Here is a 495,000-nt window from a genome sequence, read left to right as displayed (position 1 = left end):
TAAAATAATACATGATAACAGAACATGGATTGAACTTTTTGTTATTATGTAAAAGGGTGAGGATCCCTTGTTATTTACCTCCCTCCAAGGATTCATTGTGTGATCCCAAAGTGCATCTGCTAATGCAAACTATAAGATCACAAACTCTGTAATTAGGGAATCTTCAATAAGTTATTTGGCTTTTATTGTTGTTATTATTCCTGTTACTTGCGGTATGCATCACCCATTAAGAGTTCATCGACTAAAAGTCATCTGTTCGTGTGTTTGCACATGTGCTTGTTTCAAAGGCCGACAGCTCCAGACTTCTCATGACAGAGAGACTTGGAGCGATGCCGTCTTTGTTCTTTCTTTTTTGTCTTGCTGCAAGTCACCCATGTCCCACTTTTGAAACAAATGAGTCATAATGTTCAGCCTCTTTATTGAATGTGGAATGATTCTCAAGCTGGGTCAGATTATTAATTATAAATAGGGTTGTCAACTATCTGTCAAAGCACAACAAAAACATCATGCAGCATTTTGCTTTGAATGTGTGAGGACGGGGGCTTGTCAGATTAGAAGTAAGCGTAGTGTGTCTCTTATCTGAATTGTTCTGGAGAGGATATGAGAATGACAGTCTCCCGGCCGCGGGCCAAACCGAACCTTTCAATCTTTGCTCTGCAGGGACTGACCACTCAGCTCTGCCAGCAAAGTACTGTACACCGAATGCTGCAGTCACCTTGACAAGAGCTGACCTCCGCACAATCATAATCCCTATTTTCTGATGTATTGGTGCTCTTTTCTTTTGATGATTTGAGCCTGCAGAGTGAACAACTAATCAAACTTTATTAAGTTACAACAGCAATACTCGCTTTGGATTCCCATCCCAAACCTTGCTCCTGCCCTAATCTTCTATTCTGATTTGCATTTGTAATCATATAACCTCTATCTATATCCCAGGCTATTCCCCACTCCACATCTCTACAGGAAATCGCCATTCCCTCTGCTGTCCTCACCCCGAGGCCCATCCTCTCTGCGCCCAGCCCAGTTTAAACTCCTGCCCACAGTAGCCTGTCCACCCTGTGCCCTGGCTGTCAGCTTTCCAGGCAGGCTGCGTTGACAAGGGGAGGCCACTAGGGCTGTCTGTCATGGGGTTATTCTCGGGGCGGAGACGGTTCAGCTGATTCGCTGACACCGGCTGGTGTGTGTGGGGGCTGGAAGGGCGGGCATTTGGCGGGGATTTACAACGTGTGTGAGTGTGTAGGTGTGTGCATTTGGCGGGGAGCTACCAGGGGTTAGCGTTGCCAGATGACAGGTATGAGGGGGGCGGGGAGAGAGACTCGGGAGGCAAAAATAAAGAAACTCAGGGTCTGCTTCATCATCACCACACCTACACACAACACATAGACATGCTCACACATACAGAGCCGGTTGAAGGACAATGGGTAAGGTGTTAGACCTCAGCAAAACAGCTGGGAATAAATCCCCCCAAGAGAGTTGTGTTTTAATCAAAGAGCAACGAGTAAAAAATGGACAAAATGCAAAACCTTTTGAAGTTTTTCTTTTCTAAGGGTTCTGTATATACCTCCTACAGCCCTAGCACTATATTCTGGAAGTTTATAATTGTTTTAAGAATTTATTACAAGAAGCCATTGTTGTTAATGTTATATTACGTGGAGATCCGACACTGTCCCATTGTGCTGAGGACTTTTGCAGGTTTGTTAATTTTTTGGTTTATTATGGCTGATAGTGGTCAGGCCACAAACGCGTCTTATTCCAGGTAGAAGCACCCTTTGTGTGCTTTATTGTACATTTCCCAATGTATGTACCTGTTTCACGACAAGCTACCACTCGAGCTAAGATTATTCTCATTTTTGCAGAACATTGTTGATTGGACGGGAGAAGGTTGACATTATTCGATATTTCGACTTGAGGTTTTGACTTTATTCGGTCTCTTCTCATTTAACTTTACACAAGATAAAAAGCTTTATGTGCACTTTGAACAACTTTTATGTGCCTATGTGTGCATGTGTGCACTTGTGTGCAACTATGGTGGTCTATATAACCTGAATGCCATCCCATAACAGTCAAAGAGACCCTTACACCCTGTAGTGTTGTCTGAGATCTGAGGATCTAAGGATGACATTCAAGCTATACAGTGTCTGTGCTGCCTTGGAGGGTCCCAGGCTTTGACGTCTTGCACTGTTTCTTCAGAAATCTGATGCCCTCGCTCAGATTGCTCTCCTATGGGGTGTGTTTGGCCTGATGGGACATTAGCACAGTATCAGGTGCTGTGTAGCCTATCATCTGTGCAAAGAATATGTGAGAGTAACTTTTCAAATGTCATATGAGATTAAACAAGTTTAAAGTAACTAAATATGTGTATGAATCTACTGAATATACGTTCTCGGAGTGTGTGTGTGTGTGTGTGTGTGTGTGTGTGTGTGTGTGTGTGTGTGTGTGTGTGTGTGTGGTGTGTGTGTGTGTGTGTGTGTGTGTGTGTGTGTGTGTGTGTGTGTGTGTGTGTGTGTGTGTGTGTGTGTGTGTGTGTGTGTGTGTGTGTGTGTGTGTGTGTGTGTGTGTGTGTGTGTGTGTGTGTGTGTGTGAGGTGAGGATAATCCCTTGATCTCCATCAGAAGGTCTCAGCGACATGCCAATGCTGACTTTGGCCACAGGAGCCAGGCCAGCCCAGGCGCCAGGGCGGCCCGGCTCTATTCATGTGGTGCCAGCTCCATGGGCCTTAAACAAACAGGGTCAGTTCACAAAGACAAAGGAGTGACAAGGATCCTCTGGAATCTCAGTCAAGTCCCCAGATTTGCTCTATTCATAAATCTGTCAGTCTCCCTGCACACAGACATATTCACAGCAGCTGGGGGGGGGGGGGGAATTATCCGAGCAGAGATCTGCTATTTATTTGATTTATCTAAGCAAATCAAACTGTCTTGATTGCTTTTGACAACTTACACGTGGCCACGAGTGTCTTTCTTGTGATTACTTATATAGAAAAGAGCTGGGGCATTCGAAGCACTACACTACCTTTTGTATCTGTCTTTGAAAAACATGCTTTGGCATTCTTTGAAAGCTTCTTAGCGGACAGCCTCGCACATATATATATATATATACATAAAAAAATTATCACTGAGAAAGAGCTTACTTTATAATGTCTTCTCTGCTGTTACCTTGGACCTCAATTATCGTCTTGAGAGTTTCTAAGTCTTATATTAGATAAATGGCAATTGACTCTTTACCGTTTCCTATAATAGACGCAGCATCCTGACACTGCAAATGAGATAGAGTTCAGACATTAGTATTCCGTTAATTTGACCCTAGGCGCCTCTATGCAATCAGATCTGAAGCCAAAGCACTTAGCCTATGCTAAGGATTAATGACGGCCATCTAAAACAATTTGGGAGCCAATCAGTTGAACTGAGGAGGGTAAATCTAATATGATAATTTATCTGCATCAACGCGACTCGCCTGGCAGGGAGGAGTATGCTAATTGCGCGACCCTTACCTAGTGACTGGATGCACACAGCTGGGTGTGCTGGCTCTCGCTCTGCTATTAGGGAACTTTGAGGGACTTTGGAGTTTGCTGAAGCGAGTTCTCCTTGGAGGGTGATGGGAAGTGAACCCCACCGCTTCACACTGAGCTCAGCCCTGCTCCCCTCAACCCCTCCATTTCAATTTCCATAAAGTGCCCGCCTCCAATGACATGACAGCAAGGCGCAAATAAGTGTCTATATTGGAGTCAGATGGAGATGTAGAGGAAAGGGGTTTTAATATGGTTGGAAGCTAGGCCTCCCCAAGGGACCATTTTTGCTACTACAGAACATCAGTTACACAGTTACAACAATAGTCCCTTAATTGATTCGTTTAATTAGCCGGATATGGAGCTCGTGCTACAGGCTGTCATCCTGTATCATAGGGGGTCTCCTCCGCAGCCTGCATGGCCAGCCTCTTACCCCACACCAGTCAGACTTCCATTAAAGTGTAATTATATGTAAATGAAAACTATATTACACCCCTTCTCAACTTGACTACTGAAACAATACTGGCTTTCAGTGCCTTAGTTTTCTTCTCCTCTAGTTTTCCTAATGAAAAGAGAGCAAAAGAGCATTTTGAAAACGCAGCAGCCAGACGTTTTTAAACTTTACACTTTTGAAATCTCTTGCCCTACTTGTGAAATAAAAGCAATTAATCAGTTCTTTTGATGGAGAGGTAACTCTGTAAAGCAGTTGCCTTCTTTGTATTGTAGAGAGTAAGTGCACTTGGGTGGGTGAAGGGTTGTAAAGGAGAGTGGGGATCAGGGGGCCTGTATGGGGGTATGTAAGAGTTTCTATTTAAACTGATGCCTCTCAACAGCCACCCTTCCAAATCCTATGCACCCACACCCCCCCCTTTTGCCCCGTTGTTTACCACAGGCCCAACTTCACAAGCCCTCTTGGTATGAAGTTGGAGCCACAGAGCTAAGAGCAGGGGAGTGATTACAACTTCCTTCAGTGTGAATGGTGCAGATGTCGGCCTGGCCTCAGTGAAGCAGAACAATGCCCTCAAAGGCGTCTGGACACAATGGGCCTTTCTCCTCTGCCGGAGATGTCTCTCTATAGCAGCTTGCAGCGCGGGGATGCTAAGCAGGTGGCACACAGAGAGACAGAGCCGGACCCGGCCCTTTCAAGTTCCCCCGCCTGAAAAGCATCAGTGGGTACATGTGTGCAGGAGTCGCCGTGGATTGCTTCTGTGGTCAGTCTGGGCATTAGCGTCTGGAGGTGTCATTTAGCTGTGGATTAGCCAGGCTGCCTGTTCACTGGGGATTTAGCCCATTGATGGGCCACTGAGAAGAGCTGGGATTGATGCTCTCTGGCGTCTTTCCCTCTGATCTGCCTCGGCTCGGTCGAAGATTGAGAGCTCTTTTGCTCTCATATAAGGAAGTTACAAAGCCCCTTATCATCCCCTCCAATCCCTATTCTTATGTCAGTCTATTTCAGTTTTTCTCTCAAATATTTCAGATTTCTGATTTTTTTTAACAGCTATGACATTAACTTAAGCAGTGTGACAAATAACCGACTTTAAAATCAATATATATAAATATATATAGGTTTACAAATGTATGTATTTGTAATTTGTTTCTGCTTGATTGTGTTTATCACTCTGCATGTTTATGCACTAAAATGGAAGCACCCCGCTCTTATGGATTTGCAGATTTAATTATGACAGCACAAGCATCCCACCGTGTGTTTACCACAAAGAGTCCCTCTCTATGGAGCTGAATAATTTGTTCTCCACTTCCCCAACTGTGTGGCATTACCGTGGTTTCCCTGGGCCCAGTGGAGAGCGGTGGGGACCAAATGAAGAAGAGTCACCTGGTGCCTCCTTCCAAGGTCTCGCAGAGTTAACATGTAATGAATAAATTAATATATAATGAAGGAGAGGGCCGTGATTACACTCACCCTGCTCTCATGCCATCAGGGAAGATAGAGGTTGAAGACACTAAATACTGCAGTGGATGCTGTGAATTGACAAACAACATCAAAAGACAGAAAGCGCGGTGCTAAATACTTTGTGTGCTCTCCTGCTGTGCTCATTTGAGCGGAAGTTAATGTCATCTGTACTTTCGTTCTTTTGTCTTATTTGTGTTTTCATCTTGTGAGTTTCACACTGGAACGGTGCTTTCATCACAGTGTGGGGTGATTAAAGATGTTTGACTCTTGTAAGTAGTGTTTTTAAAAAAATAATTGTTTTACAATGTGAACAATGATTTCTATCATATTTTAGATGTGTCGTGACTTTCAGGCAGCAATGAGCTTCGTATTCATTTAGGCAATCCAGAAACCTGCCTTTAAATGATGAACATCATTGAGGAGCACTTAAAATGGTTTGGCTCTGAAACCTGATGTACTTATATGATTCTGTTTTTCTCAAGGTTGTATCTTCTTGGTCGAATGCACTTATTGTAAGTCGCTTTGGATAAAAGCGTCAGCTAAATGAAATATAATGTAACATCCAAACATCATTTCCCACTTATTTCTACAATTTCTACTTTCTTGTGTTTTCCTGCCCTAGGCAATTAACAATGACCTCAACATCCCTCTGTGTTAATGCCGTATGTACAATATGGTGCCCGCCCGGTGTATGATGGCAAAAGAATGCGCCTACAGATTTACCTTTCTTGTATCTTTTGTCATTGAGGGATTTAATGCGTCATTGGCACACGTGCAGGCAGAGTCCTGCTGGGCTGTTGCTAATGTCGAGGCCCCCATGTGAGAGTACATTATCTCTGAGCCGTCCTATTATTCTGGAACAGTATTGACTTCTAATGTGCCTATCTACATGTCGCCGGATATCTAGCGTCATTAGGAAGCAAACTAACAATTCATTATTCTCATCTCGTGTCATTATTGGAAGCAATATTCTATTAGTTTAAGTTCTCTTGTTTAGCTCTCTTAGTTTAAATGAATGGCAATTTCCTATCTCACATGTACTGGCACAAAATGAATCTGCGTAAAATACTTGTGTCAAAAGATTGTGTCCATTGTTCTGATGCATTGTTTGAGAAACAATAAGCCCAGTTTTGAGAATAGGAGACACTTCAGTTTGCAAAATAGCTCTAAATCAATGGTATCTATAGAAGACAATACTTACATTTTAATAAATAACCTCTCCTTTAAGGAAGCTAAAATGACACATGTGTTCAACTCAATGCATAAAATCTGAATCTGAATCTAAAATGAACAATCATTTATGGCATTTACTGTTCCATCATTTGGAATGATAGTGCCCATTATAGCACAAATAACACAACGTTGAAAGACTTTCTCTCTTTGAACCAATCTGCACATCCTACTGTACACCACATGTGTATTTCCTACTCCATCTGCTTTTCATTGTTGACAAACTGGCCTCGGGCTTCCCTTTATATCTCACTTTGTACTGTTCTGTGACTCTGTATGTGTACATACAGTGAATGAGACTCATTATGTGCACTTAAGTCGCATTTTCTTCAAAATATGCTTTCTCCATTATACTTATTATAAAACAGGAAAACATTCAAAACTGAATACATTGGATATTGTGATCATTATATCACTGCATTCACAGTTTAAGAACAGTATCGGCAGAAGTGCAAATGGAGAAAAAACGTTAATAGTGTAGAAGTGGCTTCGCCTAAACAAAGACAGGGAAACTAATCAAATAGACCAATCAGTGTCCATGTGGAATGTAAACAATGTGGTTGCCAGAGGTGAGATATATTAACCTCTGCTCTGAATCCAATATTCTATTTTGAGCTTTTAGTAAGCATTCAGACTGTCCTTTGATCCAGTGCCCATAAAATCTGTGCTGATCTGCACGTCAGCTGACTTCTCAAAGGAAATACCAGAGCTTTCTCTGGCCAAAGTGCACAAAACAATACATGTGGAAAGATCAAAGAGAAGGAGAGTGTGTGAGCAATGCCTAGTGTAGTGGATCATTTGAACCAGGCCACAATAATACAAGTTAGTGTTGACTGATTTTTTACTGTATGAAAAACACTCACTTGCTATATTTAAATCAGTGGTTAGTGCATCATCATCATCACCAGCTGCATTGTGCATGGTGGGAAAAGCTTCTGCATGGAGAAACAGATGTTTAAGTCTTGTAGAAATTCACAATTTATTTTCCTATATTCAGAGCTTTTGAAATGAGTCTTTTCCTCTCCTTGTTTTCCCATCAAGACTTGTTCAATGTCACTCACAAGTCCTTGATGGGTGATTGGGATCTGGCTGCGGGCATGGCTTCCCGGTGTCAGCTAATGATCACAAAGTGATTGACCGACCTTTTTTTCTTGGCCAGAACCTTGTCATTATAATTTCGACGATATAAAATCAAAACCAGGAGAGAGGAAAAGCACCCTAGAATAATTAGATTGGAAAAGAGCTAAAACAGCATGTGACTGATGACCACAGCCTGATTTGTGAATATACCTACATAGATGATTAAAATAAAAGAATATGACCATAAAACAAATAAATACGGTAATAAGTAAAAGTTATTTGTTTAGATGTTAGTGTATTCTTTTAATTATTGTATTTTTTTCTTCATACAATTATTGAAAATCCTCCATTTCTGGATTAGGCAGGTCCTTCTAAATGAACTCTGCAGACAGTACATCCGACTCTATATCACACTGTCGATGATGTTCTTCTGTGCCTCGGTGCCAGTAATAAGCCTGATAACGCTGTGATATTACGCCATAGACTTTTTCCAGAGAAGGAACCCAAAAAGAACGATTTGTAAGTGCAATTAGATTCCCTGATATTGAGTGTTAAAGTGAGCTTTCCTTCTCCACAGGACTCAAGGGAGGCACATGTACCCTCTATCTCAGATTACACAGATAATACTCGGTTACACTGCTATTGGCAGCAGAGGTGAACACATGTATTTTTTATATACATATTTTTGCAAAGCATGCATCATTGCCTCTATTACCATCCCTGGGAGTATGACATGTATTGATGTTTTGTAAAATAAACACTTTGGTTAGATTTTATTACATTTTAGGGCTTATTCTGTCTGCTGTGAATCCATGTGTTGCCTCAGAGCCATGATTACCTAAGAACTATTGTTCAAATCTAGGCATGAGATTTTAAGTTCACGATTACTGCTACAAGTCTGAAAGTGCAGTGCTTGTTTATTTTAGTTTTTCTTCCTAAAGAAGTGGCAGGTTGCCACACCATAACTCTTTAGTATTTACGAGCAGAACTATCAACACCACACCAAAGACAACAACATATATCACTGTTCACCCTATTCTTGTGCCATGTTTGTGCAGTGACATCACTGACCACTGACTGATTCATTACTCTAATGGTCCATTCTTAGGCAAGAGGGCATTGTAAGGTCGCGACCTTGAGGATAGAGGAAATGGTTGCAATAAGCAGGGGGTCATCCTTCTGCTGATTCTTTGAGATACCCGCCCCTGCGTCACCTGTGACCGACTTACTGTCCATACCAGGCACCGCCCACCGTGGTTGTCCTTCACCAACAGGAGATCAGCGAGAGGTCCCGTCCCCTGTGCTCCACTTGACAACATTGTGGCCCAGGAGAACAATAAAACAGTGTCAGTTTCTACAGGAAATAGAGACAAAGTGAAAGAGGAAACAATTCGTCCACAACAGGACACACGGACTTGGAGGATAACCTGCCTTCAAAGATGCTGGTCGTGGCTTATCGGAATAGTTTAGAGGTGGCGCACTTCAAAAGGCTTGGTGTGCAGCTCCCGCACCGAGTCGTTTTTCCTGCTATTCTTGTGGGTTGGTTTTGGGCTGCTATAAGTAGCCTGCATCCTGTCCCACTGTGGTCTCAGGTGGATAGGTTTTGTTTGTGTAGCTGCGGCCAGGCCTTTAATGGCTCTCTTTGCTTGCACTGCTTCTGTTGGCAGGGCTGATTGGCTTGTTAGTGAAATACACATATATTGTCCTTGAGAGCTGCCAAACTCCTATGTAACTGACAGAGGTGCAGATCCTTTCATTATTAGGTTGTTTTTGGATTGGCCAAAGTTGAACAGTTTGCAATGCAAAATTAAGATTAAGATTAAGATGGACTTTTATTAATCCCTCGTGGGGAAATTGTTTCTCTGCATTTGACCCATCCTAGTGTTAGGAGAAGTGTGCTGCCATTTTGAACGGCGCCCGGGGAGCAGTGTGGGGAACGGTGCTTTTCTCAGGGACACCTCGGTAGCACTTGGTCTTGCCGGGACTTGAACTGGTGACCTTCCATTTGCCAAGCCAAGTCCCTATGGACTTCGCCACCACCGCCCCATTGAAAAGACAAATGCTACTTAGCAGCAAGAACCAACTACTACAACATTATATTACTCTGATGATACGTCATGTAATAGCGCTTTTCTGGGACTCAAAGTCGCTTGCAATACAATTGATAGTATCTTGATGTAAACAGTTAGTGCAGTCACAAGTTATGTCTTCAGATGAATCTTTTACACATCACACAGCGAAGGAAAAGTGCAGAAAAAAAGCCAAAAACAAGATTAAACGAGTAGTAGAGTGACCTCCATGGTAACAAAAATGAGTAGCGTTATAAAAATTAATTAAACATATACAGTTAATGAGGTAGTGGAATGTAATAAGGATAATAGTGTTAAAAGTGTGAGTATTACATTAGGAAGCAGTGTAAACATGAGTAAACAGTGATGTTAAAGTCCCTCAGTGATAAACGTAATATTTTTCTATGACCAATACGATCAATCCTGATACTACTGCACAACTGGAGACAAACTGCTGAGGATTAAATGTCACAGCTGTGCAATGCTCTCTATATGGTCATAGGTAGACCTACCCAACAAGGATATACAGGACTTTGTGCATTACTATTAAACTGCGTTTGTCAAGTTTTAGTCTACAAGGCCTTATACCTGAAATACAATGTTCTGAGCAGTAACGGCAAATGAAAGTCAAAGTCCAACAACGTTTTAATAAAGCAGATATTTGAGACTTGTGGTTTGGTAATGCCTTCAAATCCCCTTTGTCCTTGTCTGAGAAAGCATCTGTTCTACGGCTGTCCCAAGTGTCACTGTATCCGCCTTTATCCTCCAGAACCTCCTGGATAAATACAGGTTTGAAGACGTGCCAGTCTGCAACTTTAGTGGACCTGTCTCCGTCCGTCTGTCTGCCTCTGGCCTCTCCTTGTGCCCTCCCTATTATAAAGCTTTTGTGTCCTTTTGAAACATCTCGTCCATGTTGATCAGTGGTCTGCTGGTTACCTCTGCTCCTCCCACAACACTCAGAGGCACACATGGTCCATTGTTTGGTGCACCAAGCCTGATTAGCGTGCACGCACCAACGGGGTTGGTTGGCAAGCCACTTAGTGGAGTAAATGACCTCTGTGGTGTAATTACGTAGAGTCTGTGGTAACCTGGTGGTCTAAACTCCAGCAAGAGTGCACCTTTGCCTCCCCTGGCCCACCTGCACCTTTGTGAGCCACCAAGGGATGACTGGGTGTCTAACAAAGTCCCCAATGCTTGTATCTCTCTCTTCCCCTCAACCTCCCTCTCCTCTTTAATGGCTTTCAACTTTGTTTGGCTTTCCTCTCCACTGCCCTGAACTGTAGGTCAGCCTCCCCATTAATTACAGCCTCTGGTGATTACGGGGTGAGAGGGAAAGTGGCGGAGTTTGTCTGGAGTGTGGCGGGTCCAAGCAGGCCAGCTTTGACTGTTTATTTAACCATGTTAGTATCTTGGGTTAAATATGTTCATGCCATTGTTTCCCCGTGACCCATGACATCTGCTGCCAGAAATTAATCAAGCCATCCATGTCTGGGGGTTCAAGTTTTTTTCACAAGAAATACTGTTTTTGTGAGGCAATTTGACATGTCATGACGTCGTTTTAGCAGTATATGGTTACTAGTTTTCATTTTTGTCATTTTTACCTTGTAGGAAGCGGTGCCTCGCTCATAAAAAAAGGGATGCCGGTAAACTCACACATGCTAACGGGTGCAATCACAGTCTCATATCCTGATTGTGCAGTTGGTAGTGTGGACAATGAGGGCGGAGAGAGGGAAATGTGCAAGGCAGCTTTCCATTATGAGATAGTGTGTATTACTGTAATCCAGAGGGCCTCCTGCTCGCTGTGGCGTGTGCCAGACTCCTGGGTGGGCAATCTCAGAGACAGTGGGGAGGCCCAGCTTATTTCTGGGCACATTTGGCATGGCCTATATGGCTGTTACAAGAACTAGAAGTGGAACAGAAGTCATAAAAAGACATTTTGACGTTTTTAGGGAAACTTTGTAAGCGCTAGAGGTGAGAGGTGTGTTTTATCCATGTTTTGCTTCAGATTCTGTGGTAAATGTGGAACACAGGCAGGTTGTTTAACATGATGATAACACATCATGAAATTATAGGGTCTACCTCTATAATGTGTTATAGCTGTGAGAATATGAATCATATACTTTTCAGCAAATTAAGGTTTTCCTGTCATGCTTTCGTGTTTTTTCTTTTCATTTTGTGTAGTACCGGCTGACCTTTCAACCTTTACATTGTACAAATTGCAGTGCTGCATGTATGCCAGGACTCATTGGACTTTTGATACAGTGAAATGTACAATTGTAACTGATCTTCAGCTCCTGGCACATAGTTTCTTGTGGTTCAGTTGTCAGAGACGCTAACAGTGAGGAAGCCTGTGGTTCCCTGAAGACCACTTGTTGGGAGCCTGCTGATCGTCCCCCGGGTCTGGATTGGCCTCAGGAGACTCCGAAAGCCTGTCGATGTTCCCTCGGAAAGCTCATCCCTGTGCTGTGGGCACCAGGCTGGCACTGGAGCACTGCTCTCTGCTGAGACAGAGGGTGAGGGTTGGTGTCCCACTGGAAATGTGTCTCATGCCTGTTAAGGTGTCTGCAGGAACATTGGCACAAAGCAGTGAAAACCACAGAACACAACAACAAACAAAGTTGGCAATGCTAGTACATTCAAATAATCACACATTTTCACAATACCATGTTTTGACAAAGTGTATTATGTCTGGTGAAGAAATCTTAATATTTATTATATTAGGTGAGCTAAAACACATCATATCCCCACAGGGGATTAATCCGTACAAAGTGAATAGGTGTGTTGCAATACCGTTAATGGCAATAAACTTGATATTTAAAACAATATATATAATAAATGATAAATGATGATAAAATGGTGTAAATAATTCTACACAAAATGCAAAATTAACCAAGATAAAATGACATTTACTGATAGCATTATTTATTTATTATTATTATTATTATTAGAGCTTCGCACATCACTGTGAAGCCTGATTACCATAGTTACTGAAACAACAATGATCATCATCCCAAGGTCACAACCTTGCGTGACCTGAGTTCAAGGGGAGGTTGTCTGGGGTTTCCTGAGAATAATAAGTGGGAAATCTTCACTTCCCAGACCTCCCAGTAACCCTACAAAGTGGGAGATTTACGAGGCCCAATGAGGACTCCCCTGATTGGCTTTATGACAGGACTTCCACTCTGGTCTGTACTACTGTCATGTGTGGGTCCTCAACTCTAAAGTTAGGCTGCTCTGGTAGGTGTAATGCTCAGAGAATGATTTGATATGTGGGAATACCAGAATTGCTGTGAGAGGATAAAAAAGTGGGTCGACAGAATAAAATAAGTTACTTATGCTGTACATTATTGGTGTCTGTGGCACTGTGCACATGTTGCTGCTTATGTACTGTTGCACCGTACCCCTTTAAACTTGTAAACTGACATATACTATCCTCGCATGGATGAACAGCTGACTTTCACTCTAATAGACACATACTGTAGACATACACACTCACAGGCATGCACTGGCACTAGTGGAGACATACATGGGTCACCTGGCAGGTCATGCCCCCCCACTGGTCAGCCCTGCTGTAAGACTGCATTGATTATGTGCTTGTCTGCAGGCATGCAGTCAAGCATGTGCATTTTAGCATCTGCTCGTACTCTTTGTGGACACAGGTTTCAGATATGTGACTGTGTGGGTGTGCTTGTGTATGTTTCTCTGTTCTAACCTACTGTACTCGCATGTATCGCCGAGAAAGGGAGATTGGAGCCTCTTTTTTTTGCTATAAAAATGGTACTGTAACACATCACAAAGATTAGGTTACAACCAGCTGATCCCTGAGATACACATATGATCTGCATCAGTGTGTGTGAAATAATTAGGCAGAATTAAGTATTTTTTAACCAAAAATGCATGGAAAAAGAAGGAAAGCATACTAGCCAACAATGTGATGCTGCTTTGAACCTTATTAACAGTCTCATCATGCCTGGAATACAAATTAAGAACATGTCTGCTGAAAGTTGCAACATGAACTGCAACATTGTGCTTTGCTTTGTTCTGTACTGGTGTTGTCAACTCATTGGTTTCTGGTAGTGCGAGTACAGAGCTGAATGTTTGAGGCGAAACAATAAGGAAAAACTACACCAAATAAATAGGTCAGAAAAAAAACGTTCTTACAGACCAGTGTACAAAGGCATTGGACACAATACAAGAACTATGGACAATGGTCATACACTCATTACCAGGCTTTTAGCATTTGATGGACAGCTGTGAGCTTGTCCGTCAGTATCTCAGTGGACTTGCGTCTCCTTGTCCCTGGCTAGAAACGGCCACGCCCCCCTTCACAGAGTAAGAGAAAAAGAAAGAGATGTCATCAATTATGTAAAAGCTTGAGTTTGACCAAATGTAATTGGAAGTTGAGGGTATTATGATGGCCCATCACATGTTGTCAAATGTATTCTTCACTCTTTTGTTTATTTGAGCAGTTGAAGAGTCCTCTGCAAGCCTCGAGTGACCCACAAGTGCTTCAGATGAATACGGTCTGCTAAAAGCTGTGAGGAGACACCCCGGGGGCAACCATGAAATATGTGCAAGGACGCATGACCACGGAGATAATAGTCCCTACCCCGACCATGGAATCTCTCCGACCACTCTCTCCTCCTCTCCTTCAACATTTGGAGTGGCTCTAGTTTGGACAGATGGTAAAATGAGGCCCCTGTATCTCCTGGCAAAGCAGAGGAAGGGACAATGCCTGATGGGTAATAATAAGGAAGGACACAATTAGTTATTACCACCTCTTAGATCAGGATAATATTCAGGGGAAGTGCATGCCTGCATCCATGTATCTGAATATGTTCAAGCATTATGGGAATGCAGTTGTATAAACAAATAATGAATGTGTTCAAATAACATGCATTATGTTAATCTAAATGATGCATGTAAGCTGATATGGTGGGATGTTTTGTATTTATAGTACAAGAAACATAACCTCTTTCTTGGCTATGCCGTTTTACAGTCAAGGCATGACATACTGGCTCAGTAGGCGAGTGTTGGCTATTTCCTAGCAGGGAGTTTAGTGTGTAGGAGCTTTTTGTGTTCATGTGTCGAACCACGTCCAGGGGAGGAAAGAAGAGAAGATGGGGGCAGCTCTAATTAAAGCCAAAGGAAGAGTGTCATCTGCTGTGAACTAGCAACTAGGGGCCACAGCAAATCAATGGACAGCCAGCACTGCCATCATCATCAACAGCTCCCGATCAGAGCAATTGGAGGGGAACAAAAAGGAATAAGAAAGACTCAACCAGGAAGCTCCTACCACCTGTGCAGAGCAAGAGAAAGCAGGGGAGAGGGAGACACACAGTGAGACAAACAGACAGAGTGAACAAGATTGTGACGCCATGGTTTAAGCGCTGAAGATGTATCGTTTCTTAGTTTAGCGCGGGCAATTTTGTCATCATCACCGAGGACATCTATTTTGATAAACAAAGGTGCAGTTGTATGAAGATTGGCTGTGAGCAGAATGATCTAATGACCCTTGGAAAAATATGGATTTTGGCTTGTGCTCCACGATCAAACTGCTGCATACGGCGGGTGCCATTGGGAAATGTTCCTGGCAATATAAAAAGTGTTCCCCAAGTGCAGCGTTAGACTATTGAACCCTGTAAGCGGTATCAGTGCTCTCCTGTCTCTGTGAACTGCGGCAAGCCGAGGGAGCGCGGGATCAGATTCTTACGCAAACACAAGCACATCAACGGCATGTTCTCATGGCATTAGCATTCCAAATGTTTTCCAAGACAAATGTGAATGCGACTATTTTTGTCTCATAACCCGCTCTCTCAGATAACTCCTTTTGAATAAATGAACTCTGACAAGGGGAATCTGCATACAAAAACACAGCGGGTTTAGAGGCAGCGGCTGGTCCACTGGCGAGGGCCTCTGAAGCTCTCTCTGAATCTCTTCATTCACTGCCCGCTCCTTATGGATTTATGGTTCTTTAAATGGCCGCCTCTGTTCATCCCCCTTTTGGCATTGGTGGTTAGTGAGGCGCTGAGGCACACATTAAATACTCTGTGCCTCTGGCTGGCACCTGCACTTCCTTTTTCCAGCTATATCTCACACAGAAACGAGCAGGAAGGGTTTTGCAGTACAGATTAGTAAAGGAAGACATGAATAGGATCGTATTTCCTGTGTTCAAAAGAAGGTTTTACATGATTGGCAGACTGATATATTATTCATGTAAAGTAAATGTTTCTGATAGTTTCCCCACGGGCACAGCTAAACAATCTAGTTCTGTGTTAATGCAAACCTTCCCCTCTCATTGCTTCCATTTTTATAAATATGAACAAAACTAAACCACCAACTTAAAATGCACATTTTTATATTAATTTGTAATGAACTATTAAGATTTCAGCTAATTATTCTTAAAAACATACAGTTTACATGTGTCACACACGTAGCCTTGGTTAGCACTATATGACATTTGTATTCTCATATCTACCTTCTTAACATGCAGAATGATTATAGCATTAAGCAATTACTAACATTAGAAAACAATTATAGAACATTATTTCCCTCTTGGTTAATTTTCTCTTATAAGCTTTAATTGTAAAGGACTTGCTTCAGATCCAATCTCTGGAGCCATTACCCAAGCTTTTAATTCAATGCTTCCTATTTGTCCAAGGCCATTTCTCTCAATGCTTTTGCTTTGTAATAACTAAAATCACACTAAATTACAAACACATGCACAAACCAATGTTATAAGTAAATACATTTCGCTGTCATCAAACCGCTTGAATGCAAAATATACTGTGTACTTGACAAAAATACAACCTCACAAATTCCATTTTAAAGGCATTTGAAATGGCATTATTGCACCCAGGAGAATATTAAGCAGGATTATATTAAACCCATATTTTCCAAAGTGTCCATGAGCAAGGCACTGACAACTATCCAGGGCTCCTGTAATGTAATTGAAACCGAGCACAGTCTTTCTGAATAAAACCGTATTTAATATATGATTGCGATCTTGCATATGTTTTATTCATTCAGCAAAGACAAGGTCCCTATTATCATATTATGAAAGTCCCTCTGTCTACACTTATTTATTGTCTGCTGCTAAACATGCAGACAAACCAACCTGCACGCTTTGCTCCGTTCTGCTTAAACCGTACATTAGGAAGTGGTGACGCTATTGGCACTCCACTCATCATCGCGTGGCGCTGGTGGGCATATAGAGCAGACTTTCAAAGCAGTGCCATCTCCATATGTTCACTACGATAATCTTTCATCCGCCATCCCTGACTCTGGTTCACTCCCTTCCTCGCCTGTGGCAACAATTGTATTTCTGCATCAATTAGCACAGTGATTAATACAACAAGCAAACAGTTTAGAGGTAATGGTGCACAATTAACATCTTTCCCCATCATAAGGGGTATGCTAAACACTCACACCGCCACTTTCTCTGCCTGGAACAGAGAAACGTGTTCAGTCCCTAATTCAAATGCTCTGGGATGGAAGTGAAGTAGGCTTGGCTTTGTGCTATGCCATCACCACATTAATCTAATTACAGATAGCTGAAAATGAGTGCAAATCAGGACTTTGTGTGACACCCCTACCAGCCAGCCCACCCTACGCCACACACACACACACACACACACACACACACACACACACACACACACACACACACACACACACACACACACACACACACACACACACACACACACACACACACACACACACACACACACACACACACACACACGCTCACATTGTCCCCTAAATAGGAATGAATGAGAATGCCTTTGCTTTTCAATGCACTGCCACCATGCAAGTGCCAACCCACTCTTCAAATGCCAAGGTCGCTGGTGAAAAGGCACCATTCACTTGCTTTGTCTCCAAACTTGTTACTGACTTACTTCTACCACCTACCCTCGTCTCTTTTCTCTTTCGCTGTTTTCTAATTACAAACCCATTGGCTCGGGTAGGGTGTGCATGGGTAAATAGAGCTGTAGGGGCCTGTCATGTGTGTAGTAGTGGAGAGAGGTCCTCGCAGCGCTGAGGGATGAGATGATTTGTTGTGATTGACAGCTACCTTGAGACTGGCCTGATGGAGTTGTCAAAGCTGTATGCTAACAGCCTGTTTCCTTAGCAGTGCAGATGTACTCTGCTCCGCTGTACTGCACACACACACACACACAAACACACACTCCCACACGCACACAGACACGCACCGCTTTTTCTAGCATTAGGCACATCATGGGAACTAAACTATTTATTAGGACAATGGTTTTTAGATGCAACATGAGAAGAGACTGTCAGATTTCAAATCGAATGTTGTTTTCGGGGTTATTCTAGTATAAACAAGCATTTTGTACTGACAGCTTCACACTGCCACCTCTTCCATATCACAGTCTTGTTTTTTCTACAAAGCCAAGACAGGGCTGTATTTGAGGGTGCCGTCTTGGGCTAACACCGGGTGTGTGAATACAATGGCAATCCTACATCTGGGAACTCAGTGGGAAAACTATCCCATTTCTCACTTGTGCTGTTAAGAGAGGGTGTTCATTTTTACAAGGTGGATAGTGTTACTACAAAATGAAGTTGTGCAAAATTCCCTGTGAAAATCTGGTTATGAGCGTTCGCTTTGATTTTGACTGGTACTATTCATCACATGGGTCCTCTGAGAGTCAGCAGAGCATATTTGTTTATAGTGGGCTGAATCTCTTCCCACCTTTAGAACAGAAGAGTTAGAAGATAGTCATTAAAGAGAATTATAGTAAAAAAATCGTATAAGGTGCTCATGTGAAATTCAATTTATTGTTGACTTGTTATTTTCTTTAAAAGGTAGAAAATGTACACTGGAAGTTGTTGTTCTTCCCATGTAACCACATTTCATAAATGAAGATGTATAGTTTAGGGGTAACCTCAAACTTCAAGGAATTGCAGGAAAAGGAAAGGTGTGTCACGGCTCAGAGGCTCTTGTTCTGTGTTAGGGGCTCAGCTTCAGCAAAGTATAGAATGACCAGCCTCACTCTGCACTTGGTCACCGGATTTCTCCTCTGGCCTCCGAGGAGTCTTTTTTCTTTTCTCCCTCGTTTTCCCTCGCGCCTCGTTCCCCTTGCAGTTATTCATCTCTGGAACAAAAGCTAAGTGTTTAGCTGTGAGCCAGATCAAGGGCCTGCTTCTTCCTCCCAGGAAAAGGTGGAATAACAAACATGGCCGACGTTGAAATCAGCCATACCTTCTGTTGGCTCCAGACTCCCACATCTGTGCCGCACCTCTCTCTGTCTCCCACACAGCTGCTGCCGAGGCTGGGGAGGCTTCAGCCCAGTGCCTCCCAGCTCCCATCGCCTGTGGGCCCCCTGGGAGGCAGCTGACTGGCACCCAGACTGCCAACCAGATGATGGATCCTACCAGGAGAATCAGACATGACAGGGGGAGGTGAGGCTGCAGGAATGGCCACCACTGAACCTGAGGACGAGGGGCAAATGCTTTCAGCTGCCTCCGCTCTGTGTGTGCGTGTGTGCGTGCGTGCGTGCGTGTGTGTGTGTGTGTGTGTGTGTGTGTGTGTGTGTGTGTGTGTGTGTGTGTGTGTGTGTGTGTGTGTGTGTGTGTGTGGAGATATAGCGTCTGTGCAGATGCATGCGTTTGAAGGCCCATGTCTGTGGGTGGTTATTTTGGCACATGCACTCATGTTTTTTTCCCCCTACTTTTTCACTCCAGTCACATTCTCCATCTGGACCTGAAACATTTCATTAGCTAAAAGGATGTTACAATTTGTTTTGAAAGCTGACAACATTTTGACAGAGTTTAACTCTAAATGTTTGTCAGGTCTGCTAATAGACGTACCTGTGATAGATGCCAAATGACACATGTTGAGGATGCGTTTAACAAATCAAGTTTAAAACAGCTGATTTAATTCAAACAAGAGGAATACATTCATATTTCAGACATAGTATAGTAGGTTTTAACATTAGATCTCATTTCAAATGACTGGTACCAACAGGTAAGTCCATCTCTAATTTGTATGTTTTAATTATTAAAAAGGAAGAAGAAGAAACATGTTTGAAACCTTTTACTGTGCTCAGCATATTGTTTTGTCATTTCTGGCATGACCAGCTTGATCTTGTGATACCAGCTGGATGAAAGCTTCATTCTTACCCTGTGGCGTCCTGCTGTGCCATTGCCTCAACCAGACACTGTGATGGTAAGTGACTGCTGTAATTGTTCTGCTCCCAGCTCTTACACTTTAGCCAACCAACTGGCTCCTTCCTCCTGGTCGTGCCACATTGCCCTCATGGGCCTTCTGGCACGGACCCACAGCCGCGGGGTTTAAATACAACTGTACAGTTTGATGTTGATATGGAATCTCTTTCAGATGAATGGCCAAAGACGACTGAGGCACTTGCAGAACTCTGGAATCTGGTATCAATACTAAATATTACCCAGCACTTTATTTTTGTATATATTAATTTATTTATGTTATTTAAATATGTATTTGCAAATGCTGCCAACAAAATATGTTTCCAATGTCAAAATGAGTTTGAAAAAGTCTCTACTTAATCTACTGATGCAAAGTAAAACACATTATTTTTATAAAGTTCACAATAGAAATAGAATATCAAATGTATTTGTGTTCTTTTAACATGAGAATTAAAGAAATGTTACATGTTGATGATTGTCAGTGGGTATGTCTAGCAACATGTTTAAACTAGACATTTATAATATGTGCGTTGTGCATGTTTCATTAGAGTGTACTGACTTTAAAATCATTTTTCTCTAACATAGTGGCAGCCATCATGCTCACATCTATATCCTATCCAAGTGTTTACTTAGCACCCAGCGTGTTTTTCTCATCGTCATCTTCCTTACAGATTATGCATGCTCTCAAATGCTCTAGTTGCCTCATGTAGCCTCGCTGACACACACACACACACACACACACACACACACACACACACACACACACACACACACACACACACACACACACACACACACACACACACACACACACACACACACACACACACACACACACACACACACACACACACACACACACACACAGTGAAGAGGGGAGAAAAAAGACGAGGGGAGGGTTGCTTACTCTACTGTACATCAAATATTAAATTGTTTACCATGGCAAATAGACTCGTCCTAGCCCAGTCTGTTTGAAGTGACAGTCATTGCTGTGCGTAGTGGGTGAAGTGGATCAGCCCTTGTTGTATAGTAGGGTCATACTACTGTATACGTATTTCACTGTGTTGTTTCACTTCTTCACACACTCTTGTTGGAAAGGCACATTCTCGGCATTAGTCAGGACTGACGCTGATATCTGCTTTTGGGTGTTAACGTTGGAACCCGGCAGTGGTCTCCGTTCATTTGCTTATGTAACAAACGTCATACAGTGAAGAGGAGGAGGAGGAGGAGGAGGAGGAGGAGGAGGAGGAGGAGGAGGAGGAGGAGGAGGAGGAGGAGGAGGAGGAGGAGGAGAGGAAGAGTGAGTGAAATGAGCAAGAAGTAGTAAAGAATAGCAAACTTTTCTGCAGAGCGAGGACTGTTAAAATATGTGTGTTAAATTCTGCAGCTAGTATCTCTCCCTCCATCCATCCTCTTCCTTTATCTGTGCGGTCTGAAAACACACACACACGCGCGCACACACACGCGCGCGCACACACACATGCATGTACACCACACACTCAAACCCAACCTTAGGGATTTGTGTGTCTGGCTTTTATCTTGCCTAACCACCAGTAGTCAAGTCAGGAACCTTGTGAATAATTCACTATATTTACCTGCTCCTCTCTTCAAGACTTATAATGTTTGTATTTCAGTACAAGTAAATGAATAAATAAATATATAAATGAAGCACTAGGTGAACATGAATGCATGAATAAGTAAAGGGGCAGGGAGGCAGGCCGATGTCTGAGCCAGAGGTATGTTGCCATCTTCTGGTTTTGGAGTCAAACTTCAGGGAAATATGGCAAATATTGCCCTGAGACCTTCCGTGCTCCATATTTCATATTTAGGACATGTAGTGCTTTTAAATGCTAAACATGCTTTAAAAGATCAATATATATACAAATAGATATATTTCATGATTTCATATCAAAATGTTTTTTACAAACCACTTGTTAAATTCGGTCAGGGTTAACTTTCCTGAGCTTCATTTTTACTTGTTGCCTAAATGCAATCTAAATCAAAGAACAACAAAATAAATGGGATCAAATTGTGCTTGTAATGTTATGCAATGATACACATTATTGATAGGTGAGTCCAGCTCTACTTTAAGGTGTTATCACGCCTTGATGCCAGAATGTAGATGCCTGTCTTGTTCATCTAATTTGCATGTATGATTATCCACATATGCCCCCCTGTTCCACTACGGCTCTGAAAATGATCTGTGCTGTGGCAGGGTGTTAATTGGCTTGGCCCTGCAGTGTGTATGTGCACTGGTGTGTGTCTGTGTGTGTGTGTGTGTGTGTGTGTGTGTGTGTGTGTCTGTACCTCCACACAAATGTTTGCGTATGTATATGTCAGCATGTTGACAGCGTGAGCAGTGTCGGAGTGTCTCTCCGCGGTCCGGCACATGTGGCTCTCCTCCAGTCGGAGTGGCTCTTTCCTCTGTTGCTAACATGCGCTCTGAGCCTCCCCAGCCCTGTCCAGTCCTGCTCAGCTCTGTGAGGCCCTGTCCACCACTGACAGGCCCCACAGAGGAGCAGGCCATTTACTGTGGCTGAAGACAGATTATACAGACCAACAAACAGTGCCGTCTAATAATCCATTCATTATTGTAATTGATTGACTTTTAGCAGAATCGTATGGTCAGAATTCGGTCATATCCTGGTGCTATTGAGCACACTGTTGTACCATTTCAATTGCAATTTAATACATATATACCTCAATTATATAAACATTTTTATTTACATTTGCAATATAATGTTACACTCATCCACACCAGAACAAATGATATAATATCAAAAGTGATTTATTTAAAATGTTTCAACCCTAAATGACACATGGCTGACATTTGTTAATGTCCATAACCATCCCTCTTGCTATCTCTGACTGAAGCATTTGCAGAAACACTAACACTAATATTTAAGCACCTTGAATTGCCTTGTGTTGAAAGGTGCTATATAAATAAACTTGCCTTGCCTAATATTGTAAAAACATTTGTCTCGTCTCAGTTGAGATGCATGCAATACAAAACTCCACTCTTCTGTGGATATCGTTACCTTGTTTCCCAGACTTTCTCAGCCAAGTCCCGCGGCATCTGTGTTCATCCCATTGTTTCGTACGAGCATGTCTGATATGTGTGTCTCTGTCCTAAAAGGAGTCCAACAACCAGCTATGTGTCGTCATGTTGCTGGGCGATGCTTAGCCCCTGTGTCCATGTGTCTTGGTGTTACCTGCCCAGTGTTCGTGTGTCCCTGTGCTCTGTGGTCAGCAACATGAGAGGTCCTGTGTCCAAAAGCGTTTCTGTGACTTTACTTTGTGTGTTGCTCTGCTGTCTGTTGTGTGGAGTTTGTGGTGGGGTCGGCGTGGGGTGGTGAATACGCGGGCTGCCACGCTGAGTGGGCACATGCCCCAGAAAGTGCCAGAGGACAATCAACACCACAGCCAACACACACGCGCACGTGCACACACACACACACACACGCGCACGTACACACACACACACACACACACACACACACACACACACACACACACACACACACACACACACACACACACACACACACACACACACACACACACACACACACACACACACACACACACACACACACACACACACACACACACACACACACACACACACACACACACACACTCTCTCTCTTGCCCTCCCTCTATCTATTTCTCCTTTTCCTGTCTGTATTTTTTCCCACTATCCCTCCTTCCTCCTTTTTGCCTGCGGCAAGACAGCTGTGTCCATCAGGCCGAGAGGCCCGTGACATCGGGCACACACTCAGAGACCGCTAAGATCGTGGCAGATCTTCTAGCTGTGTGTGCAGGAGGAGATGTGCAGAGGCTCACTCTTGACCCTCAGCGAAAACTATGTTTTTAAGAACATAAAAACTCACTCATTCAGTTGTCATTCCACGATTCACAATGTTCAACGTTGATTGAGTGATGTATATTGATAGCATACTCTGTACTGCTTCAAAATATGTCTGGCTGTTAGGTTGTAATTGTGTAAATAAAAAACAGATCCATGACTTGGTTGAAAAAGACCAGGAGCCCGTTATTATTGTGGCTGACACTGTGCATAATGTATTAATTTGAAAAGAGACAGATTGGTTAAAAATGTTTCAGGATGAAACCGAAGAGCAGCAGTGAACTATGATTATAATTAGATAGATCATTCAGCCAACACAGAGTTAGAAGAAGATTTTCTTTCATTCATTTTCAGTTTGCAGGCCTCACTTCACTCTATTAAATCTTTGCATGTGGTGCTGGCAGCAAATGTTTTCAATGGCTCCACAATAATGAGTAGACCATCATAGTTGCCTCTGAAAGAGATCCATTATGATTTCATGGCTGGTTGGGCAGAGCTTTAACTGTGTGTTCTTTAAAAGGTGTTGTCAGCTTCACTTGAAATAACCCAACCCTTTATTTTTGTATTGCACGTGGAGGATACAAAAAGAAATGTAGGGAGAACCAAAATAATCCCCTACCTTACTTAAACATTGTATTGATGATTGTTAAATTGGTAAACATAATACAACTGTCAGACAAGCTCTGGTAAGTAAAACTGAATATTTTATGATGGCATGCCAATAAACAAACATGAACATTATATATATCATTAAAGAATAAAGGGAGCATAACTTATTTCTAAAATATGTTTTAGAACCAGAATGTATCATGACCACTGTTTGATCTAAATTGGATACAACTATACATTTCCTTTTTTTCCAGTCATCTTTAACTGAAGCAGTAAAAAGCTACATGATAGCCATTAAAAAACAACCCTCTTTCTGACAGAACAGTGTAACTCTATAACAGTAACACAATGCCCTCGTAAACGGTGGCGTCGAAGCACCGTAGAGCTTGAAAGCATACTTTTACAATGAAGGTTGTCAGAGATTGCTGCTTATCTCCTTTAACCTGTAATCAGGGATAAATACACTGGATTACGTGCTCAAACAGAAACATAATATTTCAGCGTGTGGAGCTCCTGGATCACTCAAAGATGCAGTGAAAATGTAGTGATTAAAAGCAAATCAATGTACTTATAAACAATCTTCATTTTATTTTTAAAAGGATGTACATTTGTCTCTATGAACACTTCAACTATTTTCTGTCTCAGGTAATGCATTCAGATTGTGTTTCTTTTTCATTGCGGATTCGTGTTAGAATTACAGTACTCCTGCTGTTGGTAATCCATTACCCACGGGCCATGTGGAGCAGTATTTATAGTAATAATATTGTCACAAATTGCCACAGCTGCTCCAATTCACTTAATGTCGAGCTTTAAGGAGCAGCTAGAAGCTTTGCTCCAACAGCTCTGTCTTTGAAGTACAGGAACTGGATATCCCCCCAGATCTGGAACACAGTCCCAGAATAAACACTGTGGTCTGGAGGTTAACTTGCAGAGCACTATACAGCCTGGATGCTGAAATCCATACAACTTCAATGAAGGTGCCTCTCACTTTCCTCCCGTCCACACCCTTCATTCATTCACTGCTCTCCATCTCTCCCTTCGCTCGGCAGCTTTGGTAACTTTGTGTAGTTCGGCAGCATCTGCCTTCTCTCCCTCTATCTGTCCCTCTGCGTCTCCCTTTCTCTCCCTCTATCTGTCCCTCTGCGTCTCCCTTTCTCTCCCTCTATCTGTCCCTCTGCATCTCCCTTTCTCTCCCTCTCTCTGTCCCTCTGCATCTCCCTTTCTCTCCCTCTGTATCTCTCTTTCTCCGTCCCTTTTCTCTGGCGGAGGTCCGTTTGAACAGAGGGACTGTGCTCTCTTTGACCTGTGCTTGTCAGTGTTAATTGTATGGGTTTAATTACAAAAACACATTTAGCACGTTGAAAGGGGTTTAAGTTAAACCCTTCCTCTTCAGACCAAACCTCTAGGATTTGGATGTGGCAGGACTGTATCAACTATCCAAGTCAGATTAGATGTTGCCTCTTATCTTACCACAGCCTGTCTTTTGAGCCGCCTTTTATTCAGCTGTCTGTCTGAGGCTTTTGCAGGCTGCTTAGATGCTCTTAGCAAGGCAGCTTGATTTGCATGATGTGTCCACCCACTGCGCACCTACAACATTATTTGTCAATTTGTGCTTCTTACCCACGATAAATCAACTCTAAAACAACTCAAAAAGTTGGTAAAGTGGTTCACATCTTTTATTTTTAGAAAAGTGAAACCTGCACATGAATAAGTCATTTTAAGATTTGTATTTGGTACAAATGCTTCTGCAAATAGATTTTAATATATCTAATGCTTTGTTTTTTTTAATGTTTCCATGTTTACACTCACAAGGCAACTCTTGAACTGTAAACTTTCTATTTGCAAGAATAAAATAAACAATTTGATCATCAAAACATTTAATATTTTTCCCAGAAAAAGACGATACAAATAGAAAGAAAAATAAATTGAAATGCCTTAAATTTGGATTAAAAAAAGTGATCTTTAGCATAACGTAAAATGTTCCGGCCCTGCAGAAATTCCTTTATAAAAAACATAACGACATAATTCTGCAGCACAGACACATTCAGCTTTAATTCAGTGGACTCCAGGCCATTGTGAAGCAGCCAGTGGAGCTCTGTTTAATCAGAAGGATTTGTCATGTGATTGACGGACTGTTGACAGCAGTATTGGGGCAGTATTTAGCAAGGTCTCAGGACCCCCATGGCTAAAGTGAATTTTATGTAGACACTGGTGGGTCGCTCGCATAACAAGAAGTCCGGCAGTTTTAAAAGCTGATGCAAATGAAGGTATTTCATGTTGACACCTCACCGTCTGGGGTGTGATAGTTGATCACTTTGTGCGTGGTCGGGAAAAAGAAAAAAAGAGCCTGCAAAGCCCACCCTACTGCATTGTCTGTGTGTGTGTGTGTGTGTGTGTGTGTGTGTGTGTGTGTGTGTGTGTGTGTGTGTGTGTGTGTGTGTGTGTGTGTGTGTGTGTGTGTGTGTGTGTGTGTGTGTGTGTGTGTGTGTGTGTGTGTGTGTGTGTGTGTGTGTGTGTGTGTGTGTGTGTGTGTGTGTGTGTGTGTGTGTGTGTGTGTGTGTGTGTGTGTGTGTGTGTGTGTGTGTGTGTGTGTGTGTGTGTGTGTGTGTGTGTGTGTGTGTGTGTGTGTGTGTGTGTGTGTGTGGTTACACCCACCAGTGTCCCTCTGTGTGTCTTGGAGCAGAGAGTATATTAACAGACCTAATTTACAATGTATGGAGTCCGCCGACTGGAACATTTGGTGTTATGGGATAGTTAAGCGCTTGGTTAACAATGCCTGGATTGAAAATGAGTCCAATGACTGGTGGTCGTCTTGTCTGTCTCTAATTATGAGTTATTGCTGTGAATATTTTAAAGTCAGTAGTGAGAAAAAAACAAGTCACACACTTGGCCTTAATAATTAATTTGTAAGACAATTATTAAAGGTAATTTATTGAGTTGAATTATTCACTTAATGGAATATTAAACATTTAAAATTAAATTAAATCAATGTGACACTATGTCAAATGTGTTTGATGTTTTAATAAATATACCTTTTGTAATTTATATCTATACATTTATATCTATACATTACAAAAGGTATGTTTATTAAAACAGTTATTAATTTGGCTGTAATTTTTTGCAGAGATGTTAATGTGTATTTGGTTGTGTCTTATCACTCAACATGTTTTGAAATGATACTGACAGTACATGTTCTCTAAAATGAGCATCACATTTGAGATACTTGTTCATTTGGAATCTTTCTTTTTCAGATGTTTTTTTTTTACAGATTCCATAATAATAACGCTCCTAGTTGAGAGGTTTTTTTTGTTGTATTGCCGGATGCAGAAGTACTTAACTTGTTTTAACAATTATTACAACATAGTCACTTTAGTTAAGGCTTCCCTGGTTATTTTGTTTGAATACAATATGTACTCAAACAAGGTGTTTCGGGAACAATTTCTGAAGGTTGATTAAATTAAAACAAAATGTAAGATATAATGTTTCAGTCAAATCACTCTCAATATTATATCCGTCTATATAAGTAATGTAATCTAGCTAAATGTAATATAACGTTTTCCTTTTGTTTTAACTGAGACATGTGTGACAACAATAGGCACATGGATCGCACATTTAAACCAGGTCTTAAAAAAAAAACTTAATCAAAATAGTATTTAAGGATTTACTTTTTAAAAAATCCATAAGAAATGTTTTGATGTTTTATTCACCACTTATTTGCCTTTTGACTAGTACATGTATATCCCCTTTGATGGCTGAATAAAAACAATATTCTATAAAGATGAAACCTCTTGAATGTTTTCTGACTTTTTTTCTCTGCAGTCCTGAGGTCATGTTTTTTGTGGGGAGCACTGCCTCTAGATGTAACATTGAGAACTACACTCCTATCAATATGTGTATAACAGTTTTTAAAGGTAGGGGTTTCGGTTTAAATGATTGCACATTTGAAGATCTCCTTTGAATTTAAAGGGGTACATTTGCGGTAATTTACTAAAGAACCTTAACTCTTGTAATGACTATATTTCCATTTGTATCAATATGTGATAGGATCCTTTAAGCCGACAGCTGCTCTCTGCCACATAAAAAAACAACTCCAAAAGCATAAGTCTTGACTCACATAAGTGATTTCAAATTTGTCTATTTCCAATGAAAGGCTAAAATTGAGAATGAATGAATTGCAGCTCTGAGGTTTAATTGCTTTTTCATGATCCAGCAATCCTGCAGGAAAATGCACCGTAAAAAAGCCCAATTAGAGTCTTTTCACTTTGTGCTGGAGACAGCGGGGTCCAGGCTGATTGTCTTTCTCTGCTAGTTGCTCTGCTCCAGAAGGTGATACCGGGTTGGACCCCTGTTACCCTCGGAGCCTTCTGTTAAATTTGGCAGAAAAAACACCGGGGCTCTAGGAAGAACAAAGGCGCGCCGGTTTCACCATAGAACCAGAAAAAGAATCCCTGAAGAATGGATTAATTTGGTCTAATCGAGGAGACCCATTCCATGCTTACTCTAGCAATGAGAGCTATTGGAGCAAGCAGGAAGCGGCTCTCCTCCTTATTAAACTGCCTAAAATGGCTCGGAAGTTCTCTAGCATGCTCCCTCTATACAGCAGATGCTCTGCATTAATTGGTCTATGAAGGCCTGACCTGGGGTTCTGTGCAAGGGGTTTACTAAGCATATTTATTATTTGCTATAACCTGGCGTACATGATGTGTGCACACAAGGGCCGTATTTCAGGATATTATACACTTCTGTGTTGTGTGTGCCTCTGGGAGCTGGTGTTTGGGAGGTAATGTTTTAACAGCAGGTAAGTCCTAAACACCATTCATCAGAGGCCTGCTCTCTCCCCTCATCCGGCCACAGCCATGACTGATGGGCCTGTCTTTTGTATGAATGTTTAGCACAGTGGAAAGCCATATGCCACTGGCACTGCCTACTGCCCACCGCCTCCACTGTAGCAGTGGTGGAGAGAGAGAAGAAAAGTCAGAGAAAATGGCAAGATGATAGAGGGTTCAAAAGCTATAACACAAGAGAGGGAATAATAAGCAAGGAATAAATGGAAAGAAAAAATTAAACAAACTAATCATGCCCTAAACTCACAACTCGCACAACTTTAAATACAGTTCCTACTGCAGTTACTCTACCACTCACATGAGAGCACATGCACATTCACACAGCTAAACACATTAAAGGAGGAAATATATTTTTAATAAGAGAAGCGATGGTGGGAGGTGAGAGGGGAGGCAGTGCTGGGCTGGTCCATCTGTCCCAAGCAGCCTCTCTCCCAGTGCTCCTGCCGCCCCCTCGTGAGAGAAGCACAGCTGTTACTGGAAAGCCCTACTGTCCAGAAAGGGGCTCGCACTCCTCCCCTCCATCCTCCAACCCTCTGTCCCTCCACCTCTCTGCCCAAACACCCCTGCAAGAGGATGAAACGAACCAGCAAGCCCAGCCACTGTGCAGTCAGCCTGCGCGTCTGCAATTTCAAACCTCTTTAGATCATTTTTCATGCTCACCAGAAATGAATAATGCACACATTAACTGGTGCCAGTTAATAAATGTCCGTCTCACTGCACTATATTTTTCAATAAGGGTCTAGCTGCTTCGGTTTGTTTTGCAAAACAGCGTCAGAAGGCTCCTGCTGCAAATTATCCCAGCACCCCCACCCTTTTTATCCACAACCAGAGAGCTTTTCCTATGAAATAATAAAATGGTCATAAATCCGCTTTAACTTTCACAGTTGCATGCAAATGTCAGTGAGTGTATTAGCTTTTTGTTATATCCATGAGCATTTAGTGCTTTTCTCAGCTGAAGATAATACACCACAGCATTTTTCACAAGAGTGCATCTTCAACATGCAGCCCCCAGGGCACTGCTACATAGAAACAGAATCAATCTTGGGGAACTTCCAGGCTTTGTAAGGGAGCCAAATTGGCAGACTATGTCCATTATATCAGTTCAGCAAAGCCCTGACTAGCATCTGGCCACACTGGACGTTTTATAGCCCGTCTCTAACTATTAATCATTGGCCGCGACATCACAGACTCTCAAGAGGGTGGCTGGATGCTCCGTTACAGGAACGCCACTGAAAATGCCAGGGCATGTAGACACAACGGTCTCAATACCCGCTGACAGTAGCCCTCCTTAAAATGACAGAGTGCATCCCAGCCAGACGGACAGAGTGGTGTCATGGAAGTGCTGTGACAGGCAAGGGGACCCCTCCGAAAATGCCACCGTGCCCTAGTGGCCTACAGTGTTGTAGTGCACTGGTAGTATCTGTTCTGAGGTCGTGTCATGTAATATGATCTAGATGAAGCGGACAGGGAGGCTCCCTGTCCGGGATGAGGATGGGGTTTCAGACAAGCTGCTCCTATAATAAGGCCTGCCATTCTAATGATCACTCAGTCAGCCTAACCTCTGATCCCTACTGTTATAAGAAACAGAGGGAGGGGCCGGCCGGGATGGTGGGAAGGACTGCGGGTTCAAATGCACAGTATTTACATCAATTAGACAGGCAAGATGGAGGTGCCCATCAGAGCCCATTAGGATTGTTGTGGTTTGGGGGGGGGGTGGGGGGTGGGAGGGAGGGACAGTGAGGGCCGTGCAGAGGCCCAGCGGACACATCACAGGACTGCCCTTGATCACATCCTGTCACATTGATGAGAACTCTGTCAAAGCCACTCCTACAGATGTACGGTATGCTTGTGAGTGTGTGTCTCTGTGTGTGTGTGTGTGTGTGTGTGTGTGTGTGTGTGTGTGTGTGTGTGTGTGTGTGTGTGTGTGTGTGTGTGTGTGTGTGTGTGTGTGTGTGTGTGTGTGTGTGTGTGTGTGTGTGTGTGTGTGTGTGTGTGTGTGTGTGTGTGTGTGTGTGTGTGTGTGTGTGTGTGTGTGTGTGTGTGTGTGTGTGTGTGTGTTTCAATATGCCCCGCCTGCATCCAGTCTTTCAACATATACAATGAAACAACACTGCGGTATATTAACCTCCCAAAAAGCCCAACAATACAGCGATGATTATACATTCAAAAGGCACTGTCACTCAATTTTAGGGTGCCCATTAAATGTATTCCCTCTGCGGCTATATTTAATGGATATCTCATTGTAGCAGTTTGGATAAGCTTGGTGTTTTTTTTATTTTGTTAGGGGGTGGCTGTTGGTGCTTATCAGATGCAAAATAGCACACCTACTGTTCCAAAACACCCTCCGTGGGTTCAAATTAGTGCTCCCCTGCCTCTTGTTCTTCTGTTGAATATGCTGCTACAACAAAGGGACGACAAGGTTTTTTTTTTCCTAACACGTTTGTTGATTTTAGCATTTCCGATTTTGGCTGTGAACAATCAGACTTTATTCTCCCAAATCCATTGATTACTATGATCAAAAGTCATCAGTGTGATTAGTAGAACACAATAGAGAACCCCTCCTGAGAGTGGATTTCGGTGAATCGTTGTGATGGAGCATTCAAGCAGGTAAAAGGTGTACAGTGAAAACCCAGAGAACAAGGAGAGGACTTCACAAGGCTTTAGTATCCCATCTTTTATTAATGTCACTCCCTAGGACAGCAGGTTTTTGTCAGTCAGAATGGGTAATGAAGATGTTGGCGGGGCCGGGGAATCCATCCCTTTAATACTCACATATTTTATGATAATGAAAGGTATTCAAAGAATGATTATGATAAAAGTGGGCACCCCCACTGGTGTGCCAGCACAGCTGTGCAGCTAGACAGTCAGCTGCAGGCACCCAATGAAAGGATCACACAGAAAGTAAAGAATGGATCCGTAAGTACATAAAGCGAATTTCTGATGGTTTTCCAGCCAACCGTACATCAGCAGCACTGCATGTTACACTGCATGACCAAAAATAATGTGAGGGGAAATCTTTCAGTCTGGAATGTCCCTATCCAAAGCTTTTTGATCTTATTCTGTCTGCATTCGCTCCATAGCATGAAGCCCTTTCACCGTACTGACCTTAACATGAGCCTTGTTGAAACAGACGCCATCTTTAACTAAACAATAACTTAAGTGTGCGCCTTAAAGGCTATTTGTTGTGGTTCCAGTTATATCTACCATGGATTCTTTACATCAAAGCAGCACAAATAAAAACAGCGTTGAGCAACAAGGACATTTCATCATGTGACATTAGTTGCATATTTAGGAGTTCACATAGAGAGGACATCGATGGTCGTGTGTTCTGTGTGGCCCCCCCCCCGACGTGCGTATCAGTAACATCTTCCAAGCATCAAAGCATCAACTGGTGTATTGTACTGTATGTGTAAACAAACCGAGCGGCCCCGAAAGCAAAGCCATACCAGCCCGCCAGAGCTTCAAAAGTTCTCTTCAAGCTGTAGGAAGCAGGTGAAAAAATAGAAGTGCGTTGAACTTTGACCCGGGTGCACACTTGTTGACTGATGTTTCACACTGGGGTCGCCTTTTCCTTCAGCCGCATTCTTCAAGAAGAGCAGGCCTGTGTGTGAGTATGTGTGTGCGTGCATGCATGGTCCCCGGGGAGATCATCCCCTTCTCCCTTTGAAGGCTCTGTGCTACAGAGCTGTTTTCATACAGCACCGGCCATGGGCTTCCTGTCTCAGCTGACCCCTCGTCTCCTCGCGGACACTTCAGAAAAACTTCCCGGCACAAACACCTTTCTCCTATTAACTACAGAGGCTTTTAGGAGCAGGAGAGGGTAAAGGGGCTTCGGAACCTCGGAGTGCCATCCCACTCAGGAACAAAGAGACGGGCATTCAAAAACAAACATGCTAACGACATTAGCGACCAGTCAGCAGTAACCAGCTGAAGCCTCTCAGCGACACTCAGCTGTGTTTTTACTGCTTAAATAAAGACTACATTGTGTCTGTGCGCAGACTGATCTCTTGGTCCAAGCTATGGCTGCTTTTGAGTATAGGGACATTTGGAACTGAACCTGAAAAAGGGCCAAATCAAATACAATTGACAACAGATTCCCTGGATGCATGGTGCTCCGTGCAGCTGACACAACACAGGGTAAGAGATGAAAAGAGGATGGGGTTCACCATGGATCAGTTCCACATGGCCTTCAAACGAAGCAACATAACAGCACAGCGCAGACGACCATGTAACCAGCTCAGGCATCCAGCACACCTGCCTATACACACTTCATACCCATGAAATTTAATTAGATACTTGGTACACAAACAGCCTCATACTTAAAAAAGTCTCGAATAATCGTAAAAGCTACAACAGGACAACCTGCAACACATCTTGATTTCCCCCCCCCCCCCCCCCCCCCCCCAATAAAACCAAACAAGAGCCTGATGCACAGATCAAGTTCTTTATTTCTAAATGGTAAAAAATAATAATAAGTGGAACAATGTAAAAATGTGTTTTACGGCAGGCAGGGGTCCCAATAGGCTCCCTCAGGGTGTGGGCTGTTTGAGCTGGTCCAGTTTGCGTCGCAGCATTTTGTAGTTGTCTCTGGTCCCAGGAGCCTCAGGGTCCAACTTTAGAGACAGTTCATAGTGTTTCTTCGCCAGCTCTAGCTTTCCCCAGCGATGATACAGAACAGCTGAGAAAAAATAGATTAAAGCTGAGAAGGAGCAACCATTGTGATTAGAGATGTCCCGATCCGATCACGTGATCGGGGATCGGAGCCGATCACGTGATTTTCAAAAAATCGGGGATCGGGATTTTTTTTTTTTTTTTTATACTTTTTTTTTTTTTAAATTTAATGTTATAAAACAAAAATGACCATGTTCACGTCTTAAAGTCATCCTGAGGACTTAGTTTTGGTTTAAAATTACACAACATCATGTATGTGTTGCTTTCTTTGGGCTTGTTTTCATAGACCTGGTTGCTTATTCCTCTTAAATCTGGCAACAGAGTGGGCGCAGTGTCTAATAGTAGCAGTAAGCTAACGAGAGGCTACGTTCAGCTCGTGACTCGGGAGTCGGGACAGAGAAAATGTCAGGAGTTTGGAAGTATTATAAAATTGAAAGCGAAGGCAGTGTAACAGCCAGATGCAATGTTTGCAAGAAGGAGGTTCTGCGTGGTGGAAAGAACAGAGCTACGTTCAACACGACCAATCTAATACGCCACCTGAGAAACAAACACCAACAACAACACGACGAGTACACAGCGGCCACTCAGGGAACGGCACTGAAACAACCGACACTTTCAGAGACTTTCAAAAGGAAAGAGAAACTGCCCCAGAACAGTGAAAAGGCCAAAACAATAACAGCCAAGATAGCTGAATTCATCGCGTTGGATGACCAGCCGTTATCTGTTACCTTTTTTTTTCTCTTAATGCATTGCATAAAGATCGGATCGGGAAAAATCGGTATTGGCAGATTGTCAAAATCAAATGATCGGAATCGGATCGGGAGCAAAAAAAGGTGATCGGGACATCCCTAATTGTGATGGTTTACAGCCATTCATAAAAGGGTGCAAAATAATGCTTCTGCTATCAAACACAGTTGTTATTTTATCTTTTGATCACCCAGAATCTGTCATGAACTCTGTAAAATGTGTAGGTAAGTAGCTTACCTAAATTGCCATGGCAACTAGCAGAATTTGGGTTGATCCGGAGTGCATGGAGGAAGAAGCCCTCTGACTCCTGAGGACAAAGAAAAAACACTGTTTTATTATCTTTACTATAACTATTACTGACTTTTGGAAGACATGTTGGATCCTGTTAGTAATAAGATCATCAATATACATATATAGATATTCTGTGTTGAAAATCTTTATAAGACACTGACTGACCTTATATTTCTGTGATTTCCCCAGGACGTTGGCCAATGAAAACATGATAGTGTGGTCGTTGGGAAGGAGCTTCAGAGCCTCTCGGCCGATCAGCTCAGCCTGACCCAGGTTACCTTAAAGACAGAGCAGACAAGGACCAACGTATGTCAATACACAATTGTTGGGCATACACACACACACTACAAATACAGCTTGGATGTACAAACACTTCAAATGAGTGTGAGTTACATATCATGGTAAACTAAACTGCTGTGTTAACATTCATACACATTTAACTATAATACTATAATAAGAGCTGCTGAGACGAGAATCTGATTTTATTTGTCAGCAGGGTCTAGAGCAGAGTTTTTCCCCTCCACACATGGAAGAGCGGTTTAGTCTCCTAATTAAGGTTGAACACAAGGCCCACTGGGTTATTGATCTCTGTCACAGACCCGTCTGATGTCTGGCCAGAAATTGAAAGGCAGAGAGAGAGAGACAGACAGAAAGAGAGACAGACAGAAAGACAATGGCCGTCACGTCCTGAGTCATGGCCTGTGCCCTTCAGACACAGCGTGCCAACATGTGAGTACATGTGTGACTGTGTCAGAGCGCCTGAATCTACACTGATTCCTCCTTTTGTTTGTGCAATGATCAAAACAAAAGAGCGGTCGTGAACAACAAAGACAAAAGAATATTCCCAATTCCATGCTTTTTGAAAATGACACCTATTGTTCTTCTTTTCTCTCTTTTTTGTTTGTTTGGTGGGGAACAGGGGAGAGGGGTAGAATTATTTATGTCAGATTTGGGGAACAAATGCGGAGGGGGGACTCTGAGGGGGCGCTGTTCTGGCTGTGCTTGCCCACGTTTGATCAGGAACATACTGGACCCTGATTGGACGGTTCCAGTGCCCTCCTGGGAGACTCCGCCCCCGCGGGAGCTGCTTCTGACAAAACGGCTCGAGCGTTTGGAAATCAGAGCATTCTCCACACGGCAGGGAAGAGTGCCTTCAAAACTCACAACACAAAGCTTTAATACATAAATTTCAAGCATTGCTGATTCCTGCTCTTCCGGTCTAATCTTGTTGGCCATTTAGATTTCCTGCCTTTCCAAAATAACAACGCTGTGATTTTTGGCTGTTAATGCTGAAACAAGCTGCACCCAGAGCAGAGAGATCTTTCAAAGTAAAGACACTGATACATGAAAACCAATTCACAAATGGATAAAGCTTATTATTTTGTAATTTTATATTTATTATTACTTAATTATAATATGTTTGATGTAAATCATTCTTTAGTAGCATCTGGGTTTAAAAAGACTCTCGAATAGTGATAGCAGGTTCCAATCTTCATGTGTGAAGGTTATATTAAATCACTACACATTTGTGTACTGTATGTACAGCATGTATGTGTGTGTGCACATGTTGTCAGTACCAGTGTTGTCCAGCAGTATGACCATGTTGTTCCATGCCAGGCTGTGGTCTGGTTTGAGCACGGTTGCGTTCCTCCATGCGTTCAGGGCATCCACATTTCTGTTCAGGTCAGCATACTGTCAAGACAAGAGAGAAATATTGTTATAAAATTCTCCTTTATTGATGTATCGGTCCCCAAACAGATGTACAGTGGGGCAAAAAAGTATTTAGTCCAATTGTGCAAGTTCTCCCACTTAAAAAGATGAGAGAGGCCTGTAATGTTCATCCTAGGTACACTTCAACTATGAGAGACAGAATGGGGGGAAAGAATCCAGGAAATCACATTGTAGGATTTTTAATGAATTAATTGGTAAATTCCTCGGTAAAATAAGTATTTGGTCACCTACAAAGAAGCAAGATTTCTGGCTCTCACAGACCTGTAACTTCTTCTTTAAGAGCCTCCTCTGTCCTCCACTCGTTAACTGTATTAATGGCACCTGTTTGAACTTGTTATCAGTATAAAAGACACCTGTCCACAACCTCAAACTCCACTATGGCCAAGACAAAAGAGCTGTCAAAGGACACCAGAAACAAAATTGTAGACCTGCACCAGGCTGGGAAGACTGAATCTGCAATAGGTAAGCAGCTTGGTGTGAAGAAATCAACTGTGGGAGCAATTATTAGAAAATGGAAGACATACAAGACTACTGATAATCTCCCTCTATCTGGGGCTCTAATCATGATTAAACCCTGGAGTCTCACCAAGCGTCCTAGATTATAGTAGCAGTCGGGGTATTTTTTGCGGAAGCGGATGGCATTCCAATAGCTCTTCTCTGCTGCCTCGAACCTCTGCAGGCTGTTCTGAACTATACCCAGATTCATCCAAGCTGCTGCAAAGTCAGGCCTGCATGGAATAAGAAAAATACAACGCTATAAGAAGGGAGCTTTTTTTTTAAAGATATTCCATGTTGGAATCAATTAAATGAAGGTCGGGTCTGTAATAAAAAGTAGATTATTTTGGGCGACATACTGAATAGAAACAGCTTTGGACAGCAGATGCTCCGCCTCGATCAGTTCATTCCTCTCCTTCAGGATGTTCCCCAGGTTGTTCATAGCATGGACATAGGTAGGGTGAAGGCTGAAAGACACAGAAAAATGCATTTAACACGACTCAGCCCTCACTCACATGTACTGCCATTATACATCTAGCTGCTTTCTTGCGAGGAGACATACCTGACTGCCTCTCTGTAATATGCGATAGCAGCAGTCGAGTTTCCTCTGTCGGCCAGGTTCTTACCAACATTATAATGCACCTGAGGAATAAGTGATAAGGCATGAGAGAGAGACTTGAATTGTGTGGCCTCAATGTATTGACCAATGCTGTAAAAAAGAAAAAATGTACCTTGGCATTGAGTGGACAGACAGACAGGGCATTGGTGAAGAGGCTTTGCTCTGACCGCCACTGGTGACTGCGGAGAGCACAGCGAGCTACATACACACACAACAGCCCGAGCACCGACACACACAGTGGCTTCTTGAATGGGAAAGGAAAGAAACAGAAAAAGACAAAATGTATTAACATATAGTGTTAATCAATATAGCCTTGATGCATACAAATCAATTATCTGTGACTCAGAGTTAACAGCCTGCGAATATATCTATGGGACACATGGACACCACCTGCTGTTATCTTCCCTTTATAGGTGAGTCATTAGTCATTCCTCTTGCCTGTACCTGCTCTGCATCACTGAATCATTAAAGCTGCCTAAACAGGTGGGGAAATAAGAAGTTTGAAACCAGGACCTGTTAGATTGTATAAATAGAAGGGTCACTGTGTTGTCATATTGCACTCTGAGGTTTAACAGGGTGTGTTATCTTAGTATGATTTAGCTCTACCCTGTATTTGGACCAGCGGCAGCAGCAGTGTCCCACAGAGTAGGCCAGCAGCAGGCAGTATCCAGCTGAAGACAGGTAGAGAACTCTCTCAGCAACGACAAAGCCCACCCTGAAAAAGATGTTACAAGCCGGCAGAAAAGGGACCACCAGCAGCACCAGGCCCAAGGTCAGTGTCCTGAGGAAGAGGACATAGAGTGAGGATTATATACATTCAATGACACTCAAAAAGGGCAGTGTATGGTGAAGAATTAAGTTAGGATAAAAATATTCAGGTTCAATAAACTACTCCAAAAATCATCCTGAACATAGACATTTTCCCTGTGAAGCACACACTCGTCGGTATGTCTCTAAACCAACAGAGAATTTTAAAAACTCAATCGAGACGTGGAGCTCTGGTCACACTGCAGTAGACATGGTACAATTTTCATAATCAAGTGTGAGTCTGGAGAGGCCAACATGTACTTCCTCTCGTCTACAGCGAGGGTGAGATGGCTGTTCTCGCTTACCTCCTCCTCTGGCTGTCCTGCGAGCATAAGGCTTGGCTTATCAAGCCTATCAGGATGCACCAGAGCAGCAGCAGCCATACCATCCTCCAATCAGTGGCTGACTTAATGAGAGGCACACAGCCCATGGACCAATCAAAACACAGCCACCAGGGACACAGCAGCAGCCAGGCATTCAGAGAGTAGTAGTAATTATAGTTCACTATCTGCCAATCAAAGAGGAACAGGAGGGGTGGAGAATGGGAGAGAGTAAGGAAACATGAGAGAAGCAAAGCATTTCAAATTCAAAATCAAAGTCAATCACTATCTTTCATTGGACAATTCATTGAAACACAGATCCTAACATATTTCTAATGAGGATCAAATTGTGTCTAGCTTTAGTATGTGATTAAATAATGCTTTTCACATGAAATAACCTCAAGAAAAAAAGTCGTACTTACTCTTAGAAATATATTTTCTGCAAATGAGGCAGGGTTGTCTACTTCAGTGAATGCTGGTGGTCCTGTTCCCATGATCCTCCAGCGTGCATAGAGCATTGAGAGTCCTCCAAGACCCATGAGAGCTAATCGTGTAAGCAACCCCGTTCGCAATATCTCACTTACCTGTCAGAAAATATAACCACATGTCATTGACAGATAAATATCCACGCTTGGTAGTTACTTGCAAGTGCCATTTCAGGACTACAATTCAGTCAAAAATCATATTTCTTTACATAGAACATGTATGTGATGTGACATTAATCATACAAGGGAGTGCATAATTTATGACATAAAGGAGAGGGGGGGTATATACACTGTAACTCACATTGAGCGGGTTCTTCCTGAGGAGTAGCCTCTGGCTGAGTTCATACACATTAACATTACAGATCAGAAGGACATCAAAGGCTGCATTTACGCCCTGAAGGAAAATACATGAAGAAGGAAGCAGAAATGGCATTTAAAATGTATGTAGGTCAGCAAAAATAAAGGATCTTTAGCTCCTATCATACATGTGAAAAACATGACACTGCTCACTTGGGCAAGAAGACATCAATTGGTATGTTTTCATTAGGTGTTAACATATTTATATTTATCATGTGTAATTTGGAAGGATTTTCATTTAACATTATTCTTACTGGATCTGATCAAATCATCAACTCACAACAAAATGGCTTTGAAATAAATAAATATATATTTGTTTTACCAAGACTGTGATGCCTTGTTCTTTGCAGAGCATTGCTGCAGCACACAGCAAGAGGCTGACCACAACCCACTGGACAGAAAACCTGTCATCTCTGTCACTCCCTGTGAACACAAAGCCGAGACCAAGCCCGTTATGGACAGTTAGGGCTCAAATTGCAGGAGTTCAAACAGATGGATTTAAAAAGAAGTAGCTCGACGATGTTTGATTCTGACACTACGGCAGAATCAAACAGGACAGGCTTTTGAAGTGCCCTATTAAAGTGTACATGAAGAATCAAACTAGTTAAATACCTACCTCGGTTGAAAGCTTTACAGTAGGTGAGGAAAGACAGCTGGAAGAACAGAGCGCACAAAAGATCCGCTCGACCCACTATACCAGCCACCTAGTGATACAGAGAAAAAGAAACATAAAGAGCAACATAATTAAAGATGCGATATGAAAGGCAGAAGTTTCTCTACCACGTATACATTGTAAAACATCATCATCATTTGCATCCCTTCATTCATTCCCACATTATGTATGACATTCCTTACATCACACCACTTATTTTGCACAGGGCATCCAGTTACGAATGGAAGCTTATTAACAGAGATAGGAAACATCTCTCATTACCAGCATCACCACCTGTAGGTGTGTGTGTTGTTTACAGTGTGTGGGTACAGTATGGTAGACATCCCGGGGTTGCCTGCTTTGATACATACAGTGGGCCTAAGCCAACAGTCCGCCTGCCTCCCACCCCCCAGGTCTCACCCAGTCCTTGACCTGCATGATTAAAGAGAATGAGAGGGGGAATGCTGCTTTTCCAGCCAGGCTTTACAGCAAACACACATGTGCTGGCTGGTCAATAAGCATCCCAACACAACTAATAATCAGGCCGTGCTACCACTCGGATCTTGGCCCTGCACTGCCAGCTGAGACCAGGCTTTTGTTCTTGGCATGGAACCACTGCATGTTTAGTATTAAAACCTCCCGACTAGCATGTCAAGATGCCATGATGGGCTGCTGTAGGGCATCCATGTTGATAATAAAAGTGTGTAAGCACAAACAGTGAATTGTCTCAAGGAGCTGGACATGCATGTTGTGACCGAGCCCACGTTCAAAGCCAGATTTGGAGCTAGCATGATTTGGCAACTGGTGCATCAGGATATAGAAGGGGAATAAGCTGATGTAAATATTTTATGACTGTTTCTACTTTATGCCCTGATGTGTCATGAGTTCAAACATGTGTTAGTGTTGTTGGTTCACCATGATTGATGAAACATTTCAATATTTTTTAAATGCATTGTGGCCAATTACGGTGTTATATGGTCCATTTGCCACATACTGTGTTAAAAGAAATGGAAGGCAAAGCAACATGTGAGAGCATATGCAGGGGAAATCTATTGAAGCAATATAATATAACATCTTTAAAATGAATTTGAAAATAAATTGCACATTCAAATATAAATTGCTTGGAGGATAAATCATAAAAACATTTATGTTAAAAACACATGTTTCTATAAAGGGCAACAGTTGCACAATGTCAGGTTTTGTCATACTGTGTTACTTAAAGAGAAAATGTTCAAAAGAGCTTCTAAGCCCGTCCAGCATGCTGCTTATTTTTTCTATAAAACGTTGTTTTGACAGTATTAGCAATTACTGCTGTGAAACATACGGTCTGATGAACGGTGTCAAAAAAAGTATGTTGTTTTTCTTTTTGCTGTATTTGTTCATTAGTGAATCTTTGCAGCATTTTCTTTAATGACACCATTATTTAGTTCTCTGGGTTGTCTGAAAAGTTTTGAGAGGACAAACATTTGATTTTGTTCAAACTGAAAAACAGCTTTGGTGTTTGTGTCACCCGACTTCAAATATGGCTGTATTTATTCTAAAAGATGTAAAGAAAGATAACAAAATTGTAAATATAAATCTTAAACTGACATTAGTGAATTATTCTACTGCTTTGAGTACTAACAATATAGTCCGTCCTGCATGTAGGAAGGACGAACTCAATACAAATAAACAAAACATAATTTTTTTTAACTTGAACTCCACTTACACTTTCTGTGTGGACGGGGTGTGCGGCAAACAAGAGGGCAGCAAGCAGAGAGGTCTTGGGAGCGTTGTTCAGTATCCTACCATTCTCATCATGGGCCAGTCCACCAATCAGTATAGCAAACATGTCAATCATGAGGGCAGATATGACAGCATGGAGGATGATGTTCAGCACATGGAAGCCAACAGGGTGCAGGCCTCCCGCCAAGAGGTAGTTCAACCTGCAAGAGCAAGAGAGGGAAATACCTGACCATAAGTGAATGGCAGATTTAGGAAAGTACAGATATATTTGAGGGTGGTACGAGCTAAGTGAAAGCAGTGGTAGGGCAGTGTGGGGAAAAAACAAGTATCAGTAAAGGTGTGTTGTATTTGTAGGAACTTTTATAAAGGACAGTGACCTTGGTGCTGCCAGCGGATAGCACAGTTATCTTAAGTGTGCTTAATTGACATCTGCACCTCACTAAGCCTGCATTAAGCAGTAAGAGAGAATGGGAAAAGAGTCCTTATAAGAGACTTATCCATGTGACAACCTGCAACAGTTCCATGCAGCACTACACTCAGGCCAGTGTTGACTGATACACATGTTCTGTGATGCCTCCGAGCACGTCTCCCACCTACACAGAGAACGAGGAGGGCAGCATCATAGTCACCTTTGTCAAAGTAAGGTCATTCAAACCCTTAGGCAGCCCTGAGTTGAATGCTTCCCTAAATGGAGCTAAACGTTGCAAAGCAAGCTGCTTTAAAATTAGCCCACTATTGTCTTTCTCCTGTGGTCAAATGCAACCACAGTGTTAACGTGGATGAAGGCAACATCTATCCACGTGAACATATCTGTGGGCACAAGGAGCTGAAAGGGCTGCACACTCAGCATAGTAGACTCTCCTAGGAAGTTTGCACACAACAAAACCTGAGGCAGGACATTAGCAGAATTGACCGGGCCGCACCAGTGGCACCAAGGCCCATTATTTCCCCTACCAACACAGAGAGAGAGTGGACTGATAGGGCCCCAGCTAAACCTGGGGTGAAAGGCAGAGAGACAGATGAGCTACTTCTGTGATCCCTCCAAAATCCACAGTGACTAGAACGTCATTACCTGTGACAAACTGATTACTTACCCTTGCACCAGAGTTTGACGAATATGTGCAACTAATATGTGTCAGGAGGAAGACGACGCCACACAGTCCTTGACCTTTCCCACAGAGCACACTTAGCTGCTCATTCAGGACTAAAACCACCAACTTTGTCACCAAGGGCCTAAGCAAGTGTTTATGGAAATTAGGAAAAGCTTTTGCATATGATGGGGCAGCTAGGTCATAAGCAAGCACCACTACAGCTGCACAGACTGCTGTAAATGGAAAACCAACGGAATAAGGCCAAAAAAGCAGACATACCCACTGCCAGCCTGAGCTTTTTTAACCTCAAAACAAATGAATGTACAATTTCAAGATCAATGTGCAGTTGTCCATTCAACTACTTGCTTTGTTTAGAAGCACTTGAAATTAATCATATATAAATCATGTGTATTTGGAGAGCTGTAAGAAGTTCAAAATATAGGTTGTTATGCCAGAGTCCTTGTTTTCCTAAATTGCTAGGGGAATACAGCACTTCTATAACAGGCACCACACATTAAGTGTTGACAGCTGACCAGGAACAAGTATATTTTTGGTAACTTTGGTCTATCATTAGTGTTTGTGCTCAGTAGATATGTGTCCTTACCTAAATGTAAGGACAGTGAGAGGTCGGTAGGATTTGTGACTAGAGTTGCTACTCAGGTTGCTTCCCCAGAAGTCATTGCTCCAGATGTTGTTCAGGGGTGTTGTTGGTTTCAAGTCCTGGAACAAAAACATAACATTTGACATTAAAACATGCAGAACGCCACTGTTAATGCTGCAAAGGCAATGTAATAAAGACAATATACGTTTTGCAATACAAGAGATTACATCAATGTTCTTTTTTCAAATGTGAACATGCGTGCATTACTGCAGGAAAAAACAACCTACCTTGTTGTTGATAATTGCTTCAGAATCATCAAACACAAACTCCCCGTCATAACTGTTCATGAAGCACAGCAGTGCCACCAGGGCGACAGTGACCTTGGCTTGGACCGGTGCGAGCTTTGGGAGGGGTATCTGGCGATCCCAATACACTTCAGACAATGCCATGATGCACCGGGTCGTAGGTCATTCAGTATCATCATCTCTGAGGGAGTGAGTGCAGAGAGACACCGCCATATTATACAGCTGATACAGCCGTGTGTTATAAAAAAAGTGCGAACATGCATAATAAAGAAACACTGTATTTTTACAATGGCTTGATTCATACCTTATCTTTTGAGAGGCATATTGTGAGAGGTCACAGTGTCTTCTTTAACTCCCATGTTAGCTTCTTCACCAGCTGGCTAACTAGCAAATGTTAACTCACCACAAAATGAGCCAACACTCGTACCTGCACACAAACATGGAGATTAGCTTTGCACTTTGTTACAAAGAGGTTTAATGATATGATTACGCATGATGAGTGACACATGACGCTGTAACGTGAAGGGTAACGTTACCTGAGTTAGCATGCTAGTAAGTCTTCTTATCGGGTGCATTTACCATGAATACGACATAAGCATGACATGCACTTGGTAACAGCAATATCCGTTCTACGGTTTCTGTTCTTAATATTTTGTGAGGATCATCTGTCACAAAATACAGCCCCTGCAAGGAGCAACTCACCGTTGTAAACAAATATCACGCTCAGGCTGCAACACTTCCTGTCCAGCGGGCACGTGTTCATTTTCAGCCAATAGTTGAATGCTGTAGTCTTCTTCTTCTCCTCCTCCTCCTTGTGGTGTGAACTGTGCAGTAAGTGGAGTAGATTCACATTGGCCACATACAAACTGCATATTGAGCATATTTTGAAAGCTCTTACAGGTTTAATTGGGAAAAACTAGCACATGATGCCATTTAGTCTGTCAGGTAACGTTTATTGCTCATACAATACATTTGAAAAATCAAACTGATAGTTATTAATTGTGAAAAGATAAAAGCTCTTCAACCTGTCTTGCGCATGTGTCCTTCAAAAGGACTTACATAGTAGGCTATCTTAATAGTCTACTTAATCAGAACAGTTTGCTTTACAATAGATCTATTTTCGCCACACCTTCCACCTCTCCCTGTTTCTCTCTGACCTACAACTAGCTTCCCAGTTTAGCATGAAACAAAGTTCAGTTATTATCTTTCTTTCATATGAATTTGTTTTCACCACCTTAAAGCTAACCACTTTAGATATGAGGAACTCAACACATCATATTGAAAGATGATTTAAAGCTGTGTTAACTGTTCGACGAGTGATTTATTTTTTGTTAATGCATGGTAACTTGGTCATGTATAAAATGACAAAGTGCTTTAATACATCTACTTACAGGAGCTATATCATTACTGCAGTGAAGTAACTGTTTCATGTAGATTCAGATAGATTGTTGTAAACAAGATTTTCAGCTTCAAATAATCTCCATGTTATGCATGGATCTGTCCTTGATTTTTAATCTGTACACTCTAATAAAAAATAAAATGTACATGAAGAATGATGTTACTTTTGACATGGGATTATGTACACTGAACAAAAATATAAACGCAACACTTTTGTTTTTGCTCCCATTTTTCAGGAGATGAACTCAAAGATCTAAAACATGTTCTATATACACAAAATAACCATTTCTCTCAAATATTGTTCACAAATCTGAAAAAATCTGTGATAGTGAGCACTTCTCCTTTGCTGAGATAATCCATCCCACCTCACAGATGTGGCATAACAAGATGCTGATTAGACAGCATGATTATTGCACAGGTGTGCCTTAGGATGGCCACAATAAAAGGCCACTCTGAAATGTTCAGTTTTATCACACAGCACAATGCCACAACTTTTGAGGGAGCGTGCAATTGGCATGCTGACAGCAGGAATGTCCACCAGAGCTGTTGCCCGTGAATTGAATGTTCATTTCTCTACCATAAGCCGTCTCCAAAGGCGTTTCAGAGAATTTGGCAGTACATCCAACCGGCCTCACAACCGCAGACCACGTGTAACCACACCAGCCCAGGACCTCCACATCCAGCATGTTCACCTCCAAGATCGTCTGAGACCAGCCGCTCGGACAGCTGCTGCAACAATCGGTTTGCATAACCAAAGAATTTCTGCACAAACTGTCAGAAACCGTCTCAGGGAATCTCATCTGCATGTTCGTCGTCCTCATCGGGGTCTCGACCAGACTCCGGTTCGTCGTCGTAACCAACTTGAGTGGGCAAATGCTCACATTCGATGACGTCTGGCACGTTGGAGAGGTGTTCTCTTCACGGATGAATCCCGGTTTTCACTGTTCAGGGCAGATGGCAGACAGCGTGTGTGGCGTCGTGTGTGGCGTCGTGTGGGCGAGCGGTTTTCTGATGTCAATGTTGTGAATCGAGTGGCCCATGGTGGTGGTGGGGTTATGGTATGGGCAGGCGTATGTTATGGACGACGAACACAGGTGCATTTTATTGATGGCATTGTGAATGCACAGAGATACCGTGACGAGATCCTGAGGCCCATTGTTGTGCCATTCATCCACGACCATCACCTCATGTTGCAGCATGATAATGCACGGCCCCATGTTGCAAGGATCTGTCCACAATTCCTGGAAGCTGAAAACATCCCAGTTCTTGCATGGCCAGCATACTCACCGGACATGTCACCCATTGAGCATGTTTGGGATGCTCTGGATCGGCGTATACGACAGCGTGTTCCAGTTCCTGCCAATATCCAGCAACTTCGCACAGCCATTGAAGAGGAGTGGACCAACATTCCACAGGCCACAAACAACAACCTGATCAACTCTATGCGAAGGAGATGTGTTGCACTGCGTGAGGCAAACGGTGGTCACACCAGATACTGACTGGATTTCGGACCCCTCCAGACCCCCCCAATAAAGCAAAACTGCACGTTTCAGAGTGGCCTTTTATTGTGGCCAGCCTAAGGCACACCTGTGCAATAATCATGCTGTCTAATCCATGGGAGCCTGCCTGCAGACCTCCACTCTCAGGAGAGTTCCGGTGCAGACCTCCACTCTCAGGACACCTCCACTGTCAGTACAGGAAGTGACGATTCTGACGCGTTTTTTCCCCACCCACCGAAGGACTCGTTTGATGGAAGTTTTCAAATCACAATGGAGACTCATCACGGAGGTGATGAGTCCGACCACCGTGCACTTTGGGTCGGCCTTGGTCAAGCCCTTTTGACCCCCCCAGCCTGGTTCTCGTACAAGTTTTTCGCTCAAATGACACCATGGAGATATGTAACGGGAGTTGACAGGGGACTCTGCCCTCCTCACGATTGCCTATTTTCGGACACTTTCCACTTTTCCCCGGTTTTATTATTTTTTAGGTTATTTCACCCGGTTTATACCGGGGACATTGCCCGGTCTCGGGTGTCCCCCCACGGCCTGTGTCCATCCCCCCCCCCCACACTCATCCATATATTAACGGATTTTGACAATTGTTGTTGCATTTTTCTCCTCTCCTCTCACTGATCGAATGGCAAACGCGACCCACTGTCGGAGGGCCTCCGCGCCGGCCGATATGAAGCGTGACCAAGACGCACCGTCCAGGGGTCCCACGGGTCCCGCAGCGGGGTGGAGGTTCCCAGCTGGAACCTCTCCACCTCCGCCGCAGTGCACCCGGCAAACACGGTTGTTTCTCGAACCTTCCACTGTTGTCTAGCGGGTGTAACTAAAATACAAGATGTCGTATTTATATATATAAATAAATATATATATAGATATATATATAGATAATAAGTGTCAGTGCTATTTTATGTTGTATTAGCGTGCATTTCCTGTTCGGAAAGTGGTGCTGTACTGAGAGTAAACAATACAAGGTGTTCCTATTTTTATATATATCTATATATACTTTATGTATATAATAAGTGTCAGTAAGATTTTATTTTGTATTTGCGTGCATTTCCTGTTCTGAAAGTGGCGCTGCGGCTGTACTGATAGTAACTACAATACAAGATGTCCGTATATATCTATATATATAGATATATACATATATACATGTATTATATTAAGTGTAACGATCCGTCACGATCCGATTTTATTTTGTATTTGCGTGCATTTCCTGTTTGGAAAGTGGCACTGTACTGATAGTGGTGATTTTATTTTGGAATTCTTAGCGTGCACTTCCTGTACTGACAGTGGAGGTCTGCACCGGAACTGTCCTGAGAGTGGAGGTCTGCAGGCAGACCCCTCTCATCTAATCAGCATCTTGATATGCCACACCTGTGAGGTGGGATGGATTATCTCGGCAAAGTGCTCACTATCACAGATTTGTTTCAGTTTGTGAACAATATTTGAGAGAAATGGTTATTTTGTGTATATAGAAAATGTTTTAGATCTTTGAGTTCATCTCATGAAAAATGGGAGAAAAAACAAAAGTGTTTCATTTATATTTTTGTTCAGTGTATTTAGGACTATTCTAAATTCAGTCTCAAAACAAAAATGCAACACCAGAGAGAACATGCATATAGCTAACCATTTGTCATTACATTATATGTATTTCACAGGGTAGGCAGAGCAGAGATAACTTTGAAACATAATTTCAAATTCATAATCTATTCACTAAGGAAACTGATACACAAGCTTCTTCTTTAATGACGGAGAATGTTCAACTTTATCCAGCTTTTATCTTGCATTGGCCTCAACTGAAAGTAAAAGTGTTAGTCAGTGTTGGTGCCATGCTTTACTTAGTCAGTGCGCAGAAAGAATTACGGCTCGGTGTCTGTATTCCTCTGTCATAGACTGCGTGGTTGAAGTCTCAAACACTAGTAATCTGTTGTCTGTCATATATGTTAATGGATAGAAGTGGTAATGGAAAGATGATTGTCTTTAAGAATTAGAGGTGCTTATGTTATTGAGGCCCAGAGCAGGCCTTAGGATTTTGTGCTCCACTTCACCTGTCATTGCTTAAGGAAGACTAGGAATCTCCCTAATGGCCAGAGCCAGGGGCCCAGGGCGACGAGGGGGGAAATGTTGTCAAGGGCACATTCTCAGACCTGAAAAATGGGTCTTAGGGTTGGTTAGAGAAGCAGACACTTATTCAGCAAGAAAGCACATAATTAAGGCCATGTTTCAAAACATCATACTTATGGGAACTACCAGTTGGGTGAAGCTTCAAGGTTTTACTCAAAATGTTCAAATCAGTTCAGAGTGCTCATATTATACAGAATTTACTCCGTTTTTGCATCTGGCCTTAATATTACAAGCTGAAGCTAAATGTTCCCTTTCCCAGCAAGAACATGGATATGTAACAGAAACACTTAGTACCCACAAAATCCCTAATTACCACTCCATGCAAAATGCATGAAGTATGGATTTCATCTCCTGGTTCTTCACCCATGTCCGTCAGTTGGTATTCATGTTATTAGCATCACTTCCAGTGGGCTGGTCAGGGTGGGGTAGTGGAGATAATGAGGAAGGATGTCCCAGAACCACCAATAGAAGATCTAGTGGCCCAAATACAGGGAGACATGTCAGGGCTGACAGTGGAGTCCCTGTCAGAGAGGGTCTGCTGTTTTTGTGATCACGCAGAAGGTGACAGACATTGATTGCGTGCAGTCTGACAGAGAATCACAGCAGAAAGGAAAGGTCAGGGTCAAATGGCGTGAAAGTGAAGAAATGGTTAAGCATCACGCAATGTCCTCAAATGAATGATGCAGCCTGCATGTGTTTTTCATCATTAACTGTTAATCTCAGTTGGAACAATTGTCTTTTCTCTGATCTCAGCGGGAGATATACAGCGATATCCTCCAAAGCTTTGTTTATTAAAGAAAATGTTTACTAATGAAGAGCAACGTTTATACTTGTAAAACATGCTTTGTGTGAAATTGTATACATTTCTTAAAGATTACAGATCTGGCAAAAATAGATGTACTAGAACAACTTTTGCACCCGGGACAAAAATAATCTCATGGGCTAATGTGTGTGTATCCCCTTCAGACCTTAAACATGAAATATGTATGGGTTTAAGCCAATGAAAATGCATTGTATTACATTTTGACTTATGCCTTGTTACTGAGTACAGTCGAACTTAAACTCAAAGAGAGAAAAACTTTTGGATATGCAATTGTATAACCTTACTTTCTGTACTGGGCGTGTTGTTGACATACTTACAATATCCACTTACTTTGAAGATTTTCTTCTGCATGAACATCACAGAAATAGTATTTGGTTTGTCCATCTGGGCTTCTGTTGAAAAAAGACAGACTATGTGGAAGATGTCCCTCCTTATGTAGATATGAAGGGTTTATTCAAAGCTAACCAAAACAAAACAATTCATATTTTAAAGTGAATACACACTATGAAAACACAGGAATGCATTTAATATTCAGTTTCTGCTTATATATCCTCCTGAATCCGGCACACTGGCCTTTTTAGACAATGAAGAACTTACCTAATTTGAAGGTGGTGGATATAATAGAGAAATATTTTTGGCATAAAATTGATTGATTTGAAATCACACACAAGAGGAGGGGCAGGAAGAAAATGGTCAAAACATCTTGTGAGTCGTAAAATGTTCTTTCTTGGAACGTGGCCATGCTAAGATTCAAAGTGAGTACTCGTCCTTGGACAAGGTGCTCTTCTGCTGCAATGGTCATTCAAACATAGTCAGTATAGCAACACCTTAAGTACACAGAACCAAAGATAGCCAAACCAGTGGTTTTGAACGGTGTCCTTTATAATTTAGGAGTGGTGAAGATGCTGAATATTTGCATTAGGCATACAGTAAGTCTTTTACAGCCCAGTGAATAAGGTAAAACCAACTCCTTGTTCTGCTTGCTCTCTTTTTCGAAGCGAGAAGCATTTCATTTCTGACTGTCGACAACTTCCCCTTCATTAAAGAGACTGGTCTCCAAAGTGTTCTTGGAAAACATTCCTATTTTTGTATGGGTGACAGAGGTGGAACAGACATCTACAACAAAGGTGAGTGAGATATAATTGACTGTAAACCAAGTACTAAGTCATCGCTTGTCATAAGCCCTGTCTGAACCTCTTTAAAAGGCGCTCTTCACTCATTATTTTGATAAAGCTGTAAGCCTCACCTTTTCTGATCAAAAGTTTCTTATATCACTATCCCTAAAAACTTATCCTTAAAGACAGTATTGTATCGTTATACGTGTTTCATCTCCTCTAAAGTTCTTGTAAGCGACTATTGATGCGGTGGAGCTGAACTGTCTTCTTTTGAAATGCTCACCTCAAAGGTGCTGAATCCAAATCTCTACACGATTGAGCTGAGCCACGGGGACTTCACGTGGAAAATCAAACGCTGTTTCAAGCACTTCCAAGCTCTTCATCAGGAGCTGCTGATGTTCAAGGCTCTCTAAAGCTCCCCCTGCCAACCTGCATGTAAGAACTGCAAATGTGCCCACCTTTTGTCACTTACTTACATATGCAGCACACAAAACCCCCAACACACACACACACACACACACACACACACACACACACACACACACACACACACACACACACACACACACACACACACACACACACACACACACACACACACACACACACACACACACACACACACACACACACACACACACACACACACACACACACACATACACACACACACACACACACACACACACACACACACACACACACACACACACACACACACACTGTAAGAGTGTGCAGAATTACACAAGACGTAGACACAGATACATGCACAAAACTGACTTTAAGCAAGAAACTTATTTATACCCGTCCTTCCTCTCTGATATCCCTGCGTGTTCATCTCACAGCTGATGGTAACAGTTTCTCTTCAGCTCACTCTCCTTTCCTTCTGTTCAGCAGCTTGGAAAAATACAGCATGTTCTTGCAGACATTGAAAATGCATTTATATAACAAGACCACTGAAGGATTTAAAAAAACAACTTCTAGCCGAATGAAAGCAGAGTTTAGTTCGGCATACTGTGCATTGGTATACTGGGATTTGGAGAGAATTCAGTCTTTTTTTGAATCAGTTGATCCCGCACACTGAATGCTGCAAGCTCCCCAAAGTTAAATGATTTTTTAAAAATGATTTCAACCTTCAAAATCACTATCGGGTATGATGTGACAGCGATGTGTGTCTTTACTTATTATTACTTTTCCTCGTATAATGTATGTTGCACTCTTGGCGGGCCCTGGGACTCAGGGTTTTCATTGCAAACAACTAGCTTTTAAAGGACAATAATATCTTTGACTTCTTTTAATGTTTGTGTTAAACGGAGCTTTTATTTAACATGTATTATCCTATCTGTTGTTCCCTTAAATACTTCTGAAGATAACATGCAATGAATGTAGCAGAACCTGAGTGAAACTTTCATATACATTCGCATTATTAATATCAGTGCTGTAATTTCAGGATCTTTGGAAAAAACTTGTTAGGCAATGCATGCACTCTACAGCTGGACTCTGTCTGACAGATGGAGGACAACCTAAAAACCCTTCAAAAACACCGTTCACAGGATCCATCCAGCGACCATAAGTGCGGCTACTTACAGTCAAAGCCTTGAATGACATCAATGCAGTAAACTCCATTGAAGGTGATCCATCTACTCTTTAATTAGGTGTGAAAGCTAACAGTAATTTCATCCTTGTCAGAGTTGTGTGGCCTGCATGAGGAGAGTATCTTCACAGAGGACGCTGATGGAGAATAGCTTGCATTAATGAGGGGACACACAGCAGGCAGGAGCAAAGAAACTATCACTTTAAGAGCTAAGATGGCCGCTAATATCCATTGCCTAAAGAAAAAAAGCGATGAGGTGACACATTATAATAATGATGCATAAGTGCAAAGTAAGCATTTTACAGTAAAACAAGGTAAATTTGTTCTTAAAGAATATGTGTGACTAACTAGAGGTACTATTTTCTGCTGAAAAGTTTGCAGCTTCATTAGGCTGCCAATGTGTCACAGAGAACTTCATTATTTTCAAAGACTTCAGAGGAAATTGGTCTTTGCTGTTTCTTTTATTTTGCTGTTTCCTTTTGGCAAGAGGAGAAGATGAGTATATTTCATAACGCTTAGCATTGCAGTCTGTGTGTTTTTCCTGGACTTTTGGACGTCAGTCAGATCTCCTTTCTAAGCAATACGCTTGTTTCATTTTAGTGTGGAAAATGCAGAGGATGATACAAAAATAAATAAGATGTATTATCTAAATTATAAATGCACAAGTTTAAAGATGCTTCTTATAGCCGTATTTATAGAAATTAAAATGTAAACTATAATAATAATAATGCATTTTATTTCACAACTCAAAGACGCTTTACAGTATGAGGGAGGGTAGACAAACAAGGACAGGCAAACAAGTAAGTAAAAAATAAAAAGGCAGTCAAGAGGAAGTTGATTGAGAGGGGGGGGGCTTATGGGTAGACAGAGTTGAAAAGATGTGTTCTATGCCACTAGTCTTTTATGCATGCATGTTTTACTTTTGGAGTCATGGGTTCATCTTGAAGCGTAGGGCAAACAACACAAATCCAGCGCGGACACATTGGTGTAGTACCTGAGGGAATAGAAGGTAAGAGAAGGAATAATTACACACTATTGTGTTAGCCTTAGTCCGTATCTCTCTGTCCGTAGCCATGTTTTATGAAGCTCCCATATTCATGATTGCGTGTGTCATTCCTTACATCTCTGTAAAAATTGATTCAGCTTTCTACACACTGAATTGTGTGTGAGTGTGGTTGTGTGCACTTTGTAGATGGCTGGTGGGGATAGTATATTTTGTTCTCTACATGAGGCCGAAGGATAGCCAGGTGGGGATGGTGATCCTCTATGATAAGGGCTTTTTTACATCAACATGAGCCACCCAGGAGACTGGCGTCCATCATGCAGTCACCATTGAGAACCTCTGTTCTTATTGTATTTACATTTTTGCTGTGATGGCATAGCTACACATTTGTGCTGACTGCACTCCAGCACAGATTACTTGTGTGGTGTGTTTTACAGTATATCTCTGTATGCATGTCACAAAGGTCACATACATATTGTGTGGGAAAATCACATGCTGTCTCCATCAGGCTTCACCAACAAACCTGTACTGGACTTAAAACAGAAATGTGTTGGTGCAAGAAATGAAACTGTGTAAAAACTATAGCATGCAAGGTGGTTATTCTGCCTATTGGCAATATACCATATTTATATTCATATTCGTTTCTTTCTTATAGGAAGCAGAGGAAATACTTTGACCTTATAGGACCACCACAAACAATTATATATTTGAATACTAATATATATTTTATAAACTGGAGTCAATTACCAGCCAGCCAATAAAAAAACCCACATAATAAGCAAATCATGCCTCGACTGTATTGAGCATAAACTAATGATCTTCCAGGCGGTTTGAGACTGGATAATGTTGAAGGACAGTAATGTTCAAAAATTCTTAAATTAAAATGGTTTGTAATCCTAAATGGGAGATGTGGGATATATGAACTCGCCGTCTCTGCTATCAAAAGCTCTGTGGTGTTTCTGGCTGCATCTCTTTTGGTCTCTATCAACAAAACAAAAAAATACTAGCAAGTCGTGCGCTTTGTCCAGGGGTGAACTGGCCATTGGGAATACCGGGAGTTTCCCCGGTGGGCAGGTGCTGTGTGTGGGCCAGAGGGCCAACAAATAATAATTAAAAAAAATTCCTCTTTTTTTTGCCTAAATCCTACCGGCCCACATTTGTAAGTGTTCCGGCCCAGCCCAGCGGCAGGGAAACGGGGTTCAGGGGGAATGGCTGTACGGCTGTACCCGTAGAATAGAAAAGGGGGAAGTGACGTCTGACTCAGAGGAGAAGAACGTGTTGCCCACATTCTGTTACTGAGTTTAGGCTAGTTAGCTAGCAGGTTTATTGTTTTGGGTGCAGTCACTTTTGCCTCCACTTGCTGTTCAAATAAATGTTGAAAGAAAAAGTAAATCTGTTTACAGTTCTGTTTTATATGGGTGTTGAAGAATAATAATTGGGAGGGATGAAAACCCCTTTAATGGTCACACATGCAGAGCACACAGCACACACAGTGAAATGTGTTCTCTGCTTTTAACCCATCCTAGTACACTGTAAAAACCAACCTATAAGATCTACTCAATAAAATGGGGGTAACAATTTGCACACACTTCTTTTGAGTAGATTTTACCCAATGTTTTGGTTTGAAGGTTACTAATATTTAATATATAAGACTTACTTAAACAAATTAAGTAAAATCTAACACAATTACTTAATGAAACGTATTACTTATAAATGAGTCATATTTACTCCTAATTGTAGGCAGCTATTTACTTAATAATTTATCCATATTACACATTAATATTACTTTATTAGTAAGGTTACCAGTAAACAATATATTGCCACACACAAGATTTTATTGATCATGTTTTTTTTTTATTGACCAAATGTATAAGTGCAATATGGTCGTGCATTTCAATTGTTAACACTGAGCAGAATCTTCAAAATAGTCATACAATCACATTGTTTTAACAGTAAAGTGCATGGAAATTAGAGATGTCCCGATCCGATCACGTGATTTTCAAAAGATCGGAATCGGGAGAAAAAAATCGGGGATCGGGAATTATTATTTTTTTTTTATATAAAATGTTTTTTTTTAATTTAATGTTACAAAACTAAAATGACCATGTTCATGTCTTAAAGTCATCCTGAGGCCTTTTTGGTTTAAAATGACACAACATCATGTATGTGTTGCTTCTTTTGGGCTTGTTTTCATAGACCTGGTTGCTTATTTCTCTCAAATCTGGCAACAGAGTGGGCGCAGTCTCTAATAGTAGCAGTAAGCTAACGAGAGGCTACGTTCAGCTGGTGACTCGGGAGTCGGGACAGAGAAAATTTCAGGAGTTTGGAAGTATTATAAAATTGAAAGCGAAGGCAGTGTAACACGACCAATCTAACACGCCGCCTGAGAAACAAACACCAACAACAACACGACGAGTACATAGCGGCCACTCAGGGAACGGCACTGACACAACCAACACTTTCAGAGACTTTTAAAAGGAAAGAGAAACTGCCCCAGAACAGTGAAAAGGCCAACACAATAACAGCCAAGATAGCTGAATTCATTGCGTTGGATGACCAGCCGTTATCTGTTACCTTTTTTTTTACCATTGCATAAAGATCGGATCGGGAAAAATCGGTATCGGCAGATTGTCAAAATCAAATGATCGGAATCGGATCGGGAGCAAAAAAAGGTGATCAGGACATCCCTAATGGAAATTGTAAACATTTTTAACATAATCTTCCAAGTGCAATTTACTCAACTATTAAAACCTTTAAGTGCCAGTAAACAGTCCACTTTTAACAGAAAAAGGTTTATCCACATCCATTACATTCCACATCACATTATTTTTTGTTTGTGTCACACAGCACTAAAACAAGTCAACATCCACTTCAGAACAAATTGTTTATTTGAGGCTCTGGACCTTTTTGAGCAGCTTGGCTCCATCAAGCTCCAAAAACAGTTTTTAGAATACTTCAAATGTGTATTTGAGAGCGTAGATGAATCCCATCAACAATGCGCATGCCTTTGTTTGGTTTCTGCACAAAACTCTGTCTCCCTCTATGACAATGGACAGATCTGCTGGTCCCCTGTCCCTGGCATCATGGATCACAAGCACCTTCATAGTTTGGTCCACGACGTTGTCATGCTCGTCCTCCATGTTGAAAAGAAAGAAAGAAAAGCATATTCACTTTAAATTAAGCATATTAACAAGAAGCTATTGTACAATATAGGCTTTGTGGTCTAGCATTAAGCCTAATCAATAAAACCAGGGATTGACTTTTTTTAAATGATTTGAAAAAATGTGTGGCAGCGATTAAAAACCAAAAAAAGATTTCTAACTTATATAAAAAATGTCAGGCCCAGTCAAATTGCCCATCGATCTAATCAATGACATTAAATTGATTCTTTCCCATAAACATAACTTTTCAGTGCATGATTTTATTTATCTTATTTCACTTTAACACCAAAATAAGGTTTTATATGTTAAGTAGCTAATCACATCAGTAAATTATCCCTAAATCATTTTCCTGTGAATGCTAAACCATTTATAAAAACAATAAGATGTTTACAGATTTACAGCAATAAATTGCATATATATTTGTTAGGTGTAAGAGTGGTTAATCACAGAAATAAAAATCACTCCGTTAAAATCTTGAAGTGATCAGTCTTTAATGACATTCCTGGCTGTCTTGAAAAAGTCTTCTTGGCGTTCCCCAAGGTCTTCAATCAGGCACCTGGCCACTGCATCCCTTTTTTCCAATACTCTGGGCCCGTGAGGAAATGCATTTTAGTGAGAAGACTTATTTCTGCATTTTCATATTCTTGAATGAAACATTTAAATAAATGTACCTCATCAATTGTGCTCAGAAGAGGGAGCCAGCATCTCCTCCTTTGGCACGCATCAGCTGGAGCGAGTGGTGTTAGTGTACCCATCCAGTTTCAGCATCAAGGCGGCGCCGTGTGTAGGGGCCGTTGGCCAAGAAGGCGCTGGCCGTGGGCGTGTCTTGAGCTTGGGGAGTCAACGCGAGCAACAACAAATCACATGAATGTCCCGCCCCGGACATACAAAGCAAAGCATTCATGCTACATCCATGCTGGCTAAATATACTGTCTATGCTTGCTAGCTGTCCATTCAAACGAAGTACACTGGATATAAACTCCCCAAACAAGCGAAAACCTACCAGTTTCACCCACTGTCTCTGTCACCTCCCCCCATGCCTGGCTCCTCCGGTTTGTATCCCTGTATGTAAAGAGGGACTGGTCATAGAGTACCGGGTGATTCCCTACTGCCACGATAATTTTCTCCTCCATTTGTTGACATATGGGAAATAACTGCGGTCTGACTCTCCCAACATACACGCGTTTTGATTGGCTAGTGCTTGTACTGTCAGATTTGCATACGCGGGATTTGATTGGCTGACGCCTCCGTCGAGGCGTCAAAAGTAGAACATTGCTCTACTTTTGCAGCGAGCACCACGAGAGAAGCTACGCTTTGCTCCCACAATGCAGTTCGGCGAATCGTGACGTCACCCCATTCAAAGTGAATGGGCAGAAGCGCTGAAGCGGCAACGCACGCTGCCGTGTGTAGGGGCCGTAACGGAGCCTACACACGGTGGCGTGCATTGTCGCTTGGCGGTGGGCGTGTCTTGAGCTTGGGGAGTCAACGCGAGCAACGCGACCAACAACCAATCACATGTATGTCCCTCCCCGGACATACAAAGCAAAGCATTCATGCTACATCCATGCTGGCTAAATATACTGTCTATGCTTGCTAGCTGTCCATTCAAACGAAGTAGCATTCATATGAGCGTCCATGAAACGATAAATACTGAGACAACTATCTCGCGACTATCTCTAACGGCCCGTCCACACTACAGCTTCAAAAAAAGCTTGGAGCTGGGCATGTCTGAAGCTTGGGGATTTTATTCAAGCAACGCGACCAACAACCAATCACATGAATCTCCCGCCCCCGACATACAAAGCAAAAATCCCCGGGGATTTTATGGGAGCAATATATATATAAACTCCCCAAACAGGCGAAAACCTACCAGTTTCACCCACTGTCTCTGCCACCTCCCTCCATGCCTGGTTCCTCCGGTTTGTATCCCTGTAGGTGAAGAGGGTCTGGTCATACAAAACCGGGTGATTTGCTACAGCGATAATTAGTTTCTCCTCCATCTTTTTTTGAAATATAGAAATGAACGGCAGATTGAAGCTGTCGACAGCTGCCCATTCACTTTGAATGGGGTGACGTCACGTTGCCTCGCTTTTTCGCCGAACTGAATTGTGGGTAGCATAGCGGGCCGTCTCCGGTGTCAGAAGTTGAACAATGTTCAGAAGTTGAACAATGTTCAACAATGTTCAACTTCTGACGCCGGAGGGCCAGCCAATCAAATCCCGTTTCGGAAAATCTGACAGACAAGCCGTAGCCAATCAAACCGCGTCTAAGCTGGGAGAGATATCCCGTCGTTCATTTCTATATTTCAAAAAAAGATGGAGGAGAAACTAATTATCGCTGTAGCAAATCACCCGGTATTGTATGACCAGACCCTCTTCACCTACCGGGATACAAACCGGAGGAACCAGGCATGGAGGGAGGTGGCAGAGACAGTGGGTAAAACTGGTAGGTTTTCGCCTGTTTGGGGAGTTTATATATATATTGCTCCCATAAAATCCCCGGGGGTTTTTGCTTTGTATGTCGGGGGCGGGAGATTCATGTGATTGGTTGTTGGTCGCGTTGCTTGAATAAAATCCCCAAGCTTCAGACATGCCCAGCTCCAAGCTTTTTTTGAAGCTGTAGTGTGGACGGGCCGTTAGAGATAGTCGCGAGATAGTTGTCTCAGTATTTATCGTTTCATGCACGCTCATATGAATGCTCCTTGTTCACGCGCGCCGGGGCTGGAGTTTAACAACACCGTGTCCTATTCATCAAACGGGACAAACTGTATTTCACTCTCACCATTGTTAAGCACAGAGCGACCGAACACAACAATATAGTATACATTACCCGGACAGACCCACGAGGAAACTGACGGCCGACGTTAGATAGACTAAGAGAGATGTTACAAGCTAGCTTCAACTTAGCTAGCCTTGTGCATCATTTGAATGTGTCCCCTGCAAACCGTTACGGCCCGTCTACACTACAGGCATCAAACAATCTTGAAGCTGGGCGTGTCTGAGGCTTGGCGATTTCTCACGCCCAAGGCGACCAACAACCAATCAGGAATCTCCCGCCCGCCCCCGGCATAAAATGCAAAAAAAAGCCCGCTACTTCTCCACTATTGACAAAATGGATGCCGGTTTTGTAGCAAGGGTAGCGTTGGTTTATGCAATGTCTCGCAGGAGGCCACATATTGTGCGTCGCTGTTGGGTACATCCGATACGTCTGCAACGGGGGGAATACCACGTTCTTGTCCAAGAGCTCCGCCTGGATGGTGTACTGTTTCAGCAGTACTTCAGGATGAGCAAAGACGTGTTCGACGAGTTGCTGGGGAAAGTCGGTCCACTGATTGCAAAGGCAGACACCCGTATGCGTTTGTCAATCGGACCCGCCGAGCGACTCGCCATCTGCCTACGGTACGTTTTGTGTATTTCTACTTCTTTAATATGACTCTGTATATAAAGAGAGAGAATGCATGCAATGGATGAATAAAGTCTGTGATTTAGTTCAGATGAATGACATTAATTAAGATAGCTAGGTAAACACAGTATTGCTCCCCTGTGTGTGTGTGTGTGTGTGTGTGTGTGTGTGTGTGTGTGTGTGTGTGTGTGTGTGTGTGTGTGTGTGTGTGTGTGTGTGTGTGTGTGTGTGTGTGTGTGTGTGTGTGTGTGTGTGTGTGTGTGTGTGTGTGTGTGTGTGTGTGTGTGTGTGTGTGTGTGTGTGTGTGTGTGTGTGTGTGTGTGTGTGTGTGTGTGTGTGTGTGTGTGTGTGTGTGTGTGTGTGTGTGTGTGTGTGTGTGTGTGTGTGTGTGTGTGTGTGTGTGTGTGTGTGTGTGTGTGTGTGTGTGTGTGTGTGTGGGTATGTGTGTGTGGGTCTGTGGTCTGTGTGTGTCTGTGGTATGTGTGGGTCTGTGGTCTGTGTGTGTGTGGGGTCTGTGTCTGTGGTCTGTGTGTGTTTGTATGTGTGTGTTTGTGGTCTGTGTGTGTGGGGGGGGGGGGGGGGGGGGGGATCTGTGTCTGCGTGGTGTATGACATTTTTTTAAATCATGTATATTACTTTTTTCTCAGGTACCTGGCAACCGGTGACTCATACAGGACCATAGCGTTCAGCTATCGGGTCGGGCATGCAACAGTGGCTGTCATCGTGAAGGAGGTTGCAGGTGCCATCTGGACCGCGCCGATAGATGCTCGCGATGCTTGCAAAGCCATGCTCCCCACAATGCAGTTCGGCGAAATTTAAAAATATTCTACGTCACCCCATTCAAATGAATGGGCGAAGCGTTGAAAGCATTTTTTTGATGCCTGTAGTGTAGACGGGGCGTTACTGTACTCAATACTACTTAACCGGGTCGGAGTTCGTCATATTACTTGAACTGACATGCTATTTAATAAACGGCTACTGATTTTTGCAGTGTGCATCACGTATGCATGTCCATTGGATACTGTGTGGAAAATAACATTGGACAAACACACATTATATAGAGGACGACCAACTTCAAAGGTTGATTTAAACGAATGCCGCTTTCCGCGCGCTGTTCTTGTTAGTACTTAGCTAGCAAACAATCTCTGCTAAGCATGCACGATGCTAACGTGAAACACAACTTGGCTGGTTAGCTTACATTAACATACAACTGTCGCCGTGAAGCTTAACTCATTTCAGACGGCATGCCGTCAACATGCACATTATTGCTGTAATAACAATTATTAACAATATGGAGCTAAACATAGTGCTTTACTCTTAGCTCCTATGTTAGCTACAGCTATCTAGCATCAGTTCATTTCATTTCAAACCTTTATTTATACAGATAAAATCCCATTGAGATCATTGATCTCTTTTCCAAGGGAGACCTGTTCAAGTAGTTCCACATGAAACATAAAAGCATAAACAGAACAACAAAAGGACATCATACAGCATCATTTACATAATTATCCACATAAACAGGTACCAATAGCTTCTGATTGACTAGCATCCAACCGAGCTTTAAAAACATTTAGTGGCACCAGATTGTTCAGTTTCCATTTAATTTGCAGACTATTCCAACTATTCAGTGACCGACTTCCAGTGAGTAATAGATGAGAACAAACTTAAATTCCTTGTCTAACAGTGAAGCAAGCAGACAACAAGTCTTGTGATGAACCTCAAAAAACGTGAACATTTATATGTAGGACATGACAGTAATATCTTACCTTCCAACATTTCCACACACCAGCCAGGAGGAGGCAGGCGCGAAAGAGAACCGTTCCTCTGGCCTGCAGCCAAGAATCACCGCAGACGCATGCACAAAGGGGAAGTGTGGGCCTAATGTCTTCAAGTAGATTTTACCCAGAATGTTTGTGTTTCAGTTGGTACTGTCAGAAATTAGACCGTGTAGGTAGAATTTACCCATTCATACTAACAATGCTCACTTATATACCTTGAGTACAATTTAAATGATTTGCTTGGATAATATATACTACCCTCCAAAATCCTGTTTTATAGTGTACCAGGAGTCTAGTAGAAGAAGAAGAAAATAAAACAACATAGATTAGCTCCATGGCATAATGCCGAAACCCGCAAAATAAAGCAAAAGTCGAGACAACTTGAAAGGATATGGCGTTCCACTAAACTTGAAGAATCTTGTTTAATTTGGCATATTATTCTCAATGAATATAAGAAAGCACTGCGTAAAGCGAGAGCAGCCTACTACTCTTCATTAATAGATGAGAATAAGAATAATGCAAGATTTATTTTCAGCACTGTAGCCAGGCTGACAGAGAGCCATAGCTCGATTGAGCCTTCTATTCCCATAGCACTCAGTAGTAATGATTTTATTTTTAACGATAAAATTGTTACTCTTAGAAACAAAATGAATGACCTCTTGCATTTGACCAGTATAGTGTTATCAACAGCTCCTGGAAACGTAAGTTCTAATATTACACTAGATAGTAAACTAGAATGCTTTTCAGCCATAAACTTTGAACAATTAAATTCAATGATTCTCTCTTCTAAACCATCAACATGTATGTTAGACCCAATTCCAACTAAGCTGTTGAAGGAAGTTTTTCCATTAATTAGCACTTCTTTATTAAATATTATGAATATGTCTTTATTATCAGGCTATGTTCCACAATCATTCGTAGCAGTGATAAAACCGCTTCTTAAAAAGCACAACCTCGATCCAGAGGTTTTAGCCAATTACAGACCTATTTCTAATCTTCCGTTCCTCTCAAAAATTCTTGAGAAAGTAGTCGCGAAACAGTTGTGTGATTACTTAAAAAACAATGATTTATTTGAAGATTTTCAGTTTGGCTTTAGAACACATCATAGCACAGAGACAGCTCTGGTTAAAGTCACAAATGACATTCGAATAGCCTCTGACTAGGGACTTGTCTCTATTCTTGTTTTGCTCGATCTCAGTGCTGCATTTGATACTATAGATCATGATATATTATTGCAAAGACTAGAGCTCTTAGTTGGCATACAGGGAACTGCTTTAAGCTGGTTTAGGTCCAATCTATCTGAACGCTCTGTTTGTACGTGTCAATGATGAATCTTCCACGCAAACCAAAGTTAGCCATGGAGTGCCACAGGGCTCAGTGCTCGGACCTATTTTGTTCACATTATATATGCTTCCGTTAGGCAATATTAGAAGGAATCATTCTGTACATTTTCATTGTTATGCGGATGATACTCAACTATATTTATCAATCAAGCCTGATGAAATTAATCATCTAAATAAAATTCAAGACTGCCTTAACCCTCTGGAGTCGGTGGACGCGCCGGCGCGTCCAAGTGCGCATAATTTTACGTAATTAATCATATATTTTCGATTATAAGGAGTAGAAACATGATTCAGATATCCGCGGAATCGCCGGAAGGGTAGCTTTCCAGCAGTATCTCCTGTGAGACTGTAACCAGGGCACAACAGCCAATATGGCCGCTCAAAGCAGCTTGACTTTACACTGTCTGGGATTGGTGGATTCGTGTGTCCGTCAAGGAAATCTCAGCCGGCAGACATCATGGTCTGAAATGACCAATGGACATCGAGAAATCACTAAGGACCTACCCACCGAGTAAAAAAAACATAAACCACGTTTCTCCCATCAGTTTACGTCAGTGTGGAGAGAGAGAGAGAGAGAGAGAGACAGACAGAGAAAATGGCTAAAAAAAGTTGCCGACTTCACTCGAGATTTTTTTCGCTAGCAGCAGTAGAGCCTCAGATGTTCAGAACCTGAAGTCTTCGACTCTTCTGAAGAAGAAGAACACAACGACAACAACAAGGATCCATTTGGACATGGGTAAGTGTAAATATTACAGTAATAGTGTACTAGCAATGTGTGGGGAATACCGCGAAAATGAACAATAGGTTTATTGATATATATTTGTTATCGATAGTCATGAACTTTTTCTTGGGACAAATTAGCAAACGTTTACTCTGTGTTAACGTTATTTTGGTGTGTAAAAATGAGATTACATGTGTAGATGATTAAATTAATCATTTATTCGTCCCACAACGGAGACATTTACAGTGACATGATTTTGCCATCGATTATTGTATCATACTGTTCTGTACAGATGAGACTTTGTCATAGATTTATTTATGTGTGCCTGTTATTATTTTACCGTCCTGTACAGATGACACTTTGTAATCAGATGTAGCATATGTATATGTGTGTCTGTGATTTTATACTGAATGTAAAGTAACTGGAAATACCTGTGTGTGTGTGTGTGTGTGTGTGTGTGTGTGTGTGGTGTGTGTGTGTGTGTGTGTGTGTGTGTGTGTGTGTGTGTGTGTGTGTGTGTGTGTGTGTGTGTGTGTGTGTGTGTGTGTGTGTGTGTGTGTGTGTGTGTGTGTGTGTGTGTGTGTGTGCCACAACATCCATCTGTGCCGGCCCCCAGGTCAAGATCTACTGTGGCTCAAGGGCCTTCACTAGAGCCATCACCACCAAGGACCAGCAGACCAGCATCACTACAGCTGCCTCCACCTCCATCTGCGGCTGCCACCAGGTCAAGATACACCTCAGCACAAAGGCTCCACCACAGCCATCACCTTCAACCCAGCCAGCAAGGAGGTCTCGTGGAGGTCTCGTATAGCACTTGTACACCCCACCTACACAGCAGCCCATGCACCATCACCCCCACCTACACAGCAGCCAGACCCACTGTCTTGGAAGACAGACAAAGACCTTGACACTGTCTTGACATTTATAATGAATAGTTGGTTGAAAGTTCTGATGTTCAATATTGTAAATAGTTAGATTTTCCAGTTTCTTATATTTATATAAATAGTTGGTTGAAAAAAACATATTTATAATAAATTGTTGGTTGAAAAAAAAAGGTTGAATGCTCAATTTGTATTTGTACACATCACATGAACCTTGGTATGTAATGAAGTCATTATTCAGTCCTGATGTATCTCAGTCCCTGCTGTGGTGAAAGTAGAGTGATAAACACTTGTTTTACTCAAAATTCGAATACATTTTTTTTCATTTTAGACATGAATTACACATTTATATACAGTGTAATTCAAATATTTCACTGCTTTTGTGATCCTAAGACTTTGGTAACCAAATCTAAAACACCAAAACATTTCGATCACATGAGTAAATTTGTGTTTTCATAAGAGTTTTGAAGATTTTCTGAAAATCGGATGTAACATTTTAAGCTTTTGAGCTACTTATCTCATCAAACAGTGCTCTAAGGTGAGTAATTTGCATATATAGCAATACCAGAGATTGTCCTGAACATTTTGATATTTAACACATGGGGTGCCATGTGAGAAGAAACACATTTAAAAGGGGATTTAAGAAAACATCAAAAATTCGAGAAAATACCCTTAGACTCCAGAGGGTTAAGGACTTAAAAATGTGGATGACCTTAAACTTTTTGATGTTAAACACGACCAAAACTGAAGTTATTGTACTTGGCCCGAAGAATCTACGAAACAAATTATCTAAAGATATACTAACTATGGATGGCATTAATTTGGCCTCCAGTGAGACTGTAAGGAATCTTGGTGTTATATTTGATCAGGATTTATCCTTTAACGCCCACATAAAATCAATTTCAAGGACCGCCTAATGAAGCTTAGCGCAAGTTCAGACAGGAAGACCTATCACTCCGTATTGCTCGTCATGGCAATACTCGCTCCCTGCACTAAATGACAGGGAGCGCCACTCCTCAGCTAACCTATCACTCCCCTCCATTTACAAGCCTAATGATCGCACCTGTTAATCCCTCTATATATGCTCTCCCCTTTCCTATCAGCTGTCTTCCAGGTGTCAACGCACAAAGCTGGTAGTTCACACTCCTCTTATGCCTTAAACACTGGATACGAAAACAAAAACAAAACAAACGCTCAAACATGTCTAATTCAGACTCCTCAGAGGACTTACCTTTTTCGAAGGATCTCGATCCCGTCTCCGATACCCTTTCAGAGGAAGCATCCAACTCTGCAAATCACCGTCGCTCCAGCTCTCGTCTGAGCGCCCGCAGTGGCTCTCGCTCAGCAGAGGCAGAATTCCTCGTCGCCCACCTCCAGAAGCAGGGCATCACCCCAGCCCCAGATCTCCTGCTTTCTCAGCTCCGTGAGCTGTCGGACCAAGCCTCCGGCGCGGTCTCCCAGCCCAGGCCAGCAGCCCCAGCCAGCCCCCCCGGAAGAGGGCGAGGGTGCGCTCGCGGCCGCGGGGGCAAAAGGCTTAAAAAAGCAAGTCTTCCAAGAGCTCGCCCGGCAAAAAAAAAAATATCCTCCACTCCTCAGGCTCACTCCAGCGGGGCTCAGCAGCCCAGCACCGCTCAGCCCGGGAGCTCCGGCACTCAGCCCCCGTTCGACAGCAGACTAGCCAACACTCTGCAATCCTTGGCAAGTTCCATGCTGTTAATAGACGCTCGCCTCCAGTCCATGGAGAGAGGTCAGGCCGGAGCTTCAACCTCTTCGGCGGCCCCGCCGGGTCAGGATTTTACATCTGGCACGATAGCTCCATCTTACTCTCTGGCTTCCGTCCTCCCGGCTCCTCTCTCAGGTAGGCCCTACATCCCCCAAGCCGCTAACATCTCCGGGCAAAAATCCTCGACGGGAAAGACATTAATTTGGTCAGCCTCATCCTGCCTTCCCCGGAGTGCGACAAAGCCATCGCCACGGGAGGAAGCATTACTGCGGTATTCAAATCCGCAGACCCCCGGCTCCTCAAAGACCTTTCTATAGGACAATTCCTGGTAGCGTTTAGCATTTTTCGCGATGTTCTCTGCACAGTTTACCCTGGAAGGAGAGTGGAGTTAGACGCTTATCTGGCCATGATCGGAGATCTTCACATCAAATATGGGAAAATAGTGTTCTATCAATACCACAAAAGCTTCTCTAGCAAAGCAGCGCTACACTTAGCTCATAGCAACATCCGCCTGGACTGGTCTGTGCTGGATACCGAGCTGCTCGTTATGGCTACCGGCGGGCAACAAGTAGTCTCATGCATTAGCTGCGGAGCGCAGGGCCACACCTCTCCGCTCTGCCCTTCAGTACCTCTCTCCGGGTCTAGCATTTTCCCCACGCAGTATTCTGGGAACATTAAAACAAACCGTCAGGTGATTAAGCAAAGGGACACTAAGATTTGCGGTGCTTTTAATGAGAACGTGTGTTCTTACCCGTATTGTACTTTTCTCCACATTTGCAGTACTTGCAGGGAGGCCCACCCGAGGTCAGTTTGCCCCAGGCGCCGGCTCCCTTTCCCGCGCCAGAATCAACGTGGTGGAAAAACCTCTTAAAACATCACCCCTCGACTCCCATTAACACCACACAATTAGCAGCTGCACTTTCGACTCACCCAAATCCTGTGTTTGTTGATTATCTGTTGTCAGGGCTCTCTCAAGGGTTCAGGGTAGGGGTTCTCTCTCCCCCCTCAGTGACTCTAGTGGCAAAAAACCTGCAGTCAGCCGCCAAAGAACCCACTATAGTCTCTCAGCTCATTAAAAAAGAGCTCAACAAAGGATATTTAATCGGTCCTTTCCATTCCTCTCCGTTCCCAGTGTTTCGGACAAGCCCAATAGGGGTCGCTACACGCAAATACTCCGAGAAGAAAAGGCTCATTTTCGATCTGTCCGCTCCTCGCGCTGGGCCGTTCTGCAGCATCAATAGCCTTATTCCCCCCGAGTATTTTTCACTTCACTACGCTTCAGTCGATAATGGCATCAAGCTCATCAAATTCGCAGGGCAAGGAGCGTGGCTCTCCAAAGCGGATATCAGCGACGCATTCAAAATAATTCCCATTCACCCATCTCAGTGGCACATGTTCGGTATCAGGTGGGAATCCAAATTCTACTTCGCTGTCCGTCTAACCTTCGGGTGCAGAAGTAGCCCTTGTATCTTTAATTCTTTTTCCGAAGCCCTCTGCTGGATCCTCCTGAACATCGTCAGAATCCCCTCTGTTCTTCACTTATTGGACGATTTCCTCCTCATAGATCCCCCTCGGGACAACTCAGGCGACTCTCTAGCAAAACTCAAAACATGCTTTCAGGAGTTGGGGGTTCCCCTCTCAGAAGAGAAAACGCTAGGTCCCAACACACGCCTGGAATTTCTAGGCATTACACTCGACTCCGTAGACATGGAAGCGTCTCTCCCCACGGACAAACTGCAGCGCATTCGCGACATCTAAAAAGACTTCTGCGAGCAACAACTTATCACCAAGCAGCAGCTGCTCTCCGTGCTCGGGCACCTCAATTTCGCCATGCGTATCATCCCTCAGGGGCGCTCTTTTATCTCCCGGCTCCTGGATACAGCGTCGGCTGCAGAAAACCTCCATGACCACGTCTTTCTAGATGAAGGCTGCCGCTCAGACCTACGGTTTTTGTGCCTCCTGCTCGCACACTGGAATGGCGTCACCTTCTTCTACGACGACCTCGTGTACTCCTCCGACTCCATGAGATTCTTCACGGACGCTGCCCCATCCGTGGGTTTTGGGGGGCTTTCCCAGCCTGTTCGCAAACCAGTCAGTCAAACTCATCCTCAAAGGTCTCATTAAAACTTTTCCCCCCGTCTTAGACCGGAGACGCCCTATTACACTCTCCCCTTACGTCTCATGCTCTCCAAACTTAGAAGTGGGTTATTCTCCCCTTATATCGATGCGCTACTCGATGCTCTATTTCTCCTAGCTTTTTATGCCTTTCTCAGACCAGGCGAATTTACCACAGCTTCCCTTACTTTCGATTCCAATCGAGACGTCAGCTTTTCTGACATATCCTTTCACGCTAGCCACTTTAGCTTATATCTTAAACACTCCAAATGCGGCGGCGCCTGCTCCGTCATCGCCGCCCGCATCGACTCCCAGTTCTGCCCTTATAAGGCCATGATCAAATTCCTACAGCTTAGACCTACCTCTAATCCTCTCTCACCATTATTCCTTATCTCAGGGAATTTTCCTTTAACTCAACGACAGTTCAATGTCTATTTAAAACAAGTCCTCATTAAATCCGGGTTATCACCCCTTCTATACACGGGGCACTCCTTTAGAATAGGCGCAGCTACTTCCGCTGCTAATCAAGGCGTCTCATCCTCATCCCTGCAACAACTCGGACGGTGGTCCTCCTCCGCTTTCTCATCCTACATTCGCCCTGACCTCAATGCCGTGCTGGCTATCCAAAGGTCTCTCCAACCTTAACAAATTGGTACGTATGCATATAACTGGTGGTGGTTCTTAGCATGTCAGCACGTATGTCGCCCCGCGGCTCATGTTTATTTCTGCATATCTAACCCTGTATGTCCAGGCTGTAAAACCTTCGGGTCTGTATAAATGTGTCCCTGCTAAGGCAGGTTGCCCCGCACGTTCGGGAAGCCCTGCACGTTCCGGGCGCCCCGCACGTCGGGTCGCCCGGTGCGTCCGGGATGCCCCGTTCGCCCGGGACGCCCTGTACGCCCTGTATGTCCAGGATGCCCTGTATGTCCAGGATGCCCCGTATGTCCGGGACGCCCTGTACGTCCAGGATGCCCTGTATGTCCAGGATGCCTTGTATGTCCAGGATGCCCCGTATGTCCGGGACGCCCTGTACGTCCAGGATGCCCCGTACGTCCGGGAAGCCCCGTATGTCCGGGTCGTAAACCTCCGGTCCGTATAATGTGTCCCTGCTAAAGTCAGGTTGCCCCGCACGTTCGGGAAGCCCTGCACGTTCGGGTCGCCCGGTGCGTCCGGGATGCCCGGTGCGTCCGGGATGCCCCGTACGTCCGGGACGCCCCGTACGTCTGGGACGCCCCGTACGTCCGGGACGCCCCGTACGTCCGGGACGCCCCGTACGTCCGGGACGCCCCGTACGTCCGGGACGCCCCGTACGTCCGGGATGCCCCGTACGTATTTCCCTGTATGTCCAGGAAGGATGCCCGGGAGGCATCAGTCGTTTAAATTCTCACATGTATTAACCTCTCGTTTCCATCCATAGATTTCCACTGCATCCCACAAGGTAAGATTCTTCACATTCAGTACTTCATACTTCATTCTTTTGGGGGTTCATCGGAAACGGTTCTTCCCTTCCCGATTGATATCCTACAAAACCTGGGCCTAATCGCCAAAACACCATTTCATTCACGTGTTATAAACTGTCATCATTATGTTTCATTTATATAATGTGACCAATAATAAATATGTATTCCATACATCACGTCTCTCCTGATTGAAATGAAGCTTAGCGCAAGTTCAGACAGGAAGACCTATCACTCCGTATTGCTCGTCATGGCAATACTCGCTCCCTGCACTAAATGACAGGGAGCGCCACTCCTCAGCTAACCTATCACTCCCCTCCATTTACAAGCCTAATGATCGCACCTGTTAATCCCTCTATATATGCTCTCCCCTTTCCTATCAGCTGTCTTCCAGGTGTCAATGCGCAACCCTCCTCCACCCCTTCGCCTCCTGCTTTCAACTCAGGGCCAAGCTTAACCTTCTCCCTTCCAACCGGACCTAACCACTTATCACAACCACCAGTGTTTAGACCCAGGGGGGTTCATCGGAAACGGTTCTTCCCTTCCCGATTGATATCCTACAAAACCTGGGCCTAATCGCCAAAACACCATTTCATTCACTTGTTATAAAGTGTTATCATTATGTTTCATTTATATAATGTGACCGATAATAAATATGTATTCCATACATCACGTCTCTCCTGATTGAACTTCCATCTACGTAACATTGCAAAAATCAGGCATATCTTGCCTCAAAACGATGCAGAGAAACTAGTCCATGCATTTGTTACTTCAAGGCTGGATTATTGTAACTCCTTATTATCAGGGAGTACCAAGAAGTCAGTTAAGTCGCTTCAGCTGATTCAAAATGCTGCGGCTCGTGTACTAACCAGAGTTAGGAAAAGGGACCACATTACTCCTGTTCTGGCTGCCTTACACTGGCTCCCTATAGAACACAGGATAGAATTTAAAATTCTTCTTCTCGCCTACAAAGCCCTTAATGGGCAGGCGCCATCTTACCTTAAATAACTCATTATACCCTACTGTCCTACTAGGGCATTGCGTTCCAAGAATGCAGGGTTGTTGGTTGTTCCTAGAGTCTCTAAAAGTACAATGGGAGCCAGAGCCTTTTCTTATCAAGCTCCACATTTGTGGAATCAGTTTCCAGTTTGTGTTCGGGCGGCAGACACCCTATCCGTTTTTAAGAGTGCGCTTAAGACCTTCCTTTTTGATAAAGCTTATAGTTATAACTATAAGCTTTATAGCTATATAATGTATAGCTTTTATAGCCCTATAGGGCTGATTAGATTCAGCCCCTAGTTTTGCTGATATAGGCTTAGTTTGTCAGGGGACATCTTACTTCTTCCTTCTCTCTGTCTATACCTGTGTACTCTCATGTTCCGATTAACCCAGCTTCCCCAAATTTCTTTCTTGTTGGTGTCTATATACGCTGGGATCCGGAGTCATGGATGATCCTGCAGTCCTGTGTCCTGCATCGCGAGCCCTGGATCTTGAGTCGTGGCTGTGGTCCTGGATCATAGGTCCTGGATGGATATCCACGTGGATTCATCTTCCTATTATACACACATGTGCATTTCCAAACATTTGGATTACCTATGTTGCATAAATGTATTATCTTTTCAATTTACACACGGCATCTATTGCATGTCTGTCCGTCCTGGGAGAGGGATCCCTCCTCTGTTGCTCTCCCTGAGGTTTCTCCCATTTTTCCATTTAAAACTGTGGGTTTTCTCTGAAAGTTTTTCCTTGTACGATGTGAGGGTCTAAGGACAGAGGGTGTCGTATTGTCATACTGATATTTTGTACAAACTGTGAAGTCCACTGAGACAAATGTAACATTTGTGATATTGGGCTATATAAATAAACATGATTGATTGATTGATAGTACTAGGAGCAGTGGGCAGCTATTGTACAGCGCCCGCGGAGCAATGGGAGTGAGGGGGGAAGGGGGATGTCCGGTGCCTTGCTCACGGGCACCACGGCAGGGCAGGAGGTGAACTGGGACCTCTCCAAGTAGAAGTCCACAATCCAAATGTCAGTCACACCCCCTGTTAAATTGTCTCACCCACATTGAGGATGCTTCCTATACGCCCATGTTTTATTCCATGTGTCAAGTCAGACAAATTGGGTCCAAATGTTATTGCATCAATGATCTGTTAACATTAAAATCACACTTACTTCTGTAAGTATTGTGGAAATACATTTGGCCAAGTTAAGCAAGAGAATGTTAGCAGCACTGCTCCAGTATTCAAATATACAGTATGACATATTCAGAAAAACATGTCTCCATAATTATGATAATGAAAACATCCATCCGATACTTGTACTTGGGCCAGCGCCGCTTTTCTTATTCCCACTACTGCGCTTTCGGCACATTTGCTAAGATCACACCCATCTTCAAACTTTTGATCTCAAATACACACCTTTAATGTTTTATGACTGCATTGTTGTGAAATAAATGCCCAGCAAATTACTCAAAACAGCCGTTGTGATAGTTCCCACTACAGCAGGTGTCTCCAGGACCACATGTTTTCATCATGACACCAACACACACAGACATACACAGACAAGGTAAAAGCAATACCAGCCACACTGTCACAGCTTGTCATAACCAAACTTTGAGACAGTCAACAACTGCCACAATTCCTCAACACCTGCAGTGGTCAATGCTCCTCTCTAGACACAGACGGATATTAAGTACTGTCCAATTCCATCAACTTTACCCAGGGCCTCCACAGGTGTCTATGGCCCTGCATTGGGAGAGTGACAGAGCCATCATTAACACATCACAGCTCAGAGAGGAAGAGTGGCAGCGCCCAGCTAGCCTACTGTACATCGAAGGCCCCCCGGGTGCGAAGATGGGGTGGGCGGCTAGGTCAAATCGCTAGATGCCTGGGAAGATACTTTTAGGGAATGGAAGAACATTTTGTCGGCATCTGACCCCCACAGGGTTCTTCCTTACAAGGGTCAGGATATAGACCAGGCTAATGTTTGATGAATTGTGTGGCCAGAGGGGGGATGTAGAAAGAAAAAAAAGGATATGTGAGATTGGGCAGTGGTTAGGTGGATTTTTTTTCTGTACTGTGGTCCCTGCTGGTGCCCTCTCCCTGGTGTTGCTCACAAAAGTGTTCCGCCAAAAACCCTCTTGTCGCCATTGGCACCCCAGGCCCCGCCATGATTGACACCCTGTCACATTATCTTATGACAGCGCTGGTGGAGAGAGAGAGTGCTGGAGGAGTGATACTGGGAAGTGGCTGGGGACTTGAACCACACACACAGTCCACACACACACACATGCTTACAACACACCTACAAATCAGTAGAAAACAACACATCCTAAGGAGCTCGCCACACACTGAAGCTGTGTATTAAAAGCACATACCAGCCATGGCGTGTGTGTGTGTGTGTGTGTATGTGTTCAGGCTCTAGAGGCAGAATTCACCAAACACTGGGGAAGATTCATGGAGGGACGCAGATGTGTTGTACATCTTGATGCAGAGACGTGCTATTTTAGGCAGCAGGGTGTATGGTACAGTCCACTGATTTCTTTATGAGATGAGCATCAGTTCCTATGGCTGGAGGTAGCTCCAGCTTTTATTTATATCATTATGTACCCAAGAGGATGCGTCATTTATTAGCAATGTAACATCTCTGGCATACATGCTGAGGTAGATGTAAATCAGCAAAGAGCACTACAAATAGATGAAAAGTCAAGCAAAGAGAGTTAAAGTTGATCGACATCTTTGTTCTAAAGTTATATGATGTGAAGCATCAAAAACAAACAGTTTTGCCGCTTGGGAATGCATATTCAAAGCATTAGGCTACATTATGTGCATTGATGCAAAATTCATATATTCGATCTAATTGAATGTACATTGTTGTTTCATTTCTTTAAACCGACCCTTGCACACCGTTTTCCAGGAACCCCAGCAAGTTAACCTGCAGTTTGATGGCAGAAAAACTATTTTTGCTTTTGGTTCCAGCACCCCAAGGAGACTTTGCTCATTAGGAATATAGAGGCATCTTGATTTTGTAGCAAATTCGGTCCCTCTTAACAAAGTCTTTGCTTTTGAGTTTTCAGCCTAATCTTTATGCATATACCCATCAATGGGAATTGTTCTTCCTCATTTGTGTTTTTGGAGTTTCTCCCTTTCTGGGACTGTTTGAGCAGCCATAGCCAGGTCAAGGCTGCATGCAGATATCCTGCTTATGTGTGCTTCTCTTTACTTCACGATAGATAGATTTGATAACTTCTGGAAGTAGATCCGAAACTGCCACACAGTTTTTCAACAACTAACTTATTTTAACACTTATTTACCATGAAACCTCACAGTGTGACTCTACACTGAAATACGATAAAAATGCAGGCTTCAGTTTTCGACAGCCGTTGGTACGGACAGGTTGATGTTCTCAGGTCTCTAAGTAGAACGGACAGTGGTAACCCTTTCCGTAAATGGGACTCGCAGGGAGCCATTGCCAGCAGTGGGCCACCAATGTTTGTCCACACGGGTATGACCCTTTGGAGGGCCAGGTCAGGGCAGGCAGGCCAGGAACAGCTGGGTTAGGATGATGGGTGTCACACCACAGCACACGTCAAAACCCAGACAAGCTTCTGACAGCTGGATGACATTGAACTGGGAGTTTTTGAGGTCATCTTTATTCCCAGTGTATTTCCAATAAACCAAAAAACATGATATTTTACAGAATGTTCAATGTAGTACTTTTGGTTGTATTGTTTACCACCTGTAAACTAAACCGGTCAATGGCAGATCATTTTGAGATGCATTTTTCCCCATCAATTATTTGGCAGGTGTATTGAGCAGAGTCAGTCCAATATGCAGTCCCCATTAGCATGAGGGGCCCACTTTAAGGGTTGATATTCATCCACCTCCGTCTCTCACACTGAGAGGTTGAGGCTAATCTCCTATGGTACCCCCTAACCGCCTATTGCCAGTCTTTCCATTTCCTACCTCCCCTCTCTCTTACCCCCTTTCCCCTCTGGAGGCCTGCATTAAACATAAAGACTCTTCATGGATGAGTGAGTCAACAAATTACCACAGCCAATAAATGGAAAAAATGATCTGCCTCTCTATATGCCACCAGTCTCTTATTCTCTCTTTTCTCTTTTCCCCTTTACTGTTTTACTCCCTTTTTCCTCCCCCTTACCTTAGTGACATCCATTAGGTTATTGTCCCAGGCTTTTAAATAAACATGATCTTAGCCTGAGCTTCTCTTTATTGCATTTAGTTAGAGCATCCCTCCTCATGCTTGACTGGTTGTGTCCATCAGCTCAGGGGAGCCTGACTTTCCGTAAAAAATCCCAGCTAATACACATGAAGCTGCTACAGCTGTTGGTCTAACCTTTGAGTGTCTCCTAAGGAGCACAGTGATATTTGCACTTAATACAATTATGCCTACCAGGAGAATATGCCGCTGACATTTGCCATTTGTCAAGTTGAGGTGGCAGTGAGGCTTTATGAGTCATTAGCGTTCAGGGTACAGTTGAGAGTTCCTTAGCCTGGGGTCGCCTATTATTACTGTACATGGGAGCAGTCTTTGTAAAGATCATAACTGCCACGTTAAATACAATGAATTCTTTCACCCTTATACCTGCATTGTGCTAATTTTGTATTTTCTGTATTTACACAAGATGAAGTAAAAGATGACTTCAATCGAACACAGTGCCAATTCACAGTGGCAGTTAGTGTCAAAGCACACCTCGAGCTGGATAGTGGTCATTTTGTAGCAGCTTTTTGCTCATGTTTCTGGAGCAATATGTTGACAATACTCTTTCTCTGCCATTCTAGTTTGCTTCCAAAGTAAAAACACAAATCAACCCTGTATTTATTAAATAAGTAAATACCCCCCAAATGGCCTTTTTGCCTTTTCTCTTGTTGTCATCCTCTGTACCCTACACTGGTACACTGTCATTTTGAAAATAATGTATGTATAAAATGCTACAGAACTTATTACTCCATCTTTTCCCCAAACTTGCACCACTGTTGCTCAATGGGCCATACCCTACCTTTAATAATAGAATAAGTATCTGGTAGTTGACAAATACTTTCATTGTAAACTGTAACCTAATTACTTTCTAAGTATTTTACTTGTATCTACACTACTGTATACTGTACTGTATCTATGTATCAGTGTATGTATGGTATTGGCACACAATCAATGTTTATAGGAATGAATTATGCGGTACATAGCAGGTCTTAATCTGAAGTGTTGCCAAGAGAAAAGCTGTGGGTCAATGAGGAGCTTAGTGTCCAGTGCACTTACTGTTAAACTTTAGCCCATGCAGAGTGATAGATGCTGCAGAAGTCATGCCCTTCCCTGATACAGTCAAAAAGAGGTCATGTTTTGCAGCTCCTCCTGTTTTTGTAGGACAAGAGAAAAGGACATAATAAAAAGTCTGCATAGTATTCATTAGAAAGAATGGATTTCAGTGCACATTATATGGAATTTACCTATTTGTTCATACATTATTTGGGGCCATTATGAACACAAAATGAATTCCGAGTTACAGACAGTTTTAAACTATATTTCAGAAACAAACACATTTTGACTTATTCTACTAACTTCCATTCAAAGCTAGCAATACATACATGTTGTTTTCCTCCAATAAAACACTGCTTGTTATGATGAATTCGCCACAGACAACACACACGTTTATATGTATGTTTGCTTGTTGTTTTTGGGAGCTTGTTGTTGATGTGTTTCCAAATGGGATTCTGGGTATGTAGGTTATGCCTTAAGTGCATCTTTATTCTAAAAGTATTTTTGAAGTCATCATTGATAACAATGAGATGCAGTGGGAATACATCAGAGATATTACAATGAGCATAAACGAAGAACAGTCGTATTCAGTGCCTATAAAAAGTATTCTTTGTGCCAATCCCCCTAGACTTTTTCATGTTTTTATCCCCAAAGAAAAGAAAGAAGAACCAAGAAGTCTATGTTAAAGTTCCTGAAAACTTTTAGAGTATTTCTAGTACATTTGTTTGTCTGGGAAACTAAATATTCAGAACAAAATATGCAACAACCAACATGAGGAGAGATGATGAGGAAAAACATTTTCCTGTGTACGGTGATTGTTGTTTTATTTGCCGATGCAAACCTCAATTTTATGTAGATTGTACAGACAATAAAGTATTCTGAATCTGAATACCCTTAGGTCATTGATCAAGCATTAAACACTCCTTAATGTAAATTAGAATCACACAAGTTATACTTCACACATACGCTAATAATTACTTCAAAAGCTATTCACTATTTAAATCATATTGGAAACAGTGTTTGTTTCAGACCAGTTGCTGCTGTGACAACTTCTGCAGTTATCTTTTATTTTATATAAATATGTTGCATATGAGTTGAACAGATTTGTGTTAATTTATTAGTAAGGATGACTATTCTGTGGTTGGATACAAAAAAAGAAAATGTGTTTGAGCTTTTTAGTTAGACCATCTTAACGTTATTTTTCATAATGCATGCTTGTTATTGATTTTTCGAATGATGTGGGTTTTTTCTGATAAACACGCTTTAAATGTGCTCAAAATACGACTCTAAATATTTCTCTTCAGTTTTCAGTAAATTGTATTGTCTGAGTGGATGCTGGGATTAGCTTCCATCACTGAACTATCCTTAACCCCACCTACAGTAAATGTGTCTTTAGTATTCCCTGCATTTCCTCCCATTGTTTTAGCCATTTGCTTTATTCAAAAAGCAGCAGACACAAACAAATGGGAAAGAAACAATGTTCTTTAATTGCATGCCGACTCAGATAATTAAGAATATATTGACTTAATTCTTATGTTATTGCTTTCTGTGGGAGAGCGGCGAAGGATAAAACACAAACAAATAATGAATACCACAATAGAACAAATTGGGTAACAGACTTACTCCTCAGGGGACTTTTAATAAAATGATTGAGTTGTGCACAAATATGATCGATAATGTGCTTATGTATATCTATATCTTTCTCCTCTTTGTTTGGTCATTGAGTGGTCAGGAAAAGGCTACTGGGGATACTTCTCTTCAGCAGTACGGCCACTATTACGTGTTTCTTTATCTTTGCAAGGCATGGCAGAAATCTTACAAACCAGCTAAAGGATTTTCAAAAAGATGTAATGACCTATTTGAATGATCAACATGTATTACTACACACAGGTGATCTCCAGTGCTTTCTAACAACAGGCCCCACCAGTGAAGATTACTTAAGAGCACCATAAAGGGAGTTAATACTTTTTTGTTACTCTTTGAACCAAATTTGGATCTGTTTTGGGGGATTTCTTATTCATCTGACATTAAAGAGTTTTCCTACTTAACAATTCTTCAGTGATGCAAAGTTATAAAAACAAAAAAAATCCCAGAGGTGGAGCTAATTTCTTTGTCAATTCTAAGTACATAAACAAATATGGAAACTATTCAGAGCTAATCATATGCAACTGTCTGCTCAGTGTACTACAGATATCCTCATTATAAACCCTTTGGAAGATTAAACTTGCGAACAAATGGAGGCGCAGGGACGATTGTGTGTTTCTGTTGCAGTCAGAGGGACAGAAATGGAGGCAGTCTGAACTCCGGGATGCTTCTCACCCAGAGACCCGTACAACAAAAGCCTGCGTCTGCGCTCCAGTGAGTCTGGATCCCTTTGGCCTCCATTACACCCTACCACTGTCTTATATACAGTATGTACTAAGTTAGCAAACATACACAACATTCTGTTAATCCTACAATTGTGGTATTGTGTGTGTTTGTGCCCACAGAGACAGACTCCCCGCGGAGCCACATCAGTAATAATGAATTGTGTGCAGAGTCAGACTGGAGAGGCCGGTTTCTGGCAGTGCTGAGGACCATACTGTAACTTCATCCTCAACGATCTCAACAACCCATTTGATGGTACATTCACCAACTTGTTTGTTTTTAAAAGAGTGTATACGTTTTAATGACCTAGAAAAAGTGGGGTGTTAAGGTGTACTTTGATCATTTAAATTAGGTAACCAATTAAAACAGATGTTTCCGAAAAAATATGGTGACCAGACACTAAGGTGTTCCTGGCAAGTCCTGTCCCCTGTGTGAAATTAATTGCTGTGAAGTTGTCATGCCAAATATCAAAATCTTATTTTGTCTTAAAAAATCCGAACTCTGCCAAGAAAAGCAGAAAGTAATCAGGAGCATCATACAACCCATGAAAGACACTGATTTTCACTTTGATACTGTTTGATGTCGTTTGATTTTGTTTGTTTGCTTTTTAGCACACGTACCCACGCGTGTGAGCTGTGTGATGGTGCGGGCATGCATGCGCATACACAGCACACGAGTTAGAATGTCTGGAATCTGACAAAATGGAGTGTGACTGCAGAGCAGGGAAAGGTTATGTTTGGAAAAACAAACTATATGACAACAGCGTTCTCTTTTGATATTGTGATTGGCAATCTTCAAATGCAGCCAAACAAAGAGGAATAAAAAGAGAAAAACAAAGGAAAGGCAAAATTGAAGTTGTCAGTTTGTACCTGAGTTGTCCCAAACTGCAGCCAGTGGGGGTTTCTGTCAGTCGGCAGCAGACTTTACATTTCTCTGACTCTGTCACACTCATTCCATTTCCCTGTCTGGGCTTTTATACATCTCTTGGTCTGGGGCTTGAAAGGACTAGGTTGGACATGGAGAAAGGAAGGGGCAGATGACAAATACATATATTAAAATCATTCACAATTTCCAGAATAATTTGTGTGGGCAGGTGCGGTCTGAGTGAAATTAAAGGCAGTCTTTGATCTTAGTAGAATAAGAGACTACGTATGGATGCTTATTGAGCTGAGGAGGAAGCACGTTGTTCTTTTGTGTGAATGCACAATGTTCCAGCGCACAATGATGGAGACGGAGAGCCATTCTTCTTCAGCTTGACCTGAATGTAGCATTTGATGCCGGTTTCTATTTGTTTGTTTGCTAGAAACACTTTAATGGTTAAATACAAAAATCACCAGAAATACAGAGCAAGATGTTCGGGCATTTGTTCAGAGTTGGAACAAATTGTTAGATAACAGATTTTGTTTCAAGTACAGTTTTCCTTGATCCTTCCTTTACAATGCTGCTTTTTCTGTCGTTGTTAGTACATTACTTTGGAGTTCCTAATTTAAATGGCAGTGTGAATGCTTTGCTTCCTCATAATGTCATATCCATTTTCTGCTCCCTTGCTCGCAAACACCATATTCATGCACAATTTGACATAATGGCAGAGTTTAAAACATGAAATTATAAGGTAATGTCTCACCGAGGGCTATAATCACATTAAAGAATGCTTTCCCAGTGATCTGTAAGATTGCTCGCTGCGGTGAATTTAATAGTTGGAGCATAGCACCCCCTGCAGGTCGGCATTATTCCTTGCTAATAATACCCTCAATGTTCGGACTGAAGTGCAGGCTCTTACCCATTCACTGCAATTACAGGCCTTTCTACTTTGATTGGTGGGTAATTGAATTGGTTTGAGCCCGTATGATTTCCTTCCGAATTTGCCACTCATATTCCTATCTTGGCTCCAGATCAGACAAAGCCTGTCTCCCAGTAATTAAAGACGCCAAAGCCAGGTGTAGAACTGGGTAACTAGGGAAGCATAGTCAGATGAATGGGACTGATTAGGTGTTTAGTGAAAATGAGATTTTCTGGCTCAAAGACAAAGTGCAGCCTCTCACTTGGTGCTCGGTGATCGGTGGGGTGGCAATTGACTGCTGTTGATGAGGTACCTGAAAAATGACTTTCTGCATTCATCACATTTACAAAGGAGCCACAGTGTCATAGTCTAAATATGAGCGATACAATTCAAGCATGAAACAGGCTTTTAAATTGAACTTATATGGAGATATAGAAGATGTTTGTTCTAAGTAGGCAGAAAACAGCGTGTCCCAGATCAGATGTGGATATTATGAAGCACAGAGAAAAACAGTAAAATGTTAAATGTTTGTAGGATAGTGAGACTTTATTTGAATATGAGTTTAAGCTGAGGCAGTTTCATCTCACCCTAATGCTTTAATGGGAATAACATACTATCCTACACGGCAGGTAAACCAATGCTTATTTGAACATGTGTTCTTCAAGTTTGGGGAACAAGCGCCAATTGTATGTATTTATTTAAAATGGGAAGTTTAAAGATATTTTTGGGGGTTTCGTTTTTGTTTAATAATAGATGGGCAGGACTCACAAGAGGGGGGTAGAGAGAGGAAACAACATGCAGCAACGTAAGCGCACTTTCACTTTAAATCTGTTATTAACCAACACATAGAAGTGGGAATTGTTTTGGCATATTCAATATCAAGTGTATGAGGTCAAACTACTTTTTATTGGTGCTGAGTGACAGCTGTGGCCAGGTTAAGGTCAGAATACTTTAAGCGATGGACGTTCGCCAATTGATGGAAAATGAGAGTTTTTTCTCCCTTCATTGAGACTGAAATGGAATTTAATCAACACATTATGCCAGTTGTTAATTGCTTTTGCCGCCTGCTGCTAAAATAATTTGCTACTTTTTTATTGTAGTAGTAGCCATCTGTTTCAAAACACAGGAACAGAATCAGGCCTAAACCCGGGGTGGATGTTGACATAAGATACAGGCGGCTAATTTGCACTGCCACCACCTTTATTATGAGGCTGAGAATGTGTGGGAAAGCAGGGAAAGACTCACAACAAGGATCTAAAATGGAGAGCAGAACAGTTATCTTTAAAAAAAACACATACAAAAGGGCCTCCATGCATCTCACTTCATTATTTAGTCATACACTAAAACGATAAACGACTAGTCACTTCTGCTCAACTGTACCTGCCAGATAAACTGTGCTGCTTTTGAAATAGATGTCATCTTGGCCTTGAAGAACAAAGGCTTCCTTATGAGGCTCACCCTCTTTTAACCCCTGTCCGTGTCCCTTAATTGCTCTTAGCTGCAGACAGAAAGTGTCAATAGTGTCTCGAATGGACAAGAGCCACGAGGGGCTCAGTGAGAGAAAGCTTTCACCCTGCTTCACCTCATATTCACTCTAATCAGTCTCACTGTTAAGGCACACATCAATGCTTGTACGGATGAGCAGAAAAAACACCTCTCCCTTCTCTTTCGTCTGGACGCAGGTTATCAACAGTTTTATGATTTACAGGCAACTTGTATTAGAGTGGGCGGGCTTATGATTTGGCACCCCTTTTTTGTGTTTCTATTATATGCAGCCATAGAAAAAAAATGTGTGTGGAGTTTGCTTTTATTGTTTCACAAGTCTTTCTTCACCGCAATGCTTTTGATACCGAAACATGCATTGACATAAGAATCAAAGTCAGTAGAGACGAATAGTAGCTGCAGCGGGGATGGTAAGATAATTAAGCAGAGAGTATTGTTTTTGCTTTAAGGAAAGTTATTGCAAATGGTCAGCTGAAAGTTCACCATTTCATAAGAAATTAACCACTTACATCCCTGCCATTCAAAACAGCAAGCACTTTCACATTCAAAGGCAATCACACCTCATTTCCAATTAATAATCAGATAACATGGTCACAACGTCTCTGTGTGAACTCTCAGAGGGATAGATTCAGACTTTCTGGGGGAGGGTGACAAGTGTGCTCTCAATTATGACTAGTTTTCAAAACTACTTCCTCCAGAACTAGTTTCTAATTAGCTGTGTGGAAAGCCATTAGCAACTGTGCTGGGGATGTACATTATGTGAAGCGTGTGTGTCTTTGCGTAAGAGTTTCTGCTCAGTGGCTCATGCAAACAGCTTTTGTATGCGTATGAGTGTGTTGATCTTGTACAGGCAAAGAAAGTACTTTATATGTCTATGTGATTTGGAGGCGACATCTCAACAGGAGGGGACCAAGCCATCAAAGCCATCATGTACTTTAATTACAGGTAATCTCGACTCACAGACACTCTTCTACTCCCTTCGCTCTTAAGAACTTCCTCCTCAATTACCAAAGTGCCTCAATTAGGCCCTAAATAAGCAGTGGACACGCACACGGGGGAGATGGGCAAATTACAATAGGGAGGGTAAAACAACAGGTCCTGTAGGAGCCGGTGTGATGCAAAGGCTATTAAAAGACAAAAAAGTGTTCTACCACGCAGGGTGAAAATGAAAAAAAATAGAAGAAGCCTTTTGATGAGCTATAGTTCTGAGCTAAGTGGAGCTTAAGAGGCGATAGTTGAGGGAAAAAAGGAGAAAAGAGAAATTAAAGACAGTTGATTGGCAAGAGGGCTGATGTCACACTGTTTCCCTATAGGACCATATGTCGGGGGGGCCACTCAGTCACCGAGGGACCGGAATGTGTGAGTAAGTCATGATTTCTATAGAGCAAGTTGGCATCCCACAGGCTGCCGATTCTCTACACTCTCTCTGCTTTCCCTCACATTCATTATCCAGTAAAACCCCATACACACTCCATCAACTGTGAAACTTAGCGGGCTTTTGAAATGGACAAATGAAGACCCCGTCTCTTTTAATGGGCTAAGTCTGTGTCTAACAAGGGCCCTTGTTAGGGAAAAATGCTTTAGGTGCAGCCGCCAGTCGAGTGCCTTGGTCAATTAGCTAAGATCCAACCCCGGATGATTGTGTGATAAATTAACAAGAAAGAAATACATCATCAAGAACACAGGGGATGAATGAGAGGCTAATACACACAGCTCTGTTTATGTTAGTGTGTGTGGTGGTGAGTACTCACAGCGCTTGTCCACTGGATCAACTACATTTCATTCTGACCCGGGCGCCTGGTAGCAAAATGATCTCATCTAGGTTTGCAGGAGGCTGCTCAGCGGATGACAGGACTGCCATCAGGTCATCGCTGTGAAGGAGAGAAAGTGCTGGGTACGGGGCGAGCAATGACTTAAGAGCAGGACAAGGCTGTAAATACATGGTAGTCAAAGGGGAGAAGTCTTGCACCTCAGCCTCAGATTTGATCCAATTCTACTTTGGTCACTTGGTTGTATTGCTAGCAAAGAATGAAGTTGGGACAATGTAAAAAAAGATGCTAAACAGCTCTCAGGGCAGCTCAGCATGTGTCCAGGAGAGGGCAGTGTTATCCAGGGAAGGGATGAGGACTGCACTCAGTGTTTGATCTGAGCAGATGTGTGGAGGAGAATCATTAAACAGCATATGTCCACTCAATTACCCCCTTCGTTAGTCTAATCCCAGGGTTTTTTTTAACTCATAAAGGGGTAATTAAATTCCCCATAAATTGAATCAGTGTGGAACAAGTCATAGTGAAGTCACATGATTTCTAAAGGACTTACTGGTGACCAAAGGACCAGTTTTTAATATAGCGCAGGACACACAGAATGCTGTATGATCTATAAACTGCATGTGTAGGGAGATAAACATTTAGCAAAAGATTTATGTTTTGTACTAGAGCCGAAACTTTACAGGGAAAATAGTTTTAACCATATAGTTCAATATTTTGGATGAAAACTGTGTGTGTGTTCAGCATCAGTTGGGATTGAACTCAATTCAAAGTGTCTGCTCAAAGTTTGATATGTACTGTAAAGGAAATCAAATCTGACCACTATTTTGCTCATAAATGCCTGTCTTTTATTAGAATATTTGTATAATAGATTTATAATAATTTACAAAATATTTCATGTTTTGACCTTCACAAATACATAGAAGATAGATTTGACTTTTAATTACATTCACAGTCGTAAATCTAGAAGTTGCTTTAATGTGTTTGGTCTACGAACAAGTATAAAGTGACTGTAAGAAAATTGATATAAGAGTAATACTGAAGACCAGAAGAGACACGATCAGAAACATGGACTAAGACAGAAAGACAGAGATAAAGCATTGACATGATAACACAGGACAACAGACATTATTGGAGCTGCACCAACGTGATTACCGGATTTAAGAGTTTACATGAAACAGCAGAACAGTAGAAAGCGTTTAGAGCAGCAGCTTCTTGGTTTGTTTCATGAATGCAACATGTCCTTTCGTGTCTCAGGCTGCCATGACGCCATGTGTGCCTGCGTAGAAAACCTCAGCATTCTGAATGAGTGGAAATCACAGAGGAAAAGTAATACCTAACACGGCGGTACAAAATCCTCCCTGCATGTCAAAAAGGCTCCTCAGCGACAGTATCTGCACGCACAGCCTACCATACTTTCTGCAGAGCTCTGATCCTGGATAAAGACACACTAGAAAAAGTGTTGTTTTCAGAGGAGAGCAAGAGGAAATGAAACGACTTGAGTCCGCCAGCAAGCTTCCCGTCTCATCTGAAGAAAGCCGCAGGATGCGCTGCACCTCTTCCTTAAATGTCGATGAGGTCGTCGCTGCTCTCGTCGCTCTCCACAGTCAGCTGACGGGTCCACCACTTCTTCACCTCCGACCCTGAAGAAGCCTCATCGTTGACAGGATTCATCTTGCACACTATGGACTTGACACTCGTGCGACCTGACACACAACAAACACAAATAACAGAGATTACACAGTCAGAAATTGTCCTGTCATGTCAACTTAAGTATTCTTTTGTTCCCTCTCAGAATCAGAATTCTTTATTTATCCTGGGAGAAATTAGTTGAGTGACAGTTGCTCCACTTTGGAATATAAGATACATAAGAACATTATTAAAAAATGATAACAAATATATATAAACATAAAAAGTTAAAGTGAGAATGTGAAATACAAATAAAAGAATATATAAAAGAAGTTTACATTCTCTGAGTTGCTTGCAATAGACAGTATGAAGCTCCATACACACCTGCAGGCAGCCGCCACTGTCCCAGCTTCCTCTGAGGTCTCCCCAGGTCTGAAGAGTCCTGCCTGTATCCTCCTCTGTCTGACAACGTGGGGCTCAGCAGCTGCTGGAGACCACTCATCTAAACAAAGCAGAGATATCCTTTGTTACACCACTGCGAGCGCACACCTGCAGGTTATATGATGCGCTTGCTGTACATCAAGCTGTGAGCATGTGTGAGTGTGTAAACAGGGCTGGTATGCATGAGGGGCTTTACCTCAGGCTGCGAGGGGTTGTCCGGGTTGTTGGTATTGTGGTCTTCACTCGGCAAGGTGGTCTCTATGCTGGGGGGGTTGAGGAAGCGGCTGAGCTCCTGCTGCTGGCTCTCTCTCAGGCTGTGGATGATGCTACACGACTGCTGCTGCTTCTGCAAGGGCATACGGACATATGTGGTCAGTGTGTGATGCTGTACTGCGGACTGTACATGTGTTTTTTGGAACTTCCCCTGGGAACGAGTTCATATTTGTGTGATTTCTGTGGAGAGACTTACCGCCCGGATGCGTTTCAGGCATTTCTTGAGCCACATGCGTATGGTCTGCTTGGCAACCTCTTCTTCAATGGTGTACTCCAACTGTTCCCTGGCCAACAGCTCCTCCAGCTGGAGAGACTTTCTAATGTCCACTGAGCGATAAGACAGCATGCTGTACACACATACAACACACCCCACACACACAGACATACAGCCAAAAGAGGGACATATTTAGTGGAATTAATTATGCTTTTCTAAAATCAAAGATTATCGGCGCCTTAAAGCGTAAACACTATTTACACATGTAAAGCTGTGGAAATCAAAAGTGAACAGAAGCAGCAAACCAACAAGAACACTTCTAAAGCCTAAAATGATTAGATTTTATATGACTAACGCTACACTTTAAAACCCTAAATTATTTGTTTTCAGGGGCAATCAAGATAGTGAAGAAAATCAGTCCCCATTTCTCTTTAGAAGCAGGTTTTCTCCGTGTTGTTTTTGACATTTTGACCATTTTATATGGATAAAATAGGTATAAATGTACATTAAAAAACGTGACTAGTAGAGAGTTACTGTAATATGTAATTGAAAACATTCAGTGAAGGAGGGTAAGAGTGTACTGCTCAGTATTAGCCATAGACTCTGAATAAGAAGTGGTTGCAGTCACTGTGATGTCAATCATTGGTTTGTGGACTACAGTTTTAATGGCCTGAGTTTGGCTTTTGCCGTATTTTCTTTTTTTTGTATGCAGCAGTGACACTGAAAAACACTGAGGTAGATTTGTGTCAATCACAAGACAGACACACTCCCAAGCATACACTGCTTTATTGTCTATTTAAGTAGATCAAAAATGTGCTAAATGAACATCAATTTGTATGTAAGACAATTGATTAAGTAATTAGTGGATTTGCCTCCTGCTTCATATTACAAAGAATGCCATTTTAAGATTTTTAATTCCACACAATTCCACATAAACTTAAATTCCCTTTACACACCAGTGGGTTGGCGCCTGATATTGTCGTTACATTGGGTTATCTTAGTGGGTTGGCCTTAAACACTTCTACACTGTATCTACGTCGTCAGGTGGTTGTGGTGTTGCATTGTCACCTGAGCACATCATGGAAGGTCACGTCCCCTCCACTGTGCAGGCGCTCCATCTCATAGCACATGTGTTTGAACAGCAGCTTGTCTTTGTCCAGGTCCACCTCCAGCCGGCCTCGGAGCAGTCGAAGCAGGAACTTCACTTTGGATGTGGGGATCAAACCCTGGGGAAACATCATGAAACAATTGGGTTATTCAAGGCAGTGGCCTGATTCAAGTCTATAATGCTGCATATTATATAAATATATTACATTAAATTCTAAATATACTTTTAGATTTATGTTAAACTATTATTTTTCAATCATTTCCTGTTTTATTTTGTCCTTGAGGTTTAGTTATTGTCATGCATTGGTTATGGGATGTCAGACCATAGTTACAGCTTGTGACTCATATACATATTGCTCTGTATGTTATACGTGTACATGCTTCCACAAATAATTCATCAGAAAAGCCTACGGTACTTCCGGATGACTCTATGGATGAATGACAGGGGGCCTACCTTTTTAATCCAGCACCCACTGTTATAATGACTTTTACTCCTATCACTCAATGCCACACTTCATTCCCTTCAGCCTTACTCATTAGCAATCATCCTGTTTTTATTTTCTCTCTATATTATCCTGTGCTCCAAGCCATATGATCACCACCCTCTCTCCTCTGCGGTGTCCTATAGCTCATTTCTCACCTCCCGTTTGTCATCCACCATGTTCCAGATGATTTGGAAGTGCCTCAGGTCATTATAGCTCAGCAGCTGGTCCTCCTCAGTGGAGTAGAACAGAGAGAAGTTCTCCACGATGATGGCTGCAGCAAAAGCAAAATATATTAATGCTCACGGATGCAAATATTCAATGATAGCATTTCATTTTAAACTGCATAACCCGCAATAGTATAACAATGGATGCTAAAGGTTCTGTCGCCCTTTATAGCTCTAAATATCTTTATGATGCCATGAGTCTGAGACTAAATGGATGTTTCACAATAATGTCTTGATTGAAACCCAGACTTTTTAAATAATAAAGCCGATAAGAGCCTAAGAAAAGGATAATTCATTTGACACCGTTTTTTCCACTCGATTCTCCAACCTAGTTTTATTCATACAACAATCACTCGAGCTCATCTTGCTTTTATCATCCATTGCTTCTTTTGTGTGTGACCTTAAGATATTTCTTTGTAAAGAAAGTGATCTTTATGAAAGGTCAGTGGTGGTGCTCTCTTATTGTAAAAAGTATCTGAGGGTTATTATGAGTCACCATCTGTGTCTTTCCACACAAGATTTCCACCCATACAAAAGAGTGCAGATACAGTCCACAAAACCAAATAATAGACTCAATAGAATATGATTTTCTTCCATGTCATTCTGCCTCTCTCCCTCTTCCTCTGACGTTAGCAAGAAATAATCCTTTCTGCATGATGGAGTTTGATCATTGCGTTGATAATAAGCTGCAATAAACTACATTATACTCTCTGGAGAAACTTTTTATTGTCTCTTTGGAGAGATGACAAACCCCACAACTGTGTTTTATGAGCTGCAGTCTTGCGCAATAAATAGCCGTATGAAATAGAGCCCTTGCTGTTTGCTTGCTTCCAGAAGTGTGTCATCCTTTTGAATTTCTTTCAGGCAGGCACACCTTTTTGTGCCTAAGCTGAATGCAAGGCCCTATAATATGGGGGTAAACTGATTTGGTGCACAAAATAATAATACATTACATTTATATAGCGCTTTTCCTGGTGTTCAAAGGGCTTCAAATGATATCAATCTACACACACTGACCTACGAGTAGGTTGAGCATGATGTAGGCTATAATGACATAGAAAGAGCAGAAGTAGATAAGCGCTCCAGCGTAGTTTCCACAGTCAGTCTCCCAGTAGCGATGTTTATCGGGGGTGCAGAATGGGGCCTGCACCTGGGGACAGGGAAATAAAACATAAATAATAAATCATACCAAATGCTTCCTGAAATGTCACAGTAAATGGTTTGGTTCACCAAAGTTACAACAGAAACATAGAGTGATACATCTTGCCATGCAGACAGCCATGTCAGCAGTTTTGGGTTATTACTTTGCTAAAGAGTAGTTATGAGGGAAACGGCTGACAGTGCGGTCTGTGGAGTATCTCACATTTGATGTACAACTTGGAGTAACCAGAGTAACTGTATTTTATTTTTGCTGTGAGAACTACATAGAAAAATCTATTGGCCCCCGTTGTATTGAGGTAGCGGCAGCAAATTGAGGTGAAGTGACCCTCGCATCACAATATATAATGTTAACAATTTACAGTTTTGTTCATTATTGGGAATGAATGGTTTGCTCATGTGTGTGTGGGTTTGTGTGCTGGATCTACAGCTCATCTTACCATACAGTCGTGCATGATTTTGTTCCAATCTTCCCCTGTGACAATACGGAAGAGAACGGTGATAGCCTTCCCGGCTGTGGAGAAGTTGGCATGCCTGCGATGAGGGAAGACAGAATCAGATAAGGACTAGTTGTACTTTATCTACTGCATACAGCATGTAGTGCTCTTCAGGGGGAACAAGCAGAATGAGGGTCTGGTCGATAAACAGAAGATCCATCTTTACCGGTTGATGTTCTCTCCATATTTGACAGTGCCAAAGAGCACAACGCCAGCAAATGCGTAGCAGAGGAGGAGGAGGAACATGCCCACGATGATGAAGAAGCTCTTGTACATGCTGACCACCACCGTCAACAGCAGCATCTTCAGAGTCACCTTTATTTATCACACACAGACACACACGCACACATATTTATTAGTATATTTTTGTTGATAAAATACACATTATTTTTAGGAGTTGTATTTGCTAAAATACTTACATGCTTCCCACATATTGTAAAGAATCTGAAGACGATCACACATGTGCCCATCATGTAGGTGTATGCATTCTAGAGGGGGAAATAATTAGTTATTTGTGTAGTATTAGCTAAAATACTTAACATTGATTGCATTTTTTGAATGTTCCGTTAATGTGACAGCAATTTGTCTAACCAGTAAGGAAAAGTGCAGGACTATCCAGATGACGCCCAAGACTGTGACCAGCAGGTCATAGCGATTCCTTCTGCTCTGCCAGTAACCCGCTGGAGACATGGCTATCAGCTTCATGGTCACCTGGGTAACCACGGCAACACAAAGTAATCAGACAGACGTCTATTCCCAGAGGACGCAAGTATGGTCAAATGTTAAAACTGATGTATGAGTAGAAAAAAGAGCTCACCTCCAGTACAAAAATAAGGGTGAAGACCACTGACAAGGTGGCAAGGGGAAATGTTGCGTCACCTTTAACATCCCACTGTAACAAAAGCAGATTAACACATATTATATGTATTTGGTGGCTTGCTTAAACTTGTCATTCAAAATAAATCAGTCATAGAAAAAAGGAAAAGTGAATAACACATTTACATAATATAATGACATGAGGCATTACCTTGACTGAGAGAAGCACCGACTGTGCCAGCACCAGAACAGCAATTCCCCGTTTAAAGAAGGGGTGTTGAGTAATGTCATACATCTTGGCCCGAAACCCCCCGTTTTCTGTCAAGCAGATAAAAGACCAGAACATTTTCAGCATTAACATTCAGTCAGCATGGGACTCTTTGACAGAGTAAGGGATCAAATTCATACATCTGAAAAGTCAGCTGATGCTTTATTTCGTGGTGGTACCCCTTATTCTCCTGCAGATGGCACTAATGGACTGTTTGTGTGTTCCTTGTACACAACATTGTGTCGCAGGGTTCAAATGCATGTAGATGGTTTGTATCAAGAAAAAGGTTAAACAAAACTAACAATCACAGTGAAAATGTACCTTTATATTGTTAGCAGTTACTGTAACATTACTGGCCAACTCTGTATTTCAGCTACAAAAATGTAGCTTAAACCGAAGATGGGACCATTAGGAAACTGAAGCTTGTTTTAAAAAGGAATGAGATGGAACTAATGGGATTGGCTATTAATGAAGGCCAACCTTACTTTACCTAATGATACTATATTATATTTGCCCAGGAGGAATATCACTGCTCTACAGCTTTCCAAAATTGTCAACTGTCCCTTGTGTCCACATCATAGCAGAGAATTGAATATCTAATGGACATGAAGTACACGTTTAAGAATGTTACATCCAGTGGCAGCCTCCATGATTGAATATGACTCCAGAGCATAGAAACAATTCTTGCAAGTACTTTGATTAGAACCGTGGGAGTAAAGGCCGCCTCAGTGCTGTAATGATCTGCCAGTAGTGAGTGAGTGGAGCCAGAGCAGAGGGCCTTTGGATGTGGATCAAAGTCAGCTAGATACTGCTGGAGTCAGCAGCACTGCTACTAGAACTAAAGCCATTGATTTTCTGTTAGTTCTCAACTGTACTAACAAGCATTTTCCCACACAGCCTCCAGGGCAATGCATCTATTCCCACGACTCTATTCACAGGAGGAAAAACAACAGTGCAAATGCTCATTATTCCTGTGTTCCAATTTAATTGCTAGCAAGATAAAGTTTGAGTCGGTGGCAAATATTGGTTGTAGTGTTTTTAGCTCTTGAACTGTAACTTTAAGTGTATTCAACTTTCATACTCGTCTGGAAATGTAGAAAACTGGTAGTATATTTTAACATGTAAAATGTTAATACATTCAGTGAAAAATTCCCTGACGAGGGCTGTGAAATTTATGATTCAGTGTCTGGTATATCCGCGTTATCAGTCTTCCTGTTCCGTTTTTTTATTACTGCTGCTAGTCATCATTTGGGTGTCATGATTAATCCTCCAAGGCATCAATCCTCGATGAAAAACAAGGACTATTAAATATGGATTAATCATGAAAGTGCTGCAAAACAATGCAAAGGCACACCACACCACCAATCAGGGAACACGACGTGAACGGTACGTCCACACAGCAGCTTTTCAAAAATCTTGAAAATCTTGGAGCTGGGCGTGTCTGACAGCTTGGGGATTTTTTGCGAGCAATGCGACCAACAACCAATCACATGAATCTCCCGCCCCCGACATACAAAGCAAAAAAACCCGGGGATTTTATGCGAGCAATATATATATATTTATATTAGGGCTGTAAGTTAACGCGTTAACGCCCTTTTTTTTTAACGCCACTAATTATTTTAACGCGATTAACGCATGTGTATTTTTTTACCTTGGCCGCCCCGTAGTTTCAGAGCGCATCGAATTTAAAATACCATCTACAAGCTGATGCTGACAACCCCGCTCCTGCCGCCCGCTTGTGGCAGACCACACTTCCACGCTCACCGGCAGGCACCGACTGGCCATCGGGAGGACCGGGAGTGTGTGTGTCTGTGTGGCCCGAGCGAGAGACCTTAAGTGCATTGTTGTTGTTATCATCGGGTGCTAGCTAGCTGCGCTAACGGATATAAGGAGCTGTTTAAATGAAAACAGAGGAGCGCTCTATCCACACAACTGCGCCGAGCACTTGACTTGATGCAGGAAGCAGACAGCGGGACATTGTACGAAAAGTCAGCACACTCATGATTGCAGCAACATGATTGCAGCGTCCAGGCAGCTCCCGTTCGAGCATATGCCTTGAGTTGCACATAGCTCCAACACACACACACACACACACACACACACACACACACACACACACACACACACACACACACACACACACACACACACACACACACACACACACACACACACACACACACACACACACACATATTGACGAACGGTCAGGGCCCCTCCCCGTCGCTATATTACGTACAGGGTACCCCTTTCCCGTCATTTTCTACGGGCAGGGCGTCCCATAGACCTTCATTGCGGACACAGCGGACCCCTTGCCCGTCAGGCTTCTACGGGCAGGGTGTCCATAGACCTTCATTGCGGACACAGCGGACCCCTTGCCCGTCAGGCTTCTACGGGCAGGGCGTCCATAGACCTTCATAATGCCTATTTTAAGGTTCATTTGGCCGTTAAAATGCGTTTTGATGTCATTGTATGCGAGTAATGAGTTTTTATTTCTGATTAGTTGTGCAGTACATGTACATGATGTTTAGTTTGCTAGTTATGACGAAGATTACCTTACGTCTGTGAGGAAAATGCATGGGGCTCAGAGCCTCGTATTTTTAAAATCTTTTTTTCCTTCTAATTTGTTATTCTTTTCAAAATAACACACTGTTATTTACTCACCAATAACATACAATTATCCTTGCTTTTATTTATTGGTTTAATTCCATAATCTCGGTCTTTTTTGGTGTTCGTCAGGAACTGAATTTCAAAATAAAAATAACCGGAAACAGACGTAGGCCTATAAGGGACAGTTCGAGCATCATTGCGATTGTCAAAATGTTTGAGTTTAGGACGGCCGAAGACACTACACTACCCAGAATCCCCAGCTATCGTTGAGGACTACAGTTCCCGTGATTACTCTTCTAGGTCTGGGATTGGATGTTGGAGTGGCAGTGCGCCAAGGTTACAGCGTCAAACAGCTGTGTGAAATGGAACGAAACCACGCCAGACTATCCAAAACTGGAATCGAACGCCCCCCCAGAACTACACACTACACTATTGTGTTTCGCAAAATGTTCTATGGGACGTCTCTACTGAACTTTTTCGTTTTCCCACAATTAGAAGTTGCCAGTATTAAACACATTGGTGTTATCAAATGTAAAAGATATAATTAATAAATGGATACAAATCGCTGTCCATAATGCGCAGCATCAATATATAGCATTAATATACCCACATGAAAGCTCATTGATACTTTGTAATTCTACTCCACTACAATTCAGAGGTTAACCTGGTATTTTTACTCCACTGCATTTATTTGAGTTACTTTGCAGATTCTGATTAATGATGTGAAATATAAACAACCCTTAAATCAGACTTTAGTTACACCTGAGTAAAATTCAGATAAGGTGATTGTCAAGTGCCAACAATCAGGAGAGATATTTGATACTTGTGCTTGAGAAGACTAAACATGTATCTGCAATTGACATTAATGGAAACGAGTAATAAAGTATATTAATTACTCGTTATTCTCTACTAATAGTTAATTAAAGACTATATATTATGGCTATTTTGCACATTCCTTTCAAGATTTCAAGATTTTAAAGGTGTATTGACATATAATTTACACAACTTACGGTGTAGTTATGAAATGAATGAAAAACGTGGGTCACAGGTCCCTCAACAGTGCAGTACAAGACATCTATCAATATGTGTGTACCTCCACCATTAAACTGTCATATTCTGCACATTTCTTATTCTATCTACATACATAAGAGTATAATCCATATGTATAATATCAGTTAAAATAAGTGCTTCAACATAGTTAACATTGCAGGAAAGCAATATATTAGACGTTAAGTACTTTGTATTTATCTGTAGATAGATACCCCCAACGTTTTTTTCTTATTTAAAAGAAGACCGTAATCTGTTATTTAATGTTTAAATAAAGGTTAATTCGTTTTTCTGTTTTGCACCTCCTCCTATTAATATCTTTGTACATCCTGCACTAAACTGTTTTATTGAAGAGATCACTTATAGTATCTTCTTGATTTTTTATATTCTATATTTCTATCACAGACCTTCTACTTTCCCCCTATGAAAGTATATGTACTCTTAATATTTTTTTAATCAAATATAACACATAAAAACAATAATTCAATAACGTGCTTTAACCACTAGGCACACAAGGTACACACAGACACTTATGTACAACATCTGAAGATGTGTAGTTTTATTCATGCTTTCACATAATTTTACAGCATATTGCTATACTATTTCAGAATCAGTATTTACATTCTTACATTCAAAATGCAATCCAATTCAAATCAGTAATATCTTTAAAAACTACAGTCCTTTTTTATCAGCTGTGCACCGTTATGGTGTAAATATAACCTATCTATGAATTACATCAAATGTAAAAGTCAGCCGAATTAGTGTTGATACTGCAAGGAGACATATTGTGTGAAGAGAAATTGAGAAGTTTTTTAATTGTTGATATATTTATGATCCACGTCAAGTATTCAGTTTCGGCGGCATTTCTTCAGTTTTTCCATAGGTCTCATCATCAGGGCGCTATAAATAAAGAACTACGGCAGATCTGTAATATTTAATGCAGCCGAACCGTGTATTACAATGCCGTTATGTGATGACTTTCAAAGAGAAAAGCAAGAGCACTCGGAATTAAGTATTATTTTAGTCTTTTCAAATGTTTTCCGGATTTCATATAATATAAACACCAAATCCCAGCATGCATTGCGGCTAAAACATCCAATCAGCGTAGCTGAGAATCTTGGGTAATCGCTCGAAATGCCCACGTCTGTTTCCGGTTATTTTATTTTTAAATTCAGTTCCTGACGAACGCCAAAAAAGACCGAGATTATGGAATTAAACCAATAAATAAAAGCAAGGATAATTGTATGTTATTGGTGAGTAAATAACAGTGTGTTATTTTGAAAAGAATAACAAATTAGAAGGAAAAAAAGATTTAAAAATACGAGGCTCTGAGCCCCATGCATTTTCCTCACAGACGTAAGGTAATCTTCGTCATAACTAGCAAACTAAACATCATGTACATGTACTGCACAAATAATCAGAAATAAAAACTCATTACTCGCATACAATGACATCAAAACGCATTTTAATGGCCAAATGAACCATAAAATAGGCATTTTTCCACCGAGAATAACACGAAGGACAGCCATTGTTGTTGATCACGTGGTCTGGGAGCTGTTGCAGCGTCCATAGCAACCACCTTAGCAACCATGAATGTGTACACATTCATGAAGTAATCTTCGTCATAACTAGCAAACTAAACATCATGTACATGTACTGCACAAATAATCAGAAATAAAAACTCATTACTCGTATACAATGACATCAAAACGCATTTTAATGGCCAAATGAACCTTAAAATAGGCATTATGAAGGTCTATGGGACGCCCTTCCCGTAGAAGCCTGACGGTCAAGGGGTCCGCTGTCCGCAATGAAGGTCCATGGGACGCCCTTCCCATAGAAACCTGACGGTCAAGGGGTCCGCTGTCCGCAATGAAGGTCTATGGGACGCCCTGCCCGTAGAAAATGACGGGAAAGGGGTACCCTGTACGTAATATAGCGACGGGGAGGGGCCCTGACCGTCCGTCAATATGTGACGGGATGGGAGTGAGAACATGTTGCACACACACACACACACACACACACACACACACACACACACACACACCCCCCCCCCCCCCCCCATTTGTATTGAATGAGAGAGGTTCCAGGTTGTTGTGTCTAATATTCATGAGAATATTTGTCATTGTTCAAATGATAATAAACATTAGCATAAAGCATATTTGTCCACTCATATGTTGATAAGAGTATTAAAAACTTGAAAAATATTCCTCTAAGGTACTTTTAGAACAGATCAAAAATGTGCGATTAATTTGCGATTAATCGCGATTAACTATGGACAATCATGCGATTAAACGCGATTAAATATTTTAATCGACTGACAGCCCTAATTTATATATATATAAACTCCCCAAACAGGCGAAAACCTACCAGTTTCACCCACTGTCTCTGCCACCTCCCTCCATGTCTGGTTCCTCTGGTTTGTATCCCGTTAATAGTTCTGGTCGTAAAGAACCGGGTGATTTGCTACCGTAATTTCTCGTTTGGAATATGAGGAAATGAACTGCGGTCTGGTTCTCCCTGCTTACACACGGTTTGATTGGCTAGCGCTTCTACTGTCAGATTTGCATAAACGTGTTTGATTGGCTGACGCTTCCAGCTCAGCTTCAAAAGTTGAACATTGCTCAACTTTTGAATCCTGGAAATCCTGGAAATCTTCGCTTCGCTCCCCCACAATGCAGTTCGGCGAAAAGCGAGGCAAAGTGACGTCATCCCCATTCAAAGTCAATGGGCAGAGAAGCGTTGGAAGCGGTGGAAGATTCGTCTAAAGCTGCTGTGTGGACATACCGGAAGACGTGACTTTCATACTTTGACTGTCACTGATTGGTTTTACAGAATTTAAACCATTTGGTGTATATCTTTGTGTGTTATCTTGTGTGTGAGCACCTGGGCGGGGGGGCAGGTGGAGAGGTTGGGCGATTTTCAGTCGGCTCTTCAGATCCTCCCATCTCCGTTGGTCCACTGTTAGGAGAGCAGTGCCCTGGCGGTGGGAGACACACATTTTGAATACTGAAGCAGGTGTTTTTGCTGGCTTGGTGGTCTAAAATGAATACAATGTAACTGTTGCATCAACGTTGCTCTTTCATGTCTTGTTGTTTAGTCTTGTTACTGAAACAGAAAGAGAAAAAAACACCTGCAAAGTAAACTTAAAACCTAGGGATCTGTATCTTTATAAACGCCTCTCACCTTATTCTCGTTGAAGTTTGCAATAACGACGCCCACAAACAGAGTGAGTCCAATCATGCATCCCAGAAACACAAAGACATGGATGTAGATGCCATGGATCTGCAGAAACAGAGGTATTACAACTGTCACAGTTCTTATCAAATAGAAGTCAGAGGTAATAAGAGCTCTTTGATGGCGGTGATTAAAAAGTCAAAGTAACAAGAGGTTCAGTACCGGTCCAACTCTGTGAATTATGACATCTCGGACCTCCACCCAGCCTTTGAGGGACAGCACTTCAAACAGAGCCAACATGGCATTTCCCACATTGTCAAAGTTAAAATTACGAGGGTTGGCCCTGGGGAAGGACAGAGTGGACACATCAATCACTGGCTGAAGAAAAACAACCATAAATCAGGCAGTAATAAAAGAAAAATAAGCAATAAGTCATACCAGACTCTTGGTACCCAGAAACCGGGCTTCTTCTCTCCAGGCCTTAGCTTCAAGTTGAGGTTCTTGGAAACGCTGACATTTATCCGGAATATACCGTGGCAATCGTCCTATTATCAACAGCACAGTTTACAGGAAGCACACGACAAGTAAAAGAGGTGGCTGTTAGTGAGGTGCTTTACGATAAATGTTGTATGAAAACTTAAACAAGTAATTTAGCAACAAACCATCTTATAATATAACAATAACACTGGACAGTATTTTTTAATTATTCATAAGTGGCGTTAATAAGAAGCCCTCATCTTAAACAATTAAAAAGTCATAACATTTTACAGGTTATATGTTTCTCTATTGATGTATAAGTTAATGGATAAAATACTATTTCTCAACATAAATCTTGGTGAGTACAATGATGTTATTATTAGTAGGAACAATAGCCAAAATTAAAAAATAACATGTAGAGACTTGTTTGAGCATTATACTGTTAAACATATAGTGGTTTTCTATATAATAATATATAATATGGCACATGCTAAAAGGAGTATATAAAAGGAACCACTGGAATATTGATTTGACTTGGATATCCCTTGTATTTACTCAGCAGGGAGCGTACAATGAGAGGGGGGTTTAGTGAGGAGATTATGTTTCTTGCTATACCCGAACATGGATATGGGGGTCGTTGCACTTTGCAAGCTTTCCGGCGAACAGTTGAACTCCAAAGCTTGCGAACACCAGCATCAGTGTGAGGAGCAGAATGGAAACCTGCAAGAGAATCGTTCAAGAGTTTAAGGTGGACAGTTCAACATAATTATAAGCCTGTGAGATTAGAGAGCATGGTAAGGATGTCAGACAGCAACATGTAGAGACTTCTGATGTGAAAATCCAAGTCAGACCCGGGGAGAATCAGTAATTACTGGAGGCTTCTGATAATATAATAACATCACAGGTAGGCAAAGCAAAAGGTAATCAAAACCCAGAAATGGCCGGGAATGTGATAACAACATCAGCAGAATCCAATAAAGAGGAATAAGATGCTAGTGTACACATTCCGGTTGTATTTTTACATGTTTTACAAATCATAAACCCTTTTTCAAAAATATGTATTTTTTTACAAATATTTTTACAGTTTTAAAGTGTTGGATTCAAGCATCTTCATTGGAAGTTTATTTAAAATACTGCACCGAAGTCCAAGAAATAAACTACCTGCTAGACAATGGAAACACAGGTATGTTTCAAATAATGTCCTTAAGTTCTGTTGATTGAGTGGTCAGAAGTAAGCTAAAGATGGACAAGACTGAGCTATGTTTATGCAAATTCATCTGCAAATGTCAGTAGTGCATATCAATAGAGAACATTGTTTTTTTTTATTATTAACATAAATCTCGCTTCTAAGATTTAAATATTGTAATGCAAAGATGTCAAAATATATATATATATATATATATGCACTATTTGACCACACACAAGTGGAAAGTGTACATAGCTAACCACTAACCAGCAGAATCTCCTTGAATCCTTTGATGACCTCCCGCACCACCTTCCTCATCTGGGGCACCAGCTTGAAGATCCTGAGCGGGCGCAGGCTGCGCAGCATCATCAGCAGCTGAGCCCCCGACTCAGGAGGGACGTCAGTGGGCAGCCAGCACAGAAAGATCAGACTCACCTACAGAGAGACACAGCAAGGACAGCCATGAGGGTGAGTGGAAAGAAATAATGTTACAGACCGTGCAGTGTGTTCATGCAACAGGTTCACCATGTGATTTACATCAGAGGCAGTTTTAGACCAAATTAACCGGGGGGGCCAGTGATATTATGAGCGAGGGGCACATTTACTGTGGGACATTTGAGACAAAGACAGTGTTCAAGATATTTAACAATTTTAGCGTATATAAAATCATAGTACAACAACTAAAAAACAAAACAAAAACATGCTGGTATTTTGTTTCAGTAACATCATTTTGGTCAGTTACATAGACTTATCTTTCTGAGGGGGGCAACAGGGGGTCCAAGCCCAATGTTAAGGGGGGGCTGACCCCTGTTGGCCCCCTTCATAGAACCGCCCATGATTTATGTCAAAAACGTTACAATTTTCCAATTCCCTTATCAGAACCAACCATGAGACATGTTCTACTGCAACCCCACTGAATAATATACTAACGTTTAAACTGTCTTTTGAATAAACCACATGTAAATTACAGACATTTCAGAAATCAAAGAACATTATAAACAGGATGACAGTGAGGCCACAACACTGCTGTTATTTACATAATAATAGTTCTCAGCTATAATTGAAAAAGGAAAAAAAGACTTGTGCTTAAAGAGCTTTTCCGAGGGTTTATATTGGATGAGTTTTCTCACGAGATAGATGAAGATGTCCATGACTCCTCCGAAGTCTCTGATGACGGCTGTGGGGGTGAAGAACAGACCGTCGGCCATGATCTTCAGGTTGAGCTCGATGCTCATAAAGATCACAAACACGTACTCCCCGATCTGAAACAGAGGGCATGGATGTATCAACAATCTGTCCAATTATGAATCTGCTCGCTTGCTCATGCAGCCATTGATCCATCTGCTTATTATTACCTGCAGTGAAGGGGCATGCATGACCCTGGTGAAGGGGGATTCAAACATCATAGAGATACAGGAGCAGATGGTGACAACAATCATGACCCAGTCCAAATAGGTGACGAGGCCCAGGAGATCGCTGCAGACACACACACATTAACATTTAAGAGAAATAGTATATTCACTTTAAATAGGTCAAGAAAGATATTTGGTTTGCAAACCAGAAAATACTCAGGGATAATAAAAAAGAGAGAGCAGCAGACAAAGACAGAGGGAGGATTTGTGAGAAGAGGAATCAGAAAGTGAGTGAAATAATCCGTGTGTGTGTGTGTGTGTGTGTGTGTGTGTGTGTGTGTGTGTGTGTGTGTGTGTGTGTGTGTGTGTGTGTGTGTGTGTGTGTGTGAGCAGCCCGTCTCTCCTACAGAAAGATGTCAGTGAAAATCCCCCGGCCCCAAACAGTATCTGATACAAAGCACTGCCTCTCACTTTAATGATCAGACCCTGCGCTCGGCCGGATTACGATCAGGCTGCATAATAGGTGGAATCTATTTCACAGCGCTCCACTTCACAATTTGCAGTCCTTACCACCAGTTTTTGGCAAGCACAACAGGCAGGTAATAAGGTGCAGAATGAATAAGTATTCCACTGTTGTAGAATGAACAGATCAATAAAGAGTGAAGGAATCAATAAGTCATCACACTTACTACAGCTGGTGGTAGTTGGTGTTCTTCACGGCTCCTGTAATGGGGTCTGTTTTGGATCTAGATATGAATTAATACAAATGGAATCACATTTCGACAAGACATTAACCATTGTTGCCAGTATGCTGCAAATTAAACAAAGCAACAATTGGTACAACAGAGAGTTTACAGATTTTTTTTACTGAATAGCTTAAGTCCAATTTGTTACCATTTTGGGCCAGGAAACGCTATCAATAGAATCTTATTACATATAAAGATAATAGCTGATCTTACGCATTGAAGCGAGCTCGGACAATCATCCTGCAAAAGTTCCTGAAGCGGTGCTCCCGCCCCACGATGAAGAGAGGCTTATCAAAGTAAGGATGATTTTCCCTCAATTCCTCTTCCTGGACTTTTCTACACAGAGATGAGACAAAGACCAGTTCAGTAGGTTACACACAAGTAGTGAATGCACAACACACTTTCCTTTAATCAGAATCTTTCTTTCCAGGGTGATAGTGTGTCCAAGTGTGTGAGAATACCTTTTCATCTCTGCTTGTTCTTTCTTTTCTTGGATCATCTTGATCTCACTGTCTTCTCTCTGTGCATTACGATAGCGAACTGTACTAGAATGCTGGAGAAATAAAAGAGACAATCCAGGCATCTTAATTATGATGAATATTGGCAGTTTTAATAAACAACAAAAGGTGTGACTGTACAAGCACACAGTACAATGTGTCAGGACGTGTGTGTGAGTGAGTGAGTGAGTGAGTGAGTGAGTGAGTGAGTGAGTGAGTGAGTGAGTGAGTGAGTGAGTGAGTGAGTGAGTGAGTGAGTGAGTGAGTGAGTGAGTGAGTGAGTGAGTGAGTGAGTGAGTGAGTGTGTGTGTGTGTGTGTGTGTGTGTGTGTGTGTGTGTGTGTGTGTGCTCACATCCTGGGTGAGTGTCTCCAGTGACTTCCCTCGGCTGATCCTCTGACTAGTGGAACCATGTCTCAGAGATCTGCAGATAAAAATGAGCATACAGCTGAACAAAGAACTGTGCAGGTGTGTAAGATTGCAGTTGCATGCATTTCTGTGTGTGTGTGTGTGTGTGTGTGTGTGTGTGTGTGTGTGTGTGTGTGTGTGTGTGTGTGTGTGTGTGTGTGTGTGTGTGTGTGTGTGTGTGTGTGTGGTCAGACCTGCGCTCCTGCCGAATGTGATGCTGGACACTGAGTATGGAGCGTTCTTTAAGTGGCTGGCCTTCAATAGATCCACTTAGCATACGCTGTGTGGTACAAGCCCTGTGAAACACAAACAGGATTGTACTCAATAAAGTGAAGATTACAATTCAGTGTGTGAGGTCACCAGCTGGCAACCGTACATACAGCTGCTCCATCCTCCCACCTGAGGAGCCATCTTCAACCATCGTCATTCTGGGCCCATGTGAGCGGCCATCCAGACTGTTACTTTGAAACAGTTTCCAATCATTCTATGCCTGCGTGCCTGCGTGCCTGCGTATGTTGGACTGTGTATGTGTTTGCCTATATTGGTGCAGCTCTGAGCCTAACTGTGTGTTTGTGTGGAAGATGGCAGGCCAGACAGAACGTGTTATGACTACTGATATGGTGTCTATCTTTCAGACGGACTGGATAAAGGAGGGGGGAGAGAGTGAGCCAGATCGGACATGGTGCCGGCAAGCTAATCTACACTTAGTGCCAGCTCTGCCATGCTGAACAGCAAATTATCCATGTACCTCATTGCGAGTAAATGAGTCTGAAGAGGGTCTGTGTGTATGTCTTCTTGTGTATGTGTGTGTGATACAGAGAGGGAAGAATTAACAAAGCCTGAGTGCTGTTAAAGCATTGTATAGCTACATTATATTATGCATGCATGTATAATATTCGGTTCACCCACATTAGGAAGTATTTCATGGTAGGGATGATGCATACACATCTAGCTGGGGTCTCCAAGGATGGTGTCAATCCAAAATCTTATGATCTCCTGAGTTGTGACCACATTGAAAGGTGGAGCAGGAAAATGTAATAAAAAGCTGCCCTGAATACGCATTGAACTACAGCCACTGAAATGTTATTTTAAAAAACAACATACAATTGAACCAAATGCAGCTCACTTCTAAGGTAGAAGTCGTTTGACCTGCAAATCACTTTAACAATGCTGGGGGCTATAGACGGGTCTTACCGTAGGATTTTATTAATCGTATTTTCTTTTTCCAGGAGGTTACGAGCTCGGATGCTAAATATTGACCTGCGAAGCTGAAAGAGCACAAAGTGAAAGTCCATCAGTTGATAGTTTGTTACTGTAGTGTACCCTCCAAAAACACAACACTATTTAAATGTATTGTTGTGTTTGTGTGGAAGTACCTTTTGGTCGATATACTTGTTGTCTTCGATGGCTGAGCGTTTGGAGTGGTCACAAGAGGAGGATGATGCAGAGGGGAGACGCCGGAACAAACAACTGTTGTCCTGCTGTTGACGATCAATGAACTGCTTCATAAAACTCTCCCTAAGGTACACAAAAATACAGCAAACACATACACGATGAATGGTATGGCATAGTTTCCTACTTAAGAGCTCGATATGCTTAAACATGAAGAAATGACCACATTATATTATAAAAAAAAAACTATAATGGTGCAAATTGATATAATATATTGTCGCAGAAGCTTTCTGACACAAAATTGGTTACTATTTGTTAGGTGCAAATCTGAAATATTTGTCAGTATGTTAGATCCTGCTGAAAAATGGTGTCAACATCGACACTTTTAAGATGCTCAAGTCACAGTCTTGTTCTCGCAAACTACTGTTCAATGTGCTGAGCCAGTCTTTCTTCTGTTAGGGCTAATAAAAAAGTGCCAACATTTTGTCTTTTTATTGGTTTCGTCAAGCTTCATTTAAAAGAGTAATCCAACTTTGTTTAATTAAACTGACACTCATACTGCCGTGTTATATTTCAACTTTAGTTATCCCAAAAGTATGAGCTGTATGCGTTCATTTGTCTGTGACTGCGTACCTTATCCTGGGCACGGTGAAATCAGACGGGAGCTTGGAGATCTGCACCATCTGAGGTCTGTTGGGGAACTTCTCAAAGATCCTGAGGCGTAGAGGGAGCTTCTCTTTGGTGTCAGCATTGGCTTCACTTTGCTTGAGCTAAAAGAGGGGGCGAGAGAATCAGTTCAGGCACAGCACAGCAAGACAAGACACTGTTGAAAGGGAAAGTCAGCCACTTGATGTGAATGAAGAAGAGATTACAACAGGATACAAAAGGAAATAAGGACACTGTCACTGTAGTTTGTGTTTGGGAAGTTGGGGATTTTTGAGAACTGCATGAAGTAACCATTGGCATTTATGGAGAAATACACTTGAGTCTAAGCCTGGTAATGCATGAGACAACTGTGAAATGCAGATTTTATTCGAGGATGTAGGAGTGTAGCTTTATGTTTCTGCCTGATGGTGGCAGCAACACACTGACCTACAACACACACAGCAAATACAGTACAGACAACCACATTTAGGATGAGATCCCACTTACTTTTAGAAAATAATGGAGAAGGCAACAAAAGAAAAAGGAAAGATTACTTTGGAGTGGTTAATGGAGAAAGGAAAAGGTAGCGACAGTTGGAATAATGTGCGTGAGTGCAGGCACAGGTTGGAGAAATAAAAAGACGACAAAAGAAATGAAACCAATTATTTCCTTTTAATTACATATGAGGGAGGCTGATTGAAATCCCCTGCAGGTATTCTCTGTCTGGGTGCCGGGAGATAAGCCTCTGGTGCAAAGCAGATTAGGCTTGGAAATAAAATGCATTTGGGGCAACGGTGAGTGGCGTCTTATCATTCGGAGCAGGAGACCGCTGTGAAACATATTGACTGGGCTCGGTGGTGAATATTTCTCCGTCAGGCATGCCGTTTGTCTGCCTGTCTACGAATGCAGACGTCCCTCCACGCTGTTGGTGTGTATTGGTCTTTCTGTCTGCGCTTGTCTGACTGTGAGCACCGGAATGACTGGAACAGCCCCTTGCATCTGCGGGATAACAGCCGGTGGGAAGGAGAGACCCGACAAAGGACGGGATGGAAATCTGTCTATCCGTTTTCTTTTTCTAACAGACTAAAATGTGGGAGCTGCTTTTTTATCCTGAGTGGGTGAGAAGTGAGTGGCATACTGTGAAGATGGAATTATGTACCAGCTTTTCTGTCTATAGTATGTCTCCCAAGATAGACAGGGAGGAACAAAAGCAGAAACAGAGAAACTGAGCATGAGCCCAATAAAAGTAAAAGAGAAATGCAGAAGAAAATAAAGTATAAGACAAAACTTAAAGGATGATTACATATAGACATGTAGATTATAGTTGTAATGTGACTTAAAGCAATGCACACTATATCTGCTTCAGCAGTGTGGTATTGAACATATTGAGCTTCTTTCCAGTGCTGCAGTTCTCCAGCTGATAGTTGCAGAAAGTGCTGCAGTCATCTCGAAATAGTACCTGCACATTATGTTGCTGAATTCCCAGCAAGCAGAACACACACAAACAAGAATGCACACATACAGTGCAGGATTTATATGGACCATACTATTCCCAAAAGGTACTAATCAATTGGGCCAACTCAGCGAAATGTTCAGTTTAGCCAAGTCTCTACACCCTTATCTGCAGCAGTATCCCATGACAGCAAAACTTTCTGTGCCATGTATTGTCCTTTGTTGATCTATGTCTTCATCTCCAACTCTCAGAAGATGGTGTTCTTCCCCACCACAGGAAGCATCTTTCAACATCTCTTTATGAAAGACTGCCCCAGTCTAAGAATCTTATTTTCAACTTCCGATTGTTCAAAACCGTCTTCATCTCCCTTCCTTTCTATTTTCCCAAAAGAGGAGAAAGAGGATCTGCGGGGAGAGGAACAGACTAAACATTTAAAAAAGAATTGCTATTCAAATGTATACAAATGTGTAGCGTAGGTGTTGCACACTGTAAGTCAATATATTTGTTTATTTATTTGTATACTGCATCTAGGGACCAACCAACTACCATGCAGTCAATTTCATTTCAATTTACCATGGGAAAAATAAATTAGAATCCACTGTTCCATGGAACATTTAGAATATCTTTTTAGGTAGGATTGCTATTGCACAATATACCAACAATATTTAGAATGCTAATTTCTGAAGTGTTTGTCTGCTACAATACCAAAGTTTAGTTTCCTCTATTATTGACGCAGTGTAAACCTGTACAAATATTTACCTGTTGAGAAAATGCACTAGTAAGGTACTATAGATAACCATTAACTGTACACGCCAACACATTGGGCCTTCTGTCTGGTCAAAGGATCATTAGAGCACACATGGAAGAGCTCAGGAACAGAGCACTTACCAGTAAACATCTATTATCTATTGACTTTTGGTTTGAGGTGTTGCTGTATTATAGAAGATAATTTATTTTCTCCTTTACGTGCGCACATGACAATATTTTAAATGAGGTAGATGCACATCTGTGTAATTAAATGCACCCAGCATATTTCTATATGTCAATGTAATTAAAGTGGCTGCAATCAATATGTTTGTAGGAGCAAAGGATCACTAATGATAGCCTATGTGAAAGGTATCACTTGTGGTAAGAACACACCAGTATATTGGACTTTCAAGAGCCAGGGGGACACACACAAGGCTCCAATGAATGCTAATGTTGCTCTGTATTTGATAGATGTGTGATAAGGCAACTTTGCTAGAGGGTTTGCCATCATCAATGTGTGGCAAAACAAATCAGTTGTTCCACATTTGAGTGTTTAAGGAAAAGCACTTTTCCTGAGTGTGTGTGTTTCTCTATATATCACAGTGAATGGTTGATAAGTCAAAACTACCGCTTCGCTTGCCACAGATGAGATTTAGTGTATAGTGGTGTAACAACAACAGAGCCAAGACTAATGTGTTTTGCCTCGAGACCCATTCAGGTGACCTGCCACTGCTTCCCCCTCCATTCATGCCAATTGCAGGCTCGGCTAAGCTAGGGAGCTTTCCATCTGGGATTTCCACAGCTTTCCTTAACCAACGGTGAGCGAGGGAGAAAAGCTAATGCTGACCATTAGCATTAGACCAAATCCAGTCATGGCCATAGTTCAGTGGGAGCATGGGGAGAAGATACAACAGTCAGCATCAACATGAACTCAGACAAGCGACTGGAGAGTCTAATACGATGGGGAGTGACAACTAGCAGGACACACATGGGTCAAACACATAACACCGCTCCATGGAGTCCCTGCTCACCTTTGCTCTATCTAGACCTCCATGTAACAAGTGTGATAACATACAAAGTACTTTTCTTAATTTGATAGCTGCAGTAGCAACTACATTTAGCTGAACTCCTCCATCTGGAGGTGTTACCCTTTTCTGTTTAATATAGTCCATCAACACATTTTTAATAGAAAATTAAACTAAGAAAGTAGAAAACTGAATCTGATTGGAAGAAGCAGCAAAAGATTGAATTTAAACTCTTTTAGAACGGATGCTCCAACTGCACCAAAACAACTTGGACATCACGGATATGGCAGTTCAAAACATTAGAGGCAAGATCCACATCTCTCTTTTAAAAATTCTGGTAATCTGAGTATTTAAAAAAAAAAAACACAAGCACCAGTTCTACATGTTTTCCCACTGTGTAATTCATCTGAACCCTCTGCCCAGTCCTGTGAAAGTGCATCAGAGAAATGCAAGCATCGAACACAAGTGTATTCGAGGCTAGCCAATGGAACAATGGAAAACTGATGAACAACCGCCTACAAAACTGCTGCCCACACACACACACTCTCCAAGTGCCTGTGGGAGGATGTACGTACAGTCATCTGCATTTTACCATTCAGACATCAGAGCCTGCCATTCAGCTACAACACCAGACAACAGCTGTGTATGTGTGAGAAAGTGTGTATGTGTGATCATCGACTACACATTTTAGTATTAACACAAGACAGGCTTACTTTCTGAGTAATCGTTCATTCAGCATTGTAGATACTTAGACAAACCAAGTGAGTATGTTTCTGTGTATTTGTCTGTATTTCTCTGTGTTCCCTATGACATATCCATAATCTTTATAAATACCAAAATGTATAAACGGTACACGTAGAAATGCCTATTTGCACCGCACATTCCCTTACAGTCTTGGTTGGGTTACCCCAGCCTTGGGCCAGTCCAGTTGTGATGCCCAGGGGTGGAAGTGTTGAGAGAGAGAGTTAGCAGGGTAATGAGACATGTTATGGAGCTGCTGTAAAGCCACATGGCCTGTAAACCTTTAATAGCTACCACCAACCAACACCCAAAACAACTGCAGATACCATCTCAAAAATCGTAAATCCCTGGGTGGTAACCTTTGTTGGATGTCACATCTTCAATGTTCTCTGATATATTCCTCTCAAAACACTGAAATTATGAATTGGTATCCAGTAGCTTTTGTATTTTCCATCTGTTTTGTATGTCAGATCTGTGTGGATATTTACTATAATACAAACCAAGTCACAAATGTTTAACTGTACCTGCTTTTACAACGTTGAACACATTCAATAGAGTACAACATCTTGGAAGACAATTTATTCCATCATTTTGAAATAGTTGCTCAACATATGCCTCTATTATAGCCAGCCTTCTCAATTCTTTGTTTTTCCATTTTTGTTTGCATAATTCTTATACTCAATGAGCAAATGTACTAAAGCATACAGTATAAGTATATCTCTGAGCAAAATGAATGTGAGATTGCAGCCAAGTGCCAACACAAGATCAAATCAAGTAACAATACTATTTTTTTTCAAAAATAATTGTTAGAACAGAAATGTTGTGACGACTGTATGTGTGCGTGTGCGTGTGTGCGCGCGCGCGCGTGCGTGCGTGCGTGCGTGCGTGTGTGTGTGCGCGTGTGCGTGCGTGTGTTCTTGATAGTTTAAGCACATGGCAGAGACATGGCACAGGGCCTGGAATGTCTCCAATAGGAAACTGAAATTACATTCAAAAGATAAGAACACATTGTATTGGGATTCTCAAGGGTTACGCTTTTCTGTTCTCTGCTCCCTCTGTCTTCCTCGCCTTTCTCCTCCTCCACTTAATCCCCAAATAAGTCCTTGGTCCATTAAAACACATAAATGGAGGACAGGCTTTTAGTTTAACTCATAAATAATGAAATCCTTGGTGGGTTGCCATAGAACAATCCCTCTATAACACATTTGATCAAACTAAATTCTCCATAACAACATTTATATTCAAGCTGAGTGCCTTCTGCAGTACTCAGAGAGCAGAAAGAATGCATAAACAAGCCATCCCACATGCACACAGATGCCCACATCGATATTCAGAAGAATCAGGTATGATTTGGAGGGAAAAGCCCCGATTGTGTAACTGTTGCCACGGTGACACTGTATGTTCCAGTCACAGCCATGAAGCAGTGACTACTCATCCTAAACCTCATTTGTACCCAAAGCAAACATCTATCTTCCCTCTCCTTCTGTTCTCCTTTCTCTCCCTCCCCATGTGTTAATCTCTTCCTCCACCCTTATCGCTCACTCCATCTCCCTCTCCCACCTCCCTCTTCTCCCGTTTTATCTCTCACAGTCAATGCCAGATCATAGGCTACTCAGTTCAACTGACAAATATGGAATGGGAGGATAGACGCAGCTTAGCAGACAACCACACACTGTCACTGTCATGCTTCTCTCCATGCTAGCTTTGACAGGCCTGACACACGGGGGGCATCAAACTAATGCAGCCTCACACCCTCCATCTGTGGCCTGGGGAACACCACACAGTGTTTCTCCAAGGATGTTCATATGGCCTTCGCTCACAATAATACCTGTTAAACTGATAATATATTAGGGATCCGAGAGGTCATCCATCATCATCCATCATGCCACAACTGTTGCCGCACATAGACCTCGATGGCACCCACTTATAAACAATTGTCTTCTCCAGCCATAAATCTTTGAGCAACAACAAATTATAATTCAAGTGTTGCAAGTGTGGTCTTTGCACTAGATGGCAGTGTGGGTAGATGGTAAAACCTATGAAACACACCGGGCTACTTTATCATTTCTAGAGCTTTTAACGGAGCCTGACACAGTCACATAATCTGGGGATCTAATATTTACAGTAACAATTATCCTTGAGCGTGTGCAGAGGAAATCCTTTCCCAAGGCCATTTGGGTCTAAAATAACAAGGCCAGAGGCTACTGGGGACACACATGAACGGTTCAACGGATCTGTGGCAACACCTTGATACATTTTAATGGGGTATGACGAGGGTCAGGAAATGATATGTACTTGTATGAGCGTGTCCCCTTATCCTTTGATTTCATCTTTCTTTCCCAATAAAAACAGCCAATAATAATATGGATAATGGTGCTGTACTTAAAATAATCAAACAATGATATGTTGGCTAACATTAGTTTTTTAACATTATAACCGTAGACTGTTATTTTATAAACATACTTATCCGATTAGGATTTCTCAAATTTGCTGGTATTTATTTGATATAATGTGCTTATACTATGTAGGTTATTTTTCTGGTGAATAATACTAATAATTTGATGTCATTTGTTTACTTCTCAACATTTTACCAATGCTGATATCTGCAATAACCTAATAGTTGCTTATACAGTATACTTGCCAGTTCAATTCGTCATCCAAGCTCTAATCTAAAAAAATAAACAGAAAAGCCATTGCCTGTGTAAAACGCAGTACGTTACTCCAAGTATTTACTTAGTAAGGAAGTCATAATATTTTTGACTCATGGCTGAAGTTAAGTTTCTCCAGCTCTCCCCAGGTTGGCAAAAAAATGCATCTCAAAATGCATCAGATTGATGCTTTAAAATATGGAATATTGAAAATGTTCTTCCGGGGGAGCATGCCCCCGGACCCCCCTAGAGGGATAATATCCTTCTCACCGTTTTCACCCCTGACCCGTTTTCATGCCTGATTTGTACTCAGGGTTCCTGCTCATGCTGTAGGTAATTTATTTGTTGCTATATTTTAGACATATCAAAAAACGACATTAATATCAATAGAAAAGACACATTTAACTGTTATCGCAAAGTAAGTTACTCAGTAAACAAAAATCATCTGAGCCTGTAGCGGATAACTGTCCAATGCAGGCTGAGCACTGTCACAGCTAATCATCTCCATTTTTCCTTAAAAATCAAAAATATTCCTTACATTTTTTTACTTAAAAGATACAAATATCAAAGGACAGAGTGAGAGGTCTCAGAGCTCAATGTGCAAAGGATTCAAATGTCAGTTTGTCGTCATACATTTTGTAAACAGAGTGTAGATGACGGCTGCGCTTTTAGCTTTTTTCGCTCTCTGCCAAGCCATCTACTTTCTTCTTTTGAGCAATTTTCCCAATGTGTTCCTCATGACTCATCCACCTGGCCCGAGGACCTGTTTGATTTCCAGGCATAGCCACTTTCACACAAACAGAAATGCAAAAATGAGTGTGTATGCAGAATAACACACACATAGATGTATCACTACTGACAATTCATGCCCATACAAGTTCAGGGATACACACAACCACATTACCATCATCATCATCATCACCATCATCATCATCATCATCATCATCATCATCATCATCATCATCATCATCATCATCGCCCTTAGGGGTAAACACCTTTTTCTATTTGGTTGATATCTAGCGGCATAGGGTAAACGTATTCCCCTCTCCCTGCATCTCCCCTTGGTCTTACAGTCATTTCTCTGTGGGCAATAATGATTTGTGAGATGGAGATGGACCATCAGTCTCTTCTATCCAAAAGCCCATCAAACTGTGACACAGCAGGTGAAGGAGGAGCAAAAATGGGCAGCAACAACATCCAATAGTCAAACGTGTTTGCCAAATCACGTGCAGCAATGCTATTGCTCCCTTTTATGCTGTCTTTCCCTGGTAGACCAAAGGTATTTCTAGGTGACAAAGGCAAAGGAGAAGCAATACATGTAGCAATAAATATAGCATTAACATTCATAGTTTCTCCAAAGCTACTGTAAAGGGTTTTATGAGCAGTTTCTTAACAGCTTTCGAACAGAAAACACCTACCAGGCTGAAGTGTGTGTGTGTGTGTGTGTGTGTGTTAATTAATTTTAGGGTGAAGACTTGGTTAGGTTTAGGATTAGGGTTAGGGTAAGGGTAAGGATTAGGGTTAGGCATGTGTTGGTTATGGTTAAGGTTAGGATAAGTCTCCAGGAAATGCATGTACGTCAATGTAATGTCCCCTGAAGTGATGCATACATGATGTGTGTGTGTGTGTGTGTGTGTGTGTGTGTGTGTGTGTGTGTGTGTGTGTGTGTGTGTGTGTGTGTGTGTGTGTGTGTGTGTGTGTGTGTGTGTGTGTGTGTGTGTGTGTGTGTGTGTGTGTGTGTGTGTGTGCATTGAAGGGGGGGGTCTCTACTTCCTCTTTTCACTTCTGATTTCCGCTGCTGTCTACTTTTCTCATGTCCTATAGGCTTCATTTCATTAAAAATCCTAGCAAACCTAATTTCACGCAATAAATGCATTACCCTAATCAACATTGATGAGTTGAGCATGCACTGGTGCACACATGCATATATCTGCGTGTGAGCGTGTGTTAGTGATTTTGCCATGATTAAGGAATTCCTATTTCTTCGTTGCTCCTGGCTCATGAGTATGGTGGAATAAACCGGTTCTACACCACTGCATGCTCCCACTTACTAATTATTATTGACCACTCTTTATGTGTAAAGTATGTATACATGTAAGTGTGTATGCACATGCACCTGTATCTGTAAGAGTGCGTGTGTGTAGGGAGGCGTGTGGCGCAGTGGATAGAGCCTTGGTGTTCGAATCAGGGGGTCACAGGTTCAAACCCCACTGCAGTCAGCATGTCGTTGTGTCCCTGGGCAAGACACTTCACCCCAAATTGCTCCTGTGGGGATTGTCCACAGAATTGAGTATGTTAGTCGCTTTGGATAAAAGCGTCTAACATGTAACATGTAATGTAATGTGTGTGTGAATGATTGGGCTGTATGTAATAATGCTTGGATTCAGAGCTGTTTCACTTGCCAACATACTTCTGAGATATTAAAGCACAGCGAGCTTACACTGATCTGTTTGAGTACCCAGAAGCCTCTTTGCTTTTCCTGACGTTTCAAGCTTTGACTCTTAGATGAAAGAAACAAATCAAGACAAATGGCACATCTAGGCTGACACATGCGAGCCATTCCCCGAAAAGTGGGGCCGCAATCATACGATGACAGATGATCTTTGATATATGCCTATTGGTGATGTCATTATCAAATCAGCAGACCTATGCAAACAGTAGTGCTGCTGCTTTACCCAGATACACAGCAGACATGTGTCATCGTTGGAGTTTTAAAATATTACCAATTATATTACGTTTAAACTTTAATTTCCTGGTCTAAGTACAGCCTTAAACAACATATATAAATGATATGTCTGTCTACACTCTAACAGAATTGTTAACCACATACATGTAGGCTCTATTTTCAGCTCTGAGTCATAAGAGTCATATTCTGTTATAACAGCAGAAAAACAGACTACTTGGCCTTTAAGGTCTGTAGTTATATAAAAGTCAGGTATTTTTCTTTCTATATCAATCCCTTCACACTTTAGCGGCATACTCACAGGATTGTTTTCAACAGGATTCTGGTGTGGAGGGGAGCAGTCAAGCTTTTGGCTAACTGATCCACATTGTTAAAGGGGCCTATTATGCTCCTTTTCAGGTTCATATTTGTGTAGTTATAATTACATAATTTGAATAGTAAAAAGTGCTGTATTCTTTCTCATACTGACTGTGCTTCAGCACCTCTTCCCACCCTCTGTCTGAAACCAGAGCCCAGACTGCTCTGATTGGTCAGCTGGCTAGCTCTGTTGTGATGGACAACCGCTTAGAAATGTCCTGCCCCTTAGCAATGTGTTGGAGCGCTCGCCAATAGAAGCGTGAGTGTTATATAGTGATGTTCTTATGTCTGTGTGGGAAAGAAACTCTGGAAGGAACTTTAAGCCTTTGCAGACCATTTACATGCACACAAAACCTATACACACTACAGGAAAGGGAAAACCAGAACAAGCATAATAGAGCCCCTTTAATACAAACAGGGAATGGTGTAAAAGTGAAAGCTAGTGCACCCTAAAGTCAAAGATCAGAACAGCCTAACTTACTGTGGGTAAATACATTCACTGATGGCTGATGATGATTACTTTAATATAAAGTGAGAAGGGACTCTGTAACAAAAGTAAAATGGCTGTCATAAAGAACATGACATTGACAGTGACTTACCAACATATACAGAACATTATTTAAAGAGGGATTTAATAGCATCATGCATGTTATTGTGCTGTGCAGGTGGGCCTTATCACTCAAAGCTTGGCTGCACAGTTTCATTTTATTGTGACACCCGCACACCAAACACACACATAAAAACACTGCTGGCACACACGTCTCCTGCTTGAAGTCTTTCATGGGTATAAGCAAAATACAATAGTGTGTAAGGGGAGCCGACATGTTTGACTAGTTTTCCTACTGATAAGTCTGACGCAGATGGAGCATGACGGGGAAAAGGATGTTAAAGCAAGATAATTTGTCACCAACTACCTACAATAACATTTGCTCCACAGCAGCTACTAAATAAACGTTCAGTATGAAGATGAATGTAACCGAGATTAGCTCACTACGCAAACCAATGCCAAGAATGTTAGCATAATTAGTGTAACTATACATCATTTCTTATATATTTTTGCATAACACTAAAAACTTACACACATCATCCCTAATTTCACTTCAAATAATACTTATTATCTTATAATTCTATAATAGGCATGAAACCGCTCTGTGAATATGTTTTTCGGCTTCAATTTGTTGTTTCATTTCTTCCAATTAAATTGAACACCACAACTGTCTGTGTTCGACCAACTGTGAAGAAGAAAGGATTAAAAATGTCTCGAGGGACACACACACACATTTTTGCATGTGTGTGTCAAATTCACAAGGTTTATGAAATGAAAATAAATACAATAGGCCATACCATGTTCTGTATATGTTCTTATTTTTTCTTTTTTAAAGAGCTTGTCATGGTCACATTGAGGACATAACAAACATTACCACCTCAACGTAGTCATTCATCAAACAGCAGAACAAAATGATTCATCACGTACAGAGTAATTTCACAGCCCACGTGTGTATTTCTTTATAAAAAGGTAGGCCATGTCATTGGGCTTTTGCCAAATGTTTGCAGAAGCTTTCTCTTGTGGGAGGGTGATCATAGTCTATTTATAGTTAGTCTCCGTATTCGTGATGGAAGCACCTGTAAAATAGGCAATTTTACAGTCACTGCGCCTAATCACTCAGCTGTGGGATGGATATAACCTGCCAGCCAGCTGTGAGCGCACATCGGTGATCTAAGAGTGTGTGTGTGTGTGTGTGTGTGTGTGTGTGTGTGTGTGTGTGTGTGTGTGTGTGTGTGTGTGTGTGTGTGTGTGTGTGTGTGTGTGTGTGTGTGTGTGTGTGTGTGTGTGTGTGTGTGTGTGTGTGTGTGTGTGTGTGTGTGTGTGTGTGTGTGTGTGTGTGTGTGTGTGTGTGTGTGTGTGTGTGTGTGTGAACCTTCCTGTCAGTGATCTTATAGATCGATAAACTAACATAAGTACAAGTATTGTATAGTTACAAACATAAATTGACCAAGGACTTAAAAAAAAGTAATCACTCTCTGTGACCGTTAAAAAAACGAGTTGTGTTTATAAAGTTAATCTGCAATTGCAATGTATGAAAGAAACTGACCCGTAGGGCAATAACAAGCAACAAGGCTTTGAGTATTTGAGTGTGCAAGCTTTTTCACACAACAGGGTTTTGCTTTATTAAAGTGAATTGCCCATTTAATCAAATTCTATAATGAAAAAAAAGAAAAGTGAAAAAAAAACGAAATTACTAAATGCCCTGCCCACATGTGGGCACACATTGTAAACTCTGTCACTCTTCCCAGGGTGGTAACAGAAAGTGCTCCACTTTAAATAAAACGCAGTGGCAAACAACAAGGGGAAAAGGCAGGCAGCAGACAAATCAGTTTGCACTTAAGATATGATGAGAGAAAAGGTCCTTTTGAATGTCTTGCATACATGTATATCCTTTACTGTTATTCTTACCGGTAATAAGTCTACTAAAATAATAAGTGTTGTAAAAGAATACATACTGTGTTGTAAAAGAATACATACTGCCATTATTTTTTGCCACATTCGTCCGTGATTAATAATAAAGCAGATACATGTTAATCAAATACATGCAGTCACATTTTTAAGTAATACAATAAAAAAATGGTGGGTCATTTAAATAAATGACAGGCACCGATGGAACAGAGTGGACTATTAATATTTTTGATCAACCAGCCAGAGTGGCTTAGCCAATCTATACCATTTCATCATTTTGGCTTTGCTCGAGAGATGATTGACAGTCCTCTTCCTTCTCATGTATAAATAAATATCAAACTGTCCAATACGCCACTGAAAGCCTTCACACTGCTTATGAATAATAATTTCTGACTTTCAATCCAGAAAATAACAAGACACTTCTAGAAACCTTGTCTGATCCATCAAGACTTTACACCAAAGTGAGTTTCTGAGGTGAACATTACCCATTGTAGGAGGAGAATCAGGTTTTATGTTATATCAGCGACACCTAATTTAAATAGGTGATAAAGGTTAGCAAGGCTTGTGAGGTGGATGAGCTGCCGAGTCACAGCATCCTCTTAATGTCTGCTGACTCAGAGACAGAGTCTCATTATTTAAAAGATACCTTACTTTATTCGTAATCTCAACACTGTATATGCAATAACACGAACTGTACCTGTGGGTATCATATACCAAGATTCTTTCGCACTTATAGATCGGAGCATAATCTTATTTTACTACGGACATAATTCACATAAGCTTCTTACCTGTTTGAGCTTCTTCAAGTCTTCATCCAACTCCAGATTGTCCAAGATGACAGCCACAAAAAGACTGAGAAGAATCTAAAATGCAACAAGAGGAAATGAATGAGAAAGTCTCCCGAGTTTGATCACATTACACTATGTCAATGTCATTATCCCTATTACCATAAAACAAGGCTTTTTCAAAAATACAAAGTTTGCTAAGTAATTGCATGTGTCTCTTGCTCAGTTCTGGAAGAGATCCTGCCTGTCTGGGGTGAAGTGTGAGTCATCCACAGACTGCATGCTCCCTATATAAGAAGGCCACACACTGAAATGTCAGCACTTCTTACGCCTGCAAGTCTGATTAACTGTGATGAGATGTAACACTTGAGGGAACACTGAAGGGGTCGTGGCACTAATTGAAAGCATTAAGAAAACAACTCATGTATGCTTTTGCCACTTATTTCCAACAACCGGCTTTTACCGACTATAGAACTGCACCAACCAATATGCTAAGAAATCAAATACAACAGTCTCTTCAACATATTTGCCTTGCACATTTGAATAAGCACAACACGTTTCTCACCAGGGTAGCAAACAGATGGTAGAGGATGAAGTAGATGGCCACTACCGGAGCCCACATATGACCTACAGCCACCAGAGTCTGGTCCATGACATCAACCCAGCCCTCCTGGGTTAGGATCTGGAACATAGACATGAATGCCTACAGGGGGTAGAGCACAGGAATATAAAAAGTAAGAGAGGCAAAAGACAACAGAGGGCAACTGAGTACACAAGGAGAAACAATGAAGAAAGAGTCGGAGATGAAATTACAGAGACACAGACAGATCTGACATTTGAAACATGCTTTTTCACAGGAGAGCAAATATCACACAACTGATGCACATATCCCGCCCTGACCATCCTTCTCTAGCTGGCGGTTGTGATGTTTTGAAATACAAGCCATAAAAAGAACAGAAGAAGTGCAATCCTTTATTGTTGTACTGTCTTGCTGCCCTCTTATCTACTTGGTAGAGGTCAGATTAAAGTGTAGGGAACAGCAAGCTGCGACACTGTGGCCCCTGGAGTCAAATGACACGCCTGCGCCTCCTCTTTAGCATCTCACCTCCAGACAGACTCCCCCCTCCCCTCCCTCCCACCTGCTCCCACATCCCTGTCACTGCAGATAAAGATAAACCCAGCAACAGGTCTGCCCGTTGGAGAGACAGCCAAACATCATTAACTATGATGGGATGTGTGTCTTTGTGCATGTGGGTGTGTGAGGCACAAGCAATAAGAAAAACGAAGAGAGAAAATGCGAGCGAGGAGGGTAACATGGCATACAAGTGGCATCTGTTTACGAGCAACCCCTCATCTCCCACTGTGCTGGGGATCAGCGAGATGTTGGAGGGGAGAAAAAAAGATATGGGAGTTGGAAAGACGCGGCTAATGAGAGAGAAAGAAGCTCATGAGCACTTAGAAATCAAAGGAGGTACCACATCTGCCGACCAACCATGCATCTCATCATCAGCATCTGCAGTCCTCGGCATCGCTCGTCTGAGGTGCCCCTCTAGAACGGCTCATAGGCATTTCTTAATGTGTTTGCAGTGCATTTCCTTTTCTACCTGTGTGTCTGATTTGATCTTCATTTCAGCAGATGGCTCTTACTTTAAAACAGCTGATATTTCCGGCTAAATAAAATAAGACCTACTACCGTAATTTTCGGACTATAAGGCGCACCTGAATATAACCCGCAGCAGCTACATTGAATGATGTGTACATATATAAGCCGCACTGGACTATAAGCCGCAGGTGTTTTAATGTTTAATTACCATATGTACGGGTTCGTGCACAGAGGGGATTGTCGGGAAAGAGATGGCTGTTTGAGGAAGCTCCAATTTATTAACATTTCAACAAACAAGTTGCATATTTGCATAACGTATTCAAGTGTTACCATTTAGTGCAATAGTAGCTACAGAACATGTACTGTGCTGTGTAAACTGTACTGTATCACATAGCGTTTCAGACACACACACTTTTCAACTTTCAAACGTAAACGGTGCGCTCCCAGCGCACGTACCGGCAGTGATCGACAGCAGTGGTTTTCAACCAGTGGTACGGGGACCACCAGTGTATTTCTATTTCATTTTCCATAATGAGGGTTTGTGCATGAAAACTTCCTTTGCACAAACTGTCTCGCTCTCGTAATGTCTGTCTGTCTTGCTCTCGTTCTGTCTCTCGTACCACTCTCGGTTCCACTTTTACGCGCTACCTGTCTCACTCTTTTCCGGCCTCCAGCTTTTCCTGCTGGAGCCCGCCGCTTAAAGGTGGCGGGCGCGGACCGGTCATAGAGCCCATAGAGTTAAAGGTGGTGGACTGTAACCTGTAAAATCCATAGATTGAGGAGGTCCCCTAGTGGCCGTTAGCTGTGCAAATCCAGATTAGCCGCACCGTTATATAAACCGCAGGGTCGAAAAATGGGGAAAAAGGCGCAGCTTATAGTCCGAAAATTACGGTAATCTCTAAATGCAGAGGAGCATGTGTGGGTATGAAGGGCAATACATTGGTATCTGATAACAATCAATCATTTCCAGGGAGCCCCATTATACAATGAAAGTGGTTGATGTGCCAGCATTGTTGTATTCATACATGCGCTGAATACAGACAAGGTAATTATAGTAAAGAGTAAAGTCCATTGTGCATAACAATAAATTGAATTATTTAGACTCCTGACGACAGATTTCCAGAAATCTTTTCAATGAATCCACTTGTTGTGCTTCATATTGTGATCACTTTGTATATACTTTAAATAGATCATCTGCACTAGTTTTTATATTTACCCTAGTGAGTGCGAGTGTTTTCTTACCCTGGGGAAAGTGGTGAAGCGGTCCAGCTCCTCCACAAAGCAGAACATCTGCAGGCTGATGGCAGACATGACGATGAGGAGGCTGGCTGTGAACACCACCAGGCTGCCCAGCTTTTTACCTGGACCGAAGATCTTATACACAAAGTCCTCCAGAGCCGGCGAAATCTTAATCAAACGCACCACACGGAGCACCTGCATGGAAGAAAGTTTCGAAAAAATATCAGAGTTATAAAACAAAAACACAGTGGAACATTGATAAGATATTGATTTTTAAAACACAGAGCATTGATCTTGACCCGGTGATAAAGGTGCAGTGATGGTGTGATCTGTCAACTGGCTCAGTCCCTAAATTGCTTGCAGTGACAACAACCAGCCACAAAAGGTAATGCATATTGGTCAGGCTTTGATCAGACATCCACAGAGTAGCTATCGATCGAGCTCAGAACTGATGCCCCTGGCCAGAGATTTGTCTTTAGAATCCAGCTCAAAGCCAAATAAATGGCTGTCTCCCGTTCCCGGGATCCACAACAAATAAGGAGACAAATGGAGGATAATAGTTTATAAGGGAGCCTAAAGAAAACAAATACAGTAATAATTCTCACAGCATAATAAGATGGGATGGAAAGAAAGTTGACCTTCTTGTCCGGACAGACTATGATGACCACTATCCATTTTACAACTGATGCAGGCATAATATAACAAGGTGGGATCACAGATGATATAAGGCCATAACATTCTAAAGTTATTCACTTCTCGTTCTTTGTCTTCACAGCCTCCAAACAAGGTTTTGGAATAATCATCTGTTTAAGATTGAACGTGTTGTATTGATCTGAAATAGGTTTGTTCAGTGGGTGGTGGTGGTAAGGTTTAGAGAGTTCATAACATTTAGTTTAAGTAGATTGAGCTAAGTATGAAGATGTGGGAACAAATTAAACAAATACTATTATGCAAATGTTGCACATGTGCGAAATGAAACCTGATTTATATGTATAAACCACGCCCACTTCCAGTCTTCTATCCGAATACAGATACAGAGACACATGTTTCTTTTTAGTTGATATAAATACAGATAAGGAAATCTCTAGTACTCACTAGAAAAGTTGAATCTAACATTTAGTTGCATATCTCTAATCTAAGAAAAACATAACTGTTATAAGAGGAAAACATATCTTCGCCAGTACTAATGCAGACAGAAAATGAACAATGAATAATCTTGAGCGAAATGACTTTGATGTGCAAAACTAATTACCACTACAAGGGGTTATCCCAACTACAGTTCAGGCTCAGGGCCAGATCTGGAGATAGAAACACGATAAATCACAGAATATTGTTTCACGGCTTAATTTAAAACCTTGTCTTTGTACAAAGAGCATTGTGTGTCTGCTACCAATGATCAACTATCAATGAGACTCAGTGAATGGCTCTCCAGCTGTGTTGCTGTGTGCGCTTCTGGCTCTAGCCTCTTGCAAGACAAAGCAATGCTTAACATTGAAGTGCCTATTGTGTCCCATTGTTCCCCGACACAGATAGCCCATCCAGAATTTAAAACATGTTGGCCAAATACCAACAACTAGAATCGGACCAGTGCATCCCTACCAGGAATGTGGAAACTAATTTTCATTTCTGCCTTTCTAAATAAATTCAGTGACTGAACTGTTGAATTGTGCTGCGACTGAACTCATTGCAATTCTGAACCAACAGAATCAAAATGTTGGGTGCTCATTAAAAATGATTATGCTAAGTGTATTTCAAGTGTGTATGTATGAGCTTTAGAGCATGTGACATTTGGTCAGGAATAGAAGACGGTTGGTACGGCTAACCTTTAGCCTAATCATTTGTGACTAAATGTCACCTATAAAAACCTGGACCTACATGAAATCACCATGAGAGTGGAGAGACAGGAAGGCGCTTCCGGTTGCTCTTTAAAAACTTCTCATTACCCAAAAGCAAACAACTGCTATGAAGGAGGACACATCTTTTGCTGCAGATGAAGGATTGGATGACATTTCACTCTACAAACTCGTAATATCGGTGCATGATGTTTCGTAGTTGTTACTACCCTGAGCTTGTACCCTGAGGTTGTACTTAAAACCTTTTTGTTAATATTTCATAAAGATAAATAGCAATAACGTGTTTTTCCTTTGACGACCACCATGTTTGATGCAATGAGCTGTCAAACACGAGTTCTTATTGTGTGTGTGTTGCTTTTTTACAACATTAAAAGATCCTTAGAGCCCAGCAGTGGAGCTGAGCAATGAATGGTTTTCAGTGAGAACTCACAATCTATGAATAAAGTGCAATTGTAAGATCTACAGCACATCATGTGTTAATAAATACAATATGTGAGTGTAGGTATGACATGTAGACCCCAACACAGCTCTGAAGTGTAATCTACAGAAAATATTACCAATTTCATTCAAAATTAAATATTGGTTATACAAGTTATTTTCTTCCTCAAAGACGTGCATAGTTTATGAATGCAATACTGTTCTGCAGCCAATGCTTACATCTTAGAATAATGGAACGTCTTGCCAGCACATAAATGGACCATAACTCAGAAAAACATAAAAAGTCTGCATTACCATGAACAAATAAGGTAGTCTAATTTAGGGGAGAAATAAAACAAGGTTTATTTCTCCCTGAAATGGATGACCAAGCTAAAGCAAGTCATTCCAAGTTAATTTTCCTCTTGTACTAAAATTACAGCCTGGGAGAAGAAAAACAGTAATGTTTGTTTTGGTCACAGTAATATCCAGAGCATAATTTAATCAAAGAACAATGAACAAGTCAACAGCCTTTTGTTATGGAATAAAGATACCTGTATACCAAAGGATACCAAATATATACAGAATATTTCTTTGCTTGAGTGTATGCGCTTGTGTGGAAGGCAGCTGTTGAGTGAGTCAGACAGGATCAGGGCAGCTTGTATGGTCAAGGCTCATTAAAGTCATATCAAGAAGCTCTTTCCCATCAGATCCTCCAAAGAGCTTTTCATTGACCGCATTACGCGACAGCAAGGTCACAGGGTCACTTGTGATTCAAACGCTGTGGATGGATGATAATGGGTCATAATATAAAGAGTTGATGAATGTTTCTGCTTTGAGAACTGGGAACACTATTCACACTTTGGTGGAGGTTACATCCCACACAAATATATAGGCAAACACAAAATGTATAGAACACATCCTGCCAACCGTCACAACTAGATTACATTTCTTGAGAGGGCAAAGGCATCAGACTGTATTTATTTTACCAACAGAATGGTTAGGACTTTCCCGTTTTATTGCATCACATAAAATAATGTAGGCCTCTCTTTTCAGACCCAGTTTAACGCTTTGACTCTTTTAACTTTATACATCAAATGCGCTCTAACAATGTCATCACTGAAAATGCTACACTTAGAAATCACTTAACTTAATCTCTGTAAGACATTTGTGGTGACAGCGCATTTAACGCATTTTGAATGAGAAGAGGAAAGATTTTAACACTGAAGAGGGATATGATCGATTTGTACTCATAATGCATAGTCGCAGGAAAGAGATGTCACTAAATGATTCACAGCTTCTGTTCTTCACTGAGATGTTATCTTGAGTGGGGATGATTCAGTTTCATATTTAGGATATAATGGGGTTTAATGAATATGTATACAGGCAGGCTGTGTGTGTGTCTGTGCGTGTGCGCGTGTGTGTGTGTGAACACATACCTGAAAGTAGGTGAACTGAGAGTGGTAGAGGTCAGGGTAGATGTGCAGTGTTGTGCCCACCACCAACAGAGATTCAAACTTGTGCAGGGAGGAGCTGATGTAGCCGGTGAAGCCCAGGCACCAGATTTTTAGAAGAGCTTCCAGGTCAAATAACACAGTAAAGGCAACCTGGGATAAATACAAACATCGCAATCAGTTTGAGCATTTACTCCCTTGCCACCAAATTGTAGGTTCCACTCCTTTATTGTAGAGTATAATACTCTCTGATGAACGTTGCTTGATTACGGTCTGATTTGTCTTAATGTCAGAGTCGATCTGTGCATTTACTTATTTAAGGCATGGTCTAGTAGTGGTGTTACTTACCTAAGTACTCTATTTGGGTACATTTTCAATTGCGGCTCCTTTATTATTTTACTGTCTGAGTTTTTAGAGTATTTTTTTTTCTTCTACATTTAATTGCCAGCTATAGTTCCTTGTTAATTTGGAGATTCAGATTTAACAAACTAATTATAACATGATGTCTCTCTCGTTACAGATCAATAGTTTAAAGAAGCTTCCACCAGCTACAACACCTAAATGCAGTTTACATTTTGATGAATTGAGAACTTCAGGGTTTTAACTTTAGCCCCTACCTAGGGAGATCATCAGGATTTATTTTCTTGCTGCATCGATTTTTGTTTTAAATCTATCCTTTGCTAGTTTCCAACTTTTTGTACAATTCTAAATCCTTGTAGGACTTATTTAAGTAAACCGCCACTATCTTCAGCGGTGGGAAATACAGTAAGGAGGAAATAAACTTGGCACAACACCAATAAAACACGTATTTCTTCATTTCACTCTAAACTCAGTGCCTCCATTTCCTATTTTCCCTTCATAGTCTCCACACAGATAGGAATACATCTGTCGATCGATGGCTGTATGATATGAATAGAGGGAGTGAGAGAAGGTAATATAGAGACTGATTTGTTCCTCCCTTTTCTTATCTCCTCCATTCAGCTGTGTGAGGGAGAGAGAGGTATGAAGAGATGCTCCTCACTGTCATGGTTACTGTACGACCTGCATACTGATGAGATCACACTAACCTGTATGACACATACAGCACAGTGTTCATAAATCCTAAACTGGCTGATATCCGGAAAAAGCATCATCCACTCAGATTAAGCAGGATCAAATTCATATTAATTACAGACCATGATATAACCATGAAAGGTCATTCAAACAAGGACCTCTACTGTGTGTATTTGTCTTTTAACAAATAAAAGATGATCTCATTCTGTTTATTTACCCTTCTAATAAAATTAAAAAGAAGATGAAGCTCAAAATAGAAGCCTAGGTCTAAGGATTTGTGTTACAAAAAGGGGGTTTGAAGGGGACTTAGTCAGAACAAAAAACAGGAAGTGAAAATAAGAAAACAAAAAAAACATCTCACCTCTGCCAGGTAAAACTCGTCATAGTGCCTGCGGTAGTTCTCGCCTTTATAATAGTTGCTAGCAGCAACAATGACGTCCACAGCGACCATGCTCAAGATGAACATGTGGAACACAGAGGACCGCATCAGTTGCTGTGGAAACAGAGCAGTTTTCAATTGCAATCAATGAAAATTGCACACAGGAGCAAAGAGGAAAGAAGAAGTGTGGAGAAAATCAACGGCCATTTTCAATTGTGAGCCAACAATACCATGATAATTAGGTGGAGCATTGAATGAGATAAATGATAGATATATATGTATAGCTTCAGGGATCACAGGATATAAGATAAATGAAGGATGTTCAGATATTCAGGGATGGAAAGAATATATATGTGGCGGCACAGATATGTGTTATTTCTTTTATGAGGTTCTGACTATATCCTAAACTTAAATTAAGAGGTGGAAATAGGGATATAGGGACAGAAACTAAACTGCAAGAAATTCAAAGCAATCAGGGGCCTTTCATTGGCTGCTGGGAGAAACATCCACCCAGACAGCAGAATCAGTGTGTATTCAGAGAGCCGGAAACAAGAAAGCAAAGGGGCAATACATGTATGTTATTTCCTGTGGGAGCAGCAGATGCATTGAACGCCTACAACAACATCACATAATAGAAACAATCATGAATTTAAAGAATGCGAGGGAAACTACCCTGCAAAAACTCTGACAAAACATTCTCTCATTTAGACAAACACTGTTACCGTGTGTTTATTTGGGTACAATATGACAGATGTGATCACAGCCTTGAACTGCACGTATGTGGCATAATGAACAGATTGTGAGTGGGTTGAATAGCAGACCCTAAAAAAAGATGTGCATGTGAGACTGGTAATGGGAAGGATTGAAAAAGTCAAAAAATGCGAGGAAGCCTTTAAGACGGATGAAGAGTGTTTCTCAGCGTTGCTTGAAAGATCAAATTCACCCCAGGAAAATGGGACCACCGCCATCCACCCTCCTACACTCAAACAAACTTACAGTACACATTTGTTCAACTTTAGAAAGCCTGGTGGGCAATTGGTGTTTTGAAACCAGTGATTTATCAAGTATTGCTTTTTCCAAACTGTTGCCATATTTGCTAAAACTATCGCAATATCATAACAGCAGAGCATGAGACTTCAACAGGAACATGTTTACATTAAGCCAAAACCTACTGGCCAGAGAAAATGTTCTTAATTGAAAGATAAACAGTTCACTTAAATGTTTCTGAAAACATGTAAGGTAAGAGATAGGCAATACAGTTGCAGAATTTATATTTATATTTACGATAAACATTGTCCTGTTTAACTGGTTGATCCGAGTTCACCAGCAGTGATTGACACTGTGTAAGATACTCCTCTGCTCTGATTGGATGTTCTCCTTCAGGCGTGCTTGAATTTTGCAAATGCAATAAATATCACTTTACTTTCGACTGACCGAAAATACAAGTCGCTCTTTAAGAGAATGCAGCTTTTAAAAACTCCCAGCATGAGCATCACAGGTTGGGAAACTCTGTAGCGTCTTAAAGAGATACTTAATAACCAAACATATTTTAAAAGGTCGTTCTTGGTCTTTAAACACTGTAACTACTGCTTTGTCTGCCCTTTTATTGTCGTCTAATTATCTTAGTTTACAAGTCATTCGAGTCGCTTTTGTCTTAAATGTGGATTATTGGCATCATAAGCTCTGCCTGTACACACACAGTGGTAGGCCTCCCTGACTAACATTGGACGTGACAAAGCAGTTTGACATTTCCAGCAACCAGACTCTCTCCCCCATGGGTGTTTTGGCCGAACAGAGTTGTGTGTGTGTGTGTGTGTGTGTGTGTGTGTGTGTGTGTGTGTGTGTGTGTGTGTGTGTGTGTGTGTGTGTGTGTGTGTGTGTGTGTGTGTGTGTGTGTGTGTGTGTGTGTGTGTGTGTGTGTGTGTGTGTGTGTGTGTGTGTGTGTGTGTGTGTGTGTGTGTGTGTGTGTGTGTGTGTGGCAGGGAGCTAGAGAGATAGAGGCAAACTGACAGAGAACAGAAAGTACATGTGTGTGCATATGAAACGGTTGATTTTCTCAAGGTCCTGACTTTGGGAGCTCTTGGGAATCGCACTGCTAAGAAAAGCCGGAGAGCTAGTTGGAGAGCAGTGTGCATCGCTAACCTCTGACAGATGGAGATACAGGCTGCCTATCCAGCTCCGCCACAGAATCACATTTCAATCCTTCCCTCATATTCCCTTTTTTATTCCAAATTGGCTTAAGATGTGCCACCTTGTCGCTCCAAAGGCGAAAGGGCCTGGTTTTCCCAATTCAGTGGATGGTACTGGCACCCCATATTTGGCCTCTAGATGACAGAATCAATTTACCAGCATCAATGTGGGACAAGATAGCTCTCCCCTGCTGTTTGATGTCTCTTAGCTTGTGTGTCTCTGAGATTATTTTCACACGTGTTTGATGGATTCTATTTATTTCTGTTGCCCCTGGCTGGGTCTTTGAAACACCAGGTGCTCACTGTGCAGAGGCACACGCATACATACAGAAACACACAGAAACAGACACGTTGAAGGCAAGTTTTGCAAATAGAAGCCACACTTTGGTTGCGGCTTTGGCATTAAGCCAGCAAACACTCGCATCTTTCATCTGGAAGCAAAGCAATGCTTAATTTCTAATACAAGACACAGAACATTCTGCAAAATACAGCATGTACTTAGCTCTCATTTACTTGACTGCAACAGTGTGTACATGAAAGAAGCTAAGTATGCAAATAGAGTTGCAGATAAAAACACAACATTCAAGTGGCATGTAAATTAGTATTTGCGGGAGACTTTGCATGCTGGGTATGCTTTCATGAAAAGAAAAACATAATTATAATGAAGAAGAAAACACATTATTTTCTATCTCATCAAGCTTCCTGGTTTTTTTATCACCCAATTTAGTCAATGTTAACAGTGCAGTCTCTCTAAAGGCTGTCTGGTCAGTGTCATATAAACTGCAATCTCACACAAGAGGTGAGACAACTTTCAGCTGCGCTCTTAAAAGCTGTTCCAACATGATTCCTGTCAATAAGCATAAAAATCATCTGGGGGGGGCGGTGAATACATCCATCATACCTGAAGCATTTCTAGTGGCTGCAACTGCAACACAACCAAGACAGAGACATACTGACAGACCCAATGACTGCTTCCTTGTGCTCCTTCTGTTCACTCCGACTGCCAAGGAGGACAAATGCTCTTTCTGCTGGTACATGAGACGAGTGTAGCACATGTGCACATAGTTGGCAGGATAGAGCGGCGTTCACACAGGAATTGTCACCAACAGACTGAGCCATGTTCTGGCACCAACTCCTGCTACAGTTTTTCCTCTCCTGTTTACCGAGATTAAGAACAAACTGAGTGGGATTACAGACAGCTTCACTTGACTTATCTCTTAACTTCCCTCTTGTTTACAATGAACACAACAAGTGATGATAATCAGAGTTCTATCAAGGCAAAGATGTAGAATAGGTATTTGAATTCAGAAGACTAATGTCCAACTAGTGAACAGCACATAAGATTGTTATCTTGTTATTTCAATCTAAAACTTAGCGCTGAAGGACTGGGTGTGTACAATTCAGCTGGGTTCGGGATTTGGGCCAGGTGGGAGTCCTTTTGCTTATAGCGATCCTGACTAGAGCAGGCTGACTCATGTCTCTGGCTGGAAATCAGGTCTTAATAAAACATGATGGCCTGCATGTCTGCATCCTGCAACTCGCAATATCTACTGTGCTTTGCCATCTCTGTTTCCATTTCCTGTATCTAGCAGAATGCAGTCTACCAAAAAAATTAATCTGATTCAGTCACAGTGTTCAGACTAAGAGTGTTAATCCCACAGGACTGGTCACATCTTGTTCACTCACCTCTTGCAGTTCTTGTTTTTTTATCCCACTATACACATTCTGTGTTGCTGTGCCCCAAAGCCTTTTCTCAGATATGCCATCCATAGCAATATTCTCACTGTGATTACTCTCCTCGTCCCCTAATTTTTTTCTCTCAAGGCAATTTCCCTTTTCTATGTGCCCTCCCTATCTTTCCACACAGAGACAGACTGACCTTAACACGTTGAGAGAATGTGTGTGCTTAAAATGATACAAGTGGTGACACTGAGAAGATGTAGAGGGCAAACATCCATAGCAGGTGGACAAGGAGAATTTCTAGAGATCAATAACCTCTGTCTTGGAAAGGAGAGGTCAAAAAAGATCTTGTTCCCTCGTACCTCAGTATTACCCTGCAAGTTACTGGGCTATCTATGTTTTCCCTTATTGTATTTAGGTCTGTGGACAGAGAGCTAAGACCGGGGAAGTGAGTAGCATTAGCTGTGCATAGGCAAAGAGGAAATGCTTAATTAATTCCATGATCCTGCAGGATTACTTGAAGATGGTAGTATTTGTCATACTTTCATACCCTTCCTCAGCGGTTATGGGAAAGCAGTATTCATTATTGGACTGCAGAAATATCTTAGTTGCTTGATTTTTATGGAGGGCTATTCTACGTTGCATTTCTAAACCAATTGGGTACACCTGCATAGAGTGCGGCTCTATATTTTTGCTTATACTGTAGCACCAAATCTGCATTGTAATTATTGTATAGTGGGGCACTAGAGGCTATTTAGTGGACCAGGTTTGCAGGGAAAGAAACATGATGCTTCATTAATACTGGTCTATGCTGCAATCACAAGAGCACACAGACTCAGGAAAACTCTAAAGTGTCTTAGAAATAATGTCAGTACTGCAGATATAGAGCATCAGATAAATAAAGCATTACATAACTGTATTATGTGAAAAAGGACATGTAACTAAATGGCTCGATGCAATGACAAGCTTCTTGTGGGCAATTTCTATGGTAGACTGACAACACAGTTACACAAGAAGCGTTCTGCCAAGAGAACCTCTGTCTAGGCCAAATGGCCCTTTGCCAACATACAGTGGGGCAAAAAAGTATTTAGTCAGCCACCAATTGTGCAAGTTCTCCCACTTAAAAAGATGAGAGGCCTGTAATTTTCATCCTAGGTATCTGTACCTCAACTATGAAAAAATCCAGAAAATCACATTGTCTGATTTTTAAAGAATGTATTTGCAAATAATGGTGGAAAATAAGTATTTGGTCAATAAGAAAAGTTCATCTCAATACTTTGTTATATACCCTTTGTTGGCAATGACAGAGGTCAAACGTTTTCTGTAAGTCTTCAAAAGGTTTTCACACACTGTTGCTGGTATTTTGGCCCATTCCTCCATGCAGATCTCCTCTAGAGCAGTGATGTTCTGTGGCTGTCGCTGGGCAACACAGACTTTCAACTCCCTCCAAAGATTTTCTATGGGGTTGAGATCTGGAGACTGGCTAGGCCACTCCAGGACCTTGAAATGCTTCTTACGAAGCCACTCCTTTGTTGCCCGGGCGGTGTCTTTGGGATCATTGTCATGCTGAAAGACCCAGCCACGTTTCATCTTCAATGCCCTTGCTGATGGAAGGAGGTTGTCACTCAAAATCTCACGATACATGGCCCCATTCATTCTTTCCTTTACACGGATCAGTCGTCCTGGTCCCTTTGCAGAAAAACAGCCCCAAAGCATGATGTTTCCACCCCCGTGTTTCACAGTAGGTATGGTGTTCTTTGGATGCAACTCAGCATTCTTTCTCCTCCAAACACGTCTAGTTGAGTTTTTACCAAAAAGTTCTATTTTGGTTTCATCTGACCATATGACAATCTCCCAATCCTCTTCTGGATCATCTAAATGCTCTCTAGCAAACTTCAGACGGGCCTGGACATGTACTGGCTTAAGCAGGGGGACACATCTGGCACTGCAGGATTTGAGTCCCTGGTGGCGTAGTGTGTTACTGATGGTAGCCTTTGTTACTTTGGTCCCAGCTCTCTGCAGCACATTGACTAGGTCCCCCGTGTGGTTCTGGGATTTTTGCTCACCGTTCTTGTGATCATTTGGACCCCACGGGGTGAGATCTTGCGTGGAGCCCCAGATCGAGGGAGATTATCAGTGGTCTTGTATGTCTTCCATTTTCTAATAATTGCTCCCACAGTTGATTTCTTCACGCCAAGCTGCTTACCTATTGCAGATTCAGTCTTCCCAGCCTGGTGCAGGTCTACAATTTTGTTTCTGGTGTCCTTTGACAGCTCTTTGGTCTTGGCCATAGTGGAGTTTGGAGTGTGACTGTTTGAGGTTGTGGACAGGTGTCTTTTATACTGATAACGAGTTCAAACAAGTGCCATTAATACAGTTAACAAGTGGAGGACAGAGGAGGCTCTTAAAGAAGAAGTTACAGGTCTGTGAGAGCCAGAAATCTTGTTTGTTTGTAGGTGACCAAATACTTATTTTACCGAGGAATTTACCAATTAATTCATTAAAAATCCTACAATGTGATTTCCTGGATTCTTTCCCCCCATTCTGTCTCTCATAGTTGAAGTGTACCTAGGATGAAAATTACAGGCCTCTCTCATCTTTTTAAGTGGGAGAACTTGCACAATTGGTGGCTGACTAAATACTTTTTTGCCCCACTGTATATGGATCCATAAAGGACATTAGGAATATTGAAATAGCACCTATTTCCTATGCAAAGATTTACTGGTGTTATGTTGACCTGAGCTGATTCAGACGTAGATGTAGCTTAGCCGTTTGGTGCTAAACTCTTCTGTGAGTTCTGATTAAATATTCTTGGTCCCACAGATTAGGATGGTCAAGGACAATAAGGAGATTGCTTGAAAGCAATTCAGTGTAAAACGGACATTTTAAATCGTTAGTTTCCTAACCACATTTGACCAATTAATAAAGATTGCCTTTGCACCAATAGCCACTATTACTATTGTTCTATTGCAGTAATGGTGGCAATTAAAAGAGCATCACAGCTCCAGAATATAAAGTTTCTCAAAACAAAAAATACAATGGAAGTTGTAACAGTGGCCACACTCACACTCATAACAAACAATTAAGAATTAGAATGACAATTAAGACTTTGCTAAGGTTTCATAAAAACATTGGAAAAACAACTGTCTGAGCCAGAGAGGAACGCTCCCTGTTTTGAGGGCTATTTCGGTTTGAAACCCCTCAGGAGGGGAAGCTGCCATTTCCTCTCTGTCTCCAAGAAGAGCAGGTGGTTAATCAATTACGTGTTATCTCCAACTGCTGAAGCCCGACGGACCCAGACAGACCAGACTGACACCCACACACATGCCCAAATGGACGGACATCAACAAGCAGATCGACAGGCTGACAGTCAGAAACACAGAGGTGTGACCAGATACGTACAGGTGGTTTAGAGGACACTGGACAGGTATGGGTGAAGCATCAGCACAGATAAATAGGAAGACACAAGCAGGATGCCTGTCTGTAGATAGAGCTCGCTCGCCTGCCTGCCTGCCTTGAAACATTTTGATCATTTGACGGCCAATTACTCTGGATTCAGGCAGAGCAGAACAGAAACTCACACTTCACTTCCTAGGCACTCGCAGATGGCCCTGCAGGCTGGATCTGCACTGCCTGTCTTCACTCTACCTGTCTACCCAGCTAGCAATGCTCCCTCCTGATATGGGTGAAAAAGCAATGAAATACGGTGCTTGTTGAGGCTTTAGAGGAAAAGCATAAGGGATATCAATTATGTATTGAAGTGCCTTCCCACTCCCTCAATTAAAACATCAAAAATAACAATATAACCTAATTGCCAGATCCCTAAACACATACTGTACATAAAGAGACATGTACACAATATTCTTTGGTACAAATTCAGCATTCCTATGTCCTGTATATTTTTAAGTGATTCCACCTTTACTTTTCGTTTTGTTTTGAAGTACAATTACATTTGTTTTTCAATCGCCTTCCTTGTTGTGTAACCAAACTTTTTCGCATACAAACGGCCTTTGTGTTTGCTTAAAACAGCTGCCATAGCTCTTACACTTTCCTGAGACAATCAGAAAATCAAAACATTTTCAGAGTGGTGTGATGGCTTGACATGCCACAAAAGGCTGTCAGTGTATGAGTGGCACTGAAAGTACTTTGAAATGAAGCACTGCATGATGCATGTCAAAGTCACACTCAGTTCTATTCAACTTGTACACTTGTGATTATTATTTGCCTCACGCTTGACACTTTGAATGTTCAATTAGGCACACATTTAAATAACAAAAGTATTTTAAGTGACACTTTTATAAAAAAAGATATATAATGATTTATTTTTTAATCTGAATATTCTTAATAATGCAAAAATATGGCATTTAATCGAAGGAACTAAATCCTTAACGGAGAGCAGTTCATGTCGTCCGCTTAAATAAACAGTATGTGTGAATTTGAATCATTCTCAGTGTTCTTTTCTCAACTTTTGCTGCACAATCTGGTACTCACATTTTGATCAGAGTTCTCAGATATATAGCTATGGTCAGAAAGATTTGGGTTCAAAGACAAGCTGCAGTTATGGAGTAGCGCTGCCTAGATGAGTAGAGGTAAGTACAGTAACATTATGACATCACTTACAACATCAAGGCATAATACTTATCCTTTAGATGACACCATAATATATTATAATAATCAATATAATCACTATTAATGGTGACTTCTGTGGTGAGCAACAAAGAACATCAGTAAGTTATGTATAATAAATCCTTTCATTGATCATCTACATTATTAATGTATCAAGCATGAACAAAATTTAAATAAATAATGGGAATAAATCCTCCTATAGATTTGTTGGTTTTGGAACTTTCCATTATGAGTGGAGCATTGCTTTGAATTCTCATGCAAGTACAGTTAACATTATGTCTAGGGGCTGCAAGACTAATGCTAAATGAAAGTCGAATAAAAATACCTACTGCTTTACCTACCTACATTTTTATGTGGACGATACCGTGATGTATTGTGCAGGTCCCTCCATTAAGGAGGCTGTTGTTAAAATGCAGGCTGTTTTTAATATTATTCAGACTCAGCTCTCTGAACTAAAGCTTCTTTTAAATGTTGATAAAGCTAAGGTAATGCTCTTTTCTAAAGCTAAAAAGACACCAGAGACCACTTTGGATATTGTTAGGAAGGAAAGGTACTCGAAGTGGTTCCCTGTTACACATACCTTGGTATCTGGCTTGATGATTGCCTCTCTTTTAAACTTCTGGTCGATAATCTGCTTAAAAAGCTGAGGTTTAAGCTCGGTTTCTTTTTCAGAAACAAGTCCTGTTTCTCACTTGAGGTCAGGAAAAGGCTAGTCTCTGTGACCTTTTTACCTGCTGGACTATGGTGATCTACTTTTTATGAATGCACCTGCCCAGACCTGCACAAGTTAGATGCCGCCTATCACAGCGCACTGAGATTTGTAACTAACTGTAAAGCATGAACTCATCACTGTACCCTGTATGCCAGGGCAGGTTTGTGATCATTTGCTTTATGGAGGCTCAGTCACTGGTACATGTTCATCTATAAAGCCATGTTGGGTAAACTCCCATCTTACATCTGCTCTCTGATCACACAGAGAGTTGCAGGTAGCTATTGCCTGAGATCACATGATGTGGTTTTGTTACATGTGCCAAGTACAAGGACTGACTTAGGTAAGAAAGCTTTTATGTGCGCAGCTCCTCTTGCTTGGAACAGTCTTCAAAAAGATTTGAAACTGAGCAAATTGGTTCCACTGCCTGTTTTAAAGCTTGGATAGGTTCAAGGTTCTTTATTGTCAAACTAACATAGCGACAGAGTAATTATGTCGTTGGAAATCTTAGGTCACAGGCTTCTCCAACAATGCAACAGAATAATACAGATAAGCAGACAATATTAACCAATATTAAAATATACTATATTAAAAGTAATACAAAAAGAAAAATGTTTTTTCTTTAAAAAAAAGTGAGGAAAAAAAGTGGAATAGTGCAATATGAGTCTATATACAAGTTATTGGAATGATATATTAGATAATAGATACATAATTACTAAGTAGCAGATGAATGTTATGAAATTGTTTCAGCAGGTCAGTTGTTTAACAGTCTTATTGCCTGTGGGATGAAACTGTCCCTAAGTCTGGTGGTTTTAGTCCGGATGCTGCAGTAACGCCAGCCAGACGGCAGCAGACTGAACAGTTTGTGGCTGGGGTGATGGGGGTCTTTTATAATCCTGAGGGATTTCTTCCTGAGCCGCTGGGAGTAAAGGTCCTCCATGGATGGCAGCTCCGTCCTGGTGATGTTCTCTGCAGTTTTCACCACCCTCTGTAAAGCCTTACGATTGAGGGCGGTGCAGCTGCCGTACAAGGTGCAATGATACTTGATACTGTTGGTACTTGTCAATGTCGCTAGGTATGTAAATGTAACCCTGTAAATATGATGTCCTTTATTGTTTTATGTTTCATGTTGTAACCTACTTGCTGCCATGTTGGGCAGGTCTCCCTTAAAAAAGAGATTGAAGATCTCAATGGGCCCACCTGGTTAAATAAAGGTTTGAATGAATATAAATCCCTAAAGCACTGCGCCTCATTCCCTTTTCTGTTTCTTCCATTCACATACCTCTCTTCAACCCTTTGACCTTGTAACAGCATTACCACAAATGTCTTTTGCAACACTGGTCTTCCTATGAAATATACTCCCCTGAAAATGATATGAAGAAGGTATGATAAGATCATTATCCCCCTCTATGGTTCTCTCTTTCTATGGTGCTTTTTATGTGGCAGGCTCTCTTCGACAGGAGATATTTATCGCCATTTCTGGGCCACTGCACAGAGCTGAAACCCTACATGCGATGGAGGTGTGAGTTGTTCTGCACCCTGACCCACTGAAACACTGCAACTCGGAGCCACTGACAGTCAGTGTTGGGTGTAACAGTAATATATTACTTTTTGCTGTAACGAAGTAATGTAACGCATTACTAATGAAATGTGGGTAATATATTACCCGTTACAATGCTCAGTAACGCAGTTACAACACATTTTAACCCGAAATTAAATGGTGTTTTGTTTTTTAACAATGTACTAACATAGCGAGACATTCCGACACCAGACAAATTGTGCGGGTAGATTAGTAAACCTGGTGTTTACTCTTCAGGCTTCGCGCCGGGATCTTCGGGCAGTTGAATGGTATGCACCCTCTATTCAAAAAAGAGAACGGAGCGAAAAATACTAACAACAAATTGTGTCAGGTGCGCGTGACCTGCTCCGCTGCGCGAGCATCATTTCCAAAGTGCTTCCACAGCAGTGACACACATCTGTGGATAATCATTTATACGAAAATGGTTAAATCAACCATCACTAAACGCCAGCAACACTGCATCTACTGCAGACCGTAGCAACAGGTCAGATGGGGACATCACGTGACCCTCCGTTGTGGACACTAGCTTACCGCCTGACTCGCCGCCCTCAACCCCGGAGCAGCACTCTTCGTCGCCCGAAACTACGCCGCCCCTCTGCGGCCCGCAGGTGCCAGCCAGGATACCACGGCAAAACAGAGCCTGCCCAGGTAAATCTAAACAAGTACCCGCCTGTACAGTGGGGTTAGGTGGTCATTTTGCAGCTCGTGGTATACAAATAGACAAGGGCTAGAATATGTGAAAATAGTGCCATATTCTGCCATGCCTGTAGAAATGTTGGGTCAAAAATAATGCATATACAATAGCACAGATGCCTTCACCACGAATGGCTACAAAAAGATCTCATATCCCAAGCTTATCAACAAGCTAATGTTGCAGCTGAAATGTTCTCCAGGTCACAAATTCAACCTCACATGATGATGTGATACCAGTTTTCAAGGACAGTAAATGTTCTCTTCCCAGAGTATATGATGGGACCAAGGTGATGTTTAGTAGGCTACATGGTTTTAATAATACTTTTGCTTTTCAATGTTTGCCATTTCAAACCATGAGCTGGTTCAAATAATATTTGCCTTGATTTACAATATGTTCTCATTTGTTTTATCAGTACAGTTTTGAAGCTTTTGTGCTTTTCTTTGCCACAGTCCACTTTGGACTGTATGAGATATTTCAGGATTGCACTAAAAGTGCACTCACTTGAAATGTTCTCACTTGCTTGGTTTCAAAACATAACAAATGCCATAATCTGTTCATGGGGACCATCAATGCTATTTTTCATTGCTGTTGCCGGTCACTACTGCTCATGTAAACTTGCTACTGCTGTAACCTCAGAGGCACCCTGAGTCATTTTGTTCTGGAACCGGGCCTGTACACGGCCATATGCTAAACACACTACAGAGCCCATTCCGTGTCCTGTTAGTGTTTACTTCCTCTCCGCCTTCTTCTGGTGATTTATCTGACGTCCAGCACTCCGTCTTTTAACCTCTTTTCCTTTCTCTTTCTTGATCCTCCTTAGCAACCTTCATTATAGTCCTTGACAGCGGTCTGTACTGTATTAACAACGTGTCACATGTTAAGAATTTACAATCAGAATCGAGTATTCAACTAAGCCGTGTAATACAAGTTGTTAGTAGCCTAAGGGCCTACACAGTTGTTATGCTATACCACATCGCCCTTCATTGGATGTATAATGAGCTGCACTAAACTACATTTTAGCATTTAAAATACCTAGCCATTATTTTGCGGTTATTTTGGTGAAAGTAACTAGAAAAGTAACTAAAGTAGTGTAACTCATTACATTTGAGAGACAGTAATTTTGTAATGTAACTTATTACTTTCAAAAGAGAGTAATAAGTAATATGTAATATATTACATTTTGGAAGTAACTTGCCCAACACTGCTGACAGTACGTCAGTCAAAAAAAATCTACATCTTAAGGTGTTGTTAAGCCTTAAAATGCCTTTATTTGAAATAAAGTTCAAGTTTCTGCACCAGTGAGAAGTATATTTTAAATATATTACCTTAGCACCAAAACACTGCACAATGTTCTTTTCTAGCAGATTGTACTCTACTACTACTAGACATGTATCACAGCGACAGTGATTTATACTACTTGCTTTAAGAACAAGATAATTATGTCATTTAGATTACTATGTATTTCACCGGAATATTCTCTTGAACGTACATGGTAGGTAATACATAAGCGCTTAATGATTTCCTGTTGCTGGAAAAGTTAAGACAAATTCAAGTTGTTGCCAGAAAGCCCTTTATTGACCTTCTAAGTTATGGGAACAAACTTTGCAGTGTCATTGACAATGAAGCTGTGTATTTTGACACTGTGCTATTGTGGGTCTGAACATGGCTTAATACTCCTCTCTGCCAATCAGTTAACCCTTCAAATGATCAGAAGTGTTCTTCCTGTTGGGGCGTGATGACAGTAATAGCTATTTTGGTTTGAGTGAAAGAGACAGATGAAGCAGCCTTTGGGCGTTCCTTGTAACGGAGCACAGGGCTCAGAGGGAAGTCAGCCGTGTTTATCCCTCTGGTTATCTAACTCTTTCCTCCTACTGATGATGAGGCTCTGGGGTACATGCTGCTTTAATGGGAATACTGCACATTTCACATTCTTCATTTCCTCTCTTCTTCTGTACCAAAGTTCTCTACTATTATGTGTCCTCTCTTCCTCCCTATGTTTGTATGTGTGCCTCCTTCAAGCCTAGCTCTGGAACAGTATTTCCACAGTGAGGGTTTGTTGACAGCTAACCTCCCTCGTATAGCCTTGATGCTATTGGCAGGATCTCACAGCGAGTGCCAAGGCTTTTACACCGTAATGCTATCAACAGTGGCCCAGCCGCAAGCAGCACCCGCAGCTTTCAGCTTATCTATAAAGCCCAACCATTCGGATCCCACCGACCACAGGGCAACAGTGGCGTCCATCATGTAGACGTCATTTAAAACCAATCTATCACTGGAGCAACATCATTAGTGAAGCTCTACACATCAAACACGAGCCTCCCCTCATTCAAAATCCCATCATGTAGTCGTTTGACACGGCCATTGAAGACACTGACAAATGGGAAAACAATGAAGTGATACTGCCAGGGACTTATGCCAGGGATGAGGTTGATTCTCTATAAATACAAAGCATCGAGAGACATTAAAACTAAAATAAAATGGTATTTACAGTAAACACACAAGTCTATGTCTATACAGATGCACGGCTAAGCTTTAATAGTTCAGGTAAGGTACAAAATATGTATATTTAAGAGCCACTTTTCTAGTTAAATAAATTATGAATGTAGGTGTGAGAGAGAGGGAAAGACTTTACACAAGCAGCATATTCATTTTGTGGTGTGTTTACCTGGAGGCAAGCAGGCGCTCGGCCATGTGGTTTGTTGACGTCCACAGCTACAAGCTGCCACCCCCCAGCAGCGTCTTCATGGAACATCTGTGGCACAAGGACAGCACATGAGGGGCAGAACACACACACACACACAAATACAAGCACACAATTCAAAGTACTGGACAAAACTCAAACACATCTGCCCTTTGGCTACATTTTCATAAAATATCTGTGGCCACAAAATAAGTTGAAGGCAGCATACGCACTGCTTTTACCCACACAAATACAGCATGATAGATGCTAAATACAGTGTTGTAGGCCTAGGGACCTAACACCAGAATGATAAACAAACCTATACCAGATCAGATACTTTCACACTCACGCAACAGCTCTTTCATGAATCAACCATTCTTTTTAAACATGAACTTAGAAATAGCACCAGTATTAGGCTCGCCTGGTAGCAGGTGTTGCTGGTGTAACACGCACATGCACATGATGGCGAGCTGAATACTAACGTTGGCACAGAATCATTTATTATTTGTTTGACTGTGAATGTAGAAAAAGGCATGGCAGTTCAATCATTCAACCACTTTGCCAACATTGTCATTATTCTCGTCGAGTAGTAGCTTTCCCCCACTCTGTTTTATTAATACTGTATACCTGTCAATATGGCTTCACATTTGTGCCCCATCAATAGTTTGTATTGTCTTTTAATTTATATAACATGGCAGGTCTACAACCTCGGCCGCAAACAAACATAGTTGATATCATTCAAAGTGGAGAAACATTAAATTCAACCTCGAGATAAGCTCTTAATTACAACTCTACTCATCAAAATATGGAACAAAAAGCCTAAATCTATGAGACAAAAGTGGATTTATCCATTGTCCTTTTATCAACACAGTTAGGATTTAGCCATCTTTATTAAAAGCCTCGATAATCTGATGGGGGTATAGAAAAGTCGAGGCATGGGGAGAGTGTCGTGTGTTTCGCTCTCAGGGCCACATTATACCAGCCTTCCTCTCCAGGGTATACGAGGAAGGGAGCATATTGTTTCAACCTTTGTGATTGACAGTAAAGTGTTGCACCACAGCTAATTAGTTTTTCCGCCTCTAAGATAAAGATTAGGGCATGACAACGTGATAACAATTAATTTTGATAATGGAAAGAAAGGCTAATTGTTTTCAAGGTCAGAGCATTCTGTACATGCCAATGGCACAATCCTGTTACCCTTCATGAAAAACAGAAGTTTATTTCGACTTACTTTAAACAAAAAAAAAACGTAATATGCAAAGGAATGTAAAGGGGAATTGCCATGTGTCTCTATTATAATAAAACACCATATGTAGTATTCTACATCCTCTTCGTGAGTCCAGAGTAGTCTACCGTAAGCGCGGAAGAGGCAATAAAATGCTCGCCAATTCAAGAAAAAAAAAGCATTCTATAAGGACCAGAGTAACAACCACTATTATACCCAAAGGAACATTTAGAAGACAGATAAATGTCTTTGCCAATGCTAATCACTAACATTAGTGAAGGCAGTGAAGTTCGAGCGATGGTGAGAAATCTTTGAGCATTCATAGTTGTATATTCATAAGCTCTACAAAAACTGTCAAACTGTTTTATTATCATTGCTTTCCCCTTACCCAAATCACTTCTTTGTGACATTGAATGTATGTTAGGTCTATAAAGTCTGTCAGTATTCCTTATTATCTCCCACTATTATATCCCTCTAGTGTGTATCTGTCTATGGCCTTATCTTAAGACAATTTATAAGCAAGGATAAAAAAACAGCACAAAGCACCTTTTGAGGTAATATACTAATGTAATTTCCTTTTAAAAATCTATTGCACAAAATTAAGCTTATTCAAAAATGAAAATGTAAATTGCTTATCAAAATAATAAACTCTTTATAAGATCAACACCTTCGTTAGATAGCAACACTGGATAAGTGACAGGGAATGACGGAGGGATGCAACAAAGATAAAATCATTCATCCCTTCTGCACTCAAACTTTTAAATTCTTGAAAGGCTTTTAACTTGATTATTTATTTATTTATTTATTATTGTGATACTATGAACTATTTATAGTGTACATTGGAATGATCCACATCTGTGCTCTCGGGTGTATCTGTGTATTTTCTTCCTGTATGTTCCTGTACATGACATAAGCTGCTGCTCATAACCAATTGCCTCTGGCGGGATTAATAAAGTTGTTGATTGATTGAGATCCCTAGACAGATTGAACCTAGGAGGTTGCGGTTCATCAGCGCCTTAAAATTATGCAGACAATCTAATCTCAAGTGTTTTTGGAGAAATTAAACATGAATGCTTCTGAGGTGGATCAAATAAGGATACATACAGTAAGGCTGTGCAAAACAGGGGTAAGCTCACATGTCCTTCTCCCCAGTCACACACTCTAGTAGGTTCTGAGTATTATTCCAGTTACACCAGCCCAGCATACTTCCAAAGAGATCTTACTTGGAAGAATGTTAATAATACTACCTGAATGTTTTTAGTATTCTTTTTTTCCAAGCTCTTTGAAGAGGTCCAACCTCCTTTACATGGCCCACAGGGTGACCCCACACACCCCGAGACATAATGTAATTGCAGCCACTTCCATCTTCAATCAGATGCATTCAGTTGCTGCCCAGACCTCATGACATTTAGAGCATTGTCTGATTGGTAAATCAAGAGCTTACCCTTCAGGCTCAGCTTGCTCTTTACCATAACAGTCCTGGGCTGTTGGTAATACAATTATCTGCTCGTCAGTCGTTCGCTTTATTTACTTACTTGTGAACAAAACCATGTGATACCTGAAGTTCCTCAACCAAGTAAAAACATTTAACCTTGGAGGGATCTCCACCATTTGCATTCCAAGAGGAATTCCATGGCTTCATAATTGGAGGAACTGACTGTCCTCCCATTCCCACCTGTTTCAAACCCAGCCGTTTGTAATGGTCTGATAAAACCAGCAGAACTCCAGAATTGTCCGATGCGATCCTGCATTCACCAAAGCAGACATTCTCCACCTCTTCCAGCAAAGCAGAAATCTGCAGCACCCGAAGGCTACCCATTTTGAAGGCATTTATTGATGACTATGCACTCTTAAAAAAGCCCTTCCTGTCAAAATGAGTTTGTGTTAATTCCTGTGACTATTCTGAATTCATGCAACTTTGATGAGCTGAACTCTGATGAATGGACAAATTTGTTTGCACTCCCAGATGACCAGCTTTAAAGAAAGCTTATGTTAAATAAATGGTGAGATCAAAGTGCCACATACAGTTTTCCATCCATGTGGCATTACTTTGTCCCCTTGAGTGTGTGTGTGAGTGGAATTGTTGTACCTGTGTTGTAGCCGTTGAGGTTGTACTGCTCCTTGACCCCCACATCTGCTGAAATTGCACTCTTATCTCAGCAAATGTCTCTATGATGACGGCAATGAACACATTCTGAAAAGGAAAAATAAAGAGAGAGAGTGAAACACAGACAGTGAGAGAGTGTTGTGACAATACAAATAAATGAGCAAGTTGAGTCCGTTTCTTCACTTCCTTTCACTATCTGTGACCTGATATTCCTTCTCTCATTAGCCAGAGAACATTCTACTAACAAGGGGAACTCATTATGTCAGTGGGTGAAAGATTAGGCAATGTCATGTCAATTAGCATAAAACCTTTGGGTGTTTAACTTTCCCCTGCTGCCATGTCATGGGAACGGAACGCATCATGAAAAGTGCATTAGAGAGAGAATGGCTCTAACCTTGACAAGCCATGCCAAGAAGAAAATTAGCGTTATAAAGTAGAAGTAGGAGCGCCAGCGTGGGAAACTGTCAATGGCTCTGTACATGAGGAACACCCAGCCCTCCTGTGATGCAGCCTCATACACAGTGAAGATACTCGTACCTAAACAAAGAGACACAGAGCAGTCAGAGAGATGTACAGAAATGTTGTTATTGAAACAAGTGTCAGTATCAGTTTCTTGCTTATAGCGATAATGTCTTTGATCTTCACACCAATTATCATGGCAACCCTCAAACTAAGCCTTCCGAAAAGACAATACTTTCAGTAAGGACTAAAGAAATTGTTACAAATAAAGTACAGTAAAAAAAAAAGCTAAAGTCCCCTAGGACAAAGCTTGAATAAAAAGGCATTCGTGCATCCCCGTTCGGTTCTGGCGAATTCCTGGATACCTATTGAATTGTATTTTATTTGTATTTACTTGCACATCTCAAAACATTCTCTTGCACTATTTTATCTTTTTCATTTGTTTTATGTCCTATGTATATTCATGTTGCACTGTTGGATGAGCCTGTGACTTAAAGGTGGGGTAGGTAAGTTTCAGAAACCGGCTCGAGATACACTTGTTATATTCCATGGAATGCTCTTAACATCCCGATAGCAATGAATATCTTAAGTGCTTTGACAAAAAATCCATAAAAAATGGCCTACCTGCCTGTCAGCCTTCCATCGGGGCACAAACTTATCTCGTGCCCTCATTGGTCATGTGCGTGTTCGTGTGTGTTGGAGGAGGGGCTCTATAAGGAAGTGGCAGATTTTCTCCGGTTGTGTATTTTCAAATTCTAGCGATCTCGAGCCGGTTTCTCAAACTTACCTACCCCACCTTTAAGTGTTTAATTGCCATAACTACACTGTAGCTAATGTGCACATGAGAATAAAGCCTTGAATCTTGAATTGAATCTTGAATCTTCAAATACTTAAAAAAAGAAGAAAAAGGTCAGTCCTAAGGCATTCATTAGCTATGCAATCTTCTTTTGAAAACTATTGAAATTGTAATATTTGTTTTACATCCAGTCATTAAGCCTCTGAAACTGTTTGTAGACCCAATGTGTTGGCCAGCCTCACACTTTGAAACCCTCTGCAGTGAAGTAACCAGCTGCTGACAGCAGCTGTCAGGGGTAACTGATAAACAGCTGGTGCATCATTAACAGTATACTGAATTACCCAAATCAACTATTAGGCAGCTCATGTCATTGTTTTAACATAATTGTAACGGTTCTGAATAACGGCCTCTGCGATTCTGTGATTCAGGGCGATACTGATATAGCATAGTTGGGGTATTTATATGAATAATTAATTTCCCCTGTGTGGATGTGAATACATATATTAAATCTGACTGCTTAATAAACATAAAACCATTCCAATCAATTACTTCAGATGGTCAATAATTAATAATCAAATGTATTACATAATATCTTTTTAAAATAGACTGTAGCTTCAAAGTTAAAGCTACTATTTGGAGCTTTTTAATGATGGTTTTGTAATACATTTAAATTGCATTTTATACTGCGGTTCGCTTGCACTATATCTTAATGTTTTTAATGGTTTTCTTGTGAACACTTAGAATTGCCTCGCATTGAAATGTGCCGTATAAATAAACCTGCCCTGCCTTGCCTTGCATTGATATTTATAAACTGTATTGATAAATACATTTAGGCTATAAATTGAATTTTGTGTTCCATGCTCCATTCCATAATGTCTAAATTAGGGACTGTTTACTGTGAAGCTCTCACTCTCCTTCACGGCTATCTAAAGATTAGAGGCACTGCACTGTGCACTGACGCTGGATTGGAGCTCCATTCAGCTGATAAGAATGCAGGATGCTGCTGAATGCCACAGCTTTACACCAGAGAGTTTTGTGTACGTGCTTGAATGCATTACGTGTGTGGGTGTATGGCGGATACCTAGTTCATTGAAGCCACTATAACCGAGCTCCTGTCGGCTGAGTCCCAGCTTCTCCAGGTCTTTGCATTCAAAGCCATGAGGACACTGGTAGCCCTCTCCATCGGGGGAACAATGGGTGTCTGGGATGGCCAAGCTGTTCCAGGTCACATTACTGACCCAAAGAGGAAAAAAAACCGTTATCAAAAGATATGTACGCAATGAAAACACAGATGTAATGCAGTGGTTCACAAGCATTTTTGAGTGACGCCTCCCAACCAGAATACTCAGGTTGGTGATTTTTCCCCTCCCAATGCAAACACGTTGATTGTTCATAAACTGGCTCCATGCTTTAGCCCCACATATAGCAGTGGATGCACTTTCAGAGAGAGAGAGCATGTGCTGTAAACTGGCATAAACAGCTGATTCTATGTGCCTACTTAAGCTTAATTTGAGTGATTATTGTTAATGCTCTGATTAAAAAATGTAAATATATCATGCGTTGTTAGTGATGACACGTTTGATCTGTTTCAACTGCTAGTACCTTAGGCACTGTAGATTTCTAAAGTATTCAATGATTTCTTCTCTCCCCCTGGCCTGCTGTAAATCCTGCACAGACACACTTTGACTCACAAATACACTTATTAACATCGATTCTAGGGAAGATTATATCACTGGTACAGGGAATATAATGTAAAACCATTCCCTAGTCTAAAATATGTTAGTTTTAATGTCCTTTTTTGTTTTTCCCCACCACCATCTGGTGACTTGCAGCAATAATCTCAATACAAATAGAGCTGTTGACAGCAAAATGTTACTTGTGTGAAAATATTATAAGAATTAAGGATTGCATAATGATTTAAAGGACAATCATTGATCAAGTAAGGGGTGGGAATTAATAAGCATTTGCTTCCTCCTACTCCCTTTCGGACACATGATTTATTATTATTATTAATATGAAGACATTTTTTGTTTTTTTGTTGAATATACAAATATTACCATGAATGTGGATAAATACTGTATTATAACAATACGGTATTCTGTTTTTCACATTTGTTATTTGTTATTTTTTTAATCTGTTCGAAATAAAGACAGAAAGAAAGAAAGAAAGGATGATTATACTTAAAGGAAGGGTAGATAAGAATGGAGGAACCAGCTCGAGTGCACTAGAATTTGAAACTACGCAGCTGAAAAAAATCTGCCTCCTCTTTACAGAGCCCCTCCTCCAACACACACGGACGCACACATGACCAACGAGGGCACGAGATAAGTTTGTGCCCCGATGGAAGGCTGACAGGCAGGTAGGCCATCCAGTTATTTTAGCCGGGCCGGCTCAGATGATTGGTCGTGCTTTTTACAGTACCACTGCTTCCACAGATGAAATGTTTTAATGTATTTATTGTCAAAGCATTTAATATTCATTGCTATCGGGATGTTAAGAGCATTCCATGGAATATAACAAAAAGTGTTTCTGAAGTGAATTACCTACCTCACCTTTAACTCTATAATAAAATCAGGGATTTCAAGGCAAAGGTTCAACATTTATGGCTGGTTACAATAAATATATGTATTATGAGCAAGAGAAACACGCAAACACACACACTGCCCTTCTCCCTCCTTCTCTGTCTCCCTGTCTTCTAGCCTCAGGTGTTATTCCAGGAGCTGCATGATTTCTCTAATGAAAATTAATGCCTTTAAATTGGCTGCCCAGACATTCATCCAAATTTTTTATTAAGGGGTAAAGGACCAGAAGGGATAATTTATTGCACACATCACAAAGGGCAATCAGAGGCGTAGTAATAAATCAGATAAAGCGTGTTATGCTGGGCTGTATAACAACTGTATCTTATCAAAAATATCACTTGATGACAAAGAGGAGATAAATGAGGCATCAAATGAGAGACCAAATGTCCAGTCATAACGTGATATTAATAATTTGGTGAGTCAAATGAAATACAAAGCATATTTGTGATAAGACATTATTTATAATTGGTTTTCTGAATCTCTTATTTGATCAAACTAAATTGCATGTGCAATGCTTTGCATAATTAATCATTTGGGTTCATGTCAACAACCTCTGCCCACCTTGGCTTAAAACACCTCTTGCTCTTGATGCTCCACTGCCTCAGTTTAGTAAATGAATATATATATAATTCCCAACATCCTTTTCCTAAATTCTCCATTCAATTTTAAAACAAATAAGCAGGAATAAACATGTTTTTTATGTGACAAGGATATGCTCATACTCTCTAAAGTGTCACTATTAATCGGTTCAAAATATCTAATCAAGACCTTCCTTTTTAGAATAATCCTCAAGCAAAAAAAACACAACTGTACGGTTCAGTCACACCAATTCAAACTGCAAGTAACTACGTGTATTATCTGTTCTATGGAGTTAAATCATCCAGACGAAGAGATCATACTTAGTTAACTAATCAAAAACCCTCAGAAAATGTCTTCCCTGGTATTTTTACCCAATTTCCATTATAAATACCTTCTATGTGAAAAGCTAGTTTGGCTTTGACTTTGTGCCAGAGGCATATGGCAGAGAGAGATTAGGCACATCAGTCCTTATGTGACATATTTCTAAAATACCCCATCAGGCGCATGTATATACGAGGGATTTATGAAAAGGAGAACAGCAGCAAAAAAATGATACGTGCAGCTGCCAGGCCACTTATGGAATGATGTTAAAGAACTACGTCAGAGCTATAAATGTAACAATGCCGTGTGCCATCTTTTCAGCTTCTAATGGTCAATGTGTGTGATGTCCCTCGAGTGCTTCGGCACTCTCTGGGTAAGGAGAGATATATGGGTAACTGTTGAGCAGAAATGAGCAGAATACAGAACAAAGGCTGGTTATTGACAATGTAGGAAATTGTAATTATCATAATGAGTTTTAGTTCTACCTCCAGCCGGGTGCATTAACCATGATGGTGGCTTTTCACATATTTTGTCTCCATAGGGATGCCTGTTTTCTGTATCATATCCTCATTCTCAAAATAAAATCCTTCACAAATGTTTTTAAATACTACTGATTTTGCAAAGCAATGTTAATTCTGCCACACCAGTATCACATCTCCCCCAGTGCTGGTACTCAGCGGTTTCTACAGAATGTCAACGTTACCACTGGTGATTTGATTGAACTTCAGTCAAATTGTTTAATTAATTAGTTTAACCTCATTCAATTTTTAAATAACATCACTTTGTGTCCCATCCTACCCTGAAGATGTTGTCGTTTCTGTTGTTTTAATATGTTTAGCTCAAAGTAAACAAGGTATTCGAGCAGTTGGCTACTGAATATAGCCACTGTACATTTATATAATATATATTGCATGTTAAACAATGCAACTGTTCAAATGTAAGGATTGCAAGTGCAGATCGGCCAATAGAAGCAAATGAATGTACACTTTGTATTTAAGCTGACTTAAAACATATAGTTGCATGATAGGACATGACAAGCACAGGCACGGAACAAAAGAGCCTGTGGGTATATATCATATACCGTACTTTTCGGACTATAAAGCGCACCTGCATATAAGCCGCAGCAGCTAAATTGTCCGTTCTATCTTGCTCTCGTTCTGTCTCTCGGTTCCACTTTTACTTTGGCGCGCTACCTGTCTCACTCTTTTCCGGCCTCCAGCTTTTCCTGCTGGAGCCCGCCGCTTAAAGGTGGGGGGCGCGGACCGGTCATAGAGCCCATAGAGTTAAAGGTGGTTAATTTTACCTGTAAAATCCATAGATTTAGGAGGTTCCCTAGTGGACGTTAGCTGTACAAAAAAAATGGGGGAAAAAGTCACGGCTTATAGTCCGAAAAGTACGGTATTTCATTTTATATGGAATCAGTCAACTGGGTATAATGGCAAAACTAAGAGGCAAAGTTTTTCTTTTAAAAGTTTCAGATCATTTAATGTAGTGTCTACATTGTGCACACCATGTTTCACATAGGCAGAATGTAAAACAAGCTACCACCTCTGCAAACCAATTTCAGCAACTCACAAGTGACATAAAGTTGCAAAAAGCCTACGGGGGGAAATCCTCCACACTGATGAGTGAGCCTAAAGTATATTTAGTGGGTTATCAGTAGCTGTATTCATAGACCATTTATGGTATGATCAAATATGCTTACTGTACCTGTGAAGTGTTTTAATGATCTCATATATATGTGATGACAAATAAATGCCCAGAAGCATTCAGGTTAATGTACGCCTGAAACGTATGGTACCTTAACAATGGTGTAGTGCTTGGATGTTTGGCAGTTATATCGGCCCTAGTCTATCAACTGTAATAAGAAAGACACTCAATGTATAGTATTTCGCTTTTAGCTTCTTAACGATCTTCGTTAACCATTATTGCTTCCGTAAATACAAACTCTATTAGAGCAGGGAAAGGCAGCCTCCCTCATAGGTATTTAAAGGTGTTCAATAAAAAGCTAAAGGATGACAGGAAGGTATAGTTGCTCAGTTGAAACAATTAATAACAAAGCCGGCATCAAAAGTGTCACTTCTTTGTAAGTGGCTCTTACCCTTCTCCCGTGCCATTGATGACACAATGGAAGTTGAATGTTCCAAACATTTGAACACCCAGAATTCCATAGAGCAGGAGAAAAAACAGCAGGAAGATGGAGACACTCCAGATCTGTTCCCCAGATCGCCTGCAAAGCAAAAGAGTGGAACGTGTAATAATTTCACATGTAAAATGATCAATTAATTAAAAGGGATCATAGCAAAGGAAAATGTTCATGGAGTTCTTTTTTACTTGAGTATGTTGGTGATGCGGGAGCGAGGAAGCTCAAAGCGAAAGTAGATCCTGAAGGCCCGGATCATAACGAGCGCTCGGGGGATCCTCAACATTCCCCATGGAGACATCTGATCCACAAGATCTGCTATTTCAAACACCTTAAACAAAGAGAAAGAAATTGTTAAGAAGAAAATACTAGCTGAAACAATTACATTCCTTGGAAGAAAATAAGGAAAACAATTGCAGAAAAACCTCTAATTGTAAATATTGCAATATACCTGCAGGACCAGGGACACCCAGATGAAGAACACCATGAATCCATCAAACATACACCAGCGATCCTTCACATAGGAGTTATCCCCCTGTGCAGAAAGTAAGAGAACCAGGAGACGTTAACACAAAGCCAACAATGAGAGAACAATTGCAAGGAATAAGAGCATTTATCATAAGGACCGTGTTTTCCAAAAAGCTGATGTATTCTAACAATTAGAACTAGACATTCTGTGATGTTTTAAGACTTTAACAATGCTAGCCGATATGGTTTTTGAAAATTCTTCTTCTAAGAATCTAAGAGAAAGCCTTTGTTTGATAGAAACAACATATATCAACATAATCTGAATGAAATGTGCCCATTATGACAAACTGACCACTTTATTCCATCAAAAACAAAACAATGATGAAGTGTAAACAAACTGAAATGTTAATGGAACAGCTCAATTAGACATGCTTAATCACCACGTACAGAGAGAGAGAGTTTCTGCACGCTTTTAGGGCTCATGAGGAAAGGCTGCAAATAGGAGGGTGTTTTCTGAGACACTCAACCATGTTTGATTACAGACTAACAAGAATAAAAGGATGCAATTACTCCAACACTGTGTGGATCTGTTGTTTTGTGCGACAACTAGCTGGAACAAAACCTCCAAGTTTCAATCAATTAGGTTACAAACACAGTTAGAAATCCAAGTTAAATTATACTTGATATAAAGTGCTCAAAAAAGGACTGTGTTTTATCTGCTTTTAAGAACTAAAAGGAACTTTAAAAGAAAGAAAAGAAAATGTTCCAGTTGTCATGATGTTTTCCTGCACTGGTGATTCTAATTCTGTGTCCTCCAGTGCCTCCCTGCTTGTTATCCTTGATTTGCCAATTAAGCTGTCCACTCTTTTTATGGTAGTAATTATGGGCCTTTCATCTGCCAGCTGTCTGTTCCTTGATGCTTCTATAAAACATCATATCTACCTCAAATTTCAATTGTGTTGATGTATCTGAATTTACAGCTCAAAACAACAACTAATAAGGTTTAATATAAAGTGTCACTTAAATCTGATGCATCAACATGTGCTCTATCAGGTCTCAACTTGTGCAGTAGACCTTTGTCAGCTCACTACATTTTGCAAAAACTGTCTGAGCGGTAATTTCTAAATGGAAAATGAGCACTTCAGTGTCCCGAAATTGTCTTCTGCTAATATGCACATAAACTCGGATGGTGATGAATGATTTGGTTTAGTGTGCCATGCCAGTTCCCCGTCTCATTTTGGCAGTTACACTCAGTTTAATGTCCCATAACTTTTCCATAAAGTTTCATCCTAATCCATACCTTTTTTTATTATCTTTTTTACACACAGACACAAGGACAGAATGTACAATTTCCCGCATACTGTATATAAAATCCCATCTTGGCAAACATAATAAAACATTCTCTGCTGAAATGTGTGCAATATAAGAAGGACTTAATGTGTCGTACTTAAGTCACAATGAAAACGTGTTCCTCTAGATTCATTGATGTATCTTTGTTCCTCTTTTGGCACTTTTCAGCTAATTATTTGTAATGTAGAATGTACAGAAAATAAAGTTTATCTTGATAATTGTATTTGAGGAATGTGACTCTGACAGTAGCTACCTTGATGATTCCTCGGATGTGCATCTTGGCGATCATCTCAGATGTGTAGAGGAACATGAGCAGAGTGTCCAGTGTGAAGGTCACATACTGCAGCGGAGGGTAATGTTCGAACGTCTTTGGGGTGTTCATGCACACAGAAATAACGCTGATGATAGCACAGGCCCGCAGCAGTGAGTGCACCCACTGTGGAAAGAGAAAAACAATGCTTTATTTCTTTGCTATATTCCCTTCCTGGAATATTCCAGCTATTAGTATACGCCTGCAATACATTTTAAGGGAAGTAAATCAACAAGTGTGACTAAAAACAAATAAAAGATCTGGCATGATACAGAAATAACATTGTGTTGTGCTGACCCGAGCCCACATGGGACTACACTCACTGGTTTGTTGATCCAGAAGATATCAGCGCTGTCTGCCAGGGTCTCGTCCGGCCCAAAGTCGGTCATGGGCTGGGCCTCGACCCGTGAGCTCTGTTTCCTCTTTAGCATGCTGGGGCTGGCTGTGCTATACAGAGAGTGGATCTGACAGAGAGGGAGGCCAACCAAACAGTGAATAAAGCTCAATGAGGGGAACAGTCTGGCTGTATCCAAGTCTGGGCAGTGGCCGTACCACTTACGTTCACCTCAATCATGTTATTATGTAAATAAATACATTTGTAATGTGTACTTTAAGCAGCTCAGAGGCACTTGGCTGGCCACATTAACAGCGACTGACTTGAAATACCAGTCCACTTTCGAATAAAAATTGTCACTCAACAACTGATATCCAATATTTAAATGGAATATTTATGAATTAAATACCATGTGTATCAATAGTTGCTTCTGGACATAATTACATGTAGCTTTAAGCTTCACTATACTGAAATATATCCAGAAAAATAAACTACCCTGACTTGAATTGCCAGAACTTTTAAAGTAAACATGTGTTGCATTGTTGAATGGCCACCGTGATACACAACGTAGCACACATGGAACACAGGAAGAGTGTATTCACATCTCCAGTGACTTACCATTTGGTATCATCATATGAAACACCAAGGCACCAGTAGATTGTGCCGCGCAACCTACTGTAGAATGTGAGAGGTGTGTGTTGCTGTTACCTGTGCATATTCATGTTTGTGTGTGTCAGTGTGCATGTGTATGCAGAAAAAGAAAGGTGTACAGGCCGTTTAAACAAAATAAAACAAGAATAAATGACACTCTGAATGGAGACAAAGCGCACATACCAAAGGGAAAAGTAAAGCTGAAATTGCTCCAGCACTGCACATAACATGCGATCAGGCATACCCTGTAAATGACACACAACAGTTAGTCAACATCATGGTTCATATGGTGTACAGTACACTACCCACATCTACAGTATGCTCATAGAGACAGGAATGCCCACCACATCTGACATCAAGGCATATATGCGACACACTCAGTGAGTGAGTGAGTGAGTGAGTGAGTGAGTGAGTGACTGAGTGAGTGAGTGACTGAGGTGTTGTGGAAGGAGAAGATGGGGTGGAGGAGGACCAGGCGACTCACTGTGAGGCTCCTCATTGGTGCGTTCATCCCCAGGTCACAGAGGGGTGGAGAGACCAACCAGAGAGAGAGACTAGAGATGCAAAAGGGAGAATGTCCTAAAGGCCTGGAGGTCCTGTGGCAGCAGTCAAAAGAGTGTAAAGAGGGGTGAGAGAACATATTCAGAAGTGCTCCAACATGCAGCTTCAGCACACATCTATGCAGGATAAAACATATTTTCTCTCTAACCTCCAATGTTATGTAGCCATGCTGATAGTTTGGGTTATGTTTGTTGATATATCTTCATCAGATTTCTCTGACTGGCACCACCCCAATAAAATGTCTGAAGTATTCTCAACACATTTGATTATATCTCTTTCTGGAAACTATACCCCTTTCACTCTTGGTATTTCACAGCAGACACTGCCAAAATGTTTTCTTTGGCAGAGGAGTTCAATGAAAACCTGTAAAAAAGTAATGTTTCTTATCCAGAGTAACAGACAAAAAGGCTCAATGCCAATCCCCTTCAAGCAATGTTGAACTATCTGAATGGTTCAACTTTTCAACAATGGCTAGATATGAATTTGAGAACATTGTGTGTTTTGTTATTAAGATGGACCAAGCTTCAATAAAACAGCACAGAAGTATGATTACTTATAATTAAACATATAAGTAAACATATCTAATCAAACAATACATGCAAGTTGTATAACAAATAACACACAGAATTAGAAAAAGAACATACACCTGTACATCAATTTCCTAGTACCCTGATGAATGAGTCACTGCATCATGAGCACCAAGGTTTTAGATGAATTCTTTGCATAAGCACCTAGCGACTCAAAAACCTTAACATGTACACATGCAACACATATATTACCTAAATAAAGAACATACAAACTCACCAAAATGTATACTTTTTTTTAAATGAAAACACTTGAAATAATGATCTTTAAACAAAGTGATAAAAACGGAATGGTGCAAAACCTTTGTTCACCTTTTAAAAAGTAAACCAAGCATACTAACTGAAGTACAAGAGCTATACAACTTGGATGAGAGAGCAGAAAGAACAATAAAAGTGTATAACCCCTGTGTCTATATAAACCCCATGTAGTTAGGAGCAATCTTCCAGAGTAATTGCTACACTTAACATACAGTATGCAGATGGAGACGTGAAGAAGAGTGAAAACTAAATTACAGGGTCTAAGTGCTATTATGTGGGAGTATAGGTGGCAAAGACTGCAATTACTTTCCCATTTGGAGTGAAGACATGTTCCTCACGGCCAGGATGTGACCACTGAGCACATTCATTGTAACTGTAAGTATTTGTAGGATTCTCAAACTTTCTTTGCTGAAGTTTTATTCTTGAAGAGTGCACTCTGGCAGTATCATCTTAATTGCAACCAACAAGACAAAGATTGGTTGATGTGGGCAGCAAATATTTACAGTTCTTTGTTGCTCTACTGTACCATACATTAGAGAGGAGTTTAGGGATTTAGACGAACTAGTGTCTATCAAATGGGCGCGCTTGGTTCAAATGTATTGAAAGGATCGATACATTCCAAAGGTACATAGCCCTCAGTTACTCCAGGAAGAATGTCCCTGTAATTGGTCATTGTAAGTCGCTTTGGAATAAGGCGTCTGCTAAATGGTCTCTGGAGTCTTACCGGGTTTGCAATCAATTGATCCTAAAAAGTCTGCCGGGCCTGACGGCCTCGACCCGTTCTTTTTAAAAATCGCAGCTCAGATTATAGCACAACCAGTAACTGCTATTTTTAATCTCTCCCTGTCCACTCACTTACTGCCAGCTGTGTGGAAGCAAGCTCTGGTATCGCCCCTCTTGAAAGCTGGTGATCCCACGGAGTTAAATAACTATCGTCCTAGGACTCCTATCTCAAATCTTTCTGGGTTATCAAAGATTCTTCAGTCCCTAGTTTCTACTCAGCTAAAACTTTTTTTAAATTCACACAACATCCTTAACCCTATGCAATCTGGATTCAGATCAAAGCACAGTACTGTGACTGGCAGTCTGAAAGTCTTAAGACGATATTAAGGCTGCTTTGGATAACACATTTTTTTTTATTTTTATTTATCCTTTATTTATCCAGGAATGTCCCATTGAGATACAAGATCTCTTCTTCCAGGGAGTCCTGACCAACACGGCACACAAAATCTGTATGTGTTGCATTGTTTATTGACCTAGCCAAAGCATGTGACACTGTAGATCACCACATCATGTCTAATGTTATGTTGATGTCTCGTTTCGGTCATAATACCATTTGCTGGTTTCAGAGTTATCTAACCGACCGTACTCAATGCGTCAGGTTGGGTAGTACTGTCTCTGACCCTGTCACCTTGAAGAAGGGAGTTCCACAGGGCTCTATGTTGGGGCCTTTGCTCTTTTTATTATATGTAAACAATATTTGTAATCAGATGCAATTTTCTACCTATCATATGTATGCTGATGACACTATTGACTATTGTATACTCATGTGCTCCTTTTCTGGATATGGCCGTTTAAAATCTGATTTTATTATGCTGCAGCATGCACTTCTTGATTCCAAACTGCTTTTGAACAGTAAGAAAACCAAAGCAATGCTTTTTGCTCCCAAGTCAGCGTCCTCTTGCCTCTCCATTGACACCCTTAATGGCGTCTCTGTTGAGTTTGTCGATACCTACAAATATCTTGGCTTTTGGTTGGACAGTAATCTGAACTTCAAACAACATATTGAATTTCTAACAAAGAAATTGAAATTCACTCTTGGCTTCCTTTACAGACTTAAATGTTTTTTTTCAACTTCATCCTGTAAAAGGTTGGTCTCTGGCTTACTCCTGTCCCAGCTGGACTACGGTGATACCATTTATAGATTTGCCTGTCCCACTGTTTTGGCCAAACTTGACCCACTCTACCATGCTGCACTGCAATACATATCAAATGCACCCTATAGGACTCATCTTTGCAAACTGTAGTGTATAGCCTAACTGGATGGTCCTCACTTACTATGCATAGGATGCAGCATTGGTTTTATTAATGTATAAAGCCATTTTAGGTAAGCTTCCACTGTACATATGTGCCAGATTTGCTCCAGTTTGTTACTCTTACAACCTCAGATCCAGTGCCTGGATACGGTTCCAGGTACCTGCTGTGCGGACTGAGGCTGGGAAAAGGAGTCTTTTTTATTATGGTCCTTGGTCTTGGAATGACCTTCAATCAAACCTAAAACTGAGGGCATTTGTCCCTATAGCATGTTTTAAATTGAAGTTGTCTGAAGTCCTTACCACTAGCTGCTCTTGCAGTAATAAGTAGTACACCTTTCTTACTGTCCTAATGTGCACAATGTAGTGACTGCTTTTTTGTCTTTTGTTTTCTTAGTTATGTTCTCTGTATTTTATATGTTTGTGTTATGTGTTATGTGTAACGTTGCTGCCTTCTTGGCCAGGTCAGCATTGCAAATGAGATTCTTTGGCTTCTCTTGCCATTAGAATCAAATTCTGTGGGAAACACTGAACATATTTGATTATATTTAAAGTTAAATTAATATGTGACATAATTAGAAAGTTTAAGTGATGTGAACGTTTCTGCTCAAAGTGACAAATCCATACATGTAGATAGTTATCATTTGTGCCTTTTCCTGTTACCTGTACTCATTCAACTTTATTTACAGCTGCAGAAGGTATCTCTTTTATGACAAAATGCTCTCATTCTGTAAACCCACTGTGCGCTGCAACAAACAGAAGACAGACAAAGTGAGCCACCAACCAGTAACCAAAGTAGAGCATTTAGTAGCTTAAGAGCCAAAATGGTGGATAGGGGGGTAGTAGAGACTGAGGCCCAATCCCAAACCACTCCCTCCACCCTACCCCTCCGTGATGGAGTGAACTCCGTCTGTAGCCACACTCGCAGCTCAACGAGGCTCCTCCTGTCAGATGGAGGGAGTACATACAGCAGCCAGCTTTGGGACGGCCTCCCCTCTCTCCGGCAGAAACAGGAAATGCCGTAACTGTATGTAACAACGGTTTCAAATCAGCATCTCTTAGACAAAGAGTTTAAATGAATAACTCAAATAAAACTCCAAACATCTTTCATTGTGTCTCAAAGCTCTTTTAGTTTTAAACCTGATGTTTATAAGCTTATTAGTTTTTGCAACGGTCTGTAAATATACACAACTTTATAATAAAATGCACACATTTACCTTTTTCTAGACTAAACACAGGTTTGATCCTAAGTTAAAAACATATGAGGTCATCATGAGGTTGTTAACATCGCAGTTTATCAGTGGATGTTTGCTGGAACTACTTGTTAACAGCTTGTTTCCTGACGGACACACACAGCGTGACTCCGGTCAGGTAGAGACCGGTCTCAAGTCAGCACCGCTGCAGACTCGCTGTTTGAGGGCTTGATAGCCCACTCCCCCTCCACACTCGTTGCTTTGGAACAGCCCTCAATATGGCGGAGCCTCCGCGTGAACGTGCAAACGGAGGGGTAGGGTGTAGGGGTAGGGTGTAGGGGGCGGTTTGGGAATGGGCCTGAGAAACCTAAAAATGAAAGTTATTATTGGGAATATATTTATCAATTATCCAGAAACACGACTCCAAATTAATGCTTAAGTTGCTCTGTGTCTGCTTGATGCGTAAAATAGGACAGTTTGCAACTTTAAATGGTGTTAACTTAATATGCATGTCAATAGGGCAACCTTTGTTTGTTTGCCATTTGGCGCTGCATGGGCAAGCAGCATGCAGTGGGTTTATCAGAAAATGTTCACTAAAAACACATGCCTGGTGCATCTAAAAGTCTGACACTGATGAAAGCAGTGAGAAGGAAGCCACACAGTAAAGTTGTGGGACCTAAAACCTGAACAAATAGCTGAAAAAGGATTAAATGCTCCATAGAGTTTGGGAGAACTGCAGATTTGGGTGATTATTTTCAGTAAGATCGACAACTTACTTGCCTATAACATTTAGTAATTTTACCCATAGTGTATATCAAAATAATAATAATGTATTAAAGCTTCAAAAGAATATAGGCTATACATTCATTGATTTTGAGGTATAAGGTCAAACAGTTAGCCCTAACTATTAATAAGTAACTAAATGATCAGGTAATTTATACCTTCTGTGGCAAACTTAATTCCAACTGTTCATCATCATTATCATTACCACATTAACCTTATTATGTGCATGTGAGATTCTTGTGGTCTAACAAAATTTAGCATTAGGAGGTTTCAGCTATTCACAATCTCTTAGAAGCTTATTTAAGTTGTCAGCAGGGCTAAATGTCAGTGAATGTCATGAATATCTCCTAAATGAAGATATAGTGGGCATAATACTGAAGAAAAATCAAAATCAATACAGGGCATCTTGTTAAAAGCTCCAGTTGTGGCTAACCCTGGCATCACAGTATTCACTAGGTCAATGTTTACCAACACAAAAACAGTGTTGGTAAACTGCTCCCCCTCCTTAACAACACAGAACCAGCTGCTGAGGAATACGCACGTCCTGCAAAATGGCTGTCAAACCACTGATCATCAATCAAGAGACCCATACTGAGATTCAAAGCTGAATGAATGACACCAACACAGGGCCAAGGTTACTATGGAAACGGATGAGAGCTAAGGTGCTACATTGGTTAAAAATAAGCTAAACACAGTGCGTATACAAACATGTGGGCACGCGTAGGTCCTAAACGTAGGTTATATGCTATGTGGCAACGAAGCCACGTGATAGTATAGCAAATACACGGCAATGTTGGACCAAGGCCTACTCTGAAAGGATGAGGATGTGTCCACTTCCTGGAACAAGCTAGCGCAGCAGCATCAGTAGCATCCCCCAAAGCACCACAGCTGTGCGTCCGGTTACACACACACGACGAGTGTAGCAGCGGCTTAAGAAAAACATACTGTCACTTACGAGAGGAGGACTGTCTTTATCTACCGTGTCTCGTCCTGTCCATTACATCAGCTGTTTTTTCCCGGGTGTGTGTGTTCGGATCGAATGGGAGAGTGCGGGAGCGCGCGCAGGTTCCAATCACATCAACAGCTCCAGCGCATGCAGCGGAGGCGCGCAGCCGTCTCCATGGTAACAGTTTGAAGGTCCTCAAATTGCTCCATCACAATGGTGGCCCATATACTTTTTTGTTGATTGTTCCCACTTGTTTGAGTACTGTAATGATACATTTTGGCGGAAAAAAAGAACTCCACTATCACAAAAAAGTAGACAAAAAAACATTTATTTGTGTACCTCCAAATGTTGCATATTTAACTAACTGTTTTGGGGCCAACTATTCAGACAGTATACTACCCACTAACAGTATAATGACATTAACAAAACATTACAATTGATATGATTCTCAAGAGACAGAGGATGTCATTATGTGCACATTGTAAAGCTAATTTGGAGTTTGGCATATTGGGCTTTATGTATAGTGTTATCAACACTATTTAAAACGATTGTAAATCAAGTCAGGTCAACATTAACCTGACTTAACTTAAAATCGTTTTAAATTCCTAGTTAGAACAAAGCATGAGTTTAGTTATGCATGCCTTTGATTGAAGTCCTCGTAAATTGTTGAGTACATCAGTACAGTTGTCAGTACAGTGTTGTCAGGTCAACTCAGAACAGAGTGAGTTCCTGGGGAATGAAAGGTGCAAATTGAAAGTTTCACTTCAGCCTTTTATGAGTAGTTGACACAGCTGTTTATAGGCTTTTTTTCCTTCAGCCTCGGATGGTTTCAAGCAGTTTAAATGCTGCCAAAGTACAACATGTGCACACTGTTGTCTGGGGAAATCATTAACATAATTGGTCGCCTTAAAATACAATTTAATAACTGTGATCTTGGTCCTATGAGGTTATATTATATTGAATAATTGCAACAACAAAAAATGAAATGTGAAGCTAATTTAGTCAAGAATGTATCCAACATGTTATAAAGTGCTGACAAATACTAATAATTAAATCAGACACAAATGGCTTAAGGACTGAACATTTTTAGCAAATGCTTGCACAGGTTTTTTCTGGAAAAATCCCTGATAAATCATGTAGCTCTCAATAATGCATGCATCACCGAGAATTCTGCTGTGGGAAGTAATCCTACCTTAACAAAAAAATACACGATAAGCATATCTTGGCATGGAGGAGGTCCGGGTGGTAGATACGCACATTTAAAGAATTAATATTTAAGATCAGAGTTAAATGCCTGTTGGTAATTCTGCAGTATAATTTTGAGCACACTTGACTCTCCATTTTGACTTGGTGTGGAAAAACACAGGCGTTATTTATAACAAGAACGATAACTTTTCCATTCAAGTGTCCACGTAAGACTTGGCTTTGTGTAACTGTAAGCAAGCATGCATAAAGCAAGAATCCTCGACCCAGGGCATATAACAAAGATTCCACCATAATTATGTGATAATTCACACCTGTGCTTTTTTCTATTGTGACATGTCAAAATATCTTCCAGCAAAGGCCTGTAACATCAAAAGAAAAGATGGAAACAAAAAACTCCACCACTACAGAGAGATCATCTTGAAATAGAAGGGTGAAAATGGAACAAAACATAAAAAAGCAGTCTGCTTCTAATTACATCTCAAACTGGTGACTTAACTTTTTATTTTGGCAGTTTCCCCCTCTCCAGCTCCTGCCCAGGCCTGTGTCTGAGAGTCAAGACTAATCAAAGGCACTTGTATGGAGAGAACTGTTGGCCTCTGAAGGGATTGAGCCAGTTCAGGCCAGCCTGCTGCTCTGACTCTCCTTCTCTCCTTTTCTTTTCCCTCTCACTCTTTCTTCCTGTCCTGTCTGTTTAAGGAGTGAACGATTGGGAAATTCCTTCAAGCTACTTTACTTCAGGTTTCTCTGGGATTTAAACATGCACACTGAGGCTTTGGTACAGTCCATTTTGGTCCCATTGTTTCTGATTCTGCTCACTACCGTGGAGGACACTTTGTTACAATCGGTGAGGTGAGTTTCTACACAGCTTTTATTTCTTCTTGTTTATTGTGGGTTAGTGTAAAGAGCAAGAAGGGAGAGGGAGGTGCGGAGTTTTGCTGACAGCAGTTGGAGAGTACGATGTGGGAAAGTTTTAGGAGAGACTATACATGAAGTTTGCAGTTTTTTGTGCAGGTTTTTAATGCCATGGGTATGATTCTTTTTTTCCAGACTGTTTGACTGACACTTTTTTTAAACGCATACACATTCATTCATTCTCAGTTGGACACTCAAGCTGCCATGAAAATGTTATGACAGCTTTCGTGGTTGTGGGTTTGGTCCAAGAAGCTTTTGGGAAAGTAAAAAAATATTTTACTTAATAATTTGCAGTCACGAAAAATTAAAGTAGGAATGGCAATCCCAAGACCTAATTTTAAGAAAAAAAGTTCACTCAGTAACTTTCGGTGCTATCAAATTAGGGATGTTGCACTTAAGCCCCTGATGCCATAAAACCAATTAATTTCTAGGAGCTTTTAAATTTGATTGGAAATAAATGTGAAATCGTAATGGTAAGAATGACATACTTTAAGTCTATCACTGGAATTGGCTAAAATGTTGGAAAATAATTTCTGTTTACCTTGGCCTCTTACTGTAGAGCCTGACTCAGCAGATCTGTAACTGTTCCCATATGATTCAATCTTAACTGAGCTGCAGAGGGGGTGTACTCTGCAAGCAGGTGCATCATGTCTGTGTAGAGATAATATGCCATGGTGTGGCCTACAGTTTATAGCATACATTAGACAGCAGCACAAGAACTCCTGAGAATCCAGGTGATACAGTAATAATGTTATTTCTCAGTGTTAATTAGGCACTTCCAAATAATACCTACTTTATTTGTTTACCAGGTATGGCTGTGTCAAAAAGAGTAGGTGGGAAAAACACAATAATAAAGGTTATGTTTTGTAACTGCAATTATAAGAAGACAGGTGAAGCCACTGCAGGAAATGGAGTGTTTTAATCAACATCCAACAGCAAATGCTTCCAAGAGAAGCAGGATTACGGTGAGAGAATTAATAACATGTGTTCTCCACACTGGCTTTGTCCCCTATTGGACCCTTTAGGGACCAAACAAGTCCCCGGGAACGGCAGCTTGCTTGCTTCCTACTCAGGAGTCACTATTTTGGGACAGGACATATACAAATGCAGATTAAATATTCATTTTTCATTTTCATTTCAAACCTTTATTTATACAGATAAATCCCATTGAGATCATTGATCTCTTTTTCAAGGGAGGAAATATGAATGAACATTGGAACCGAAAGGCACAGGACAGGACAGGGAGTGGTTTCAAACACAGTCCAAGCCAAGTTTCACTACTGGAAGTCATCCCAAGGTCATGTTGTCATGGGAAAAGAAAATGATTCATCCTGATCAGCAGATACATTCAAAAATCAGCAGTTTTCTCAAACCTAAAACAGCCCTCAGTGGCTGAAGCTCCTCTGAAATGTATAACCTCCCCATGGCACATAGAACACACACATTCTTTATTTGATTTCCATGGGAGTGTCAGGGACATTTGATCTGTTGATTGTTTGAAATGTGTCTACTGTTCAGCCAGGATTAGAACAAGAATGTCAGACAGCATCCAAATGAAACACATCTCACAGTGAGATCCCATGATGTAAAAACAAAGCTCAAAAACAGCTGCTGGTGTGTGCTCAATGAAATGTGAAGCAGTTTCTGTCTCATTTGATTTATTGATGTATTAGCTTATCCTTAACATTCTGTTTTTTCATCACAATCTCAAATTAAATAGAAAAAAAGGGTTTCCTGACTTTGAATATCCATTCTATAAATACTATAGTCGACAAAACAAATGTAATGAATGCACTATATATCGTTTTTTATAAGGTAGCCAACACTGCCATGTGTGAGCTAAGGTATTTTCACTACGATGTGGTACTGTATTTAAAACAGACACAGGTGCTGCAAACTTGACCTTCGACCTGAATTTTCCAAAGCTGCATAACAACTGTCCTTTCTTTTACCCAGCCAGGTGGGTGGTGTGTGCAAATTTTCCTCGGAGTCGTCCCTGCGCCGCTGCCGGACCCCTGATGGCAAGATCTGCAGTGGGAGAGGCAAGTGTGACTGCGGCGTCTGCATCTGCGAGGCCACCGATCCAGGGAAGTTCTACGGTCCACGCTGCGATTGCCACGACTGGGTCTGTTCTACATATAATGGGACTTGCAATGGTGCGTACAATATATTAAAGGTCCCCTATTATACTGTTTTTCATCAATATATAATAGATCTCAGATATATACAAAACATGTCTCTGAAGTGTTTGGCTCCAAACACCAAACAGATCATTGCAGCATTACCCATAATCCCCTCTGTTTCAGCCCTGTTTCAAAAGTGCTGATTCTCTGTCTGTTACTTTAGATGAAAATAAGGAGCCCCTCCCCACGCCCCTCTGAGAGACATTTGGTTATAAATAACACAATGGTGCTCTTGGAGGAGATGCAGGTGATAAGGTGGGGGGTTTCCTTGGTTGGTGATTGGCTATTGGTTACACAAGCTAAAAAATCGTTATGACATCATAAAGTGGCCAAAATCTGATCAGCTCATTTTCAGACAGGTTTTTATATAAATGGATCAGGACAAAAAGTGAGCGAATCTTTTTCCTGAAACTTTCAGAAACTCTTCACACAGAGGGGACACATGTTGATGTATAAAAGACGTGAAAAAGTGGATTTTGCATAATAGGTGACCTTTAAAACATAAAACTCAATGGTTTGGTGATATGGCATGGAGTCAAATTCCATTTTGTCTGCATGTGTATATGTGTAAGTATACAGTATGTGTCAAAAAAATCCAAAGAAACACATCAAAGTGATACACAATACAATTCAACAGAACAATGAACCATAGAATGTAAAATGACAATACACTTTAATCAAATCCTAACAACTGAACATGAACATCATAAATGGGGCGAAGCCTGCGAGCTAGTTCAGGCAGTCAACTCGAGCACTTATGCTGCATTCATACATAACGCCCCTTGCCGCTCTACAACCAACCAACCAGAGTCTCCTTAATAAGCCGCTCTATTTAACCTGCCAGATCTCTCTCCATGCATTGCTTGCTGCTGCTATTGCTGCAGCTCTATGTCGCTGCTGCTTGCCTGTCCCACCACCACCCCAGCTTCCACCCCAGCTTCCACCCCAGCTTCCACCTGTAGGCTCGGGGGTTAGTTATTTAATCATCACTCATCGTGCTATGTATATTTATGGAGTGATGATGCCCGAGCCTAGTCGCCAAACTCAACTATATGCTGCTTCTAATAAACATGTTAAGGAACACGTGAGTTGTCTGACTGAACTCTTACAAAGCTCAGATGTATTGCTGGGCTGTTGTATCAGACACCATTAGTTGTAGCTTGTTCAACCCTATAAACTGGCAGCTGAGGTAGAGCATACAAATATCTAGATGTATATACTGTAGATATGTTTAAGACATTTTGTAAGTTGTGAGAAATGCAAGTCCCATGTTGATAGAAAAGGAACGCTCATCTTTTTGTTCAGTGACCTTTTTAGTTCTCATTCATAACACTCCGTTCGATGTCTCACTATGGGATGCGCCTCATCGCGGAGCAAACAGAAGCATCAATCTCATTACGCCAATCCTGATTGGCTGGAAATCACCCCCTATAAGTAGCCTGCGCCACGACGCATGCGTCATTCAAACACCTCTTCTCGCTTCAGAGCACATCTCTAATAGTAGCCGGGCTATAGCTTAACAGTCCACAGACGGAACCAAAGCTAACTTCGGTCGACGGGCGTTAGCCGGCTACCCTATTCTGCCTCGCAGAAGAGTACGATACTAACACACCAGTTAGTATTATAGTCAACCTCGCCGTTCTTCCTCTGGAGTTAAGGTAAGGTTTTGACTTCAAGTTAGCAACACACCAGTTGCTAGCTTGTGTTTTTTTCCCCTCACTGCCGACACCACGGTAGCGAGGACGCTTTTTTTCTTCTCTCTTCCACGGAGGAGAAAAGGATTACAGGAATATTACCATATCAGGTAATATCCTTTGAGAAAAAAAGACCCACGCTGTCCTTTTTTCCCCGGATTAAAGACAGATCGGTAAACACTTTTTTCTCGACGTACCTGTTACGAGCGGGCCCTCTCCACGCCTCACGGCGAACGAGATGGACGCCTCTCTCCCTCACACCAGAGGAGTCAGGAATTCGGAGGCTCGGCGCTGCGGTTGCGGGTTGAAAGTGTCAGGCACAGACTCACACCAGATCTGTTCGTCCTGCCTCGGGCTGGAACACGCCCAGGAGGCCATTGACAACCCCGGCTCGTGCGGACATTGTGCCCGCCTCACCGTGAAGAGCCTCCACCGAAGGTTAGCACAACAAGCTAGCCTGTCGGGACGGGACCCCCTCATGTCCACTGATCTGCCGACCGGCCTTCAAGACACGGGGGCGTCCGCCGCAGAGATGGAGCCCCTCACTGCGGTCTGGGGCTCATCGACAGCGGCACCCGCAGAACCGGAATCCCGCGCCATATCAGGCCGAGATCCGGTGGCGGCAAGAAATGCGGGAACGGGGCCCCACGCTATACCAAGCTGGGGCTCCCGGCTGGACCTCACCATGGTTTCACCCGCGGAAGATGTCCTGGAGTTAGACTACATGGAGGACGAAGAGTATACCTCTGAGTTCCTCCTGTCTGACTCGGATGAGCAGGAAGACGACATCTTCATGTCATCGGCTCAGGCTGCAAAGCCGGGAGCGATGGCTGCTCTCCCGGGCGATAGCACACCAGCTTCGCCCTGTCTAAACATGGACCTGCAGGCCGTGTGTCAGTGCGCCGCGTCCAGGCTAGACATGCCGTGGCCCGAAATGGCCAAGGAGACCTCCAGGTCCTGTTACGAGGGGAAACTTTTTTCCCAAACAACGAGAACAAAGAGGCAACTCCTTCCGGTCTTCCCGGAGATGTTGGATGAGGTGTCGGTCTCGTGGAGAGACCGGCCCTTTAGCAACAAGGCCCCAATCCAGGGTGCCCACTCCCTTGACTGTGACGGTATGGAGAGGCTCGGCCTGCTCCACATACCACCTATGGAACCGCTGGTAGCAGCCCACCTCTTACCGAGGATGGGCCAGCCACCAAGCAGGAACCCCACGCTGCCAGCAAAAACGGACCGATTCCAGTCTACCATGACGGAACGGGCCTACAGAGCCGCAGCATTGTCCGCCAGGGCTCTGAACGTTTCCTCGATGCTAACCGCGTACCAAGCGGAGCTCTGTGAGGATATGTCGAGCAATCCTGGACCGGCCACTCTGGACGAGATAGCCGCGGTCACAGACATTTGTCTCCGTGTCCAACGCTGCGCCGTCCAGGCCACGGGTAAGGTAATGGGGATCATGGTGGTGCAGGAAAGAGCTAGATGGCTCAACCTCACCAACCTCCCAGACCGGGAAAAGGAAGATGTGCTTGACATGCCCATCGTTCCCGAGGGGATTTTCGGCTCCGCTCTCGCTTCCATGCAGAGGAAGTGCGAGTCAAAAAAGAAGGAAGACGAGGCCCTCCACCTCTGTCTCCCTCGAAGGGTCCAGCCGCTGCCTTCGCAACGGCGGCCCTTCGCCCAAGCTGCACCGAGCTCTGCTAGGTTCATAGTACCAGGACAGCAGAGGTCGCAGCCCGCCCCGAGTCCCAAGCCCAGGCAGGAGATGAGGGCGAGTTGGCCTAGAAAGGACGGATTATTGACGGGTCCGTGAAGCCACCGCCACACGCATGCGCAGTGCCGGCTGGGGCTTTAAGGGCACCACCGGCACGCGCAGGCGCAGTGCCGACTGGAGCCGTGAGGGCACCACCGGCACACACATGCGCAGTGCCGGCTGGAGCTGTAAAGGCACCTCCGTCACGCGCATGCGCAGTGCCAGCCGGAGCCGTAAGAGTGACATCCCAGCTGGCTCTAAGGAGCATACAGCAGGAGATACTCACGACGTATGCCTGGGCTTCTCAAAACAGTTATAATGTATCTGTTTTCACAAACCCAGAGAGAGTCAACCCATATTCTCTCTCTCCTAGAAAGAGGGGTTTTATCTATAATGTCCACCGAGCGGAGTCAGATTACGGAGGAAAATGTCCTCGTAAAGCACCCACTCAACATGGGCCTCATAATAAAACTAAACCCCGAACGCCACGGCGTACGGAGAGTTTTGGTTGTTATGAAATGCGTAGTGGCACTACACCCGACTTTTCCAGTGCGGGACGCGCCTACGGGTGCAGTCCTTTCACGGAAGGTGGTCACCACGGATGCGGGTCAGACGGGCTGATAGGGGATTTACGAAGGTCGCCCGGTGAGAGGTCCCTAGAACAGAGATTTCCAGCGGGCACACGTAAACCACCCGGAGCTTTTAGCGGTGTTCCCCACCCAAAAACGCTTCCTGCCTTCTCTCAGAGGACATCATGTCCTCGTGAGGACAGACAACACAATATCGTGTATGAACCGCCAGGGGAGGTTACGTTGTCTCCAGTCACACACACTGGCACACAAACTGATCCCTTGGAGCGGCAGACGTCTCCTCTCTGGGCACCTAGGGACAGAATTACTGTCGAAAGGTGCACCACTCTATGCAGACTGGACTCCTCATCCAAGGATCGGGAGTCTGCTGTGGGTGCGTTATGGCGGAGCCGCGTTAAGTCTGTTCGCAAAAGGAGAAAATGCTCAATGACAGCTGTTCTCTTTAATGCACGATTTAAACGCACCGTTAGGCGGGGACGCACTCGTACACGATTGACCTCCGGGTCCTCTGTACACGTTCCCACCCCTGATTCTGTTACCCTTAACTCTGGCCAGAGTGAAGGAGCAACGCCACACACTTACTCTGATGTTTCCACCCTAGCCCGCAATATACGGGCTGGCGGAGATATATTAGCTGCTGTGCGGGCAGCCATGGCAGCCCCCACCTCGCAAGGACAGATTGTCTCAGGCGGGGGGGCGATCCTTCACCCACGCCCAGAGCGCGGGCACTATGGGCCTGACCCGTGAGTGGTACAATCTGAATACAGTGGGACTCCCTCAGAAGGTGATAAACACTATTCAGAGTGCGAGAGCTTCCTCCACCAGGTCTCTTTACGACTGTAAGTGGAGGGTGTTTGAGGAGTGGTGCCTTCAAGAAGGGCACATCTCTTTTCAATGTCCTGTCGGGGTGATTTTATCATTCCTACAGGACTTGATCGATAAACACAGAGCTTTCTCCACGATCAAGGTGTACCTGGCTGCTATTGCTGCATTCCATGTGGGCTTTGAGGGTAAGACGGCTAGCCAACATCCTTTGGTTTGCCGTTTTATGAAGGGAGCGCGCAGGCTCCTCCCTGTCTCCAGGTCGCTGGTGCCCTTATGGGACCTGGCAGTGATTTTAAATGGGCTCAAAATGACCCCATTTGAACCCCTGGAAGGAGCTGACATGAAACATCGGTCACTCAAGACAGTGCTGTCACTGGCCCTGGCATCCGCTAAACGGGTCAGTGATATCCATGCACTGTCTGTACATCCCTCATGCACTCAGTTCGCCCCAGGGCAAACGAGAGTGTTGTTGAAACCCAACCCTGCCTTTACACCAAAGGTGGTTGGTTCGTGTACCCCGATTGACATTGAGGCATTTCCTCCGCAGCTGGTTTCCTCCGGGGAGCAGCAGCAGGATCTATTGTGTCCAGTCCGGGCTTTACACACATATATGGACAGATCAAAAGAGCTTCGTCTTAATGACCAACTCTTCGTGTCCTGGGCTAAACCTCACAAGGGTAAGCCTGTTACTAAGCAACGACTATCCCACTGGACCGTGGAGGCGATTGCTTTGGCCTATACGAGTCAGAATCTGCAAGCACCTTCGGGTCTGCGGGCTCACTCGACTCGGGGGCCTGGCTACATCCTGGGCTTTGTTCAAGGGTGTTTCCATCCAAGACATCTGTGCAGCGGCAAGCTGGTCTTCGCCGCTCACTTTTGTCCGCTTTTACAGGCTAGACGTCTCCGCTCCTAGCGTGGCCCGAGCAGTGCTGGGCACCTTGTTGAGTCGGGACTCCACCTGTTAAATTCTGGTTGATCGGTGATCTTCGAGATAAGCTCGTCTGGCAATACGGGAGCTACAATATCCCATAGTGAGACATCGAACGGATTGTTATGAATAAGAACTATAGGTTACTTACGTAACCCCAGACTCAGAGTAACATGAAGTGAGATGTCTCACCAGACGGCCCTCCTTGCTATGGTGAAGCGAGAAGAGGTGCTTATTTTGAATGACGCATGCGTCGTGGCGCAGGCTACTTATAGGGGGTGATTTCCCCTGACGTTGACGCCAAGATCACCAGCCAATCAGGATTGGCGTAATGAGATTGATGCTTCTGTTTGCTCCGCGATGAGGCGCATCCCATAGTGAGACATCTCACTTCATGTTACTCTGAGTGCTGGGGTTACGTAAGTAACCTATAGATATGAGCGTTAGGGTTTCATTGAGATATGTGTGGACCTATAACAGGTATAATGGCGCTCTGTGTGTGTGTGTGTGTGTGTGTGTGTGTGTGTGTGTGTGTGTGTGTGTGTGTGTGTGTGTGTGTGTGTGTGTGTGTGTGTGTGTGTGTGTGTGTGTGTGTGTGTGTGTGTGTGTGTGTGTGTGTGTGTGTGTGTGTGTGTGTGTAAACGTGCAGGGTACAGTGATTTATTTGGGTAGACAAGTCGGCTGCTTTGGGGAGCTCATTATGTTTCAGCAGTCTGGAGCGAGAAGGCCCTGCTTCAGCCTGATGGGGTTTCGCTCCCTGCTACACGGACTGCAAATGGAATCTAGATGCAGCACAAGAGGGAGAGATGTTCACACCTAGATATAACTACTATGCACAACGAGGCACATACTTATAAAACCATTTTCCCATGTGCATATAGGGCCCAGAAAATCTAGTCAAAGCATATTGAGAAGAATACACACATCCCCACCTGCCTCTGGCTGCTCAATAGCCCATGCAGCAGGGTCCGTGTCTGAGATCGGCAGCCCATTTCTCTCCCTGCGGCAACCTTATCTCTGCCTCTCCAAACTGCCCAGTGATAAGATCCAATAGATTTTTCTCCTTAGGGATAAACTGTGTGTTTCCCTTTCCAAAAACATTAGCTTTCCTGGCATTGAGATGTTGTTTTACCTTGGATGGCATTTGTCGGACTGATTCAAACCATTTAGTCAGAGCAACAAGTCAGGCTGGATGAGGAAGATGGGGATGATTTATTTTCTTAAATAAAGGTCTGATGGCAACATCTTTAAAAAGCATTGTTTAAATGTGGTGTTGTTTTGAAGCAGTATAAGGCTTTAAAGTTAATATTACTGCCAACAGAGCAAGAATGCCTTTGGTCTGAAACAACATGCTGTTTCCTTTTGTGGGGAGTGCCTTTTGTTGTATTGGTTTCCTTCAAAAGACATATAAGTCAAGTGAACTGGAAATACTACATTTATAAACTATGCTTGTATACAGTAGGGTATATTTGCCTAGGGCTGTTGTTGCGCAATGCATTATTAGCATAAAGCCTTACAAAGAACGAACAAGGCTCTCCTTTTTATTTTATTCAGAGGAAGAAATAACATGTGTTCCTTTTTCACATGCATTAGACTATTTTTCATGAAAATTATAGAGGCATGCTCCACATTAAAAATATTTATTTTTTGCCCATTGTGTGATCCCATACTTTATCTTATACTATGGCCAGTGGCAAGAAAAACATCTCTGGAATACTAATGGACTGATAATGGACAAGTTATAGGCAATGTTAAACCAACAGGGAACATTCAAGCTTTAGTGTTAGAGAAGTTGTTGCTGAATTTATTGTATGATTTACAAAAAACAGTGATGCTCACATGTGTGTCCTCCCACTGATGCATCCCATATTGAAGCAGAGCAACGGGATGGTGACCCAACATCTGTTCACCAACTGTGCAAATCCGTCTATCTGTTATTTCACTCTGCTATTTATTTTTGACTGTGTTGAATCACCCTCTTCTATCCCCTGTCCCTTTTTCTATTAAGCTGCAATGAGAAAAACACCCTTGTGAGGTTAATCTATATATTATGTAATTTCCATAATAACTCCCTTGTTTTCATAGATAACAGTCATAGTGGTAATGTTTCCATTCGCTCTTTCCCAGCCTTCCCTCTTCCCCCCCCCTCATTGATGAGCCACGTGAAGTCTCTCTCCCTCACTTCTTCTCTCTTTGTGTCTGTGTGTGTGTGCTTCTCTTCGATTGATGGGCTTTTTCCATTGTGAGAGACACAGAGGGTGGCGCAGGGCGCTGCAGGCTAGCATTGTCCCAGTGAAAAAACACTGTAATGTATAATCAACTTGTTAGTAATTACTGGTACAATATTGAGTAGCATTAGACCATTATATCAAGACTAAAGCCCTTAGTGAGAAATCATCTATGAGTTTAATCTTCATTGGAACATTAATGCTTGTTTATTTGAATTGTTCTTTATCAAAGACAGAGACAGAGTTGATACACTTCTTACTGTAATTGCTAACAAATGTTTGATCAAACACATGGTCAAAAGCGGTCTCTTTGGTACTTCCAAATCCCTGCAGTCACTGATGTGGATTGAGGTAGAAAGCCAAGTATGTCTGCAATCCGGAACAATCTGTAACTTTAAGATTCTGGCAGACTTTGTCACATGCGTGTCCTACTCGCCCTATCTCAAAGGAGCAGTGGAAACGGGGAGGCATGAGTGCGAAAACCTTTTCCACCCTGCTTGATGGCGGTTTTGAAGTTTTGTGAGAACACATTTTGGCCTCTCTACCTCACTAGGTTTTCAGAGCTTCTACTCTTTTCCTGGCTCAGCCCCCCAGCCTCTGAGCACCCTGCCAGAGCCAAAGAAGATCCCACCCAAGGGGGTTTTATGTCAGCGGCACAAGGAAGTCAGTTTGTCCACGCTGTACCAAATCAAACTCCTCCAGATGCACTTTCAATCAATCAGTGTTACATAAGCGTAAGATGTTGCTTCCAATATGGACACATTAGAGACAGATGATATAAAGTAATCATGGGAGAACAACTCACTAATGGCAGTCTGTTCAAAATGACTAAAAGCTTTACTCATTCCTGTTGATTTCCTAAATAGAGAGAAAAACAGTTGTGAAAGTGAAATGCAGTCCTTGAGCCATTACAGCCCATTAAATTATTCATATCGGTATTTTTTTTCTAGTACATATGTTGATGTGCTTTCACTTAGATATTCTGGTCAGTGTGCCTGTGTGGTGAGCATAGGTGGTGAGTCACCTAATGATAGCAGTGTGGGCTGCACAGAGAAAGAGCCACTTAAGTCTATCCAAGTTTACTAGTAAAAGGCCATTTTGATTGGGACCTATTACAGTTTCCAAATACGTCTTGCTGTAGGAACATACATTGTTATCATAATGAAAAATATATATTTAGAAATATTAAAAAGGTATATTAAAGCCAACAAAGTTTACAAATGAATGTCGAGGTGAATTGTAAGTATTAGTAGTATTACTTGTTCCGAGGGCAGCGCTCATAGAGGATGAGTTATTACCTGAGATAAGTGTCTCCCAGATCTTGTCCACAGAATACGAGCAGACAGGCTGCTGTTTCACGCTCCGAAACCCACAGGGAGAAGAAAGCAAGGGAGGATGATTACTCATTGAAATGAGGGTCATGATATGGAGAGCCTAAACGAAGTAAGTGCAGGAAATGTCTTTTTGAGATGAAAAATCAAGTGCTGGTAATACATGGGCGCAGAGACAGTCTCAAGGAGTTTTAGATGTGCAATATATAATGTATGTCTTGCATTACTGCGTTTCCTATAATCAAAACTGTACTGAAATCTCAGAATAGCCCCAAGATTGCCTGGAATGTAGCAAAATAAGTGTTTTCTGCTCACGGAGAGGAAATTAGTTTTGGTATAGTTTTTCCAGTAACCACTCAAGATTTCTGAAGTATGTTCCATAAAAAACTAGTCCCTTGTTTATCACCCTGTTTATATTATACCTAATTTATCATCAGAGAAGTTTAATTCTAAACCTGAAATTAGCTTGCTGAATGAGTCACCATTCTCTTCTCATTAGCAGTTAATCATGGCAGCGCCTCATTACCTGTTATAAATGCCACTGATGCTGACACTGATGCACCCTCTCTTTTCCGACCGCCAGTGAATGTATTTGGGCGCTGACCAGTCCCTGATTGGCTAGGCGTGTGTATCTGTTGTTGGTGTGTAGGAAGGCCCCTGACACTCCTAAACCCCAGAGAATTACTGCTCAGGAAGCACCAGGAAAGATATATTGGCAACAGACAGGCACCTTCCCACACACATAAACTTTCGCCTAGAGCAGACAAAGAGGGTCCATCTTGTATGTCAGAGTGATTGTCAAGTGGAGATTAATGGGGGCTAGTGGGTGGCAGCAATTTAGTAATATTCTGATGGATTAAGTTGGAGAGACTTTAATACTTACTTACTCTGTTTAACAGCTATCGTGTGACCGTTGACATCTGCAATAAATCCAAAAAGAAAAGCGTTTTTATTTCCTGTCCCTTGCACCAATAGTGCTGTGTGTATTGAAACATCTAATAATAATCACAAAACATACAAAAATGGTTAATTTACATTCACCGTTCTTCACAGTAGAATGTTATGATGGCAATGATTCAAGATTTACTAAATATTAGAAAAAACTTGGTTCTGCTATGTTTTAGGATGTTTAATGTGTTTGGAGATTTCATCAGATTGCATGATAATGTTGAGATCTCCTAAAATCTATTTATTTTCCTCAAAATGGTATGTAGTGCAGCTTTCTTTGAGGTGCACTTTCCATATTCGTTTTTCCTTGAACGTGCCAGTGTCCCCGGAGACGTATCGATAATGAGAAGAGACAGGGGACTTGCCTGTTGTTAATGACTGATGGATAGCCCTTGAAAAGGACACCACGGATACATGATGAACGAGTCAGGAGAATGATTGAGTGTGACATACAAGGCCCCTTGCTGCTAAATACATTAGGAGCAACATTCATAATAACCCCTGTTTTTCAAATTGCTCACTACGGCCATCAGAATGATGAGAAATGCTGTGATGCCAAACTGCCTGAGTAGGTCCTGTGACACTGAACAAGGCAACGCTGTTACTGAGTGATTGAAGGGGAGGCGAGTACATCTTCCTGAAATGTTGAAAATGTATGAATTTCAAATATACATGTATATGTAATGTTTCATATTCCATAAAACAGTTGGGATAATCAATTTATTCCAATGCTTTTACTCTCCATAGTGCAATGCCAACACTTACATTTAATAACACTTGTGTGTTTCCTGTTTGTACAGCAATTTCGAAGCACTGGGCAGTGGCATGCTTTTAGGCACTGATAAACAACATGTGGTCTGTTTTGTTTCCTTCAGACCGCGGCTACTGTGACTGTGGGATGTGTGAGTGTGATGAAGGCTGGTTTGGAGATGCCTGCCAGTTCCAGGAGGAGTGTAACCTACCCAGCAAGAAGAGCAAAGCGCTTTGCAAAAACCCAGAGGGAGTGGTGTGCTCCAACAGAGGTACCACAAACACTCAGACAAATGTGTGTGCACACAGGCGCACAGGCAGACGTGCACATTGAATTTGACCTACACACATACATACAGAATTGCAAGAAAATGACACCAAAGCATTAATAAAAACCTGCTCCAACCAATCAGCAGACCAATAGACACAACATACACACATAACTAGAACTTGAAATAAAATTTTTAATATTTTGCTTGAGGCAAAATGATTTACTTATACAGCCTTTGCATACATTTTGTTCATGTATTTCTTTCGTTTTCTTTTATTTCTTTTCACTTCCATTCGTTCTCTTTTAAGAGCTTATTATTAAATCAAACATAATACAGTTTTTCTCGATTGCTAACACACATTTTTTTTTAATTGCTCAGTTTCTCAGAACACTAAACACAATTCACAAAACCACACACCCAAAGTGCAAAACACCTTATTTCTCCTGCTAAGTGAAGAACTGCACTCAAAACTACATAAGCACTTTCCAAATGCAAACTTTAGCACCAAATATAACACTTCATTCATAATACTATGGTTTGACCACCCAACTACACACTGCTGAGCATCATCTAAAGCACTTCCATCTGTTATGGGCTGTGCTCTGTACAGAGAGGTTTCTGCAGAGAAAGATTGCTTGAGTTTACAGACATATAGTAAATGAAGAAATACAAATGAGTTGTTGAAAAAAATCATATTGTATTCAAAGATAACATTGTGCAACATGCATCTCAGCACATAGTTACTCTGCTTCGGATCTCTCTAAGTGTGATGGCATTGTTTGCCCAAACCCAGTTTGTAGCTGCTGCTGCCTGTGCCTCATTGAACATCATTAGCCTTCCACCTCTTTGTTTCTCAGTCCTTCAGATAAACAACAAAGATATAGTGGTTGGTCAGTTTCTGTGTTGCATACAAGTGAGTTTACCACAGTACATTGTGCAGGGTTGTTGTATAGTATGCAACATGCCAACAATTCAATTACAGTAATGAAGTAAATACGTTTCACACAACAGATATAAGCACTGATATATCATGAATTATGCAGAGCTGAAAACTGGTAACTAACCTGTTTCATGTCTAAGTGTCCGGATTACAGAGGTGACAGTAAATCGGCTTAGATTAGGCTGAACCCTGTGTCCAGCCTCTCTCATCGTCACACCATGGTTGATAACATTTCATTTCATTAGAGAGTACTCTTCTTTGTCCACGTCCTCTCCCTCCAGCTATACCTCTACCTCTCATTCTTCCTCCTCTCACTCTCACCCACCTCTTCCTCCTCCTCTCACTCTCAGCCCAGCTCTTCCTCTTCCTCTTCCTCTTGCTTCCATGTTGACTTCCATTGTTGCTGTAAGAAAGTACTCACCTGTGGTCTTTTTATAGTGCTAACATCCTGATTGATGAGCCAACAATGATGCTATCAGGTGTTTGGTCAGGTGGAACGTGTTTCTTGATCATTGGTCCATGTGTGAGGCATTTTGAATATCAGTGTTTTAAACAACACGTGACTTTATGTCAGATTCCTGTGTCTTACGTGGAGAAACATGTGCAGTGGTTTGCAAAAAGTGCCATGTTGATTCGCAAATTGTGTGAAAAGCTGAAAACGTGTTTAGAGTTTTGGAGATTTGAGCCGATGTTTTGCTCTTTGAGTGTCAGTTAAAATAATTGTGCTTTATGTAGAATTTTAGTGTGTTAGCAATCGAGAAAAACTGTAATTAAAAGGAATTATTAATGCTAATAAAGGCATTACTTACAATTTATATTTGTTTCGGTTTAGGACCGATTCTTGTGATTTCTTTGTTCTCACACATATCAGATGAAACAATCTCTTTTTCGATAACACCAGTACATTAACCCATTTATACCTGAATGGTCATCATAAGGAAGACTGATATGTTGAATAACAGTACTGTGTGTAAGTATTGATTATTCAATTAGTTTTTAACCTCCAAAGCCAGAGCTTATTTGAGTCACACAGTCCCAGTTTGTATGTTTATGATATGGCATAGCATCCGAAAGCCCCTGCACACACATACACAACCGCAGCAGTGACACCAGTCTACATCCGTTGACACATGATGCCTAGACGGTGTCTCCAAAGCACATCTGTAAACCAGCTGGGTTATTGTTGTGCAGGGCATCAGAACATACACACATCCTCCGATCCCAACCACACACAACATTTAAACACACCCACATATTGGACGTTTTCCAACAAATGAGCTTAAACTGTGTCTAAAGCTGGTGCATCTTTAATAGGCACTTGCCACTGTGGGAGCTGCATGTGTAACAATAAGGACAACAGGGGTCTGGTGACTGGACGTTTCTGTGAGTGTGACGACAGCGAGTGTCTGGACGAGGATACCGGAGAAGTGTGTGGAGGTATGGCCCGTATCCGCTGTCTCATCCCCCCACTCATCCACCAAAAGTACAGCCACCTGAGTTTAACATAAGTCTTTCAAGGACTGTCTATCTTTGTCACTCTGTTTGACATAAGCAAATACATTCCCCTCATGCGTCCGTGAAGGTTAATGTGAAGTTTGAACTGTTGTCTCTCGCTAACATGCATTGTTAAACTCATCCCTGTTCCCCGCAGGTTGTTCCAGTGCCTGATCACAATGTTAATTAAACATTTCCTTTTCAAAGCTAAATAATGGACTTAGCGTATCAGGCCTAGGTCAGAAAAACAGAAAGCTTAATTTTTTCTAAAGCTAGACTTAAAAAGGTGGCAAATAAAAATGGTGTTAATCTTAATTTGTATAATTAAGAGTGATATTCATTTTGAATAATGACAATTTTGTAAAAATACAGGGCTTTGAAATAGTATCCAGCCATCTTAAAATCCTAAACACTGAATATTTAAATGTGTGTTTAACTGACGGCTAATCTACTGATAAAGGTGAACTCATCAGCTGTTTCATGTGCATTCTGATCTGCTTCCAGGCCATGGCCAGTGTTACTGTGGAAACTGTTACTGTGCTCCTGGTTGGCATGGAGACAAATGTGAATTCCAGTGTGACATCAGCCCATGGGAAAGCAAGCGGAGATGCAAGGCTCCAGATGGGAAAATCTGCAGCAACAGAGGTCTGTTTACCAGCCTCAAACCAGTATTTCAATTATTCTCAGATTTGTTATTAAATATTTTTTTAAACCACCATCTCAAATGTATAACATCCAAAATGTACAGTTATGGAGAACAGCTATTTTCCAACAGCCTTTATTCGGATAAATAATATCATTGATTCACAAAGAAAAACAAATAGAGGAATGGTTGCCAGGAATTTCTGCCAATGGTTAATTCCATCAAACCCATTTGAGTCCATGTCACACTAGTGACAATTGAAATTGAATTATGTTGCCACGAAACAGGAAACAAACATCATAAAAGGCATCAGGTGATTTCCTGTCTGTTATCTCAGGTCACTAGGAGGAGGAGACACTATCCTGGTGCAGTGCAACACTGGGGAAGAAATTAATGGAGTTGATGCTGAACAAAGATTCAAAGAAATCTTTGATTAGTCACAGTTTTTCCCACGTGTGACAAAAGAACCCAAGTTGTCTTCTGCTATCTGACTATGACATATAAAAAAGAGACACTTTGACATCCATCTTTTGAACTAAGAATGAAGAAAGGGAAGAGACACAGGGGAGAAGAAGAAATACAGAAAAGAAAACTGCACAGAGAAAAGATTGGATGAGAAATCCTCATGTAAATGTCACTGAAAGTCAACAGAGCTTGGCGGACACAGTCAGAGAAATAGCCTCACTAACGTAACTCGAGTGATCCCGGGATTTCAGTAAATCTCTTTCAAATTAATTTCAGTGGACTGGCTGAGGGCTGGCTAAGTGGTCGGGCTAAATGATAGGCTACATAGACAGAGCCTGATGGTTTATGGTTAAGTGCACAGCTGCAGCATGGACAACCATCCACTGTGTTAATGGTGTAGTACCATAGTACGCTTCTTAAGTACAGAAAAGGGCAGTCAAAGGTGTTACAATTTCAAAGGTTATCGGAAAGAAAGAAAATATAGGATTGCAATTAAAACGAAGTCCATCTCAGTTCAAATTACCCTGAAAACATTTTCTCTGCTTCTCTATTAGCTTGTCAGTGTTTTACAATTCTTTACAATCCTTATTATGTGATATTGATAAATGAATTGATTCCTTTTTGAAAAATGGTTGTACTTTGGGAAAAGATGCAGGTTTCAGCTTAGATGTAGTTCTCGTCCTCTATGGATTGAACAGCAGCTACATTGGTGAAGAAAGGAAGAAACATTAATCAGTTTCATGAAATCTCAAAGATTTGACAGACAGCAACTATAAACATGTTACATATCGAGCATCCGTTTACAACGTATCTGCAATAAGTGGATATAACCTTATCCTGGCTAACAGTATTTAAAATGTATGGAAGAAAGTAAAGTATATCATATTTTCACATTTCTGGCACTAATTTTCTTCATTCTATTACATTTTTTAAAGTAAACCTAACTGATGCACTTCTCAAAATGCTACCACTACCACTGCACTGGCAACAAATGTCAGACTTTGTCAGTTGTGTGACCCTTGCTCAAAATATAAAATCCTGTTTCGCTCCAGTCCCCGTTTGGTAAAACACAACGTCACCCTCATCTCTCCAATCTGCTCTATTCACACTGATTATACTACTACAGCTACTATTGATTATAATGGGAAATATTATGAATTCCTATATGGCATGTTACCACTTTGTTCTGAATTAATCCTCCTTTAACGCATTGTGAAGATCAATCCTGGTGATTATGGTGGATGGATCATGGAAGGTGATTGCGCAAGAGGGTTGATTTCATCACCGACTATACAGTAGACGTATTTTTATGAGAATGTGAAACATCTTCCTTCTCTATTTGTCACAATGCACATGTTATGTCACGTTTGTAGTTTTGTCTGTGTTGGTGTTTTTCTTGTCTTTGGGTTTCCTGTCTTATTGTGTTAAGTGTTCACCCCCGTTTCCTGCCTGTCTGCTTTCTGTCTGTTTCCCTCTCTGATTACCCGATTGTGTTCACCTGTTGTCCTTGTGTTTCTCCTCCCCTGCCCGGCTGTTTCTCGTTGTCATGATTACCCCTTCTTGTATTTAGTCTTGTCTCTGTCTGTGTTCAGTGTTGGGTCATTGTTTGTTGGTGACGGAGTTCACCGGAGAGTGTTCTGTTCTGTATCCTTGGAATAAAGGGTTTCTCAAGAGTTATCTGCATTTGGGTCCTGCTTCCTTCACTCATCCGTGACAGAATGACCCAACCTGAAATGGACCCAGCAGATGACCCTTTTGAGGTGGAGCTGCAACAGTTTTCTTTTCCTTTGGAATGTTGCCACAATTGGTGGAAGGAAGCGTCCAGTGTTCGGCTGAAGGAGGCCGCCCTGGTAGAGGCGCACCGGTTGGCGATGGAGAAGCCCGACTTGGTGGAATTCTTACCTGACTGGATGTTGGACTTCCTCTGGAGGTGTGAGTTCCAGCCTGCTGACTACAGACGTCTCGGAGTGTTCCGTCTGGAGTCAACCTCTGCTTCTTCCCCAGTTCCTGCTCCTATTCATGAGTCTTATGCTGGAACTCGTCAGGCTTATGGAGGCCCACGGAGCATTCAGGCGGCTGCTAAGAGGAGTCGTCGCAAGACCAGACAGGGAGCCCGGGCCCCAGCAGCCATGGTCCCAGTACAGGCGCCAGCAGCCATGGTTCCAGCCTCAGTACGGGCCCCAGCAGCCATGGTTCCAGTCCCAGTACGGGCCCCAGCAGCCATGGTCCCAGTTCCAGTACGGGGCCCAGCAGCCATGGTCCCAGTCCCAGTACGGGCCCCAGCAGCCATGGTTCCAGTCCCGGTCCCAGCAGCCATGGTTCCTGCCCCAGTGCAGGCTCCCGCAGCCATGTTTCCGGCTCCGAGGCCGGCCCCAGCGGCTATGATCCCGGCTCCGGGAGCGCCCTATACGGCCGTGTTTCTGGCGTCGAAGCTGGAGCTTATAGACAGGATTCTGGCTTCAACAGCCATGATTCTGGCTTCAATTCCGGTCCCTGCAGCCATGGTTTCAGCCCCAGTTCTGGCCCCAGCAGCCATGGTTCCGACCCCAGCTGTCTTGGTTCCAGACCCAGAGCTGGTCCCAGCTGCCACAGTCCCATCTCGGGTTCCCTCCTCTGGTTCCTCCTCGAGTCCCCTCTTTGGTTTCCCTCTCGAGTTCCCTCTCGAGTTCCCTTCTCTAGTCCCTCCTCTAGTCCCCTCTTTAGTCTCTGTTCGAGTCCCCTCTCTGTTTCCATCTCCAGTTCCCTCTCGAGTTCCCTCCTTTAGTCCCTCCTCGAGTCCCCTCTCTAGTTTCCCTCTCGAGTTCCCTTCTCTAGTTACTCATCTAGTCCCTCCTCTAGTCCCTCCTCTAGTCCCCTCTTTAGTCTCTGTTCGAGTCCCCTCTCTGTTTCCATCTCAAGTTCCCTCTCCAGTTCCCCCTCGAGTTCCCTCCTTTAGTCCCTCCTTTAGGCCCTCCTCTAGTTCTCCTCTAGTCCCCTCTGTAGTCCCTTCTCGAGTCCCCTCTCTGTTTCCATCTCCAGTTCCCCCTCGAGTCCCCCCTCGAGTTCCCTCCTTTAGTCCCTCCTTTAGGCCCTCTAGTCCCTCCTCGAGTCCCCTCTCTAGTTCCCCTCTCGAGTTCCCTTCCCTAGTTACTCCTCTAGTCCCCTCTGTAGTCCCTTCTCGAGTTCCCTCTCTGTTTCCATCTCGAGTCCCCTCTCCAGTTCCCCCTCGAGTCCCCTCTCGAGTTCCCTCTCGAGTTCCCTCCTCTGGTCCCTCCTCTGGTCCCTCCTCGAGTCCCCTCTCTAGTTCCCCTCTCAAATCCCCTCCCTCCTGTCCCGTTGGAGGTCCTGCAGAATACTCTTCTGCCGGGGGTCCTGCCAACCCTTTCTCCTGTCCCGTTGGAGGTCCCGCCGTCTACTCCCCTGCCGGGGGTCCTGCCAGCCCTGTGTCCTGTGCCGTTGGAGGTCCCGCCGTCTACTCCCCTGCCGGGGGTCCTGCCAACCCTGTGTCCTGTGTCGTTGGAGGTCCCGCCGTCTACTCCCCTGCCGGGGGTCCTGCCAGCTCTGTGTCCTGTGTCGTTGGAGGTCCCGCCGTCTACTCCCCTGCCGGGGGTCCTGCCAACATTTTCTCCTGTCCCGTGGGAGGTCCCGCAGAAGACTCTTCTGCCGGGGGTCCTGCCAACCCTATATCCCGTGCCGTTGGAGGTGCTACCGGGGGCCCTGCCAGCCCCATGTCCATCACCGGTCTCGCCGGGGTTTCTGCCAACTCCTGGTCCTTTTCCGTGGGGGATCCTGCCGAAGCCTGTCCGACCGGCTCCGGTTTCTGTCCGGCCGACACCGGGTCCTGCCCGATCTCCGGAACGGGCCCATCAGCGCTTTCCTGCCCGGCCTCCTGATCCTGTCCGGTCGACACCGGCTCGAGCCCGGCCCCCTGAGAGCCGCGGTCTTCGCCCTCGAGCCCGGCCCCCTGAGAGCCGCGGTCTTCGCCCTCGTGCCCGGCCCCCTGAGAGCCGCGGTCTTCGCCCTCGAGCCCGGGTCCCTGACTCTTCCTGCCGCTGCCTTCGCCCTCGGACCCGGGTCCCTGACTCTTCCTGCCGCTGCCTTCGGTCCTCCATGGTCCCCACCTTGGACTCTGTTTTGACCCCGGGCCGTCCGCCCGAGACCCCTTCCTGGTTCTCTGCCTTGTCCCCGGGCAGTCCGCCCGAATCCCCCTTTTTGGACTGTACCTTGCCCCCCGGGCCGTCCGCCCGAGACCCCTTCCTGGTCCTCCGCTGTGTTCCTGGGCTGTCAGCCCAAGACCCGTCCTCCGGACCCCCTCCGCCCACCCTGCTTGGGGTTTTGGACTTTTTTTTTTTTTTTTTTTTTAGGTACGTCTGGAATCCGTCCCTTGAGGGGGGGGTTCTGTCACAATGCACATGTTATGTCACATTTGTAGTTTTGTCTGTGTTGGTGTTTTTCTTGTCTTTGGGTTTCCTGTCTTATTGTGTTAAGTGTTCACCCCCGTTTCCTGCCTGTCTGCTTTCTGTCTGTTTCCCTCCCTGATTACCCGATTGTGTTCACCTGTTGTCCTTGTGTTTCTCCTCCCCTGCCCGGCTGTTTCTCGTTGTCATGATTACCCCTTCTTGTATTTAGGCTGCGGCCCCACGAGGACGAATTCGGTCGTTTGCGTTACTGTTTAGTGTCATATAGACCGTTCGGCCACACGAGGACGACCGAATACGGCACTAAACGACTGAGGAAACGACAACGGGTCCCAAGGTGGATAGAAATGCATACGCCACTCTCTGGGGGGTCAAACAGCTCCGTGTGTGCGCCCTATACGGACATTTTCAGATCACTGATAGTGATTGCGCAATAGCCCCGCCTCTCCCCACCTCTTCTGCTCACCTCCGCTTACCCCGCGCCAGTGCTGAAGTGTTTCGCCACCGACAACAACAACAATGGCGGATCGCAGAGTTGCTATCGTGCTCCGGACGCTATTGACCATGCTACAGTTGTTTGTGCAACATCTACAGCAATAATGATGAGGCAATAGCCCCGCCTCTCCCCACCTCTGCTGCTCACCCCCACGTCAAAGTAAACTGCACCCTGAATTCAGATTATTTATCTTTCTCTCGCGAGTGAAGTCTAATCTGACAGGACGGAGACACGCAGCTCCTCCCTCTGCAGCAAAACACACACTTCAAGTCAGATCATCACCCTTAGCTATTTTAATTACCTCTCAAACTCCCTAAACTAGTTATAAATATGTTTATTTTTACAGTCGGCCGGGTCACTGATTACTGGATGAGCTGCTGCATGAGACAGACACTGACGCTGTCCGAAGAGAGGGAGGAAAAAGAGAGGCTCCGTGTATTTTATTATTATATTATATAGAGTCGTTATTCATTTGTTTTAAAGCTCAATAAATAACAAAGAAGACCTTTGACCGGCACTTTTATAATTTTGTCCGGAAGATTTCAACTTTAATACACGTTGACTGGCGAAAAACTCTGCCCGGTTCCCTCAGCCCCCACCGCGGAGAATAAACAGAAGGGCAACCACGACAACCTTCTTCTTCGCTGCTTTTGTGGAGGAAGTTACAGCGCCACCTACAGGCTCCTGCATATGTACTGCAGCTTCTCCAGCGGTTGGAGCTAAACGGAGCGGTCTCGTGTGGGCAGACACTATCCGGATAATTATTGCATGTGGACGGAAGCCGTTTGCGATTGCGTTTGCGTTAATCCTATGCGTTTAGCCGTTTTCGTCCTCGTGGGGCCGCAGCCTTAGTCTTGTCTCTGTCTGTGTTCAGTGTTGGGTCATTGTTTGTTGGTGACGGAGTTCACCGGAGAGTGTTCTGTTCTGTATCCTTGGAATAAAGGGTTTCTCAAGAGTTATCTGCATTTGGGTCCTGCTTCCTTCACTCATCCGTGACACTATTCATTTTAACTGTGGCCTTTATTTCTTACTCACCTAATATATTACTCTGTTTAATTCTACAAAATGAAAAACCCCTCCGTCTGTTGGGTCACCTAGCCTCCGCAGTTGAGCTATTAATGAACTAACTGGCGTGCTGTCATCATGATAACAACCAAAAACGCTGGAGGCTAAATTAATGCATACATATAATTTCTTGATCAAAACAAATTGAATCGAGATGATATTGCTGCATGAGGCACAAACAGAGGAATAATTCCCCTTCTGTGTGGTGAGAGAGATTGCCTTAGTTGAGAAACAAGGATTCTTCTCGTCAAAATATGTAATGTTTTATAAGTTGTTATAGATGTTTTCCCCTACTGCTCGTGTAAAGCCAGGATGTGACATTTGTGGCAGACATTAAAGTGCATGGCTCTATAAATCCAGGGCTCCAGGGTTATGAGGGTGGAGAGGAGACCGAACCTATAGGGCCAAGGGCCAGACAAGCGCCAGCCACAGCCCGCAGGCCTGCCAGCTGGCCCGGCTCCCCCGGGGTCTCCCCTGCTCTGTCACTGCTGATAAGAGAAAATGGGATTTCCACTGGCTGCTGCCCGGGCCAAGATGTAAAACGAAAAATGAGAGAGACAGACAACAATTCATAGATTAAGGATGAAAAAGTAAGACGGAAGGAAAACTTGGATTCATTATGTTGTGTTTAACCTCAAGTTAAATAAATAGACGCCCCCCCCATTTCATCCCTATCCAAATCTCGGTGAGAAGCCTGCATCCAAGTTAGTAATGTCAGAGTTGATTTAGCATTGTTCTGTTTGTTTATTTCCATAGCACATGACAGATTTATCTCTACTGTAAGACTGGGAAAGAAATTACAATGGTGAATTCTAATTACTGTATATGTGTGTGTGATTTTGTTCTAGGGACCTGTGTGTGTGGGGAGTGTAACTGTCACGATGTAGATCCCTCTGGCGACTGGGGAGATATTCACGGAGACACCTGTGAATGCGATGAGAGGACCTGTCACCAAACCTACGACCGATACACGGACAGCTACTGCACAGGTCAGCATGCTGTTTCTGGATTCACATTCCTGTATGCAAGACATTTACAGAAATCCTGAATGTTCTTTAAAAATAGTTAAGAGAACTGGTTCAGGAAATAGGCTTAGGCCTATTCGCTTTCTTGACAATAGTAGCCTAAGAAAAGAAGATTGGTACTGATCTTCTCATCTTACTCTCAGCAAGAAAGTAAAAATAAGGGTGTGACTAAAGACCGGAGGGCTTTTCAAATCGCTGTGATCACGTCTACAGTGCCAGAGAGTGCCAGAGAGCGCCGGAGGGCGGGTTCCAAATCGCCGGAGGGCGTTCCAGATCGCCGGAGGGGGGGCAGGGGGTGCAGGGGGTGACGGACCTTTGATTTTTGTTTGGGGGTCTCCAGTGGTCTCTTCCAGCAGTCCGTCGAAACACCCAAAACAGCCCCAAAAACAGCAGTGTTTTGGGAATAGGCCTATACAGTGGCGGCTGGTGGAACATATTTTTGGTGGGGCTATTGATAGAGTGAGTAAAAACTATTTTTTGGGAGAAAGGACCCCTTAAATTAGGACTTCTGGTGATGTAATAGCGCGTTTCCAGTGCAGCGCGGAGCTCGCTTTAATGCTGCGTTCAGACCGGACGCGATGCGAATATTCGCTTCGCTCTAAACGCTCCTATCGCATCGCTCTAGTCGCTCGAGTTTCACCGCAGCTGTCAGCTGTGTTTACTCGCATCATTCAAACAAGACGCGCTGGCTCGGGAGCTACAGCTACAACAACATGAACATATTTTACCGTGATTCAATTGTAATACACGTTTCTAAATGATGCCGACGTAACAACATACTGATACCGGTTAGTAAAAACCATGAATTAATGCTTTGACAAGTCTGCAGACAGACGGCAGGCGAAAAACCTTTTAGAATGCTTGTTCCCTGAATGGAGCTTGGCTAAGCTAACGCTATATATGCTCCGACCGTCCACACTCACAACAACGGCCTACAGACATAAATAAACCAGCGACTGTATTCTCCATGACACAGACAGTCTGTGGTTTGTACTTGTTTAACTTTTGTCTAGTTTCTGAACAGATCGTATCTGTCCCCGGCTGTTTGAAGAGCAAGCATGTGAAACAAAAGATAGCATTTACCTGTTTGCATCCAGCTAGCCATGTGAGAAGCCTTGTTGATACGTTTTGTCTTTTTCACGAGCTTGCTGTATATACAAATCGGGTTGGTCCGGTCCAAGGTCTTTAAGTATCAATTTATCTCCCAAACTTCTCCTTTCAAAAGGATTGGAGAGTAGCTCTTGGGCGGACCAAGGTTCCAGCGACTCCACCTGCACACCATTCTCATCCAAATACTGCGTCACCTTGGTCACTCACGAGTCTAAAAAACAACTCCTCACGTCAACGCACGTAAGCAACATGGGCGCCAACGTGAGCGCCCACTAGGGGTGTTGAAAATAATCGTTTCTACGATGCATTGCGATGCGGACGTGGACGATTCGGTCTCGATGCAGTGACGGAAGATAATCGGTTATAGAGTAGTAACGTTGCTTCCTGATTTTCCGGCCGCGGCTTTACTATAACGTTTTTTCTGTCACTTTAATATCAAATCGGTCGGTGACGCAGAGATCAGGGAACATACGTGACAGCGGCACAGCAACACTGAGCAGTCTGCTTTATCCACCAACACAAGAACACCAGTCCAGAACCGACAACAGCAGGACCCGCTCTGAATCACTCCGTGCATGTCGCTGCGGCTCAGAGACACAGGGAGGGATTTATGTTTTTCAAAAATAATCGCGTTACAATCATGTCAGGTTTTTGGTGGATTTAATTAAGTCTTGGATTGCAAAGTATGAATGTCCTCTAGCAATTTGCAGACGATATATACGTGTGTAAAGTTTGTGAAGGCAGGAGGAAAAAAGCTTCCGCGATCACCGTCTCCTCTCCGTTACTCCAAGCCCCGCCCCCTCCCTGAAAATAATGAGTGACAGGCTGATAGTGACCCGATAGAAACGTTGTTATTCACTTAATCACTGAGATATAATGAAGCTAATTTAATCTCATACATTCATGGGATTTATGTAACAGTAAGACAGAGAATGTAAGTGTGCACCCACATGCAGTATTTTTGTTTGTATATGCTGTTGTAAATACTCCTGTTGTCTGCTGTGTTCAGACTCAAGTCCTGTGTGTGATGCCACATTCAGGACATTGAGAATGGAACAACTTCACACACGGAGGCTAGACCTATACAATTCATTTATTTTGGTTTATAAATTAATGTCAAGACATTTATGTAATTGATTTCTGAAGCACTTTCTAAATAATAAAAAGAGAGTTCATATGTATTTACTGCATGTATGCATTGATGAAAAATATGCCATGTGCAGTAATATAGAAAATTGAGGATGCAACGCATTGGTATGAATCGTGATGCACCGTGATGCACCGGGATATCGAACCGAATCGAATCGTTGACAGGATAATCGTAATCGAATCGAATCGTGAGACCAGTGAAGATGCACAGCCCTAGCGCCCACGTGACCAAAATATTTAACGGCGCTGATTGGCTGAAATTATGTTTTGGCGGCACAGTTTACTATTGAGACTTTTGCAACCTGCTGGTTGCTGCTGTTTCGCTCGGGGGCTCTGCCCCGCAATGATAAACTAATGCCATGGGCAAGGCCAGGCAGGAAACAGGTGACTTATCAGTAACTTTAGACATCGTAACACAATTTTAAACGAGATTGTATTGTAGATTATACATTTTTGTGATACTAATTGTATGATATTTACCTTGTTCATTAAAAATTTAAATATATTTTTTTTTTAAATATATATTTTTTAAATATATATTTTTTTATTTAATATTTATTTTTTATTTTGTATCTGGCAAGAGGTGGGGCGGCGCCCCTAGCGCCCCTATGGGCCGGCCGCCACTGGGCCTATATGACAAAACACAATGAAACACCTAAGCTTATATATTCAGAGTTCATTCATCAATTGACGATACCAAGAGGCCAAGTATATATTGTTTAACAAGAATATATATCTTGCGTGCAAAACCTTGAAAAATAAAGATATTATTGAGTATTTCGAGTATTATTGAGAGAACGCGCCCTCCGGCCCTCCGGCCCTCCGGCGCCCTCCCTCCGGCGCCCTCCGGCCTTTAGTCACATCGTAAAAATAAGTGTGTTTTGCCCAGATGTATACATGTAGATTGTTACCACAACCCTATTCCCGGCTGGTTAGCATAGCTTAGCATAAAGACAGCAAACGGACAGGAACAGCTCTGTAAGTTCCCAGCAAAACAGAGTCCTGCTTATAATTCCTTATAAAACAGCACATTTACACTTTTACTCGGGGCTTGTACAAATAAAAAGAATGACAAATGTCTGAGTTGGTAAGCTTAAGAGTTTTTGAAGACATATTTTGTTAAAGGTGGGGTAGGTAAGTTTGAGAAACCGGCTCGAGATACACTTTTTGTTATATTCCATGGAATGCTCTTAACATCCCGATAGCAATGAATATCTTAAGAGTGCTTTGACAACAAATCCATAACAAAATGTCATCTGTGGAAGCCGTGGCGCTGTAAAAAGCACGACCAATCATTTTAGCCGGCCCGGCTAAAATAACTGGATGGCCTACCTGCCTGTCAGCCTTCCATCTGTGCACAAACTTATCTCGTGCCCTTATTGGTCATGTAAGGGCTCTGTAAGGAAGTGGCAGATTTTTTCCGGTTGTGTATTTTCAAATTCTAGCACACTCGAGCTGGTTTCTCCAAAATTATACTACCCACCTTTAACTTGTATGAGCCCAATTAGTTTCCTGTTGTTTTCAATCTTCTTGCTAAGATTAGTTGATGCTGGCTCCTGTTACATATGTATATATTTAGCTACTGTACAGTATGTATGTGGGAGTTACATCTCTCTTTCTGATGCTCAGCATGAAAGTAAAAATTGGCCTATTTCCGAAAATATTGAAGTCTTACAGTGGTTCATACAATGTATGACTTCTGGTACATAATTATGTTAATGTCTGTATCAAACTGATATTCACATTTAAAAGACAGCAGTTTCTTGCTTACCAACATCAGCTTTCCATCTGCTTTGAATACTCTGTTCTGGTGCCATTAAAGTGAACTTTCTGTATAACGTGTATGAGGGAGGGTGGGGACTGACCTTTTTACTGTTTCTCTAAAGAATTAATGAACAAAATATGATGGATGCTCCCGCTATCCCTTCTAAAAATGTATGTGCTAGAAAATGCTTGCGGCATCTTAGCATATGCAACGTTAACAGTTATTTGGTGCATTCCTCCATGTATGAATTCACTAAACATATACAGCCGATTAGAGCTGGCCATACAGTGATATTTTTAGTTCTAAGGATACTAAATTCATCCCATTAAGCGTGTCCTGCCCCTTGTTTATTAAACAACCTCCCTTGCTCCCCTTTTTTACCCTCTCTTACACACTAACTCCCCTCTTGATCTCCTTACTGTTCCATAACCTATCCATCTGTCACCTTGCCATGTCTGCTTTCTTCACTCCTCCATCCGTTCAATACGCGTATTAGTATTTTCCTTGTACAGAGACCCCAGTTTATTTGACCTCTCTGCTTCCTCTACCTCTTTTTGCAGGTCATGGCCAGTGTAATTGCGGCACGTGTGACTGTAAAGAGGGATGGGCCGGGAAGAAGTGTGAGCATCCTCTGTCCTGCTCTCTGTCTCTGAAGAGCAGCATGAAGAAGTGTCAAGGAACGTCCAATTTGCCCTGCTTCGGACGAGGTACCTGGTCTTCCCGTCTGCTCCTGTTGCCATGGTTACTGATGTATTCTGTCCTCACCTCTTGGTGTTAAATAGGCCATTTCCTGTGTTTCACATCTCTTAATCCATCCTTAAGAGGGCTGCAAAACCACCGGGGTGCCCTGCATCAAATTTGATTGCATCTTTAAACAAGCCCTGGTATAAAAAAGCAACCACTCAACATACCATGTACATACATGAATGAGTATGCTGGACATGCTCCCTTGAGCCGGTTGATTGATGATCATGATGATGAGGATGATTTATAGAGTATATTTAAGGCCTAGAAAAACGATGTGCTTTAGAGGTCGTTTGTTTGTTGCGTACTGTATGCATAGTGAGCTATTACAAAATGCTGAATCCTGATTGGTGGCATTTATAGAGCTCAGGAAAAAATGATGGTTTTTTATGAATTGAGTGCTGTCAGGATAAAAAAAAAGAGTTTCAACAAATATAACATTCTTTAAATCATTTGAAGGGGTAAAAGCCTAAATTAAAAGTGAGGCAAAAGCTTTTTTTAAGAGCACACATGCAGTAGATTCATTAAAATGGCTTCATCAATTGATGCTTAAACCAGTGATTATGATTACCAAACTACACAATATAAAATCCCACATATTTATTGCCAAAAAGGTACAACAAACTATTCGCCTTTTGCAAATCTGTGCTGATTAATCTTTGAAGGCAGCTGACATACTGTAAATGCCCCATGGTCACAATTACAATATGTTGTATTAACTGAACAATCATATAACAAATTGAGTGAGGTAAAACTCACATTCCATTCATCAGCAGGTTTGAAAAGAAACGCGGATATCGCTCTAAGCATAATTTGTTGTTGTTTTCACCCAAACAGCACTCAGAAGGTGTGCTATTCATGACATTTGAGTAAAGATAAAATGTATTTTAAACACAGTCAATCATCTGTACAGCCGATTTGGGATGACATCATTTGCAAGACAGGTCATCCATTTTGATGAATTGACAACAAAAAGCAATGGCGGTATAGCCTTCCCTGCATCCGGAGGTATCAACAAACAAAGGTTACATAATCATTGTTCTAGATCTGAACAAGCTGCATTGTTCCAAAGTAAGCTATAGCTTTTTGATGATCAGATAAATCATATATGCGGGGCAGTCTTCTGAGGCATCTTTTGTTCCTGCATTTTATACTGATGCTGCAACCTAAATCAATCAGCCTCACAGTGAAATATGGGGCACTGTTCACCACTTCTCTGTTCAGTTTGCTCTACACATTGTTGTAATCCTCTGGGTAACACCAACAGTATCAGTGGTTATGTACTTCAAAATGAGAAGAGAAAAAGAAAAGGCTCAGTGGGACATAACTTCCAGGAGCACGACTTTCTTAGTCTCAGGGCTCTGCAGATTTATCAGGGGTTAATGTGAAGCATTGATTTCCTGTTTCATTGAACTGTGGGAGAAGTCAGTGGGGAATCCACATCTTTTCACTCACTGCTGTGTTTCAAATGAAAGAGGTGATATGCTGACAGTAATTTAGGCTGTGTTAATATAGTGGCCATTTGAAACACATAGGGCAAGGTTGCTACCGTGGAGACAACGACATTAAAATCAGCATGACCAAGCAACAAGCAGGCAGCAATATGGCAAACGAAGCTTACACTTGAATACTGTGACTACGATATGAAGCCTCGATATCAGTTAAGTGCACTCTATGAAAAGAAGCAATTTGGTGCCTTTCCTTTGAATACATCAGCTATTCATTAACTATGGGTGTGTTCTATAGCAGACCTTTTTTGACTGAATGTTTTGGACTGCCTTAAACCAATTCTGGCTTGGTGCCCTTTGATCGTAATGAAACTCCAAGAGTACATTGTGCTGGGAGACTTAATTAAGCCGTACCTTTAAATGACCTCCAATTACTGAAATAACATGGAACTTTAAAGGACCCTGTGCCATAGAACAACTGATGGGATCAATACATTCCTTCCTTCTCAAAATTGCTTTTTGTTATTGCCATCCCAATCTATTCAGTGACATGTTAATGGTACAATTAAGTGTTCAATTAATATTTCACTAGGCAGATGCGTTAAGGAATAGATTCTGATCAGGATTTCCAATTTAGACTACTGCAAGACGTCTGCCGAGGTCAACAATTAATGTCTATTATGTCAAATCATGCATTGAGCATAAGTTATGTGCTATTAACAGTTTCTGCTTGGATAGACTGTCAGAGGAAACTGTCAGGGCTGTGGTAAAGAGGAAGGGTGACTGTGCATGCATGCATACTTAAGTGTTTGGGGTGGTGTGTGTGTGTGCATCATGGTTTCATTTATTTAACTGTATTTCCACTGGATGCCCATTTGTCTTACTGTTTGGAAGATCACAGTGGTTGCAGGGCAACACAGAGGGAAAGAGAGGGAAGGTCTGTGAAAAACACAACGAAGTGAGACAGGAAGCAGAGTGGGGGGTAAGAAAGAGAGAGAGTGAAAGAAACTGAAGGAGACAGATGTAGAAAATCTCTTAGCCATGGATGAATGCAGCTGGTAGAGATGTCCGTTTGAGCGGAAAGCCTTGAAATTTGAAACAGAAACTTCAGAGCTTTTCTTCCTGAGAGGTGGAGGCAAGACGCTTGTGCATAGCACATTTTTTATACTGCGGTATTTCCTCAAGGAAACACCTGCTTTCAACATCTTTCTGCTGATCTCGGGATTCCTTTCTCTGCTTACTGGAGTGTGGAATTTAGAAGACATAAAGTATGTCCCTTTTAATATTTAATAGCACATACCGGCACCTTAACAGTATTTTACTGTACTCATTTGAGGGGGAATTCTAATGTGTCATTGCACTACCTTAAACTTAAAAAGGAAAGTAAAATAACATGTTAAAAAGTTTAAAGTTTGAGTTTCTCAAGTGGGTTTAAAGCGCAGTGAAATAGCAGTTAGTGTCTTTCGCTTACATAATCTAACTTATGTCTGAGTGAAACAAAACAACGAAGGGCAAGCAATCACTTCAAGGATAAAATACTTGAGATTTGAATGGATTGGTCGAAGAGGGCTTTGTTGATATAAAACTCCTCCACCCCTCCCTCAGTCAATTCATTTAAATGCACAACACTGCAGCCTACTTTTTTGTTGAGTGCATTATAGGTTTCAGCTGCAGAAATGAAGAATATGCATTTTGTTTTGCATTTCTTACTGTGTGTTACTTTCACAGCTTCATGGTGAGAGGAGCCTCACAGCTTTGGTTGTAATATGCAGATCAGCTGGCGCAGCACATTTTCGGCACTCATTTTGCCATTAAAAAAAGTCATATATTTCCATCGGGTTCAGACCATTTTAGAAAGTTGGGATAATGTGAAACTCAGACTGGCTGGCTGACACACAGACATCTCCAAAATCACATACATCTATCATTTATGTTTAATTTTGCAGCTTTCCATTTCATTCTTTTACGCTGTATAAATCACATCATAACACTTTTTTATTGGGGGCTTCTCCCTTAATTGCTTTTACCATCGGTTTTATCTGCTGTCTTTAATAACAGGCGGCGGATATTGATTTGTCAACTACTTATATGTATTTTGTTTGCATGACACCTGGTTTGAAATATTAAGTTCTCAACCTTTTGTACTTTTGAACCTTGAACCTCAAGCTATTCTACAGAGACTTCATGCCGATGCATCACAAATCGAGGAGTATGTGAGGCATACTTAATGAAGTATTCTGAGCGCCATGAATGTTCAACGAGCTAAACTTTGCAAGGCATATCAATTAAAATGGAAATAGGTTTTCAGTTCATGTATAGTCATATACGCAAGTATTCCTTTTCGCAGGAGGACTCTGCATCTAATGAGAGGAGCTGATTTGATTGACCATTACTCAAGCCCACCCTACGACTTGTTGATTAAATATTCATCTAGTTAACAGTGTATTCATCCTGCTTTAACGCCTTTTCCGTGTGTGCTGCACTGCAACATAAGTGAGCTTGCACATCTGCTCACTAAGATGGAAAAACGGAATGTACTTTGATGTTGGTGTGCCATGTTTCATGAATATAGAGCCAAAACATCTGAGGCTTGTCTCTGACTGCCGTTAAGGTGTTGCTCACCTCAGACAGGATGACAAATTAAACATTAACGCAGACCAACTCACACACACCGGTGGAGACGGTTTGACGAGTACAGAGATAATCGATAAGGCAGGGGTGTTATGACATCACCGGTTGCTAGGGTAACTAAGTCCCCAGAGCAGATGGTGGTATGTTAAATGTGGAGCAGGAAGAGAGGTTGTGCGTGTGTGGTCATAAAGAGTGACAGTGATGTGACATGAACAACACATTTAGATGACGCTGTCAGTGGAGTGGCTGTCTTGCAAATTCATGTTTGCCATTTCCAATTCATGGTATTTATTGCCCCTTATTCCATTCAATGAGTCACCAAAGGATAAAGGAAGGCACATTCACATTATGGATATGTTTGAGGTATTATTGAATGCCAATAAACACAAAATGTGCCCAGCAGGGCTACACATAGGGAAACACTTAGTGTGAATAATGGTTGTGCAGAAAGGACCCAGCTCAATAAAAACAACTAAGCACTGTGTGTAGCCTGTCTGGATGTCGTTTAACAGCAGCATTTGGATAGGAACATTCCAATTAAAAAGCTGTCAAGTGTGTTTTACGTGTGTTAGTCTTACAGAATGTCAGTCAGAAGACCATTGCATAGTTTATGGTAAGGCTTTCTATTATGCACTGTTATCCTAACGCTCTATCTAAGATGGTAATACAAATGCACTCTTTACTGAATATTTAAAAATATTGCTGCTGGTTTATAAAGCACTGAATGGTTTAGGCCCAAATTACATTTCTGACCTCCTGCTAAACTATGAACCATCCAGATCTCTCAGGTCTTCAGGGACTGGTCAGCTTTCTGTCCCCAGAGTCAGAACTAAACATGGTAAAGCAGCGTTCAGTTATTATGCTCCAAATATCTGGAACAAACTCCCAGAAACCTGCAGGTCCGCTGCAACTCTGACTACTTCTAAATCCAGGCTGAAGACTTTTCTTTTTGTCGCTGCTTTTAATTGAACTATTCATATCTTAGACTGCACTGTAACTTTTATCCATGTACTTTTTCTTGTAATGTTTAATTGAACTATTCATATTTTAGACTGCACTGTAACTTTTATCCATGTATTTTTCCTTAATGTTTATTTTATTAGCTTTTCTTTTTTAATGCTTAATGTCTTTCATTTTTTTTTGTAAAGCACTTTGAATTGCCTTGCGTTGAAAAGTGCTATATAAATAAACTTGCCTTGCCTTGCCTAGGTTGAAGTTTAATAGCAATGAATCACATGATTGAGAGAAACCTATCCTTTCTTTCAGATGCAATGTAAAGTCACCATTATGCATTACTGTTCTGTGAGCATATCGTATTTGACATCAATCCACATCAGTGGAGCAGATGGGACAGTCTTTTCATTAAAGTTGAGAGCAAAAAAATATGTTTTTCTTGCAAAAAGTTAAACTAATTCTAAAACTAAAACTAAAAGTCTGTATATATAACAAAATATGTCATTCAAAGTGTGGACATTGTCATAAAATGTACTCTAACTATGAACTTAGAAGGCATTTCTTCTATTTAAGCCTTTAAATATATGTGTTTGGCCGACAGCACACTAAACCATCATTATCATAGCTCTGAGCAGCCTGGTAAAATGATCAATGAGCAGGTATGCTGCACACATCCAATGATATTTCTGAATAGATTATGTTTTTCTAATGATCTTCACCATTAGCAAAGCATGCTCACCCACTATGTTCCCCTGTGGCCTTCTTCACCAGCAGCTCGCTGATTGAAGTGGGATAGCAACATCTTGAGGTGTGTGCGAGCGTTTATTAAAGTGAGTGATTTACATATATAAGATTTCCCCGTGTGGCTGCAGGGGATGATGTAAGCAGATTTAGTTTCAAATGACTCCTCTACAGTGTGTATGCAAATGACTCTCCTGATTACCGGTTGAATTAAAAGTAAGAACTCAGTATGAAATGTCACACTTTAGGAAAAGAAAGATTATTCTGAGCAGCTATGCAAAACACAACTCTGAAACACTGCTCAGATGTGAGAAAGTGTCTTTTTTGTTTTAGGTCAATGCCAGTGTGGACAGTGTGCCTGCTATCCACCTGGAGACAGTCGTGTAACTGGCAAAAACTGTGAGTGTGACGACCGTCAGTGCGAGAACATCAGTGGGGAGATCTGTGGAGGTAAGAGCGCACACACACACACACACACACACACACACACACACACACACACACACACACACACACACACACACACACACACACACACACACACACACACACACACACACACACACACACACACACACACACACACACACACACACACACACACACACACACACACACACACACACACTCTTTGATGTGAGCTTCCCACTGGGCAAAGGTTTTTGCACATAAACAATCTGACTGGATCATTTGTACAGTGTCACTTATATGTTTGCTAATAGTTTATAGACAAAAACAAACACATCCAGATGAGCTTTTCATTGCACAAACTCTATCTCAGCTAGATGGATCAAACCTGGTCACTGCAAGGAGAAAGTCCATTGAATGACCTTTACATGAAAGTATTGTATTTATATCATTTACAATTAAAACACCCTTTTTTATGTTATTCCTTTAATACCCCTGCCAAGTAGGTTTTGTTTTTGGCTTGGCTGGTCTGTGTGTTAGCCTGTTTGACTGTATGCAAGATTACAGAAAAAAACGACATCCCCCAACTTTCATGAAACTTAGTGGAAATAATTCATTAAATTGCAGCAGATCCATTCCTGGAGCAGATACACAAATTATGTTTAACCTTTCTTTAATATTTTTGCTCCATTCATGTTGGAATAATCAAATAAATGAGTTCACGACTAGGAAAATTCTAGTCAAGTCATACATTCAACTCGTAAACAGTTATACATGTGTAGTTTGAACACTAAAGCTATATCATTGTGGCCTTCAAATTAGAACATAAAGCTCATGAACACACCAAATAAAGGAGACCGACTTTACTTCTAGTTCCATATTGTTAGTCGTATTTGCTATGATGACTTAAATTCACACATCCATTTTCTCCACACGTATTTGGTCTGTACATATTTATTTTCAACTTAATAATGACTTTTGATCCTCTTTGAAGTGTAAAGGCTTTTCCCCCAACATGGTGCTCTGACTGGATCTTATCAAATAAATAATACTTGTTTTGATCTGAGATTAAAAAGGGTGCTGATGTGGAAACCAGCATTTCTTGTAAGAGAAAAGGTGTTGAAATAACAGTCTACACAGAGACCCTCTTTACACCCGCTGCTCTAATGCTGAGCAAGAGAGAGGAACAACCCTGCTTGATCTGGCCATGTGTGATGACTCTTGGAGGTCAGACAGGTTAAATGGTATTTGATTAAAATCAGTAGATGGCCAACTCTGTCTCTCTTTCTCTCTTTCACACATGTACACACACACACACACACACACACACACACACACACACACACACACACACACACACACACACACACACACACACACACACACACACACACACACACACACACACACACACACACACACACACACACACACACACACACACACACACACACACACACACACACACACACACAGAGCGCCAGTATACCTGTTATAGGTCCACACATATCTCAATTCAACCCTAACGCTCATATCTAAAAAGGTCACTGAACAAAAACATGAGCGTTCCTTTTCTATCAACATGGGACTTGCATTTCTCACAACTTACAAAATGTCTTATACATAAACATATCTACAGTATATACATCTACATATTTGTATGCTCTACCTCAGCTGCCAGTTTAAAGGGTTGAACAAGCTCAAACTAATGGTGTCTGATAGAACAGCCCAGCAATACATCTGAGCTTTGTAAGAGTTATGAGCCCATGGCGTCTAATCTGTGTGTCCACTCAGGGCTGTTCAAGTTGTGTAAGCAACAGAGGGAATTGAGGGAACAATAAACAGATGGCAAGTCTGCATGTGTTACAAAAGTACAGTTCAAGCTGTGAATAGCAGTCAAGTGTTCAGCAAGTCAAAGTGCTGTTCATTTTTTCGGCATAAACAATGAGCCTCATGCTAAAAACACTTTTAGCAACTTTACAAACTGATTTGTTTGGTGGCACGTACCGATGATTTTAGAAAACAGTCACACATTTTCTGATTAGAATTTGCATACGGGTACAAATAAAAAAATCACCAGTGGATTAGACCCGACGAATGAGTCACGCACAGATCTTGCTCTGCAGGCGGAGAGTTTTTGGGTTATTTAATGTTATTGGCATGTTGGCAGGGAAACTGATACAGTTCAGAAGTTATTAGAAAAACTCCCGTGCTGCGAACAGCTGGCTTTATTCATTTTACAGGCTTATATCCTCTGTAAGTAAGTAAGTAAGTAAAACTTTATTTATATAGCACCCTTCTCAACACGGATGTACAAAGTGCTTTACAGTACAGTACACAGGACACAATTCACAGTACAACTATAAAATGTAGAATAAAAGGCATAAAACGGCAGCAGGTAATACATAGGATAAAACATACGACAAAACACCCATAATAAAAAAAAAAAAAAAATTAAAAAAAAGAAGAAGACAGCCACTAACTCACCTCCTCCGACGACCCAAAGGCCTGTCGGAAAAGGTGGGTCTTTAACCGCCCCTTAAAAACCTCTATTGAGGCCGAGGTTTTTATTATCTGGGGGAGTTTGTTCCAAAGCCTTGGGGCCACCGCCTCAAAGGCACGGGCACCCTTAGTCTTTAGCCTGGTTCGGGGCACGCTTAGGAGGCCTTGCTCAGAGGACCTCAGGGCCCGGGTTGTGATGTGCGGGTGGATACGGTCATTGATGTAGGCTGGGGCTTGGCCATGGACAGCTCTATATGTGAAGACCAGTACTTTGAATTGGGTTCTGAGATGGACAGGGAGCCAGTGCAGGGCAGAAAGGATCGGAGTGATGTGGCATGTTTTTTTGGACCTAGTCAGTAATCTGGCTGCAGCATTTTGGACCTGTTGTAACCGGTGTATTGATGTTTTGTTGAGGCAGGAGAACAGAGCATTACAATAATCAAGCCGGGATGAAATAAAGGCATGGATAGCCATCTCCATTTCTGCGTTGGATAGAACCCCCCTGAGCTTGGCAATGTTCCTGAGATGGAAAAAACAGGTACGGGTCAGAAGTGTTATGTGTTTGTCTAGTTAGTAGCATTGACTGATCGAAGGTAACACCAAGGTTTTTTATGTTTGCCCTTATGTTACCACTGAATGAACCCAGGTGGCTTGCTACCTTAGAGGCGATGTTATCAGCCGCTCTGTCTATTGCACCAGTGTAACTGTAAGACATATATTGTGTATTTCTGTCACTCTCATGTTACCTTGACCCCTCCTTACCTCTACTTAGCATCTAACTTGGTGTTTATCTGTTTCTGTCCCTATAGCGCTACTCATGACATGTCTTGAAAGCTGTATTTTATTTTTGAGGCAAATAAGACAATCACTTGTAACGTTCTAGTCATATTTTCGACACTTGATCGATAATTCAATCTCTCAGATGTGCACCTGAGCATAAACAGGTTACAAGTTAATGCTGTTAAGAGAGTCAATCGTGGAACGCTTTTACAAGCTAGCTTTACAGAAAGAAAGTTGGAGAGGTTTAAGATGTTGCTACACTGCAAATATGTGTACAATGAATTAAGACAAATCATCTATGGTTCCCATTACCAGATTGCTAAAAAGTAGATTCTTAATGTTGTATTAGCTTTCTTTGAAGTTGCCATGGCTTAGCTTTACAAATTGGTATTGCTCTCATCTGCTGCCTCTTGTGGCCTTCCTCTCCATAGAAGCGACTGCTGAGGCTCATGGGTAGTACTTATAGCCACTCTAGCTGTAGGCTTACACTGTGACAGAAAAGCATGATTTCTTATAAACTGAGTTGTTTCCCTTCAACATGATATCCTATGTTAACCCGTTGCCCCTCGTGTTGTTGAGGAACATTAGTTATTCAATTAAACATATTTTGAATAGAGAAACTATTTCCAAAGCTACAATGTACTTGACTGTATTACACACGGACACTCATCTCCTAATTATTGCAGGGGAAAACGACACCCGATTTGTGCAGCATGTGCGCACATACACTCAGCCACTTTGAGAGGATGCCAGGGGCAGCTGGATTTGAAGATCAATACAGTGTGATCTTATCTGCTCCCTTTGATATCATCAGCCACAACCCACTAAACCCTTGAGCTAAGTTTGAGAGAAATTGCTCCAAGCCTTTGAAGCTTCTGTTTGAGGTCTTGGGGAAGTGTGTGCACTTAATTTGTGCCATTTAGGCAGCGCCACTGTAATGGATACAATTCACTAAAACATTAGAGGCTGAATTGAAATTGATAATGTCCCTCCTCATCTGAGGCTGCTGCTGTCTGACTGAGACAGAGAGAACAGAGAACATCAGAGGACGGTTCAATTAAAGATTATGATGCTCCTAAGGAAAACTTTTGGAGACAACTTATATTTTCTTCCACAAAATGACTTATTAATTCAGCCAAAAAGGCACTCTATTTGATTGTCCTTTTTCGTTTTACTGTTGTTCATCTCTCCAACTTGAAGTAACAAAGGTCTGTATTTTTTGGATACATAGATTTTGAAGTCTGCTTTTGTGTCTTTGCTGCATTGAAAGTGCTGTTACAACAAACATGACACATGCACGGCTTTCCAATGGTTAAAAAACAGATTTGTCTCCAAAACCTCTTTAACAACAAATAGGAGCTTTCCCCGACAGCTGTATGAGTGCAGTGAGCTTAACTCTGAGAAATGTTGATCAAATGATTTGTGTTTCTTCTTAAACTGAAGAAATGACCTATTCTTTAACACATTACAGATATGCATGTGTGAGTGCCTCCCTCTGAGCTTCGGTCAGCTGGGCCACTCTTTAACAATGGTGCATTGCAGCATATGAGGGTAAATGTCTCCTTTTTAAAGGGGGATGCGGTATTTATGCGAATGGATCACCGGGGCTCAATGTGTGCTGAGCTGTCCAGAAACAATTCTTCATCAGCCGTCCAGGGATATCCTGTCTGAACCCCTACGCACTTACACACTGACACATTCACACAGACATGCTGTCAGTCTGACAATTAAATATGTATGCTCAGAGCCTGGGGAGGTTACTGGGTGCTTTGAGAGGCTTAGAGGAACTCTAAACCAGGTACCTGGAGAAAGGAGTGGGGATCAAACTGAAAATAACTTCACAATCCAGGAACCAGTGCCCTTTATGCTTGGGCCTTACTGAAGGCAAGAGAGAGGAGTGAGATATGACACAGGTTCTCTGCATATCATTCAGTCCTTCAGTGTTGAGCTTGTCATTCAGCTCAGCACTAACATGGCTCTCGAGGGTTTTCTCCAAACACAAAGAACGAGAGGCCTGAGCAGCCCAAATATCCACTTTATACTCTGCAAGTGAGGCATAAATGCTCATTCTTCAGGCCTCTCCGGTCACCCTTTGGGTATTGGATATTGGATACATGTTCGAAAAGCTGACACTTCCTGAATTGTAAGCCAATAACTCATTGGACAACTCTAGATAGTTGTTTGACTGCAAAGCTGGTCATGTGTAAGGTTGGAAGATGCTGCTCCCCGATAATTTTTGCATTCAATAAATGTGGGTTTAATAACATTGAACATCTGAATGTGGATGAGGCAAGATTTGCATATCTGTTTTGTTTTTCAGGCACTGCAGTGTTTGTCAACTCAACTCTGATATACATAATCATAACTTTTGAAATATCATCATTTCAGACATAAGTAGGACTCAGATGTTGAGTGGATGGTATTTAAAAGCCTGGAACCAGTCATTATGTCTCCTCTCATACGACATGAGTGTGGCATAACTGTTCAGCCAGAATACTGCCTGGCGGGTTTCAAAGCTCTATTCTGCTTGAATTTCACTATTCCTGCTATAACATGTACAAGTAGGTTTGTTAAATTCAATAAAGACCAAAACTCAGTCTTTCGGAGCACAAAATTAATCGTATCTTTAGAAATTATTTATGTAGCGGTAATGCACCATTAAGCTGGATGCCAAACGCCGTAAAACTCCAAGAAGTAGAAGAAGAAGAAGAAATTATTTAACTCATAAATTCCTCATTACCTGCAGTGCTTGCATGATCCATTTCACAGGATAAGTACTTGAAGCACCTTGACAAATGGTATGAAACCTAAATGTTTAGTATGAAACATATCATTGCAGACAACTTTCATTTCCCTGTTAACAACCTGGGATTAACAACACATCCAGTTTGCAGTTCATGCATGGCTTCCATTATTGACATTAATGAACTACAATGTCTTTCGTACTGATCAATGACTGGGCAATGTCTAGTAAGTATAATAAGGTTCCATTATATTTCCAAACATTATAAGTAACAGATTGCCTGAATGCTTCATCGAGTAATTGAGAGTGCACAATAGATTTTGGCATAGGACTAGGATTCAAACCAAGTGTCAGACAGAGGAAAGCTTCTCAGAGTTTAAAACTGGAGATGTTTTCAGTTTGGATTTGGTTTTCTAGTATGAGTATTACGCCCTGAACTCTGTGACACATGGGAATTAGCTTCTTATCAAGTCATTTTGAGTCCAAAATTGAGCCCTTGAAGGTTTATTCAATTTGAAGAAGTTAAACAAATCTGACATCTGAATCTTGAACATTTCAAGTATACCTTTATAAAAAGGTATATGTTTTCTTTGTTGTAGTGCTACAATTTGCCTTGTTTTTTACGTTTAAAGATACAGACTCTCTCTCTATCTCTTAGGCAAACAGGGAACATTTTCTTTTTGTGTAAAAACAAAAGAATATTAGAACTATATAAGATACAAGTATTGCCCCACCTTTAACAGTATCTTTTTATCATAAAATACATAACTTAGTTCCATCCTTTTTTGTGTGGCAATGAACTCTCAGCCTCAGACTGACACTCTCTGCATACAGTACAGATCTTTGGGTTGTGTACCAGATTGGCCGACGCCTCCCCTTTACCATCTCTAAATGCTATAGCACAATGCACGCTCTTTGAGAGGCAGGTGCACGTTAATTGAATGAGGGCTAGGTTGCTGTTCCTTCAAAGCAATTAACCGCTCTCCCAGGCTGGCTGATTGAGGCAGCCATGCATGGCCTGCCATCGCTGCCACTCCGCTCCAACTGAGACAGAAGCTAGCAAACTTTCATTTATAAGCTCCACAACAACACCACCTTCACACATCCTCGCTACACCATCCCCCTCTGATTGATTACAAACTGAAGAAATTGATAAGAAAAGAAGGTGGAGATGCCAGGCGAGGGGGCGATAGAGATTGAGAGATCGTGAGCAAAGACAGCTAATATTGATGCATTATCTATAGCTGCAGAATGATCTATTGCTGATGTTGAGCTATATTCTGTGGGAGCTGTGTCCCTCAACATACTGGAGATTGCACAAACCATGGCAATGTATACTGTTTCCAGGGAAATTATTTGACTTATATCTGCAAGGTATAGATGAAGAAATAGTGCAACCAGCAGCATATTAACTCAAGTTGAAATGCAGAAAGCACAGGGGAAAATATAGCTTGCCTACCAGTGCCTCTAAAGCTGTTTCTTTAATTCCTTACAAATGATACTCGGTATTTCACTCCTGGTGAAGATATGCTAATTGGCATAGCATACATATTAGGCTGCCTTCACATGACCAGTGGTAAAACGTCTCTGCGCCAGCCCGGCCGTTGGAGAGATTGTTGGATGAAGATTATATTTGACCCTCAAATGCTGCTGACCTTTTGATGCACAACTAATCAGATACAGATGTTTGATGAGGTGCAGGCTAGCAAGGGAGGGAACTATTGCACTGCAGAGGGTGGTGAAGATCGCACAACGCATCATCAAGATGCCACTCCCCTCCATAGCCTCAGTCTATGAAAAGCGGTGCCTGCGAAGGGCACGAAACATCATCAGAGACTCTTCCCACCCCAACCATACACTGTTTGTCCCCCTACGTGGCACCCGCTCTGGGACACGCTACCGCAGCCTCCCGGGTAGAACCAACAGGACTACGCACAGCTTCTTCCCTTCAGCAGTCAGACTGCTGACAATGAACCCCACGCTGTCCCATACTGCCTAGTTGTTGTCGTGTGCTGTGCTGAAGCGCAATTCTGTATTCACTGTATTTATTTATTATTATCTGTGTATTTATTCCTATTTATACATTTCCCATCTATTTACCTTTATTTTTGTATCATATTTTTTTGGTATATACTTCTGATAAATGTGTATGTAACTGACTGTTTTGCGATCTGGTTAGACCACCCTTACATTTCATTACACTGTGCTTGCATTTTTGTAATGACAATAAAGTAATCTAATCTAATCTAACTATTTAAACAAAACTAATCAGCTGCAGATTATCTCATCTAACTCTGAGTTAGAAACCAAATAAGCACGTTTTCAAAAATGTCTTGTTTGTCTGTGTAAAGCAGTATTCATCAGGAAATTGAAATGAATTGATAATGTAAAAAAAATCAATTATTTGATTGAAATAATTGATAGGCCATTGCTCAGTGAAATATTTAAGTATGATTGTTTTATTTGTATACTTGATGATATGTGAGGGTCTTGGGCTGATGGGACTGTAAGAAGCATTAAACCTCATCTTACAATCTATTTTTAATTGAACATTTGTGATTGAATCAATACAGCCCTATGAAAAACTATTCAAACAGCACAGTATGGATTAACAATGATGAAAATGATGGAAAATGCTCTGCTCATTACCACCTCTTCAACATGGCATCTGGAACCAGATGTGAACAAAGGGGAAACAATCAATGATGCAACTGCCTCTATATGATTTGATTTGAATTGAAGTAAGCACGTTGCCAGTGATCCAAGGGCCCTGTTGGATATGAAGGAGGGTATAAGTGACTGAGTGTGTGTGTGCTTGTTAAAACCAGAACCATGCTGTCGGATAAGGCGCCTAAGCACCCAACTGCCTTTTTAAACCAATTAAACGTAACTGGTTTTGTGTGTGCATGTTGGTGTGTTATTCTCTGCCATTGCCTTTCTTTGTTTTTCATATCCTCAGATTTATTAAGGACAGGACAAGACCAGCGAGGACAGTTCCTTTCATGTCCCCGGGGAAAATACAATAAGCCTGCTGCGTCTCTCTCATCTTCCTGTGGCTCTGTCTGCTTGTACTGCCTATTACTGTCAATGTTCAATGTCTGCACTGTCAACTTCCTGTGTTTAGCTGCATTTGTTTATTGCCTTCTTCCTGCTTTTCAGTGGCATTCCTCTCGACTTTTCAGGCTATATCTGAAAGCTTTATCTGGCTATGTTTCCTCCTGTTTCTGCTATTTTCTCATGGCCATGCTCCATATTCTGTCTTTTTTTAAATAAAGGCCCTTCTGCCCTCCACCGCCAGGTTACGGTTACTGTTCGTGCGGACACTGCATCTGCGAGGACGGCTGGTTCGGGAAGCTGTGCCAGTTCCCAAGGTCATGTGACCTGAGCGAGGTTCAGAGCAAGGAGCTTTGTGAGACTTCAGACGGCGTCATGTGCAGTGGAAAAGGTGAGCCAGATGTTCTTTCAATACTGCTAAGCAAACGTTCCCATAAAAATCCCTTTTTCAATGTGGCAGAAGTATTATTTACTTGGTATTTAGTGAAAATAGCAATACCAGACTAAGAAAATATTAAATTACAAGTGCTGCATTGAAAATATATATTCAGAAGTTTGTGCAAAATGTACTTAAAGTGTCAAACTCATAAGTATTATTAGTTCAGACGGAATATTACATTATTATTACCATTTAATGTACTGCCTTAGTTGATCAAGGTGGAGCTAATTTGAGGTATTTCATATACCAATCATGAATGATAAAAAATAAATGTTGTTTGGTAAAATTGAAAATGCAGAATAACTAATACATAGAAATGTATGATAAGTGGAGTATTAGGTACAATATTTCCCTATGGTAGAGTTGAGGTACATAATAGTGTGAAATGGAAACAGTAAAGTAATGTATAATACCTCAAATGTGCAATGATGTACATGAGCAGATGTACTTTACCTAGTTACTTTCCACTACTTATTTTTTAGGTAAAGTGTTTTCCTCCCCCCACTTGCATTTATCTGTTAGTTATTACAGAAAATACATGATTATCATGTCAAAGGATCCAGATCGGGTATATTTGAGGATACACATATCAACGCTTCATCCCTCTCTTCTTCTTTTTCCATAATATTCAAACAAAATGTAAAACTATAATCCAGATGTCTTCGGTGAATTATTACACTCAAACTGTTACAGCAGAAAGCTTTCTTAAAATGTGTTTAACATCTGTTCTCCGAGAGAGATACAAAATCTTCCACTGAGAGAGGAATGCTCCATGTAAGCCTGAGGAAATGTAATATAAGTATATCAACAGGCAAATGCTTCATGACGGTTGAGACAGTTAGTACCAACAAATATAGGAGAAAGAGAGCAGCAGTATGGAAAACAACTGTGAGGCACAGTTTTCATGAAAGCTCTGGCGTATTTTTTTACTTAATTTAGTTATTCTCCTCAGAGGTTCTTTATATCAGTTGTCTTCCCCCAAGGATCATATAAAACAGCCTTACCTTCACTAGTTTGAGCTCTTTTACAATCTGACTACCAAAATCAATGTAGGCTATGAAACAATTCACACAAAACCTCTATATCTTTCCACAGCATAATTATACACTCTCTTGCTGGCAGTCATACTTTTTCAAATCAAATGTTATACTTTCAAGTAATTAAACGGATAGCAATGCTTTACAATGGATTATACAAGATTAACATCAAATTTCAACTCTGGACCAATAATCTTGCACAGGTTAATTAATACCTTGCTCTTTAATCATTAAAGTAACACATTTACTTTGTGCTTCGTTTTATGGTGTAATCGTTCACCATGGATTATGTGAAGAAAAACATGTTCATAACACATGTTCAGCTTCAGTAGATTGAAAGATCTGATCTTCACACATTTTTACATGAGTACATATCATATTAAAATATTTCAAGGCAGATAAAGATTGCCTTTTCTTTGGCTTAAAATAATATTACATCAACAGATAAATTGATTTATTGGGAAAATGTAAATGAATTTCTGTACATTTCCCCGCTGCTGGGAAAATAAAGGATTTCTGATTTGTTTCTGATTTCACATCACATATCGGGCCATTAAGCAAAAGAAAATGCACACATTTTTGGTTTTGTTAAGTTTAATGGGATTGTTAATTAACTATTATTTGGTTTGGGTCTGTGAATGTGCCATGACGAACAATTTTGAGATATTATACTGGTTAGGCTTAATGATTAACTTTAAATAAACTAAAAACTTCATAAAATACGAAAGAAAACTAATCAAATCAAATCAAGTTTTATTTATATAGCACATTTATAAACGATTTTTGGTCGAGCCAAAGTGCTGTACATATAATAAAAATAGCCTACAGTAGAGACACTTTACAGCAAATACAACAGCACAGATTGGTCTGAATATCAGTATGAGGAAAACGACACCCTCTGTCCTTAGACTCTCTGTCCTTAGACCCTCTGTCCTTAGAGCCTCACATCGTACAAGGAAAAACTTCCGGAGAAAACCCAGTTTAAGGGAAACATGGGAGAAACCTCAGGGAGAGCAGCAGAGGAGGGATCGCTCTCCCAGGACGGACAGACGTGCAATAGATGCCGTGTGTAAATCCAAGAGATAATACATTTCACAGCATATAGACCGAATGTTAGGAAATGCATGTGTCTGTAATAAGAAGATGAATCCACGAGGATGTCTATACTATATCAGATTCATTGATGATGGAGATTAATCATCAGTTGCTTCTCTGTGAAACTGCCTGACATTAGTAATCCATGCATTTATAATGGTGTACTGAACAGTGTCACTACATTGTATGTATCATTAGATGTTAAATGACACCACACAGAATACCTTCTCTGGAGCAGAGCAGGGTGTGGAAATGAAGATGAGTATGTTCATTCTCTACGCTTCGCTTCATTCAGACACCAGAACAATCTCCCCTCAGCTCCTCCCCTCGTCTAAACTCACATTAGTTCACTTTCTCTCCGGCTCCTCTTTCTGTCTGCCTACACCTCTCATTAGTTCCTGTAACTCGGTGGGTGTTGATAGAAATTGGGGGGATAGAAAACATAGTTGCTGGATGTCGGGGTGTGAGATTTGGGATCAAAGTCGACAGTAGTAGATTTGTTTCCCCTAGCCATCCTTAATGCCTTATTATCCTGCTGCTGCCTTTACACAGAAAGATGAATAGACAGTGAAAGGGAAGAGAGGAAGTTTAAAGTATAGGTGGATTAGTTTTCTGGCGGCAAGAGTATATAGTTAGCTGTTCCCCCGTTTCATATACTCACTCACTTTGAAATATGCATTTGCAGGAAATAACACACACAGCATGTTAAAACACAAGCAGTAAGGGTATCGTGTAAGAATGACTGAATTGACTATAATGTCATTTGACTGACTTGTGTGTGTTGCAGGTTCCTGTCACTGTGGCCAATGTATCTGCCGTCCCCAAGACTGGTGGGTGTCTGGGGAGTACTGTGAGTGTGACGACCGAGAGTGTGACAAACATGACGGCCTCATCTGCACAGGTGACGTAGGACGCACACACGCACACAATCCAACACCTTAGCAGCATCTGTTAACAAGCAGCCACTGTTAAAAATCAACCTACCCAACATTTTCTTTTACATTTTTTATTGAAGTATATTTAACCCTTTTTAAATAGCATACAGTATGTTAAGCTAAGTTTAAGATAAGTAACTGATTTCTCAAAATATTTTTCTCTCACTGTGATATGGCAGAATTAGTTCGGATCTGTACACTTCCTACCATTTACATTTAGATGAATAGCTATGGTAGTGATTCAGAGAAAGAAAAGAACATGAATTAGGAAACACACACACACACACACACACACACACACACACACACACACACACACACACACACACACACACACACACACACACACACACACACACACACACACACACACACACACACACACACACACACACACACACACACACACACACACACACACACACACACACACACACACACACACACACACACACACACACACACACACACACACACACACACACACACACACAGTTTCTCTTCATATAGCCATGTATCCACAGGAGCTGTCTTCTCCCCACTGATAATGGAAATCTCAGTACATGTTTAAAATTATTTTTTGCCCTGGGGCCTATAAAAATCCGGACAGCTGTTCCAAAGTGTTTCTCTAAATGTCAGCCTAATGTCATTCAAATAAGCATAAAGTGGGTCTGGATGCAAAGTAGAGTTGCTTAACAAATGTGGAGAACTAGGATGAAACAAAGAAAATGTGTGGCACTGCTGATAAATGTTCCTGATTACCATATAACTGACATGAGTACGTGTGCAAATTAGCATATGGATGAGCATTTTAATAATATGCAGGTAGCAGCTAGTTATGTAATCATTTTCCAATCTTATTTTAAAATGATTGTGCTAAATTTGCCACAAATTCCTCCGCATCTGGAGATTTCACGGACCCGTTAGAGCTGTAGATTCTCATTACACATACAAGTGATGTGGAAAATTCAGCGTATTAGGAATGCTTGCTAGTTAATTTCATGCAGTGGATATGATCATTTCAGAATTTATTTTATATACGAGATACAAGCGGTCGTTTGTCTGCAACACCATGAAACACATGTGTATTCTAAGCTGGATATTTCTTATTTCTCCCTGCTATAGAGCTCCTTTGTTGTCAAAACTGAGCCACACTGCCTCATGGTTGACATGTTTCTTGATGTCCATTGATTCACACACTAGTGTATTTATAGCATCACAAACAACGTCCTGGTGGATTAGATGGTTGAAGTATTTCAAAGTTATACCTATTTTAAATAATAGCTGCCTAAACAATTGAGGGGAGGAAAGAAATGCATTGGAATTATAATGTAGCATACAAATGGGAAATAAAAGGAAAATACATCGGAAATTGTACCTTAACACTTTGTGACATTCTAAAACTGGACATCAATTACCACATTTCATTTGTATTAATTGGCAGATGCACCATTCACTCCTGTTAGAGTAAGGGTTGTGAGGCTGGTGGTTGAATAAGAAGTTGAAAAAGTTTGAAAGACAGACTAAGGTCTTTTCACAGGATTACCTGACAATGAGAATAATATATATATAGAGCCAGGCAATCCTTATCCCTTAATGCAACAGAGTCAACAACAGCTCATCCAACTTTATTGTTCTTCTTCTCACCTAATACCCATCTCTGCTGCCTTCTGTTTCTCACCTAACTTTGTTGTCCATCACCAATTCTCCCTCCTCACACCCCTCCCTTCTCTCCCACAGTGATTTTTGCAGTGTATACATATTTTCAGCTGTGAGACAGGAGGCCAGCAGGAGTCCTCCTCTGATTTCCTCTGTCTGACAGCTCAGGGAGTTTGTGGAGAGCCTGGGGCAACAGGATTATAAGACATTCAGAGTATGGTGTTATGCCATTCTTAAACATTGAATAGGATCACAATCTAACTCCCCTTTGGTTGTGAAGTTGCTGCCTCTAAAGCCACTTTAAGGTTGGGGAACGGTTATAATAATAATAATACAATTAATTTGTATAGCGCTTTTCCTGGTGCTCAAAGACGCTTTACATAAAAACAGAAACAGTACAAAGAAAGAAAAAAAAACATAAACAGTAGTCCTAATCCAAGTGTGAGTAAAGTGGGGGGTTATGGGACTATTATGTTAAAGTCAGTTGTAGTATACTCCTTAATCCACCCCCAACTCCTTCTGATAGATCAATAACTCTTCCTTTGCTATGGATATACAATAATCATTGGCTGCTGCATCCTTTTCTAGAGAGCTGTTTAAATGTATTGTATAACCTCCACAGATGAATAAAGGAAAGTCACATATTGGATTTGGAGATATATATTTATATATGTGGTGAATATTTACATATAAAGGCCTTTCCTTCTTAATTAAACCAGAGTTTCTCCTCTGCTGTGTGGGCAAAAGAAGTGAAAAACGACTAACTGTCCTGAGCGGTGTAGTCAACCTCAGTCCCCCAGCAGAGCGCTGCACCCTGGGAAGCAGGGTGTGAAAAGAGGAACCTTGTTAAAAGGTCAGGCATGATGGCACAGCTCTTAATTCACAGCTTTTCTTCTCACATTTTCTCACAGGAAATGGATTGTGCAACTGCGGCAACTGTGAGTGCTGGGACGGCTGGATGGGGAACGCTTGTGAGATCTGGGTGGGAGCGGAGTACTGAGGGGGGGGACACTGCTGTGAGGAGACAGGAGGCCTGGCTGCCCGGAGCGACCAGGAGCACCGCCCAGGAAAACCATTGGAGCAGGAAGTGGAACGAACTAAACATGGATGTAATCATCATTAACGTCCAATATCTGATTGTACTGGTTACAAAGGATCCTTATAAAACGGAGCATTGTAGGTGCAAAATAAACATATTGCCATGTAATCTGTAATATGATTCCAAAACCGCCTAATGTATAATTGTTTTTTTAAATGTAGGAATGCATCTACAGTACACGACAAATGTAATTATTAAAGTGACATTTTTGCAATATGTTAAAAACAATGGGTGCTAATGTAAGGCAGTACAGAGGGGGGTGTTGTTCCAAAATCGGACTGACAGTTCACAGGAAAGCTCGAGGCAGGAGTTACTATTTGAGGTTTTTATTTATTTTTAATAATAAAACATTAATGTGCCGCATGACACAACATTTTGCATGGAAAACAATGCGAAGACCTTAATCATACATGGTTACAAATTTGTTATAACATGACATAACTCCAATGGGCATACTTGCAATGGTATATTTTTTTTGTTGAAAATAAATCATTTTAATAGTGCCTATTCTTCTCCAACGGGAAATCAAACCAAAGAACCTGCCATGACAGCCACACTGTACTGAAGGTACATGATGGACACTCCTCACTCAACACACACTAGTGACAAGGTTAAATTCTAAGTGGAGGAAACCAAGAGAGGGCATACATAGTTCAGGTGTGGCATGCTGGATGTCCATGTCACTTCAAAGAAAAGCATCAGGGGATGCATTGACACAAGTGCTCAGTCACCGCTTGAAAAGAAGACCGATAAGAAGTCACAAAGAAAATTTAATGTAAATTCTACTTTGGCCTTTTTCATGCTTAAACTAGCCAACCCTTCTGTTTTCTTTGCCCCCTCAAAAGATGACTGGTGCAATAATATACTGCACACTATATTGCATTAAGTATGTTACTGACATTACAGTACACCTTTATATAAATATTTTTATTCAATATGTTGTATATGTTGTATACAACAAACACAAACTGTATAGTGTAGACAAACTCGTTGCATATATGTATGTAAAATTAGCGGTACATACCAACAGTTCTCGATAGACATAGCCTACTACATGCAGTTCATCAATGCCATCCTCTCCCCATGCAACAGATGGGACAACACACAAAATAAGAGGTTTGATAACAGAGGCAACAAAGAAACCAAATTTGTTAGAATATTCTTGTAACACATCTGAAGAGAGGGGGAACAAAGCAAATATGAGCGCTATCAGGACACGACATCACGCACAACCCGTATACAAGAAAAACATAAGGACTAAACAAAAAACGGTGGGCTACAGAGATCCAATCAGAGATGTACATTTACACACCGGTCATTTACAAAAATAAAGTCAGCCTTAGAGGAGCCAGTTATCTGGAGGGCAAGGCTGGAGCAGCAGCCAGCCCAGCATGTAGAGTGTAAGAGTCGAAGATGATTGGCTGTAATGAGGACACAATATCATCCCCAAACACAACTACAGTGGTTTTTCAGCTCCTGTGTGTATACTACGTCATATTTGTTAACAGCTTTGTACAGACAATTATTGAATCCTAACTAATGTGCTTTGATGTGCTGTAATAACAAATGATCATGTGTAATCCCAATAAACTCCGAAAATGATATTCACCAAATCAATTTTTGTAATATGATGAGTTTTAGCAGCACACAGCAGCAACAATCTACTTCATATTCTAAATCTTGTCTAACTAAACCATTAGGAGAAATCATTAAAGCAAGACAAATGTTATACATTGATCAGATAGAGCTTTGATAAACTGCTAACAGTCATGAAGAAAAATGCGAAAAACAGAAAATGGGTTACCTTCAGAGTAGCTTTGAGTGTGTGCTGTAGCCTTCAACATGCCCATTCAACTCTCACTGAACCTTAGTACTCTTCAGCTTACATAGAGGGAAGACTGAAACCCTTACTGTAATCCTTATATAAAATACATGCATGTGATTAATTCAAGGTATACGTATTTCTCTAAAATGACATCAGTCAAAGACCCATGGGGGTCTGAGCGGAGTTGGTTTGTTCCGAACAAATGCTATCACAGTGAAAGCTTCAATGAATTGAATCAGATGTTCTCTTGTAAATAATCAGTTTGTCTTGGGATGAAAAAAGACTTTGGTCATTTCATGATGAATACATCTGAGTGTGGTTTGTCGATGGGTAATGCTACGTGTCCTCTACATGGATGTATTGGGTGTGTGAGGCACCTTTGGCCCAGTGGGGACTGGGAACCTGTTTTTGCATGCCGGGAATCAAAGTCCAAACAGGCACGTGATAGGCCAAGATGATACTGGACTCTGCATGCTGAGCTAGGAGACAAATCCTCTCGTAATAATAATAATTATAATAACAATATCTAGTCATTTAAAAAGTTATGATTTATAATAGTCATTTTCCCTAAGTTTTATACAGTGAAAATGTTACAATATAAGCCATCTCTTTGATAACTGCTGCTAGAAGAGAGAACACAATATTAACCTTGCCCATGCTTTAGTTTGAACCAAATAGGGATGCAGCCAGGATAAATGTCGCCTACTGGTTTTCAGCCATGTTGTTTTCTGGCTTTAGGTAAACGCTGCCATAAGATGGCTGCCAGTGCTGCAGTTATAGACCATCTGGGTCAAAGCCACAAGCCTTGCCTATTAGTCCAAAGAAGTCAGTGAGTGAGGGACAGAGGCCTACAAGGCCTAGAGATATTCCTAGAGCCCACGCTCTGAAATAAGATTAAAGAAAAATAGACTTCAGGTTTCTACTTACCAGAGAAGGCGGACTGAACCGCTGGTGGGACTTAGATAGTGATATGTATACACCATTCCTTACAGCGCTCTCCCACCCACACACACATCTGTTTATAAATGCGTGTGTGTTTTGTGTTTGTGTGTTGGGAGTTCTCGCATTGATTGGCGGTAATTAGCACTTCATCAGCTATGATTAGGAGCTATCTGCCAGCCTCCAGCGTGTTTTTATCAGCCTTAAAAAGCAACATCTTTTTTCCCAACAAACTTTGTGTCTGTATGTATGTGTGCATGTTGGAGGCAAGACACAAATGTGGATTGTGTCTTTGTATATATGGATGTTTTTATGCCACATCTGTGTGAATGTGTTTCTTAGAAAATCACACAACTCCCTTGCAAAATCTTTTTATCTTTTCTAGGTTACTTGACAAAGAGAAAAGTGTGTGACTAGAGATAGAAAGAGAGGGAGAAGGGAACATACTGGTAAAAAATAGAGGACAACAGTCCTATTATTTACTCTATCTATACAGTCTCTATCCCAGAACATAGCTGGTGAACTGTGGTATAGAAAATAGATCTGAAGGTACACAGACTGCTGCAACAGGGCATTATAGGAGGGGGGGGGGGGGGGTTCTTGAATGAACTGTCAGCAAGCAAAGTACCACTAGCGTGGGTGTGAAACACGCGTTATTCACATGAATTCTCACAGTTTCAGAGGAATCTAAAAGGCATTCCATATTCAGAGATCCTCTTCCCTCCTGTGCTGGAGAAACTCAGCCGCCTCAGAATCCATGAGCCCGTGATGAGACGGCCGGAGAAAGGGAGGGCGAGGCGGAGGAGAAGAAGGGAAGAGGAAGCAAGAGAAGAAAGGTTTGAATGGATCGGACCCACAGAAAAAAGAGGGTTTGGAGTCTAGTCGGGAAAAGCCCTGCCTCCGTCAAGTCTCCCCCCTCACACTGAGTCAGGTGTGGCTATGTGGGGGGCTTGTCAGGCTTGCTTACAGGTTTACCTCCGTTCATCACTGCCGGCTCAGTTGTGCTTTTACTGGGAGGAACTGCTGTCTTGGGCACTGTCTCTCCAACATCATGCAACGATGGCTCTCTGTACATGGCAACTGGAGGAGCAGAGGAGAAGGAAAGAAGGCAAAGAGACAAGAGAAAATATGTTAACACCAACTTCTCTGGAGTTTACCTGTCTAAAACTGTTTACTGGGCATCTATCCCCTAACAATACTTGCTGTTGTGTACTTTTTGAAAGGTTGAAAAACAGACAGAAATTCCTCAAAACCTTAAAAAAAAGTCTCAAATTATAGATGCTGACATATTTGTTGCCTTTGGTCATTATTTCACCATCCTGACCTGCTTCTGTCTCTATCAGTGCTGATCCAATTAAAAAGAAATGCTTCTCATTATCCTCCACTTTACTGCCACTACACTACAGCTGTCTTGCCAGGACACTTCAATTAGATTCCATGGTAAAGTGATGGGAAGCAATCAGGCTGATAGCTGACAAGAGTGATGGTGGCATCTGCTGGACCATCAACATTTCATAGTGAGCTGCCCGGCTGACAGCAGCAAAACTGAGGATCAGCACAATGCCAAAATATCTCAAACATACAGTAGATATTTCCCGATGTTGTACCAGATGTATAGTCTAAGACATCCATCATGTTATGTGACAAAGGTAGTCATGCTCGTTATTTTCAGTTTTGGTTGTTTTTCACCCAAATACATCGATATGTATTAATGTCTCCAGCTAAAGGTTATGTTTCTTAGTGAAATGACACACTGTTGTTTACACTGACAATGTGTGTTGCTGTGAAAGCTGATAAACCCCTTCTGGTACTAATAAGGCAAAATGAGGAAGAAGTGTGTCCTATTGAGTATCTACGAGTCGAGTATGTAAAAACTAAACTGAAATCTGTAAATTAATGTTTTATTACTGCAATCACCATATTTATTTTGTTATTTTTTTTGTTATCTGACTTCCTCCTTTTTCAAACGGCCTGAACCGTCAGCTATGCTTTTGTTTTCCTTAAATATGACAAATCAATCTCAGAGTTTTGTTCGGGAAGGGTTTCACCCACCTAGCACAGCGACACATGACCCTTTGACGGATAAATCTGGTGATATTCCGTCTTTTTTTCCTAATGTCAACAAAACTCATTAAGAAGTGGAAACTAATAACGTGTTTGCTCATCTCTTAATGTGCCCCTAGTTTATTGGTTCCTAATGAAGATCATTAAAGGATATTTAATTTTTTGTTTCTTTAAAGGCTCAGTAATTTCATATCACAGCTGGGCACTTTAGGTTTTAGTAAATGATACACAAACACGAGGAAATAGCGTAGTAAAAGGGAACTAACTTTCCCTGGATTAGTACAAGTGGTGCTCTAGTGAGCATTTGCAGCAGCAGAGTGGTGTACTGCCAACTACAGCGCATGAAATGTGTTGATGAAAATAAAAATATAACATATCAACGTATTCATGCATAATGAAAATAGAATACCTTAACATTGTAATATAATTTTGTTCTAAAACAAAAGATTAGCTCTTAAGATTAGGTATGACTACCTCATCAGAAACATTTTCCAACTAATCCAAACGATGCAGTTTTAATGTTGCTATCCAGTTGTAATCACAGTACATACCTTCTAATGGCTTGGGCAGGAAGTGAGCAGCTGGTTTGGTTTTTTTCACCCGATTCCCCTTCATGGCTTGGCCGTCTTTATTGAGCCCTAGAAACCAAGCTCTCCCCGACTCCTGTTGTCTGTACAACATGGACGAGTAGATCACATAGTAGTTCTCAAACACCGACTCTTTGAACTTGCACTCCGCTGTAAAGAGTTCCTGCAGAGACAGACACAAGCACCAGACGGATTATAATAGGCTCGTTCACACCTAGGCAATACATGGAGGATTTAATTTGAATATAACATGTGGTAGCCATTCCTGTGGAGTCGCATTAAAAAGGCAAGGTTCACATTATGCAAGAATAAAACAGATTCATAATTCATAGAGGTCACCAGGACAAATGCCACTCTTAAGCATGCTCACATGTATGAGATAATGTTATGGCAGGCACAGAAACTCCTTTGCAGGTGAAACGGACTGTATACCTTCACCTGTCATTAAAAGGATTAACGCTGCAGAGTTGATCTCGCTATAATCATGTCTCAAGCCAAGCCTTAGACCTGTTCTGGTGAAATGCAACTCCCATTCTCAGTGATGTACCTGAACGCGTTCAATGAACGATCGTTCATGAACGCGTTCATATTTTGGGCGAACGTGAACTGAACGTACTGTATTTCCGCTAGATGAACGTAATTGAGAACGCGTTCATTATCAGCACTGTATAACGGCGTTCAAAAGTGCGTTCATTCTCAGCACTGTATTATAACGGCGTTCAAAAGTGTGCCAGATTTCATATGCCTTTCAGCCGAAAACCCAGTTAAAACACACCGTAAACAGGCTTCAAAATAATGCGGAAAACCACCCAATCTGGCAACAGCAAGCTGCCTGTGACGCGTACGCGCCTGTCACCCCTGGCTGTCGCACTAAAATATAAATATACTAAATATATCAGACTCCTCACAAGAAACAATGTGGAACCGCGGAACCGGCGAGCATTGAATGAAGTATGGACGAAGCCGAGAGCAGCTGCAGCAGCACTCGCTCAGAGTGAGACTCTACGGCAGGGGTGGGGAACCTCCGGCCTCCGGGCCGTATACGGCCCGCGAGACAATTTGGTACGGCTCTCGAGGTAATTTATAAACACACGCAAAAAAAAAAAAATGAAAGAAATCTAGACCGCAAAAAAATTAAACAAGCGAGTGCCTGTTTTTCCTGGCCAAGGTTAGGGTCCTTGAACACAACACGAGCCTAACGTGTCATCACGTGGTATATGTCTCGACTGACAGGGGTGCAGTTCTGACGGAGAGCACCAGAACGCCACTCCAGCACTTCAGAAATTGCAGTACCGATAAGTCCATACACATGCCGCAGTTTCTGCGTGTCTGTGTCTTTAGTTGAAAGCCCAGTTGCGATCTGCTCATCTGTCATACTGATCAGACAGTCAATAACTGTGTTGTTATCATTAGCATCTGGTTAGCTAGCTATGCTAACGAATATAAGAAGCTTTGTCTACAACCAGTGAGGTAAAGGCACATCTTTATATGATCATTATAGTTATCAAAAAAATAAGAGAATAAAGTAAACAGGTATAAAATACTATATGACAGTTATTAATAAAGAAGAATACAGTTTGAAAGGGGAGTGATTTGTCAAATATCCATAAATTAAAAGAAAATCTGTTTACAGTTGTGTTTGGGTGTTGAGAGATGTGTCCATAGATCTCCTAATGTTGCTCTCAAAGTGCACCAGATTGATGCTTTTAACTTCAACATTTAAAAAAAAATCTTCCCAGGGGAGCATGCCCCCCGGACCCCTCTAGAGGAGGTTAGGTCCCCCCAGACCCGGCGTCATGGGCGGGCCCCATGGGGCCGGGCCCGCCCATCCAGGATTCGGGCCCGCCCATCCAGGATTCGGGCCCGCCCATCCAGGATTTGGGCCCGCTGTTTTAATCAGGGCTGAATACCACATTTGTATTGTTTTATTATTATGTTTATTGTTGTTATTTGTAGGGCTTTGTCCTAATATTTATTTGTGTACTAGTTTAATATCATTTTTTAATTTTGCTAGGAAATTCTGAATGAAAGGCTGCGCGCAAGACTGTTTTTTCGCTGGGTTGAGTCGTGTGGGTTTTTGAGTGAGATGCGGCACAGCAGCCTGTCAGTTAGTTTACTCTTGCTAGTGGTTCACGAAAGGAATATGGCAACTCAGCGCCAGATGCAGGCACATTAGAAGAAATCAGTTAGGCCTACGTTACCAACGAGCAAGCAAGTCAGCTGGCAATCAATTATATTTTGAAGAGACATTTACTCTCAAGCCGGCTCTCTCACAAACTCCTGCTCTGTGCGCAAGCAGACCGCTGCACAGGCTCTCTGCCTCGCTCAATCTCTATCTCTCTCCCTTTCTCTCCATCGCTCAACCTCACTCCACCTCTCCACCCTGTGTGCGCTCAAGTTTGCCTGCGTGCTTGCCCAAGTTGGCACAGCGTTACAAATGCATACATAAGACCGTCAACAGCCTTAACCAAAAAACCCCTCTCTTTCAATAATTCACGAGCGCCTCCCTCCTCCCCCCCACCCCCCGTTGACAAATCGCGAGCATCTAACAGCCCCCCCGTTGACAATTCAGATTTCCCGGGAAATGTAAGTGTCGTGGTGGGCCCGCCCTGGTAAATCAAATGCCCGCCCAGAGATGTATGTCTGCCGCCGGGTCTGGGTCCCCCCCACTTAAATCATGTTCACATGGATAGGAAACTAAATACATTTGCACACATCTTGTGTCCATATATTTCTGTTTTGGTGGTCGCCACACCCTGCACGTGCATGCATACGCGAGTCATGGTGAGATATCTGGATTAAGAGGTTGCTTTTTCTTTGCACAGAATGAAATGAATGAGTTGTGATTTTAGTTTTTTTAAGCAGAGGTCAATAACTTGTACGGCCCTATGAGGATATTGTAAACATTGAAATGGCCCATTAACATCGTACAGGAGACAAATAATAGCTCGCAGCAACTTATTGAAAAAAGAACTATGAACTATAAATTAGTTCATTTTTGAAACCATGAACTTTAGTTCAACATTTTGAATTATGAACTATGAACTGAACTAGTTCATTTTAAAATGTGTGAACTGTGAACTGAACTAGTTCATGTAGAAAGTGAACTTTCCCAACACTGCCCATTCTCCTCTTGGCCATACAGTAACCTTGACATCAGATGTGGGATCACTCGTTTAGTCAATTAACTCATGTTCCAGTCGGAAAATATATATCGTTAGGCATGACCCCAGCACCTCAGCACGGGTAATATCAGCTCTGTTCCCCCCCCCCACATGTCTGCCGGAAGACTCCTTATTTAAAAAAATGTAATTGGTAAAACACAAATGAGATCCTTCGACAAATCTACCTATGACTAACTTCTGAACTTTGTAAAAATAATGATGGAACTAATCAAGTGAATCCCCCATTACACCTCAATCTGGCGGCGACAAATAATCACTGAGGCTTCACATCTCTCTCTGCTGTTGCCCATTCATCTCCAAAGCAGAAGGGTAATAAAAAGCATTTCCACATTGTCTACCCTGCCAGGCTAAAAATAAAGGCATTCATCGAGGTGTATTAATTCAAGTTAATCAATGTTATATAACACATTATTATTATTGCAATATGTGTTTGCAGACGACACACATTTATTTTGTTCAGGAGATGATTTAAACATTTTAGCAAAGTGTATTGGACATGAAATGGTCAAACTTAAAAGATGGTTTGATGAAAATAAGTTAACCCTAAATTTGAATAAAACGAAGTTTATGGTTTTTGCTAATAGAAAAAAAGATGAAAACATTTCACGGTCCATTGATGGAGTTCTTATTGAAAGGGTTTCTGAATTTCGATTCTTAGGTGTGACGCTGGATGAAAACCTGACATGGAAATCACACATAGCACATGTTAAAAACCAAAGGAATATTTCTGTTCTAAACAAGGCAAAGTATTTGCTAGATTACAAGGCATTGAGGATGTTGTACTGTTCACTAATTTTGCCATTTTTCATTTATTGTATAGAAGCGTGGGGCAACACGTATATGAGCAACATAAAGCCATTGTCAATATTACAGAAAAGGGCAGTAAGAATAATTCATAAAGCTGACTCAAGAGAACACACCAACAGAGGACTCTTGAAACTCAAAGACATAGCTGAGCTGTCAGGAATGCACAGGGCAAAAAGCAGAATGTTACCAGCATATTTACAACAGTTGTTTGTTTTTGGATCAGACAAGGAAGACCACAGAAGGAAATTAAATGTTAAGCATCCATATGCAAGGACTACTCTTAAACAAATGTGTATTTCGGTAGTTGGTGTACAATTGTGGAATTCTCAACACAAGGATCTAAAGAATTGTATATGTATTTTTCAGTTAAAGAAGTTGTATAAATTAAGAAAGATGGGACTATATGAAGCAGAATGTGAATAAGTCTATGTACGCTGGTGGTCCTTCATGTTTTTGATGTATTTGATGTGATGTCTCCTCTGTATTTGCGGGTCCCATTGCCATTGTTATTGTTGTTATTGTTATTATTATCATCATGTGTCGCTTTCCACCTTCTTCTCCAGTAGGACTCAGATGAGGGTGTTGCACTTTTCTTTTCCTTATACATGTGATGTTTTGGTGTTGTTTTGTTTCTTTCCGTTAACCGTCAAGTGGGAAATAAATTGTTTTTTTGTGTGTTTCTCTTAGTATCCTAAGATACTGTTATGTTTGGCTTTGAAAAAAAATAAAAATGTTTTTTATTATTATTATGAAGGGCAGACCATCTATTTGTATTTATTTGTTTTTTTTAGAAAGGGGAAGGTCACATAAGATTGTATTCTTCTCCCTGCTCCTTTTCGCTCAATGGTAGAGTCATGTTTTGTGGCAATTATTGTACATTTGGTTTTGCGTACCATGAGCGGGACAAATAAAAATGTAATTAAATGAAATGAAAAGCCTACTCATCACAATGGAGAGTTCACCACATCTGTTGTGAGCAGTTCACACTGAGCTGGCTCACAGAACTACTGACAGTACGAGTGGAAATCCTCTGATGCATCCCGCAAGTGGTGGGCTGTCAAGGTTTGAAGCCTTAATGAAGATTATGGACCGACACAAAATAAGGAATACTTTAATATATTCAGCGGAAATAATCAACATACAGTATGGATTGTTTGAGATGCTTTTGTTGTATCTGGTGTCATCTTCCAACCTTAGTTCTTCTTTTAAAGTAGAATATTATACAACCATAGCGTACAGGGTCCCCAATGAAGAAGATCTAAAATAAGGAACCTTATGGAAAGTATTTCTATTTGTTCTTATTTGTTTCAGCTGTGTTTCATTCCTATTGATTAATGTGGATGGAGATTTTGCTAAAAATATGGTAGTCTGTGTCAATGTCTCAAAACTGATTTCTCTAAACTGACAATGACTATACAGCCACACTAGCGGCTTTGTGAGGCTGCACAAGCACAGTATAGTCACTGAGATGTATCCTCCGAGCACCATGAATTGGGCACCTGTATTTAATTTCATGGTAATAAATTATAATGTTGAGAAATCACCATCCAAACCGAAGAAGTGGACAGGCTGAACAACATGGCCGTCCGTTGAGAAGAGTCTACATATCTTGTACCGTAGCTTAACAAGATGTTATTTATGTGCCAAATACTCAGTGTTGAACACAGGATACACCATGCCATGATTATGGTTTAATTAGCCCTTTGGTGAATTATTCTAGTCAGAGCTCATCCTCCAGACAGTATTTAGCTGAAAGCAGAGCTGAGCAGGAAGGAGCGGAGAGACACTTGGGAATGGGATGAACCGTAATGAAGCCGAGAAGCCCCCGACTGTATTTAAAGTGCCCTCTCTATCCTTGATTGAAGACTCAAGGGCATTTTTTAGTAGAAGGCATAAACGCATGATGCATAACAACAGCTAGGTTTTCACTCACATTGCAATTTCAGTGAGAAACAGTGAAAATAGGCCCAGAGAGGCCAGAGTGGAGGTCTGTTGTATGTGAGCTGTGTGTTGGGTAAATCCCACATCCTGAATTTGGTATGTCTCGCCAGCGATTACATTAATACATCCTATTCTACTGGCAAATGTAAGGATTAGGATCAGATATTAATACTGCGTCCGTCGCAGGCCACAACAGCTGAGCGGAGACGCAGCAGACTGAGGCAATGAAAGCAGAGCCTTAAATGATAAAACCCTGAGCACGAGTCTGCCTGGCATGCAAATAAACATTCCCTCTGGAGTATGCACAGATTCTGTCCCCATCGTTATTCATTTTATTGCTCACATTAAGATGCATTGTGTGTCATCTGCAAGCATCAGCTTATCAGAAGGCTACTTATAATGGTAAAGGTGTCTTAAAGGGAGGTCTGTGTCTTGTGTGGATAGAGGACATCATAATATATTTGTACTGTACACAGAACATACATCTTGATATTGTAAAATGGGTGATTTCAAAGCAAACAACACCGAACAAATGTCCTAATTACACTGATTTATTTGTTAAACCTAACAACCGTTTTTTCTCTGAAAGGATGTTCAAACATGCTGAAGCAAACTCAGATGCAGAGCCGATTAGAAGGCAAACAGTTCTACCTTCATGGTTCCCTGAGTTGCCTCAATGAGGTAATTAATTATACTTCTTCCTCGCCAGGTGAGCGTCATCGCAGGTTGGTTGGCTGCTGTAATTAGACACAACATGTCTATGCCGGTCCAGGAACGGCCCAGCGCTGATTACTTATACGGCACACACAAAACAGCCTCGAGTCAAACTAATCATACAAGCTGGTGGCAAGGCCGTAATTGTGGCTAATCAAACGCCTTCGCACAAATGCACAAAAAATGTCTCTTTGTTTACGGACGCAGAGCAAGTGGAGGTGGTTTGTTTGTGGAAGCATGCTCAATGTCAGTCACCATAATCAGCTTGATTTGAAGATCAGAGCAGTGAAGGCAGCTGAATTCAGACACATTGTGTGTTGATTGCATTTTAAGTGTGTCAAAAATGTCAATGACAAGCTGAATGCTTTTTATCATGTTCCTCCTTTATGCGTCTAAACAAGACGTATTCTTTCCTTCTGTCATTGTTTTTCTTTTGAGATTAAAAGGCGTTACTTGTATGTCAACAATTGTTGGATGTGTAAATAAGCAATTAGTAAAAGGTTTGACATAACAACCTAGTAGGTTGATGTTAATATCAACTTGGCATCCCTGTTGTGTTCCTAAAGACAAATAAAAAGGTAGTTTTTGCCATAGAGTTCTACCCAAGTTATAATAATATTTTGGGAAAAATATAGATGAAACATGGCAAAAGGAGAGTGAGGCTCGGACACAGTGCGCGCTTTCACACCAGAGGCAAATCTAATAACTTTCGAGGCACCAAACGGTTGATTTTCTTCCCCCTCGGTCTCCCGCCCGGCGCTCCCCATGAGTGGCTCTCTGCTCGGGAACGAAGGCCATAATTGACCTTGGCCACAGACAGCGTGAGGGCCAAAACTGCTCAGCCCCACATAATCAGCCCCAGTCAAAAAGGCAAAAAGACAAAGACAAAAAGGAAAAGATGAACAATCACGTAAAAGCACGGCAAAGGAAAAATAGATGAACTAATGTGGTTGAGAAGAAGGGGCAGGAATACAGTTTCCACTGAAAAATAACACGTGAAAAAGAGGCAAATGGATGAGACAGATGGAGGGAGTGGGAGTTTGAAATAAAAAGAGTGAATAGACTTTTAAAGACAAGCGAGCAAAGGAAGTCAATCTGAAACAAACATAATTTTGGAAAGAACCACAAAACGAATTGTGATTTCATAGCGTAAACTAAAAGGAGGTGAGAGCAAACACATCTGGGGAGGGGGACGCACATTACCATGCAGAGTGACGGCTCACTATCCTACTGTGGAAACCAATAAATTGTTTATTAATGCTGCAGGCATAAAACCTATTAATCCATGGAAAAAGGTCAACCTCCAGAAAGCTGAGCTGCATTCACAATGCTAAGCCGCTCTCATATGTATCAGAGTCACGTCGGCAGTGTGTGCAGACAATGGGGGCTTCAGAGGAGCTGTCTGATTATCAGCCCAGAGGAGGAAGAGGAGACAGCGAGCAGAGGAAGAGTCATGGGGACACAGCTGGATGGATGTCTACACAGCTGGATGGATGTGTACACAGACAGCATACCGTTTCCCTTTTTTATTTGTATTTGTCCTACCCTGAGTGATCTGTATATGACATGACTTGTGTGTGTGATGATAGGACAACTACATTATATAAAAAACGTCTTGCATACAAATTGCTACATGACAATAAGTCTTTGGTCTTTGAATACTTGCAACCAGTTCCTTAAATGTGTATAAACCAACAAAAATCAAACGCTGTGATTATATGATTAAAACCAAGATTTGGATGAATATTTTGAGTATGATAGAACAAAAAGGACAGACAGACAGACAGTATCTGGCTGAGCTTTTACGTCACAGAGACAAATACAAACTTCCAGATAAACTGTTGCTATTGCAGGACAGACAGTTTGATTTGCCTCTGGTGTGGTATTACATTAAAACTGATAATAATAATTATTAGAGTATATTAAAGCAAGTATTAAAAGCCAACATATATTTTCTTTTTTAATATTGCATGACCTTGCAATGTATTCAACTTTTGAACCACATTCCTTTAAATGTATTTTGCATACTACTTTAATGAATAATGAAATGATGCGTCTCTGTCTACAGATAATGAAAAAGCGTAATCTCTTCTGCCATAAAACAGTCAGCCAACACACTTCACTCTTCAGCCAAATGTACTCTATGAAGTACAGCTTCATTTGTATTCCGATCAGACTAATTGTGCACAGTCACACAGCTGTTGTAGCAATAATTCCCTTTTAACCCAAGGGTGCACACATAGACAAAAAGGACTAACACCTTTAAGGTATTTGGACACCAGAAGCACTTAAGTGCTCCATAAAGTTTCCCAGGAGGTAGAGACTCTAACACTGATGCAGTACATCTCCCCTGGCACACACACACACACACACACACACACACACACACACACACACACACACACACACACACACACACACACACACACACACACACACACACACACACACACACACACACACACACACACACACACACACACACACACACACACACACACACACACACACACACACACACACACACACACACACACACACACAGTCGACACTTAGAAATGCTACACAAAAGTGCTTCTATTCTCAGTGGGAGATGAACCTGCAAAGTCTAATAAAGTGATGGACTTTGTCATGAATCTGATTTTCAAAATGTGCACAAGGTGTCTGGCTTTAATACAAATAATAAATAACACACTAACTAATTTAATCAGTGTAAATGACAACTAAATGTTTTTAGGCCAACATGAATGTCATATTTAATCAGTACAAAATGAAAACTGCATTTCAAGCAACTTAGTTTGAGTAGTAAGACAAGGAGAAAATCAAGCGTTATGCCAGGTATACATATCATTGGTATAATAGTAATATACATATTAAAACAAGTAATTTAGTATCTGATATCCAAATTCTCCAATCAACTGTTCTCATTGATTACTTTTTTTCCATCTAGTGTACAACTCTCCATAACCATCAGATGAAACAATTGTAAAAAAGGTTAAATTACTCAGTTTTGCTTTTGATATCTTGAAATGATGTGTTTCTTAATCATGTTTTAGTGGGTTACGATGGGATTTGAAGCTGCAATGAAAGACAGCAAACAACTCCAGCCTAAACTAATTAAATCAGGTGTGATACTCAAACTGTAGGATCACTGGGGTCAGTCTGAATAAACATAGAGAGAGAGTTATTACGAAAACATGTGCATTAGTACAATCATAGTAACGTTTGCAAGAGAAACATTACATTACATTTAGCTGACGCTTTTATCCAAAGCGACTTAGAATTAACCCGCGACCCGACCACGGATAAGCGGGAGAAGATGGATGGATGGACTTAGAATGACCGATTACAGGGACATTCTCCCTGGAGTAACTAAGGACTAAGTGGCACACTAGTGGTGGTGTTCCTGGCGGGACTCACAACCTTCCGATCTTCAGCCCACCTCACGATCCATTAGACCGCCACTATCCCAATGTGTAACATGTAAACAATGTGTGGCTCACACCAAACAAAATAAATACATAACATGACACTCTAAGAGGCGGTTGGTGAGAGATCTAGATCAATGGGATTTCAAGAACTTCTGTGATCATTTTTGTGTATGTGTGTGTGTGTGTGTGTGTGTGTGTGTGTGTGTGTGTGTGTGTGTGTGTGTGTGTGTGTGTGTGTGTGTGTGTGTGTGTGTGTGTGTGTGTGTGTGTGTGTGTGTGTGTGTGTGTGTGTGTGTGTGTGTGTGTGTGTGTGTGTCCACTCTGCTGTGGTTGATTCGTACATTGGTGTCAGAATGGTGTCACGGCAGACAGATTTTTTCTAGATAGGCTAGTCATTTCTTGTCAGGCGAGCCAGCAGTCTGCCCTGTGCAACAATCTGACAAGCATATACTGTCTGTCACACACACCCACACACGCACACTAATCTATGGACGTGCTAGCACACAGCCAAATCAGTACAAGTACACACACAAAGAAATACAGAGATACTCATAGTACAGCATAGTGTGCACTGCTTACAGATGGATAAATGTGAGCCGTCTCTATGGAGCTGTTTCTCCCCTCCGTGTGTTCTGTGTCTGCGGTTTGTGTTGTTAACAACCTCAGGAACAGTGTCCCATTTTTTTGGAAAGTGGAAGGCACATTTATCGTCCTTGAATATTCACTCGGTGCTGACTCTTTGTTTTTTTCAGGCTACTTCGCACTTAATCATCTTCCTCATCTCAGCTTTTAACACCTGTGAGATATTTAACTCACACACTTCAATGAGTGTCGGCACTGTGATTTTGTAAAGGTTCAAGTTCTACAATCACAACTGTATACAGCAGAAATGAATACAAATATGAAACAGTGAGCAAACTCAAAACACACACACCTAGTTTCCATCATCTAGTTTCCATCTTCATTAGCTTTGAAGCATTGTTTGTGATTTGGGGCTATAATACATTTTGATTTGATTTGATTCTATTTACCCGTCCCCTTGTAGCTGTCAGCAGAGGCATGTCAGAGGTGGTCATGGATGTTAATATTATTAAAAAATAGGATATAATTATTGGCAGTGGTTATAGTGCTTAATCAGAGCGTAGACTATTACTGATTGCATTATAAACAGCTGTGTGTCCGCCAGATGTTGGAGCTACAGCGGTGAATCTGATAACCTGGACATCTGGATATAAAAAGCTATTACTGTGATTTCTTCAAAGTGCCTGGTTTGATGTATAAAAGGATTGAGGGCTTTGGTTACAGAGGCATATATTACTTTTCCTTCAGTCTTTTTTTTTGGAGATGTTACTGCAGAGAGGCCATTTCACAGGGTCCTTCCCTCTTGAAACCCTGTTGACAGGCAGCGAGCGCACAGCCGGAGTGTGCATGAGCAGAAGACAGCAGAGGACTCCCGACAGTCAGTCTCTCTCCGAGGATAACATTTTGCCACAGCCGAAGGACTGAGTGATTCAACCAGTCAGCCAGATAGGAACCACAAACGCATATATTACATAGTATAATTCCTAAAGAATCATTTAGATCCAGAACTTTTCTGAATTTCCTTTGAGAGATGAGGTTCAAACAGGACTTAATCAAATGTGTTGAAATGTACAGTTCTATTAAACGTCAACTGTGACCTCAATCCATCAATAAATCACATTTGATTTATAAAGCCCAATATCACAAATAACACATTTGTCTCAGAGGTCTTTACATCATACGACATATTCTGTCCTTAGATCCTCAAAGCTGACAAGGAAATAACTTGCCAGAAAGAAACCCCATTATTAAATTAGACATCACTCCAAGGGTGGACGGATGTGTAAAAGGTGTCATGTATAAAATATTTACAACATAGATAATCCAAATGATAAAGTGAACGTATATTGAAAAGAGGATGGATCAAGGTTGACTTAAAAAATCTTATTGGTGCCTCCAAATATAATAAAGTCTGCATCAGGCAGGAACACGGCAACCCTAACCCTAATTTAAAGAAAGCTCCAGCTGATTCAACACTGTGTTGCATTTTTTTAACAAGGACTTCTCCATACATTACATTACATTGCATTTAGCTGATGCTTTTATCCAAAGCGACTTACAATAAGTACATTCGACCAGGAAGACACAACCTTGAAGAAAACAGAATCATATAAGTACATCAGGTTTCATAGAGCCAAACATTTCAAGTGCTACTCAACTGGCTTTAGATAAGCCAGTCCTTTATTAGTATATAAGTGCTCTGCAGTTCTTTGTTAGTAATTCTATCGCTCGAAGTGGAGTCGAAAGAGATGAGTTTTCAGTCTGCGCTGGAAGATGTGGAAGCTATCTGCTGTCCTGATGTCAATATTCTTTTTATTCTATATTTTGTGCAAATAAAATGCTCTTGCTTATTGGTTTCCCACACTTCCCCTTGTAGTGGTGTGTAGAAGACTTTACTGGACAAGAGAGCAATATAAGTGTAGGCTTCCTTTCCCTGAGTGCATGTTATTGTTCTTAGTACATAGAGATTTCTAGTAGAGTGTGCGTAGGTGTTTCACACAATAGAGACTTCTGACCTGCAGACCTCTGCTGTGAAGCTGTGGTGTAAGTACCATAACCACAAGAACATGCAGCACAAGCGAGCATGTACGGGTCAGAGCTATTACTACTTCAGTTTACAGTACAGTGTCACTTCATCTTGCACTACTCGCAACATGTCCACCTTACACGTGTAGCCCATATACAATATGAAGTTCTTCCACTTTTTATTTAAGTTTTTATTTATAGGTTTAGTTTAGGTTTTCCCTGTTTAACACATGTGCACGTGAGACGCCTGTTTCTCAGCTTGGACAGTGTGAAGAGCCACAGTGGAGAGAAGATCAACTTAGATTTAAGAGACGAAATGATGGATCAGCTTTAACTGTTTTGATTTTGTTTTGATTTTGTTTTGATTTTGAAACCTCCAAGGGTGAAGCTTGATAAGACGTGACTTTCTATTCATGGGCGGTAATAGAGAAGGTTGGAAAGTTCTTGTGGAGGAAAAGAGAGGACTGTGGCTGTAGTCGCATCAAAAAAAACTGCCATCCTACACACACTCAAACACACTCGAACGAAATGCTTGCACACATAAATATTTTACACATGTTTGGAGACAACGTTACTGAAAATGTGATGGTGACCCTACGCTGCCTGACATTGAGTCTGACACAAACTGGAGGCAGCACACAAGAAGCACTTTTCATTGAAAAATACCTGTATTTTTTATTTAAAAACTCTCTCTTGGATATTCAAGTCTGGACCAGGGTAAAGCAATGCCTTTACCTTCAATAGAGAATATTGAATGGCTAGAAACACATTGTGGTGGTAATGTTTTAATTTCAAAATCTGATTCAACATTTTTTTATTGATGTAAGCGCTGAAAAGTTATTGAAAAATGTTATCTTTTATGACCAAACTACAGTTGGTTTAAAGTTTGCTTTGTTAGCATACCGTATGATAAACCCTCCATCTGTCTGTGGGCTTTTAAAGAATGACATTACTTTGGAACTTTGGTCGAACTCCACATAAAGAAAATAACTTAACTTCCACAATGTTGAACAGATGAATCCTGATTGGCTATCTACAGTTTACAGCAGGGGTGTCAAACTCAATTTCATCGCGGGCCACATTCGCATAAAGGTTGCACTCAAAGGGCCGGTTGTAACTATATAAATGTATAATATATATATATAAAATAATGTATTATATTACATTATTGCCTCTGAATTAGATTATTATGGGATAGGATAATAACTTAGTAATTAACTACGTCTGAAAACAGAAGTCCAGGGCAAATAATTGCAAGTCTCTTCAGTGCGCATGTCACAAAACGAGATGCATTGTGGGACATGTCGTTTATGAGCAACCTGCTTCTGTAAAGTGGCATGTAACCGTATAATAAACGTATTATATTCTATGCAAGCTCTTGCGGGGCCACATAAAATGAAGTCGCGGGCCGGATTTGGCCCCCGGGCCTTGAGTTTGAGACCCCTGGTTTACAGTATATACGCCTCAACAGTGTTAACAGGGCTATGTATGATCTCATCCAGTCACTGTTTGGATATTGAGTTCCTGGGGACTACTTGTTGCTTCAGGAGCTCTCATCCCTCCGCTGCTCAGTTGCACATTACACTGCTCTTGAGGCAACAAGCACAAGTGTGTGTGCCATTTGTTTTTGTATGGTGCTTGACATTTACACACTGGGAAAGCAATTAGGCCAGATCTCGGGTCACTAATAAAGTGAACAGGCCAGACATGCTCTGATAGCTACGGCAATATGTACTCATGGGGAAATGATAATCATGCCATCTGTATTTCAACAAACAAATCCTCTGAGAGTCTCGCTGAGGAACAAAGATGAAAATCTGAATTCCCCGTTAGATCTGCCTACACTTATTCAGTTTTGGCAGCCTGAGTTGAATCAGTAAAAAGGTCCTACAGGCATTGCTGTTTCAAAGTAAAACAAAAGAAAACAAGCGATACTGAAAGTAAAGAGACATTTGCAGAGGGCCAAAGTGTCCAGTATGTAAATGTTGCAGATGCCAATTCAAGGTAAAAGAGGCAGATGGAAGTCATCATGGGTGAATGATTCAAGTCTGCACACATTACATTACATTTAGCTGACGCTTTTATCCAAAGCGACTTACAATAAGTACATTCGACCAGGAAGATACAACCTTGAAGAAAACAGAATCATATAAGTACATCAGGTTTCCTAGAGCCAAACATTTCAAGTGCTACTCAACTGGCTTTAGATACAGTAAGCCAGTCCTTTATTAGTATATAAGTGCTCTGCAGTTCTTTGTTAGTAATTCTATCGCTCGAGGTGGAGTCGAAAGAGGTGAGTTTTCAGTCTGCGCCGGAAGATGTGGAAGCTATCTGCTGTCCTGATTTCAATGGGGAGCTCATTCCACCATTTTGGAGCCATTTTGGAGCCATTTTAATAACTAAAGAATGTTATTAGGAATACAGAACTTCTAATGGAATGGAACGTTTTTCACATCATATAACCAATACAAACAAAATAACATCACATAAAAACAACTGGTATTGGTTGCTAGGAGACAGTGGCACTGGGGTGCATCCCAAACGATGATGTTGATCACGACTTATGACTTTTATTGGAGCTTCTACCTACGAAAATCACGACCGTTCCCAGTACTGCAGTGATATCTCGCAAACATCAACATTTCTCCAGTTCTTACAAACAATAAGTATAAACAAAGATATCATTCCAAAATGGTGTTTAGAACAATTAGGAACAGGATCAGGAAGCAGGTGCATATATTAAAGTATATTGGTAGGCAACCACTGCAAATCCCTTAAGAATAGGTAAAGTACCTCAAGATTTGTTTCTTAAAATGTATTCATAAAAAATGTATCAGATCAATAAAACACGTCCACTTTCTTTACATCTAATAGCCACAGGTACACAAAAAGTAATGTGCATCTGATGTACGGTTCTCCTCTTTTAATAAATCCCTGAGTGTGACTCTAAAACGGCTTTTGGTTTTGTTGGATGCTGTGTTTTTGTGTTTTTCGAAATGATGAATGCTTTTAGCAGAAGGAGCTACTGAGGAATGAGGGCAACATGCAGAGGCTGTCTGCATGCTACACTGATTATATTGACCACAGCAGGGCTTTCCCTGCCAAACACACCGCTGAGTTCCCTCTCGCTCTCTGATTCTCCATACCACCCGATGCAGTATTTGTATTCTTTCCAGACTCCTGCTTTCCCATTAACTGTCAGCAGCACACAATTTAGAGTCATCTCCGCTGCACCCATATCAAGCCATCTAACCACGGTTTTGTGTGTTTTTGGCCACTCCATTCTGATATAAATGTAAGGATTATCCAGGATGGACGAGGGATATTCAGCGTATAAGCTATAGCTGACAGATCGATAGTTGGCTTATGGCCACAATGGTAGAAAGTCAGCCCACTCGGGGAGGAGATATACGGCTAGAACATGCTTCTATAAGATACAGATCAACAACAATGAAAACCTTCAGAGATGCAGAAAGAGAGATTTGTGAGAAGCTCCCAGAGGCTTGCACAAGCTCTCTGAGCAGGCAGCAGCGACACAGGGAAACACATAAAGGTATGGACATTGTATAGCATCACAAAAGCGAATCAAGAAACTAAGGCAAGGAATCTGGTGGCTATAGCTAAAAGATGTAAGATGGAGCAAGTCATATTCATCGATAGAAATTGTATGACAGCTCTAAACGCTTTAAAAACAGGTCTTGTCACTTTGTTGAGGATTTACTTTCCTTATTTAAAAGGTTCTTCCGTATTTTCTGGTTGTATGTGACACTGTCCCAGAGCCTGCACATTATACTTATGTGTGTTATTAGACACCTATGGTTTCCTGTTTGAAATTGGGGATTAGCAAGAGTCATTTCACTCATAGGTCATAAGGTATTTCCCATTTGTAGCACACAGTTTGAGTAAGATTAGATGGAAAAAGATCTGCTCAATAGAGGGATTGCTTAAAGAATCTGAGCACGAAGGAACTGGGGGAACTAATCCCCTCTTAATAAACAAATACATGAAAATGTAATCAAATCAACAACTAGCACATAAAGACGATGCTGCCGCTTGCATCAGCGAATGCATCGGTGTGAGAGAATCAGCAGAGTTACGGTCTGTTATAAAGCATGATTGAATGTTGTTAGCCTCAAAGCTAATAAATGCGCCACTGATAGGAAGGCAAGAATGAAGCAGCTGATGGTAATCCTTTAAAGGGAGAAATACTGCTCAGCCTGAACCAACCCTATGCTCCTTTTACTACAGAAATCCAGCAGGACTTTTAAAGGAAACTTTGCTGGAATCTTCATACAGGAAGATTTAAGAGCCTCCCACCTCCCGTATGCTAAAACAGTCCACAAGGCATGTTGACTTTCTGCACAGCTTTTCATGATCCATTCTGTTCCCCCTGATGTTCCTCCAAACACATTCACTTTGCCTGATACTGTATATCAGACATACATGTCATGTAAACCAGTGATTTGGGAAACAGCTGCACTTGTGGACTGTGTTAAATAAACAGGGGAATAGCAAGTGATTGAGGATCTGAGGGAGGGAGACATTAACAGACTGTTAAGCTGTTAACCTTGAAAGAAAGGGAGGACATATCAGCTCCGTTCTGTATGTACAGTATGATGTATTGTTCCGCACAGGTGAAGAAAACACACTAAGGGGAGACTCCGTGTTTCATGCAGGGTGACTCACCTCTGTTTATTTATTTATTTATTTAAAGGACAGTGCACATTAATCCACATTGCTGTAAATGATCCAGTATTAGCCAGTAGGCTAATTTTTAACTGTTGTCCTTGGCAAGATGTTAAATGACCACAACAAGACTTGAGAAATAAACACATAATTAAATAGAGTACAGCAGACAACAGCAGTACAACAATAAATAAATAGCAGTACAACAATAAATAGGAACAGCAGTACAACAATAAATAGGAACAGCAGTACAACAATAGAGAGGAACAAACAAACATGCAAACAGATGAAATATCATGATACCTTGATACAGTTAAAAGTGTTCACATTTTCGATTGCTTAAAAGCCAGTTCTTATGATTGCGGTTAAATGTATGATAGGATGTGTTATTCCTTATCTGTATCGGTATTGTGTTCCAACGTGTTGATGCCCTCACAGAGAAACCGTGTTTACCAAAGGAACTGGACCTAAGAGGGACGACACAGTCCCCTCTTAGGGCAGACCTTGTGGTTCTGCTGTTTGGATTGTTCTGCTGCATAAAAGTGCAGAGTGGTGGGGGTGCCTTGCCATTTAGAATTTTAAAAATGAGACATGCTTCAGTGTGTTTTAAGATATTTTCCCAGCTGAGCAGGTTATGTTGGTCCAGGATTTTGCAATAGTGGTATAGCTTAGGTTTTCTGTCCAAAACGTTGAGAGCTTGTTTGTGAAGTGATAGGACAGGCCTTAATGTTGTGCATCACCTCTGTGATGCAAACCTCTATGCAGCACCTTGAACTGACATGATATAACGATATTCAGTGTTTTTTAACAAGCAAAGACAGTCCATCCATTACAACGAAATGAAGAACCACAGCAATAGTCAATGACTGAAGGACCTGCTATTCTTAGCTGCCGTTGGCCGGATCAACGGTTCACCAGTTCAGCTCTGACGCCTACCTCCGACCTTGTTGTTCATTAATGCATGAAGCTGCTCTCCTGCAGCCCACCACCCCTTCCCAATACTAACTCTGCATTAAAGGCAAGAGAGGGCAGCGCTAGGTGTATAATGATGCTCCCCCTACCTCAACTGTGAGCCTGACTCTCCTCCAGAGGCCAAATCATCTGAGTAATTACTATAGGTACCAGGCGTCTGTGGGAATGGGAACATGTGGGCTCCCTTTTCTGCTTCTGCGGTTAAACAGCCTTTTTTCTGAATTACTAAGACATAAATAGATCTTTTTAAAAAGCATGATGTATGTCTAATTGCATTTAGGTCGGTTTTAATCCATAAATGATGACGAATTATGCCTTTTTATATCACTTCTGTTTGGAGGGATTTGAGTTCATAGTGATGGTGCCTTCTAGGCTAACAGTGACCAATGTTCAAATGATGAATTGCATTTGTTGTAGAATACGTGTTGCCAATAATCTTACTCAAATAAGAATATTATACTAAAGGTGTTTCACACCTAAATGCATTAAAAGAACCTGAGATGCTCCTGACGCCCCACCTTCAACGTGTATATCCTTCCGTAAAAAATCCATGAAACTGTGAAAGAGATTCCTCTCATGGCACATTTGCAATCAACACCAATAAAACATGTTCACACAACGCCATCTGTTGCCTGTAGCCCCCCCCACACACACACACACACGCTCATACAAACGTGAGACACATGAAGAAGTGTCACAATTCTGTTGATGAATTCATATGTATGCACTTCTTATGTAACAACCAAAATCATTGTTATCCTACTATTTAAATTCTCTATACAATACTATTTAAAGTTTTTCACTTTCTCCAATAGTTTGAGGAGATTAGCAAAACAATTTAAATATTTTACTCATCTGTAATCTCATACTAAAAATGTATTTGAATATAAAAATATCCTGTTCTTTCCCCTAATGGGCAGAATATTTGAGAGCTTCAACGGAAAAACGGCCAAAGAATAAGAAATGAATGGGGAGGGGGAGCTACTGTATGTAAAACCCAAATCCAAGGGACTCGTAGCTTTTGAAAAGACTCTCTTGGTTTCACATCACCGAGTTCTGAATAAGCCGCTCCTTTCTTTTCTTTCACGCACTTGCACTTTCATTTTCATACTGATACAAACTGAGGCAGCCCTCACATAGTGCTCCTTGGAGCTTTCACATAAGAGATGCCCTCCGTCTTCTGTGTTCATACCGCTGATGATCTAACAAGGGAATCTAAAGCCCGGGCACTGCCGCAGATTGGTCCTCTCAAGGATTTCATTTTTCCAAAAGGACCACTCAAGTGATGTGGCAAGTCAATTTGACAATCATGAAAGGTAGCGCTAACAAGTGCAGACTCCAGATAAAGAAAGGCTGCAGTGAGAGACTCAGTGAAGAAAGGGACTGGGGAACCAGCTCTACAGAAAACCAGCCGACCATGAAATGCCAAACCTTTACACTGGAGAGATGGTAGGAGTCTGTCAGCAGGACAGGAAAACAACAACAAAATCCACACAGGGGAGATGCATTTTTTGACAGCATAATTTCATTATATGTAACTAAACTTTACAATCCAAAACTTCCTTGTTTGCCTGTCAGGGGATTTTAAATCACAGTCCCTGCAGAATAATTAAAGTTTTTATGTTTGTTCTCATTTTTCATTTGTCTGGTTTTGAATTCTATTACAGCTTTCTAAAGACTTCCATGCGTCGTGTCTCCCCGATCTTCTACAACAAGCCTAAATAAAGTCCACTCCCTTCATTTCCTTTCAGAAGAAAGGTCTGATCCAGGGAGGAGCATGGAGGAGAAATTAGCGGGGAGTTTATTGGCTCGGATACAAAAGGAGCAGATTAAAAAAGGGTTGAGATGATTGAACTCCCCTTTATTCGGCGGTGTGTCCTTTGTGCCGGGCCGACAGTCACTTTGAGGCTATCTCTGTCATTGGAGCCGCACGCTGCGCCTCGGGTGGCGCGCACAAAGGAATATGATGCACTACCAGGCCTTCAATGGGCTTTCCATCTATGGGGCACACTCCTTTTAATTCACCTCATCTGTTAAAAAACATGGAGTGTCACCCATTATCAAAACCCCTCATCGCAGTAAAAGCCCCAGTAATGTATTATTGTGAAGTGAACCACTGAATTCTATTTAAAGCATCTGAAAGGAACGCACTTCACAAAGGTTCTTGATCTGGTTAGTGGGCATCTGTTTTTAAACAAACAAGTGAAAGAAAGATGCAATTTGTTTTTTTGAAAAACACTCGCCTGTTGTTTGAATAGCGATAAGGATGTGTTGTAGGATTTACAATTGTACATGTAATACAGAGTTGGTGAAGCAAAGTCAATATTGTATAAGCCTCGACCGTTATATTGATTTTAGAAATGTTTTTCATTATCCATCCATCCATCTTCTCCCGCTTAGAGCCCCACACTTCCTTTTCCCTCATCAACCAGCTCTGACTGGGGGGTCCCAAGGCGCTCCCAGGCCAGCGAAGAGATATAATCCCTCCACCTGGTCCTAGGTCTACCCCTTGGTCTCTTCCCAGCTGGACGTGCCTGGAACACCTCCCTAGGGAGGCGCCCAGGTGGCATCCTAACTAGGTGCCCGAACCACCTCAACTGGCTCCAACTGTTTTTCATTATATAAAAGACAAATGACACACCACTCTAGGAGGAAGATGGCCAATCAGTATTGAATCCTGCGATTCTCTCCAACTGATGAATGTCCACGCGCTATCATCATCCCTTTTTGCAACCATTTCTTCTTTTTATTCTCTTTTGTTGGCTCCTGCCCCAGTATAAGCCATTACCACAAAATACATGTATTTTCATGAAAGATCTCATCCATGCTTCCGTCTAACTCGCTTGAATACACATCGCTGTGAAAGTGTGCTAGCAGCGGGCGTTGTTGGGTTAGGGGTTAGAATAAAACAAATAAAATATATTCGAACACTGATGGTCTCCTTTGCCAAGTAATATAGAGGCATCAGTACTACATTGAGACTGCTTCATAACCAATTAAAAAAATCTTTGAAGTAACTTGAATACAAAATAACTTGGTTTCAGGGAAATGAGGCCATGAGACATTTTCCCTTAAAAAAGGCTGTTTTTCACAGCGTTTCCAGACAAACTACCAACTCCAAAGCACGCTGCATTAATATAACCTTCAAATGAGTTACTGAAGATGTAAGTGCACTACAATCAAATACCTTTAATGGATGGAAAAGGTTGAGTGCCAGAGCCCTGCTTGCTAAAGAAAAGAGTGATAATGGGAGGAATGGTTGTATCTTACTCACAGAGGAGAATAAAAGAGGCAGGAAGAAGGGGGAGGAGGAGATGAAGGAGGATGAAGACCATCTTACAAGGCTGCCATTACCGGAGTAAATTACACACTAAGGAGCAGAAAGAGACCTTTGGGTGGGTGGCTGGATAGTCGAGGTCTGATCAGAGCCTCCATTAGCACAGAAATAAGCTGCAAATGGAGCAGGGGAAGTGAGGAGCAGGGTAAACTGTACTAAAGAACACTTTGACCTGACCTGCTCAACAAGACCCACTTCTCAGCACTTCTACTTAGATTAGTCATGTGCAACACTTCATGATTAAGGTCTAACATGATCAAAGCAACAAACACTGCTTCAAAAACGGGTTTTAAGATCGCTTGAATTCCAATTAGCAGTAGCGTTTATCAAAAATAACGTCGGTCTAGCAATGAACACTTGAAGTTGAGTTTTCACAGCAACAACTGTCAGTTTATTACAGAGAAACCCAACCATCAGTTATCAACTTCTATGATTCAAAAAGTAGAGTAACTAGAGTACATACGTAGATGTAATTCTTAATCTGAAATGTATCATTGTGCTTTATGTGCCATTTTGTAATATCTAATGTTTGTTTTTCAAATCGAGAGAATGATAGCTTCTTTGTGTGTTGTGCAGACAGATGGATCCATAGATGCATTCATTCAAAATCCCTGCTGTGCCTCTCCTTAACAATATCCATAGGATTCTAGGTCAATCTTCCTTAAATTAATTCATTTTCCAGGCTTAAGTCAAGCCGTGATTAAGCATTAGAGAATTCCTATGGAATACCAGAGCATACAGTAAGAGAGGAAGCCCCTCCAAACCTCCAGGGTAATAAAGGAAGGAACGGATGGTAAATCCCTGCTCTGCGCTCTGAGGATTGGGAACATGAGGACAGCAGCAGAAGAAGAGATGGTGATTCTGATGGATACACCTGTCTGAGAACGGGGCAGCACTTCCTATGTTCCTCTAGCTCACATGTGTCAAACTCAAGGCCCGGGGGCCAAATCAGGCCCCTGGTAGATTTAATTTCGGCCCGCAGGATAATTTTTAATTACTATTAGATCTGGCTCGCCGGTATATTGCACGCACACCTGCACTTTCTTTCTTGAGACAACAGGGCATGTTTGTTTTTTTCTTTGAGGGAAATTGTTTTTTTGAAGCTGTTGTTGGCCTGTGGAAAAATGTAATCATAAGAAATTAATGCAACTGATTATTTAATGTTGTTTTTATAGGCAATAACTTAAGCTTTGTTAGTTCCAGGTTTAATATGTGCAATAAGTTCATTTCAATACGTTTTGCAATAAACATTGAACCAGTCCGGCCCTCGACTAGTACCCATTTTTTTATTTTGGCCCACTGTGTATTTGAGTTTGACACCCCTGCTCTAGCTGATTGATTTGAATGTCCGAGAGAGGAAAGGCGGAGGAATGAGACTAAAAAGCCTCCGGGGAGGGTCTTATCACCCGTTGGCTGTCCAACCCACTGAAGAACTAGCTTATTTTGAACAGTCAATAAGAGTGGTTGAACACATAATGAAACAGCTGCTCATCAAATGTCCCAACTCTTGTCAAAAACAGCTCTGATTACTTTACAATGACTTTATTGTTAACATAATGCTTAATGTATTTGTCACAACATTTCTTAACCAATCACAAACATTCTTATAAATACATATCAAAATATTGTTAAGTTAAATTGTATTCTGAAATAGCACGAAAGCAGACCCATGAACTATGTGTTCCTCCTGAATGATGTCCTGTAATGTAAATGCTTTTTTTTTAAGGAATTAAACTCTAGAGGCATTTAGCCTGATGCATTTAGCCGGATGGATAGAAATCTGTCTGGATGCATTTCAGCTTAGTGGGATCCCTAACCTTCATTGAAATGGAATTATCCTAGTGAAAATGTGCTAAATAAGTCCCTTATTGAAAAAAATATGTCTTTCCGGCAGTTAAAATGTATCTACATCTTTATTGGAATCACTGTTTTTGTACTTAAAACACAAATATGGAAATGAATATGTCAAGGCCACAACAAAGGCCCTTATATATAAACATAATCAAGCAACATGCTCAGATATCTTGGCAAGAGAATACAATTGAAAATTAGAATAGAAAATAATATATTGAAATAGAATAGGAAAACATTTAATAGAATAGAATAGAAAATATAAAAATAGAATAGAATAGCACTTACTGATGTGTACAGATGACCCTCCCCGTTCATGGCGATGTATAACCCTGTCTTCACGGACTGAATGGCGACAACTCGGAGGCCCACAGGAATAAGGTTGAACAAAGCTGAAAAACACACGTGAACAGGCAAACACGCAAATACGTAAAAATATCACCAAACATTACCATAAAAATACCTAACCATTAATCTAACATTAAAGACACTTTAACATTGTTGTGTAATACATCATCTGAACGCAAGCTGCTTGTCATTAATGCTCTTCAAGGCTAAGATAATACAAATGCTAGAGGTAATCTATTACTGTAAAATGAATTGAAGCATGGCTGATGAACGTGACTAGCTAGCATAGCCGCGGCCACCCGGAGCTACCTGAGAAGTAGCTGTAATTGTTGCCACCACTGGTGCGTGTCAGACCTAATAGGCATTTTGTTGTTTTAGCAGAGTCCTTGGGACTGGAAGGTATGGATATGGTTTGTAGTGGGGACAAAAAAAAAGTCCTGGCCTTTTCTGGGACATTAGGTGTGTGTGTAGACTCTGCTGACCCTGTAAGTGATTGATATTGGCAGGTTTGGAGGCTTGGGGGAAGGCTGAGAGAGCTACTGCGTGACCATTGTTTGTTGGCTCTCTGCCAATTTAAAAAAAAGTCAAATTCAATGTGGAGCAGTCTGTGCCAACGCTTGATTTGATCTTGTAGTTTTAATGATATGATTTGTCTCTTGTTTGTTTTTCCATCTCTTTCAATAAGTCAGAATCAGATGTGACATGTGCCAAATCTCCTCATGCTGACAGGAGTAAGTGACACAATGTGGAGTGTCAGGCTAACGTTAGCACCAAGCACTGGAATCAAATTAACCACCTAGCCTGGAGCACTAGAGGAGCTGTGCCAGAACAAGCTAATAATACCCCTTTCTGCCCGTTAAGCCGACTGTTTCCTGGTCCACTTTCCCTCTCAGAGGAGGAGGGTAAATATGTGTGATATTATAGCTGCCACTTAAGAAGACTCTTTGGCTCCGAGGGCTGACAAATGAGCCTTGCACCTAAAAGGATACATCTAGGAAGTTACCAATGTCAAGCCTTTGTGCTCAAGGATCCCATACAGATTCAAAGTAACTTTTCCAAAGTGTCCTCTGCTAGAAATTCTTCTAAACTTTCTTGACGCCTGAAATGTTTTTGATCAACTGTAGAAGCCAAACAGACACTCAGATGGTACTCACAGGAATTACTGCTGTCATCTTTGGTCCCATCAAGAGAGCCATCGGGGTTCATTTGCAAGTAGTATCCCTGCCTGCAATATAACCTTGTCACTATACCCTTGAGCTGGGGATCTGCAGGAGACAAAAGGGAGACAAAACAGACAAACATCAGTAATTAGTAGTTTGATGAAAAGCTCAAACCAACCAAATTCAATTCAATAGATTAACTTATTTCTTTAAAGGTCCCATGTCATGCTTTTCTGGTTATTACCCGTCCCCTTGTGTGTTATGTAGCTTGTTATGCATGTAAACGTTCTGCAGAGTCACACACCCTCAAAGTACAACCTGAGTAAAACACAGAAATGGACCAATCCGCGGACTTCCTCACACACACACACGCAATCTTTTCTCAGCTGCTGCTCCGCCGATTTCTCCTCCCTGAGACGGCGGGATGCGGCGAGGCTGTGAGTCTGTGTGTGAGCACACACAAACTCCCAGCCAGGCTGCGGGTGTGTGTGTGTGTGTGTGTGTGTGTGTGTGTGTGTGCTCGGGCTGGTTTCGGGCTGGGTTTCGGGCTGGGTTTCGCTGTGTCTCGCTGTCTCGCTGACGGCCACTGGGCTCACAGGGAGGGGGGGGCAGGAGCTCCAACAAGCCGTTTAGGACAGAGAGTGAAAACACACACTATACAGAGATGCTGTGTGAGAAACCAATGCGAAAATCTATTTTAGTATACCTCAACAATGGAATTATGATCAGTAGAAATAGCCATGACATGGGACCTTTAATATAACATTATCATCGGTAAGAGGTTTTCAGAGAGATTTGGCAGAAGAACGCCATGAAATACAGTGCAGAACTATGTTACGGTGACTCCTGTGTATATCAGAGGCAAATCTCACTGCCAACTTTCTGGGCACAAAAGCCCAGAGATAGGCCATCCAATTATAGGCAGCAGAATTAATCTGCAGTCGCCCGACTCCCATAATGAACCCAACAGCACCCTCTCTGGGTCCTTAGAGTGTTAGATGAGAAACAGCGTCTGTGCTCTGTCCCTCCCATATGACCCAACAGGGGAATTAGCCAAAAACTACAGTAAAAATATCACCGCTGCAGTTTAATTCCACTGCAGCTCAACCAGAATTGTTGCAATTTGGTTGGCATTTTGTGTACTAACACAGTATTACACAGTATTACAACAAATTGATTCAAAAATGGAAGACATAAAAGGAAAATGTTTAATAATTCTGCCAGTCTATGCGGGGACAGGGGGATGTCTCTGGAAAAGTATAGCTTGTGCTCAAAGCGCTGCAACAGTATTATCTTCCTTTGGGTGTACGTGTATATGTAGCGCATGTTTGAATGTTTACCATCAGCCCTAGTCTTATTATAGAGACAGCCATCACACTAGATTTCATTCCAAGAAAACCCTGGGGAGGAAGACAATCAACTTCATCTGAGCCTAAATCTGCTTCTTGCAAGCAACTGTGTGTGGTACAGAGAGAGAGAGAGAGAGAGAGAGAGAGAGAGAGAGAGAAATAAGCGAGCATGGCCACAGAGGAGAACTCAAGAGGTCTTGCTGAGGGCAGAGAACGGTTGTTTTTTTCTGTCCGTGTACCGCTCGGGGCAGTCTCTTCTGAAATGGCTCTGCTGGGTGATGGCATTATGTCGCTCTAAGACCTTTGCCTGCTGCCTGAAAAGGGAAGAAAATGCCTTTCTGTCGGTATTTCCGAGAAATACCGCTCTAACGGCATTCAACAGCTCTGCTTTGTTGCCTCACGAGAACAATGAAAAGGTGGCTGAGGCAGAATGTGTGTCAGATTTAGTCTGAGCCGCATTGAGCAGGATGACAGGAGGATGACAGTATCCTCCTGGACCATAATAGTTCTCAGATGTATGGCAAGAAAAATGTCAATGTAAGGACATCATGTTTTCTCTGTGTTTAATTCATGGTGAACTCTGAGCCCAATGCGGAACCAGTAAATGTCTTGTTTTGTTCAACAGCCCAAACTAATTATATTCAATCTAGAAATGTGAGAAATCCTGACAGGGGCTAGATCCAAGACATGTGTGTTTGATCCATTGCATTAAAAACTCCTGATTGGCTTTCATGATGATGTTTAGTTGACAATTTGTGGATTTGATATAACCCAGAAACAAACATTTAAAAGGAATAGAAAACAAGATGATATTAATAAAACTACAGTACATGTGGGTTCATGTTGGGAGGCCTCTGGAAAAATCCTTCATGTTTTTAAACTGTGCAGTCATTTATTATTTTCTTTCTGTGCAGTAATATTTTAATCTGCAAATAATTTCATTTCTGTTCTTCATATGTCAGACACCATCTTGCCTTAAGAGATGTAGCCTACCAAGAAAGTGAGAGTTGGAGAAAAAGAACTGAATTCAAATGCACAACCATTGCTGTATCATCATCAAGACCAACCACTTCTTTATAATAACTATTTAACTTCAAGCCACTAACTATGTACGGTAAAGAGAGGAGCATCATAACAATGGCAATAACTAAATTCCTTAATTCATCAAGTTTAGGAGGGCAGAGACCACACAGTGTATAACCTCAATTTAAAACCCCAATTCTAACATGGAAACACCGTCACATACACAAAAACACGCCCATGGCATGCAACTTTACACACACATTTCCTCATGGATTTTCGATGACTAGAATTCTCTTGAGCAAATTCTCTCGTGTGGAGAGACACACAATTGGCTAACCTGCGATCGATTAAGGACTTTGATCAGCAGCTTTTAAACAATGTGTGGCACTGAGATTGATCCTGAACACAGATTCGTGGGGGGCAATCTGTGTATGTGTATGTGTGTGTGTGTGTGTGTGTGTGTGTGTGTGTGTGTGTGTGTGTGTGTGTGTGTGTGTGTGTGTGTGTGTGTGTGTGTGTGTGTGTGTGTGTGTGTGTGTGTGTGTGTGTGTGTGTGTGTGTGTGTGTATACTGACTTGCTCTCCCTATGGAACACAGCCAACAAACCATGATTTATAGCATGTTGTAGGAGCCAAGTTTACCTACAAACTCACACACACACACACACTCTCGCACACACACACACACACACACACACACACACACACACACACACACACACACACACACACACACACACACACACACACACACACACACACACACACATTTCCCTGAGGTTTCGAGCTACAATATTTCTGAACTGAACTCTGTAACAACTTGGCTAATTTATCAAATTGAAGAAAATACAATTTTAAAGACATAACATAACAAAATAATCTATGAAATATATTTTAGTAATACAAGGGCAATTGTTGATAAATAATCAGGTATATAATATACTAAAGTATTATCTAACTCAGAGGTGTCTGAATGAATGCATCTTGAATTGAATCGTGACCTCAAATACTCAGCACATCATTTATGACTAACGGTTTCACGTCAGATATATATGCTTGAGAATACATCAATGTGACTAATGGCTTTTGTAACTTTGGATTTTTGTAAAGCTGGCCAATCATTGATGCAATTCGTGTTGAAGGTCAAACTCACTCAATTGATCAAATGTGTCCTGATGGATTTGAGATCATTTATTTTCTTGCCAACCAGAGTCTATTGAAGGTTTCCCATTACTTACATCAGCGAGCCTGCCCTAATATATTGTGCATTGTGTATAACATATTGTGTATGAGTAATAAGTCAGGCAGTTTATAAGATCGAAATGATAGAAACGGAATTGCCTTATAAAGTATGACAAAGAGAATATCATATAGGGAGAAAAGCACACAAAGATAAGAAGACAAATATGTCTGCAATGACACAGCATTTTTAGTTTGGTCAGACAAGCTTGATATAAATGTATGCTCTGTTAAGAAGAACTGCTTTAAAAATGTCTCTGTGGAATTCCCTAAGTCGAGAATGTCCTTGGCTCACTCGCCTTCTTTCTTCTGCTACTCATTGTCTTTTTTTCTGCATCTTGTTCCCTCGCCTGCCTGTCTGACTGCCTGCCTGTGTAACCCAGTGGCACATCCACGCTGTGAATCACCTCCAGTATGGAGCATCCAGCCTCTAGTGCAGTTTGACTTCTACCCATTTCACTTGTAGTCGTTTTTACAACAGAAGCACTGTATGTTTCTGGATGCTATGTATTAGTTTCTAGGGAAACAGAGTGCTTTGGCAGCAGCAGGGGGTTTCCTTGGTAAACAACAAACATCAAAACCTTAAGATCTCAAATTGGGTTGTTCTGCAGCAGAAGGTCCTCTCTGCATAACTATAACTGATACAGAAAGGTCTTTATTCAAATGTATTTTATTTTCATAAACGGCCCCCCTACAACCCCTTCCCTCACTCATTATCCGTTCTGTCATTCCTCTGTTTGAGTGTTTATGCAAAAACACACACGTTAGGATCAGTTCAAAGCAAACACACACACACACACACACACACACACACACACACACACACACACACACACACACACACACACACACACACACACACACACACACACACACACACACACACACACACACACACACACACACACACACACACACACTCACGGTCACAGCTGCAGCAGCAGTTGTAGACTGCTGTCAGCCCTGCCCTGCCTGACCCACTTTGGATGTTTCTAGAATAGGAGAAGGGCTTTTCCAGCGTGCAAAGGACAAACCCATTCATGTTGCTTCTGTTGCCATGGAAAGGTAGCAAGGGGAAGAGACAACGCTTTTCCAATCCTCTCATATCAACAACATCTCTGACATCTCAACATTTACTCATCTGATTCAGTCAGACGCTGACGCACTGCTGTGTACCGTAAACACACCCCTGAATAAACAGCCGCGATGCAGGAAGGCATTTATCTCAAATAGGTCTCTAGATCATGTAAACTAATCTAATGATCCGATCTATGTAACATGATCTGATGATCTATGGATCTAATCTGGTGAGATAATTAGAGCCAGAGCAGTGAGATGATGGGCTAGCCCCAGCTGTATGTGCCCACAGCGCACCGTTTGAGTGTAATAGGATTTACAACTCAGATCTAATCCCTTAAAAATCTGTGATCACTGGCTCTGCATCTGCTATCAAAATGAATGGAGGATTCCAAATGAAAGCCGATATGACGGAGAAAACACAAGGCGCTCCAAGCATATTCCCTCAAGTGCTGGAGGACTGGAAACCACATCTGTGCATTCTAATGAACGCCACAGAAAACACTTTTTTAAGTGTGTTGTATATCGGTCTGAAGAGCTTGTCATAATAAAAGCATTTAAGATTAGGATGATTAATATAGATTTGTGATGGTTTGGACACGTTTTCTTTGAATTTCACCAGGCTTGAAAACACAATTTGTGTCACTGCCAATCAATACAGCCCATAACAATAGCTAATCTGGCACATCTGGCACTTTCAAATGTCTCAAGATGCCTGGAACACATACACCACTGGATGAGCAACAACTCCCTCCAACTGAATATCAGCAAATCAGAGGCCATTCTGATTGGAACACCACATCAAACACAAACAACTGATATCCCTCATATCAGCATCAATGGCCACTCCATTCCCCTCTCCCCACTTGTAACGAGCCTTGGTGTGAAACTGGACTCATCCCTTTCATTCCAAGCACACATAAAGACGGTCTGCCAAGCCTCATACTACCACCTGAGAAACATCTCCAAAATGCAACACTCCCTCACCAAACCGGATGCAGAAAAACTGGCCTTCATCACCTCTCGCATTGACTACTGCAATTCTCTGCTTGCAGGCATTCCAGCAAAAACCACTCAGAGACTACAATATTATGTACAAAACTGTGCCGCCCAGATACTCACAAAAACACGCAAATCAGAGCACATCACCCCCATCCTTCACTCACTCCACTGGCTCCCTGTAACACCGGATTAACTACAAAGTCTTCATAATAAAGACCCCACTCATAAAAAACCCACTCATCCTCACCATGCTCTGTTCTCCCTGCTGCCCTCCGGCAAGAGGTTCCGCAGCATTAAGAGCAAAACAGCCAGATTCTGCAATAGCTTTTCCCCCCATGCCATCAGACAGCTGTACAGCAAGTAGACCAGTAACACAGAGATTACATTACGCTGTGTAAAGAGCACATATTTTTTATAAAGTATGTCTATTTTATGTATATGTATAGTAAGTCTTTATATTTTAAACGCACACTTTATCTTTAATTTTATCAGCACCACGTCACTATTATTTATTTATATGTACAATTTTAACAAGTTTTTATATTGTCCTGTTCCTGTAAGCCAGTACAACGAAATGTTGTTTTAATAGTACACGCTGTGTCTTGTTGAAATGACAATAAAGTATGTCTATGTCTAATGGTCTTCAACGCCACCAACCACTCTGGCCCCACCTACCTACAGGAACTGCTAACCAGAAAACATTCCTATACCTCACGCACACTCAGGTCAGGCAGCTCCAATCTCCTGGCTGTGACTCAAAACTGGTCACCATGGGAAACCGTGCTTTCTCCTCCCTGGGTCCACGTCTGTGGGATCAGCTTCCAGAGAACATACGGACCTCGGCATCACTCTCAGTTTTTAGGAAATTCCTCAAGACCCACCTGTTCCACACCGCATTTTACTGACTGTCCTTTATTTTATTTATTTATTTTTAAACCTTTTATGCTCTTAACCTTTTATTTTTATTTTTGATATTGCCATATTTTATCCAATATGCTCCTTTAGATATATTTGTACTTATTTTTCCTTATAGCTTTGTGAAGCACCTCGATATGACGTTTGTCTTTAAAGTGTGCTCTATAAATCAAATGTATTTATTATTATTATAATCTAGAGTCTCAGGAGTTCAATAAGCAAAGCCAAAGGGAATACTGGTGTTAGAGACACTTCTACTCCCTCATCTCGACAGATCTCAGTGGAAATCTGTGTGTTACTTATATATATAATATATATATACTTCAATACTATGATTATATATCTATATAGATAGATAATATATAATCATAGTATTTAAGTTCTGTTCTCTGCAGGCTCAGCTGTCAAAGGGAAGTCAAATGCCTCTTTCACATGGGGTATGAAGACAACTTTGTATGTCTGCCTATGTGATCAATAATCGTATATGATGTGTGGTACATTAGACTTTATTCGCTCACAAAAAGAAAACTCTTTCCTGGGGGCGATATTAAATCAAGCACACCCTAAAAGCCATTAGTCTTCCTAAGCTGTGTGCTCTTGTGATTCTACGGTGAATTAGAGAAAATAAAGGGAAGAAGGGAGAGAAGAAACGTGTGCAAAGAGGTGTGGAGGGGTGAGGAGAGAAACAGTGGTAAGTGCAGTATTTTCAAAGGAGCCCCCTGACAGAAAAGCCTGATATCACTCGGTAAAGATTTTTCCTAATTATCATTTGAGGGTAAAATTAATGGACTATATTCCCATTAGGCCTCTAACAACAAATAACTCAAAATTAAAGCATGAGAAAACAGAGAGGCTGCCCTGTTTTCTATACAGCTTCAAAAATGTGGATAAAAAATACTCCCTTTAGAACGGCTTTCTCCATTATTTTTATATAGTTGGGATTTGTTCTCATCTTGCAGACAGCAGGGTCGTGCTTTTTAAAGCCTAACGACACAGTTGACCAACACTTGTGCTGGCACTGTTGCTGTGGATTAACAGCACTATTCTGAGGCTCAGGGAGGCCATAAATGGCTCTATAAAATGGCCGTTGCAGGTGTGATGTGCAAGTCAACTTGGCCTACACATGTCTCACTCAGTATTCAATTTCAACCAGCTCCCAATTGTCCACAATTAAATGCTTAAATATGTATACACCACACTCAAATAGGCCATCTTACAAAGCCTGATATTTGTTTGTCTTTTTCCCTGGCCAGACATTAATTCCCTGACCAAATGACAGCATGGTCTGTCGACACCTCAGCTGTGGGGCTGCTGAACGCTGGTAATCAAATGAAGAAATATATATACCACAATCCAATTCCAATGTGACAGAGGAGGACAGACAATTTGGCACATGATCAGATCCACAAAAAGATCTTGAGATATGGACACACAGATCAGAACCTGCAATTTTGATGCAACCTGAGTCTGACCCATGTCCAGATGTGCTGCAGTATGGATGATGTATACCATTTTAATCTGTGTAAACACTAGGTCAAGGGGCAATCATCATACTGTACTGTTCAAATTTAACATAAAAACAGAAAGTGTACAGGAGAGGCTTGGCCATCAAAATGTCTCTCTTTGTGAACAGGGTGAAAGACTAAACTCTGCTTTGAGGTTCCTTTTTAAAAACAAATGTTAATTTGAATGCAAGATAGCCATTAAATAGTGCAACATTGTGTTTAATCCATTGGAGTCACAGTAAGTGTGCTGCAACAGGTTTGATACCTGATGATTTCAAGAGGAGCATACAGTCGCCTTACATTATTTACTAACAAGGACAAATAATTGGGGTAATTTCTTTCCAAAATGAATTACCCTCATTTATGTTTTGGAAAAAAATAACGTTCACAGTTGGCACTGATTCCAGCAGAGAACTAATTGTTGGGAGTGCATTAGAACAATCCCAGGTTTCCACATTAGAGCAAATTTGTTCATGACATTTCCATAAGTAGAATGAATATCAGCTGGAGCAATAAGAGGCCATTGGCCTACGGATTCGTAAAATTATGCGAGAAAAGATTGAAAGGCGTAATCCATTCCACTGGAGATACTGACCTTTTTGCTTGCAGATAAATTCGTTTTATTTCTGGGTTTTTATGATGTGCTTTGGTAGCCTATAAGCAGTTTAGAAAAACCTGCATGTGCTTCATAACGATCAGGCCCCTTTTTAGAATCGCCGAGTTGACAGCTCGGCAAGCCTGTCTAAAGCATTTGGTACAACTCGTCAGGAGCCGTGTGCTACCTGGAATCAATGCAAATCAGAGGCAGGTTGCTTTCAGTGGCCTAACACACACAACATAATCCTCTCTCCCCCTCATTTCAACTTTTTACGCACGGAGGTGCAATTTGGCAATGTAATTAGCAATAAATGAGAATCATTCATTTCATTATCACCTTGTGTACTTTAACTACAGGAAGCAATGTGATTATGACAGTCAAATGCCTAATTAGAGCTATCAACCAGTGGTTGAATGCACATGTTTACACTGAATGCACAACACTGTGCCAACAAAGCAGGCAATCTGCACACTAAAGTTCCCAGACCTTGTCTCCGTAGTCTTCGTTTCCTGAGGCCGAAGATGCGCACTTTAGAGAAGATGTCGACCAGGTTCCCATTGCAGAGCCCCTTGTTCTTGTTGGGGCTCTTCCTCCGTCGGTTGGGCTGCGGCCGCTCTAAGTGCTGCTCCCGTGCCTGTCTCTTCTGTCTGATCAGGCCACTGGCGATAGCAGCAGCCATGGCTCAAAATGTCACAGCTGCTCAGGTCCAGTCTGAACAGGGGGCTCAGACTAGACAAACAGCCGCCTCTCGGAGCTCGCAGCCCGGGTCACAGTCCCATGGTGGCGGCTGAGTGGTCCGTTCCGTGAAGTCAAATGTCAAATATATATATATTTTTTAGAGGAGCTGGTCTTCTGGATTCGTCCAAATACTACATTGTCATTGCTATATTAAAACAGATGACATCGTCGAAAGATTCTTGGACATGATGGAAAAAAATTAGATCAGTTCATGCGTAATTCCATACATGCATCAATAAACATAGTCTTGAGGAAGAGCTACGCCAAACTCACGCGGACCGAGATTTCAGAGGATCATTCATACCTGCACACAGTGATGTTTTTGTTCATTGTCTGTGACATGTTCAGCAGCATCGCCTCCTTAAATGTCCACTACCGGCTGCAGCGTCCTTACAGCACAGCACCCACTCTTTCCTCTTTTACCCCTCCGTTTTTTCCTCCTTCTTGCAGACGAGGTTGCTCTATCAGAAGTCGCTCTTTGGGGTGCCGGTGGGGACGCCTGTGCATGTGCGCCGACAGCAAACACAGACGCCTCATGCGAAGATCACCACCCGAGTGCAGGCACAGCAGCACCGGGCGATGCGAACTTCAAGTTTGCAAGAAGCTATCCGCGACAGCGACTGATCATTAGTCACACACTTAGAGATGGAAAGAAATACGCAACCGTAGTAAAAAAAAATGATGCCGCAGCATAAATCAATGCAAACTTGTATTCCAGCTACCTTCCGGTCTGCAGGATTCTCAAAACATGTTGTCTTTACAGTATTCCATACTCACAACAGGGTGCGATAGGAACTGTGGAGGAGAAGAAAACATCCCCAAAGCTGATCTGAATCCAGTGGAGATGACGTCTGCATTGTGTGACAAGCTGCAACTTAACCCCCCCGGCGATCAGCAGACAGTTCGACGCACCATGGGTTTTCCATCAGAGCCCAAGGCGGGAGATGGCATGTATGGCGATCGGTGCGTAAAGGGAATAGGGAAAGTCACGCCACTGCGATTTCCCACGCTCAGAGGGAAAAAAGCTGAAAGGAAGCAGTAGTCACTCGCTTGAGTCTTTATACCCCCCGATCAACAAATCCTCCCCCTCAACAAGTCCTAATCACTCGTTAGTACACGCCTGAGTGTGGCGTTGACCTCCCTCACCGAGCCCCTGCTTGAAGGGGAATGAGCAGCAGGGTTTTAATGCTGACGTTAGATGGCGAGATGTTATCCTTGAATGCTTCAGTTTGGGCTCTTCAGTACTTGTGCTTTAAAATAAGGCAGATGCAACTAAACACTCTTTGCTAAATACCTGGAATTCCCTTTAAAATGTACTAGCCAATATGTTTTTTTTTAAATCAAGTAGATCTCATAACGGTAAATAACATTAACTGCACACGTGGAACACACGCATATATTATATTGTTTTAATTGCAAGTCTTTAAGGCTGTGAGCTACGTTTGCAATGTGTGTTCAGCATCAGGGACAGAGCCACTCATTTCAGCATTGCACAATGATGGAGGAAAACGTTTCCTTAAATCGGTCAATATAATCTTTACTTGTACGACCACCAGAGACTGCAAGATATCTCATATACCCCAAGCATCTGGATATCCACTTAATGCTCCACTCCAAATAATTTCTCTATTAAAATAATGAATTAGACGTGTTGTTTAACCGCAAAAACCATCCTTGTTCTTGTTTTGGGATTAATATCATCCGAGTTTCAATCACAGGCACGGAAATTGAAACTCAAGAGAGCCATCTGCTGTTTGTGGCTGTAATTAAACATTTAGGCTCATAGGGGAGTGGAGCGCTTTAGTGCACTGCCCTGTGCGTCCATTCTGCAGCACCTGTTGCTATGATTGAATATAGAATGGGTTAAACTGGCTGGCAGATGCACAACTACAGAGGGTTCATTCACACACGTTTTTTTTCAATGCAACAACGTCAATATAAAAAAAAACCGTAAAGTAAGTTATCCCCAGCTGAAAGGAACTATGACGTTTTCGCAATCGTGAACTCCAAGGCACCTGGCTTGGTGTTCTGGGAGCCAGGTCTATAATAGGGCAAGGTATACTTAAAACGATTGAAAAAGAGTGTCCATCTAGCCTGGCGTGAATTCAGTCTCTTAGCCTTTTTGATGTATTCTAGGTTTTTATGGTCTGTCCATACCAGGCACGGCTGAGTGGCCCCCTCTAGCCAATGTCTCCATTCCTCTAAGGCTAGTTTCACTGCCAGTAGTTCACGATTGCCTACGTCATCAAAGTAAACTGACGCTTTCCCCCCGTGGCAACATTAGTGCCTATATGAAAACCCAAATTATCTTTTAAATGCCTTATTCAATTCAATGTAAGGGATATTTATGACCCTGACTGTTTTAAAATCATTCGTGTGTAAACCAGTGCTCAGGTGCATCACCCCCCCTCCTCACCCTACTCCACTCGCTCGAGCTCTGCCTATGGAAGCACACCTGACTTTATGTCCCGCGTGCACAGCCTCCAGTCCCACGCTACAGCAGACACACTGCAGTTAGCGCTCCCACCAGCAGCGGACACTGTCAGCTCAACAATGGTCCCTCAGCCCCAAGACCCTGCAGAACAGCACCGTCACAGCACCGCCTCTCTATCGGATAGGGTTACTATTTCACTCACATTGATAATCAATCTTCTTCAGTTAACGCTATACAGAGGGGAAGCACTGGAATGTAAATCTGCAATAATAATACTATTAATAATAATAATAAAAATAATAATATAAGAGCCTGTGTAGCATTACTGTCCAATTAGAAGTATTTTTTTTTATTTAAGTTTGAAAAATAATTAGAGCAACTTATGAGTTTAAAACAATCTCGATCCCAATGTGAACATACTGTATATATGTTACAAACACATTTGGACCATATCAAAGTATTATTGATCACTGTGATGTCTTGAGCAATTCAAGTATTTAACACATAACTATGGCACTCTAAGACCAAAAAAAAGAAAACACATTTGTCTGGATCCAGGGAGAGTAGAGGAGACGAGAAGCTTTGCACTTATTTTGCCTTTTTTAGTCACACAATATGAGTTTGAATGCATGGATAGTTAAGACAAGCTTTCTACACTATAGAAGCATGCACATGCAAAAGCCTTACCACAGCAGATATACATATAGGAGCCAGGTAATCAGTATAAACCCAGAGAATGTTTTAATATCAAACAAACGCTGGGTGTGAAAAAGCACATCAAACCCCTGTGAAATATTCATTCATGAAGCAAAACAAGGACCCACATACCTACATTTTTTTTCCTCCTACATGTGAACGAATGAGACTCCATGGCAGACACATTCCAAAGCCCTCTAAACCAAAACCCTTTCCTGTGACCCCATTTATACCACCCCACGAGGAGCTAACACGGTTAGGGGGGACTGACAGTTGCCCCAAGCTGTTCACCGACACTTCATTCATTCTTTAAGTTAGAGTAACACATTCGGACATTTTGTCTGAGACTATAGCTGCAAATGAAAGAGGACTAAATGTTGCCTTAGGATCTTATTTGGAGGAAATTAGCCTGTCACAAGAAAAAATAAGTAATGTGCATATCAGCTAATGCTGGTCTATTATCAAGCAGATAACAGATACCATTATGCCCTGCAGAAAGTCTATGGTAAACATGGAGACCCAAAGATTGAGCAAAGAATATGTGAAGCAGTCTTTTGAAGCCCCATCCTCGTCAGGACACAACATTTTAATCAAATCTCCTCAGAGGAAATTGCATTACTGTTCGTTAGATGTCCTGCGGCAGAGGCAAAGCAAATGTCACCCAATGGAACCGGGATAAACAACCCGTTCCATTATTGCCATTACTTTGCCTTATGGCCATGTTCTTTGTCACCCAGTCTGATAAGGAAAACAGTGAGTGGGACTCAGCACTTCTGAGTGCTGGTGAGATAAAAGGAGCTTAACTTGCTGGAATCAAATGACTTTGCATTATCAAAGACAGGGAGCTAATTTAATTTAAGACGAGTAATGCTTTTGCTTAGCTAGGATTTATGTCATGTTTTCTCTCAGTGTGTTTCTCCTCCTCCCGATGCTTCAGCTGTTGAATCATTCAATATTATCAGTCCATCTACTGAAGCTATAAAAGCTATGAGTCTAATAGTTTGAGCTAATCAGGGCGCTAAAATGGACGAGTGCACTTCAAAAGCTTGTGAGGTGGAATGAAAATGGAGAAATTGACTTAATTAGTCACAGATTAAGAGGGAATGGTGAGGCCCTGGAGGAGGGAGGGGGCCGGACAGATCAGAGGATCATTATACATCAAACCCTGAAGAGCAATGCTGTACATTATAAAGCGACTGTGTCCAAAACTATTCATTATTATAGTCAAAGAAACCTAAATGTATCATAAGAGAACATTTAAAAAACAGACTTGACAGAAAATCTATAAAGAGAGAAAAAACGAACTATTTTTTCAATACAAAATAACCATTAACAGCATTAGTGTAACCACAGCAAAATTGAAAGAGAACAACGTTTTTAACCTCATTTTCTTTTACATTTGGCAATGAGATCAAATAGTTTTTAGACTATTTTCCTGGCTAGCTGAATATGGGGAAAATGTGTCTAAGAGAGTGCACAAAACTTTCTTTCATGGTGTGGACCCAAACTAATTGAGAAGTTTCAATGAAGGGCAAGCAGTCTATATGGAATAGTGCTATGATCCAAAATACAATGATCTTAAGAAGCTTAAAGCAGGAACTGTTAGTTTTGTTAGTATTATATCTCTGTTTAATTAATATCATCAAGTCCGCTAACCCTTTTTTGTTGTCATTTCCTGTTTTACTTTGATAATCTCCTCTCTCATTTCAGGTAGTTCGACTCCTACCTGTGTGTTCACTGACCTGATTACCTGCCCCGCCCTTATTGTTTGCACCTGTAGAGTCCCTTGTGTGTGTATTTATTCTGTGCTTTCTCTGTGCCAGATTGTTTCGAGCCTTATGATACTTGTCAGCCAGTTGTTATAGAGCTACACATTGAAGTTACATGTTTTGGAGTCCTTGCTTTACATGAGACTTTGTATTGCCTTGCTTATCACCTTAAGTACATTCATTTTTTTAACCATCTGGAGTCGTGCATTTGGGTCCTATCATGTTCGTGTGTGCCCCATTCGTAACAATACTTCCTGCTGCAGTCTCTAACATGCAGGTGAAGGAATACATTCAATAATTCATTAATGAATACATGAGATAGCTGAAGTGATTAGCTGAGAAGCAATTATTTAGTGTTGCTTTACTGCCAACAAATCCGCTCTTGGTGCAGTGTCAATGAATAATATATTTGAAAAGGATAGAAAACAACCCTGGAGAGATTTGGTTCCAAACGAGTGGCGGAGCGGGTGTCGTAAGCCTCTGCTCGTAGACATTCAAGTCATCGTATACAATATAAAATCTCTGAAATGTACATCACATAATCGCCATCAGGTGCACTAAATATGCCACCAGAGAATATGTATAGCCGCATTACGATACGTCTCTGTGTTGTGCGGGTGACTGAGTGCTGCACCATCTCTCTAGGGAGGAGATTAGAGAGAGCCTGGGGTGTGGAGCCCACTGACGGAGAATTTAATGAAACACAGTGGCGTCAAACCGTGAGCTGCACTCACAAGTTTACTCCCAGATTTAAAAAAGTACTGTAGATAACACTTTTGTTGCTGAACTAAAACTAAAACTAAAAACACCCACAGGTGAAAAAAAAACCTGAGAAGAGGGGTGTGATGTTAAAGAGGCCCTCGTTTTTTTTGGTTGCCCTTTCCTCTAGTGTGTTATATCGTTTTTTGTAGTAAATGGTCTTCAAAGGCTAAAATCCCAAAGTTCCCCCTAGGAAGCTTCTCTACCACAGGTGAAAAGAGGTGCTGCAGCACAGGCAGTATGAGAAAAATAAAGACCATTTGTAAAGCATGTTAACGTCACAGTAGAGGCACAACACACAAATATGAATCTGAAAATAGCACAATATCTCCTCTTTAATTTGGTCGTCTCGATTGCATTGTGAGTTTTCATGGTGATAATTGGCTAATGGAGCAACATATTAGGTTGTCTTGGTAAGTATAACTGTAAAAAGAAAGTTCAGTCTGGTAACAGAATATATAATATTTGTGGCTGTAGGCTTTTCTGTCGTTTACTCGGGTTTAACACATTTAAATAAAACCTGATTACAGCAATGGGAGGGTAGCACAACTGGGTGAGTGCCAGTGATTAAACACAGGCCTGTAGCCCCTCATCAGCAGTAATCAATTCACGACCGCAGAAGAAAAAGCCCAGCAACCCAGTTATATGGTGCATTATTTAGGATGAAGCCCACCGAACGTTTTTTAAGGACACGTTTGATAACTATAAAGAGAGCGATGCAGAGGCCGAATAAGAGTGTTACAATTCTCTAAGGAATCAATATGCTGGTCACACACATTTCCTCTCTCGCTCTCTTTCTACCTGTCTCTCTCTCTCTCACACACACACACACACACACACACACACACACACACACACACACACACACACACACACACACACACACACACACACACACACACACACACACACACACACACACACACACACACACACTGCTACATCCTTTGATCCTATTTTAAGTCTGCAGCAGTGAAGGAATGTGCCTCGTCAGCTGCACTGCAGAGCGAGGTTCCTTGGAGAAGCCCCGGGCAGTTGGGGAGAATATCAATTAGTTCAAACTCCCCTGGCAAGGCCTGCATCTGGAGCTGAAGGCTGACACCAAGTGTATGTGTGTGTGTGTGTGTGTGTGTGTGTGTGTGTGTGTGTGTGTGTGTGTGTGTGTGTGTGTGTGTGTGTGTGTGTGTGTGTGTGTGTGTGTGTGTGTGTGTGTGTGTGTGTGTTTGCGTGCGTAAGTGTTGCGTGTGTGCGTGCGTAAGTGTTGCGTGTGTGCGTGTGTGGACGTTATTGTTTATTGCAAGGTGGGCAAACGTGTGGGTGCATGGGTGTGTAGGTAAGCAAAAACAATGTGTGTGGCCACTTGAAAATGCATAGGGTGTGTGGGTTAGCACATCAATATTAATACATTTCTGATGTAGGTCAAGGACCCGGTGTTTTTTGGAGCTGGAAGGCTTAATAGAATGGTAATGAGGGTGATGGTCGGGGGTCAGGACCATTCGGAGATGTGATATGGGGGAAACCAGGTCAGTGAAAACGACTTTGAGTGCTGTGTCTGCAAGACAAGGTTGAAAACAATGATACAACCCAGGTTACATTCAAAATTAAGACTATTTTAAGACGCTGTTCCTGTTGAAGGTCAGCATTTCCAGTTAAATCTTCTTAAAAATATAAATATAATAGCCTCTGTCCTTGTTGTATTCGGTGATTTTCAACTGCAGAGGGTACCTGACGAGAGAGATGAAGAAGCACCACAGGCCCACACCTGTCTGCATCACCAACACTACACAGACAATCATGTGAAACTATTCCTTTCAGCTCTGCACTTGATCAGCTACTTCTTAATTATGTCTGATAACACTTTTAACAAGATCAGGTTCCTTTGTTTCTCGAACAGACACAAGGTCTGATATGTTTACAATGCAGTCAACATACCTGAGCATTGTAATAGTATGATAATGGGGTGGTATATAAGTCACTATTAGTTAGTTCAACATTAACTCCAACAATAACACAAAAAAGCAACCAAACAGTTGAATGACAATCACGTTGAGCAAACTGCAACTTGAAGATGCAATGATTGATTGTTTTCATAGTTTATACACGATACTTTTCACAATGCACTAAGGAGTATATTCGATTTGTGTTTAAAAATAATATGTCATAAAGCTTTACATGCATGAACTACCATTGCGGGGGAACATTGACTACACTTTTCCAGATATAAACTTTCTTAATGACAAAGCAACGACTGTCATCTTTTTAATAAGACCATAACACTAAAAAATGATACCTCCATAAAATATTATGTCTAGTGAGTGTGTTTCAGTTCACTCCTGTTTTAATGATTCCTTCCTAGGAGTCTATTAAGGTGTACTCATAGGATATGCACCATAGATCCCACAGGAGACCGTGTGTGAAAGCCACTTCTGATTGAGAACCGCAATAAAGTTATCCCAATGAGACAATGAAAGACTAATGATGTCTATAAGTGCAGCTCCAGCTAATGACGATCAGCGCCATAACTTTGGCCGCTTTGAACCTTCTTGGCGCTCAGACTGAAGTGAGAAGAACAGAAGAAACCCTGCCACGACAGAAATGATGTGTGTGCGTGTGTGTGTGTGTGTGTGTGTGTGTGTGTGTGTGTGTGTGTGTGTGTGTGTGTGTGTGTGTGTGTGTGTGTGTGTGTGTGTGTGTGTGTGTGTGTGTGTGTGTGTGTCGAGTGACTGGAAGCTATAATGGAGGAGACAGGGGGACATGGAGTGCAATGATTAGTCTGAAGTGACGGGGTTAATACTCCTGTATGACAGCGGCCATTAACCAGCAGACATTACCACACACTCAGACAGCCATTAATGCCGTCACAGATCAAATGTTACCAAAGCTCTGAATACATCAAACACTTCACACACTCAGTGTCCCAGGATACACTCGTACGTCTCATTGGACGGGCACCACGTGACATCATAGTGTGTGAATAGACTGTGGCCCCTGATGGAAAACTCCAAAATACAAACAGTGTTGATTTAAAAACAACAAGTGTCGGTTTGTGTATACGTTTACATTTAAAAATCAGTTTGAAAAATGAGTAACTATCATTTTAACTTTTTTTATTTTAGGTTCTATCTTATTTACTAGGCAGGTGACTTTGTATTTAAATAGATTGTGATACTGTATTCATATCAGAAGTATGCCTTAATCCATGCCTTGCAAAGTATATTCAGTATATTCAGTATTTCTGTCATGGATGTATATTCTTCGGACAAAAGTGATTATTAACATGGATTTGTTTTACTTTTAAGTTAAGAAAATCCATGTGGTGAAGAAAGGTTTAATGTGTCAGCTGCAAACCAATAACCATTAAATAGGGTTACATTACAATACCACATTAAAATATTAGCAAAAAAAATACAATTACTGTATTAACCATGATGTATCTTCATCTGGAACACATTTAAAGATAGCAGGCCCCTTACAGCACTCTAGGGGTACTCTGCTATTACGTTGTAGTCATGTAACATTTTATAAGTTCAATTATATTAGAACTACTTCACGATTTCTAGAGAAAGAATCCTCGTGAGCCGCTGGCTTGAAGGTAAAATGAAGTATAATGTGTTTTTGTTAAGTTCCTTCTTTTAGATAATTGGCACTTGCCAGCCCGTCACATTAACTCACATTCCCTCTTTGGAATTTAGAGACATTTTGACAGGCAAAAAGAAAAGCTGCAAAAAACACATGACTTGCCAACTCAAAACATTTTGGCTCCACAAGTTCACGATAATCACCACTCACATAAATGTAGAGCCAATAACACCACCCACAGTATATTACTAATAAAATGTACAAAAGCTGAAGCTCACTGACACGTTGAAGACAGTATTCATTCAAATGTGTTTATATGTAATATACTGACTTCTTTCTAGCTGTAAGACATAAAAAAGCATTTAATAAACAACTATTTCGTTTTCAATTGGTTTTGGTGCAGTAGGCTTTACCTAGGCTGATCCATGTAATCCGTTAAATCAACTTTGCTGCATTCTTAAATGAAAAATGAAAATGCAGAACCCTGTTGTGTGTTTTTTTTCCCCTTTATATTAGCATCTTTCCATGCTTATGTTGCCTTGACATATTGCTTTACCACCTTTCCGCCACTAGAGAGCAGTACAGAGCTCAGCAGGACACTGCTGCAGGATTACAGCGTTAATGAAGGAGACACAAAGGGGTATGAGAATATTTCTGTAGCTCTGTTCTAAAAAGTTTAATTTTGACAATAATCTCAAAATCTGCCACTAAAATGTAACCCTGACAACTTCTATTGCAAAAGAGCAACACAAGATTTAAAATGATCAAGTTCATTTAAAAAAGGGAAGATTTCTGGGAGAGTAACAGACACTATACTTTATTGTCCCGCTTGTAAGCAAATATCAAAATATTGTATCTTCCACTGCATTAAGATGACAAGCTTTTAGAGCACTTCACTGCATTTACATTGGAACCCTACAAGAAAAAAACACCTCTTGTCTAAAGGGAACACATAGTGCCAAAATACTACCCGAAACATCATGTGTCTGTGTCTCTGATACTGACATGCCCTCGTGTCCAACTCTCAATCAGTATCAAGTCAGCAATCCATCTATCAATCAATGAATTAAAGGATGTCACGTGTTGTGAGAAGTCACTAACATTAGAGTCAGTAGTGATAAGCCATAATGTGTCTGTGCGGTAAAGCTCTGATTGACCCCTTTTACCAACTGGTGTTTAATACACACATGTACACAATGCTTTATACTGATCATATCGACTGTAAAAACGACTCTAAAATGAAATAAATGGAGATACTAGAGCAATGGAATAATGTCAGACATAAAGAGAATAAAAGGAAAGAGGCATTTGTTTTCATTTCCATACGTTATGCAATGTAGGCACACAGTATAGATCAGAGCCTCAGGACACAGTTTCCAATAGCGATCAGTGGTGCAGTGCTGTAAGATCCCACTGTCACTCAGAAGCGGAGCACGGCCAGATGAACACAGATACCATTTTGTGTGTGATAAAGCAGACATTACCCTTTACCAATCCATCGCTGACCCTAACACTGCACTGGGTCAAAACTAAATCAGACAGGATGACACATTATGTAGATATCATGGGGTTTATCTTTTCTTTCTTTGGCTATTTTACACATGTTAAAATGCCTTATTAACCTCTATGCAAGCCAGGATAATTAAATAATAATGATAGATATTTAGGCTTTATAAAAAAGGAGGGATGAGCACCTTTAAAACTGTTTTTATACTCTGTGTCAAACGGAAAAATACAAAAGAGTTGAGGAAAAGATTTTAAAAAACCCACTGTGAAATGGAGTGTTCCATTTGCATGTCTGCTGTTAGGACTTAATGAGAAATGACACATTTGTAATTACAGCGGACTATAATTAGCTGGTGTGTAAGTGAGATGCCAGAACCCAGGACTTTATGACTTGGCTACACAGGGCTTAAACGGAAAAGTAAAGTTGCTTAAACTTCATGCGAAAAAGATTTAAGATTGTATTTGTTTTTCTTCAACATGAAACAGACTGTTGGACAGGGACAACCATTGGCAGGACGAAGCCTGCGATGAAGACAACGGTGCCTTCACTGTACCGCTGAAACTCACTCACCTCCTCCATCACGCCTACTGACAGAGGAGGTGGAGGAGGACGAAGAGGAGGGACGTGTTTTTATCCTGAGCTTCGGGACACATGAGATCGAGGTTTTGGCAGAAGAGAGGACTGCAGATGATGATGATGATGATGATGATGATGATGATGATGATGATGATGATGATGATGATGATGATGATGATGATGATGATGATGATGATGATTGACATGTGTCTGACCTCATATGATGGCTGCGTGGCCTAGCCTCAAGTGATACAACACCACACATTTGTCATTATACAACTTTGTATACTTGTTACTGGTTGTAATTTGGAGTCTAACACATTTTCTCCGTGAAACATGTTTAAATAAATGATTCCTGAAGCATAAAGCAATATTCTTCATCAGTGGGGGAACTATCTTTACTCAAGCACTGTACAATGTTGAGGTTCTTGAACCCGAGTATTTCCATTGTAATACTTTAGACTCATTTAGCTGTACTTTACTTTTGCTAAAGTTAAATGTTGTTTGAGGACTTTTATTTTTTACTTAGATTGTTTTATTGTACCACGTTTCTTAAAAACAGTCATTGTTCTGCTAAAATAGAATAAAAAGAAATATGCATCTTCTGTTGTTTTGTCTTTAACAAGATATGAGTTGTTCGAACATAGATAGACATTGTAGAAGGTGAATGAAGCTCCAGAAAATATAGATTCACAATTGATTACATGTTGTGTTGAGGCACGATGACCCCAGACAATTAAAGCTTAATGATGTACATGTTCAAAGGAAAAAAGCATGTTGTTCTGGCTAAACCACCGGTGAAGAAAACCCCACACAGTGATCACAGTAAAGCGTAGGGTGAAGCCCAGCAAAGCGTGCAGCAGGTGACTGAGACAAAGCGCCGTGCAGTTCCCAGAGGATGCATGTTTTTCTGTTAAACCATTGTTTCAGTGTCTTCCCGGCCAATAGAGGATTTGACCTTTGGACACGGATCTAAAAATAGACGCATTCCCAAACAAGGGGGAGCTTCTGGGATGTACACACGGATGTCTGCATACGCACATGCAGGCACATCAACACGCACATATCCCCCTCTATCAGACCCCCGGACACACGGTCAATTTCTGCTCAGGGAAATGTGCTCCTATTCTATCGATGTGCTTGAATTAGATTGGTTTAAGTCATTTGTCTTAAGGAGATGTCGTAGTTCTATCTCTCGACAGGCTAAAAGCAAACATATCGGTTTTGTTGTGCATTCTCAATCGCAACCATTACATGCATCGATATAACAGTGTGCTGTCCTCACTGCACTTTATAGTGAAAATAAGCCCAACACACAAAACTAGCCATAACGCTGCAGTAATCAATATTTATTTAAAATAAACAATCTAAAAAAATGAATCCATGTAATATTATTCAAACTATATTGCGACTGAAACATCGACTGATGACCTAATCCAGGAGTTCCCTCATCTCTACAGATTGATTTTGTGTCTTTCAGCTAACTGTTTTTGTCTTACGACTAAACTGTTTTGTTTCACCCCGAGCTGTAACTAAGCTCCCATAACCCCCCCCATACTATACTTGTCCAACACTAGAAAGTAGCGATACAAAGTTGGCGACTAGTTGCTGAACACTATGAAGCCGCAAACTCCAGATATTTCCCTCATGTGTTGGTGAAGGTCAACACAGAGCTAAAAATGGTTTCAATATTACACTTACAATTGCCATGTGGCCTAAAACACGACAAAAATCAAATGCAAATGTGGCTACATATCTAATGGATGAGTAAATAGGGTATTATTTGTTTCATATATCGCCTTTAAATGCTAATAATACGAGTTTACCACTTGTTCGTTTCACGTCCAAAGTGACACAATGTGACTCTGAATGCTCATCAAAGTCCATGGTAGTCTGTCCGATACATTCAGATATTTCTTTTGAAATGTCTGGTTGAGGATGCTCGAGTTGGAGGTAAACAAAAACACCAGTGTGTATCCTAGGAAACCCATTGTATACAAGAACATTCATGGGAAATAGTTGATGTGTTGTGACACTAATAGCACACACATGCAAGCATTCCACCTAGAAGCTGCAACAGGAAAGTCCAGATGTGTCCTATGAACATACTGTAGTTCTACTTTATGCATCTAATATCTGATTTGATTAAAATGTTGTTAACAAAGATGGTGGGGACAGAGAACAGGTTTACTTTCAATTACAGAACCAGGAGAACCTGCTTTCCTTCATTCATCAGCTGTTGAAACCCCCCACATACTGCAAGTCAAGTCTCCCACTCTGACACTGTGCTTTGGTCGTATCCACACTGAAACACACACTTTGCAGAGGGACATGGGGAGATACGGCACTCCTTAAGTAAACTAAAACAGACTCCGCATTGCAAGCACACTGTTGCTAAGTAACACACAGGAAGCTCCCTAACTACACTCCAGTACGTTATGTGGCCTACACACGGTGCACAGGTAAACACACTGAGTGAAGTTTGCACGACTCACGGTGTACCCACACGAGTGGGATGGGCAGCCAACATCTTTGGGCACTTCTACTGATTGTTTTCTGACAACATTTACATACGGGCATAACGCTTATAATATATTGACACCATACATTTTGATGACATCAGTGTGCAAGAAAAAAGCAACAGAGAAAAATGTGAAAGAGTGCGAGTGAAAAATGACAGAGTATGAGAATGATTGAGGACAAATAGTGAGAGGGAAGGAGAGAGAGAGAGAGGCCAGCGCCGTGCTGCAGCAGCGGAATAGCCAGGCCATGTAATTGATGGGAGCCCATACTCATAAAACATGAATCTTGTCCATGAAGTGCTGAATCATTTGGTGTGCGCACACATTCGTCCGCCTCCTGCTCCCACACATGCGTACACAAGCAAATATGCACAGCAGACACACACACACACACACACACACACACACACACACACACACACACACACACACACACACACACACACACACACACACACACACACACACACACACACACACACACACACACACACACACACACACAGAGTCCACCCACATCCAGACATCCCATACACACCACACCATGATCCTTCTTTACATGAATCGCCTGCTAACTGAACTTGTGCTACATCTTTTATTGACAAATCCAACATCGAAGACACCAGACAACCCCAACTACCAGCTCCAAAATCCGTCTTTCCCATTCCTTCTACTCCGCCCACTCAGACAGCACCCACCTACTCACTCCTCCCACTGCACTTGAGTATTCCCAATAAAACTATTTTATTATGAGCCCTCTCCCTTTGGGTTGGATCGAGTAAGTGGCTGAGTTCAGCTCTCGGCAGACACTCGATACGAGCGCTAGCTTTGACTTCTTGAGGATAAGTCAACCTAGCAGCATTAGCAGATGGCACACACTGAATGTTACCCGTGTTAAACAGCTTGGGGAAACAACATGTTGGCAGAGCCCCACAAGCTCATGATGGGGATCTATGAGTAAATACATTGACTCTACAGCACACGGTACCGTTGATAACTGTTTGTTTGCATTGGAGCAACATACTGTATGTCATATTGAATAGCAATTACCACAGCGATAACAATATACAGTGTGAGGCCTATTATGTTCTTTTATTTCCGGAGTTGAAAGTAAATGATTGGATGGATCCCAAATTAGAATTACATTATTTGTTCTACACAGGCAAAGTCTGCTGCCAATTAGAGAATGAGTACAAACTCATAAACTCAATATTTATTAGGCTGGAGCAAAGGGGGAGTCGTTTCACTTTGGAGCTGTCCAAATGTTTCATTTTCAGCTTATCCGTGGAGAGCATTTTTTTATGAGCAGTGTGTACAGGAGGCGGCACGGCTACTTAGAAACAAAGCCAAACAGTTAGTGCAGCGGATCCTGAGCATCCACAGCAGAGATGAAACATTTCTACAAGCTCTAAAAAACATGTGTGTAGCACTCGCATGTCTTTATATAATTCATACAGGACAGTCAGTGAGCATTGCTGGCCTTAAAGGTTCAGTGCTCTGGCCTTTACTGTCCAACACACTGGCCGGTACAGTAACAGAGAGATTAGAGTGTGTTCACATGCAGAGGGCACACATTGATCTTTGCTGCATCGTAATACACAGTGGACACTTTGTTGAATATTCATCGCCCTCCGTGCTCCAAGGCGATGAGTCTGGAGGTGGACAGGGGGAAACATGTCATTGAGCGCACACTATAGGGCCTCTTGGAGGACTGTGGATCCTGTGGTTTGCCCACTCCGCTAAAAACACCCCCCCCAACCCTTCATTTTGAAAAAGCACTGCGAGGCAAAAAGCAGCATTCCTATATATGTTGATCTAAGAGATCACAAAGCAGGGAAATACACATTTACGAGGTCAGAGTGAAGATGAGAATGTTTTATATATGAGAGGCACTCATGTAAAGTGGATGAAAAAAAGAGGGGGTTTCACAGGATTTACATAAGGGCTCAAATATGCTATATAACATATGATTACACATGCATGTTTTCAGCTTTTTGATGCATTAACGTTCTCAGTTCAAGTTGCCCTGGATAATTAGCATGTCTCTCTTCTTCCTGTCACTGACACTGACTCGTATATTTTAAATAAACACCTCTGATGTCTTTAATTCAACACATGCTGCAATATTGCCACCCCGCCCTGTCATCGCTTATTCTCCGTTTAGCGTGATAAAAAACGCCGGCCATTGTTTTCTGTGTGTGTCCGCTGTGCAGGCATTGTGAGAGTGTGACAGCAACACTTTGACGTGTATTATCTCATAACCAGCAGGTAACTCATCATGTATACAGCCTCCACAGAGAAGCAGTACTTTGTGTTAAAAGCCTCCAGAAGACCTACACTACACAGTGGTGTAAATCACCAAGACAGAATCAGGGCTTTGAGAGCGAGCCTTGGCTTTCAGAATGCTGCTATCCGTTTTAAAATATCCTCGTGTCATCTATAATAAACCTCCTCAATTAAAAAAAAAAAAGCCTACTTTGAGAGGAAAGCCGGCTAAACAATCCAACTGTTCATACTGATGACTTTTTGAGTTTACAATACAGTTTAAGAAGTAGAGCAAATGCAGATGCTGACCCTGTTGGATCTGTGTTCATATGATTTTACACATAAACCGTATACATCTCTCTCCCAGATAATCCCACCTAAGAAACAACACCCTTACACTTCAATCAATAGATACAAACATCGCCTTCCTTACCCTGGACACACAAACATGTTCGCTGATAAGCAAATTGGGAGCAGATCTTCAATTACATTAAGTGGTACAGCCACTCAAACACACACATGCAACATTTAACACTTAGCTTATTATGTCAATAACTAAGTGGTAAAGTACTATTCTTAATTGATCTAATTATTTTCAAATCAATAACTCCTGCCACAGATATAAGAAAAATGCAGTTTTCATGCCTTTCACATATCATTTAAATATTAGTGAAGCTCTGGAGTTGAAAGAAAGAATAACCTCAACATCAATAGATTGAAGATCACATAAAGTATTTATCTTTTTGCTTCAAGAGGTCCTATTATGCTAATTTCCAGGTACATATGTGTACTTTGAGATTGTATGGAAGAGAAACTCCCTCTTACTTTCGGATGTTTGCCTTTGCAGATCATTTACAAACACCTATATAAGACACTATGGCAAAGGGAAAACCCTAAAAAGGATAACAGGCCCCCTTTAATCTGATCAGTTAAACCTTAAAATGCAAAACAACCAAAAAAGATTTGATCAAAGAAAATGAGTGTGAAGGCGCGCATGGTGCAGGTCGAGGGCGCTTAGCCAAGAGTGCACCTGTGATCCATGATCCTCCTATATCCAACTCCATATGTCCTCCACCTGAGAACAGCTTTCCTGACAAAACGCCCCATTAGCACGTGCAGTTGCTGAACACGGAGAACTTTCTAAATACTTTCCCCAACACATCAGGGCTCTTTACAACGCTTCAGAGGACTAAATGAAGCATTGTTGAGACACACAGAGCCACATGTTACGTGCTAAGCTGCAGCGCAGTTTGAATACTCGTGGATTGTGAACGCCACCTTGAATTCAATAGGAAAGTCTTTAATCAAAGACTTTGTGCCATCCTGTAATTAAGTGAATAAAGAGCTTCTCCATGAGCCGCACTTAACCTGAAGGCAAGCACCCAAGAGCCTTGCATACCTCCCACTCATGATGTACTCTCCCAGGGTACTCTCTGTCTCTATCGCTTCATCAGTATCCTTCTCTTTATCAGTATCCAAGTGCTGATACACACTAGCTATGATATATTGATTATAATCAAAGGCAAATAGCAGAAAGATACACAAATCCAGCTGACGCACTTTATCAGCAGAGTGAAGCGTCGTGATGGAATTAGCATGTTAAGTATTACAATATGTTTCTATTGCCATCACAGAATCCCTCTGTTATACTGCACGGTCTTTTCTCACATCTATATTGTATTTTCTTATATTGTTCACTTATATTTCTTTTAAACATTTTGTATCAAACTGATGCCTTTTTAGGAGTGAATGAGTTTCACATGTAGAGAATGCTTCTTCGCATTTTTAAAGGTCACCTATTGTGCAAAATCCACGTTTTCACGTATTGTATGTACATCAACATGTGTCCCCTCTGTGTAAAGACATTCTGAAAGTTTCTCTCACTTTTTGTCCTGATCCATTTCTATAAAAACCTGTCTGAAAATGAGCTGATCAGATTTTGGCCACTTTATGATGTCATAACGATTTTTTGGCTTGTGTAACCATTAGCCAATCACCAACCAAGGTAACCCCACCTTATCACCTGAATCTCCTTCTAGAGCACCATTGTGTTCTTTTTAACCAAATATCTCTCAGAGGGGCGTGAGGAGTGGCTCCTTATTTTCATCTAAAGCAGTGTTTCTCAAACTTTTTCATACCAAGGACCACTTAACCAATAAAAAAACACTCGCGGACCACCTAACTCCACAAATATCCAAAATCACATCGTTTTTCTAGAACAGATTACAAATCGCCTGAAAATGGTACAAACAAGTGGCAACATGTGTGACGAAGGTGTTGCGCTGGGCTATATCATACCATCGAAAGTGAAACTTAGGCTCGCTCCATTGCGGAGATATTCCCGCGAGAGTGCGTACAACTTTAATGTATTAATTTATTTAAAATGTGAAATTGTACCAATATACTGACCACCACTGACCACTAGGGGGCGCTCACGGACCACCAGTGGTCCGCGGACCACACTTTGAGAAGCACTGAAGTAACAGACAGAGAATCAGCACTTTTGGAACAGGGCTGAAACAGAGGGGATTATGGGTAATGCTACAATGATCTGTATTTGGAGCCAAACACTTCAGAGACATGTTTTGTATCTGAGACCTATAATCAGGGTGGGATTTTCACGGAGGCCATGACGGCCATGGCCGTCGTAGCCCCTCGGTCTGGCCGTTATGCCCCACAAAAAAGTGTACGTCCTACGGCCACCATGGCCTTTGGGCCCCTCACACTGTTAAAATCTTGAAGTTGCTTTAAAAGCGTCAGAACAGCATTTCTGAACTGCATTATGCTGCGTTCACAACGGACGCGATGCGAATATTCGCATTGCTCTAACCGCTGGAGTTTCACCCGGTTTCACCGCGGCTGTCAGCTGTGTTTACTCCTGTCACAGGGCGCGCTGGTGAGGGGGCGGAGCTGAAACCAACTACGACAAACTTATCCTATTTTACCGTGATTTAATTGTAATACACGTTTCAAAATGATGCCGAAGTAACTAAATACTGATAACGGTTAGTAAAAACCATGCTTTGACGTGTGCAGACAAGATGGCAGGCGAAAAACCTTTAAAAATGCGTGTTTCCTGAATGGAGATCGGATCGATCAGGCTAAACTAACGTTGTAGCTGCTCCGTCCAATCTCACACCGACGTCCTAAAGACAGACATGACACAGACAGTCTGTGGTATACACACACACACGAATGATGTATGTGCAGAGTTTGACCCTTGAAGGCTGTTTCTTCTGCTCTGAAATGGAATCTATTTGTTACATATTAAAGGGAAATGGAAACACTTTTCAAACTGCTTTCCATGCGACAATATTACCATTAGGAAATGTATTTATCTAGTCTATTTCCAATGTAAACGATCGAGATACGCGAATTTACTTTTTGAAATACGTGCCTAATGACCATGGGCGCTTACATTGCTCCGGGACTTTTCCAGTGACGTCACTGACTGGCTTCCTGGGCCAAAGCTCAATAACAAACAACATGGCGTGCAATGCACCAGTAGTTTACATTACAAGAAAACGGTCGTCGTCAGGAGTTTATTGTATTGCCCCAGGCTGCACAAATGGATTTTATACAAAGAAGGAAGAAGTACATTTCCATAGGCTGCCACTAAAGGATGAGAAGCTGCTCAAAGTCCAGTCTGGATGCCTGGTTCAATACAAAACATTGGATTTGAAGCCAGGATCTGTTCCCACAATATTCGATTTCTCAACGTATGCAGTCGGGAACACCGACCGTCCCAGCACGTCGGCCGCGCAAGACAATGACAGTGTAAACAAACGTGAAGTTTGAGCCACCAAACGAGTTGCTTCAGCTGCCGAGAGAGAGGTAAATATTGCAGCACTACCAGATTACTAGCTCACACATGTATTTACTGACACAGTGTGACCTTATTAATTAACGCAATCGCGTCCAAACTAAATGGTAGCTATTATTATGACGCACAATAGAGAATTGGGGGTGTTCTATAGCTCAACTAATTAAACTGGCATACACACGCTGGATGGTATTGCAGGACCCAGAGCGCACGGAGCACAGAGCGGACAGCAGATAACGGAATTGCAGTTGTATTGCTTATAGATTATCAGAACATTTCAAAGGGGACACAGCCCCATTGGATATTAACCTATGGATTAACTACATCATCGTTTTTATCGTTGTAATGCCATTGAAGACCAGTTTAGACCAGACAATGAGGAAAGTAAGCCGTTAGCCTGGCGTATGTAGTACCTAGCGCCACTTGTTTTGATGTACGTTTTTGTGGATAACCTCGCGAGTTTGTATCTTTCAGTGTTGAGGTGGGCACCGTTAGATTCTGTGTCTCCTTGCGATCATAAACGATGTGTTGGATGTGCGGCTAGGATAAGTAATAAGGGAGCTAGGAGTGATTTTCGGTGCAGTAATAGGTTAGCATTTTCGCTCGGGGCTAATTCAGAGGCTCACTGTTAGCATTGTGTTTTTTAAAAAAATTTATTCCGGATCGTATGCCACTCTATTCGACCGAATCGGTTCATAAGCATAGGCCATGGGATGCCTGGTAACTGTAGATGCTTCCACATCAATGTCATCTCCCGACGAATAGTCAAATTCATCGTTCAAAACGTCGATCTCATTGCAAAATTCCTCCATCGCTGCCATATCTGCTACGTTGTGTTGACTTCTGGTGGAGCGAAAACACAGCCAGTGACGTCACCATTTGGGACTCCCCTAATGGCGGCGGCCTGGTCCCGGAATTCCCCACCCGGCCGGCGGATAATTAATTTTCTTTTGGCGAGTAATATCATATACAATAAATATTACGATCAATATCCATTGTAAAATGAATAAACTACCGGAATATTATAACTGTAATTGGTGTTTCCTTTCCCCTTTAATAGAATTTTTGATTTGATTTCGGATTTGTGAATGGGAGTAGTAGTAGATGGAAAACATACCAAACACTAATTATTCAAACTAAAGTATTTCATTTTATATACGGTAATACTAAGGAGGCATAGGCCTATAGGATGATATAATGTTTGACATTATTGATATAAAAAAAGTGATGTCATTCGTGTGTTCATCAGAAAGTTTATTCATTTGTAAGCTCCAAATCCAAATGTTTCCCTCAACGGCCTTTGTGCCCTGGCATGTGGCCTTTCCGCCATGAAAAAACGTGTGACACCAAAGGCCAAATGGCCTTGCCCATAAAATGACGAAAATCCAAGCCTGCCTATAATAGATTGAGGAAAAACCAACACACTCTCACTCCCTAAGCGTCCAATAGCGACGTTTGGTCAGTGTCCGTGGCGTCCAATTGTGACGCTCCTAGGCTCCTTCAGCGTCATAAAGGGACGCAAATAGCTTTCAACTGATTGCAATGTATTCCCATCTGTGTCGGGATTTGACGCTCATGGAAGCACGGCATTCGTTTATGTCGGCTGCCCTTAAAGGTAATGTGAGCGTCCATTCCCAGGAGTAAAGGATGGCAGAAGACACTACACTACCCAGAATCCCCAGCTATCGTTTGGACTACACCATGTGCTCTTGACAAACCCCGTGATAGTCCTCAAGCTCTGTGATTGGAGAGTGTGCTCCGAGGGTTAAGCCGATTCTCGAACAGCACTTGAAATGGGATGGAACCACGGCAGACTGTCCAAAACTGGATTTGAACGGGTCCACCGCGTCCCCCCTCCCCCACCCCGTCCCCAGAACTACACATGCTGGCTATTCTGTTTCGCAACATGTTCTCTATGGCACGTCTCAACTGGGAGTTGTAGTTTTAAAAGACGTTTTCGTATTTCCCATAATAAGAAGTTGCCAGTATTAAACTGTGTACATCCCTGGAGGTTTAGGGGACAGGAAACACTCACATTTAAAACATATAATTAATAAATGGTGCCCATTATGGGCAGTATTAATATATATACCCACATGCCAGCTAAGGTCAGAAGAGCTTTATTTAACAGCTGGTCTTATGTGTGTGACCCCTGTGATAACATTACATTACATTAATTGATAAGCCTGAAACATGCACTTGTCAAGGTTCAGAGGCACATTTTGCAAATATGGCAGTAGCCATCGATCAGCTTAAGATAAGATATACTTTATTGATCCAAAGTTGGAACATTTGCGTTACATCAGCATGTGTAACAGTTAAATATGCAGTTGTGTTTATTTGAAAATCATTTAGTATAATCACATAAATTCTGTGTTTTATATTCAACAATTCTGTGTTCTTTATTTATTGATTGTTCAATACCTGACAAGGCCGGAGATGAAATATCTACATACATCTCATAAGAGTATAATACATTATGTATAATATCAGTTAAAATAAGTGCTTCAACATAGTTAACATTGCTGGAGGTATGCACACATATTGATAGATGTCTTGTAATGCACTATTGAGGAACCTGCAACCCAAGTTTTTCATTCAGTGCAGAACTACACCACAGTTGTGTAGGCCTATATGATATGTCAATAAACCTTAGAAAATCTTGAAATCTTGAAAGGGATGTGCAAAATAGTCATTACATACAGTCTTTAATTAACAATTAGTAGAGAATAACGAGTAATGAATATACTGTGGTGACACGTTATTGGACATAATTCACCTCTCTTATTGTGTTGCCACACGGACCCTTTAGTGGGAACACCTGGAGAGTTAGCCCCCATTCCTGCTAGCTCGTTAAGCAGAGCAGTTGATGTGTTGAGCTCTCTATACTTAATGGATAATAAAGATTGGAACTCCGTTCTGAATACACCGCCTCTGACTCCCTTTTCCTGGCGCTACACTGGTGACCCTGACGTTTCCGGAAAATTAACGAGCATGGCTGAACGCGATGTGTTCGTAAAGCTGCCGGAATTCTGGGAGCACGCCGCGGAGGCATGGTTCGCACATGTGGAGGCGCACTTCGTCTGCCGACAGGTCCGTGACGGGGACCTGAAATACTACCATGTGGTAGCAGCGCTGGGCAGCTCTACGTCGTCCAGGTTGGTGGGATTCATCGCAGCCCCCCCACATCATGGCAAATATGAGGCGATTAAGGCCCTTCTCCTTAAGACATTTAGCTTATCTGCTAAGGAGAGGGCCCGCCAGTTACTTGACATTCAAGGCCTAGGAGACAGCAAGCCATCTCAGCTAATGGAGAACATGCTAAATCTGCTAGGGGGGGAAGATCCCCGGATTTTATTCACGGAGATTTTCCTGCGTCACTTGCCTCCCCGGGTCCAGACGGCGCTGGCCAACACGCCTGTCACGGAGCCGCGTGCCTTGGCTGAGGAAGCGGATCGTTTTTTCCTGGCTACACAACAGCCCGGTGCAGAGACGTTAGCCGCGACGCGCAGCAGCCCATCTGCAGTCAAGACAGCATGGCGGGGGCCGGACACGGCTGTGGCGAGCCGGCATGGAGACACCGGAGAGTGCTCTTACCACGCACGTTTCGGGACAAGGGCGAAGAAGTGCATTGCTCCGTGCAGCTACAAACCCCCGGGAAACGGAGGGGCCGGCGCTCGGTAGTGGCCCTGAGCGTCGGCGGCACGTGCAGGCTCCTCTTCGTCAGCGACAGCGTTTCGGGGAGCCTGTTTCTGTGTGACACGGGCGCTCAACGGAGCGTAGTTCCCGCGTCGAGTGAAGACGTCACCCGGGGAGGGCACGGACCGCGGTTGACGACGGCTAACGGCGGTCCCATTCGCACGTACGGCGTGAGGCCTATGTGTTTGTGCATCGGAGGACAGCGTTTCAGCTGGGATTTTGTGACAGCGGACATTTCTTTTCCCCTCCTCGGAGCGGATTTGTTGTGTGCTCATGGACTCTTAGTGGACGTTAAGAATAGGCGTTTGATTGATGCCTTGACGTTTTCTTCCCTCGTGTGCACACTTGGCAGCGCAGCGTACGACGGGCTGTCGGGCTCGCTGTCAGGGGCAGACACATTTCTCAGACTGTTGGCCGAGTTTCCAGACCTGTCGCTGCCCACCTTCTCTGCGCTTACCACTAAGCATGGCGTGGAGCACCACGTCACTACCGAGGGGCCTCCTGTCTACGCCAGGGCCCGGCGGTTGAACCCTTCTAAGCTGGCTGTGGCGAGGGCGGAGTTTGCAACCATGGAGCGCCTGGGCATTGTCCGCCGCTCTGACAGTCCTTGGGCTTCCCCCCTGCACGTCGTCCCCAAACCGAACGGCGGGTTCCGCCCGTGCGGGGATTACCGCCGACTCAACGACGCCACTACGCCTGACCGCTATCCAGTGCCGCACATTCAGGACTTTTCGGCGCATCTGGCCGGTACAGGGGTGTTTTCCAAGGTGGACCTGGTGCGTGGATACCACCAGGTGCCCATGCACCCCCTCGACATTCCCAAGACGGCAGTGATAACACCTTTTGGACTTTTTGAGTTCCTGCGGATGCCTTTTGGACTCAAGAATGCCGCTCAGACGTTCCAGCGCCTGATGGATTCGGTACTGCGGGACCTGCCGTTTGTGTTTGTCTACCTCGACGACATACTCGTCGCCAGCGCTTCAGTGCAGGAGCACCTGTCCCACCTCCGAGCCCTTTTCACGCGGCTCAACGAACACGGATTAATCATCAATCCTGCAAAGTGCCAGTTCGGGGTGTCTGACATTGATTTCCTGGGGCACCGCGTCACCAAGGGCGGTGCGACACCTCTGCCAGCGAAGGTGGAGGCTGTTGCGGCTTTTCCTCGCCCGCTCACAGCCCGGTCGCTCCGTGAGTTTCTGGGGATGGTGACCTTCTACCACCGTTTCATCGCCCGGGCCGCACACATCATGCGGCCGCTGTATGAAGCGTTGAAAGGCAAGACCCCCGTCCAGGCGATCGACTGGACAGCAGAGGCGGACGTCGCTTTTGCTGAGGTCAAGACCGCGTTGGCTCAGGCGGCTTTGCTGGCACACCCATCATCTACGGCTCCCATTTCCATCACCACGGACGCGTCGGACTACGCGGTCGGCGCAGTGCACGAGCAGTGGGTGGAGGGCGCTTGGCAGCCGCTCGCCTTTTTCAGCCGCCAGCTGACGCCCAGAGAACGCAGGTACAGCGCCTTTGACCGAGAGCTCCTTGGACTTTATTTGGCCGTGCGGCACTTCCGTTTCATGCTGGAAGGCCGTGAATTTACGGCGTTTGTCGACCACAAGCCGCTCACCTTCGCCATGTCAAAAGTGGCGGAGCCTTGGTCGGCACGTCAGCAGCGGCAGCTTTCCTACATATCAGAGTTCACTACGGACATTAAGCACGTGGCTGGCAAGTCGAACCTGGTTGCTGATTGCCTCTCCAGAGTCGTCATCGGTGCCGTCCAGTTGGGCCTGGACTATACTCGCATGGCGGCGGACCAGGTCACAGATCCCGGCGTCCAGGCTCTGAAGGTGGAGAGCGCGGGGCTGCGCTTGGAGGACGTAGTGTTCGGCGACGCGGGCATTACCCTCCTGTGTGACGTTTCCACGGGCCTGGCGCGGCCTGTCGTCCCTGCCAGCTGGAGGCGCTCTGTGTTCGAAGCGGTGCACGGCCTATCACACCCCGGCGTTAAACCTTCGGTGCGCTTGGTGGCCGCGAAGTTCGTCTGGCATGGGCTGAAAAAGGATGTGAGGACTTGGGCCAGGGAGTGCGTGGCTTGTCAACGCGCTAAGGTGCACCGCCACACGAAGGCCCCGTTGGAGCGTTTCCTGGTGCCTGAGAGGAGGTTTGATCATGTCAACATTGACCTGGTTGGTCCGTTGCCTTCCTCTCAGGGGTTTTCCTACCTCCTCACCATGGTGGACAGAACGACCCGTTGGCCGGAGGCAGTTCCGCTCGTTTCGACATCAGCCGCAGACGTTGCCCGGGCCTTCATTGCAACGTGGGTTTGTCGTTTTGGCACCCCGTCAGACATTTCCTCAGACAGGGGCTCTCAATTCACGTCCGAGCTCTGAAACGCTGTGGCAAGCGGTTTGGGGGTCAAGCTGCACAGGACTACCGCTTACCACCCTCAGGCTAACGGCCTCTGCGAGCGCTTTCATCGCTCCATGAAGGCGTCCCTCAAGGCCGGCCTTACGGACGGTAACTGGGTCGACAAGCTGCCCTGGGTGAAGCTGGGCCTGAGGACCGCACCCAAGGAAGATCTGCAGTGTTCTACAGCGGAGATGGTCTACGGTCAGCCGCTGAGAGTTCCGGGGGATTTCCTCCCAAATGCATCAGCTCCCTGGTCTGCCACGGCCCAGCGAGTTTTTCTGCGGAGGCTTTCGCTCCAGTCCCGACTACTCAGCACGGTGCGCCAGGGTCTCAAGTTCCCGCGGAGCTACGCTCAGCTGGGCACGTCTTCATCCGTCACGACGCACACAGAGGCCCCCTGCAGCCCCCTTATGACGGACCTTTCCGGGTTTTGGAACACGGTGAAAAACACCTGGTGGTCGACATGGGCGGTAAGGCTGAGCACGTCTCGGTTGACCGGGTGAAGGCTGCTCACTTGGACGTGGACCGGCCGGTGGTGCTGGCTCGGCCGCCGAGACGGGGCCGACCCCCGGCTTTGATTCCTGTCAGGGAGTGTGGACCTGTTGTTCCGGTCCCTCCTCTGTCAGGGGCCGCACGGGCGGAGGTCGCTGTACCGACTCCGGTGCGCAGGTCTCGTGGGGGCAGGCGGATTGTTCCTCCCCGCCATACGGATTTTGTTTACACGTGAATTCTGGGGGGGCTTGTGTGGTGACACGTTATTGGACATAATTCACCTCTCTTATTGTGTTGCCACACGGACCCTTTAGTGGGAACACCTGGAGAGTTAGCCCCCATTCCTGCTAGCTCGTTAAGCAGAGCAGTTGATGTGTTGAGCTCTCTATACTTAATGGATAATAAAGATTGGAACTCCGTTCTGAATACACCGCCTCTGACTCCCTTTTCCTGGCGCTACAATACTTTATAGGGATCATATTAATATCTAATAATAAAAATAATTAAATTCAATAACATGCTTTAACCACCAGGTGTCCCTTTACATCAGCTGTGCACCTTTATGGTGTAAATACAGCCTATCTACCAACTGGATCAAATATAAAAGTGAGCCGAATTAGTGTTGATACTGCAAGGAGACGTATTGTGTGAAAAGAAATGTAAGATGTTGTTTAATGGCTGATATATTTATGATCCACGTCACGTTATCAGTTCCTCATGTTTGTCTTCTCATCAGGGCTCTATAAATACAGAACTACGGCAGATATGTAATATGTAATGCAGCCGAACCGTGTATTACAATGCCGTTATGTGATGACTTTCAAAGAGAAAAGCAAGCACACTCGGAATAAGGTATTATTATTATTTTGGTCTGTTTCCGGTATTTGTTAATGACGATGTGCTCTGAGATGTGAGCCTGGAATTGCACAGGGGGGAAATAACGTATCTTTAGATGCGGATTTTGTTAAACTAATATGTTTAGGCTGTGGACCAACACTATACATTGACGGGGAAGGGGGTAGCAATAAAGATAACACCATTAAACAGTTACACAACATAACAGAAATAATATCGATAGCAGCGTCCCTAGCAACCACCTTGGTAACAATGAAAACGTCGCGATTTCCTGAAGTAATCTTCGTAATAACTAGCAAACTAAAGATCATGTACATCCACTGCACACATAATCTGAAATAACAACTCATATTTCTCGCATCAAATGACATCAAAACGCATTTTAATGGCCAAACTAACTTTAAAATAGGCATTTTACACCCAGAATAAAACGAATTTCGGCCATGTTTTCTTTTTCTGCAGGGAGAAATTTGAAGATCACGTGACATAGACGCCAGCCATCGGAATGAATGGTGAAAAAAACGGGGTTTGTCAAACAGAGCACACGGTGTAGGCCAAATGATAGCTGGGGATTCTGGGTAGTGTAGTGTCTTCTGCCATCCTTTACTCAGAAAACATATTTGTTTCTCCGAATCGAAGGGGAAAAATACAAAAGCATTGCACACAATTTAAACCAATCAATGTTGTGTAATTAACAAGGATAATCTGGTGTTTTTTAGTCGATGAGTAGTGCAGATATCACTGTAAAATCAATCGACAGTAAGAGGAGTACTTACTTCCGGGTGTAAAATTCTCCGTTATCCAATGGGAATGGATGCTCACATTGCCTTTAAGGGCAGCCGGCATAAACGAATGCCGTGCTTCCATGAGCGTCAAATCCCGACGCAGATGGGAATACATTGCAATCAGTTGAAAGCTATTTGCGTCCCTTTATGACGCTGAAGGAGTCTAGGAGCGTCACAATTGGACGCCACGGACACTGACCAAACGTCGCTATTGGACGCTTAGGGAGTGAGAGTGTGTTGGGAAAAACAGTATGATAGGGGACCTTTAAACTAACTTCTACTGTAGACCATAATGTTCTCTGAATTTGGTGCCTTCATAGGAATAAAGCAAACACAGTGTAGCGTGTGACAGCGGTGATAACTGGCCATCAAGCCGTCTCTTTGGTTGGGCGCAGACTGAGGGGCGTAATGAAGCATGTGGAGCTGCTGATTTCAAATGGTAATCAATAAAGACTTGGTTAATGACAACTAGACAAAGCAACATCTCTCTGTGTCTCCCTCTTTACTGTCAGATACTTTGAGGGAATGTATCTGAGGATAGAGGAGGCTTTTGATGGGAATATAACACGACAAAGCCACGGACTCAAACTCGTAAACCCTCAAATGTATAAATAATTAACCGAAAGACATATTTAGCCTTTTAAGATCTTAACTTTCTTCACATGAATGACACAATAAAAGTCTGCCATAGATCCAAGGACCATTTAGGGATGAACTCAAAACCCTAGCATTACAAATGAAGGTTGTATATTGGAGGAAATACAATGTGTTGAGTGAAGTTCAGCACCACAGACAGCACCACCGCTCGACACCACTATGCTTTTTCAAAGGAGCGCTTTCTTCAGCAAATAGAAAAAAGTAAATGGATTTATTTGTATGCAAAGCAGGACAAAGTGCTATACAATGCCTCTCATGAACACACGCACACTTGCACGCATTTACGCATATGTGTGCAATGTTCCTGCCATATGATATTAAAATTAACAAAACTGCAAGCAATCTAAACAGAAAAGACTCCGATTCACGACTTACTACAACTATGGCAAAGAAGGGAATATCATTCACTATTATGTACGGTGAAGGAATTTTGGCACTGCTGAAAAAGTCCTTGGTTCGCAGCCACGTTGTCCTCATCAGAAGAAACACACCTACAAAACAATTACAAATACATAGATGTATAAGCCCAGCATTTAAAGGGGACCTATCATGCAAAATGCACTTTGTGATGTCTGTTATACATAAATATGTGTCCCCGATGCGTCGGGGAACTCACGCAGCGTCAGAAAATAAAACCCTCTCTTTTCCTCCGTACCCAAATCTTTTAAAAACGGGGCTACAACGAGCGGATACAGATTTCCATCCGCTGTGACGTCGGCGGACCCACAGAAAGTTGCTATCAGAAACAATAGAGGCTTCTCAATACTCAAATTTCCCCTCCTCGACTCCTCGACTCCTCGGTCCTCCGGTAGTGACCCGGAAATGAATTTCAGCGCGCCATTTTGAAGGACGTCTCATTTCTCTAAATGCACACCGAGGACCGAGGATCGAGCGTCGAGGAGGCTCTCTGGAGGAGCTATAACCGAGGATACACTGATGGTTCCTCCACGGCTCCTCCGCGGATGCATTTCCGGGAACGGTGGAGGCGTGACGCACGGCCGGACTTATCTCAGCCAATGACAGCTCTGCATGCATCCCCTGGATATTATTTTAGAAACTGCTCTCATCGCAACGCGATGTTTACAGTGAGAACAGCTGTGAGGTCCTGCAGAAAGCAGAGCAGTGTGTAAAATAAATATCACTCAGTATAACAGACCTACTCTCTTTATTTGCTTTAGTTTAGTAGATATATACAAACAAAGAGTCGATATTTTTCTAAAACCATTTAGTGCTTCACATAATAAAATACACAACGGCTGTAGCCTGATTATGCTTTAGGAGCTGTAGGTGTGTGTGTGTGTGTGTGTGTGTGTGTGTGTGTGTGTGTGTGTGTGTGTGTGTGTGTGTGTGTGTGTGTGTGTGTGTGTGTGTGTGTGTGTGTGTGTGTGTGTGTGTGTGTGTGTGTGTGGTACAGTGTGTAGGTGTGTCCTGTACAGTGTGTAGGTGTGTGTGTGGTACAGTGTGTGCGCAGATGCGGCGGACAGACAGGTCTTAGTTGGGTTGGTGTCCTCTGCTTACTTTTAATACTTGCAAATACAACTTTTGGCCCGTAATTTCAATTCCCCATTTCAGCGACCAGAGAGAGGGGGGGGATATATCCAGTCTCTGATTGTGTTACGTTATTATGAGAGTGCTCTCATACTTTAAATTGCATATATTTATATAAATATATTTGTGTGTGTGTGTCCGCATCTGTAGCCTGTTATTGTCTCATTATACCGCACTCTCAATGAATTCAAGGTAAATATGTGGGGGAACAATGTTCAGCTGATCTAACAGAGATTATAAAATATGACAAAACACTCGACAGCTGATGCAGCTGTTGTCACGTAATAATGAACGGACGTCGCTTTAATATGACCGCTCAGAGGAGAGGAGTTCTCATTTCTTTAAACGTCTGCTGCTTCCCCTCCTCTCTCCTCGGTTCCCCTCCTCGGTCCTCCGCTCGCATCTCCTGTGGGCGGGACTAAGTCTCGAGGAGGGGAGTCGAGGAGGGGACATTTGAGTATTGAGAAGCCTCTATAGCCAATGCCTGACACACACACACACACACACGCACACGCACACGCACGCACGCACACACACACACACACAAGCCTCGCTAACACTCAGAGCTAAACTGTAGGCCTACTGTAGAATAGATGTGTTTAACAAGCAGGAAATAAAAAAAGAACTCACCTTGTGATAAACCCGCAAGAGAAAAAGCATTTGAGCTCCATACTATTTCAGAAATAATCCTTGACGTGGTTTAAATAGGATGGCGTTTTATCACAGCAGAATTTAACTTTATCTCCGGTAGAATTCTGATCAGGCATTAGCTCCGCCTCCTCTTCTTTCTTTTTTTCAAGCTAAGGACCCAAAATCTGCATCTCTAACAGGGCTTCAAAAGAGGGGTTTGAGCAGTATGAGGGATGGCTACAATGAGTGATCTGTTTGGTATTTTGAAAAAAAAACTTCACAGACATGTTTTGTATAGGTATGGCCCTAAAATATATGTTTTAAATATAGCATGATAGGTCCACTTTGAGCTAGGAATGTATGCATCTTATCCTATATGTCAAGAAAATAAAAAAATATGTAAAGCTAAAGTGGCTTTAGTTTAAGAAGACACTCCTCGCACACTTTTGAATAATTTATAGTTAGCTTCAGAGTTTGTGAAGTAATGGAAGCAATCTAAATCTGTCACAGTTTGACGGTCTTTAACAAGTTCACGCTACAGGAGGGCCAGCTAACTCTAGGTAGCGACAGGTGGTCGTGTTACAATAAAATGGTTCGTTTTTTAACCCTCAAATTGATTCAGAAACAGCTCTTTTTATTGCAGCTTACAGTAAAAGAACCGAACCCAGAGATAAGTCTTCACTCTTCACAATATGTAATCTGTGTGCAAACTTGTACCAAGCTATCCGATTGGGCAGAGAGACTTTTGTACTGATTGATGAGTTCAGCAGATCAGTCAGCCGTGGCAGCGGTGCCCTTTATCAGTGACTCTGACTACACACTTTCCACAGGGACCGATTAAGCTGTGACACCCATAGGACACTCAGCTCTCACCATGGGGGGTATGGAAGGAAGGGAGGGAGGGGTGAATATTGCTGTGACATCCATGGAACAGGAGTGGAACAAATAAAAGATGTGAGAACTGGATAACCTTAATAAGAAGAATGATTACATCTGTTACATTTAATACATGAGATGATTTAAAAAAGTGAAACATGGCAGTGTTTTCAAATTGCTTCAACATGCAGGCACACACACACACACACGCACGCACGCACGCACACACACACACACACACACACACACACACACACACACACACACACACACACACACACACACACACACACACACACACACACACACACACACACACACACACACACACACACACACACACACGCAGACTATTGAATCTAAGGCAAAGTACAAAAGACAAAAAGGGGTAATGTGAAGCGGAGAGCTTTGAAGGATCCCATCTTGACCCATATGTTGACAATACTCTCCAGAACAACCTTCTTATTGCTTCATCCAACTGTTTTCCTATTATGTTGTAAGTGGGTTTGGCTGTTACACACACAAATGCCACTCAACGCTTCTCAACATCTACAGATACTCAACCCTGATATGCATAAACCTCATCTCTCTTTCACACACTCCAAACTAACACAGCTATCATTCATACACACTCTGCTACATAATAAACCGTGTGTGTGTGGACCACAAGAAATATGCTTTAATACAATGAAATGATTAAGCAGATATTGTGTATAGCCTAATAAGTGTTCAAGAGTGACACATTTGAGTGCCCCCATGAATTTGTGAGCTTTAATAGGAGTATCACAAGTTAAGTAAAAGACCCAGAAAATAACATGTTCTCCAGAAACTATTTGGAAAGTTTCAGTCTGCTTGATGACGTCAACATACAACAAAAGGAAAGAGATGACTCTAAAACCCCAATAGAAATGACTTTGTCTGGACCTTCAGTGTAGTACAAACCCGTTGTGGTTTGACACCTCCCGTCTCCCGGAAGCACCGCCTTGTGTTAACTCTAAACAACAGATGGGCATGAATATGTCAAGCGCTTCTTAAATGCTTAACAACGTGCTACAACGAAGTGCTACTGTAACACACACACACACACACACACACACACACACACACACACACACACACACACACACACACACACACACACACACACACACACACACACACACACACACACACACACACACACACACACACACACACACACACACACACACACACACACACACACACACACACACACACAGGTTAAAAGAGAATAACACACCTCAACCAAAGGCCAGAAGCTGCCCCTTCACCTGCTCTCACGCACACAGATGAAATGTTCCCTTAGTGTGTTAGACTAAGGTCAGAGAGGATCCTCAGGTTACTGGAATTTATCACGAGACCTTTGTTATGTCTATGCAACGTGCTGAAATTAAATATATAAACAGTCCATGGATAACAGAATGTTCTCAACCTGTTAATACACATTACAGGAGTTCAAGGGTAACAGTTAACACACCGCCCACCAAACTAAACCACATCTATTCACCTCACGATGATTGCATGTATTGAGAGAGAAGTCCGTGCTCCATGCTAATAAATAGATGTCAGATAACAAAAATGAAAAGCTGGCTCAATGTTCATCCATGCACTAAAAGAAAGAAAGGTTTATTTTTATAAGTCACTAAAAAGTCAGCACTTACAGTAAGCTACCTGATGTTTTAATATGTGTGTGTAAGCTGTTTGTGTGTGCTATCTTTCTAGTTCCTCCCAACAACCTTAATCTGATAAAAGAGTAGATTTTGGAGACTACAAGAAATTATATATGTTTTTGTAATATGAAACTATTATATTACGAGAGAAAGGTAAGCGGATATTTACACATATTACTCCTCTGTATTTGAAGAGGATCCCATTTAGGCTAACACATCTGGTTATCTAGCAGTGTCTATCAGTGTCTAGCAGTGTTTTGAGTCCTTGGCCGGCATACATCACAGTTACTGTTTTTTGGATTGGAAGTGTGTGTTTTTCAAACAGATGAACACATAAATATATAGATAAACATGTAAAAAAACACACAAAATAAGCACCCAACACTTGAGTACTTGCTCATTAAAGGACATATCTAATTTCTCAGATTAAGACTCTTCATTCTCTTACAAAACTAAGCTCTGGTGCGTCTGCATTGGCTAAGTGTTAGTTGAGGACACTAACACGTCTCCTGTTCCAGCGGGCAGTTGTTTTCAATGTGGATCCTCATCTGCAGTGTGGTGGCACCTTTACTTCCCCTGGGTATGTCAAAAATAAAAGGATCCCCATAAGGATCAAAGTCTACTTGTCACACCAGTGGCAGCTTCAATATGTCCTTCCCTCCTCTCAGACTCAGCACTTACAGAACATTACAAATATATCACTGCTGCAAGATCTTCTGACAACACCATCTGTTCTCTGTTGGTCATGATGACGGCGAAAAAAGGTTAATGGTTATTTTACGGCTTTAGCATGACAGAGGGACCCTTCCCGAACACACAGTGAACCTCGCCACTGGTAATGCAGCTTCAGTGAATCATCTACTGCGGACTGGGAGTCTGTCGGAGACGTTCAGGGGCTCCGCTTTCTGTCAGCGAAAGAGATATTTAGAGAGGTGATTGGTACTGTTGTGTGTAACCCTGGGAAGGCTTCTCCCCTCCTGGAACATGATGAGAGCTGACTCACAGGGTGGCAAAGATGCATCTGATAGTCATCTGTGAATTATCAATTACATGCAAGGCAATTTGGGATGTTGAGTTGTGCAACTAGCAGATCGCTCCATGTAAGCTACCATAGCTTTTGTACATGTCGTTTGTTTAAGTCAACTGAGATGGCAAACAATGAATGAATGCTGCACATATTAAAGAGGCCCCGTTATGTTGTATCTTTCTTGTAGTGTTTAATAGGTCTTAGTGCATGTAAATGGTCTGCAAAGGCTAAAATCCCCTTAAAAGTCTCTCTCCCACACACTCCCCCCCCCCCCCCCTGCCTGAAACGCCTCCATTGGACTCCTCTGTTTACTTCCCTAACATAGGGACGAAGTCGATAGGGACTTGGCTTGGCAACTGGAAGGTCACCAGTTCAAGTCCAGGCAAGACCAAGTTCTACCGAGGTGTCCCTGAGCAAGGCACCGTTCCCTGGTCAAATGCAGAGAAACAATTTCCCCACAGGGATTAATAAAATATATCAAAATAAAACAAATAATGACATCCCTCTGTAACACAGAGTACAGTAAGGCAGTATGAGAAAAATAAAGACTTTTTTGAACATTTAAGCATGTAAACATGTCACAGGGTGTTTCTCAATCTCGAGTACGCTTGCTTGGTAGCACATGTTTTCCAAGCGTCTTGCTTCAGAAGCAGGGCAAGAATACTTCCTGGCATTCGGAAAACAAAGAGTGGAACAGGCTAGCAAGTGTGCAGGTGTGCTTCATATGAGAGACCCCGCCTTACATTTTCCGCCACAGATTTGGGGAAATTGGTCCGTGTGCAAAGCATTGTGGGGATTTTAAGACCGTGGAGTCTACACATGTGCAGCCTCTAAATTTCTCCAAACGAAGTACGCCGGGCTCGGTAGAATTCCAAGTATGCTGGACATTGAAACAGTACTTCGATGGCACTCGATGACGTAGTATGCTTGAAATAGTGGCTCTGGAGCAGCTTTACTCACGATTGAGAAACACCCACAGTAGAGGCACAAAACACACATATGAACCTGAACATGAGCATGACAGGGCCCCGTTAAATATATCCCCAAGACTACCTCTTTAATATGACAAAGTTAATACTACATGTTTAGTAAATAAGGTTTACATATCTGCAATTATGCACATTTCATGACTGCTTGAAATGTACAGTATTTTAGTTTGCAGGTGTGAGGGATTTCCAGTCATTTACACACACAGCAAAAGTGAGCAAGCAGGATCAGGGGGCTACTGAGTTAACACTGAAAGAAGGGTGAGTGATCCAGTGTGCTTGACATTTAGCAGCTACAAAAGATGTAGTGGAAACATGAAACACATTAAAGAGAGGCTCAGGAGCGAAGGTGGTAAAGAGGAGTGAAGGGGAGGCAATAACTGTGTTAAATCGCAAAAAATGGAGGTCAGCCACAAAAAGTACAAGAGGAGGGAGAAATGTATTAAGCTATGAAAAGACAAAGAGAGTTCATGGAAGAGAGACACTGGTCTGTGGGGAGACTTCGTAACAGGAGCGTGCCCTCTGAAAGTGGAACCAGCGCTGCTCCCTGCTGCTACCATTATCTGACATGTAAAGAAGGCTTATTGTGTTTTAGCACACCTGCCTTCTGGGACACAGAAAACATGTCTACAAATGTATCGTATTAAAACAGAGGAAGGGTGTGAAACAGTTTCTTGATGTGCGAGTCTGAGCTTTTGCCTTTGTTCACATATCAAGAGGAAATCCTGGTGTTTTCCTTACTCAGGATACAGATGCAACTGATCAAATGTTGAATATGGAGCACGTAGTTCACCATATACTCTGTATGACCACTACCCATGTACTGGCTCCAAAGGAGGGTCAACATCCCTGAAAGTTGACATAGTGGAAATGTTTATGTGGCTATTCAAGCTACTTACACTCATACAAAAACTGATAAGACCTGAAGTGAGGTTGAAGCTGATTGAAAGAATGCTTGGGAAAATGTGAGGTCACAAACCCTATGGACCAATGAGAGTAGGAGAGTGAGGAAGAGCTGTCAATTAAGTCTTTCGAGGAGGTCTAATCAGGCTGCATGTGAAATCAATTGTGAGGGTGGACCATGTTAAGATTTAAACTGATGACTTCTTCATGGTGGTGAGAAACATTGACAAAACTGCGCCCCCTGATGGTATCAACATCATATCGACATGCTACTCAACTCTACTTAGAAACATGCTGAATAGACAGAAATGCCTCCAGGATATTGTTATTGAAAGTTCGATTTCTACATGTTTGGTTTTTTGGCAATACAACCTCTACAGGTTTAGGCGTGTGTCTATGGCTCATAGTGCCAGATTCATTTCAAGGATATACTGTATAAATGCATTCTTGTAGCCGGCCGCTTTACAATACATACTACAGGATAACAAACGTTTGTACATGCCAGAGTACAAAACAGCCAAACAGCAAATAAGCATTGACTAGCCTATTCAAATGTTTAAAAATCTACAACATATGCTACATTATTAAAGGTTAATAAAATGTGCTGCCTCCCATCCCAGCCCTTTCCCAAAGTGAAGCTTTTCCCCTCAGATCCAGGCAGGAACATGCGTGTCTGCCCCAATGCAGTTTCCTTGTACAGTCGACATGAATAAGGCATGTGGGGTGTACGACACGGCTTATCCTCTGTGTCCAGTCACTTATCATTAGGGAGAGTGACACACACTAATTGCACTATGTCATAATTAGACAACACTCACTTCACTTGGAATCTGGAGGAATAACCCTTTTGACAAGTTTCTACCGCAGGGTAAAACACAAGTGATGGCTGCTGCACGGCTGCCTGCTGCTGCAACAGTAAAATTACTTCAGTAGAGTTTTGATGAAAACAAAGTTGTTTCCCGAACTTATTTTCAATCAATCATGTCAATCATGCAGGAGGAAAGGCAGTTAAGGACACACGGAATAGTCAAAACATTGTTTATAGAGCTGCGTTTTTCAAATATCCAACATCATTTCTCAAATTCAGAGGTTTTACCAACATTCCAACATCCAAATATTGATATAGGGACAAAGCAGTAAAGCCTTACATTTCTAAAGCAAACATGCAAACGTTTCAGATGAATCAAGACATTTCCCTACATTTTCGTTTTCACATTCACGGTGCCATGCACAGTACAGCTGTTCTGGTTTATACCGGAGAGCTGCCGCTTACTTTGGCTCAGGTTGACACTTTCCTCGATCCCTAGCTGTGACAGAGGCAGGGAATGAGACTGCCAAGCCCTGATAATGACAGGTCTACACAGATTTCACAAGGACATGAACATATCAAATTGCATACATAAATTGCAAGCGCACACGATACAGGGGTGACCAACCTGAACCATTTACATTAAAATATGATATTATCCAGTAAATGTGTCTCACCCCAGACAAGAAAAAATGGTTTTCTTTCTCCCAAGGACAAACTCTTTGACCGACAGTCATTTTATTAATGAGGTTAGACTACATAATAGAAACACCTCTCTGTGGGACAAAAATACAGCAGCCATGATGAGGATAAGGCTGTAAAAAAACTCAAACTGAACGTATAAACTGCCAACTGAGAGGTGTGTCATTGCATTTGCAAAGTGCATTCTTGCCCTGTATCCTAAAAGTTGACATAATAGAGTAAAGTGAGGGACAGAAGGAGGACAATTGAACAAGTAAATGTCCCTGTATAGCAGGGGTGTCAAACTCAATTTCATCACGGGCCACATCAGCATTATGGTTGCACTCAAAGGGTCGGTTGTAACTTTAAGACTATATAAAAATACATATATAAATATTTTATATATTTAAAATAATGTATTATATTACTTTATTGCCTCTGCATTGGATTATTATCGGATAGGGTAAAAGCTTCATAGATAACTACGTCTGAAAGAAGAAGTCTAGGGCAAATAAGTGCAAGTCTCTTCAGTGAGAATGTCACACAATTATTTTAAAAGAAAAGACAAATTCTGAAAAAAAGTTAGTTAAATAAAAAAAAAAATCTAATGTAAGATGCATTGTGGGACATGTAGTTTATGGACATCGTGCATCTGTACATCGGCCTGTAACCGTATAATAAACATATTACATTCTTTCAGAGCTCTTGCGGGCCACATGAAATGAAGTCGCGGGCCGGATTTGGCCCCCGGGCCTTGAGTTTGACACCCCTGCTGTATAGTCTCAAACCAGTGACGTCATGACCCCTGGGGTTTACTTTTGTACGTCATTATTCTGTGCAAGTCACCATCACCATGATCACAATCAACAGTCTTTTTATAGAGTGAAACTCCACTTATACTATAAACAGAACACAATAATGGCATCAGGTTTCTTTCTGTCAGAAGGCACAGGCACAGGGATTATTATATTAGCACAGGTCTGACTGTATTCCTTCCAGGAAAGCCTGAGATTAACTATGACTCAAATACTGTCTTGGACTATCAGCACAAAGAATGCAAACTGTCTCTTTCTCCCTCTGCTTCTCCATCCTCTCTTCTACTCTTTGATAGAATAGCATACAGGCAGAGTAAAGAGTGTTCTCCACTGAATAAACCACATGTGTCATCACAAAAGATCCAGTGTGTGATCAGCAGAGGGAGGTGAGAGGCACGGGGAAAACGTGGAAAGGTTAAGTGTACACAAACATATTGACGTGTGACTCAGAGAGAAGAAAGAAGAGTGGAAATCTGCCGGATAGTGAGGGATGACTCAACCGAGAGATATGTTAAAGATTGAAAGGAGAAGAGAGGTATGTAGGTAGAGAAGGGTAGAGGTTGAGACGAAAGAGCGTTAAAGGGAGAGACAGGGAGAGAGAGAAAGGGAGGTTCGGTCGTGTGTCTAGCTGCAATAATCAGCAGCACAGTGTCCCTCTGGGTGATTTAAGCCCCTGCAGAACAGGACTCTGGGTGTCAACAACACACTGATCCCCCGTTTTCACACACACACACACACACACACACACACACACACACACACACACACACACACACACACACACACACACACACACACACACACACACACACACACACACACACACACACACACACACACACGCACACACACAGACAGAAGCGCAGGCACTCGAGCAGTCACTCATTCGCTCACTTTGCAGCATACAGGGCAGTGAAGGGTCAATACAGTATTATCAGACCCATCAGGTGACAGGGCTATTCTTAGAGTTTCCATATGAGAGAGAGAGAGGAAAAAGAGAATGGGGGAGAGAGAGAGAGAGAGAGAGAGAGAGAGAGGGAAAAGAGAATGGGGGAGAGAGAGAGAGCTTTGAGTAAACAAGTGGCTATTAAGGAAAGAAGAGAACGTATGCCATATAACGGATAAAAGGGATTTGAATGCACTGTGCCTCTTACTAATCTGCTGAGATTATTCAAATGGCAGGTCTATATAAAACAGTTGGAACATGCCAAGTCTTAATTCAAAGAGATAATGGATTCAGTATAGATTTCACCTGTTCATACTATGGTGTATCCCAAGTAAATGCAGTGTAAAACATAAAGGAAAATAACTTTCGTACAAAATTGCATTACAAAGTTAAGACCAATCCAACGAGGCATGAGCAGGCTGAGCACGCAACATCACATTAGTCGATTCACAGCCAGTATGGAAAGGAGGAGATATTTACAACAACATACAAGTAATGTGTGGATGTATCTTTGTAAATGTGTATCCATGTATATCCATGTATCTGTGTATCAATTCAATAATAATCGATCTGTCCGTTTATGATGAGTCTAAATGTTTGATCTGTTCTGCTTGCCATGGCCGACCCTTAAAAAGGCACCTTAAATTGAAGCTCACTTCCTGCATCTTCATGTGATCTTTGGCCCAATATATTTTTATGAAATGTAAAGAACGAACTAAAGATTTCTAACAAAGATGAGTGCTTGTGATTGTTTTGGTTGGCAAGAAGCTTGGCAGTACAAAAAGAAGCTCATGCCTGCAGAAAAAGCGCACACCCAGGGACAGAGACAAGGAGGGGGAGATGACTGTAATGTGCTCCATTAGACAGTGGTGTGGTGGCTTCGCTGTGGGGAGAATCAGAGCTACAGTGCTCTGGTCTGGATGGATGCCATTTGTATCTGAAGGCAGAACCTCCCCACCACTATAACTCTCGGAGCACACACTCACATACAAACTGAGATGAAACATGTCCTCTCAGACAAACTGCATGGCTACTACACGTTGATGTAGGACACAAGCGGACAAGTGGTCAGCCAAGTTACATAAAGTACACACAAGCTGTCTCAAACAGGATATGCTCACAAAAACCTTAATGGAAAACACTCTCCCTTTTTTTTTGCCTCTTTCGTCTTGCATGTCTTTGAAACATTCACAAGCAGTGGTAGCAAAAATAAATGTTCCTCCCTGCTGTGAGAGTGCTCCACCTTTGCTCGCACTCGCTGTTCTGCTGGTCTCCCCTGTGATATTGTGTTAGTGCTAGCAGACTCCAAGCTTATAAACAGCTAAACTAGGCTAATCTGCAATGGGCACAGTGCTTCACTTCGAAAAGTGACAACCATGGTCAACATTGTGATATTAAGGGTGTCCATTATCATCTGGCCGGGGACGACAGCTAGAAATTAGCAATGTTTGCTAAAGCTGCCCCATTTACTGTTTTTTGTGACAGTCGATCAATGGGGACTTTCAACGACACTATAAACAAATAAACTAAACGAAACAGTCCTTACTAATGTGCAATTTGTACGAGAAAGTTCAACAAATTACGAGAATGTTGAGCAATTTGACAACATATATACTCCATAAAAACTGGGTATAAACACAAAGGAGGTTTTTCAGGGAAGGACATGTCCAGGCATGTTATGGGGATATGGAAATTAATTTGATTTGATTTGAATTGTTTGATTTAAATATTGAGCCTGATTCTGATATTCCAGATAGTGGTTTTACACACGAGCCTTTTCAGATTGTAATGACCCATTGAAACCTGTTCTGCATTCAGTTCTGTTGTTGTTTCAGAATGAAAGCATGTTTAAGTAATCTTTTAAAATACAGTGAAGCGAGAAAGCTACTAATTTACTAGTTAATATTTAATGCTTTCCCATTAAAAATCTATTAACAATGTGCTGGGGGAGGAGACTCTTTCTCCCACATTGTCTATTAAGAGACTGTTATGACTGCTAGTAATCAGGACATGAAAACCACAAGCCCTTAAAAATGTAGATGGCATGCAAACAAGTGAGTATTATTTAAATGACACCCTTTTGCTTTTCTGTATATTACTGTATGCGAACACTTTCACAACTCATGTTTTTCCATTTGCAGCATGCCTGTAGGGTCAATCCAGACTGTGATAAGAATTGTTTTCACTTTCCAATAAAAATTGGGATGGCCAGTATATATTCACCCATTGTGAGTGTATTGGAACCCCTCCATCTCAATATATATTTGATATTAACTTCGTCCATCTGCCTCTCAAACTTTTCTCTCAGCTGTGCAAACACTGTACGCCCTGCCCCTTCTTTCCAAGTGTATTTAGGAAAGTCTCATGACTATAATTTAGATCTAGATGATGTGAAGACGTGTCTTGGCTTTCTCCTTGGATTAATGGGGGCCTCAGTAGATGTTTAGTTGCCAACAGTCAGTGGTGATACATCGGATGTCTCAACCAAACACCCCCTTCTCCCTCTGTGATGGATGATGGAGAGTTGATTTGAGTTCAAGACAAACAGGCCATGAAAATTCAATTAGATATAATTAATACAGTGTTTTCTCAAAATATAAATGTGAACAAGCCACAATAAGAGACAATAACATGAGTGAAATGTGGTGTGCATATTGTAATAGTGTAATTTATTTCATTATATACTGTGTCCTAGAAAGGGACAATTCCAAGTCCCAGCCTCCTCAGCCCATTGACTCTCATTTTCTAAATGTGTTGTTAATATTCAAATGCTCATGGTTGTATAATGTATCTTAATCAATAAGCAGTTCTTAACATTAAGTTGAAAAGGATACTGTTGTGTATGAAAACGTCTCATGAACGGAGCCCGGTATCTATCAGTTCATTCGTGTGTAAACAGGTGCATATGCTCTGATAAAAGTCATTGTTTTTGCGTTGCAGCTCTCCTGCTGTGTACATCATTTTATGCTGCTGTAATCACTGTAACAATTCAGTGAGCAAACATCCAGAGTGTTCACTGGCTTTATCAAGACAATAAGGGAATATATTAGTAATAGAAATCAAATGTTATGCGTGATGCTCAAGCTCGATGCATGGGGCATACTAACTCTCTCATTTGCCTGTTGACTGAGTTTCAGAGGAACACAAGAAGTGCTCACATAGCTCACGATGAACTTATTTCATAGTCCTGAAAAAAGACATCCAGGTTCATCACCTAATGTTACGCAACTGTAAATCCCGGCACTTTTTTATTTCAACTATTTAATTACTTTTCAGATTAAACCCAATTGAGCGAAACAGAAACCCAGCAGGACCAGGACTCCAACACCACATGTTCTTTACAGCTTTAGTGTGCTTTCCATCGACCATTGACAATTGGATATCATATATTCCTGACAGCTTTACCATCCCATTAAATGTATTTTAATTAGTAACCTGATCAAATGCAGTGTGATTAGAGTCCCTGCACCACTTTGGAATAAATACAGCCTGCCTACTTGTTGGTCGCAAAGCGTAAACACATCGTTCATTACATTACATGTCACTTGTTAGACGCTTTTATCCAAAGCGACTTACATACTCAATACCGTGGACAATCCCCACAGGAGACATTTGGGGTGAAGTGTCTTGCCCAGGGACACAAGGACATGCTGACTGCAGTGGGGTTTAAACCTGTGACCCCCTGATCTGAACACCAACGCACAACCCACAAACATAGACGGCCCATCACTTCCTTACTATTACTTAAAAGCCTGCTATACCATGCGTCCATATGCACAACGGGCATCAAAAGTGCTTCCTGCTTCATGCTCTAAAGAGGGAAAGGGTTAAACCATTATAAATGTAACAGGACAGAGTGCAAGCAACAGCTGTTGTACTGTATTCCACTGTAACAGGACAGCCCTCCAAACACACACACGCATGCACACATACACGCTCTTTGACAAACTGCCATGGAGTGTGGTGTCAGAAAGCTGGTTTTATTTTTGATGTGCATTTTGAATGTAGAGAAATTGCTATTTTTAAGTGCTTACTGTTCTTTGTCGAATTCCAGTAAAGCATTGAGAAAACATCAGGCAACAACACAGAGCTCCATTCAGACGTAAAGGCAACATATGTGGGAAGAGAGGGCAAGGCCTATGCGGATAAAACAACGATAATTATTTCATTTGTGAGTCATATAAAGATGAACACACACATACTGTATTCGCACAGTATGATTCAATTACCCCCGGTATTATTATCTAAGCACAAACAAGTCTAGACATGACTGTAGCTTGGAAACGGTGGTACTCCAATTAGATGTGGGAGAGGTGTTTTGTTCCTGTGCAGGTCACCCTGGGCGAGGATGGACGCAACAAGGCATCAAGGTGTTGAATGAATCCCAGGTGAGTACAGGTGGTTCACAGCAGAAACACACAGGTGGTATAACCAATGGCTCACTGGACACAGGACAACACACACACACACACACACACAAATGTGCATTCACAACTACTGTAATGCAAGCACATATTTCACAGGTGTCAGTGAAACCCAATTAACAGTTTGACTCGTCAGCATTTCTTCTGTACTCCAGTCACACACACACACACACACACACACACACACACACACACACACACACACACACACACACACACACACACACACACACACACACACACACACACACACACACACACACACACACACGAGTGCAAGCGACACACCTGCTCCACCTGTAGCTAGTATTTTGCTGTGACAGCAGTAGTGAATTCATTCATTGAGATTAGCACACAGGGGCCAGCCCAGGACTTGGCTTCTTGAAAACAAGGAAAATAGTGTTCTGAGTAGGACAGAAAATGTTTATGAAAAGAAGTCATCATATCATCAAAGCACGACCTCCGTCTGTGTCTCAGAGCAGGTGGGACTTCCAGGGCAGAGCATGCTGTGCAGTTATCAACTACAAAAGGTCATCTCTCCGCAGGCTGACTGCAAACAAAAAGCTTTTTACAAATGCAACATCGCTGATAGCGAAAGACAAGCTAGACCCGAGCATGTCTACTTTAAGGAGAATGTGGGACAGGGAGAGCGGTGAGAAACAAGGCCACGGCCGCTGAAACTCTCCATAGGTCGCACAACAGCCTGTCGAAAAAGCCGCCTGTTTCGCAAGCATGTTTTCCCATATAAATACACTTCCCGATCGCATGCATTGCATCAATAAATAACACATGTCTGAGCCATGAAAATTCTATTATGAATATTTTAATCTATTGTTTTTTTAACATGACACACTTCTGAATAATTAATGCTTTTCCAGCCTTAACTAGGGCCTTTGCACTTAAAGCCATTTAAGTCCAAACGACCTCTAAAGTTGCAACACATCGGTTGGCCGTGAGTTGATGAGGCTGTTTTATAATATATGCCATACTCCTGCGCTAACGGGAGTTAAATGTGTGCTAACCTCCAGAGCTCTGCCAACAAGCTCACTGAGGCGGCTTCAAGAGAGCTTTTTTTATCGAGCAAATGATCCAATTGGTCAAACACCATTACGTGTTGTACTGTTCATTATTTCAAAAAGAAGGAGCACACATGGGTAAAGTTTCTATTCACCCACCATCCAAACTGGTTGGAACTGGTTTCTTCTTTCTCTTGCACTGCCAATTGTGAGATGGCTTGGAGGGAGAACGTTGCTGTCATCAGATTTTTCACACTAAGGTACATTTTATCGGCAATGAGAGTCAGCTACAAATGATTCAATATCCCAAGAGAGGAAGGCCACAATTATCCACTTCATGAAAATGGAAGATTTGAATGAATTCTTCTTAAACGTCACACACATACATTTACCCACCACTGCATACAGTGAAATGTTGTCCCAGCAAAAAAACGATCCTAGTAGAGTAGCATTGGGCAACTCTTTTTTGCAGTGCCCAGGAGGCCAACTGGCATCTTTAAAGTACCAGTCCACTCTTTGCACTTGGCCCGTTTTGGGACTTGAATCAAGTCCCTACAGAGTGAGCTGCTGCTGCCCCCCATGAACCCCCCTTCGGGAAAGCCTGGAGACACAAAGCCCAGAACAATGGCCATATATAGCCTTACACTGCGCTATACATCACGGTTGACCATAGGGCAATAAGAATGAGTCTGGACGTATGGCCCTTTATCTTCTGTGTGATATATTGAACCATAAACGGGCCATGATCCCTTTTCTTCCCATGACATCATGTAGATCAGTGGTTCCCAAACGGTGTGCCGCGGCACACTGGTGTGCCGTGAGGCAAGTCCGGGTGTGCCGTGGGATTTTGTGACAACCATACGTTATTATTGCAATATACAACTACACAGAAATAATAATTTTTGTATCAGTACTTTGTAGGTTTATATGTACGTAATCTGCGCGACTTGCGCGTGCACATCTCCACGTGCAGTGCTGCATAAACATGGCTGAGTCAGCGATAACTTTCGAGGGATGGAGGTATGCCCATTACTTTGAGTTCGTCCGAGGAATAGACAGGAATGTGACGGTGAGGTGCAAACTGTGTCCAGGCCAGAAGTTGTTCTCCACTGCTGGAAACACCACGTCAAACCTCAACAAACACCTGCAAAGAACACATGCTAAGGTGAAGCTACCGCACACGCTATTTGTTGTTTTGTTTATATCAGGTAGTTCTTCTTCTCTGTCTTCCGGTTGTTGCCTGTTTTGAATGACAAATACACACTACCGCCGCCTGCTGGTAAGGAAAGTTATTGCCACTCACGCATGCGCAGTTCGTACGTGCTTGGCGAGTAAAGTAACGAGTTACTTTATGTAGATAGTAACGAAGACGAAGTAGTGTAATATATTACATTTTTTTAGTAACGACCCCATCTCTGGAGTTGGCGTTCTCTACTCTGATTTACATGAAGAACAACAGGAGGTCACGGCTCTCTGTTGAACAGGACTTGCGAGTGGCCCTCTCCTCAGTGCCACCAAGGATTACAAAATTCTGCGTGCCCCGACAGGCACATGTATCTCACTAATTTGTAAGTCGGCAACAATATTTACAATAGCACATGTTTCAATGCTGATTGCTGAAATGTTACATTTATAATTTGTAGTTCAGGACCATGGAAAATGCAGCTTCCTTGCATTGACAGTTCTCTGTGCTGAATTTCTGCTGAGTTTCCTTTGCCTCATTTTTAATGTTGTGACCTGTCTGGTTTAAATGAGTGTGTTGCTGTTTTGATGAAGCCTAATTTGATACAGTTTCAAATTAATTTCTGAAATATTTCGTTAATAAATATTTCATGAGTAATATAGTTGTCTTTGTCACATTTTATTTGGCAATAGTAAATAATTATTCACATTTACAAATATTTTACATGATATGAGTGATAACATGTGTTATAAGGGCTATTGTGCACAATAGGTGTGCCTTGAGATGTGTACTTGTCCTTTGGTGTGCCTTGGGCACAAAAAGTTTGGGAACCACTGCTCTACTGGACTCTTTTACTCCCTCCTCAGCCGGTTGGCGTAGTTTTTGCACAATTCCATTGTACAGACTGACGTTAACAGCAGCCCTGTCTGTGCACACGGAGACCGACTCTGTCGTCCGGTGATCTAACCGCCTTCTGGAAAAGCTTCACAAGTACGTCTGTACGCAAATGCGCTTTGTGACACAAGTGACGGTACGCATTTCAGATTGTTGCTGCGCATGCGTACCAGTGATGTGCTTATATTGTTTGTACACCTATGTTTGCGACCTTAATGTTTTTCTCTTCTGCTGTTTAAGTGGTAGTTTATCTTTATTCATGGAGCCTTGTGCTTAGTGTACACTGGTTAATTCTAATCTACTCAGGAATGCATATTTTATTATCAGTGATCGGCTTCTCAAAATGAACATATCTAAATAAAATGTATGCAGATAGTTCTACTTCCAGATCAGCAACTCATCACAATCCTTGGTGTGGATTAAAATGGTATTTGCTTGGGGGAAACAGGAAGTCAGCGAGCCAGTCCGCCTCAGAGATCACTTCAGACTTCCAGTGGTCCGAAGTGAGATAGTACGGAAAGATACTCACAACAAACTCCTGTAGTGGTAGCAAATCTGACCTTAATCTGGATTTCAATTGGACTTGGACTTGGCGTCATAATTATAATTATGATTTACAGGATTTATTTTAGATTTGTTCTGTGGCGCAAACAGGCTGCCATACGTAAGTACCCGACGTTACAGCAAAAGCTAGCTCCGTTCACTTAATGTACTGTAGCTGTGGCAGGAGTTTGTCATTGTTTGTATACTGTCACTGCTGCTTAATACTTCAATAGAAATGTTCCCTTTGTTAACATACTATCTATATGGTCATTTCTGTATGCTCTTTTTTTTTTAAATCTCTGTTGTGTTACAGTTTTACAAAAAAAAAAAGCTCCCCTCCAACATCCACCCTACTATCCCACCTCTTCCTTCAGTGTCTCTGTGTAGCTGCTCAGAGTGGAGTTGAAGAGATGCCTGCTGGTGAAATGTAGTAACACAGATTATATACTGCAAAAAGGTAGGTGCATTGTGGAAGATTGTTTCAGAACATTTAATAAAAGAGATCAATATTAACCAATTCAAGCAATACATTTTAAAAAGGCCTTATATTGTATGTTCTGTTCTTTCATATTTTCCATTTTACTTCATTTAGTTTTGTAATACAAACCAGATTATCAGGTTAAAAAGCGCTGGTAGCAATCAGCATGCATGAGATGATTGATATGTCTGCCTTAAAAACAGTTTCTAAAACATAATATTTGATTCGATACTCATTAATGTTGAAATATACTCAAGTAGTGGAATTTTTATTTTTTTATTTTTTTGCACAAGTAAATAAACAAATTAAATGATTCAAACAGATTGTGATTGTGAAATATAGAAATACAGAAATATATATAACAACTCTAAGCAAAAGTCACTGCAGCAAAACCAATATAATCCGTGCTGTATCTGCAGTATTGTTTCTTAATGTTCTGGCAGCAGCTAGAATCTTTAGGATGGTGCATTTATTTATAATGCAGGAAAAAAACCAGCGTACCTGGAGAAAACCCAATTTTATCTTATTTTACAATCCATTACATTAAATTAGATATTTCTTTTCAATTACTTTCTAGGGGATTATTTCTTAAAACGTCTGAAAAAGGAAACCACTCTCTTTCTCATTAGCTGAAAAACATTTCGCCTCTTTGGTAATCTTGTGCGCGTTTTGTCGACATCGCCCTGATCAGTAGGTGTGATGGCGGCTGCAGCACCATCGTTGGAATTAGGTGTGGACTCGTTGTGTGTTGTGTCAATATTAGACTTCTCTAGATTTGAATTGTGAGCAATGGAAGTCATGGGTTGCTCTTTCTGTGAGCTTTCCCTAAAAGATGTGATGGGAGGATCTTGACAGAAACCATCTGGCCGTGCGTCTGCATCACAGGAGATTTCCATGTCTTTCTCTCCACCACTCGAGTCAGTTTCGTAATCATTGACAGGAACATCCGATGCGTCAGAATGGTCCAGTCTGCAGATGGCCATCCACCTGACAGCATCTGTTACATAAGGGCTGCAGTCCAGGTCCTCCTCCAGGTGACCCATTGTTACAAAGCTGTGAGTCAGGGCTTGCTCGGGTGTGATTCGTGAGTTAGCATCCAGGTCAAATAACCGTTTAAGCAGTTGTACAAAGGCCATCCTGTCTCTCAACTCAACTCTGCCCTGTTCCTCTACGTAATAATCAAATGCTTTATCCAAACTTGAATACTGGTCTAAAACACGCTCTGAAATGTCAGACTCGATACCGGTTCCTTCCTTGTATTCCTCTGGTGTTTTAAATCTCCACTCTGGACTATTTTTCCGTTCCCTGATGAAGTACTTGGAGGAGAACTTTCCAGCATTTAGCAAGTGGTCTCCTGGTTGGCCAATAAGATGGCAAATTACTTTCATAATACTGTATTTTGAGCCGTGAGCGAAGAGGTGAGCAAAAATATACATCCCTGCAATAATACATCCCAGTGACCACATGTCTATGGCCTCAGAAATGGGGAGGCCCAAGTACACCTCTGGAGCTCTGTATGCTAGATATTGCGTTTCTGTTCCAATTTCTACTTCAGATGTTGGGATGGCATCACCAAAGTCGATCAATTTAATCCTAAAGGGCTGATTCTGCTGGTTCACAAGCATGATGTTGTCATGTGTAAGGTCTGAATGAATGATGCCAATGCTCTTCAGGGCTCTGAATGCTACAAGTAGCTGCTGTGTCATTGGACGGATTTCATTAAGCGTAAATGCTTTCTTTCTGTTTATCATAAAGTCAAAAAGGCTCTGATCCAAAATCTCAAATGCGAGGCAAGAAACGTCTCCGAAAAAGAAATTGTCAATAAATCTTATCAGGTTGTTCTTCTCTGGGTCAAGTTTCCTGATTTTTTCTAGCATTCTCACTTCTTCAACTTGATCTTCACTGTCTTTGTGAATCTTAATGGCTATAATCTCTGAGGTTTTTAGGTTGACACATTTTGCAACCTTGCCAAATACTCCTTCTCCAATAAAGTCCAATACTCGATATTCTGCAGACATGCTGGAGATTATGTCTTCTTTCTCTACCTGAAATGTTTCAGAATTGTTTGCAACATCCGATGAATCTGAAGGGTCCAGGGTGCAGATGCTTGACAAGCTACCTACTTCTTTTACAAAAGAGCTGGAGCCCAGGTCCTCCGACTTCTCTAGATTTGAATTGTGAGCAATGGAAGTCATGGGTTGCTCTTTCTGTGAGCTTTCCCTAAAAGATGTGATGGGAGGATCTTGACAGAAACCATCTGGCCGTGCGTCTGCATTACAGGAGATTTCCATGTCTTTCTCTCCACAACTCGAGTCAGTTTCGTAATCATTGACAGGAACATCCGATGCGTCAGAATGGTCCAGTCTGCAGATGGCCATCCACCTGACAGCATCTGTTACATAAGGGCTGCAGTCCAGGTCCTCCTCCAGGTGACCCATTGTTACAAAGCTGTGAGTCAGGGCTTGCTCGGGTGTGATTCGTGAGTTAGCATCCAGGTCAAATAACCGTTTAAGGAGTTGTACAAAGGCCATCCTGTCTCTCAACTCAACTCTGCCCTTTTCCCCTACGTAATACTCCAATTTTTCATCCAAACTTGAATACTGGTCTAAAGCACGCTCTGAAATGTCAGCCTCGACACCGGTTCCTTCCTTGTATTCCTCTGGCGTTTTAAATCTCCACTCTGGACTATTTTTCCGTTCCCTGATGAAGTACTTGGAGGAGAACTTTCCAGCATTTAGCAAGTGGTCTCCTGGTTGGCCAATAAGATGGCAAATTACTTTCATAATACTGTATTTTGAGCCGTGAACGAAGACGTGAGCAAGAATATACATCGCTGCAATAATACATCCCAGTGACCACATGTCTATGGCCTCAGAAATGGGGAGGCCCAAGTACACCTCTGGAGCTCTGTATGATAGAGGTTGCATTTCTGTTCCAATTTCTACTTCAGATGTTGGGATGGCCTCACCAAAGTCGATCAATTTAATCCTAAAGGGCTGATTCTGGTGGTTCACAAGCATGATGTTGTCATGTTTAAGGTCTGAATGAATGATGCCAATGCTCTTCAGGGCTCTGAATGCTACAAGTAGCTGCTGTGTCATTGGACGGATTTCATTAAGCGTAAATGCTTTCTTTCTGTTCATCATAAAGTCCAAAAGGCTCTGATCCAACATCTCAAATGCGAGGCAAGAAACGTCTCCGAAAAAGAAATTGTCAATACATCTTATAAGGTTGTTCTTGTCTGGGTCAAGTTTCCTGATTTGTTCTAGCATTCTCACTTCTTCAACTCTATCTTCACTGTCTTTGTGAATCTTAATGGCTATAATCTCTGAGGTTTTTAGGTTGACACATTTTGCAACCTTGCCAAATACTCCTTCTCCAATAAAGTCCAATACTCGATAGTCTGCAGACTTGCTGGAGAGTATGTCTTCTTTCTCTACCTGAAATGTTTCAGAATTGTTTGCAACATCCGATGAATCTGAAGGGTCCAGGGTGCAGATGCTTGACAAGCTACCTACTTCTTTTACAAAAGAGCTGGAGCCCAGGTCCTCCGACTTCTCTAGATTTGAATTGTGAGCAATGGAAGTCATGGGTTGCTCTTTCTGTGAGCTTTTCCTAAAAGATGTGATGGGAGGATCTTGACAGAAACCATCTGGCCGTGCGTCTGCATTACTGGCATTAAACCGTCTGTAAAAGGAAACCACTCTCTTTCTCATTCGCTGAAAAACATTTCGCCTCTTTGGTAATCCTGTGCGCGTTTTGTCGACATCGCCCTGATCAGTAGGTGTGATGGCGGCTGCAGCACCATCGTTGGAATTAGGTGTGGACTCGTTGTGTGTTGTGTCAATATTGGACTTCTCTCGATTTGAATTGTGAGCAATGGAAGTCATGGGTTGCTCTTTCTGTGAGCTTTCCCTAAAAGATGTGATGGGAGGATCTTGACAGAAACCATCTGGCCGTGCGTCTGCATTACAGGAGATTTCCATGTCTTTCTCTCCACCACTCGAGTCAGTTTCGTAATTATTGACAGGAACATCCGATGCATCAGAATGGTCCAGTCTGCAGATGGTCATCGACCTGACAGCATCTGTTACATAAGGGCTGCAGTCCAGGTCCTCCTCCAGGACACATTTTGCAACCTTGCCAAATCGTCCTTCTCCAATAAAGTCCAATACTTGATATTCTGCAGAATTGCTGGAGATAATGTCTTCTCTCTCTACCTGGAATGTTTGAGACATTTTTGCTTTCAAAGGTTCTTCAATGGTCTCTAAATTGAGTCGATTTAAAGTGGATTTCTTTGTCCTACACTGAATGTAACCAAATGTGATAGAAACGGGTTCTTCCTGTAGGCATCTGGAACATGGAATGTGACATCGTTGTGAGTTCATACCACGCATCAAAGTAAAAGCATTCTAAATGTGTTGATGACATCATCATGACTCCAAAGGATCAAGCCAACAGGATTAGAAATATATTCAAATGATAATATGATGACATCATCAACACAGATCCAAACGATTTTTAAATGTATCTTTTACAATAAAAAAACAATAATATATTCCTGTTGTCCAATCCAAGTTTCTTAGAAAAAAAGTTTGTTCCTGTCACTGAGACAGAGTACCACAGCTCCTTACTGCTTACAATACAAATAACAATTAGTATTTAAATAACGCCTTATTTTAAATACATACAAAAAATAAAGGTTATTCACTTAAAACCATCAGCTTGATCAAATCACTTTTGGTTTCTTCTTTACATTGCAGAATAAGTCTAAGAGCTTATACGCGTACCTCAGAATAATTCATTCCACTTTCCAGTGATGATCGACCCGACCCAGTCCCCCATGGTTGTTTTTGTGAGCGGCATAGAGTGGTGCAGTGACGAGTCCTAAAACCCGGAAGTGAGTTAGCATTTTACCACTACCGGTTCCCTCGTCTCAGAGTCAATGGGATTTCTCCATAGGATTTGGGAAAATATCTGGAAATAAGGTCTGTGGTTGACACACATTTAAGAGACAGATCACGTTTTGTTCTTCGACATTAAATCCATCAGCAGTGACCCCGCTGGTGATTTCTGAAGAGTTTACGTGTCTGAAAAACGATGGTTGTTAACAAGTGGCTGAATAGGACTACAGAAGTTGTCAAGGACGTTGTACGTCATTACACCGAACACGTAAACACTCCCGCTAAGTTTGTTTGCCCCTGTTCTACTTGAAAGCAAGTCCCTGCGCTCTTGCAAACTGTTAAAACAAACAATTCAACTTGTACAATTTAGAATCTGTATTTTTGAATATGGATCTTAAGTTGGCATGACGTTGAAGTCGTGCTGCTGTACTCGGCTGTAGTTCCTTTATGGCATAATGTTAGCATTTTGCTTCTGGCGATTAGATTTATGATTAAAAAATTATAAAAGTATGGGTAGACATGTTTTCTATGCAGGTTTCTATGAATCCCACCCTCAAGCATTTTTCAGGGTATGGTTCTAGGACTGGTACCAATAAATGGAGCAAGTTTCATGAATGTCACACTTTTATTTTGTACGCATAGCGTATATAATAATATGACAAAGACTATGTAACATTTGTAAACATATATTTTGATTATTAGATGACAACTATGTAAAATTAAACAATACATTTTAAAGCATTAACCCTCAGGTGTCCTGTCTCTCACTTTCTCGTTTATTAAACATACTATAATAGTGTTCAGTGGGCCGTTCCTCAATCTATTTTTATCCCGGCACTTCTAATCAGATCAGCTCAAAACACATATTAATATAGAGAGTCTGAGGAGGCAGTTTCCTGAGGAGCTCAGCAGCAAGGAGTGGCGTGGTGCAGGGTGTGTGTGACACAAAGACCTTGGTGCTTCGCTGAGTGTCCTTGTCAGTTACTCTTACCTTTCCTCACCATCACCATGGCTGCCAACATCTCACATCAATGGGATAATCAAATAAGGAACGGCGTGAATCAGTCAATCTGACAAGTGGATTTAGCCCGGACCCTTGTGCCACGGACAGAGCAACACTAGTATGAAAAACACCTTTCACATTGTACACGCTGTAAGGGTTGTTTTATAATGACACTTCTATAACTAATAGTCGTTAGTGAGAACATTTCAGATGACTCATTTCAGACCACTGACAAAGAAGCTATTGTGGTCATTGAAATAAACATTACTCAGAAAGAAAACCCTACACAAATAGAATAATCCAGCAACATTAAGCTAACAAAATTACATATAATTGGATTAATGATAATGGTGTCGAATTTGTTGTGTCAACTGTTGAGCGGGCACACAGTGTATCTTACGATCCCTTGTGTTCCTTAGTCATTTTAAGACCATTCAAGCTGCTAGACAGTTTCAATTAATTATTAGCCTAACACTTTTATCACTGTGCAACAACTCTCCCATTATTAGTATCGTGTTGAACTTTTCTCCTTTCTCAACAGTCTGCCTGGAACTAAATGTGATGACGTTTCTCCTTGTCTTCAGTGGCTGGGTCTCAGCTTCCCTGTCAATACTCATTCTGTTGTAAAGTCTCCGATCTGGCAAATGTTGCTCTTGCTCGCATTGATCCGTGATTGTCACACATCCCTATTCCAACTCTATTCTCACTGCCCAAAAGTTGTTTCGCGAGAAATGCATGCCCCCTCCCGCTCTGCTGTCGCAACCTTCTTTGTCACAGTCAACAGAATCTAGAGTTACTGTGGAGATATGAGGAGACCTTTTCTTGCTGCCGTGGTGAGTTAGAGGGCATCGGGAGGACATTTGGCCCGTATCAACCAGACGTTGGCATTTGGCCCCTATCACCAGTCCTGCTCATTCTAAAAAGGATCAGATTTTACTGACAGGTCCTTTTGGAGCAGGTCTAGGGGAGCCAATGTGGCCCTTGCAGGGAAAAGTGATACAGCAGAGGAAAAAGAAATAAAGTGCACCACAAACAGATAAGAGCGAGACAAGGAGCCCACCGCGGAGACAAGGAGGATTAGATTGATGGCTTATAAAGGCAAAGAATCCTCTCAAAGTAGCATTTAAATACTCAATGTTCCGGTTATCTGCAAACACACATCATACCAGAGCTCACAAACACGAACAGGTTAACTTCACTCTTATTTGATCTTGTAAAAAATAAACAACCTGCTGCCATTACATGCCATAAACCAAGCAGAGAACTGCCCTGTTTCATAGCACAGGAAGACAAGTGAACAATAAGGATGCTAAATGCCCCGGTGAGACAGATGGAGCAGTCACATCAATCAATCAATCAATCAGAGGAGTTGGTTAGAGAAAACCAGATGGCAAAAAAACAAGTACAAAGCACAACTCGATAACATTTAATTAAATCCATGGCGCCAAAGCAACATCATTTGGAAATGTCCATACAAGTGCATTCATTATACTCCTTTTACACATGAAACTGAGGCATGACTTGTGCCACTCATGAGACCGCTGTCACGGGTTAATCCCTCGCAACCCTGTTAAGAAACTGAAGTGTGCTACTGCAGATCCATACGGTCGAAATCCGGATCAACAGAAAACTAAGATTCAACGGAAAACTAAGATTCAACCTTCAGTGGCATGATTTAAATTAAAAGGACAGTTTAAGAGGTACTAAAAACGTATAAGTTTAGACTGTGCTTGGATAAAAACACTAATGCTGGTGTTCATGTTGAGATTAATTGACCAAATGTATACAAATCTGCATTTCATGGCTTGAAAACGGCCCAACATAGCATCTACCATTTTGAATCATCACTGAAACAAGCACGGCCTGATTTTGACTAGCATTTATCTTTGTCATTATAGTTATATCAAAGAATGCCCTTTTAATCGTGGGCAGCAAAACCCTATTCAATTGTTTTCTAATATTAGCATTGAAGCTAGAGACTGCCATCATCCTCTGCAGTGGATGGAGTCAGGCCCGTATATTGGGAAGAAGCTCAATGTATCGAGCACAGAGATTTGTCAACTCCCAGAAAGCTTCCTGTGACGACATTCATTTACCTGCAGAGCCATTCATATGCTATGACATTTCACAAGTGATTGCCCCTCTTTGTAGAGTATCCATCACTGCCGTATGCCACAGATGTAGGAGGACCCTCTACTTTATTGTAAGAGGGTTTGAACAGCACACAGGTGCCATTTGCCCAAAACCGTATCAATAGCAGGGTTTAAACGCAGCTCTCGCTCTTTTACAACAAGCAAGACAATGAGCTCTGAGAGCTACTCTGAGAATTGTGACGACATGCTTCATTGATTGTTAACAAAGACTTCTCTTTCTGTCAATCTGACACGTGATTCTCAGCAGCCGCAGCAGGAGAGTCACTTTTCACCTTTCCTCTCTCATTAGCCCTTCTGTCTCCACTGGGAAACCATGACAACTATCTGTTACCCCCCTCGACCCCTGTGGTTCTAAATGTAACTTTCCTAACATAAAAAGTGAGGAGAACACACTCAAAGCAACATTAGCTTACATACGATGACATTATTCTTCCATCTCAAGTTACTGTCAGTGGATTATATATTATTCCATGAATGAAATATTCAATATGACGTAACTTTATCTTACAAATCAGTACATGTAGTAGAATATTATAGTATTCCCCACATAGTGAGAGCTTGAATGGTTGCTTCCCTATTGATCTCCTTTGAAATAGTAAGGAGGATATATCACAAAGATGAATAGCATGGGGAGGTCAGATAATTAGGTCAGCGCTGTAATCCTATATTCTGTTTCTCTAAGTGCATACAAAAACAAACCACACAGTTTCAATCACAGGATACGAGTAAAAGACTAAGAGGGATAGCTTGTTTCGACTTTTATCTGTTTCAATGTGAAACCATAAAAGTTCCAGCAGCAGATAAACACATTCTTAATGGAATTGGTGAATCGGTAAATATATTATCAACCACTATTGTGGGAAATACAGATCCTTGAGGAATTCTTTTGTTTGTACTTAAATGAGACTCCTGGAGGGCATTTGAAGGAATGCTGAGCTCAGCTGAAGTCATGAATGTCTCCTTGTTCATCGATTCCTGTCTAAGCCGTTATAACTAAACTATAGGTTCTCTTTCACATGGTTATAAAAAGTGTCACTTTAACCAACAAGAGAATGAGATTCTATCAAACTTCTTGTTACTTCCTGATGAAACATGCAGAGCTAAAGAAAAACATGTATTTCTCTGTGTTGTGCCTCAGTCTCACTTCCTCCTGAACCTCAGCTTCTCTAACAAGCTGTGTCCTTTTGATTGGTCGAGCTTGATGGTGGCAATTCACTGCTTAGACTGGGGTCGACTGAACCGGAAGGAAAGATTGTTTGGAAGCAAATTTTGCAAGTCGTGAATATTCTCCTTGCATTGAGAGAGTCAAAGCAAGAAAATGGTGTATGTGTGCTCCAGATGGTTTTATAATCAATTTTTCATTAAGATTTTGTATTATTTATTCACACGTTTTGAATATTTTAACAATACCAGATTCCCTAAAATAACCAGCCCTGTGTAATTCCACGGGTCTTCTTATCCTTCAGACTAATAGGTACACCAAGTGCTTAACCCTCAGTGTAGAAGGAGGGGCAAATCACCTCTCTTTTAGCATGTTTACTCATAAAGAGATGTAAGGTAAGCTATGCTATATTATCTGTGAACACTTGCAAGCAAAGACATTTAGATCCACATGAATGATGAGGACTCTGGGAAAGTATGAACAAAATCAGAACCCTTGCAGAAAACCAGCGTGGGTTAATGTTGGAATGTGTTAAACATGAGTGCAGTGTTTTTTATATACATTACATAGTTCTCACCTGTCCCCCCTTCATGTATGGACACTGCTGTAAGTCCATATTGTTTCAGGCAGCTTAATTTCTTTTTAAAAACCTATTCAGTCTCAGATTGGTCACACTGATAAATCATACATTTGTCGTGAAACACAATCTAAAAATACTGTGTTAATCAAATCCTTTGATGGAGCCGGGGGAAATTGGAAGGAGTGCTGAAGAAAATGAGTTAAGGTCTGAGGGTTTATCAGAGAGTATAATTGCTCAGCAAAAAGGGTTTTCACTTTTCCACAGCATCAGTCGTTGGTTAATGACTGAGCAAGGCCTTGTGAAACACCTCGACAAGACCTCTCCTTTTCACTCTTTCACTGGGCTGTACATACAGCGTTATAACACACTCCCACATTCACTCTGCAAGACCGTCATCACACAGGGCGGTTGCTACGGGCTCAGGGAACATTATTAAAGCATCAAGAAGACCATGTTAATAACACGACAGATACAAAATGTCAATAAGAGGACACTGAAGATTTACTAGAAAAAAAAGGACAGAGCAGATGTGCAAAATGTTTCAACTAAAGTTCATGAACAAAGACGAGATAGGCTGCCCAAGAAAACAACGACTTCAACAGTGATTCGATTTGTTACAGTTTGGAAGGCACTGACAATTGATGTCGTACTGCGATAGAGCCATCACATCAGAAAATTATTCTTTGTGTTGTGTTTAGTTTTTTTAATTAAAAGGACTTGTTGAAACCACAACTCTCCTGTGTGAGTGCTACTACAGAATAAAATGGTGTTAATTAAAAGTTATAGCTTAATTTTTGGTCAGGTTTATTCCTGGTTAACTAGTACAGAGCATCTCTCTAAATGTATCGTCTGCGGTCATTGAGGTATCTCTAGAATATAGAGGTATATACACTAATATATTATGTTTTCCCCACTACCTCCTTTGTGGCTTGGTAAAATCAAATCTTTAGTGTAAAAAAAAAGATCTGGCAAGGTTGAGAAATGTCCTTGCAAAACCGTCCAACACTATTTGAATGCATGACAGCGCAAATCCAGCAGAATGAACAAATCTCCCTTTACATATCTCCAACTATTATTAGCATAAGCCTCTCTTATATGCAATAAGGAAAGAGGTGTCAAACCTACACCATCTTTTCTATCAAACCCACTTCATGTTTTCTCTACTTCTGTCAGCTTTAATACATCAAGTCAGAAGGCTAGAGTAAATATTGTCATTTTTGAACAAACAAGTGATCAGGAGAAGAGTAACAATGCCAGTGTATATTGATAGAAAAATGTTGGCCAGTTTGGGTGACATAATTATCACTTCCCACATGTCTACAAGCAGCAGAGGAATTAATCAGTCTTTAAGAATCACATTTAGTCTCTTCAGTGTACTTTTATGTGTTAATACAGTGTCGTGTTGAGCTGTTGTATAACTATTCAACCGATAAACCTTAAGCAAACTCTCAGAAGAGATGACTCTATTGAGAGCATAACAATAGACAGCCTTCAAATTGTGACTGTAGCTATAAGTCTGTGACTTCTTTATTTGCCATTATCAGAGAGCAAGTCTTACATCACTTTGGGTAAGGTGTTGAGGCCTGAATGCAGATTAACTCAATGTGAGCTGGATGGGTCTGACAGGTTTTTAAGAGCGCTGGATGTCTCCTGCGTTAACGTTCTTATGGCTATCTGTGTATAAACATGGGGGGACCAAGCTAGCAGACCACATGTAGGCAGAGGAGAGAAGAGAGGAGAGGACTTTGGTGTCACTGTAGATCCACAGCCATGCATCACTCTTCTTGCCTTCCTTGGCCTCGGAAATAGGTTCATATTTTATGCAGGACAAATAATATACGGAATAAACTCCAGAAGCATTGCATACACAATGAAATAACCTCCTCCTCTTTGGCATGCTGCTGCATAAAAAATAATTGGAAGAGTGGACCCCACACACACACACACACACACACACACACACACACACACACACACACACACACACACACACACACACACACACACACACACACACACACACACACACACACACACACACACACACACACACACACACACACACACACACACACTACAAAGTGTGACCTTCAGGTTTGATCATCTGCAATGCAGTGATTAGTTGTATTGGTGTGGAAGCAAACTGCATTGATAAGACTTTTCCCCTGCTCATATGGACTTCACTTCATCTGTGCGTCTTTTTAAAAGTCTCAGTACTACTCATGTCAATCATACTCAGACTGTGAATAAATAAAGCACTCTGATACAAGCAAATTAAATATTGTATGTCCTGCGTTTCCCATGTCTACCATCATACAGCTGGGCTGTTTAAAAAGGGCAACAAGTGTAATAATTGTGTAATTATGCTAAGAGTCTAATCCAAAAGCTCTCTGCTGGGACTCACCGTACTCGACTTCAGCCTTTAGTGCCTTGCGTACACGCCGCTCAACAATCTTAGCAAAAGATATTGTCTCCATATCTGCCTGCCAAAGCCTATACTGAATCAAGTTGGATTTATCATTCCATTTTTGACGATAGCTCAACTTACATTTAGAACAAACAAATCCTTTGCAATGCTGCTCTGGTTTTCACACCCCTCGTAATGTCCCGTCGAGCTTGACACCACCTTTTAACCCCAATGCACAAGTATGGGCATTCTCACAGATACGTCACCTGTCACCTACTTGTGGAGACCCCGCCACCGTCTCCCACCAGAGCCTTCCAACATGTAGATAAGCATATCCCACAGATAGCGCCAACACTTCCTCAGCTGGGACGTAATAATGTCATGTTGTGGCTAAATGGTGTTTGGTGAAATGGCTACATGGTGTTTGGTTATTCACTTCCTGTAGAATTCTAAAAATATGTTCTCATACAATAAAAATTGAGGAGAATGAGAATGTTATTTTTCGTATGCAACAAAAATTGAGACTTTGCATTTAGTCCCCAAACAAAAAGGTCTCTAAAAAGATTGTGAGTTCAGTAACATTTTCGAACCGACTTGTTTTAGCCTCCACCGTGTCCCCTGGTGCTGTATCTGTCTGATATCCGACAAACTGTACCTGAGTGCTTCACCGTCTCTGGCCTAGTGTGTGTAACTGAAAACAACCGGCCTTTCTGTGCAGAGAGAGCCGAGCACTCACCTCCACAAACAGGTTACTTAGTCACTGCCCCCCCCCCATCAGCTAGCCCTCTTTCTGCTTCTGTCTCTCTGTCTGGATAAAGGACAACACTAACAGGGGGGCCCAGCCTATGACTGTGGGATATGAACATCAAGCCAGCGATGTGCAAGGGGTGAAAATATGAACATAAGAACTTCCAAATGGTAATCATTAAATGTTGGTTAAGTTATTCAAGTGCCCAGTAATAACCAGGAAAGCAACAGTGTCAGACATGCCGGTAGGATGAATCTAACTCTTTTCTTTTTTTTAAACAGCAAAATGGTTTGTAAGTGTTTTGCTGCTCCCGAACAATGTATACACAAATCCATACAGAGAGAGAGAGAGAGAGAGAGAGAGAGAGAGAGAGAGAGAGAGAGAGAGAGAGAGAGAGAGAGACGGGGAAAGACAGAGGCAGCAGCAGCACAATACTGCCTGCTGCACTGCAGCAAAAATCTACACAGCATACCGTAGCCACCACACAACCTCCAGCACGGCACAGAGCAGACCCCTGTAAGGAGGGAGAGGAGTGATAGAGTGATAGGCAGAGTGAGCTAGACAATGTGTATGTGTGAAAAACAGGAACATGTTTATGTTATTTAGAATGCGCTTTTTCTAGGATATTCAACAAATGAAATTTCACCAAACAAAAGCCAAGAGGATTTTGTATGCGTCTGGAACATATCCATGAACAAAGATACCCACAGACATTTGGAAGAACATCCCCCAAGTCCAAAGCGATACAACAAACGATGGAGGATGCACTGAATAAGGCGAATTTCAACATTTTACTAATTCAAAGGCAATACAATTCTCTGGACACCTCAAAGCCAGTGAGCCAACTGTTAATAGCTTTGTGTCAACAACATGTTAAAAAGAACTATCAACTGGCTGCTCATTAGCCACAGCTCCTCTGACTGGGCGTCCAGACAGAAAATATCCCCACATTTAAAGAATGCAAAGGAGAAGGCATGTTGTTGCAGCAGGTACTGTTGAGACCAGAAAACATTATGCAGTTCAGTTTAAGTGATATATCCATGAGTGTAATGGTTAATCAGACACTAAACACTGCACTTACGTTTTAAATATTTTGGAGGGAAGAATTGTACTTCTCTAGAAGGAAGTTATCATAGCGACAATCATTTATTTTGTCATTAAATCTTAAGGGTAAATGGAAGAAATTACAAAATCATTACAAGACAAGTGCACGTTGATGTATATTTTTGGCCAGCACCTTAATTCAGATATGGGTCCAGCAAAAACATGAGCCAGGTTTCATTTTTTTGGAGGAGATCCCGGCATTTGTTGCCAGCATCCTCCACCTCCTGCAGGGACAGCCTGCAGCCGGAACTATGGTTCACAAGCGTGCTTATTTAAAATGCCAATAGTCCAAAGAAGTGTCCCATTGGACCAAAGCCGAAAGTATGTTCATCCAAAAAACAACAGGTAATGTTCCTAAAATACACATTTTGTTTACCAACTTACTCTGACTTAGATGGGTTAGTACCGGATAACTTGGTGGGTTGGATTGATTGAGTTTATGGGGTGAGATTGGTTAGGGTGAGAGTTTTAATATAACGGTAAGACAATAAAAGCAGAGTACCGCAGTAATGCCTCGCCGTCATTCTGCATAATGATTTATCTTGGAATTCTGTATTTTTATGAGACATTCAGGACAATGACTTTCAGACAAATGGGCTTTTGGTCCAATAAAGAATATTTTACAGACTTTAGAGTGGTGCAGTGACGCGTCCTAAAACCCGGAAGTAAGCTGCGCATGGGTACCTTCGATCATAAATCTATCGATTAGATTTATGATTATAAAATTATAAAAGTGGGGTAGACATGTGGAGATTATCCGACTGAACAAAACGTGATCCGTCTCAACTACAGACCTTATTTCAAGCTATTTTCCAAAATCCTATGGAGAAATTGCATTGCTTTTTTGTCGAGGGAACCGGAAGGAACCCATGCGCAGCTTACTTCCGGGTTTTAGGACGCGTCACTGCACCACTCTATTCAGGTACCGGAGTAATGGTCATTCCTAATGATGGCATTACGCCACTTGTGCTGTGTCAACAATCTGATCTCATCGCGCTGAAGTCGTTCTGAACGTTGGCTAACGGTACATAGCCTCAGCAGAGACTCCTGAAATCTAGACCCTGTTGTAGCTTTAAAAACTAGATCAATCACTGGACGTCTATCACAAGAACTTAAAAGCAATTTGGCACAGAACACACATTTCTGAGTGGCAAATCATCAGGTTACCATGAGTGGCTAGAAAAATAGATACGGAAAGAGTGAGTGACAACATGTTCATTGAAATAATCCTGACAATCTAGACGGGAACAGTCAGTTCTGCAATCAATATGAGAAGGAGCAATACGGCTACACTGCAGCATGTAAACATATACATGCCCTACCAAAGTAAAACTTAAATCCCCAAAACTCACCACTACACAGAACAAAATGCAATACTTAAAGTACCTTAAAGGTGGGGTAGGTAAGTTTGAGAAACCGGCTCGAGATCGCTAGAATTTGAAAATACACAACCGGAGAAAATCTGCCACTTCCTTACAGAGCCCCTCCTCCAACACACACATGACCAATGAGGGCATGAGATAAGCTCGTGCCCCGATGGAAGGCTGACAGGCAGGTAGGCCACTTGTACTTTTTACAGTATTACGGCTTCTACAGATGAAATTTTTGTATGGATTTTTTGTCAAAGCACTTAAGATATTCATTGCTATCGGGATGTTAAGAGCATTCCATGGAATATAACAAAAAGTGTATCTCGAGCCGGTTTCTGAAACTTACCTACCCCACCTTTAAGTTACCTCAAAATAGTGACAAAAGGGCAGGTTGGGGGAAAACCAGTAGAACAACTACATACTAAGCTCTTTTTTTATTTTCAATTGATCTCTATTCTTGTTGAGCTTTAACTATTACGTTTACATCCAACAGGTTGGTTGTTTTCTTACTGAAATGACCCCGTTGACCTTGTACACACACACTTTGGTAATGCTGTTGATACATATTGACATAATGACCATAAGAGGCCGTAGAGAGAGATGGAGATGCTGTAGATGGAGAAAAAGACAGATAGAGAGAGAGTGAGCCTTCTGCTCAGCGTATCCCGTCAGTAGGGAGCAGAGTCAGATGAGATAATGGACAACAGTAATAAATGAGCTGGAGGCCAACAGAGAGTCATGAAATTATATCAGCAATCAATCATAATCAAATCATTAAAATGTACTTCCAGCACAGGAAAGAGGCAGACCCAGCTGACCTCGCTCTGCGTTTCCTTCCGCCCGTCCTCACATCGCTCTAAAACAGCTCAGCAGCAAGGCATCACTTTAGCACTGTCTCTCTGGCTGTATGGTCTGTAGTAACACATACTGTGGCTCAATATCACTCAATATCACTCACACACACACACACAAACACACACACACACGCACGCACGCACACACACACGCACACACGTTCAGTCTGGTGTGCTTGATAAAGGTTAAAAAACGCCACATCCTTGTCATCAGCACCACGGGGAACATGTCCCAACCTTCTTGCCGTACAGCACAGAAACGAACTATTGTGACTGCACTATATTCCAGATCTAGATGATGGCCTGGAAACAGTATCACTGAGACTCAATCGACTAACTTTTCTACTATTTTTCTACTTGAACATCACATTTTAATTAGCATCATCATAAAAAAGGTGCCGCTGAATCCTGCGCCTTCATCAAAATTACTGTATTGGAAACGTATCACTCCCATGAATGTTGATTTCTTGTTGTACGGTTGCCCCCGTTGTATTTTTGACATGATTCCATTTCTATAATCCACTTCACCAGTTTGTCAGATTCATTTTCCACAGTACGTGTTTGTTTTCTATTGGATTCATCATCTGCATCTGAATATTTCCCACTTATTTTACTTTGTGTTTCTATTAGGCCCTTTCAAGCATGAAGTTTGCCTCATCCTGTGTACCTGCTGCTCATCAGGTTCTCAGAGCGGAGCAGGCTGTTTAGAAATCCATCCTCAAAAGGAATAATTCAGAACCAGAATGAAATACTTTTTGTCACTGGCCTGAGTATTATCTCTGATTTAAGCAGGTTGCAGCAGCTTTAAAAGATCATCCACTCATCAATCTACTTTTAATCATGATACAATTTGGTCACATTACAATTTTGACTGTCCCCTTCTTTATTTTACAAAAATCTCCTGCTTTATCTTAAGTGGAATTCAGATCAGATTTGAAATACAACCTTGAATTTTACCAACGATATACAGTCAGTCTTACTAAAAATGCTTGCTTATAATGTCATGCACATGTTTTCGTGCACACATTTGAAGTCTACAGCCAATTCGATTCAAATGTTTTTTTTAGAAAAAGTAGTTACATCTTCAAAGCAAATGTTACTATATAAACTGGTGGCTGTATCTGTTAAGAAGAACTTACTATGACAATATAGTTCATACAATGTCAATAATCAATACCAAGTTCACTTTCACAAATGTATTCTTTCTAGGGATATAGGATGCACCGATCCAAATGTTCTAACCTGAGACTATTCTGATAAACTGTGGTTCTGAATACCAATCTAGATTAACAGTTCTCTTTTAGTCAGATTTTACATGTGTGCATCATTGGGTAGAATAACATGATGTCAGGGATATATCAGATAGTGAAACACTTTTAAAATTAGGTTTAAAAGATATTTTATACATTCTAGAGTGGTTACATCCCATTCTTAATCCACTTAATAAAGTTGATTTCCAAAATATAACACCATTTTAATTACTTTCAGCTTAGTTTGCAATTATTTGTTATTAATCACATTGTAAAGATTTAAGCCAGCATGTAATCTTCATCATTTACATGTATTATATACATACTGTATATAAAAATACCTCAGTGAGCTGGAGAAACTCTTGACATCCCTCAAAATAAATGGATGATTGCTATCTGGAGGATTTTGGTATCTACATTACATGGGCTATATTACAACACCGTGGTCAAGGATGTGGTCATCTCTGCATTAGATCCATTAGAGCTACAGTGTGAATGTACTGGAGCTGTGACGATGGATTTGGTGAGCTACTGGTCATGGGACACAAAACTGAAATAGCTAGAGGTACCCTCGCGTTGTGTTGAATCGTTTGTTTTCAACACAAGCATAAATCAATGTGACTGCTTTACAGTAATACACTAACATATCTCTGTTAGTAATAAAACCACAACATTACAGTGGTCCAGCTCAAGGTTAACTCAGGAGAGGAGAAGACGGCAAAGAAACACTATGGACAAATGTGTAGTTTATTTAGTGAGGAAAAAATGAGAAAATAGGAAGTTTGAAAGAGAGTGGGGTGAAGGAACAGAAAGCAAAAGAGTGAATCCTGTTCGATCAGATGCTAAGCCGATATCAGAGGCTTGCCTACAGGAGGAAGAGTGTAAACATCTCAAAACATAGACCAGTGTGATGTCAATCATAGGTTTCTCTGGGGGGATTTTGTTCAGTTTATTTTGTCAGTTTTGTGGAGCTTGTGAGGATTCTGGCATCTGCATCAATGATGAATCAACTATGACGGTAGCAAGCAGTGCAATCAGGTTAAATGCAGTGAACAGCTTCTTCCTGTACCAAAAAGCTTAACAAAATGGTGAATTGACAAGACCATGAAATCAGGGTGGAATCTGGGTATATTTCATTAATGAACCATATCAATAAAGCTCTGCTCTTTGACTATGGTGATCACTAAAGTCATACCTTTGCAGCTTCTCATGATGACTTCAATGGCTGAAATTATACCTCTTTGTGGGAGCTAAATACTCCCTTTAAAAGACATCTCCACTATAATCATGTCAGCTTTCATTCTAAAGAGGAAATGTCAGTGGGTGTAGCTGTTCATTTGTCGCCGCAAACCAGGTGGTTAATGGTGTCGCCATTGAAAGGAGAAAAAGGGCTACAGCCTTTTACAGCCCTACAGCACAAAGTGGATGTGGAAAAAAGCGGTGCTGGTATCATTACTAATAAAAATGTCAGTCAGTAGAAAAGTTAAAAAAGATTCTTTGAGGATTTGTCACAGTCCACTCCAAAAAGACTATACTGTACCTAAGTGAAGAAGACTAAATCAAAAGTGATCTATAGCATTTAAAGAGGGCACATTATGCTTTTGGGGGGGTTCCCTTGCCTGTGGAGTTTCTCTCCCACACACTCCCCCCCCCCCCCCCCCCCTGCCTAAAACGCCTCCATTGGACATAGTGACATCACTATGTAAAACTCTCACCTTTGTTGGCTAGCAATCCAACACATTGTAAGTGATAGAGGCTAAGGGGCGGGACTAAGCAGTTAACTAATCACAACAGAGCCGTCCAGCTAACCAATCAGAGCAGACTGGGCTCTGGTTTCAGACAGAGGGTGAAAAGAGGTGCTGAAGCACAGGCAGTATCTGAAAAATAACACACTTTTGAACATTAAAGCATGTAAATATGTCACAGTAGAGGCACACAATAAAAATATGAACCTGGAAATGAGTATATAGGGCCCCTTTAAGTTCTCAGGAATATATGAATAGAAGTAAGTATTATGTTCAAATATTTATAGTGGCAATGACGACGCAGAAGGCAGTAACTGTTAGAAACAATTCTTGAATTTTTTTTTCTGAAGAACCACATTTTGTTGGATGAGTCACTGGTCTGAAACACAGAGGAGAGCCATCCACCTGCTGTGTTGAGTTTCTAAGGTTTGGCTTCGAACAGCGAATAAATAAACTGCAACACACAATCTGAAATGGGATATCATAAAAGGGTATTTTGTTTATTTTGTGTGTTACTGAAAAACAAATGCACTTTTGTATACTGTACATCCTCTCTAATAAAAAAATACACTTTAAACTAACTTTTTCTAAAGGACTAGTTCCTTTAAGTCCATGCGACCTCCCATCTGGCTTTTATTTCATATTTCTTCTTAAAAAATGATTGTGTTCAAGGGTTTACTTTTTTAATCAAAACAAGACAAACCATCATGAACTCGTTTTAGAATTGAATTACAGCTTGGAAAATTACTCCAATGAGAATTTACCAGCATGGCAGTGCAGATATTTACGTCATCATAAATACAAGTTTTATCCACAACAATGAAAGTATCCAATGTTCTTTTTAAGTCCTTTTTCTATCGTCTTAGCTGTAACCTCTGCCGCCTCAAAAGGTCTTATCAATGCAGGACACTTATCTGCTCACAACATGGGCCCCGAGGATTAATATCTTCTGGTTTCTATCAAATAAATAAGACATGTGGATTGTCCATTTCAACAAGGCTATCAACAAAACACAAGACTTTAAAGAATCTTCTCAACATCAGCACATCAAATAAGCACTGACTAAATGTTGAAGACCTTAAACTGAACTGATCACATTAATCAATTCCTACCCTGAACTGTAGAAAAGCTCTCACTGGACATCTATTATAATCTTCTCACCTACTTTCACAATGTTAGCATCAGTTTCACACCTCAGTAACTAATGATGAACTTCAAAAAGGTTCATCAGTGTCAGCTCTTCTGTTCAAACTTCTGGCACGGTAAATAAATAATCTCATAGTCTAACTGCATTATTCTCTCTTGCTCTCCATCTGTCTCTCTCATCACTTTGTCACTTTATTGTGAATCATTGCAGCGCATCAGTCCTGCTCAGGAGCTCAGCAGCTTGAGACAAAATCCCAGCAGCTCCACGGCAGCTATCATGTCATTCCTCTGGGATCCAGGAAGTGGTGAGCATTAAGATGTGTCATGTGTAAGAGAGAGCCTGCTTAGAGTTGCGTTACATCCTCACTCAACGCCACAACTTCCCTCAGAGAAGTCAGGGATATATCAAACAGCTCCCAAGGGCAGAGGGCAGATGAAGAGCCACATTAAAAGATGAAACAAAGTGGGGAAAAGCACAGGATATTCTTTCCTGCAGTGATTATGAGTATTTTGGGATGTACCTCAATTTCCCTGTGTTCTTGTAACAGAGCTTTGAAAATGAAAGCCTAAACTACTGAAGTCAGTGAGTGAGTCAGGGACTGTTATAAGGATTTAAAATAAACGTGTGTTTCCAATTTTAAGAAAATAGTTGTTATGACTAGCAAATCAATTGAAATCCTGTTTCCCCACTGTGTGGAAGTAATAATCAATGTCTTTTATTTCATTGTTTTTGTATGTATGTATTCTACATGGATCATAAACCAAAGAAGTGGTAGATGTGTTGCCCCTGTCAAGCAGCTTTAGACTCATTGCATAATATCATGAAGGTGGCCGCAAAGATATTGATAAGATTGTTTCTTTAGAACTAGTTAGCAAGGGACAGCTACCTTTAGCTTATTTGACAGCTTTTTTGGTTTATTCGGTTAGACGCTGTGGCTTGCTATCTAGGAATCTTGCAAGAGATTATAATCCTGGATAGCCCAGACCTAACCGACTACTATCTAGGCCGGGTATACTAACTATTGCCCAACATGAAAAAACACAGCCTCCACTATCATTTTCAAAGGAACATCATAAATCACAAAAGAGAAGCAGTCGATTCATAAAGTGCATTTTCCTGGTTTAATACCGTAAACCCATACTTTTTACCTCATGATCATCCCAACATAAGATAAAGTAATTGCAGTTATGGTAACTATCAAAAGTGTTAAAATCCTCTATGAGAAAATCCCAAAGTGCTGTGAAGTGCCTGGCCTTCTGATAAGCCCTCAAATTGACGGATCTGTTACTCAAACTGGACATCCTGGATTGTATTTCTCACCAGTTCCACAGGGCCTGAACGCCCGCTCAAATAGTACTGACCTCGTTTCAATTTTAGGTTTGGTTTACATTAGAAATTGAGCTCAGTGGGACGTTTAAAGACGATGGTCAACATATCAATTATGGCCTAACTAGCCATTTCACTGACCTTAAATGTTTCAAAATGATTAAGCACAAGAAAGTTAATAAAACTGTAAATTGAGAAACAATTTATTACATCTGAAGTTATTCCTTCAAATCTGAAAGGACTATGTCAGTACCCATCCACAGATCACCACTGTCACCGTCACAGAAACAAAACTGACAGAAACTGTGGAGAGGGGATACGTGTCGATGCTTTTTGAGCATCTGTCACCAGAGGTTTCTCAGTGTGACTGATTTTATGTTTTATATACTGCATGTAGAAAATCTAATAAAAAGATACAGAGCAAATACTATCTCACAAAGTTGATAAATTATTATTCTCATTCAGCCACATGATGTCCTTCAAAGCAACCTTTTACGCCACAGTAAACAAATTTGCCCATGATTCAAATCACACAAAATGGTCTCATCACTAAACACTCAAATTCTACAAGTGGTTCACTTTAAGGATATTTGTTTGGCTTTGAAAAGGTCTGAACAAATAGGCAACAACTGGTATTCATTGTGCTTCATTACCTACTTGCAACACTCAGAGCAAAGCAGAAATGCCATATTTCTAGCTTGAAATGTTTTCACACATTTGTTGTGGGATTCAAAATGCATTAGGTGGTTTAACAAAGACAGACAAGAAAGATGTATAATCTTTTAAAACGGTTACCAGGGCAATCAGGGTTTACTCAAAGCTGTAATATTAATCTACTAAGTGCAAAAAAAATAAAGGCTCTTTGCACCATTAGCTAGAAACACACATTAACCCTCTGTGCTTTCCTTCCATTAGGAACGACCTACAATTTCACTTTAATATTATCTGAAATCTAAGCCAATAATGACCTAATGAGCTGACTGGAAAAGTTTCATGTTAGTCAAGTTGGACCATGATCATGTCACAGACAGTTGCTCTCTATTCACTATCTTGCTGACATGGTGAACTTGCTAGCAAACAGTTGATCACATCCAGCAGATCGAGAACAACATTAATTTGGAGTCACGTGTTTGGCAACTTGACAAATATAGTTCGACATTTAACTCTGGTTTGGACTCTACCAACTCCTGAGGGGAATATCTGGCTGCTAAACGCTCCACAATGAACACCAGCTATATCTGCTAACCTTGTCTGTCTGTTGTTTTGGTGCTGAGCAAGTAGCAGACTGTTGGGTTTCTTTCCAACTGGAAACAGCTGCCTGAAATGAGGCAAACGAGAGCTGAACCTAACCAATAATGTCAACACATGGCTGTAAAACCAAAACACTTAGCCCATGATGCTCGGAAACTCTCTTAGAGCTGATAATGGGTGATAATTATCTGTGGGTTCATTTCTTGAAACAACACTTATCACAATCAGGAAGTCATTAGATCTATTGTTAATCTAATAATGATGTTGGCCACTCAAATCCACTGAAACAAGTTACAGTTCAAAGTTGAAAATACAAAAGATCATAATGGTAAGATTTTAGGACATGTCTCGTATGACATGTGTTGGGGAATAATTTGCTTAGGTATTCAACTTTTGACACAGTTCATAATTTTCCTCTTCTCACTGTCTCCTTTCCCACGGCATAGGTCTACGGCCTTGGGTATTGCTGCTATCTCTCTTAAGGAGGAGCAGCTTGGGCGCATTGTTGTTGCCAGTTTATGACCGAGCACAAGCTGACATGAGATAGTTTATTGTTCAGGGACATCTAGAAGCCCTTCTTTTTAGGAACGTAGGTTCCCTGGCGCACATTCTTTTCTATGGTCGACAGCTCTAGTTAGATTCAGGGTCCATATTTGTTTAGTCTCGCTGATAAAGAATGTTGATTATTACACTCCGAACTAGTTAAATTCAGATGCTCCATGTGAATTCAGATTTATTTTCTCCACACATTAATCCTTTCTCTCTAGAGCCCAATTTGTTCTACTTGCCCTCGTTTCCATTCTCTCTCTATACATACACTAAATATATATTCACCCTCATGTGTGAACTGATTTGTATGTCAACCTGATTGTCTCTTAGAGCGAGGCAGAACATCAGCCAGGAACTTGAATCTCATCATCCCTTCAGCCGGTCATATATCTCAAGAGCAGGACGGAGACAGCCCACATTAATGAACTGTGGAAACTGATGATGCCGCTGCCATTATCACAAAAAAAACGAGAGCCAGACAATGTTTCCTGTTGACCTGTGACATACAGATTAAGGCGTCAAGGTTCATAATAATTGTGTTCCATATTAATCACACACTTGTATTATCCGTTTTATGTATTCAATTGCAACTCCTTTATAAATGATCATTTACTAAAACTGTAAAACGTGTTATTTTAGATGTGATATCCCAGAGCCCTAGAAACACTTGTGTATTGTTGGAAAAGCTACTAAAGTTCAGCCATTTCCAAACTTACAACATTGTTTCTGTGAGAAACCTAGCAACATGGCACGGTGGTTGGAGGAGGATATATTTAGCCAACCCTGCTGTTATTCTAATTGTAGGAGTTCTTGTTTGAATCTTACCCATCCCATTTAATTACACTGCTGTTTCTTTGTTTCCACAAATGATTAAACTAGCGTGGGTATGTGGCACAAATGAACCATGCATCTTTTAACTGAAGACAAATCCTTTTAAATACTTAAATGGGAATGATTTTGGAAAGAAGCTGAATTTGAGATTTAGTGCCCTTGCTCTGAGGACGAGATGGAGGAAAGACAGCAGCAGCATAATCTTAGTTTATTAAAATGCATATGAAATGTCAGATTACACTATGGAAGTCTCTGCTCAGCAACAATGCACCGTAACGAGAATATTTTACACTAAATAATTCATCATTTAAAACTTGATACAACAGAAAACTGCTTTTATACACACGAACAAGCATTTTATGAAGGGTTGAATAAATATGCTGACGCAGTCGTGAAAGCTATTACCACATGAACCTGTCACAACACTTTATAGCAATATACCTGCAGACCGTGTAAACACGAGTCTTTAAAAAAAATGGTTGCCATCACTCTGACAAGTGCCTTTTGCTTATTTATGTCTCTACTTTGGCACTGTTTTTAGGATTTCATGAGACACAATACATTTACCATAGATTTGTCTCTGAATGGTTTATGTAGCACATGCCGAAACATTTACATTTCCAGGGCTCTCCGGTGCAAGGTTATAGCCATCAATATACAGTATGTTTCGCCTTGCCAGAAACTCAAACTAATTATGTTGGGTCACTGCTTCATGAGTGTGAGGTCAGCTAGAGCTTAAGGTTAAAGCTCCAGTATACTCATGAAAGAAACAACAGCGACGGCATTACAGCGCTGAAGCTTCGGTTCGGACTCTCGGCTCTGTCACACACAATAAAGTTGAGTTTCATTTGATATGCTATGAACCATCCTCACGTGGATGCCTGGGTGTTCTATGACCTGTACTGTCACTCTGCTGTCAATGAGCCACTGCTGTGCTACTGAGAAAGGCAAGCCACCTACTGACTTCATACATCCACTGCCATTCTGCTCTTTCTGCAACCTAGCTGTACTGCATGTCCTTTACATGCAATGCTTTACAAAAATGCAAAGCCAAAGAAATGTCTGTGAGCACCCTTCAATTGTGTGGCTTTATTACTCATGGCAGTTCATGACATAACTTTCTCCCCTGACGTTTTCCACCAAATGCCCTCATTAGAGCCCTGTCTATCACCGCAGCTATTTGACCCATTTAATGACATGCACAAAGTTTTAAGATGACGTCTATGTGGTCATTTGCAAGTCTTAATGCTACACACTGGCTGCAGGGTGGTACGTACTGCATCTCCATTCCTTCCACTCAGCAAGTTCATCGCTTAATTGTCTTAATGAAGTATGTTCACTTAGAGACATGCTGGGACATGAGAATGAACATTAGGGGTTGGCCAGCAATGCCAGTTGTACAAGACCACACCAAGGACAATTTACCAAAGATAAGACTGTAATATTGCTGTAAAGCAGAGACATGGATGAAAGGATATAAAAAGCATAGATACACTTGGAGGCTAAGTGGAGGTGCAGTCTTTACATGATGGAAACTTGTGATATGTTAGGAAAGTGAATAGTTCTGTTGTGTGCTGAAACTTTGATAAAGCTTGAAGACTATAGTTGAGTTAAATGTATAGCTTGTAGTTGAGTTAAATTGACAGCTTCTAGAAATCGAATGACTCAAAACAGAGGCTTTAGACAAGTAATGTAAACACCTTGCACCAATATTTCAAAATTACATTCAAGGCAGGTGGCTTTCATACAAACCCATGTGGTTCATTAAAAGAAAGCTCCATATATCAACGGTGTGGGCATCAAAACAGCTGAATGAATTACCGCTAACTTCGAAACAATAAAGTACATATAAAATATATTTACTACCCCAACTTCTGTAGATAAAGCAAGATAGAGTGGCTAATGGATTTCACGATGAGAGGGAATTGAAAGGGATGCAGACAGACTATAACGATGATAAAGGATATAAAGATGAAAGGGCAAACAACAAAACATCAAGAAGTGAAATATAATATATTTCGAAGGCATTATATTCCATGAGAAACATCGGAGGCTCACAAACGAAAATCAGTATTGTTGTCGTTTTTGTTTGAATCTCCTTCTGTCGGAGCTATGATTCATCACTTAAATGTAATAATGTTGGAGAACAAGTCTCTGGCATAATCTCACTCCATGGCTTTAACTTCAATTTGTAGCATAAGATGATGGTGGCTCTGCTCAAACGTCAGCTCCTTAGAAATACACAGGCACCTATAAAAAAAACCTCTCCCCCTGATAATGAACCCATACTAGCAAAAAGACATACATTCGATGCACAGCACAACAATATCTCATTCCCTCATTGCTGGAGCAGAAGGCGCTTAAAGAATCAACACTACTTCATGCTTCTCTGGGTGCACTGTTGGTGAAGGCTACAGAAAGAAAGCCTAAGTTTACTTAGAGATAAAAAACAAAAATATGTGAGGTACAACATGTCTATGTTGACAAAGACTGGCAGTCTTATTGATACAGCCCAGTTGGCTTAGTCTCTCTGTGTTCTCTCAGTAATGTTGTGTTACTAAAAATACAGGCCTCGTGGGCACAATACTGGTAACCCTGCCTCTGGGTCACATTTTGACAAAGCTACTAGCTCATAACTAAGGTTGTTAGTTCACCTCTGAAGCTGAAGCCAATCTGTTTATTTGTTTGACTGTGAACATTTAATTACTTTTTAGTCATACGTAACAGTACCTACTGCACCCCACTGACACAGTCTGCATCTTGGCCTACCCAGCACACTACTGGCTCTGCTGCTTCAGCACAAACACTGACAATTGTGCCCACACCATCAGTTTTGACTCCTAAGTGAGTAAATGAGGGCAAGTCTTACTTTGAATGTTTAGGACTTCCAATCTCAGAAACAGCAGACAGAAAATCTCAGCTTTCATCGATTGTCTGCATGGTGAGGGGCAGCAGTAAGAGAAGTTAGTGTCTTTCTGCCAGCTATTACTGCAGATACTGCTGTTGCATGTAGCTCATAGCATAGTATTATAGCTTACATCTGACTGACATGATATCATATTTTACTCATTTGAAACATTTTCAACAAGCCACGCTTTGAAAAACTCACAGGTGTTGTGTAAACACTTACTGCTGTTTTTAGATTGTTGAGATATTTCAGGTATTTTTAAAGTTGTTGAACAAAAACATGATTCCGTTAAAGCAACTCGACTGCCCAAAACAGGAAACAAACAAACATGGCGGAAATTACATGGCTTATCCCTTCTACGAGGAATATGCATAAAGTGAGATAATTAATGTAAAAACGAATACAAGTAGGCCTATGGAAATTGTTAACGTTCTAATAAATACATATTTGTATAAAGTATTAAAACGTAGTGTTGCTTTTACGAGGCCAATGGGTGGGCTATTCAAATAGCCTACCTGTTTTGCTAGGTAGGCCTAAATGCACAACTTTAAAAAAGTGTCCTCCTGTTGTTAGGAGAGCTTTAAGGTAATTAAAAAGATGTCTACACATTCGTGGCAAGTGTTTCCAATGTTTATTTCAAAGTAGCAATGTGTCTCTAATGCAAAGGCACAAACTAGGTTTCACTTTGGCTTGACATTTATCGAAGGGAAACAGAATGGGATTAAAATGGTGTTTGTTTTGATAGTAAAACAGTGTTTTTGCTCCTGCAGTGTCAGCACGGTGCAATAGTCCCGCGACAGTATTATGATGATCTACTATACTGCGGCTGCAGTGTCGAGGAACTGCTGCTGCTGCTGAGCCCATCATCTTCAAACCCACAACATGAGGTAACAAGTAGCCCGCACAGCTGTCCACCTGGGGCTTTTACCTACAACAGCCTGTTGAAAATAAAACCCACTGGAGCTCTACATTGTTACATTTAATGACATAGGCCTACTAACTAAAACTGTTTGTGTGATGATGCATCGCCTTTCTACCAAAAAGGGGATTTGAATAGAAACCATTTCGACTGCTCAAGTGCAGGGTTTGCATTAGTGCAGTGGAGCCCAGTTCCTTTCAACATGCCTTACTCGCACCTCAGCTGCTGGCTTCTTTAATACAAAATCAACTCAAGCGCTCATATAAAATCACATTTCCGCATGATGAATATTGGCCTGCAACAGCCGAGGGAGAGACATGAAAGAACTGTCTGTCTCCTCCGAGTGTCATGCCGAAAACACAGCGAGTAGCCCATTTAATCGAGAAGTGGTGTTGCAGAGGGGGGAATGCTGCTGCAGTAAACCCGGGGATGGAATAATCTGGTTAGGGGGAATCACGTTGGACAGAATAACTGTGCGTGGATTTGCTCAATTGAAACAGTATCCAGTGTGTGTGTGTGTGTGTGTGTGTGTGTGTGTGTGTGTGTGTGTGTGTGTGTGTGTGTGTGTGTGTGTGTGTGTGTGTGTGTGTGTGTGTGTGTGTGTGTGCGCGTGCATGTGTGCGCGTGAGCGTGAGCGCTATTAAAAAAGTTAGGAGATCATGGTGCCGTGGTGATGCAGGGGGGTCTTTTGTGTCTGTGCGCTGCGCGTCCCCAAACCTGGGCTCGCCGATAGTAGCTGCACAGAATAAGTTGTTCCCCCTCCCAGCGCCTCTGCATGATCCACTCGCTGCATAAATATGATTGCAGATCTATCACTATTACAACAAAACAAAAATAACGCAGATCCACACACACTGTCTCACACATGCACGCACAACGCCGGTTCACAGCGAAACGGAGGAGTAGGCATAATGGTGATGAGCTTACCACTTGGATTCTTGTTTTTCTTAAGACTCTTGCCACAAAGACACTGCAGCATATGCGTTCCTTTGCTGAAAATGTTCCAAAGAAACCACATTGATTTGGGCGAAGAGCAATCCAGTGGCTTAAACACCCAGATATAGATGAGATCCTTGCGGTTGCATAATAACACAATTGGATCAGTTTTCCAGGACAAGGCTACCAATTGTACCATAGAAAAAATAGGCTATATCCAAGTCCTATGCGCTTTCATTCACGTGTCAAAATATTCAGTATCTGTGAGACTTCGAAACAATGGTCTGTTTTCTTCTTCTGGCGTATAAAGGATTCCTCCTCAACTAGTCGATAATAGAAAATATACTCTATAGATTGCATGTGTCGCACCGGGAGGAGACGGGCCGCCAGTAAACAAACACAACTAACGTGAAAACAGTAAAACACGGTGGATTTCCGAGGACAAAACCATTGCCTATTAGTTCATCACTCTGAGGAGAGGAGGGTGGATCTGCACAGCATCAAAAGCCAAGGGAGGATGCATCCTATGCACAGACTGCTGCAATGATAGCCCCAACAAAACACCACATTGCCGGATCAAGTCCAAATCTTGTGTCCTGTAAACCAGCTGCTTTGGCGAGGTCAGATAACGCCAACCTCAGTTCTCATTTCTTGTAGTCCCACACTGCAACGGTTCTGTAAAAAGCCAGGCTTGGGTTCTTGGTGTGTGTCCGTGATTCTTGGAGTGTGCGTTTCTTCCTTTCTTTGTGGGGTCTTTTCCTCTTGAGCTGTATCAGCACCACGCCACTAGCATCTCCAAAAAGTACGGTGCGCTTATAAACATTTGCATGAATTTCCTTCAGCGTCGGACCTCTGTTAGAAATAGACCTGTAGGAGGGGTTACATTGAAAGATTGGCTTTCCATTACGTAAACACGTGGTTTCTTCGCCGTCATTTCAGTGATGCTCTCGGATTTTTTTAGGATCGCACTCACGAGACTATTGTCCCAAGTCGTTTCAGTTTGAATTCTTGGAAATGACCATGCGGGGATTTTATGCAAAAGTCTGTGTCCTGCACATACCATAGTATATTATAATCACTTATGATGCAGCATAGATACATGAAAATGCATTCAACTTTACTTACCACCACCAATAAAGTGATGATAAACAATGAATTGTTATAAATACATAATTATGTACTTCAACACATACAATGACATCTTAAAAAACGAGTCTTCTACAATATGAAATGGTACAGATTTCAGAGCAAAATGGTTATCATTTGTTTGACATAACATTCAGATGCAATATGTTTAGATTCCTTCTCCACTGTTTTTGTTCCCTCATCTCTAAGGGGCTGACTAGTGTTGCTCGTGACAACTGTTTCCACTGTATGACTACTTTTCCCTAAGGATTTAAAGGTTTTCCATCACAGACTAAGGGAGAAGAAAACAGTGTTCTCCCCTGATTATGCCCACCCTCTCCGGTCAGGTGTTGTGGAGAGAGAAAGTGTTTGTCTTTTGTGGAAACATTGAACTTTTGCCTCTAGACACGCAGATTGTAAATACAATTTGGAACCAGTCGTGTTTTTGCTATTTCCCCTCCTGTATTTGTTGCATATTTCCCTACTAGGATTTAATCATCTGTCAGCAGGAATCCCTCCCTTTAAGCACAAATGGCAGGAGTCATTTTGTCTGCCAGTGTTTGGAAGTGGACCCATTAGTTGCTCGATATAGTTTTGATTCGGTGTTAGATACTGTTTGCCAGGATAAGGAATACAAATGACCAGCATTATTGCCCTAGCAAAAAAGTGACCTATTTTTTTGTTTTTTTCCTTCTCTCCTGTTATTTTCAATGTATTAGTAAGGGATGAGTATTGAATTCCTACTTATAAGGTGATTTGCTGTAAATATAAGCCTACGGTAAAAGGCTGATATGTACTTATATGTAAACAATGTTGCACTATCATTGATCTTCCATTTTCCAAATGACCTGAAAAAACCATGTAACGTGTATCAATCTGACATGTAATACCTTTACGTTATATGGCTCTGAAGATCCTCTATTTTTCATAATCATGTCCCTTTTATGGACAGCTTATTACTATTGAACTGCGTGGAAGAATTATAATCAAAGGCTTAACGTAATGTCGAGTGATCAGAAGCCGAGGTTTGTGCAAACAATATTAACCACAGTGCAGGAAGCTTGATGAGAAACTGGAGGAGTTCATTAGTGGGGTTGTGTGTTCATCTCAGAATTACAGCATTAATCCACTTTATTGACCTAGTTTTGCGGCACACAGGTCTTGTCAGATGCATGTGATAACCGGTTCCTCTGGGGTGTGGGCCACTTTAATACAAAATGTTTCCTGATTGACTTTCTTTAGACATCATTATGTGTTCGCTGTGTCACTCTTTAAAGGCCAACTGTAAAGAATACCTTATTGATTTTAAGAGTCAATTTTTCAATTACTGATGGAGTTTGTACACGTTGTCTACCGGCTAAAACACTAAGTGTACATACACCAGAACACAAATATCCAGTATACTGCAAAGTGATGCAGTTATTTAAGACATTTACATGTGTGCTGTAGACTTACATCCGCATGTGTCCTATAAGGTCAATTGGATTAATTGGGGATCAGCCGTAGTGGAGCAGTGCACTGCAGGCTCTCCGGCTATCTCCCTCTGCAGTGGCCTCTCGTGTCATCCTCACTATCGATCTGTCTACTGTAATGTAAAGTATCATAGCACCCTGGAGGATATCGTCTGACAATTTTGTCAGCGATGATTAGAATACTTCTTTTTGATTGCCCAGGCTGCGGCCAGCAGGAAGTGGCTCCCTTGTGACTTTTTAACAGCCTCTTTTCTCCTGATGGGGAAAAAAACAACTTGATTTAAGATGCAGAGATAAATAGACTGGTTCTAGTTTTTCTCATGGTCTCTTTGGTTTTACTGTACACATTTAAAAAGGCTCACACGTGGGGGAGTGTGAAGATTGCAAGAGTGTTATCATTTGGAAATATATGGAGAGATTCATATCATATCATCTAATGTGAAAACATATATGAATATTTAGAGAGGTATTTGATAACACCAGTTAATTTAATTATTTTTGGATTTCTTAGTAACAGTCTGCACACGCATAGTATGGTATTTGTAATTTGGCTGATGTGACATAACTAAGTTGGTAGTAGGCATAATGAATTTAGCTTAAAAATGAGTATTGAATCAACATGAATAAGTCACTTTAAAGCATAAATGCATCCACACATCAATGGTTAATACCAAAATAAGCTAAGGCCTATCATTTTGCTTTTAATTTAAATAAGAGTTCTTCTCCAAATGTAATGAATATCGAAAGGTTGCATGAATAAATAGGCCCAAAAAGTGCCCTCTTCTACAGCATTGTAAAGCACCATGTCATCTTGGTTAATGATGAAAGGACTGTGATTTTAAGAAAAAAAAACACTTGAAAAAATGTACATACTACTATTTTGGACTATGCTGAAAAACTGGGCAAGGCAATGTACAGTTTTCTGGATCATTAATTGGTATTGTGTTATAATTTAAAATAAGTGTTTTCATTCTGTCCTTAAAGCGGAAAAAAACCAAACCGAACCATGACGTTTCATAATCATCTTGATATAGTCCAATTTAGACACGTGTGCAACTTTGCCCTTGCCATGTCTATACTTTAAGGGATTTCTAGACCACATGTTCAGTAGAACTATTAACACCATCCGCTCCACTGCGCCCAACGCACCCGCAGCCAAGACATCTACCAATCACAGGAGAAGCATGAGCTTGGTTTGGCATTGCTTAGGGCAAGTGTTCACTAAGAAATGAACAGCTGCTGTGAACTAATTTATGACCAAACACTTTATTCAAACTCAACACACATACACAGACAGTAAACAGTCTAAAAATACCAACCCAAAATGACCTCTATTTATCCTGAAATTCATTCATTCCCTTGTTCAAAGACACAGTTGAAGGGCAGAATCACTTCCTGTGCTCCACTAGGCTCAAACTGCAAGAGTACAATGTATCTGGCAACTTGTATCGCACAAATCTACAAATATCAGTTTGATCAGAATTGGCAGATTGGCAGACACAACACATTAACATTTTGCCTTCTGAATATTTTATTTGTTTAACACATATTATTTTATTCACTGTCAGTTACCACTTGCTGGTACTTGGCCAAAACATCACATCATATGCGATGTTTAGACTTTAAAACCTCTCCAGTGCCTCCACATTGTGACTAATAGGGCAAAAGACCAATAAGACAAATTGAGGAATCCCACACACATAATAACCAACTCCTCTTTAAAATCCATTGTAACCAACAGTATTCTTTATTGCAGAGAGATAAGGGTATAGTGACACCGGCCTATTGAAAATGCAGGCACTCCACTTTAAAGCAAGCCCACATCCAGTGAATATGGAAAGTTAGACACACAATTGAATTATATCCACCAGGATATAAAGCAATGTGTCATGACCATGTTATCATAATCCAAGGCCTTTGTGTTTGTACAATATTCTTACAGCTTACATCTGTCTACCATGTGAATGTCATGGTTGGCAATTCAACAAAGTAGGACAGCTTAAAAGGGTCTGCGTGACAACAAAATAACTTAACATCTACTAAAACCAAGAGGCAACCTCCAATGAGGAAGTGCCTACAACTGAATAATCCTTGAATGGCCAGTTCAGGCTGGCTCCAAAAGCAAGAAAATAACCATTAACCCCTTTGTGAAATTCAGTTAAAATGCCCAACTAAAACAAATACAGCCTGGTAAAAAAAAAGTTGTTGTTATTGATAGCTAAGTTCTCAGTTCATGAAAACAGTAAGGGGTTGACATTATAATACAGCTTAAAGTTGTGCATAGAGCCAACCAGGATCATAAGAATCAGGATCACATGGAGGAGCATTATATATTTCAGTTTCATGTTAATTGAGATAATTTTTTGTTTTTCTGCAGATTTTATACCGAGTTACAAGGAAGAGGGACCTTGCCAGTAACCAAGACGCTGAGCTGTTCGAGGAGGTGAAGTTGCCGGGGGTAACAGGAGAACATGTATAGTTGTGAACAAATCCAAGGTTACATTTACACTGAACATAAATCTCTGTTAGCTCACTGCAGCCGACTAGTCCAGCATGTTACTACTCGGCCTCACTCCCATTAATTTATCATCCTCAAAACTCTTTCCACTGTTATGCAACAGCAATTTTTAACTTGGAAAGGCTGCTTCTTTCATTATTTATACCCTTTCATAGCACATATCTATCTGGGATATAGGCCTGTATGGGGTTGAGTATTAAAATGGGGCAAACTTCCTGCATTCAGAAGGAAGTGCAACTGCTACAAACGGTCTTCAGAAGAGCCATTTTTAGAGGAATAAAGCCTATTTCAGAGTCATGGCATCTACTCTTCTTTAGCTCAGCAGCAGGGCTGAGAGTATCGTGCCTTCGAGTCATTACCTATTCTACCATCCATTAGCTGAAAATTGTGGTGACTTTAAAACTGCTAACTATAAATTAAGTGTGAAGGGTTTTCAGATATGGTTAGGGTTGAAGTTTTCTGACTGTTAACTAGGGGAACTGTATAATTCTGGTTTAGGTTTTCACAAAAATCAGGGAGCAGGTCATGGAGCAAAGATAACACTCCTGTGCAAAAGTCAAACATGAAACATGAAGTGTTTTTTACATTTTTTGATGCCATTAAAAAATGATGTACAGCGTGCCCTATCACACGAGATAAAGGTAGAACAGGGCCAACTCTGAAAGAAGTAAGTAGTGCGCCCCGAGATGTCTCTAATGTCTGTTTCTATTTTTAAAAAGGTCAAGACAGGGTTTGTTATGCTTCAACAACACCAATCTGATAGATGATCACCATGGAGAAGAGAGCTATAAAGGATTGAGGAGAGAGCTTCTGTTGGCAAAGGTTCCCCATTCATAGCCGCACCATGTTAATGAAGTGATACATTTTGACCAACTGAGGTGTGAGGGGTACACATGGAAAAAAAATGAAGGCTTGGTTGTTCCAACAAACCAATATTCTTTTGTGATTTTATAAGGCTTAGTTATGAAACTCCTCCATCGCATAGCTGTTCAGTAACCCTAACAATGAGGCTTAGAGCCAGCGTGATACAGTCACCTCAACAGTATCTTCTATTGGGACTTGTTACCGTAGTCACTTTCCATCACACAGATTTAAAAAAAAAAAATACCAACTCTCCTGCTGATCTCACTGACGTTCTGGCCAAAAAGCCTAACTCTATTAAATAACATAATCAAATAGTAATGGTAATGGATTTGAATATCCATCGGATAAAGACAAAGGAAATACACCATGGTCACCATTTACAAATGTTTTTATTTTCCACATACATACATTTGTCCATCTAGGCTTATATTATTATTAAGGATTAAACTATCTTCATCTTACAAACAAAAAACACGTTTTTGTTATTTGTATCAGGACTTCCTGTGCCTCTCCCATCCCAAAGAGACCGTCTTAGTCCCACGATGGTGCAATGGAAGATCCACTAGTGCACCATTGAGACTTACCTGGAACTAGAAGCATCCCCAGCCATTCAGGACAAGAAAACAAGCTTTGTCATCTTGAAAGCATCCTTATCTCCCATCTTAATTGAACATGATACGCACAAAGCCTACAAAAAGTATTTATATTTTGTAGATATTTATTTTGTATTTTACCACATTCAATGACAATGGATATAACTCAGTTTTGTTTCACAGTGATCATTAAAAAACTAACTTTAATCAGGGATAAATAAAAAAAAACACTTGTTTGAATGAGCCTCTCCCCCCTTTAAAATAGCACCTATGAAGAATCCATGCTGAAACCGGTTGTTTTTAGAGGTGGTATTGTAAGTTGAATCGATATGACGTGTGAGTAATCAAGTGCTTTTGCTTATTTAATGATTTTAATGTCAACAGCTGTAAATCTGCTGAGAGCTGCCTATGCTCAAAGTGTTTGTGTGGGTAGTAAAAAAAAATATGTTGTGCTTTTATGTCTTTGCATGTTCTCTCTTCGCTTGTATGGTTTTCCTCTGGGTGCACCTGTTTCTACAGAGCAAAGGCATACAGGTTATGTGAAGCACAGTAGAGACTATGTTTTTCCCAAAGCTATGAATGGTATTATAAATGGTCGCACTCGTGCACAGTGTGTGCTGGGATAGACTCAAGCACCCTGCAAGCTTAAGCATGTAGAGTTAATGGATGGAGTTTGTGCTAGTGATTGCCAGAATGCATGTGGGTATAAGACAAACATTTATCTTTAGTGATATATTAAAATCTGATGTATGGTGGAAACAGAAATATACCACTCTTTACTCAACCTGAAAGTTGATGGTGGCAACATCATGCTGCAGTGAATGTATGTGATTATAAAGGGTCAAATTAAGTCTGCCATCACAGGAACACATTAGGTCTTGAATTTGTGGTATTAACTTGGCTTTTCACACACAAAAACATATGTTACTTGACATAGCTTGAACCTTTTCACGAAGAGTACCTCATAGTCCAGACATGCTTAGTGGCTGCAGGCCTATAAACATAGACTGTAACTGCTGAAGGAGCTGCTTCTACTTGATATCTACTTTAAAAGGGTTGATTGCTTAAGCAGTCAATCATTTTGCGTTTTATAATTGTGATACATTTGGGTAAACTCATAGAGATTTAAATTCACTTTTAATAGGAAAGATTCATTTCTCTTGATCACAAACAAATCCCAATCACAAGACATCAACTGTGAGTCATTGTGGAAAAAAAAGTAAACATGGCAAGTAGTTCTCATTCATAACACTCCGTTCGATGTCTCACTATGGGATGCGCCTCATCGCGGAGCAAACAGAAGCATCAATCTCATTACGCCAATCCTGATTGGCTGGTGATCTTGACGTCAGCGTCAGGGAATTCACCCCCTATAAGTAGCTTGCGCCACGACGCATGCGTCATTCAAACACCTCTTCTCGCTTCAGAGCACATCTCTATAGTAGCCGGGCAAGCTTAACGGTCCACAGACTGAACCCAAATATAACCATTTCGGTCGACGGGCGCTCACCGGCTACTCCTTCTGCTTTGCAGGAAGACGGTAATACTAACGCCAGTTAGTATTGAAATCGACCTCGCCGTTCTCTTCCCCGGAAAGTAAGGTAGGTTTAGGTCAAGCTAGCAACACACCTGTTGCTAGCTTCCCCTTACTACCGTCACCACGGTAGCGAGGACGCTTTTCTTTTTCTCTCTCACGGAGGAGAAAAGGATTAGAAGTATATTGACACACCAGTCAATATTCTTTGAGAACAAAGGACCCACACCGTCCCTTTTTCTCCGGATTAAGGACGGGTTGGTAACACTTTTCTCTCAACGACGTACCTGTTATGAGCGGGTCCTCTCCACGCCACGAGGCGAACAAGATGGACGCCTCTCCCCCTCACACCAGAGGAGTCAGGGACTCGGAGTCTCGGTCATGCGGCTGCGGGTTGAAGATAGCAGGCACAGACTCACACCAGGTCTGCTCGTCCTGCCTTGGGCTGGAACACGCCCAGGAAGCTATCTACAACCCCGGCTCGTGCGGGCATTGTGCCCGTTTCACCCGAAAGAGCCTCCACCGACGGCTAGCACACCAAGCTAGCTTGTTGGAACAGGACTCCCTCATGTCCACTGATTCGCCGTTTGGCAATCAAGACACGGGGGCGTCCGCCGCAGAGACTGAGCCCCTCACTGTGTCGGTCTGGGGCTCAATAACAGCGGCAGCTGCGGAATTGGGATCCCACGCCGTGTCAGGCCGGGACCCGGTGGCAGCAAGAGACGCGGGAACGGAGCCCCACGCCTCACCAGGCGGGAGCTCCCGGCGAAACCTCACCATGGTCTCGCCCGCGGAGGCTCGGCCTGCTCCGCATACTGCCGATGGAACTGCTGGTGGCAGCCCACCTCCTACCGAGGATTGGCCCGTCACCAAGCAGGAACCCCACGCTGCCAGCGAAGGTGGACCGTTTCCAGTCGACCATGACTGAACGGTCCTACAGAGCCGCAGCGTTGTCCGCCAGGGCTCTGAACGTTTCCTCACTGCTAACCGCATACCAAGCGGAGCTCTGTGAGGATATATGGCCCAGCCGCTGCCTTTGCAGCGGCAGCCCTTCGTCCAAGCTGCCCCGAACCCTGCTCGGTTCAAAATACCGAAAACGCAGAGGTCGCAGTCCGCCCCAAGTCCCCAGCCCAGGCAGGGGACGAGGGCGAGCTGGCCTAGAAAATCTCCGGTTCCGGCTGCAGCCCAGGCGCAGCCAACCCAGAATTTCGGCCAGCAGTCGAGGAAGAAGAAGCGAGCGGCGTGACAGCCCCTCCTTCTCCCCTCTGTGACAGAGCTGGAAGTCTACGGTTCCCCAGCTCTAAATGTGTTCCCGCCGCCTCGAGAGATGCCTCAACACCATCCTCAAGTCCGCATAAACACATGTCACACACTTATTGATTTTTCTGTCATAAAACATTTTCCGCTGACGCATCCAGGCTTCGAGCCAAGGGCGCAGCTCAAAAAAATGAAAAGAAAAACAATAAACAGTCCGTCAACTGTTCCCCTTCTGAGAGCAGCTACGGCCTCTCAAAGGGCGGACAATTGACGGGTCTGTGAAGGCACCACCGTCACGCGCATGCGCAGTGCCAGCTGGGGCCGTAAAGGCACCACCGTCACGTGCATGCGCAGTGCCGGCTGGGGTCGTGAAGCCGCCACCGTCACGTGCATGCGCAGTGTCGGTGGGGATTGTCGAAATGGGGCACCACAGTGCTCAGACACTGGAGGGCCCCATAACACAACAAATAGAGACTCAGAGGGGAAGAGACGTGACATCTGGGCGGTGGTGGCGAAGTCCATAGGGACTTGGCTTGGCAACTGGAAGGTCACCAGTTCAAGTCTCGGAAAGACCAAGTGCTACCGAGGTGTCCCTGAGCAAGGCACCGTTCCCTACACTGCTCCCCGGGCGCCGTACATAATGGCAGCCCACTGCTCCTAACACTAGGATGGGTCAAATGCAGAGAATCCGTTTCCTTACATGGTACCTGTACTGTGTAATGACAATAAGTTGAATCTATCTAATCTATCTCAGCTGGCTCTAAGGAGCATACAGCGGGACATGCTCACGACATCTGCTTGGGTTTCTCAAGACAGTTACACGGAGCTACAGACTCCAAGTTACCGTCACCCCCCCTCGCTTCTCGGGCATTCTGCATTCGCAGGCCCGAGGAGAGTCAGCCCATATTCTGGAAAGAGAGATTCTCTCACTCCTAGAAAAGAGGGCTATAGCTATTGTACCCGCCGAGCAGAGTCAGGGCGGCTTCTATTCCAAGTACTTCCTCGTTCCCTAACGGGGAGGGAACGGAATTCGGCCAATACTTGATTTGAGGGCTCTGAACAAATATCTAAAAAGATATAAGTTCAGAATGCTCACTCACACATCTCTGCTGCGGCTCGTGCGACAAAATGACTGGTTTACATCAGTTGACCTGAAAGATGCGTATTTTCACATCCCAGTATATTACCCACACAGGAAATATCTGAGATTCGCATTTCAGGGGATCTGTTATGAATTTTCGATGCATGATCTTTAAGCGTCCTTGGGTTTCGTGAAAGGCGCTATATAAATTGAAATTATTATTATTATCTAAATGCACCGTTAGGCGTGGATGCACTCGCGCACAATTGGCCCCCGGGCCTTCTGTACGCGTTCCCACCCCTGGCTCTGATACCTCCAACTCTGGCCAGAGTGAGAGAGCAACGCCACACACTTATTCTGATAGCTCCGCACTGGCCAGCTATGTACTGGCTAGCGGAGATATATCAGCTGCTGTGCGGGCAGCCATGGCAGCTCCCACTATGCAGGGACATACTGTCCCAAGCGGGGGGGGCGCACACCCAGAGCGCTTGGCTACAGTGTGACATGAAGCTGACCCTGGCAGCTGCCAAGCGAGCCAGTGGCACTCATGCGCTATCTGTACAGTCTTCAGGCACTCAGTTCGCCCCAGGGCAAACAGAGTGTGGTTGAAGCCCAACCCTGCCTTTATTTTAAGGCGGTTGGTTCAGGTACCATATTTGACATTGAGGCATCCTCCCCGCCACTGTATTCCTCTGGGGAACAGCGGCCGGATTTGCCGTGTCCAGCCTGTGCTTTGCGCACGTACAGGGACGGATCAAGGGTGCTTCGTCATAATGACCAAACCCCTTGTGTCCTGGGCTAACCCTTATAAGGGCAAGTCTGTTACTAAGCAACGACTCTCCCACTGGTTTGTGGAAGCAATTGCTTTGGGGCCCATACGAGTCAGAGTCCGCAGGCACCCTCGGGTCCGCGAGCTCTTTCGACTCAGGGTCTGGCTGCATCCTGGGCTCTGTCCAGGATGTCTCCCATCCAAGACATTGGTGCAAGCGGCGAGCTGGTCCTCGCCGCTCACTTTTGTCCGCCTCTTAACAGTCTGGACATTCTACTCCCAGTGTGACTCAAGCAGTGCTGGGCACCTGGTTGAGTCAGAGCTCTACCTGTTAAAGTTCTGGTTGGTTTGGTGATTTTCAAGATAAGCTCGTCTGGCAATACGGGAGCTACAATTTCCCATAGTGAGACATCGAACGGAGTGTTATGAATGAGAACTATAGGTTACTTACGTAACCCCAGTACTCGGAGTAACATGAAGTGAGATGTCTCACCAAACGGCCCTCCTTGCTACGGGGAAGCGAGAAGAGGAGCTTATTTTGAATGACGCATGCGTCGTGGCGCAAGCTACTTATAGGGGGTGAATTCCCTGACGCTGACGTCAAGATCACCAGCCAATCAGGATTGGCGTAATGAGATTGATGCTTCTGTTTGCTCCGCGAAGAGGCGCATCCCATAGTGAGACATCTCACTTCATGTTACTCTTAAAACTGGGGTTACGTAAGTAACCTATAGTTTTGTAGGCACAAATATGAAAGAAGTTACATTATAGAAGCACGCCTCAATCATTATAGTGGATGTGAATTTAGCCGTTTCTCCACTTGAGGCTACATACATTGACAAGGCATTTTTATATTTTGGAAATACAATCTACGCATCTTGTTAAAGTTATGATACGATACGAAAGGAAAGAAGGAAAGCATGTGGGATATTGAGTCCCAGTCCCTATTTTAATTCCCTTGTATCTCCCATCTGTCCCATCAACACGTGTCTTCTAATACAACAAAGTCATAAATTGGACTGGAAGCATTTTACTGCCTATAATTCATTCATGAGGACTCTTCCTATGCACTGAGATGTGACCGCGTGGGAACAATTAATTGGCTTGTGAAGACATCCGTCAGACATGAAGAAACCCTTCGCCATGGCAGCTTTACAACAACTCATATTCTTTGATATACTCGTTAAAGAATAGGTGTTCAATCATTTGCCAGCATATTTTTTTGTGTATTGACATTCTGCTGCACAGGTTGGGAGTATAGGTTCTTTCTATATATAAATATAGAGTTCATTTTGCCAGTACACAGAATCCTGTTCACATTGAATTCAGTTGGCGCATGAAAAGGGTGACATAATGATCTATTACAGTTTCATAAGAGCTTTAGTTGTCTGGCATAGCATTTGAATTATTAACAGTTGTTAGCTCAAGAATCATCTTCAAAGCCAGTAGGGGGCAATGTTGTAATATATTTGTTCATTCATGAAGTCACCTCAATGAGATTCATTCAAAAATAGTTGGTGATATGCTCTCTTGTGATGTACTATTCTGAAAAAATATTGGATATTCAACATGAAAACACAGTATACCATGTTATAGCGTGCAGTGCTATGTGTAGATTTGCTGTTGTTTTGTATATGTATTATAGTTGTCTGACTGTAAAAAAACTAAAGTTCCCTTGCTATGATCAGACATAAACCTACCCTGCATGCCAGCTGCTTTTCTGTGGGTGTCTTTGTGTATTAACTGTTGTGTGTTTGTTTGGTTATGTTTCCCAGTAACTGTCACCAAGGCTGTAGTTGCCTTAATGCAGCTAGATGCAAAATACAGTAGCCTATGCCCCTCACCTCATTCATTCAATCAGGTCATGCATTTTCATTCAATGTTATACTTCTACATTTGAGTTATTCATTTCATGTTCATGATAAATGTGGTCAACAGATCCAGTGAACTCTGTCTCCAATAGAAGTATGACCAGTGCTCAAAAATTGGTGTCACATTGTTTTGTATGTTTATTGCAGGCATGAGCAGTCTAAAATAGTATGAACACATTTAGAAAATTCAGTTTGTATGCCAGTTCATGTTCAGCTTTCAACTACAGCTCGTTTTACAGTCACTCTCTAAACAGCCTCCTCACTAATTAGCCTATCTCTATGCCTGTGTGCGTTTCTCTGTGTGGAACTTGCTAAGCATCGTTTGAAACCATTCATCTCCGCTCTCTCCCAGCTGCTGTCATGGCAACCATGTATGACTGGCAGAAAACAGACTGCAGTGTCTGAGCTCCAGTCGACCTGGACGCTTCAGAGCATGAACACACTCCTATGGTCAGACGAAGAGTTGTGATTGAGACACCAGGGCAGCCATGACTGTCAGGTGAGAGGTCCGAGGGCTATGTAGCTTACTGCTCACTTTTATGTGATTAACTCTGGACGATAATGCTAATCAAAACTATACATCTGTAAAATGTGTGTGTTTTGTTTTTTGAGTTTGGGAGCATGTATTATTGCTCTTTTGTTTATGTTTTTTCTTGACAGGCACACAATTAAGCATCTGGCTTACCAACCCCTGCGCACTAGAAACAAACATCTGCAGCAGAAATGGGACAAGGCTTCATATGAATTACACAGGGGAAAGGTTAAGACAAATATTTGTTTTTTTTAAGTGAATAAATACCTGGCTATGACTTGAAATCCCATATTTTGAACGTTTCACCTCAAACTTTTATTCCAGTCTCAAACCCAATTAGCCAACTCTTCTTTGGAATAATTCAGTGCTTTAAACGAGGTGTGTCTACAAAATGTAATTGTTTTTTTTCTCCCAAGGTGAGGTCAGCCAAACCAACAATAAACACAAGTCCACAAGAGACCTATCGTCACCTTGTCAACAAACTGAAGACCAAAAAGGTTGCTGTTTCTCCACATGTTTTAAACTCAACTCACATGATGTCCAAAGGCTCAGAACAAATGTGTTTGTGCTTAAATCATCCAATGATGAAACTATAAGATATTAATAGCCCAGTAGATATTCTGATGTTTTAACCTCAATGTTTTTCTTTTAACAATCATATATAATATCTCTAAGCTTAAAGAAGAAAGGACAATGAAGAGGGAAAACAATATGCTTGAGGAAACAATTTCACACATCTTGAAGACAACTGGAAGAGTTGACAACAGGAATTATTATGAGCAAAAAAGGTAAGTTAAGGTTGGGAAAGAGCTATCGGTGTAAAAATACATAATGAAGTCAGGCAACAAGTTGTATTGCCAAGAAATAAGGTGGCCTCTGTCTGAAATCAAAACCCCAGTTGTAAAGCATATGTTTACTCTACATTGTAGCATTGGCAAGGAGAAGCGACAGCTGGAGTTGCTCCGCATTACCAAGGAGAATCAAATGATACTTCTCCATCTGAGTCAATGCAAGTCACACTATAATGTGAGGAGCTGGCATGACAACTGGCTCAAAACTCTCAAGGTGATGGATAGGATAGCACGTTACCCACAGGGAAGGACAAATCAAAAGGTTAGATCCAACTTACGTTCATTTATCAAGCAGTCTGTCAGTTCTGCACTGCTCCTCTTAAACTTAATCATATGATCTTTTTGTACAGCATTATAATTGTATTTTATGTGCCAAATACCAGGGACAAGAGAAGCGCACTGATTGTAATAAAGAACAAAAGATCAGCGCGGATGAGTCGACAAACAGCCCTTCAAGCAAAAAGGCCAAGGGCAAAGCAGAATCTAAGGAAAAGAGAAAAGAAACCATAGAAAGAAGACTGACCCTGAGCCAAATCCACCAAATGAATCCACCAGATACAGCTGAGAATCCTGGTTCCTCTGACACCATTCAAATTAAAACAGATACATTCCCTCACACTGCTAAAATTCTCTCTGCCGATGGATCTGAAATGCCCAACATTCCAGCAACTTCAAGTCCTGCAGAGGAATAAAATGCCTTCTTCTACAAACTCGTGCTTTTCTGTACATGATATGTAGGTTATCCCATCTTATTGTCAATATATTTTATTCTATCTTTATAGGCCTACAGTATGTCTTGGGCTCTTATTGCGAACACTAATTTTTACTTCTGAGCTGAACCGTTATATGGTCCAATACATTTGAATGTACTATTGACCCTGTGTTAACCTGCGAATGACTAATAAAAAGTCTTATAGTCTTATCTACAGAGAAACTGGACCTAGAAACTGTATGACATTCTTAAATTGATCAGTAACACTTTGGTAGAGTGTGGTGAGTGCAATTTTCACAAAAATAATGTCTGTGTTATGTGTTTCTTTAATAAAAACAAATAAAATACGTAATAAATAAATGGTATACATTTGTTGTGTTCGTACAGTTATTTTACCTGTATATAGAGTGGCGAAGTCCCTCCCCTTCCGGGAGAGCTCCATGGGACCTTATTTCGGAAAAATTATGTATTGAAGTCAATGGAGAGAGAAAGATTATCTTTCGATCCCGTTTGAATTGTGCCACACATATGATGTTTGTCAATTTAAAAGATAATTTTGCAAGTCAAAAAAAAAAATTGTGAAGTAATTTGTTTGTGTGAAACGCTTAATGAACTACATCTCTGGTCTCGCAGACTCTCACAATAATACACGTCACAAATATGGCCGTCACTACTGTTTTAGGGTTAGTCAACACAATGTCAACACAATGAAACACGTCCAGAAGAATGTCATGCAAAGCTGCCTGCCTTTCTTTGATTCTCTCTGAACTGCCTGATCTTTTTAATGTCAACCACTGAAGTACAAAAGCTCGCCGATGCTAATGTAGCGTTAGCATTTATCCCCCGGGCTTAAATGGTGTATTATAGAATGATCACACCGGTGTGACAGTACTTTTCAAAGGGTTCACGAAATATGACTACGACTCGTACTGTTTGACATTGTGGGTTACTTGATGTTACCTCATGTTAAGGCTAATACAAATGACAAGGCTACGACTGTAATGCTAACTAACGTGATCCAGCCAGCCACTCCTGGTCCTTTCATCAGACGGGAAGCGAAAGAACGAGCAAGACCCATTGCTGGTATGATTACAGCCTGGTACTAAGCACACAGGCATCTTGTTAAAGTTATCTTATCTCTTATATTTAGCGGAGGAAAACAATGGTGACATCACTTACGCGACTCTGGGATTTGTAGTCTTTCTAGTTGCGTATTTTTCATAGTTTTATATTTCAACAGTTTTACGACAAACTGTGACTTTTTTGACATGGCAATGATTTTTTAAGATTGACAAACATCATATGTGTAATTCGTGGCACAATTTAAACGGGATCGAAAGATAAGTGTTCTCTCTCCATTGACTTCAATACATAATTTTTCCGAAATAAGGTCCCATGTACCGGAAGTTGATGGGCGTGACTTCGCCACTCGATTTAATTGTGAAAGAGTGGAACTGTCTATCCAGTATGAGTTTCCTCACGGCACCATTTTGCGGGACACGTTTTGCAGAAAGAAGCCGCGGATTTGATTATTTGATTTTACGCAGCTAGCAAGCAAGCTAGTACGAACTGTTTTGTTCATAGTTTTGTACACTGCGTTCTTCTCTCTTAGAATGACACACTTTTAAAAGTCAGAGCAATAAAAAGGAAAAACAAAAATGAATCTCGACAGACTCCGAAAGCGAGTTCGGGCGTACATTGATCAGGTAAGAATTATCATGTATTTCTGACTTTCTGTGTTGCTAGCTAAATGCTAGCTTGAGAGCAAACCTGGTGTCAATAGGAACGAACATTCATAGCTGGACTGCCTGGCTAACTTTAGCTATCACCCGGCTAAACGCAACAACACATATTTGAGTAACTCTTGCCTTTTTTGTTGTGTTTGTTTACAGCAACAGTATCAAAGTGCTCTGTTTTGGGCCGACAAGATAGCGTCCCTGTCTCACGGTAAGTAAGTGCAGTTATTGCTGTGTGACTAGCAAGCATAGCAGACTTAACCTACCGATTTGTCAGCTAAAGTTACAATGCTAATAAGACTAGCGGTTTATAAAGACATTATTCCTGTTTTCCTGTCATTGTAACGAGCGGTAAATAGACTGTATATTAATGGTAGATAATACAGTAGCTTGTCAACGGCTGTGATGATTTTGGTGTATCCTGTCAGTGATGAAGCAGAGGTGGAAGAAGTACTCATATCATATCTTGTACTTGAGTAGAAGTAGCATTGTGTAGTAGTACTATGTTAAAAGTCTTGTATTGCAAATGTTACTCATGTACAAAAGTAATAGAATCAAAATATACTTAAATTCCGAAAGTAATAGCGAACATTATGCAGATTGACCCATTATCTAATATATGTTATGTTTTAATTATATGTATTTATGCATTAATGTGTTTATTAAAGCTAGTTGTAATTACTTTGCAGGGTAGCTTGTGGATTTACTCTGTGTGATTAAAGTCTTAAGTGTTGAATATATAAACATAATTAATCCCAATCTGCAAAGTAACTAAAGTTATACAAAAAATGTAGTGGTTTTAAAAGTACACGATTTACCTCTTGATTATAATGGGGCAGAAATATGAAGTAGCAAAACGTTTAAATCCTCAAGTAAAGAACAAGTATCTCAAAATTGTACTTTAAGTAGTGTACTTGAGTAAATGTACTTTGTTACTTTACACCACTGTTAATAAGACTAGCGGTTTATAGAGACATCATTACTATTTTGCTTTCATTGGCACAAGCTAGTTTGACAATGTCCCTAATGTTTTGGTGTCAGGGATGACTATACTATCAGAAATGTAATACCCTGGCTCTTTGTACCTCCTCCAGAGGATCCCCAGGATATCTACTGGCTAGCTCAGTGCCTTTACTTGACCTCACAGTACCACAGAGCCTCCCATGCCCTCCGATCTCGAAAACTTGACAAGGTAATGTGGGTTATGTGTGTGTTCTTTCTCAATGAGTGAGTGATACATTTAATATTAAATACACAAATCAACATATGGAGGATTGTACCCAGTTCAGTCCCTTGTCTGAAACAACATTTGTCTTCTCTTAAACAGCTGTACGGAGCTTGTCAGTATCTTGCTGCTAGATGCCATGTAAGTACCTGTAAAATAGTTATTTACATTGCATTATACAACTCAGAGAAGCCTAGGTAATTTCCATGCTTCATAGTATCCGACTGTTTTGTCTAGTATGCTGCCAAAGAGTTCCAGCAGGCCTTGGATATCCTGGACGCAGAGGAGCTGGCTAGTAAGAGGCTGCTGGACAGGAGCATGAAAGAGGACAGCGGGACACCAGAGTCAGCCAAGGACTGGGACATGTCCCCTGCCTCTGTAAGTCTCACCTGCCACTGAACAAAACGTGTATTGAGTGCAGTCTGGATGTCTGCAGTCAATTCGATTATACATTTTGGACTTGGGTTTTGTTTGTCAGTGTTGCAGGGTCGAATCTTAATCCTCAGAATTGTTCTTTTCATCACCTCTCGTTAAACTTTTTTAAATCTGTTAGTGCATTTATGTAGCTATACTCTGTCAGTTAATTTCTTTGACTGGGTAGACACTATAGCCATGTTTATTCCACAAAACACTCCTATATAATAGCCACTTGTGATATAATTGCTTTTTTAGTTCAACATCAGATTTGTTTTACGAGGTCTTGCTCTAAATGAGGGCATGTGAAATCATTATAACTACACTGAAGTGCAGCACATGTCATTTTTAGCATGCAAGTTATGTGACATAATATTGGCAAGATAGAATATAATTCCTTTATTGTCATCGCACCAGGTACAACGAAATTTAAAAAAGCAATCCTCGCAGTGCATTTCCACATAAAACGAATACATATATTATCTATATAAACATATACACATTAAACATGCTCACACATCCATACATGCCCGCACATTATTTAAATACAGTTTACAATATAAAAAAAAAAAACACACAGGGATGATATTTTGCATCTCTGATGTCGATCATTAGTTAATACAACTATTAAAAAGTAGTGCAGTTGTAACTGTTCAGTTCAGCGTTTGACAGTGTTCAGTTCTCGTATGGCTCTGGGGTAAAAACTGTTTTTCAGTCGGTTTGTCCTTGATTGAATTGACCTGTAGCGTCTACCGGAGGGCAGAAGAGCAAACAGGAAGTGTCCAGGGTGTGAAGAGTCTGCAATTATTTTTGCCTGCTCTGTTGAGGCAACGTTGGCTGAAGAGTTCCTCCAGAGAAGCCGATGACCTTCTGGGCTGTGTTGATGACCCTCTGAAGGGCTTTCCTGTCCTTTTCTGAGCAGCTGGCACACCACGTGGTTAGGCAATATGCCAGCACACTCTCTATGGAGCAGCGGTAGAAAGACACCAGAAGCTTCTCCTCCAGGTTGTTTTTCCTGAGGATCCTCAGGAAGTGGAGTCGCTGCTGGGCCTTTTTCACAGATGTTGTGGTGTTGATAGACCAGGATATATCTTCAGCAATGTGTGTGCAGAGGAACCTGAAGGCAGGAACCCTTTCCACACAGTTGCCGTTGATGTACAGTGGATCTGGTGTTGTGCTGTTTTTCCTGAAGTCTATAATGAGTTCTTTTGTTTTTATGGAGTTCAGAACAAGGTTATTATCTGAACACCACACTGCCAGTCTCTGGATTTCATCCCTGTAGGCTGACTCATCTCCTCTTGTGATCAGTCCAACCACGGTTGTGTCGTCCGCGAACTTGACGATGGTGTTGGTGGGGTGAGTGGGGGCACAGTCATAGGTGTACAGGGAGTAGAGCATGGTGCTCAGCACACAGCCTTGTGGTGAACCGGTGCTGAGTGTGAGGGTGGAGGAGAGGTGAGGGCCTATTCTCACTGTCTGGGGGCGGTTAGTTAGGAAGTCCTTAATCCATTGGCAGATGTTTGGGGAAAATCCTAGGTCAGATAGCTTGGAAACCAATCTTCCCGGGATGACTGTAAAGATATACCCGCCATGTCATTAAATGAGAATCACTGCCTCATCCCAGCCTTGGTAATGCTATGGAGTTGTTGGAGCTTTAAAACTATATACAGCTATGAGTTATTTTATATACATTTACAAAAGACTCTTTCTGTTATCCATGTTTTTCCTCTGTAATATTTCAGATCAGCAGCTCCATCAGCCTCCTGCGGGGTAAAATCTATGATGCCATGGACAACAGACCACTGGCCACCTCCAGCTACAAAGAGGCCTTGAAACTGGATGTGTACTGCTTTGAAGCCTTTGACCTTTTAACGTCCCACCACATGTTGACCGCTCAGGAAGGTGAGGCAGATGTGTGGCCAGCATGTGCACAAACATATTCAAGTTCTACCATTATGTGCCATTTGTTATCATTGCAATAACTTGTAAAATGACGATATATGAGAAATGTGTTATTTTTTTCAATAGAGAAAGACTTCCTTGACTCACTTCCTCTGAGTCAACAATGCACTGAGGAAGAGGAGGAGCTGTTACACTTCCTATTTGAGAATAAGTTAAAGAAGGTAGGGGGCTCTGCATTCAGTTGTTTTGTATATTATTATATATCACCTGTGATGATTTAATTAATTATAGCAAAAGGCAGATATATCTTTTTCTTATTTTTACGAAAACACATTAATGTTCATTGCAATGCATTCGTCCTACCCCCTTCCATTCATCTCATTCTTGACCTTGCTTTATTTCCTTTTCCACGTCCTCAGATCTAGACCTTGCACCCACCTTGCACACACATGCATAATTAAACACACGTAGTCTCCTTCTTCCCATTGCAGTATAACAAGCCCAGTGATCTGGTGGTGCCAGAGATGGTCAATGGTCTCCAGGACAACTTGGATGTCGTGGTGTCTCTTGCTGAGAGGCATTATTATAACTGTGATTTCAAGATGTGCTACAAACTCACATCAACGTAAGTGTCTTCAGGTTTACTCTGTTTGTTACTGATCTTTGCATGTTGACAGAAAATAATGTATCCGACGCATAGCTCACCTAGTAGTGCAGCGGCCCATGTATAGGGACTTAGTTCCAAGACCCAGGTTTGAATCCGGCCATTTACTCTGTCTCCCCTTTCACTTGTTATACATCGCTTTGGATAAAACGTTAGCTAAATGCAATGTAATGTAGCGATCCATAGGAAGTGCCTGTGAAAATGTGGGGCCTACTCATTCAATATAACATCAAATATTGTAAGTCACACAATGAGAATAATTCACAGCTCTACAGTGTGCAGCCTAATTTAATGAGCATCTTTGTAAAGAGTTGTATTTTAACAGTCAAACCAAAATAGGTTATAAATGATGCCCTTTGTGCGCACTACAACATTGTGAAATACAATAAGGTTAACAATCCCATCATGCAGCTCTCTTTTTGTATTTCAGGGTGATGGTTAAAGACCCGTTCCATGCCAATTGTTTACCAGTCCACATAGGAACTCTTGTGGAGCTTGGAAAATCAAATGGTAAAAATATATATCTCTCGTTGCTTCTTGCATAAATTATTTTTAGTTACACCATCCGGCAGTATAATAGTTAATTGATCAGTTTCAAGCTTTTTTGCGTTTTCTTTCCCACAGAGTTGTTTTACCTCTCACACAAACTTGTAGACTTGTATCCCAACAACCCAGTAAGTGTTGCAGCCACATCACCACACATCTATTTTACTTTTGATATCATTTCCAGTATTTAATAACCAAATCCTCATTAGGTATCCTGGTTTGCTGTCGGGTGCTACTATCTCATGGTCGGCCATAAAAACGAACATGCTCGCCGGTACCTCAGGTATGCATTAAAACACTGAAAAGGAAGTAATTCCTGTTTGAGACAGCATTGCAGGCTGTTTGTTGAAGTGCAGTTATATATATTGGGTATGGTATGTCTCCTATAGTAAAGCCACCACACTGGAGAGGACGTATGGTCCTGCATGGATCGCCTATGGCCATTCATTTGCAGTGGAGAGTGAGCATGACCAAGCCATGGCTGCCTACTTCACTGCTGCACAGCTGATGAAAGGGTAAGCACATTAGGCTTTATAAATACATTTCCTTTTTTTGTTATATTAGGAAAGCCCATATCACATAAATGAGCGTCAATGGAGTCAAGCATATGATGTCATTTGAAAATGTATGAAAAGCTGAGTTATTTTTTTCTGTGTTAAAGAGCAGGCACACACCAAGACAATTAAAGTACACCTATCATGCTATTTTTAGGCAATAGCATAGGTCTCAGATATATAATTAAAAATATAAAAAACATGTCTATGAAGTGTTTTGCTCAAAATACCAAACAGATCACCCATTCTTGCCATGCCTCATATCCCTCTATTTCACTTCCTGTTTCAAAAGTGCTGATTTTGGGTAAAGCTTTTTAAAAAAAGAAAAAGAAAAGCTGAGCTCAATCAGAACCCGGCAGCTACTGTCTAAACTAAATACTGCCGTGATGAAACGCCATATCATGGATTATCAAGGATTATTTCTGAAACAGTATGGAGCTCAAAGGCTTTCTCTCTTGCCGGTTATACCACAAGGTGAGTTCCTTTTTTATTTCCTGCTTCTTCACACACATGCTCTCCAGTACAGGGTAGCTCTGAGTGTTAGCGATGCTAATGTAAACACAGACCATATTACATCCAAAACAGTAGGGCATTGTTTCTGACAGCAACATTCTGATAGGGCTGTGGGTCCACATTTCCCATATGACGTCATATCGGACGCAAATCTGGATCAGCTCCGTGCCCCCGTTTTTCTAGATTTGGGTACGGAGGAAAAGAGAGAGGGTTTTATTTTCTGATGCTGCGTGAGTTCAACGACACACCGGGGACACATCTTTATGTGTAAAAGACATCAAAAAGTGCTTTTTGCATGATAGCTCCCCTTTAAGTTAACTTCACCTTGCCACAACTGATATTCTGATTTAAAAAAAAAAACTAAAAACATCCAACAGTGTTAGATGCAGCCCATCACTCAGCAACAGCTCACCTGTTCGAAATGTGCCATTAGAAATATATAGCTTTAACTAATTGTTGCTACTTCTCAATTAACTTTCACTAAACAATAAAAAAAGAATGAATCTGGTGTTTAATGTGTCCGGCTCTCTCTCATGCAGGTGTCACCTACCCTTGCTTTACATCGGCCTGGAGTACGGTCTGACCAACAACTCCAAGCTGGCGGAGCGTTTCTTCAGCCAGGCTCTCAGTATCGCTCCTGAGGACCCGTTCGTCATACACGAGGTGGCAGTGGTTGCCTTTCAGAATGGAGAGTGAGTCATGCAGCCACAAACAATAACACGTAGGCCTTCAGTTTGACAAAGGTAGCATTATTGGCAGCAATGAAAGAGCCATATAGGGTCGGATCACAAAGGACTTGTATAACATTTTTCATATGACCTCACTAAACTTGCATATCATCTTAGGTTGAATTGTCTGGTTTTGAAATGTGGTTGCAAACTAAATTCCATTCACCTATATTAAATTGGGGTGGAAGCAAAAATGTCCAAGACGGATATATTTGTAGAATCAGATCTCAAATATTTGTAATTTTCTTTTCCTTTTTAAGGTACTGACACTTTATAGCTAGGATATACACACATTTAAATACCTCATAACGCTCCTGATATTATTTATACACACATTGATTGTTTTTATTTATTTAAAAGATCGGATCTGCTGTAAGACTGTTTTTCACATCTGTTTTCAGCTGGAAGACAGCAGAGAGGTTGTTTCTTGATGCGATGGAGAAGATCAAGGCCATAGGGAATGAGGTAACTGCTCATTTATTAAAATTAGAAAAACATAAATTACAAGGGCTTGAAAACATTGCAGTTCTACGTTAGAAAATAATGTTTGCCTCTTTTACTATTTGTCTTTAAATCTAAGGTCACTGTGGACAAATGGGAGCCTCTGTTAAACAACTTGGGTCATGTGTGTCGGAAATTGAAGTAAGTATGGAGCCCTTTTTTATTTTTTGACAAAATGCTGGGTTGTTTACACTTTTAGGTTTGAATTTTTCTAAATGGAATTATGGATTTCAAGTTCTTTGAGTGTGCACATTCGCTATAGCACTAGTATGGAGGATCATTTTATCTCGAGGATTGTCAAAGAAGATTGCAGAGTGTGCATTTCTCTAAAAAAAAAAGTCATTCCCTGCTTATCTCATTCTCCTTTACCTTCTTCCTACAAACTATTTTCAGATATGTTCTATCGCAATCATTCAGTGTAGGTAGGACCCTCATTTAAAATTCATGAAAAGACCCTTTAATAAATAATGCATAGGCACCAGTCAATAGATATAAGAGGCTTGCAGAATGTGGGCCACACAAGTGGTTGTTTTGAGAGGTTCGGATAGGTTTATATCAACTCAAAGAATCTAGATGTTTAGAAACAGAAATATATCATTGTTGTGCTGCTTCCTTTGGCCACCATTGTTTTATTAGATTGAGCAGATGAAGAGTTCTCATTATGTTTTTCAAAATGATAATAACTACAGTAGGTTGAAATGTACAAATATATATATTTTTTTTTATAGCTGATGCTATTACATTTCTTGTCTCTAGGTGGAATATAGAACCTGTTTATCATCAAGCTGTATCTGTTGACATTTCCTCACTATATGTTCTCCTGGAAAACGTAATGATGGAGTTTAAATATAATATTTGGTTCAATGTATTTCGTGATATGTACGCAAACATGATTTTCTGTTGAATCTGTTGATGTGGATTCTGTATATTGTGCGGTTTGTGTAGAAAGTACGAGCGGGCGCTGGAGTACCACCGCCAGGCGCTGGTGTTAATCCCTCAGCACGCCTCCACCTACTCTGCCATAGGATACGTGCACAGCCTTATGGGAGACTTCGAGAGCGCTATCGACTACTTTCATACGGTAAAGTGCCTTTTTCTCCAGTCTTTAAGGGTTTTGTTTCCCACTTAAAACCTTCAGCAATGTGTATTTAAAACACTCTGCCTAAATAGAGGATGGTTGTCAGTTGAGGTTAGGCCATAGAAACAGAACTTATGAAGGAGGCATAGTGGAGTGTCGTTAAAGGTCAATGTGTTGAATAGCGAGCTTTCTTTTGTAAACACAAACAAACACAAGATCAGCTTTAATATCAATGAAATAAACATTTCAAGTGCAGATTAAATAAACCAACTTTACAAAGTTTAAATGAAAAATAATAGAGACATTTTTTGTGTCGTTTTTGGGTTGTCCATCCATCCCATTCTCATACTCCATATCTAAAGAACATCTGGAAGGAATTTCTTCAATTTGGAATAATTGTCAAATAAATGACTAATTAGATATGGTGGTCAAAGGTCAAGGCTATCGTGACCTCATAAAATAAGTGTGTGGCCATAACTGAAAAATGCACACAAATGTGTGATGGAATAAAATGGGATGGCATTTTGGAAAGACATGACGTTCAAACTGCAACATGACTGGTTGGTGGGCGAATACTTCTGTCAGTAATGTAACTGGCGTTGGAAGAAATGGTTATATTTATGTACCAAATGCTTAAAGTGTTTTGGTTTCTTTCTGTGCAGGCACTTGGACTGAAAAGGGACGACACTTTCTCTGTGACGATGCTCGGCCACTGTATTGAGATGTACATTGGTGACACAGATGCCTATTTAGGTAGGATACAGCTACACTGCCTTACAGTCACATGTTTTCATCTTTGAATATTTTTAATTGAAGTCCAAGTTACATTTTTCAGCATCTGATCCCATGGGTTTTTAAGGCAACACTCTTCGTTCATTGAAAATATCTGTTCTGAAACACCTGCAGAAAGCTTAGGTCTGTAAAACAATGTGTTATTTGTTTCCACGAAGGCACAGACATCAATGACAAGGTGCGAAGCAACTTGAACTTTCCAGCGCTGATGAAGATGCTGAACACGTCGGAGTCTGGTGATAACCTCGCTACTCCGAGATCAGAAGGACCCAGTAGCATGTCCTTGGAAACGCCACTGTCAAATCAGGACAAGATGATGCTGGAGACACCGCTGCAACTCTCTTTAACCCTCGAGTGCGACATGTACGAGAGCGACGTGATGTTAGAAACATTGTCAGACACCAGCACGTGATCTCACCCTGCCAGGAGGAGCTGTTTTAGCAACACGTTGTTATAGGTACACATTTAAACCCAAGGACAACTATCAAATTTAAACTTTGGCGCCTGTCCTTCACCAAAGGTTTCCTGTGGATTCCCCCTCTTGTGCATAATATGGTGATAACAACGGATAGAGCATCCCTATGTGAACATAATGGGAATGAGTAAAAGTAGCTGAATTGTTATACAGCACCTGCTGTAGATCATATACATTTGCTAGGATGCACTTTAAAGGGGGATTAACATGTGCCTTGGTTACGGGGTTGAGTGAAGACACTGGGAACATTTGATTGAAAAGAGCAAACGCAGCCAAACTCCTCACATGGAATCTAAAAGACTAAAAGTCACTTATTACTGCCTATGGCAGGACCCTACATGTTGCCTAACCTGTGGATTCCCAAGTTGAATAAAGAGCCAGCTGAAAACAAGCAGTTTTTGGTGAAAGACTGTTTGCTCCAAATGTACTTTGACAAATTAATGTCCCATTTTTCCATTTGTAAAGATACTTTGTTGGTGTCCCTCAGTTCCCCCCCCCCCCCCCCCCCCGGCAGCTCGCTCTCTGCGGGTCCAATCAGCGTGAAGCCCCGCTGCCAGACCCCGGAGCCGCACGTCCTACGGCCTACAGTGACTCTTCGACATTAAATTAAGATAAAACCCGTTCTACTTGTGTGGTGTATTATAAACCTATCAGCTTTTATTCAGATATGCAGCGGAGGCAACGTAAAAATAATCTGATATCTGATTATTTTCTTTTTTTTACATTTAAGCTGTTCTAAAGTAAGAGATTTTTGTATTTAAAAAAAAAAGTTATGAGCAAAATGTGGTGTGCTTGATTTGGTTGAAATGAACATGTAGCTTTTTACAATGCTAATATTTCCATAGGTTATGAACTTTGTAAATACTTCCAGGCTTACTTTACATTAATATTCTGCCAACTCTACATTGACTTTACTTAGAGATTATAAATGAAACGATGTACTCCTTTACATGTATTTTACTGTTTTAGTTTTTATTTATTTCATTTAGATTGATATTTAAGATTACATGTAGACGATTATCACACGTAAAGATAAGACTTTAAAGCTAGCATGTAAAGTGATAATACCATCCCCACCAACCAGCTTTAAAGAAGTGATAGGCCTACTTGCAATAACTTGTGGTTATTATCCATCAATATGATAAACATTATTCATAAATACACGGTTTTCTTTATGAGACCTATACATTGACACAAATATTACTCTTGTCCCTAAACGCAACTTGTGCTAATTGTGTTGCATGTGTGGTTATCCTAGCAGCTATATGGCCACAGAGAGTTCAGAACATAATATAAAAGCTGACTCGCCGCACTCGCGATATTTCTACACTCTCGCGAGAACACAGCGGCTTTACACGGCCGAGAGGGAGATGGAGAGAAATGAGGTCTGAAAAGGACCAAATGACCGTGGGCAAGGAGAAAAGCGTCGTGGAGATACAGTTTAGAGACATCCCAAGAGAGCAGGAAAACATTCCTGAAAACCTGAAGCAGAAAGAAGAGAAGAAAGAGGTTTTTACCAAGGTGGGTAACCGAGCGTTTGCGATGTGTCGCATTGTTTACGCTGTGTGGAAAACAGAAATGGAGGGAGGTGGAATCCTTTCAGCACCGCGGACAGCGACAGGAGGAGGAAGGACTACATTCCCAACCTGTCAGCTAGACCTATAATATATCATATAGTACATTTCACAATCCTCTCAGACTTTATATAACGTAAACACTGGCTAGATAAGCTATGGTCCATATTCTATAACACAACATTGCACGTCTTGTTATCGCTGTTATTGACTCTCAAATCCATAGTTTCTGCTTAGTTTAGAGTTGCCAAGGTGCATTGTAAATCTCATAATGCTGAAAATAACAATTTCTTTAGTATGTATTAGGCTATGCTGTAAATTGGCCTACTATTGTCTGTGCATATGTGTCTGTGTGCATTTGAGTGTTACATGTTATTCTGTTTCAGGACACTTAGTATCTCTTGCATTTTGGTATCACCATTATAATTCAAAATAAACTTTTTGTGGTTAGAATAATACATTTCTACACACATACAAGCATGAGTTTGTTATTGCTGGCACATCAATAGGTCAGAGCGGTAAGGGTACTCGTGAAGTTCAGTATTGCACTTCCAAAACACACTGTTTAAAATAATGGTGAATAATAAAGCAGCAGTATGTCCGAGTAGTTTTTAAAATGCTGCAACCTACACTTGATTACAGGTCGTGATTCGAAGGCTTCCACCAAACCTGTCAAAGGACCAGCTAGAGGAGCAGCTCAGTCCCCTTCCATCCTACGACTATTTTGAGTTCTTTCCAGCTGACCAAAGGTAATCATGATTTTTTCCTAACAACAAATACCTTAGACCGAACTTGTGCCTAGGATAACAAAACGTGTTGCCTTTTCCCTTTACATGACAATATATGACTTCACCTTCTTTGTCTTTCTCTTTTTCAACAGTCTCTATCCCCACTTGTTCTCCAGAGCATATATTAATTTTAAAATCCCGGAAGATATCCTTCTGTTCAGGGACCGATTTGATGGCTACGTCTTCATTGACAACAAGGGTATTTAGCTTTGTTTGAACTCAGTAACACTTTGGTGGCCATTAAGTGCAGCACATAGGGCGAGATATTCTGCTAAATGAAATCAAAACAAAGATGTGTTTATTTTACAGCTACAGGCTACATGTTAAGGGCCCGTGAGATGGCGTAAGAGCTTTTGTTGCCATCGTTACTATTTGATTGCTGGTCTGTTAAATGACGAGCTGCCTTTTATTTCAATATTTACCCAGGACAAGAGTACCCTGCAGTGGTGGAGTTTGCCCCCTTTCAGAAAATCTCAAAGAAGAAGCTAAAAAAGAAAGATGCCAAAACCGGAAGCATTGAAGAAGGTAGAGAAATACAAAGCTTGATCCATCATTAAAACATGCCCTGATATACAGTGCAGTAGACATTACATTCAGCGTTTTATTATAATATGAATGCATGGATTTATGACATGGTGAAAATCAATTCTTGAATCTTTGAATATCACATTCTCATTGTGGATCTTACACTCCCTCAGACCCAGAATATAGGCGGTTCTTGGAGAATTACTCCTGTGATGAGGAGAAGTCTATGGCCAACCCTGAGACTCTGCTGGGAGAGATAGAGGCCAAGACCAGAGAGCTCATAGGTACAGTACCACATTTACTAAGATGCAGGTATGTACAAGTCAGAAAGATACTGGACCTCAGTAACTAATCTTAGTTATTGCCCCTTTTATTGACTTCAGCCAAACGGACAACACCGCTGTTGGAATACATCAAAAATAAGAAAATTGAGAAACAGGTAAGAAATGAAAAATGCTTATATTGAAACTGATGACCAACAAATTGCTTTGTTCTTCTCTGATGTGCCAAATATGTCCCAACAGAGAATAAGAGAGGAGAAGAGAGAGGAGCGGAGGAGAAGAGAGCTCGAAAAGAAACGGCAAAGGGAGGAGGAAAAGAGGAAGCGAAGAGAGGAGGAGAGACGCAAGCGGAAAGAGGCAGAGAAGCAGAGGAAACTGTCTGATAAAGACATTAAAATCAAGGTAATGCTTCATCGTGAAAATAAATCGTTTTGATGCCTGCTTTTCCTTGTTGTTTGGAGTATATCGGCGACGTTAGTGGTGTATTTATGAAGGTTTTCCTGTATTATCTCCATGTGTAGCTCCTTAAGAAGAGTGACAGGGACGATGACGTGGATTCAGACCGGATGAAGGACAAAGGTGACATTGGGGAGACAGACAGATGCAAATGGGAGAAAGCCGGAGGACAAATGAAGTCAAAGGACCCCAAAGAAAAGTAAGGATTGTTTGGGCACAGTCTGAGATTCCCCCTATTAAAAATGTGTTGCCACTTAATATTTGTGTTGTTAAACCCCTGAATACAACCTCTCTTTCATAGGTAAAACATTTTGAAACACATAATTGTATCTTTATTTGAAGTCATAAGTGTAACCAAGAATTCCGATAACAGCTGTGTTTGTGTAACAATTATATAAAGTGGTGTGTGTGTGTGTGTGTGTGTGTGTGTGTGTGTGTGTGTGTGTGTGTGTGTGTGTGTGTGTGTGTGTGTGTGTGTGTGTGTGTGTGTGTGTGTGTGTGTGTGTGTGTGTGTGTGTGTGTGTGTGTGTGTGTGTGTGTGTGTGTGTGTGTAATGCCCCTTCTGAACACTAGAGGTCAACCTGAGAGCGACAAGGAGCAGAGAGAGCAGCACGGCCGCAGGCAGAGAGAAAAGGACCATCGGGGGAAAGATGAAGAGAGGAAACGACAGAGGCACCACTATGAGTTTGACAAGTTTATGCGCCGCAAAGATGAGACAAAATGGGGGAAGGGCTACTGCCAAGACAGAGCCAAGAAAGAGGGGCACCATCATGGCTATTCTTACTGCCCTGATGGTGGAGACAAACTGGGGAAGGAGGACAGGGAGGACGTGGGTAACAGGAAGGAACGCCTCCGAAACAAGGTGAGCGAGAAGGTGAGCATGAGAATGGGGGGGATGGTTACAGTTACTTTTGTTTTGTTTCATGATGTTAACATTCAACTGTGTTTCAGATGTTTGTTGAAATGTGTATTTTGTTTACTTACAGATAATAATCGTCCGCTCAGAAAAATCATGTTTCAATACTTTCAGTGCATTTGTGTCATAAAGATATTGTTCATAGATGACCCAGATAGAGCACTTGTAATAACCAAACCACATTACAAACAGCTTTCTAGTAACCGTATCTCTTAAATGTCATGTGAACAGGAAAGGGTTTTCCAGTTACAATGACATTAGATTTGAAAGCCGTGAGATGCAGGGTCTGATTCTGTGTGGAGTTCTTCCTGTGTTTATAAAATGTTCCCCCAGGTGCTGCAGACCCCCACCACAGAACAAAAACATGCAAATAAGGTGAATGTGAAACACAAAATTGCTAGTAAGGATAATGGCATGTGTGTGTGTGTATCTGTGTGTTGGCTGTATTAGATGTATTAGTGTTGATCGTTCGGTGTGGCGTGACTGATATACGTGAACAATAAAGCATACAGATCAGACCATTATAATTAAACAAAGGCTTAGTTAAGAATGTATTAATCAGTTCATCATCATTCTACCTCTTTGTTCACTGACTGATATACCCAACCCGGTCTCACAGACAGTCTGCGTACAAATGACACGACTTTGCAAAGGCGTGCAATAAATACGCAGAAGTCCGATTTTGCGTGCATATGATACGCTGATATTGCACCTCAAACATTAAAACAAAGAGCTCTGTGGCTTCAGGCTTGATCGCCGTTCCAATGACAGTTTTAATGTTTGCGGTGCAATAAACGACACAGCAGCTTATTGGGTTATGGTTAGGGTTAAATAAATGGGAAAGATATGTAGAAAATAAACGCATTTAAGATACGTTCATAACAAACGTGGGAGTATCATATGCACGCAAAATCGGACTTCTGCGTATCTATTGCACGCCTTTGCAAAGTCGTGTCATTGGTACGTAGACTGAAGAGAGTGGGCTGGATATACATACAGAAGTGCATTTGAACCGTGAAAAGGGTGTTGTCTGTCCCTGCTGCTAGCCCAGTGCATGCTGGGATATTACGCAGAGTGGAGTAGGTGGAACATAATGCAGGAGACTTCAGGCAAAAGGAACTTTATCTGAAACAACTTAATATCCAGAATCTGCTAGACAAAACAGAACCTTTTGATACAAACACACACACACACACACACACACACACACACACACACACACACACACACACACACACACACACACACACACACACACACACACACACACACACACACACACACACACACACACACACACACACACACACACACACACACACACACACACACACAGGTACAAATAAAAGCCTACATTAAAAGGTGGGAATCATTTCTAAATAAAACCAGAAACAGATAAGCCTAAAACTACGATAGTGACCGATTGTGATACTCGTTGAAAGAATACGCAGGGAGACAAGAGACATACATGATAAATACATATATACATGTTGATTTATATATTCCAAATGTGTGCTACTAGTCTCTCCCATGTCTCTGCTCTCTTGTCTCCCTGCAGGACCGTCCCGCCATGCAGCTCTATCAGCCGGGCGCACGCAACAGGAAGCGCATGAGCTCGGCTGGAAAAGGCTACGACTGCATCGCTGTGGGACACTCACCGGAGCTCGGGACGGAGCACTGCTACGAGGCTGTCCCCATGGCAACAGGGCCGGAGAAGGGGTACGAGAAAAGCAAAGAGGAACAGTGAGCAGGATGGATGTTTAAAAAAGAACAATTATTCAGCCTAAGTTGATGGGGACAGGTTTGACAGGTCATCACTGAGCTTTTAAATGACATGAACTGCATTGAGGGAGAAAGGCACTTCAAAAGCCTTTTTATTTGAGTAAGATGTAACAGAGTTCAGAGCTTTTAATGTTGGTTAAATATGGTTTCTGTTTTGCTGTTTAGCATGAACATTGTTAATACACATGTTATCTCAGTGTTTAGTCCGTCTAAGAATCCTTGGAATAAAGCATGTCAACAATACAACAACGAACACATAATAACAGTTACCTTTATGATAGCACAACAGCCATTGTCATACAGTAATACCACTATGTTGAAATGTTGTGATAAGAGGCAGCTCACCTGTGATATCCATCAACAATTTTCCCGCTGAAAACATTACCTCATCCTCTGCAACTGATCGTGTTACTGAGCCTTTGTAGACTTCTCCAAACCTGGATGTTTTTAATACATTTTAACAAAATGAAATATAACGTAAGTAAATCTTACAAATAATGGATGTAGAAAATACCACAGATGAAATCCTGTGTTTATTTTTTTTTTGTGTAAAGTTGAGCGAATGGGAGGGAATAAGAGTTGTTATTGATAAGAAAAGGAAACTGTTTTCCCGCCTTTTCCTAGTTTGTATGTGTCTTAATACATTTGGGCAATCATATATTGTGACGGTGTTATCCAACAGAGACAGAATTGTTTTGTGAGCTCTAAGCTTTGTACATGATCACCAATGAGCCAAGAAGAACACAATCTCAAAATTGAGATGAAGCGTTTAGAAAATTAATTATGAGCAATTATGACACGGATAAATAAAAAAATAAATTGTCTATTCTGTGTGCATGGTTTTCTATTCACTCTGTCAAGTAAAGGTGCGTTGAAAAGCCACAAATATTGATAAAGTAATTTTTTTTTTCAAGCCTACTATTATTTTTGCATATGACCTAACAGCTGTCTATCTATTTCCTTTTTCTTGAAGTTAATACAAATAAAGCTCTTGTTCCATTATAAGAGATTTTATCAGTGTTTCTGTTTTTATGGACGCTCTCTGACAGTTTGGGTTTGGCAGCATTTTCTTCAGCAATGTCCTTATTATGAATTGAAAAATGATCGATATGAGTCACTTGTACTTGACATGACTACACAGCAGTATCTCAGCTTTAGTGGGTGTGTACATTAAATGTTCATACTGAAACAAAAATGTTCCAAGACAAAACAAATCTCCACCTTTTTTCCTCTGCACGTGTTGAGAAACAGTGAAACTGGAAGGCAGGTGGTCCAATTCACAAGAGTCAGTGGGCTGATGTGTATTACTTGTTGCGAGACAATGATTATGTATTGCATATATCTCTAACAGCATCTGTGGCACTGTCACCCACATAAAGCAGAACTATCGTAATCAACAGGAAGCCACTAACATAACAGCTAAATCCGTGAAATGTGTCAACACCGGCTTGTACTGTAATATTGTACTACTAGTGACTTTGAGTATGGAGTGTATACAAAGGCCTTTATTCTTGGTTATACAATTAGATCTTAATCCACGTATAGGGATTTTTTTCTTCAGCATTCAAAGACATGTTACAGGTATTACGCACACAGCAGTGATTTTAACTGACAATGACTAAAACTGAAAGTAGGTGTAACTTTTGCTTTCACACATCAGCAAAACCCAAGAATGTTTTTTTTCTTTCAAATAGGCGCTTTATACTGTTCAGTTATCCCACGTGTATAGATATAGTTTTAGGGATTGTAGAGTCAATTCATGATTCACATTGTAAGGGACACCTGATGTGTGTGTTCTCCATGCTGTGGGGAGTTTTAGACCTGTCACTTTCAAGACTGAATCTAATGTGTGGCTGTTGCAACCGTTGGTGGGATGAAAAGATTGTCACATGATCCATTTCCTGTCTTTGACTCTGTAAAACGACAAATCTCGTTTCGTCAGGAGACATAATATCTGTACCTCCATCTACAACTGACACCGATTATCTGCCCTTGAGTTCATAGGTGAGTGTTTAACCGTCTATCTTTTAGACTAATAAGGACTATAAGGATTTATAAGAAGAACTTTAAATTTATATTTATGTTTGTACATTTTAAATGTTGACTTGAAATGGTCCTAAACTGCTCCATGTGTGAGTTTGTTATCATGTTCTACTGCCACGCGTCATTTTTTACATTTATCCAGCTAAATGTGCTCAGTTACTCAATATCCTTAGTCAAAAGAAAGGTTATCACAATATGTTTTAGATTATCCCAATATGTTTTATTTAGTTTTTTAACACAAAAACTAAAAACACACAAAAAGAAAACAATAGGTGAAAGGAGCAGCATTAGTAAATTATACATACAGAAGCAAATGGCACCCAGAAAGATAATCACTTTCAATATGTTATGAATAAGTGAAGTATAGATGTAAATACATCATGGCATGAAGGTTAAATAAATACTTAGTCTCATTACAGAGATACAATAAAACTATCCAGGCAGAGAAATGGACAATAAGTCAAATCAACAAACTTTAAAAAAAAAAAAAAAAATAGTGAAAAAAACACATATTTGCTTTTTATTATTGTTGCAATACGATGTGTTTTTTTCTGACGTGATTCCAAAAAGTGTAACCATTATCATAATGATGTTCCTTGTTGTAGTAGTAGGTACTTACCATCAAAAATGTGTATTGAAACCACCAGCACTATGTGCACCACGTGGGAAAGAAAAGTGTTTTTTGTTCCTTAAAATGATACTGGGTAACTATCGCAAAGCAAAAAGATAAAATACAGTTTGTCTCACCTACTATTTCAAGGCTTTTATAATGTTATCACTTAGAGTTCTCGCCTGACTCTCCAAACATGTTGTCACAACCACACGCCAGTGGTGGTGGTGTTCACAACAATTCTAGGACGTCCTTTCCTGTGTGAAAACTCAATCCACACTTTCAGTATTTAAATGAGAAAAAAACCACAGAGCTTCAAAAGAATGAGAAAAGAATGCTCTGTGTTTCTTTCACACCTGAATGATCAATCACGTTTGCACTTGCAAAAAGAAGAACGACTGCATTCAGTGGTCCCTCAATAAAGGACTAGTCTACAGACATTTTTGTTTGTTTGTGCATTCAATTATTACGAAACAATAACATGACGATGTATTTGAAACTGCTTTATTTCCATCAGCTCCACAAGTTTGTTAACGGTCGACTCAGGTGATGAGAAGCCAATCCCTTCCACTCATGATGGGCAATCACAGCGACTTAAAGCTAGACAACGCCACTCTGGCCCTGTTGAACAGTGTGAACACCAGAATTACCATCTCCGTCATCTATATGATCGTCACTGTCATCAACCTGGTAGGAAATGGCCTTTCCATGTGGCTCCTCATCTTCCATACCTCCCCAAAGACACCGTCCATCATCTTCATGATTAATCTCACCCTCACCGACATGGCTGTTGGCGCTGCGCTGCCCTTTCAGATCGCCTACCAGCTCCAAGGATACCACTGGACTCTGGGACCCACGATGTGCAGGTATTCTATAGAATTTGGAGGGCAATGTAAAAGTGTTGATATTGGATGTCTTTAACATGCACTGAAACTTCAGTTTTCAATGTTGTCTTTTTCCGGCTAAAGATTACCTTTACAACTACTCAGTGTTAATCCACAGTCCTCCAGTTGGAATAGGTTTTGGGAAATACGTTTGATTGCTATCTTGCCCAGAGTCGGATGAGAAGTTCAATACCACTCGTGTTTGTTCAAAATGAAACTATGACCAATAGCTAATTAGTTTAGCATAACAAAATGGCACTGTACAGAAGTAGCCAAAACTGCAGAAGCTCTAAAGCTCACTAACACGGTGTATATTTTTTGATAATCCGCACAGAAACGGAAAGCTTAAAGTTATGTTAATTATTTATAGGTTGCCAAAGGTTAAGGGCCAGACTATTTCTTTAGCCCCTGCCCCCTGGCCTATAAATAAGCTACACCTACACTTAACCCCCCCCCCAAAAAAAACACAACTGGTCCTTTTTCACATTTCCTGTCAGGATTAATCAAAGAGATATCCCATTTTGGTTTTCTTGCATATGTTTTTGTTGTCTTAGAACCAGACTAGCTTTTCCTGCCTGTTTCCAGTTTTTACGCTAAGCTACATTTTCCAGCTGCTAGCTAAGGTTTCATAGTCCATATAAAGAAAAACTATCTTTTCATCTTTTATTTTACTTGATGAAGGGATTAACTAAAACACTTTTCTTCTATGTATCCTACAGTGTCCTGACCCTTGTCTTCTACACCAACATGTACTGTTCCATCCTGACCATGATGGCCATTGGGATTGTACGGTACCTGGGCATCATCCTGCCCATGCGTTATAGAGATAAAGTTGGAACTGGGAAGAAAAAGTTCATCGCTATCATCAGCTGCTTCCTCATGTGGGGTTTAGTCCTGTGTGTTCTGCACCCGCTGATGACCACAGACCTGACCTTTTACATCCCTGAACTCAAGATCACCACATGCTTTGACATGCTGAAGAAAGAAATGTTCCCGTCAAAGGCTGCCTGGGCGACTTTTCTCTTCAGCATGGTGTTCTTCCTTTTCCTCTTCCCTTTCTGTGTCACGACATTTTGCTATGTCAGAGTGATACTCAAACTGGCCAAAAACTCCCAGAAAACAACCCAGAAAAAGAGAGCGATACGTCTGGTCATCGTTGTTCTCCTGGTCTTCACCTTCTGCTTTGCTCCAAACAACATCCTCCTGTTGACTCACAGTGTGCTGAAACTTTTCTATGATCGGTCTCTCTACATGGCCTACAAACTGTCTCTTTGTTTAAGCTGCCTGAATAGCTGCCTCAACCCTTTCATTTACTACTTTGCTTGCAAGGAGTTCAGACAAAAGCTGCGAAAGCTAATGAATCTGACGAGTGTGACTAGTGTGGATTCAATGAAGATGAAGCATAAAGAGAGTTTTTACTCTGCACATGTTGATAGTTCAGAGAGAGAACACACCAAGGTGTATTCCACAGCATAGAGAGACATAATCAGAGGAAGAGATAAGAGTGTAACATGAGAGACGTGATAAGGGAAGTGAGAGCGAGACAGAAACCATAAAAGTGAGGGTTTTCCCTGAGTGGGTCAAGCTTTTCCTAATTATTTTACTTTCCCTGCGTGTGATGGACAAATGAAAATGAACAGGAAACAGTTGAGTTATTTGACTTATTGTATATGCTTTTTCTTTTAAATATGAAAACATTATTATTGTAGAGATTGTGTATTTTTGCCACAAGAATCATAGAAGTTATTTTTTGACAAAAAATATAGCATGTAAATAAACTCATTTTAACATATTCTATAAGCCTTTTCTTAATTTGTATTTTCCATTATTGCTGCACGTGTGTGTGTGTGTGTGTGTGTGTGTGTGTGTGTGTGTGTGTGTGTGTGTGTGTGTGTGTGTGTGTGTGTGTGTGTGTGTGTGTGTGTGTGTGTGTGTGTGTGTGTGTGTGTGTGTGTGTGTGTGTGTGTGTGTGTGTGTGTGTGTGTGTGTGTGACTTTTTTTTACCTTTGTTCTCCTTTTCTTACTTGTATTTGTTATGTTCTTCTACAACCTATTATTATTATTATTATTATTATTATTTGTATTATTATTAACAGGTATGAACAAGTAGTCATAGTAAGGCTCTGTTTATTTAAACTTAAAACAACTTTAAACATCCATGCCAGAGCCCGAGAGAGATCTAGGGCTCTGATCCATGCTTTGAAGCTGTGGGAATGGTGGATCCGCCCACCTTATGAAACGTGATCACGCATGCGCGGTGACGTTGCTGGTCGTAGCCAGTCTATGGTCGTAGCAAGCAGCTATCACTCTCGGTCTACAGACAGGACAAGGTAAGAGTTTTGCTGCACATCTACTCTAATGTTTCTCCCAGACAATGAAACGTATTATAACATTTGTTTGTTTAGTCAACAAATTCACTTTATGGGTGGTGAACTTACTCACCAAACGTCCCAGGGACAAAAACGTACTAGCTGCTAGCACATTAAGTGTTACGTTTTAACTATGCATGTCGTATGTTAACACATGTAAGGTTCTTATTCAAAGTTACTTGTTTAACGTGAAGTGTCTGTGTTCAGAGAAGTAGTAATTATGTGTGTAAAGTGACGTGAAACACTGTTCCATGAGGCACAGTTGTTTGGGAAAGGTTGAACTTTGTCTAAATAGCAATCTTTGTGCAGCAGTAGTTTAATGCATAGTTTATGCATTAAATAACCCTGTGTAGTTACAGTAAGTGTATTTACAGTTCTTTACAGCAGCTCTGCTCATTTTATTTTTTTAATGCAGTGCTTAATTCTCTGCAGTATGCATGGGAATTGTGCTAAAAACGAACGATTACCTTAAAAACACAACACTAAAATAACATATTATAATATCCCAGAGCACGAAGGAATGTGCTTGTTTTCCTTAAAACCAAAATAATGTAATTTAAAATGATTAAAAGCAGCAAACTCTCACATTTTAGATCCTTTGACCAGTGAATGTTTTGTATTTATCTTAACTAGTTACTTCAGTAAATCATTTCTCATCATAATTGATTGTCATGTTGATTGATAGATAATTAAGTCAATGAATCACTCGGCTATATATTGACTGGTCCTGCTGATAGTGCATTACTAGGCAGTTCAGGTCATCTGACTACTCCTTTGTGTCAATCACATAAACTAGGCCACCTCTGTAATGTTTAACTCTGTTTATCACTCCAGGAGCTGTTAGACGAGAAGGTCACCATGGTGCTGAACCCTGTCATTTCCAAGCTTTCTGGTAAACTCGTTGTTCTTGCCAGTGCTTCTCCTAGGAGACTGGAGATTCTCAACAATGCGGTAGGTTGCATCCTGGTTAAACTTATAGGAATTATATTTATATATATTAGGGATCGACCGATATGGCTTTTTCAAGGCCGATACCGATTATTAGTAATCAAGGAGACCGATAACCGATATTTGGAACCGATATACATTTGCAGTAAAATGAGAAAATCTTGGTGTCAAAATATAGAATAACACAAACTCCAACACAACTCAACACAACTTCTTTGAAATGCATTTAAGCATAGCCTATATTATGTTTAATGAACTTTTAAACCTCTTACAACTGGTTTCCTCTCTGAGCCCTTTTCTTTAGTGCAGCCATCTGCTATGAGTTAGAGAGAGACAAGAAGTGGGGCTGCAGGCTGACATGCTTAACTAACAATAATGCTTAATTTATTATATCAAACCAATGCCTGTCTATCTAGCATAAAATCCCAATAAGCTGCTAGCAACTGCAAAACACTAGTGCTAGCTAATGTTTTGCAAACTATTAAAAGTGAGGCTATTACAGTAGACCTAACGTTAGACTAGTAGCCTCACTTCTAATATTTTGCTAACATTTGCTAAATACATGTTGATTAGCTAATGAGCTTCACATATCAACCTGAAAAACTGCGAGGCTTCACTCGCAGCCCCCCCTCCGCACCACAGTTCCTCCGCTGCGAGACGCTGCACGCTGACTGACTTCCCGCGTCCCTGTGTAACTGGGACGCTGATAGAATTGGATCAATAGATCGTGCTGTTTTTGCAACTTCAGCTGAGGGGATTGGGATGTTTATTGAATTTCGGCTTTCAACTGATTTACCTTCGAAACACATGTATGGCTCCGCCGCTCAGCGCTGCTGCTTGCCTCTGTCTGTGTCTGCGTTCTTCGCACCTTCCTGTAATCTGAGAAGGTCCCGCCTCTATGGCTGGCTCCCGCCTGGAAAATCTTCAGTGTTGATTGACACTTCAGTAATAGCCTATCAGATAGCGCTGTGGGCGGGACATTGCTCATGTACAGAGAGTGGTGACTGCAGACAGAGAAACGGCCGCATCAGAGCCAAAGTGTTATCGGCAATTTTGTAAAAAAAAGGCCGATACCGATAATCGGTCAAATGATGAATATCGGCCCCGATAATCGGCCTGGCCGATAATCGGTCGACCCCTAATATATATATATATATATATATATATATGTGTATATATACAGTGGGGCAAAAAAGTATTTAGTCAGCCACCAATTGTGCAAAAGTTCTCCCACTTAAAAAGATGAGAGGCCTGTAATTTTCATCCTCGGTACACTTCAACTATGAGAGACAGAATAGGGGGAAAGAATCCAGGAAATCACATTGTAGGATTTTTAATGAATTAATTGGTAAATTCCTCGGTAAAATAAGTATTTGGTCACCTACAAACAAACAAGATTTCTGGCTCTCACAGACCTGTAACTTCTTCTTTAAGAGCCTCCTCTGTCCTCCACTTGTTAACTGTATTAATGGCACCTGTTTGAACTCGTTATCAGTATAAAAGACACCTGTCCACAATCTCAAACAGTCACACTCCAAACTCCACTATGGCCAAGACCAAAGAGCTGTCAAAGGACACCAGAAACAAAATTGTAGACCTGCACCAGGCTGGGAAGACTGAATCTGCAATAGGTAAAGAAATCAACTGTGGGAGCAATTATTAGAAAATGGAAGACATACAAGACCACTGATAATCTCCCTCGATCTGGGGCTCCACGCAAGATCTCACCCTGTGGGGTCAAAATGATCACAAGAACGGTGAGAAAAAATCCCAGAACCACACGGGGGACCTAGTCAATGACCTGCAGAGAGCTGGGACCAAAGTAACAAAGGCTACCATCAGTAACACACTACGCCGCCAGGGACTCAAATCCTGCAGTGCCAGACGTGTCCCCCTGCTTAAGCCAGTACATGTCAGGCCCATCTGAAGTTTGCTAGAGAGCATTTAGATGATCCAGAAGAGGATTGGGAGAGTGTCATATGGTCAGATGAAACCAACATAGAACTTTTTGGTAAAAACTCAACTAGACGTGTTTGGAGGAGAAAGAATGCTGAGTTGCATCCAAAGAACACCATACCTACTGTGAAACATGGGGGTGGAAACATCATGCTTTGGGGCTGTTTTTCTGCAAAGGGACCAGGACGACTGATCCGTGTAAAGGAAAGAATGAATGGGGCCATGTATCGTGAGATTTTGAGTGCCAACCTCCTTCCATCAGCAAGGCTGGGTCTTACAGCATGACAATGATCCCAAACACACCGCCCAAACACACCGCCCGGGAAATGAAGGAGTGGCTTCGTAAGAAGCATTTCAAGGTCCTGGAGTGGCCTAGCCAGTCTCCAGATATCAACCCCATAGAAAATCTTTGGAGGGAGTTGAAAGTCCGTGTTGCCCAGCGACAGCCCCAAAACATCACTGCTCTAGAGGAGATCTGCATGGAGGAATGGGCCAAAATACCAGCAACAGTGTGTGAAAACCTTGTGAAGACTTACAGAAAACGTTTGACCTCTGTCATTGCCAACAAAGGGTATATAACAAAGTATTGAGATGAACTTTTGTTATTGACCAAATACTTATTTTCCACCATAATTTGCAAATCAATTCTTTTAAAATCATACAATGTGATTTTCTGGATTTTTTTTTTTTCTTCTCATTTTGTCTCTCATAGTTGAGGTATACCTAGGATGAAAATTACAGGCCTCATCTTTTTAAGTGGGAGAATTTTCACAATTGGTGGCTGACTAAATACTTGCCCCACTATATGTGTATATGTATGTGTATGTGTGTATATATATATATATATATATATGTGTGTATATATATATATATATATATTAGGGCTGTCAAACGATTAAAAATTTTAATCAGATTAATCACAGTTTAAAAATTAATTAATCATGATTAATCACCATTCGAACTATGTCCAAAATATGCCATTTATTTATGTATATTGTTGTGGGAATGGAAAGATAGACGAAAGAAGGCGGATATATCCATTTAACATACAGTATCTATGTTTATTATAACATTTTTCTGCGTGTCAAAATGAAAGACAACCCACACACCTATCAATCATCAAACCGTGGGGTCTTAATTCATGACGTGCTGATTTCTATCAACGGGGGAGTACTTCAGGAAAGTCGACAGGGGGGGGGGCTAGTGGAGTACTTTGTGACCACAGAGGCTGAAGTCGAATAGTCCATTTAGCTTAGGAACCTTCCTAAAGGAGTGAAATGACCTGGAAGTCCCTCAGTGGCAGCCATGATAAGTGCCGTTCGAATTCTCTAGAATGATGAGAATGATAGGAAAGGAGGTTTCAAACTTCCTTTATAGCCTCCTTTAGCTTAGGAACCACTGGACCTCCCTAACCGACAGGAGAAGCGAAAATGCTGCCCCACAATGCCTTGCAGCCGCAGCATTTGCCGTCACTCGAGTCTCGGCCGTTCACGGAAACAACCGATTATGACCGAGAAATGATATCATGAAAGTTACGGTGCTTATTAAGCTTTTTAAAACATAGGTGGTAAGTGCTTTGTTTTGAACGTTCATCAGTATTATAATCAAAAAGAGAAATATGAACGTTAGTTTTCACTGAAATTATCAAATAAAGTCAACATTTCAGTCTTTACTGAGCTGTGTGGGGTTTGTTCAACTTTTAAAAGATGTTTGAATGGTGATATACACAGTGATAGATGTTAAGGACTAATGTTTATAATAAATACATTTGTATTGATTTTAAGATCTTTAGTTCATACAATCATATGTATTGGGATCATTTGTATTAATGTGGACCGGAGGGAGAGGGTGACGAGCATAAGTTTCACTTTCCTTTTTTATTTCAATTCCAACTTTGGTCCTGAAGAATATGTTTCTCTGTTGTCCACGTTCATAAAGCAAAGCAGCAGCATCAGAGCACGGTGCAGAGTCTCTAGATGAGTTTACAGTAGTCCCTCGTTCTTATTAAACATCCATGTTGTAGTCCGCTGTATAGAAAACTGTGGTTTCCATGGTTTCCCCACAGCAGCAGACGCACACAATGACGTCCGCTGGCGCATCATAAACACGTCGGATAGTGAAAGTGCATTCGGATTCTCTAAAGTACCGCAGTCTCTTCTCCTAAGTCCTTTTGAATTCTCCTATCCACTATCCCTTAACCCCGTGACGTTTCACTCAGAGGTCAAGGAATAGACGATAGGGTTAGAACTTAGGAGCTGATTTTTAAACTATCCGACTGCAGCCAGAGTGTGAACGTTGTGATCAGCTGTTTTAGCGCAGTTCTCCAGTGAAGGGGGGGAGTCTCCCTCCGCAGCCGGTTGGCGTAGTTTTGGCACAGTTCCGTTGTACAGACCGACGTTAACAGCAGCCCTGCCTGTGCACACGGAGACCGACTCTGTCGTCCGGTGATCTAACCGCCTTCTGGAAAAGCTTCACAAGTACGTCGGTACGCAAATGCGCTTTGTGACACAAGTGACGGTACGCATTTCAGATTAAGCACATCACCTGCGTACCACAGTTAGTTATGTGCACCCCTGTACTACAGCAAAAGTATTCTCCGTCGGGACTTCCTGCAACAACACCACGCCATTATCAAAGATGTTCTATTGAGAAGACGATCACTACGTGACAAAAGTTTTCAAAACCGTGGCTACTGAAATAAATCTTACTAACTGCTGTCTGTGCAATTTACTCCGCGAGAGTTGGCAGACTTTATTTTGCTTACTTTAACATCATTTTTCATGGTGGGGCTAAGCCCTTTCTTGGTATGGGTGTAGCCTACCCCAGCCATACCCTGGCGCTGCCGCTGGTGGCAGGTATGGGGCGGGCCATTCTGCACATGCGTTAAATATTTTAACGCAATTAATTCAAAAAAGTAATTACCGCCGTTAACGCGATAATTTTGACAGCACTAATATATATATATGTGTTTATATATATATACACACACACATACACTATATATATATATATATATATATATATGTGTGTGTGTGTGTATGTATATATATATATATATATGTGTGTGTGTGTATATATATTAATGCTGTCAAAATTATCGGGTTAACGGCGGTAATTAATTTTTAGAATTAATTGCGTTAAAATATTTAATGCATGTGCAGAATGGCCCAATAGAGTCTGTCTGCAGACCGCAGCAAGGAGGCGTTTCCTATAGGGGCGTTTCCTATAGGGGCGTTTCCTATAGTGAACGACGGGAGCCGGCTCTCGCCCGCGAACGAGACGTTTTTTGTTTTGTTTTTGCAGAGGGATCTAGATCGGCATGAAGGCACATTATGCAATGTGGACATTATCCCGCTTATTACACATGGCCACATTCTCAACAAAGTAACGACATGACTCCCAATAATAATTGAAATGCTTTTATGGATTTAGAAAAAGATTTTATTGATTTAAAAAATAGTTTTTTGTATTGATTTAAATTGACATGCATCCGCTAAGAAAAGTAGTCCGTTGTTACTGTTTGAACTAACGTAACAACGGCAGGAACTGCTTCTATAGTGTTTTTGAGGAGCTTTTTGATTACAGATTTGAAAACATCGTTGCTTGCTTTAAAAGTAGCACAATTCATTATGTCAAACCTTGAAAGATATCCCTGCCCTAATGCCAAAAGTAACTGGCAACTGAATATATGTCGCCGTAGCTATGATGTCTATGTCTGGACCGCTGCGTAAAAAGGAGGGTTTCTGACCCATTACTTCTCTTCTTACTTCTATAAGAATAAAACACGGAGGACGGAGATCTCTTTTTGTCCCCCTCTTCTCCCCGCTGCAGCCTAGCAGCTGATCTCAAAGCACGCTCCCCTCTCCTGCAGGGAGAAAAACTATATTTATATACTTTATATAGGTTGATACAGTAGCCCCTTTTTTAAAATAGTTTTTATAGGTGTTGCTATCTGTTTTGTGTAGCGTGGTTCAACAAGCAAGTCAATGCATTCATTGGGTGGTATCAGAGAGTTACACGGGTCTGTAAATGCAATGAAAACAATTGGCCACAGCAAATAATTTATATTAAACATGTAATTTTTACTTTTGAATACTTTAGTACAAAGGATGTCTTGAATAATTTAAGTGATATATGTGTACACATATAAATCATTAGTCAAAACAGCGCTACATTTGATTTAATTAAAAGGTATAATATGTGGTAAACTGAAGAGCCCTTTGGGAGCCGAAAGAGCCGGCTCTTCTTGGTGAGCCAAATGATCCGGCTCAGCAAGAAGAGCCGGAATTCCCATCACTAGAACAATGACTTCTTCTGCGAGGATTTATAAAAGCAGCTGGATAAAAAAAGTTAGGAAACGCCCCTATAGGAAACGCCCCTATAGGAAACACCTCCTTGCTGCGGTCTGCAGACAGACCCATCTCGAATGGCCCGCCCCATACATCCCACCAGTGGCAGCGCCAGGGTATGGCTGGGGTAGGCTACATCCATACCAAGAAATGGCTTAGCCCCACCATGAAAAATGATGTTAAAGTAAGCAAAATAAAGTCCGCCAACTCGCGCCGAGAATTGCACAGACAGTAGTTGGTAAGATTGATTTCAGTAGCCACTTGTCTGGAAATACCGAAGACCAGAAACGGTTTTGAAAACTTTTGTCACGTAGTGATCGTCTTAATAGAACATCTTTGATAATGTCTTCTGGCCAATCAGAATCAAGATAACAGGGCGTGGTGTTGTTGCAGGAAGTCCCGACGGAGAATACTTGTGCTGTAGTACAGGGGTGCACATAACTGGTACGCAGGTTATGTGCGTAATCTGAAATGCGTACCGTCACAAAGCGCATTTGCGTACCCAGGTCCTTGTGAAGCTTTTCCAGAAGGCGGTTAGATCACCGGACGACAGTCGGTCTCCGTGTGCACAGACAGGGCTGCTGTTAACGTCGGTCTGTACAACGGAATCGTGGGAGACTCCCCCCCCCTTCACTGGAGAACTGCGCTAAAACAGCTGATCACAAAGTTCACACTGTGGTCAACACACTGAATTAAGACCCCACGGTTTGATGATTGATAGGTGTGTGGGCTGTCTTTCATTTTGACACAGAAAAATGTTATAATAAACATACATAGTGTATATTGAATGGATATATCCGCCTTCTTTCATTTATCTTTCCATTCTGTGATGCTGACAATTGAGCGGTCCAGACCAAGCAAGGAGGCAGAGGCAGCACGTCCCAAATATAACCCGGTGTGGGCATTTATTACAGCATGAACCCAATACACACAGCCTCAATCCTGCTGCTGCTGTTCACGTGGGCACAGCCTGCAGCCACCAGGATCTCACACACACTACCAGCCACAAAACAGACAGGGCAACAGACCCTAAATACACACACTAATCAGCAATTCGACACAGGTGGGGGGGGGGGGAGAAGACAACACAGGGCACCAGGTGCACACAATCAACAGCCACAGACATGGGGGAAGGGGAACACTTTTAACATGAAACCAGGACACAGAGACAGACAAACTAGTTACATAAATTACATATATTCCCATGCTTCCTGTGCAATGTTTTTAATGCTATATTACCCGTAACGGAGGCCGAGATCTATGGGCCCAGAGATCACCTCCGTTACACATTCCCACAACAATATACATAAAGAAATGGCATATTTTGGACATAGTTCGAATGGTGATCATGATTAATTAATTTTTAAGCTGTGATTAATCTGATTAAAAATTGTAATCGTTTGACAGCCCTAATAATTATATATCGTTTTTGTTTCTCCTCTCCTACACTTCAGGGCTTACGGTTACAGGTGGTTCCATCCTGGTTCAAGGAAACTCTTGACAAGGGGCTTTTCAAAGCCCCTCATGAGTATGCTGTGGAGACAGCCAGACAGAAAGCCCTGGAGGTGGCCCGCAGGATGCCCTTTGTGAGAGCAATTCCTTTTTGTATGACAGTATATCTATTATCATTATATTTCATTAGATTTTGATAACTTAGTGTCGATTACTTTGCTCTAGAAACACCTGAAGACTCCAGACATCGTAATCGGAGCGGACACTATTGTGGTAAGAGGAAGAAAGCTTTACATTACTTTTGTTTCTTTCTCTGTGCAATACATGTTGTATGTGTTTGCTGGACCTCAGAACAGCATTGGTGCCAGTTTTTTTTCTCTATCCAATATTTTCCTGTATATGTGTTTAAACATGGCGTTTTAAGCCTATATTTGAAGTGTGGTGACTGATTAAATAAATAATAAACAGTATATATATTGTAGTGTGTGCTGAAACAGGTGAGTTATCCTGCTCTGCTTACATTAGACTTACATTGTCTGTGGGCATATTCATAATTTTCATGGGATTTAACATTCATTACACAATAACAATTGAATAGACCAGAACAAACATTTCCTGAAATTGGCATGATTTTATTTATATATTATTTATTTATATACTGTGTGTATATATATATATATATATATATATATATATATATATATATATGATAGCAGTCCTTAATTATTTATCTCCAAAGTAGCCATGACAAATTCCCATTTATAGACGCAGTTTACGATCCATGTTAGAATTTGGCCACGATTTACCAGGTATTTTACATTATGTATTTGCTTGTGTTTTTCATTTCCACAGACTGTAGATGGCATGATTCTGGAGAAACCTGTGGACAAAGATGATGCTTACAGAATGCTTTCGAGGTGAGTGTCATTTACATCATTATATCTAGTTAACATGTGAAACGGCTGGTACTTGTTTACAGTTCCTCTTTTCTTTAATTCTCCCTGTCAGATTGAGTGGTAAAGAGCACAGTGTCTTCACTGGTGTAGCGATTGTCCTCTGCCATGAGAAAGAAAGTAAGTACAACTGAAGGTTATTTTCAGTTTGACGAAATTTGATGACGCAAAACAGTCAAGTCATTTCAGGTAGTTTTTTTATTTTCTATTTTTAGTGTCTTTGTCTTTTGAGAATAAAAGTACAGTAATTCTAATGTAGGATTGAATACTAGGATATTATAATATATATGGGGGGGGGCCCTACTGGTCAAATGATTCTAGTGTTTGACACATATCATTTCAAAACCTCCCTGCTCCCCAGACGAAGAAGTGGACTACCAGTTGATTGACTTCTACGAAGAAACAAAAGTGAAGTTTGCTGATCTTTCGGAAAATATGCTGTGGGAGTACATCAATAGCGGTGAACCCATGTGAGTATGACCATTTGACCTTTCACATGTGTAATCAGGGGCGCCGCCAGGGATTTTGGGCCCCATGAAAATATATCACATTGGGCCCCACCACCAGGCACAGGCCACGCCAACCAAGCACAATTGCTATAACCACACCTCCAGAACCCAACCCACTCATTTATGCTTAAAATAACTCTACCTGTACAGGCTTGCATCTATCTTGTAGTCCAATACTAACTGCACAATATTTACTGACACTGAGCGGTGAAAATATAACACTGTGCAGACTGCAAATTCTACTGCAACATTCTGCTGCACTATTTCATATAACACTAACATGCCTGACAATAGATCTCAATAGTCATCTTTTATGGTGTAAATGCCTTTTTAATAACATTTTTGAATGGAACAATCATAAATCTAAATAAATATAACTTAAATATACATGACCTCTTAAATTAAAATAAAGTGAACATTAACACCAATATTATCATTTATAAAATGCTCTAACAAAAAAAATAACATAAGCAGCAGATTTTTTTATTAAATATACATACCAACTACAAAATAAGCGGGTATTAAAGTGTAAATGGACAAAAAAACGGAAATGCCTGATGGTGGTGCTAAATCAGAGCCTATTACCTGTTCTCAGTCTTTTTCTCATCATGCATCGTGTGTGTAGTGATCCAATATCGTTACCATAGCCTTGCCCTTTAACAGTTATTACGAGCCCTTGCTCAGCCTTACTCACCAAGAGCCCAGCACCTAACCTTCTTACAGGCAAAGTCACTGATCAAGTCCTTGAAGTCCAGCTTTCTAGCCAACTGGCTTTCAATGGACAGCATGGCAAGACTGCAAAGCCTTATGGGGGGACAGGGCTGCTGAGCCTAAAGATGGATCTGTTGGTCCTGGCACCAGGGGGAGGGACAACTGATTTAGTATGAATAGGTGCTAAAAATGTACCTGCATTTATTAAATGTCAGCTAAAAGAGGAGTGAAATTAAAAACCTCAAAACAATTATTATTTACAATGGACTACGCTTAGCTAACAGACTAATTTCCACCACTCATAGACCACACCCACCCACCAATTTCCACCACTCATAGACCACACCCACCGTGAACGACGGGAGCCGGCTCACGCCCGCGAACGAGCCGTTTTGTTTTTGTTTTGCGGAGGGATCTAGATCGGCATGAAGGCACATTATGCAATGTGCACATTATCCCGCTTATTACACATGGCCACATTCTCAACAAATTAACGACATGACTCCCAATATTAATTGAAATGCTTTTATGGATTTAGAAAATTATTTTATTGATTTAAAAAATAGTTGTTTGTATTTATATTGACATGCATTCGCTAAGAAAAATAGTCCGTTGTTACTGTTTGAACCAATGTAACAACGGCAGGAACTGCTTCGAGTGTTTTTGAGGAGCTTTTTGATTACAGATTTGAAAACATCGTTGCTTACTTTAAAAGTAGCACAATTCATTATGTCAAACTTTGGAAAGTATCTAGATATCCCTGCCCTAATGCCAAAGTAACTGGCAACTGAATATGTGTCGCCGTTGATGTCTATGTCTGGACCGCTGCGTAAAAGGAGAGTTTCTGCCCCGTTACTTCTCTTCTTACTTCTATAAGAATAAAACACGGAGGAGGGAGATCTCTTTTGCTCCCCCAGCAGCTGATCTCAGAGCACGCTTCCCTCTCCTGCAGGGGGGCGTGGTCAGATGCAGCTCACTGAATCATATATATACTTTATATAGATATGGCCCTACAATATATTGTTCAAATATAGCATGATGGGTCCACTTTAAGTAATACAAGACAGAATGATGATGATGATCTCCGCGCTACAGCTGCTCCGTGCATGCATGCAGGTGACATGTAATATCCAAGGATTATAGACGGTTGGATGCTGCTGTTTTGAGCATTGCAATATATTTATTTTCACTATGTTATTTATTTATGATTATCCTTAGGCTCAGCAAAGATTTGATGTCAGCTGTTGCTGTCTTTTTTTCTATAGCCAATAGTTACTGAACTAGAGCCCTGCTGTTTTGTCAGGGCCTTTTCTTTAAATATAATTTTAAAATGTCGATACAGTAGCCCCTTTTTTAAAATAGTTTTTATAGGTGTTGCTATCTGTTTTGTGTAGCGTGGTTCCACAAGCAAGTCAATGCATTCATTGGGTGGTATCAGAGAGTTACACGGGTCTGTAAATGCAATGAAAACATTTGGCCACAGCAAATAATTTATATTAAACATATCATTTTTACTTTTGAATACTTCAGTACAAAGGATGTATTGAATAATTTAAGTGATATATGTGTACACATATAAATCATTGATTAGTCAAAACAGGGCTACATTTGATTGAATTAAAAGGTATAATATGTGGTAAACTGAAGAGCCGAAAGAGCCGCTCTTCTTGGTGAGCCAAGCCAAATGATCCGGCTCACCAAGAAGAGCCGGAATTCCCATCACAGAGGCCCAATCCCAAATCACCCCCTCGACCCTACCCCTCCGTGACGGAGTGAACTCCGTCTGTAGCCACACTCGCAGCTGAATGAAGTTCCCTCCATTAAGGGTTAAGGGTATAAATACAGCAGCAAGCTTTGGGACGGCCTCAGCTCTCTCCGGCAGAAACAGGAAATGCCGTAACTGTATGTAACAACGGGTCAAATCAGCATCTCTTAGAAAAAAATGTAAATTAATAACTCAAATAAAACTCCAAACATCTTTAATTGTGTTCTTTTAGTTTTAGTCTTAGTTTTTGCAACAGTCTGTAAATATACACAACTTCATAATAAAATGCACACATTTACCTTTTTCTAGACTAAACACAGGTATTATCCTGTTAAAAACATATGAGGTTATCATGAGGTTGTTAACATCGCAATTTATCAGTGGATGTTTGCTGGAACTGTTTGTTAAAGATCAAATGCAAAGATTTTTTTATAATTGCCAGTAAAATCGAAATCATATAGCTACAACACTATCTAAGATATTGCAGTATTAAAATCGGAGATAATATGCGTCTGGCAATGCGCAATATTTATTTTGTTCAACCCCCAACACCAAGTCCGACGATTTATTTCTCAGCCGCTCGTCTCCGCAAGATGGCGTCGCGTGACGTCAGAGTGGCCAAACATATTTCCACCTGGCTTATCGCTCACAGCTGCTTCCGCCGATAGTACAACTTAGTTTCATTATCATGTCTGATTCTGAGTAGACTATAGACTAAAAGCTTTAGGAATCCAAACTATAACATATAATAAGTACCTTGTATCAAGATTGATGCAAAACAAGTTAAATTTGACCTTTTTTAGAGAGGTTTAGAAAAATAAAGTCCAGGCGACCTCTGGGTAATTTGGGAACCATCAGTTCCATTTGAACTTTTTCACTGTAAAAATCATTTTATTACTTTGAATTATCACTATAGGTATTCATTCCATCCAAATACAACTGTTGTGAAAAAGAAATAAAACATACTCTGTTATCCTCTTAGCCCCACGGACCCGAAATCGCGTCATTTGCAGGAAACGACGTCTAAGGAACCTTAATATTTAATAAACTATGAATATTTTATATCCATATAACGGGAAAAAACTCATTTAACTGATCTTTTTAAAAAAAAAAAAAATGTAAACACAATGCTAACAGTGAGCCTCTGAATTAGCCCCGAGCGAAAAATGCTAACCTATTACTGCACCGAAAATCACTCCTAGCTCCCTTATTAATTATCCTAGCTCCACATCCAACACATTGTTTATGATCGTAAAGACACAGAATCTAACGGTGCCCACCTTAACACTGAAAGATAAAAACTCGTGAGGTTATCAACAAAAACGTACATCAAAACATGTGGCGCTAGGTACTAACATGAGCTAGGCTTTAACATGAGCTAGGCTTACCTTCCTCTTTGTCTGGTCTAAAATGGCATTAAAACGATGATGTAGTTAATCCATAGGTTAATATCCAATGGGGCTGTGTCCCCTTTGAAATGTTCTGATAATCTATAAGCAATACAACTGCAATTCCGTTATCTGCTGTCTGCTCTGTGCTCCGTGCGCTTTGAAATCAAATCAAAATGTGTTTACCTCAATTCTTTAGCGTTTCTGCATTGCCCGGCTCTTTCGTTCTTTCGGTTGTTTTTTGTGCTCAAATATGGAGGGGACGGCTCCGGGTTTCAGCCTCCGATGTACTTTAAATGCTTCTCCACCAACAGACTTGACGATGGCAGGATCAACATCGTATGCATCAGACCCGAAGTGGTCAGAGCACAACTTGCTCCATTTTGTCGGCTGCCAGCCAACACGATTCACTAAAATAATCCAGTTTCGGCGGATGATTTTGTCTTGGGGAAATGAATGAAAAATTCTCCCAGATCCCGCACCGTTCGTACATCCGAAAGCACAACAATAACCCATGTTTTGCGTGATTTCGCGGATATAATTCAGAGTTTTCTGCACCAGTCATGAGCGAAAAACACCGCTGACATGGGATGGACATGTCAGAAATTCAGATGGCTTTGGGTCGAGTTTTGTATCAATAAAAAGCTTTTCTTTGGGTGTATTATCTCGATTTAAATCAAATAAAAAATACAGGCAGTTTTAAAAACAAAATTTCTATAAAAATGTAGCATATTTGGAAGCTTTGCATTTGACCTTTACAGGGTTCGTACGGTCATTGAAAACCTGGAAAAGTCATGGAAATTGAAAATGCAAATTCCAGGCCCTGGAAAAGTTATGGAAAACAATATTTTTCCCAAAGTTTTGGAAAAGTCATGGAAATGTAACTAAAGTTGCGTCAAATATAATTTACATTTAATCTAATCGCTGAAATAATCTGCAGTCGCGAGCTGTTATGTGCCATCATGACGCGCATGGTGTTATTTTTAAATATATGAAGCGCTCGAGTCTTCCTGCCTCGGCTGAACTCTGCTGCTCCGGGGATGAGGGTCAGCTACATTATCTACGGTGTGTTCGTTAACTGTGCGGAGTCACTGTGGCACAGACTGCACCACTGGTGAACAGCTGTTAGAACGGGCCGTTCAGGTGTTCAGAGCAGAGCGGCAGAGCGTGATGTGAACTGAAACGTTTTTCTGTCGCAATATCATTTAAGGAATCGTTGAGCTAGCTAGCTAGCATACATTGTCACTATCTGCTAACGTTAGCTTTAGCCTTCGTTTTCTAATATTTTCATAGACTATAAACAGAGGTGGTATAAGTATAGATCTTGTACTTGATTAAAAGTAGAAGTACTCAGATCGTGTACTTTAGTAGAAGTAGGCTACTCAGATCTTGTACTTAATAAAAGTAGAAGTACTTAGATCTTGTACTTAATAAAAGTAGAAGTACTCAGATCTTGTACTTGAGTAAAAGTAGAAGTACCAGAGTGTAGGAATACTCTGTTTCAGTAAATGTCCTGCATTCAAAATGTTCCTCAAGTAAAAGTAGAAAAGTATTCCCGTCAAAATATAGTGAAAGTAGTGACAGTAAAAGTAGTCGTTGTGCATATTGGTCCATTTCAGAATAATATATATGATGTGTTTTATAATGATTGATCATGAAAGTGTTCTCAAAGCTGGTGAAGGTGCAGCTAGTTTGAATGGCTTTGTATACTGCAGGGTAGCTGGTGGATTTACTCCAGGTGGAACTAAAGTCTGATTTAACACTTGATTAGATTTCACATCATTCATCCAGATCTGTGATGGGTTCCATCCTGACACTAAAAACAAACACAAACAACAGACACACCTCTAATAAAGTACTAGTAAAAGTACAAATATACCCTGCTCAACCAAATCTCAAAATATTTAAAAAAAAATTTAAGAAGGAAAACACTAGTACAAACATGGACATTCAAAATTCACAATTAAATAAATAAATAAAGATAGGCATCTGTGTGACGCTGTAGTGAGTAGAAGTACACCATGTACCTCTGAACTGTAGTGGAGTCGCAGTACACCATGTACCTCTGAACTGTAGTGAGTAGAAGTACACCATGTACCTCTGAACTGTAGTGGAGTCGAAGTACACCATGTACCTCTGAACTGTAGTTGAGTCGAAGTACACCATGTACCGCTGAACTGTAGTGAGTAGAAGTACACCATGCACCTCTGAACTGTAGTGGAGTAGAAGTACAAAGTAGCAAAACATTGAAATACTTAATAAAGTACAAGTATCTCAAAACTGTACCCCCGTATAGTACTTGAGTTTATAAACTTAGTTACACCAGTGGCTATAAAGATAGAAAGACTCAGCCTTGCACAGAGGCATGACAATACATTTTCAAAATGCTCAACAGTGCTGCCAGAATTATAAACTGACTGCTACACAATTAAAATAAATACTTTTATATATTTCTATTAGATGTGACTCTTTGGCGTTTCTGTTATTACCTGCTGCTTTAGTTGTTCTGACTGCTAACATCCATCCATCCATCCATCTTCTCCCGCTTATCCGTGGTCGGGTCGCGGGGGTAGCAGTTCCAGCAGAGAGCCCCAAACTTTATTTTCCCTGGCGACATCAACCAGCTCTGACTGGGGGATCCCAAGGCGCTCCCAGGCCAGCGAAGAGATATAATCCCTCCACCTGGTCCTAGGTCTACCCCTTGGTCTCTTCCCAGCTGGACGTGCCTGGAACACCTCCCTAGGGAGGCGCCCAAGTGGCATCCTAACTAGGTGCCCGAACCACCTCAACTGGCTTCTTTCGACGCGAAGGAGGAGCGGCTCAACTCCGAGTCCCTCCCTGATGACCGAACTTCTCACCTTATCTCTAAGGGAGACACCAGCCACCCGGCGGAGGAAACCCATCTCGGCCGCTTGTATCCGCGATCTCGTTCTTTCGGTCATGACCCATCCTTCATGACCATAGGTGAAGGTAGGAACGAAAATGGCCCGGTAGACAGAGAGCTTTGCCTTCTGGCTCAGCTCCCTTTTCGTCACAACGGTGCGGTAAAGCGACTGCAATACCGCTCCCGCTGCACCGATTCTCCGGCCCATCTCACGCTCCATTGTTCCCTCACTCGAGAACAAGACCCCGAGATACTTGAACTCCTTCACTTGGGGTAAGGACTCATTCCCTACTTGGAGTGGACAGTCCATCGGTTTCCTGCTGAGAACCATGGCCTCAGATTTGGAGGTGCTGATCCTCATCCCAGCCGCTTCACACTCGGTTGCGAACCGATCCAGTGAGTGCTGAAGGTCGCAGACCGATGAAGCCATCAGAACCACATCATCTGCAAAAAGCAGTGGTGCAATCCTTAGTCCACCGAACTGCAGACCCCCCCCCCCCCACGACTACGCCTCGAAATCCGATCCATGTATATTACAAACAGGATTGGTGACAAAGCGCAGCCCTGGCGGAGGCCAACCCTCACCGGAAATGGGTCCGACTTACTGCCGAGGACCCGGACACAGCTCTCGCTTTGGGAGTACAGAGATTGGATGGCCCTGAGTAGAGACCCCCTCACCCCATTCTCCCGCAGCACCTCCCACAGTAACTCCCTGGGAACCCGGTCATACGCCTTCTCCAAGTCTACAAAACACATGTAGACCGGATAAGCGTACTCCCAGGCCCCCTCCAGGATCCTTGCGAGAGTAAAAAGCTGATCCGTCGTTCCACGACCAGGACGGAATCCGCATTGTTCCTCCTCAATCTGAGGTTCGACAATCGGCCTGACCCTCCTTTCAAGTACCTTGAAGTAAACTTTCCCGGGGAGGCTGAGTAGTGTGATGCCTCTGTAATTGGCACACACCCTCTGATCCCCCTTTTTGAAAAGGGGGACCACCACCCCGGTCTGCCACTCCTTCGGTACTGTTTCCGACTTCCACGCAACGTTGATGAGACGTGTCAACCATGACAGTCCTTCAACACCCAGAGCCTTCAGCATTTCCGGGCGGATCTCATCCACCCCCGGGGCTTTGCCACTGTGGAGTTGTTTGACGACCTCAGTGACCTCCCCCCGGGAGATTGGTGTTGATCCCCCGTCATACTCCAGCTCTGCCTCTAACATAGAGGGCGGAGTTGTCGGGTTCAGGAGTTCCTCAAAGTGTTCCTTCCAACGCCCTAACACTCCATCAGTTGAGGTCAACAACGTCCCATCCTTACTGTACACAGCTTGGATGGTTCCCTGCTTCCCCCTCCTGAGGTGTCGGACAGTTTTCCAGAACAACTTTCGTGCCGCCCGAAAGTCCTTCTCCATGTCTTCTCCAAACTTCTCCCACACCCGCTGCTTTGCCTCGGCCACGGATGAGGCTGCTGCCCTTCGGGCCTGTCGGTACCTTGCAGCTGCCTCGGGAGTCCCCCGGGATAACAAATCCCTGAAGGCCTCCTTCTTCAGTCGGACGGCTTCCCTGACCACAGGTGTCCACCAGGAGGTTCGAGGGTTACCGCCCCTTGAGGCACCTAGGACCTTGAGACCACAGCTCCCCACCGCGGCTTCGGCAATAGAGGCTTTGAACACCGACCACTCTGGTTCAATGTCCCCAACCTCCACAGGAATGCCCGAAAAGCTCCGCCGGAGGTGTGAGTTGAAGGCCTCCTGAACTTGGGCCTCCTCCAGACGTTCCCAGTTCACCCGAACTACACGTTTGGGCTTACCAGGTCTATCCAGAGGCTTCCCCCGCCACTCGACCCAACTCACCACCAGATGGTGATCAGTTGACAACTCCGCCCCTCTCTTTACCCGAGTGTCCAAAACATACGGCCTCAGGTCCGATGATACGATAACGAAATCGATCATGGACCTTCTGCCTAGGGTGCTCTGGTACCACGTACACTTATGAGCATCCTTATGTTCGAACATGGTGTTTGTTATGGCCAATCCATGACTAGCACAGAAGTCCAGTAACAAACCACCACTCCGGTTCAGATCAGGGGGCCGTTCCTCCCAATCATGCCCCTCCAAGTGTCTCCATCATTGCCCACATGTGCGTTGAAGTCTCCCAGCAAGACTAAGGAGTCCCCTTCAGGAGCCCCATACAGGACTCTTTCCAGGGTCTCCAAGAAGGCCGAATACTCTGAACTGCTGTTGGGTGCATAAGCACACACAACAGTCAGAGTTTTCCCCCCCATAACCCGCAGGCGTAGGGAGGCGACCCTCTCGTCCACTGGGGTAAACTCCAACAACGAAGCACCTAACCGGGGACTTGTGAGTATCCCCACACCCGCCCGGCGCCTCACACCTTGAGCAACTCCGGAGAAGAATAGAGTCCAACCCCTATCCAGAAGTAAGGTTCCAGAGCCGACGCTGTGCGTAGAGGTGAGCCCAACCAGATCCAACTGGTACCGCTCCACCTCCCGCACAAGCTCTGGCTCCTTCCCCCCCAGAGAGGTGACGTTCCACGTCCCCAAAGCCAGCTTCTGCCGCCCGGGTCTGGTCCGTCGAGACCCTCCGCTTTCACTGCCACCCTTCTGGCAGCGCACCGCACTGGCATCTGACTGCTAACATCCTCTGTTATTCCTCATTTTAAAGCCGATATTCCGTGGGGTCGGGGGGGCTCGGATCCTTGTCACCTTTTTCATACCTGATGACTTTGCATCCCTGACTACAGTTGCTTTAGCGTGTAGAAGATAGTAAGCCTACTATTTGATTTGTTTTAGATAGGCACTACATGTTTCATATGCAGAACTTATTTTCCTGTTCCATGTTCAAATAAGCCATTTTCAGTGGTAATTTTTGTTTGGTCATGGAAAATTAGGTAAAGGTCATTGAGAAGTCATGGAAAAGTCATTGAAAATCATTGGTGAAAAAGTGTATGAACCCTGCCTTTAACAGCTTGTTTCCTGACGGACACACACAGTGCTGAGACCGGTCAGGTAGAGACCGGTCTCAAGTCAGCACCGATGCAGACTCGCTGTTTGAGGGCTTGATAGCCCACTCCACACCGCTCCACACTCATTGGTTTGGAACAGCACTTAATGTTGCGGACCCTCCGGGCGAACGGGCAAACGGAGGGGGAGTGTGTAGGGGTAGGGGGTGATTTGGGATTGGGCCTAATGCTCTCACTCTCTGCTGCCAGAAAAAGCTGTGCCGCACAGCGTTTGGAGGCAGGACCAAACCATTACATGTAAATAGAGGGGGGTGTTCAGAGACTTTGGATAATTAACTTTTGGAAGAAAATAAGTTAAATGAATCGTAAGTTTAGTGAGTACATTATCAATATGACGTTATATTAATGTTAATTATTGATGATTGATGAAAGGTTACTTAAACATTTTTTCTGAATGTTCTAAAAAAATGTTGGGCTCCTGTCAGTCACGGGCCCTTAGAATCATCCTAACTTTTCACCCCCTTATGGCGCCCCTGTGTGTAATACAGTAGCTATTGATTTATCTCGGTGTGGTTACGTAACCTATCATTTGTTCAGTGGAGGTCATTTAAGTGGGTTCTTCATGAACCTGTTGCTTTTTGGACTTTGATGATTGATTTTTTTTTTTGTCAGATGTGTTTGCCTTTCCAACTTTGAAACAGACAATGTGTCAGCTCCACAAAATAAAATCTCTACTTGAGGTTATATTATTTGATTTGTTCTGCATTTAAAGAAGAAGCAAAATAAGAACTGAACTTTTTAAAGAACATCCATAACATTCATCTGGTTGTAACTTATATATATCAATATTCCAATTACTTGTATATAGACTATTCTGCACTATTTCTATTATATTATATATATTGTATTTTATTTACTTGCACTATTATCTGTTTTATTGTGTTGCACCGTTGGAGGAGCCTGTGACCTAAGAATTTAATTGTTGTAAGGGAAACTTCTGTGTAGCAGCAATGCACTGGGAGTCACCGACTCAGGAAAGAGACACGGGAAGAGCAGGAGCTTTGATGTCAAACACTGATGGTTTATTTGGAGCTTCGGCCGGAGAATTCACATCACAAGTCACAGCAGCCCCGATCTGACTGCACGGTAGAGTTGCCACGTCAATTCTGAAGAACTCTACCCCAGACCCATGTATTTAGCTAGTTCCGAGAGCATCATCAACATGCTGCATGACAAGATAAAATCATAACACCTCTATCAGCTGACGTCTACAGGCAGGAACAGGGAGACAGAACACTGAGAGCACAGCAGCCAAGGTTACGAGGTGCGTGTGCTCAGTCAGGACTGTTTGAACTGATAAACTGGGTCAAAGTTATGGGCCTTGGGAAATATTCTCCAACAATTGTCATAACAACACTGTAGCTATGTACATATGACAATAAAAGCCTTGAATCCTTGAGGAAGTGTCATTTCACAACAACCTATTTGTGTATGTGTACATTTTGTGTGTTCATGCTGCTTTATAATGACATGTTTGATTCTGTGTGTGTCAGGGACAAGGCTGGAGGCTACGGTATTCAGGCTCTCGGTGGGATGTTTGTAGAGTACGTTCATGGAGACTTCCTCAATGTTGTGGGTTTCCCCCTCAACCACTTCTGCAAGCAGTTGGACCTTATTTACAACTCCTCTACTTCCTCCTCGGATCAAGAAAGTTCAACAGTCTGGCTGAGCCACAACGGCAATCACGCTACCTCGAATCTCACTCAGCCTTCATCTGCCAACCATACACACCACATCCAGAGCAGCCCGTCAGCCAGTCCTGTGCATAAGGTTAGTTTTCTCGCCCTATAACCTGCTAACTCTTTTGTCTTTTATGTATAAGTAACAGTCTCCCCTTTTATAGGTGAAGAGGAAAAGCAGTGAAACTGAATTGAGTGAGAGTTCCATGACGTTGGTCAACAGCCTGTCCAAACATACCGGTAACAAAGATTCTCCGAATACAACATTACCACTGATGACCAGCAGAGGGCAGGTAAAGGAGCTCAATGTGACGGAGCCTGAGGAGAGTGAACCAAAACAAAAAGACTTGCAGCGACTCTGTGATTTATTGGATGGATTTCGAGCCTCAAAGGTAATTAGGAATAAACCTGGTATTCATATGTTGATAAAAGTATATTTTTCATATTGAAATATTAATGTAAGTCATTGTTGTGTTTACTTATAGAGGATGTAATGAAGCATTTAGATCTACTTAAAGAATAATCCTGATTTGCTCTCTTGCTGAGAGTTAGATAAAGTAGTTAATACAACATTCATATATGTATTTATAGTATTAAGCCACAGCCTTGATGTCTGCTTAGGAGACATAAGGATACACAAATTAAGTTGATTGAATGGATAAGAGGTGCTTGATTTTTTTTAATATCAAATGCATAAAAAAATATATATAATCAAAACCAAAGAAAAGTGTAAAATAAGGACATTTTTGTATTCACAAGGTTTCAATTTGGATGTTTCTCATGGTCTTCACAATCTACAAGTATAAAACAATCTTGAATTCACAATCCGATTCAGAAAATAAAGTCACACTTTGCTTCTGTATCTATTCTTCCGTTTCCAAAAATCTAGGCACTGTTTACGGCATCCAAGATGTGTGTGTTTGACGTGCTGCACAGCAGGCCGGGGGGGCTGGAGGCAGCACAGGTGGCCCAGGAGATCAAAGCCTCCCTGAAGGGCACTGAATGCCTGCTGGAGGCCTGTGTGTCTCTGGGTCTGCTGAGGAGCAAAGAGAGAAGTTAGACAGATACGATGATGGTTATTTAAAGAGACAGCGATTAGTACTTAACTTAAAACAAGCCTCATGTTTTATTGTGTCTCCACTCCAGTGTACGAGAACACGGATATGTCCACTCGCTTTTTGCTGTCGGATGCTCCTTTTTCGCTGCGGAGCCACATTCTGCATTATAACGACACAGTGTGGCCTATTTTCTCCCACCTTGAGAGTGGCGTACTGGAGGGAGTCAGCCAGCGTGACAAGGCTTTAAGCCAGACATCCAAGGACCAGGTGATTATCTCTATGTTCAGATGAATAAAATGTGGGGAGAGACACACCTTACAGATTCTATTTTTGTTGTTCCACTATGTCATTTGTTTCTATTTAAAGGACACTCTCCACAGCAGCCAAGACAGCAAACTGAGATTCATGAATGCCATGCACAACATTGCTAAAGTTACAGGGAAAGCTATAGCAACAGCCTTTGACCTCTCAAGTTTTAGAACTGCCTGCGACCTTGGAGGTAAGGAGAGACACTTAAGGTTTAAAATGATGTCTTTGAGTAATAAACCATTCCTTTACAAAACATAATTTTGTTTGTTCCAGGATGCACTGGGGCCATGGCCGACGAGTTCACTAAAGCCCATCCTGGATTGTCTGTGACCATTTTTGACTTGCCAACAGTTGTTCAGCTGAGGGAACATTTCCAACCTCTGCACACAGACAACAGGGTGTCATTTGTAGCAGGTCAGTTCATCATCATTCAAATAAACTCTCTGACTTATTCTGTGGGTCTCAAATATCAAAGTTATAATCTCACTCTCTCTGTGGTCCTAACTTATGTATTATGGCTCCTCTGTATCAACAGGAGACTTCTTTAAAGATGATTTGCCGAAAGCAGACTTGTACATCCTGGCAAGAATTCTCCACGACTGCTCCGATGAGAAATTGGATATTCTGCTGAGCAAAATCGCGGATGCATGCACACCAGGTAAAACTCTTACAGTTTTTTACTCCATACTTGACTAATTACATTACTTTATGTATGATTAGTATAACATTCTCAGTCATGGGAAATCTCATGTGAAACTTACAGCAGGACGACGCCCACATTCTGATAAGATCATATCTAAAATAGGCTACAGTTCACTTTGGTTTCAATAACCTGCAGCGTCAGTGTTGAACTGATAACAATTCTGTTGTTGTTGTGACATTTAGCAAAAAGGCAGGCGATTTCATAGCCAAGCCAAAATACTTACTATCGCCACTTTTGTTTACCTTCTTAACCTTTAGTCTTTTCCTAAAGCAAATGAATGCAAGGGGGGCCAGGGATTACAAAACAACCACCTACTTTTATAAAGTTGTACATCTACTTACACATCATGCACTTGCTCCATGCTGCCAGGCTGCGGGCTCCTGCTGATTGAGATCTTCCTGGATGAAGACAGAAAGGGCCCTAGTCGTGGGCTGCTCCAGGCCCTCGGCATGGGCGAGGGGAAACAGAGGAGCGCCACCGAATACAGTCTGCTTTTGAAGAGCCACGGCTTCATAACGGCACATGTCAGACATACAGGAAACCTCCTGGATGCTATGCTCTGCATCAAAGCGTGACGGACCAAATATCAGTGAATTATTTAGGTATTGGACCATAACAGAGATATGTTTTATAAATCATTAAATCATCTTCTTGTGCTCTAAGGTCCGTAAATTGTTTTTTTTTTACCTTAGGGACAGATAACCAGTACTCAGACTCTCTGTAAACTCTGATTTGGGGACATGCAAATTGTTCACTCTACTATGTACTTCCTTGATGATTTTATGGGATTCAAATTTAGCATTTGAATAATGCACACTAATGATCATGTTTTTCATTGATTTGATATTGACAGAAGGCCTTTGTAAAGGTAGGAGTACAATAGATAATACAAAGCATTATCAGGAAAATGTAACTAATCACCAAAATGAAAAGTATTCATAATGCAAGATAACCACTTTCAGATTGTTTAAATGATTAAATAGTACAAGTACTTATTCATTAGGGTTTAATTTGAATAATTGTATATAATGAAGGGTAGTTCATTTATTATTTATGTTGATTATATGTGTATTGTATTTTTATTGTTGCTTGTACTTTTTACAGCTAAACATAAAAGTATCTTTCTGTAAACTCTGTGTAGATTTCTCATTCCAAAAACATTCACACTGTGGTCCGCTGGGTGACGGCTGTGGCTGGAGAGTTCATCCTGCCTCTTAAAAACTCTGAAGTGTCATATTATGATGATGCAATATGGAGGCAATGAGAGTCACGGAAGAAATAACAAAAATGTAAGCGGCATTAACGCCTAAGTAGGATGCCATTTGTACAGATTATGCGTCTCCCCTGTGGACATGACTTCTTCATGTTTACATCAACCTTATAGGAGGCAGATTTCCAGTGATTACCAACCCAAGCCTTCTTCAATGGAGTCACGTCAGACCATTCTCTGAAGTACATGTGCAGCATTCATCTTGCTCTTGTATGCACTATTTAAACACAGCGTACGTTATTGCCACATTTGGTCATAATTGCCCTTTTTTGCAAAGAATGATCAAACTCCGACCACCTATTCTCTGACGCTAATCTTCCCCAAATTAAAGCTGCAGAGAAAATACTTTGCTTGTCACATCTTAACTTACAGTAGGCGCAGCTAAGTGATATTTGATACTTTTAAAAGAAACCCAAATATTTATTTTGCAGTTAAAAGAAATGGACAGTGCTGTAAAACCTTGCTCTGTCAGTAAATCCCCTCAAGATGGCAGCGCAAACCTACAGATCTCTCCAGAATACTTGGAGAAACAAAGGGTTACTGTTTAATTATTTCCAGTGAATGTGTATGGAGATAGTTTGCACATTAAGTGAAAGTAAGCTTTCAAAATTAACTTAATGTTTCCAAGCTAGGGAATTAATGTGTGCATAGAAACATATTTCAGCATGCCTTAATTCCTCACAGATATACTGCATGAGTTTTAAAGCAGCCAAAAAGCTGATGGGAATGTGGGAATATCTCTGGCCAGAAAAAATATATCTTATTCTTTGTGACACAGAAAGTGTATCCGGACTACTTTTCATTTTGGATCCCTCTCTTCAGTATTTTCTTAGAAGGGTAATAAGGGTGGTCATGTTATTCATGGCTATTTTCTTGTCAGTCTGGGCTCATGCTCTTTGTGACATCTAATTGATTGCCATTACTCAGATTTTCATCTTTTGATGATGAGAGACAGGGGGAGGGTGGACCTAAGTTCGAATATGACAGTGTAAATCACATAAGGTTTATTTTATTCTTTACACACATTGAATGCATCAAAACATAATATATTGCAATACTTTCCTGCCACAATGATTGTGAAAGTCTGTATTGATTCAATAAATCTGGTACTTCATACACATTGCATTACTGATCAGTTATTTTTTAGGACACCAGATTGTTGTGGAGAATGTCAAGCTGGTGAAACACAGACTAGCGTGCCAAATCAAACAACTGAGTCTCTTGTTCCCTTAAAACATGATGAAGCATTTCCATGAAAGGATCTGCATAACCGTTCACTTCCAGTGTCCCATCTGCACCCATTCACCCTCAAACGCCTTGACTTTTGTGTACAAGTATCAACTCCAAAGCCTTTGCAAGGCTCTTCTAATGAAAACCATTCAAGTCAATCAAGTTTACCAGAGACCAAAGGCCAGTGTAATTTGGGAAAATTGCTGAAACTCCAAAGTAATCTTCTGTAATGTGATCTTGCCTATTGAACACTGGCAGTACTGTACGTGTCGGATAAGAGCTCAGTTATTTTTCTTCAAATGCAGTCTTGACAAGCAGCATGGATATGCACCTGCAAGTAATCATCATTCTAGTGTTAAGTGCTTTGATATTAAAATGACTGATTTAAAACCATTTGCTGCTAGTAGATAGCGATTTGAAAACACTTCCACATGTTGATAGTGGGGATAAGCTGGGTTTGTGAACTGAGTGCACTGCATGTTATGTTCAATGGTAACAGTCAGTGAGAACACATCATGGAAAAGTCACAAGTTCAGTTATACAGTTGAGAAAGGAGGCTATTAAATAAGAATGATGTAATCAAAGCCTGAACAATTATGGGTGCACAGTTTAATGGAATTTAACATGGCTTGCCTTGTGGTGTAAACGTGTACGTTTCGTGTAACTTCTAGTGTAACCACTTGGGGGCCACATTGGCTAAAAGAATCTCCACGAGAGGCTGATTGTATCAAGTTATATTGATTGTTGACATTCTTATCAAATTGACAGGAAATACTGAGGTATTTGAAATGTTGCAAATAGCCATATAAGACTTTTAGTACGACAATACAAAGTATCTTTGTGTATACCGAAAGCATCTCTGTGACTTTGTGAAGGATACACAGAATCCAAATGGTCGCAAGCAGAATAACAAACACTCTCTAACTCTCTAATCCCTCAGTTTTTTAAATTTGCGTCTCAAAAAACTGAACTCATGCTTGGGCACCTGTTTCAAAGAACAGACTTGTTTTTCAAAGTCCTCCTCTGTCAACAAACAGAATAAACTCGATGATGGCTGGCTCCTCAACCCACATCTGATTTCAGCAAATGTGAAATTGTTCAAAGTGAGTCGTGCTTCATTGATTTGTTTCAAGGCAGAGGAAAAATAACCTCGGGGCTTCTACCAGTTAGAAATAACAATGGAGTCCTTCGCTGCCGTTTGTACTTCTCTGGCCTGACATCAGTAGCAGATTTGGGTTTTCACTGTAGATTTAACTGCTGGTTGGGACTATGAAAGTAGTGCTTTTTTATATGCCTGATTTAAACGTTTTGATTTTAATTTGTTTAAATGATCCCAATAGATCCAGATTCTTCCTGGGAGTTAGAAGAAACATTGATAGCCTTCCACCTAATCAGTAGAAATTCAGTAACTAACTGTAGCTTAGCATTGCTCTGTACAACATTTCAAAAACACGCCAATTACACGCAGCTCTAACGCTCACTAATTTATTTTTTTGCTAACCAGTCCACAAACATACAACAACAAGTTGAGGTTTTAAAAGGAGTCAGGCCTTCATGCTAGAAGTATTTCTTGAGGATTATCAGTACTGAGACTCCCTGGAAACTCCCTGCTAGTTAGCCTACATGGAAACCTCATGGTGACCCAAGGACTGCTGGAGGTACAGTATGTAAAAAAAACACAACCTTTTACATTTCTGTTTGTGTATGAACTACTAAAACAAGATATTACATTGGAGAGGTATTAATAGGCATCATTTGGAACTTTAGAAAGAGCCACGCTAGCTTTTTCCAGTTTCTAGCTAAGCTAACTCCTTCCTGACTTTAGCTTAGGGAAGAGTGGTATTCAGAGGTGGAAGAAGTCAGATCTTGTATTTTAATTTAAAGTAGAATAACAAGAGTGTGGGAATACTATGTTACAAGTAAAAGTCCTGCAATCAAATGTTACTCGTACAAGTTAAAAAAGTACTCATTAAGCAGATTGGCCCATTTCAGAACAATATGTATCATGTTTTGATCATAATTATTGATGCATTTAAGTGTTATCAAAGCTGGTAAAGGTGCAGTTAGTCTGAATTACTTTGTATGCTGCAGGTTAGCTTGTGAAATGTACTCCAGGTGCAACTAAAGTCTTATTTAAGAGTTTATTATATTTCACATCATTATTCAAAATGTGTAAAGTAACTAAAGGTATCAAATAAATGTAGTGGAGTAAAAGTACACAATGTACCTCCTGCAGGGTTGCCAACTCTCACGCATCTGGCGTGTGACACACGCTTTCACGCTCTCACGCTGCCCAAACTATTCTCACGCCAAAAGAAGAATACCGAAGACTAGAAACGGTTTTGAAAACTTTTGTCACGTAGTGATCGTCGCTTCTCAATAGAACATCTTTGATAATGTCTTCTGGCCAATCAGAATCAAGATAACGTCGTGGTGGTGGTGTTGTTGCAGGAAGTCCCGACGGAGAATACTTTTGCTGTAGTACATCTCTATATACATCGATGCAACATTACGTGTTGATAGAAATCAACACGTAATGAAATAAGACCCCACGGTTTGATGATTGATAGGTGTGTGGGCTGTCTTTCATGTTGACACACAGAACAATGGGGGCTATCAACCCTTATCCACAATGTAAAGTAATTCACAGCCTCTTCCCTCTTCTCTCTGTGAGGAGCAGCAGGTTCAGCTTTCAGAACAAAGTAACAAAAAACTAAAATGACATTCATTTTTTTAAATATTTCGTGTAGTAATAGATGTATTTATTTTTCTTCTCAAGAGAGTACCAGAATGTGTATTTTATGTTAGTAGTTCAACAAATCTCCTGGGAGACAATCCCCCCAGATCCCCCTGCAAGGGTTGGGTTTTCAGCATGTCAACTCTTTCACCTGTGGAGAAATTGCAGGATTGGCTCCAGGTCGCCCTTTTTATTTACTACAAGACAAATGTGCCTTTTTATTTCATACAGTTCAATTTGGTTTGAGACAGGGAAATAATCTAAACCTCACGCGTGGCGTTTCACTGTCAAGGGGAGCGTGTATGTAATTACATTGCAAATACTGACTTGAGCCCCACCACTGTATGGGTTATCCGGCCCTACCATAGATTACCCAACAAAAATACTCCGTGGCCGCTACTGCCGCCCCATATTGCGCATGTGCAGATCTAAGATCCAGTAGAAATGATAAAAAGTAAAAGTCTGCTGCTTATTGTTCTACTAGGCCAAAATAGAGTCAAAGAGTATATGAGATTGTGAGAGTGTGTTAATTAATATATTTGGCAGTTTGGAGTAAGTCTGTACATTTGTTTGTGTGTGTTTCATGTATAGGCTAGGCCTCTCACGATAATTCATTTTGTTGGATACATTTTCCAGGAAATTATTGGAATAAACGATAATATTGTTGGCACCGTTGTATGACCATTTTAGACCACTGACATAATGATAATATATAATAATAATAATGCAAGTACATCCTTTCAAACTGCTAGTCACATCCTCATGTAAATGGCAATTTATGGAGTTCATTTTTATTTATCGTACGATAAGTCAATTAATTGCTTATCGCGACAGGCACACAATAAAACAGTGGAAACAACATGTGTTTGACTTTCATTAGTGAATGAAACTGTGTGCCCTTTATAGTCTGTGTCCAATATTGTGTATTTGTATATATTGTATATATATATCCTATATATATGCTAAGGTCCCGCTACTGACACGATAGCAGTCATTTCGTGCGCATATGTGTAATCAAACCCATGATACCAACATCTCACTCCAGTCAGGTACCCAAAGTTGGCAACTCTGTAATTGTAGTTGGGTAGAAGTACAAAGTAACAAAACATTTAAATACTCAAGTAAAGTAAACCCCTCAAGATTGTACTTGAGTGAATGTACCTATTTACTTTACACCACTGGTGATATCAATATGCGGTTGTATTTGTTTTGAGGGGAAGCGGATAAGGGTATTTCCCAATGTGTTACTAATACTTTAAAGAAACAAAAAACTAGAACATAATTACTATATCATATCGCTCACAGTGTAATAGCGAAAACATCACCATTTAGCTCACAATCAGAACCCACTTGCCCCCTGCTAAAAGCTAACAACAATCTCATTAACATATGGAAACATTTGTGGCGGTCAAATACAAGGTACTGTCTCCCCTTCCTGTCTCCATGTGATGTGTGAGGTGTCACTCAGAGATACAGTAGGGGAGGAGACTCTGTGTGCAGAAATGGTTGGTGACAGGGCTTTCATCCGACCCACTGAGTGCTCTTTGTTGTTATTTTGGGAGCTCTCATGGGTGCAATCTGAGAGAGCAGCAGACAGACGGGTCTCATCTTTGCACGAACACACACACACATTAGGCAGAAATGCACACAGCCAGGCACCTGCATATACAAAAAAATAATAATAATGACATGCTCACTGTCATGTCAATCAAATTGGCACATGGAGAATCCATTAATTGTCAGTAATGAAGACATAATAAGAATATTTCACAACAGAAGAATTATTTGTTCCACATTCTCTAATATAATATGTATGAAAGACAATTTCTGCCATTAAAAAGAAAGAAAAACATGATAAATTAGTCAAAATAAAAATAAGTGAAATTATGATTTCCCTTATCCGTTTGACTCACTTTATGATCATTTTTACTTTTTTTTCATTGGGTTGATTTTTTCTTTTTTAGTCTTAAAATAAAAAATGTTAAGTGAGTACTAAGGCTTGTTGTTTTGTAGTCAGATCTGATTTATTACATTTTTTACAAGATAAGCTACTATTATGGCGTCAACTTAACCTGAGGTCTCAGCTAACATATACTTTGCGGTAAAAGTACTTTACATTTTTGTATTATCTGCCTCGGTTTTGTGGTATTTCATAAGCATAGTCCCTGGCTGGACTTTTACTGATGGTGTTGTTTATAGTTACGTTCGCCACCCTTAAGTTCACGGGTCTTTACGTTACTTGTGTGTCGTTACCATGACTCAAGATTTTAATAATTGAAGCATAAATACAACATTTCATTCTACCCCATTGTGGTAGGTCAGCGCCAGGATATTAAAACAATCTTGATGCATGAAACCAAAATGATTGTTATTGCTTTAAGGTAATCTTACCCTTTTAAAGAATAAAAAAAATGGAAGAAAAACAACCAGCATATTCCTACCACAGTTATGCGTTTGAAATGTAGACTGCATGAATGGAAATGAAAGTCTCCCGTTAACAGCTTAAGTCTATTTGATTTCACATTCAAACAATGACAGTGATCATAACCTCTGACAGTGTAAGATGCAAAACAAATGTTTAGCCTATCAATGGTGTGTGCCGATAAGATATTTATGGGGTTGACAAAAGTGTCTTTGCGTCTGTCTTGATGTCTGTTATTACGAGTTCAAGGTGCTTCCGCTGCGGCCTCTGACCCGGATCACAGGCGGCTGCTGTTTAAAACAAGCGAGGAGATATCTTCCTCTCACTGTGCGATGATGACCCTTGCTCCTAACCCCCTCCAGCAGCAGTTCATCCTCCAAACAATAACAATCAATTCCCTCCACATCTGACAGAGCCGGAGAACAACTTATAAATGATATGCATCTCCTGCTGGTCCCATGGCAACCGCCTTGACTTTATTGTTGCGTTTCTTTGATCCCGCCAAGCTTTGATTCATTTCTCTTTCACCCTTTTAGCTAAACATATCATGTGAATTTGAAGCTTTGTTCCTGACAGTCCCCGTCTTACCTCGCTCTCTCCACAGGCTCCTGACGCCTCCCAGAGGAGCCGCGGAGGAGGAGAGGAATTCCACTGGATTCAAAGACTCCTCCGGGTTGCTTTTGACTCTTCCGCCTGCCTTGCCTTCCCCCGCTCCTCATGTTGACCTGTTCCCCGTGATCCCGTGCCAAACCATCTTGCTGGCCCTGAGGGACTGTGGCTGAATGTGCACAAGCATACACATGGAGGGGTTTCAGCTTCTATTCCAGAGAAGCTGCAATGGTACGTTCCTCTGCATGTCCAGGCCTTTGATTCAGTAAATAAGGAGAATCAACTTTGGTCTGAGTCATTGGGTGTTTTTCATAACGTTTTTTGACATGGCTGTAGATACGTGGCCAGGTTTCTTACACACGATGGGCACTCTCATGAGTTTCATTAAGAAAATGTATTGCAGGCACTTGTGTAACGACTCATCTTCAAAAGAATGGGACATTATATCTAAAGGACTTTCACCAAACGAGAACGTAATGAAAAGTGAAAAGTGTGTGTTTTCTCAGTGCCATCTGGTTTCAATCATGGCAATATCCTAAACATGACCAGTTCTTTGAGTCAGCTACCCTCAGCTTGCCTCCCAGATGTTAGGCACTCATTATTCCAGTCAGGCCTCTCCGACAGTTACACAAAGTCCAACATTTTCACCAGTAGAGCCCAAATAGGAGTCAGCCTACACACAATCACCTTATAATCACATTAGTTTTCACCATTATAATGTTAGAATGTAGTTAAAATTGGCACCATATTTATCATAGTCTGGCTTAGTGTACTTCTCCTCATTTTTTGTTGTAATAAATTGCAAACTCAACCACCACATGTTTTCTTAGCTTGCTGTTGTTGTTTTACAACAGGAAACAAAAGGAAATGGCTCTATGAAACCTGAGGTACTTATATGATTCTGTTTTCTTCAAGGTTGTGTCTTCCTGGTCGAATGTACTTATTGTAAGTCGCTTTGGATAAAAGCGTCAGCTAAATGCAATGTAATGTAAAATGTAAGTAGCTCTCTTAAAAGGACCAATGATAGCCTAAATTACAAAAATAAGAGTAAGTAATAAAGCGCATCAACTCTACCAGCCTTAATTTATTCTTCATTCCTACCTACTATTCTGTGTTTAGGTTTGTTGGTTATTTTTCATAGAAAGCTAACATAGATGTGTCAGTTTTAAGTGTTAAACAAAGTGACATGAACTCTGACCTGTCTAAAGATCTTTTTACATATCAATATATCATTTTTAAATTAATTGTCTGGCATAATAACCCTTAACAAAATTAAACTACTTTATGGTGTTTAACTGCTCACCTCTGTCTCAAGCCACATGTACTATAAAATCTGCGCAAATCAGCACCACATTTCCCATAAAGTTCACCTCTCACTGCAGCAAACAGGGCATTGCCTCTTCATAGAAGCCCTAAGGGATAGTCTAGCAATTACAACCCAGGCCTTACACACAGCCTTACTATATATAGCTGTAGTTTAACACTAATAAAACACATCCTTTCATAAACGTACACATCGATGCATATGTAGAGATGGATGACAGGCTTTTTCTCAGTTTGAATTCACAGCTTTTTAAAGCACACACTGTTTCAGCCCTGCACTTATTTGCTCACTGGCTTCATACTGTGTGCATTTTGTATTAGTATGGGAGGCTTTGCATGCATGTTTTCCACAGAGGAATTTAATACACACCTTTTTGAAAGGCCCTGCACATCTGCGCAGGTGTTTTCACTTATGCTCGCTAATTAGACCTCTGCCCAGAGTGCAGTGGAGGCGGAGCTGTGCGGCGATGATGTAAAATCCCATGTACCAATCAGAAAGATAAAGGTTTAAGTTGTGCCGCCCAAACAGGTGCGTCAAAGCTCATCTCCACACAGTTAGGAGGTCGATTCAGGCACAGTGTGTGTACCTCAGTAAACATGAGTTATACTTTATGTTCTGTGGGAAACAAGGTGTCTGAAGCTGGCCCCTGTAATGATTGGCAGATTGTAAGAAAATGCTGTGCGTCTTAATGATGAAGTCTTTAACCGCGGTCAATAATTTTATCACACCTGACGCTAACAACCCTGAACTGCTATTAGTCAAATTGGAGTGTCAATACTGACTTTACCCTCGGCACAGTTGTTGTAATATGAATTTCAACCAATGGAGGGCAGTATGACTATGAAGACAAGCATCTTCACAGAGGCTTAACCCCAAATAAGGTCTTTTCAACACCCTGAAAGCCAGTGTTTGGGTATATAGTCCATGATATGTAAACTAAGCTTCTCCTGACATTCAGACGTGACACTAAGAAGTTTAGATTACCGTGATTATAATTGGTAGATGTAAATGGTAGATTGTAAAAAATCTACCAAGTGACAACATTTTGTGATTTATCATCTTAGTATGTTGCAGTACGATTGTGTTACAAGCCTGGCCTTTTTAGTTCAGGTATATGACTTAAGTCCACTAGCTCAAAAGTTGTTTCCCTTTTTACCGAATTATTCTCAGATCAAAACTGGGCTAATTCATTTTCTATTTTTGATATGTTGATGGATCAATAAAATGGTTAATGGTTTATTAAATGGTTGAGTGTTTTTAGACATTTTTCTTTTGCCTTATACAAATATTCTGCATCTGGAAATAAACACCTACCAATGTTTTCTTGCTAATCAATGTTTTGTCTTTTCGTTCATTCAACATTTTCTTTTTGGTTGTTGTTTCAAGTAGTCTTTGAAGAGCAGCGGTGGAGCCTGGGGACGGTGGGGGGTGAGCTGAGCCCGGACGGCAGACTGCACCTGAGAGCGAACCTCTAACCTGGGGGTAAGACCCACCACATGACCTCTGCTTCAGAGCAACAACACAAAGAAACAAAGACACAGATTATTACACCACAAACTTCACTGTGCACCGTTGTGTTGGAGTAATTTGTTTCATGTAGTCCCTGATTTACTACGGGTCTTGATTGTGTTAATTCTTATTGTCAGCTCCATTTCCCTTTGCGCAGTGATTTTAATATCCTCATAAATGCTCTGTTTAATCATTGCACATATCAGTTTCAGGTCCAACATATTTCTCAATCTTCTTACTAGATTATTAAAATAATATTTCTCCTCTTACACACATACAGTCACACTGTACCTCTCCTGCATTTCTCCGAAGAGCTACAGCAAACAGCTGCCTGATTAATAAGTTAGGTCCTCTAAATATGGCTCACAGTCATGTATCTTTTAAAACGACTTAATAATGGTAATCAAGATTATCAACAACGTACCAATTATATCTTTACACTTTTCCCCCTTAATTATGTATAGTTCTCCTTCACCGGAGATAAAAGGGCTGCTTTCTCAGTCTCAGGTGGATTGTTCATCTTAAGTGTTTATGATGGTGTATTTGTATCACAGCTACGTTCCCTTAAAGTGGCAGTGTGCTAAAAGGGGCCTGTGCCTCTTCCGTGTGTGAAACAACCACAATGGAGGAGTTCCTATGTTTTATTTATTGATATGTTTTAGTGGGGGAAGACCTAGCAATCATTATCATAAAGGCCTCAAGACATCAAGTCACACACAAAAGACCCCGCCGTCTCGCAGTCTCTCGCACGCACAGATCAACACATGCACACGATAAGCAGGCCGCTTTGCAGCAGCGACTCCTCGCCAGCAACCATTGGTAGCTTCAGTGACAGAAGCTGACAGTGTCAAAGTGTCTTTGTCTCTCGCACATAAACTGTCCCTGAAGCTGTCGTTGTGAGAGAGATGTAAAACACAGCCGTTTTTTATTCCTTCATGGGGGGGAAGTTGTTTTCATTCCCCCCTTCTAGTTTTTTTTTTTTTTTAAATATGTCATATCTTTTCTGTCAGGGCCCTGGGGCGCCTGGTGGTGCTCGTGATAGAGGAGGAGTGTAAGCATCCGCAAACCCAGCGGAGTCTGGCCATATTGTACCTGCGCTTGCATTCATCTTGCTTATTTTGTCAAAAGCTCAAAGCTGTGAATTTCAGACAGCCGTGTTGTCATCTGATCTATGTGAGTGTGAATCTTTAGTCTGTATGTGTGTGTGTATGCGTAAAGGAAGACAGCCAGTAGGAACAGATGTGGGGAAAGTCTGTAAAAACTCAATATGAACCCTGCAGAGGCCTTCCTCTCTCTCTGTTCAATTATTTAGAGTCAAAGAAAAGAGGCAAGAGTAAAACATTTCCACAGAAGCCACTGTGTTTGGCAGGGATGAATAACATATTTATCTAGTCTCATCTTTGCCAAATAGCCGGAAATGGAAACAAATACCTTCAATTGGAATCTTGGCTCTGGTGTTTTCCTTGAGCTGCTGCTATGTGTACTCATGCAGTCATATTGAAAAATTCCTCAGGACCAGAAATTATGGAAGTGCTGACAAGCCGAATTTTTCATGGTATCCAGATCTAGTAGACTTGGCAGTTTCAGGCAAATCTTATCCTCTCTCATGTGATGGGGGGGAGGAGAGAGAGCGAGCAGCAGAAAGTGCTCACCTATTTAATTTGATCATAGATTAGAGGAGGAAAAGAGTCACATTTCCTCCCTGGCACGTCTCCACTTGGAGCACTCTGAACCTGATTGTATAAAGAGATGTCACAGCCAAGCACCACAGTAATGCCTGTAATTACTCTGAACTCAAATAAATAAATAAATAAATGTGCTTTTCTTTGTGAGAGTCTGACAGGTTTTCCAACATCCTTCACTGGAGAAAAAAATTGCGGTGTGTGTGTGCATAGACGTGTACTGTTCAGTGCCGGCGTATGTGCGCGTGTGTCTTTGTGTGGGTGTGTTTACATATAGTGAGGCACTTGTAAAGGAGAAACTCAGACAGGATGAAATGTTGACAGCTACAGTATAGCTTGTTTTCCCCTCTCTTCTTTTTTTGACTGTGATAATCTCTTCTCAGCCGTGTGCGCTGAAGGCAAACCTCCGTTTGAGACTGATAAGGTTCGAGGTGCAGCTTTGTAAATAATAAGGTTAGAGTTTCTACACAGTTGCTAGTGCTGCGACTGATCTCGCTCCTATTAGTGACAATTGGCTGTGACCTCACCTGCTCACCCATGCTGTCATCACTGAGGGTGTATCTGCAGCAGCAGTAGCAGGCGATTAGATCACCCACTCTGGTCATAGAAGGAGACATCCAGACAAATGTTGCTCTGCTGAACCTAAGGAGGTCTGATGCATGTTGTCATGACAGTTGGCTCCTTGACTTTTGATATTGTTCAACTGCAAAAAAACGGTTTACTATTTCCCGTTTCAGAGGGAAACTCTTAAAAGCTCACAAAGCAACCAGACTATTTGCACATGCAGTCATACCTCCACCTGGAGTGGCAGAATATGTGATAATTTGAACAGTGTATCCTTACTTTCAGCCTGTATAACTACACATGTAAGCTGTTTAATCAAATAATTTCACCCAACTTAAACTGTTTTCTACTTTACCTAGTGTCATAAACTGTTTATCCACTACTTTGAACTAATTACTTGAAACTCTTTACCTCACTTTTTAACTGTCTCTTCATAATACTTTACTTTACATTGCATTGTATTTAGTTGACGCTTATTCAAAGTGATTTATGGAGCAATTCGGGATAAAGTATACTTCCCAAGTGGGTGGGATCAAACCACTGACCCTCAGCGCATGTATCCCTTGAGCCACTTCTGCACCAAATACTTCTATACTTCTACCTACTGATTGCAAAAATAATGCTTGCTAACTTTCATATTGACCCTTTTATCATTGCAACTGTGGTGTTCAGGTGTTACACCACACTAAACAAGAGGATATATGTATTTCTGTCATATAATTAAAATGTCTGTGCTTCCAAATCAATTGATCTACCCCACAATCCTCACATATACCCCTTGGTTGTGCAGAAGTACCCCCTGGTGTACAAGTCAGTTCTGTAAAGAAAATTACAGTAATGCCTTAAACAGAATCACACCCGAAAGACATCTCTCACACATTTCTGCCTCACCTTCCCATCACCATCTGTCTTCTCTGAGTGACAGTCATGCTGACATTCAAGGCCTTTCAAACCTCTCTCCGTCCATCAGCCTTTTTTTTCCTGGTCAGTGAGTGTCAATCAGTAGCTCCTCTCACAACATTTGGCAACACATATCTTCATGCTCACAATGCCTCTATATCCCATGAGCCCCAGTGCTGCCACAGCAGTGTCTCACCTCTCCGGCACAGCAGATGTTCAGGATGCTTTTTACCGCCACGATAAGGCCCTCTCCTTGACGAAGACCTACCATATGAATTATAGATGGTGAAACAGCCTTTAGACATGTTCATTAAAGACGACGCTTTAAAAAAAACAAACCCATGAGTATTTATTTCAAGCAAATCTCAACACAACTCCCCCACCCCTCCCTGTATCCTGTTTTCCCAGTCAACCGGTACGTGTGAGGGTAAAGACGGAGACAGTGCCTCAGCAACCTTGACTGGAGACAAGCGGGAGACACACGCGTGACTGCATCGCCTTCGCCTGTGATGGCTGTTAGCTAGCTTTCCTCCAGAAGCCGCCTGCCTGCTTATGTACTATTACTCGCTCTGGAAGAGATGCTTGTGTGGAGGATGACACATTATTATCCTTTAATCTCAGTCTCAGCTTGTTGAGCATCAAATTGAAATATCCTGAACAGATGTAAAAACACATGTGAGCCTGGGCACGCAAGCTGTGCTGTGCTTTGTTTCATCTATCCGTGATGTGAGCCTTAAGGAGAAGCTTTTTAAAATGTCATCACTATTCAAAAGGATAATTAATACGTACCCCCAGGCTTTGATTATGCGATACCCAGTGTGTAGTGATGGTGTTGCCATAATGAGCCACTCATCAGCGCTCTGCCTGTGCCTCCAACAAACATACAGTTTGCATAAGGTACTTAAGATTCTGCTAAGGCACCATGATGCGTGTGTGTGTGCTCATATGTGTATGCACCTGCTTATATTTATATGTAGCTGCCTGTGTGTGCATGTGAAGTGTGAGTCCCCTTCTAATTTGCAGCACCATGCTATAGGTTATATCACACAGTTTGTTTACAAGAGGACCCCTGTCAGAATGTCAGCAGATCGCTAGGCCCTTTCTATAAAGCCCACACACCCCTCCTTCACATAACAAACACACACACACACACACTCGAGATGTTTCCGAGCCTAAAAGCTGGCAAGGAGACGGTGGTTTTCAGCGAGTGGGTGCTTTGGTGGTGCAGCAGCGAGATGGACAGGCAGGTGGAGACTGACAGGGCATGGAATACGAAGGGGAATATTGGGAGTTCACACATAATGAGAGCAGTCAATCTGAATGCCTCAAGGCTAAGCAGTGAGCAGGCCGTGGCTGACGACTAAGACAGCCATTTCTTCCCAGGAAAATAAATGTTCAGGGTAATCTCTCACCCTTGACCCTGACCAGTCTCTAAACAACACATTTTCGAGCAATTACTCATCGATGTACCGATGTACCCACCGCTTTCTGAATGGTAAAACACTCCAAACTGCTGCCACTGAGAATGCAAGGCCTGCTGCCTTTTTATAAGTGTGCCTTGCTTATTTTATGACAACAATCAGTAAATGTCAGCTAAAAAATGTCTCGTTGTGCGTATCAATGAGGGTGTATCTGGCCTAGTCAAACCCTTCCAAGATGCACATGGCTTGTATGCAGGCGTGACAGATAAAAGGACATCACTGTCACAGGGGCAGGATTTCCCCTGACTTTCCTATTCCCCATACCATGTGCTGCTTCTGCTTAAAGATACTCCGGGGTCCTGGTCCAAAGTAGTGGGGTAAATGGGGAATGGAGGATGTCATCAGAGATTTGCACAGGGCGTCAGGAAGCCTGTGATGGCGCTTTACCCTGCTAGGGATGTAGCATGTTCACCCGGCGCTGAAGTGACACGCGAGAGGGGCACTGGGACCTGCTGACAGCAGACGGACCTGCGCAACTTCTCTGTCCTTAAATCCAATTCCATGCTTGACACCAGGCAGAATTAGCTTTGGACAGGTGAGTGATAAGTTCCCTGGGTGCTTTCGCCAAATAGATCCAAGCCATCTTACCGAGTATTGCAGCCGGGGTTTGAGACGGTAAGTTGTTCCGACAAAAGCAAATTGAGCTATAGAGCATATGGTAATCACAATCAGTGTTAAGGATCGCTTTGATAAAGCAAGACGGGCATCTGAGTCTATTTGAAGAGATGATCTTATCAATTACTAATCAATAGTCCTCCTGCAGCTTAAAGTGGATAAAATATACATTTTCCCCTGTAGAGTATGGTGCTGAGAAAATCATTAAGTTTGGCTGTGCTGCTTGCTTTCAGGGTTACTGCTTTATTGACTTGTGTAAATGATCATTCACTAGGGAGGAGGATAAATAATGAAAGGGGAAACAGGATAATTAAACTAACACATTGGAATCGTGATTATCATGGTCTTATATTTTCCCTTCTTCTTCTTCTTCTTCTTCTCTGTCCTTTGTTTTTTCTCTTACCTTCCCATCACCCTCTCTCTCCTCCACTTCTAATCTTTGAGTGACAATCACGGTGATACTCAAGGCCTTCCAAACCCCTCTCCCTGCCTCCCCTGGTCTCTCTGGTCAATGGGTGTCAATCAGAGCTTGGCCCTCACGCAGATTGGCAACAAGTATCTTCGTGCTCAGGAAACAATTATGACCGAGCTGCGGTGGAAATGGATTCCCGCGTTGACTCTCCACACTGTGCTGCTCTTCTCCGGGCCGACGGGGTCCTGCCATGGGAAGCAATTATCGCTGGATGCCAGCTGACAGCCCGGTTCTTTTGCCAGCGCGATCAGCCCTCATCCTCAGGCTTTCTCTGGGCAAATAGCATCCTCAACACCCAAATCAAACCTCTTAGCAACCATTGGCTTCTATCAGAGGAATAGATAGTTCCCTTTGTTCCCCTGGACAATGCAGGGGGAATACCACATATACAGAGGAGGACAATAAAGAGGTGTTTTCATTTTGCTAGCACATCTCAAACTGCTTTATCTCCCTGTTGTCCAACCCTCAGAGAAGAGAGAGGGTGGTGTGGCGGTGTGACTTGAGAAGGATGAGGACAAAGAGGAGGACATAATGAGAGAGAGAGACAGACAGTGAGTGCCTGTCAATAGCTCATGGAGTCCTGTATATAAAATATCCATCTTAATATATGATTTAAGGTTGAATTTTGTGTTTTTTATAAATATAAAATGTTTTGCCCCAGTGTCATTTATGTTATATGACAAATATGGATTACTTAAAAAGTTTAAAACAGAACAATATACAAGTTGTTAACTTCATAAAAGTACTTCTGTATGAAAACTCTGAAGGCTTGGTATGGCCACACACACAAATACATTTGCATATATGTGTAAAAATGAGAAGAAAAAAAAGATACAAGTTATCATACATAGATGTGTAGTCTTAGTTTGCTTTGGAATTGAAGACAGGGAGTTTTTTGGGTAATGGGTAAAGATTGATGTTATCGCTTAGGAGAATGAGTGTAAAATGAATGAGCCTAAATTTACGAAAAACGATACAATTAATCGTTATAAAAGTCAAACAGTCATCTGCCACTTTGCTTATTAATTGAATAAACACATCAAGGCAAAGTTCAGTCAATCCTTTAATCACTTTAATTAATGCACATTGTTCTATTTCCCTCTCCCTCTCTTGCTCTAGCTCACTCTTTCCCTCTCCCTGTGTACCTATATTTGTGAAATAATAAATTAATTAGAATACACACTGCCACCAACTAATTATCATGCAAATAAATCAGCAACAAAGCATAGTGGGACTGCTAATCTGTGCCAGATCGTGGGTGAAATTCCCCAACGTGCCCAGAGATGTCCACCGTGCAATTAGAGAGAAGAGTGACTCGGGATGGGGTAAGAGAGGAGAAGAAAGCGCAGCACTAAAGGACGGGGACGGCTGTCACTTATTCACTGTCAAATTAATTCTGTCTTCTCTCCCTTGTGCATTTGTCTCTGGTAAAGTGGCTGCAGTGTCTCGCTGTTATTTTGTCTTTGTCTCCCTGTGTGTCTTACTCTAAGTCTGAGGAAATGCTGTGCAACCTCGAAAAGATCCACTAGGGCCTCATAAAGGCTTCCCTCTTCATTGCAATCTTCTTTCAGAAGTGTTAGAAAGCGCAAAACAGTGCCCAGTTTTTTATCTTTAGGGTCTAACAGATAGATAAAAACAGTGTCATTCTCCTCAACCCTTAATATTTTCACAATATGAAAAACAAACAAGCCAAGCCCCTCTAGAAACCTCTGTTCCTAGAGGGCTTTACATAAACATATGTTGATTTTTGCCATATCCGAGGACAGTCTCGATTGATGCCCCATTTGGACCATTCCGTCCCTCTCAGTTGAGTTCACTTCATGTATGAACCCTAAAGTAAGGGTGTGGAGGTCATGATGGTGGATGGGTTAGTTACACGCCTGACTATCATCATAGGTGACTGCATTTTGCATATTAACTATGACCCTGATCACTAACCATGTCTTTTAGGTGCTTTTCGTTTAGCATAGCTATTTATGCGATAACTAATTTGACCTTAATCAGTTATCAATATACAGTCAAATGTGCAACCAATTTTCCTAATTTTCACATGATACAATGGCTGCAAACACACCATCTAAAACGGGTGTCAAACTCAATTTCATCACGGGCCACATCAGCATTATGGTTGCACTCAAAGGGCCGGTTGTAACTTTAAGACTATATAAAAATACATATATAAATATTTCATATATATAAAATAATGTATTATATTACATTATTGGATCTACATTGGATTATTATCAGATAGGGTAATAACTTCATAATTAACTACGTCTGAAAGCAGAAGTCTAGGGCAAATAATTGCAAGTCTCTTCAGTAAGAATGTCATAAAATGATTTAAAAAGAAAAGCCAAATTCTGAGAAAAAAGGCATATTTTGAAAAAAAAAAATCTAATTCTGAGGAAAAAAATTGAGATGCATTGTGGGACATGTAGTTTATGGGCAACGTGCTTCTGTAAAGTAGCATGTAACCGTATTATAAACATATTATATTTTTTGCAAGCTCTTATGGGGCCACATCAAATGCAGTCGTGGGCCGGATTTGGCCCCCGGGCCTTGAGTTTGACACCCCTGATCTAAAATAAAGATGTGTTTAAGATATACACTTTTTACCCATCCTTTTCTGTGTTCCGCCTGTACAGCTTATTTGCAAACTCTTCTGCACACACTTCCTGCAGAGCTAGGCTCGGTTTATGTTTGCAAGGATTGATGAGGTTGTTGTCTAGACGACAAATATTAACTTAGCATACCTTTGACACACATTAAATCCATTCCACATGGACTGAACTTATGTTTAAATGTATCCACTATAATCCAATTACTAAACATTTTAAACTGCACAAAGAGATCCACAGAGGGATTTGTAGCTGATACTGGGCTGCACTGCAGTATCCTTTGTTCTCGGTTTATGGAGCCCTTCATAGATTAAACAGTCAAAGACACCCACACCAAATACATCACCTGATGTGTCAAACCAATTGCACTTTCAGTAAGTGCCTTCAACTTTCAGACATTAACCTCTTTAGGAAACTTCTCACAGGTAATTACTTCCATAGACAACCCCCACACAAAGACAGTGATAATCCTATCAAATATGCTGCAAAGAGGACCTTGTTTAAAAATGCAGACCCCATCTTGATTCATCCCTTGTGAATTCAAAGCATACATCAAGGGTGCCCTGCTCGGAGAATTGAAATCAAAGAAAATAACCAATCAGATGCACAATTTCCCCCCTTAGTGGCCATGTAGGGTAAATATGCCACAAAATAAGAAAACAAACAAGAGCAAAAGTGCCTTATTATCAGCAGCCCCATTATCATAAGGCGTAATTTGCCTAAATCATGTCCTTATTAGGCCCAAAAGTCTCTCTGTCCCCCGTGGGTAATGAGAGGCCAGGCTGGGCTTCTTCTCCCAGCTCTGACATGTCTTTTATTACTCTTACACTAAATGGAGGCAATGATGAGCATTTCAGTCGTGTGATTATTTGCTGTGTAGCCTTGATGTCAGAGGGGAAAGTGGTGTGCCCTCTTTTAATATTTGATTGTTTTTTCTATGTAATTTTGTCCAATTCATCATTTGAGTCTTTCATTTGCCCACTCTGTGACATTTGGCGAATGTGGAAGTCCTAATTATTGGACTCTGATATTGTGTTAGCCTTTGATATCCAATTTCTTCATGTCCTCAATTTGGCCACAGCGAGTGCAAAAACTTTCCCCCTCACTCCATTACAACTTTTGAAAATGTAGCAGAGAGCGTGTTTGCTGTGTCCTGCAAATGAATAGCTTAATAATTATCATTTAATTCCCTTGATGATTTTAAGGTCCTAGTTTCTAAATATTAGGTTGTAACGTGTTTTGAGGATTTCTTGGATTGTATCCTTGAAAACCCCATGAGCTATGCGAGCGTGGCCGGGCAGGCCCGGCTGTGAGCAGCAGGCTCCCAGCGGCATCAGAAAGGACAGCAGAGTCCGATAAACATGTATCACAACCACAATTAATGTTGTCCAGAGTTTTGAGCCTAAGATATGAGCTGTCCATAAAATAATAAGCTGCTTGTCAAATACCCCGTGTTCAACCTATCAGCTGCTATTTCTACAAGCAAAACATCAGTCTTGTTATAAATGCGAGAAACAGAACAAATGTGTATGTAAACAGCTACAAAATGCTAAAGAAATCATTTTTTCCACATTGGAAGGGAAGAGGGATGAACATCTTCAAATTATTCACTCCTGTGTCTGTCTCGATCTGTTTTAGTATTTCCAAAACAAAAACAAAAAAACCCATCAATTATAAGTAAAAAATGTGAGGGAATCACATTCATTATTTTCATTACACATACCCACCAAATTGCATCAAGCTTATGAAATATTTCTTCTTCCTGTTCAAAGGCTTGTTAGAGCTTGTATTCAATTACAGCTGTAGCTGTAACATGCTGTCAGGTCTCTTTAGCCAATCATTAGTCAGGGACTATTCCTCGCCGCACAGCCGGCCCAGCAGAGTCAAGCCGGCGAGCGAGCGAACGACAGGCCTAATTGTTGTTCGGTGGCTTAAGGTCGGCTAATGAACCAGGGGGCTGACGGAGGCTGTTGGTGCGAGGGTGGCAGAGATTTGGGGAGGGGGGCTGCTCTCAACAAACAGAATTTGCAAAAGTATCCTCAGATCAAAGTGGAGAGGAAGCAGGGCATTTTAGGATTTTTTCGGCTCCACATTAGGTCTGTCTGAGATGAAGCTTCGAGATTTAAAAAAGACAGGAAATGTGTGAATGTGTGTGTAATAGTACATCTCTTTCCTGTATATGGGAGTCAAAAAGAGACTTTTATTATGACTTTATATTCTGTTGGAGCAACAGAAAACCATTAGGCAGACAGAATAGTTTGTGTTTGGCAAACTTTTCAGCACATTTAATATTATTATTTCCCATATTGTGTTTGCTCGTTACATTACTGTATGGCTTAAAGAACTCTATGCCGGCTTACAGAACTCTCTCTGTCGTTCTCTTCCTCGTTCTCATACCTTTCTACAACACTGCTCTCTGACAGGAGCACTTTATCCTGTATGACAGGGCAATGACGTGAGAATGGCCCGCAGTAACATGCGACTATTCTTTGAGCCCTTTTTTGGCAAGGAAACAAAGGAAAGCTTAGGTTAGCCTAGACAGTCACAATGCTGTTGATTCCCTTTAGGCTTCAGAGGACGGGCTGCATGTTGTGAGAACCTGCCATAGCCTTTTAAAGCTGATGAGGCAGAACTACTGTACAGTACCTCCAGCATTAACCCTCTTACGGAAGTCGAGAAAATGTATAGGTTTTTTATCTAAAGTAATGACTATGAATATGATTTTGTGAAGCAGACGACAGCCACCCTACTAGCGACTGATGCTTAAGGGTCAGTCTTTGCCTATTTGGAGATTTCAAATATTATTTTACAATGGAACACAACATACCTCAAGTTAAGGAAACATTATGCCATCACCAAATGACCTGTCAGTCTTTGGTTATTATAAACTGAAACGACCTACTTCTTCTAAATTGCACGGACATTGCCAGCTCTACAAAGAGAGAGGCAGAGTTTAAAGGGGACCTATCATGCAAAATGCACTTTTATACATAAATATATATGTGTCCCCGGTGTGTCGGGGAACTCAAGCAGCGTCAGAAAATAAAACCCTTTCTCTTTTTCTCCGTACCCAAATCTTTTAAAAACGGGGGTACAACGAGCGGATACAGATTTTCTGCCGATATGACGTAATTTCAGATGGCGGACCCACAGAAAGTTGCTATCAGAAACAATGCCTGACGTGTTTTGGACGTAATCTCGTCTTTGTTTACATTAGCAAGCCTCGCTAACACTCAGAGCTAACCTGTACTGGAGAGCACATGTGTTTAAAAAGCAGGAAATAAAAAAAGAACTCACCTTGTGGTAAAGCCACAAGAGAAAAATAATGTGTGCTCCATACTATTTCAGAAATAATCCTTGATGTTGTTTAGAACAGGATGGTGTTTTATCACAGCAGAATTTAACTTTATCTCCGGTAGAATTCTGATCAGGCATTTGCTCCGCCTCCTCTTTTTTTTTTTTAAGCTAAGGACCCAAAATCCGCATTTCTCTAACAGGTCTGCAAAAGAAGGGTATGAGCAGTATGAGGCATGGCTACAACGGGTGATCTGTTTGGTATTTTAAGCAAACAACTTCACAGACATGTTTTGTACAGGAATGGCCCAACAATATATTTTTCCAATATAGCATAATAGGTCCACTTTAAGTCATCATTAATCCCACTCAATGTTTAACGTTGTCTTGTCAATTTCCGCAGTAGCTGAACTAGTTTAGCTGACCCACCATCACTATAAATACCTGTGAGTAATAAGTGTTTACCACTAATGTCTACAGTTTTCATGTTTTCCACCTAAGCTGCCTGCCTGTCAGAAACAAATATTATGCTCCACTACAGTATGTTTAAAACATTGTTGATCACTCTTAGACCCGGATCAGTCTCTTTTTGTAAATGCTAGAATGCGTAAACACTGGTTGTAGAGGTATTTTTCACCAACCACATGTTGATTAGTTCAGCAATAGAATGTGGTCGGGTGATCGATGGGATTCAAGATAATGCATGGGAACATCAATGATCTTTAAATCAATGTTAAACACTTATGTTAACTACTCCTCGCAACATGATGTCATGCTGGGTGAAAGAATCGACACAACATGGAGATTCAGTCGCTTTTTTGTAGTTTACCCCTGGGCAGTCTTTGGGTGTTTTTTTTGTAATGGTTATTATTCATACCCAGGGACCACAACCGCACTAGCTTTGTCATTAATAGCCAAACTAAACAACTAAAGTTTGTAGTAAAATGATCACAGTGCTTCTACACAAATATGTCTCAAAATGTGCATCTTCCTGGGGTGTTTATTTCCCCCCATTCACTCAAAGAGCAGCCCAAATAGCAGGCCTCCTTGTGAGTTTGACTATGTCACTGCATTTCATCAGAATACCCCAGACTCACCATCAGTCTGAACCAGTTCAAATAGCTCAACTCAATCTCTCAGCAGCCGGCACAGAGGCACAAGGCTTAATAAGCACATGCTAAATGTTATAAGCTTCTTTGTAGCTGCCTGTTATTTTTTTCCACCATTCTTTTCTTCCACCCTGGTGATTTGCTCACTCCAGGCGATGTGCGCTTTTTGTTCAGCATGGACTTAAACACACCACGGAGCAGTGCAAATACATTTCTGTCTCAATTGGTCCCTCAGTGTCACAGTGGAAAGATACTTGGACAAAAGACAGTGTGAAAAGGGATTTTTGTGTTGGAAATATTCAAGTGCTAAATCACAGTGTGTTCTCTGAGGAGGCTGAGTTTAGAGCTTGTAAGAGGCCCCTGTTGGAAACTGTGACTGCAGGCTGAATCCAAAGCGCGGCGTAGCTCAGCACCACTCATGAAAATGCATCCACAAGTACCTGTGCAGGGGTCAAACCGAAGTTTGGGAAACGTTGCCAAAACATCTCACACACACGAAACTCATTGTTGTCATAGGCAAGACATTTGGATTCCGTGGTAAGAGTTGACCTTGAGAAACGTATGTCCTGTCTTTCATAATTATCAATGTGTGTGCATGTGTCTCGTGTTTGCGAGAGCTCACATCTCATTTGTACATTTGTGAGCGTATGAAGACAATGAACCACTTATTAGTGCAGCACTCTGGCGTCTCTGTCCCTCTTACTCTCTGACCAGCTGGCAGATTGCACAGCCAACGAGATGAAAAGTAACTCTCTGCAATTCGCCCGAGTGGTACTGATGGAACCTTTTAAGAGCAGAATTGCTTCAGTGAGTGAAAACATGGCCAACACTCATGGCTGATGTCATATCCCAGCTGTTACCTCAATCAGGACAGGTCCCACCACGACTAAGTGAGTCTCAGTGCGACGCATTCCACGTAACACGCAGTTGCTCGATAAAGCACCGAAAGCTTTTTGAAGCTCTGTGTCTCCGCTGGTACTCGTGTGACCCCGCTGCCAACTACCAGGTCTCCAAAGGCCCGCTGGTTAAAAAGAGCCAGGCTCAATCAGCACATGCTTAGACTGGTGATGACTCCCCTCCCCTTGTTGCTGTTAGTCTATCAGTGTTCCCTTGTATCACCCTCCATTTTCCGTCCTCCGTAACAGACGGCACTCCCATGCAGCTGTTGAGAGGTTGTCCCTGATGTCATCTTAATAGTGCCCTGCCCCTCTGCTTAGCATCCATCTTTCATCATGAGTACCTAAGCATTTTTGTTTGATGACATCTTCTTTGTGTTTTTCACAGTTCAGGCCGTTGATTGACCGCCTTCTTTTTTACCATCTCTGCAGTGTGGAATGTTGATTGCGCAGTGTCTTGTGTTATAATGGCACGAGGGACTGGGAGTCCGAGTCGCAGCAGTGAGTCTGCTGTCTTCTCGTGTCAACAGCCATTTTAGCTTGCTTCTCACCTAGAAGGGCACCACATGGCCAGTGCACACATGGACAAGACAAGCAGTTATTTGGTGTTGTCCATGTGTGCACTGGCCGTGTGTGTGTGTGTGTGTGTGTGTGTGTGTGTGTGTGTGTGTGTGTGTGTGTGTGTGTGTGTGTGTGTGTGTGTGTGTGTGTGTGTGTGTGTGTGTGTGTGTGTGTGTGTGTGTGTGTGTGTGTGTGTGTGTGTGTGTGTGTGTGTGTGTGTGTGTGTGTGTGTGTGTGTGTGTGTGTGTGTGTGTGTGTGTGTGTGTGTGTGTGTGTGTGTGTGTGTGTGTGTGTGTGTGTGTGTGTGTGTGTGTGTGTGTGTGTGTGTGTGTGTGTGTGTGTGTGAGTACCAGAGCAGAATGGCCAAACACTAGGTATACTCTCCTTTTTTCTTGCCCAGGGCAAGGTAAGACATGTTAGCATTCATAGACACAAAACACTAGAGGCCAACTAGCTGAAAACAGGAAGGAGAAGTGGACAAATGACATGCACGGCACAGCAAGCCTCTTTCGGGGTCAGGGCGGGGGAACAAGGAGGTGCAATGAGGGGGATATGGACGGGTAAAGCAGAGTTACATTAGTTTGTGCATGGTGGGGCCTGGAGCGTGTTGTTTTAATGTTAAATTAGTGGCATTGTTGTTTTTTGTGTCATCAAGTATTCAGCACTAACACTCGGAGTGTCACGTCAGAGATACAGGTAAGAGAAAAAGCAGAAAACAAAGACGGAACGAGAGAACTCCTGTCAGGGCGGACTTGATTAGGTATCACAATCTTACAAAGCAGAGTTTACTTATTCACACTAACACTCTTCGACAGTTCCTGCAAATTCCTCCAACATTGCCAAATGCAACTGTGAAAATATATCCGAACCCCAAAACAAGAGGAGACTCTATTATTATTTTAATTATGCTCTTTTGTGTTTCATTTCCCCCAGCTGAAAGTCAGTGGAGGAGCCTGTGAGTGAGAGAACAAGCGTGTGTGTCGAGTGTGAGGGAGCACCCCAGTGATTCTTCAGCAGGTACAAAAGCTGGCATGTAGGAAATAGCTCTTATTAAAGTCAATACATATACATATTCCTGATGCATAATTTATGGATACTTCTGTAGCATTAGAGCAAGCACTGGAGAATAGCTTCACACACTACCACGCTTTTGGAATTTTCAAAGCGTTTAGAAAAGGTGCACAAGATATGCCAAAATCAGGGCGAGGATAAAAATGTAATATGTTTTGGAAAAGCATTAATACTTTTTAACTGAGGTCATTGTCAGTATTTAAGTTATGAGATTTGTGTATTTACTCCATATGGAATATGTTTTCTTAATGTAAATATTTACTAACTAGGTGTTTGACTGTAATCTTTAATGTTTAATCAAAAAAACTGCACGAAGGAGAATACTGTTTCAATCTCGGTTTAAAGTAAAAACATATTTCGTTCCCATCTCACGTGTCCGCTGTGTCAGACAACAGGTTAATGGGGCAAAACAACTCAATTAAATAAGTCAACAGTTTGTGGTTCCCATCATTAGCGGTGTAGCCAAGCAGACCAGAATATTGCACATTCCAGACTAAAGCAGGCCATCTGGTCCCTGACTGCACAAAACATCTCTTTCACATTAAGTGTTTATTGTTTTCTTAGATTGATGCCGTTAATATCAGCCTTTCAGAATGACAGATTAGCATCACCTCCTAATCAGCGCCATTAGGAGATAAATATCAGTAATTTAATCACTACCGCAATTTCTTTTACAATAATAAGATTTACAAATGCAAGCGATTAAGTAATTAGCTTACATCTCTGAAGATTACAATCCCCTGGACTTTGGTGCATCTGGTTATCTGAAGATTACACGGTTTCACTTCAGTCGGCTGCCTTCATGTTTTTGTGAATGAGGTTTGTGCTTGACCAAAGCGTAAAGCAGTTTCTAAACGACCTCCAAATACCTTCAAGTGATTTTTTTCCCTTAAGTGCGCCATTTTCTGAGTGGACAAGCAGAACAAGTACTGCACACAAAGGAGATGAATGCCTTACATTTATTCCAATTGAAAAATGACATGCACTTGATAAAAGAAAGCCGGGCTGTGACATATCTAAACAGTTATCAAGGATTTCTTCGTTGCTCGGAGAACACAGGCCCTTGGGCTACTTCTGGTCTCAACATGCTAAAGCTCTACCTTTTTTATTTACTAAGTAATGTGTCGGTTAGTGTTAATTTCCTAAATGCAACATAAAAGGAGCACCATGCGGTGAGAGAAAGAATTAAAGGGGAAAATCATAAAAACAGCAGAGAATCAGGCAAATTGCTTCCATGTGTCTGTGGCTGCCAGAGCTAAAGGAAGCAGAGCGCTGCCTAAATGCCCCTGACCCGCCGAGACTGGGCCAATTCAGTTTGAAAGGCCCGGCTCTCTAATGAAGGCCTAATTTTTATTGCCACTCCATTGACTTCAAAGCAGTTCAGGTTGCCAAACATAATTTCACTGGAGGTATTTTCAGGTGCACTGCAAATAGTTCATAAATAATTTCCCCATTAGTCCAGGCGATGCAGTTTTTGGGTGAATGTTTCGTCTGTTATGTCCCTACAACCCCTCCCCCCGACCCCGACACCACCACTAACAACAGCACACCAGGCAACAGCCCTGCATCCTTCCTCTATCCCTGCACCCCTAACCTTAGTCCTCTAGGAGCTTAAGGAGTCAAATACCGCTTAGTGGCTCTGTGAGTTTTCTGTTGAAGCAATGAGACAGGCTGGCCATGGCTGGGCGCTGTCAGTCCTTTAGTAGCCCCACGGCCGGGGAGACACGGCTCCACCATTACAGGATTAGTGAATTAAAATAAATCCAACCCAAAGAGGCCCAATCACCATTGGTTTATTGGTTGTGACCATGCTGTCACTTTAAATGGCTACCTGCTATTGTGCAGGGACTGGCGTATGAGATGCAACATTACATACATTATCCAGGCTGATCAGGAAGTGGATTAGTTTGAATAAATCCTGCTAAAGGTTAAGGTTGTGTTTTTGTGTCAATTTAACAGGATTTAACCGACCTTGGCCTTGCAACCCTTATCAGAATAGATCAGAAAATAATGATGGATGTCACTGTATTGTTAGCGTTTAGGCCAGTTTTGGGTGGCATGGGGTCTTCAGAATAACTGTTTGTGTACACGCTCGTCTTTAGAATGAATACCAGAATTGGGCACTTAAGGTTGTACCTTGAACCATAGAAACCTTAAATCAGATAATACTGGACTCTTAATAACAGTCTTTAAAAGATCGAGTCACTTAAAAAATAACTTTCAAACATTCCCTTTTTTAGAACTCATTGTTATCATTGACCACATAGACATTCACATTTTATAATTTGTGTCTAATTGTACGGCTCGGGGATCCCTGAACTCCCTGTTTGACGTCCAGGGAAAAGGAGAATGGCATCGATATAGTATAACATTACTTCAGTGTGATCATTAAAATGAGACTCCTTAGACTTTTAACGTGTGCAAAGGCACCTATCCAAAATATGGTGTTTTCTGTCACATCAGCATTTTAATGGATAGTGAAAGCCTCCCAGGATTCTGCAATCACAAGCTTAATTCAAAACAAACTAATAATAAAGAGAATCAATGCCATCAAAGCACATATGTTTCCCATTTCCAGACATTCTCAGCGAAGCAGTGGAATCTTGTGGGGCCGTGCCTTGACTTAGCAAGCTGTTAAACTCGTTTTTCCCTTTGTCCAAGGCTCTGTAAAGAACTTCATAAAAACGACGAACCTTTTGATCGGTAATAACACACAGAAAGCTGCACGGGCCAAGATGAGTTGGACGACTGGGCACCAAACGTAAATCTCACAGACAGAAAGACCAAGCTGAGTGCCCATGAACCACCCCTCCCCCCACACAAACCCACATTTCTCCTCCTTTTTTACATTTAGATCATATTATTGTTCTATAATTACGTTTCCATCCCTGCAGCAGAGCAGATTCTTTGAAGAGGAAAAAATGGAACACTTCTTTATTTTTAAGCAGGCAGGTATTTTTCAATAAGCTGGGGTGTTGTCTTTGTACACATAACATGTTTAACGTGAAAACAGGCCATAAATCACGGCAGTGATAACTGATTACTCTCAACTCCTTCCCTCTCTCCCTCTTTCTCTCTCTCCCTCTCTCTCCCTTCCTATCCATATGTTTGCGCTCCGTTCCTCCATTTATCCATATGATACACTCCACCCTCCACCCAGCATTTCTGAATCGGTATACTTTGTTGTTGTGGTGGTGAAATGTGACAGTACAGGCATACTGTATGTTTGTGCCTACTGATGGTATGCCATGGGATGGGGCAGTAAGATGAGTGCAGGACAACAGCTGCCTTTCACTATAGAAACACAATACCCAGCCCCATTAGACCCGACTCTCTCAAGTTTTAAATCACGGTTAAAATCATGGCCGAAACATAACCAATCATGGGCCTTTTAACCACAAAGTACTAAACATAGAGCATTGTATTTCTCTTTTATGTTTGATGTAATCTTGTCAATTTGTGTCCAGGGAAAAGAACGTTTGGGGCTCTCTGCTGGAACGGCTACCCCCGCGACCCGACCACGGATAAGCGGGAGAAGATGGATGGGTAATCTTGTCAAATCGAAAATGCTCTTAGTTGATCTGAATTTTAACATTTAATGGCATAACTCTTTCGTGGATTTTCTGTTCAGTGATTGCTGATGAAGTTAAATATTCAATCTAACTCTGGGATAGTCAATTACTGCCCACATTTCTTGATAAATAAACAAATTAAATTAAATAAATACATTTTGGGATTTTTTTTTATTCTCGAGTTTCGTGTGGTTTTGCAGATGGATTTAGTCCAGTATTTTTTTTATTTAACAATACTGCTCTCATTTGCATGATATTTAATTATATGCGAAAAGGAGGCCTTGTTTTCTAAAATACTTACCAATAGAGTTTTATTGTAAAACAACGGTAGTCATCTTAACATACAATGTTACTGACAAAAATGCATTGCCTTTATCCTTCACACACACACGCTCATGTTAAATGCATTTCCCTCTTCATAAAATATTGAATTTTTTAAAATATTTTTTATTCAACATTAGTTTAATAGCTTATATAGTCGTCGTCTTCTTTGCCACCTTGTTGGCACATTGCTGCGGTTTCAGTGCGTTACTACCACCTGTGGATAAGTGGAATAGTGTAAAACCATTGGCTGGAATATCGCTAATGTATATAGCGGACAGCTGTTATAGAATATTTTTATTTATTTTTTAAAGGTGTATATTTGTGACCTACTTTTAAAGATTTATATCCTCAGTAGGACTGAATGGACTTGTGGCTCAGAGCCACAGACAGGGTAGAGCAGTCGTAAAGTATTGAAGGACGGATTAATGCATTGTTGGCTTTGGTCTTTTCATGGAATAAAAAACCCCATAAAAAATAGAATAACTCCAGCCTTACCCTTTTAACACTATGTTTTGAGAAATGGTGGCTTGGCTATAATATGAAGTATGCTTTTTGAAGTAAATGGCCTAAAACCACACCATCATATAAGCAGTAAAAGCAAATTGCAAAGGTTTACCTAATGCATTATGAAGCTATTCAGCATAATCTTGTTATTGAGGAGAAAGTCAAGCATAATAGCCATTTAATAGGCATTCATGAAAGAATCCGGATAAATGGGCATATCAAATAGACTGTTGTTCTTCCTGCTTCTCACATTGCGGCTGTGTTTATCTCTGTCAGTCTGGTGTTTGGGATCTGATCAATAACACAAGACTGATGTGTCTCATGATTCATGACTACAGCCACTCTAATTCCCTTACACACACAAACCTTCATTAATGAGTTGTTATTGGAAGAAAGAGAGCCCTTGGTATCTGTTAAACACACACAGGTCCTCTTAATGAGCTCTCTCTCTCAACACACGGTCCTCACTCTGTCAGCTCTTGGGAACAGTCCGGCCCCGAGGTTCAAACTGAACCACACCTGAAACACGGTGGAGACGTGCCATTGTTCCGCTGTTTCTGGTGAAAATGTTCCTAACCATCACCATAACACTTGTCTCAACTGCAGGGCCAATATTCCTTGAGGGAAAATCAAAAGCACCTGCTTTGGCTGCAGGGACATTATTCCCCTGTGCTGTTGGGATTGAATGGGTTCTTGATTTTTTTTTTTACGAATGGAGATGTGTCGAGACTGGCTCTCTGTGCTCTAGCAGGCCCTAATCCGGGCCCCAAGAGGCCCCTTGCCGTGTCCTTCATCCAATTCTGTCGACTCCCAACAGGAAATGAGGGCTTCAGGGGGCACTGGTAGGGAGACGGGAGGCTGAGTCACATAGAGGGGCACAGACACACTGCACACCCAGAGCAGATGTTAAAAGAAAGAATCCAACGGTAATATTAAATGGATCACTGGCAGAAAACAAGGCAGTTGCCAAGAAAAGCGTTTTCTTTGTCTTTCTTACAATTTCTTACACTCTTTCACATAAATCATTTTGTCTGAAGCCAACATGCAGCTTAGAATTCACACCCAGGAATTACTCGTTCACCAAAAAAACAGTTTCAGTTCAAAGGACCCTTTAAAAGTTCGGGGGGCTTTTGTCTTTGTGAGAGGCGACCCCTCCCAAGCAGAGGCAGCCATTAGACGTTCCGGACATAATTAATCAGAGAGCGCAGCACGACGCTGATCTGCATCAAACACTCCCCATTTCCAGATATCTCCTCCAGATTTTCAACTAACACTTTTTAAATCATAAATAATCACACACAAAAGACACTCAATTAAATTAGTCTCCAAAGTCCTGGCATTATGGGGGGAAAGACATTCCTCTGGTCCTTTGCTAACTATCAAGCTGAAGCGTAATTGCTCTCCGGTGACTTCATACCAGTTGCCAGCTCGGGGTTTAACTTGCCTTATTAGGGGATTTTCAGAGCGGCGTGGATTGAGTGTTTTGAGTTTAGACTGACTATGAAAGAGAAGATTGGAATCATCCATAGACAATGTACGAAGATTAGATTGGCCCTTGTTTTTGATTATAGTGCGTCATGTTGTGAAGTCGGCCCCAACATAATGATGTCTGGAGTTTGTGCCCGCAGTTTTCCATTAGTTAGTCAGGCTTTCAGGGGGGAAGGCTCTAGTGAATAACAGCGAGTCTTCAGATGCCTACTGAGAGATTTTATGATGTTGTAGCTGCATTTGATACGGTATTCAAGTTGCATGTTTAATCCATGTGACTGACCTGTACATTGGCTCCTTTTGCTACTTCTTAGTATGATATTAGAATAATTCCCCAGTTCACCATCCCCACAAGTCCCATCACTGCCTGCCAGAATAACCAGAACCCTTACTCCTTCTCCACTACTTCAGTTCAACACCTACAAAATACTCATAACACATGTTGTTTGAGTCATTTCATTTCCTTGTGTCCAAAACAATATACGTTCAAGTGACGAGGACCTCCAACAGCCATACGAATTAGGAGTAGAGCAAAACAGCAAGTAAGGTGACAAAAAACATCATCATTTAACTGCTGTGTGTTTCCTGGATCCAACTGAGAGCCATTTTATTTTTCTATTTTAAGTATGACCTTGATTACTCCATAAGCTTTTCCATGTGTTTATTATTGTAACCACGACCACAAAGGTCCTCAAACAAATTAAATACTTCTACCCAGAACACAAAGTTTCCCTTACCTCAACAAAATACTTGTTTCTACCCAAACCATAATTTCCCCCTCAACCTAACTAAGTCGTGTTGGTGCATAAAAGCCAACAGAACTTTACCAAAGCCTTGTCGTGACATACCATTGGTTTTATCAGTGTTGGAGACCACATGCAAATGATGTTGTGTTGACTATGTGTCATTTTAAAGGGCATGGACAAACAACACATGTTGTTGTTAAATTGGGAGTTTTTACATTTTAAATTCTTGTTGATGCCATTTGAAAAGCTACTCCCTGGGAGAGCATAACTACCTCACCAGATCCAATCAGCGATAATGGCAGTGATTGGAGTGGGTTTGGAAGGGGTGTGGGATTGTTATTGGCTGGTAAAGGAATCAAGGAGTCATTGCACAGAAAGGAATTCCTATACCCAAACCCCAGAGTTTCTGTTTCTTCCTCTGCCAACTGAGATTACTGCATAAGGGTTTTCTCCCTGCCTCGTCCCCCCAGTCAAAGAAATTGCATTGACCTCTTCTATCTATTGCTTCCATATGCGAGCAGTTATCTCTCTTGCAAATGGAAATGAGACCCGAAATTGCAACAAATGGGGCCATGCCACTGAATGCAGATGTTCTCTGCTTCTCGCCCAGAGTACACATGCCCGATCAAATTAACTTTAACCCCTCCGCCGACAGAACAGACATCTCTTTTACAAACCCTCCGCTCTAGCAATTTGTTTTGAGTCGAGTCCCGGGGAACAACTGTATGTCCACACGTGGTAAATAAGAAGTGAAGGTATCGAACACCTGGACCAGGCAGAGTTCAATGTTACCCCTGCTGGAGGGTCTTTAAGTCCTCCCCTTCCCGTGCATGGGCCCAGTTTGGCCTCCTGGTCAGCTCCCTCTCTTTGGGTTTCTCCGTTGCTGCTGGCTTTGAGGGGAATGGGCTGTTTGACGGAGAACACCTGCTTGTGGGGTGATTCTAGGGGGTCAAAGCTGAGAAGCTACAGTGATGGAGGGATGAAAGAACAGCAAGAGAGAGGAGTAGAGGGGGACGATTGTACAAGGCTAACAGGTGCTTCCTCTCTGGGATTCTGGGAAAGGCAAAGCTCTGGTAATGTATGTAAATGGGAGCAGGCTCTTCGTGCCCATATCCCTTCATCGAGTCCCTCTCTTTCTCTCTCCACTCCCCCTCCTTCTGAATAATAAGAAAGCCGTATAAAAGTGGCCTCACAGATAATTTACCAAATTGGTTAAATGTTGCTGAGAGCCTGGAGTGTTAATATGCTTCCATTCAGAGCAGGCAGAGGTCAGAGGAGTCACTGGTTAGCAGGAACCAGACAGAAACAAAAGCGCTCTGAAGATCCCATCCCACACAATGCCCTTTAGGGTTATTCTGTAATGACCAGCATGTCTGAGCACATTTAGCACTTCATATATCCACATTGGATATCAACTGTTTTCTTGTTTACCCACACACAGACCTCTGGCCTTGACACTATTGTTGAAGACTTTATTCTTCATCTGTGTCTCATTTTGTGTGGGTTTTTCGCCTTCATGCATGTACATTCATATCTGTAGTGAAGCCATTTTTATTTCCTTCCCTCCCTGCTACCATCTGCTCTCCTTTAGGGACCCTGATTATGGCTAATGAGTGTTTCCAAGCCCAGTCCCTCATCTATCTCCACAGACCCAAAACACGGAACATGTCGCTGCTATTCCTCCACTCGGGCCCTTTCGCTTCCACACATCCATCTCCCTTCATCTCTCTCACAACACACAGCCGCTGCATCACCGCGGCTAAATCTATTCCGTCATTTATAAGGCTGTCAGCTTAATGCACACAAATATTACATACTTGTAGGAGGCATGTGGTATTGGAACATACAGGTGCTAACTTATTGGGCCGGGTCTGTTCTTAGTCCAGGCTAATGAGGAGCAGGTGAGTGGCTGTTGCTTTAATCAAGTGGAGAGTGGGCCGGGAACAGATTTGCAGCTTGTTGAAAGGCCAGTCTTACACATGGGCTTCATTATGGGGTTAGGGGGAAATCAGTCAGGAACAATTGTTTTCCCACTCACGCTGCTAAACTAAAATAGTGTTCCCTCTTTGAGTCTCATACACACCTACATGCACATGCTCGGAAAGATGATCGATTCACATTTCTCTGCAGACAAATAATATCCAGAAGCTTTCGGTCTCATGTGTAATTACCAAGCACAGGCTTGCATCAGTTTGACATTACTGAGTGTTAAAACACTTTGGCAGAAAACAATGTGCAAGGGAAGTTATCAATGTAGGTACATTACCATGTGTCTGATTGAAGCCCCTATTTTTCTATGAGAAAATATAATTTGCAAATAAATATGAATTGCGTTATACTATATAGTGCAATGCTATAGCAGCTGTACACCAATGTTATCAATGTATTCTCCTGCAAACTGTGCAGACTGATTTATTGCACAAGAAAGGAGCTTCAAGGAAACCAAGTGGAGGACTGACATCAATTCATGCACACATCTGCAAGTGCTGCTCAGTGTTACAAGTAGATGATTACATTATAGTCCAAGCTGCTATAAATCCAACATGAACTCAAATAACATAATTTATCCAGCTAGTATATTTGTTTCTTTTTAAAAATGTAAACAAAAAAACAAGTTATTGAAATGACTTAATTAGTGAAAACTGTTGAATTTGCCTATAAAGAATGCAATCACAATTATTGCTAGAACATGTTTTCTGGTGTGTGTGTGTGTGTGTGTGTGTGTGTGTGTGTGTGTGTGTGTGTGTGTGTGTGTGTGTGTGTGTGTGTGTGTGTGTGTGTGTGTGTGTGTGTGTGTGTGTGTGTGTGTGTGTGTGTGTGTGTGTGTGTGTGTGTGTGTGTGTGTGTGTGTGTGTGTGTGTGTGTGTGTGTGTGTGTGTGTGTGTGTGTGTGTGTGTGTGTGTGTGTGTGTGTGTCATAGCTATAAACACTTAATAGTACAGTGCCGTTTTTCTCAAAAGCATGCAAAGCAGATGTATTCTTTGCTTATAGTTTATTTGTGTTTTCTTTGCAGTCTGCGTGAGTGGATGAGGGTTAGACCCGTTTGTGGGACAGCTGATGTGAAATACTATCAAGGGACTCAAGTCGCCAACAAAGTCATCAAATGTCATATCTGACTGGAGGCAGCTTTGAGTAATCAATTTAAAAGGAAATGTACTGCACAAAATATATTCAAACTGACCACATGACAAATTCTGCAAGTAGGATTTGTCTCACTATGAATCAAGCTTTGAGTGACTAAAGTGGGATAAACAAAAGGAAACAAAGTATGTTGGTGGGCCACAAAGAGCTGTTAGTGATTTATGAACCACTGGGGAGGTATAAAAGCACATTCACACAAATTATTCTACCAATTCAGACAAATGAGCAAATAACTTCATGTTAGTCTTGACGGGGATATATGGACTTTTTGGAGAGTCCAGCATGGAGCCCCCTCATTTCCAGTTTAAATTGAGTGATCCTTAAGAATTACGACGTTAAGGGACTACCATGAAACTGAGGAGGCCTGTGTTCAAAAAGTTAACATCTGCATTTGATGAATAGCTACAACTATGCTCTAAATATGTAAATAGTTACTTTATTATTTGAAAAATCAACATTTGATTCCCGCATTTGTTTGTAGATGTATTAAATGTGTTCCCTGCTTACATCGCCACTGAAATCCGCACACAAAATTCAATATTTCAGTGACATCTAAGATTGAATAAACAAGTCTCTGTGTTAAACATTTTATATTTATTTAGGTTCACCTTATTTATTATGTTGCCTTGACAGAGACAGCGGCTGCATATGTAATACTTTACTTTTGTTTATCTTTTTAAAAGTAAATATATACAAAATCCACAGAGACAAAAGCCCTCCTCCTTCTTCTCTACTTGTGTCGGTTCCTCGAAGATTTTTCATCATCCCAACTCCCCCAGCCTCAGCAAGGCCACAGAGCTCTTACTCAAAGCTTTTCCTCATGCAAACCAAATCGCTTTCTGCTTACCTTAACAAACTCACTTGGCATTCAGTGTTTTTAAGTATTTGTACTCTCAAGAGGGATGTGTAAAGCAGGGCTGGCTTTTTGAGTCCAACGTGTAATGACTACTCAGTACTTAAAAATCATATGCTTTACCCTGTAGTTGAACTTTCTTGGGTGAAAATGTAGAGGAAGTGTTTGAGAAACTGTGTGTTTGAAACTTTGCGTGCCCATGTGTGCAAAACTCAACAATCTCTGCATCCAAAAGTTGGACAAATTAAACTCCACCTAACTCTGCATCGGCAGGACTTCTAGTCAACTTCGGAAGGTCATCTCCAAGTAAACGCAACGCCTGGTTTTGCATACAACTCGACGGCAGATCTATGACAAAGCTGCTTAATGTGTCACTCCACTGACAGGCTGCCATCAGTCCTCATTAAGTCCAGCCATGTCAGGCGTGTCAGCTGGAGTCTCTCACCATACCAACACCACTGCCATATGAAAGCAGGTGACAGGAGGAGTTACTGTCAACTTGCACCAACCCCTCTGTCAGCCGTTATGACTGGGAAAATACTGTGCAAAGATCCAATAACAAGGAGTGTTGTGGCTGGTCATTGGCAAAAAGCAGGGAACAATTAGGAATGTCTTTTTTTCTCACAAAGGTCTCTCTTTGGAGTCAGAAGGCTGTTAAGTCGTTTCAGAGACACCCGGCACCTGTAGTGCGGCTTTGTGAAGCGAGGGGCAGGCGTGGGAGTGTGAAAATAAATTCTCTTTAACCTCTGAACCCTGACCTTCACACTGTTTCAAAGTGTAAAATGGGTGGCAGAGGAAGACATGGCTTTACGTTTGATGAAGAAAACACGGGAGAGTGTGAAAACCAAGGAAAAGCAGCAGTGAAGTTGATGCTTGTTAGCTGCGCTGGGAGAAACCCGATAGCTGTGTGACAATTCCAGATTTCCGTGTCAAAAGGTGCGATTTTATTTGGATTTTTATGGTTGTTTTAATATGCACGAGGGAGAGTTGAAACGGTAGACATGCTTTCCATCGCACTGAATCGCTTTTACGCTCAGGGCCTTTTTTTCTTCTTTTTGCATAGTCATCTTGGCTCAAATATCATTGAATAGAGGAATAGCAGAGATACGGAGCTGCACTCAGAATGTGCCTCTCGGTTGCCAGTCGGTGCAGCTGTAGTTCAAGCAAGCACAATAGTGAAAGAGACAGGGGGAGTGGGGATGATGTATGGTCTGAGTTTAGTTAGAGTTAATTGAGGGATGATTTTAACAGACCATGAACATTTTTGGAGAGCTGTTTCAGAGCTAAACCTTCTGTACCATAAGGAGCTGGACCACTTGGCAACGGACATGTTAAGGTGGACACTGGGAAGCATTTCCCCTGGTCTCCCATTGAGCCTGATCAGTTTCCCAAGTAGTACGAGAGAACAGAAGCTGTTGATTGATTTATCAGAGTGAGAGGAATAGAGGGAAACAGAGAAATCCTGAGTCACAGACACTACCGGATTGCCTTCGCTACTGTATCTGACATGAGGTGTGAGCATTATTTAGCTTCAGGATTTACTATGTCATGGAAAGCTTTCATAGATTCTTGGTACATGCGTTTGGAAAGACTTTTAACACTCCCAGTGGAGGAAGTTCCACCAGAAGGGTCTGATAGTCGTCTGAGCATGTCCACTTCCTGTGGTCGCAACCAAGTTTCCTGTTTGGCTGGTGGCTGTCTTGGTACAGTGCTGTATGATGTGTAACGAATTGAGCAGCAAAGTGTCTGTATAGGCTCTTGCGCGTGTGTGTGTGTGTGTGTGTGTGTGTGTGTGTGTGTGTGTGTGTGTGTGTGTGTGTGTGTGTGTGTGTGTGTGTGTGTGTGTGTGTGTGTGTGTGTGTGTGTGTGTGTGTGTGTGTGTGTGTGTGTGTGTGTGTGTGTGTGTGTGTGTGTGTGTGTGTGTGTGTGTGTGTGTGTGTGTGTGTGTGTGTGTGTGTGTGTGTGTGTGTGTGTGTGTGTGTGTGTGTGTGTGTGTGTGTGTGTGTGTGTGTGTGTGTGTGTGTGTGTGTGTGTGTGTGTGTGTGTGTGTGCCTGCCTGCCTGCCTGCCTGCCTGCCTGCCTGCCATGCAGACCATAAAGCTGTCTAAACTTAAGAAGTGATTAATACACCCATCACTTTCTAAATGCTGCCTGCCTGTTCTGCAGCCTCGGCCTCCACAGAGCAGACCAATGTTTGCCTTTCCCAAAGCGCCCTCCCTTTACGACAGCACGGGGTCAGAGGGAGAAAAGAAGCATTCTTTAATTTGGTGATTAGTCTGTGGACTCTTTGGGGTGAAAGAAAAGCATTGGCCTCATTAGCTTTAATTGTCTAATTGCCTTTCATCTAAATAGCGCGTAATTTTCACTTCATGGATTATACAAATACCGTAAATGCACCTCTCTGTTATTTGTGTATCTTGCAACTCACCTCATGAGTAGAAAAAGCAAATCCTGCTGCCAGGGCCTTCTGGAGTGAGAGATGAGTGTGTTTAATTAGTGAGAGGAGTGGATGGATTAGAAAGTGGACTGAATGTGGTACAGTGACAAATAATAAGTAGTTTCGTAATCCTATTTCAATTTAATCTTAAATGTCAACTTCCGTGTCAACTCAGAGAAACTCTCCTGGGTAACAGTCCTGTAAGTTTATATTATGGCCAGTTTTAATTGTTCAACTTCATTTCTGAGGATACTTTTTTTGTTTGACAGTTTAGCATAAGGGATTACTTTAAATACTTCAATACCAATTGTACGTTATTGCCTTTGAGAAGAAGCCAATCAGAGGCATTCACTTAAAGTTGTACGTGGCTTCAGAAAGCGTTGTTGTTGAGTGTTTGTATCAAAAGTGCAGCATGCTTGATCACAGAGTAAATGTCAGCCCCCATGATGAACACTGATAATCAAGCTACAGGAGCAGCTCTTGAAAGATATTTACCAACATCTGCTGTCACTTAGCAAGTAAAATCGATGGTCAACAACATTTTTAGAACTAATGTTTGAAATAAGGGTCCCATTGTTTCAAAACTCGATTTTGGTGGTTCATTTGTCACGGTTAAACATCGAAAACAGCTTACTGTGCAGTGCTAGATTGAGAAGCCTGACAGTTTAAGCAACGGTAATTGAGATGGAGTTCAGCGGGGCAACTGTTATGATCACTATTTGTTAAAGCTAAATTATTAACTTGGGCCTCCTCAAAGAGAGAAGAATAAAAAAGAAAAGAGTATCCCCTGGCCGTGCTAAGGTGTGAGTGCAGAAGGCTGTTCTTTGGAGGGGGGTTTCTTATGCATTAACACAGACATAAACAGATCAGCTTGTCTACTATACATCGCCTCACTCTGAGTCCCACTTCCTTGTGTGTCAAATCCACAGTAGGCATCATCCCTCTGAAGAGGAACAGGCGCTGTAAGTGAGCAGTCTTTCCTTCATTCACACCCCCACCTCTTCCCCCCCAAAAACAGAAAACACACTTATCTATGCCGAGGCCACCTGCCAGTGCAGGCCTGTCCTTTGTGTGGATGTCTGTATAAGCCTGGGATTCTGTTAGCCTGCTCCCCAGGGAGAGCACACTGCTGTGGGCAGCCAAGCTACTGATGGGCTGGATGCTGGAACATGATGACATACAGGCTATTCAGTGAGAGGAAAAGGGCACATCACTTATTATATGTGCGTATATACAGTATACAGCGATGTACTGGCCCATAACACTTTTGGGTTTTCTGTTCGCTTTTGTTGTTCAATGTAATTTCTCAAAGAAAGTTATTTCAGAAAAATGGAAAGATAATATTGGTGTTTTCTGTCTACATTGTACAGTTATGTAATAATTTACTGGGTGGTGTATGACTATATATAATGTGCATACAGTAAGTAAACAAGACTATCAGTGAGAAGATTTACCTTTTTTATACAGTATAATTATTCGTAATGCTTGTGATTGGTTCTATTACAATTTCTGGCAAAATTACTCAACCATGCATCAGCTCAGTTTTGGCGATGTGTTCCTGATACGCTGGTGACTTAGTGTATTACATTACATTACATTGCATTTAGCTGACGCTTTTATCCAAAGCGACTTACAATAAGTGCGTTCGACCAACAAAATACAAACTTGAAGAAAACAGAATCATATAAGTACATCAGGTTTCATAGAGCAAAAACATTTCAAGTGCTACTCAACTGGCTTTAGATAAGCCAGTCCTTTATTAGTATATAAGTTCTTTGTTAATAGTTATATCGCTCGAAGTGGAGTCGAAAGAGATGAGTTTTCAGTCTGCGCCGGAAGGTGTGTAAGCTATCTGCTGTCCTGATGTCAATGGGGAGCTCATTCCACCATTTTGGAGCCAGGATAGCAAACCCACGTGTATAAAACCTATCCAGCCGAACTATCACTATCTGTTGCTTGGTATCTGCCAGTTGCAGAAACACCTTTTAGACATTGCCTCCAAATAAAGAGGTGTCTGTTAGCGGAACATTATCGTTATAAGTGACAACAAATATACCAGCAGAGCAGCAGGCCAATTATACTAATTGATTCTGAAAGTAATCCTACTCCTATGTCTCTGAAACAATGCTGAACTGCTACCTATAAGACCACGACAACTGTCAGCTGGTGATGTCACCGGCATGTTGTCAGTGTCGGTGAATGCCGAGGAGAACTTCCCAGGTTTGATCTGATATACCGAATAGTGGGTCTGACTTTGTTGACTGAGGTAACGCACACCTATATTCGAAGAGACACTGGAGAAAAGTTATTGACTGGATTGATGGAACAGAGTTGGAAACAAAAGTAACTTGACAGAAAGAAGAGACATTTGATTTTCTTTGCCAATATTGTGTGTATTTGAAAGATAGACATTTAAGACTGTCAAACAAATCAACTGACCTTGAAAGAGATATTTTGAGTAAGTAGGCCTTAAAATCAGCCAAGGACTAACGCCATGTTGACGCTCCGTTGCACCACACTGCTGTACTCAAAACTGACAATTGTCATTGTCTCGTTGGCACTGCAGTGAAAAAAGGAAATAGAGGAAAACACCTAACAACAAAAGTGAATTGAGTCCTGCAGAGCCTTACCGTGCAGTGGGAACACCAAGTGTGCTTTGAAGGGTCATGTTAGACAAGCTGAGAGGATAATAGTCATAAACAATACTTAATTATTCGGCACATGGCAGGACCTCATTAGTGGTTTGTGTTACTGGGTAGATCTGTGATGTTGTGGTTCATTTGGTTTACACAGTTGCTAGAGTGCAGATTGATAAAGGACGCCGATGCTCCTTTCAGACGGCTGTAAGTCGACGTTCACATACTCTCTCTCCAAAGATGGAGACAAACATAATCTTGGAATTCACCTTCTAGGCCAACTGTCAAATGTGATTGTAGCAAAGTCTTTTGGGGCTATTTTTCCTAAATTAAATATAATTATGTAATCATTGTGGATATCCAGCAGGATGATATACATACGAAGTGTAATGACTTGTGCATGTCTCTATTAAGGAGCTTTCAATCTCAGAGGGCTGAATGGGAAATGCAGCCCATCTGCTGAACAAGGCAGCAGGGATAGAGATGATTGCATCACAGGATCATCCATTAGTGCTGTCATCTGGAATTCACCGTGGGACCACAGTGCAGTGAGCCGCTCTGCTCCAACCAGTTCATATCGCAGCACACGGCGATTACAGCAGTAACAGTCTATCAGCGGGTCAGATGTGCAGGAGAATGGCACTCCTCTCTGAGCAGCTCAGCAGTCACAGTGTGATTGAAGCATCTGATACATTATTATTGGAGAGGCACTGGTCATATTTCCCCCCCGAGTACTCATTCTGATACATCGAGACATGCAGAGTACCAATCGTAATATCGGGCACATAAAGGTAGTGAACTGGCTCTGAGGAACCTACGCGGCTGAAAAACAAGGCCTTGGGAGTGCCAAAAACTGCAGTTTCTTCAATGGCCAATTGAATCTTGCTTCCAAAGCCAATTAATTCCCATAAAATCCCATATTAAAATGGCCGACTTTACAGTATGTATACATGTTGACAGCCTGGTAAAAAAACAGGGTTCAACAACAAATCCTTTTACATTGCATAGTGTCCATGCATTATTGGTCTTTTTGTAACAGACACAATTTTTTCGATACAATTATGGCATTAAAGGGAGAAAAAGGCTAATAGCTTACTGCAGGGTTTTTCAGCTTGAGTTCCCGTGATTATAACTATGGTTTTAATCATTTGTATTTATTCACCAATGACAGGCCAACATACTTATATGACACTAAACAAGTGTCTTTTAACAAAAGCACAGCTAATGGCATGAAATGTGCACGTATTATAGTCTTTGCTATATGTTTTGTGTCACTTCATGAATGCCGTTTATAAATTCCAACATTTAATGTATTCTGTGTGGCAAAAATAAGCTCCATGAGCTACTACATTTCTTCTCAATAAATTGTATCCTTTTGTCATCTCATGTGCATTAAGCGGCTTGGCCCACTAACGAGGTTCTAGTGGCTGTTGACTTGAATAGCAACATGTTAGTTACTGAGGGCAGAGAAGAACAAAGAAGTTCTCCTCGTTACTGCTGGTGCCTGATTGTACTGAGGCTTTTTTGAAGACAGCTCCTAATATCATCTCATAATCTGCCATCCTCTCCTCCAGATGCCCCCGCCGCCACTCGCTTTCATGTCTGACTGTCGTTCAAAGACTAATCATTAATGTGATTTATTTCTCGCTGTGTATTATTTTGTTCCTCTAATTTGTTTGGATTTTTCAGCATGGGTGTAAATCAGAATCAAAGCGATTGCCACTGCTTTTCTCTGTCACCTCTGTTAATGGCCTGTCTACTGGAGGTTTGCTCTGAGAAGAAGCAGACCTGCTGTCTACCTAAATCACCTTTCCATCCTCTCCCCTCATCAAAAACACAAAGAGCCCATTGGCTGCGAGCACAAACACCTTCTCTGAGCGACCCCTAGCTATAAATCAGCAGCTCTGTGCAGTCGCAGGGCCGAAAAGTGAAAATTGGCTACGGTGGAAAACAAAATACAATCATTAATCAACATTAAGTTTGTGAAAGTTTCCAAACCAAAAATATTATAACTTGACACGTTAACCAGCAATATAGTTTGACACTTTTTAAGATATAAATGGGAACAAAATCACATGCATCCGAGAGATGAAGCCGAGTGAACAATAGAGCGGGGATGATTGTCATCTGTCCATCATGTGAGGAAGGCAAGCAGCTTCTCAGATGGCGTGATGTGTAATGTGATTGGACAGTGCTGTGACAGTGAGCTGTGACCTTCAGCTGCCTGCAGACTCCAACCCCACCTTCCAGGGTGCTTGGAGGGATGCCAGTGCTACTGATCAATGGGGGCATTGGCACTCATCATGTCAAATCCACTCCTTGTCCATTTCCCATCTCTTTTGTCATCAGGCTTGCGCTTTTCCTTCCGCTAGTCAATCACTCTGAGCTATGAACCTAGATATCCACGCGTCGGAAGAAGAACTTGTGTTCATCCTCATTTTTCTGCTTACATGCAGTCTTTGGCTTTTAAGGCTGCTGTTTTTCATCATCTCAAAGCACTCCACAAACTCTACACGCAGCTATGCAAGTCGTACACACACACACAAAAACACTTGGAGAGAATTATTCGTGGCGGCACATAGCCATGGCAGCCCTAAATGAGAATTTCACCAAACAAACACAATCAGGCCCCTATTACATTTCTCTTTCATGATGCTGAAAGGAAATGCAAACGAGATTAGATAACACAAAGGCCACAAGGCTCATTTCTCTCCGGTGTCTGGAGATGGCTAAATGCTCTAATTCCCCTCTCCGCTCAGCTCCTCAGGCCAAGTCCCCCTTTTGTTGAACCCAAACCAACTGCATTAATGTAATGTAAAATTGCCTCTCGCAGGAACGTGTCTTTTTTTCTTCTTTTTTCTAGCACTTTTTTCCCCCATCCTCAACCCTCTTGTTTCTGTTAGACTCTTAAATTAACTGAGCACAAACCACTCTCGCTTTAAGTGGGCATGGCATTGTTTTGAACCGTGCAATTATGGAGAGATTTGTCTGTCTGCCAGCGGTTTTGATTCACGGTGCAGCCTTGGCAGTTAGAACAATCGGAGGAGTCTGAACGGGATCTAATGGATACGTTTGGACTGAGAACCGGCAGCGAGAGAAAAGAGTGCTCAAGCGAGGGCCTTAACGTCACAGCTGCCTGCCGGCTCACAACAGCAGCGATAAATGGCAGCTCCATAACTTCCCTTTGATTGGAGCAATCAGCCTGAAAAAGTTTCCCATTATGTCGTTGTAGCTGAGCTGAGATGGTGGGGGGTGGAGGGGAATTTATAAAAAAAAAAGAGTAGTAGAAAACAGGAGTGGGCTAATTTAGAAAAAGGCTGATAAAACAGCAAGAAGAAAGAAGAGTGAGAGTCTGAATTTGAGAAAGATAAGTGCCAGGGTTACAGCCAGGACACAGGCCACAGGGAGGTTAGTATGTCTGGCTACAATTAGCCAGTCACAGAAGAGATTGAGATGATGCTTTGGGGAGCTGTTGGTCCTCGCTCATTAGTGACTATTCATTCAGAAATGACTGATTCTGAAAGCGAAATGCGTTTGGTAGTTTACTAACACATGTTTCCTTCCTTCACTCGCAGCAAGCTCCCGGTCTCAAAATACTTCAAAAGGTGTTTTGATGGATCTGTTTATGTGGATTTGATTTCCTTAATGTTAAGCTGGCAATCCTGATGGACTTACATTCAGTGTGACATCAGCGACATCAAGTACACACATATCAAATTGAACTTTGTAGCACAGTTTGCGACAGTTCTTCTTCTTCAGTTTGCCAAACACCCTTCTGAGGAAAACATGGCAGCACTCTGCGTTAATGTGGGTTTGCTTTGGAAATCTTATTAACTCTGAGCACTTTATGAGATGTGGTTACGATTGTTTAATTAAATAAGCATTAGGGGCTATTTCAAACTCATAAAGAAGTTATTCCATTTCCTCTGCTTTCAACCATCCCTGAAAATGGTGTGATAATTAAAACCCTGTAAGTGTTTCATAACACAGAGCACATTTAGCGCCTGACACTCATGTTTGCACAAACAGAGTTTATTGAGAATACAACAGGCCACAACAACAACAACTTCGTAGGTCAGCTGTTGTTTTATTTAGCTGTTTTCTGACCTAATTGAGTCATTGTTTTTTTTAAACAAAAAGTACAGCTGAAATAAACTAATACAAAGCCACATGAGCAGTAATATACCAACATCATTAGTCTTTTATGAATCTAGATATCAGCTTTAGACACCTTAAAAAACACAAAAGACAGAGTATAACTTTTATTATAAATCCACATCTGCTCCGTGCAGAGTTTTGTCAGCCCCTCAGTGAGCCAGTGCTTGTTTGTTTGTTATTGCACCTGCTGTGTAATGTGGCGATCAAACGCAACATCTGCATCGTGGCGTATCGTGCAAAGTACCTTCAAAACCTCAATCCTGCTGCATTCAGGGATTAGGTTCTCACACTGAGGCGCACAGATGCACTCAAGAGCACCGTTTTTAAGTCTCAGCAAAAAGCATGCCGGGTTGAATTTGAGTGCTAGAGCCTATGAATATAACCATGAAAGTAATCATTGAGAATATCATGTGGTTTGCTAGCATTGTGCGTTCGCCCACAGCTCGCCTTAGCTAAACTCACCATCTGACGACCCGCCCTGCAGAGCTGGAGCTCCAGATGTGGCTGCAGCTCTCAGCCCTGCACGCTCTCCCACACCTGATTTATATCCTGCTCCTACAGCACTGCACATGTGAGCACACACACATACAGTACAGACACACACACGTATGCACACATGAAACTGTATACACACACACGAGTGTAGGGAACACACACTCCCACACCCCCACATTAGCACAACTCACAAGCGCTCACAAATAAAAACAAGAAATCAATGTAACCTGTAATTTTTACAGGGCTGATTTGAGTGTGTGTGACAGGCCAAATCCAATAGCTGCAGCAGGGCTGACAGGCCTGACATGAGTCTTGCCTTGCCGGCCCCTCAATTATGCATGGCCCAATGTTTCCCGGGATCTTAATTGAATCACACTGTCTCAAACTTGTTATTTCTAATTTGTTGCATTTGATTTCTGACATCAGCGCTGCTGTGTCATGAATTATGCAAACAGGAGGACCTTTAATTGTGAGTGTTATTAAAACAAAACTAATTGCAGATGATTAAAATGTGACTAGGAAGCAGGATGTCGGGGGCTTCACCCTGACATGGTTTCGCTACTACTGCCAAATAATGATTAGGTCTCACGGCTGTCTGAGCTGTTGTTGTTTTGTGGTTGTGACTGTAACCTTGGGTGGAACATGTCGCGTGGTTTAATGGAGGGACATGTTGTAGACTGTTGGTGGACGGCATTCCGCACACAGGGCTCCGTGATATAATGCAGCATGATGACACACACCGCATGCACTTATTTAACAACACACATGCACATGCTTGAATGTAGAAATGCACACACATGAATATATCTACACCATGGGAGAAAGAAGAATTGGTATAATTCAGTATTTCTGCCGAATCACACGACTTCCCTCACTTTCATTGATTGTGCGTCATTCCTTTTGAGTAGTTCTTCTACCAGAAATGGTTTGACTGTCTCCAAAATACATAGAAAATTGCTTTCGATATTGCCACCTTAGAGGCTGACAACATACAGAAATTGGCATACAATGAGATCCCCTTGGAATTCATTCTGTTTAGATGTATTGTCAGACAGAAGTACTAAGGAATTTTGATTAGATACATGAAGCGCAATGGAGAAAGCCACATACAAGTGAAATAAGTCAATAAAATGTATGTCTGTAACATTCCTAAAAGATTACCAAATAATGAGGACTTGATGTAGAAAAACAAATAATTTAAAATGGTGTTATATATTCTCTTTTCTAGGTTGAGTTATAATCTTTGTGTATATATACTATAATGTGCTCTTGCTCGTTTAACCCCTATGTTTGCAACTATGAACAGTTGAGTCGAGCAAAATAAGAGACCAAGTAAAATAATTGTGCAATTATTTCAATAAAGTCAAAAGCATGCATATGTAAGGTTGTAAGTGGCAAAATGAACCCTCCTGCTCGACTCTATAAGAGATGTAACAGTTGAATTGTGCCTGCAGGGCAACAGCTCAGCACCTGACTGTGAGGTAGGGATCCTCACGGCTGTGTTCCATACGGGACGTCGGAGACGTCTGGAAGTCATTTCCACATGAGAGGAGGCGGGAGGGAGGGCACACTTTAGTTTCATGAATGCTCAATCAATTCAATAGGACAGCTTAACTTTCTCTTTGCCTCTCAGAGCGCATTTATAGGCCCACAGGCGTTCACAAGCTGCAGTCAAAGGCTGACTGTGCCTCGTACAAAAGCAGGATCATTTTACCTTTAGGGGCCACAGCTGAACTCTGTAGTGAAAGAGGGGAAATAAAGGCAACCAGCTAGTCATAGGGTGTTTTTTTGATGTTGTAACAAATTAACCAATAGAACAGCTGTACAAGACAGCTATCAAGGTTTTTGACAGAAAGCCAAATTCCTACCACCACTGTACCATCCTTGAAAAACACAATTTCCTGAGTTTTGACAATTTGAAGTCTTTTAAAAGTATGTGTTTTTTTTATAAATGTTGACATGGACTGGCCCCCTCTCCCTTAGGGGAATTCATCCACCAAAAAAACACACTGGACACTGTGAAGTCCACCGCAGACGGACCACTTTCGGTCAAAATGTACTATCAATTAAGGGCATCTCATTCTGGAATAGCCTCCCAACTGAGATACGGGATTGTCCCACTTTGAACAGTTTTAAAGGTCAACTAAAAGAATGGTTGAGAAACAAACAAACAAACAAACAAACGTGCAATCACCGCTAAATGCACTTTAATACAGGGGTATCTCCTCTTGCACTTTATATGTCGTAGCTGCTACTGTACATTACATTACATTGCATTTAGCTGACGCTTTTATCCAAAGCGACTTACAATAAGTGCGTTCGACCAACAAAATACAAACTTGAAGAAAACAGAATCATATAAGTACATCAGGCTTCATAGAGCAAACACATTTAAAGTGCTACTCAACTGGCTTTAGATAAGCCAGCCCTTTATTAGTATATAAGTGCTCTGTTAATAGTTCTATCGCTCGAAGTGGAGTCGAAAGAGATGAGTTTTCAGTCTGCGCCGGAAGGTGTGTAAGCTTTCTGCCGTCCTGATGTCAATGGGGAGCTCATTCCACCATTTTGGAGCCAGGATAGCAAACCCACGTGTTTTTGCTGATGGGAACTTGGGTCCCCCCTCGCAGCGAGCCGTTTTGTTGATGCAGAGCGGAGTGCACGTGCTGGGGTGTACGGTTTAACCATGTCCTGGATGTAGGAAGGGCCAGATCCATTCGCAGCATGGTACGCAAGTACCAGTGTCTTGAAGTGGATTCTAGAAGTTACCGGAAGCCAGTGAAGGGAGCGGAGGAGCGGGGTGGTGTGGGAGAATTTAGGAAGGTTGAAGACCAGACGAGCCGCTGCATTCTGGATGAGCTGCAGAGGTCGGATGGCACATGCAGGTAGACCAGCCAGGAGGGAGTTGCAGTAGTCTAGGCGTGAGATGACGAGAGTCTGGACCAGAACCTGCGTCGCTTTCTGGGTCAGCTGGGGACGCATCCTACATTGTACTGCCATGTGGTTAATACTTGTACTGTATATGCTGCTCTTGCTCTTTCTGAATATCATGAATTTATTTCTGCTATGTATGTAAATGTCATGTTCTTAAATGTTGTATGTGAGGGACTACGGATGGAAATGAGCTCAAAGCTAAAATCCGGCATATTTACATTTTGAAGCATTAATTGTTAAAAATGTTCATCAATGTGCATTGTCCCTCTTCAAATAAACGATTAAATGAAATGAAATGATACTTCATTTTGTTGGGTTAGATACCTGCCAAAAGGTTGTTTTAGCCATGTGGCTCTAGGGATGTCAACTGCAGTCTGTTCACTGCTATTATGTACACATTCATGGTCGCCAGAGGATAAAGCCTGACTTTGTTGACCAATATATTATCCTTTTGGGCCACCATGAGGTTAACATGTCTGGTGTTGTATGAAATATCTTCACGGTTATGGATTGATTTCTACAGAAATTGATACAGACATTCATGTTCCCCACATGATGAATTCACTTTGTTGATTCCAAGTCTTAACATCTTGTAACATCATCAGGTAAATACATTTTAATTTGTCCTTCGTTTTTGACCAAATATCTTCAAGACTAAATCCATGATGTTTCGTCTTTGTTCATATCAGCAAAATGTTAACATGCTAGCATGACTAACTTGGTGGTAACACTACCTGCAACCCCCCCAGCATGTTAACACTGTCAGTGTTAGCATGCTATCAAGCAGACTTCAGCACCAATAAGACTCTTATTGTTATTGTAAAAGATAAGGGAAAACATTCCGGATATGTCATAATCCTTCTGAGTTAGCTGAAAATGTCTTTCTTTTTCTACTATAAAACAACTATTCAGTTCTGATAGCTTCCATTAGGAAAGGACTGTGTATATTACAGAAGGGATGACACAGTATCTGCCTCAAACTAATGCCATTGAGCACTGAACATTTGGTAGAATGCTCTACTCCTCGCTAACACAATCATCTATAACCAGCCCAGGTCCAGGAGATGAGGCAAGGAATATATACATTCCCTTGAACTCCCAAATCTTACCTGTCAGATGCTTGTGTCTCAGCCAGGGCCTAAAAAGCTTTATACCTATTATGTATGCATGCTAAGCAGTGGGTGACGTGACCTGCCAATTCCAAAAGTCTATCTTTGCATAAAAGTCCACGTCAATAAGGTGCCTCGGTTGTTGGCTTTCTGTCTATATGATAAAGTAGCTAAGTATATTTTGCCTGTGCCTCCAGGATGGCTGCAGAACCTTGTCTGTGGAGATGACAATTAGAGTCACTTTCCACCCAGGTTAGGCCAGACAGGCCCTGTCAACCACCAGGAGAGGAGAATGGGGGGAGACAGAGAGTAATATGTGTACCACTCTGATTCTGCCTCACCTCGTGATCCTTGCACTGACCACCACGGAGAGGGCAGGAGGCCGAAGTGGGGAGAGGAGGGACAACAGAGGGAAATGGCGGCACCTCAGTAGTTACTTCTTCTAAAATGGTTATGAGCTGTCAGTGAGTCATTCTTATATTTTTCACTTTTCTCATATCAGTTTTCATTGACTCTCAATGTTCTCAGACTAATAAAAGTGCCAAAGAAATCATCTGTGAGATTGAAAAGACGTGTAATATATGATCTAAATGGAGATTATCCGGTGCAGTGTGTATGAGACACATTAAACACACATTGTGTAAACTTCAACATTCAACGGGTAAAATAGCTTTTCTATGTTGTATTGCCATGCAGTCCAGCCAAGCAGCCATTACAGCTGATGTGCAAGAGATACAGCAATGATCTCAGATCAGCTTTAAGTCTGACTCACACTCAGCCCCAAAGTCTTCTTAACAAATCTAAAGTAGAGCAGGCTGTCAAACGTTTTGGCACGGCAGTAAATCTGTCAGGTTGGAGTGTGTGAGAGATGTGCTGCATGCCTCTCTGTTGCAATTTCCCCCTGAAAAGATTAATAATTTACATGGGATTACTCTAAAATTCCACCATTTGCCACAAACCTGTGTAACACGGATTTGTTGAACTGTCATAATAGCACATCACTCAGAGTAAACAATCATCGCCTCACCAAGAGCTGGAGGTAAATGTCTCTCTGAGAAAGTAAGATGGAGGAGGTGGGGAGGTATTCATTCCTTTCTCGTGGTTTCTCACCGAGTGGCTCTCTGCTAGCTGAGAGAGAGAGGGAGGGAAAGAAAGAGAAAGCTGTAATTGCTGTCAGTCTCTCCTGAGCACAGCCTTAAAGGCAGCTGCTGCTTCACAGCTGAGGAGTGAAAGGGGTTTGGGCTGTGTGGCTTCCCCTGTAGGCCTCTGGAGGATTTGGTGAGTTCTCTCCCCCTTCTTGTTTACCTCTCATTGTCAACAGCGGCACACAGTTATTAGGTGCAGGGGAATCAGAGGGCTAAGAGCCTATCCCACTCAGAAACAGAGACACAGGTAATTGAAAAGATTATCGTCAACATGCCAGCTATGATTTTGAGGGTTTTCAAGTGGTGAAAGTTTCCCTCCGAAATATTTCACACAAATATCAAAACAAAAGGCTTTTACCAAAAACATCAATGCAAGGATTTTGACATGTCTGTGTTTACTCCAGATGTCTTGTCAAGCACTTGGCAGATATATATCCAAGCACCTCTGCCTTTCCACAAAGCAGCTGCTAACCTGACAGACCTAGTCAAAGTGCTCGCTGCCCCTATCCCCCAACTGTCAACTTTGAAGACCTACCATAAAGGTATGCTGGTGTTTACATGTGTTTTAAAAAAAGAATATAAATATAGGCACTTCTACATTACACAACTATCAATACATTCCTATAGGTTGTTAATTACAAAAAGGGCACATTCACAGTTCCTGGCTGACTTAATCCCTCCTTATTGGCAAACATTAGAATTCCCTTTAAGTGTTGCCCACAGAGGTCAAATCCCCTCTTAGGGTGAAAAGCTGCAGGAAATTGCCTGCATTAGGGAGATGTATTGGTGTGAAAAGATCCCATGACATGCTGCTGAACAGGTCACCTCTCTGCTATTTGTTCCTGCCCGCATTCCCTCTCCCTCCCGTTCTGTCTGCTTTAGAGAGAGTAGTAATACAATTGTCTAATTAGTCTACTGCCAGGAATGCAGTTTCTAATGATTGGGGACATTAAGCAAGTTTCATTATAGGACTCTTTGTGGGGTCAGCAATTGTTTCAAGTATTTGATAGATGGACAGCACTTCCAAAATTCTGGTTTACGCTGATTTAAGGTTTGAATAAGTGATGTGCCTTGATGGATATATTTATATTATTCACTCAAACACCCTGTATATCACCATCGATGTGTTACAGCAGGCTGGTCAGACTTTGTTGTCCAGTTATACTAATGGTGTCGACTGTTGCTTTATCATGTTGTTCGTATAGCTGAAATAAGTTAATTTATGTAAGGCTCGACACGCTGTCATACAGTGTTGTCACTGGCATACCTTCGCCTCATCTGTTTACCGTTTACTCATCCTTTGACTTCTCTTCTCAAACAGGCCTTTTCATCATTGCCTGGTATTTTATGCATGTTTTTCTGTTTTCCTTTCTTATTTGAATCAATCACAGCAAGGTGTTCACTAGCCTTTGGCATTTAATCCCCATAATACCCACCCACCCACAGTTGATTAGCTGAACTGGGATCTTTTTTGGAAACATTATTTACAGAGTCGCAGTAGTTTCTGATTTGTCGCATTGAAAACGATGCGTGATCCAAAACTTAGAATACCATTTATAATGTATCTGGCTCGACAGTAGGCGCTAAAGATGCCAGTATCTTAAATTACTCAATGTATATTATTCAAAATATCTTTACATTGAGGAGGCAGAGTTCTTGCTTCACAGTTGTCATACATTTAATTGATTTTTGTAATTTATAATAAAGTAATTCTGTATTTATTGCATACATTTAGGCATGAAGCACAAACTACTCCCTTATATTTTTTAAGATTTAAGATATTTTCCAAGAGATTGTGTGGCTCTGACAACAAGCTCCTCACTCTGGATAAGGGCCTTGTTCTGGTCAGCATGCTGTTTGTATTTGGCTTTTCATATTGCTAAATCATGTATTATTCTGCCAACTTTTACCCAGAATCCACCTAACATCCTCCTGAGTTTAAGCATTCAGAATGTGCAAGTTGTTTGAATTTAAAATAGTAGCATGAACTGAGGGTTTTTACAAATGTTCAAATACAGTGCAGCAAATACTGCTGACGGGAAGTGGCTTTGGAAGATTGTGCCAGACCAACACTTGCAGTATTTCAATGTACTGAACACCACATCACTTGTTTCCAAACAAACCAGCAGGGTTCTGATGTCTTTAATAACAATCTTATTTAAATCAACTTTTCTAAACAGGTCAAATTGAAGACTTTTACTATGTCTGCAAAAAGAAACTCGCTCCCTCAGATGTTAATCAACACATTTGAATTAGTTTTGAAAGTTAATGAGTTTTTAAACAGCCTCTGGGACTTCCCGTCAATAAACTACAAACTCATTTTATTTTCTCTTTCAAATTCCCATAAAGAGTACTTCCCCTCCAATGCTGCAAAGCTTTACTTTGAAATGCCTTGACTTTGATAAGAAATGAATTAACGCTTTGGAGCGCCTCAGTGATAGCAGGATGTGATGGGCTCCTCTGCTTCTCTCTGATACATATTCTAATTGCTGAGTGCTGACCCCTACTCCCGCTGATGAGCAGCCGGAGAGATTTTGACCTTGTGGTGTGTGTGAATCGATGGGAAGTTGATAAAGCCAAGTTCATTGCTGCCTAACATAAAACAAAGCTGATTTGTTTACCTAGCTAAGCCCGCGCGTGTCAATCCCATTACGGAATGATTTATAGACCAGCACCCAATGAAATTGTTTAAAGCAGATTAGGTAGAGCCAACGATCACCACTAATATGACAAGCTGATATGCTGTGACAGGTAACCAAGCAAACAAGTTCCTGAAATTCAGATTGAATTAGAATCCTAATAATCCTACAGGGAGAAGCAGATTTAATCAGGAGAGGAGAGGAGAGGAGGAAAAGGGAAGAAGAGAAGGGAAGGAGGGAAGAGAATAGGATGCTGGTTCTTCAGCCACCTCTTTTGTGATTTACTTGTCATAAAGCATCACTCAGCTTGTGTGAAAAGGAGAGTGAGAAGAGAGAGAGAAGCAGAGAGGGTGAGCTGTCTCCATACTAATGTCTGGTCAATAACTTTAACGCTGCTTTGATAAAGGAGATCATTTTCAAAAAGGACATTTTCATTCTCTCTTTGTCTTTCTCTACACTCCTATATGTATTTGTGTGTGTGCCTGTGACTACATTTCCGAAATTAATTCAGTTAAAAATCGTATTATGCTATCGAATATCCCTAGAGAAAATATTTGTTTTTAGCGTGATACAATATGCATGTGGTGTATTGTGTTACACACGAATGGGGTGCCACAAATAGAAATATTAATGTAATTTAATGTGCAAAGACTCCACTAAAGGATACAAGGAGCCGGTGTCCCTCTCAGAATGATAAAAGACTCCCTTAATAGTATGGATATTGTGTTCCAATAAAATCTAGTTTAAGGTCATAGTACAACTGGAACATCAAGTATTTAAAACTAGAAACGTAATCAGAGGATGTAGTTTAAACCCCGCTAATATCTGTGAGAGTTTCTACATATTCATCATTTGTCTGTTCAGCCCATTTTCTCCACACATAGTGTCCTGTTTATTTGAAAATAATGAGAACAAAATGAGGAATAATACTTCTTTTCCTGGACACATTAAACTGATTGTATCTAAATCATGTTATTAATGTTTAACTAACGTGCATTGTTTGGACATTTGAATATGCATGATAATCATTACATTTCCGGGACAGACACTTCCCAGATCTTGCTTCACGACAAACATATATTATGCATGTTTAATATATCTGGTTCTCACAAAACACAATTAAAAACTTTTGATAGATATTATTCTCTCCGCTGAATATTGGTCATCACAATGTAACCAAATTAATCTGCTACATTTGTGCATCTCGTGTATTTGCGTATTTTTAATACATGAAAATATGTTTTAAGAAAGTAAGATGAGGGAAGAGAAAATCAATTGGATTCCTGGGCTTAGTTATAATCTATGAAACATGGACACATTTGTAGCAGACTTTTCATCCATCACAACATCTTGACAAGACAGAAGCAGCCTCGCTCAATCTTCAGAATTATAAATGTATCTCCTTTGCATGAACAGACAAAAACTGTTATCAAAACTTTTTCTTATATTCCTTTCCGCATGCGCTTGATTAAACTTCCCTCCATAAATGTCAGCATTCTTTTTCCCTGTGATGAAGGGACGTGGAGCGGGGGAGAGGATGAGGGGAAGACAGAAAGTTTCAGATGGGGACCTAATTAGAGAGCGCACAGCCCGGTTCTCTCCCCACTCCTAATGAGGGGGTTTGTTATGGCGCGGCGAGCAGCGCGTGTCACGGCGAGGCCGAAGTGGAAGAGTGTAGAGTGCCGTGCGACCGACGAGCAGATCCCAGCGCAGTGTGATTCTACACCTGCAAATCCCCAACACATTGAAACCAGGCCTCGTTTGATGTGCTATTCTTTTTATGTCGGAAAACGGGAGGGACCGAGGAGCAGGGACCTAGTTGAAAAGAGGCAGGGGGGTTTAGGAGGAGTGCCGGGGTCTATTAGGCGTTTTAATAATGTTAATTAATGAATAATAGGGTTTGTAATGAGCTACCGGCTGCATTTTATTCATGTGATTATCTCACCCGCTCTCTAATTCTCTCTATGAGCACTGTCAGGGGAAAGGCAGCAATCAAGTGAGACACAAACAAACACACACGCACTTTTCCTTCACACACAAAAGCTGAAATCTCAACCTCACCACAAATAGTTGAAAAGAGATGTTTAATTCAGACTGGACAAAGTCAGAGGGACCGGCAGTGGTTTGGTCAGGCAGTGTTTGAAACCCCAGAGGAAAGCAGCAGGCCTCCACTGACCTCCAGACCTCTTCCACAGGAAATGAGAACATTATCAGACAGCAATTAGGCCAAAGGGGTGATTTACACACACACACACACACACACACACACACACACACACACACACACACACACACACACACACACACACACACCAGTGCACACGTGTATGCAGAAACGCACACATACACACATGATTTATAGACGCTAAACAGGTGGGTCTGTCTTTTTCACGATGCTCTCTCTCTCTTCCTGTGGTGTGAGAGTCGTCCAGAGTGAGGGAAGCAGAGCGTGTGGATCGACTCTGTCCTTCTCTCTCTTTAATCTTTTTTGAAAAGGCACAGAGCAGCCGCTAGTGGGCCCCAGGAAGACGTCCTCACACCTCCCACCACCCGCTCCCACTGACTCCCCCTCCCTCTGTCGCTCTGTCTCAGACACACACACACACTCTCTTGTGGTGTTGGGACTTATACTTGATTTTGAATACACAACACTGGGTTTCGATTGAGCCCATAGATGAACCTGTTCATTTGTTAAAGAAACACTGACGGAGAATGAGAACTTGTCAAACGTTTTCTACAAAGATTTGTTCCTAAATACTGGAAGAATCTGAGAAGATGAATAAAATATGTTGACTTTTCAGAAACCAGTAAAAACTTCACAAATGTTCAAGAATCCTAAAACGTTGACAGTTGACACATGTCTAAAAAGATGCTACACACACCGACACACACACACACACACACACACACACACACACACACACACACACACACACACACACACACACACACACACACACACCTGCAGCACCTGACACTTTGCCTGCTCGCCCAATTCCAAGCCATTTCCAGCCCATCTCCCTTCACTTAAGTTTCTATTGATTTTAAAATCAATAGCAACTCCACCGGAGCTGTCTGCGTAACACGGTGTTACACAGAACCTGCCTTTTTGGAGGAAAGAACTTCAAGCTACAACTGGTTCTGAATCTCCACTTGCACTTTAAGTTATATAATGATGGAAATACATTAATGAGGTCAGTCTGCTGACATTATACCCAGTGACTAAGAAAAGAAATCAAGTGTGAACTAAAAGCAATCATGGAGCTCTTCCTTCAGAGAGAGAACTGAAAGATTCCCAAAGCTGGCTCCATCTGTTTGCTCGGTGGTTGTAATGAAGTTATCCGTGGGCGCTGGACGTCTATAAACCCCCGTCCAGGTCTGTAAAGATTCTCATTAAGCCCTTCCTCATTGTCAGCTGCAACGCAAAGTCGGCCAACATTGTTCCTGTCCTTTCTTCCGCTGCTACTCTGTCCCTCTCTCCTCTTTCTGGGAGCCGGAGAACAAAAGGCAGCGCGGGTCCCAATCAGCGCCTGATGAAGGGGGATCCCACTCAGGTCTTAATCAGTGCTCTGTTTAATAGAGCAACACTTCCCAAATATTATTAACCTCATCTGTCTGCATTAGGCCCTAATGGCCTCGCTCTCTGTGTATTGTCTTTGCAGCAGCTGGTAATGTACATATATATTAATCCACTCTCTCTTCTCCTCCGCAGAGAGATTTTGCAGCGCTCTCAGAACAAACGGTGCCCTTCAGAGAGCGAGGCAGACACAGGTTAGTAAGCCACTAATTAAATGTCAGACTTGACAGATTAAAATTATGAAATTTAAAATCTGCAAGTGGCTCTTTGTCATTGTCAAATTAAGGGGTGCACTGTGTGATGAAGGGGAAGGGGACGGTGAGCTCTAATGGATTGAAAGGGAATGTGCTTTAGCAGCAAGCAGCTCTCAGTGAATAAAGATTTGCCGCTCCAGCCTTAGGTGGCATGGCTGCATGTTGAATTCGTCCATATTCTCTCAAGTCTGGAGGTTGAGAGGTCACCCCAATGCTGCCAAGCCCATCCTGACCACTTCATTTAGGGTTTTCATTCCTCTGGCAACACAAACACCTGGCCAGGAAGGTAGCGCTCGGGAAAGCTATTCCACCTTTGGCTTGCTGTATCTCTGCGTTAAGCACAATATAGGGAGACATCAGCAGTCGTTATCTCCTTCATGACCCATCAAATCATTGAGTTTTGCGAGGAAATAGTCAAGTGGAACTGTATTTCTGAAATGTGCTTAAAAAACAGACAAAGTCATCTGGCGTTGGTGTTTAATATCATATAACAGGCAATCATCCTCCAGTACAGACGTCAGAAAAACAACAATGTATAAACACTACAATTGTCCTTCAGATTCACCAGATTTGTTCAAAGATGAAAAGGAGGTACTTTCTGTAAGCATGTTTTAACCACCCACTCACAGCCAAAGTGCATCTCACAAAGAGTCAACTGGTAGAGCATGCTACAGTATTATCCCTGCAGTTATAATTGCCCATTAGTTGTTTTTTATGGATTTATTGTAACCTGTGTTCAACTGCTCCAGAGTCCTCCCAGTGAAGGATCATCCAGGAGTGTTTCCAGATATAATCTAATACTGATGATTTTACACCAAATTAGAGCTATTTCTTTACACTTATCTGATGATAGGGGTTCACAGAGTGTTCAGGTGTTATGGGTCTTTGGCCCCGGCAAGGTCGAGGTCACGGACTGTAATAAAGCTCGGTACGATGCAGAGGCAGCCAGCACTCACCGAGGATCAAAACGCAGGCAGCATAAGAAGTGACAAGATCTAATTAAATGTAATTACTCAAGCTGTTGTTTCATTTTGACTGACCATTTTGATTAAGGTAGCTACACACACTTAAAGCTAAAAGCAGAGGCCACATTGTGTAACAGTATTAGTGTACGTGGGACCTTGACTAGCTAATTGGGTTTAATTAAAGCGGGGCCAAGAGGACTGTAACGAGCTCAATTAGATGAAGGAACAGGTCAGCGTCTTGGTTCTGCTTTGTGTTGCTCTGTGTCAGTGTGCATATTATGTGTGTTCATTTCAAAACGACAGGAAGTCGGTGAAAACCATGGCTCTACTTTATCGATTTAGGATCTGTTGGGTTACTACACTTTTCTATCTTCTGTTGCTCCCTGTCCGGCCATTAGATGACGTCTAACATTCAGTAAATGTAAATACATCCATTTTCTAAAGTACTGTATCCAAGCACACTTTCAAAGCACTTGTGTTTAGGAATGCATGACAAATTAACACGGTTTGTCCACATAGACTTTTGAATTACGGCCTAAGATTATGCTTCTTTCATTGCTTATTTCAATGAAAATGCAATATAACTTTTGGTGTGGATAGAAAACTGCTCCACTTTTAAATAAAGCATTCTCTCTCTCTGCGAGTCATATACCTCGAGCATCTCATATCAAAGGCAATGCAAAAGATAATAATATGCAGTATTTGGTTTTCATCACAATGACCTCGTGACATTGTTGTTTCTCTTGCATGTACAAAGTTTTTGTTGTCAAGTTCAATAAATTGGAATGCCACCAAACGGTAACATAATTCCCAGCTCCAAAACTGTGCCCCATATAGATTATAAGGCCCAGTATCTTGAATATAACCACTATTGTTAATAATGTTAGAAATGCCCATAAAAGAGATCAATTGCCGGAAATATTTGTACTGTAACTAATGAGTTTGATGATTTGCTGTCATCGAGCTTCACTGCATTATCTGAATGTGAGCTGACACCTTTAAGACTGGTGTGTGTTCAATAGGTTATGGGGAGCAATGAGTGGCAGGAACAACAGTTAGCCTAAGGTGCTTCACTTTTATAGTCGCATGCTCTGCTGTTAGCACACACACACACACACACACACACACACACACACACACACACACACACACACACACACTCTGTGGTTCACACAAAGAGACACACTTCTGTGGGGGGGTTCGGCTCATCTGCCTGCCCTCTGGTGCTACACAGCTTTCAAAGCACCTGCAGCATTTGTTTTCTCAGAGTGTCTGTCAATGAAAGATGCTTCAGCCTATTTGTCAATTCACTTATGAGCAGTTTTGTTCTTTGTTTAAGATATCGCTTGTCATATCATTTTCGAAAAAGCAATGGACTGGCTGAATGTGTATTGCCTTTATAAGAGTGTGGAAGTAAAGTGTATAACGGTATATCCTTATGTCCACACGCTGTTGTAATAGTATGCAGTATGTCTTCCCAGTTCATCTTGATGACAAATGCTTTCATCCGGAAAAAATATGTATTTTAATAAGTCAAAAAATCAAATTGTATTAATAATATGAATTCTCTTTTCTTGCTTTTTCATCATTCCAGAAGATTGATTTTGGTTCAGAAAGCTGCTTGATTGCCTCTTCTTAGTTAAACAAGAAAAGACATGGCATTACTATAGATTAGGGGTCATTTGACTTCATTGGCACTTGAAAATGAAGTACCCATACGTTTAAGAAAAGGCTAAAAGACTGAGTTTTTTTTATTTTGGCAATTTCGAATGTGTCTGTGTGTGACTGCACGCTTGCATGTGTGAATGTAAATGTCGTTAATATATGTGTTAATCCCTTCCCATCTGTGCAAGCTCCACTGCTGCTCTTCTTCAGTGGCGTTGGTGTGTGTATGTGCGCGTGTGTGCGTGCGTGCGTGCGCGTGCGTGCGTGTGTGTGTGTGTGTGTGTGTGTGTGTGTGTGTGTGTGTGTGTGTGTGTGTGTGTGTGTGTGTGTGCGTGCGTGCGTGCGTGCGTGCGTGCGTGCGTGCGTGCGTGTGTGTGTGTGTGTGTGTGTGTGTGTGTGTGTGTGTGTGTGTGTGTGTGTGTGTGTGTGTGTGTGTGTGTGTGTGTGTGTGTGTGTGTGTGTGTGTGTGTGTGTGTGAGAGGGGGGGTCAGCCGGGTCAGCCCTGACACCATCTTTAACTGTTATTTACTGTGATTCCACGACAAGACAGATACCAGCTCCTACGACTCCACTGATGTATGTTAAGCGCGCTCCAAATTACCCGCCTGATGGATCTATTGATGGCCCATTCCAACCTGTCACCTAGTCTCCATCAGCCTCTCAGTTATCCCCCCCGCTCCTCCTCCTCCCCCTCCCCTCCCCCTCCCCTCCCTCCTCCCCCCCACCCTCCTCGCCCTCCGTCCCTGTGGGTCTGAATAAGAAATGAGGTAGCAGGCAGATAGAGACCTTTGTAACCCACTGCTACAAGACAATGGCCACCACTGACGCTGTTGCTAAAGTGAAGCAGGTCTGTGTGAATGCACAGCTGGAGCAAACACACACACACACACACACACTCAAGCATGCACAAAGACACACGTTTATGCACCCGTCCCTGGAGAGACAAGAAGGGCAATGTAGACCATGACCGTGCCTGCTAACAGCCTCGTCTTATCACATCCTGTCATTTATTATTCTCTATACAGACTCCTGCTCCAGATAGTAGACCTTGTCATAGGGGAGATGAAGATCCCAGAGGTATCTGTTACAGGTCTTGTAATATGCTGTCACCTGTGTGCTGCACTGATAATATCCAGCACGCATTGATTGAGGGGAACCCAGGTTATCATGCTTAATATATCACAATCCCACATGATCAGGGGAGGAAGAATCAACTCCTTAAAAGAGTTGTCAGTGCTGCAAATCAACAGCCGCTCAATTTACAACCTCCCCACAGGCTTTTCAAAAAACCTAACGCAGTATTTTAGAGTGGAGCTGATGATGGGCCCCGTGGTGCCATTAGCCGAAAGATAAGATGAAGATGGTCAATACAGTGTGTGTGTTCTGCTGTGTGTAGTTGCCCGGGTCTGCTCTATCAGATAAATACCGCACTGAATCTAGTTGCGCTAATTGACTCTCGCAGGCATTACTGGGATTAAGTTAGCAAGCGTCCAAAGTTCATTACGCAGATAAATGCATCTCTTAGCCTGCTAAAGAGCCTTCGTGCAAACTTAACTCCCACACAATGCGAGCTACAAGAAAGAAAAGGTTTCTTGTGTACTGTAGAGATAAAGCGGTTAGAGCCTTTTATTTGTTCGCGCTTAATTACCAGTGGTGGAAAGTAACTATATACTTTGAATACCTACACTATTACACTTTTTTACATAAATGTTTTGTTGCAGATCAAGATTTCATCAGCAAAACATATAAAGAATACACATATATATTGATATAATGGCTTCAGGTAGCAATATGTAAAGCAAAACGCATTACTCTCACCTTGCTGCAACTTCTAAATGTAACTGTTAATAAATCAATAAAGATAATCCAATTATATAACATTCTGACAGAGGCCGTTTTGCAAAATCATTACTTTTACTTTTGATATTGCAGTACAATTTGCTGATAGTACTGTACTTTTCAGATTGTGCTATCACATGCCTTCATTTGCTCATGAAAGCCGGGACACTTTGTCATGGGAAAAAGCTTTAACAGGCATAAAGTCTAACACACGCGTTATTACAGATCTTTCAAACTAAAGTGATTCCCCTTTACAGCTGTTGATTATTTTGATGTCATTATAAATCCATGACAAAAAGGCACTGCGATGACATCTGAGTTGATTATGGCAAAGCAATTTAACATGTGATCTTTGATAGCATTGGAAACACTTGCGCTCTCTCCCGTCTCGCGCTCTGTATATCTGCAGTGATGAGTGACACAACAGCAGGTGCTCGGAGAACCGTGCGGAGAGTGCTTTCATTTTGCCACTTATACGACAAATTACCCAGACAATGGACCTGGCGAGCCGGGACCCTAATTCAATTCCAACTGTTGACTCTGGGCATTCGCCTGCATGCATTCGCCAGCCCCGGGAAAAGGAGATTCCCCTGCACGAGAAGAAAGAAAGGGGAAGAAAAGATAATCTGAACGTAGTCAAACAAAATGAAAGGTAATATTCATTATCTGGCCGAAGATAGCAGCAGATGAACTGCCCTAATATGAGCACAAATATGATTTAGGGATCCCATGCCTCAGTCGGCCCTCTACAGCAGGGATTTGGATCAATAACGTTCTTCGGCCACAGCAGAAACAGAGAGAGAAAGGGAGAGAAGAAACACACATTTCACAACGGGGGAGCAAGAGAGCACAGCACCAGAGCTGTACTCAAATTTCACCGGTGTCAAATTAATTTCCACGTTATCTGGAAATTCAATTAGATGGGACCCCCCCTCCCTCTCCTCCCTCCTCTCCTTTGTGAGTAAGAGAGTGTCGGACATCCCGGCGTGACAGATTACACTGCTCAGAGTGCATATCAGGCCGAAGTGTTGAGGCCCACTAATCCGCCCTCTAATTCTCAATTAGTGTAAAATGAGGCCATAAATCACGCAGACAGGCCGATCGATGGAAACGTTGTTTTAGGAGTGATTGGCAGCCTCCCCAAAGGTTACTGTTTAAGTTGGTTTAAGGTTACAGCTCTCTCCAGGCTGGAGGCAGGCGTGTGTGTGTGTGTGTGTGTGTGTGTGTGTGTGTGTGTGTGTGTGTGTGTGTGTGTGTGTGTGTGTGTGTGTGTGTGTGTGTGTGTGTGTGTGTGTGTGTGTGTGTGTGTGTGTGTGTGTGTGTGTGTGTGTGTGTGTGTGTGTGTGTGTGTGTGTGTGTGTGTGTGTGTGTGTGTGTGTGTGTGTGTGTGTGTGTGTGTGTGTGTGTGTGTGTGTGTGTGTGTGTGTGTGTGTGTGTGTGTGTGTGCATCAGTGTGTGTGTGTGCGCGTGCGTGTTGGCTTGGCTTGTGGTTGGGAGGGCTGGGGGGGTCGAACTCAATCTATATGATGCAGGGCTTTGGTCCTTTGGGGATACAGCAGAGGGACAGCACCAATTTTTTGCCCATCAGCCGTCCAATTTTTCTCCTTTTCATACCTGCTGTAGCAAATGAGAAACAAATTAAATTTCACCCCACTATCTCCACAGAAACCATTTAAATCCTTTATGGAAACCAAATTGTCCCCAGACAAATCGCCCCTGGTTCTGTGGAAATACACTATGGCGCTGCAACCGAAATAAATTTGTGTCACTCTGGATATGGCATTGTCTGTAATGCCATTCATTGGAGGATCCTGGTGAAAGAGAGAGGGGAATAAAATAAGGGGCACTTTTGGAGGAACAAAAGGGGTGAAAAAGACCCCAGCTCACATTCTCTTTCTTACTCTCCTCTCCATCTCCCTGTGTCTTTCCATCCTTCTCCTCTGCGCCCACTTTTCCCCTGCGAGGTGTTATTAATTTTCGGCCAGAGTTTTTGCATTCATGAGGTTGAGATTGAAATGGAAATGAGGGCTGGCTGAGTGAGCGAAGTGAGCAGCCTCAGCAGTGGCCGCAGCCAAACGGGGGTCCCAGCGCGGCACAGCGCTCAGCCGACACGTGTCAGAGACAGAGGGGACTCGGCGGCCACCATCTAGCCTCTCATTCCCCCAGATTACCAGCCCCTGACATCAATCACTGCATCAGGGAAACAATGCATAAAACGGCCCCAACAAGGGCGATGAAAAATTACTGACAGTGCAGGAGTGGAGCGCGTGGAGGGAGGGGGTGAGGGTGAGGGAGGGGGGCAAGGATGGAAGGAAGGAGGAGACCTAGTGCCATTCTACCTTCACCAAGCTAGATGATTAGTCACATTCACAGGGGAGAAAGAAAGAGGTTGAAAAGGAGAACATGACAGCAAAAAAAGGACATCAAGCTAAAGCAAAATGAGAAAAAGAAAAAGCAGAATAGACACAAGGTTGCAAATTGGGAGGCCATATTGACAAGATAACAGTTGAAATTGCTCTAATGAGGTGACAAGGATGTGTTCCCTCTGAGCGTAACTTTTGATATTAGGTTTAATTATGTAACAGAAAGACTCAAAAGGTTTGAATCAATCGTTGAACACAGTCTTAAACGACAAGTCTGTCTTATCTTGTTTACCATGAAAAATTACTTAATTTATATGTAAGTTAAGAGGATATCTTTACACTTTGGGTACAAATTGAACAAACATAATTAAGATCAGTTGCCTTTTAACACACTGGGCAGACAAGGAACAATATAATATATATAATCCTTTTTTTCTCTGGTCACTTGAGGGAAATGTATTTGGGTTCTAGATTCTCTTCCTTCACCAGATGGCCTCTATGTTTCTCTCTCTTCTCTTAAAGGGGACCTGTCATGCAAAATGCACTTTTTGATGTCTTTCATACATAAACATGTGTGTCGGGTAACTCACGCAGCGTCTGAAAATAAAACCCTCTCTCTTTTCCTCCGTACCCAAATCTCTAGAAACGGGGCTATAACGGAGCTGATCCAGATTTGCGTCCGATATGACGTCATATCGGAAATGTGGACCCACGGCACTATCAGAAAGTTGCTATCAGAAACAATGCCCGACTGTTTTGGACGTAATATGTGACCCGCTCTATCGAAATCAGTCGGAAGTTGCAACGGCTAATTTCAAAATAAAAATGGATTTGCGTAAAAAAATAGTTTTTCGGGGTTCGGGTGTTTTGTTTGATTTTAAATAAACAAAGTGTTGGCTTTCAGAATATGAAACTTTTATTGCCAAAATCACGATAAATAAAAAAATGTAAGCTTGTAAAGGGACGAAGACAGCTCTCACTCGCCACTCTGCTGTTCCGCAACGCCGCTCTCCCTCCCTCCGGCGGAAATGATGAATAAAAACACGGCAGGGTCCGTTACAGTTTGTTTTCATCTGATTTAAAATAAACAAAGTCTTGGCTTTCGGAATATTAAACTTGTTTCGGCAAATTCAGATGATAAATACAGCTTTGAAGCTTGTGACGGCATAATTACGAGCGGAGAACGGAGTAACTTTACGTCACAGCAGGCATAACAACAGCCGGTGTTTCTCGTGAGAATACACACAAACGCAAAAATACACAAACACACACACACACGTACACACACACACTCGCGAGCTTCCCCCAGACCAACAATCCAAACGAAAATATCTTCCCTCCGTAGTATTTTGATAATTTACTCCGCTGATAATCAATGAGATTGATGGATTTCAGAGAAGAGGAAACTTTAAAGGCCTTTTTCTCAAAATGATGACTCGGTGACAGTCATTATATAATGTGACATATTTTGCTATTTGGAGTACAACAACAATCCTGATATCATTAGAAAGCTGGGAATCTCCTCTTTCCAACAGTGTATACAACTCAAAATGTGTCTTCGGGTCAATGCGACTGATTTCAATGGAGCAGAGGCCTGTACTACGAAGCTGGTTCAACCTAACCTGGATATGTTTGAGTTAGTCGGTTGGCCTAATCCAAAACATACGCGCTCTCGCTAAACTGTACTACGACGCTGGTTATCAAGTGGATCGCTCAAGCCAGCCGTGTCCTATCTAGTTAGGTGCACATTCACATGAAAGGGGTGGTATCTGGAGCATTCGACCAATCACAAACATGGAGAAGCATACTGACAGCGCAGCGCGTCATACTTCCTGAATGAAAAGTCAACTATAATATTAGACATATGAAGAAGTTAAACTTTAAACATCCATGACTTAAACACTTTATCCAGGATCAAAGCCACATAGCTGCACCTGCAAGGTGAATACAGCTGGTAACAGAACAAGTGTTTGAATGCGTACATTAACAGGTTTATGATATCACTGCCCCGTCTAAAACACGATCTGACTTTAATTACATTTGACTCGAGTGTTTCCTCAACTTAATGTGTTGCTTAAAATAATACTTCTGCATACAGTATGTGACACTGTGAGTGTTGCACGGCCAGATACGGCTCAGCTGACTCAGATAAGGAAATATATGATAGGCTACATTATGATGTGATATGCCGCGGACTGTACTTAATGTACTCTGATCCGGGTACTGATGTTGTGGCAGATATTTAAGTAAGCTTTCTTAACGCTAATGTTATAATAGTCAGATTGCTCTGAAGATGGGAGATGATATTCTATTAATGTTCACGTTCACACAGTCAGTGATTTTTGCCGGCCGTCTTTCCTGCATCCGCAGCTTTTCTGTATTTCCTTTCTCCTGTAATATGACTTGATCGCTTTTAAACTCCGCACACTGAGCTCTGATTGGTCAGCAGGCAGTGCTTTCACTGACTTGAGCTCTTAGCCTGCAACCTAACTTGCTCCGGACCAGGTTAGCCGCACAGCATAAGTTACCATGAAGATCTAGCCTGCTAAAAAGAGAACCAGCGTCGTAGGACCGGAAACCCAGAGTTTTCCCTGAAGTTAGCCGGCTAAGCGAAAATCCTGCTTCGTAGGCCTCTGGGGCCTATACTACGAACCTGGTTCAACCTAACCTGGATATGTTTGAGTTAGCCGGTTGGCCTAATCCAAAACATACGCGCTCTCGCTAAACTGTACTACGACGCTGGTTATCAAGTGGATCGCTCAAGCCAGCCGTGTCCTATCTAGTTAGGTGCGCGTTCACATGAAAGGGGTGGTATCTGGAGCATTCGACCAATCACAAACATGGAGAAGCGCACTGACAGCGCAGCGTCATACTTCCTGAATGAAAAGTGAACTTTAATACTAGTCAAAAATGAAGAAGTTAAACTTTAAACATCCATGACTTAAACACTTTATCCAGGATAAAAGCCACATAGCTGCACCTGCAAGGTGAATACAGCTGGTAACAGAACAAGTGTTTGAATGCGTACATTAACAGGTTTATGATATCACTGCCCCGTCTCAAACACGATCTGACTTCAATTACATTTGTCTCGAGTGTTTCGTCAACTTATGTGTTGCTTAAAATAAAACTTCTGCATACAGTATGTGACACTGTGAGTGTTGCACGGCCAGATACGGCTCAGCTGATTCAGATAAGGAGATATATGATACATTATGAAGTGATATGCCGCGGACTGTACTTAATGTACTCTGATCCGGTTACTTATGTTGTGGCCGATATTTAAGTAAGCTTTCTTAACGCTAATGTTATAATAATCAGATTGCTCTGAAGATGGTGGTGATATTCTATTCATGTTCACGTTCACACAGTCGGTGATTTTTGCCGGCCGTCTTTCCTGCAACGGCAGCTTTTCTGTATTTCCTTTCTCCTGTAATATGACTTGATCGCTTTAAACTCCGCACACTGAGCTCTGATTGGTCAGCAGGCGGTGCTTTCACTGAGTTGAGCTCTTAGCCTGCAACCTAACCTGGTCCCGACCAGGTTAGCCGCTAAGCATAAGTTACCATGGAGATCTAGCCTGCTAAAAAGAGAACCAGCTTCGTAGGACCGGAAAGCCGGAGTTTCCCCTGAATTTAGCCGGCTAAGCGAAAATCCTGCTTCGTAGTATACCCCACTGGTCACATATGGTCTGTGTTTACATTAGCATCGCTAGCACTCAGAGCTAACCTGTACTGCACAGAGCATGTGTGTGAAGAAGCAGGAAATAAAAAGGAACTTGCATTGTGGTATAACCGGCAAGAGAGAAAGCCTTTGAGCTCCATACTGTTTCAGAAATAATCCTTGATAATCCATGATATGGCGTTTCATCACGGCAGCATTTAGTTTAGACAGTAGCTGCCGGGTTCTGATTGAGCTCAGCCCCCTCCTTTTTTCTTTTTTTTTTTTTAAAGCTTTACCCAAAATCAGCACTTTTGAAACAGGAAGTGGAATAGAGGGATGTGAGGCATGGCTAGAATGGGTGATCTGTTTGGTATTTTGAGCAAAACACTATATATCTGAGACCTATGCTATTGCCTAAAAATAGCATGATAGGTGCACTTTAAGTGTCTGGCAGGGAGTGTACAGTTTGTTTACAAAAAGTAGTCTTTTTTAGTACACATTCATTTGATCCATTGCTAATACCTACTGTTGCATCTTTATTTCATCTTAACTGCAATCCTAGGCCTGGTTTAGAGTGGTGTGCAGACAAAAAACACAAACAAATATAAATAAAAGTAATTATTCTGAGTTATACAAGTGTCCATCATGTGTTTGAATATTTGTAGCAAGGACACTTTTTCTTTTTTAAATTTTTGCTTTAAACAAAACCTTGCAATCTGTCACATATGTTGACTTTGTCCAGCTAACACTTTTCATTGCTTTTCTGAAAGGCCGGGCGTCTGGCTGTTTGACACGCGGGGTCACTTTTTACGACAGTGTCACCTCAGGTTAACGTCTAACCCAATCGGGGCAATTATTGATGACATCACAACTTCGGGGTCCATTTTTGGGCCTGTGGATTTCCATTTCAACAGTGCCAGACTGGTCCATTATTATGATCATTATTAACTGTGTTCTTTTTTCTTTCTTTCTTCCCCCTGCAGTTGCTCAGTGTCTGCTTTGTGTCCTCAGCAGCGAAAAAGCTAATGTGCTGAAAGGCTGGTTCTTGTCTCCCCGAGTTTATTGAAATCATGTGAATGCCATTTGTGCTTAATCCTTCTGGGTGTGCCATAAAGAAAAGAGAGTCGGCAGCTCCTGAAGAGAGATGAGAGGACCTCAGGGGATTCACTTTGCTTCGGCTCGTCTGCTCAGTAAGAGAGGGAGAGGGAAAGAGAGGGAGAGTGTTAGACAACTGACAACCTAACCAAAATACGCCTCATAACTTGATTAGGTTACAATGACAATCTTTATTTATAGTCCGTCTCAGATGCAGGGAGGGGGGTGGCTTTTTTTTTTATAGCGTCAGATTCATATTAACTGGTGCTGGTTCTAAATAAAAACAAGCAATGTAGCTAGGGGCTAATTACAGACAACAGCATGTCCATCTGATCCGGGCCCCGACTGCTCCCAACACTCGCTTGCCTCATTAGATTTGTGATCACTCTTTTGTTTTTGTGTGTGAGAGGGTCGCCTTCTCCTGAACACCAGGATATCATGTCACTGGAACACCTTCCATATGCATGAGAATTACATCAGAGACGTCGCTGTTGTCGAAGCTTTTGAAATAATAATGCGGCAAATGAAAACGCCTCGGGACGCTACAACACCTCATTACAGCTCAGAGTAGTTCTTGTAAAGGAGAAAACAGGCTGGAATGAATAGGAAGCATGGCGGCGCTTGAACAACAGTGGTATTTATATTCATCCGTTTACATCAAATTGTTGCTTCCCCACAAAAGCCTGAAACAGCAGCAGGGTTTGAACTCTGGGTTAATGAAAAAGTCCCTGGCGTCAAGTCACCTGTTCGTCTGCAGGCGAACCCGTCTGTCGAAACAAACATTTCATTTGTGCGCCACATGTTTCTCAGACAAGACCCTAGTAAAAGTTGTTCAATACATTTTACCGTCTGTTTTACAGACCTCCCCTTTCCCCCCTGTGTCATTTTTTTAATTGAAAGTAGATTCTAACTCGGCTATAAACATCATTCCACCCAATCAGTGATGGTTTAGATCAAATGGTTGTTTCAATGGGCCGCGTGCTTACAGATGCCTTCAACCTCGCCTTGTCTCCCAGGCTCTCGTACTGTTAAACACTCATGCACTCTTTTAAGGCTGGGAGATGGCTGTCACTGTATTTTGTCAGCAAAGCATAATATTTCTTCAGGAGTTCTGAACCTGGCACTCAGCGGGGTAGAAACGAAAATACGACAGTACATAAACGGAGGGAGTCAGCCGTAAATCACCTAACACGCAGAGCAGGCAGCAGGTAGACGCGCTGCTGGCTGTCACAGCGCTCCCCTGGAAAGCAGATTGGACACCAGCCATCATGCTTTAATCAAACTGCACATAATAGACATGTCCCTGCTCTTTATGACACACATGTATAGTACAGCACACACACACCAAAGAAATGAGCTTTTAGACTTTTCCAACTTGTGCTATTTAAATGTGGCTTATGTTTGTTTGTTTGGATGTCAGAGGTTATTCTTTTGTGGTTTCCTAAAAGCGATCTTTGAAGCTTTAAAATTAGCGGTTCAACACACACCGACACACCGACACAGGCGCACAGGCATTCTTCAAAGGTCGGTTCTCTTCACTGTGATATGAAGCTGTTTTTTTTTTTGACACGCTGCGTGTCAAACGATAATCTTATTGTTGGCAAGAGTCTTTTATGGTAGTATAATTTTATTCTGACTTTCTCCTTTCTTTTTTTAATTAAACAGTAGATGTCTCGCATGGCTGTGGGTTTGTAGCTAAGTGCGGTTTGAAAGCTAACACCAAACAGATGGGGAAGTATTCATATTCTTATGAGAGGAGAATTCATGCAGACCACTGAAACAATAGACAACCTTATCTTACCCCTGCGTGATGAATTGCCCCAATGAGCTGAAACACTTGTGTGGTTGTGCGGAGATTAAATACATGCACACAGGTCATAACGATGTTCTCCACTTTTCTTTCAGTTACATGACAGATTAGGTTTCAAAAACATCCCTCAAGTGCAGTACTATTATAGAATGTACTTCTCAGCTCATAAACCAGGAAAGATATTCTTCATTTTCAGAATTTTATAGTGAATGTCACAAATTTAGAGACGTCAAAAAACTACTTACACTTTGTTAAAAAATGAATGACATTCCCCTTGTAAACCCAAACTATGTAATATGACATTTAAGGCAAAAAATAGTGTTTGATAAAGCAACAACAACAAGCTCAACACCTCCTGAGATTCAACAAATCATGTAGGGACGTGACTAATGATGCTCTCATTATGTGGGTGGATTATTCTAAAGCACTTGAAGGTTTCCTACCAAATGACTTCTGTATCCAGCACAAAAGCAGCCCTGATTGTATAGAGGCTCTTATAGGGCAAGTGTCCTCAAAGGCCTAACAGGTCGAGTCATCAAATGTGGCTTTGAATTGTCTTTTTCATTTTTAATCCTCCACCTGCCACCAATTTGAGACTGCACCTACACGCCTGCAAGCACTTAGATCCTATTTGAGAAGGTGCCACATTTAAAAGGTGGCTTAGGGAAGTACAATTGACAAAATTAAACCAAACCAAACAGCCACTTGCTTTCTTGATTAAGCATAAAGGCGGTTTGCTAATGAAGTGCTTTTCTAGTGTTGCGTCGCCTGCAAAAGTGACAACCGCTCCACCGCGCTCCACTGGTCCCTGAGGGGAGGGAGACAGATGCAAGCTGATTTGAGAGCAGGCACCGGGGACAGTAAACCAAAACCAATCGAGTTACAGCTTCATTACATAAAGCCAGAGAAGGTGCTTTAAACTATATGAATGATAACCCAATATATTGGACATTAGCGGCCCAGATTGACATGTGACAGGGGGAGAGGGGGAGAGAAAGGAACAGATGGTCCACCCCGTCTCTGTGTCTCTGCTGTAACATGGTATATCTTGTCGAGGGGCGAGTTTTATTGATTGAATTCTTGCCCTCAGACACGAGACCTATAGCTACATGTGTCGGTGCTGCTGGTAGCTGTGGGAAACCCAACACCGGAGCACAGGTTGTGCAGCAGGGTGGGGAGTGGTCTTTTATGATAGTCTAACAACCAGCCCCATCTGTCATCTGAAATCCTTCTTTCCTGTTGTGAGGGTCTTCCAGAATAGAGCCTCATTATCATTTACAAATAAGAGTTGGGATATTAACAAAAACATCTCCCTAAATTATCTTTCATCAAATTACAACTGAGATTAAATTCAGCATCTTAAGACGAAGAACAAAGATTCAAAGCCTCATTCTGCACAAGATGAAAAGGTTATTTATTATTTTATTTAAAAAAGAAACCTTGGATGTGATCGTGTTGTTTGTGTTTGTGTTTTGTTATCCTGTCAGAAGGGTAATTGTTGCGGTTGCAGTAGATCAAGGTCTTGTGAGAAAACAGAAGTATTGAGTGGATGCAGTTATGCTGCAAACCACAGTTTAATCACGAGAGCACAGAATGACCCCCCTCCCCAAAACAAACCACTTAATTGCATACAGAAGGCAACAAAAATGTAGCTCCCTTCAACAAACGGTTTATCATTCGGTGTAAAACTATGAAATGATGTTATATAATGATAACCATCAGCAGTGATCTAGTGCACCGGAAGACCTTTCTCATCAATTATCTGTTATTGGAGCCTCTGTATCCTGTGTATTGTGATATTCGTTTACGTTTGATGAATGTTGCGCTCAGCGGGTGTTTTGGTCCCCGGGATATCTTTCTCCCACTGATGTACTTATTAATAATAAATTGAGCGAGGAATGTGTGAGTTCTGCCTTCCTCCTCTGTGATTATAGAGACAAAAGAGTGTTTGAAGTATCCATCTTAATACAAAGACACTTTATTAGATAAAGCTAACTTGCCCAAGACAAATAGTGGCGCCTGTGCACAGGAGGAACAGCAGTGCTCACGCGCTTTATTTGCCTTTGGCCGTCTCTTTTTCTTCCTCTCACCCTTTTTCAACAGATTATGAATTTTACCCATAATTTCATCAAACAGCGATTAGTGTAAGAAGGGCGAGACCTCTGCCGTGTCAGGTCAGGAGAAACTAGGAGGTAGGATGTGGTCTGAAGGGGGCTAAATAACTTTCTGGCAGTGTAAACCACCAGAGGTTGTCTGCAAAGTCATGTAATTCATTCAAATCACCACATTTGCCACTACACACCCCTAATTCCCCACGACCCCTGCTGTTCTCACACCAACAATACATCATCTTCATGTGTCCGACATTCAAATGAAAATACAGAGAGTTATTTATGCCTTCATCGCACCTCTTGGATATGTGTTTTTCTCCGGCTCTATCAAAGAGCAGTCAGTCACCTCAGCCTTATAAATCACCCTCGAGCTGCATTTTGTGAAAACATGCCGATTAAGTTTGTGCAACGTGGACGGCCGGCAAGGCAGTAAATGTCCCTAGTAACAAAGTTAACATTGATTCAGATATAAGCACTTGTCCGTGTGTAACAACGATAACCTTTTAGTAGATTTGGAAAACATATTTGACACCCATTTAAAATAACGAATGATTTTTCTCCTCCCCAGAGGAAGGTGCAGAAGGTGTGTTTGGACAGGAAGGGGGGGGTTAACATGCCATGACTTCACCTCTGCCCTTCATCCTGAGTCCTCAGCTCTCCGGCAGCCTGGGATAAAAAGCACAGAGCAGACTGCCCATTAACTCACAGGTTTTAAAAATGATGTTGGCATTTGACAGCAGTAGGAAGCAATAAACCAGATAACATTAAACAAATAAAACCATAAATGTTCTTATGAATTAAATATGCCTCTCTTTCTGATTTATATAACACAATGATAAATCAGCTTATCGTCACCTCAAACTTACATTTGTTTTTGTTTTGCTTTCAAACAAGTTTGTAAAGAATAAAAAAGGAAAACATTACAGATTTAAAAGAGCATTGATATCCACTAACATGAAGAACTGAGGAAACGTGACACCAGAAACAGAAGCATGTTGAGCAAATTCTTGAAACATTTCATCATTATCAAAACACTTATTACAAAGATGACTTTATCAAAAAAAAGGTGAATGAATGAAAAACATTGGTTATAGTTTATCAGGTCAATGTTTGAGGTGTTTTCTGACTCAGCAGCTAGCGCTTAACGTTAGCCTGTGTGACTTTGTTTGATTGACAAGTGGTCTCTGGGAATTGCAGTTCAAAAGGTCACATTAAGAAGCACTTAGTGCACAGCTCTAGTATGAAGAAAAAAATCAGCAAGATTTAACTTGAAAGCGCTAAATTTGTACCACTCACCACCATGGTGAAGATGATTGGATAATTGTAATGGCAATTTAAGTATTCTGCTATCACTACACACGTTAATGGCTGATTACTGACACAATCATTATACCTACAATTATTAAACAAAAGATTCCTCTGTTTTCCAACATCACTGAATGGCGAAAGAGAAATGATACATCTCTGATTTGGGGTAAAAAGGTGGATCATTAAATAAAATGTTCAAAGAAAATTAAAACTGAGAAAAATCGAATTCTAACACAGATATAGTGAAGCTGCTTACTTTAAGAAGAAGCAATATGACTCTAACAGTTGACACATGGTTTAATTCATTATCAAAGCGCTAAAAATATGCTGTGAAAAAGTAAATATTTAAACTAGGGTTTTTCAATGTATATTCCTACAGAGCCGGTAATCACCTTTGGAAATGCACGAGTGCTAGTGTGCCCTAGAAGCTTAAAAATAAACTCTGTCCCCCTATATAAACCCATGATTAGCAGGATTAATAACCATAACAATTTACACTTCACGGACATTATTCAAAACACCTAAGGTTCTTGTTTTACACTGCAGAGCTTTAATGTGTTATGTGTGAATGCTGTGTGAAAACTAAGCTGGTTGTATGTGTTTAAATCATTTCCAAGCAGAGAAACGAAACTGAAACACAGCTTCAGTCTTTCATGATTCTGTACTATTCAGGTGTTCAGTCAATAGTTCCATTTTAAGTGTACACATAAGAGAGAACGTACGCATGTCCATTCTTTTAGAGTTGATTTTAGTCAGGAATGTATTTTCATAATGCTACATTCAGGTTAGCTACGACTTCAATGAGTTATGACAAGAAAAGCTCATAGTCTTGAATGTGTAAAAGTATCAAAGAACAAAAAAAGAACAAGTATGCCTCTCTAAGTCTTTCTCTTCCAAAAAGCAGGAACACATGTCAGTCGGTTGTGTGTTCTTCCCAAGGTAAAATATTTTTCCTAGCAAAAGCACCAAAGTGACAACTCCATCACTGAAAGTAGTTTGTCCTCTGCAGTTCAGTGAAAATATTATGAGAAGCTGAAGAAGCCGAAGTAAGAGGAGGGGGTTGGGATGAGTGACGGACAGCTTTGACACACCGGAGTACTTAGACAATTACTAACAGTTTCTGCCAGTCACCACATCTGACACAACACAAACACGGCAGGGATAATTTTACATTACACTGCCGGGCACGGGTCACTTTAAAGGAACACAGGGAAGCCCGTTTCAGCTTGCATTTCAAGGCCAATCATCCAAATTGGCCCCACAACACAACCGGCTGCCTGAGACTCTCTCTCCCTCTCTCTAACATACAACTCCCATAACAGATGATAACCATGAAAGCATGAGTGAGCAGATCTTTGAAGTGCAGCTGTCAGTCAACATGTTTCCAGAGTGGGAACTGTGGGAGTGAAATGGTGTACAGGTGTGGGGGCAGTTGGACCCCACCAGGTCAAACTGATACAGAGGAGGTGAAGGGAGGAGGTGGGGAGTCCGCTGGATGTTATGGTGGGAACATGCCCAGTATAGCAGAAGAGCAGTGTTACAAAAAACATGTTACCTGCGTGTTGCAGCTTTAAATATTCATTTGAACTCGTATGTATTGCAGTGGTACAACATTTGAGGATATATTGACTTTCTGCCAAAACTGAGACACCACTCTCAAATTTGTATTGTTTATATAAGTTGGCAACAACTGCTTGGTTACACTTAGCAAAAATGCAGCAAAACAACACTGTGATTTAATTTATCTTTGTATAATTTCAACAAACAATAAAATAACAAAATATATCAGTCATGCTAACTAGTTAGTGTAATTTCAACAAACGATAATGTAACACAAGCACCAAAAGTTAATGCTGAGCACAGAATTATTTATACGAATCAGTTTCAATCAAACCTCTCTCATATAAGTGTAGAAATGTCAGTGTGTGGACCAGCAAATCAGAAGTCTAGGTTGCTCAGGAGAAAATGGATACTGTGCAATAAAAGTGAAAAGACACAAAGCAGACAATGTTTGGAAAAGGTAAAGAAAGATATCATATTTATTCTCTGTTCCCTCTTTCTTTCAGATAAACATTTTATATACATATATATTCAGTTAACTTGTTATTGAATTTGAGAGTATCCTGGTTCTAATTATTTGTACCTATTTATTTTATAACTATTTTGATGTAATTTCGTGTTATTACTTATGTTTGAATTATCCCTATTTAATATAAACTAATGGTTTTATTTAATTGTAGTTGCAAAGCTATATATTCTAATTTTTGGAACCAGGACTCTGTATTTGAAATCTTATTTCAGACTCTTAGATAAAATGAAAGAAAACGTATCACATTACTTCTATACACATATAGTTATAAGGTTATAACATATTCGACATAGTATCAAAACAATCAATAATCAGTTCTTGGCTCTCAACTTGTGTAGAGAAAAAGATTCACAAGTTCTTGTCCAACCGCCGTTGTGGGTAACTGTAATAGTTCTCTTCCTTTAAGATAGGTAGTTCGCCAGACTGAAATTTGCCACAGTACACCAACAGAGATGAGGGCAGCGTTCCAGTCAAATAATCCAGAAATCTCCTTCACAGCAAACAAAAAGACCCGACCTTGACAAAAAGGCCAAGAGTCAAATGAATGCTTGTACAATGGTTTAAATGCAAATTGAAACAGCACATCTCTGTATCTTAATCAAATCAACAAAATACACTGAACATGTTCCTAAAATCCTATTAAACAAACAATTCTAAATACAACAATTATCAGTCAGCTTATTTAACACATCTGTCACACATGTTATTATTTTAACAAAGTGTAAGGCAAGGCAAGGCAAGTTTATTTATAGAGCACTTTTCAACGCAAGGCAATTCAAAGTGCTTTACAAAAAAAGACATTAAGCATTAAAAAAGAAAAGCTAATCAAATAAATATTAAGAAAAAAATACATGGATAAAAGTTACAGTGCAGTCTAAAATATAAATAGTTCAATTAAACATTACAAGAAAAAGTACATGGATAAAAGTTACAGTGCAGTTTAAGATATGAATAGTTCAAATAAAAGCAGCGACAAAAAGAAAAGTCTTCAGCCTGGATTTAAAAGTAGTCAGAGTTGAAGCGGACCTGCAGGTTTCTGGGAGTTTGTTCCAGATATTTGGAGCATAATAACTGAACGCTGCTTTACCATGTTTAGTTCTGACTCTGGGGACAGAAAGCTGACCAGTCCCTGAAGACCTGAGAGATCTGGATGGTTCATAGTTTAGCAGGAGGTCAGTAATGTATTTTGGGCCTAAACCATTCAGTGCTTTATAAACCAGCAGCAGTATTTTGAAATCTATTCTTTGACACACAGGAAGCCAGTGTAAAGACTTCAGAACAGGAGTGATGTGATCCACTTTCTTAGTGTTAGTGAGGACTCGAGCAGCGGCGTTCTGAATCAGCTGCAGCTTTCTAATAGATTTTTTAGTGAGACCTGTGAAGACACCATTGCAGTAGTCGAGTCTACTGAAGATAAAGGCATGGACAAGTTTTTACAAATCCTGCTGTGACATTAGTCTTTTAATCCTAGATATGTTCTCTAGGTGATAGTAGGCTGATTTAGTAACTGTTTTAATGTGACTGTTGAAACTCAGGTCAGAGTCCATGACTACACCTAGATTTCTGGCTTTATCTGTTGGTTTGAACATTGCAGACTGAAGCTCAGCGCTAACTTTTAAACGTTCTGCCTTGGCTCCAAAAACCATTACCTCAGTTTTATCTTTGTTTAATTGGAGAAAGTTCTGACACATCCAGTCATTGATTTGTTCAATGCACTTACTCAGTGTTTGAATTGGAGCATAGTCTCCTGGTAAAATTGTTACGTAAATGTGTGTGTCATCTGCATAGCTATGGTAACTTATTTTGTTGTTCTTCATTATCTGAGCCAGTGGTAGCATGTAGATGTTAAAGAGAAGAGGCCCCAAGATGGAGCCTTGAGGAACCCCACATGTCATATTTGTCAACTCAGATGTGTATTTACCGATAGAAACAAAGTTGTTTCTGTCCTTTAAGTAGGATTTAAACCAATTTAGAACTGTTTCCGAAAGTCCCACCCAGTTTTCCAGTCGGTCCAGGAACAGTTTTCCAGTTTGGTGCTTGTGTACTCAACTCTTTTTCCACCAACCTATACAGTGGCGTTTTTATATGTACAAAAGTGGTGGGGCACAAAAAACTTAGATGTATAAGCTTCTGCAGTGAGGTTCATGGCTGGTGAGGCACTGCCACTGACTCTTCAGGTTTACAAATATTATATTTTGACCTAAATCAAAATATAATATTATTTTCAAAAGCTTTTTTTGTCTGATGCTTCAATTAATTTTAAACAGACAGTTCAACAGAAGGATACCCAAAAAATGTAATTTTATCATTTAAATATTGAATTGTTCTCTCTTAGTAAGATCCCATTTTCAATAAAATTGCAGTCTTACCTTGACTTGAAGATTAAGATTAAGATACTGAGCATGCGCAGTGTAGTTTTTACAATCACCATTGACTTAGACCAGGGGTGAGGAACCTTTGTCCTCTCAAGGGCCATTTACATTTTTACAATATCCTCAGAGGGCCGTACAAATTATTGACCTCTGCTTAAAAAAACTAAAATCACAATCCATTCATTTCATGCTGTGCAAAGAAAAAGCAACCTCTTAACCCAGATATCTCACCATGACTCGCGTATGCATGCACGTGCACGGTGTGGCATGACCACCAAAACAGAAAGATATGGACACAAGATGTGTGCAAATGTATTTGGTTTCCTATCCATGTGAACATGATTTAAGTGGGGGGGACCTAACCTCCTCTTGGGGGGTCCGGGGGGCATGCTCCCCTGGGAAGATTTTTTTTTAAATATTGAAGTTGAAAGCATCAATCTGGTGCACTTTGAGAGCAACATGAAGAGATCTATGGATACATCTCTCAACATCCATATGAAACAAAACTGGAAGCAGATTTACTTTTTCTTTATGGATATTTTAGAAATCACTCTCCTTTCAAACTGTATTCTTATTAATAATTTATTTTTACTGTCATATAGTATTTTATACCTGTTCACTTTATTCTCTTATTTTTTATAACTATAATGATCATGTAAAGATGTGCCTTTACCTCACTGGTTGTAGAAAAAGCTTCTTATATTCGTTAGCATAGCTAGCTAACCAGATGCTAATAACAACAAAGTTATTGACTGTATGATCAGTATGACAGATGAACAGATGCCACTGGGCTTTCAACTAAAGACACAGCCACGCAGAAACTGCGGCATGTGTGCGGCTCCTTATGGGTACTGCAGTTTCTGCAGTGCTGGAGCTGCGTTCTGGTGCTCTCCGGCAGAACTGCACCCCTGTCAGACGAGACATATACCACGTGATGACACGTTAGGCTCGTGTTGTGTTCAAGGACCCTGACCTTGGCCAGGAAAAACAGGCACTCGCTTGTTTAATTTTTTTTTGCGGTCTAGATTTCTTACTTCTTTTTTTTTTTTGCGTGTGTTTATAAATGATATATATATATATATATAATCATAGACTGTATATATAAAGGTTAAAACGAAATAGACAAGCGTTAAGTGGGATAATACTGTTGAACAAACGGCTTCTGTTTGAGGTTGATAAAATAAGGTCATCCTTGTAACTTAGAGATATTTTATTATGTAGGTAGAACTGGATGCATCTAAGGTTAATTTAAATTGGCTATGCTCAAGTATGTAGACAAGCTAATGTCGAAGTAGTGTATGTGAAATCCACCTCACAATAAGATGTTTGTATATTACAATTATTAATGTCATATTTCAAGATGATTACTTAGATATTACAATATTGTTGATTGAGCTGGAGTTCATTATTGAGCTTACACGTTAACATCACAGTCATCTGAAGAACGAACCCAAACCTTGTTGTTTTTATTAATTGCATTACCAAATGGGTATCAAATAAACAGTAAGCATTGGTAACACAACTTCCAAAGTTACAGTAAAATAAAAAGGACCCTGACTCGGACAATACACAATCCAACATGTTCAACAGAAGAGAATCAGTCATATTGTTTGTACACATGGTACTTTACATATATATATATCTGTTTGTTTAAGGTGTCCAGGTGATGCAGACAGGCTGGACCAGAGAGTGAGAGACAGAACTGGACTCCTCACAGCAGTGAACTTCAGCACAGGTACAAAGACTCTTTTTTTCATACTGTACAAAGAATCAAGAAAGATATTGGTTTAAATGAATGAAGTATTGACTTGAATACACTGATATACATTCCATTAAACAATACTAAATACTAGATCACCTACACATCAGTTAAGTTGAGGGTTTATTCCATGCAAAAAGTTACATTTTAGATATTTAGCAATATGACTTTGTCAGCTTTCTAATTTAATGTATTGAAGGCAAAGATATTTAACACAGTGAGAACTGCTACTATTTATCTCTCAATATTGTCTGTAAAAACATGGTAAAAGTTATTCTTTCAGTGAGACAACAGAGCAAGCTTCTACAGTTGCACTACGTTTTGACAACAGTTAAATATTATTTTGATAATAACATATATTTCAATGTTGATGAACTTTATACTGTTCATTCATAATCTGATTGCTCACTGTTAAAAAAAACAAAAAACCATTACAATTACAAAATAATTATATCTACAGCCCCTAAACACACAAACACAACGCTTTCATAAATAACACACTTGTTCTGCAATAATATGTTTTATGTTTCCTGTCATTTTTGTTAGGAAAGGACATGCCCGAAAGACACGACATGTTCTCCTTCTCTGAGGGTCAAGAAGAACATCCAAGAGGAACATTAAAAGCTGATGTTATGAGATTTTAAGACCGGTACAGGACATTCACTAAGAAACTACTTTTATTGTGAAAACACAGTCAGCTGATCGAATGCAGCTATTTCCACATCTACACTCCATCAGCTGATTATTTCTATTTACCTCACTTTATGAGCTTCACATCACCTGTGCCTTGTACCTTTGCAACGTCACAAATAAATGGGGCCAATCTTCAGTCAGATGTGAATGTGTAATCTAACATTTTCAGTAAGAATAATGGACGAAAGGAGTGCAAATACAAATAAAATGTATTGAAATGTGAACCAAAAGTTAATCAAAAATGTTTTAAATAAAAAGCACATATGGACAGAAGGTGTAAACCTATTAAATGTATAAGTAAACACATTTAGTCAAATAAAGTGACAGACTAGGCCTGTGCAGTTGGTATCAGCTGTGCCCAGCATGGGCTCCCCTCCATCAGGCCTGGTCCTCCTTCGCTGAGGAAAGACCCTCAGTCCTCTCCGGGCCAACAGACAGGACGTCCATCACACGGAGGTTTCTCCCTGAAGTCTCTCCAGCTCTCTGGACACCACGCTGTCTCAATCCGTCCACACTGAATATGAGAGGGGGAAAATGAAAATAATAAATGCTTAGACAATAAGAAATATAAAGTTGACTGTTGAGTTGCTCAGTTTTTTTAGATTGTCAATACTATTACTGTATAACTAATATATCAGGTTAAGAGGCACATTCAAATAAAGATTGGTCTTTAAATACATTTTGTCTTTTGAATTGTTTGTCTAAAGTCAAGGATCTAGAACTGGTACTTAGTTTTAATGATACAGTCTGGTTATTATGCTGTTTGGAGGAGGCATCACAGGTAAGAGCACTAACTAGCTACCATCACATGTACCTTAGCTTGACTTAAATGTATTAAACGTATAATTAAGTGATATCAAAATATAAATAACTAATGTCATGCAAACATATTAATATTTGCTTGATTCCAGTGTTGAATTTAGCACAATTGCATACAAACGTTAAGGGGTTTTAAGATTCTGAAGTATTATGCTAAAAACTCAATAACTTAGATTATTATTTATAGTTTTGCTGAATAGTTTCATGTCCGCTTACCTTAGAAACGTAAAATGCGAAGGCAGTGTGCAGATGGGGAGCATGTTAGCTTAGCTTGGTAGCTTCAGCTAGCTCTGGAACTTCCAGCTCGGTGGCAGGAAGTCCCGCCTCTTTGCCCTTATTTGGAGCAGGCTGTAGTTGAACTCTGACGTCACTGTCGAGCCGTTAGTGGCCGACTCCGCCTACTAAGGGCTTCTCGGCAACTCTGCAGAATCCTATGGGTGACGTCACGGACCCTACGTCCATTTATATATACAGTCTATGGTCCGTCCACACGAGACTGCTCGACCCGCTTGAGACGCTGTAGTACATATGCCGGGCCTGTAAGTGGCGCTGTACTTCCGCCACAAAATAGACCAAAAGCAGCGAATAAGACCCCCAAGCGTGGTTGCCATAGTTGTCCTTCTGTTTATTCCCCGCAGTGGATTTAGCAAGTGTAGTTCATGTAGTTGTCCATGTCCACTTGTTACTTATGGTTGTGGTAGAGGAGCTGTAGATTTTGCACTAACATCTGTAGCATGGTCAGTAGCGTCTGGAGCACAAAAGCGTCATCATTATCAGGAAATGATCGTATCTGGGCATACACACGGAGCCGTTTGGCCTCCCAGAGCGTTGCGTCTGCAGATCTACCCACTTGGGACCCGTTATCATTATCGTTTCTGCATTTCCCTGTCGGCCTTGTGTGGCCAAACCGTCTATATCAGTGGTTCCCAAGCTGGGGGGGGGCGCCCCCATTGTATTTTTTGGGCGCAACTTCAGACAGGAGTCATTTGGGGGGGCTCTTGGGAAAAAAGGTTGGGAACCACTGGTCTATATGATAGAGAACTGTAGGGAAGCTTTGCTCCCACAATGCAGTTCGGCAAAGCGTGACGTCACCCCATTCAAAGTGAATGGGCAGAAGCGTTGAAGCTTCAACGCACGCCGCCGTGTGTAGGGGCCGTAAAGCAACACTGATACACGCTAGGTTAACGCTAGGCTAGCAATGGTTAGCCACGGCTAATTTAGCATCAATAATTTCATTAAAATACTTATTTAACATCCGCATTTTCACATGCAACTCACCAAGAGAATCATATATGCTCTTTGGAACGCATCTCACTTCCTGCTAGACGGGCAGACAAGGGGGCGGGTCTAAACTTTGATTTGCTTAGCAACCACTTTAGATGGGCAGTGGATTTAACTAATCACACTCATTTAAATGTTTTCATGAAGAATTGTCTAAATCATGTTGTCCTAAATTGCATATTGTGTATCTATATTGTTTCTATTTTAGTTTTAAATAATTTATATTGTGTGTGTATGTAGTGCTAAGCCTTAAAATAAAATGTACATGTTACTCCATATTATTTCTCAGTGTCTTAGTAACCGGGGGTTACAATAAGGTAACTATATATCATTTTCTACAGTAGTTAGCTGTAGAGCTAGCTTGTAGGTTGTATTACCTTCAAACAGAGCCAGGCTCACAGTTTCCCCCTGTCTTTATGCTATGCTAGGCTAATCGACTGCTCGCTGTGGTCAAGCTTCTTAATGCATGGCAAATAAGCAATGCTTTTTTGGTGCTTTAAATTCTGGTCATTTTGTACAGTTTTGCTCTGGCAAATTTCTTCTGGTGAGGGCTGGTGAGCAGGTATTAATTCCCTTTCTACCCCAAGGGCAGTTGTATGTATTAATGAGCTTTTTTGTCTAAGCAAGACAAAGAGTTCCCCAAGCCTCTTAATATGTGATGCTCAACTGAAGTACATTTTAGTGAAACAAAAATATCCCTATGGCAGTCGCAAGGATGATTACTGTGTTTTCTGAATCAAAGCAAGATTGCTGTCTGTACAAAGCAATACAGTCAACTGGATGTAGATAAAGTAGGGTGAAGAAGCCACGTATTTCAGGGCTGCCAACACTCACGCATTGAGCGTGAGAGTCACGCAATTAACCCATATCTCACGCACGCACTCACGCCACACTTGCCTTTCCTCACTCTAAGTTTTCGTCCAAAATAAATGTATATAAAAATAAAGTGAAGGAACAGCAAACCGAGCGGTCTGCGAAATGAGACGGTCTTCTGGCTTAGTTCAGTAAAGTTGGAACGATATTGGGAGATTCTGATTTCACGGATCAATAACTCATGAACAAAACGTTATTCAGACACAAATATACTACGAACTACAATCACATTTTGATCAAAAAAAGCCAATACGCGCCGTCCTCTGAGCTGGACACATTACATTGGTCTCTATCTGCAGCCGGAAAAGAAACGAGTGCTCAGGGAAGGACCGTCTGCAAAGTGCAACTCCGAAAAAAGAGAATACAATAATATTAAATCACTATTATACAGCTTATTACTACCAAACTCACTACACACATCAATAGTCTACTGGTGTGTCATACTACAGCAAGGAGTTTGGGAGAATATGCTTTTGAATAATTTTGGAGAATATTTATAATGTAAAATCTTCAATAAATATGACATAATCTTAAATAACTTTACTATTATACAGTATATTTCTACCAAACTCACTATTTGCATTGTTGTTGTTAGCATCTGGTTAGCTTAACGGATATAAAAGCTGTTTCTAAAACAAGGAAAGGGAGAGCTCTGTCCTGTCAGACTGAGAGATAACTACAGCTCAGTGAGGTAAGCAACTCAGTCTAGTCTAGTTATCTCAGTGGGTCTCAAACGTTTTGGTCACCATTTATGAGAATAAATGAAAAACAGTTATGAAATACTATATGACAGTAAAACAAGAATACAGTTTAAAAGGTGAGTGATTTGTAAAATATCCATAAAGAAAAAGAAAATCTGTTTACCATAAATTCATTTTGCTCTCAAAGTGCACCAGGTTGATGCATTAACTTCAATATTTAAAAAAAAATCTTCCCGGGGGAGCATGCCCCCAGACCCCCCTAAAGGAGGTGAGGACCCCCCCCCACTTATAAAATAGCACTTTACCTCCTTACACATATGCCATTTGATATGCTGTGAGCTGATTATCGAGCCTTCATTGTAAGAGTCGCGGGTACACTGTGTATGTGCGTATTCCACTGTAGCGCCCGGTACATTAATGGGAAACCCTAGTTTGTACATGTTCAATACATTTGTAACACTGTAGGCCTACACATGAACGTTTCTTTTTTTCGGGTCACCAAAACAAAGATCTCACTCCAAGCTGAACTCAAATGTTGGCAGCCCTGCGTATGTTAATTCTTATTGTAAAAACGTTTTGGATATGCTTGAAGGAAAATCCTGACATGTTTTCATCTCTCATTATTTCACTGCCTCACATCCACCAATGAATACAACATGTCATAAAATAACGCTTTTCAAAGACTGTTTGCTTTCCACTGCTCACGGCCTCTCATTTAGTTTGAGCCTGCATCAAACATCCAATTGACAGACATCATTGTCATTTCATCATTGGCAATTCACCAGTGTCCACTTTCTGCAGGGAAATCATTTCCTTTTATATTCCGACAACAGCTTTGATAACAGGCAGACAGTCTTCCAAACATCTCATTTGAATCAGTCTATACAACAGAAACAATATAATCTCTGGTGCATTTTACCTGTTGGGTACCACTTGATGCCAGATTAATGCTCACATGATGTAGCCAAGGTGACTGCTTTAAGAACCCAAAGGTCCTGAACTTCTCTTGAGTGTTTAAACTTTGTCAGAAAATGTATACAGTACTTGTGCTTCCCGGGGCTGTATGGCTGCATTTCATGAATGTTTGGAAACAAGAATAAAAAGAGAAAGGGTCTCACATAAATAAAGGCACCCTACCAACACAGCCTTTGCTAGCTAGATCAAGATCATGTATATTAGCATTATTAGCAAGCATGAATAATGCAAGACATATTTTTGCTTGGCTTATCAGAGTTGTACAGGTGATTCAACTCCACAAAGTTGCCATTGTTCAATCGATCTTCATCTGTATTATGGGAGAAACTCCCTCTCAGTTATGTCACACTCAAATCTGTGTAGAGAAAATGTGAGCAGGAGCAGTTTAGTGTCACCCCTTTAAAGGGTAGACCCACTGTGGTTTAGGGTTAGCAATCACTTTTTGATCAGACAAACTGTGAGGTTGTTTGGTTGCAGACCTCGGCACTGCCATATACTATATGAGAATATATTCCTCAGTTACGATATGGTCTGTGGTCCAGGTTTTTGGATATAGGGGGTCTACAAATGTTTCATGTGGGGCTCTCCCGAAGAGACCAGATGGAGCTGCTGACATGAGGTCTAAATCAGAAGCAGCTGCACTTAGAAATGTTGGCATTATATCCTTCTAGTTTATCGAAACCCTAACTTAAATGGGGGCCACACAAACTGGAAATAATTGGCATGCTTCCACCATCCTCTCTTCAGGAGATATTTGAGGAGATGGTGAGAAAGCAAGGCCGTAAAATCACATGCGACCCCAAACACATCCTGTATAGAGAGTTTGAGTTGCTGCCGAGAAGGCATAGATTACCAAACCGTAAATTGAACAGGTATAAGTTTTCCTTTGTTCCACTGTCAATCAAGCTGCTGAACAGTCAGAAACAATTGTGATTATGCTGTGTTAGGAGTTGTTGGGAGGTGAAATGTTTACAGTGGAGTATGTGCAATCGAGAAGGTTAAATAGGGAAAGTGCATTATGTGTAAATAGGTATGGACACAATAGGGATATGTGCAATTTGACGGACACTATGCATAGGTGCAATAGGGAAAGTGCAATATTGATTTGTGTTTGAATGCAGTAGGGAAGGTGCAATATTTGATTTATGTATAAATACAATAGGGAAAAGTGCAATATTTGATTATGTATGAATGCAATAGGGAAAGTGCAATATTTGATTTATGTATGTGCAATAGGGATATGTGCAATAGGGAAAGTGCTGCACCTGTATGTTTCTTGTTTGTTTCTCTGCCATGTGATATGTGATCTCTGTTCTGTATCTATGACTGATTGACCTGAATGTTTTATGTTTATTATCTCGATGCCCAAGACACATTTCTCCTAAGGGAGACAATAAAGCTCTATCTTATCTTATCTTAAACCACAGGATGCGGACCGTCACCGGACTAGATTAGAATTATTTTCAAGCTTATTCAACATTGTTGTTGTATTAAATATTGCCTAATGTTTTATTTGGTTTATGGTGGCCAAACCACTACAAATCGTATGCATTTATTACAGTTTTTGTTTTGTTGAGGTGACAGTGTTTCCCAAGAAAAAGTAACCCTTTTTCACGACGCATGTCTTTGACCTGATTTCACCCTCATGTAACTTCAAGGGATCTAATTTTGGAACAGCTCAAGTCACTTTTCAAATCTGACAACACTGTCACTTTTGTTCACTCCAGCTTGGCCGTGCATCCAGGCTAATTGTTCCCCAGATGTGAACATCCGCAGCCATCTAATCACACTCCATTCTGATGTCTGTGTCGGAGTCCAGGTTAATCTGAACTGAGTGTGGATTTCAAGAAAAATCAAAAACATCCTGATTGGCTGACAGTCATGGTTAGCTGTGAGATGACTACGCCATCTCCAATGGACCTGGACCTCCTAGTGATGAGTGCTCTGTGGAAATGTGTTTGAAAGACACTCCTTAGAGATCTTAGACACACACACATACACACGCAAACACACACCTGTGCATACACTCAGACTATCAGAGAAAGATAGTCCAAACTCATAACTGTCAATGATGGACGGGTTGATGCCGAGAATTTTTGAAGTGACAGAATGGACCAGGTTTCCGCTGCAGACCCCTTTCTGATTGTTTTGCATTTCCTTCTGTTTGACTAAGCTTAGATGTTCTGGGAAATCACAATATTTCTATTGTTGGTATTTTTACACAACGTCTGTCTGGATTGTTTGACTGGGCAAATTAATAGGTCTAATGGTTTGAATAATTAGGAAAGAGATGTTTTGTTCCAACAAGCACTCTGCCAAACAGCTGAAAGAAAAGGTAGGACGCAATTCCCTCCCTGTGTATACATGCCAACACATGAAAGTCATTTAGCTGCACTTAACTGTCGAAAAACAATTAGGGCAAAGCATAACAACATCTGCATGCACGACTCCTGTAACATGTTTTCTGTATCCTCCCTCCTTGCCGGCAGAACAAGTATTGGCAATCCTCAAATCCTAGGTACACTTCATGAATTTTACATTACGCCTGATCATTACCATAACGATGCTATCAAAGATATTAGGAGCCTTCAACGCTGTTTTCTCTTACACAGGGATCTCTCTTAGATCTCTTGACAAGAAGGTGGGTATCATCCACCATCATCTTAGCATATAGCATGCACAAGCCCCCTCTCCTAATGAGTGTGTGTGCATGTCTGAGTGTACAATATGTAAATCCTTGTGTTGAGTGATCGAGAGGGGGGTCGACACAGTCTGTGGGTGTGTGAGCAAGTGTGTCATAAATCCTTATAAAAGAGGCAGCATTGTCTCCACCACTGTGTTCTCTGATTTATCTTGAAATCAGAGAATGCTTTGCTTGCCATTACCGCGTTTCTTTCTGCTGTTTTGTCTCCCAGAAACTAGCCCCTCATTTCCCTTTTTCATTAGTTTGGACAAAGCGTATTATTCCAGCTGTTTTGGAACAAGAAACGGTGAGATGTAATGCATCTCCATGTGTTCACATTTGAAGTGTGCATTAAGGAAGCAACATTTCGATTCATTATGAGAAGTGCGTTGTTTGACAGACGTCCAATGGAGGTGGAGCAATTAGCATTCTGATCTAATGGTCTCGTCTCTCTCTTGCTATTGTCTCTCTCTCCGTCACCCCCTTCTCCTCCTCTTCTTCCTGGGCGATGTGACGTCCTCTGAAGCAGTCAAATGAGGCAGCTTTCTGTGTTGTCCTTCCTCCATCGCAGCAGCCTACAAACAGACTGTAATTATTTCTGCAAGACACAGGATCAGTGTGGAGAACAAAGAGCACACAAAACACCCTCATGACGTTCGGACTGGTTTGTACACAATATGCTGCATAAATACACACACACATAGACAAGCACACACATGATCACAAGCGCACAGGCATGTTTCCACAGAAAAATGCAGACACAAAAACAAATTGCAGATGAACACAGACACAGAACCAGCCCAACTTTTCCCCCTGGCAGTCCTGTTATACTGCGATTCTTCCCAGAGAAAAACAGATGTGCTTATTAATGCAACAAATGTTGTCTGTTTTCAGGCAATTTAAAAAAAATGGTTTACATGCTATCACGTGTTGTTCTGCTGTTATTAAATAACAACCAAAGAACAAGACATGCTCCTACAGAGTCATACATACACATGTATATATGCACATCAGCCAGCCATCTAACTATCACTCAGCAGACTGCGGGTTTCTTCCTTCTATTTGCTGCCAGTAAATTGGATGGTGTCCCATACATATTTTCATATGCTGATGGCCACATTGCTGGCGCAAGCATCCCGCTGAAGTGATTTGTGGTGCTCATTTGAAAGTGATAGGACGCAGGCAGCCACTGAACTCCTACTCAGCTGTGGCTAGAATCAGGCTGTCTTCATTGCTTTACAGCTAGCGCGGTAACCTGGGCACATTGATAATGGGCTGTTGTGCTAACAGGCAGATAACACATCCAATCCATCAACGACTTCCTAGAATGTGTGTGTTGTTTGCTTTTAAGTAACAAATATATGACTGTAGATACTGAAATATGCCCGGCTATTTGTAAGGAGCTGTCCATTAACGAACAATGAATCCATTAGATTGTGCCAAGTTTGTTGTAACTATGGGTAACAGGCGTTTCAAAGGAAGAACCCACAGTTGTTGCTGACAAATGAGGTAGCACATGAAATCATAAGTGCTATGTACAAAGTTGCTCATTATTCACTCCAAACTATTTTTCTTATCAAACTGTCAGACTCTGTGGTTGTTATACAATGTGATTACCTTCCTCTCTCTCCTCACCCCCCATATCCCCTATTCTCCATGTCCCGCTCTCCTCCATGATTACCACACCGCCTCGAGCTAGTGAATTTGAATTGGGGCCGCCTATTATTTTCCCCCCATGTGATAGTAATTATTTACAAATTTGTGAGTGTTCATGTGAAATACAGGATGTTCTATTAGAGGTTTCGTGTAACAGTGGGGGAAGGTGGCAGGGTCTTGATTGTGAATATACTATTAGTGCAATCAGATTAAAGCACAGCCACAGGTAGTTGAGGAGTCAGGCTGGAGGAGCCCCTGAGACACTGTTAACCCAATCAGATTAATATTACGGATTGTCATGACCACCTTTGTTTTTTATCCGGGAGAGGCTTGGGCTCACAGGGTTGGGACTTTGTGAAAGTGATTACTCACAAGAAACAATGGGGTACAAAGAGAGCATGGCTTTTGGCGCTGCTGTATTCAATAACCAAAAGATCAGACCGGATTTTCACCCATTATATTTCTTAATTTGGCGAATCTTCACGCAAATTACTCAGGCCGGCCTCATTTCGGTGGAAGTACAGATTACAGAGGGAGGATGTAATTGTAGGAGACGTGGGGCCGCTCGCTGGGAAAGTAGTGAGGCTGATTGCACAGGAAGTAGTATTATTGGCCATGCATAAGGAGCCGCTGTAATGTGGTATAACTGGTTCTGCAGAAATCTAACTGTAAATCTCCATATGAAGAATGTGGTAAAAAACGTATGCTTATCATCACAGACTTAAACTCATCAATAAATAGCCGACTGAATTGAGCATGTGTAATTATGATGGGTGAACCACTGCCAGTGGTTTAATATACCGCTCTAATGCAGCTTGTGCTACTCTATGGCGCCCAGCAGTTTAGCTCATGGCCTGAAGCACGCCACGAGGCGTATACAAACACACTCATAGCTCTCTGTATGAAAAACACACAAGGCTCAGATATCCTGCAGAGACAACATGTTGTTACAAAAGCCTTTGTTCATTATCTGATCTCGGAAAGGACATTTTACTAAAGAGATTGTATTCTTCGATAGTCTTACATTCAACATGTTATATGTTCACAGCTGTATGTATAACATTAGCAGTGGTACTCTTAGTATTCAGTTAACATTATGTTCTTGCACACCAACATTTCTAATTGACTGGAACATGGACCAAAACCGAAACAATCTGATAAATACAATCCCTGCAATATAAATACTGTATAATTTATAACAATATAAAACCCATATTTCATATTTATGGTCCATGTGCTTTCTGTCTGATAAACATAACCTGATGAACATCTGAGGAATGAGATGTTGCTAATAAAGTGAGTATAATTGATCGATAGTAGTCTCTTCACATTAATCAATCAGTTGCAATCACGCCTCGGTCAGTGTCAAGATCGCAGATTTTCATTTGTTTATTGATTGGTTGCCAAACGTCTAGAAGGCGTGTCGTATCTAATATGAGCCTGTCAGAGGGCACATGCCAGGACAGGGGGAAATGGAAGAGGAAGAAGAGAGGAGACTGGTGTGTTGCTGATACTGGGAAACTCTTAGTTTTCTGTGATGGACATTTAATAATAATCTTCACAACTGAGAAAAATGGGCTCTGTTTATATTTGCCTTAAATTAACTTTAGTCAAATGTGAACTTGAATGCTTATAAATACCTGGATGTGTAACGTGTCAGGTAAGATCACTTAGATGAGTTTGATAGAAGTAGAGTTGTTCCAGATAGAACACAGATTTTTCTGTTTTTTAAAACATGTGTGTAGGCCCAAAAAAGATTGTTATCAGTTGTATGCTTATGAAAGAAATCCAGCTCAGCCTGTCCGTAAAAGTATTTTCCACCACCGAAACAGTTTCCCGCTATTTAAAAAGCCCCTTTGTTTCCCTTTCTTTGCATCTTTACTTCCTGACGTCCGCTCAGTTTATCCTATTGTATTCTAAATGCATTTTTATTATGGCTCAAGCTGATTCCTTGCTGTTCAAGTTGCGCGAGAAATCTACAAAAAGAAATAAAGTTGTAATTCTAAGCAACCCATCCCCCTCTTTTTAATTCTTTCTATTAATCCATAACTCTGTCTCCTGTGTATGAGCGCAGCAGCTGCTGTGGCCAACACGCTGAAGGGTGAAGAAAGGGCTTGCATGAAGTCCATTCAATATCACACGTACTACACCTTAAAACAAAAGAAGAAAAAAACACATTGTTGTTGCCTGAAAACATCCAATAATAGCCAATTAGATCATCAAAAACCCTATTCCCAGTAATACACACTTGCACACATACTGTACACACAGCAAGGGCACTGAAAAAAAAAAAAAAAAAAAAAAAAAAAAAAGAACCCTAGGGCTGTTAAACTTTAAAGCTCCTGCTTCAAAAACTACATAAAATAAATGATCTGACTAAAACCATAACCCTGGGAGACCTCGCTCACTGCCTGATAATTGTCTTCTTTCATGACACCATCCATCCAGAACATTAGGCCTCTGTTCTCAGGCCTGCTGGGTGCTATCGCATAGGGCAATCGCAAATGAGAGGGGGGGGCTTCAGAGAGGCTGACCGTCCAGCCGTAGGGAAATGCCTGTGCCTACATAAACAGTTTCAAAGACAAGCGAGATTGTTGCAAACAGGCCAGTTACACTGCTGGGGCACGGTAAACACACAACATGTACATGATTTATACACACATGAACACATGCACACACACACTCGCTGGCTTTGGTTCCAACTCTTTGGTTCTTCACTCATTCTTTCTTTGAGGCAATTGCTGTCTCAAACAGAATCTATAAAAGATGAAACAACCTTTGCACTCGTCTCCATCTGATGTTGGAAGACATACCTGCAGCCGTGTTATTAGTTACTGCTTTTATTGATATGCACAGTGCCCAGTGCATCGTGTTGGCGGGTAAACCACGATGTGTTTCTCCCACGCCTCTTCCCTTTGGACCAACTGCAGCATTGTGTGAGATATGTACATCTAATTGGGTCTCAAAATAACAGCAGAGAGGAGGAACAGTTCATCAAGTTTAGCGTCCAAACTAAACAGGTTCAGTCAAGGAATAATTCAAAGCGTTTGAATGAATAAACACATTAGAACAGTGTTTGTTTCTACAGAGTGGGTCATATAAATCCTCTGAGTTTATGTATAAGCACTGTATGATGAATTAGATCCGAACGGATATGCCGCTGAGCATTCATCATAACAAGCGCAACTCAATTTAGCGTGAGCCAATTTCCTGCCTCCCACTGAAATTCATCTATTGTGGGTGTTGCTATTCAAATCACAATTTAATTCATCTTTCACGGCTTCATCTAATAGAGGCTTCTCTAGTCAAATCCAACCCTGTTAATTTGCTCATCAATATAGCATGAGCATGCCTGTAGGGACAGACCGTACAGTAGCTTAACAGAGACGATTCTTTTTCATCAGCGTGTCCCACATTATGTACCTGCGACGTGTATTTGTTGTGCTGATAGAAACAGTTATCAAGCTCAGCCGGGCAAAAATAAAACGCCCGTAGTTCTTTCTGAGGGCGATACATTCATTTGTGTTAGTGTGTTAATGTGTGTGTATCATCCCTGCGGGTGTGTAGGCGTCAATATCACTCTATAAATTCCTCCAACACATCCATAATAACTCACGATAGGGTTCTCTGCCCTTTACTTCAAAGATGTATTTGTGTGTGTATCTGATTGCCAGCAGAAGGAAGTAATATCCATGAGGCATAGCTGGAGAAGTGAAAATCCTAATGATCGCCTTTATTAGGCAAGTGAATCTGTCACAGCGAGATAATATGATGCTTTACTCGGAAGCGTCCTGTAAATAAGGGTAATTAGATACTCTGTTCTCTTCAAAGCAAACAGCAGCCTTGCTGGATTTACTGATGTATCTTTCACTGCTGGATAATCATCACCGCAGTGTAAGGATATGAGGGCGTCCGTACAAATGCCTTTAAACACCTACTGTAGAAAATATGAGTTTTCAAAGCTGACAGATGGGCTTATTTTCTCTCCGCTGTGTCAATTACACGCAATTAACATAACGTGTTTATTGAGACCTCTCGTTTAATGGTGTCATTTAAATTGGTGGACAAATACTCAGGTATTTTACTTGAGTAAAAGTAGAAGTACGATAGTCTTAAGATACTCTACTACAAGAAAAAAAAAACTGAATTTAAACTGTTAATTAAGTATAAGTACGGAAGTGTTATAAGTCAAATGTACATCGTGTAACAAAAGTAAAAGTACTCAGTTTGCTTTGCTGAATGGCTCTTTTTTACAGTGTTGTAGAATAATATTATTCGGTTTTCATCAGTCGCAAATACATGTGAAATCATTTCAATGTTGTAGTTTGGCAATATGGAGCTAGTTTTAGATATGTTTTAAAACACTGTGTATATAAAAAATGTATATATTGCATTACAAGATGTTTTCTCATATGAACAAAGTAGCTATTAAAAATAAGTGTTTACTAAATGTAGTAAAGTAAAAAGTACAATAATTGCCTCCAAAATGTAGTGGAGTAAAAGTATATGCAGCATTAAATGCAAATACTCAGGTAAAGTACAATGTATGTGAAAATAGTACTTAAAGGTGGGGTAGGTAATTTTGGAGAAACCAGCTCGAGATCGCTAGAATTTGAAAATACACAGCCGAAAAAAATCTGCCACTTCCTTACAGAGCCCCTCCTCCAACACACACGAACGCGCACATGACCAATGAGGGCACGAGATGGAAGGCTGACAGGCAGGTAGGCCATCCAGTTACTTTAGCCGGGCCGGCTCAGATGATTGGTCGTGCTTTTTACAGCGCCACGGGTTCCACAGATGACATTTTTTATGGATTTTTTGTCAAAGCACTTCAGATATTCATTGCTATCGGGATGTTAAGAGCATTCGATGGAATATAACAACAAGTGTATCTCGAGCCGGTTTCTCAAACTTACCTACCCCACCTTTAAGTACAATACTTGAGTAAACGCACATTGAGGCCATTTAAAAGGGGTTTTGCATATTATAATGGCTTTAAAAATACCTAATAAACCATTCTTTGTGTATGAGTTGTGAGCATAAAAGAAAACAACGTTTAGTTAGGACGCAATAGAGTTTATTTAGCTTTGACCTTTTTCATTATTAAACCATTAGTTACAATTATAAAAAAAGACTTCTGACAAGAAAGTGATACTAGTTTTTTTTTCAAGCTAAATGAACTTCTCTACATGTTTTTGCAGGAAAGTTGTATTCATACGGTGCCTTACTGAGCAGAACTCCACAATATCCGACTGTTTGGACTCAATTGATAGGGAAAGCATCCATCTGTCCGCATGCAGGCTCAGTCTATTTATAAGGCTGCCATTGACTGACAACTACTCCTTAGGCGTGCTATAAAAGACCAGTGCTGGTTGAGAGGTGGCATGTGTAGCTATTGATTCCCAGTCAGAGGAGCGTAAAACATCTGGGAAACAGTGAGATGAGTAGCAATCAGGAGAGCTATCTTTCCCTCAGGCACTTTATACACCCATTTGCCTTTATTGTATGAAATATTCTCCTGCTCTTCACCTTCAGGCGGAGCAATAAGTAACTCATTGTGCAGAGAGTGTGTTCAGGAAGTCTGGGTGACCCCCTAAAGGCATTGCACTCTGCCAGGGAAATCCTCGCAGGGTGAAAGGTCAGATGTGTGTATGTGACATATTGTTATTTTACATGGCTGGAGATGACCCCGGCGGACTATCATGGGGATTGTTTAGTTTTCATGGATGCATTTTGTCCCATTTATATTCATATATATCATAAAGTTGCATATGCATATAGAAGCAGACTGAAGATAGGAGCGCAGATGAAGGCTCTGATTCATCCACAAGGTCACGGGGTCACGCAGAAGTGTGTGATATACTGAACATACACAGCAGTGTTGAATTGAAATGTATACTTATTGAATTTTAATTCCAAAACTGTAAATAAGTATTTCACTTGTAATCATGCGAGATCATTCCAGCATGCATATAAACTAAAGATCATGTCACAGGTCAAACATGTTGTTATTTAGATCAGCGTAATTTTACTATTGTATTGCCAGTTTTGTAAACATACATCTGAATGCATCAGGATTTGCATACAATTATTATCTGAGCTCGAATGGTCTGAGATAATTCTGCTGCCCATCTGTTTACTATTTAGAAGGAAAATATGCATCATTCATTAAAAGGAAATATGAATTGGTTGCTGAATAAATACTGTGTTACACTTAGAATTCAGGAGTGCTTATGCTAGCTCAATATTTGTCAGAGAAGTTGCTGTTTTTATTTTCCTAATGGCCGGGACAAAGCTGAGGAGTCATGGTGTTGAAGCGTGATATAATTAGAGAGGAGCCCCGACCCGTCTGGTCCAATGAGATCATTTCTCCAGAGCGTGCCCTCGGCCAAGTCTGATTCATTTGCTACACATTGTGTTGTCTTATTGTCCCACTTGCATTATTCCTTCTCATTGTGTTGCTGATCGTGATGAATCTCTACTGAAGTGACAATAGCAGGGATGTTTCTCAACCCAAATTTGTACAAGCTATTTTTTCATCAAGCTCCCAGATTGATCAGTTTGAAGACTGTGTGAACAAAACAGAGGGGGTCAACAAGTGGAAGGGTTATTTATTTAGCTTTTTTATGAAGGAATGTAACTCTACAATATGTTTGTCATGGTAGGAGGGAATTTAACCTTTTTTTATCTCATGCAAAACAGTAGAAATGTTTAAAAAAGGTCATAAATGTTCGGTACCAGGCACGCATTATTTACAGCTAAATCAACAAGTCGATAATAGGATCTTATATCCAATTTCACAGACCACATTTGGAACTGATTGAATGTTATATTTCCAAAAAGCACATTATTTTTCACTTTTACTGGAAAGTAACCAAGTACATTTACTGCTAATGTCAGCATTTCATTGGTGTCCCTTCAAAATGTGTGTGTGTGTGTGTGTGTGTGTGTGTGTGTGTGTGTGTGTGTGTGTGTGTGTGTGTGTGTGTGTGTGTGTGTGTGTGTGTGTGTGTGTGTGTGTGTGTGTGTGTGTGTGTGTGTGTGTGTGTGTGTGTGTGTGTGTGTGTGTGTGTGTGTGTGTGTGTGTGTGTGTGTGTGTGTGTGTGTGTGTGTGTGTGTGTGTGTGTGTGTGTGTGTGTGTGTGTGTGTGTGTGTGTTGCATTCTCAAGGGGAGTGTCCAAAGAAATTATTTATCATGATAAAGGGAGCATTGCTTTGAAATAAGTACCCATAAGGCTCCTTGTCTATATTTCTTTGTAGTCTGTTAATAAATGCCTATTTTGCGCCTTAAGTAACGCATGTGTTGAACGTTAGGTAAACATTATGAAGGCTCTTTCAGTCACTCACTTACAAGGTCACATTTTGTAAGGCGATACAGTTGACTCTGTCACCGAGGCCCTCTTTACAGAAAAATATTTGTCTAGCTTTGAATGAATAACCCCCAGATATGGCATGGCTCTTAACATTTCAGCCATTTCTGTCATGGACGCAGTTACTGGAAAGCCTGTCATTGTAGGATCAAAAGTCTTTCTCAGGTGTTAGGTTTTAGATATTAAAACTGATCCACCGCAGTCCTAAAAAGCTTCAGTGAGTTCTCATTGTTGCACACAGAGAGCTGCTGTCCATATTTTATGTAAATCACATTTCCTACACCCAAAATATTCCCTGAGGACACAAATCTGAATTCACTCTGTCAGATCTGACCTTTTGGCCTTAGAAAGTTTGGGTTCAGACCAGAGACTCAAAAGCTTAATCTGTTCATCCACACTTAAAACTCTTTGTGGATTTGCAGTTGAGGAATCGTGTTAAATGACTCATGCTGAAGGGAGGGATATTAAATCTAATTTACGTTGAGGTAGGGCTGCTCGATTATGGCAAAGATCATAATCTCGATTATTTGGGTCAATAATTGATATCACGATTATTAAAAACGATTATCCATTTACTTTGAAAACATCAATTTATTGGAGAAATTTTTTTTGAACAGTATGTTTTTAACAGTTGATTACCCTGAACCATAAGGGTAATATGTAATTCAACTGAACAACCAATAACAAAATCGTTTTATTTCGATTACGTTGTTTTCGTAATCGTTGCAAGCCATAATCGTAATTGCGTTTAAAATATGATTAATTGAGCAGCCCTACGTTGAGGTACAGGCAACATCCTCTTTTTCATATTACCCTCTTCAGACCTGAAAGCCAAAACCTGGCACAAAGTGTTCTGTTGCCTCACAACATTCTGATCACAATACAAATGTGTTCTGCACTGTATTTGCATGTTTCCATTTAATTAGTAAGACTCCAAAACTGGAAGTTGTTTTCATTTGCATCTAAAAGCATTTGACCCTCACACTGGAAATGACAGATACTTATTTTCCCTGAAGTATTCCCTGTGTCTAACTGCCCTGAATCTGCAAGACTCCTTCAGCTGGAGACTCCTCCCTGCCACCCTGCTGAGGACACACAGCGACGCAGGTTTATCCTTTTATTTGTTTATGACTTGAGATGCATCGTGGTACAGCTTGTGATGAGGAAACCCCTAAAAGTCCCCTCAAATACTCTCATATACTACTCATTTGTTTTCCCCATAACGATGTGGTTAGAAACAGAATCACTGTCTGGAATATGTTCATGGACAACTTTTTAGAGGATGCTCGTAAAGTGCAGGACTCTGACCCCAGAGCCAAAGGTTCACATCCTAAAACTGGCATGTGGTTAGGTTAAAGAAACAAAAGCACTTTGGTTAAGGTTTAAGGAGGGAAATGGTTCATGTTAACTGTTTATGCGGTAAAAGATGATCTTTTGTGCCTTAATGTGAACAGACATTTGTCAAACTAGTGTTCCTTTAACCAACTGTCTGAACTTGACCATGACAATGTTTAGAAATCTAAGGAAGAGGATTAGGGCCACATGTGAATTTATTGTTTTGAGTTATGACCAAAACTTATTAAAAAAAGAAATAAGAAAAGAAAATATCAAGGTTCCCTAAACCTCTTCCGTATAAATCCTAACTGCTGATAACATCTGATATAATTTGCAATTTCCTAAGGTGTCAGTGAACATTGTACTGTAGGTTCAATATTTCTAATCAGTGAGTACATTAATCATTTTCCAGGAGACGTTATATATTATTTCAAAACATTTGGAAACAACATCACGGTGGTAAACATAATTTCTTAGTGACTGAGTTGCATGGGCGTAATTTCCACTGGGGACAGGGGGGACATTTCCCCCCCCACTTTTCAAAATCCCATTTGTGTCCACCCCACTTTTTTAAAGCGGTCATCGTCACGGAGGAGCGTCTGTGTGTGTGTGTGTGTGTGTGTGTGTGTGTGTGTGTGTGTGTGTGTGTGTGTGTGTGTGTGTGTGTGTGTGTGTGTGTGTGTGTGTGTGTGTGTGTGTGTGTGTGTGTGTGTGTGTGTGTGTGTGTGTGTGTGTGTGTGTGTGTGTGTGTGTGTGTGTGTGTGTGTGTGTGTGTGTGTGTGTGTGTGTGGCACACGAGCGCATCTTGTGAGAGAGAGATAGAAAGAGAGAGAGACAGAGAGAGAGAGACATAGAGAGTTACAGGGGTTGTTGTTAGCATTTGGTGCTAGCTCGGAGCTAACGGAGATTAGTAGCTGTTTCAACAATAAGGAGAGGGAGAGCTCTTTCCTGTCGGACTCTGAGAGACTGAGAGAGAGAAAGAGACTGAGAGAGTTACGGGGGTTGTTGTTAGCATCTGGTGCTAGCTTGGAGCTAACGGAGATTAGAAGCTGTTTCAACAGTAAGGAGAGGGAGAGTCCTCTCCTGTCGGTCTGAGAGGGATAACGTCAGCTCAGGGAGGTAAAGTTATCTCAGTGGGTCTCAAACGGTTTGGTCATCTTGTAAACAAATATTTCCATCTATGTAATATTAGTTGTATATAAAATAAGTTAATAAATCCTTCCAATGTGTAGCTACTATAGGTCAGTACACAAATAAAAAACACAGATAAAGATAAAGATAGGAGATAGGAGTTGATCAAATATGTGTTATTGGTTGTGCGCATATTCTCATATATGTTTTTTTGATTATTGAAATATATACAGTTCTGTTTCATATGAGTGTTGAGAGCTGCATCCATACATCTCTTAACGTAGCCCTCAAAGTGCACCAGATTGATGCTTTTAACTTCAATTTAAAGAAAAAGTCTTCCCGGTGCATGCACCCGGACCCCCTAGAGGATGTGAGGTCATCACAAATAAGACAGGTTCACATGGATAGGATACTAGATAAGTGTGCACACTCATTATATACACTACACATTTTTCTTGGATTTGTTAACATTATAGTCCATAATATATTTGTAGAAAGGCAGGAAATGGAATTAAATTGAGAAAATGTTTCATTGCGGAGGACCACCTGTTTTGTGTCCCCCCCACTTCTCAAACCAAAGTTTCACCCTTGCTGAGTTGTATGAGATAAAATGACTTCTGTGTGTTTGAAGACTTTAATGATGTAAATAAAAGTGCATAATCAAATAACAATCAAAAATCTTGTCATGTTTTAAAACATCAGTGAACAACATGCAACATCATCAATGGCTGGAATTATCCCAAACATATGTTTTGCAAATGTCTATATTCCTCATTCTATGGATAAGTGTGGACAAAATGTTTTTTCAAAACAAATTAGAATCAAATTGCGACGTTTTAAGTACATTTTCACACAAACCAGGCTCATACAGCCCCTTCTGTCAGTGGAAGAGTCCTAAACAAAGTGTGAAGTCCCTTTCCCTTGCTTTGGAAATGTATCGGAGCTAATTCTCCGTCAAACAGATGTTTTGCCGTGCCACATCAAAACAAAAAGCTTCTGAAAGATCTCCAGGCAGATTGTTGAAAGGAGAAATCATGTTGGTGACCTTTGCTCCACCTAAATCCAGATTAGCATAAAGCACTCTGGGTGACTGAGTGTGATAATAAGCCCAAAAAAATGATGTGGAAAGTTATTCAGCATGCAGTCTCACAATAGTTTGGCTCGACTTTAGAGAAATATTTCCAATTTATCCTGAAAACGCCAACGTAAACAAGATTTTATTTCTTCCTTTGATTTCCTTTCAGTAACCAAGAGTTTCATGTCTAACTTTACCGATGCTTTTAATTCACTCTCTGTGACAAATGCAATTAAAACTTTACTGCGGACCACCTGCTTCTTCACTGTGCGACTGGACGGACATGCACTTAGACGAGGAATGTGAATTTGAGACCTCCTGGCCTTCTGAGCTAAAGCTAATAGTCTTGGAATTTACTCTGATGGTCTGTTGGGATGGCGCGCAAACATTTACTGTTGACATCTGTTTCAATGTCTCAACTTAATCATATTTGCTTTCCCATTTAGATTGAAAGAAATGTAAATATGAACATTACCTAAACTCTGTTCATTCAAGCCGAACGGTATCACCTGACTCGTGTTGTCTGCGGTGAGTCTCAGATAAACAAGCAGCTGGAAACAACACTGCTGTTGAGTTTGGATTATTGATCACATTAATCTGTAATGATTATTTTCCCCGGGTGAATTTGTTGTCTAAATATTGGTTTGAAGTAGTGTAATTAAAAAAGGCTTTGAAGAAGACGCTCGTTGACATTTTAAGAAACATATTTTTGAAAACAGCTCTAAGTGAAGTGTTTGTTACTCAGCTCTTCAATGGAGGACGTTTCAAAATGAATTACGGTTTTAAATTGCTGCTGAATGTTTATTTGTACCACATCTGCCATGATGCAGGGAAACAGAAAGAAAAACAATGGTGCGTCATTTATCAGGGATATCAGAGAGCAGCTCCATGTGTGTTTATGAACAGGAACGAGACTCTGATGTCGAATGTCATCACGGTTTCTGAAGCCGGTCCATCAACTAACACAACAACGTTTTAGATCATTTAATCTTGATTTCACGAAAAACATCATCATTTATTGTTGGGTTTGTTTTCTTTTGCCTCTTTCTGTATATCTCTACACAACATCTACATTTTGAAATCAGTATATGAAGGATAAACAAAAAAAGAATATTGTATGGCAGTGCTTGCTGGGATACAAGTTGTTTTTATATATATATATTTATTTATTTTATGCCGTCCTATAGGTTGTTTGATTTTCAGTTGTTCACCATGCCAGAAGGAAGCAGAGGGATCCACTCACTTTATGTCATAACTTAATGAGAGATGATTGACAGCTGGAACATTGCAGTACATTTAAAACATAATTTAGTATTATTATTCCTCTAGAGCAGTTGCATTAAGCAATAGGCTTTTTATTTAGACAATATTGAAAAAAAAGACAACATGACATGACTTTTTCACACCAAATTATTTTCATGTATTTCAATGTATGAACAGTCTTTCCTAACCCTAAGTTGAAAACAAGATACATCTATTAGTAACTAATAATATTAACAAGGCCTACAGTATGATTCAAATATCCATGAAAGTAAGACAATGAGCCAGCATGCAACATACAAGGCCTCAGCTAAATGGTATTCAGC

General features: G+C 41.5%; 9 protein-coding genes across 15 annotated transcripts; 6 read left to right on the top strand and 3 right to left on the bottom strand.

Moving 5' to 3' along the window:
* Nucleotides 1-33,738: 33,738 nt before the first annotated feature.
* tmtc4 (transmembrane O-mannosyltransferase targeting cadherins 4) lies at nucleotides 33,739-44,988 on the bottom strand. Of its 2 annotated transcripts, none has more exons than XM_034110022.1 (19): nucleotides 44,902-44,988; nucleotides 44,504-44,626; nucleotides 44,182-44,380; nucleotides 43,898-44,013; nucleotides 42,186-42,402; nucleotides 40,442-40,529; nucleotides 40,148-40,248; nucleotides 39,770-39,862; nucleotides 39,406-39,567; nucleotides 38,969-39,171; nucleotides 38,463-38,637; nucleotides 37,969-38,100; nucleotides 37,800-37,879; nucleotides 37,597-37,704; nucleotides 37,329-37,470; nucleotides 36,589-36,703; nucleotides 35,177-35,289; nucleotides 34,958-35,027; nucleotides 33,739-33,980 (listed from the first exon to the last, which is right to left on the bottom strand). In XM_034110022.1, the coding sequence occupies exons 3-19, from the start codon at nucleotides 44,341-44,343 to the stop codon at nucleotides 33,832-33,834; spliced, it is 2,226 nt and encodes a 741-aa protein (XP_033965913.1). In that variant the 5' UTR covers nucleotides 44,344-44,380; nucleotides 44,504-44,626; nucleotides 44,902-44,988; the 3' UTR covers nucleotides 33,739-33,831. The 2 variants fall into 2 exon arrangements, with proteins under 2 accessions (XP_033965913.1, XP_033965911.1); XM_034110020.1 differs by having other exon boundaries at nucleotides 44,736-44,953.
* A 39,896-nt stretch (nucleotides 44,989-84,884) lies between these two features.
* nalcn (sodium leak channel, non-selective) lies at nucleotides 84,885-159,530 on the bottom strand. The gene is made up of 46 exons (XM_034110594.2): nucleotides 159,427-159,530; nucleotides 153,544-153,655; nucleotides 153,243-153,304; nucleotides 152,398-152,538; nucleotides 152,018-152,200; nucleotides 150,398-150,481; nucleotides 150,138-150,277; nucleotides 149,905-150,033; nucleotides 145,403-145,554; nucleotides 143,461-143,603; nucleotides 143,049-143,153; nucleotides 139,720-139,806; nucleotides 125,560-125,691; nucleotides 124,131-124,298; nucleotides 120,428-120,619; nucleotides 118,148-118,285; nucleotides 117,586-117,660; nucleotides 104,677-104,813; nucleotides 104,028-104,169; nucleotides 103,846-103,919; nucleotides 102,846-102,947; nucleotides 102,598-102,667; nucleotides 102,209-102,300; nucleotides 101,961-102,083; nucleotides 101,691-101,747; nucleotides 101,005-101,125; nucleotides 100,780-100,911; nucleotides 99,917-100,084; nucleotides 99,079-99,183; nucleotides 98,425-98,531; nucleotides 98,209-98,329; nucleotides 97,996-98,094; nucleotides 97,696-97,789; nucleotides 91,096-91,202; nucleotides 90,886-90,960; nucleotides 90,660-90,779; nucleotides 90,488-90,556; nucleotides 90,235-90,383; nucleotides 90,012-90,105; nucleotides 89,431-89,563; nucleotides 88,345-88,460; nucleotides 87,666-87,823; nucleotides 86,580-86,730; nucleotides 86,307-86,456; nucleotides 86,054-86,171; nucleotides 84,885-85,746 (listed from the first exon to the last, which is right to left on the bottom strand). Exons 3-46 carry the CDS (start codon nucleotides 153,282-153,284, stop codon nucleotides 85,604-85,606), a joined length of 5,238 nt encoding a protein of 1,745 aa, XP_033966485.1. The 5' UTR covers nucleotides 153,285-153,304; nucleotides 153,544-153,655; nucleotides 159,427-159,530; the 3' UTR covers nucleotides 84,885-85,603.
* Nucleotides 159,531-161,210: 1,680 nt separating this feature from the next.
* On the top strand, nucleotides 161,211-212,061 carry itgbl1 (integrin, beta-like 1). Its single transcript, XM_034109632.2, has 11 exons — nucleotides 161,211-161,472; nucleotides 163,492-163,691; nucleotides 174,888-175,034; nucleotides 177,289-177,411; nucleotides 177,973-178,113; nucleotides 185,383-185,523; nucleotides 190,144-190,290; nucleotides 196,435-196,551; nucleotides 205,833-205,979; nucleotides 208,947-209,060; nucleotides 211,665-212,061. The coding sequence occupies exons 1-11, from the start codon at nucleotides 161,381-161,383 to the stop codon at nucleotides 211,751-211,753; spliced, it is 1,458 nt and encodes a 485-aa protein (XP_033965523.1). The 5' UTR covers nucleotides 161,211-161,380; the 3' UTR covers nucleotides 211,754-212,061.
* Nucleotides 212,062-212,162: 101 nt separating this feature from the next.
* On the bottom strand, nucleotides 212,163-330,038 carry fgf14 (fibroblast growth factor 14). 4 transcript variants are annotated; one of them, XM_034109633.1, is made up of 5 exons: nucleotides 329,160-330,038; nucleotides 242,301-242,411; nucleotides 241,087-241,190; nucleotides 217,232-217,430; nucleotides 212,163-215,696 (listed from the first exon to the last, which is right to left on the bottom strand). In XM_034109633.1, exons 1-5 carry the CDS (start codon nucleotides 329,365-329,367, stop codon nucleotides 215,554-215,556), a joined length of 765 nt encoding a protein of 254 aa, XP_033965524.1. In that variant the 5' UTR covers nucleotides 329,368-330,038; the 3' UTR covers nucleotides 212,163-215,553. The 4 variants fall into 4 exon arrangements, with proteins under 4 accessions (XP_033965524.1, XP_033965529.1, XP_033965528.1 ...); XM_034109638.2 differs by lacking the exon at nucleotides 329,160-330,038 and adding an exon at nucleotides 312,372-312,413; XM_034109637.2 differs by lacking the exon at nucleotides 329,160-330,038 and adding an exon at nucleotides 312,228-312,348.
* Nucleotides 330,039-342,573: 12,535 nt separating this feature from the next.
* Nucleotides 342,574-344,569, top strand: cfap97d2 (CFAP97 domain containing 2). Its single transcript, XM_034110526.2, has 6 exons — nucleotides 342,574-342,751; nucleotides 342,913-343,012; nucleotides 343,201-343,281; nucleotides 343,460-343,572; nucleotides 343,714-343,897; nucleotides 344,019-344,569. Exons 1-6 carry the CDS (start codon nucleotides 342,741-342,743, stop codon nucleotides 344,325-344,327), a joined length of 798 nt encoding a protein of 265 aa, XP_033966417.1. The 5' UTR covers nucleotides 342,574-342,740; the 3' UTR covers nucleotides 344,328-344,569.
* Nucleotides 344,570-345,802: 1,233 nt separating this feature from the next.
* cdc16 (cell division cycle 16 homolog (S. cerevisiae)) lies at nucleotides 345,803-355,978 on the top strand. The gene is made up of 18 exons (XM_034110613.2): nucleotides 345,803-346,053; nucleotides 346,240-346,294; nucleotides 347,178-347,275; nucleotides 347,411-347,449; nucleotides 347,546-347,686; nucleotides 349,465-349,624; nucleotides 349,751-349,845; nucleotides 350,116-350,249; nucleotides 350,719-350,798; nucleotides 350,913-350,962; nucleotides 351,044-351,117; nucleotides 351,224-351,349; nucleotides 352,441-352,593; nucleotides 353,031-353,094; nucleotides 353,210-353,271; nucleotides 354,076-354,211; nucleotides 354,871-354,961; nucleotides 355,159-355,978. The coding sequence occupies exons 1-18, from the start codon at nucleotides 346,006-346,008 to the stop codon at nucleotides 355,410-355,412; spliced, it is 1,860 nt and encodes a 619-aa protein (XP_033966504.1). The 5' UTR covers nucleotides 345,803-346,005; the 3' UTR covers nucleotides 355,413-355,978.
* Nucleotides 355,979-356,818: 840 nt separating this feature from the next.
* upf3a (UPF3A regulator of nonsense mediated mRNA decay) lies at nucleotides 356,819-362,804 on the top strand. 3 transcript variants are annotated; one of them, XM_034110746.1, is made up of 11 exons: nucleotides 356,819-356,996; nucleotides 357,692-357,798; nucleotides 357,930-358,036; nucleotides 358,264-358,362; nucleotides 358,536-358,646; nucleotides 358,746-358,801; nucleotides 358,887-359,045; nucleotides 359,165-359,298; nucleotides 359,673-359,961; nucleotides 360,349-360,390; nucleotides 361,574-362,804. In XM_034110746.1, exons 1-11 carry the CDS (start codon nucleotides 356,856-356,858, stop codon nucleotides 361,760-361,762), a joined length of 1,434 nt encoding a protein of 477 aa, XP_033966637.1. In that variant the 5' UTR covers nucleotides 356,819-356,855; the 3' UTR covers nucleotides 361,763-362,804. The 3 variants fall into 3 exon arrangements, with proteins under 3 accessions (XP_033966637.1, XP_033966636.1, XP_033966638.1); XM_034110745.1 differs by having other exon boundaries at nucleotides 359,673-359,973; XM_034110747.1 differs by lacking the exon at nucleotides 360,349-360,390 and having other exon boundaries at nucleotides 359,673-359,973.
* Nucleotides 362,805-363,619: 815 nt separating this feature from the next.
* p2ry8 (P2Y receptor family member 8) lies at nucleotides 363,620-367,127 on the top strand. The gene is made up of 3 exons (XM_034110104.2): nucleotides 363,620-363,801; nucleotides 364,968-365,316; nucleotides 366,054-367,127. Exons 2-3 carry the CDS (start codon nucleotides 365,000-365,002, stop codon nucleotides 366,808-366,810), a joined length of 1,074 nt encoding a protein of 357 aa, XP_033965995.1. The 5' UTR covers nucleotides 363,620-363,801; nucleotides 364,968-364,999; the 3' UTR covers nucleotides 366,811-367,127.
* Nucleotides 367,128-367,559: 432 nt separating this feature from the next.
* asmtl (acetylserotonin O-methyltransferase-like) lies at nucleotides 367,560-392,538 on the top strand. The gene is made up of 15 exons (XM_034110478.1): nucleotides 367,560-367,664; nucleotides 368,538-368,654; nucleotides 376,411-376,542; nucleotides 376,634-376,681; nucleotides 377,261-377,325; nucleotides 377,417-377,481; nucleotides 377,723-377,831; nucleotides 389,152-389,428; nucleotides 389,502-389,729; nucleotides 390,227-390,392; nucleotides 390,484-390,662; nucleotides 390,762-390,894; nucleotides 390,978-391,118; nucleotides 391,240-391,362; nucleotides 391,777-392,538. The coding sequence occupies exons 2-15, from the start codon at nucleotides 368,562-368,564 to the stop codon at nucleotides 391,980-391,982; spliced, it is 1,965 nt and encodes a 654-aa protein (XP_033966369.1). The 5' UTR covers nucleotides 367,560-367,664; nucleotides 368,538-368,561; the 3' UTR covers nucleotides 391,983-392,538.
* The last annotated feature ends 102,462 nt before the right edge of the window (nucleotides 392,539-495,000 follow it).

Source organism: Pseudochaenichthys georgianus, chromosome 21, assembly GCF_902827115.2.
Source record: "Pseudochaenichthys georgianus chromosome 21, fPseGeo1.2, whole genome shotgun sequence".
Lineage (NCBI taxonomy): Eukaryota > Metazoa > Chordata > Actinopteri > Perciformes > Channichthyidae > Pseudochaenichthys > Pseudochaenichthys georgianus.
The sequence above is the reverse complement of the archived record's forward strand: the minus strand, read 5'-3'. Positions and strand labels throughout refer to the sequence as shown.

What these genes read in the sequence shown, in the direction of transcription:
- tmtc4 (XM_034110022.1), bottom strand. Translation starts at nt 44,343, where the DNA reads ATGGCATTGTCTGAAGTGTATTGGGATCGCCAGATACCCCTCCCAAAG. An exon ending in AAGCAATTATCAACAACAAG is followed by an intron (nt 44,014 to 44,181) that starts GTAGGTTGTTTT and finishes TTTTTGTTCCAG; the next exon opens with GACTTGAAACCAACAACACC. An exon ending in ACTATAATCTAGGACGCTTG is followed by an intron (nt 36,704 to 37,328) that starts GTGAGACTCCAG and finishes TTGTCTTGACAG; the next exon opens with TATGCTGACCTGAACAGAAA.
- nalcn (XM_034110594.2), bottom strand. Translation starts at nt 153,284, where the DNA reads ATGTGCAGTGCTGGAGCAATTTCAGCTTTACTTTTCCCTTTG. An exon ending in CGCATCACCAACATACTCAA is followed by an intron (nt 150,034 to 150,137) that starts GTAAAAAAGAAC and finishes TTTGCTTTGCAG; the next exon opens with GCGATCTGGGGAACAGATCT. An exon ending in TTACAATATGTGGGAAGCAT is followed by an intron (nt 90,384 to 90,487) that starts GTAAGTATTTTA and finishes TGATAAATAAAG; the next exon opens with GTGACTCTGAAGATGCTGCT.
- itgbl1 (XM_034109632.2), top strand. Translation starts at nt 161,381, where the DNA reads ATGCACACTGAGGCTTTGGTACAGTCCATTTTGGTCCCATTGTTTCTG. An exon ending in TTTGCCCTGCTTCGGACGAG is followed by an intron (nt 190,291 to 196,434) that starts GTACCTGGTCTT and finishes TTTTTGTTTTAG; the next exon opens with GTCAATGCCAGTGTGGACAG. An exon ending in CAGTGGGGAGATCTGTGGAG is followed by an intron (nt 196,552 to 205,832) that starts GTAAGAGCGCAC and finishes CTCCACCGCCAG; the next exon opens with GTTACGGTTACTGTTCGTGC.
- fgf14 (XM_034109633.1), bottom strand. Translation starts at nt 329,367, where the DNA reads ATGGTACAATTGGTAGCCTTGTCCTGGAAAACTGATCCAATTGTGTTA. An exon ending in AGATGACAGCAGTAATTCCT is followed by an intron (nt 241,191 to 242,300) that starts GTGAGTACCATC and finishes TGTGTTTTTCAG; the next exon opens with CTTTGTTCAACCTTATTCCT. An exon ending in CCTGCCCAAGCCATTAGAAG is followed by an intron (nt 215,697 to 217,231) that starts GTATGTACTGTG and finishes CTGCTCCTCCAG; the next exon opens with TTGCCATGTACAGAGAGCCA.
- cfap97d2 (XM_034110526.2), top strand. An exon ending in ATGAATTACACAGGGGAAAG is followed by an intron (nt 343,013 to 343,200) that starts GTTAAGACAAAT and finishes TTTTCTCCCAAG; the next exon opens with GTGAGGTCAGCCAAACCAAC. An exon ending in AATTATTATGAGCAAAAAAG is followed by an intron (nt 343,573 to 343,713) that starts GTAAGTTAAGGT and finishes TCTACATTGTAG; the next exon opens with CATTGGCAAGGAGAAGCGAC.
- cdc16 (XM_034110613.2), top strand. Translation starts at nt 346,006, where the DNA reads ATGAATCTCGACAGACTCCGAAAGCGAGTTCGGGCGTACATTGATCAG. An exon ending in GATCTCGAAAACTTGACAAG is followed by an intron (nt 347,276 to 347,410) that starts GTAATGTGGGTT and finishes TCTCTTAAACAG; the next exon opens with CTGTACGGAGCTTGTCAGTA. An exon ending in TCAAGGCCATAGGGAATGAG is followed by an intron (nt 353,095 to 353,209) that starts GTAACTGCTCAT and finishes TTTAAATCTAAG; the next exon opens with GTCACTGTGGACAAATGGGA.
- upf3a (XM_034110745.1), top strand. Translation starts at nt 356,856, where the DNA reads ATGAGGTCTGAAAAGGACCAAATGACCGTGGGCAAGGAGAAAAGCGTC. An exon ending in CAAGACCAGAGAGCTCATAG is followed by an intron (nt 358,647 to 358,745) that starts GTACAGTACCAC and finishes TATTGACTTCAG; the next exon opens with CCAAACGGACAACACCGCTG. An exon ending in TCAAAGGACCCCAAAGAAAA is followed by an intron (nt 359,299 to 359,672) that starts GTAAGGATTGTT and finishes TCTGAACACTAG; the next exon opens with AGGTCAACCTGAGAGCGACA.
- p2ry8 (XM_034110104.2), top strand. Translation starts at nt 365,000, where the DNA reads ATGAGAAGCCAATCCCTTCCACTCATGATGGGCAATCACAGCGACTTA. An exon ending in CTGGGACCCACGATGTGCAG is followed by an intron (nt 365,317 to 366,053) that starts GTATTCTATAGA and finishes TGTATCCTACAG; the next exon opens with TGTCCTGACCCTTGTCTTCT.
- asmtl (XM_034110478.1), top strand. Translation starts at nt 368,562, where the DNA reads ATGGTGCTGAACCCTGTCATTTCCAAGCTTTCTGGTAAACTCGTTGTT. An exon ending in TCGGAGCGGACACTATTGTG is followed by an intron (nt 376,682 to 377,260) that starts GTAAGAGGAAGA and finishes TCATTTCCACAG; the next exon opens with ACTGTAGATGGCATGATTCT. An exon ending in CAGGGTGTCATTTGTAGCAG is followed by an intron (nt 391,119 to 391,239) that starts GTCAGTTCATCA and finishes CTGTATCAACAG; the next exon opens with GAGACTTCTTTAAAGATGAT.